General features: G+C 40.7%; 7 protein-coding genes, 2 long non-coding RNA genes, 5 other non-coding genes and 2 pseudogenes across 18 annotated transcripts; 13 read left to right on the top strand and 3 right to left on the bottom strand.

The window, feature by feature from the left end:
• Positions 1 to 14832: 14832 nt before the first annotated feature.
• Positions 14833 to 19456, top strand: TSR2 (TSR2 ribosome maturation factor). The gene is made up of 5 exons (XM_049767361.1): positions 14833 to 14923; positions 15069 to 15159; positions 17957 to 18048; positions 18526 to 18696; positions 19095 to 19456. The coding sequence occupies exons 1-5, from the start codon at positions 14840 to 14842 to the stop codon at positions 19227 to 19229; spliced, it is 573 nt and encodes a 190-aa protein (XP_049623318.1). The 5' UTR covers positions 14833 to 14839; the 3' UTR covers positions 19230 to 19456.
• Positions 19457 to 19530: 74 nt separating this feature from the next.
• On the top strand, positions 19531 to 19990 carry LOC125999339 (uncharacterized). The gene is made up of 2 exons (XR_007492099.1): positions 19531 to 19637; positions 19856 to 19990. It is a non-coding gene; the product is annotated as an uncharacterized LOC125999339 (long non-coding RNA).
• Positions 19991 to 20075: 85 nt separating this feature from the next.
• On the bottom strand, positions 20076 to 137021 carry FGD1 (FYVE, RhoGEF and PH domain containing 1). Its single transcript, XM_049767197.1, has 18 exons — positions 136521 to 137021; positions 57815 to 57988; positions 57451 to 57628; positions 56889 to 57327; positions 55525 to 55614; positions 53161 to 53309; positions 51832 to 51988; positions 51582 to 51720; positions 35094 to 35152; positions 34810 to 34956; positions 33847 to 33939; positions 33622 to 33701; positions 25076 to 25106; positions 24535 to 24636; positions 23933 to 24058; positions 23617 to 23778; positions 21938 to 22081; positions 20076 to 21001 (listed from the first exon to the last, which is right to left on the bottom strand). The coding sequence occupies exons 1-18, from the start codon at positions 136855 to 136857 to the stop codon at positions 20696 to 20698; spliced, it is 2913 nt and encodes a 970-aa protein (XP_049623154.1). The 5' UTR covers positions 136858 to 137021; the 3' UTR covers positions 20076 to 20695.
• Positions 69549 to 82433, top strand: LOC125999366 (mRNA cap guanine-N7 methyltransferase-like; annotated as a pseudogene).
• LOC126000165 (U6 spliceosomal RNA) lies at positions 92370 to 92476 on the top strand. The gene has a single exon (XR_007492528.1). It is a non-coding gene; the product is annotated as a U6 spliceosomal RNA (small nuclear RNA).
• Positions 137022 to 164106: 27085 nt separating the features above from the next.
• LOC126000247 (U6 spliceosomal RNA) lies at positions 164107 to 164212 on the top strand. Its single transcript, XR_007492603.1, has one exon. It is a non-coding gene; the product is annotated as a U6 spliceosomal RNA (small nuclear RNA).
• An 85512-nt stretch (positions 164213 to 249724) lies between these two features.
• Positions 249725 to 250452, top strand: LOC125999265 (enolase-phosphatase E1-like; annotated as a pseudogene).
• A 14001-nt stretch (positions 250453 to 264453) lies between these two features.
• Positions 264454 to 301815, top strand: GNL3L (G protein nucleolar 3 like). The gene is made up of 17 exons (XM_049767240.1): positions 264454 to 264834; positions 266429 to 266509; positions 276460 to 276500; positions 277992 to 278099; positions 278989 to 279105; positions 281125 to 281208; positions 281931 to 282066; positions 283513 to 283616; positions 289148 to 289292; positions 293120 to 293207; positions 293553 to 293727; positions 293810 to 293952; positions 294477 to 294613; positions 296293 to 296411; positions 298375 to 298455; positions 298689 to 298905; positions 301656 to 301815. Exons 2-17 carry the CDS (start codon positions 266491 to 266493, stop codon positions 301739 to 301741), a joined length of 1800 nt encoding a protein of 599 aa, XP_049623197.1. The 5' UTR covers positions 264454 to 264834; positions 266429 to 266490; the 3' UTR covers positions 301742 to 301815.
• Positions 301816 to 301944: 129 nt separating this feature from the next.
• Positions 301945 to 305783, top strand: LOC125999338 (uncharacterized). The gene is made up of 3 exons (XR_007492098.1): positions 301945 to 302141; positions 302273 to 302377; positions 305693 to 305783. It is a non-coding gene; the product is annotated as an uncharacterized LOC125999338 (long non-coding RNA).
• A 9301-nt stretch (positions 305784 to 315084) lies between these two features.
• On the top strand, positions 315085 to 339047 carry LAS1L (LAS1 like ribosome biogenesis factor). The gene is made up of 13 exons (XM_049767408.1): positions 315085 to 315339; positions 316238 to 316363; positions 317627 to 317696; positions 318456 to 318537; positions 319258 to 319536; positions 319805 to 319851; positions 320622 to 320731; positions 329202 to 329287; positions 329971 to 330177; positions 330495 to 330642; positions 333427 to 333917; positions 337124 to 337274; positions 338707 to 339047. The coding sequence occupies exons 1-13, from the start codon at positions 315149 to 315151 to the stop codon at positions 338837 to 338839; spliced, it is 2121 nt and encodes a 706-aa protein (XP_049623365.1). The 5' UTR covers positions 315085 to 315148; the 3' UTR covers positions 338840 to 339047.
• LOC126000216 (U6 spliceosomal RNA) lies at positions 324541 to 324643 on the bottom strand. The gene has a single exon (XR_007492574.1). It is a non-coding gene; the product is annotated as a U6 spliceosomal RNA (small nuclear RNA).
• An 11776-nt stretch (positions 339048 to 350823) lies between the features above and the next one.
• On the top strand, positions 350824 to 456737 carry ZC4H2 (zinc finger C4H2-type containing). Its single transcript, XM_049767348.1, has 5 exons — positions 350824 to 350952; positions 451762 to 451933; positions 453706 to 453878; positions 454697 to 454859; positions 456081 to 456737. Exons 1-5 carry the CDS (start codon positions 350900 to 350902, stop codon positions 456192 to 456194), a joined length of 675 nt encoding a protein of 224 aa, XP_049623305.1. The 5' UTR covers positions 350824 to 350899; the 3' UTR covers positions 456195 to 456737.
• Positions 350847 to 533450, top strand: LOC125999262 (spindlin-2-like). Of its 3 annotated transcripts, none has more exons than XM_049767342.1 (2): positions 350847 to 350952; positions 532582 to 533450. In XM_049767342.1, exon 2 carries the CDS (start codon positions 532584 to 532586, stop codon positions 533358 to 533360), a length of 777 nt encoding a protein of 258 aa, XP_049623299.1. In that variant the 5' UTR covers positions 350847 to 350952; positions 532582 to 532583; the 3' UTR covers positions 533361 to 533450. The 3 variants fall into 3 exon arrangements, with proteins under 3 accessions (XP_049623299.1, XP_049623298.1, XP_049623300.1); XM_049767341.1 differs by lacking the exon at positions 350847 to 350952 and adding an exon at positions 531801 to 531929; XM_049767343.1 differs by lacking the exon at positions 350847 to 350952 and adding an exon at positions 532055 to 532085.
• On the bottom strand, positions 388765 to 388871 carry LOC126000283 (U6 spliceosomal RNA). Its single transcript, XR_007492635.1, has one exon. It is a non-coding gene; the product is annotated as a U6 spliceosomal RNA (small nuclear RNA).
• Positions 515092 to 515221, top strand: LOC125999871 (small nucleolar RNA SNORA51). The gene has a single exon (XR_007492330.1). It is a non-coding gene; the product is annotated as a small nucleolar RNA SNORA51 (small nucleolar RNA).
• On the top strand, positions 531801 to 553544 carry LOC125999261 (spindlin-2). 3 transcript variants are annotated; one of them, XM_049767339.1, is made up of 2 exons: positions 531801 to 531929; positions 552625 to 553544. In XM_049767339.1, exon 2 carries the CDS (start codon positions 552627 to 552629, stop codon positions 553401 to 553403), a length of 777 nt encoding a protein of 258 aa, XP_049623296.1. In that variant the 5' UTR covers positions 531801 to 531929; positions 552625 to 552626; the 3' UTR covers positions 553404 to 553544. The 3 variants fall into 3 exon arrangements, with proteins under 3 accessions (XP_049623296.1, XP_049623295.1, XP_049623297.1); XM_049767338.1 differs by lacking the exon at positions 531801 to 531929 and adding an exon at positions 551775 to 551972; XM_049767340.1 differs by lacking the exon at positions 531801 to 531929 and adding an exon at positions 552098 to 552128.
• Positions 553545 to 576716: the final 23172 nt, after the last annotated feature.

The raw sequence follows: 576716 nt of genomic DNA, 5'->3' as shown, positions 1-576716 counted from the left end.
GATCAACAGAAACAACTTAAGAATCATTGGAGTCCCAGAGACCCAGGAAGAAAATTTCCAGGAAGAATCAATGGTCAAGAACATCATTAAAGAGAAACTTCCAGAGCTAAAGAACATATGTGATCAAATCCTGCATGCTTGAAGAGTACCAACCAAAAGAGACCCCAGAAAAAACACCCCAAGACACATCCTAGTCACAATGACAAATCCCACAGATAGAGACAGAATTCTGAAAACAGCAAGATCAAAAGGGGAAATTACATTCAAGCAAGCATCCTTGAGATTTACAGCAGACCTGTCACCAGAAACACTCAATGCCAGAAAGCAGTGGTGGGACATTGTGACAAGACTGAATGAAATGAATGCTTCACCTAGAATACTGTACCCCGCAAAACTCACTTTCCAGTTTGACGGAAGAATACATGGTTTCACAGACAAAAAACAGCTCAGAAACTTTACAGACTCAAAACCAGTCTTAAGAGAAAAACTGAAAGACCTAATTTAAGACAAGACTACCCAAAAGAAACACCAAATTTCGATATAAAGATGGCGTTAAATCCCAGGACAATTCTTTCTCTCAACGTCAATGGACTAAATGCACCAGTCAAGAGACACAGAGTGGCTAAATGGATCAAAAAACTCAATCCAACCTTCTGCTGCCTACAAGAAACGCACCTGAATAGTCAGAACAAACATAGACTCAAAATAAAAGCCTGGAGAAAAATTATCCAAGCAAACAACACCCATAAAAAAAGCTGGAGTGGCCACACTAATGTCAGATAATGCAAACTTTATACTCAGGAAGGTTGTAAGGGACAAGGATGTACATTTTATATTAATCAAGGGGTATGTAGTGCAGGAAGAAATAACTCTCCTAAACATATATGCACCGAATGAGGGGCCAGCAAAATATTTAATACAACTGTTGACAAATCTGAAAAACAATATCAATAACAACACAATAATTGTGGGGGACCTCAACATGGCTTTGTCAACACTGGATAGGTCAACCAGACTGAAACCCAACAAGAATATACTAGACTTGAGGAGAGAAATGGAAGAAAGAGGCCTAGTGGATATATATAGGACACTCCATCTCCAGAAACCTGGGTACACATTCTTCTCCAATGTACATGGGACATTCTCCAGGATAGACTACATGCTGGCACATAAAACATACCTCCATAAGATCAAGAGGATAGAAATTTTGCAGACTACCTTCGCAGACCACAAGGCTCTGAAATTATTTGTGAATTCCAAAGGGACTCAGAAGAAACACTTTAACACCTGGAAGTTAAACAGCCTCATGCTCAATAACCAGTGGGTCCGAGATGAAATCAAGGAGGAAATCAAAAGGTTCCTGGAAACAAATGACAATAAAGACACAAACTATCAGAACTTATGGGACACAGCAAAAGCAGTACTGAGAGGAAAATTTATAGCTTTGCAAGCACACATCAGGAAGGAAGAAGGAGCTTACCTGAGTAGCTTAATGACACAACTAATAGATCTAGAAAGTACTCAACAAAAGGACCCAAAAATAGGGAGACAGAAGGAAATAACAAAGCTGAGAGCAGAAATCAACGAAGTGGAAACCCAAAAAACAATCCGAAAGATCAACGAAAGCAGAAGTTGGTTCTTCAAAAAAATAAACAAGATTGATAGACCACTGGCAAACCTAACAGAAAGAGAAAGAGAGAAACTTGATAACTCGTATTAGGAATGAAAAAGGAGAGATCACTACTGATATGACAGAGATTCAAAGGGAAATCAGAAACTACTTTGAGAAACTCTACGCCACTAAAATGAGAACCTGGAAGAAATTGATAAATTCTTGGACTCTTATAATCTTCCACGGTTGAAGGAAGAGGATGTAGCATATCTAAACACCCCCATCATCATTGATGAAATTAAAACAGTAATCAAATGTCTGCCCAAAAACAAAAGCCCAGGCCCAGATGGATTCACTAATGAATTCTTTCAAACTTTCCAAGAGGAACTACTACCAATCCTGGCAAGACTCTTTCATGAAATTGAACAAACAGAACACACTTCCAAATAGCTTTTTTGAAGCCAACATCACCTTGATACCTAAACCAGACAGAGATGCTACGAAAAAAGAAAATTACAGACCAATATCGCTGATGAATGCAGATGCAAAGATCCTCAACAAAATCCTGGCAAATAGGATTCAATGCCTCATTAAGAAGATCATCCACTATGATCAAGTAGGTTTCATCCCGGGAATGCAAGGATGGTTTAACATTCGTAAATCTATCAATATAATGCACAACATAAACAACAAGAAAAATAAAAACCACATTATCATATCAATAGATGCAGAGAAAGCATTTGATAAGGTCCAACACCCATTCTTGATCAAAACTCTCAGCAAGATGGGAATGGAAGGAACCTTTCTCAATATAGTTAAGGCCATCTACCATAAGCCAGTGGCAAACATTATCCCCAATGGAGAAAAACTAAAAGCCTTCCATCTAAATTCTGGTACAAGACAAGGCTGTCCTCTCTCACCACTCCTATTCAACATAGCACTGGAAGTACTTGCTATAGCGATTAGGCAAGAAAAAGATATCAAGGGAATCCAGATAGGAAAGGAAGAAGTCAAGCTCTCACTGTTTGCAGATGACATGATACTCTACTTAGAAAACCCTAAAGACTCTACAAAAAAGCTTCTAGAAACAATAGATTCATATAACAAGGTGGCAGGCTACAAAATTAACACACAAAAATCAATGGCCTTTCTATACACCAATAGCAATAAGGAAGAAATGGACATTAAGAACACAACCCCATTCACAATAGTGCCACACAAACTCAAATATCTTGGAATCAACTTGACTAAAAATGTGCAGGAACTATACAAAGAAAACTATAAACCTCTGCTCCAAGAAATAAGAGAGGACACGCAGAAATGGAAACGCATACCCTGCTCATGGATTGGCAGGATTAACATCATCAAAATGGCAATACTCCCCAAGGCATTATACAGATTTAATGCCATCCCTCTAAAGATACCCATGACATTCTTCAAAGAAGTGGATCAGGCACTTTTGAAATTTGTTTGGAACAATAAACACCCTAGAATAGCTAAAGCAATCATTGGAAAAAAGAATATGGGAGGAATTACTTTCCCCAACTTTAAACTGTACTACAAAGCAATAGTTATCAAAACAGCATGGTATTGAAATAAAGACAGACCCTTAGATCAGTGGAATAGGCTTGAATACTCAGAAAATGTTCCCCAGACTTACAATCACCTAATTTTTGATAAAGGAGCAGGAAATCCTAAATGGAGCAGGGAAAGCCTCTTCAACAAGTGGTGTTGGCACAACTGGATAGCCACTTGCAAAAAATTGAACTTAGACCCCCAGCTAACATCATGTACGAAGGTAAAATCCAAATGGATTAAAGACCTTGTTATCAGACCCAAAACCATAAGATATATTGAACAACACATAGGCAAAACACTCCAAGACATTGAGACTACAGGCCTCTTCAAGGAGGAAACTGCACTCTCCAAGCAAGTGAAAGCAGAAATTAACAGATGGGAATATATTAAGCTGAGAAGCTTCTGCACCTCAAAGGAAATAGCGCCCAGGATACAAGAGCCACCCACTGAGTGGGAGAAACTATTCACCCAATACTCATCAGATAAGGGGCTAATCTCCAAAATATACAATGCACTGACAGAACTTTACAAGAAAAACACATCTAATCCCATCAGAAAATGGGGAGAAGAAATGAACAGACACTTTGACAAAGAAGAAATACAAATGGCCAAAAGACACATGAAAAAATGCTCCACATCACTAATCATCAGGGAGATGCAAATCAAAACAATGATGAGATACCACCTCACACCACAGAGAATGGCACACATCACAAAGAATGAGAATCAGCAGTGTTGGCGGGGATGTGGAGAGAAAGGAACTCTTATCCACTGCTGGTGGGAATGCTTTATGGAAAGCAATATGGAGATTCCTCCAAAAACTGGAAATTGAGCTCCCATACGATCCAGCTATACCACTCCTAGGAATATACCCTAGGAACATAAAAATACAATACGATCCAGCTATACCACTCCTAGGAATATACACTAGGAACATAAAAATACAATACAAAAACCCCTTCCTTACACCTATATTCATCGCAGCACTATTTACCATAGCAAGACTTTGGAAACAACCAAGATGCCCCTCAACAGAAGAATGGCTAAAGAAACTGTGGTACATATACACAATGGAATATTATGCAGCTGTCAGGAGAGATGAAGTCATGAAATTTTCCTATACATGGATGTACATGGAATCTATTATGCTGAGTGAAATAAGTCAGAGAGAGAGAGAAAAATGCAGAATGGTCTCACTCATCTATGGGTTTTAAGAAAAATGAAAGACGGGCCCGGAGAGATAGCACAGCGGCATTTGCCTTGCAAGCAGCCGATCCAGGACCAAAGGTGGTTGGTTCGAATCCCGGTGTCCCATATGGTCCCCCGTGCCTGCCAGGAGCTATTTCTGAGCAGACAGCCAGGAGTAGCCCCTAAGCACCGCTGGGTGTGGCCCAAAAATCCAAAAAAAAAAAAAAAAAAGAAAAATGAAAGACATTCTTGCAATAATAATTTTCAGACACAAAAGAGAAAAGAGCTGGAAGTTCCAGCTCACCTCAGGAAGCTCACCACAAATATTGATGAGTTTATTTGGAGAAATAACTACATTTTGAACTGTTCTAATAATGAGAATGTATGAGGGTAATGGAGAGCCTGTTTAGAGTACAGGCGGGGGTCGGGTGGGGAGGAGGGAGACATGGGACATTGGTGATGGGAATGTTGCACTGGTCATGGGGGGTGTTCTTTACATGACTGAAACCCAAAAACAATCATGTATGTAATCAAGGTGATTAAATAAAATATATATATTAAAAATATATATATACATATATATGTATATACATATATATGTAAGTATATATATGTATAACATTAGGATAGTAGAGGATTCTGAATAATTGTATGATGGCTGGCTGGTAACTTTGGATAACAATATCATAAACCTTAACACCATTGTAACTATGTTACCCTAACTACAGTTAAAAATTTATTATGTGGGCCTATGCAAAAAACAATTGCCACTCTAACACCACTTTTACTGTGCTCCTTTGACTCTAATCCTTAAAAAGAACCCAGTTAAAATTTGAGGTTAACTTAAGCTAATATGCATGTATATGGAAATGTAAAAAAATACTATGCCTGTAATATTTAAGGAGTTACATAAGTTTCATGGCTTTAGATTGCCTTGTGTGCTATTAAGAAATATTATAATGTGTTACAATCTGGGGACTTGTGGGACAAAGTAATTGTACATGGATTCTGTCTTATTTATCTTAATGTTCTTTGGCTGAAATTTCAAAGTTAAGATATCAGCAAGGGGACTTCTGAGAATTATGTTATTGGTGATTGTCCTTCCACTGTAACTTTACCTTGTCCTCTTTCTTTGCATCCTTGTTCTCATAATTAAAAATAAAAAATTAAAAAAATTTATTATGTCAAAAAAAAAAACGGCAAGACCTCGCCAAGCATTGTATAGATTTAATGCAATTCCTATAAGAATACCCATGACATTTTTCAAAGAGGTGAATCAAACTTCAAAGAAAGTGGATATTTCTTGCAATTCATTTGAAACAATAAATGTCCATGAATAGCTAAAGCAATACCTGGGGAAAAGAAGATGGGAGGCATTACTTTCCTCAACTGTAAAGTGTACTATAAAGCAATGACCACTAAAACACCATGGCATTAGAATAAAAACAGATCCTCAAATCAATAAAATTGACTTGAATATTCTGAGACTGATCCCCAGTTATATGATCAGTTAGTCTTTGATAAAGGGGTAAGAAATACTAAATGGAACAAGGGAAGAATCTTCAACAAGTGGTTTTAGGAAAACTGGTCAACAGCATGCAAAAATAGTGAACTAATGGGCCGGAGAGATAGCATGGAAGTAGGACGTTTGCCTTGCATGCAGAAGAATGGTGGTTCAAATCCCGGCATCCCATATGGTCCCCCAAGCCTGTCACGAGCAATTTCTGAGCACAGAGCCAAGAGTAACCCTTGAGCACTGCTGGGTGTGACCCAAAAACCAAAAAACAAAAAACAAAACAAAAAAAAAACTAAGACCTCTCTTTAACAACATGCATGAAGGTCAACTAAAAATGGATTAAAAAACTAGATATCAAAATAGAACAAGATATTAAAGAACTGGACCTGACACCCTAAGGTACATAGAGAAAAGTGTAGGTAAAACACTCCATGACATTGAGACTAAAGGCATTTTTAAGGAGGATACATTACTTTTTAAGCAAGTGAAAGTAAAGATAAACAAATGTGACTACATTAAACTGAGAAACTTCTGCACTTCAAAGGAAAATGACTAGGATACAAAGGCTCCCATGGAATGGGAGTAATTATCCTCCCAATACTCATCAGATAAAGGGTTATTATCTAAGATATACATGACACTTGTCGAACTTGGCAAGAAAAATACATCTAGCCCCATTCAAAAATGGGGAGAAGAAATTAACAGATATTTCCTCAAAGAAAAAATACCAATAAACAAAAGGCACATGAAAAAATGTTCCACATCACTATTCATCAGGAGATGCAAATCAAAATAATGTGGCATCATCTCATAGCACAAAAACAGGAACACATAACAAAGAAAAGGAACAAACAGTGATGTTGTGGATGTGGGAAGAAAAGAAGTTTTATTCACTGCTGGTGGAAATGCAGACTGGTCCAGCATTTTTGAAAACAATATGGATATTAGAAATTGAGCTTCCCTATGATCTAGCAATACTACAACTAGGTATATAATAGTGTATATTATAGGAAACAAAAAAAGACACGATGCAGAAAAGCCCTATGCCTATGTACATCATAGCACTATTTACAATAGTCAGAATTTGGAAACAACTCAAATGGCAGAGAACAGGCTACAAAAACTGTGGTACATCTATGCATTAGAATACTGTGCATCTGTTAAGAAAAATAAAGTCATGGAATTTGCTTATACATGGAAAGATATGGATTGTATTATGCTAAATGAAATGAGTCAAAGGGAGAGTAGAATAATCTTACCATCTTTGAGCTATACAAAATAAAGGTTTTTTATTATAATAATACCTCCTAGTCTGTTTATTCCCAAAAGTAAGTTATTCTCGTAAACAGCATTTTCTTTAATGCCTTTTGTAAATGTATTTTTATTTATTTCTTCTATTATATATCTATATGTATTAAGATATAATTTATTTCTCTCTTTCTCTCTCCAACTTCACCTGTTTTGGTTCTGTTTGGTACAAAAACTTACAAGAAAAATCTTGCCTGGGATAAAAGCTCGGGTCAAAACCAGAGCACAGAGATTGTGTAGACTATCATTCTTACCTCCAAATCCACCAGCAATATAATATGTCACCGTATCCTTTTGCATAGGCACTCTAAATAAATGGAAATATTATGCACAAAAACAAGCTCTTGTCTACTAGGGATAAGATGCCATACTTTTTATAATGCAGGGTTGCCTCCCACCCTGAGCATGTGTCATGTGGACCCAACTTCGACGTCATGTCATTGGACAGCGACCGTTCAACCCAGAACCCCAGATCCCAGATGTGGAACCGACAAAGGTCCCAGCAACAGCACCACGAATCAAATTCCTCCTTGGGAGACTCTAATGTCATCTGGTACCAACTTTCACTAGTTTGTTTGTTTGTTTGTTTGTTTGTTTTGTTTTGTTTTTTGGTTTTTGGGTCACACCCAGCAGCTATCAGGGTTGCTCCTGACTATGCTCAGAAATCGCTCCTGGCAGGCTCCGGGAACCATATGGGATGCTGGGATTTGAACCACAGCTCTTCTGCATGCAAGGTAAATGCCCTACTTGCACCAGTTTTAACATGACATCCTGACATGAGAAAACGACAACACGTTGAGCTAAGAGAGGGCTGCCCTATCTCATCACCTAATGGTATGATGCAACCAGGAGACATGTCATCCTTTGCCTTAAGCAAAAACCAAAATCGCTATCTAGAGAAGACTGACTTTGTCAAACATGGTCTGGAAAGAACCTATCGAGGGACCAATGAGAAAGTTCCTAGCCTTGGTCGCAGCCTAGGAATTGTACAAAATCCAAGATATCTAATTCCAGAGGTCAGGTTTTGACAACTGCGACTGAGCAGAACTTCTGGAATCATCCTAAAAGACTATACCCTAGGCTCTGTCCTAGGATCTGAACAAAAACCAAGACCACTAATTACAGAAGACTGATTACCACAACAGTGATGGAACAGAACTCCTAGAAAAACTCTCCCCTAGCCTTCATCCTATGACCTATGCAAATAACAAGATCTCCAGCTACAGAAGCGGGATGTCATCATCCACATCTCAGTGGAAATTTTCCTGGAACCATAAAAAGACCTTGGGGTGTTTAAATGAGTGAGTATGGAGCCTGTAGTTGTTTTCATGGTAGTATGCTTCAAGGGAGGAGAAACCCTATATCTCTTAGTCCAAGCGAATTCCTTTTTAATTTTCCCAATATTTATCGTGCCTATGGAGGAGGAGAGGAGGAGGAAGATGAAGAAGGAGGAGGAGGAGGAGAAGAAGAAGAATGAGAAGAAGAAGAAGAAGAAGTAGAAGAAGAAGAAGGAGAAGGAGAAGAAGGAGAAGAAACCCGTTTTTAAGAAGTCACTGGTCTGCTTTTTTTCCATAGCTGATGTTTTTCGCTTTTGGTTTATTCTTTTTTATTCTTTTTGTACTTTTGTTGTTACTTCTTTATTGTTTTTATTTTGTTTTCTTACCTTTTCTTCTTCTTTTCCTTTCTTCTTCTAAATGGAAATTTATAACACCTAGACGGATTCCTCCTCGTTTTTCTTTTTGTTTGCCTCTTTTCCCCCGATGGTACCAACACCAGACCATATGTTCATTTAGTGGAAAAAAATGATCATACTTGAATACCAAATCCAAAGTCAACGACAACAGAATCGATACCCAAGCAACAACATGCTGTACAAGTGGAGAACAGTTCCACTAGTATTACGGGGAGTAAATGAGGGAGATGTGGGATGTATGCTGGGAACAAGGATGGAGGGAGGGCAACACTGGTGGTAGGAATGCCCCTCATTCATTATCACTATGTGCCTTAACTATTACAGTGAAAAATTTGTAATTCATTTTATCACAATAAAAATTTAAAAACATTATGAGGATCAAAAAAAATAAAGGTAGTATGGTAATGATATCCAGAAACAATAGAGATGATTTCCAGAAAGGCCAGTACATGGTAGGAAGCTTTCCACAAACAGCAATGAGTGCAGTTAGGGTAGAGAAGGGTCCATTATGAAAGTGATAGTTGGAACTAATAACTCTGGACAAGAATTGGGTGCTGAAACAATAGTGCAAATCACGGTGTCAAAAAGGAAGAGAGAGAGAAAGAGAGAAAGAAGTCAAATGCTTGTCCCAAGGCAGATGGGGATGGGAGGGTGGGAGTAAAACTGGGGACTCTGGTGACAGGAAATGTGCACTGGTCAAGGTGCTGTACATTCTATGACTAAAACTCAGTAACTTCTAAACACTGACAGGTGTGGCAGAAAAGGAAAGAAAGAGAGAGAAGGAAGGAAGGAAGAAGGAAGGAAGGAGGGAAGGAAAGCAGGAAGTAAGGAAGAAAGGAAGGAAGAAAGAAAGAAAAAGAAAGATTTAAGAAAAATAAAAGACATTTTTACAATAATCCTCAGAGACAAATAGAGCAGGGCTGAAAGGTCACGACATGAAGCTCACCACAAAGAGTGGTGAGTGCAGTTAGAGAAATAACTACACTGAGAACTATCATAACAATGTGAATGAGTGAGGGATGTAGAAAGCCTGTCTAGAGTACAGGTGGGGGTTGGGTGGGGAGGAGGGAGATTTGGGACTCGGGGATGGGAAAGTTGCTCTGGTGAAGGGGGGTGTTCTTTACATGACTGAAACCCAACAACAATCATAGTTGTAATCAAGGTGTTTAAATAAAGATATTAATAAAAAAGAAAAACAAAGAAAGAACAGAAAGTTTACTCCTAGCTTCCTAAGAGAATCATTAACAATAATCTAATGTCTTATTTATTTAGTTAAAATAATTTAGAAATAAAACTTTTATTGAATAATATTCAGATCATTGAATTTGGCATTCTTTTAAGCTCTCTGGAGCAAGTAATTGGAAAAATTTTCTTATATGCCAAGCCAAGGGGGCAGACTAGGTGGTTGGAGGAATCTGTGGACATTATAGAGCTCAATTTCTTTTTTGTTTTTGATTTTGTTATTTGAGAGGTGGAGGGACACAACCTTGACGCTTAGGGGTTATGCCTGGCTCTGCAATCAGAAATCGTTCCTGGCAGGTTCGGGGACCATATGGGATGCTGAAGATTGAACCTGGGTCGGTCCCAGGTAGGCAGCTTGCAAGGCAAATGCCCTAGTGCTGTGCTATCACTCTGGTCTCTCTCCAAATGAGGAAACTGAGTGTCAGGTAGAGGATCTGAGCAGCCTTGGATTACCTAGCTAGAAGGTGCCAGAGCTGAACTGGTATTGTAGTAGCCATTTCCTCTATACATAATGCCTGCTGCATGTATACATACATGACTGCTACATGTTTCTAGTTACACTGAGTACCCTTATGCCCAATGTAGAGGATGAGTAGGGACTAGGCTAAAATACTGTGATTTGGGACAAGAGCGGTGGCACAAGTGGTAGGGCATTTGCCTTGCACGTGCTAACCTAGGATAGACCTCGGGTTGATCCCCCGGGTGTCCCATATGATCCCCCAAGCCAGGAGCAATTTCTGAGCACATAGCCCTGAGCATCACTGGGTGTGGCCCAAAAAAACAAAAAGAAAATTGTGATTTGCTTAACAATCCAATTGCCTCTTTGGCAACCTGGTTGTGTCTGGAGGAAAGAAGTTATTTTTACAATTTCTCCACTGTAGGGAGTACATTTTTCATTACTTTTAGAGAAATTTTGGGCTAGAAGGAGCCTTGCACCTACCTTGCATCTAGCCTTGCATCCATCTTAGTGCACTGAGATATTAAGTAGGTATAGTTTCATCTAGAATAAGACAACTTCAGGAGGGGAGGCTGTGAGTTTGACTGAGGCTAGGAAAATAAGCAGGATGAAACACTGGTAACGGGTAACCGTTATTCAGGAAGGTTATTTTCTGTAGGAAAAAACTAGGGTGCAGCATCTTCCTGATGTTTCCTTGAACCTATGTGAACTACAATCAAGGCACTTGAAATTGGGGAGGAGCAGAGATTTTGTGGATCTCAACTTGAGGGATCTATTTGAATATCTCTAATATTTTACGCTTAAAATAAGACATTTATATGGACCAGAGCTACAATATTGCAGAGAGTTCTTGTCTGGCACACAGGAGAACTGGGTTAAATCTCTGACTTCCTATGTTTCCCTAAGCACTGCCAAGAGTTGTTCCTGAGAACAGAGTCTGTAGTAAGTCCTGAGCATAACTGGTGTTCACCCCACCCCCCAAAAGGAGATTTATCATTAGTTAGCTTCACACCTCTACTTGTTTATTATAATTTCTACCCCCATCACCGAAGTTCTAATGCTATTTTTAAGCTATCTTTCTGACCCCACCACTTTTTTTTTGCGTTTAGGGCACACCTGACAGTACTCAGGCTTATTTCTGGCTCTGTACTCAGGGATAATTTCTGGCAGGCTTGAGGAAACATGTGGTGCCAGTGATCAAACCTAGGTTAGTGGCATGCAAAGCAAACAACCTATCTACTGTAATGTTTCTCTGGCTCATCATTTGATTTTTTTAATTAATTATTTTTTGTACATTTCCCACTACCAATATCCAGTTTCCCTCCCACCCACCCACCCCTGCCTGTCTCTGAGGCATGCATTTTACTTCTCTCTTCCTCTCTTTTATTTTCTGACACTGTGACATTAGCATTATTGCTAATGAAGGGGGTATTGTGCATATCACTTTACCCTCTTTCAGCACCCAGTTCTTGTCCAGAGTGTTCATTTCCAACTATCATTGTCATAGTGCAACCTTCTCTATCCTAACTGTATTCACCACTCTTTGTGGCAAGATTCCTATCATGGGCTGGTTCTCTTGAAACTCATCTCTATTGTCTCCAGATAATATTACCATACTATCTTTTATTTTTCTTATATACCACAAATGAGTAAGATTATTCCTTGTGCCAGCTTCCTGGCCTTCAAAATGTTTTCCAATATTTCTTGTGATTTTTTCCTTTGATACATTTATTATGTAAGAGTAAGATAATTGCTAAATTGTCTAAGATACCTGTACTTTAATTTGTGTTAAGTGTGTGCTACCCATGACACTTGCAGTTATCCATGGATTAATCAATTTTCCTGTTATTAATCCCTTAATTCACTGCATTGCTTTTCAAAAACATTATTTTTACATGACTTCAGTCTCTTCTTCTTCTTCTTCTTCTTCTTCTTCTTCTTCTTCTTCTTCTTCTTCTTCTTCTTCTTCTTCTTCTTCTTCTTCTTCTTCTTCTTCTTCTTCTTCTTCTTCTTCTCCTCCTCCTCCTCCTCCTCCTCCTCCTCCTTCTCTCTCTCTTCTCTCTCTCCTCTCTCTCTCTCTTTCTCTCTCTCTCTCTCTCTCTCTCTCTCTCTCTCTTTCCCCTCCCCCCTCTCGTCACATCCGGTTACCGTCAGGGGTTACTCTTGGCTATGTGCTCAGAAATTGCTCCTGACTTGGGAGACCATATGGGATGCAGCGGATTGAACTTTCCTGGGTCAGCTGTGTGCAAACAAATGCCCTACCACTGCGCTATTGCTCAGGCCCCAACTTCAGTCTTTTTAAGTTATTTGAGGTCTGCGTTATGGATCTTTCACAGAAAATGTGTTTTCTATGTACTTAAGATTAAAAATTAAATTCTGATTTTTTTGTTTTCTTTTTTTTGGGCCACACTCAGCGGCGCTCAGGGGTTACTCCTGACTCTGCGCTCAGAAACCGCTTCTGGCAGGCATGGGGGACCATATGGGATGCAGGAATTGGAACCACTGTTGGTCCTGGGTCGGCCACTTGCAAGGCAAACGCCCTACCGCTGTGCTATCTCTCCGGCCCCTAAATTCTGATTTTTGATGCAGTGTTTTTTGATGCTGTAAAGACTTTAGTTATTTTTATTGATTTTTTGTTTTGGGGAATCATGTACAGTTTTGCTCAGGGATTGATTACTCCTGGCATATTCTGAGGACTTACTGGGGTAATGGGACTTCAACCAGGGTTAGCCTTGTGCAAGGCAAGCACTTTTTGCACTGTTCTCTCAGGCCTAAGATGATTTTTGTTGCAAAGTTTAAAGGCCAGGTTATGGGGCCGGGCGGTGGCGCTAAAGGTAAGGTGCCTGCCTTGCCTGCGCTAGCCTTGGACGGACCGCGGTTCGATCCCCCGGTGTCCCATATGGTCCCCCAAGCCAGGAGCGACTTCTGAGCGCATAGCCAGGAGTAACCCCTGTGCGTTACCGGGTGTGGCCCAAAAACCAAAAAAAAAATAAATAAATAAATAAATAAAGGCCAGGTTATGCTCACTAACGGAGGTAGGTTCCTTTGTCCGGAAAGCTTTAACCTGTATATGTATCTAATTTTCTTTTCTTTGTTGGGGGGGGGGGGGATACAGCTTACTCCTAGCTCTGCCCTCAGGGAGTTCTACTGGTTGGCTCTGGGTAAATATGGGTTTCTGGGGATCGAATTCAGGTCTACTACATGCAAGGTAAACACTCTACCAGCTGTACTGTAGCTCCAGCTCCCTCAATCTGTATATTTAATAAGCTCCCCATATCTTGTTTTCATTATACCATAAATCACCTGAAGAGGTCAAACTTGAATATATAACCAAACTTAACTAAATTATAGCCATCATAGTAGTAAATCTGCCATTTTTTTCTTTTTGGTTTTTGGGTAACATCCAGCAGTGCTCAGAGGTTACTCGTGGCCCTACGCTCAGAAATCGCCCCCGGCAGGCTCTGGGTACCATATGGGATGCCGGGATTCGAACCAACGTCCCTCTGCATGCAAGGCAAACGCCCTACCTCCATGCTATCTCTCTGGCCCAAATCAGCCATTTTTATGATATATGCTGAGATTAAGGGTAAATTGCTGTAACTTAGTCCCCTAGGACAACTGGAAAATCTGTAACCTCAAAAGCCACTTATATGCAAAGCTAGCCGCAGAAAAGTAATTGTAACCCAAACCCCAGAGCAACTTGCCCTATCTGTAACACCCGTTAACTGCAATCATCCATTGCCTAAAAGACCCGCTTATCTGGCACTTAAGTTTGAGTCCCCCAACCACCTGTCAATTCAAAGAAAATGAAAGAAGGAGGGTTAACAGCACCCCAAATTCCACGAACATGTTTCCTCTAAATGGGGGCAACCAATGGGCATCTAACGCCCCCAGAAACTATTGAGCTTTGTGCTCTAAAAAGGCTTCGGACTAGCGATCGAGGTCGCTCTGTTTTTCTGGAGCTGGCCCTGACCGCTCAGTTTCAGTACGCTGCTTGACTCGTACGGAAAAAAATTATTTGGTACAGATATCTTGCTTTATGTGGTCTTTGGAATACTGGGCCCTAGCACCACCCAATCGCCACTCCGGCATACTTTGATTTATTACCCGTGAGCAACTGCGGCAATGTTTCGCTCGCTCTGTTGTTCTAGACTTGCTGCCGGGTCAGAGGATCGGCGCTCGTCTCGATTGGCCTGCCCGGCGCTGCTGCAGGATTGGGCCCTCGAGAGTCACGTGGCCCGGGCCATGATGGCGGACGCTAGGGGAGATTCGCAAGCGCTCTTTGCGGCTGGTATTCGTGCTGCACTGGAAACCTGGCCAGCCTTGCAGGTGAGTGCTGTCTTAGTTAATAAAGGTGAGACACCGGGCACTGCTTGGGAGAGACGCTTGAAGCTCGGCCCAAGCGTCGAGCCTCTGTGTCACCGTGAGCCGGTTCCTTGGGTAACGTGGCTGGGGCTGGGGCCTCTATTTGCAGATCGCCGTGGAAAATAGCTTCGGGGGTGTGCACAGCAAGGAAAAGGCGGTGTGGCTAGAGCATGCAATAGAGGAATACTTCTTCCGCAATGGTGAGTGAATGGGAGCTGCTGTGGCCTTTGGGACATGGGTGGAGGAGCTATTTCCTGGCTTGCCTGCACTCGCTCTTACGCTAGTGCATGTGGACTTGGTGGAATGAATCCATGATACTGAGTTTTAAGTCTGTGCCATTGCTTCCTGGTCTCACGATGGATAAGTCAGTTTTTTTGCTCCCCAAGATTCAGCTTCCTCTTTCCTGAAATAGATAACCAAGTCTTGGTACGATATATCAAGTTGGCCTAACCATATTCAAACTATTCAGAGAACCACATTTGACTGTGTAAAAGTCTGGAGGATTTTGAGTTTTATAAGTGTTCATTGAGACTTTTAGTCTTGGACATGAAAGGCAGAATTCTTTTACTCTTGGGACCTTACTTTCTATTGAAGACTTTAAACAAATAGAAATTTCTACGAAGGGCACTATGTATTTCAATGTTTTTTAAAAGCAGTTTATTTATTTTATTAATTGACTGGTTTTGGGGCCACACCCGGCAATGCTCAGGCGTCACTCTGTGCTCAGAAATCGGTTCTGGCAAGCCCAGGGGACCATGTAGGATGCCGGGATTCGAATCAGGTCAGGCCTGGGTCAGCCACATACAAGACAAATGCTCTACCGCGGTGCTATCTCTCCGGCCCCTGTATTTCAATTTTTAAGAGGGCCCTCGAGTAGCATGTGATTAGCAAGGAGACGTCTTTTGGATATTGTTAGAGAAGTGTGACTGAGTTGAGTTTAAAGGAGCTAACTCCCCAAAAGAATAACACTAAATTGAATTATGTGGTAAAAATAGGTCATTGTAAAAAATATTGCAGTATTTGGAAAGTGGTAAAGCACTCAGAATTTAATTAAAGATATGTGCGTGTAATTGAAAGTTTGTGGGAGGGGAGGAGTAGTAAAGATTGCAGTTAAGGGTGGGAAGATCCTAGGAAAGGATAAGATGGGAAAGGCCTTATGTTCCTCTGCGTGTATGCATGTGTGATGCTGGGAATCAAGTATGTGAAGCATAAGTTTTACTACTGAGCCACATTCCCAACTCCATGTATCTTTGAATTTATCCTTTAGGAAAGTATTTGCCAAAATGCATGCTAAGAAAAACCAGTCCCATTTAGATGTTTAGTGAGTGAAGCAAAATGATGTTCAGTGAAGCCAAAATGATGCAAGAACAACCTTTTTCTTTAATTCTTATTTCAGTCACGGTACTTATTAACATATTAAAAATTGGATAAGAACTACTAGGGTGTGATTCCCCAATGAGTACCACAGCTTTTATAATAAAGATGTGCAGTCATCACAGTAAGGAAGTTCAAACTCTGGCAAACACTGTGTGCACTATAGGGATCCCCAGTGAGCACTATAACTGATTACTGGCAAGCACATATATAAGCACTGCAACCAAAGGAGTGTAACCCTTGATAGTACTTGGCCCAGTTTCCCAGCACTGCAAACTGATGTGTCTCCTGGTGAACAACACAGCCAGACTTGTTTGTATCCCCTGGTGAACCAACAAAACCAACGACAGTAAAGGAAGAGGAAAAAATACTATATATAATTTTAAGAGCTAAAAAGAAACCTTTGTTCTCATCGTCTCTTTGGATAGCTTTATGAGTGGTAGCCCCAGATTTGATCCTCAAACTACATGGTTCCCTGAAGACTCCCAGGAATGAGCACCAAGGTGGAAATAGCTCCTGAGCATCATCAGGTGTCCAAATCCAACCCTCCTCCCAAAATAACCCACTCAGGATTGCTCTCACAATTGAAACAATTGTAGTTGGTTTCACTATAATACTTCACAGGAAGGTTATCAGGTCAGTAGTTTCGAATTTGCTGGAAAGTTCAGAACATAATCAATATGGAACGTAGACTGGACAAATAAATCTGACACCTTTTTTTCTTGAAGATAATTAGATGTGAAGGACAGTGTTACGGTGTTTACAAGGTGTGGGTTTGGTGGGACCTTAGAGATTGTCTGAAGGTGAGGAAAAAGGAGTTCTGGTTCAGGTCACTGTGATTGGCCAATAAGATGACAAGTATGTCTTTGGATATGGAGATGGAAGTGGTTTGAGGCACTTTGTGAAACAAGCTGAGTGTAGTCTGGATTGAAAACAGATTTGTAAGAAAAGATAGGATGAATGAATGATTTCTCCCAGAAGAAAGTGAGCAGGATCTTTGTGGAAGCCTTCAGTTATTCTTTAACTCAGAAATGCAGAACATGGGTCCATTAGGTAACTAAAATTCAGAGGAGAGGGCTCCACCAAAGTTTTACACCAGAAAATGCTGATATCAAGGATATGATTATCTCATTATTGCTAGTACTTGTATTTATTTCTTACCTATCCCTTTGGTCTGTGTCCTCCTGTATCACTGAAGCCACAATTGCAGAGGGCCTCTATAGCTTTGAGTCATGTAAATTAGATTGTGGTTTGAATTGGAAAAAAATCCTTCTTATAACCCTGCAAGGAAACCTTTCTTTCTAGGTGAGGTAACTGAGGTTCAAATATGAGTACGTTGCTAAGGTTACATAGGAGGCCTGTTAAGTTAGGCCACATGAGTGACTGGAACTATAAGTTGTAGGAATAGAGGTCTTGGTACGATGCAGGAGACTGGAAATTATTTATAGCTAGTGTTTTTTTTAAATCATGTTAAAACCTGTAATGCAGAACAGTTCAGCAAACAAATGCTGTTTGGACCCTTTCCACCAACCAGATGTGGATGCACCAAGTATCGAGTATCAGGCAGGTGTTACAAAGTTGGCTGCTCTTTGACCAAAGGGTCCTATTCTTTCCTGTATTCAGCTGACTTGGAGTTAGATGAGGTAGAAGACTTCATTGAGGAGCTTATGACTAATGAGTTCGATACGATTGTGGAAGATGGAAGTCTGCCCCAGGTGAGCTATTGTAGACACAACTGCCATCTCCTTGCTTATTCCCTATCTGTTCTGGGCCAGGACTCTTAACTTTAATCATTCTTTTTCTGAATCCTGTGAGAGAATTTTCAGTGACTGTTAGAGGAAAATGTCTAGTCTTCCCAGGATTTTCCAAACCCTACACCTGTATTTCCCACCATGTGTCAATCTCCACAAGGTCAGTTCCTTCTGTCCCAATGACACATCAGACCTGATACATTACCACCCACTCTCCAGTCAATATTGATCTCCCTGTTGGGATTGCATTCCTATTTATAGCTTCCATATTTACAATTTACTTCTAGGATGCTATTTGTACTTAAATGCCTCCGGCCCTTACTCTAGTGAGCCCTTAATAGTTGCTTCACTGGTGACCTCATGGAAATATCTATTCTCTTCACCCCAACCTGTTGCTGCAAACATGTTCTGTGGAAAAATCTTAACTGGTTTTCTTGGTAGGTGAGCCAGCAGCTGCAGACAATGTTCCATTACTTCCAGAAGGGTGATAGTGCTTCTTTGGAGGACATGGTCTCTCACATCATCCAAAGAAAATGCAGGGTTAGAGCCGCTACTCTTAAGACAGCCAAAGATACTAATGAGGAGGAGGAGGACAGTGTGGAAGAGATGGAGGTAAGTGGAGGTTGCCTTTGGGTGTAGAGGCAGTATTTCCAGTGTATTGGGAGATCCTCTAGTTTAACATGGAAGTGCTGGGTGGTGTGGTGATTATATTACAAAGAAGCGACTTTCCTACAGTAACACAACTAATCCTGCAAAACTGGGAGGAGATGGGCAAGAGAGATAGCACTGGGGTCAAGGTATGCATTGCAGCTGACTACAGTTCGATGACAAACACAGCATATGGTCCACTGAGCATCTTCAAGGGTCACTCCTTGAACAAAGTCAAAAATATCTCTGAGCACTGCTGGATGTGGCTCTAAAAAAGTCCCCAAATATTTGGAGAATGTTGGTCTTTAGTGGCCGATTTGGTGATATTGTTTTTTACTCTTGTTTGGCTATTTCTTCTACAGGTCACAGCTACTAGTAATGGAGTAACTACAAGTGAGATGTGTTCCCAGCCTGAATCATCCAGACCAGAATTCCAGACTATTAAGGAAGAAGATATAGTAGAAGATGGCTGGACCATTGTCCGGAGAAAGAAATGAATGGAATTGAAAGTGATTGGTGCTCTTGTTTGCTAGCAGTGTTAAAGCAATTTGGGAAGGGTTGTATTGTAGTTCCATCCACACTGTTTCCATCTCTCTATCTAACCCCTTATCCTAAGGAAGAAGAGATCTTGAGATTGTGGCCTCAGGGGTCATGAAGCATGGTTTCCCAGTACTGTGTCTCTTGGGTATAATCAGTATGAGGAGAGAGGGAATGGCTGGAGAAGCTCAAACTCAATGACAAGTGTGGATTTGTGAAGGAAGAGTACTAACAGGAGAACCAATATGAATATTCAACAAAAATGGAAGTGTTGAGGAAGCTCTCTGATCCTTTCATCTATACACATATACATAGCAACTCGTACCCTTTACCAAAACTTGTAACCTATTGAATGCTACTTTTCTTTAGTCCAACTTCCAGTATTGAGTTCCTTTAGGTCACAGGGGTCCTCAAACTTTTTAAACTGGGGGCCAGTTCACTGTCCTTCAGACTGTTGGAGGGCCAGATTATAGTTAAAAGAAAAATTATGAACAAATTTCTATGCACACTGCATATATCTTATTTAGAAGTGAAGAAACAAAATGGGAATAAATACAATATGTGGCCTGCGGGCCGTAGTTTGAAGACCCCTGCTTTAGGACATCTAAGACCTTAACTAGGTTGAAAGGCTGGGTTCTGTCTCTTCTGGTCTCTTTCCAAACTTATCCTTCTACGGATAAGTTTTAAGATTTCAATAAATAATACATAATCCGTGACTTGACCCTTGTGTAGCCTTGGAATCAGCTGTCAGGCAGTTGTGTTTCCTTTCTGGGAAAAGAAACTTGGACAAACAACAAATGGAGCACTTTCAAAGTTTCCATAAGCCTGAAACAAACTGTATTTTTCTTTAAAAAAAAAAAAAAAGAAACAGTATTCATTGTCTTCCCCACCCACCCTTGTTCCCCTGTCCTGCCCTGTGGCCCTGCCATGGGTCTGGACAATAAAATACTAGGTAGCCTTGGGGCCAAGTAGAGGCTGTAAGCCTTGGGAGAGGCAGGAGATGGCTGGTCACCACCCAACAAGAAGACACCAGCTGAGGGGCAGTAGTGGACCAGGACCATGGGTCAGTGGCAAAGCTGGCACTGAACTCAGGTTTCTGGCCTTGAATGTTTTGAGGGGAATTGGATGGAAGCATGAATCTGTAGGGTGTTGAGAGGATAGGGGAAAATGGCCTAATTCAGGCATGTCTATTAAGAGCTCCCACCATTCCTGGGATGGGAGTTTTAAAAAATAAACAGCACTGTCAGAATACTTTTAAAAGCCCAGTTTGTGAAAGGTGACTTAAAAAACCTAGACCCAGCATTCATAATTGAAAGTGCCCATGATGGGAGTTCAAGTATTGACTGAGCAGTGAGTAAGGGGTCTGGGCCAACTGGACATGGGCAATTAGAATGTAGGGTATGGAGCCCAAGTTACCCCAACTGCTCTAGATCTTGTCTTGGGATCGAGGGATATCAGGAGATTCAACAGTGGCTCCTGAAGTTGCCACTGATGCCTCATCTATTTCCCTGTCCTCAGACAATGTGGGTCCTGCGCAGAACATATCCCCACGGCCTGCCCGGCCCAGCACTGCCATCCAGCGCCGCTGCAGCTCCTCTGTCTCAGGACTGAAGTACCAGCTTAAGTGACTCTGGGTAATCTTGAAGACGTGCCTTCGGTCAGGCCGCTCTCCTGCCTCAGGAGGCCCCACTTCAAAGCCGATGAGGGGCAGGCTGCGCTGAGCTTTCACATCCTAGAGAACAGACAGCTGGCATTAATTACCTTGGGGCTGAGCTTCTCACTTATTTCGCCTCTATTCTTCTCCACTATCAAGAACCTTCCATGGCTTCACTATTAGCAACAGGGAAATGTCTGACTGAAAGTATCAGCTGACAGAATGAATAACTTTTCTTACACACCCCAAACCAACTGAGTAGCTAGTCAAATATAAGGTATCCACCCCTTTCTTTAGGCTATTGCCCCTACTTGCATATTCTTTCCCATTCTATTTTAACCTAGAATTGCCCACATTCAGTAGCCTGGATATTTGTCCCACCTTCCATTTATTTCAATTATCCCTATATTTCTAAGGTTACACTGCTGTAACAGCCATAAAAGGGGCCTGTCCCTTTAAGATGGCTACTTGATTAACTTATTTAGTGGCAGCTGCCTGCTGAAGTGTGGGGCCGTAGGTGCTGGTGGGTGTTGGCTGCTATTTAGGCTGCTTCTGCTGCTGCTGTTTGTCCTAGACTCTGACTACATTTCCCGGATGGCTTCACTGGAAAAACTGTTGGCTGGACTGTCCTGTTTCTCCTCCTACCTATCCTTTTCCCCTGGTCCTCTATCTGACTGAATCCTTACCCTGATCCCAAATCCAGTTCTCTCTCCCTTTCTCAGCCTATGGTTTTTTTTAAAATAAGGTCCCTAAGTCCCTTGGCCTACCTATCATACCTGATCCTTCATTAGATCCAGTTTCCAGAAAAACTTCTCTTGTCAGAGTCATGTCTGCTCAGCCTCTGGCATGCGTTTGGTCCATAATCACTCCATGTCTCTAGCTGATCTTTACTCATAAGGGCCGGGTATCTTATCAAATACCCTTCAGTTCATTCTATCCCCCAAGGTAAATGAGAAGGGGGACTGTCTGGTTTTGCTAGGTGATTGAAAGGAACTAAAGGAGTAGGATGCACACCTGAGGGGCCCCGTAGATGTACAGCACCAAGGGTTCATTTTCAGGGACCACAAACCAGGCCTTGTGCCAGCCTTTCCCGCCCTTCTCCATGTAGTGCAGGAAGCTGCAAATGACGCTGTTCTCCGCAGCTACTGAGGCCTGTTTCTGCAGCAGAGATATGAGGGGCATCAATGTTAGTAGAAGTCCTAGCCTGTTTGTTCTTGGGTCAACAACTTCTCAGTATAGACCAGTGGTCCTCAAACTATGGCCCATGGAGGGCCAGACATTGTATTGTTCCCATTTTGTTTTTTCACTTCAAAATAAGTTATATGCAGTGTGCACAGCAATTTGTACATAGTTTTTATTTTTACTACAGTCCAGCCCTCCAACAGTCTGAGGGACAGTGAACTGTCCCCCCACCCCCGTTTAAAAAGCTTGAGAACCACTGGAGATCATTATTCCCATATCTCAAGTGATGCTCGAATCCAGTGGCAGGAGTGATTTTGCTCGTGTCACCCAGTGAGTCAGTTGAGATTCAAAATTGGCTTAACTTGACTTAAGCCATGGCTCCTGCCTATAAGAATTGGTAGAAGAGAGGGAATGATCGATAGCACAGCTTTGCATGCAGCCAACCCGGGTTTGATTCCTGGCATCCTATATAGTCCTGCAAGTCTGCCAGGAGAGATTTCTGAGCTCAGAGCTAGGAGGAACTCCTGAGTTCCACTGGGTGTTGCCCCAAAACAAACAAATCCATAGAAGAGATGCAGTTCCCAGTAGACTTCACTAAATGCTAGTGAAGCATTCTGTCAATCTATGGCACTTATGCATTAACAAATTACATTTTCTCAGTTTTGATCACAATAATCCTGTGCACTGAATAAAAGGCAATGTGGCATTGTGGGATTAGTGTTGGAATTTTGTATGCTCAAGACTCATCTATTGATACATTTGAAAATCATGGCCCTTTAAAAAGAATAAATTATTTTAAAGATGAATGGAATTAAATAAATTAATTTTTACAAAACATCTAAAAATACCTGCAGGGGCTAGAGCAAAAGCACAGTGGGTAGGGCATTTTCCTTGCATGTGGTTGACCTAGGTGACCTAGACATCCTATATGATCCCCCAAGCCTGCTGGGAGTAATTTCTGTACACAGAGCCAGGAGTAACCCCAGAGCACTGTGGCTCCCACCCCCAATTTTTGACAGTAAGCACAGCACAGTATTTTTAAGTGTAAATAGGGAGCTAGAGAAATAGTACAACAGGTAGGGTTGTATAACTTGGGAACATACATTTTCTGGGCTTTAGTTTACTTATTTGTAAAATAGGATTAGAATAGTTATTATGAAGATTAAATATCTAAACATGCTTATATAAGATGTAGTGTCTTGTTATTCACATTCATTTCACTCCATGCCTGAATTGCTTGTTCAGTGAATATACATTTTCTGGGCTTTAGTTTACTTATTTGTAAAATAGGAATAGAATAGTTATTATGGAGGTTAAATGTCTAAATATGCTTATATAAAATGTACTGTCTCATTATTCACACTCATTTCACTCCATGCCTGAATTACTTGTTAAGGGTATATACTCTGCACCCCATGGCTTCAGAGATACCTAGGACTCAATCACACTCAGTGGTTCACTGAGTACCAAGTGACTAGTTTAGGAAGGTTAGTTCAGGGCCTGGCTCTTACCTCCAAAATCGACCTCCGACGTTGGGGTGTATGCTGACTACAGGCAGGACTGCTTCCAGATACCCCATGCAGTGCTACATAGCAGTCAGTACACACACGGTTAGAGCGGTTGTTGTCATAAATGAGGCGGGCCCGGAACTCGGAGCACTTTCCACAAACTACCTGGGGTGGCAAGTAGGCAAGAGCAGTTTGATTTCAATAGGTCTTCCCTTGCAGTGTACCAACTCCCACAATGCTCTTATAGCCTGCTCCCTCTTTGGAGACTGGCTGCTAGTGTGTTCCCTCCCCAATTTTATTCCTGCCTCTCAATACTCACATGCCCACAGGCTTTGCAATGGTGTCTGCGTTTGGTGATTGAGTTGAATGGCTCCTGGCAACGCATGCACATGGTGACTTCCTTTTCTCGTATGGGTGTAGGTGCCCGCTTTCCAAGATCCACATTCTGGAAGAAAGGGCCAGATTCCATGTCAGACACTCTCAGCCCAGTACAACTAGCCTAAAGATTGCACTGTCATAGGGATGAAAATGGGTCATGTAGCAGATATATTCAGAAAGCCTGCCACTGAGTCATGGCTCTGCCCTATCTCACTGTGCTACTGAGAACAAATCTCTTCTCTCGGGGTCTTGGTTTCCCCAGATAGAAGACTTCTCTGAGGTCATGCAATTACTCTTTGGGAAGCAGGGAGGAGCATCTGAAGCAAGGTGAGAACTTGAGGAATGAAATGAATACCAGAGAGCTGGAGTGATAGCACAGCAGTAAGGCATTTGCTTTGCACGAGGCCAATACAGGACAGACCCCGGTTCAAATCCCAGCATCCCATATGGTCCCCCGAGCCTGCGAGGAGTGACCCCTGAACGCTGCTGAGTGTGACCCAAAAACAAAAAATGAATCCCAGAGAAGCGGGTATAGACACTTACTGGAGAATTAGGGGGTGTATCTTCATCTTCCCTGTTTGTTGAGTTCAACAGTTTGAAGGTTTCTAGTGTCTGTTCATGCTTTAGGAGGGTGGAGTTGATCGCCTAGAGAGGAGGTGTGAGAAATAAGAGATCAGATGGTCCCACCTCCCACCATTTCCACCCTCACCTCACCCTTCTATGACTAACTACAGTCAGAAAAGATCAAGGTTCAGATCTCAGTTCCTTTATTTTTAAAACAGGGGAGGGCAAGTTGTAACTGGAAAACCTCAGAAGGCCTTTCTGGCCAATGTTTGGACTTAAGATTTTTTAAGTCTTAACTTACTGGAATTACCTCAAAGGAACCAACTTTCCAAAGGAATTATATGTATCTGTTTAACCTCTGAACCTCGATTTTATTAGCAGTAAAACAGGGATGGAAACATTCATTAAAATAGTGAAGATATAGATAGGCCCATGCAGGTTGAGTGTTTTACAGGAGCTTCCACCAACCCTTAGACCTGTTAACACAGCCCCCTACCACAGAAACCTTCTTAGATGTTACCTGGACCCAGTCTTTCTTCTCCTCCTCAGTCCTTGGGGGAGGGGAAAGAAAGAAAAACGTTGGGTTAGGCAGGGCAACCACAAGCAAATGGACCACTAAGGAGCAGGTGTTTTAGAATTTGATCGTCTGTTCCTTCATTGATTACTCACAAGACTGTAGGCAAATTATTGAACCTGTTGAATTCATTTATTCAAGAATCACTAATACTCTGTGTGGAATTTAAGCCTCAGAGGAGACCTGAATAAACTCCTCAAGGTATTTATGTTGTAGTGAGATGGACAATCCAGGAAAATCAGTGCTTCATAGAATCAAAATACAGCTGCAAAATTCAGAAGGGACCTTCCCAGCCTGGAAGTTGGATGGCAGCTGCTAAGGAAGATTACTAAAAGGAGGTATTCAAGTATAAGTCATACAAGAAACCAAAAAGAGGGTCTGGTGCAATAGCACAGTGGGTAAGGTGTTTGCCTTGCATGCAGCTGACCTGGGTTCAATCTTCCAAGCCTGCCAAGAGTGATTTCTAAGTGCAGAGCTAGGAGTAACCCCTGAGCACCACTAGGTGTGGCCCCAAATTAAAAAAACAAACACAGAAACAGTTCTGTTGTTGCAATGTCAAATTAGGGAAAGACAATGAATTGCTGTTTTATATTTGTAAACTATAAATGACAGTTACTGATTTAATTTGTTCTGAGAAGTAATCAGGTAGAATCAGTAGCATGTTTAAATCAGTCCCTGGCAAACTGACTATAAATCTGTATGAATTTTCCTTTCACAAACTCTCTTGTTTAACCAATAGACTACAAGATCTTAATATAAGAAAATAGAACCTAGCAGCTTAGCTAACTCCCACCTACCTTCTTCTTATCTCACTTCACATCTACCTTCCTGATAGTTAAAGTACTTTTTAAATAGGACAGTCTCAGAATCAGTTCATGAGCAATTAAGAGTAGATCAATATTTAGCTATATATCCTATTTATTATAGTGAAAAACTGGAAGCTGACAAAAACAGGTCAGATGAAAAAGGAATGAAATGATGCTACCTTACTGCCAGAGAACATACAAATGTAGAACTAAGCTTATGAAATAAAGTAAAAACATATATAAAATATGTGTGACTGATAAACCAAGCCATGTAAAAACATGGGTACAATGGCCAGACAGCTAAAAGCTAGAAATCTCTGTAGGAGACAGCAGGCTAAGTCCCCGCTCTGCCAAAGCCATGCCTGCTGCATCCATCACCCATAATCATCATTTTGCCTAATGGCCCTACTTCACCAATCCTCTATGATTCTCTATAGAGATACCTATCTGACCAAACTCCAGGTATGCCAGTACTGGAGCTGCTATCACTAGGCCAATTTTGGAGTGTGTGTACATCCTCCCCATATTCTACTACTTTTTAGAGACCTTGCAGCTGAGAACATGCCCCACAAAAGCTGCAATATCAGTAAAAGTGCTTTGAAAGCTTCATTTGTTTGATGCTATCATTCCCATAGGAACACAAACGTTTAGAAGCCAATGTTTACTTAATGTTTTGAAACAAACGAAATAACAGAATGGTTAACTAGATATAAGACTTCAAGAGCTAAACCTCCTGCCAATGACTTAATGACCTCTTTGGGGATATTTTCACAAACTTGCTTGTCACTGTACTTTTTTCTTTCTTCTCTTTTTCATCCTTTTTCTTTCTTTTTTTTTTTAAATCTTGCTCTCATTTATCTGGAAACAAACGTACTACAGTCAACTATGCGAACTATGGAATACATGATCTTTAAAATAAAGTAAAAAAATATGTAATTCAAGTGCTTACATTTGTCAAAAATAATGGTACTTTAGGGGGTGTACTATTCCAGTACAGCAGGCAGGGTATTTGCCTTGTATGTAAGTTAACCTGGGGATTGATCCTTGTCATCCCATCTAGTCCTGCAAGCCTAGAGGAGTGATTCCTGAGTGTAGAGCCAAGATTAAGTCCTGAGCACAGCCAGGTGTGACCCCAAAACAGTTTTTAAAAAATAAAAAAAAATCATGGTACCCTTAAGACCTGTGCATTTCACTAAATGAAAAATTTGCCTCATCTTCAAGGAGGAAACCGCACTTCCCAAACAAGTGGAAGCAGAGATCAACAGATGGGAATGCATTAAACTGAGAAGCTTCTGCACCTCAAAAGAAATAGTGCCCAGGATACAAGACTCACCCACCGAGTGGGAGAAACTATTCACCCAACACCCATCAGATAAGGGGCTAATATTCAAAATATACAGGGCGCTGACAGAACTTTACAAGAAAAAATCTAATCCCATCAAAAAATGGGGAGAAGAAATGAACAGACACTTTGATTAAAAAAAAAAGAAATACAAATGGCCAAAAGGCACATGAAAAAATGCCCCTCGTCACTAATCCTCAGGGAGATGCAAATCAAAACAATGATGAGATACCACCTCACACCACAGAGATTGGCGCACATCACAAAGAATGAGAACAATCAGTGCTGGCGGGGATGAGGAGAAAAAGGAACTCTTATCCACTGCTGGTGGGAATGCCGTCTAGTCCAACCTCTATGGAAAGCGATATGAAGATTCCTCCAAAATCTGGAAATTGAGCTCCCATTCGACCCAGCTATTCCACTCCTAGGGGTATACCCTAAGAACACAAGAACACAATACAAAAACCCCTTCCTCACACCTATACTTATTGCAGCACTATTCACAATAGCCAGGCTCTGGAAACAACCAAGATGCCCTTCAACAGATGAATGGCTAAAGAAACTGTGGTACATATACACAATGGAATATTATGCAGCTGTCAGGAGAGATGAAGTCATGAAATTTTCCTATACATGGATGTACATGGAATCTATCATATTGAGTGAAATAAGTCAGAGGGAGAGAGAGATGCAGTATAGTCTCACTCATCTATGGGTTTTAAGAAAAATAAAAGTCATTTTTGTGTTGTGTATGTAAATATTTTAGGGGATTAGTATGTTACTGACCCTAACCTGATTGGTGATTGTGTCCTACCCTAGGGTGTGACCTGGCATTCTGCCCCCACCCTAGGGTAGTACCTGATTCTGCTTCCACCAGTGGTTGGTATCTGATCCCACCATTGGGTGGTACCTGATTCTGAGGGATAAAAACAAGGGTCTGTGGAAGGTGGGGGGGCTTTTTTGCTGGAACTGAGGCTGAGTCTTTAGACTTCAGTCTTGTCCACTGAATAAAGCTAATATTTCCACAAGCCTGACTGTCTGCGAGCTGTTTACCCGCCGTTTCACCTCAGAACCGTAGGCTAGACAGGGTAGCAGACGCATGCTTCGAGCTGGAAGAGAAAGGCCTCATCCTCCATCCCTCTATCAGTCAACCTCTTCAGGGACTGACTTGCAACATTTTGCAACAATCCTCAGAGACAATGAGAGGACGGCTGGAACTTCCAGCTCACTTCATGAAGCTCACCACAAAGAGTGGTGAGTGCCGTTATAGAAATAACTACACAGAGAACTACCATAATCATGTGAATGAATGAGGGAATTGGAAAGCCTGTCTGGAGTACAGGTGGGGGTGGGGTGGGATGGAGGGAGATTTGGGACATTGGTGGTGGGAATGTTGCACTGTTGAAGGGGGTGTTCTTTACATAACTGAAACCTAATCACAATCATATAAGTAATCAAGATGTTTAAATAAAGAAAAAGAGTTTCAAAAAAAAGAAAAAGAAAAATTTGCCTCAAGGAAAGGAGGAAGATCTCTGTCACCATTAAAAATAATAGTGTGGGAGTTTGAAATTAGCTTAAAGGGTTGGATAACATGCTTGGCATGTGGAGGCCCCAAGTTTAGTCACTGGTGCAGCGGCCTAAGAGGCTCAAGGCTGCCAGGGCTGCAGTGCTGCAGGCCACAGATCCCCAATGCTGCCAAGGCCCAGAGCTGATGTGTGGGGCCTTGTTTCCACCCAGAGGGACCAACATGTAGTGACTGCCCATCCGGGAATGAGAGAGAAGAAATTATGTATACTTTTTATTCCTCTTGGTATCCAAGTAATAAACCTGCCTGCCATCACCTACAGGTTCCAGAAAGATGGAGCGAGAGTTAGATGGAAATTCACCAGCCAGAGAGGTGGCCAGGAAAGGACCGAATTCAAAGAAGGTTGAACAGAAAACAGGTATGAAGCAGGCAGCATTTTTCCAATGCTTTAGCTCTGTGCCCACTCCACCCATCCCCCAAGACAGCAGGCACTGCTCTGGTCACTATTCTGTCCCCCCTCAACAGTCCAAGTTTATCCTTTTATTCCAGCATGACAAAGGGGCATGTCCAAGTTCATCAGTCATTACAGTGAGGGTATCCAAGCTGCATGTCTAAGTCCAACTGCCACAACTGGCACCACATAGTTTTCCAAGCATTGCTTGGGAACTACTTCACCAATAAGAGAAGATATTTTTTCTATACCATATTTAGTTCCATCAGAATGGTGCATGTGAATATCTTGGTTGATACTCTCAAGCACTGACAATACCAAAAAGAGAGGCAAATGGCAGGCTTATATTAGGCTATATTAGAAAGTCATTGCCTAGTTTGTAACTGTTATAAGGAAACATGATGGCACTGGTGAATCTGAAATAATTGATGAACAAAGAACAAGAGGAAAGAAACTGTTGTGAACTTCAAAGGCAGTTAAACAAGCATGGAGGTTGATCAGCTCTAGATTTGACATTTAACGTAAAGATATAGAAAAACCCAAATGAGCTTTCCCAACCAGTTTGCTCTTATTGTATGGACAATCTTTGCTGGCATCACAAACTATGTAGAGGCAAAATAAAAAAACACAAAAATTGAAAAATCTCAATATTTTTTCTAATGATATAATATGTACATCAAATAAGCCTCAATGAACAAAAAAGGGAATATTCAATAAATATTGAATTCTAGTTAGTGATATCCATGCCAAAGATCTTTTAATGTAGCATATGTATGTCTACAATTTAATTTAAAATTTATTAAAATATCATATGAATTGATATAAGGACATATTTATGATAAAGTAAAATAGCATAGTGTTAATATTTTTAGAATCAATAAGGTAGATTTATGGATATCCACCATACAGATCTTTAAACTTCCCTGTATTTCACCATTTCCATAATAAAATATGGAAAAAACTATTGTGTTTTTGATATGTATATTTATGAATACATATATAACAATAACACATATGAATAGATAAAAATCTTGACAGGGATTTTGTCAATACATCAGTATTAGTTAGTACTAGATGGAAATTTAATTTATTTAATTTATTTATTTTTTGGTTTTTGGGCCACACCTGGCGAGAGAGCTCAGGGATTACCCCTGGCTCTGCACTCAGAAATCACTCCTGGCAGGCTTGGGAGACCATATGGGATGCCAGGGATCAAACCTGGGTCCGTCTCGGGTGGCTGAGTGCAAGGCAAATGCCCTGCTGCTGTGCTAATGTGTTATCGCTCTGGCCCCGGAAGTTTTAAATTCTGATTGGATTCTTTTTAAAGATTATTTTGTATTTATATTTTCTAATTTCTTTGCAGTAAAAAATGCTTTTCGCTTTCAAAAGTATATTTGGTGGAGCTGGAGAGATAGCATGGAGGGCCTTCTTGTATGCAGAAGGACGGTGGCTCGAATCCCAGCATCCCATATGGTCCCCTGGGCCTGTCCGGAGCAATTTCTGAGTGGAGAACCAGGAGTAACCCCCTGAGCGCTGCTGGGTGTGACCCCCCCCAAAAAAAAAGTATATTTGGTGATGCATCCTGAAGTATATAAAGACAAGTAACCTATTCATAATTTACTTTAAAATAATTCAGAAAATATGGCAAATATTAATAGTTGTTGATTCCTGTCAGTGGTCCTAAACCTTGGTACAAATATAAAATCACTCCTCAGATTCAGACTATGTCCTAGAGAAACTAAATTACTGTCTAGGGATAGATCCCATATGTGAACATTTTTTTAAAAAAAGCTCCATGCCCTATTCCAATGTACTGCTACATCTCAACTAGTTAAGAACCAGTTGTCTAAGTGGCAGGCATATGGGTTTTGTTATATTTATATTACTCTGGATATATGATATTTTTCATTGATTTTAAGTACATTGAGTAAAGCAAATCTCCCCTCTGCCTATTTAATTCTTTTTTAATTTAATGTATTGTGATTTACCAATTTATTCATAGTTAAATTTTAGACATACAATTTTTAAGCATCAATCTACCAACAGTGTCCACCAATCCACCATCTCCACCAAATGTTCCAAGAATCCATCCCATGCCTCTTCCCACTTCAGCGTGCTATCACAACAGGCACCTTTCTAAGTTTGGTTGTTAAAGTTTGGGTTTCATGATTTCATCTGTTGAGTCTATGGTTTAGTTATTTAGTTCTGTTCCTCCCTAACACTACCAATGCACCTGACTTCCATGTCCCCCATTACAACTATCTTTCTCCCCCTCCACTCAATTTCTTTCCTTCTCCTTACTATACTCTGGGATCAAGAATGTTCTAGACAACCCCCATTGAAAACACTGCACTTCCTCATGCTGTGATTCTAAATACCACATATAAGTAATATCATACTGTATTTTTCTTCTGACTTACTCATGTTACTTTATTAATATATATTCCAATTTTATTCATGTTGCAGTGAACTACATAATTAAATCATTCCTTACATCTATGCTGTATTCCACTACATATATGTACCACATTTTCATGGTCCACTCATCTATTGTTGGACATCTTAGTTGGACATCCAACTCTTAGCTAATGTAGTGAGTGCTGTGATAAATAGTGGGAGAAATCTCATTACATAACTTGAAATGGTACTATAAAGCCATAATGATCAAAACAACATGGCATAAAAATTCTATATGACAAAAGAAATATGGGCTGGGCCAGAGCAATAATACAACAAGTAGATGTTTGCCTTGCATGCAGCCATCCCAAGTTTGATCCCCTGGCATTCAATATGGTCCCCTTAGCATATCAGGACTAATTCCTGAGTGCAGAGCCAGGAGTAACCCCTGAACAATGGATGTGGCCCAACAACCAAAATATTGAGTTAAAACTAAAATACAGCTGAATGGGAAAATATTTTTACTTAACACATCAGATAAAGGTTTGATGTCTAAAATATACAAAGTATTTTCAAAGACCAATCCCCTCAAAACCTACATTTTCTATCAAAAAAGTGGGGAGAGGAAATTAACAGACACCTTTCTGAGGAAGACCAACAGATGGCCAACAGGCACATAAAATGTGCATCATCACTTATCATCAGGGAATTCAAATCAAGATAATGAGATAACAATATTAAACCACTGAGGATGGCACATATCAAAAATATGGGGAACCCTGTCTGTTGGCAAGGATGTGATAAGAAAGAAACATATGCTGAGAAGGGAACACTCATCTACTGCTAGTGAAACTGCTGTCTGGTTCAGCCCATATGTAAAACATTATGGAGGGTTCTCAGTAAACTCAGAATCAAGCTGCCATATGACCCAGCAATTTCTCTTTTGGGTATCTAGCCCCAGGATAGAAAAAATTCATTCAAAAGGATGTATGCAGACCTTAAACTTTTGGTCAAATATTCAGTTATCAAGCAGGCTATGTCGAGGACTGGCTAGATCCCCACATGGTCTTCCCCTGGATACAGTTCTTCCTTCAATTTCCCTCTTACCCTGGCATTTTCTGCTGCAAGTTTCAAGATGCCCTGAGTCTCGTTAGCTTCAAACCCAACTCCCAGCAACAGAACGGTAAACCATAGTGAAAAAAAAGAGTGACTCTTGTAGACAAATGTGTATGGGAAAGTATTGGTGGAGGGAACTGGACTCTGGTGAAGGCATTGGTGTTGAAACATTGTATGCCTGAAACCCAATCATGAATAACTATGTAAGTTCATGGTGAATATAATATATATATATAGCTAATGTCCTCCAGAACATTTTAGTCCATAGCCTCAGCTCTCTCCTACCTCCATGCAGTCCCAGAATAAAAATTCCCACTCATTTATCAGTAGCTAGAAATCTGTCAGAAACAGGTAATCTAATCCTGGATATCCATTGTTTGATCTTGACCTTGATCTTGATATCCTTTTACCAGAGTCCTCAGAAGGCATCATGATCTCCGATTCTAGCTATCTGTTCCTTACTATGAAATCTTGGGCAAGAAAAAACTCTTCTGTGCCTCATTTTCCTTTTTAAAATGGTATTTGTAATAACAGTAATTCCATTATTTACAAATATATTTTAGGACTGTCTCAAATTAGGCAGCATCAAGCCGTAATAATTTATTTTTGTTGGCATTTTTCTTAAATCTCTAAATTTAAATATACTATTTGTATTTTTCTTATTCATGTTCAGATTAATAGTTCATTCTTCCTTTTCCACTAATAAAACCCACCAGAAAAAGCAAGCATTCATCTTTAGTGAAAATTTTCTATTCTTTTTTGGAACCATTATTACCTAGAGAGGTAGGCTATGCCTACAAACCTTCCATGTATCTGAAGAAAGAGAGAGGGATGTAAGGAGGTAGAGACACATACCTGGCCTGGAGCTCCAGGGAGCGCTGCTTTCCTGACACCAGGAAGGTCCGAGGCATATTGAGGTTAGAGCTTTCTTTTAGCTGAATGGAGGGAGAAGGGAGAGTGGTAAGGGCCTACTGAGATCAACAGGGACTTGTCCTCTCAGGGTGAGAGTCAGAATGTCTTTGCTCCTCCCATTGCCATGGTCCCACTTCAGATTCCTCTTTCCCACTTCCAAATGCTCACCTCCATGCCATCTACATCAATGCGTGCCCGCACGCTAAACTTCTGGCCAAGGAGCCGCAGTCTGGGCACACAGTAAAGGAGGCGGTCGTTGAACTAGGAAGAAAAATGTTTGTTGTGAATATATGGAAGAAGTGAGATGGTAGGATCTACCATTTGGGACTTGTGAATATTCTAGGGACTCAGGGGAACACATGAAAATAACAAAGGCCAAATGCTAAAGAAAATAAGGCACTTGATCATGGCTGTAGCCAACCATGGTTTGATACCCTGTACTACATAAGGTTCCTTTAGCATCACCAGGAATGTCTTCTAAGCACAGAGCCAGGAGTAGATCTTGAGTACCACCAGATCCCTTCCCCTCAAATAAAATAAAATAAAACAAAACAAAACACAGAGCCCATATTGGGCACAAATTTTTACCAAAAAATACCTAGGTATAGAAATTACTTCCTAGTTGGGTAATCAATTCTTTCTAAGTTAAATAATCTACAGAGGTTCCCAGAAGTTAAGAGTGCTTGCATGTGGCTAACCCAGATTCAATCCTCAATACTACATGTGGTCCCTCAACCCTCACCAGGAGTGATCCCTGAACACAAGGAATAAGCCCTGAACACTAAACATTTGTGTGGCCCCAAACATTCCCCAAATCCTATATATAAAAAAAAACTACCAGTGTAGAGCCAGAGAGATTACTTTGTATGTGGCCAATCCTAGTTTTATCCCTAGTATTGCAAATGGTCCCTTAAGCACCATTGGAAGTAATCCCTGAGAATGAAGCCAATATGATTCCTGAGCAGCAATGAGTATATCCTAAATTCCCCATCCCATATCAAATGTTTAGTGTAGCAGTGAAAATATAATGAGTTAATAAGGGAATAGCCAGTAGGAGATAGTTTTAAATAATAAGATCAATTTGTGAGTAAGGAAGCAGGTTCTACCCATAAAACCACACACGGCACTTACTAGTATGAGGTATCGGTCTTGAGTGGTCCCATTCTTGGCTGACAGCTTCAGGATATGGCCTTCTTTTATGAGTTCTTTGGTGGGGCTAACAATGTCTTCCTCACCTCCTAGAAGTTCATATACTTTCAGCAGCTTATGCATCCGTTCCTGGCAGAAGACAGTGAGCAAAAGGCAGGGTTTGTGGTGTTAACCTCTTATTAGATGTATACAAGTCTTAAGTTATGCTAACAGATATATCATGAGTAGGTGGTTAAAGAATGCTAGGGGCTAAAAAGGCTACTCACCATTTTGCGGATGGCAGCATTAGAGTGTTCTGCTGCTGTGGCTATTAGCTCCAGAGACTCTGAAGACAGAAAGTGAGAATTCAGATGAGATAGATAAGAGGCTCTTGGGATTTTATTGCTTCCTCAATACCACCTCTGGTTTTGATCATTTACCCCCCTCCAGACTAGAAAGCATAAGCCTCATAAATGATCATAACAGTATCACTTAGAACCAAAAACTGTCTCAAGGTCACAACAACAGAATCAAAACAGACTGAATAACTGGTAGCCAATAATACATAAGCTTAACAAGATTACTATTACAATAAAATAAAAATAAGTTACATGTGGATGTTTGCACAGGGGCAAGCTTTATAGACATGCTCTTTTCTTGAACAAGATGTAAACCAAGCTGTGAAAAATCTTGGCTACACTGGCCATGCAGCGGAAAGTTATCAATCTCAGAGGAAAGGATGGGACAAGCCCCTGCCTAGGCCAATTCCCAAACCCACCAAAGCAACACCTGCTGCATCCATCAGCCAGAATCACCATTTTGTTAATGGCTTTGCCTCACAACCTCTCATGACTCTCTTCAGGACACCAATCTGACCAAATTTCGGGTACACCAGGGCTTTATGGAATGAGTGCAGGTAGCTTCTCTCAGTATCCTCCTTCAAGGAGGCCTGTTAACTGAGAATTTGCCCTTAAAAGCCACAGTATCAGTAATACTGCTTTCCGGACTTCATTTGTTTGGTGCTATTATCCCTATAGAAACACACAAAGTTAATAGAATGGGCAGCTAATAATAAGAGTGTAAAAACCTGGGGCCGGAGAGATAGTACAGCGGCGTTTGCCTTGCAAGCAGCCGATCCAGGACCTAAGGTGGTTGGTTCGAATCCCGGCGTCCCATATGGTCCCCCTGTGCCTGCCAGGAGCTATTTCTGAGCAGATAGCCAGGAGTAACCCCTGAGCACTGCTGGGTGTGACCCAAAACCACAAAAAAACCCAATGATTATATATATCCAATTATTATGTAAAATAGTTTCATGAGCTGAAAAAATAGCTCAAGGAGCTGAGCATATGCTTTGCATGAGAGAGGCCCAGGATCAATCCCTGGTACCACATAATCCCCTGGGCACTGCCAGGAAAAACATCCAAGCTCATATAGAGAAGTAGCTCACAAGCACTGCCAGGTATGGTCCAGAAACAACAACAAACTAAACAAATATACTTTCACTATACTAGTTTTTATATAACAGTGTCAAAACAGAGACAAAAATGTTTAAATATATACATTACTTTCAAGAATTAATATGCATTCATATAGTGGGTACTATAGACAATATTTATAGCCAATGCTTAGGACCTTTCAATATTAAAAATGTTTACAATATTTTAAGGATACATGTAGCACTTAAAGGATACATGTAAAAAAGAAACAAATATGATATACTCAGGCTATTGTAGATAGTGCTGTGATGAATATAGGTGTGAGAAAGGGAATTTTGTATTGCATTTCTATGTTCCTAGGGTATATTCCTAGGAGTGTTGTAGCTGGGTCATATGAGAGCTCAAGGTTTATGTTTTTTTTTAAGGAATATCCATACTGTTTACTATAAGGGCTGGAGTAGATGGCATTCCCACCAGCAGTGAATGAGAGTTCCTTTCTCCCCAGATCCCCCAAATCAGATTGTTGTTCTTTGTGATGTGTGCCAGTCTCTGTGGCATGAAATGGAACCTCATAGTTGTTTTCATTTGCATCTCCCTGATAATTAGTGACGTGGAACAATTTTTCATGTGACTTTTGGCCATTGGTATTTCTTCTTTGAGGAAATATCTGTTCATTTCTTCTCCCCAAATTTTGATGGGGTTAGATGTTTTATACTTGTTGAGTTCTATCAGTAACTTGTATATCTTAGATATTAGCCACTTGTCTGATATTGGGTGACTAGCTTCTCTCATTCTGTGGGTGGCTTTTGTATCCTAGGCACTATTTCCTTTGAGGTGCAGAATCTTCTCAGCTTAATATAATTCCATATGTTTATCTCTTTTTCCACTTGTATGGAGAGTGCTGTATCTGCCTTGAAGATGCCTTTAGTCTCAATGTCATGGAGTATTTTACTTATGTGTTGTTCAATATACATTATAGTTTCAGGTCTAATATCCACATCTTTAATCCATTTGGATTTTACCTTTTTGCATGGTATTAGATGGAGGCCGGAGTTTGCCTTTTTGCAAGCGGTTGACCAGCTGCCAACACCATTTGTTGCAAAGGCTTTCCTTGCTCCATTTTGCATTTCTTGCTCCTTTATCAAAGATTAATTTATTGGGGCCGGAGAGATAGCATGGAGGTAAAGAGTTTGCCGTTCATGCAGAAGGTCACTGGTTTGAATTCCGGCATCCCATATGGTCCCCCGAGCCTTCCAGGAGCAATTTCTGAGCATGGAGCCAGGAGTAACCCCTTAGTACTGCCTGGTGTGACCCCAAAAACATAAAAAAGATTAATGGATAGTATGTCTGAGGCACATTCTCTGACTACTCAAGTATATTCCACTGATCTGAGGGTCTGTCTATTTCAATACCATGCTGTTTTAATGAATATTGCATTGTAATAAAATTTAATGTTGAGAAAAGTGATGCTTCCCATACTCCTTTTCCCAAGGGTTGTTCTAGCTTTTCATGATGTTTACTGTTCCAAATGAATTTCAGGAGTGTTTGATCTGCTTCTTTGAAGAATGTCATGGGTATCTTTAGAGAGATTGCATAAATATGTACAATGCTTTGGGGTATGTTGCCATTTTAATGTTAATCCTGACAGTCCATGAGCAGGGAATGTGTCTCCATTTCCTTGTGTCCTCTTTTATTTCTTGAAGCAGGGTTTTGTAGTTTTCTTTGCATAAGTCCTTCACGTCTTTAGTTGACTCCAAGATATTTGAGTTTGTGTAGCACTAATGTGAATGGGATGGATTTTTTGGGTGGATTTTTTTTTTATTAATGTCCATTTCTTCTCTATCATTATTGGTATATAAGAAGGCCATTGATTTTTACGCGTTGATTTTGTAGCCTGCCACTTTGCTATATGAATTGTTTCTAGAAGCTTTTTGGTACAGTCTTTAGGGTTTTCTAAATATAGTATCATGTCATTTGCGAACAGTGACGGCTTGACTTCTTCCTTTCCTATCTGGATTTCTTTGATATCTTATTCTTGCTTATTGTTATGACAAGAACTTCCAGTACTATGCTGAATAGTACTATGCTGAGTGGTGAGAGAGGGCAGCCTCGACTTGTACCAAATTTTAGAGGAAAGGTTTTTAGTTTATCATCATTAAGAATATTACTTGCCACTGGCTTGTGATAGTTGGCCTTGACTATATTGAGAAAAAATTTTCCATACTCAGCTTGATGATTTCTTATCAAGAATGGATGTTGAATCTTACTGAATGCTTTCTCTGCATCTATTGATATGATCATATGGTTTTTTTGTAGTTCACTTCTAATTTTAGTGCCATGTGATCTGAGAAAGTAGTCTGTACAATTTCTATCCACTTGATTTTATGGATATATGTTTTATGGGCCAGCATGTGGTCTATCCTGGAGAATGACCCATGTACTTTGGAGAAGAATGTGTATCCAGTTTTCTGGGGATGGAGTGCCCTATATATGTCTACTAGTCCACTTTCTTCCATTTCTCTTTTCAGAGTTAGTTATTCTTGTAGGATTTCAGCCTGTTTGACTTATTAAGGGGTGACAGGGCAATATTGAGGTCTGCCACTAATATTGTGTTGCTATTGATGTCTTCTTTCAGATTTGTCAAGAATTGTAATAAATATTTTGCTGGTCTCTCATTGGGTGTGTATGTGTTTAGGAAAGTGATTTCTTCCTGCTGCATATATATCCTGTGATTAGTAAGAAATGACCACCTCTGTCTCTTATAACATTTCTAACATTTCTGAGTTTAATGTTTGTGTAATCTGATATTAAAATGGCCACTCCAGCATTTTAAGGGAATTGTTTGCTTGGATGATTTTCCTCTAGCCTTTGGTTTTGAGTCTATGTTTGTTCTGACTATTTAGATCTGTTCCTTGTAGGCAGCAGAATGTTGGCTTCGGCTTTTTGATCCATGTTGCCACTCTGTATCTCTTAACAGGTGCATTTAGTCCATTGACATTGAGAGAGACAATTGTCATGGGATTTACTGACATATTTGTGTAGAAGTTTGGTGTGTCTCTTTGTCTTGTTTTAAAGCAGACCTTTCAGTTTTTCTTTTAAGGCTGGTTTTGAGTCTGTAAAGGTCTGAGCTGTTGTTTGTCTGTGAAGCTATGTATACTTCCTTGAACCTGAAAGTGAGTCTGGCTGGGTGCAGTATTCTAGGCGAAGCATTCATTTCATTGAGTTTTGCCACTATATCCCACCACTGCCTTCTGGCTTTGAGGGTTTCTTGTGACAGGTCTGTTGTAATTCTTAAGGATGCTCCTTTGAATGTAATTCCCTTTTGATCTTTCTGCTTTCAGTATTCTATCCCTATCTATGGGATTCGTCATTGTGACTAGGATGTGTCTTGGAGTGCTTTTCTTCAGGTCTCTTTTAGCTGATATTCTTCAGGCATGCAGGATTTGGTTGTATGCTGACTTTAGCTCTGGGAGTCTCTGTAATGATGTCCTTGACTATTAATTCTTCCTGGGTCACTGGGACTCCAATGATTATTATGTTGTTTCTGTTGAACTTGTCAAGGACTTCTATTTTCATCTATTCATATTCTTTGAGTATTTTTCCATTGTCTGATCATTTGCTTTAAGGTTCTTTTACAGTCTCTTCTGCTGTATGGAGTTGCTCTGTATCTCATCTTCTAGCTTGCTGATTCTGTCCTCATCTGCTGTTACTCTGTTGGAGAGGCTTTCCATTGGTTTTTAAATTTCATCTACTGAGTTTTTCAGTCCTTTTATTTCAGTTTGGAGTTTTCTAATTTCTATCTTTGTGTTCTTTTTCGCTTGTTCTATGCTTTCTTTGAGTTCTATGAGCATCCTCCATATTTCTACTCTAAACTCCTTATCTTAGAAGCTAACTATGTGGTTGGTACTTTTCGGGTCATCAGAGCTGCCATCTTGATTCTCTATATATGCTTTTATCCTGCATTGTTTCCCCATTGACATGCTTGTAGTGTGGCTTTTACTGCGTGCTGTGGTGGGGTTCATGGGCTAGGAGATGCACATGGCCACAAAGTGGAGAGGCTCCACTCCTCCCTGCCTTGTCGTTTCCTGCTTAGCTCTGCTTACACAGCTTCAGCAAGTACTTTGGGTGGGGGTGGTCTCAGCACCCGTATCAATGATCAGCTACAGACACTTGGTATACAGAAACTTCTTCAAAGAAATATAAATGACCAGAAAGCACATGATAAAATGTTCTTTATCTCTAATTATCAGGGAAATGCAAATCAACATAACAATGAGATATCATTTCACACCACAGAGACTGTCACATATCAAAAGATGAACAAAAACAGTGTTGGCGCAGATGAGTGCAGAAAGAGACTCTTATTCACTGATGCTGAGAATGTAGACTAGTCTAACCTTTCTGAAAAACCGAATGCTCCCCAAAATACTGGAAATTTAGCTTCCATATAAGCCAGCAATATGGCTCCTAGGAATATTCTCTAAGAGCCCAAAAATACAATGCAGAAAAACCCTCTGCACGCCTATATTTATTGCAGTTTATTCATAATAGACATAATCTGAAAACAGCCCAAGTACCCAAGTGCCCCACATTTTATATGTGTTTACCATGTAGCTACATATCTGCATCTGTATTTCTAATAGATAAGGAGATCCCTAGGATACATTCTACCATCCTTTCCAGGGATTTTAAATTAAAATATTATGTAAATTATAGCCTTCAATTCTCAAAGAAGCTTTATAAGCTAGTACACCTGAGTTCTGCTATATGCATTGGGGAAAACTGAGACTTAAAGAGATTTAGTTTATCTACCTGGAAAGCAGTAGAACTGACTTTAGAGTAAAGCCTTCTCTCCAAGCTGCTCTTTCTCCTACAAATTATATTAATCCTAACCTAGGGCAGGGGGCATGCTGGGTAATAGAGGTAGAAGAGAAAGAAATAGGAAGAAAGTTCTGGAAAGCTATGAGTAGGGAAATTTACACCTGAGTATGCTGTTGAGCTGAGATTAGTTTTGCTAGGTAATGGACCAGAGTGATACAGTACATCAGTATTATACAGTATTGCCTTGCACACAGCTGTCCCGAGTTTGATTCATGGCATCTTCTATGGTCTCCTGAGCACTGCCAAGAATAATTCCTGAGTGTAGAGCCAGGAGTAACCCCTGAGTACTTCTGGGTGTGACCCAAAACAATAAAAAATAGAAGTTTTACTAGCTAAAAGGGACTACCTAGAGATGTCCTATATGGGGTATAAATTGGCATTTTCAGGAGTCCAGTGAGTGAAGGCCCTACCCTGGGTTGCCATTCCAGACTTTCACTTAAGCAGGTTAGGCTAGGGAGTGTAGTTTGTGAAATTTGGTATTTTTGGCTTCATCTAGAAGCTTTGGAGGTACTGGTTTGGGATTGGAAGTATGAAATCTTGATTCAACAATCAATTTTAGTTTCAAGGCAGGCATTCAGGCTAGGAGCTAGTTAGTCAGTCTGATGCTCCATAACTTAGTTTAGAAGTAAAGAGTGAAGAGTTTGTCTGAAAAACCCAAGATATGATTTATTGGCACTCAGATCTAGAGGTAATTTCTAAGATTCTGCTGGAAGATTTTTTTCTAAGAGGTTTAAAAAATAGGAAGGTCAGCTTAAGGTGTTGCACTGGAGAGGTTGAGCTCTGGATAAGTTTCATTAAAAGATTCTTATTCTAAGGATCTAAGAATCAGAATGACTAGTCCTTTATGGAAGTTTCATCTGTGAGGAGTTCAGTCAGCTAAGCTTAAGAGATTCATTTCTATAAATGCAGACAGGGATAGAAGTGATTAAAAAACTCAAGTTTAGTAAACTCATTTGGGGCGGTCTTTATTTTATATATTTTGTTTTAATTTTTATGCCACACACATTTTGGCATTGGTCATGGCATACTCCTGGCTCTGCACTCAGATCACTCCTAGAAGGCTAAAAGGAGGATCAAGTAGGATATGGGATGTCAGGAATTGAAATCAAGTTGGCCAATGCAGGGCAAACATCCTACCTATCACTTCAGCCCTCTGGGGTTGATTTTAGTGGCATTCATTATGAAAGATATAAGCCAGAAAATTTAGTAATAAAAAGAGCTAACTTTTATCAATCATTTATTATGTGCTAGGCAGCAGATTAAAGGCTTTATCTTCATTATCTCATATGATGTAGGTGTCACTATAATTCCTATTTTATACAACAAAAAATTAAAACCAATAGGCTAAGCAACTTTCCCAGGGCACATAAGACACTCTAGAAACACACTTTTGGGGATCTAGTTGAGGGAGCTCATTTGGGGAATTTTAGTTTGGGACTGTCATGCTAGGGAGGAGATATGGACGTGAGACTGCAGAACCCAGTCCTGGAAACTGAGAGTGAATATGAGATTCTAGGGAGTTCCTAAATGGGTAAGACACTACAGACTTATTTTGGGTACTCCAGTTGGAGGACATAAAATTTAGACAATCAGTGTGGCAGTGAGATGTTCTTCTCAGATTCTAGTATGAGCTGAGTCTTCAATCTGCTGAACCCAATTTAGGCATCTGAAATGTGAATTCACATCTGGGAAGCAGAGGAGGGAAACTTCAGTTTGTGGGATTCTGCCTGCAAGTTGAGGCTGGGAAGATAAGTCTGATCATACGTAGTAGTGCTTGATGGCTACCACTGTTTTAATGCTTAGGGACTGCTTTGGGGGAAAAATCAAGGGGCCATCCTCCTCCCCAGGGAGGTAAAGAGAAAAACTGCATACACAGCATGTGTGCTGGTCTCCGTACTCTCAGTTATTTAGAGGCCCTCACAGAAATGTGCTCTCCCCTCCATGAGGGAGAGTCTGGTGTGGGTATCTACTCCCCCAACTTTCTGTTTATCCCACCTGGACGGTCAGAGTCACACATACCTGGGAGGGGTCTGTGGTTTGGAATAAAAAATATAAAAGATGTTGCCTGGGAGGAAGGTGAGAGGCAAGGAAGCATGTGGGCTACTGAAAGGGAGACAGAGGCAGAGAGCCAGTCAAGAGCAGCAGAGAAGCTGCTTGGAAAATGCTTAGCATAAAATCCATGTGAGGAAAAGCAGATGGCTGTTAGGGCCTTGGATTAAAGCAAGCTGACTCCAAAGAAACTCCAACTGACTGCTGTAAAATTATTTTGCTGCTACTGCCCTTCTCCAGACCTGACGACTAAGGGGTGAAGATGCCATGCAGAGAAAGTCCTCATTCCAACTCTAGGACTATAGACTTTATATATTTAAAACAACTGGTGCCTGAACAACTGATGCCTGAACACGGGCAGACTCAGGGCAGACTCAAGATCTGAGAACCCAAGAAGAACTCAGTGATGGTGAATGCCTATTATGCCTTGACTCTTAAGTGGGTAATCTTCAGCTGTAATGAGAATGTTGGAGTATGTAGCACCTAATCTGAACATGGCAGAGACCCCTTTACAATGGGAGAGAGGGCAGTGAAGGGGAGAGAGCTGAAAAATTGAAGCACCCCCCATAGGCTTAAGCCCCCAACCTTATTTCTACCGAAGTTGCCTTTTCTGAGGACCATGGCCTCCCAATTCGCAGAAACTTATAGTCACCGATTGGAAAAAAGCCAGAAAGAAAGCTCCTTTGAAAAGGGATCAGAAGCAGGCAGATGGCCAGCAGCCCCCAACCTGAATTCAGGCCCAAATGCACGGCAGCAGCAGCAGCAGAGAGCTGTGCACCCTAAAATGACCAGTTCCTTGATAAGCTGCAGCAGGAGCCCTCCTGCAGGCAGGCAGATGAGGTCAGCTCCAGCCAAGCTGCCATGTCCCAGGGTTCTGCGGAGCTGAAGCCACGTGGCCTATATCCTGGGGAGTTACCCCCAGCTCACCAGAATCTGGCCATCATAATTATGAAGATATAGAAGATGGAGAAGATGAAGAACACAAGCCCAGCGAAGCCCCACAGAGAAGTTGATTTTCAAAACCTCCTGCATCTTAACTTTGGTTCAAGTTAATTTCTTGACCCTATTTGCATCAGTCATTTTCTTGCTGGTTAAAATGTATTTTATCTGTATGGATCTTACTGTTTTGTTCTAAGCCCCACTGCAAACAGAAAATATTGTATCTAACTTCAGTGGTTTAATATATTCGTTTGCACAATTCTGGGGAAATGAATGTTAGAGGGTTTTTTTTGGGGGGGGGATCACACCCGGCAGCACTCAGGGGTTACTCCTGGCTCTATATTCAGAAATCGGTCCTGACAGGCTCGGGAGACCATATGCAGGGGTCTCAAACTCAATTTACCTGGGGGCCGCAGGAGGCAAAGTCGAGATGAGGCAGGGCCGCATAAGGGATTTCACCAAAAAATGTCCTCAAACGTCATTATTAATAGTTTTAATTATTTCTTCTGAACATGAATAGAACATCGAGTGAAGATCATGAACAGTTCTGAACATGGCATCTTTTGCCTATTCCTTGCTGCCAGAGACTTGACAGTGCTTCTTCTCACAAATCTGAACCACATTTGGCTTTAGAGAGGAAGCAGTTGAGACCCTCAGTATGGCTTGAAGATGATCATCATTAAGTCTAGACCTGTACTTTGACTTATTGAAGTTCAATGGGAGAATAACTTTTCACACAAATATGTGCTCCCAAAAAGGCACATGATGTGCTTGAACATTCGGGAAAGCTCAGGGAAGCTGGGGGGTGGGGGGAATTCTCTCAAAAACTGCCCATGCATGTCTGCTTTTCCACTAATCTCCCTGAACTTGGCTTTGAGATCAGAGTTGCACTGCAGGTCAATGAGCTCCATTTGAAGCACAGGAGGGGCATCTTGCACATCAAAGGAAAAGGGATCCACAAAAATTTGGAAAGTGGCTCTGTGCTTTTTGAAGTCTGCAAATCTGTGATCCAATTCCTTCTCTAGCTTAAAAATAGCATCAACATATTTCTCACCACTGAATGGTATGCCTGCATCCACAAGTTCCTTGCATGCTGGGATTTCCATAACACAAGTTTTGTGGAGAATGCTCTCACGTTGTCATAGGCAGCACTGATAAGCTGCCCCGGGCCTTGTAACATCTTGTTTAGTACATTCAGCTTATGTGTGATGTCAACAAGAAAAGCTAAGTCCATGAGCCATTTGTGATCACTCAACTCAGAAACAGCATTCCCATCCTTCTCCATGAAGGCTTTCACTTCTCTCAACTCAAAAAATCTTTTCAGGGCATTTCCCCTGCTGAGCCAACATACCTCAGTGAAACAGAGCACATCTCCATATTCTGACTCCATTTCCTCTAAAAAAGCACAGAACCTCCTGTGCTTTAAGCCCCTGGGTCTGATTTGGTTGATGAATTTCACAACAACAGACATCACATTGTCACACAGCAGGCATTTACTGCAAAGGGCCTGCTGATGGATAATGCAGTGAAGAGCAATGGCCTTCTCTACACCCTCCTCTTCAAGTTTTTATGAATAAGTGCCACCAGTCCATTTTTCCTCCCTGTCATCTTTGGCGCTCCATCGGTTATTCTTCCAACAAACCTCTTCCATGTCAAACCTGCATTCTCAATGACATCACACAGATACCGAACTATCTCATTAGCGGTGGTCTGGGCATGCCTTGGAATTATTGTGAGCAGCATCTCTGTCTATTCAAAATTGCAGTCAACACCATGGACATAAATTGTGAGCTGTGCAGTGTCTGTTATATCTGTGCCCTCGTCAAGAGCAACTGAGTATGCATCAAAATATTTGGCTATCTTACACAGTTGATGATAAATGTCACTTGACATGTCAGAAATGTGCTCTGCCACAGTGTTGTCAGAAAGGCTGATTTTGCTAAACTGACCTTTCTTTTCCAGACAGATAATACTTGCAGCCTGTAACATGCATTTTTTTTAAACAAACTCTCCTTCTGTGAATGGTTTCCCTGCCTTAGCAATTATCTCACTAACCATGTAATTAGCTTTGACTGATGCAACATTCTCTTTGGTTGCTTTTTTGAAGAAATCTTGTTGCCTCATTAGACATGCTTTAAGACTGGCAACCTGCTTGGCTCGCTCATTTCCTTGATATTCTGCACATTCCTCAGCATGTTTAGTTGAATAATGGCGTTTCAAGTTGTATTCCTTGTGCACTGCAACTTTCTCTGAGCAAATAAGACATGTGGGGATGCCCCTGTGTTCAACAAAGAAATACTGCGTCTCCCACTTTCTTTTCCTAAAATTGTCTGTGCTCGTCATCAATCTTTCTCTTCACTGCAGGCTTTGATGAAGTCATGATGAAGGTATGACAAAATCTAATTCTGTAATAAACTTCTCTCCCTTAAGCCTCCAATAATGCAAGGGACAGCAGGCAGGAGCAGTGGAAATGATGTCTGTGCTAGGTGCAAAGTATTCGCGATTATTTGCTTATTGAATATTAGCAATAAAAAATTGCATTAAACATTTGCATACCCCGAACAAAACTGCTCGGGGTATGCAAATATTTAATGCGATTTTTTCTTACTAATGCAATTTTTATTGTGATTATTCGGTAAGCGAATAATCGCAAATACTGCGATATTTGAAGGCTGGCACGGGCCACAAAATGTTGTACAGAGGGCCGCAAACAGCCCGCGGGCCGCGAGTTTGAGACCCCTGCTATATGGGATGCTGGGATTCAAAGCACCGTCCTTCTGCATGCAAGGCAAACATCCTACCTCCATGCTATCTCTCCGGCCCCGCACATGTTAGAGTTTTGAAGGTTCTCAGCTATCCTCGTAAACGTTTCCCAATTGCTATGATGTTTTATTTTGTAATTTATATAACAGTCTATTTTCAAACTTTTTTATCTGCCAAAATGTTCTGTGATTTTGTTTAGAGAATTTTATAGAAAGAAACTTGGAAGTTCTAGACTTATTAATAGTGCTTGGTGTAATAGTGCTAAGAATTTTAAACTATAAGTGTATCTGCAGAGAATTCCCAATGTTTATACTCAGTGAGGTCTAGGACAAATTTGTGATATGTATAAGGAATGGAAAGGACTGATTTGAGAATAATTGTATACAATTTAAACTTTGAGACTTTAAGTTCTGATATGGAGTTCTTGCCTTGGGTGGAGATTTGTAACTTCTCATTTTTTGTTTTGTTTTTGAATACAAAAAAGGTGGAGAATGTGGGTACCCTCTCTCCCAACTTTCTTTTTATCCCACCTGGATGGTCAGAGCCACCCACACCTGGGAAGGGTCTGTGGTTTGGAATAAAGAATATTAAAGGTGTTGCCTAGAGCAAAGGAGAGAGGCAAGGAAGCACTGATGAGGGCTGCTGAAAGGGAGATAAAGGCAGAGAGCCAGGGGAGAGCAGTAGAGAAGAAGCTGCTTGGAAAAGGCCTAGCATAGAAGCCATGTGAGGAAAAGCATATGAAAGGGCTTTGGAATAAAGTAAACTGACTCCAAAGGAAAAAAAAAACAAAGCACGTGCACCAGCCTTTTTCAAGTTATCCCCTTTGTCCATTCTCCCTGGAATTCTAGACTTATCTAACATTCTAAGTGGCAGCTTACATATCAAAGTCAAACTATATATATTACTGTGAAAGGCATCTATCTAACTTGTCTTTGGCCTTCCTCTCTTCTCCCCAAGTAATCCCAATAAAAACCTTTCCATGTCAGGACCAGAGTGATAATTATAGTGGGTAGGGTTCTTGCCTTGTACACAGTTAACCCAGGCTCAATCCATAGCACTTCATATGGTCTCCCAAACTGCCAAGAGTGATCCCTGAATGTCACTCAGATGATCCAGAAGTAATTCCTAGTACAGCAAGATGTGACCCCAAAACAAAACAAATCAGACAAGCCTTTCCATGGCAGCTCTTTACTCTCCTGTCTACCAATTTACCTACCTTTTCTTGCAGGTGTGGTAATCTTAAGTTTTTTCATTTTTATTTAAAATTTTTCTGTTTATTGAGATTCTGTAGCTTATAATACTATTAATATCAGTTTCTCATGCACATTAGTCCAACAAGGAGTGGTAAATTTTAAGAATTTTTTCACAACTCTTAAAAGCAATTAAGCAAGCAAGAAAATGCAGAAAAACAAACCCCAAAAAGCCTCCCAGATCTTTCCATGGCTACCAACAACACTCTAAATAAAATATATTCCCATAGAAAGGAAAGATAAAGAGTAATCTCTCTATTAGGGGTCCCCAGGATTCCCCCCTCCCTACTCTAGGGGGAGGAGCAGAGGGAGGGGCCGGGCAGATAGCTGGCTTCAGGTGCCTTGATCCTGGAGGCCAGCTCTTCCCAGGTATGGGGCTAGGGTTCATCCCATTCCGGAGGCTCACTCCCTAGCTTGAGGGGTGCTGGGAGGCTTGGCACTGTGTACCTTAAATATCACTGTGTAAGATTTGTAATTCACTTTGGCCACAATAAAAATTTAAAAAAAGAGTAATCTCTCTAATATTTGAGACTTAAAGATATAGCAAGATAACAAAGAAGCAACACAATAGGAGGGAGTACTTACTTATACAACTGAGTTGGGTGGAGGGTGGGGAAAAGATGGGTGTTGGGGGATCATTGAGAAGGGATGTTGGGTACATTGATGATGGATGTGGTATTGGATTTGTATGCTTGAGAAACCATTATTAGTAGTATTTTAGACCACAGAATTTCATTCAATTAAAAATATTAAGGGCTGGAGAGACAGCATAGCATGTAGACCATTTTTCTTACAAGTGGCTGACCCAGGTTCTATTTCCGACATCCCATTTGGTTCCCTCTGCAACTCAAGGAGTGCTTTCTAAGCACAGAGCCAAGAGTAACCCTTGAGCACTGCCAGGTGTGACCCCCCCAAAAAAAAGAAAAAATAAATACCATATTTGCTGGTGTATAAGACGACCTCCTAATTTTGCAGTTAAAACATAGGTTTAGGCCTATATTCGCTGTATCAGACAGAACATTCCTGTCCTGCATGTGCTGCATGTGTTCCTGTGCTCATGTACCACAGTGAACCAATCACAACAAGCAAAGGTTCAAAGGTTATACTGTAATAGACTTCCTCTCTGACTCTGGCCAATCTGAGCAGGCTTTTTACAGTATAGATTCGGGTCCAGAACATTGTCTAATTTGCACGCATAAAAAGCCTGCTTGGATTGGCTGAGTTAGAGAGGCGGTCCAAGCAGCCTTGCAGTGATTGGTGCAGGATCGAGTTGGAAAATTCATTTTGTGGCAACATTCAGACAATTTTCGTTTAGCGGCATTTTTCGGGATATACTTGGCATATAAAACGACCCCTGATTTTTGGTTGACTTTTTTTCTTTCAAAAGTCATCTTATACGCCGGAAAATAAGGTAAGTGAAATAATTTCCCTTATTGAAAGTGTTCTCCTATAGCCAGGGACACAACTCAATGGGCTAAGGATATCCTTTGCAATCGGAAGGAATTCTCCAGGATCACAAGGTTCCCAAAGAGCTACCAAGTGTAGTATCTTTGAAAACGCTCTCTTTTTTTTTGGTTTTTGGGCCACACCCGGCGTTGCTCAGGGTTTACTCCTGGCTGTCTGCTCAGAAATAGCTCCTGGCAGGCATGGGGGACCATATGGGACACCAGGATTCGAACCAACCACCTTTAGTCCTAGATCGGCTGCTTGCAAGGCAAATGCTGCTGTGCTATCTCTCTGGGTCCTGAAAACACTCTCAACCCTACTTCTATCATTTTACTATGCTTAGGTTATGCTTATGTCACAACAGATCTCTTGTTGGTTTAAACATGTTCAAAGTGGGGCCAGAGAGATTATAGTGGGAAGGGTGCTTGAATAAGGCTGAATAAGTTTGATCCCCAGAACCACATAGGATCCCTTGAGTCTGACCAGGAGTGATCCTTGACTGCAGATCCAAGAATAAACCCTAAGGACTGCCAGCTCTGATCCCAAAAGCCAAAAAATAAATGTGCTATGTGCTACTCCCTTCACCATCCCATTCACATTAGCAACTCCATATTTACTGTTACCTCTGCTGAGATGATGCTCCCCAAAAGGAAGTATAATCCTCTTTGTTATTCAGATTTTACTTAATTATTTATCTTCCTTTCTTAGATAGACCACCCCTTCTGAAGTAGATTCCAACTCATTGTTATTCACTCTTAATTCTCTGAATCATGAAACAGATCAAAGATAATATCTGTCTTATTCACCTCTCTTTTTTTTTTGTCTTTTTTTTCTTTATTTTTTCACCTCTCTATCTCTTGTAACTAGGACATATGCATGATATAAATGAAGAGATGAAATGGAAATCTGATGAAAGTTGGGGAGACTCAGGTGAATACTCTCTGACTCATACTAGAAGAATCAGAATAAAACATTTCTGGTGGTTCAATATATGAAGACTCAGTCTAGAGAGATCCAAATTTAAGAGGCAGATACTCTGAAGCCAAACCCATATGGGGTCCTGGTAATCAAACACTGGTCAACCACAGGTTAAGGCAAGAATAAAGGCAAAAACACTACACACTGTACTATTAGGCTCTGTGTGCTTGGTTCTGAAGAGGTGATTCTGTGGGATTCACTTAGACTTGTATGTTATTCTGGGAGGATCTTTTTAGATAGTGGCTAGTGGACATGAGTAAATCTCTAAACATGGAAAAGAGAAAATCAGGGTCTCTATGAGACAAGTCTTGTCTTTCTGTGATATGAGCTATGACGATCAGTAGAAAGGATTGAGCCTAAGGCTTAGCCTTAGACTATATGTCAGTGTGAGCTTTCAAGCCTGGTCTGTAAGGCTTCAGGTTTAGTTTCTTTTCATATATAAAAGAATCTCAAGTTTAGGGGACAGGCACACTCTCACCCTCATACCCATTTCTCCCTTATTTCCTAAAAACTATTTTACAAAAAAAAGTCCAGGAGATAGCTCCCACAAGGGCACAGTGTGGAGAATAAATGGTTCTCTCAAACCCTGGAGTCCCCATTCATAAGTAATGACTGGGAGATTCCTTCTGAATATTCCTTCTGAGTCTGAGTGCTCAGGTAGAAATATCAACATGGCAGTTCATCCTGGTTCTCACTCCAAAGCATCTATGTGCTCAGTCTGGAGGTTAATTCTTTTTTATTTTGTTTTATTTGTGTGTTTTTGAGTCTCACCCAGTCATGGTCAGGGGTTATTCCTGGATGTGCACTCAGAAATCACTACTGGCTCAGGGGACCATATGGGACACCAGGGATCAAACCCAGGTCCATCCTGGATCAGCTGTGTGCAAGGCAAACACCCTAATGCTGTGCTATCACTCCGGCCCCTGGAGATAATTCTTAATTAAGGGTCTCAATTGTGCAGCAATGGAAAGTTGACTCTAAGTCTGTAAGTTGACTCTGTAGGTCTCGGCAGGGCCTAGATGTGTGCACTCACTTTGAGCATCCTTGCTGTCTGGGGAGCCATGGGGCAGCTTTAATAGATAATCCTTGAGAAGCAATTCATAACGGGGGATGCGCTGCACAGGTTCCAGCATATGATGCTGCAATGTCAGATTGCCACAGGCTTCTTCTTTCTATGACCAGACAAAACAAAACAGAGGGTCTCAGATATGAGACAGAACCCCCCCCTCTGAGTTTCTAGGGTCCTCACTCCTTAGTCTAACACATTCAACTTCACTACTTACTTGCACCTCATGGATAATCACTTTAAACTGGGTACAACGCTCTGTCCAGGTATTCACCAGCTCCACAGCCCGGTCAAAGTTCTTCACGTACTCGCCATACATCTTCAGAAAGGGTGCCAGCTTCTGCAAAATGTCTCCAATGCGTGGATAGCGGTCCCTAGTGTAGAGCAAGGGTTGATATGATCCTACCAATCCTTGTCTCACAGAATCTCTACTTCACTGGCTTCTCATTTCATTTCAGTTCTGGGAATGTATTTCTTAGCTAGTCTACTCCTTCAAAAATACTATTTACTGGGGCCAGAACAATGGCACAATGGGTAGGGCATTTGCCTTGTATATGGCCAACCCAAGTTAGATTCCAAACATCCTAGATGGTTCCCCCAAGCAAGTATGCCAGGAGTGATTTCTGAGCACAGAGCCAAGAGTAATGCCTTACCAATACCTAGGATGTCCCCCCACAAAAAAGTACTATTTACTCTTTAAATTATATGTCAGTTAGTCAAAGGCTCAGCATGATCTGAAACCTGGGCTAGCATTTATTCCAAGTTTGCCTTTCTTGAACACCAGAAATGACAAATCCTAGGATACCTGCCCTGCCTTTACTACAGAGGCCACTTCATATGCTGATCACTGACACTGTGCTAGTTAATTCTATAGACATAAATTAATCACACTGGATTACTGCCAGGCACAATGAACAAGTGTGGTGACACTTTTTACATAAAACTGGTCTGATCTCAACTTTTACTGGCTAAAGTCTACTAGGGGACACTCAGTATCAAGCCTAGTCCTCAGCCTTATTTGGCCCAGTCCAGGGGGAAAAACACAAGAATAAGTTTTGTATTTAGCCCCATAGCCAGTTGAGAAGTAGGGATCAGGTTCAAGCCATCCCTTTGTGGTCACACAAGGAGATGTACTTTTTCCTGTGGCTATGTGCAATGTGGATATTATTTTAAGCAGTAAGTGATATGATTTGATTGTTGTCTGGAAAGGTCATTATGGCAGGTGGTGTAAATTGTAAATAGTAGACAGGGATGAGGGAGATGGTTCAATAAGATGCGCACATGCTTTGCATTCACAAGGTCTAAGTAATTTCTGGGCCTACCTGGTCCCCAAACACTACCATAAGTACACCCATACCCCTGAACAAAGTGAGAAGTGGATGTAGCCCAGAAACGAAAAGAGAGGATAAACTTGTAGAGAAAAGTCTCAAACTTGAGCTGATCCTTTTGTTAAAGGCAGTACAGGAGATGATAGACAGAAATGACCTGTTCACACATAGCCCTTAACTTGGCAGGCAAGTGGAAAAGAAGACTGGTAGCCTCATACCATTCTTCCATGCGCTTCTCTAGCTCAGGCAGCAGGAATTGCTGGTGGAAGCAGTATATGGAGCAGATGTTAGAGAATATGCCATGGACAACATCAGCTGGAAAAGAACTTCGGTTTCGAGCTTCTTCAAGTAGCCGGGCACAGAATACCTATGGGAAAGGGCAAGAGTGCTAAGTTAGCTTTGCCTTGGCTGGAGAAAAGGCAGCTTGCAGGTTAGGGAAGTATTTCTGGACAGGTCTGTGAAGCTGTAGGCTGAGACTGAGGGTACAGGTAGAGAATATGGGTTTTTTAAAGCTTATATGTGGGGATGCACTACATATTATCAGTTAGGGCCGGAGTAGCATTAACACTATGAGGAGTTATATAACCCCTGCAAAAAGGAAGATGAAATGAACAGACATTTCTTCTAAGAAGAAATACAGATGGCCAAAGGCAAATGAAAAAAAAATGTTCCATATTACTATTCATCAGGTAGATACACTGGCACACATTACAAAGAAAAAGAACAAGCAGTGCAGGCATGGATGTGGGGAGAAAGAGACTCATTCATTGCTGGAATGCAGACAGGTCCAGTCTTTGGAAAATAATATAGATATTCCTTTAAAAAGCCTAAAAATTGAGCTTCCATGTGATCCAGCAATACCATCCCTAGGGACACACAAAAAATACAGAAAAGACCTCTGCATTCTTATGTTCATCACAGCACATTACACAATAGCCAGAATCTGGAAAGAAACCAAGTACCCATGAACAAATGAGTGGCTAAAGAAACTGATACAATGGAAGAAGACTATGCAGCTATTAGGAAAAATAAAGTCATAAAATTTACTTGTACATGGATGAATATGGAGAGTATTAATCATACTCATTTATGGTACATAAGAAAAATAAAAGACAGTATGGTAATATTATTCAGAGATAATAGTGATGAGTGTCAGGAGGACCAGTCTATGGTAGAAAGCTTGCCATAAACAGTGGTGAATGCAATTAGGGTAGAGAAGGTTGCATTATGACAATGATAGTTGGAACTAAACACTCTGGACAAAAACTGGATGCTGAAAAGGGATAAAGTGACATATGCATGGTATCCCTTCATTAACAAGAGTGCAAACCACAGTGTCAAAATAGAAGGGAGAGAGAGAAACAGAGAGAGAGAGACAGAGAGAGAGAGAGGTAAAATACCTGCCCAGAGGCAGGCAGGGTGGGTGGTGGGAAGGAAACTGGGGACATTGGTGGTGAGAAATGTACACTGGTAAAGGAGGGTATATATATTCAAGGACTGAAATTTAATCATGAACAATTTTGTATGGTGCTTAAATAAAGTAATTACAAACATAAAATTAAAAGTATGTACAAAAGAAAAAACTATGAGATGTTAAAATCAATCCAAGGTCAAAATTAGATTTAACAAACACTTCTGTGTGGAAAATTATCCCTCTGACACTAACTCCAAGGTTGGGATAGTTTCCTGGGCAGAATACTTTAGGTCTTTTAGAATAGGATCATGCAAACAAAATTGCATCTAGAAAAGAATAAACAGATTACAGAACAAGCGAATTATGCCCAGGAAAGAGTAGAATAACAATTTTTGGTGTTTGGGTCACACCCGGCAGTACTCAGGGGTTACTCCTGTCTCTGTGCTCAGAAATCGCTCTTGGCTGGCACAGGGAACCATATGGGATGCCGGGATTCAAACCACCATCTGTTCTGGATCACCTGCGTGCAAGGCAAAAATGCCCTACCACTGTGCTATCTCTCAGCCCAAGAATAAAATAGTTTATTTAGTCTTTTAGATGTAGAGGGCACCATAGGCAAAAGTAGAACCTGAAAATTTCAAGACTGTACTATTTAAGGGTATCTGCTTGTTGGTTGGCTATGTGAAATACCCCAGCATTCATTTACCTACTAAATTCTGATATGTGTACTGTTCTTAATATTTTTGTCAACTTTTTGTCCCAACTCGTGTGTTGGGATCGAGGGTGACAGTAATATTATATTGAAAAAATGCCATGCTATGAACTCACTGGAGGCTTCTCAGGCAACCCTAAAACTTGGACAGTCCTTGTGTGTTTGTCTCCTTATGTGTCTGTCTCATTCTCTATAAGCAAACTAAGCTGAATGGAGGTCAAAAGTTCCAATCTGATTGGCTTTAGATATTTCTTAGTGTGCCTACTATGCGCTAGGCTGGGAATGAAGATAGATATGAAGATTAAACCTAAGGTCTTAGAGTTAGCTGTGGGGATAGCATAATGCCAGAGAAGTGCTTTTCTACCTCTCTATTTTATTTTTTTCCTACCTCTACATTTTAGTCCAAATGTGTAATACCAGGTCCCAGGACCCCAAGACCTCTGACAGGTCATTCACCTGATCTAGAAGGTGGAGCCTAGAAACATAGGCCTTCTCAGTTTGTAGAAGTTCATTGGCAATGTGGAACACCTTCTGTTGCACGGTCAACTAGAAACAAGAGGCAAATATTAACCCATCATATTATACCCAACCCCCATATTTATCAAATAGCTAAAATACTACTCTAAGCTCATTACCACCATGAGACAACCAAACTCCCATTTCTACACTAATAAACCCGCTTATTATTAGCTCCCCAGTGCATGAAAAAAAAACTCACCTTTTAACTGTGATGACATACTCTCATTCACCCAAATATTTAGCATAGTGTAGAAGTTAGGTGTATGAGTAGAGAGGTCAGATTCCCTGAGCACATATCTGAGTTTTGCCATTCATTAGTTTACATGTATTGTGTAACTGATCTGTATTTAAGTTTTCCTGATTTTCAAATATAGGACATAAGCCATATGTAATTGAGATAAATAATTTGATATAAATAAAGCAAAAAAGACTACAGGTTAAACTGCCTATAAGTACTAGTTATTTATTTATCCACTCTAATCATTGTCAGCAAAAACATGCTGAGTACCTGGGTATAAAGAAAATATGAAAGTATAAAAATGTTGGCCCAGTTTCCTATTCACTAGACATACATTAGTTGCATCCCTGGCCTAAGACCCAATATTTGAGTTGGGTTCTGGTGGAAAACCTCTGACATAAGTTAAGTGGAAGGATACCATTGGAAGCAGTGCTTTGCTGCCAAAGCACAAAAAGAGGTTTCTTCTGTCAAAGTATTCATCTCCACAGTGTCAAATCCCTAGATAGCTCTAGGTTTTATGCTCCTCCAGAGGAGGAGGCCTTCCATCAGAAAATCTCTCTGGATTTAAGACCCTATTCATCTTACAAATACAGCAATTGAGACTGTGGGAAACTGAGATGCTTGAGACATAGAGGAAAGAAAGGTGTCCAATGTCACAGAACTATGGAGTAAGGGGATTTTCCCATTACTGGAATAAGATTTTAAAATATGAAATAAGATTTTAAAGATTCCCAATTCTGGAGCCCACTTCCAAGATGAAAACTGAGATGCAGTATGAGGTTCTCTGATAAAATAAGAATGACTTTCCTGGTAAGCTCTTACACTATGCACTACTACTCTGGTAATCACAGTGATAATACAGAGAATGAGAGGTGAGGTGGATGACTCCTACTGGTATTTAGTAACAGGAAATCAGAAAGGCTAAACATAAAAATGAAATTGTTATTCACAAAGCAAAAACCAAAATAATTTCAAGAAATACTTTTCTAGAGAAAGAGCCAAGCATAAAAAGGCTCCTGATTTCTCTATACAAACATGCCTCTTGGTAAACACGGGTCAGTACCTCCACAGACTCCTGTCTCTCCATCGGGGGCACTGAGATTTCTCTGTCTTCCTCTTCCTCCTCCTCCTCGTCCTCTTCCTCCAGGTCACTATCAACCTCCTGGGAGCTGGGCCGGTAGGGATCGACCAAAGCAACAGGGACACTGGCCAGGGCAGAGGGCACAGGGCAGAGACTATGGCTGTGGGGTACATCATCACTGACAAAGCAGGTTTCCTCACTGTTGGATGGTGAGCTGATGCTGTCAATGCCACTGTCCCGGTTAGGCACCTTCTCACCATCCTGGGGCCCAGGAGCCAACAGGAATAGGCAGCGAGAGGTCTCATTCTCAAGGGTCTGGGGCACTGGTGGTTGCAGGGGTGGCTGTGGCAATGTGGCTGGCTCTGTAGTAGCTGTGCTGGGCCCAGGGGCTGGCCGATCCAAGGCAATAATCACAGGTTCTCTGAGGTAGGTGGTGGATACACATGAAAACAAAGTATCAGCATGATTGAACACTGTCTTACAATCATTCTTTCTGTTTACAACCCATGCACAACCTAACAGGGTTCTCCAGGACTAGACTTACCTTTCAAATTTCTCAATCAGTGTGGATACCGCTGCTGAACTGGGGCTAGCCTCTGCTCTGGAGGCCAGACCCTTGGCCACTCGAGGATCTGCAGGCAGTGGGCGTGATGGTGGAGGGGGGATAGGCTCAGGTTGGGGGGGCATCCGGGGCATCTGCAGGTAGCTGGGCTTCGGGGGCACTGAAAACATGGGAGAGGTGGCAGGAATTCAATGAGCAGGTTGTGGAGGTAGCTGTCATGGCCATGCCATGCGCCCCTGCACAATTCCGCTTTGTCCAACCAGGTGAAAAGAAGGCCTGGTGTGAGACTCACCGGTATGTGGGCCCCTTTCTGACCATTTCTCTAATTTTCTCTGAAACCACTTACCCTGTGGCTTCGGGCCTGGTACCCGCTTCAGTGGTGAGGGACGTTGGCTAGGGGTCTCAGTGGGAGGTCCTGGGTCAGAGCGAAGCCTCTGAGGACCTTCTGGATGAGGCTCAATGGTCTGACCAGGGTCCAACGACAAACTTTTAACCAGGATCCGGTTTCTCTGATGCAACCCTACAGAAAAGAAGAGAAGTGAAGCAACTGATTTTACCCCCAAAGAAACTGGAGAGCTTCAAGTCTTAGCAGGTATCTCAAGTGTCAGGTTTCTTTTTTTTAATTTTTTTCTCTTTATTTGAATATCTTGATTACATAAATGATTGTGATAAGGTTTCAGTCATATAAAGATCACCCCTCTTCACCAGTGCAACATTCCCTCCACCAAAGTCCCAAATCTCCCTCCATCCCACTCCACCTCCACCTGTACTCCAGACAGGCTTTCCAGTTCCCTCATTCATTCACTTGATTATGGTAGTTCTCAGTGTAGTTATTTCTATAACTGTGCTCACCACTCTGTGGTGAGCTTCATGGAGTGAGCTGGTGTTCCAGCTCTCCTCTAATTGTCTCTGAGGATTGTTGCAAAAATGACTTTCATTTTTCTTAAACCCCATAAATGAGTGAGACTATTCTGCGTCTCTCTCTCTCTCCCTCTGACTTATTTCACTGAGCATGATAGATTCCATGTATATCCATGTATAGGAAAATTTCATGACTTCATCTCTCCTGACAGCTGCATAATATTCCATTGTGTATATGTACCACAGGTTTCTCTGAGTCCTTTTACTAGGCGCACCAGCCTTCTAGGAAATCTAGCCTACTCTAGATGGGGCTTCAGACCCAGGGATGTGGCTGACCTCATCAATAAATAAGAATTCTTTGTGATTAGAACATTGATACTGTGCATGTCAGCAGGTATTAATATTAGAGGATGTAAGTAGTCTGGAGTGGGAGCAGGTATCATACATTTTGTAGATGTGTTTGTAGCTCTTGTTTCTATAGCTCTAGTAGCTACACTAAGCCTAAATCATGTTTCTTAATGTTCTTGAATATATCTGGACTTTCTTGTCTATAATTTTACACAGTGAATGTATATAAAATCTGATGAAGCTGCAAGCAAAGTTTTGCTTCTTAAAATCTCAGTCTCACATTAATCTAGCCTATAATACTGTACTTCTAAACTCATACCAACAAACATGCAGTTCTCAGAGTGCAAGTCACAGAAGCAGCTTTAAAAAAAGTAATGGGCTGGAAAGATGAGCTGAACGCATGCTTTGATTGCAGGAGGTCCAGTTCAATGCTCAGCATTAACTGGTCTCTCAGAACTGATGGGGAAAAACTCCAAGCACTGATTTACACAATTAACAAATACAAATAAAAATTAAAAAAGTAATCTTTAACAATGAAACTGGGGGCAAGTATGGAAAGGAACCTGGGAACATTGGTGGACACTGGTGGTGGGACTGGTGCTGGATATGTCTAAATATGCTTAGAATGTTTAGAATATGTCTAAAACTCAATTATTAATAACTGTAAATCGTGGTATTTAATTTTAAAGCAATCAGTAAATTCAGAGAAAGGAAGACCTATTAACAATGAGTCTTTTCTTCTTGTGGGTTTTCTAAATATGCTCCTCTCATCTCTCAGATGAGAGATGAAGGTAACACTAGGTCAGTGCTTCTCAAATAGTGGGGTGCGGGGGCATCAGGCTCCATAAAGTGGGGTGCATTTGACCTCGGCAATCACTGTCATAACAAGCTAAGCCCTGTGTTTATGTCTTTGTATGTCTGTGGAGCTGAGAGTTGCTGTGTCCTGCTTCAAACCCCGCTTTGAAAAGCTACGCACTACAAAACGTGCTCACTGTAGCCATTAATCCAGACATCACCTCTGATTAAAAAATCAGCTCAAATTATTTTATATATTTTTGTTTTGCAGGTTAAAGTTTTTTTTAATAAAGATACTATTTACAGTTGCATGGGGGGGCATGAAAAATGTTTTCTTCTTCCTAGGTGAGCATGACAGAAAATAATTGAGAAGCACTGCACTAGGTAGTGAAGGTTCAGATGGGGAAGCAGTTAGGGAATTTCAGGATGGCATGTCTGCTGGTGCTAGCTGCTTTTTCTTTGTAATAAGAGGCCTTTGGATTGATCCTTCTAATTAGATGTCTCTCGATTGGTTCCTTTTGTTTACATGTTAAAAAGATGTTTTCCCATTGCATCCTTATCTGGCCATGTCCCATCCCATGGGGGTGGACTTTGTTTTCCCAATAAAAGCTGAATTGGAGGCCTGGAGAAGCTGCCATCTTGGCTCGTTATTCCACATGGTGGAGTGGCTGGCTTGTGGGTGAACAGCTTGTAGTGTAAGTTCCTGGCCTGCTATTCCTTCCCAACCATATGTGGATTGTTTCCTGTGTCAGAATTGCTGCCGGACCCACATCTCTCGTCCTACCCGGATTGGGGTCATGGAAATCCCTTTCCCTCTCTGGGGATTGTGGAACACACAACCCATGATTTCACACATATCCAATGAAAAGAAAGTAGGTACAATTGGGCCTAGTGAGGCAGGAAGCTGTGGAAGGTCTCAGAGGATAGAGATATGATGGGAGAGCAGCATAAAGAAGGCAAAACCTGGATGGCAGGCCAAGGAGCAGTTAGTAGAAAGGCTACTAGTTAATGTAGAATGAAGGCAAACAAGAGAAAATATGTGAATATGAGAGACAGTGAGAGAAAGAAGGGGAAAGTAGAAGAGGAGAGATGGGGAGGAAGAGAAAGGGAGGGAGAGGAACAGAAGGGTAAAAAGAAGAGAGTGGGAGAGAGAAAGAGATGTGGGATGAAGAAAATAGCAGGCAGGAGATCCCAGTGCATAAGATGTCATAGCTAAAGAGGTTTTGGTACCCTGTTAGAATAATTTCATACATGACTATTCACAAAGACACATGGTATTTACAGTGTTTCACACAACTTTTGGGTCATACATACAATCACATAACATCACAATCCTGAAAATCTGGTCATACAGTTACAGAAACCCATAGTCACAGCTCCAGATATCACAAAGCCCCTTAGTATCAAACATCAATGAACATGGTCTTGCACAGCAGATCAAGAATCACCCAACCACTTATCACCATATATCCACTTACATACTCCACAAAAAACATGGTTTCACCAAGTCACATATATAGTGTCATTTATACTATGTCTCACAATGACAGGACTGCAGAGTACATATACATACAACAGTTCACATAAGAGTGAATTGGCACAAAAATTACATACTATCATGTACCCAGAAATGCAGTCACAGAAAAATGTATAGCAAAATTTACTGTCACAGTCAAGAAATGCTCATGTCCCTGAATCTTAGGGGAATGGGTACACATGAACACAAGTACTTGCCTCCTGGCTTAAATGGCAATTCATTACATGTGGCCTTTGTTGAAAAAAATAAAACATACAACACAAAGACAAATTGCAGAGACATCTTACAGGGCCACATAAGCAAAATAAGTACCTGCAAATGTTAGTTCTCTCGGTCCTGGAGAAAAAGAGTAGCTTGAGCCACTAGATAATCGCTCTTATAGTACCCTAGCCAAACCTGGACGAAAGCCAGCTAAGAAAACCTTAGGGGACTCATACCATGGCCCCTTCCCAGACCTGAAGGAACACTGTATTCATCAATACAGTGGCATCCATCACACAGTATCTAATTTTGCCTTCAATATCCTTGCTTCTTTTCCCACCAGTGCAGAGACCTACCTTGCTGGGAAGGGGAAAATGCTCCTGTATTTTTTTTGGGGGGGGGCCACACTTGGTGGCACTCGGGGGTTAGTCCTGGCTCTGCACTCAGAAATTGCTCCTGGCTTAGAGGACCATATGGGATGTCAGGGATCAAACTGGCATCCAATCTGGGTCAGCAATGTGCAAGGCAAATGCCCTACCACTGTGATACCACTCCAGCCCCATTCCTGTATATTTAATGGGATTTTTACCCTGTCCTGCTCAGCATATCCCAGTCTAATCCTGACCTGCCTTCCCTGTGGGTATGAGGATGAAGATGAATCAGAGGGTTGCAAAGACAGGTTGAAAGATAACCAGAGAAATTGAGACAACAGAACAGCTAAAAAGATCAGATGTACAGCAAGCAATATCAGGCACCATTTTACAGACTTTTCTTAGAGGTTCACCAATCTGTGCCAGAGACCCAGGTACATTTGTGTTGGATTAATCAGTTTCCATTCTACTCATCATATTTCTTCTTTGCTGATGCTTATTACTCATTGGATGAAAGCACCTTTGGATTGAAGCACCTTTTGGATTGGTTGGTACCTTAGACCACCTGTTCTTGTCTTTTATGTGGTCTTTGTATTCTGAATAAAGCCTTGCGGTCTCAGGGAGAAGCTGTTTGCAGTTTAAGTTTTCCATGGCTGAGCGATCTACCTGCTTGCTAGGAGTAGAAGGCTTGTTGTTGAAGTTACTGAACCTGTTTTATCTCCTTAACCATATGTGGATTTTGAGTTTGCTTCCAGACCTGTGTCTCCCCAATCCCTTGGGACTGGGGCATGAAGTTTCTGCTTCACATCTGTACTGCTTCTTTAAATCTAGAGGAGTCCACTTCAACCAGTCTACTTAGGGGAACAGTGCCCAACCTAGGGCTTTAATCTCTGTCCCTACTACTTTCCCTGTGACCACATAAGGTGACAATACCATCTTCCAGAGCCCTGTTCCCACTCTGTAGAGTGGAGGCTGAATAAAATTCAGATATTCTGGAATACCCTGGCTTCCCAGGTGAAAGGGGCAGGAATTGTTTTTTTGTTTGTTTGTTTGTTTTTGGTTTTTGGGCCACACCCGGCAGTGCTCAGGGGTTACTCCTGGCTGTTTTCTCAGAAACAGATCCTGGCAGGCACGGGGGACCATATGGGACACCGGGATTCGAACCAACCACCTTTGGTCCTGGATCGGCTGCTTGCAAGGCAAACGCCGCTGTGCTATCTCTCCGGGCCCAGGGGCAGGAATTGTTAACCTGATTTTTACTGAAGAGATGAATTGGGGCAATGATTTGCCTATGGTCACAAAGCAGTCACTGTGGAATTAAAGAGAGAATGGTCCTAGACCAAATGCCCTTTTTAAAAACATTATTTAAGGAATGTGGTTACAAAACTGTTCATAATTGAGTTTCAATGTGCTAGTGCACATTGCCCACCACCAGTGTCACCAATTTGCCTCCCACATACTCCCCTCATTGCTCACCCAGGTAGCTCTGGGGTAGACATTTTACTTCTTTCTCTTTTCCTTTTTGACACTGCAGTTTGCACTATTGTTTTTTTTTTTTTGTTTGTTTCTTTTTGTTTTATTTTTGGTTTTTGGGCCACACCTGTTTGACTCTCAGGGGTTACTCCTGGCTATGTGCTCAGAAATCACTCCTGGCTTGGGGGGACCATATAGGACGCTGGGGGATCGAACCGCAGTCCATCCTATGCTAGCACTTGCAAGGGAGACACCTTACCTCTAGCGCCAACTTCCTGGCCCCATAGTTTGCACTATTGTTAATGAAGGGGTACCATGCATACCACTATCCCCTTTTAGCACCTAGTTCTGTCCAGAGGAATCAGTTTCCACTATCATTGTCATAGTACGACCATCTCTATCTTAACTGTACTGTTTTTTGTGGCAAGCTTCCTACCATGGGCTGGCCCTCCTGGCTTTCATCACTATTGTCTCTAGATAATATTACCATACTGTCTTTTATTTTCCTTATATCCCCAAAATGAGTGAGATTATTCTATGTCTCTCACTTTCCTCTGACTCATCTCATTCAGTATATATTAACTCCATATTCATCCATATATAAGCATATTTCATGACTTCATTTTCTTCTAATAGCTGCAAAGTCTTCCTTTGTATCACATGTATCACAGTTTCTTTAGCCAATTCGTGGACAAGGGTTCTTTCCAGATTTTGGCTGTTGTAAATAATGGTATAACAAATATAGAAATACCATCATAGGTATTGCTGGATCACATGGAAGCTCAATTTCTAGTTTTTCTGAGGAATATTCATATTGTTTTCTGAAAAGGCTGGACTTCTATGAATTCCCACCAGTAGTTAATAAGAGTCCCTTTCTCCCTGCATTTGTGCCAGCACTGATTATTCTTATTCTTTGTGAGGTGTGCCAATATCTCTAGTCTGAGATGATATTTCATTCTCCCAAATGATTAGTGACATGAGCATTTTTTCATATGACTTTTGGCCACCTGTATTTCTTCTTTGGGAAATATATGTTCATATCCTCTCCCCATTTTTGAAAGGAGTTAGATTTTTTAAGTTAGCTATATTTTAAGTACTCTATATTATAGATATTAATTGTTGGTACTAGCCAGTTTTCATTTGGCTCTGTCCCCACCCTTGGGGGTGGGCTTTGTTTTACCAATAAAGGCTAACTGGGAGACCTGGAGGGGAAGCTGTGATCTTGGCTAGTCATTCCTCATGATGGAGCAGCTGGCTTGCGGTGTGAGTTCCTGTCCTGTTAGTCTTTACCAATTCTGTGTGGACTATTTCCTGTATCGAAATTGCTGCTATCGGACTAATGTCTCTTGTCTTACCAGGACTTGGGGCATGGGAATCCTAGCTAGCTGGGGATTGTGGAACACTCAAGCTACAATTTCACAATTAACCCCTTATCAGGTGCATACTGGGCAAATAGTTTCTCCCATTAGTTAATCTTTTTTAAATAAAATCTTTATTTAAGCACCATGATTACAAGCATGATTGTAGTTGGGTTTCAGTCATAAATAGAACACCCCTTCTTCACCAGTACAACATTTCCACCACCAATGCCCCCTCACATCCCCCAACCCTGCCTGTATTCAAAACAGGCATTCTACTTCTCTCACTTATTAACATTGTCATAATAGTTGTTAGTTTCATTATTTCCCTAACAGCACTCACCACTCTTTGTGGTGAGCTTTATATTGTGAGCTGGTCCATCCAGCCTCATCTCTATTGTCTCTGGGCATTATTACAATGATGTCTTTAATTTTTCTTAAAACCCATAGATCAGTGAGACTATTCCATGTCTATCTTTCTCCCTCTGACATATTTCATTCAGCATACTAGATTCCATGTACAACCACGCATAGAAAAATGTTATGACTTCGTCTCTCCTGATGGCTGTGTAATATTCCAGTATATGCACCAGTTTCTTTAGCCATTCAAATGTTGAAGGGCATCTTGGTTGTTTCCAGAATCTGGCTATTGTAAATAGTGCTGTAATGAATAAAGCTGTGAGGAAGGGATTTTTGAATTGTATTTTTGTGTTCCTAGGAGTGGTATAGCTGGATCACATGGGACCTCAATTCCAATTGTTTGAGTAATCTCCATATTGTTTTCCATAAAGGCTGAACTAGATGGCATTCCCACCAGCAATGAATAAGAGTTTCTTTCTCTCCACATTCCTACCAGCACTGTTTGTTCTTGTTCTTTGTGATATGTGCCAGTCTCTGTGACATAAGATGGTACCTCATTGTTGTTTTGATTTCCATCTCCCTGATAATTAGTGATGTGGAGCATTTTTTCATGTGTCTTTTGGCCATTTGTATTTATTCTTTGAGGAAGTGTCTGTTTATTTCTTCCCCCACTTTTTGATGGGGTTAGATGATTTTTTTCTTGTTAAATTCTGTCAGTATCTTGTATATTTTCAATATTAGCCCCTTATCTGATGGGAATTGGGTGAATAGTTTCTCCCATTCAGTGGTGGCTTCTGTATCCTAGGCAGTATTTCCTTTGAAGTTCAGAATTTTCTCAGCTTAATATAGTCCCATCTGTTTATCTTTCCTTCCACTTGTTTGGAGAGTGCTGTTTTCTCCTTAAAGATGCCTTTAGTCTCCATGTCATGGAATGTTTTACCTACATGTTTTACCACATACCTTATAGTTTCAGGTCTGATATCAAGGTCTTTAAGCCATTTGGATTTGAGCTTTGCATATGGTGTTAGATGGGGGTCTGAGTTCACTTTTTTTGCAAGTGGCTAACGAGTCTTGTCAACACCACTTGTGAAAGAGGCTTTCCTTGCTTCATTTTGGATTTCTTGCACCTTTATAAAAAATTAATAGATTGTATGTCTTGGGCACATTCTCTGAGTACTCAAGTCTATTTCACTGATCTGAGGATCTGTCTTTATTCCAATACCATGCTGTTTTAATATGTGGATAATCTTTGTATCCTAGTTTCCTTTGATGTGCAGAAGCTTCTCAGTTTAATGTAGTCCCATTCGTTTATCTTTGCTTCCACTTGGTTGAATAATGGTCTTTCATCCTTGAAGATGCTTTTAGCTTCCATATCCAAAAGCCCTTTTTAACTCTATCTTCAAGAGGAAGCTAGAAAATTAGAGAACCAAAAGAGGCAAAGTATACACCAATACTTTAACAAGCTTCAGGATTGTGGTGAGAGCAACATCCTCAATAAATCTGTCCATGTGGAGATGAACAATAGGGGCAGGTTCAAGAACTTAAACTTGTGTAAGAACCAAGGAAGGTTTCACTTAGGGAAGAAGGTTAAAGATCTACTTCCTCCATATACCTCAGAAGGCCATGTCACTCCAGGTCTTTATTTTGCTAGAGGTACTTCCAGCTTAGATCAAATAACTTACTTGCATAAAAAACTTTCTATGGTTTCATAATGTCCATAGAAATTTGTTGGCTTATAGAATTTCTCAACTTCTTTGTTCCTTCATAAACCTACTTAACATTCTCACTTGGCTTAGTTTAGTCCTACAAATATTGCTGGAGTTTTCTCTACACCTGGTAGGATACACTATGTTCAGAGAAATGGAGAAATACTTGCCCTAGAGGAGATTCTAGAATACTCCTCTCTTTGGTGTATAGATGATTTCTGGATAGTACTCTCTACCCTTTCCCCCTCCCCACCACATAGTTCCTGCATTAATCTGGTACATTTTGCCCAAGAACAAATGATTAAAGAAACTATGGTATATATATATAATATATATGTGTATGTGTTTATATACACATATGTGTATGTTTATATATACACATACACACACTAGCATATTACTTGGCTTTAAGGAAAGATGAATCATGCAATTTTCTTCTGCTTAGATGGATCTAGAAAGTATCATGCTCAATGAAGTCAGAAGAAGAGAAGAAAACAAAATTATATTTCTCATATACAGGATATAAAGAAACAATTGGGGAAGAACAAATGCCCAAAAGACAATAAAAACAAAGAACATGAGAACTGGTCTTCAGTAGGAAACTTGACACATTTTCAGGTGGGTAGGGTAGAGAAGAGAACACAATGACAACAATGGAAGAAAGTGGGCACTGGAGGAAGAGGAGGTTCTAAAATGAGATAAAGTGCTAAGAATGAAGTCCTCTTGTGCTGCCACCCATCTCTGGAACACAGAACACTCCCCAAGAAGCTATAATAATGATGCCACCTCCTTATCATATATATGTGAAAGCTTCTGACCCTTGCCAGCCCTGCTATCCCTATGTGTATGCCACTTCTCCCTTGAACCCTTGTAAGGATAAGCTACCCCAACCCAATGGCTAAACCCACCTCCAGAACAAAAATATCTCCATAATTACACTATGCAAATGGTATCAATCATATATGAACACTGGAACAGCATGTTAGGTCAGGGACATTGGTTAACAAAATAGAATTGTTAACAAAATAGTTAATAAAAATAGATTAACAAAATACAAATTAACAGTTGGCTGAAATATAAACAAACTGTTCAGATCTCAGACTATTGGGATTCTGAAGCACAAATCATAGCACCAACAAATCTATAAAAAACAATGAAGAAACAAAAGAATTCATATGCTCTGGCAATCAGGGACAATACTCCTGGCAAATCACTGAGCTCAAATAAACTCTCAAGCCTCATCAGTGAAGAATTTAAATCCTGCATCATACATTGTTTATGGAAATAAGTCAATCACTGGTAGAATCATTCAATGAATTGAAAGATAAACTAACCCAGCATATCAGTGAGTACATACAAACAGAATTGAAGGAGTCAAGAAATAAAATAGCAAGCCACAACAACAGAATTCAAAACATTGAGGCCCATATCAGTGACACTGAAGACAAAATACCAAGAATGAAATAACAAAGAAGAAAGAGAAATGAATAGAAAAGAACAAAATATGAGGAATATAAAATACAGTACCGTATTTTCCGGTGTATAAGACGACACCCTTAATTTTACAATTAAAACATAGGTTCAAAGGTTATACTGTAATAGACTTCCTCTATGACTCTGGCTAATCTGAGCAGATTTTACAGTGCAGTTTCAGGTACAGAACATTGTATACTTTGCATGCATAAAAAGCCTGCTTGGATTGGCTGAGTTAGAGAGGCGGTCTGAGCAGCCTTGCAGTGACTGGTGCAGGATCGAGTTGAAAGATTCATTTCGTGGCAATATACAGACAATTTTCGTTTAGCGGCATATCAAAAAGTTTTTTGGGATATACTCGGCATATGAGAGGACCCTCGATTTTCAGTTGACTTTTTTTTGTTTCAAAAGTCGTCTTATACGCTGGAAAATGCTGTAATTACCTTCTAATCAGGAATACCATAAGAAGAGGAAAAGGGAAAGGGGAAAAACGGCTGGAGGATAAAATAATGACTAGAACTTTCCTGATCTCTGGAAAAGATCACCTACAAAGATTCAAAAGGCCCAAAGAATACCAATTAGCCCCCCCTAAATAATGCAAATGAAACAAAACAACAAAAAAACACATAGTAATTAAAATGGTAAAATCAAAACACAAAGACAGACTACTTAAAGCAGCAAGAGAAAAAAAATCCTTGGCTCATCTCTTTTGGAATATGGCCATGGATGGCCAGTATGAGGGGCCTTTTTGGCAGATGGATTAAAGTATTAAACTTTGGGCCCGGAGAGACAGCACAGCGGCATTTGCTTTGCAAGCAGCCGATCCAGGACCAAAGGTGGTTGGTTCGAATCCCGGTGTCCCATATGGTCCCCCGTGCCTGCCAGGAGCTGTTTCTGAGCAGACAGCCAGGAGTAACCCCTGCGCACCACCGGGTGTGGCCCAAAAGCCAAAAAAAAAGTATTAAACTTTATTCCAGTTGTGTAGTCTCATCCTTCGACTCCAGACCTGAGCATTTGGGGCCTCGTTCGAGAGAGGAATAACAATGAGAATTACCAACAAAGCTGCCTAGGTCCCATGCAGATACACTGGGACACCCTCAAGGATTGAAAAAGCAGGGACCTCCTTTCTCTTACAGGTGAAGTCACAGCCTGAATAAGAAGGACCCCCTGAAAATCCAGCTGACTCAGCTCACAGGACCAGGACAGAAGGCAGATATTCCTGGTGTTTCTGCTGACTGTGGTCGTGACTGTGCAGTGACTGCAGAACAACAAGCAAGAATGAATACCCTCTTACCTAGACTTTGGATGGGGTGTTTGTGGGTCAGACTGTCAACCTGGAGATAACTCCCCTAAACTTTTACTTATGTGATTTGTTTGGGGTTTCTGGTTATGCTCTATAAGATCTGCTCCTATTGAGGTACAAGTGTTAAAAGAAGTGATGCCAACCCATGGCTTCAGGTTCTGTGATAGGGAAGTTGTCCCAAGAGCATTCTCATTTTATAGTTGTAAGGAATGGAGTTTAGATTCCGCATATAGAATCTTGGAGAGTTGTATGGTATAAGTTCATGAAGGTTTACCATCTGTTAAAAGAATCAAAATGGAAAATTGTACAAATACAGAGAAATGTGAACAAATTTCCTCAGAAGAGGCAAAAGCATCAGTAGATTTTGAAATAGAGTCTTTGTTCAGTATTAATAAAAACACAAGTTGTACCTTGCTTCCTCAAATGATGCCTGCTTCTGTGCATGTGGCCACACCAAAATGAAAACTGAATTCTGAAGATCTTAAACAGGAAAGTTCTAGCTGTGGGGAAGAGATACTATTTCTAAGAAAATAAAATTAGAACTGGAAGTTGTCCCAGAGGAAAAAGGTTCTGGTAGTGATGAACGTATTTTAAGAAAAAGAAAACTAGAACCTGATCATTTTCCAGAAGAGAAACCTACTGGGGAAGGATCCCAGAAAAAGAAAACAAGAGAAGTTAATATTTTTGAAAAGCAAAAGAACTTGGAAGTAGGTCACAGCACAGCAATTGTTAGCCACTACAATGAACTACTGGAAGTTGGTTTGGAGAAATATAGTGAGAATCATATCTTTTTATCTTCGAAATTTTAATAATTGGATTAAAAGTGCCCTTATTGGGGAATTTCTAGAAAAGGTGTGACAGAAGAAAAAACATGGTATCACTGTTTTGGACCTGGGATGTGGTAAAGGTGGAAATTTGCTCAAATGGAAAAGGGAAGAATTAGCAAGCTAGTTTGTGCTGATATTACTGATATTTTCATCAAGCAGTGTCAGCAGAGGTATGATAAAATGAGAACTTGTTGTCATGGTAATGGATATATGTTCAGTACAGAATTTATAACTGCTGATTTTTCAAAGAAACTTTTGATGGACCAATTTGTGACAAAGAAATGTCCTTTAACATCTGCAGTTGTCAGTTTGCCTTTATTCATTTGAATCATATGAATAGACTGACCTAATGCTCATAAATGCTTGTGAAAAACTTAATCCTGGAGGCTATTTAATTGGTAATACTCCCAACATCTTTGAATTAATAATGGCAAAAATATATGAAAGTAGTTTGCAAGAAAACATTTCTGGAATATTATGAAGAAAAGACTAAGAACAATGAAAACAAAATGCTGTTAAGATGAATGCAGGCCCTGGAGCCTTATGCAAGTAAAAATTCTAAATAAATATCTAAAAAGGTAGAGGACTATCAATATGAAATAGAATACATGGAGAACAGTCAAGTAAGATTACTTCTGGTATTTACTTGTCTTTTGCATTTGAGAAGCAGCAGTGAACACATGTTCAGTAGCATCAAAAAGCTTTTCCATTTTTTTTAATTTATTATTTTTTTTAATCTTTATTTAAACACCGTGATTACAAACATGATTATAGTTGTATGATTACAGTCATGTAAAGAGCACCCCCCTTCACCGGTGCAACATTCCCACCACCAATTTCCCAGATCTCCCTCCTCCCCACCCCCCTACACCTGTACTCGAGACAGGCTTTCTACTTCCCTCATTCATTCACATTTTATGATAGTTTTCAGTGTAGTCATCTCTGCAACTGCACTCATCACTCTATGTGATGAGCTGCATGTCCTGAGCTGCACCTACCAGCCCTCATCTCTCTTGTCTCTGAGATACTGTTAAAAATGTCCTTCATTTTTCTTAAAGCCCATAGATGAGTGAAACTTTTCCATTTTATACAGATTTAAATGATCCATCTGAACTAGACTTGACAACTTTTCTGTTGATTTTAATTTTCTAAATCTACACAATGCTGCCAGAAACCTTAGTGCATAAATTCAACAATTGTTCTGAGAGGTCAACTTTGGTGTGTGGTTATGTGTTGAGACCCTCATCTTTAAAAGTCTTTTTTAAGTATTGTGTAAGGATCAATTCGCTGCAACTTTTGTTTGATCATAAAAATGTATATGTGAAAAGCTGCTAAACTCTTTTGCAATGATCTGCTTTGTTCAATGTCTGTTTATGGTGTTAACTTTATTGCAGTGGTAGAATTGATGGAGCATAGTGGTTTTCAGGAGTGTTTTCTCACTTCATGTTTTCCAAGATTAAGTAGACTACAAGTCTTCAATCTATTGCTAAAATTTAAAACTAAAATTTACATTCATGTTATTTTTCTTAGGGTTTTTTAGCCAACTATTACATTTCTTTACAAATAAGTCATTTGGTAATACAATACAGTGCTGGATCTGGATAAAATCATTTTTTAAGTTATGATCATTTTCTCTTAAGGATTTCCTATTGTAATTATTAATAACTTTAACAAAGATTATAATTGTCTTTCATTGAATAAAAAGGTCATAGTTTTTCTCAAGATTTAATGAGAAAACCCTGTAAAGCATTACATATGTTCATCCAATTCATATTTGACACAATTCAAGAGGATATGACTTAGGAAGCTGACAGATAAACTTCAAGTTAGTTCTCTATAATGTTAGATCTAGGTTCCTGGCAATAGAACTGTTAGATCTGTTGCTACAGATTTTTTTTATCCCCTTTAGTTTGAGAGTAGCCTTATTTGTTCCTCTTCAAAGTATAATGTACTTTGAGCAAATCAAGCTAACATCTCAACAACATTTAGCATTTGTATTTACCATTTCAAAACTGTTAAGAATTGTCTGCTCTAACTTGTGAACTCTTTGAAAACTGACACCCGGGTAAACTGTTATCATTAGCTTACATCACTATATATGAAACATGGTAAATAAAAATACATGGTGTATAAAACCAGGTATAAAAAGATGTAGTGGGGGGCCGGAGAGATAGCATGGAGGTAAGGCGTTTGCCTTTCATGTAGAAGGTCATCAGTTCGAATCCGGCTTCCCATATGGTCCCCCGGGGCCTGCCAGGAGCAATTTCTGAGCATGGAGCCAGGAGTTTCCCTTGAGCACTGCCGGGTGTGACTCAAAAACCACACACAAAAAAAGCAAGTAAAAAGGGAATGCATGAGGGAAGTAGAAAGCCTGTCTCGAGTACAGGTGTGGGGGTGGGGAGGAGGGAGATCTGGGAAATTGGTGGTGGGAATGTTGCACTGGTGAAGGGGGGGTGTTCTTTACATGACTGTAAGCATACAACTATAATCATTTGTAATCACGGTGTTTAAATAAAGATAATTATAAAAAAAGAACTAAAGGGAAGTACAATGGCCTATCAAAAATTATTAATGAGTACAAAAGTTGCTTCTAGAAAAATAGCTGTAGTTCAGACATGCATATTGTAGAGCCCATTTTTATGAACATATATAAAACATACACAAATGTATAGGTCTAAATATCTATACAGTAACAACTATCATGACTTTCTTAATGAGTGAGACAAGTAAAATGCCTGTCTCAAATACAGGCAGAGGTTGGGAAGGGAGTGGGAATGTTGCACTGGTGAAGGGGGGGTTCTGTTTACGACTGAAATCCAACTGCAAACATGTTTGTAATCATGGTGCTTAAATAAAGATTTTATATATAGCATGACAATGTTAAAAAAAAGATGTAGTGGGGGCTGGAGCAGTGGCACAAAGCCGTAAGGCTTTTGCCTTGTTTACACTAGCCTAGGGCGGACCACGGTTCGACCCCACACCCCCTCACCCCAGTCCCATATGTTCCCCCAAGCCAAGAGCAATTTCTGAGCACATAGCCAGTAGTAACCCCTGAGTATCACCTGGTGTGGCGCAAAACCAAAAAAAAAAAAAAAAAAAGAAGATGTAGTGTAAAAAGCAGAGCAATTATTGTACATTCTTTCAAAATCAGTGTAATTAATTAATGCATGGTTTCTTACTAGTGTACTTGTTTAAAAATTATAATCAGATGCCGGAGAGATAGCACAGCGGTGTTTGTCCCGGCATCCCATATGGTCCCCCGTGCCTTCCAGGAGCTATTTCTGAGCAGATAGCCAGGAGTAACCCCTGAGTACTGCTGGGTGTGGCCAAAAAACAAAAACAAAAACTTATAATCAGCTTATTTGTCTTAATTCATGGTGTTAGGATAGCAAACGTTTAGCATGAGAATGTGGTTTACTTAATTTTTATTCCTTTTTCTCTGCAATTTCCAAGTGTGTTTTGTAAAAGGTAACAGAAATTATTTTTTGCTTTTGTGTTCTTTTAAGATAGGAATTTGGGGAAATTATTGATAGGTTTGAATTTCACATTTTGGTACAGATACTGTTAACAAACTGAACCTTTATCAAATCAAATTTAGCCAATGATGGTGGTAGTGGTATTCTGTGCATGTCTATGTGTCTGTATATGTGTGTGTTGGGGAGGGATATGAATGGGGTTTTCTACCCACTTCACTATTTGGCAGAGACAACATTTGAGAAAGTACAAGTGTGAAAGAGTAGCCAAGGAAAGAGCCTAGAAAGAGAATCATTTCTCTAAACAGAACTGATTATCAAGGCAGAAGTTAATTCATTTTGTTTAACTTTTTTTAGCATAATGTATATATATATATATATATATATATATAAAATCAACAAGTGACTTTTTTCAGAAATGGAAAATAATGCACAGTCAACATTCAGTTAAGCAAACATTACCATCACCCCCAGAAAATGCCTTTATGCTTCCTTCTAGTTACTATCTCCCTATGGTAACCACTATGCTGACTTCTAAGCATTTATTAGTTTTGTCTATTTTTGACATTAATATGAATGAAATAGAACAATATGTATTCTCTATGTCTCCTTTTGCTCAGCATTATGTTTGTGAGATTTTTTTTATAATTTTTTTTATTTAAACACCTTGATTACATACATGATTGTGTTTGGGTTTCAGTCATAAAAGGAACACCACCCATCACCAGTGCAACATTCCCATCACCCAAGTCCCAAATCTCCCTCCTCCCCACCCAACCCCCGCCTGTACCCTAAACAGGCTCTACATTTCCCTCATACATTCTCAATATTAGGACAGTTCAAAATGTAGTTATTTCTCTAACTAAACTCATCACTCTTTGTGGTGAGCTTCCTGAGGTGAGCTGGAACTTCCAGCTCTTTTCTCTTTTGTGTCTGAAAATTATTATTACCAGGGTGTCTTTCATTTTTCTTAAAACCCATAGATGAGTGAGACCATTCTGCGTTTTTCTCTCTCTCTCTCTGACTTATTTCACTCAGCATAATAGATTCCATGTACATCCATGTATAGGAAAATTTCATGACTTCATCTCTCCTGACAGCTGCATAATATTCCATTGTGTATATGTACCATGGTTTCTTTAGCCATTCGTCTGTTGAAGGGCATCTTGGTTGTTTCCAGAGTCTTGCTATGGTAAATAGAGCTGCAATGAATATAGGTGTAAGGAAGGGGTTTTTGTATTGTATTTTTGTGTTCCTAGGGTATATTCCTAGGAGTGGTATAGCTGGATCGTATGGGAGCTCGATTTCCAGTTTTTGGAGGAATCTCCATATCGCTTTCCATAAAGGTTGAACTAGACAGCATTCCCACCAGCAGTGGATAAGAGTTCCTTTCTCTCCACATCCCCGCCAACACTGTTTATTCTCATTCTTTGTGATGTGTGCCATTCTCTGGGGTGTGAGGTGGTATCTCATCGTTGTTTTGATTTGCATCTCCCTGATGATTAGTGATGTGGAACATTTTTTCATGTGTCTTTTGGCCATGTGTATTTCTTCTTTGTCAAAGTGTCTGTTCATTTCTTCTCCCCATTTTTTGATGGGGTTAGATGTTTTTTTCTTGTAAAGTTCTGTATTCTCTATGTCTCCTTTTGCTCAGCATTATGTTTGTGAGATTTTTTTTTGATGCATGATCAAGGTTATTACAATTGTATAATGTTCTGTTATGTGAATAAATCATATATTTGCCCCCTAAAATAAAATAAAGAAGGAAGTTTCCCAAAATATGGGGAGAGGGATATTTTCTGCAGTGTATAGGAATGTGTCAGGGAAGTCTCCTGGCAGCACAGAGGGAGCTGGATCCTGAGGCTAAGGATGGAGGTCTCAGGCAGAGTTTTGTGAGTGCTGTCAACCAGAGCTGTCTAGCTCAAATATTATCAGGGCCTTTAAGAGAATGTGTCAGACTAACTTCCTAGTAGGAAAGCATCAGTTAAGGCAAATAAGAAAGAGGGGGTCAGCAGCTCAACACTACCTTAAGGTGCCAGTGTAAGCCCCATAACCCTATAACTCGTTTGGCCCAATAACTGAAGGGAAAGAGGCACTCAGGACCATAATAATGGGGTCAGTTATCCAGACAACAGACTGGACTGAGGGGAGTCCCCTACCCTTACCTAGACTATTGCAATGAGACTGTAGAGGCCAATATAGTTGCATAGGAAAGTAATTCCCACTGGGATTAAATGGAACATGGCTTTGTGTATCAAGGGATGACCCCCTGTGTATTTGCCACTGTTTTTGAAAACCCAGAAGAGTTTTGCATCATAGTCATTCTCCCACCCTAAGTGTCATACTAGGCAGGAGAGGGTGGGTGAGAACAAGTTGAACTCGCCCATCAAGTGGATGCTGATTGGAATGTTAACTGAAGTTGCTCTCCAGAACAGGTGGGACTAGACCTAGGCTCTGGGGGAACAATTTTTCTATGATAACAAGTCAGGAGTCACCCATGAGACACTGCAGCCAGTGAGGGCTAGCTTTTAGGAGCAGAAAAGGCAATGGAAAGATTCTTCTACAGTGGTTCAATCACCTGGGAAAGCCTCCCTGATTAAGTTGCTGTGCTAAGGTCCCAGTATGTGCCCACAATTAGGGACAAGGATGAGGAACCTCAAGGAGAGTCAAAGATTTGACTCAGGTCATAGAAGAGGAGGGAATGTTGGGACCTAAATTTTGAACAAGGAGGGACACCATTTTGTAAAGGCCAAATGGTGTAGGTCTTCACAAGCCTATTTCCATAGATACCACCCCAAGCTACCTGGCCATATCAAGGAGCCTACCAGGAAAGGACAAGGGAACAGTAGGAAGGTACATCTAAACAATAGTCAATCACTTTAAAGATCATCAGAAAGCTGGAACCTTCCTATATCCCTTTCCTATATAATCTTCCTTAAGACTTTGGGTGGGGCTAATCTCATTTGGGCGATGGCCCTGTTGGCCAGTTTGGGGGCCCATTTTGGTAGAGGGATTAAGTATTAAACTTAAAAAAAATCCTCAAGTATAAGGGAAACAATGTAAGAATTGCACCAGACCTTCCATATGATATTCTCAAAATACTGAATGAAAAAAACTTCCAGTCAAGAAGTTTCACCCTGTGAAGCTATTGTTTAGACTTGAGGGAGAGACAGGAACGTTTTCAGACAAGCAAGAACTGGCAGCATTTGTGACAACTAAGCCAATTCTGCAACAATTACTGAAAAGCCACTTATAAAAAGACTCTTGCAAATCCAACTAGATTCCACACACATATGCAAAGATGGCAAAACAGACTTATATTTCATTACTCTTTCTCAATGTTAATGGATTAAATTCCCCTCTATAAAGGCACAAAGTACCTGGATAGATCAGGAAAAAAATTCCATCCATCTATTGCCTATAAGAAACAGACCTAAATTCACAGGATAAATACAGATTCATAATGAAAGGATAAAAAACTCATACAAACCAATGGCAGAAAAATCTAGAATAACCATATTTTATTAAACTTAATAACATTGAATATAAACAAGGGAATTAGAGACAGTGATGGACACTGCTTACAAGTTTAGAAAAAATAGATTAATATAACAACATACAATCAAAATTTATGCACCAAATACAGGCCCAACAGATTTTATAAAGTTTCTGCTATCAAACTTAAACACACTGATGGCCATACAATAGTAGAGGGAGACATCAACCTCCAATTTCAACACTAGAAAGATCAAACAGATAGAATATCAGTAAATAAAGGAGCCCTAAATAAGCAACTAAGAGAAGTGGGATTGTTGAACATATACAGGATTCTTCATCCCCCAAACATTTCTCTATTGCACATGGAACACTATCCAGGATAGATCGCATATTAGGTTACAACACAACATATAAATTTACAAATATCAAAAGTGTATAAAGTACCCTTCTTAAAATATATCAGAAAACTAGAAATAAACCACAGAAAGAAAATGGAGAAAACTGCACATGGAAGCTGAACAAAACACTGCTAAACAGCAACTGGATCAAAGGGAAATCAAGGACCAAATAAAAATATTTCTTGAAACTAAAGATAATGAAGAAAAAGCTGTCAGAATCTATGGGATATAATGAAAGTTAACTAGGGGAAAAATTCATAGTACTGCAGACCTATATTAAGAAAGAAGAAAAATGGGGCCGGTGAGGTGGCACTAGAGGTAAGGTGTCTGCCTTGCAAGCGCTACCCAAGGATGGAACTCGGTTTGATCCCCTGGTGTCCCATATGGTCCTCCCAAGCCAGGGGAAGTTTCTGAGCGCTTAGCAAGGAGTAACAGCTGAGCATCAAATGGGTGTGGCCCGAAAAACCAACAAAAAAAAGAAGAAAAAGGAGCTGTAACCATGCCCACAAAGGCAGTCATTATGTTTGAATCAGGCCAGCTCCATTTTCTCAAACGAGATATAAACCAAGCTGTGAGAGATTATGGCTACAGTACCAGCCCATGTAGCACAAAGCTGGCCATCTCAAGAGGAGAGAGTGGACTAAGTCCCCATCCTGCCAAAGCTATGCTTGTTGCCTCTACCACCCAGAATCACCAATTCCCTGATGGAACAGCCGTTCCACTACTGACACTCTACAATTCCCTATGGAGATGCCAAGCTAATTACACTTCAGGTATGCTGGTTGTTGAGCTGATATCACCAGGGCATTTTTTTGTAGTGAGTGTGGGCACCTTCCCCCAAATCTGCCTTCTTCTGGAAATACTTGGCAGCTGTAAACATGCCCACAAATGCAATCACTATATTTGACCTGGACCGTCTTCCAGGAGGCCCTGCAGCCAAGTATTTGTGCCGAAAAACCAGAACTCAGCTTATACTCAGGTCATACAGAAAGAAGAAAACAGAGCTGTAACCATGTCCACAAAGGCAATCACCATGATCGAACCAGGCCAGCTCCTTAGACTCACTTTTTTTCTCAAACGAGATGTAAACCAAGCTGTGAAAGATTATGGCTACAGTGCCAGCTCATGTAGCACAAAGCTGGCCGTCTCAAGAGGAGAGAGTGGACTAAGTCCCCACCCTGTCAAATCACTCACAGAATCAAATGCACAGAGTCTCTAGTCCACTCTGCAGTCTGCTGAAGGGAGCGGTGCTTCAGATCAGTCCACAAGTTGTGGCTGAGCTGAAGAGGTAGGTGGCTGAACTGAACTGCATGCTGCTGAACTATTTAACTCACAATATTCTGCGCTTTGTATGAGACCAATAGCAGTGATAATATCTGCAAACTCAGTGATGATGACAATGTCTATGCGGATCTATATCTGCAAACTATATATATATATATATATATATATATATATATATATATATCTGCACCTCTATATCTGCAAACTCAGTGATGATGACAATGTCTATGCTGATACCCTCACATCAGAAAAAGCTAAAGCTCTGTTTGGACATACACATGATGATAAGGAGGTATCCCGTTTTGAAGGATTTTATCCTTTGTGATTTAGCTTGATTACCTGTTAAGCTACGGTTTTCTGCACTTTGTTTAACGTTTTTAAATTATTGTTGCTAGATTACAGTTTTTCTTTAGCAATAAATATTGAAAAATATTTAACCTACTGATTCCTCAGTTACTGTAATTGTTTTGGGTATTTTTTTTTTTTGGTTTTTAGGCCACACCCGGCGGTGCTCAGGGGTTACTCCTGGCTGTCTGCTCAGAAATAGCTCCTGGCAGGCACGGGGGACCATATGGGACACTGGGATTCGAACCAACCACCTTTGGTCCTGGATCGGCTGCTTGCAAGGCAGCTATCTCTCCGGGCCCTGGGTATGTATTTTTATTTTTAAAATTTACCAGTGGCTGCTACATTTTGCATCTCGGCTTATACTTGAGTCACTAAGTTTTCCTAGTTTTTAGGGTAAAATGAGGGAGTCAGCTTATATTTGGGTGTGGGTATCCCTTCCCCCAAGTTCTTATTTATCCCACCTGAATGATCAAACCTGCACACACCTGGAATGGCAGGTAAGGAGGCTGGCAAGGAGTAGAGAGGGATTAAGGAGAGTTAGAGAGAGAAAGGTGGCAGAAATGAGAATCAGGAGGGAGATTAAACAGAGAAATTCAGCGTCAGATTCAGTACCAGATTCAGTATCAGCAAAGAAGCAACAATGGTAGCATCAGCAAGGGGAGTTAGTCAGCAAGGAAGCCTGAAGAAGCAGCTGAAAGGGAGACAGAGGCCAAGAGAGCCAGAAGGAGTAGAGAAGTAGCTGGTAGGAAAAGGCTTAGCATAGAAGCCATGTGAGGAAATGTATATATTAGGTTAGGACTGTAAAATAAACCTGGTTGACTCCTGGAGCTTCATCTGACTGCTTTCTGCAGTTCTCCACCCTCATTCTGCAGCATTCAGACCTGCCAGGCCATAGGGCCTGCAGGAGTCGGGCTGAGCCAAGAAAGGCCTTACTGTCCCCATACCAACATTAGGACTCCGTAATTTATATTAAAACAACAAATGGTGCCCAGACCTTGGACTGACTTGAATCCTGGACCCAAGAAGAAGACTGCAATGATGGTGAGTGTTTTGGCCTCATGGTGGCTTGTCACAGCTTTCTTAAGCTGGACTGAGAATGGAGAGCCCAGAGCACATGTGGCATCTGTTCTGAATATGGCAGAAGTTCCTTCAGGAGGGACATACACTAGAAATGAAAAGTGAGAGCTGAAAATTTGAAGTTCCCCAAAGAAGCTGAGACACACAACCTTTCTGCTGCCAAAGGTGCCTTTTCCGGGGAACATGGCCTCCCCAAACTCCAAATAGAGGTCACTGATTGGAAAAAAAGCTGGAAAGAATATTCCTTGGAAAGGGACTGGTAACAGGCAGAGGAGTGGATTCCCCACTACCCAGATTCCAGCCCAGATGACCTTGGCAGCCTAAGATGGAAGGTGAAGGTGGAGAAGATGAAAGATCCAAGACCAGCTGAAGACAACGGAGAAGCTGTTTTTCAGAACTTCCAACATATAACTTTGGTTCAGGTTAAATCTCTTGACTCTATTTACATCGGTCATTGTCTTGCTGGTTAAATTGTGTTTTATCTGTATGGATATTATTGTATTTTTCTAAATCGCATTGCAAACAGAAAATTTCATATCTATCTTTAGTGCTTTGATATTTGTTTGCACAATTCTAGGGAAATGCATATTAGAGTTTTGAAAGTTTTCAGCTCTACCAGTGAATGTTTCTCAATTGCTATGTAATATTGTGTATCTTATATAGCAGCTTATTTTCAAACTGCATTATCTACAGAAAAGTTTTTTTGATTTTGTTTATATAAGCTTATGAAAAGAAAGATGCATGTTCTAGACTTATCAATAATGCTTCAGTAATAATACAAAAGGTGGAGAATTTGGGTATCCCCTCCTGCAACTTATTTATCCCACCTGAATGATCAGAACCACCCACACCTGGAATGGGCAGTAAAGCAGGCTGACCTGGGGAGAGAGAGGGAATAAGAGGGACAGTTAAAGAGAGAAGTTAGGCAGAAGTGAGAATCAACAGATTCAGCATCATATTCAGCAGCAGCAGTAGCAGCAGCAAAAGGAGTCAGTCAGCAACAAAGTCTAAAGAGCAGCTGAAAGGGAAACAGGCAGAGAGAGCCAGAGAAGGAGCAGAGAAGTAGCTGCGAGGAAAAGGCTTAGAATAGAAGCCATGCGAGGAAAGGTATATGGTGGTTAGGACAGGACTGTGAAATAAAACTGGCTGACTCCTGGAACTTCATCTGACTGATTTGTGAATCTCTCTACCATCACCCTCCAACTTTCATACCTGCCAGGCCAAGCCCAGAAAACCTCACCAACCCCCTACCAACAGTAGGACTCTTTAATTTATACTAAAACAACAACTGGTACCCAAACCTTGGACTTGAATCCTGGACCCAAGAAGAAGACCTAAGCGATGGTGAGTGCCAATTGTTACTTGATTATCACCATGACAGTCCCCTCGAGCTGGACTGAATGTGCTGTGTCTTTCACTGGAACATCGCTGAACATGGCTCCTGTTCTGAATGGCTTCATGTTGCTCTGGTCTATCTACCTGCATTTCCTACACTGGACTGTACGTGTCAGGCTTCCTAGAGATTCTCTTGCATCATACCACAAGAGGGAAAGAGTGTCTTCCCAATGGTGATGAGTTCTAGATCTAAAGGCCTTCCAAGAACTGATAATTTATTGTTTACTATTGGTGCTAAATCAGAGAGCCTCCCATCTCCCAAGAGTGATAAGCCAAGTACTTCTTTGGAGACTCAGAGTCTAAAAAAGGCTCAACCAGAGATAACCTCATGCCCCAAGCACTGAATCAGGTAGACAAACCAGTGCTGGCAATCCAAATCTTCGTCACTGTTAACTGGTTCAATGTCCAGAATTGTTATGGATTTATCAACAGAAATGACACCAAAGATGATGTCTTTGTTCACTGGACAGCTATTAAGAAAAACAACCCCAGGAGATGGGGAGACTGTGGAGTCTAATGTGGAAGGAGAGGGACCAAAAGGTGCTAATGTATCCAGACCTGGTGGAATGCCAGTGAAAGGTAGCAAATATGCTCCCAATCACCATAGGTTCTGCCAATTTATCCCCCAGCCTCACTCAGCTGCCCCACCATGTATGGCAGCAGAGGCGCCCCCAGGCTGGTCAAATGCAGGCAGTGAAGAAGAGAGTGGTGAAGAATCTGGGTAGCATCCCAAATGCCATCGTCTACCATCTATCCTCTACAAGAGGCACCATTTCTGAAGACTTCAGACCCCTAACCTGCAGCAGCTTATTGAGGAGACCCCAGCAGGTTAACACAGAAAGTGAAGATGAAGAAGATGAAGGATCCAAGACCAGCTGAAGTCAACAAATGAGAACCTGTTTTCAGAACCTCCTGCACTATGGTTACCTCCAAAAATTTAACTTCCTCCTAGGCTAATCTCTCTAATTTTTTGGTTTTTGGGTCATACCCAGCAGTGCCCAAGGGTTACTCCTGGCTCTACGCTCAAAACATCGCTCCTGGCAGGCTCCGGGGACCATATGGGTTGCTGAGATTCGAACCACCATCCTTCTGCATGCCAGGCAAACGCCCTACCTCCATGGTTAATCTCTTGACCCTATTTTCATCATTCAATATATGCTGGTTAAACTGTGTTTTACCTGTATGGATCTTACTGTTTTGTTCTAAGCCCCACTGCAATCAGAAAATTTTGTATCTAACTTTAATATTTGTTCGCACAATTCTAGGGAAATGCATGTTAGAGTTTTTGAAAGTTCTCAGCTATACTAGTGAATGTTTTCCAATTGCTATGTTATATTTTGTATCTTACATAGCAGTTTATTTTCAAACTGTATTATCTACAAAAAGTTCTTGTGATTTTGTTTAAAGAAGCTTATGAAAAGAAACTAGGATGTTCTAGACTTATCAATGATGCTTCTGTTTTAATACAAAAGAGGTGGAGAATGTGGGTATTTCCACAACTTCTTATTTATCCCACCTGAATGATCAGAAATGCCCACACCTGGAATGGGCAGGAAAAGGAGGCTGGCATGGGGGAAGAGAGGAAATAAGAAGAGTTAGAGAGAGAGAAGGGTGGCAGAAGTGAGAATCAACAGTGAGATTCAACAGAGCTTCAGCATCAGATTCAGCATCAACAGTTGAGCAGCAGCAAAGCAGCAGCAGTAGCATCAGCAAAGAGAGTTAGTCAGCAAGGAAGCCTGGAAGAAGCAGCCGAAAGGGAGACAGAGGCCAAGAGAAACAGAAGGAGTAGAGAAGTAGCTGCTAGGAAAAGGCTTAGCCTAGAAGCCAGGTGAGGAAATGTATATTTATATGTACATATGTATATGTTAGGTTAGAGCCTTGAAATTAAGCTGGCTGACTCCTGGAACTTCATCTGACTGCTTTGTGAGTTTCTCTGTTGTTATCCTACAGCTTTCAGACCCTTGGGCTAAAGGAGCAGCAGAAGCTAGGCCCAGCCAGCTGAGAAAGGCCTCACCATCTCCATACCAACTCTATGACTATTTTATATTTAAAAAACACTCGGGTTGGCTTATACTTGAGTATATATGGTAAGTTAACAGCTTGGACATATAACAAGAGCTTACTAAACCTTCCGTGGTTGTATTAATGACTTCATTTGATGATACAATAATTTTCACAAATGAGCTTGGTACTCTACTTTTTCTTTCTTTCATTTCTCTATCTATCCTCTTTTCTTTAATTTTATTTTCTCTTTCCATTTTCCCAATAACTTTGCTTTATCTAGAAACATATGTATTATGATCAACTATGTCAACTATGTGATGCATTTTCTTTAAATAAAATAAACACAAAAAGGAATAAAAGGACAAAAATCAACAACCTAAACTCATACCAAATTCTACAGAAGAAAACAGTAAAACAAATCCAAAGGGTAGTAGGAGGGGAATGGTAAAATCAAGAGCAGAAATCAACAATATAGAAATTAAGAAATCATTTAAAAGAAACAATGAAACCAGAAGTTTGTTCTTTGAAAGAATAAATAATAGATAAACCTTTAGCTAGATTCATGAGAATAAAAATAAGAAAATGTTCAAATAAATCAGGTCAGGTAATAAATAGGGGATTAAAATGGACCCTTCAGTAATTCAAAATATAATGAGAAGTTATTATGAACAATTTTATGTTCTTAAGCTAGAGAATCTAGAAGAATGTGTAGTTATAGATCCATGTAATCACTAAAAGCTGAAAAAGGATGATGTAGAAAGTCAAAACAGGTCAATCACAAGTACATAAATTGAAATAGTAATTAAGAATCTATAAAGAGGGCCCGGAGAGATAGCACAGCGGCGTTTGCCTTGCAAGCAGCCGATCCAGGACCTAAGGTGGTTGGTTCGAATCCCGGTGTCCCATATGGTCCCCCGTGCCTGCCAGGAGCTATTTCTGAGCAGACAGCCAGGAGTAACCCCTGAGCACCACCGGGTGTGGGCCCCCCAAAAAAAATAGAATCTATAAAGAAAGCAATTAAAGTACATGAAACAAAAAAAAAAGAATCTCCCCCAAAATTATTTTTCTGAATGTGTTTACTGGTATAAGTTCAATCAAATTTTCAGAGAAAAGGGACCAGGAACAGCTAGACCAGACAGACTGGCAGCAGGATTTTCTTTGATTCAGAAGAGCCATTTTCATCCTAGATCAGTGTGCCCTGAGAACAGTGCAGCAGCTCACTTTGCTCCAGGCTGCACATTTCTTCTAGTCAATGATCCCCACTGTAACACATAGAAAACACCACCACATGCACAGGTACCAATGGGAAAATAATTCAGAACACCATCACAATTAGTGATGAAGATGATAGTTCTGAAGACTCAATAAGTATTAGCCACCTACATAGTCTTTAATAAAAACTTCAGAAAGGAAATATTGTGGATACTGAAAGGAGATAAAGTGATTATATGCATCATACTCCTTCAGTAACAATGTGCAAACACAATGTCTAAAAGGAAAAAAAGGAAGAAAGAGAAAAGGTTGGGGGGCCCAGGGAGATAGCACAGCGGTAGGGTGTTTGCCTTGCATACAGACAATCCAGGACAGATGGTGGTTCGAATCCCAGCATCTCATATGGTCCCCTGATCCTTCCAGGAGCAATTTCTGAGTGCAGAGCCAGAAGTAACCCCTCAGCACCACCGGGTGTGACCCAAAATCTTAAAAAAAATAAGAAACAAGAAAATTTCTATCATAGAGGTAGGCAAGGGAGAAGGCAGTGGGGAGGGTGGAAAGGAACCTCGGGACACTGATAGAGGAAAATGTGGACTGTTGAAGGAATGGGTGTTGTACATTTTATGACTGAGATTCAATCATGAACAACTTTGTAATTCTATCTCATGATGATTCAATTAAATAATTTATTAAAAAAAAGGGGGGGTCAGAGCTATAGCACAGTAGGTAAGAAGTTTGCCTTGCACATGGCCAACCCAAGTTCTGTATCCAGCATCTCATATGGTACCCTGAGCCTTCCTGGACTAATTTCTGAGCACAGAAACAGAAGTAACCCCTGAGCACCACAAGGTGAAGCAAAAATAATAATTAAAAAATAAATCTTATGGGGCCGGAGTGGTGGTGCAAGAGGTCGGGAATTGCCTTGTAATGCTAACCTAGGACAGACTGCAGTTCGATCCCCCGGCGTCCCATATGGTCCCCCAAGCCAGGAGCAATTTCTGAGCACATAGCCAGGAGTAACCCCTGAGTGTCACGGGTGTGGCCCAAAAAACAAAAAAATAAATTTAAATAAATAAATAAATTGGAGTTGGATTGGTGGCACAGCAATAGGGTGTTTGCCTTGCATGTGGCTGACCTAGGATGGACTGTGATTCAATTCCCCTGGCATCCCTTATGGTCCCCTGAGCAAGGAGTGATTTCTGAGCCAAAAACCAAAAAATAAAAAAATCTTCAGAGAAGAGTTACTACCTTTAAGCTTTTCCAAAGCATTGAAGATACAGGAATCCTAACACCTTCTATGGAGCTAACGTTACATTAATACCCCCAAGCAAAGGTATTCCAGAAAAGAAAAAAACGTCAGGCCAATCTCCCTAATAAATGTTAATGCCAAAATCATTAACAATATCAAGCTAATTAAATCCAACAACATATTAAAAATGTATGCACCCATATCAATGAGATTCATCCCAGGGATGTGAGGATAGTTCAATATAGGCAATGCAATTAAAATAATACAACACATTAATAAAAGGAAAGAAAAGAACTATATGATCATATCAATAAATAAATACAGAGGAAACTGACAAAATGCATTGAATGAACGGGCAAAATGTAATCCTCATTAAGATAAAAACCCTCAACAAAATAGGGAAGTTGGGAACTTCAAGAAAGCTTAAAGGTCATCTATAACAAAACCACAGCCAATATCAATCCTTATTTTTCGTTCACCCATATAGTATCATTCTTAATGTTGAAAATTTAAACCATTTTTCTCAGAGATCAGGCACAAGGCAAAGATATTCATTGTCTCCACTTTTATTCAATATAGTATTAGTAATCAGGCAAAAATAAACCAAAGAGATTCAAGTTGGAAAAGAAGTTGAATTATCACTATTTTCAGATGACATAATAACATACATAGAAAACAGTAGTTTCATGCTGAGTGGAAGAGGAGAAACACAAAAGCCCATATAATCTTTTATACTTCAAAGAGGTCTGCAGCAATGAATACAACTATTTATATTGAGCAGGTGCTCAATCAACTGCTCTTTATAGAGGTCTATAATGTTCTGATGCTTTTATCCACAGAAACAGGTGCAGAATGCATTTGGAATCCATGGACTCCTACCACAGTACACTATTAGAATGTATTTGCTGTATTAATTTTAATGTCTATAATAACTTTAATTATGAGGGTCCAGAGTGATAGCACAGCAGTAGGGCATTTGCCTTGCACGTGGCTGACCTGAGTGCATTTGATCCTGGCATCTGTTAAGGTCCCCCGAGCCTGCCAGGAGCGATTTCTGAGCACAGAGCCAGGAGTAATCCATGATCACTGCCGTGTATGGCCCAAAAACAAACAAAAAATAACTTTAATCTTTTGATTTACAGTGGTTCTTAGATATATAGGTTGGTTGCCCTAGTTTTGCATTATAGTTCTATATCACAGTAAACTCCAAATGCAGTGCATATTGATAATGTCTTGACAAAATATTCTAATTTATTCATTTTCCATTTGATTATGCCTGCTAATATGATCTAATGTTTATATTCACAGATACCATTGACATAGTATTTCCTTAAGTAGAGGTAGTGTTCCTCATACCTTTTTTGGATTTGCTTAGTAGAAAATTTTAGCGGATAAGTTTTTCTTGGGGTCTAAGTTCAGGTTAGAACCAGGTTATAGGAATTATTTAGCTTGTTATTTTTACCCCCATATGCACCTGTAGAATCCTGTGGCATTGTTCCTTTTTGCATATGCACATTAAAATGTGGAAAACTTACATATAGAAAGTTCTTAATTAATAGGGATGGAAACTCCTAAAAGTTTTACTGGAGGGGGGCTTTCACCTTGATCATTTGTCACAGTGACTTGACTAAGGTTTCAGTCAATCAGACATTGGCCATTCACCCTCAAACCTTGGATCCCATCTTTGAAATGGGCATGGTTTCCTGCACCAGCACCAGAAAGCAAACTTCTACCAGGGGAGGTGTTAATGCTGCTTTGGGTGCATTCATATGACACCCTGATGACTTGGAAACAGCAACATCTTGCTTTCAGAGCAGGGTTCCTTGCTTCGCCATTTAACAGTGAGATAAACTCAGAAGACACTCTGTGACACACTGAGTTCAACATAGGATCTATGAAAAAACAAATATCTCTAATTACAGAAGCCTGACTGCAACAACTGTGATTGAGGAGAAATTTTGGGGTTAGACAACTTAGTATACACGGAGCCTGTAGTTGGTCTTATGGTAGTATATTTTATGGGTAAGACCATCCTGTTTTTAGATTAAGGGTTTTTCCTTTCTATTTTCATATTTGCTGTGTCTATGCAAAGAAAATAAAAACTGCCACTCAACCTTTAAAAAATTTTTTACTGTCAATAGGGGCACCTGCCTTTTTCATAGAACCTTGAGACATGACTTACTTTTAACCTAATAATTCTTCATATTTCTATAAAATTAAGAAGAAAAAAAGGAAAGGGAAATCAAAGGATGGAGTCCAGGGGGCAAGTGGTCTCATATGCATTAGTTGAGATAAAAAAAGGACAGAAATAAATGCTGAGCCAAAATCAACAATAATAGAATCAAGAAACCCAAACTACAATAATGTAAACTTAAAGTAGGCCCATTACACTGGCAGGCCAGAGGGCTCAGTGTGGAGGCATAGGATGCACGCTTGAAACATTGGTGGAAGGAATTCGACAAGAATGATAGAAATGACCCTGTTGGGCATCTCCCACCTTGAAAATATGTCCCGTGGACCCAACTTAGACCCCAGGTGATTAGGCACCAACTGTCCAGCCTTGAACTCTGGATCACAGACATAGAAATGACACAGTTCTTCACAACATCCACAAGAAACAAATCCCATTCGGGACATCCTTAATACTGCTCGGACACCAACAAGTGCCAGCTCTAATATGATATCCTGACAACGAGGAAACTGGGAACAACTTGACCTAAGAGCAGGTTATCCTACCTCACCAGCTAACGATAAGACAAAATCAGAAGACTTGTCACCCTTTGGTCTGTCCAAATGCCAAGATCATGATTTACAGATGACTGGCTGATAGAACCATGACCGGACTATATATATATCCTGGGACCAATAAAAAAGGCCTAGTCTAGGGATTGAGCTATGATTTGCACAACAACCATGACCTCTAGTTCCAGAGGTCTGTCTGAGACAATCTGCAATGGAATGGGTCTTCTGGTAACATAACGGAAGACGCTATCCCAGGCCCCACCCTAGGATCGCACAAAGACCAAGACCACCAACCACAGAAGAAGGATTAAAATGATACTGAGGGAACAGAACTTCTAGAATCACAAAGAAAAACTTCATCATAAGTTCCAATCCCTGACCTGTGCAGACAGCGAGATCTCTAGATACAAAGGTCTGATTTTATCACCCAGGACGGATCAGAAGTCTTCCATACACCACAAAAGCACCAAGAGGAGTGTAAATGAACCTGACAGGAGTCTATAGTTAATCCCATGACAATATACTTCAAGGGCAGAGAAACCCTGTATCTCATAGGCCAAGGGAATTCCTTTTCGAATGACCCCAATATTTATTGTGCCTGTGCAGGAGGGAAGAAAAAAGAAAAAAAGGCAAAAAAAAAAGAGCACAAAACAATTTTTTAGTTATTTATCTAGTTTTTGTCTATTTCTTTGTTTTGGTGTGGTTATTGAAGTTGTCTCCATTTATATTTTTTTTCTTCTTTTCTTCCTTTATGTGCTCTGCCATGTTTTTTATCTCAAGACCATGGCCTTTATGTGGTGCTTATCTTTATTGTTGGAGTGCTCACTGGATATTTTACTTGACACTTCTTTTTGTACTGTTGTGCTGTTTCACCCTCCTTTTCCCCTTGGTCTCTCAAACCTAGGATGAGAGCCTCCAGAAGGACTTCGCCCATTTTCGGTGTATTTGATTTTTCCCCCAGTTTAGTACCTTTCTCTTCTTCAAACAAAACCATATAACTTGAACTATCTAGTCCCACCTCCCAATTAGAGTGGGAAATAAGAGAGGTACCAGGACCAAACAGGTGTAGGACCTCTAAGTAGTAAGCTAGGCACAGAGGGGACCACTTATTCTAGCAGCCCCAGGGGTGAAGGAGGAGGATATGGGAGGTAGGACAGAAACAGAGGCGGAGGGAGGACAATTCGGTGATGGGAACTCCCCTGTTTTTATGTTAATATGTACCTAAAATATTATCGTCAATGATATGTAAGCCACTATGATTAAAATAAATATTATATGTAAAAAATGACCCTGTTGTCTGTCACTAATGGTGGGAAACAAGTGTGACACTAGTGGTGGGAATGATCACTGTAATGTCAGAAACCCAATTATGAAGGACTTTGTAAATCACAATGGTTTCAATGATATATACATATATACATATATATGTGAAGAAAAATGAGGGGGGATGGAGAGATAGCACAACAGTAGGGCATTTATTTGCCTTGCAAGCGGCTGACACAAGACGAATGGTGGTTTGAATCCCGGCATTCCAAATGGTCTCCCGTGCCTGCCAGGAGCAATTTCTGAGGACAGATCCAGGAGTAACCTCTTAGCACCGCCGTGTGTGTTCCAAAAAACAAAAAAAAAATCTGAGTATATGTTTATATTACTGATTATTTTTAATTTTTAATATATAATTTTTTATTTTGATCATATTGGTTTACATAACTTTCACAATAATATTTTAGGTACATATTAACATTGAATCAGGGGAATTCCCATCACCAAGTTTGTCCTCCCTCCACCCCCTTCCCTTCCTGCTTCCCATATCCCCCACCCACACCCCTTGGGCCACCAGAACAGGTGGTCCCCTCTGTGTCCATTTTACTACTTATTGATCATAAGTATGTTTGGTCCTGGTATCCTCCTTTATTTTCCCCTCTATTTAAGAGGCGGAACTAGATAGTTCAAGTTATATAGTTTTGTTTAAAGAAAAGAACAACAAAAAAGTGGGGTAAAAATCAGATAAGCCAAAAATGGGTATAGTCCTTCTAGAGGCTCTCAACCTTGGTTTGAGAGAGGACAGGAAAAAAGAAATTGAAGTACCACACAATACAAGAAAAAATATCAAGTAAAATATCCAGTGAGCACCACAGCACTAAAGGCAAGCACCACATAATAGTCTCGGTCCTGCAATAAGACCGAGCCAGAGCGCAAAAATAAAGAGAAAGATAAAATAACATTATATGAAATTGGAGACATCAACTTCCATATCTACACCAAAACACAGAAATCAAAAAAGAATAAAAATAAAAATAAATAGATAAAAAAAGAAGAAAAAGAAAAAAGAGGAAAAAACAGGGGATTTTTTTTTATCCCAGCATAGGCATGAAAGTGACAGGACGGCACAGAACCAAGGTCTGCCTTAGAGTCTAGGAATGGGCTATGAATTCCCTAGGCAGGTGCCAACCAGTCATGTGCAGAATAAAGATGAGATCTTTAAGTTGTGAGATTGTATTTTTGTTTAATTTTAAACGTTTTTTTCTTCCTTGAAAACTGTGTTTTTACTTTTTTGAGGGGGCACACCCAGCGGTGCTCAGGGGTTACACCTGGTTCTGCACTCAGAAATCACTCCTGGGGCTGGACAGACATTGATAGGGTACTTGCCTTGCATGCATCCAACCAGGATGGACCCCAGTTTGATTGCTGGCATACTATATAGTCTCCAGAGCCTGCTAGCAGCGATTTCTGAGTGCAGAGCCAGGAGTAACTCCTGAGTGCTGCTGGTTGAGGCCCCCAAAACAAACAAAAATCTCTCCTGGCAGGCCTGGGGACCATATGGGATACTGAGATTGAACCTAAGTCTGTCCCAGGTCAGCCACATGCAAGGCAAATACTCTACCACAGTGCTATCACTCAATCCCCATACTTTCTATTTTGCAATGAGTACCAATATCAATTGTTTTTTCTACTTTCTAATTCTTACACGTTTTCATTTTGCAATGTCAAATTTATAACTATATTGTGTTTCAATAGTGATAAAAGACTTTTGAGTTTTATCAGTAGAATGACTCCTAAAATTAAAAATGAATTATTTTATTATGATAACTACTAAATATAGTTCAGTCATCATTGTTTATTAAGAAATGTCCTTTTAACAAGAACAATCAATGCTGGTGGAGATGTGAAGAGAAAGGAACTCTTATTCACTGCTGGTGGGAATGCTGTCGAGTCCAGCCTTTATGGAAAACAATGTGGAGATTCCTCAAAAAACTGGAAATTGAGCTCCCATATGATACAGCTATACTACTCCTAGGAATATACCCTAGGAACACAAAAATCCAATTCAAAAATCCCTTCCTCAGACCAATATTCATGGCAGAACTATTTACAATAGCCAGACTCTGGAAATAGCCAAGATGCCCTTCAACAGATGAATGGCTAAAGAAACTGTAATACATATACACAATGGAATATTATGCAGCCATCAGGAGATATGAAGTCATGAAATATTACTATACATGGATGTACATGGAATCTATTATGCTGAGTGAATTAAGTCAGAGGGAGAGAGAAAAACGCAGAATAGTCTCACTCATCTATGTGTTTTAAGAAAAAATAAAAGAGTGCTCGCTTCGGCAGCACATATACTAAAATTGGAACGATACAGAGAAGATTAGCATGGCCCCTGCGCAAGGATGACACGTAAATTCGTGAAGTTTTCCATACTTGGAAAAAAAAAAGAAAAAAGAAAAAGTAAAAGATATTGTAATAAGCCCTAGAGACAATAGAGTTAAGGGCTGGAAGGGCTGAAAGGACAGGTTCACAATTTAAAGCTCAATACAATGAGTGGTGATTGCTGTTAGGGAAATAACTAATAACTATCATAACAATGTTAAAGAATGAGACAAGTAGAATGCATGTCTCGAATACAGGCGGGGGGGGCATTGGTGGTGAGAATGTTGCACTGGTGAAGGGGGGTATTCTGTTTATAACTGAAACCAAACTACAAACATATTAGTAATCATGGTGCTTAAATATTTATTTTTTATATTTAAATAATTTATTTTAACACCATGATTACAAACATAATTGTAGTTGGGTTTCAGTCATAACAGGAACATCCCCCATCATCCATGCAACATTCCCATCACCAGTGCCCCCATCTCTTCCCTGCCATATCCCATGCCTTTATTTGAGATAGGCTTTCTACATCCCTCACTCTCTGACATTGTTATGATAGTGCTCAGCGTAGTTATTTCTCTAACTGCACTCACCACCGTTTGTGGTGAGCTTCAACTCTCGAGCCGGTCCTTCTGGCCTTCAACTCTGGGAATTATCTTCATGTTTTTAATTTTTCTTAACACCCATAGATGAGTGAGACTATTCTGTGTCTATCTCTTTCACCCTCTGACTAATTTCACTCAGCATAATAGATTCCATGTACATCCATTCACAGAAAAATTTCTTTACTTAATCTCTCCAGACAGCTGCATAATATTCCATTGTGTATAATGTACCACAGCTTCTTTAGCCGTTCATCTGTTGAAGGGCATCTTAGTTGTTTCCAGAGTCTGGCTATTGTAAAAAGTGCAGTGATGAATATAGGTGTGAGGAAGGGATTTCTGTATTGGATTTTTGTGTTCTGAGGGAATATCCCTAGGAGTGGTACAGCCGAATCAAATGGGAGCTCAATATTCAGTTTTTTGAGGAATCTTCATATTTTTCCATAAGGGCTGGAATAGACGACATTCCCAACAGCAGTGAAAGAGAGTTCCTTTCTCTCCACATCCCCACCAGCACTGATTATTCTTGTTCTTTGTGATGTGTGCCAGCCTTTGTGGTGTGAGATAGTACCTCATTGTTGTTTTGATTTGCATCTCCCTGATGATTAGTGATGTGGAGCATTTTTTCATGTGCCTTTTGGCCATTTGTATTTCTTCTTTGAAAAATTGTCTGTTCATTTCTTCTCCCGATTTTTTGATAGGGATTGATTGTTTTCTTGTTAAGTTCTGTCAGTACCTTGGCCCCTTATCTTGAATAAGATATTGCTTGAATAGCGTCTCCGATATTGTTGGAGGCTTTTGTATCCTAGGCATTATTTCCTTTGAGGTGCAGAAGCTTCTCAGCTTAATATAGTCCCATTAGCGTATCTCTGCTTCGACTTGTTTAGAGTGTGCTGTTTCTTCATTGAAAATGCCTTTAGTTTCAATTTCCTGGAATGTTTTACCTACGTGCTGTTCTATATATCTTATGGTTTCAGGTATGATATCAAAGTCTTTAATTCATTTGCATTTGACCTTGGTGCACGGTGTTAGTTGGCAGTCTGAGTACTTTTTTTGCAAGTAGCTGTTCAGTTGTGCAACACCAATGAAGAGGCTTTCCTTGCTCCATTTTGCATTTCTTGCCCCTTTATCAAAGATTTTTGATTGTATCTCTGAGGAGCATTCTCTGAATACTCTAGTTTATTCCACTGATCTGAGGGTCTGTCTTTATTCCAATACCATGCTGTTTTAATAACTACTGCTTTGTAATACAATTTAAAGTGGGGGAAAAGTGATGCCTCCCATATTCCTATATCCAAGGGTTGCTTTAGCTATTCTTGGGTGTTTACTGTTCGAGATGAATTTCAGAATTTTTTGATTCATGTCTTTGAAAAATGTTATGGGTATCCTTAGAGGAATTGCATTAAATCTATACAATGTCTTGGGGAGTACTGCCATTTTAATAATGTTAATCTTCCCAATACATGAGCAGGGTATATGCCTCCATTTATGGATGTCCTCTTTTTTTATTTATTTATTTTTGGGTTTTGGGTCACACCCAGCAGTGCTCAAGGGTTATTCCTGGCTCTACGTTCAGAAATTGCTCCTGGCAGGCTCAGGGGACCATATGGAATGCCAGGAATCGAATCACCATCCTTCTGCATGTAAGTCAAATGCCTTACCTCCATGCTATCTCCCTGGCATGGTCTTTTATTTCTTGAAACAGGGTTTTATAGCTTTCTTTGTATAAGTCCTTCACATCTTTACTTAGGTTAAATCCAAGGTATTTTAGTTTGTGTGCCACTAATGTGAATGGAATTTTTTTGATATCCATTTCTTCTCTATCATTATTGATGTATAAGAAGGCCATTGATTTTTGTGTGTTAATTTTGTGCTCTGTCACTTTGCTATAAGAGCCTATTGTTTCTAGAAGTTTTTTGGTAGAGTCTTTGGGGTTTTCTAAATATAGTATTATATCATCTGCAAGAAGTGAGAACGTGATCTGGAGGGCCTTGATATTTTTTCTTGCCTAATCGCTATGGCAGGAACTTCCAGATCTATGTTAAATAAAAGTGGCAAGAGAGGGCAGCCTTGTCTTGTGCCAGATTTTAGAAGAAAGGCTTTTAGTTGATCTTCATTGACAATAATATTTGTCATTGTTTTGTGGTAGACTGCTTCTAATATACTTAGAAAAGTTTCTTTTATTCCCATCTTGATGAGTTTTTATCAAAATTGGGTGTTGGACCTTATAAAATACTTTCACTGCATCTATTGATATGATCAATATTGACATGATATGGTTTTTATTTTTATTTTTCTTGATATGGTGTAGTATGTTGATTGATTTAGGGACGTTAAACCATCTTTGAATTCCTGGGTTGAAACCTACTTGGTCGTGGTAAATGTCCTTCTTGATGAGACATTGGATCCTATTTGCCAGAATGTTATTGAGGAACTTTGCATCTGGGTTCATCAAGGATATTGTTCTGCAATTTTCTTTCTTGGCAGCATCTCTGATTTTGGTATCAAGGTGGTGTTAGCTTCCTAAAAACTGTTTGCGAGTATTCATGATTCTTCAATTTCATGAAAGAGCCTGTAAAGAATTGGTAGAAGTTTCTCTTGAAAAGTTTGAAAGAATTCGTTAGTAAATCCATCTGGACTTGGGCTTTTATTTTTGGGAAGACTCTTGATGATCATTTTAATTTTTTCAGTAATAATGTGTCTGTTTAGATATGCAAGATCATCCTGGTTTAAGAGTGGAATATTGGGCCCGGAGAGATAGAACAGCGGCGTTTGCCTTGCAAGCAGCTGATCCAGGACCAAAGGTGGTTAGTTCGAATCCCGGTGTCCCATATGGTCCCCCGTGCCTGTCAGGAGCTATTTCTGAGCAGACAGCCAGGAGTGACCCCTGAGCACTGCCGGGTGTGCCCCCCCCCAAAAAAAGAGTGGAAGATTATAAGAATCCAAGAATTTGTCCATTTCCTCCAGATTTTTATGTTTCGTGGCATAGAGTTTCTCAAAATAGTCTCTGATTACCCTTTGAATCTCTGCAGTATCTGTGGTGATCTTTTGCTTTTCATTCCTGATATGGTATATTAGATTTCTCTCTGTTTCTTTTTCAGTTTTGCAGATGGTTTCTCGATCTTGTTAATTATTTCAAAGAACCAACTTTTGATTTTGTTGATCATTCTAATTGTTTTTCAGATTTCCATTTCATTGATTTCTGCTCTAAGCTTTGTTATCTCCTTCTGCCTACCTATTTTTGGTTCCTTTTGTTGGTCATTTTCTAGTTCTGAAAGCTGTGTCATTAAACTTTTTGTATGAGCCCCTTCTTCATTTCTGATGTGTGCTTGCAAGGTTATAAATTTTCCTCTTAGTACTACCTTTGTCGTGTCCCATAAATCCTGACAATTTGTGTCTTCATTGTCATTTGTTTCCAGGAATGTTTTGATTTCCTTATTTCATCTCTGACCCACTGGTTGTTCAGTAGTGAACTGTTTAATTTCCAGGTGTTAAAGTTTTCTTCTGTGTTTCTTTGTAGTTCACATCTAATTTCAGTGCTTTGTGCTCTGTGAAGGTAGTTTGTACAATTTCTATCCTCTTGACTTTATGGAAGTATTTTATATGGGCCAGCATGTGGTCTATCCCGGAGAATCACCCATGTGAATTGGAGAAGAATGTTTATCCAGTTTTCTGGGGATGGAGTGATAGATAGATAGATAGATAGATAGATAGATAGATAGATGATAGACAGATTATAGATATAGATATAGATATCTACTAGTCCACTTTCTTCCATTTCTCTTTTCAGAGTTAATACATTCTTGTTGGGTTTCAACCTGGTTGGTCTATCAGGAGGTGTCAGGGAGTATTGAGATCTCCCACTATTATTGTGCTGGTATTGATATTTTCTTTCAGGTTTGTCAAGAGTTGTATTAAATATTTTGCAGGTCCATCATTGGATGCATATATGTTTAGGAGTGTGATTTCTTCTTGCTGCAAATATCCTTTGATTACTACAAAATGACGATCTTTGTCCTGTGTAACTTTTCTGAGTGTAAAGTTTGTTTCATCTGATACTAATATGGACACTCCAGCTTTTGTTTGTTTTTGTTTTTGGGTCACACCCGGCAGTGCCCAGGGGTTATTCCTGGCTCTATGCTCAGAAATCACTCCTGGCAGGCTCGAAGGACCATATGGGATGCTGGGATTCGAACCAATGACCTTCTGCATGAAAGGCAAATGCCTTACCTCCATGTATCTCTCCAACCGCACTCCAGCTTTTTTAAGGGTTTTGTTTGCTTGGATGATTTTCCTCCTGCCTTTGATTTTGAGTCTATTCTTGTTTTGATTATTCAGATGTGTTTCTTGTAGGCAGCAAAATGTTGGATTCAGCTTTTTGATCTATTTTGCCACTCTGTTTCTTAACAGGTGCATTTAATCATTGATGTTGAGAGAGATAAATGTCATGGGATGTAGTGTCATCTTTGTATAGAAGTTTGGTGTATCTGGTAGTCTTGCTTTCCTTAAAGTAGACCTTTCACCTTTTCTTTTAGGGCTGGTTTTGAGTCAGTAAAGTTTCTGAGCTGTTGTTTATCCATGAAGCCATGTATACTTCCTTCAAACCTGAAAGTGAGTCTGGCTGGGTATAGTATTCTAGGTGAATCATTCATTTCATTGAGTTTTGTCACTATATCCCACCACTGCTTTCTGGCCTTGAGGGTTTCTTGTGACAGGTCTGCTGTAAATCTTAAATCTTGAATGTGATTTCCCTTTTTGACTTTGCTGCTTTCAGTATTCTATCCCTAGTTGTAGGATACATCATTGTGACTAGGATGTTTCTTGGGGTGCTTTCCTTTGGGTCTCTTTTAGCTGGTACTCTTCTGGCATACAGTATTTGATTGCATGCTGTCTTTAGCTCTGGGAATTTCTAGGTAATGATATCCTTAACTATTGTTTCTTCCTGGGGATTTTTTTCTTCAGTCCTTGGGACTCCAATGATTCTTATGTTGTTTTTTTGAATTTATCAAAGGCTTCAATTTTCATCTACTCACATTCCTTGAGTACTTTTTTCATTGTCTGGTCATTTGCTTTAAGGTTCTTTTCCAATTTCTTATTCTGTATGGAATTGTTCTGTGTCTCATCTTCCAACTCAATGATTCTCTCCTCAGTTGCTTTTTCCTTGTTAGAAAGGCTTTCCATTGAGGTTTTCATTTCATCTCTTGAGTTTTTCAGACCTGTTATCCTGTTATTTCAGTCTTCAGTTTTCTGATTTCTATCTTCAAATCCTCTTGACTCTTATTTGTGTTCTGCTTAACTCAACCTATGCTTTCTTTGAGTTTTATGAAGATCATCCATATTTCTTCTCTAAACACGATATATGAGAGACTAGGTGGTTGGCAGTTTTAGGGTCATCAGAATTTCCATCTTCATTCTGTATATCTGGTGTTGGCTTGTGTTGTATCCCCATTGTCACGCTACTATTTTGGATTTTTCTACGTGTTGTGGTGGTGTTAATTGACTAGAAGATGCCCACAGCCATAAAACTCCTCTAGCTCCACCCTGTGTGGGCAGGACTGCTCACCTCCAAAGAAGAAAAGCCCTCAGGAAACAATGATGGAGAGGATCAAATCCCAGGCCACAGGACAGCAGAGAGAAGGCTCAAGATGTCTGCTGTTTTTTCAGGTCAAACAGCAGCTAAAAATCAATTCCAACTCTTAGCTATTGTACTAAATGCTGTGATGAACAGTGATGTGCATACATTCTTTTGTATGAATGTATTTCTGTCCAGTGTATAGATACCCAAAAGAGGGATGTCTAGGTCAAATGGCAGTTCAATACTGACTTTACTGAGAACCCTTCATATTGTTTTTCATAGTTGTTGGACAGCATTCTCACCAGCAGTAGATGAGAGTTCTTATTCACAGTATGCTTGCAACAAAAATTGTTCCCGGGCCCCGAGAAATAGCACAGTGGCGTTTGCCTTGCAAGCAGCTGATCCAGGACCAAAGGTGGTTGGTTCAAATCCTGGTGTCCCATATGGTCCCCCGTGCCTGTCAGGAGCTATTTCTGAGCAGACAGCCAGGAGTAACCCCTGAGCAATGCCGGGTGTGACCCAAAAACAAAACAAAAAATTGTGCCCAATGTTTTTAATATGTGCCATCATCACTGATGCAAAATGATAATCTCATTGCCATCTTGATTTGGATTTCCCTAATGTTATGATGATGAGCATTTTTATGTGCTTGTTGGCCATCTGTTGGTTTTCCTAGTGAGATTTTTATTCATTTCTTCTTTCCATTTTAATGGGGGGTTTAGATTTCTATTCTTGTGGTCTGTTCAGCTTGATCTATGCTTTCGTTGGGTTCTATGAACATCCTCCATATTTCTTTTTTTTTATTTTAATTATGACAACAAAGATGCAAAGAAAGAGGACAGGGTAAAGTTACAGTGGAAGCCCAATCACCCATAAACAGAATTATCGGTAGTCCCATCGATGATATCTCAGCCTTCAGCTTTCAGCCAAAGAACAGTAAGAAAAACAAAACTGAACCCATGTACAATACAATTACTTTGTCCCTCAAATCCCCAGTTGTAGTACATACTATTTCTTAGTAGCACACAATATAATCTAAAGACATTAGACTTATGTAACTCCTTAAACATTGAGGGCAAAATACGTTTCTCTAGTTCCATGCACATGCTAACTAGTTTAAGTTAAACTCAAAAGTTTTAGTGGGTTGTTTTTCTTAAGGATTGGAGTCAAGGGAATAGTAAAAAATGGTATTAAAGTGGCATTTGTTTGCATAGGCCCACCAAAACATAAGGGACATGGAAAGACAAATTATGGTCTAAATACAAGGAGACCCTACCCCTGAAGTTTCCTGGCACAGGATTGACTCTAGGCTCCAGGCAAATTAGTTTGTCCAAATCAAGTCATCGTCTGTAGTGGCAATACACCTCCATTCCTCACATAGTCTCTGTTGTTGGTATCATGCTTCTGTATTAAAGATCATGGAGTCTGCATATCCCATATTGCAGTCAGGATGGTGCAGAGCATCCTCTCGTTTCACCTCACACTTAAGGGGCACTAGAGAGAACCATGTCCTGTAGAGCAGGTCATTGTTGCTGTCAGGTCTTCTCAGTGTAAACGGAAGTCTCTTTTTAGGAGGTCGATGTCAGACCCTTGGTAGTGTCTTTCCTGGTAGAGGACTGCTTCAAGCTGTTGCTATAAAAGACCTTGGATGTTTCGTAGATAGCTTGCCTGGTTCCGGCGTGAATGGAGGATGCCCATTCATCTGAGGCCTGTGCCAGGTCATTATATCAATGTTCAGGGTGTAAGGTACATTGTACTGAGATTTATTAGATAAGAACTTATCTGTATGTATGGTGTTTTCCCATTTTAATGTGTCTATAACATCCTCCATATTTCTACTCTAAAGTCCTTACCTAAGAGTCTAATTAAGTGGTTGGCATTTTTCGGGTCATCAGAGCTGTCATCTTCATTTAATATTTCTGATATTGGCTTGCGTTTTTCCCCCATTGTCACGCTTGCTGTGTGGACTTTTTCTACGTTTTGTGATGGAGTTCATTTACTAGAGATGTGTGTGGCCATGAAGTGAAGCAGAGCAACCACGCACCTCTGGGTCCAACCTGCTCAGGTGTTTTTGAACCCACAGTGCTCAGGAGCCCTCAGTAGTGGTGTGAATGGTAGTGACCCAAACTCAACCTGTTTAGGCGTGTCCAGGGCACCTCAGTCTCTCTGCTTTCTTCAGAAATTCTGTATGTGGGGTGGACTCAAACCCACGGCACTCAGGCACCCTCAGTTAAGATGATGGTGACTAAGGGACTGGAGAGGTGGCGCTAGAGGTAAGGTGCCTGCCTTGCAAGCACTAGCCAAGGAAGGACCATGGTTTGATCCCCCGGTGTCCCATATGGTCCCCCCAAGCCAGGCGCAATTTCTGAGCACTTAGCCAGGAGTAACCCCTGAGCATCAAATGGGTGTGGCCCAAAAAACCAAAAAAAAAAAAAGATGATGGCGACCCGGACTCACCCTGTTCAGGCATGTCCAGGTCACCTCAGTCTCTCTGCTTTCTTCAGAAATTCTGTGTGGGAGTTGGACTCAAACCCTCAGCGCTCAGGCACCCTCAGTAAAGATGATGGCAACCCAGACTCACCCTGTTCAGGCGTCTTAAATATTTATTAAAAAAATAAAATAAAGGGGTCATAGAGATAGCATGGAGGTAAGGCATTTGCCTTTCATGCAGAATATCATTGGTTCAAATCCCGGCATCCCATATGGTCCCCCGAGCCTGCCAGGAGTGATTTCTGAGCATAGAGCCAGGAGTAACTCCTGAGCGCTGCTGGGTGTGACCCAAAAACCAAAAAATTAAATTAAATTTAAAAAAGTTCATTGGAACCAAATTATAGTACGTTGCTAATATGTCATTATTGCAAACGGATCATTTATTTAATGTTTCATTAATTATTTCTTGTTAAATAAACCAAAAGATAGTCTCTGAAAAAAAGAAAGAAATGTTATTTTGTATATGAAAAAAAGAAAAAAAGTAAAACAGGAGGTAGAGTGATAGCACAGTGTTAGGGTATTTGCCTTTCACAGTGCTGACCCAGGACAGACTCAGTTTTGATCCCTGGCATCCCATATGGTCTCCCAAGCCTGTGAGGAGTGATTTCTAAGTGTGGAGCCAGGAATAACCCCTGAGGGCCACCAGGTGTGGCCCCAAACCCAAAAAAGAAGAAAAAAGAAAAGAAAAACTGTTTTTACCACAAAAAAAAAATCCTAGGAAAAAATAGATCGATACAACAAAGTAATCAGATACTTAAAATTGGTTTGCATTCATTTTAAAATTTTTATTTAAAGCACTGTGATTTATGAATAACAAAGTCTTTAATAGATCAATTTTAGACATACAATGTTTCAGTAATGTTCCCACTACTCGTGTCAACCTCCCTTCACCAATGTCCATAGAATCTATCCCATACCTCCCCCTACCCTATCCCTAGCCTGCCATCCTAACAGGAATCTTTTGAAGTTTGGTTGATAAAGGTTGGGTTTCATGAATTAATTCACTGTTGTTGAATTTGTGGTTTGTATATTTATTGTCCCTTCTTGATACCACCAATTCAGTTGAATATGCTTAAAATCTGTCCCGTTATTTTACATGTCTTATTCTCCTCCACTCTTTCTTTCTCTTCTCTATACTCTGGGGCCAAGAGTGTTCTAGACAACCTCCATTCAAACCACTTAATTCCCTGATGCAGTTATTTTAAATAAAACATGTAACTGATATCATCCTGTATTTATCCTTCTTCTAGCTTACTTCATTTAAAATAGTATCTTCCATTTCCATTCATGCTTCAGTGAATTGTATGACAGCACCATTCCTTATATCTACGTATATGTCCATTGTAAATATGTACCACACCTTTGTGATCCACTCATTTGTTGTTGGACATCTAGGTTGATTCTTTCTCTTAGCTATTATACTGAGTGCTGTGATGAATAGCAGTGTGTATATGTCCTTTTGAATGAATGTTTTTCTATCCTGGGGATAGATATCCTAAAGTGAAATTCTCAGGCCATATGGCAGTTTGATTCTGTGTTTACTAACTACTCTCCATACTGTTATCCATTGAATTGAACCAGACAGCATTCGCACCAGCAGTGGTTGAGAGTTCCTTTCTCGTGGGAATGCCATCTAGTTCAACCTTTATGGAAAGCGATATGGAGATTCCTCCAAAAACTGGAAATCGAGCTCCCATACGATCCAGCTATACCACTCCTAGGAATATACCCTAGGAACACAAAAATACAATACAAAAGCCCCTTCCTTACACCTATATTCATTGCAGCACTATTTACCATAGCAAGACTCTGGAAACAACCAAGATGCCCTTCAACAGACAAATGGCTAAAGAAACTGTGGTACATATACACAATGGAATATTATGCAGCTGTCAGGAGAGATGAAGTCATGAAATTTTCCTATACATGGATGTACACGGAATCTATTATGCTGAGTGAAATAAGTCAGAGAGAGAGAGAAAAACACAGAATGGTCTCACTAATCTATGGGTTTTAAGAAAAATGAAAGACATTCTTGCAATAATAATTTTCAGACACAAAAGAGAAAAGAGCTAGAAGTTACAGCTCACCTCAGGAAGCTCACCACAAAGAGTGATGAGTTTAGTTAGAGAAATAACTACATTTTGAACTGTCCTAATAATGAGAATGTATGAGGGAAATGGAGAGCCTGTTTAGAGTACAGGCGGGGTCGGGTGGGAGGAGGGAGACTTGGGACATTGGTGACGGGAATATTGCACTGGTGCTCTTTACATGACTGAAACCCAAACACAATCATGTATGTAATCAAGGTGTTTAAATTAAAAAAAAAAAAAAAAAGAGAGAGTTCCTTTCTCATCACATCCCCACCAACAGAGATTGTCCCCAGTATTTTTGATATGTGTCATCCTCTCTGGTGTAAGATGATATTTCATTGTCAACTTGATTTGAAATTCCCTAATGATAAGAGATGAGCATTTTTATTTATTTATTTATTTATTTATTTATTTATTTATTTATTTATTTATTTATTTTGGGTTTTGGGTCACACCCTGCAGCGCTCAGGGGTTACTTCTGGCTCTACGCTCAGAAATCGCCCCTGGCAGACACGGGGGACCATATGGGATGCCAGGATTTAAACCACTGTCCTTCTGCATGGAAGGCAAACGCCTTACCTCCATGCTGTCTCGCCGGCCCCAGAGATGAGCCTTTTTTAATGTGTCTTTTGTTCATCTGCTGAACCTCTTCAGAAAGTTATCTTTTCATTCCCTCTCTTCATTTTTGATAGGTGTTTAGATTTGGGGGACTTAATCTTTGTGATTACTTTGCATATCCTCTATATTAACCCTTTATTTGATGTGTTGGGTGTAAATATCTTCTCCAACTTAGTCTTTTAGTTTTAGCCAAAAATAGGTTGTATTCTTATATACAAAAAATGATTCAGAAAAGAGATGGAGTCTATTCTACTTAAAATAGTATCCAAAAATATCAAGCATCAAGGAATCAACATAAGAAAAGACTATAAAAGATCTATATAGATCTACCAAAGATCTATAAAATGATAACTTTAAATAACTTACTTTATTATTATTATTGGGTTTTGGGCCACACTTGGCAATGCTCAGGGGTTACTTCTGGCTCTGCAGTCAGGAATTACTCCTAACAGTATTCAGGGGACCATAAAAAATGCCAGGGATTCAATCCAGTTGGCCTCATACAAGGCAATCTTCCTACTCACTGTACTATCACTCCATCTTAAATTACTTAGGAAAAAGATGCCTTTAGGAAATGGAAAAATATGCCATGCTAATGGATTAGAAAAAATCATTATTGTTAAAATGAGCTGAGCCATTATATAGATTCAATGCAATACCCATCCAAATTCAAACATGCTTGAAGTACCTAAACAAGTCAGTAATAAAATTCAATTAAAAGAGACCACGAATAGCCAGAATCATATTGAAAAATAAGAAATGTGGAAGTATTTCATTACCTCATTTGAAACTATAGTGTTTTGAAAGCTATAGTACTCAAATAAGTTTTCTAGTCAATGGGTCAGAACTGAACACCTTATGACAAAACCCAATTTTTGGTAAAAAAAAAAAAATTAGGATTGCCACTTCAGCAAATAGTGCTGTGAAAATTCGGTACAAAAGACAAGTCAAAATAGATCAAAAACCTAGATATCCAAACAGAAATTATAGAGTACTTTAAAGAAAATATACGCAAAACGTTTCAAGATTTGAACCTCACAGGCATCTTTAACGATCTGATACCACTGGCAAAGGTAACATAATAAAAAAATAAACACTTGCTACTACATTAAAGAATTTCTGCATGGCTAAAGTAACATAACTGCACATCTACAAAGATACAAAATGGCATACAAAGATAAAGAAACCTGTCAAAGTCCATGCATGACCCAACACAAATCTATTGACACACTGACAAACTAACACACCTAGCCGCAGAATCCAGCCCCACTCTCTAGTTCCCCATATCAGAATTAGATTCCTACTGGAGGCAGCAGGTAGTAAATAATCAATGTGAGCTCATCCCACCATTAAAATTCGAATCAAAATATGAGCATACAAAATTATAAGTGTCAAGAAATAAAGGAAAGGACCTCACAACCACCATCACAAAAGCCCAAGCCTGCTCAGGACAAAAAAGACTGTGAGAATATCCCCAACCCCCCCCCAAACCCTATCTCCATGGACTCTAGCTTTGTGGGGGTGATGTGCAGAGACCTCCAGGTCACCATGTCAATTCGCATGTGTAAAACAGCCCCTCCCCCATCTTTCCACCTCTGGAAATCCCAGCAACTATCACAAAAGTCCCAAGCCCACACAAAAAATATACAGCCCCAAAACCAGAACAACCCATTAAAATAGTGTAGAACACTTCCTTCAAACTAGGGCAACCTTGCTTACCTAGAATAAACCCCAAAACAAATATTCCTCCGAATATTCTACCTCTTACACAATTAAACAGACCACTTTTTTAAACACCCTAAAATTCCAGCACTCCAACAATCCACCCAGTGAAAAGAACAATGGGGAAACTAAGGAAGACACAAGCAGCTGAGAATACGGAGAGAAATCCTAGTAAATTTCCAAGTCCTCCAAAGCGTACAAACCCTAAAATCAGCATTTAATGTCTTAGCAATGGAATTCAAGAATCACTAACCAAAGAAATTAAGAAATCCATAGATGAACAATTCAACCAACTCAAAAGAACTCTATCAGAAGATGAGAGAATCCATACAAGTGGAATTAAGAGAACTAAAAAACATGATAGCAGTCATAATACAGAATTGCGCACACAGAGAATCGCATGGATAAACAAATACAAATACAAAATATAAGACAACAAAAACAAAGAAGTCAATAAATAAATGAGAGATAAAAATTAGAAGAGAATATAAGGTGCTTAATGAACAAAGACAAAATAAATAATCTAAGACTAACAGGAATCCCAGAAAGGGAGGAAAAGGGAAAAAGGAAGAACAAGTAGTGAAAGAAATAATAGCAGAAAAATTTCCCACTGTCTGGAAAGATACAGGGTGTACAAATCCAAGAGGCAAAAGAGTACCAAAAAATAGACCCTAACAGATCAATACCAAGACATACAGTAATCTAAATGCCAAAAAACAAAGAGAGATGAATTCTTCAAAGCATTAAGGGAGAAAAACACCTCAAGAACAAAGGAAGGAACACTAAAATTCAAACCAGTTCTGCCTTGAAACAATTCTGGCAAAAATATTTAAATTACTAAATAAAAGAAACTTCCAACCTAGAGTCCACTACCCAGCAAAATTCTCATTTTGCATGGGAGGGAGAGTTAAAAACATTCTCAGACAAAAAGAGAACTTGCTATATTTGCTCTAACCAAACCGACTCTAAATGAACTACTCAGAGATCAAAGCAAGCCAAATCCCCAATTGTAACAACAACAATCCTACACAATATAATTGCACAACAACCTGCCTTGTCAATAATTTCCTTAAATGTCAATGGACTAAACTTTCCCACTTAAAGGCACAGAGGGTTGGATCAGGACACAAATCCGAGATATCTGTTGCCTGCAGGAAACACACTTAAAACCACAGGATAGACACAGGCTGAGAGTAAAAGGATGGAAATCAATTATACATGCCACTAGGGAAAAAAAGCTGGGCCAGCCATACTCATATCAGACCAAATTGCATTCAAACTCAAAAATGTACTCAGAGACAAAGATGGACACAACTTATTGATCAGGGGAACATTACAACAATAAGTATTAGCTCTAATCAACATTTATGCACCAGGGCTGAAGTGGTAGCACAGTGGTAGGACTTTTGCCTTTCATGCAGCTGACCTAGGAAAGATGCAGGTTCAATCACCAGCATACCCTATGGTCCAATAAGCCAGGAGCAGTTTCTGAACTTAGAGCCAGGAGTACCTGTTGGTTTCCCAGGAAGATGATGCCACCACTGCCACAGCGGTTGTGCTGGTGATTATGGTACAGTGCTAGTTTAAGTTTACAGGATCTATATAAATCCACCCAGCTGAACTTGCTGCAGACCACCCACTGCATGAAAAGTGGGACTCAGGAAGCACCATTAGCATGTAAGTTGCTCATAATCCTCTATGTCAGTGGTGAACAACCATTTTTTTTAACTGAGCCAAATCTTGCCAAAACCACGATTTAAATTTTTTTGAGAGCCACATTTTTAAAACCAAAAATACATAGGATAGTACACTGATTTTAGTTTCAATAAGTTTTTATTGAGAATATTCTGCATGTAAGTATCTACATAGGTCAGGAGGATACAAATAACACAACTAATAAAAAACTTTAGAACGAAATTATTTATTGATAACATTAAATTCCGTAAAATTTGCCTTACAATGTAGAGAAAATTACATCCTGACAATGACTAACAAAGTCACAAACACTAATGTGAACATTGGCCTTGGTTATGATCAGAGCTGTGTGGAGCCGACCGTTGGGGCTGCACACAGGGTGCACACTGACAGAGGCTAGGAGCAGAGTCCGGACTCCTAAAGTGGCTGCCTGGCACACAGAAGAGCCGCATTAAAAAGTGTAAAGAACCGTATGCGGCTCGCAAGCCATGGTGCGCTGACCACTGCTCTACGTGGTTCATCCTACATGAAGGTCTCCTGCTCTTTGTCATCATTCTGTCTACTGCTGCTGTCAGAGTCACTCGAGTCCTTGAACTGTAAGTCATCCTCAAAGAAGAAGGCAGGCACACCACTATTGCTGATATGTTTACAATGGTCAATTTCTACCACTTCAGTTCACCATAGACTCACAACTGGTTTCAGCTACTGAGAGATCCTCAGATCTGTGGATGCTGTGAGCCATTTTTCCAGACTCCACAAGACTGCGTTGTGGACTGCATTTGGGATCTGGAATTTATTCTAATCAGACTATCTCAAAAAACTTAGGGTATATATATAACCTTTTTGTACACTTCTTACGTGTTTCTCATTAACATATATATGCTCTGTGGTATATTTTTTTTGGTTTTTGGGCCACACCTGGAGTTGCTCAGGGGTTACTCCTGGCTGCTCAGAAATAGCTCCTGGCAGGCACAGGGGACCATATGGGACACCGGGATTCGAACCAACCACCTTTGGTCCCGGATCGGCTGCTTGCAAGGCAAACACTGCTTTGCTATCTTTCCGGGCCCTCTCTGTGGTATATTAACCTTTCCCTTTTTATTTAGATATGCTAGTAGAAATTCTTAGAAGAGTAGAGACAGTACCTGTGAAATCTTTGTGCTTTTGATAGAACCAGGTTAGGACCTGTTGGTTTATTATCTTTCCTGTAGGCTGCAATCATATCATCTGGCACTGTTTCTTTTGCATAGGTGCATTTAAATTGGAAAATATTAGAAACTTAGAGGAGTTATAATCCATTATGAATGAAGACTCAATAATTTCTTGCTACAGGGGGTATTCCACTCTGAACATTTGCCTTGGTGACTCGACTTGGACATCAGCTGTTTACCCCTGAACCTTGGGACCAGCACGGTTTTCTGCAACTACACTAGGAGTCGACCATCTACCAATACAGACCCTGGATCTGCACCAACTGGCCACAATCTTGTCTCTCCTCTCAATATCTAGAAAAGTTCTGGTAATCAGAATCTCTTTCAACCCTGAAGAGGGATGGGACAAACCCCTTTCTAACAGGACACTCCTACAGAGAATGAGAGGATCAAGGCCACCATATGGCTCAAACTGTGTTTGAGGAGAACCTTTCCTGGGACCTTGAAGAAAGACTATGGGGTTAGACAAATTACTGTGCCTGGAGCCTGCAATGGCATGATGCTTCTTAGGTAGGGATACCCTGTTTTTAGGCCAAATTTTTTTTGTTTTCCCAACTTTTTCTATGCCTATGCAAAATATTGCCAACCTTTATATTTAGAGGCATATGACATAATTGTAGAATGAGATGTGAATTATTTTGTTTTTCTATAAAGTCTATTAAGAAGAAATGTTGATTTACTGGTACTACCCTAATCAATATTCATGCTTCAACCTAGGGTGTGATCTGGTGATAGGATATTGTATTATTCCCTACTTGTTATTCCTCTCCCACCCCAGGGTGGAGCCTGATTCTTGTCAATAAAAGCATGGGTCTAAGAAAGGCAGAGGCTCATTCTTTCATCTTATTTCACTGAGCTGCATTCCTTCTTAGGAGCATAAAGCTTGGGTGGTTGAATTGCTTGCTTGAGTGCCAGATTTCCTGAACCCATTCTTGTACCTCTTCACTGTGTGGATTTTTTCCTGCCGCTCATCAGATCCTCATTTTGGAACTCTTACCTCCATTAACAAGTAACTCCTGAGCACCAATTTGTATGGCCTCCAAAAGCAAACAAACAAAAAACATTTATGCACCAAATGTAGAGCCAGAAAAATATGTAAGGCTCACAAACCTGAAGAAACATATGAACAAAAATGTGATAGCAGTGGGAGATTTCAGCACACCATTATCTCCACTAAACAGATCCAATTGGCAGAACACTAGCAAAGACATAAGAGCCCTAAATGAGAAAATAGAAGAACTTAAACTAACAGACTTAAACAGAGCCCTCCATCCTCAGAAAATGGAATACACATTCTTCTCAAGTGCACAAGGAACCTTTCCTAGGATAGACCATGTCTTAGGACACAAATCTAACTTACATAAATACAAATATAAAAATTATAACAAGCACCCTATTAGACCACTGTGACAGTGATCACATTAACATATTAGGAATTTTAATATTTTAGAGGAAGTCAGTCAGAAGACCCATTAAGATGTTAATACACTGAGCTTGGGTAGCTGATCAAAAATTCCTGAATATTACCAGCCGGCCCACTGAGAAGTCTTTTCCCTCAAGTGTGGATGACTGAAAGATTCCTGAGCGAACTCTCACCAATAGGCCCACTAAGTCTTCTCTCCCAGTGTGGATAATTGAATAAGATGTCCTGTTAATGAAACTGACATTCTGCTTCCTTTACTACAAACATTTAATTGATACATATATATGTATATATACATATATATGCTCCCTTTTGCTGTGTGTATGTAGTTAAACCTTTCTCATCCTAACAAGGATTTTTACAGGCAATATAACCCTGATTAAATTAAATTTATCTTTACCTGAAATATTCAGCATCAAAAAATTTTCTTCTCTCATCTTTGAACACCATAGCAGTTTGTAACAGAAAGAATTGCTTTGCTTCAGGGACTTCCCCTAGACACTTTGAATACTTAGTAACTAATCTACACTCCAAAAAGGTCTGGCCAGGTTAGCATTGGGCTGTTGAATTTTACTAGGAATAAATTCTAACAAGAATTTTCATATAAGATTTATCTCTTTCAAAACCAGATCATAAAAAGTGAGTCTAGCCCCTAAGCTAGAAACCTGTACTTTAGGTAAAGGAAATTTGTTATAGGAGACCTGGCTTCTTGCTAATCTCATAAATTACATCAGTATGACACCTAGGGCCAGGCCAAAGATAAACTACTTTGAAATGTAAAAATTTACCTTCCTTTAATCCTATGGACTCCTAACTAAACCATATTCTATTCTAAGATAACAAACCACCTAGAGCCATGTGTATTGTTTTAAAGATCAAACAATGTACACTGGTAAGTTTCTGTTGCACTTTGCATAGAAAGATGTGAGCATTCTTTTTATATCTGTGACTGGTATAAAAACCCCTAGTCTAGATATTAAACTCAGAACACTCTTCTCCATACACACATCATATATGCTCTAATCATTTCTTCATATTTTACCATATGCAGGTCTAAGTAATCCCACTTCCCTGAAGCTAATTCACTGAAATACTCTGACACTGAAGGACAGAAGCTAGCCTGCAGCAGACCACAATACAACAGAGATCAAAACTGACTGTAAAAAGATGGGGAGGGGTCTAGCGGTGGCACAAGTAGTAAGGCATTTGCCTTGCATGATCTGCAAACAGCAAGATCGAAAAGGGAAATTACATTCCAGTGAGCATCCTTGAAATTTACAGCAGACCTGTCACCAGAAAAACTCAAAGCCAGAAGGCAGTGGTGGGATATAGTGACAAAACTCAATGAAATAAATGCTTCGCCAAGAATACTGCACCCAGCAAAACTCACTTTCAGGTTTGAAGGAAGTATACATGGCTTCACAGATAAACAACAGCTCAAAAACTTTACAGACTCAAAAACAGCCTTAAAAGAAAAACTGAAAGATCGATTCTAAAGACAAGACAAAACAAAAAACACACCAAACTTCTACATAAAGATGGCAATAAATCCCATGACAATTATTTCTCTCAATGTCAATGGACTAAATGCACCCGTTAAGAGGCACAGAGTGGTGAAATGGATCAAAAAACTGAAGCCAACCTTCTGCTGCCTACAAGAAACATACCTGAATAGTCAGAATAAACATAGACTCAAAATCAAAGGCTGGAGGAAAATCATTCAAGCAAACAACACCCTTAAAAAAGTGGGGGTGGCCATACTAATATCAGATAATACAAACTTTATACTCAGAAAAGTTGTAAGGGACAAAGATGGATATTATGTACTAATCAAGGGATTTGTACAGCAGGAAGAAATCACTCTCCTAAACATATACGCACCCAATGAGGGACCAGCAAAGTATTTAATACAATTGTTGACAAATCTGAAGAAGGATATCAATAATAACACAATAATTTTGGGAGACCGCAACACAGGCTTATCAACACTTGATAGGTCAACCAAATGGAAACCCAACATAAATATACTAGACCTGAAAAGAGAAATGGAAGAAAGAGGCCTAGTAGATATATATAGAACACTCCATCCTCAGAAACCTGGATACACATTCTTTTCCAACGTACATGGGTCATTCTCCAGGATAGACCACGTACTGGCACATAAAACATACCTCCATAAAATAAAAAAGATAGAAATTTTGCAGGCTACCTTTGCTGACCAAAAGGCTCTGAAGTTAGATGTGAACTACAAAGGGACACAGAAGAAAAAATTTAACACCTGGAAATTAAACAGCCTACTACTGAACAACCAGTGGGTCCAAGATAAAATCAAAGAAGAAATCAAAAATTTCCTGAAACAAATGACAATGAAAACACAAACTATCAGAACCTATGGGATACAGCAAAAGCGGTACTGAGAGGAAAAATCATAGCTTTGCAGCACACATCAGGAAGGAAGAAGGAGTATACATGAATAGCTTAATGACACAGCTTATAGAATTAGAAAATGATCAACAAAAGAAACTAAAAATAGGGAGACAGAAGGAAATAACAAAGCTGAGAGCAGAAATCAATGAAATGGAAACCCAAAAAACAATCTGAAAGATCAACGAAAGCAGAAGTTGGTTCTTTGAAAAAATAAACAAGATTGATAGACCATTGGCAAAACTCACAAAGCAAAAGAGAGAGAGAAACTTGATAACGCATATTAGAAATGAAAAGGGGGAGATCACTACAGATACTGCAGATTCAAAGGGTATTCAGAGAATACTTTGAGAAACTCTATGCCACTAAATATGAGAACCTGGACGAAATGGATAAATTTTTGAACTCATATAACCTTCCAAAGTTGAATAAAGAAGATATAGCTATCTAAACACCCCCATCACTATTGAGGAAATTAAAACCATAATCAAAAATTTGCCCAAAAACAAAAGCCCAGGCCCTGATGGATTCACGAATGAATTCTTTCAAACCTTTCAAGAGGAACTACTACCAATCCTGGCCAGGCTCTTTTATGAAATAGAAAAAACAGGAACAGCTTCAAATAGCTTTTATGAAGCCAACATCACCTTAATACCAAAACCAGATAGACATGCTGCCAAAAAAGAAAATTACAGGCCAATATCCCTGATGAACACAGATGCAAAGATCCTCAACAAAATCCTGGCGAACAGAATCCAGTGCCTCATCAAGAAGATCATTCACTTTGATCAAGTCGGTTTCATCCCAGGAATGCAAGGATGGTTTAACATCCATAAATCTATCAACATAGTACACAACATAAACAACAAGAAAAATAAAAATCACATGGTCATATCAATAGATGCAGAAAAAGCATTTGATAAGGTTCAACACCCATTCTTGATGAAAACTCTCAGCAAGATAGGAATAAAAGGAACCTTTCTCAATATAGTTAAAGCCATCTACCAGAAGCCAGTGACAAATATTATCCTCAATGGAGATAAATTAAAATCCTTCCCTCTAAATTCTGGTACAAGACAAGGCTGTCCTCTCTCACCACTCCTATTCAACATAGTACTGGAATTACTGGCTATAGCAATTAGGCAAGAAAAAGATATCAAGGGAATCCAGATAGAAAAGGAAGAAGTCAAGCTCTCACTGTTTGCAGATGACATGATACTCTACTTAGAAAACCCTAAAGACTCTACCAAAAAGCTTCTAGAAATAATAGATTCATATAGCAAAGTGGCAGGCTACAAAATTAACACACAAAAATCAATGGCCTTTTTACACACTAATAACGATAGGGAATGGACATTAAGAGAACAATCCCATTCACATTAGCGCCACACAAACTCAAATATTTTGTAGTCAACCTGACTAAAGATGTGAAGAATCTATACAAAGAAAACTATAAAACACTGCTCCAAGAAATAAGAGAGGACACACAGAAATGGAAACACATACCTTGCTCATGGATTGGCAGGATCAACATAATTAAAATGGCAATACTTCCAAAAGCATTGTATAGATTTAACATGATTCCTCTAAAGATACCCATGACATTCTTCAAAGAAGTAGATCAAACACTTCTGAAATTCATTTGGAACAATAAACAACCTCGAATAGCTAAAGCACTCCTTGGGAAAAGGAATATGGGAGGCATTACTTTCCCCAATTTTAAGCTGTATTACAAAGCAATAGTTATAAAAACAGCATGATACTGGAATAAAGACAGACTCTCAGATCAGTGGAATAGGCTTGAGTACTCAGAGAAGGTTCCTCAGACATATAACCACCTAGTTTTTGATAAAGGAGCAAGAAATCCTAAATGGAGCAAGGAAAGCCAATTCAACAAGTGGTGTTGGCACAACTGGTTAGCTACTTGCAAAAAAGTGAACTCATACCCTTAGCTAACACCATGTACAAAGGTAAAATCCAAATGGATTAAAGACCTTGATATCAGATCTGAAACTATAAGGTATATAGAACAACATGTAGGTGAAACACTCCAGGACATTGGAGGCATCTTTAAGGAGGCATCTTTAAGGAGGAGACAGCACTTTCCAAACAAGTGGAAGCAGAGATAAACAGATGAGACTATATTAAGCTGAGAAGCTTCTGCATCTCAAAGGAAATAGTGCCCAGAATACAAAGGCCACCCACTGAGTGGGAGAAATTATTCACCCAATACTCATCAGATAAAGGACTAATATCCAAAATTTACAAGGTACTGACAGAACTATACAAGAAAAAAAACAACTAACCCCATAAAAATGGGGAGAAGAAGTGAACAGACACTTTGAAAAAGAAGAAAGGCAAATGGCCAAAAGGCACATGAAAAGATGTTCAACATCACTAATTGTCAGGGAGATGCAAATCAAAACTACTATGAGGTACCACCTCACACCACTGAGATTGGCACACATCACAAAAAAGGAAAACAAGCAGTGCTGGTGGGGATGTGGAGAGAAAGGAACTCTTTTTCACTGCTGGTGGGAATGCTGTCTAGTACAACCTTTATGGAAAGCAATATGGAGATTCCTTCACAAACTGGAAATTGAGCTTCCATACGATCCAGCTATACCACTCCTAGGAATATACCCGAGGAACACAAAAATACAATTCAAAAATCCCTTCCTTACACTTATATTCATTGCAGCGCTATTTACAATAGCCAGACTCTGGAAACAACCAAGATGCCCTTCAACAGATGAGTGGCTAAAGAAACTGTGGTACATATACACAATGGAATACTATGCAGCCGTCAGGAGAGATGAAGTCATGAAATTTTCCTATACATGGATGTACATGGAATCTATTATGCTGAGTGAAGTAAGTCAGTGGGAGAGAGAAAGACGCAGAATGGTTTCACTCATCTATGGGCTTTAAGAAAAATGAAATACATTTTTAACAGTATCTCAGAGACAAGAGAGATGAGGGCTGGTAGGTGCAGCTCATGACATGAAGCTCATCACATAGAGTGATGAGTGCAGTTGGAGAGAAAACTACACTGAAAACTATCATAACAATGTGAATGAATGAGGGAAGTAGAAAGCCTGTCTCGAGTACAGGTGTGGGGGGGTGGGGAGGAGGGAGATCTGGGAAATTGGTTGTGGGAATGTTGTACTGGTGAAGGGGGGTGTTCTTTACATGACTGTAATCATACAACTATAATCATATTTGTAATCACGGTGTTTAAATAAAGATAATTAGAAACAAGAGTCCACAGAAAGGTTCCTAGAAACAAGAAACCAATACACCAAAGTGGCTGGCTACGAAGTCAATTCACAAAAGACAGTAGCATTACTTTATACAAACAACGAGAGGAGAAAGAGATAAAGTAGTCCATCCCATTTAAAATAGTATCTAAAAATATCAAGTACCTAGGAATCAACCTAACAAGAGAGGTGAAACAACTATACTACAGAAACTTCAAAACATTTCAGAAAGAAATCAAGACGACCTAAGGAACTGGAAGAACATCCCTTGCTCATGGGTAGGAAAAATCAATATAATCAAAATGACCATCTTATCTAAACTACTATATAGATTCAGTGCAATCCCCATCCAAATTCAGACATCATTTTTAAGTACTTAGAACAATCAATTATAATTTTTATATGGGGCCACAAATAAAGCTGGCTGACTCCTGGAACTTCATCTGACTGCTTTGTGAATCTCTCTGCCCTCATCCTGCAACCTTCAGCCCAGCCAGGATTTAGGGGCTGCAGGAGTCAGTTCGAGCCCAGAAAGGTCTCACCATCCCCCTACCAACAGTACGGCACTTTAGTTCATAATTAAACAACAACTGATGCCCAAACCTTCGACTGACTTGAATCCTGAACTCAAGAAGAAGGACTGCAATGATGGTGAGTGCTTTGGCCCTATGGTGGCTTATTACAGCTTTCTTAAGCTGGACTGAAAATGGAGAGCCCAGGGCACATGTGGCATCTGTTCTGAATATAGCAGAAGTTCCTTCAGGCGGGACATACACTAGAAATAAAGGGGGAGAGCTGAGAATTTGAAGCTCCCCCCAGAGGCATAGGCTCTGAACCTTTCTCCTACCAAAGGTGCCTTTTCCGATGACCATGGCCTTCCAAACTGCAATAGAGGTCACTGATTGGAAAAAAGCTGGAAAGAAATCTCCTTGGAAAAGGACTGGTAGCAGGCAGAGGAGTGGATTCCTCTGAAGATCTTGCCAGCCTAACACAGAAGGTGTAGGATCCAAGACCAGCTGAAGACAAAGAAGCTGTTTTTCAGAACTTCCAGCATCTTAACTTTGGTTCAGGTTAAATCTCTTGATTCTATTTGCATCAGTCATTGTCTTGCTGGTTAAATTGTGTTTTATTTGTATAAATATTATTGTTTTGTTCTAAGCCCCCTGCAAACGGAAAATTTCGTATCTAACTTTAGTGCTTTGATATTTGTTTGCACAATTCTGGGGAAATGCATGTTAGAGTTTTGAAAGTTCTCAGATATACTAGTGAATATTTCCCAATTGCTATGTTATATTGTGTATCTTACATAGCAGCTTATTTTCAAACTGTATTATCTGCAGAAAAGTTCTTTTGATTTTGCTGATAGAAGCTTATAAAAAGAAACTTGGATGTTCTAGACCAGGGGTAGTGAACAAGTTCGACACAAAGAGCCAAAAGTTTAAACTGTGAGAGTCAGAGAGTCAAGCAGCTTATTTTCAAACTGTATTATCTGCAGAAAAGTTCTTTTGATTTTGCTGATAGAAGCTTATAAAAAGAAACTTGGATGTTCTAGACCAGGGGTAGTGAACAAGTGACACAAAGAGCCAAAAGTTTAAACTGTGAGAGTCAGAGAGTCACACACGCAGTGACCTGCCAAAACAGACAAACACTCACACAAAATCATCTAATTTTAACAATAATATATTAAACACATATTGCATTTTTCCATTTTGCATGAGAGTAAAAATCCTGCAGTGATGGTGAGGGTGTGCTGCATCCTCCACACTAAGAACTAACGGCACGATGTGACACAACATGTGACACACAGGTCTCCCGCTCGCTGGCCCGTGCAGTTGTTTCCGAGGGATGGGAGACGGGATGATGCAGCCTGGGGGCAAGACTAGCTCTCTGAGATCTCTCCTCAGAGGTCCCTCCTCAGAAGCAGCAGAACAAAATCCCAACTTGGCAAAGAGCCACAGTATACAAAATGATGATAAGAGGCAAAGAGCCGCATTCATTTTGGCCGGGAGCCACATGTGGCTCGAGAGTTGCGTGTTCAACACCCCTGTTCTAGACTTATCAATAATGCTTCTGTAATAATACAAAAGAGGTGAGGAATGTGGGTATTCCCCCAACTTCTTATTTACCCCACCTGAATGATCAGAACTGCCCACATCTGGAATGTGCGGGTAGAGGAGGCTGACTGGGGGGAAAGAGGAGATAAGAAGGAGAATTAGAGAGAGAAGTGTGGCAGAAGTGAGAATCAACAGCGATATTCAACAGAGATTCAGCATCAGCAGTTGAGCATCAGCAAAGAAGCAGCAGCAGTAGCTTTAACAAAGGAAGTCTGGAAAAGCAGCTGAAAGGGAGACAAACCAAGAGAGCCAGAAGGAGTAGAAAAGTTGCTGCTAGGGAAAGGCTTAGCATAGAAGACATGTAAGGAAATATATGTTAGGTTAGGACCATAAAATAAAGTTGGCTGACTCCTAGCACTTCATCTGACTGCTTTGTGATTCTCTCCACCCTCATCCTGAAACCTTCAGACCTGTCAAGCCATAGGGGTGGTGGGAGCTGGGCCCAGCCAGCTGAGAAAGGTCTCACCATTCCCCCTCACCAACTCTAGAACTCATTAATTTATATTAAAACAGCACACAAAGACCTAGGTTAGCCAAATCCATATTGAAAAACAAGAATCTAGGTGGCATTTACCTAACTTGAAACTTTACTATAAAGCCATAGCGATCAAAACAGCATGGTATTAGAACAGAGGCAAAGTCAATGTCAGTGGGTCAGAACAGAATATCCAGTGACATACCTTCAAATATATGGTCAACTAATATTTAACAAAGGAGCAAAGAACTTGAAATGGAACAAAGACAGTCTCTTCAACAAATGGTGTTGGAACAACTAAATAACAACCTGTAAGAATTTAAAGATTGATCCATACCTCACATTTTACACAAAAGTCAACTCAAAATGGATTAAAGTCCTTGAAATCAGACCTGAAGCTATAATGTTCAATGAGGAAAACATAGGCAGAACACTCTAAGACTTATACTTCAAAAAAATCTTTCATGATAGAATTCCAATGACAAGAGCTATAGCATCAAACCTAAATAAATGAGAATACATCAAACTAAAATTCTGTATGGTAAAAGAAACATGGGCTAAAACTAGAAGACAGCTAATGAAATGGGAAAATATTTTTGCACTCAACACTTCAGATAAAGTTTGATATCTAGAATATACAAAGCACGCACAAAGGTTAGCTCCACAAAACCTAAAAAAAAACATACAAAAATAGGAAGAAAAGAATTTCTCTAAGGATGACCACCAGATGGCCAACAGACACATGAAAACATGTTCATCATCACTTATAATTAGGGAAATCCAAATCAAGACAACAATGAAGTACCATCTTACACCAGTGAGGATGGCACATATCAAAAATAATAGGACCGGGCCCAGAGAGATAGCACAGCAGCATTTGCCTTGCAAGCAGCCGATCCAGGACCAAAAGTGGTTGGTTCGAATCCTAGTGTCCCATATGGTCCCCTGTGCCTGCCAGGAGCTATTTCTGAGCAGACAGCCAGGAGTAACCCCTGAGCACCGCCGGGTGTGACCCAAAAACTAAAATAATAAGAAGGAAGAAGAAGGAGGAGGAGGAGGAGGAGGAGGAGGAGGAGGAGGAGGAGGAGGAGGAGAAGAAGGAGGAGAAGGAGAAGGAGAAGAAGGAGGAGGAGGAGGAGGAGGAGGAGGAGGAGGAGGAGGAGGAGGAGGAGGAGAAGGAGAAGGAGAAGAAGAAGAAGAAGAAGAAGAAGAAGAAGAAGAAGAAGAAGAAGAAGAAGAAGAAGAAGAAGAAGAAGAAGAAGAAGAAGAAGAAGAAGAAGAAGAAGAAGAAGAAGAAGAAGAAGAAGAAGAAGAAGAAGAAGAAGAAGAAGAAGAAGAAGAAGAAGAAGACGACGACGACCAATCTCTGTTGAAGGGGCTGTGGTAAGAAAGGAATTCTCATCCACTGCTGCCTGATCCAACCCCTATGGAAAACAGTATGCGGGATTATCATTAAATTCAAAATTGAGCTGCCATATGACCCAGCAATCTCTCTCTTGGGTATCTATCCTCAGGACAGAAAGACATTCATCCAAAAATATGTATGCACACCTCTATTCATTGCAGCACTCAGTACAATAGCCAAGACTTGGAATCAACCTAGATGTCCAACAACTGAGTGGATCATGAAGATATGGTACATATACACAATGGAATACTCCTTGCTTAACGACCTACCTGTTTAGCAACCGCTTGCACTTATGACCATCTCACCGACAGTACATGCTAGAACATGGAAGCAGCCCTGTGTCTCAACGTCATTCATGGCTGATGTAGACTATTCTGAGGTCTGGTACTGCTGTTTTCCTAATCAGTATTCACATTTCAGCAGTAAATTATTTTTTTGCGATGCAAAGAAAAAACGTTATAAACAGCTATATTGTACTGTATATCTACCTAAAAACAAAATTTCAATTCTTCAGCCAATGGACCAGGGGGCCACAGCCACATTTAAAGCATAGAATTTACGCACAACTTTTTCCAAAGCTGTAGCAGCAACAGAAAATGATAAAGTAACTCTCTGTGATTTCTGGAGATCCTACAACATTTTAGACTGCATAAACAACATTGAATCCACTTGGAAGGGAGTGGCAGAAGAGTGTATGCAAAGCATATGGAAAAAAATGCCTAAAACGTCTTGTGCACAATGTTGCAGTTTTTGAGAAAGATTAACATGTTGATGCCATAAATAAAACAATTATGGAACTTGCTAAAATGCTTAATTTAGAAGTTGAGGTGGAAGATATTGAGGAATTAGTGCAATACAGGGAGGGAGAGCTAGCTACTGAAGATTTAATAGAGATGGAAGCACAGCAGAATCTGGCAGAGGAAGTTTTCAGTTTGATCTTTCTCATTATTTTATTTATTCAGAATACTGTATTGTCAAGTACTATGCATATACTGTACTACTGTATACAGTCCATGCAGTTCCTCACTTAACGACCAATTCACTTAATAACCAAGTCGTTGAAATGGAACTTCTTCATTAAGCGAGGAGTATCTGTACTACATAGCAGGAAGAAATAATACAATCATACAATTTGCAGCAACATGGATGGAACTAGAAAATGTTACATTAAAAAAGCCAGAAGTGGGCTGGGTGGTGGCGCTGGAGGTAAGGTGCCTGCCTTGCCTGCGCTAGCCTAGGACGGACTGCAGTTCGATCCCCCGGCGTCCCATATGGTCCCCCAAGAAGCCAGGAGCAACTTCTGAGCGCATAGCCAGGAGTAACCCCTGAGCGTCACAGGGTGTGGCCCAAAAACCAAAAAAAAAAAAAAAAAAAGCCAGAAGTATAAATACAGCATGATATCACTTATATGTGATATTTAGAATTCCACGAAGAAACAAAATGGTCTAAATGGGAAGTACTCCAAATACCGTGGGTACTAGGGTATAGTGAGAAGGGAACAAATCAAGCAGAAGAGAAACACAAAGCCTTTATTCTTTTATACTACAAAGAAACCTGCAACAATGAAAACAGCTTTTTAGATTGAATAGGTGTTCAATCCACCTCTCCCTACAATGGCCTATAATAATGTTTATATACACAGAATCAGGTACATAATATGATTGGATGCCAGGAACTCCCACTGCAGTGCTCACTACCAGTATGTTATAGTGCCTTAATTTTATTATGTATAAAATAACTCTTTAACTTCTCTTTCCACAGAGACTCTTGGAGATATACGTTTGACACCCTAATTTTACAATGTAGTGCTCTATCATATTAGACTCCAAATACAGTGCTCATTATGACAATGTCTTGAAAAAATACTCCATTTTCCCATTTCCTTTTGATTATGCCTGATACTATTACCTAAAGCTTATGACCATAGAGAAGACTGAAATAGGAAACTGCACACTATAGACTTTTGTTACAGGCTCCACTCACTGAGTATGTTTTTTTGCAAATTACTATTATCCTTTTTTTCCTTTTCTCCTTTTTTCTTCTTTTTCAGTGTAAGCTATGTTACTATTATATCATAATGCCCACATTGTCAATTTCCTTTCAGGAAAGGAACCTTGATGCACAAGACACGGTGGATGATACTACATAGGGTAGTCTCCTCATATAGTGCTCGCTACCATATTGCTTAGTACTCTAGATGTAAAATTTATGTTTATTGTAAAATGCTCCATGCACAATCTAATCCCAAATGCTTCATTTAGCAACGTTCAACCCTGTCATTTATGAAGTGCCTAGAAATTGGAAAACCTTTCCCATCCGATGTGCCGGCCCATTTGTTTTATTTTTATTTATTTATTAATATATTTATTTTTAATTTATTTTTTAAGTGCACTGGCCCATCCTATAAGGATCAGGCCTCCAATTACAAAGTATGTATAGATCTCTAATCTCTGTCTATAAGTGGGCGTGAGTGTGTATGCAGTGGACAATCGATGCCTATATTATATATAGCCCTATTATATATTATCCCTCCACCCCTACCCCATTCAAACTCCTACTACTCTGTCACCCCCTCAATCCTGATCTTTTTTCTCCCTATTTTATACCTTTTTATCCTCAGTTCTTAACTCCTTAGGAACTGAGACCATTACCCTGCCCCAGTAAGTGCCATCTGGCACCCAAAGCGAAAGGACACCCTCTCAGCCCCATATCTCTTGCCCCGGCAAGAATCTGCAGCCACCATTCCTGCTGACTTATTCTATGTGGCCCTTTTTCTCCCACTCACCCTCAACGTGGACAGTCACTTGCTACAGGATTCAGCTCCAGAGGGACCCCAGCTTGAGGACACTACCTGATCCCTTACTGCTGCAAACCATTTCTCAGATTCAATAAAACCACAGTGTGGGACAAAAATGTACCCTGGATCTTATCATCCTCCAAAACTATCTCAAAAGTCTTAATGGGGATATATATACATTTTTCTCTGTATGTTTATTTCCTTAATAGTTATGACTCAGTGTTTATTTCCAAATGTAGAAGTAGCCTCCTCCATCCCATTTTTTTTGCTTGTTTTAGTTCTGCTAAAACAAGTAAGGAATTCTAGTAGAAAAGTCTTACTTGGGATAAGAGCTCAGGTCAAAACTAGGGCACAAAGATTGTATAGCTTGTCATTTTTACCCCCAAAGGCACACATAATATGGCATCATTCTTTTTGCATAGGCACACTAAAATAGGAAAATCTATGTACAGAAACAAGTTATTACCTAATAGGGATAAGAACCCGTAAATTTTATAATACAGGGCACCTTCCACACTGAACATTTGTCATAGGGACTCGACTTAAATCTCATATGATAGGACATCGACTGTCCAGCCCTGAACCCCAAATCCCAAACTTAGAATTGGCATAGTTCCCTGCAGCAGCATTAGGAATCAAACTCCCCTCTGGGAGTCCCTAATACTGCTCTGGCACCAACTTGCATCAGGGTAGGTTCATACGATGCCCTTATGACGAGTAAACAGCAACAATTTGATCTAAGGGCACGTTGCCCTACCTCATCACCTAACGGTGATATAAAATGAGAAGACACTTTGTTCTGTGCAAAAACCAAGATCACTAATAACAGAAGACTAATTAAAATAACCACCACTGAGCAGAACTTTTCCTGGGACCATAAAGGCTCTCCCCTAGACTTCATCCTAGGATCTGTACAAAAACCAACATTTCTAATTACAGAAAACTGACTTGACAACCACAACTGAGCAGAACATTTCTTGGCACCATAAAAAAGACCTTGTGGTTTGAGAATGAACATGTCCAGAGCCTGTAGTCAGTCTCATGTCAGTATGCTTCAAGGGTGGAGACACCCTGTATCTCTTGGGCCAAGAAAATTTTCTTTGTAATTTCCACAATACTTACTGTGCCTATGCAAAAACAAAAAAACAAAAAAACAAAAATGTGCCACATCAGCCCCCCTTTTTCTTTTTTTCTTCTTTTAAATTTGTATTTATAGCTTCTAGACAGGGGCTCCCACCTGCTTTTTTTAACAGAATGGAACAAGATGAATCATCTTTTTCTGCCTCATATTTCTATGGCTTCCTACAAATTGAGAAAAATAGTGGATGGTACCAAAGGCAAAGCGATCTCATGAGCATTGAGTGGAAATAAAAAATGATCAGACCTAAATACCCTACCAAAGTCAATGACAATAGAATCAAGAGACCCAAACTACAACAAGCTATACACAAAAGGAACTTGTTACACTAGTAGTCCAAAGGTCTATGTATGGATGGAAGTATGGGATGCATTCTGTGAACAGTGGCAGAGGGAGGTCAACACTGATGGTTGGAACTGTCCTAATTCACTGTCATGTACATCTTAAATATACCTGTGAAATACTTGTAATTCACATTGGTCTCAATAAAAATAGATAAATAAATAAAATCTGAAATAAAAAAAGAAACAGAGTAAAGTTTTTAATTTTCCATGGCTATGTGTTGTTACTCAAAACAGAAAAACCATTCCAAATTTTTTTCTGGTTGATGCATGCCCCTACTTGACATGTACTCTGCATATGTAGTCTGGGTTTACAGGCAGAGATGCTCTATTCTCCAGATAAATTTAAGAGCAATGGCTGCTGCATTTGCTCATTCCCACTGGAACTGTATCCTGCTTATTCCTCATCTTTTTCTGGGAATTTCAGCTCTCAGCTTTCCCCTGCCCCAGCCCTACCAACAGTACCCTCTCCCAACTGTAGCACTGACTTCATCTCAATATAGCTAATAGAGTCCCAAACTGGAACTCAGTCACTAACTCCCTGGTGACCTGGGGAAGTCACTTTACAGCTATAGACTCCAATTTTACATTAGCAATACGGGAAGAACATACTTCTTTTTTTTCACTGGAGGAACCAGTGAGATGCCAGAGTAGGAAGAAGCCAGGCACAGTCAACTGATCTCCAAGACATACTTCTTCCTAAATCCCTAAATCCCTGCCTTTACAGGCCCCACATCCCATACCATCATAGCTGGAATTCCTGGAACAAGTTCGAGTTAGGTTTGGAAGGAAAGTAAATGTACTTGAGAAATAAAAGCAACTGTTAAAGGCATAGGTACCCACTTATTCTCACCTGTTCCTTGAATATGAAGTACAGAAGAACGTCTTCCCATTTGTGGCCATACTGCATCCAGATCTTGCCTAGCATGACAGTTGCTGTCATTAAAAGTTTAAACACATGGGGCTAGAACCTTAGTACAGAGAGTAGAGCATTTGCCTTACATTGGCCCACCCAAGTTTCACTACCCTATATATTATATGGATCCCTGGCGCCTACCAAGATTGATCCCTAAGTACAGAGCCAGAACTATGCCCCAAGCACTGCCAGGTGTGACCCAAAAATCAAAAAAAATTCAAACACAAATCTTTGTCTAATGTAAGGAGTGAATAAAAAACTACAAGAACCTTGTTGTTACCACCAAGTTCCTTCCCTAAAGTGGACTGGTTTCTCAACTTATGAACTCTTAATAAAATGGAGGTGCCTTCTGTTGAGTTTAAAGGTCCTTTTGAAAACTGGGAGTCATTTGAGAAAGCATTACCTCCTGGGCCAGAGAGCTGACAGGAGGTAAAGCACTTCCACTGAACTCAACTGACCCTGGTTTGTTTAGTGCACCACATATGATTGAGCACTTCTAGGAGTAATCTATTAGCACAGAGCTAGGAGTAAACCCTGAGCACCATTGGATATAGCCCCCAAACCAACTGTTTTTGTTTGTTTGTTTGTTTTTGGTTTTGGGGTCACACCTGGCAGCGCTCAGGGCTTACTCCTGGCTCTGCGCTCAGAAATCGCTCCTGGCAGGCTCGGGGGACCATATGGGATGCCAGGATTCGAACCACTGTCCTTCTGCATGCAAGGCAAATGCCCTACATCCATGATATCTCTCCAGCCCCAACTGTTTTTTTAAAGTGCTACAGGGTTGGAGCAATGGAACAATGGAGACAGTGGTTTTCTTAAATGTGGTTGACCTGGGTTCATTCTCTGGTGCCTCATATGGTCCCTAGTCTGCCAGAAGTGAATCCTAAGTGTTGGGGTGATAGTAGACCTGGCAGGGCATTTGCCTTGCATGTGACAGACTAGAATTTGATCCCCAGTATCCCATATGCCCCCCCAAGCCCTTCAGGTGTAATCCCTGAGCACAGAGCTGGGAGTAAGTACTGAGCACTGCAGGGTGTCCCAAAACTAATAATAGTAAATAACATTTTAAAAATAATACCTCCTGAAAAATTTACTTTCAATAAAATGGAGGTCTCTCTGATTAAAACAAAACCTTTTAATAAGAAGTTTCAACAAAAATGGAGCAATTTATTTTAGTGGAAGGACACTGTAAAGAGAGGAGAGTTCTATAAAGACTTTTATAGAATGGATTAATTCTCTATAAATGAAGAAATCTGTCAAAAATAGGATACTTTTCTATAAAATGTAGGATATGTTGCTTATAAATTGAGACCCTTTTGTAAATGGCATTTCTGTAAAGTGTAGTCTCATGTATAGACTGAGAACTTTTTTTTGGTTTTTGGGTCACACCCAGCAGCGCTCAGGGGTTACTCCTGGCTCTGCGTTCAGAAATCGCTCCTGGCAGGCTCGGGGACCATATGGAATGCCAGGATTCAAACCACTATCTTTCTGCATCTAAGGCAAACGCCTTACCGCTGTGCTATCTCTCTGGCCCTGAATGAGAACTTTTCTATAAAACTTACTAGCATAAGAAAATAGGAATTGGAAGAATTGTAGGAAACTGAAGTACACATGTCACATTTAATGTAGAAACAGTAGCATGAGTACCTTTATTTTTGGACCTAATATTTTGAGAGACTCAGAAATCCAATATAAATACTTTATATGTATGTAAAGTCCCAATTAATAAAAGCAGTCAAATAAAACCTAGAGTTAAATTTGTGGGTACAGGTCAAAGAAATATTATAGCAGATAAGGTGCTTGCCTTGTACATGGAAAACTGTTGTTCAATCCCCAGAACCACATGTAGTTCCCCCACATACAGTCAGGAATGATCTCTGATCAGAGTGAGGAGTAAGCCCTGAGCACCACCTATAAGCCAAAAACAACAAAATAAATATGTGGGCCACAACTTTGAAATATATGAATTAGACAGTCCTTAAAGTGCCTCCTACCTCTGCTGTTTATCTACAACCATACCTGATATCCTACGATCTTTGAGCAGCACCCCGAGAGGACCCCTTTTCCACTCCCTGGAAAACCCAGGTTCCTCTTATATGAGAAGGCACAAGGAGATGGCTCAGGAAATACTTGTGAGAATTCCCTGAATTGCATTCTGCCATTTGTTCTGTCTGGTATAGTTCACATTCTTCACCGTACATATAGCCAGGAGAAGAGAGCAGAAATTCCTATAATTTCAGAACTTTTTGGAAATCACTATAAGTGAAGGTATTAATCTTCAGCAGAAGACCTTAAGTATGGACATTCAACTGTGTGTTGAACATCTGCTCAGTACTAGGCAATATGTTGATGATTTCCAATGTCATCCTCCTAACAACTTAGTGAGTACACTAATTTCCATTTCACCAATTAGGAAATGGAGGCACAGAGAAATAAAATAACTTGCCTAAGGACACAAAGGTAGAAGTATTTGAGGGCGGGCCCGGAGAGATAGCACAGCGGTGTTTGCCTTGCAAGCAGCCAATCCAGGACCAAAGGTGGTTGGTTCGAATCTCGGTGTCCCATATGGTCCCCCATGCCTGCCAGGAGCTATTTCTGAGCAGACAGCCAGGAGTAACCCCTGAGCACCGCCGGGTGTGGCCCAAAAACCAAAAAAAAAGAAGTATTTGAGGGCCAGGGATATAGATCAGTGGTAAAGCACTCGATTTGCTTGGTGAGGCCCTAGGTTTGATTTCCAGCACTGAAAAAAAAGTGTTTGAGCTGGGTTCAAATTCCAAACGTGTCCGTATCCAGAGTCATGGAGCACACCACAAATCAATATTTGCTAAACTGAGAGGGAAAAAACATATGTGGAGTATACAGAAGAAGAACAAGGTAAACTTTTATAAAGATGGTTTTTGAATTCTCCCATCCAGTATAGATGATCTTTTTCAATTGTATGTGGTATTCTGCAGGAGAGAAAACAGAGGTACAGATTCTAGGGTGGGAAGTAGAGTTTTTCTGAATGACAGAGATTTCTGGGGTTTGCAAGGAGATATGAGAGGCAGAGGAAGAACCAGAAAATCCCAAAAGACAGGCAGATAACGTCCCACATACACTGAGATATAGACCCATAGCAGGTATACATACATACAGATGTCATTTATATGTTTATAAAAAAGACTTCCACATAGAAACTTGTACCTTTTGGAAACCTTTAGGTATTATATAGCTAAGGTAACACACAAGCAGGCATGTAGGAACATGCAAACAACATATAGACCCAAAGATACGAATATACAGACACATCCAAATATATGTATGGATAGATAGATATATAAACAATATATATTATTATATATAATATCTAATCATATATAATATAAACAATATAAAGTTATTACACAAAACAGGCCCCAGGTTCATGGAGCAAAAATGGCAGAAGGGAGGCAAAGAGCAAAGGAAATCACACATAAAGCATAAGCAGCCATCACTCTTCCAGTCACTTGTGTGAAGGCTGCCCCTACTTCTGGTCTGAACCTGGGGCCAGAGAAGAATAGAAGTAGGGGCTCCACCCCTGGGAGGGGCTGGAATCTTCAGAGGACCGGAAAGTGAGGAAATGTAGCTACAGCTGGGAGTTCTGGGAGCAGTAATTACCCTGTGTTAGGGGGTGCTGCGGGGTGTTGGGGCTGCCACGCTGGCTGGTATTTCCTTCCCTGTGAGGACAAAGCCACACAATTATTTCTGATTATTTCTAACCCCTATTGTGATCCCATAAATCATAACACTCGTCTATCTCCTCACTTTACCTGGAGAAGCTTGGTCATTTAGGAGTTGGTGGCAGAAAGATTATATAAAAAAAAGATAGTGACTGGAAAAGAACCAGAGGACAGGAAACTACAGATACCAAAAGCCAACAAGTAGAAGAGAAGACAAAAAGATGTGTGAGGGGGATAAGTCACAAAGGAGTTAGAGAATAAGAAATATAGGCTGAGAGAGAAAGAGAAAGAGGGGGAGAGAGCAACAAAGAACAGACCAAAAATATGTGCTGTGCCAAGCACTATGAACTTTACTTGTGACACTGAAGCCTTAGAACAGACCTGGGAGGTGGGAATAACCCTATTTTATAGATGAAAAAAATGAGGTTCAGAGCAGTGAGGTAATTTGCTGAAGGTCTTATAAATCTAGAAAGTGGCAGACCTGGATTGGCAGGGGCCTCTTGCCACTAGCTGACCCTGCCAGAGACTCAAGCTGGAGACTGGAGCTTCTAGGAGATACAGAGAGAGAGACCCATACCTTCCTTTTCCAGCTCCTGCCAGTAAGGGGAAGGGGCCCTGTCTACACCTGGAATGCATTAGACAAGGAGGCCAAGCATAGGAAAGCACGGAAAAATCAGGAAGAGGAGCAAAGAAGGCAGGAGGAGGCATGCCCCACAGGCCCGGCAGGCTTGGGTGGAGGGGCTTCTTTGCTAGGCTCAGCTACTTGGGGCCAGTCCTGCCAGTCTGGCCTTGCCCAAGTTTTCTACTGGCATCTTCCCTCCCAAATTTAACACCTTAAAAAGGAAATGCTACAAAGGGCTATACTAAAAGCTTCCAGCTCCCAGAATAGCCTTCCTTTCCCTCTCTAGATCTCAGTCAGAACTGTTACCCACCGGTCCTATTCTTACACTGGCGTCTAGCAGATGCCTATTTGGGCACTGTCAACTAGAAGCCCATTCTTCAGGTTCCTCAGATTCAATATACCCTAAACAACTGCACTTCTGCACCTAATTTTGTCATTTCTTCCTGCCTTCCAATTCTAGCAGTGGCACCTCCATCCACCCAGTTTCCCAAAGCAGAGGATGAGATTTTGCTACATCTGCACCCTCTCTTTCCACTTATACATTCAGCAAACCCCCAAGTTTAGACTTGATTTCCTCATGGTTATAGAATTCCTATCATTTTCCCTCAAGTCTGGCCTCCTAACTGGTTTTCTTCTCTCATTCCTCGGTGCCCTCTACAAGGCATTCTCCACACTCTGAGGCTTTTAGAAAGAAACTACTTCAATTCCTGCAGTGAAGGGCTCCAGTTGCCTTGAGAGTGAGCTACAAACTATGGATTAGGGAAGTAGGGCCCAGCTGGTGAACACTTCCCTACCCCCACCCTCCAGGCACAATGGCCTCTTGTCTGTTCCTCGAAAGTGCTGGCTTCCGCCTAGGGCCTTGGCACTTGTTCCCATGGCCTGAATGGCTTTTCTGATTCTTCTTACCTCTGGGCTATTTATCCTTCAGGTCCTAACTAAGTGTCCTCTTCTTCCTGCCTGCCTCTCTTCATATGTTTCTGCAGCCTCTGTACTTGGACTTCAGTTTTGCCTGCTAGCAAGCAGCACCATAAAGAGGAGGATTGTAGGTGTCCTCCTGTGTACCCAGCACATAGCACAAAGCCATCCACATAGCACGTTCTTATTAAACGTTTATTAAATTAAGAAATGCCCCCTTTCTTTCCTTCTTCACTCTTCTCTGTTCACAAAGAGTTTATTGATACCCCCATTAGATGTTAGACAACATCATGACCAGGCTCTGGATGTTTTAAATGAGGAAACTGCCTCTAAGAGGGGAATGGCAGCCTGGGAACCAAGAAAGTCAATGGTGGAATCAGGATTGCTGGGATCCTTACCTTGCTGCCCCATAGCCTTGTATCCAGCTATAAATGTGTTTTGTGAAGCCCTTTTAGAAATGTGATACCTTCCAGGCCCAATAAATTGAGCAGTAGAGCATTTAGAGACTGGAATCAACTGCACCAAGAACATCTTCTCTCTTTCTTTCTAGATGCGAGAGTATAAGTGTACTGGGCAAGTCAATTATAAGCTGTATTCACTACCTGCTCTAATTCCAGGCAGGTCCTGGTCCCACCTAGCCAGCATTTGGCCAGCTCTATATATGCCTAAGAATTTTAGTTAGGGGTCACTGGCAGTGGGAAGGCTGCCCTGGTGAAGAAGGTATACTTTTTTATGAGTGAAGTCCTACTATAAACATGTTTGTAATCATGGTCCTAATTATGTTAATAAAATCTTTTTAAAAGAATTTTAGTTAATTGGTATACAGAAAGTCATGGTTTGTGTTATTATGGGGGCATTTAACTGCCATCACCCTTGAGGAAGCAGTTAGCCCCAGATGAGCCCTCTCCTAGGGACATAGACACTTTACACGACCAAAGAATAGGGATACCATCTACAACTTGAAAACTTCAATTTTTTTACTCCTGTCTGGGAAAGTCTCTCTCCATATACTTCTAAACACACACACACACACACACACACACACACAAACAATCCTACCTTTTTTCACCCCCCCCCACACACACCTACCTTTTTTTCACCTCCTACCTCCCTAACCCTGCTAGGCAATCTTCATATTTTGTTGGCATTGTTTAGAAATCTCTACCTAAATCTTTACCCAAATATTTCCCAGAATTGCAAATTGCTGCTCTCCATATATCCATAATAGAGTGTACCTCTCCTTCTTGTCTCTGAACTTTCTCTTTTCTTTTCCACAACAAACTCTCTATGGCCTTTCAGGTTGCCATTATCAGAAAGAGAATCATAGGCATTTACCATACCAGTATTTGATTTACTTTTCAGAAGGACATCCCCAATTCTTTGCAACTGCTACCACAATGGGTAGCAAATTCATGAAACAAGATGTTAAAATTGTTCCACACCACCCTACTCCCAATTCACCAACATAGCTGTTTTAAAGGCAACATTTGGGCAGGTAATGAATGATACCTCTCAAGTGTGAGTCTACTGACCTCACTTTATTTCACTTTCTATGTCTTCGAGGATGTACCTATCCTCTAGAACCATGTATCCTCTCCATATGACTTGCTATGTTGTCCATGATATGCATCATCGCTACGAATTTCTATACATCTCTGGTCCAGAGCTCTCCTCTAATCCTTTACCTATATGCATCCTGACAATATCTAGCTATCTTCCCAGGTTCTTGAAATAATGTCTCAAATACAATTTATTATCTTTCCCTAAATCTGTTTGTTCTCTTGTAGGCGACCCACCACTGTTCACCAGGTCAAACCAGTTGGTTTCAGAAAATAACAGACTTTTCCTTCTTTCCTGGCCTCTCTACCTTCAAGGTTTATCCATATTCACACCTAGATGTCTTATCTTCTTCCTTAATTGCCACAGCCCAAGCTATCACCTCTCCCTGAGATAGCCACAAAACTTATCTGCCAATTTTCTTGCTCCTGTACAAATGTAGCCACAGCTATAAGAATCTCTCAAACACCTGAATCTGAGCACTGCTTAAAAAAGCCTTGGGGGGTACTATAGAGATAGTACATTGTATAGGTTGCTTACCTTGCACATAGCAGACCAGAATTCATTCTCCAACATTCCATACATGAGCACTATCAGGAGTAACCACTGGGTGTGACCCAGAAACCAAAAGAAAAAAATCCTTCAGTGTTTCTCCTTTGCCCTTGCGATAGTCATTTTGCTAGCACTGCTTCTTCTTTCTTCCCAATACCAATACCATTCCATCCCAGTTGTCAAGATGCTCGAAATCTCAGTGCTTTTGCTTTCATCAAAATTTATTTTGGGGGGCTGGAGTGCAATGCAAATGCCCTACCCACTGTGCTGAGGACTAGACTCTTAACAATGGCAATTGAATAAGTCCTCAGAAGTCTGAGGGAGAAAATCAGAAGGCATCTGGAAATCTTAGCACGTGAAATCTCTCCTCTCTCAACCCTCATCCAACTTCAATTCAGTCTCTTTTACCTACACAAGTTTAGGTCACTCTCTGATACACACACCCTAAGATACACATACACAGGCTCAGACACAGACATATCCTTTAAATCTACCAACCCAGGCATCTTGAAGTTGTAGTTAAGTGCTGTGGATGAGATTCAAGTCACTTGTGCCTATCCCTGGGTTGGCAGGCTGTGGGGCAGTCAGGCTTCTCACACCCATCCTTTTGTGAATCACAAGGTTCAGTGCCTGCCTTGCCAGGGTTTGAATAATTTCTCTGCCTCCACATTTCACTTATTTTTAAAATTCTACTTCACTTTGCAGGCTTTGCAACCAGTTTCATAAACTCCTCAAGGTATTCTTTAGAAATTTATAAAGAAATTGGGGCCGGAGTGGTGGTGCAAGCAATAGGGTGTCTGCCTTGCATGTGCTAACATATGATTGACCGCAGTTCAATCCCCTGACATCCTATGTGGTCCCCAAGCCAGGAGCTATTTCTGAGTGCATAGCCAGAAGTAACCCCTGAGCGTCACTGGCTGTGGCTCAAAATCCAAAAAAAAAATTTTCAGAAAGAAATTAAGGCTCAAGAAGGGAAGCCACTCACCCAAAGTCACACAATGAATCAGTTAGGAATATTTGAATGGAAGATTACTGTATATACTCGAGTATAAGCCAAGTTGTGCCGATAAACCCGAACTTGGGTCATACAGGTTATTTGATTCAGTGTGTGCGCACTGAATCAAATACACGTAGTCTCAAGTCATCGTCTGCCGTCTGCTGGAGGGAGCAGTGCTTCAGCTCAGTCCACAAGTTGTGGCTCAGCTGAAGAGGTAGGTGGCTAAACTGAACTGTATGCCACTGAACTATTTAACCACAATATTCAATGGCACATTTAATTAAGTGAAAAACCCAGTTAAGGCAGTAAAGTTGTGTAAATAAATGTTTATAAATCCTGAGTCTTTATAATCAGGGGTTTTGAAGTATAAGGATTCAGGATTTTTATTCATATATTTGCAATGCTTTACTGTCTTAAATGGTTTACTCACTTTATTAAAGTTGCCATTGAACACTATGGGGTAATGTGGAATGTTAAGGTTTACAGTATATCAAACAATCATGTATTGTAAATGTAATCATGTATTCATTTATTTACTTATTTATTTACTGATTTCTCAATTATTATAACAGTTTTGGGTGTATATTTTTATTTTTGAAATTTACCAGAGGCTGCTGCATTTTCTACTTTGCTTATACTAGAGTCACTAAAGTTTTCCCAGTTTTAGGGTAAAATTAAGGAGGTCGGCTTATACTCAAGTATATATGGTAGTTCTTCTCTAATACCCTTCACATAGTCAATCTTCAACTTGGATTTGAAAAAACACAGAATAAAAAATAACCTATAAAACTGAAATAAAAAGACAAAATGAGGGGCCGGCGAGGTGGCACTAGAGGTAAGGTGTCTGCCTTACAAGCGCTAGCCAAGGAAGGACCACGGTTCGATCCCCCAGTGTCCCATATGGTTCCCCCCAAGCCAGGGGTAATTTCTGAGCACTTAGCCAGGAGTAAACCCTAAGCATCAAACTGGTGTGGGCCGAAAAACAAAAAAAGACAAAAAGAAACAGAAGGACAATGATTAAAAAGCACAGACTTCATTGGTAAGAAATCCTGGAATCTTTGTAGTGCTTTTTAAAAGTTGGAAGGAAAGTTACAGAGAGGGATTATGATTCTAATTTGGAAGGACTGGTGGAGTGTGAAGGCAACTCAGAATCACCACCAAGTTTTGCTCAGAGAGGATAGGATGGAGAACAGGGGTTTCGAAGCTTCTCAGTTACTGACTCCTCTCAAACTGAATGACCAGAAGCCATTCCCTCCCCCTTTTGTTTTTTGGTTTTTGGACCACACCCGGGTTACTCCTGGTTAGGTGCTCAGAAATCTCTCCTGGCTTGGGGAACCATATGGGAGCCGGGGATCGAACAGAGGTTTGCTCTGGGTCAGCGGCATGCAAGGCAAAAATGCCCTACCACTGCGCTATTGACCTGGCCCCCCATTGCCCTTTTTTAAAAAGTCCAAATGTTCCCAAACTTATTTGGTGTACTGCTCCTTTTTAGAAACACACACACACACACACACACACACACACACACACACATACACATTCAGCAGCTACCTATAAATCTATCTTCTTTAAGCAAATATGCTAAAAATGCCTCCTAATTGCAGCCAAGATTATATTGCCCCCCTGGATGTTTTTGTGTGCCCTTTACCACAGGGAATGGCATTACCCATTTTGAAAGACAATAGTGTTACTGGGGAGCCTATTATGTGCCCTTGATTTATTGAGCAGCTATTACTATCAGACAATGTGCTAGTTTGCTGGGAATACAACAGTAAACAAAACAGATACAATCCCTTTACCTTTGTGGAGCTCACAGTCTATTGGTGGGAGATGGCTATAAACATAGACTAAGAGAGCAGACTGTATTAAGTGCTATATTTAAAGCAACTGTGATGGAGATTCACAAAAGGTCCTACCTAATGCATCAGGGAAAGTCTCCTGGAGGAGGTGATATATGAGCTGATACCTGAAAGATGAGGAATGAGCCAGGTGGAGAGCTGGGGGAAGGGAAAGAGCCCTAAGATGCAAATGCTTGCTGCAAGTAGTTTTTGGAGTCTGAAAGAAGCGGCTTCAGTAACATTGATGAGTAACTTGCTCCAGTCTCAAGGGATGATTGGAAAGCCAATGGAAACACTATATAGAGCAGAGCATTAAAAGCCTGTTGCCAGGCCAGTCCACGTGGAAAGAGCCCCCAAAACTCCCAGTTTTCCTAGCCGAAGATCACAACAGCAATAAGGTACACAATATGCTTGAAAATCAGCTTATCTTGCTTGCAATTTATGCCAAATTAATGCTGTTACAATCCCCCAAACATGTGAGGTCTGGGATGTAACCTGTGGAGTTCCCCAAGAGGCACAATTGCCCAGTGGAATAGACAAACATGTACAACTCTTTTTTCATGGTCTTTGGGCACAGGTCAATATGAGGAGGTTCCCATAGGACCAGAGATGCCCTGCTGGACTGTCAGTATGGCACAAAGGCCTCTTCTGTGGCCCCAGCCTGACCTAGAGCTTTGCTTCTGCAACTCCAAATTCAATCCTAAAGATTCCTTGCCATAAACAACATTGTGGCCTTACTCAGCTCTCCAGCTAGGCTCCAATTGGTTTTTGTCCCCATCCTGGGGAACTTTTCTGTGCCTTTCTAGCTACCACCCCACCAGATCTCCTTTTCAAGGAAGACATCCCTCAGGCTCACCTCTTTCACCTTTCTCTCTAACCAGAACCTTCACTCCCTCCTCCCTTGTTCACCCACAACACACAAGTGGTAAAACCCCAACCATTCCTCTTTTTTTCCACTCATATTCCAAAGTTGTTAAGCAGTATAGGAGAAAATCACATAAGCAGAAACCTTGGCATTACTTTCATTGTCTCCAACCTAAGTTTGGGTAAGTGGAAAGACAGACTTTGGACTCAAAAGGCCTGGTTTTAAATCCTAGCCCCTTGCTAGCTGTGTGACCTTGGGCAAGTTACTTAACTTGTCTGAGCCACAATTTTGTCCAGGGAAAAAGAGGCTAATGATACCCACTTCACCGGAAGCTCTTAAGGAGAAATGAAAGCCAGGTAAGTCACCTAGTCTGGTGCTTAGTGTAGGCCTATAGCAAGCGGGAGATGGCTTCTTTCCTCTGTTTCCCCAAACTCCTGTTTCCCCTATGTAACTCCTCTTTTCTGCTGTGCTGTCCTGCCCGATTTTTGGAGTGCTCCCTCTCACATTAGCCAGCCTCAGCAGGCAGGAAAATAGGGGGCGTCAGAAGGGTCGGGGGGGGGCAAGAGACAGAAGAGGTCGGGGTCAGAGCCTGAAATAACTGGAGGCTAAAAGTGAGGGAAGGGGATGGGGGCTGAGAAGATCCGAAGGGCCAAGGTGAGTGGGCCGGTCAAGGTGCTCGTGCAGACGGCCGGACAACAAGAACCCTTTCCGCCCGGTCCGGTGTGGCATGCTCTCGGGATCACTCACCAAGCCGGGGCTGCGAGCCCTCCAGGTGGTAAGAGAAGCGCAGGGCCCGGTGGTGCTGTGGGCTCGGGCCGCAGAGCAGGAGCCGGGAGCCCGGAGAAGCGCCCTGACAGGCGTCCGAGGGTCCGAGCGACGGCGGGTCTGCCGGGCTGGAGCCCCTGGGCGCCGTCGGTCTGGGCTCCGAGGTTCCCGGGTCCGAGTTGGCACAGGCCCGCGGCGCGGCGCCAGGGTGGCTCGCTCCCGGGGGTTCGCTGTCCGCAGGCCCCGCGCCCCCCAGGGCTCGGTGGCCGGGCATTGTCCGGGCCTGGGCGCGGAGCCCGGGCTCCCCGCTCGGCTCCATCTCCAGGGGCGGAGGCGACGCGGGCGCCGGGCAGAGCGGCGGCCTCAGGCTCGGGGGCGGGGCTGCTGGCTCAGCTCGGCTGCGGAGCCTCGAGCCCCCGGCCCGGGGCCAGAAGCCGCGGCGCGGGGAGTGCGACCTACAGCAGCCGCGGCCACCGCCGCTGCCCGGCCAGGCATCGCGGGGCCGGCCCCGCGCGAGGAGACGTGGGCGAGCCGCGGCGGGGTCGGGGAGGCGGCCCGCTGGCGGGGCGCGGGCCGGGGGCTGCGCCGGCCGCGGGCTCTTCCCTCCGAGCGCCCTCCGAAGGCCCCCGGGCGAGCACGGTCGGGACTTGGAGGTCCCTTCTTTCTCTCCGGGTCAGAAAGGGTTCTTCCGCCGCCACCACGAAGGCTGGGGGGCGGAGGGGCGGAGGCGGAGAAGCGGGGAGGGCAGAGGAAGCGGGGGAGGGAGGAGAGGATGGAGGCGGTGGGGGCGAGCGAGTGTGCCGCGTGCGCGGACGACGGGCTTCGCCCGCAGCCAATCCCTTCCCGCTGCTCCCGCCGCTGGGCTCGGGGAACGGCTGCTCTCCGTCGCGCTGGGCGGGAAGTGGCGGGGTCGGGAAGGAGGGCGAAGAGGCGGGAGCCGGACGGAGTTAGCCCCGGCCCCGGCCCTGGCCCAGCTGAGACCCCGCTCCCCGGCCCCGCCCCTCTCCCGGGCTTCGAGCGGGGCCCCGCCTCCTCGCCCAGGCCGCGGGGTTCTCGGTTACCGCCCTCCGGGTCCTCCTCCTCCCCCTTGCAAATTCCCCTTCTGCCAGCCTTCCCCATCCCTAACCGCATCGCCCGTCTGCAGATTCAAACCATCTCCGTCTTGCCTTCCTTTCTCAAGTCTATTCCTTTCATTCAAGCACCCTTCCCGCCAGTTCCAGAGTTCACCTAGGGCTTGGCTAAAATCAGACTTGTCTTTGCGACTCTTTGCTGTTCTCTGAGTACACTTCAAGGTGTTTTTAATTTAATTTAAAATTATATAGGGTTTTTTTTGTGTGGGGGTGGGGTGCCGCACCAAGCGGTGCTTAGGGTTTTCTCTCGGCTCCGCTCTCAGGAATCGCTCTTGGTGCTGATCAGGAGGCCATGATCATGGAACCTGAAGCCAGGTAAGCTGCTTGCAAGGCAAGCGTCTTGACCCACTCTAGCCCACTTCACTCCAGCTCACCTCATAGTGTTTTACATCTCCATTCTCTTGCTAATGGCCTAGTTCCCAAAATTGTTGCATCCTCCTGGCAACCTCCCAAACTTGCTTCAATCCAACTGTACACCCATTCTAGCCATGCTTGCTCTTAGGCAATCAAACACTACAGGGAAAACTAACTTAACAGATTTCTCCACTCTTAGGAACGCGCTTTCTACCAGGTTGTCAGTGCTGACCCACAACTCTATGTGTTCCTAAGAAACTCTTGTTAGTTTCTTTCTTTCCTTCTCTACAGCAACTATTTCCTATCTTTTTTTAAAACTCCAACTTTATCTTTAACCTAATCTCTAGGCAGAGGACCTCTTTGCAGAGAAACAAGCAGAAAGATAGTTTGTGACTATTTTCATCAAACTTGCAGAGTTCCTCACTTGTTCTTTATCATCAATATCTGAAAACACTCAAATCTTTTTTCTTTTAAAAACAAAGCACCCAGGGCGGAGAGATAGCATGGAGGTAAGGTGTTTGCCTTGCACGCAGAAGGTCAGTGGTTCTAATCCTGGCATCCCATATGGTCCACCTGTGCCTGCCAGGAGCGATCTCTGAGCATAGAGCCAGGAGGAACCCCTGAGCGCTGCCAGGTGGTATCCCTACCCAACAAGTATCATGCCTTAGTGCCATTGGCAGTCTCCAGGCACGGTAATTTGTCTAACCCAATAGTCTTTCTTCAATGTCACAGGAAAGGTTCTCAAACACTGTTTGAGCTGTAAGGTGATCTTGAGCCTCTCATTCTCTGTAGGAGTGTCCTGTTAGAAGGGTCTGTCCCAACCCTCTTCAGGGTTAGGATAGACTCCGATTTCCAGAACCTTTATAGATACAGAGAGGAGAGACCAAACTGTGGCTAGTTGGTGCAGATTCAGGATCTGTATTGGTAGATGGTTGATTCCTAGAGTAGATGCAGAAAACCATGCTGGTCCCAAGGTTCAGGGGTGTAACTCCACCCTGGATTTAGGTGTACCTACCTGAGACCCTCCCATTCCGGGGAGTGGTCTTGAAAGCTTATATAAGGCCTTTGACGCAGGGGATTAGGCCTTTTGCCGCTTTTGGTTTTTGGCCAGCATTGAGGTAAAAGATTGGAAAATGGCTGACAGGAGTTAAGATGCAGGGCTAGCTAAGAATAGCAAATGCTTAAAAGGTTATAATATAGGCCACACCTGTGGTGGACAGGGCATGAATAAAGTTGATGCTTCCTGATGCCTGTCTCTGAATGAGTCTGATTCCGCCATTCACCTGAACCTGGGGCCAGCCAGCTGAATGGGGATTGTGAAGCCACGTGGCCTGGGATGGCACAGAAAAATCCCTCCATCCATCCTTAACCATCCACCACCATCGCTAATTATTTAATGCAACAAGGGGTAAATGGCTGATGTCCAAGTCAAGTCACCAAGGCAAATGTTCAGAGTGGAATGCCCCTGTCACAAGAAATTATTGAGTCTTCATAATGGATAGTAACTCCTCTTAGTTTCTAATATTTTCCAATTATAATGTGCCTATACAAAAGAAACAGTGCCACAGAATATGATTACAGCCTATGGGAAAGATAATAAATCAACAGATCCTATCCTGGTTCTATCCAAAGCACAAAGACTTCATGGGTACTATGTCTACTCTTTTCTAAGAATTTCTACTAGCATATCTAAATTAAAAAGGGAAAGCATGATATATCACAGAGCCCTCCATACAACATTTTGTGGCCCTGCCCTAGAGGAATCTTTTTTGTTTTGTTTTGTTTTGTTTTAGTTGTTTGGGTCACACCCCCCAATGTTCAAGGCTTACTACTGACTTTGCACTCAAGGATCACCCTGACTTTGCCTCCTGCGGCCCCCAGGTAAATTGAGTTTGAGACCCCTGATATACATGTTAAAAAGAAACACTTAAGAAGTGTACAAAAAGGGGCCAGAGCAGTGGCACAAACGGTAGGGCATTTGGCTTATAAACGCTAACCTAGGACAAACCTCGGCTTCATCCCCCAGCATCCCATATGGTCCCCCAAGCCAGGAGCAATTTCTGAGCGCATAGCCAGGAGTAACTCCTGAGTGTCACCGGGTGTGGCCCAAAGACAAAAAAAGTGTACAAAGAGGTTATACATATTCCCCAAGACTTTTTCGATAGTCTGAATAGAGTAGATAAATTTCAGATCCCAAATGTAGTCTGCACAAAGTCTTGTGGAATCTGGAAAAAATGGCTCACAGCATTCACAGATCAGGAAATATCCTAGATCCAAAGACCTCTCAATACTTGAAACCAGTTGTGAGCAATGGTTTATCGCAGGGGTCTCAAACTCGTGGCCCATGGGCCGCAAACTTCCCTCCATAAAACGTTTTGTGGACCTCCGCATGTGCCAGCGGCCTCTTGGCCTGGCCTAGGGTAGGGGGGCCCGGACCTGGGTCACCCGACCCCCCTCTCCCCCTTTCCTCTGGATCTCCAGGTGGGTTTCTGGGAGGAGCTGATGGGGCACCCTGGGTTTTCCCCACTCCCAGGCTGGGTCCTGAGACGGGCCTAGGGTTGGGCTTAAATCCCTGTCCTTCGGACTTGGAAGGGTCTCTCTCCCTTCCTGGAGCAGGATTTTTAGCCGGCACGGGCGGGCAGTTGGCAGACCTCCCCATGTGCCAGCGGCCTCTTGGCCTGGCCTAGGGTAGGGGGGCCCGGACCTGGGTCACCCGACCCCCCTCTCCCCCTTTCCTCTGGATCTCCAGGTGGGTTTCTGGGAGGAGCTGATGGGGCACCCTGGGTTTTCCCCACTCCCAGGCCGGCTCCAGAGGTTGGCTTAGGGGGTGGAGTTTGATTTGGGGGGTGGCAGATAACTGCTCAGCTATACTCAGGCTGTCACTGGCAATTTCATACCAGTCTATATTTTGAAAACCGCGCGGGGGCGCTAGCCCCCGCGTGAACTTATGTTCCTCCTAACCATCAGTACCCCAGATTTACCCTTCTTAACTTCAGTATCACACAGTTCTAATCTCTGACCAAAGACATACAGTAGACCTAACAAATCCCAGAACTATTTAGAAGGACACAAATTGAACACATATTGAACACATATATCTTTTGAATATTTTATGGGTATTTTCTTTAACTGCTGTAACTCTCTATATATTTTTCTACCATGATGTTTCTATCCACTTTTCATCTTGTCTTTTCTTTGTAAGCTGTTCAGTAAGGATTGTTGGTGGAACTGTCCCTCAGTTTGATGCCTTTGATTGAACTATGTCGTGGAAATTGCTGGTCTTGTTCCTATTGCCTCCAAATGCACCAATAATGCTTCATGGCATTGATCCTTGTTTGCATAGACACATTAAAATGGGAAAACACTATACATACAGATAAGTTCTTAGCTAATAAATCTCAGTACAATGTACCTTACACCCTGAACATTGATATAATGACCTGGCACAGGTCTCAGATGAATGGGCATCCTCCATTCACGCCAGAACCAGGCAAGCTATTTACGAAACATCCAAGGTCTTTTATAGCAACAGCTGGAAGCAGTCCTCCACCAGGAAAGACACTACCAAGGGTCTGACATTGACCTCCTAAAAAGAGACTTCCGTTTACACTGAGAAGACGTGACAACAACAATGACCTGCTCTACAGGACATGGTTCTCTCTATTGCCCCTTAAGTGTGAGGTGAAACGAGAGGATGCTCTGCACCATCCTGACTGCAATATGGGATATGCAGACTCCAGGATCTTTAATACAGAAGCATGATACCAACAACAGAGACTATGTGAGGAATGGAGATGTATTGCCACTACAGACAATGACTTGAATTGGACAAACTAGTTTGCCTGGAGCCTAGAGTCAGTCCTGTGCCAGGAAACTTCAGGGGTAGGGTCTCCTTGTATTTAGACCATAATTTGTCTTTCCATGTCCCTTATGTTTTGGTGGGCCTATGCAAACAAATGCCACTTTAATACCGTTTTTTACTATGTTCCCTTGACTCCAATCCTTTAGAAAAACAACCCACTAAAACTTTTGAGGTTAACTTAAACTAGTAAGCATGTGCATGGAACTAGATAAATGTACTTTGCCCTCAATGTTTAAGGAGTTACATAAGTCTAATGTCTTTAGATTATATGGTGTGCTGCTAAGAAGTAATATGTACTACATCTGGGGATTTGAGGGAGAAAGTAATTGTATTGTACATGGGTTCAGTTTTGTTTTTCTTAATGTTCTTTGGCTGAAAGTTCAAGGCTGGGATATCATCGATGGGACTACCGAGAATCCTGTTTATGGGTGATTGGGCTTCCACTGTAACTTTACCCTGTCCTATTTCTTTGCATCTTTGTTGTCATAATTAAAATAAAATTAAAAAAAAAAAAACAAAACGTTTTGTGACCCTGCCCTAGAGGAATCTTTTTTGTTTTGTTTTGTTTTGTTTTAGTTGTTTGGGTCACACCCCCCAATGTTCAAAGCTTACTACTGAATTTGCACTCAAGGATCACCCCGACTTTGCCTCCTGCGGCCCGCAGGTAAATTGAGTTTGAGACCCCTGGTTTATGGTGAACTGAAGTAATAGAAATTGACCGCAGAGAACACATCAATCAGCAAGAGTGGTGTGCCTGCCCTCTTCTTTGAGGATGAGTTCAAGGACTCGAGTGACTCTGACAGCAGCAGCAGCCAGAGTGATGACATAGAGCGGGAGACCTTCATGTAGAATGAACCATGAAGAGGATCATGGGCAGTTCACATGCCAATGGTGCTACCTGATTCCCGCTTTCCATGCAATGGCTGGTCTGCAGCAAGTTCAACTGGGTTGATTTATATAGATCCTATAAACTTATACCAGAATGGAACCATAAGCACCAGCACGACCACTGTGGCAGTGGTGGCATCATCTTCCCAGGAAAAAGAAATGGCTATATACGAGAAGGAAGAGCTAAATACAATATGAACAGACATTATGTATAATACAGGAAAACATTAAACATAGAGGTGTCCAACACACACACTCATAAATGGACAAAAGGATTGATCCATAGAAAAAGTGACCCATGTAGAATGGGCCAAAACACTTTAAAATATAAAGCTGACATGTCAGGTGAAAAGGATTTCTACTTCCTTGGAGTAATCAAAATTTATGGAGGGGAATTTTGATGAAAAAAGGCTTAATGGTTTAGATCATGCAAAAAACATTTTTAAAACAATCATAATATTTAAACTAGAATATTAAGTGATATGGTGATGAACACTGTGAAAAGAGTCTATGGCATTCAGATACCTTATCCAAGGAACTCTGGAGAGGGATATTAGAAGGTATAGGCAGATAAAATCAAATGAAAAGTGAATTATTTAAAATATTTTTTTTTGTTTTTGGGCCACACCCGGCGATGCTCAGGGGTTACTCCTGGCTGTCTGCTCAGAAATTGCTCCTGGCAGGCACGGGGGACCATATGGGACACCGGGATTCGAACCAACCACCTTTGGTCCTGGATCGGCTGCTTGCAAGGCAAACGCCGCTGTGCTATCTCTCCGGGCCCGAATTATTTAAAATATTTTAAGGCATCACAATGAGCACTCTATTAGGAGACCAACAGAAAATATCACTGTAATGTGAAACTAGGGTATACAATCTATACGTTCATGGATCATTATTCACAGAAACATTAAAATTTTTATAAACATACTAGAATAGAAATTAAGGCAATGAAACATTCTAATAATGAGCACTATATTGGGAGTCGCATTTCACAGCTATTTTTCTGTTGGTAAAAAATGTTAAACGTGGGACCGGAGAGATGGCGTGGAGGCAGGGCATTTGCCTTGCATGCAGAAGGACAGTGGTTCAAATCCTGGCATCCCATAAGGTCCCCGGAGCCTGCCAGGAGCGATTTCAGAGTGTAGAGCCAGGAGTAACTCCTGAGTGCTGCCAGGTGTGATCCAAAAACAAACAAACAAAAAAAGTTAAACGTTATAACATTATTATAGACATCTCTAAGGAGCATCCAGTTAAACATCCACTAATTTAAACAGCTATATTCATAGTAGCAAGTTTCTTTTTACAGACTAGTTAGCTATTTCTGAAATTGATTGACCATCAAATTTAAACCACCATTTTCTTGCTGTATTTTTACAATAGGCTGTGCAATGACCCTTTTCCATTTCATCATAATGGTTCAAAACAGAGAATAGTTTGTACTCTGCTTGTTTGCTGTTATGGTCCATATGTACTGTGATAGATCAATGTTTTCTAAAGGAAAGTCCAAATAATTCTTTTTTTTTTAATTTTCTTGCCACCATAGAAGTGTTTCAAATGTGTTAAGAGCACAGGTGGTAATCTCCAAATTTCTGTCCGTTTTATGGAATGTGACACTGTGTGTCGCAGTGGCTGCAATAAACCTTATTGTCTTTTAGTTCTTCTTTAAAAAAACACTTTAAGGCAATCTTGCAACATTCATTTATCTGTAGATGTCAAAAGGCAGGTATAAATGAGTAAAGATCCTTCAGGTTTTAAATTCCTGGTGGAAGATGAGGCATTGAATTGTAGATTTACGCTGGCCTTGGAAAAGTGTAACAATAATAGGCTCATTAAACTGCTAGTCTCTATTTCCTGTCTATTCTGTATATCAGCTTTGATCAAGTCCTGATGAAGACCCTCCATCAAGGATAGAAGTCGTTCATGTGAATTCTGTTGACTGTCTCCTTCAAACTTATTATCTTTCCAATAGTCATCTTAAAGTATTTTGGGTTGGGATACCTGTGCTGTCCTTCCCATAAGACTTTTATAACCTTACCAAACTCTTCTGCCACCTTGCCTTTATGTCCCAATGGATTTGACCTGTTAATGTCCTTCTTATAATAGTTTTGATAAAAGTAATCAGTCAAACTGGGAATATTATACAAGCATTGTAGCACTGAATTCATGTAACAAGTGTTCAATAAATTATGAAGTTCAGTAAGAGCATGGCCATTTCCCTTATTTATAGCATTAAGATTCTGGAACTGGTCATTTCCACTACCAACAGTCTTTGCCTCATAATGTGGCGTCAGCTTACTATTTCAGTTACCTGTTGAGGTCACAGTTTGTTTCCTACTCACATATTTTTAAATAATCTTTGTTGTTTCTGGGGGAAGGTTTACAGTCTTATCATGCCTTTGTGTCTGAGTTTTTCATTTGTGATAATCCTGCCTCAGACAAGGAATAGTGGGACTGAAAGTTTCTTGACAGGGTTGCCATTTGTAGAAACAAAAGCATGACCTTTTCCTTGAATTAAGAGATTACAGGTAGAGGGGCCAGTGAGGTGGCGCTAGTGGTAAGGTGTTTGCCTTGCAAGCGCTAGCCAAGAAAGGACCACGGTTGGATCCCCTGGCATCCCATATGGTCCCCCCAAGCCAGGAGCAATTTCTGAGCGCTTAGCCAGGAGTAACCCCTGAGCATCAAACGGGTGTGGCCTGAAAAAAAAAAGAGAGAGAGAGATTACAGGCAATCCATTCATTATCCATTTTCACCCAAATAGGTGAATCAATTATTTTTTGCACCTGAATATCTTCTTTAAAGTATTTTTCTGCAGCTGTATAAGGTTCTCCTTAGGATAAGTTTAAGAGATTTAGTGAAGCTAACATTAAGGACAAAATGTCTGTGGGTGGCATGCCTCTTTTTCTATTTTTTAATATTTGAGTTCGTAGAGTTCTGTGTGCTCTTTCAGCTATGGCTTGTCCTTGTGGGTTATATTGAACGCCAGTGATATGTTTGATTTGCCATTTCTTACAAAATGATTGACATTTTTACTGATGTAGGCTGGGCCATTGTCTGTCTTTATGTTTTGGGGAATACTCATAACAGAAAAATCTGAAGCATGAAGGTGCAAATTGCTTTAGCTCGTTCTGAAGTCATTGGAAATCCTCATATAAAATGGGAATATGTATCTACTATCACATGAAGATAGTGTTTTTTGGGGGGAAAAAGTCAGCACGTGTAATATCCATTTGCCATAATTCATTAGTCTGTAATCCTCAGGGTTTGGCCCCAGCTACATGTGTTCTTTTATTCATAGGTGCACAAATGGTACATGTCTTAACTATATGTCTGGCTTGCTTCCATGGAATATAATAGTTGAAATGCAAACAATGGGTGTTTGTATGAACTGCTGCATGTTCTTCTGCAGGTGAATTAAATATTTGCATGGCCAAATGATCAGCAGTTTCCTTCCCTAAAGCCATTGGCCCTGGGAGTCCAGAGTGGGCTCTTATATGAGTGATAAATATTGTCTCAGAAGTTTTTGCAGAAGGGCTTGTAATTGCTGCAACAAATCTTGAACAGCTTGGTTGTGAGCATTTAAAGAGGCAGTTGTTATGCTGGGAACAATCCTACTATGTAAGCTGAATTGCTTACTATATTTCACGGCTCTGAAACATGTGTTAATAAATAATTTTAAAGTAGCAAGTTCTACTTGTTGAACAGACTTGTAATCAGTATGCACTGTTGTGGTCCAAAAGTATTGTGAAATGTATAAGACAAAGATATGGGAGAGCTGATTTTTTTAGAATATACAGTTTAAACTTTGATGCTATTACAGCCAACTTTTTTTTGGGTTTTTTGGGCCACACCCGTTTGATGCTCAGGGGTTACTCCTGGCTAAGCGCTCAGAAATTGTCCCAGGCTTGGGGGGGACCATATGGGACGCTGGGGGATTGAACCGCAGTCACGATCTTTCCTAGCGCCACCTCGCCGGCCCCTATTACAGCCAACTTTTACAGTGCCTATCAAAATAACCAGTTTTGTAAATTCTGATCTGGGGTTCTGCCTTTAGCAGAGAACAATAGAACATGGCTTTTGTACCAAGTTCCATGGCTGGTACCATGTTAGCTTTCATCCCAGCTCCACAGATCCTGGAATTCCTGGAGAAAAGGCTGCATAATAGACTGTGTGGCACTTCTAAATTTTTCAATACTGACATTTCAGTATTGACGTACCAAATTAGATGTGAAAGTAGCATAAAAGCCACCTTAATTGAACTAACAAAACCAATAACATAAAATGTTCAACTAGCAACAGTTTGATAAACCTTCAGACAATGACTTAATTACCCATTGGGAAATACAACTATTTTCACAAATTTTCCTTAACAAATTTTCTTTAACTGAAGTTTTCTGATAATTTCATTACCATTTAGCTGTAACAGGCAATATATAGTAAATTATTTTGTGCCTGCCAAGGGAAATGGAAAATGGGTCAAGAGTGGAAGGGATATTATACTGATGGTAGGACTCGTGTTGGAATTTTGAATACCAGAAACTGATATCATGAGCAACTTTATAAACTGTAGTGTTTAAATAAAGTAATATTTAAAAAATATGACTTGTACTTAGCCATGTTCAGGAATCACTCCTGGTGTTCAAAAATTCTCATAGATGGAGGCAGGGATCCAATCCAAGTAGGCTACATGCAGGACAAGCACCGTAACCCCTATACAATTTCTGACTCTGATGTAATTCCTTTTTAATGTGGGTCAAACTGTAAAGGGTACTGATACCAATTTGAGGAAAAAAGTATTAGGATGTTGGGCCAGAGCAATAACACAGTGGGTAGGGCATATGCCTTGCCCATGGCTGACCTACGTTTGTTCTCTGGCATCCAATGTGGTCTCTCAAATATCACCAGAAGTAATTCCTGAGCCTACATCCAATAGTTAAGTCCTGGGAATCACCAGGTGTGTCCCCCAAACAAACAAAAACAATAAAGATGCCTCCTAGGGATCCAGTGTGTCCCACAGTAAATTCTCACAGTGAATGTTAAAATGAAAAAAAAAATGATTTTCACGGAAAGATGTAAAATTCCATTCTGTTTGCTCTTGAGAAATTCAAGTGGAGAAATCAACCAGGTAGTTGTATATACATTTTAGGGACCGGTCTGGTTTTAGATTTAGCATATTGGTGTGGTTCACTCTTATTAGTGATCTTGAAATCAAGCCTAGGTCTCCAGCATATAAAGCTTGCACTCCAGCTGTCCCTGGCTCTGGCATTCAGATTTAGATTAGAATTGTCAATATATATATGATATTACAAGGCATGAGAGGAGAGGTCTGAAAAGAGTGAAACAGTAAAGAAAAATTAATGATAACAGTGCTCTGAGAAATTTCAAGTTTAGAGAGTGGATGAAGGACCAGGAAGTGATAAGAACACTAAAAATATGTAGAGATAGAGACATAGCTAGGAGTCTGTTGGGTATGTTTTAGTAAGTTAAGAAACGAGAAGGAGAGCCGGGAAGGTGGCACTAGAGGTAAGGTGCCTGCCTTGCAAGCGCTAGCATAGGACGGACAGCAGTTCGATCCCCCGGCGTCCCATATGGTCCCCCCAAGCCAGGGGCGATTTCTGAACGCATAGCCAGGAGTAACCCCTGAGCGTCAAACGGGTGTGGCCCAAAAACCAAAAAAAAAAAAAAAAAGAAATGAGAAGGAGGGCCCGGAGAGATAGCACAGTGGCGTTTGCCTTGCAAGCAGCCAATCCAGGACCAAAGGTGGTTGGTTCGAATCCCGATGTCCCATATGATCCCCCGTGCCTGCCAGGAGCTATTTCTGAGCAGACAGCCAGGAGTAACGCCTGAGCACCGCCGGGTGTGGCCCAAAAACAAACCAAAAAAAAAAAAAAAAGAAAGAAACAAGAAGGTCCAGAACCATAGTGTAGCAGGTAGTGTATTTGCTTCTACACAGCTGACTTTAGTTTGATCTCTGGCATCCCATATTCCCTCAAACCTGCCAGAAGTGATCACAGAGCTAGGAATAAGTTCTGGAACTTATTCTGGCCACTGGATGTGAAAAAAATGAAAATGTCCACCAGAATTGATAACATGAATATTGATAGTGACTTTTATAAAAAATAATAGTTATAAAGAAATATTGGGGTTGACATCAGAATGCATCGAGAGATAGGAGCTAGAGAGATAGTACAACTGGTAGGGCACTTACTTTACACGTAGCGAACCCAGATTCAATCCCTCTTGTCCTATTGAACACTGCCAGGAGTAATTTCGAAGTACAGAGCCAGGAGCATTGCTGAGTGTGACCCTCCCCCCCCTAAAATAAAACCCTAAAAGAAAAGATAGAGTAGATGGATATACCATTACTAGGACTATAAGAAAGATTAAAGAAGCTGGGAATTATTTAGTCAACCTGAATGATGGGCATACTTCATTATCTAACACATTTAGGTTTAAGTTTATATTCAAGAGCAGTGTTTCTCACATTGTGATCTGAGTATTATGGGGGCAAGGATAGGGAGCATTAACACCATAATATTTTTAAGATGTTATTTGATTCTTTTACTTGCATTCTTTCAAGAATGTATGTAGCCAGGAGCTGGAGAAGTAACACAGTGGTAGGGCATTTGCCTTGCACACAGCTGACCCAGGATGGATAGTGGTTAGAATCCCGGCATCCATATGGTCCCTGAGCCTGCCAGGAGTGATTTCTGAGTGCAGAGCCAGGAGTAACCCCTGAGCACCACCTTCTCAATCTTTAACTTCAGTGTTAGGCTGCTAGGATGCTCTCAACAAGCAGCTGCAGGTTAGGGGTCCAAGGTCCTCGTAAAAAGGGCATCTGGTAAAGGAAAGATGGTAGATGGTGGTGTCTAGGATGCTGTGCAGAGTCTTCACTCTTTCCCCTTCACTGCCTGCTTCTGTCTCACCTGAGGGGGCCTCTGACACCATAGGTGGTGGGCCAACTGAATGAGGCTGGGGGATGAATTGACCGAACCTATGTCTATTGGGAGGATATCTGCTACCTTTTACTGGCAATCCACCAGGACAGATACATTAGCAGCTTTTGGTCCCCTCTCTCCTTTCATAACATCAAACCCACAGTCTCCCCATCGCCAACACTACACAGAAACTTCCTGGAATTGTTTCTCTTAATATAGCTGTCCAATGAACAAAGACATCTTCTTTGGTGTCATTTCTGTTGATAAATCCATAACCATTCCGAACATTGAACCATTTAACAGTGCCCAGTAGTTGGACTGCTAGCACCGGCTTGTCTACTTGACTCAGTGCTTGGGTCATGGGGGTAACTTTGGTTGAGCCGTTTTTAGACTCTGAGTCTGCAGAGATGGTAGGTGGTTTATCATATTTGGGAAATGGGGGTCTTTCTGGTTTAGTGCCAGTTGTAAACAAAAAATTATCAGTTCTGGGAAGGCCTTTATATTAAGAACTCATCACCATAGGGAAGGCATTCTTCCCCTCTTGTGGCATGTGTGGAAGAGAATCTCTACGAAGCCTGGAGTAAGAAACTCAAGTAGATCGACCAACATGAGGCCATTCATAACAGGAGCCATGTTCACCGATATTCCAGTGAAAGGCACAACACATTCAGTCCAGCTCGAGAAGGCAGTCATGGTGATAATCCACCAAAAGGTCAAGCCACTCACAATTGTTGCAGTCTTTTTGGGTCCAGGGTTCAAGTCAGTCCAAGGTTTGGGTGCCATTTGTTGTTTTAATATACAAAGACAGTCCACATGTGCTGGTAGAGGGATGGAGAGGCCTTTCTCAGCTTGGCCTGGCTCCTACAGTCTGGTAGGTTTGAAGGTTGCAGGTAATGCAGAAAAATTCACAAAGCAGTCAGATGAAGTTCCAGGAATCAGCCAGCTTTATTTTACAGTCCTATCTTTTTTTTTGGGGGGGGGGCCACACCCGTTTGATGCTCAGAAATTGCCCCTGGCTTGGGGGTACCATTGGGACACCGGGGGATCAAACCGCGGTCCTTCCTTGGCTAGTGCTTGCAAGGCAGACCCCTTACCTCTAGCGCCACCTCACTGGCCCCCACAGTCCTATCTTAACTGCCATGTACATTTCCTCATCTGGCTTCTATGCTAAGCCTTTTCCAAGCAGCTACTTCTCTGCTTCTTTTTTGGCTCTCTCTGCCTCTTTGTCCCTTTCAGCTGCTTTTCAAGCTTCATTGTTGCATCTTCCATTTGCTGATTCTCCTTGTTGATTCTCTCTTCGCTCTCTAGTTTGCTTGGGGGAGAGAGAGGGGATAGGAAAGAGAGTTAGAAAAGATGAGAGAATCAGCAAAGAGAATCAGAATCAGAGATTCAGCAGCAGCAAAGAAGCAGCAGCAGTAGCAGCAGTAACAAGAGTCAGTCATCAAGGAAGCCTGGAGAAGCAGCTGAAAGGGAGAAACAGAGGCAGAGAAAGCCAGAGAAAGAGCTGAGAAGTAGCTGCTAGGAAAAGGCTTAGTATAGAAGTCATATGAAGAAATGTACATGGCAGTTAGGACCATGAAATAAAGCTGGCTGACTCCTGGAACTTTATCTGACTGCTTTGGGAATTTCTTTCCTGTCACCGTACAACCTTCAGACCCACCAGGCTGTAGGGCCTTCAGGAGCTGGGCTGAGCCAAGAAAGTTCTCACCATCCCCATACCAACAGTAGGACTCTTATTTATATATTAAACAACAGTTTTCCCTTCAAGTCAAGTGTCTTGTTGTTTAAATAAATTTCTTGTTTTTATTTTTTAACATAATTTTTATTTTGATCATAGTGGCTTACATATTGTTGACAATAATATTTTAGGTACATATTTACATAAAATCAGGGGGGATTCCCATCACCGGTTTGTCTTCCCTACTCCTCCGTTTTTTCCTCCCTCCCATATCCTCTTCCCTCACCTCCAGGGCTGCTAGAATATGTGGTCCCCTCTGTACCTATCCTATTACTTCGTAGTCTTACACCTGTTTGGTCCTGATGCCTCCTTTATTTCCCCCTCCAATTTGGGAGGCAGGATTTGGTAGTTCAAGTTATGTGGTTTTGTTTGAAGAGGAGAAAAGTAATAAACTGGGGTAAAAGTCTAATACGCCGGAAATAAGCAGAATTTTCTAGAGGCTCTCGTCATTGGTTTGAGAGACGAAGGAGAAAAAGAAGGTGAAACACTCCACCCCTACGAAATGAAGTGTCAGATATCTATTAAGAGTTCCAACAATAACGCTAAGCACCACAAAAACAGAACAAAACAAACAACCAAACAACCAAAAGAACGCCGTGGTCTTGAGATAGGCACCATGGCAGAGCACATGAAGAGGGAAAAGAAGGGGCCAGAGAGATAACATGGAGGCAAGGCGTCTGACTTTCATGCAGGAGGTAATCGGCTCAAATCTCGACGCCCCACATGGTCCCTCATGCCCACCAGGAGCAATCTCTGAGCCCGGAGCCAGGCATAATCCCTGAGCACTGCCGGGTGCCACCCAAAAATCTGAAGAAAAAAAAAAGAGGAGGAAAAAAGATAAGTGGAGGCAATAACTTCAATAACAACACTAAAACAGAGAAATCGACCAAAAATAGATAAGTAAATAAAAATAATAATAGTAGTACATGAAGATAAAAAGTAATATATGAAAAATAAACAATTTTTCCCTCCTGCCCAGGCACAGTAAATATTGGGGTCATTTGAAAAGGGATTCACATGGCCTAAGAGATATGGGGTTTCTCTGCCCTTGGAGTATATTGTCATGGGATCAACTATAGACTCTGTTCATGATCCTTTATTCTCCTGGTGGTGATTTGTGGTGTTTGGGAGGCTTCTGCTCCGTCCTGGGTGATATAGTGAGACCTCAGTATCTAGAGATCTCAGTATCTGCACAGTTACAGGGGTGGGACTTATACAAATACTCAGAAAGCTGAGCCCCCCAAAACCAAATAAAGCCATAAAAAATGGGGAGAGGAAATGAATAGACACTTCTCTGAGGAAGACAGAAGGATGGCCAACAAACACATGAAAACATTCTCACCTTCACTCATCATCAGAGAGATCCAAATCAAGACAACAATGAGATACCACCTTACACTAGTAAGGATGGCTCACATCAAAAATAATGGGGACAATCTCTGTTGGCGGGGATGTGGTATGAAAGGAACTCTCATCCACTGCTGGTGGGAATGCCCCCTAGTCCAATACCTATGGAGAACAGTCTGGAGAGTGCTCAAAGAACTCAGAATTGAGTTGCCATTTGACCCAGCAATTGCTCTCCTAGGTATAAAGCCCCAACTTGGAAGGACATTCATTCCAAAATACGTGTGCACCCCACTATTTATAGCAGCACTCAGTATAATAGCCAAGTCTTGGAACCAACCTCGATGTCCAACACAGATGAATGGATCATTAAGATGTGGTATCTATACACAATGGAATATTACATGGCAGTCAGAAATGATACAATCACAGACTTTGCAGCAACATGGCTGGATCTAGAACATGTTATGTTAAACGAAGTAAGTCAGAAGACCAAAGATAAACACAGAATGATAGCACTATTCTGAAGCACCTAGAACATACATCTTATACACAACTAACACTCAACAATCAAATAATAGGGTTTAACAGGGTAGAAACTCTAAACACTGTAATAGCCAACATATACTCGAGTGCAACGCCCAAAATACATGAAAAAAGGAACAATGCAAACTCTTGACCGCATTATACCACAAAGAAAACAGCAACACCAGAAACAACAGCATAAAGAGAACAGGTATGTAATCAGCCTTCTACAACAAAGGCCCACAATAATCCCTTGGAGATCGTAATCAGGATCACAGGTAAAGAATACCACGGGAAATCACTGACTCCAATGGAATCATCCCATAACATCATGTTTTAATGCCTTATCTTACTATATTTAAAATAACCTCTCAGCTTTTCTGTCCACAGGCATCCTTGGATACAAAGGGTGGACAAACCAAGATGGCAGCTCGGGATACCACACGAGATACCATACCTAGCTGGCACTACGAGATGGTCCCGAGAAAACTCTTTAACATACACTTTATTTCAAGGTTATACCTTCTTTTAGGATTCGAAGCACGTGGCCAGTCAGACCACCGAAGCAGTAACCGTGACATACAGACTTAAACTACAGACTATACTCATTGAACACACTCAAGCAAACTAACATTCCCTTGCTATTCTCTCCTCTCTTCTCACTACTTTCTTTTTTTATCATTTCCTCTCTACTCTTCTCTCTACTTTTTTTCTTTCCTCTTTTCCCTTCCTTTCTAATGTATTTTCTCTTTTCTCCCTTCCTACCCCTACCATATACCTTCCCCTTTCCCCCCTCTGGAAATCCAACTACCCCCCTCATCCCTCATTCCCATCCATACTTCCCACTGTATTAACACTCTTCAAACTCAGTCCTTAATCTATTAGGTATCAAGATTGACCTCCTACCCCAATGAACCAGTACCCAGTACCCAAACGAAGAGACACCAGTCAAACCCACACTTCCTCTCCTGCAAGAAAAGGCAGCTAACTCCCCTGCGGACCCATGCTGCGCGGCCCTCCCTACCATCTTCCCCTAAGGTGGACTGTTACTTGAAACCGGACTTAGTTCCAAAAGTAGCCCCAATACAAGAACTCTTCCCAAGACCTCCCTGCCGCAAATCTTTCACCAATCTGAAGAAGGTCAGGGGGTGTGATGGAAAGGTGCCTGGGAACCCACACACTACAAGAAAAACCCAAAAGACAACGGGAAAACCTGTACTCCCAACATAAACATAAGACCTGTATTACACCTCCTCTTTACCTGCCTTTCCCCAAATGTAAGGTAGTCTTTTGCACCTCTTTGGTCCTTTAAATACTCCGTTAATTCATTTTTTAATTTTCTGGTCCACATATACATATGTGAGCACATACATTTTTAATCCTATTTTTTTAATCTTTTTTGGGTATGTGACCTGTTTTTGTTTTCCTCTCTGTCCACCCCCAAATGCACCAACAATATAATGTAGCACCATTTCTCTCTGCATAGGCACACTAAAAAAAGAGGAAATCTTTCACATAAAAAAGAGCTCTTATCTACTAGAGATAGAAACTCATAGTTGTTTACAATACAGGGATAACTCCTACCTTGAAAATATGTCATGTGGAATCAACTTAGACCTCAGGAGATTAGATCCCATCCATCCAACCTTGAACCCTGGATCCCAGTCACAGAAATGGCACAGTCCTTCACAACAGCTGCAGGTAACAAACCCCATCCGGGACAACCTTATTACTGCTGGAACACCAACGAATGCCAGCTCTAATACGATATCCTGACAACGAGGAAAAGGGGAACAACTTGACTTAAGAGCAGGTTATCCTGCCCTACCAGCCACCGATAAGACAAAATCAGAAGACTTGTCACCCGCTGGTAGGTCCAAAAACCAAGAACGCGATTTACAGGGGACTGGCTGCTAGAACCATGACCAGACTGTATATATCTTGGGACCAATAAAAAAGCCCTAGCCTAGGGTTTGAGCTACGACCTGCACAACAACCATGATCCCCAGTTCCAAAGGTCGGGCAGAGACAACTGTAACGGAATGGGGCTTCTGGAAACACAAGGAAAGGCATTATCCTAGGTGCCATCCCAGGTTTAGTGCCAAGACCAAGACCACCAACCACAGAAGATGGACTAAAATTTCTTGTTTTTAAAAAAGATACCTTTAGATATATGTAATAGAAGACACTACAAGAATGCTCACAGAAGTCTTTTATCAGCAGCAGGCAATGGAAACAAGAACATAGGTTGAATTAATTGGGACATATTTATATGAAGAGATGCTATAAGGAAGTAAATAATGAAAGAATTGTAGCTTTATGTATAGAACTGAGATTACAGCTAGGAATCCTAACGTTGACTTTAAAAGGTCATGAAGTTTGCCCCTCATTTATTGTCACTATGTACCTTAAATATTACTGTGAAAGATTTGTAATTCACTTTGGCCACAATAAAAAATTTTTAAAGATCATGGAGGAGGGACTGCAGTGATAGTACAGTGGGTAGGCTATTTGCCTTGCATACAGCTAACCTGAGTTTGCTCCCCAGCATCCCATATTGTACACTGAGCACTACCAGGAATAAGGTTCTCGATGCATCTCCAGGACTAATTCCTGAAAGCAGAGCCAGGTATAACCCTTAATCATGTGTAGCACAGAAACAAAAAATCATGAAGGAGGGTCAGAAAGATAATTTTGCACTTGCTTGCATGTGACAGTGATTCAAATCTCAGTACCATGCATGATCCTGAGTACCTCCAGGCATGGTCCCTTTCATAGAATCAGGTTATGACCCCTGAACACCACTGGATGTGGCTTAAACAAGTCATGAAGGGGTCCTCATCAAGAGTTCAATGGCTGGACCCTTTGCTTTGAATGTGGCCTACCCAGATTAAATATATGGCACCCACTATGATCCCCTGAGCAACACCAGGAGTAATTTCTAAGTGCAAAGCCAGGAGTAATCCCTGAGTATTGACAGGTGTGGTCTCAAAACAAAACAAAACAAAAAGTCATGGAAGGTCAGAGAAATAGCTTAATGGGCTGAACATATGTTTTACATATTAGAGGCAACGCTTATGTTTGATCCCCAGCACCACACGGTCCCCTGAGCACTGCCAGGAAAAAACTCTAAACTCTGAGTCAGAAAGTAGCTTGCTCCTGATCACTGCTAGGTATGGTCCCCAAACAAACAATATTTATAGAAAATTGTTTATATAACATTGGAACCTAAGGAAAAAACAATGTATGGATACAGCCATAGGTTGTTAAATATACAGAACAATGGAATGATGAGCTGGAGTGATGGTACAGTGGGTAAGGTGTTTGCCTTGCACATGAGTGACCTGAGTTTGATTCTCCACATTCCATATATGATCCCCCAAGCCTGCCAGGAGTGAATTCTGAGTGCAGAGCCAAAAGTAAGTCCTAAGCACCGCTAGGTGTGACCCAAACACATGCAAAAAAGAAAGAAAAAAGAGGAATGAAAAATGGGAAACTCAGAACAGTGTCTACCTCAGGCAGAGGAAGAAGTGAGCAGGAAGAGGTTTTCTTTTATTTGGAAATAATGTGGTTTTGGGGCCACAACTGGCAGTGCTCAGGACTTTGTCCTAGCTCTTTTCCTCAGGGCTTGTTCCTGGTGGTACTGGGGTGACGATTTTTTATGCTGGAAATGGAACTCGGGTAGGCCTGTATGTAACACAAGCACCCTGCCTGCTTTACTGTTTCTCTACCCTTGGAAACGGTTATTACATCTGGGTGATGGGCACACAGACATTTGTTTCATTATTTATTTAAAACAGTATATTCTAAAGTTCATTATATATATATATATCTTGAAGAATAAATAAAATTAAAATGCTAGAAATGAGGGGCCAGAGAGACAGTACAGTGTTCAGGGTGCTCACCTTGCATGTGGCCAATTCAGGTTTGATCCCTGGCACCTCATATGGTCCTCCAAACTCTGTTAGGAGTGATCACTAGATCCAGAGCCCAGAGTAGGCCTGAGCACCACCAGGTTTGGGACCAAAACAAGCAAACAAAAAAGTAGAAATGATCACTTTGAGTACTGATGGGAATTCAGATTTTATGGGACCCTTTCCAGGGTCAGAAGATCTGAATCTCCCCATACTCTATGGTAGTGGAGCTAAGTTCTGAGTAATTCCCTTAAGTTGGCTGTGAATGGGAACAAAACCCAGAGAATGGTGATGGTAGTAAGACAGTTTAAAATATGCAGAGAATACATTCAAAGTGAAAGACCCCAATGTGTGTGTGTCTCTCTCTCTCTTTTTTTTTTTTTTTTTTTTTTGATTTTTGGGCCACACCCGGTAACGCTCACGGGATACTCCTGGCTATGTGCTCAGAAGTTGCTCCTGGCTTGGGGGACCATATGGGACACCGGGGGGTTGAATCGCGGTCCGTCCAAGGCTAGCGCAGACAAGGCAGGCACCTTACCTTTAGCGCCACCGCCCGGCCCCTATGTGTCTCTCTTTAAGTCTCCATCAGTAGAAGGATGGAGCTTCAGTGGTTAAGAAGTATAAGGAATTAGGGGCTGGAGAGATAGTATGGAGGTAGGGCATTTGCCTTGTATGCAAAAGGACAGTGGTTCGAATCCTGGCATCCCATATGGTCCCCCGAGCCTGCCAGGAGCAATTTCTGAACATTGCCGGGTGTAACCCCAAAACCAAAAAAAAAAAGTATAAAGAATTAGTCTGCAGCAAAGTCTCAGCAAGGCTTTATTGAAGTAGTGTGGCATAGTGTCTGAATATTTAAGTCTTGGAGTCAGACAGGTTGGGCTTTTTTTCCCATTTTGGATATACAGAATTGTATAAAAATACAGAGACTCTTATGGCTTCTGGTCAGCCATAAGTGGGCTACTCTCCCTTTAAGGGAAAATATAAAAAGCTGGGGCTGAAGTGTTAGGGGCCTTGACCCCTGCTGGATTGCTCCTGCTGGATGGTTGCTGCCAAATTGCTGGAGAAATTACTGGACTTTCTGCTTCTTTTGCCACTTCTCCTACTGTTCTCTTTTATCTGGTCCTCTCCCTGGCTGACTCCTTGCCCTGGTCCCAAGCTTGGCCCTCTCTCTTCCTCTCTCAGCTGAGGGCTGAGAGGTTCCTGGCTTTTCTGCTTTGCCTCTTGATTAAACCCATTTCTACACCTCTTATGGTGGGGTTTTGTTTTTCCCTGACAGAAAAGAATCCAACCTAATCATTAGTTCATAATATACTCTCACCATTGGCTTCTATGAGGGCTTCATTCCTACCTTGGGAAAGTTACTAGTAAACTGAGAATGATGGTAAAAATGCCTGCCATGTTAGGTTTGATGATATAATCCATGTAAGTGCATGCATAGTTCTTGCTACATGATATAAAATATATGATATGCCTTTGTAGATATAGGATAATGGATATAAGATACTAATATGACAGGATATTATACATAGAGGTTAATATATAGGATCTTATATATAACATATATATATATATATATATATATATATACACAATGTGGAGTAATAAAGGCCCTGCTTCCTGACCTCATAAACTATGGGTACCACATTGCATAGTGCCAGCCCTGATATATCTGTAAGAAGTATATCTGTTGTATATGTATATCTGTTGGATCAAAATTATTTCACTTTATAAAAAAAAATTTTTTTTGGTTTTTGGGCCATACCTGGAGGAGCTCAGGGGTTACTCCTGGCTCTGTGCTTAGAAGACAGATAATACTTATTTCCTCTTACCTTTAGTTCACCATCACTGTTAAGCACCTCTATAAAATTTCCTTATCTCGGATCAGAGTGATAACACAGTGATAGGGCATTTGCCTTGCATGCAGCCGAGCCAGGATGGATGGTGGTTCGAATCAGTGTCCCATATGGTCCTCTGTGCCTGCCAGGAGATTTCTGAGTGCAAAGCCAGGAGTAACCCCTGACTGCCTCTGGGTGTAACTCCCCCAATAAAAAAAAAGTCCTTATCTCTTTTTTCTTTCTCATATTTCTGTTTACATCTCTCTTGTAGTTTCTCTTTCTTGTCTCTCCTATTGTCTTAGTTGTTCCCCTTCTTGCTCTTGTTTTTGCTCTAGTTATTGCTCTAGTTCTTCTCTCTATAGTGGGATACATCTGATCTCCATCCCATCTCCAACAGATGGTTCTCATAATGATCTGTCTGTCTGAATTCTCATATGTCTAATATCACATTACTTTACCTCATCTGTTTCTGAATTTATGTGTTTCAGAGCATGATTTTGGTATTTTCTTTTTCTATTTTTTTCTTTTTTTTTTTTTTTTTTGGTTTTTGGGCCACATCCGTTTGACGCTCAGGGGTTACTCCTGGCTATGCGCTCAGAAATCGCCCCTGGCTTGGGGGGACTATATGGGACACCAAGGGATTGAACCACGGTCCATCCGCTTGCAAGGCAGACACCTTACCTCTAGCACCACCTTCCCGGCCCCGATTTTGGTATTTTCTTTTAGTTTTCAATTTTTTTTTGACTCCTTAGCTTTTCAGTCTGACTTTCTGTCCTCATCACCCTATCATTATTTGGATTCTGGATGTTCTTTTCATACTTTTATCATGACCTTTAGATTCTCCTGTGATTTATCCTTTTGTGTGTGTATTTTTGAGCCACACCTAGGGTTTCTCAGGGTTTACTCCTTGCTCTGTGCTCAGGGATTATTCTCGGTCATACTTGGGACCATATGGGATATTAGGGACACAACCCAGGTTGGCCACTTGCAAAACAAATGTCCAAACTACTATAGCTACAATGTAAATGTCCAACCTATAGCTTCCCTTTGTATTGTTTCATTATCCTCTTCACATATCTTCCCTATTCTCATTTTTCTATTCCAACTTGTGACTTCACCTCCCTCTCCCTAATATTTATAATTTTTGTCTCTGTTTCTGTCTCTGTCTCTCCATAAACACACAAACTTGGGTTGGGTTTTGTCCAACTTCCCTTTTTGATTTTCTCTTAATATGTCAGTCCTTCTAGATCTGTTACCATCTCTTTTTTGGATTGTTCTCCTCATGTGGTTATTTCTTGTCTCAATCTCTGTGTTCTTGTATGTGACTCAACCTTTATATTCTCATCAGCTCCTTGTCCTTATGTCTATTTCTGTCACAAGAATAGTCAAGTGTATGGTCTATGGTACTAGATAGTTTAAATTCAAATCCTAATCATGTCTAGGTATTCTGATCTGTAAAATCAAAATGGTAATAGCATCACAACACTATTGTAAGCTTTAAATATGAAACACTAAAGACGTTAGAGGATAGATAGAACAGGAGTTAAGGCACTAGCCTTGCATTCAGCACTTCAGCCATAGCCCTAGTTCAATCCCTTGCACAGTATATGATTCCCTGGCAGCCATCAGAGGTTCCAGAGCAGAAAGCCAGAAATAGCCCTGGAACATTGCCATGTGTGTCTCTAACCTCCCATGCCCCAAATAAAATTAGCTCTAATATCATCTCTCTCTTCTCCCTCTCCACTGTATGTTTGTCTATATAATTCTGGTCATGTTCTATCTTACTATTGCTTTCTCCTTCTCTGCCCCCACCTTTTATGTAGCTGATCTCTGTCTCCAAGCTCTGTCTCTATCACTCCCCTATCACTTCTTATATTCCTACCTCATTTATTTTGGTCCCTTTCTTCATCCTGTCTATTTTGCCTTTCTCTATATTTTCCTTATCCTTTAACATTTCTGATCATCTCTTCTTCCTGTTTACTCCCCATTTATTAGGCTCTGTCTCTTTTATCTATTTGTTTGTCTATCTATTTTCTTTATCCTCATACACCTGAATATTCCTCAAGAGTCTGGAAATTTTAAATTGCAATTGGTATGATAGATAAATGAAGCTATAAAAGAGTCTAAGAGGAAGAGGTGGGTCTGACAAGAGGAAAATGACAGGGTGCGGAATTTCATTGCTCTGCCAAATCCTCTTGAAGGATGTGGTCTCTAAGGTCAAGGTTAGTATAACCCCCCTCAATTCAGCCTCTTGAAGAAAGACAAAGAATGCTGCAGTGACTGGGAGACCAGGAAGGGATATTTTTCTGATTGAAATTCCATCCGGAAGCTGGAATCTAGAGCATTTCCTGTTGTAATGTTTCTTCCAGACTTGAAAAGACTGAACTTTCCATGTAGCACTTGTACTCTATGCATATATTTCTGCAGTAAAAACACAGAGATTTGTATAGAATCTCTGACACAGATTCAAATATGTGAAAAGACAGAAAGAATCTGAGCCCCTCACAGTTGCAGATACCTTAAGACACACAAAAGCAGATATAATGAAATGCCTGCTGGCAGAAATGTACACATACACAGAGGGTATTGACAGACCATGGAATTAGTACTCTGAAGTTCATAATCCTATGAACAAATAGAGGGGGGGAAAGATAATCATCCAACTAATTTGCCTTTGAAATATTGCCTTTTATTGTATTAAATTTAATCTAAGTATGCCGAGGAGCTGGATATGTAGTTCATTGATAGTGTGCATGCTTGTCCTGGATTCAATCTTTGGTACCACAAAATAAAACAACAAAAAAGATACAAATCAAAAGCATTCTAACTCTTTTCTCCTCTCCATAGAACTCCTAGTAACAAAAAAGTAAGTAAAAGAAACATCAAAGCATCAGACATTCAAACCAGCACATATGTAAAAAAAATTGTGCACATAAGTATACAATTACAAGTACATGAAGTAATAATGGAAAATAGAGGGCCATAGTTCAAAGGGTGGATTGAGTTCCTAGTCTGTGTATAGCCCTAAATTTAATCCCCAGCACTACTTAGCTCCCTAGGAGTGCTTAATGTAGCTCCTATTAAAAAATCATACTAATGGGGCTGGAGCAATAGCACAGTGAGTAGAGGATTTACCTTGAACACAGCTGACCTGAGTTTAATCCTCAGCATTCCAAATGGTTGCCAGAAGTTGCCCAAGCCTATCAAGTGTAATTTCTGAGTACAGAGCCAGAAGTAACTCCTGAGTACCACTAGGAGTGGCCCCAAGCCAAAAGAAATAAAATAAAGCATGGCCATGTAATTTATGAAGTGGATATATTTATTAAATGAAAATAATTTGTAAAAAGCATATAAAGTATATATAAACAACAAAATAACACATAAGCACTGCTTTGCAGGAAGTGCAAAGGTACCCAAACTTCCTGTGACTCTCATTTCTGTGAAGTCATCATTAGATGTCCAAGCCAAAAACCTATTGGGAACTACACAGAAATAGCTGGAAAATCCAGATAAATTATTTTTCAAGAAAACATAAAAAGACAAAACATTATAGGAAAAAGTAGAATAGACACTAATTATTAATAAAACTGAAATGGCAAGAAAGAACCTAATATACCTACATAGGCTTATAAATTCAGAATGCCTGACTCTCAAGGAATTTAAACAAGTTATTTTAGAGATAAAAAGAAGCTGCCCAATTCACTTTATTAGTCTAGTATGATTCTGAAATCTTAATTCTACAACTAGATAAGGCAATAAATTTAAAAATGTTTATCTCTCTTATACAACTAAGATACAAATTTTACATGAAAAAAAAAGCTCCACATCACTAATCCTCAGGGAGTTGCAAATCAAAACAACAATGAGATACCATCTCATGCCACAGAGACTGACATACATCACAAAGAACAAGAACAACCAGTGCTGGCGTGAATGTAGGGAGAAACTCTCATTCACTGCTGGTGGGAATGCCGTGTACTCCAATCTTTCTTGAAAACAATATGGATATTCTTCAAAAAGCTGGAAATTGAGTTCCCATATGATCCAGAAATACCACTCCTAGGGATATGCCTTAGGAACACAAAAATACAATATAAAAATGCCCTCTGAACCCCTATATTTATCGCAGAACTATCTATAATAGCCAGAATCTGAAAACAACTCAAGTGCCCACCAACAGATGAGTGGCTAAAGAAACTGTGGTGCATTTACACAATGGAATGCTACACAGCTATTAGGAAAAATAAAGTAATAAAATTTGCCTATACATGGATGGACATGGAGACTATTATACTGAGTAAAATGAGCCAGAGGGGAGGGATAACATATAATAATTATATCTACCACCTATATACCATTCATCTGTGGTATATTAGAAAAATAAAAGACAGTATGGCAAAAATAGCCAGAGACAATAGATCTAAATGCCGAAAGGACCAGCTCATGACGTGAAACTTGTCACAAAGAACTGTTGAGTGCAGCTAGAGCATTAACCACAAAGCCAACTACCATGACAATGATAGTGAGGGAGAGAGACAGAAACCCTGTGTGAATGAAAGGCAGTGGATAGGGGTAGCAGAGGGAAATTAGTGGTGGAAAAATCACATTGGTGGAGAGTAATGTACATTCTATGACTGAAACCTCAGTATAAAATTTTTGTAAACACAGTGATTAACTTAAAAATTAAAAATAAATATAATTAAAAAAATTTTGTGAATACTGCAGGAAGGGAATGCAAAAAAAACTACAGGTACAAAGTTCTAAATAAAACATTAATCAAATGCAATAATGTGTTAAAAATATATCATGAGGGACCGGAGAGATAGCACAGTGGTAGGTCCTTTGCCTTGCACCCAGTCGATAAAGGACGGATGGTGGTTCAAATCCTGGTATCCCATATGGTCCCTCGAACTTGCCAGGAGCGATTTCTGAGCACAGAGCCAGGAGTAATCCTTGAGCGCCATCGGGTGTGACCCCAAAAACCAAAAAATATATATCAAGAGAAAATAAAATTAATTTCAAGAATTCAAAGAGAGATCATCCTTCATTCAGCAGCAATATACTAAAAATTGGAACAATACAGAGAAGATTAGCATGGCCCCTGTGCAAGGATGACACGCAAATTCGTGAAGCATTCCATATTTTTATATTCTATTTTGTCTGTTGTATGTACTTATTAAAATTTATATTGTTTCAAAACAAAAACAAAAAAGAGATAATTCTACCCAGGAAATTTATTAGTGTAATTTACTACACTAATTAAGGAGAACATTATATAATTATTTCAATAAATGAATAAAGAATATGTTATATGATAACTTATGATGAAAATTCAGCAAACAAGGATGAAAATGTAAATGTCTTAGAATAATGAAGGTTACATACAAAAGTTATATCATATTTTTATTAAATAAAAACTAAAATGTATTTCCTTGCAGACTGAAAATAGGAGTAGATACTTACTCTCACTAATGTTTAACACAAAAAAATAGACAACATTGTAAAAACGGAAAAAATGAAAGGCATAAAATTGAAATAGAAGTAGTATACCAACAGATAGACAAAACAGATATACTATTATTGTCACTACAGAAAAAGTTTTAATATTTTTATTTTAATTAAAAGTGTTTAGGGGGGGCTGAAGAGATAGTACAGTGGGAAGGTGTTTGCCTTAGACACAGAAGGACGGTGGTTTGAATCCCGGAATCTCATATGGTCCCCCGAGCCTGCCAGGAGCGATTTCTGAGCATAGAGCCCTGAGCGCTGCCAGGTGTGACCCCCCCCCAAATAAATGTTTTTATTAAATGTACCCTGATTTACAATATTGGTAATGGCATGGTTCCATTCTATAAACATCTCAACATCACACACTCCACCAAAATTGACTTCCCTCCACCATTGTCCCAGTGTCACCAACACAGTCCTATTTATCCCCACTGCCTCAATGTTCCCTTCCTGACTTATCCCTCCCTCACTACAGTGTGATATGCTTCCTAATAAAGACTCAGTTTCTGTTGCCTTTGAGTCGTTGTTTTGTTAGTTTGTTTCTTATTTTTACTTTCTAAATATTTTATTGTAAGAATGAGATATTTCTTGCCTCAATGATTTTTCCTTTATTTAATAATAAAAGTTTTAATTGAAACATCATGAGACAGAAAATTGTTCAAAGTTTAGTTTTAGTCATACAATGTGCAATACCCATCCCTTCATCAGTGCGCATTTCCCACCACTAATATCTCCAGTTTTTCTCCCACTCTCCTCCTTGCCCTCTCCCATGCTTGTCTCTAAGGAAGACATTTTCCTTCTCTATCACCCCCTCTCTCTTTCTCTTTAGCTTTCTTTCAGTTTTTCTTATTTTCCCTTATAGAGACAGTGTTTTGCACTGTTATATTGTTACTGAAGGGATATCATGTATATCACCTTACTTCATTTCAACACTCAGTTTTTGTCCAGAGCGACCATCTCCAACTACTATTGTCATAGTGGTCTATTTTCTGCCCTAACTGCACTTTGCTTTCTACCATGGACCCCCTTTAGCTCCCCATCTCTATTGTCTTTGGGCATTATTACTATAATGTCTCTTTTATGTATGTCCCACATATGTGTGTAATTCTATGACTATCCTTTTCTGACTCATATTGCTCAGCATAATACTCTTTATATCCATTCGTGTATATGCAAATTTCACGATTTCATTTTTTCCTACCATCTACATAGTATTCTGTTGTATATATTTATATACCTTCTTTATCCACACATCTGCTGTTGGACACTTGAGCTGTTTCCAGATTCTGGTATTGTGAATGGTGCTGCAATGAACATAGAAGTGTAGATATCTTTTCTACACTGTGCCTTGGGTTCATAGGCCATATTACAATAGTGGTATTGCTGGGTAATGTGGGAGCTCAATCTCTAGTTTTATGAAGAATTCCATATTTTTTTCCAAAAAGGCTGGACTACCAACAGTGAATGAGAGTACCTTTCTCCTTGCAGCTACGCCATTACTGGTCACTTTTGTACTTTTAGATGTGTACCAAGCTCTGAGGTGTGACATGATATATCATTATAATTTTGATTTTCATCTCCCTGATGATTAATGATGTGGAGCATTTTTTGTGCCTTTTAGCCATCTGTATTTCTTCTACAAGGAAGTTTCTGTTTATCTCTTCTCCCAATTTTCAGATAGTGTTAGGTGATTTTTCATAACTAAGTTCTACCAGTGCCTTATGTATCATAGATATGAATGCTTTATCAAATGGGCATTGGATAAATAGTTTATCTCAATCCGTGGACAGTCTTTATAACCTGGTCACTGTTTACTGTTTGAGGTGCAGAAGTTTCTTAGTTTGTTGTAATCTCATTTGCTTATCTTTGCATCCACTTGCTTGGTCTTTGGTGTTTCAACATAGAAGGTGTCTGTAGCTTCAATGTCATCAAGATTTCTACCTATGTTTTCCTCTCTGTACCATATGATATCAGGTCTAGTATAAATATCTTTTGTTTGTTTTTGTTTTTTGAAGGGGGTTACACCAGGCAGAGACCAGGGGTTACTCCTGGCTCTGCTCTCAGAAATTGCTCCTGCAGGCATAGGAGACCATATGGGATGCCAGGATTCGAACCCTTTGCCCTGGATTGGCTACATACAAGGCAAACACCCTACCACTGTGCTATCTCTCCTAATATCAAGATCTTTAATACAATTTTATTGGACTTCTGTGCATGGTGTGAAAATAAATCTCTGAGTTCATTTTCTGGCCAGGTATACCAACTCCACTCATTGAAGAGGCTTTACTTACTCCACTTCATATTTTTTACTCTTTTATTAACAATGAATTTATAGTATACCAGAGGATTTGTCTCAGGATATTCAAGTTTATTCCAATGAACTGAGTCTGTCTTTATTCCAGTATCATGCTGTTTTATTGCTAGTGCTTTATAGTACATTTTAAGTTAGGGGAGTGATAGATGCCACCTATCGTCTTTTTTTGAAAGACTGCTTTATCTATTCATGGAGGCTTATTGTTCCATATAAGTATCAGAAGTATTCTACTTCTTTAACATTTTCTGTGGGTATCATTGTAGGAATTGCTTTAGGCTGGTTCAGTGCTTTGGGTAGTGTTGCCATTTTAATGATGTTAATCCTACCAATCCAAAAGCAGGGCTGTTATTCTATTTCATTTTTTGCTTCTTAATATTTTGAAGTAGTGTTTTGAAGATTTCTTTTTTTTTTTTCGTTTTTGGATCACAGGGTTACTCCTGGCTCTTTGCTCAGAAATCACCCCTGGCAGGCACGAGGGATCATATGGGATGTCAAGATTCGAACCACCGACCTTCTGCATGAAAGGCAAACGCCTTAACTCCATGCTATCTCTCTGGCCCCAAAGATTTCTTTGTATAGGTCTTTCACTTCTTTTTTTCTTTTTGGGCCACATCCGGTGATGCTCAGGGGTTAATCCTGGCTATGCGCTCAGAAATCGCTCCTGGCTTGGGGACCATATGGGAAGTTGGGGGATTGAACCCTGTCCGTCCTAGGTTAGTGCATGCAAGGCAGATGCCCTACCACTTGCACCACCACTCCTGCCCCAGTCTTTCACTTTTTTAGTTAAGTTGATTTCAAGATACTTGATTTCTGAGGCACAATTGTGAATGAAATTGATTTTCCAATATCACTTTCTTTTCTTTCACTTTCTTTTCTTTCACTTTCTTTATAAAAAAGCCAGATAGTTTGCATATTAATATTTTTGTTTGTTTGTTTGTTTGGGGCCACACCAGGCGGCGCTCAGGGGTCATTCTTGTGCTCAGAAATTAATCCTGAGGCTCCAGGGTACCATATGAAATGCTGGGGATCGAACCTGAGTCAGCCATGTGAAAGGAAATGTCCTACCCACTGCGCTATTGCTCTGGCCCCAGGCATATCTTGTAGCCTGCCACATTACTACAAATATCTGTTTCTAGAAGCCCTTGTATAGTCTTTAGTATTTTCTAAATATATTGTCATGTCATCTACAAACAACGAGAGCTTGACTTTTCTATCCTTTTCTATCTTGATGTAGTTGATATCTTTTTCTAGCCTAACTGTTATGGCAAGTACCTCCAGGATTATATTGAATAGAAGTAGCGAGAGTGGGCAACCTTGTCTTGTGTCCTATTTAAAAAGAAAGGCTTTTTAGCTTTTCCACATAGAGTGTACTGTTTGCTGTGGGCTGTGGTAAATTACTTTGACTACATTAAGGAAATTTAATTTAATTCTTTTTTAATTTTTTATTGAAACCAATGTGAGTTACAAGTCTTCACAGTTGTATTTAAGTTACATAGTGACAGAGAATTAGGGCTGTTCCCACCACCAATGTTGACCTCCCTCCACCATAGTTTCCAGCATGCATCCCATACCTCCACTCTTAGCCCCCTAGACTACTGGTGTAACAGGTCCCTTTTGTGTATAGCTTGTTTTAGTTTGGGTCACTTGATTTTACTGTCATTGACATTGATTTGGATATTTAGGGTTGACCGTTTTGGGGGAAAATTTAATTTAATTTTCATCATATTAAGAGTTTTTTTTATCATGAATAGGTGCTGAGTCTTTCTTGTAAAATGCTTTCTCCACATCGATTGATACGATCATATAAATTTCATTTTTTCTTTTATTTATATGGTGTGTTACATTGACTTGTGTATGTTAAATCATCCTTGCATCTCTAGGATGAATACTACTTGGCCATGGTGTATGACCATTTTGATGAATTTTTGTATTCTATTTGTTAGTATTTTGTTGAGGACCTTTGCATCTGTGTTCATCAGGGCTATCAGCCTATAGTTCTCTTTTTTGTGTGATCTCTCTTTGCTTTTGGTATCAGGGTGATTTTAGCTTCATAAAAACTACTTGGAAGTGATTCTCTTCCTACAAATTCCTGGAAGAACCTAGAAAGGATTGTCAGTAGTTCTTTAAAGGTTTGAAAGAATTTACAGGTGAATTCATTTGGGCCTGGGCTTTTATTTTGGCAAAGTCTTTTGATTATCATTTTAATTTCCTCAATAGTGAAAGATCTGTTCAGGTATCCCAGATAATTTTGGTTGAACCTTGGGAGGTTACTAGTAAAAAAATTATGCATTTCTTCCAGATTCCTTGGCTATTTTTTGCATAAAGATTCTCAAGTAAATTCTGATTACTCTTCTGTAGTGTCTGTTGTAAGATCCCCTTTTTTTATTTCTGATTCACTTTCTTAGGGTTCCTTTCTATTTTATTCTTTGTGAGTCTTGCTAATGGTTTATCAATCTTGTTTAGTTTTTTAAAGAACCAACTCTTGTTTTCATTGTCTTTTTTTGGTATTACTTATATGTTGAATTTTTTATAATAAATTTTATTTTGACCAAAGTGGATTACAAATATTTCACAGTAATATTTTAGCTACATAGTGACATTGAATCAGGGGCATTCCCACCACCAATGTTGTCCTCCCTCCACCCCTGTTCCCAGCATGCATCCCATATTCCCCTCCTTTACCCCCCCCTGGCTGCTAGTATAAGTGGACCCCTTTGTGTCTAGCTTGTTGTAGATTGGGTATTGATTTTGTTGTCGTTGACTTTGGATTTGGTGTTTAAGTCTGATCATTTATTTTCTACTTAATGTTCATACAACTGTTTGGTCTTGGTACCCTCCATTATTTCCCCCTCATTCTTTTTTTTTGGACTGCTTTTTGGATTTTCAGTTCATTATTTTCTGCTCTAAGTTTCATTATTTTCTTCCACCTGCTCATTTTGTTAGTCATTTCCCAATTTCTTAAGCTGTATTATTAAGTTACTTATGTAGGCCCTTTGTTCTTTCTTGATGAATGTCTACAAAGCTATAAATTTTTCTCTTAATACTGCATTTGATGTGTCTCACAAATTATCATAATTTGTGTTCTCATTTGTCCCTAGGAATCTTTTTTTTACGAAAATAATAATATCTATATATTAGCACCATGATTACAAATATGTTTGTAGTTGGGTTTCACTTATAAAAAATGAACATCCCCACTTCACCAGTGCAACTTTCCCATCACCAAAGCCACGCCCCCCCAATTTCTCTCCTTCCCAACACCTGTCTGTATTTGAGACAGGCATTATATTTCTCTCACTCACTACCATTATCATGATAGTTGTTAGTGTACTTATTTCTCTAAATGCACTCACCACTCTTTGTTGTATGCTTCATATTGTGGTCTGTCCTTCCAGCCTTTATCTCTATAGTCTCTGGGTGTTATTACAATAATGTCTTTTATTTTTCTTAAAACCCAGAGATGAGTGAGACTATTCAGTGTCTATAGCTCTCACTCTGACTTATTTCACTCAACATATAGTTTCCATTGTTTCCAGGAATCTTTTGATTTCCTTTCTGACCCACTGGTTGTTTAGTAATGAGCTGTTTAACAGGTGTGAAAGTTATTTCTATGTTTCTCTTTGTAATTTAAATTTATATTCAGTGTAATTTAGATCTGAGAAAATAGTTGCTATTGTTTCATTCTATTGATTTTATAGAGGTATGTTTTGTGGCACAGCATGTGGTCTATCTTGGAGAATGTCTTCTGTGCACTGAAGGAAAATGTATATTCAGAACTTCGGGGATGAAATGCCTTATATAACTGCTAAGCCTCTCTATTCCTTTTTTCCTTCAATGTCAGTATATCCATATTGAGCTTTAGCTTGTTTGACCTATCAATAGGGTTCAGAGTATAGTTAAAATTTTCAAGTACTATTGATGTCTTTTGTCAAGACTATTATCAGTTTTTTAAGTATTTTCTGGCCTCTCATTGGGTGCATATATGTTTAGGAATGTTATTTCTTCTTAAATTTTTATTATTAAGAAATAATATGTTGGCATTATACAGATTTAATGCTATCCCTCTAAAGATACCCATGACATTCTTCAAAGAAGTGGATCAGGCACTTTTGAAATTCGTTTGGAACAATAAACACCCTACAATAGCTAAAGCAATCATTGGGAAAAAGAATATGGGAGGAATTACTTTCCCCAACTTTAAACTTTACTACAAAGCAATAGTTATCAAAACAGCATGGTATTGGAATAAGAACAGGCCCTCAGATCAGTGGAATAGGCTTGAATACTCAGAAAATGTTACCCAGACATACAATCACCTAATTTTTGATAAAGGAGCAGGAAATTCTAAATGGATCAGGGAAAGCCTCTTCAATAAGTTGTGTTGGCACAACTGGATAGCCACTTGCAAAAAATTGAACTTAGACCCCCAGCTAACATCATATACGAAGGTAAAATCCAAATGGATTAAAGACCTCGATATCAGCCCCAAAACCATAAGATATATAGAACAACACATAGGCAAGACACTCCAGGACATTGAAACTACAGGCATCTTCAAGGAGGAAACTGCACTCTCCAAGCAAGTGAAAGCAGAGATTAACAGATGGGACTATATTAAGCTGAGAAGCTTCTGCACCTCAAAGGAAATAGTGCCCAGGATACAAGAGCCACCCACTGAGTGGGAGAAACTATTCACCCAATACCCATCAAATAAGGGGCTAATCTCCAAAATATACAAGGCACTGACAGAACTTTACAAGAAAAAAACATCTAATCCCATCAAAAAATGGGGAGAAGGAACAGACACTTTGACAAAGAAGAAATACAAATGGCCAAAAGACACATGAAAAAATGCTCCACATCACTAATCATCAGGGAGATGCAAATCAAAACAACGATGAGATACCACCTCACACCACAGAGAATGGCACATATCACAAAGAATGAGAATAAACAGTGTTGGCGGGGATGTGGAGAGAAAGGAACTCTTATCCACTGCTGGTGGGAATGCTGTCTAGTTCAACCTTTATGGAAAGCGATATGGAGATTCCTCCAAAAACTGGAAATCGAGCTCCCATACGATCCAACTATACCACTCCTAGGAATATACCCTAGGAACACAAAACTACAATACAAAAACCCCTTCCTAACACCTATATTTATTGCAGCACAATTTACCATAGCAAGACCCTGGAAACAACCAAAATGCCCTTAAGATGAATGGCTAAAGAAACTGTGGTACATATACACAATGGGATATTATGCAGCTGTCAGGAGAGATGAAGTCATGAAATTTTCCTATACATGGATGTACACAGAATCTATTATGCTGAGTGAAATAAGTCAGAGAGAGAGAGAGAGAGAGAGAGAGAGAGAGAGAGAGAGAGAGAGAAAGACGCAGAATGGTCTCACTCATCTATGAGTTTCAAGAAAAATGAAAGACATTCTTGCAATAATAACTTTCAGACACAAAAGATAAAAGAGCTGGAAGCTCCAGCTCACCTCAGGAAGCTCACCACAAAGAGTGATGAGTTTAGTTAGAGAAATAACTACATTTTGAACTGTCCTAATAATGAGAATGTATGAGAGAAATGGAGAGCCTGTTTAGAGTACAGGCGGGGGTTGGGTGGGGAGGAGGAAGACTTGGGACATTGGTGATGGGAATGTTGCACTGGTGATGGGTGGTGTTCTTTACATCACTGAAACCCAAACACAATCATGTATGTAATCAAGGTGTTTAAATAAAAAAAAGAAATAATATGCTGTGTCTGTCTCATAACATTTTGAACCTGAAATATATGCTGGCTAATATTAGTATGGCCACCCCAGCTTTTTTTAATAGAGTTGTTCCAATCTTTGGCTTTGAGTGTTTGTTTGCCATGACTATTCAAATATATGTTTGCAGGCAGTAGAATGTTCAATTCGATTTTCTGATCAATTTTGCCATGTTGTCTCTCTTATTTGGTACATTTACTTCATTGAGAGAGATTATTGTCATAAAATTCTATGTCATTTTTTGTAGTAGTTTGGTGTGCTCATGGACTTTGTCTTGCCTTAAAGTACTTCCTTAAGTTCTACTTTTTTCTTTTTTTTCTTTTGATAGCCAAATTTTATTTTATTTTTAATTGTTTTATTTAAGCATTGTGGTTAAAAATTGTTCATTGTTGGGTTACAGTCATACAATCTTTCATCAGAGTACCCTTCTCACAAAACCCAGCACCCCCAACCCTGCACCTAGGTCTCTAGGTCAGACTATTTGCTTCTCTCCCTCACTCTCTCTTTTCTTTTTGACACTGTGGTTTACACTACTGTTAATGGAGGAGTGCCTTGTATGTCACTTTCTCTCCTTTCAGCACCCAGTTCTTGTCCAGAGTGATCAGGTCCAACTATAATTGTTCTTGGGTTACACTGCTGTAGAAGGGGTCTGTTCCTTTAAGGGCAGAGAAATCTGTTTAAAAAAGAACCCCTGGTAACTCATTTAGAGGCAGTTGCCCAGAAGGTATTAAAAAAAAACACCCTGCCGGAGTGGAGCTGGCAGTGGTTTTCTCCTGGCCGTTTCTCCTGGACTCTGGCTACATTTCTCAAACTGTTGACAGGACTGGCGGTTTCTGCTACCCTGTAGCTCCTCCTGCCTTTTCCCTCTTCTCCCTGTTTCCTCTCTCTGATTGAATTCTTGCCTTGGTCAAAAACCTCAGTTCTCTCTCTCTCTCTCTCTCTCTCTCTCTCTCTCTCTCTCTCTCTCTCTCTCTCTCTCTCTCTCTCTCTCTCTCTCTCTCTCTTTCTCTCTCTCTCTCTCTCTCTCTCTCTCTCTCTCTCTCTCTCTCTCTCCCCTCCCCCCCTCTCCACTCCTATGGTTTAGCCATAAGGCCTTTGGCTTTCCTATCCTTTCTGTTCCCTATTAAACAAAGTTTCCAGAAAAACTCTTTCTTGTTAGGGTCGTGCATGCTTGGCCTTAGGCAGAAAGCAGCCCCTGGCAGTTCGGTGCCTGAACAGGGACATAAAAACTTGAAGACAGTGAGTGGAGTAACAAATTTCTTGGGATACTGAATAATGCAACTGGTATCGCCATGTCAGCCTCCTCTTGCTGCACTGAATGTGCTATGCCCTCTACTAGAGCATTAGCTTACGTAATCCTCCTGAGTTGCCTCATGTTGCTTTGGGGTTAGGCGAACTGAACATGACATATCTGTAAAAATTCTCCCATGCACATTTCCCAAAAAGGGAAGAGAGCTTTTACAGAAGTGAAGAGTCCTTACTCAAAAGACTTTCCTAAGACCTAAACTGGACCCGGCAGGATAAACAAAATTGCATTAAAGATGTCTGATAAATGTGTATAAAGAGTAAAGAGTTCTTACTCAAAAGATTTTTCCCAGGGTCAGTACAGGACCCACCAGGATGAGTGATGCGGAAACGGATAGAAATAAGAAGTGTTGGCAATCCGAGTCTTAGGTACTTTTAAATTGTTGTGTTCAAAATGGCTATGGATTCATTAACAGAAATGACACTAAACAGAATATCTTTGTTCACCAGACAGCTATTAAAAGAAACAACCTCAGTTAGTCTTTGTTGTTAGTGTTGGAGATGAGAAGATTGTGGAGTTTGATATCAAGAAAGGACAGAAAGGTGGAGAAGCTACTAATGTAACCTGCCCAGGGAGAAAGTGCAAGACAGCTGCTTTTCTCCCAGTCGACATAGGTACCCCGATTCAACTTTTAGCCTCATCTAGCTGAGCCCCCCTCAGGCTGGACAGAATCAAGCAGTAAAGGGGATTGAGCTGAAGACTTAGAACAGCATCCCAGAAGTTGGTGCCCACCCACCTTTCTACAGAAGACTCTGTGAGAGGCCTGAGGCCCCTCAACAAGCTGCATTCTATTGAGGGCTCTGATCAACTATATATGCGTGGATGTGTGATGCTTGTCCATATAGAAAGCAAAACTTTTTCTTTTACCCTCTAATTCCTTCTTGTTTTCGCCTTGGAGCATTCCCCTCCTGTATCTTTTCAGATTCTTGTTACGAGAGATAATCATGGCTTGCAACTGAACTGACCACATGAATCGGTTTCTGCAAGTGGATCTTTGACCAGTAATTCCGATCAACAGCCGCTGAAATCATCATCTCGCTGGCTGCTCTTCACTGACAGATTACTTCATCAGCTGACCACTGTTCAGTGTTTCCTTCATCTCTGGGTCATTTTAACAAATAGAGAGGGAGAATTGTCATACACCTATAAAAATCACTTTTAACTTTTTACTTTCACCTTTTTCTGAGTTAATTAGCACAAGTACCATTAATTAAATCAACAGTGACCCTCAAGTGATTTATATTAAACTCTGGGCTAATTAAAGTGGCAGGTAAAGCAGCAGAAAACTTGGCTGTCTCAGTAAGTTACAAAGGCTGCTCAGTACCTCCATCCCCAGCTGAAAGGCATTTTCTTCCATTTGGTTTCTTGTGCACACCCTTGTTGTCGATCTGTCCATTCCAGGGTTGGCACAAATTTAAATACAGAGAGGGGCCGGCGAGGTGGCGCTAGAGGTAAGGTGTCTGCCTTGCAAGTGCTAGCCAAGGAAAGATGGCAACCGCGCTTCGATCCCCTGGCGTCCCATATGGTCCCCCCAAGCCATGGGCAATTTCTGAGCGCTTAGCCAGGAGTAACCCCTGAGCATCAAACGGGTGTGGCCTGAAAAACCAAAAAAAATACAGTGAATACCACAAATACCCCCATAATACAAAACAACCAGTGAGCCTTAGAATTACCCCCGAGAGTTAGAGTAAACACTTCTCTACTCTTAACTGCACTCACAATCCTTTGTGGCAAGGTTTCTACCCTGAGTTAGACCTCCTGACCCTTATCTCACTCTCTCTTGATAAAATTCAACCATACTATTGCTTGTTTTTCTTATATACCACGAATGAAATTATTTTATTATTTTTAAAAATTTTTAAAAACACTTTATTCATTTATTTGTTTGTTTTTAGGCCACACCCACCAGCGTTCAGGAGTTACTCTTGGCTCTGTACTCAGAAATCACTCCTGGTAGGCTCATTTGACCATATGGGATGCTGTGAATTGAACCAGGTCCCTCCGGGGTTGGCTGTATGCAAGGCAAACGCCCTACTGCTGTGCTATCTCTCTGGTCCCAAATGAGATTATTTTATCTCAATCCATTTCACTCGGAATTATTTCACTCAGTATAATATATTCCATATCCATTCATGTATAGAAAAACCCCATGATTTAATTTTCCTGACAGCTGCATAGTATTCCATTGTGTATATGTACCACAGTTTCTTTAGCCACTCATTCATTATAGGGCACCTGGGTTACTTCCAGATTCTGACTATTGTAAATAGTGCTGCAATGAACATAGGAGTTCAGAGGGCATTTTTTGTATTGTGTTTTTGTGTTCCTGTGATATATCCCTAGAAGTGGTATTATTGCTGGATTATATGAAAGCTTAATTTCTATTTTTTCATTTTATTGTTAAATTATCTTTATTTAAACATAGTGATTGCAAATATGATAGTAGTTGTATGATTAATTTCTATTTTTGAGGAATGTCCATATTGTTTTCTAAAAAGATTGGACCAGTCTGCCCCACTAGCAGTGAATAAGGGCCCCTTTTCCCCTCACATCCACACCAGCACTAGTTGTTCTGTGTGTGTGTGTGTGTGTGTGTGCGTGGGTGGGTGGGTGTGGGTGTGATATGCTAGTCTCTGTGATGTGTGTTGATATCTCATTGTTGTTTTATTTTGCATCTCCCTGATGATTAGTGATGAGAATCAATTTAAGTGTTGGCTATCTGTATTTCTTCTTTGAGGAAATGTCTTTATTTTTTCTCACCAGTTTTTGGATGGGGTTAGATGTTATTTTCTTCGAAAATCCAATCAGTGCCTTGAATATCTTAGATATTAACCTGTTATCAGATGTGTATTGGGTGAACAGTTTCTCCCATTCTGTGGGTAGTCTTTGTATCCTAATTATTTTTCCATTAAAGTTCAGAAGCTTCTTGGTTTACTGTAGTCCCATAAGTTTGGCCAGTGGTATTTCACCCTTTTAGATTTTAGCTTCAATTTCGTGGAATGTTCTAAGTTTTCCTCTATGTACCTTATGGTTTTAGGTCTGATATTAGGTATTTAATCCATTTTGATTTGATCTTTGTGTATGGCATTAAGGAATGGTCTCTGGACTGGAGCAATAGCATAGCAGTAGGATATTTGCCTTGCACACAGTCAACCCTGGACAGATCCAGTTTGATTTCCAGCATTCCATATGGCCCACTGAGCCTGCCAGAAGTGTTTTCTAAATGCAGAGCCAGGAATAACCCAAGTGTCACTGGGTGTCACTCCCCCCCAAAAAAGGAGAGGTCTGGGTTATAATTTTGCATATATTTATTTTGCACATAGTTGACCAGTTTTCCCAGCACCACTTGTTGAAGAGGCTTTCCTTGCTTCTCTTTGTATTTCTTGTTTCTTTATAAAAATTAAATATTTGCAAACCTAGGCCCGGAGAGATAGCACAGCGGCGTTTGCCTTGCAAGCAGCCGATCCAGGAACAAAGGTGGTTGGTTCAAATCCCGGTGTCCCATATGGTCCCCCGTGCCTGCCAGGAGCTATTTCTGAGCAGACAGCCAGGAGTAACCCCTGAGCACCGCCGGGTGTGGCCCAAAGACCAAAAAAAATATTTGCAAACCTGTGGATCCATATTTAGTTACCAAGTCTATTCCATTGTCTTTATTACAATATAATGCTGTTTTTTAATTTATTCAAACACCTTAATTACATACATGATTGTGTTTGGGTTTCAGTGATGTAAAGAACACCACCCATCACCAGTGCAACATTCCCATCACCAATGTCCCAAGTCTCCCTCCTCCCCACCCGACCCCCGCCTGTACTCTAGACAGGCTCTCCATTTTCCTCATACATTCTCGTTATTAGGACAGTTCAAAATGTAGTTATTTCCCTAACTAAACTCATCACTATTTGTGGTGAGCTTCCTGAGGTGAGCTGGAACTTCCAGCTCTTTTCTCTTTTGTGTCTGAAAATTATTATTACAAGGGTGTCTTTCATTTTTCTTAAAACCCATAAATGAGTGAGACCATTCTGCGTTTTTCTCTCTCTCTCTGACTTATTTCACTCAGCATAATAGATTCCGTGTACATCCATGTATAGGAAAATTTCATGACTTCATCTCTCCTGACAGCTGCATAATATTCCATTGTGTATATGTACCACAGTTTCTTTAGCCATTCGTCTGTTGAAGGGCATCTTGGTTGTTTCCAGAGTATTGCTATGGTAAATAGTGCTGCAATGAATATAGGTGTAAGGAAGGGGTTTTTGTATTGTATTTTTGTGTTCCTAGGGTATATTCCTAGGAGTGGTATAGCTGGATCGTATGGGAGCTCGATTTCCAGTTTTTGGAGGAATCTCCATATCGCTTTCCATAAAGGTTGAACTAGACGGCATTCCCACCAGCAGTGGATAAGAGTTCCTTTCTCTCCACATCCCCGCCAACACTGTTTATTCTCATTCTTTGTGATATGTGCCATTCTCTGTGGTGTGAGGTGGTATCTCATCGTTGTTTTGATTTGCATCTCCCTGATGATTAGTGATGTGGAACATTTTTTATGTGTCTTTTGGCCATGTGTATTTCTTCTTTGTCTAAGTGTCTGTTCATTTCTTCTCCCCATTTTTTGATGGGGTTAGATGTTTTTTTCTTGTAAAGTTCTGTCAGTGCCTTGTATATTTTGGAGATTAGCCCCTTATCTGATGGGTATTGGGTGAATAGTTTCTCCCACTCAGTGGGTGGCTCTTGTATCCTGGGCACTATATCCTTTGAGGTGCAGAAGCTTCTCAGCTTAATATATTCCCATCTGTTAATCTCTGCTTTCACTTGCTTGGAGAGTGCAGTTTCCTCCTTGAAGATGCCTGTAATGTCCTGGAGTGTTTTGCCTATGTACTGTTCTATATATCTTATGGTTTTGGGGCTGATATCGAGGTCTTTAATCCATTTGGATTTTACCTTCGTACATGATGTTAGCTGGGGGGTCTAAGTTCAATTTTTTGCATGTGGCTATCCAATTGTGCCAACACAACTTGCTGAAGAGGCTTTCCATGCTCCATTTAGGATTTCCTGCTCCTTTATCAAAAATTAGGTGATTGTATGCCTGGGTAACATTTTCTGAGTATTCAAGCCTATTCCACTGATCTGAGGGTCTGTCCTTATTCCAATACCATGCTGTTTTGATAACTATTGCTTTGTAGTACAGTTTAAAGTTGGGGAAAGTAATTCCTCCCATATTCTTTTCCCCAATGATTGCTTTAGCTATTCGAGGGTGTTTATTGTTCCAAATGAATTTCAAAAGTACCTGATCCACTTCTTCGAAGAATGTCATGGGTATCTTTAGAGGGATGGCATTAAATCTGTATAATGCCTTGGGGAGTATTGCCATTTTGATTATATTAATCCTGCCAATCCATGAGCAGGGTATGTGTTTCCATTTCCGTGTGTCCTCTCTTATTTCTTGGAGCAGAGTTTTATAGTTTTCCTTGTATAGGTCCTTCACATATTTAGTCAAGTTGATTCCAAGATATTTGAGTTTGTGTGGCACTATTGTGAATGGGGTTGTTTTCTTTTTTTTTTTTTTTTTTCATCCTGAATCAGCTTCGTGAAAGGTAAACACCCTACTGCTGTGCTATAGCTCCAGTAAAAGAGCTTTTTATTTTTTTAACAATATAAATATTTCATTTTATTTGTAAATAATTTTTTTAAAGATTTAATTTTTATTCATAATTTAAAGATGTTCACACCCAATGTTGATTAATCTTTTTTTTTTACACCACCCATCACCAGTGCAACATTCCCATCACCAATGTCCCAAGTCTCCCTCCTCCCCACCCGACCCCCGCCTGTACTCTAAACAGGTTCTCAATTTCCCTCATACATTCTCATTATTAGGACAGTTCAAAATGTAGTTATTTATCCAACTAAACTCATCACTCTTTGTGATGAGCTTCCTGAGGTGAGCTGGAACTTCCAGCTCTTTTCTCTTTTGTGTCTGAAAGTTATTATTGCAAGAATGTCTTTCATTTTTCTTAAAACCCATAAATGTGTGAGACCATTCTGCGTTTTTCTCTCTCTCTCTGACTTATTTCACTCAGCATAATAGATTCCGTGTACATCCATGTATAGGAAAATTTCATGACTTCATCTCTCCTGACAGCTGCATAATATTCCATTGTGTATATGTACCACAGTTTCTTTAGCCATTCGTCTGTTGAAGGGCATCTTGGTTGTTTCCAGAGTCTTGCTATGGTAAATAGTGCTGCAATGAATATAGGTGTAAGGAAGGGGTTTTTGTATTGTATTTTTGTGTTCCTAGGGTATATTCCTAGGAGTGGTATAGCTGGATCGTATGGGAGCTCGATTTCCAGTTTTTGGAGGAATCTCCATATCGCTTTCCATAAAGGTTGAACTAGACGGCATTCCCACCAGCAGTGGATAAGAGTTCCTTTCTCCCCACATCCCCGCCAACACTGTTTATTCTCATTCTTTGTGATGTGTGCCATTCTCTGTGGTGTGAAGTGGTATCTCATCGTTGTTTTGATTTGCATCTCCCTGATGATTAGTGATGTGGAGCACTTTTTCATGTGTCTTTTGGCCATCTGTATTTCTTCTTTGTCAAAGTGTCTGTTCATTTCTTCTCCCCATTTTTTGATGGGATTAGATGTTTTTTTCTTGTAAAGTTCTGTCAGTGCCTTGTATATTTTGGAGATTAGCCCCTTATCTGATGGGTATTGGGTGAATAGTTTCTCCCACTCAGTGGGTGGCTCTTGTATCTTGGGCACTATTTCCTTTGAGGTGCAGAAGCTTCTCAGCTTAATATATTCCCATCTGTTAATTTCTGCTTTCACTTGCTTGGAGAGTGCAGTTTCTTCCTTGAAGATGCCTTTAGCCTCAATGTCCTGGAGTGTTTTACCTACGTATTGTTCTATATATCTTATGGTTTTGGGGCTGATATCGAGGTCTTTAATCCATTTGGATTTTACCTTCGTACATGATGTTAGCTGGGGGTCTAAGTTCAATTTTTTGCAAGTGGCTACCCAGTTTTGCCAACACCACTTGTTGAAGAGGCTTTCTTTGTTCCATTTAGGATTTTTTGCTCCTTTATCAAAAATTAGATGATTGTATGTCTGGGGAACATTCTCTGAGTATTCAAGCTTATTCCACTGATCTGAGGGCCTGTCTTTATTCCAATACCATGCTGTTTTGATAACTATTGCTTTGTAGTAAAGTTTAAAGTTGGGGAAAGTAATTCCTCCCATATTCTTTTTCCCAATGATTGCTTTAGCTATTCGAGGGTGTTTATTGTTCCAAATAAATTTCAAAAGTGCCTGGTCCACTTCTTTGAAGAATGTCATGGGTATCTTTAGGGGGATCGCATTAAATCTGTACAGTGCTTTGGGGAGTATTGCCATTTTAATGATGTTAATCCTGCCAATCCATGAGCAGGGTATATGCTTCCATTTCCGCGTGTCCTCTCTTATTTCTTGGAGCAGAGTTTTATAGTTTTCCTTGTATAGGTCCTTCACATTTTTAGTCAAGTTGATTCCAAGATATTTGAGTTTGTGTGACACTATAGTGAATGGAGTTGTTTTCTCAATGTCCATTTCTTCCTTATTAGTATTGGTGTATAGGAAGGCCATTGATTTTTGTGTGTTAATTTTGTAGCCTGCCACCTTGCTATATGAGTCTATTGTTTCTAGAAGCTTTTTGATAGAGTCTTTGGGGTTTTCTAAGTAGAGTATCATGTCATCTGCAAACAGTGAGAGCTTGACTTCTTCCTTTCCTATCTGGATTCCCTTGATATCCTTTTCTTGCCTAATCGCTATAGCAAGTACTTCAAGTTCTATGTTGAATAGAAGTGGTGAGAGAGGACAGCCTTGTCTTGTGCCAGAATTTAGAGGAAAGGCTTTCAGTTTTTCTCCATTGAGGACAATATTTGCCTCTGGCTTGTGGTAGATGGCCTTAACTATATTGAGAAAGGTTCCCTCCATTCCCATCTTGCTGAGAGTTTTGATCAAGAATGGGTGTTGGACCTTGTCAAATGCTTTCTCTGCGTCGATTGATATGATCATGTGATTTTTATTTTTCTTGCTGTTGATGTTGTGTATTATGTTGATAGATTTACGGATGTTAAACCAGCCTTGCATTCCTGGAATGAAACCTACTTGATCGTAGTGGATGATCTTCTTAATGAGGCATTGAATCCTATTTGCCAGGATTTTGTTGAAGATCTTTGCATCTGCATTCATCAGCGATATTGGTCTGTAATTTTCTTTTTTCGTAGCATCTCTGTCTGGTTTAGGTATCAAGGTAATGTTGGCTTCATAAAAGCTATTTGGAAGTTTTCCTGTTTTTTCAATTTCATGAAAGAGTCTTGCCAGGATTGGTAGTAGTTCCTCTTGAAAGGTTTGAAAGAATTCATTAGTAAATCCATCTGGGCCTGGGCTTTTGTTTTTGGGCAGACATTTGATTACTTTCTTAATTTCCTCAATAGTAATGGGTGTGTTTAGATATGCTATGTCCTCTTCATTCAATCGTGGAAGATTATAAGATTCCAAAAATTTATCCATTTCTTCCAGGTTTTCATTTTTAGTGGCATAGAGTTTCTCAAAGTAGTTTCTGATTACCCTTTGAATCTCTACCATATCAGTAGTGATCTCTCCTTTTTCATTCCTAATACGAGTTATCAAGTTTCTCTCTCTTTCTTTCTTTGTTAGTTTTGCCAGTGGTCTATCAATCTTGTTTATTTTTTCAAAGAACCAACTTCTGCTTTCGTTGATCTTTTGGATGGTTTTTCTGGTTTCCACTTCATTGATTTCTGCTCTCAGCTTTGTTATTTCCTTCTGCCTCCCTATTTTTGGATCCTTTTGTTGAGCACTTTCTAATTCTATGAGCTGCGTCATTAAGCTATTCAGGTATGCCCCTTCTTCTTTCCTGATGTGTGCTTGCAAAGCTATAAATTTTCCTCTCAGTACTGCTTTTGCTGTGTCCCATAGGTTCTGATAATTTGTGTCTCCATTGTCATTTGTTTTCAGGAAGGTTTTGATTTCCTCTTTGATTTCATCTCGGACCCACTGATTATTCAGTATGAGGCTATTTAACTTCCAGGTGTTAAAATTTTTCTTCTGTGTCCCTTTGTAGTTTATATATAATTTCAGGGCTTTGTGGTCAGCAAAGGCAGCCTGCAAAATTTCTATCCTCTTGATATTATGGAGATATGTTTTGTGTGCTAACATGTAGTCTATCCTAGAGAATGTCCCATGTACATTAGAGAAAAATGTGTATCCAGGCTTCTGGGGGTGGAGTGTCCTGTATATATCTACTAGGCCTCTTACTTCCATTTCTCTCCTCAGGTCTAGTATATTCTTGTTGGGTTTCAGTCTGGTTGACCTGTCTAGTGTTGACAATGCCGTGTTGAGGTCTCCCACAATTATTGTGTTGTTATTGATATTATTTTTCAGATCTGTCAACAGTTGTATTAAATATTTTGCTGGCCCCTCATTCGGTGCATATATGTTTAGGAGGGTGATTTCTTCCTGCTGTACATATCCCTTGATTAATACAAAATGTCCATCTTTGTCCCTTACTACTTTCCTAAGTATAAAGTTTGCATCATCTGATATTAATATGGCCACTCCTGCTTTTTTTTGGGTGTTGTTTGCTTGGATGATTTTCCTCCAGCCTTTTATTTTGAGTCTATGTTTGTTCTGACTATTCAGGTGCGTTTCTTGTAGGCAGCAGAAGGTTGGATTGAGTTTTTTGATCCATTTAGCCACTCTGTGTCTCTTAACTGGTGCATTTAGTCCATTGACATTGAGAGAAAGAATTGTCCTGGGAGTTAGTGCCATCTTTATATTAAAGTTTGGTGTGTTTGTTGGTAAGCCTTGTCTTAAATTATGCCGTTCAGTTTTTCTTTTAAGAATGGTTTTGAGTCTGTGAAGTTTTTGAGCTGTTGTTTGTCTGTGAAACTATGTATTGTTCCTTCAAACCTAAAAGTGAGTTTTGCTGGGTACAGTATTCTAGGCGAAGCATTTATTTCATTGAGTTTTGTCACTATGTCCCACCATTGCCTTCTGGCCTTGAGTGTTTCTGGTGACAGGTCTGCAGTAAATCTCAAGGATGTTCCCTTAAATGTAATTTCTCTTTTCGATCTTGCTGCTTTCAGAATTCTGTCTCTATCTATGGGATTCGTCATTGTGACTAGAATGTGTCTTGGGGTGTTTTTTCTGGGGTCTCTTTTAGTTGGCACTCTTCGGGCATGCAGGATTTGATCACATGTATTCATTATCTCTGGTAGTTTCTCTTTAATGATGTTCTTTACTGTTGATTCTTCCCGGAGATTTTCTTCCTGAGTCTCTGGGACTCCAATGATTCTTAAGTTGTTTCTGTTGAGCTTATCATAGACTTCTATTTTCATCTGTTCCCATTCTTTGAGTAATTTTTCCATTGTTTGATCATTTGCTTTGAGGCTTTTTTCCAATTTCTTCTGCTGTATGTAATTGTTATGTATCTCATCTTCCAGTGTACTGATTCTATCCTCAGCTGCTGTTAACCTGTGGGAAATCTCAAACATGTTTTTCTTCAATTCATCTACTGAGTTTCTCAGACCTGTTATTTGATCTGAAATTTCCGTTTGGAGTTTTCTCATTTCTATCTTCATATTCTCCTGATTCTTTTTAGTTTTCTCTTCTATACTTTGTTTGAGTTCTTTGAACATGTTCCATATTGCAGCTCTAAACTCCTTATCTGAGAGACTGACTAGGTGGTTGATCATGTTCAAGTCATCAGAGTTGCCATCTTCATTCTCTATGTCTGGCACTGGCCCATGTTGTTTCCCCATTGTCACACTAGTACTGCGTGTTTTTCTACGTGTTGTGATTGTATTCATTGGCTAAATGCTGTGCACCGTCGCGAAGGGGAGCAGAGCAACCGTGCTCCTCTGGCTTCTCCCTTTCTGGGCATGTCGACTCACCTCCACGGAAGGCTCACAGGAAGGCAGGCTGGCAGATGGGCTGCACCCAGGATGAAATCAGGCCAAAAATGCAGGACAGCAGAGTAGAGAGGCAGAAGGGTGCTGGCATCTGAGATCCAGCGAAGTTCAGTGGCTCCTCCCTTTCTGGGCGTGTCGACTCACCTCCACGGAAGGCTCATGGGAAGGCAGACTCCCCGGAAAGCTCACAGGAAAGCAGGCTGGCTAATGAGCCGCACCAAGGGTGAAATCAGGCCGAAAATGCAGGACAGCAGAGTAGAGAGGCAGAAGGGTGCTGGCATCTGAGATCCAGCAGAGTTCGGTGGCCGGGGTTGTTTTCTTAATGTCCATTTCATCCTTATTACTATTGGTGTATAGAAAGGCCATTGATTTTTGTGTGTTAATTTTGTAGCCTGCCACCTTGCTATATGAGTCTATTGTTTCTAGAAGCTTTTTGATAGAGTCTTTAGGGTTTTCTAAGTAGAGTATCATGTCATCTGCAAACAGTGAGAGCTTGACTTCTTCCTTTCCTATCTGGATTCCCTTGATATCCTTTTCTTGCCTAATCGCTATAGCAAGTACTTCCAGTGCTATGTTGAATAGGAGTGGTGAGAGAGGACAGCCTTGTCTTGTGCCAGAATTTAAAGGGAAGGCTTTTAGTTTTTCTCCATTGAGGATAATATTTGCCACTGGCTTGTAGTAGATGGCCTTCACTATATTGAGAAAGGTTCCCTCAATTCCCATCTTGCTAAGAGTCTTGATCAAGAATGGGTGTTGGACCTGTCAAATGCTTTCTCTGCATCTATTGATATAATCATGTGGTTTTTATTTTTCTTGTTACTGATGTTGTGTATTATGTTAATAGATTTACGGATGTTAAACCAGCCTTGCATTACTGGGATGAAACCTACTTGATCGTAGTGGATGATCTTCTTAACGAGGCATTGAATCCTATTTGCCAGGATTTTGTTGAGGATCTTTGCATCTGCATTCATCAGCGATATTGGTCTGTAATTTTTATTTTTTGTAGCATCTCTGTCTGGTTTAGGTATCAAGGTGATGTTGGCTTCATAAAAGCTATTTGGAAGTGTTTCTGTTTGTTCAATTTCATGAAAGAGTTTTGCCAAGATTGGCAGTAGTTCCTCTTGGAAAGTTTGATAGAATTAATTAGTGAATCCATCTGAGCCTGGGCTTTTGTTTTTCGGCAGACATTTGATTACTGTTTTAATTTCATCAATGGTGATGGGGGTGTTTATATATGCTACATCCTCTTCCTTCAACCGTGGAAGATTATAAGAGTCCAAGAATTTATCCATTTCTTCCAGGTTCTCATTTTTAGTGGTGTAGAGTTTTTCAAAGTAGTTTGTGATTACCCTTTGAATCTCTGTTATATCAGTAGTGATCTCTCCTTTTTCATTCCTAATACGAGTTATCAAGTTTCTCTCTCTCTCTTTCTTTCTTAGGTTTGCCAGTGGTCTATCAATCTTGTTTATTTTTTCAAAGAACCAACTTCTGCTTTCATTGATCTTTCGGATTGTTTTTTGGGTTTCCACTTCGTTGATTTCTGCTCTCAGCTTTGTTATTTCCTTCTGTCTTCCTATTCTTGGGTCCCTTTGTTGAGCATTTTCTAGTTCTATTAGCTGTGTCATTAAGCTACTCAGGTAAGCTCCTTCTTCCTTCCTGATGTGTGCTTGCAAAGCTATAAAATTTCCTCTCAGTACTGCTTTTGCTGTGTCCCATAAGTTCTGATAGTTTGTGTCTTTATTGTCATTTGTTTCCAGGAAACTTTTGATTTCCTCCTTGATTTCATCTCAGACCCACTGGTTATTGAGCATGAGGCTGTTTAACTTCCAGGTGTTAAAGTGTTTCTTCTGAGTCCCTTTGGAGTTCACAAATAATTTCAGAGCCTTGTGGTCAGCGAAGGTAGTCTGCAAAATTTCTATCCTCTTGATCTTATGGAGGTATGTTTTATGTGCCAGCATGTAGTCTATCCTGGAGAATGTCCCATGTACATTGGAGAAGAATGTGTATCCAGGTTTCTGGGGATGGAGTGTCCTATATATATCCACTAGGCCTCTTTCTTCCATTTCTCTTTTCAGGTCTAGTATATTCTTGTTGGGTTTCAGTCTGGTTGACCTATCCAGTGTTGACAAAGCCGTGTTAAGGTCCCCCACAATTATTGTGTTGTTGTTGATATTATTTTTCATATTTGTCAAGAGTTGTATTAAATATTTTGCTGGCCCCTCATTCGGTGCATATATGTTTAGGAGAGTGAATTCTTCCTGCTCTACGTACCCCTTGATTAATATAAAATGTCCATCTTTGTCCCTTACAACCTTCCTGAGTATAAAGTTTGCATTATCTGATATTAGTATGGCCACTCCAGCTTTTTTATGGGTGTTGTTTGCTTGGATAATTTTTCTCCAGCCTTTTATTTTGAGTCTATGTTTGTTCTGACTATTCAGGTGCGTTTCTTGTAGGCAGCAGAAGGTTGGATTGAGTTTTTTGATCCATTTAGACACTCTGTCTCTTAACTGGTGCATTTAGTCCATTGACATTGAGAGAAAGAATTGTCCTGGGATTTAACGCCATATTTATTTCGAAATTTGGTGTGTCTTTTGGGTAGTCTTGTCTTAGATTAGGTCTTTCAGTTTTTCTCTTAAGACTGGTTTTGTGTCTGTGAAGTTTTTGAGCTGTTTTTTGTCTGTGAAACCATGTATTCTTCCGTCAAACCGGAAAGTGAGTTTTGCTGGGTATAGTATTCTGGGTGAAGCATTCATTTCATTCAGTCTTGTCACAATATTCCACCACTGCTTTCTGGCATTGAGTGTTTCTGGTGACAGGTCTGCTGTAAATCTCAGGGAAGCTTGCTTGAACGTGATTTCCCCTTTTGATCTTGCTGTTTTCAGAATTCTGTCTCTATCTGTGGGATTTGTCATTGTGACTAGGATGTGTCTTGGGGTGGTTTTTCTGGGGTCTCTTTTGGTTGGTACTCTTCGGGCATGCAGGATTTGATCACATATATTCTTTAGCTCTGGAAGTTTCTCTTTAATGATGTTCTTGACCATTGATTCTTCCTGGTAATTTTCTTCCTGGGTCTCTGGGACTCCAATGATTCTTAAGTTGTTTCTGTTGATCTTATCATAGACTTCTATTTTCATCTATTCCCATTCTTTGACTAATTTTTCCATTGTCTGCTCATTTGCTTTAAGTTTTTTGTCCAATCTCTCCTGCTGTATGGAATTGTTATGTATCTCATCTTCCACAGCACCAAGTCTATTCTCAGCTTCTGATACCCTGTCCCAGAGCTTATCCATTTTGTCATTCACTTCATTTACTGACTTTTTCAGTCCTGTTAGTTGACATGTTATTTCAGTTTGGAGTTTTGTGATTTCTGTCTTCATATGTTTTTGGTTCTTATTAGTGTTCTGTTCAGCTCGATCCATGGTTTCTTGGAGGTCTTTGAGCATCTTCCATATTGCTACTCTAAAGTCCTTATCTGAGAGGTTGATTAGTTGGTTGGTCATTATCTGGTCCTCAGAATTGTCATCTTTATTCTTTATGTCTGATGCTGGCCTGCATTGTTTCCCCATTGTCACACTTGTATTGTGGGTTTTTCTACGTGTTGTGGTGGTATTCATTGTCTATATGATGCAGGCAGCACACTCCTCTGGCTCCTTCCTTTCTGGATGGGCTGACTTGCCTCTAAGGGAGGGGAGTCCTCCGTGGATGAAGCATCACACTGGGTCAAATCTTAGGCCCGAGAATGCAACAGAGAAGACAGTCCGGAGAGAAATATTTGCTTCTGTGATATAGCCCCGTTCTTAGTGTAATTTTTCCTTCTTGTTGCAATGGTGTTCTTTCCTTAGAAAGAGTGCACGGCCGCATAGCGAAGCGGAGCGGCCGTGCTCCGCTGGAGTCTCTTTTTGCCCCACTCGCAAGAGTTTCACGCAAGAGGACAGTAGACAGACATATACAGGTCACACTCACAGTTTTTCACAGTTGGGCCCCACTGGGCCGGTGTACTTTCGTGGGTTTTCCCCACCTCATAATGCTGTTTTAATGACTACTGCTTTATAATACAGTTTAAAGTTGGGGAAAGCTATGCCTCCATCTTTTTTGCCAAAAAATTCTTAATCTATGTGTGGATATTTATTTCTCTATATAAATATGTCTGATTCAATTATTTGAAAAGTACATAAATTTTAATAGGGATTGCATTAAATCTGTACAATGTTTTAGGAAGTATTGCCATTTAATGATGTTAATCTTACCAACCCATGAGCAGGTGTATGCCTCCATTTCCTTGTTTACTCTATTATTTCCTGAAACAGTATTTTGTAGTTTTCTTTGTATAGCTCTTTTACCTATTTAATTAAGTTGATCTCAAGATACTTGATTTTTTGAGGCACAATTGTGAATGGGATTGCTTTTTAATATTTTTCTAATTAATTATTTGTGTATAGAAAAGCCATGGACTTTTGCAAATTAATTTTGTTACCTGCCAATTTAATATGGAAGTCTATTGTTTCTGAAGACTTTTGTGTGGAGTCTTTAGAATTTTCTAGATACAGCATCATGTCATCTGCAAACAATGTGAGCTTGAATTCTTCCTTTCCTATATGTATGCTCTTGATACCTTTTTCTTGCTTAATTGCCACAACAAGTACATTGGTATTATATTAAATAGAAGTGGTGACTGGGTTCAACCTTGGCATGGCCAGATGTTTTCCCCATTGAGCATAATATTTGCAATGGGTTTATGATAAATGGCTTTGATAATATTGAGGACAGTTTCTTCAATTTCTATCTTATTGAGTGTTGTTTTTATAAATGGTTGCTGGAACTTGTCAAATGGTTTCTCAGAATCTATTGATAAGATTATATAGTTTTTGTTTTTTTTCTTTTATTGATATGGTGTTTTATATTGATTGACTTGCAAATCTTAAATCATCCTCACATCCCTGTAATGAATCCTACTTGGTCATTGTGTATAAGCTTCTTGATGCATGTTAGATTCTATTTTCAGCATTTTGTTGGGTATTTTTGCATCCATGTTCATCAAGAATATAGACCTATAATTTTCTCTTTTTTTGTGTTGTCTTTGACTGCTTGTGGTATCAGGGTAATGTTAGCTTCGTAGAAACTGTTTGGGAGAGTTTATTTTCTTTTATCTTTTTTTTCCCGGTTTTTGGCTACACCTGGCAGTGCTAACTGGACTCTGTATTCAGAAATTACTCCCTGCAGGTTTTGGGGACCATATGAGATGCCAGGGATTGAACCTGGGTCAGTCACATGCAAGGTAAACACCCTACCCACTGTGCTGTCCAGCCTCTTGAGAGAGTTTCTGTTTCTTCAACTCCCTGGTAGAGCTTGAAGAGGATTGGTACTATTTCCTCTTTAAAGTTTCAAAAGAATTTATTAGTGAATCCATGTGGATCTGGAATTTTGTTTTTGAGAAGACTTTTGATTTCCCTTTCAATTTCTTTCAATAGTGTCAGTTTTTCAGGTATTCAAGATCATCTTGGTTCAACCTTGGAAGACTGTAGGAGTTAAAAAATGTATCCATTTCTTCCAGGTTCTCTTGTTTTGTGGCATAAAGATTCTCAAAGTAATCTCTGATTACCCTTTGAATTTCTGTACTGTCTGTAGTGACCGCCCTCTTTCCATATATGATTTTGTTTAAGTTTCTTTGTCTCTTTCATTCCGAGTCTTGCTAATGATTTATCAATTTTGTATAATTTTTCAAAGAACCAACCTTTGCTTGCATTCATCTTTTGGATAGTTCTTGGTGTTTCCAATCCATTAATTTCTGCTCTAAGTTTGTTTGTTTGTTTTGGGGGGTGGTTACACCTGGCAGCAATCAGGGGTTACTCCTGGCTCTACACTCAGAAATCGCTCCTGGAAGGCTCAGGGACCATATGGAATGCCAGAATTCAAAGCACCATATTTCTGCATGCCAGGCAAATGCCCTACCTCCATACTATCTCTCCAGCCCCCTCTGCTCTAAGTTTTATTAATTCCTTCTACTTGCCAACTTTAGGTTCATTTTATTGCTCTTTTTCCAATTTTCTAAAAAGCTTTGCCTTTAAGTTATTTATGTAGGGCTTTTCTTTCTTTCTAGTGAATGCTTATAAAGTTATAAAATTTCCTCTTAATACCTCTTTTGCTGTGTCACACAAAGTCGGATAATTTGTTTATTCATTCTTATTTGTTTTCAGAAATCTTTTGATTTTGTCTCTGATCCACTGCTTGTTCATTAAATACCTGTTTAATTTCCATGTTTTAAAGTTATTTCTCTATGTATACTTGGAGTTCACCTCTATTTTCAGTGCACTATGGTCTGAAAAGACAGCAGAAACAGTTTCTATCCTCTTGATTCTGAGGGTATATGTTATCTGGCCTAGCATGTGGTTTATTATGGAGAATGTCCTGTGTGCATTGGAGAAGAATATTTATCCAGTTTTCTGGTTGTGGTGTGTATATATACACATACACACATATATACACACACACCAAAACATTCTCTTTTATTTCTTCCTTCAAAGCCATATATATATTTAATACATTTTAGCATGATTGACCTACCCAGGGATGACATGGTGGTGTTGAAGTCTCTACTATTAATCTGTTACAATTTATATCTTTCTTCAAGTTTATTGGCAGTTATTTTAAATATTTTGCTGGCCTCTAATTGGATGCATATATGTTTTGAAGTGTGATTTTTCTTGGTGTGCACATATCTCAACTTGTAAGAAATGCCAATCTCTGTCTCTTATAACCTTTTTAAGCCTTAAGTTTATGTCATATGATATTAGAATGGCCACCTCAGCTTTTTATTGGAGTTGTTTGCTTGACTGATTGTTATCCAGCCTTTGACTTGGAGTCTATGTTTGCTCTGATTATTCAGATATATTTCTTGCAGGCAGCAAAATGTTGAATTTAGAGTTTTGCTTCTTTTTTTGCATTTTTTTCTTTTTTTTTATTGTGACTGAAGTTCATTACACAGAATTATCTACAGTACATAGTGACAATGAATGAAGGGCTTAGAGTTTTGCTTCTTTTTGCCACTTTTCATCTCTTTTTTTTCTTTTTTTTTAATTTTTATTTTTAATTATGAGAACAAGGGTGCAAAGAAAGAGGACAAGGTAAAGTTACAGTGGAAGGACAATCACCCATAATATAATTCTCAGAAGTCCCCTTGCTGATATCTTAACTTTGAAATTTCAGCCAAAGAACATTAAGATAAATAAGACAGAATCCATGTACAATTACTTTGTTCCTCAAGTCCCCAGATTGTAACACATTATAATATTTCTTAACAGTACACAAGGCAATCTAAAGCCATAAAACTTACATAACTCCTTAAACATTACAGGCATAGTATTTTCTTATATTTCCATATACATGCATATTAGCTTAAGTTAACCTCAAATTTTAAGTGAGTTCTTTTTAAGGATTAGAGTCAAAGGAGCACAGTAAAAATGGTGTTAGAGTGGCAATTGTTGTTTGCATAGGCCCACCAAAATATGAGGGACATGGAAAAAAATAACCTTTGCCTAAGTACAAAGAGACCAGATCCCTGAAGTTTCCTGGCACAAGACCAAGTCTAGGCTCCAGGTAAGCTAGATCGTCCAATCCAATACATTGTCTTTAGTGCCAACACACTTTTATTTTTCACACAGTCTCTGTTGTTGGTATCATGTTTCTGTATTAAAGATCCTGGAATCTGCATATCTTACATTGAAGTCAGGATGTGGAGCATCCTCTCCTTTCACCCCACAATCAAAGGGCAATGCAGGGAGCCCTGTCCTGTAAGCAGGTTGTTGTTGTTATTAAGTCTTCTTAGTGTTAAGGGAAGTCTCTTTTGAGCAGGTCGAAGTCTGAGCAGTGTAGGTCTTCCGTGGTAGAGGATTGCTTCCAGGTGATGTTATATACCAGCCTGGATGTTTCGTGGATGGCTTCCCTGGTTCAGGGGAGAATGGATTATGCCCTTTCTTCTGAGGTCTGTGCCAGGTCGTTATGTCAATGTTCAGGGTGTAAGGTCCCTTTGCACTACAAGATTTGTATGTTCCAATCTCTATTAGATAGGATCTTATTTGTATGTATAGTATTTTCCCATTTTAATATGCCTATGAAAATAAGAAGCAATGCCACGTGGTGTTATTGGCGCATATAGGGGCCATAAGAACAATTCCAATGATTCCCATGACATGGTTCAATCATAAGCATTAAACTGGGGGACTCTTCCACCAAAATTCCTTGTTAAACAGCTCAAAAAGAGAAGATAAAAAGTGGTTAGAATCATCACTGTATAAGACAACATTTAGTAAGAATTATAGCTGTCAGAGAAAAAACACAAAATATTCTAAAGAAATACGTGTCCATTTTATGTATCTTGAAACAGTTTGGGGTTGTCACACACAATCCACAGCTTTGGACTGTGATTAGGATTGTACACTACTGAAGTTAAAAAGAGTAATGTAGGTTAGTGATGTTTGAGAGGGGGTTAGAGAGTTAAGGAGTAAAAAAGAGCTTTGTAGGGGTGTGGGAAAGGGCAGAATACAAAATGAACATTCTGTGTACGCAAAACATAACATAAGAATAAGGAATATTCTGAATACATGAAGTACGCGCGGGGGCGTGAGCCCCCACTGGTTCTGTAGTTTTTGGATGCCTAGGGAGGAATTTCTCACCCCCTCCCCCCAGGGCCCGATTAACCAGGCGTGGCCCTGAAGACCCGCCTGGTGTGGGGGGAATCTTGTTCACCTGGACTAAGTGGTCAGCCCAGGGGTCCTATGGCTAGCTGTCCTGCCCAGAGCCCCCATCATATCAGTCAAAGGCACACGAAATCCTGGCATGTGGAGTGCTCTGAGCCCAGCCGAGCCTCTGTAGTTTTTGGATGCCTAGGGAGGAATTTCTCCCCCCTCCCCCCAGGTTCATCTCTTAACTGGTACATTTAGTTCATTGAAGTAGAGCAAAATGATTGTCATGAGATTAGGTGTCATATTTTTGTAGGAGTTTGTTATAATTTTACATCTGCTTTGCCTTAGAAAATGCATCACATAGTTGAAATAACTGATCATAATACACTTGTTTCAAGATGACAAAAGGCAATGTTATTAAAAAATAGAAAATAGAAAGAACAACTAAAAATGGAAGAGAAAGGAAAGAAGAAAAAGTTTGGGGCCAGAGGGTGGCGCTAGAGGTAAGGTGTCTGCCTTGCAAGCGCTAACCAAGGAAGGACCATGGTTCGATCCCTGGCGTCCCATATGGTTCCCCCAAGCCCGGGGCAATTTCTGAGTGCTTAGTATCAAACGGGTGTTGCCCCCCCCCAAAAAAGAAAAAGTTTAGCAGCAAGTATATTTGTGAAAAGTATTGTATCACCAATGAGCTCATTAAAGGTTCAGTAAACTCTTCTTTTTTTAAAAGGATAAGAGTTAAAGAAATACAGTAAAAATGTGTGTGAGTGGCAATTGTTGTTTGCATAAGCCCAGCAATATATGGAAAAAATAGAAAGGAAAAGCATTGGCCTAAATACAGGGAGACATTACCCCTGAAATATTCTGGCATAAGACAAATTCTTGGCTCCAGGCATACTAGGTTGTTCAACCCTGGAGTCATTCTCTGTGGTCCCAGTTAAAGTTTTTTGCACAATCGCTGTTGTTGGTGTCAGGTTTCCATAGTTAGATATCCTGCTTTCTGCATATTCTACATCAAAATCAGGATGATGTGGAGAGTCATCTGGTTTCACCTCACCTTTAGAGGGCAATTGCGGAGAGCCCTGCCCTGAAAGCAGATTGTTGCTGTTGTTAAGTTGTCTGGGTGTTAAAAGAACCCTCTTTGGAGTAAGCAGATGCCAGGGCAGTGGTAGGTTCTTCTCTGATAGAGGTTTGTTTCCTTGTGATGTTATAGACAACCGTGTTGTTATCTGGAGATGGTATCCATGGCTCAGGGGTGAATGGACAATGACTGTTCATTGGAGGCCTAAGCCAAGTCATTATGACAATGTTCAGGGTGTAAGGCTCCACTGCATTACAAAATTTGTGTGTTCATATATATGTATATATTTATATATATTAGATAAGAACTTGTTTGTGTGTGTAATATTTCCCATTATAATGTGCCTTTGCAAAAAAGGAACAATACCACAGATATTATTGGTGCATATGGGGTCAAGGGAACAAGTCCAACAATCCCCATAACTTGGTTCTAACATGAACTCTAAACAGAGAGACTCTTCTACCAGAATTTTTTATTGAACAGATCACACACATACATACATACATACACACACACACACACACACACACACACACACACACAAAACCAGTGGGGGAAATTGTCACTATATAAGAGGATATTCAATAATGATTATACCTGTTAAGGAAACACATCTAAAGAAATATTCAAAAGAGATATACATGTCCCTTTTAAGTCTTGAGAAATAGTCTGGGGGTGTATAATCTGGAGCACTGATTTGATCTGTGATTTGGATCTGTCATCCACTGCCTCGTGGAGTCTGAAAAAAACGGCTCCCAGCAGTCACATATCAGGAAATGTGCTCGAGCAGGGGACTTCTCAGAAACCGAGTTTGGTAGCAAGCAAAGGTCCACAGTGAAGGGAGGTATAGGAAAGGAGGCAGCTGAGAGCAAATCAATAGCAACAGAGTATTTGTTTCTTTTTGGGCTGAGAGTCTATCTTTTCATCTTGGGAGCTGGTTGGCAGCTTGCTAGAGTGGGGATAATGATCTGCTTTGTGAAGCACCAAGAACTGAGGGTAAAGAGGGTTAAATGTGGGGTAATAATAGGTGGAGTGAGGGAGTAAAGGGCTAGAAATGAGTTTGTAAGCAAAGGGGGGAGAACAGTATACAACATAGGCATTGTATATATTGCAAACATACATTAAATAGTCATAGGTATGGCAGACCTATATGCTCATGCACATACATCATCAGACACTGATGATCAACCCATGGATTACAGTTGAAAAGCTGACCCAGGTAAAATGGGACAGAATGCTTAAAAATTAAACTAAGATAGAGCCCAGAGAGATAGCACAGCGGCCTTTGCCTTGCAAGCAGCCGATCCAGGACCAAAGGTGGTTGGTTCAAATCACGGTGTCCCATATGATCCCCTGTGCCTGCCAGGAGCTATTTCTGAGCAGACAGCCAGGAGTAACCCCTGAGCAACACTGGTGTGACCCAAAAACTAAAAAACTAAAAAAATAAAAATAAATAAACTAAGATAAAGCGGCAAGTTTGATATACAGGTTTTTAATGTTGTAGGCCAGCTATGCTTAGTGAGGGTAGACTATACTGAAGCAAGACTTCGTGGATTAGATTGTATATAGGGTATTTCTAGAAAAAAATCATAATATTTGAGTCTAGAAATCTAGACTACACTGAAGCAAGACTTCATGGAGTAGATTGTGTATAGGGTCTTTCTAGAAAAAATAATATTTGAATCTAGAAAACTAAGTAAAATGGTAATGAACACTTATGTGGAGTCAATACCATGAAAAAGATTTATGTCACAGAGGACATTAGACAGACATTGGTATGGCAAACACATATACACATGGGCTTATATTGGTATACACTGAGGATCACGTCTAGAAAGCTAAGTGATATGGTAGTAGGCCCTGTATGTGGAGTTTATACCATGAAATACTGTCCAGTGGGACTTGAGCATATGGTTTCCCATACTAAAAGGATTCTAAGATTATGAGCACTGTGACATTCTGCTAAATATCTAGACTTTACGTGCGAGTGCACTAGCACCCAGGCAGTTTTGAGAAGGGAGACTGATGGGAAGGAAAGTTGCTGACAACTTCCCTAAGCCCGCACCTCTTGTATTGGGTGGGGGTGGTGAAGGCCTGGGGTCTCCTTTAAAGTCCTCCCAGCATCCATCTCGGTGGCTCCCCTGGGCGAGTGCCCAAGGGTGACCCTAGAGTCCAATAGGAAGAAGAGGGAAGGCTGTTGGTGGAACAGAAGCCCTGTAGTCCCATTTCAACTCAGTAGAAGGCTTGAAGCCTCTCAGTTCCCCATGCTGGCAAAAACCTCCCTGTTCCAGAACAAAGAAAATTTCAGCCACTTCGATTCTTTTTTTAAAGATGATTTTGTGTCTGTAAAGCTTCTGAGCTTTTGTTTATTCATGAAGGAGAGTACTCTTCCTTCAAACCTGAATGTAAGTCTGGGTGTGTTATATGACATCTAGCTATTAACATAAAACATGCCCCCATCTTCCTATTTTTCATAAGTCTCTCCTTTGTTATGTAAAACCACACCCAGGTCACCTACTCTACTGGGTTTTGTTTTGGGAAAATAAAGAAAAATCAGTGCTGGTTTTGGGCTGAGGCAGAGAGATGTCTTGGTGAAAAGCAGATTGGCTTCATGGCTCTTTCATGGCTTGCTTGGCTTATAATTTCTTTGCTCCTACCCTGCTTCTTTACACCCATCCACCTAACTGGTTAGAAAAATGGTTAGAAACTAAGGAGGTGTAGAAGCACGTGCTGGTTCCAATGATGGGACCCAAAGTTCAGGGGTATATGACCAATCTTATAGCAACAGAAGCCTTAGTCAAATCAACATGATAAATGTTCAGGGTAAAAGGCCTACCTGCAACATATAAACTTTGGAGTTCTGATCCCTAATAGACAGGAACTCTTTTAATTTTTTTTTATTTTTTTTTATTTAAACACCTTGATTACATACATGATTGTGTTTGGGTTTCAGTCATAAAAGGAACACCACCCATCACCAGTGCAACATTCCCATCACCCATGTCCCAAATCTCCCTCCTCCCCACCCGACCACTGCCTGTACTCTAAACAGGCTCTGCATTTCCCTCATAAATTCTCAATATTAGGACAGTTCAAAATGTAGTTATTTCTCAAACTAAACTCATCACTCTTTGTGGTGAGCTTCCTGAGGTGAGCTGGAACTTCCAGCTCTTTTCTCTTTTGTGTCTGAAATTTATTATTGCAAGAATGTCTTTCATTTTTCTTAAAACCCATAGATGAGTGAGACCATTCTGCGATTTTCTCTCTCTCTCTGACTTATTTCACTCAACATAATAGATTCTGTGTACATCCATGTATAGGAAAATTTCATGACTTCATCTCTCCTGACAGCTGCATAATATTCCATTGTGTATATGTACCACAGTTTCTTTAGCCATTCGTCTGTTGAAGGGCATCTTGGTTGTTTCCAGAGTCTTGCTATGGTAAATAGTGCTGCAATGAATATAGGTGTAAGAAAGGGATTTTTGTATTGTATTTTTGTGTTCTTAGGGTATATTCCAAGGAGTGGTATAGCTGGATCGTATGGGAGCTCGATTTCCAGTTTTTGGAGGAATCTCCATATTGCTTTCCATAAAGGTTGAACTAGACGGCATTCCCACCAGCAGTGGATAAGGGTTCCTTTCTCTCCACATCCCCGCCAGCACTGTTTGTTCTCATTCTTTGTGATGTGTGCCATTCTCTGTGGTGTGAGGTGGTATCTCATTGTTGTTTTGATTTGCATCTCCCTGATGATTAGTGATGTGGAGCATTTCTTCATGTGTCTTTTGGCCATTTGTATTTCTTCTTTGTCAAAGTGTCTGTTCATTTCTTCTCCCCATTTTTTGATGGGATTAGATGTTTTTTCTTGTAAAGTTCTGTCAGTGCCTTGTATATTTTAGAGATTAGCCCCTTATCTGATGGGTATTGGGTGAATAGTTTCTCCCACTCAGTGGGTGGCTCTTGTATCCTGGGCACTATTTCCTTTGAGGTGCAGAAGCTTCTCAACTTAATATATTCCCATCTGTTAATCTCTGCTTTCACTTGCTTGGAGAGTGCAGTTTCCTCCTTGAAGATGCCTGTAGTCTCAATGTCCAGGAGAGTTTTGCCTATGTGTTGTTCTATATATCTTATGGTTTGGAGTCTGATATCGAGGTCTTTAATCCATTTGGATTTTACCTTCGTACATGATGTTAGCTGGGGGTCTAAGTTTAATTTTTTGCAAGTGGCTAGCCAGTTGTGCCAACACCACTTGTTGAAGAGGCTTTCTTTACTCCATTTAGGATTTCCTGCTCCTTTATCAAAAATTAGGTGCTTGTATGTCTGGGGAACATTTTCTGAGTATTCAAGCCTATTCCACTGATCTGAGGGTCTGTCCTTATTCCAATACCATGCTGTTTTGATAACTATTGCTTTGTAGTAAAGTTTAAAGTTGGGGAAAGTAATTCCTCCCATATTCTTTTTCCCAATGACTGCTTTAGCTATTCTTTTTTTTTTTTTTTTGGTTTTTGGGCCACACCCGGTGACGCTCAAGGGTTACTCCTGGCTATGCGCTCAGAAGTCGCTCCTGGCTTGGGGGACATATGGGACGCCGGGGGATCGAACCGCGGTCTGTCCTAGGCTAGCGCAGGCAAGGCAGGCACCTTACCTCCAGCGCCACCGCCCGGCCCTGCTTTAGCTATTCTAGGATGTTTATTGTTCCAAACAAATTTCAAAAGTGCCTGATCCACTTCTTTGAAGAATGTCATGGGTATCTTTAGAGGGATAGCGTTGAATCTGTATAATGCCTTGGGGAGTATTGCCATTTTGATGATGTTAATCCTGCCAATCCATGAGCAGGGTATGTGTTTCCATTTCCGCGTGTCCTCTCTTATTTCTTAGAGCAGAGTTTTATAGTTTTCTTTGTATAGGACCTTCACATTTTTAGTCAAGTTGATTCCAAGATATTTGAGTTTGTGTGGCACTATTGTGAATGGGGTTGTTTTCTTAATGTCCATTTCATCCTTATTACTATTGGTGTATAGAAAGGCCATTGATTTTTGTGTGTTAATTTTGTAGCCTGCCACCTTGCTATATGAGTCTATTGTTTCTAGAAGCTTTTTGGTAGAGTCTTTAGGGTTTTCTAAGTAGAGCATCATGTCATCTGCAAACAGTGAGAGCTTGACTTCTTCCTTTCCTATCTGGATTCCCTTGATATCTTTTTCTTGCCTAATCGCTATAGCAAGTACTTCCAGTGCTATGTTGAATAGGAGTGGTGAGAGAGGACAGCCTTGTCTTGTGCCAGAATTTAGAGGGAAGGCTTTTAGTTTTTCTCCATTGAGGATAATATTTGCCACTGGCTTGTGGTAGATGGCCTTCACTATATTGAGAAAGGTTCCCTCCATTCCCATCTTGCTAAGAGTTTTGCTCAAGAATGGGTGTTGGACCTTGTCAAATGCTTTCTCTGCATCTATTGATATAATCATGTGGTTTTTATTTTTCTTGTTACTGATGTTGTGTATTATGTTGATAGATTTACGGATGTTAAACCAGCCTTGCATTCCTGGGATGAAACCTACTTGATCGTAGTGGATGATCTTCTTAACGAGGTATTGAATCCTATTTGCCAGGATTTTGTTGAGGATCTTTGCATCTCCATTCATCAGCGATATTGGTCTGTAATTTTCTTTTTTCGTAGCATCTCTGTCTGGTTTAGGTATCAAGGTGATGTTGGCTTCATAAAAGCTATTTGGGAGTGTTTCCACTTGTTCAATTTCATGAAAGAGTCTTGCCAGGATTGGTAGTAGTTCCTCTTGGAAAGTTTGATAGAATTCATTAGTGAATCCATCTGGGCCTGGGCTTTTGTTTTTGGGCAGACTTTTGATTACCATTTTATTTCATCAATGGTGATGGGGGTGTTTAGATATGCTACATCCTCTTCCTTCAACCGTGGAAGATTATAAGAGTCCAAGAATTTATCCATTTCTTCCAGGTTCTCATTTTTAGTGGCGTAGAGTTTTTCAAAGTAGTTTCTGATTACCCTTTGACTCTCTGTTATATCAGTAGTGATCTCTCCTTTTTCATTCCTAATATGAGTTATCAAGTTTCTCTCTCTCTTTCTTTCTTAGGTTTGCCAGTGGTCTATCAATCTTGTTTATTTTTTCAAAGAACCAACTTCTGCTTTCGTTGATCTTTCGGACTGTTTTTTGGGTTTCCACTTCGTTGATTTCTGCTCTCAGCTTTGTTATTTCCTTCTGTCTTCCTATTTTTGGGTCCTTTTGTTGAGTACTTTCTAGTTCTATTAGCTGTGTCATTAAGCTACTCAGGTAAGCTCCTTCTTCCTTCCTGATGTGTGCTTGCAAAGCTATAAATTTTCCTCTCAGTACTGCTTTTGCTGTGTCCCATAAGTTCTGATAGTTTGTGTCTTTATTGTCATTTGTTTCCAGGAACCTTTTGATTTCCTCCTTGATTTCATCTCGGACCCACTGGTTATTGAGTATGAGGTTGTTTAACTTCCAGGTGTTAAAGTTTTTCTTCTGAGTCCCTTTGGAATTCACAAATAATTTCAGAGCCTTGTGGTCAGCGAAGGTAGTCTGCAAAATTTCTATCCTCTTGATCTTATGGAGGTATGTTTTATGTGCCAGCATGTAGTCTATTCTGGAGAATGTCCCATGTACATTGGAGAAGAATGTGTATCCAGGTTTCTGGGGATGGAGTGTCCTATATATATCCACTAGGCCTCTTTCTTCCATTTCTCTCCTCAGGTCTAGTATATTCTTGTTGGGTTTCAGTCTGGTAGACCTATCCAATGTTGACAAAGCAGTGTTGAGGTCCCCCACAATTATTGTGCTGTTATTGATATTGTTTTTCATATTTGTCAACAGTTGTTTTAAATATTTTGCTGGCTCCTCATTTGGTGCATATATGTTTTGGAGAGTTATTTCTTCCTGCTCTACGTACCCCTTCATTATTATACAATGTCCATCTTTGTCCCTTACAACCTTCCTGAGTATAAAGTTTGCATTATCTGATATTAGTATGGCCACTCCAGCTTTTTTATGGGTGTTGTTTGCTTGGATAATTTTTCTCCAGCCTTTTATTTTGAGTCTATGTTTGTTCTGACTATTCAGGTGCATTTCTTGTAGGCAGCAGAAGGTTGGATTGAGTTTTTTGATCCATTTAGCCACTCTGTGTCTCTTGACTGGTGCATTTAGTCCATTGACGTTGAGAGAAAGAATTGTCCTGGGATTTAATGCCATCTTTATATCGAAATCTGGTGTGTCTTTTGGGTAGTCTTGTTTTAAATTAGGTCTTTCAGTTTTTTTCTTAAGACTGGTTTTGAGTCTATAAAGTTTCTGAGCTGTTTTTTGTCTGTGAAACCATGTATTCTTCCGTCAAACCGGAAAGTGAGTTTTGCTGGGTACAGTATTCTAGGTGAAGCATTCATTTCATTCAGTCTTGTCACAATATTCCACCACTGCTTTCTGGCATTGAGTGTTTCTGGTGACAGGTCTGCTGTAAATCTCAAGGATGCTTGCTTGAATGTAATTTCCCCTTTTGATCTTGCTGTTTTCAGAATTCTGTCTCTATCTGTGGGATTTGTCATTGTGACTAGGATGTGTCTTGGGGTGGTTTTTCTTGGGTCTCTTTTGGTTGGTACTCTTCAAGCATGCAGGATTTGATCACATATATTCTTTAGCTCTGGAAGTTTCTCTTTAATGATGTTCTTGACCGTTGATTCTTCCTGGAAATTTTCTTCCTGGGTCTCTGGGACTCCAATGATTCTTAAGTTGTTTCTGTTGATCTTATCATAAACTTCTATTTTCATCTGTTCCCATTCTTTGACTACTTTTTCCATTGTCTGTTCATTTGCTTTAAGTTTTTTTTCCAATCTCTCCTTCTGTATGGAATTGTTATGTATCTCATCTTCCACAGCACCAAGTCTATTCTCAGCTTCTGATACCCTGTTCCAGAGCTTATCCATTTTGTCATTCACTTCGTTTACTGATTTTTTCAGGCCTGTTAGTTGACATGTTATTTCAGTTTGAAGTTTTGTGATTTCTGTCTTCATATTTTCTTGATTATTATTAGTGTTCTGTTCCACTCTATCCATGGTTTTTTGGAGGTCTTTGAGCATCTTCCATATTGCTACTCTAAAGTCCTTATCTGAGAGGTTGATTAGTTGGTTGGTCATTAACTGGTCATCAGAATTGTCATCTTCATTCTCTATGTCTGATGCTGGCCTGCGTTGTTTCCCCATTGTCATACTTGTATTGTGGGTTTTTCTACGTATTGTGGTGGTATTCATTGGTTATATGATGCAGGCAGCACACTTCTCTGGCTCTACCCTTTCTGGATGGGCCTGCTTGCTTCCAAGGTAGGGGAGTCCTCCGTGGATGAAGCCTCACACAGGAACAAATCTTGGGCCCAAGCACGCAGCAGAGAAGACAGTCTGGAGAGAAGTTCTTGCTTCTGTGATCCAACACAGTTCTTAGTGTGTTTTTTTTTCTTCTTGTGATGGTGTTATTTTTTTAGAAAGAGCGCACGGCTGCATAGCGAAGTGGAGCTAAGTGCCTTCTGGAGCCTCTTTTCAGCCCACTCTCAGGAGGTTCACGCAGCAGGATAGTAGAGAGACACACACAGGCAGCACTCACAGTTTTTAACAGTCAGGCCCCACTGGACAGGCGTAGTTTTCATTCGCTTGCTTGGCAGCTTCAGAATGCTGTATTTTTGGGGTCGCTTCCCAAGACTCTGAGGAGAGTTTCTGGGTAGCTTCAGTTTTTGGGGGGTTTGCTTCCCAGGGCTCTGAGGTGAGCTTCTAGAGTTCAGGAAAGACAGAGAAGAGTAGGACAGGGCTCCCTTCAGGTCCTCAGTTTCCTCAGAAGGAGCACAGCCGGGTGGAGACTCTGCAGGTAGAGCAATCAGCACTCTGCCTGGAAACCCCCACATTCAGCCATTTCTTACTCACTCACTTGCTGGGTAGCTTCAGTTTTTTTGGAGTTCGCTTCCCAGGGCTCTGAGGAGAGCTTCCAGAGTTCAGGAAAGACAGAGAAGAGTAGGACAGGGCTCCCTTCAGGTCCTCAGTTTCCTCAGAAGAAGCACAGCCGGGTGGAGACTCTGCAGGTAGAGCAATCAGCACTCTGCCTGGAAACCCCCACATGCAGCAATTTCTTACTCACTCACTGGCTCGCTGGCTAGCTTCCGAATGTAGTTTTTTTGGGGTTCGCTTCCCAGGGCTCTGAGGAGAGCTTCCAGAGTTCAGGAAAGACAGAGAAGAGTAGGACAGGGCTCCCTTCAGGTCCTCAGTTTCCTCAGAAGAAGCACAGCCGGGTGGAGACTCTGCAGGTAGAGAAATCAGCACTCTGCCTGGAAACCCCCACATCCAGCCATTTCTTACTCCAGGAACTCTTTTCTTACCTAAGATTTCCCAGTTTAACTGGGTCTATGAAAAAAGGAAAAGAATAATGCCACAAAGTACTATTGGGGCTCCAGTGGGCTATGGCTAGGTTGTAGTATCTATGCCTCAATTAATGTCATGCTCAATAATGCCCAATACATATGTCTAGTAACACTTCTCAGGAAATACACATAAAGAAATGCATATATTTCCTAATATTTTCTACTGAAGAAGTTCAAATGAACAATACAGCATTTCAATAAATAAACATACATACTAAAGAAATACAACTGGGGCCGGGTGGTGGCGCTAGAGGTAAGGTGCCTGCCTTGCCTGCACTAGCCTTGGACGGACCGCGGTTCGATCCCCCTGCGTCCCATATGGTCCCCCAAGCCAGGAGCAACTTCTGAGCGCATAGCCAGGAGTAACCCCTGAGCATCACCGGGTGTGGCCCAAAAAGCAAAAAAAAAAAACAAAACAAAACCAAAAAACAAAAAAAAAAGAAATACAACTAAAGAAATATACATATGCCCCTTATGTCTTTTGTGTAATTCCAAGGTGAGTGGATTTTCAGCTGATGAGGGGACATGTCAGATGATGGCAGTCAGGGAGGTGACTGACTGGACTAATTGGCCAAGATATGTCCTTGAGCAAAGGCCCACTCAAAAATCTGTTTCTTGTCATGGGCAGCAGTTCACAGTGATGAGAGGTAAAAAGCATGGGCATAGGGTGGTGGTGCTCCAGGTCATAAGGAATATAGAGCTGTAGAGGTAAAGGGGTTTAATTGGGAGGGAAACAATTCTGGGATGAGTGAACATAGGGGAATAATAGAAAAGGATTTGCAAAGTGTCAGGCAATGGTAGGGGGAAAGTCATTCTGAGGTGGAAGGTAGTGCAACACAGATGGACATAAGACTAACATTAAGGTGGCCACCTCACGCACATGCACAGATATACATTGTAGACAGATCAGTATGTTACAGCTCTAAAACTGACCCATCTATGAATGGGTCAAAGTACTTCATAAATATAAAGTCAGCAGGTAAGGTGGAGAGGAAATTTTCTAATTCTTAGGAATCACTGCTGGTGAGGGTAGACTTGGCTGTAAAAGCATCATAGGTTAGACCAGGGGTCCTCAAACTTTTTAAACAGGGGGCCAGTTCACTGTCCCACAGACCATTGGAGGGTCTGACTATAGTAAAAACAAAACTTATGAACGAATTCTTGTGCACACTGCAATGAAGAAACAAAACAGATACAAATACAACATGTGGCCTGCAGACCATAGTTTGAGGACCACTGGGTTAGACTGTGCATATATCATTCTCAAAACACTCGGCTTTTTCAAATCCTGTCTTCAGCACATTATAAAATCTTTTCCCAGAATTTGCTAAATAATTTTATACTGAGCACTGTATAAGAGTCTAGGTACTGAGCACTGGAATCTAGAGATTTTAGGTTTCTTTCCTATAAGATTTGGTGAACAAAAACATTAGGACATAATTACAGACATACTTAAATTGAAAATAGGTTGCCAAAACATTCTAATAATGAGCACTGTAAAAAGTGTCTGTAGCATCCAAGTTCCTTCTCCATAGACATCTGTGGAGAAAAAAATTAGAACACTTTTACATACATAGTCAATTTAAAAATGATTTATTAAGACATAACTGTGGTACATATACACAATGGAATTTTATGCAGCAGTCAGGCGAGATGAATTCATGAAATTTTCCTATATATGAATGTACATGGAATCTATTATGCTGAGTGAAATAAATCAGAGGAGATAGACGCAGAATAGTCTCACTCATCTATGGGTTTTAAGGAAAATAAAAGACACTCTTGCAATGATTTTCAGAGACAAAAGAGAAGAGGGCTGGAAGTTCCAGCTCACTACATGAAGCTTACCACAAAGAGTGATGAGTGCAGTTAGAGAAATAACTACATTGAGAACTATCATAACAATGTGAATAAATGAGGGAAGCAGAAAGCCTGTCTCGAGTACAGGTGGGGGTGGGGTGGGGAGGAGGGAGATTTGGGACACTGGTGATGGGAATGTTGCACTGGTGAAGGGGGGTGTTCATTACATGACTGAAACCCAACTACAATCATGTTTGTAATCAAGGTGTTTAAATAAAGATATTAATTTAAAAAAAAGTCGGTAAGAGGATTGGGGTTACACAGGACAGTGACTTACTCCAAGATTTGTGCTCAGGAGTGACCCCTGATGGTGCTTGGAGAACCATATGTGGTATTGGGATTTGAACCTAGTCTGTTGCATGTAAGGTAAATATACCTTAACTGATGTACTCTTTTGTTCAATTGAACATTTTTCAACCTTTAAAAAAAGACATACTTTGTTAACACATTCTTATAATGAGCACTGTAATGTGTGTCTAGGGTGTCCAACATTGTTCTCCTTACACCTCTGTAAACAAAAACATTAGTAAGTTATTGCAGACATCAGTTTGAAATTAAGTTACTAAAACATTTTATATTTAGCACTGTAATGGGTTGTCCATGGTATCCAAGTCCCTTCCTCAAAGGTTTCTGTGGCAAAAGCACTAGAACATTATTGTGGACATCCATGAAAGGTAGTTAGCTGATCACCTGCTTTAATTTATATAGTTGTATCCATTTTATATGTCCCCATTGAAGTATAGAAGAGAATATAAGCTCCTGAAGATTTTACAGAAGAGGTGGGAATATCCAAAACTTTGTGATCATGAAACTCAAACCAGCATTGTCTTGCCATATTTTTACATTAGGTCATGTAGTGACCTCTGTCTATTTCACCATGATTCAAAACAGGAACTAAGTTGTATTATTCAAAGTTGTTCTTAGAATCAATAACATACTTTAACAAGTCAAGGTTTTCTAAAGGGAAGTGCACATAGATCTTCCCCTGCCTGGCCTCACAAGAAAAGTGTTTTAGATATATTAAAAGCACAGGTGGTAATTTACAAATTTCTATCTTTTTAGAGAATCCTGCTGCACTTTTCAGTGACTGCAATAAAACCTGTTATTTTTTCTTTGGAAAATAACTTGAGGCAATAATGTAATGTACATTTACTTGTGGATGCTAATGGCAAAGATGGATGCATGAAAATCTCAAATGTCCGAGACTTTTTGTGACAGATGAGGCACTGAACTATAGATTTGAACTAGCCTTGAAAAAGTTTAACAATAATAGTCTCATTGAGCTGCTTGTATCTCTAGCCAAGCATGCTCTGCAGCTTTTACATAATCAAGATGACTATTATTTTCCTCTTTACTTCTTTTCTGATTATAAGCTTTATTCAGGTCTTCATGGATCCAGACTATTCATTAGAAATAGAAGCAGTTCATGGGAATCTTGTTGGCTGGCCCTGCAAATTGATCATTGATCTTCCAATGGTTATCTTAAAGTCTTTTGGGCTTATATGCCTAGTACTATCCTGCCCACAGGGCCTTTATAATTTTGCTAAATTCTTCCACCACTTTACCTTTATGTCCAAATTATTTTACCTATTAAGATCATCTTTGTAGGGGCCAGAGTGATAGCACAGTGGTAGGGTGTTTGCCTTGCACACAGCCAACACAGGGCAAACCTGGGTTCAATCACTGACATCTCATATGGTCCCCTGAGTCTCCTTGGAGGAATTTCTGAGTGCAGTGCCAGTAGTAACCCCTACGCGCCACCAGCTGTGCCCCCCAAACCAAAACTAATCAAACAAAAAAAGACCATCTGTAATGGTTTCAGTTGAAATAATCAGTCAAACATGGGGTATTAAACAGGCACTGTAATAGTAAGGTCATGTAACAAGTTTTTCCTTAATTACAAAGTCCAGGGGGAGCTGAACTAGTTCCCTCAAAAACAAAACTGAAATTCTGAGTCTGGTTACTTCTAATCCCCATAATCTCTGCTGTGATATGTCATCTTGTTGTCAGATAACCTTTTGGGGCTTCTGATGGCTTCCTTCTCTATTTTTATTGGGTAGTCTGTGTTGGATCTAGGGAGGAGCAGGAATACTTCAGCTTGGAGGGTTCAGATTCCTGTTAGCAGGAATTTGTGGCTTGGTTTCATCAATTGTGAGAATTTTGCCTCTGATAAGGCATACTGGGACCCAGAATTTCTTGGTAAGGCTGCTATCTGTAGAAATATAAGCATATCCTCTGGCTTCCGGTTTCCTCTTTGATTCTGGAGACCAGCTCTTGCCAGGCATAGGGTTTGGGGAGGCCCCATACCAGAGGCCTTCTTCCTAGCCTGGGGAGTGCTGTGAGGCTTGGCAGGCCCCTAGCCACCCCCTTCTTTCTCCCCTGACTCCAGGCCTTCCCTGGGTGCCAGCTCAGATGACCAGAAGTGGATTCAGGTGGATTCTTAGGGGTCCTCAGGCTTCCCCCTCCCTCTGTACTCCAGGGGGGAGGTGCATGGGGAGGAGAGCCAGCAGATATCTGGCTTCCGGTTTTCCTCTTCGATTCGGGAGACCAGCTCTTGCCACGTATGGGGTTTGGGGAGGCTCCATGCCAGAGGCCTTCTTCCTAGCTTTGAGAGTGCTGGGAGGCTTGGCAGGCCTCCACCCATCCCTCTTTTTCTCCCCTGACTCCAGGCCTTCCCTGGGTGCCAGCTCAGATGGCCAGAAGTGGGTTCAGGTGGACTCTTAGGGGTCCTCAGGCTGTCCCCCTCCCTCCGTACTCCAGGAGGGAGGTGCATGGGGAGGAAGGCAGGCAGATATCTGGCTTCCAGTTTCCCCTTTGATTCTGGAGGCCAGCTCTTGCCAGATATGGGGTTTGGGGAATCCCCATGCTGGAGGCCTTCTCCCTTGCCTGGGGAGTTCTGGGATGCTTGGCAGGTCCCCATCCGCCCCCCTCTTTCTCCCCTGGACTCCAGGCCTTCCCTGGGCACCGGTCCAGGTGGACTATAAAGGGGTCATCAGGCTTTCCCCCTACCTCTCCCTACACTAATGGGAATGCACTTTGGGAGGAGGGCAGGCCATTCTAGTACTGGTTCATGTTGAGACAGTCACTGGAAATTTTTTCTCCTTGGTCTCCTATTGATAGTATTGTATGCATGTAGTTTATATATGGATAATATCCATCTTGTATTGTGACCTTGACACTGCCCTACAAAGCTCATTTCTAGTCTTTTATTGCCTCAGTCTCAACCCTTATTTCCCCTCATCTACCCATGTAGGTGCAGCTCATGACATGAAGCTCACCACATAAAGTGATGAGTGCAGTTAGAGAAATAACTACACTGAAAACTATCATAACAATGTGAATGAATGAGGGAAATAGAAAGCCTGTCTCGAGTACAGGTGTGGGTGGGGTGGGGAGGAGGGAGATCTGGGAAATTGGTGGTGGGAATCTTGCACTGGTGAAGGGGGGTGTTCTTTGCATGACTATAATCATACAACTACAATCATATTTGTAATCACGGTGTTTAAATAAAGATAATTAAATAAAAAAGAAATATAAGCATATCCCTTTCCTCGAATGAGATTACCAGATATCCATTCTTCATCAATTTTCACCCAATGAAGTGTGTTAACTAAATTTTCAGCCTGTACATCTTCTTGAAAGTGTCTTTCTGCAACTGTACTGTGCTTTCCTTGAGGGTAAATTCAAGAAGTTTAGTGAAATAGTGTTTATTCAAGGATAGAGTGTCAGATGGTGTCATGCCCCGTTTCCTGTTTCTTAATCATAGATGTTTTAAGAGTTCTGTGAGCATGTCAGATGTTTTAAGAGTTCTGTGAGTATGTCAACTATGCCTTGCCCTTGGAAAGTGTAAAGAAAGCCAGTGACATGTTTGATTTGACATTCTTTGCAGAATGATTGAAAAGTTTTACTAGTGTAGGCAGAGTCATTGTCAGTTTTGATGGTATGGGGAAGCCCATGACAGTAAAACATTGTAGTAAAAAGAAACAGACAGTCATAGCTCTTTCAGAAGTAGTAGGGAGAGCCCATATAAAATGAGAATAAGTATCAACCATTACATGAAGACAGGGTTTGTTTAGAAAAAGCTAACAATATAAAAGAAGAAAGAAAAAGCTAAGAATAATAACTTCCATTTGCCATAATTCATTTGTCTGCAGATCTCAGGGCTTACCTACCACTACACTCAATTTAATGGTGCACAAAATTTTATCTTCTGACAATATGTCTGGCTTGCCTCCATGGAATATGATAATGCACATGAAGGCAGTGGGCATTTGTGTGCAGGGCTTGATATTCTTTTACATGTGAGGTAAAAACAGGTGCTGCCAGGAGATCAGCAATTTCATTTATTTGAGCTATTGGTCCTGGGAGGCCAAAATAAGAGCGAATACGAGATATGAAAATTGGCTCAGATCTCAGACAGGAGAAAAGGGGGACATCAGGAAGATGTCAGGCTTGGCTTTGGAAAAAGAGCACAGGCCACTTTGGGAGTCTGGTAGATCCAGGTTCAGTCCCAGAAACAGGTCCTTCCCCTTGGATGAAGTACTTGGGAGCAGAGCCCAAATGGACCTCAGGAACTAGAATCAGGCTGGGCCTAGAGTTAGGGGAAGAGGAGCAGCAGGTCATGTTGGGAGGCTGAGGATCCTGGATCAGCTCCTTGACTAGAGGCCCTTTCCCTCAGATAATGCATCTAAGATGGGAGGGCATACAATGTCAAGAAAGAAGAAAGGCTGGACCAAGAGCATGGAAAAGTCGGGAGCATGGGTTGTGTTGGGAGCCTGGGGATCTAGGTTCAGCTCCAGGACTCAGAAAGGACTTGGAGGAAGGACAAATAGACTTCAGGTTGGGAGACAAGATGGGCATAGAGCTTAGGGAAGAAGAGTGGCAGATTATATTTTGAGACTCAGAGATTCAGGTTAAGCTCAATGATTCCAACTCCCTTCCTTCAGGTGTTACACCTGGATTGTGAGGCAGATGGGTGTCAGGACAGGCCACAGGCAGGTACGAGAGCTGGGAAAGAGGTGCAGTGGATAGCGTTTGGAGCCTGAAGTATCCGGGTTCAGCTTCAGTACTACATCTCCCTCCCCTAGATGAAACACCTGGGTGTGATGGGAAGAATGTCAGGTCGGGGGAGAGGATGGGATTAGAGCTTGGGGAAGAAGAATGGCAGTTGCTTTGTGAGATTGGGGAACCCAGTTCAGCTCCAGGGTTACAGACCAATCTCTTGATGACCCACCTGGAAGGGGAAGCAGATGGGCATCGGTACGGGATACAGGCCTGGCCTAGTGTTTGGGGAATGGTAGAGGGAAGGTCGCTTTGGGAACTTTGGTGATTCAGGTATGGCTCCACACTTCAGGTCTCTGTCCTCGGATGACAAACCTGGGACAAGAGAGAAGACGGATGTCAAGAATCATTGGAGAAGAGGAGTGATGGATCACTTTGGGAACATGGGGGATCCAGGTTCAGCTCTAGGATTACAGGTTCCTCATATTGGATGATGCATACCTGAGTTGGGATAGAAGACGATGTCAGGATGGGCAACTGGCTGAGCCTAGAGCTTGAAGTGATGTGGTGAGTTGTATTGGGAGCCTGGGATATCCAGATTCAGCACCAGAACTACAAGTCCCACTTCCCTGCCTTGAATGTTGCACCTGATATAAGAGAGCAGGTGGAATTTATGACAGGAGACAGACTAGAGCTTTGGGAAGAGGAGTGACATGTAATGTTGGGAGCATAAGGGATCCACATTCAGCGTCAGGACTGTAGATGAAGCATTTCAGTCTGGAGGGAAGAAATGTGTCAGGTCAGGTGACATGCCTTCTTAGGAGTGGAAAGTTTGTGTGGTTGGATTTCTTGCTTGAGTGCTGGATTTCTTGAACCCCTTCTTGTACCTTTCATTGTGTGGATTATTTCCTGTGTCAACATTTGCTTTCAGATCTGCGTCTCACCAGATTATCAGTTGAAGACCTGGGCTCCACTAGCAGATGTTGCCTGAACAAGGACCTGAAACTGTAACAGGAAATCAAACAGGGACTTTGCTGTGAACTGGTGAGATGTATTTTTATTGCTTCTCAGGTGGATTTTTTTTGGGGGGGCCACACCCGGTAACGCTCAGGGGTTACTCCTGGCTATGTGCTCAGAAGTTGCTCCTGGCTTGGGGGACCATATGGGACACCGGGGGATCGAACCGCAGTCCGTCCAAGGCTAGTGCAGGCAAGGCAGGCACCTTACCTTTAGCGCCACCGCCCAGCCCCTTCTCAGGTGGATTTTACCATTTTGGTGTTATAAGTTTATGGCTCTTTGGTTCGAGGTGATATGATTTGCTTGAGCTTTGGTTGAAGAACCCTGGATTATCTTCAGGCTAACTGCATTAGTGGTAGCTTTCCTTGTTTCTTCCATTGTGTGTGTATCTTTAGAATCAAAAGATTTGGGCTAGTGAGATTCCCTAGTGAGATTCAAAAGATTCAGGCTGAATTCTGTAGTCTGGCATGAAAATTTGCTGAGGCACAAGCTAATTATTGTAGCCTTGCTTTGAAAGCTTATGAAGCACTTACTAATACAACTGAAAGGCCAGTGAACCCAAATATTAGAAAGGCATTTCTTGTTGCTACATGTAGTAAAGCCAGAAGTCCTGAGGTTCGTGCTCTGCAGCCTATACTGGTGCTAGGCCAGTAGAACCACTAGCGGCTTCTAGGGGATATTGGCTTATGAAGTGAAATAGCCATCCAGAAGGCATATCTGTAGGATTCTCACCCACCACGCACCCCCACCTCAGCCTTTTAGAATATGAAAAAACATAGCTGCCCCACAAGTGATAGTTCTTAGGGAAATTAGTAATAACTCAGTATCAGAAACAAATGCCCCCATAAGGAAAATATGAATATGAATTACCTCAGTAATTTTAATAAATCATGCTCATATTATTATCCTCTTTCTCCATTTTGTATTTAATACCTTGGTACCTGGAGTAATGGTTTTTGGACCTAACAGAATTTTTACAATGTAGCAAAGACCTGTTTGAATGCTTTTTAATATTTACAATGTAGTATGTGGTTAGCTGAGAACTCAAAGAGTAAAATTAATAGCCTAGATTACTCTGGAAGGAGGGTTGCAGGAGTCACATTATCTTATGAAATGCTGATAGGGGAAGGACAGTACACAAAAGTAACTAGGCAGGCAAGACTACTTCGTGCTGTTTTAAAACTTGTCAGGAAACTTACATTGATGGCTTGGGAAAAGATTGACTCAGATACTGAGTTCAATGGTAGCTATACAAACATAATCCAGATATCTATGGAGCCATAATCAGAATTTGTGGGGGAAATTGACAAAGGCAATTAAAAGGCAGGTTTAAAGTATGGAAATTCAATATCTTTTTTTTGGGGGGGGTTTGGGACACACCCATTTGACGCTCAGTGGTTACTCCTGGCTATGCGCTCAGAAATCGCCCCTGGCTTGGGGGAACCATATGGGACACCGGGGGATCGAACCGCAGTCTGTCCTAGGCTAGCGCTTGCAAGGCAGACACCTTACCTCTAGCGCCACCTTCCCGGCCTGAAATTCAATATTTTTTGACAAAAACTTTAACCTTTGACAATGCCAGTGAACATTGTCAGGCTATTTTACACCCAGTTAGGGAAAAAGATGTCCTGGGGTTTCTACTTGCTTGTAGAAATACTGGGACTTAAATTATCATTCTCCATCCCCCCACCACCACTGCTGCACCTCTAACAACATATGCTGCTCAGAGGCAAACTCTAGGAAACCAGATCAATGGCTTTCTCCCAAAGAAACCATCTGGTCCTTGCCTGAGGTGTTTAAAGGGATTTCATTGGGCAAGTGACTCATTCAGTACGTAACAATCTCCCCAGAAACCAGGGGAGGGATCCAAAGCCTATCTCGTGAGGTCAGGTCAGATGCTTTAAGTGTGGCAATATGAGGCATTTATGAAAACAGTGCAGTTCACAACCTCTTTGTGTACCCATTCAAGGACTTGCCCACTCAGGATAAAGACTTAATCAACCTGTCTCAGGAAATTGAGTCAGAGATCAGTCCCTGGCCCCTCAAAATCAGGGAACCTTTTCATACATAGTTCAGCTTCCTAGTTCAGACTAAGAGAATGGCACAGTTTAAGCTCATTTAAGCCTGAAAATTTAGTTTAGCTAGTCCATTCCCAGAGCACTTGACTCTCCTTCCAGCTCAATGCCCTTATAAGATTAGGTCTGGGGGCCGGAGAGATAGCACAGCAGTAGCGCCTTTGCCTTGCAAGCGTTGACCCAGGACCAATGGTGGTTCGAATCCCAGCATCCCATATGATCCCCCGTGCCTGCCAGGAGTGATTTCTGAGCAAAGAGCCAGGAGTAAACCCTGAGCATCGCCGGGTGTGGCCCAAACACCAAACCAAAACAAAAAAAAGATTAAGTCTAGCATAATAGCATAACAGGGCTACTACTCCCTCAAGAAACTGTGGGGGTGACTTTAGAAAGAAGTTTAATGCTCAAAGGAATAGTAATCTACCTGGGGATTATAGATTTTGACCAGGTAGGGGAAATAATAGTTCTTGTTTCACTACCCACCATCTGGATCTTTAAGAAAGGTGAAAATATAGCTCAAATTTTATTATTTCCTTGTAATTATGCCTGGAAAATCATAATGCATCAGGAAGTACTAACCTTGAGGCTTCTGCATTTATAACTTCTACTGCTAAACTTAAAGAGGAAAACTCAATGTTAGCTCTTGAAATTCAGGGCAGAAAATTTTAGGTTATGTTTCATTCGGTGGCAGAAGTGTCTGTGCTTTCTTTAAGAGATCGGCCTCGAGGGGCCGGGTGGTGGCGCTAGAGGTAAGGTGTCTGCCTTGCCAGCACTAGCCTGGGATGGACCGCGGTTCAATCCCCCGGTGTCCCATATGATCCCCCAAGCCAGGAGCAACTTCTGAGCGCATAGCCAGGAGTAACCCCTGAGCGTCACCGGTTGTGGCTCAAAAACCAAAAAGAGAAAGAGAGAGAGAGAGAGAGAGATTAGCCTCGAAATAGGGTCCTACATTAAATTCAAAACAGTTTGGAAGGAATAGAAGGGGTCTTGCCTCCAAATTCTGTTCACCAGAGCACTAGGTATTTGAAGTGCATAGGACCATAAAATCAACAGGCAATATTCATGCCTTTTGTAACTCCAGTTTCTTTAACCTATGGGAACATGGTTTGCATAAGCAATGAGGAGCAGAATATCACATCTCTCTCAAAAACACGTCCCAGTAGGTTAATTCAGAGGTTTCCCCTTTAAATAGGGCCACTGGGTTAAAGCACCCAGAATTCATTCCCATTGAATTGAAATCCAATGTTCCAATATGAATTCTCTAGTGGACCACCAACAGCACTAAATTAGAGGTGCTTAGAAACTTTAGCTGGTCCAATGTCAGTGGTTTATCAGAACTTACTAGCATTACTATCACAAAAGTTGGTATATAACCCCCCCACTGCTCAATTTGACTGGCTTTAAAAAAAAAGAAACTTAGTCATTGAACAGTTGAGGTTGGGACACATTGAAACCTCTTTTACTAATTGGAATTCTTAAGTATTTATTATTAAGAAACAATTAGGTGGCTTAAGACTTTTAACTGATTTAAGGTCTGTAAATTCTCAGATGGTTTTGATGGGAAAGATGGAAAATGGCTTACCTTCACCAGTAGTCATTCCAAGAGAATGAATGGCCTTTGAAAGTAATTTACTTAAAGGACTATTTTTATAATGTTCTATTTATCCAAAAGACAGAAAAATATTTTCCTTTTCAGTTCCTTCTCTTAATAATAGGGCCCCTATGCAGAGATTTCAATGAATGGTTTTGCCTCGGGACATGGTGAATTCACCCACCATATGTCAATACTTTGTTGATGCAGTTTTATGTCCAGCTCATAAAAAGTTTCCCCAGGTATATTTGGTGTATTACATGGATGTTGGCTTAGACTCACAAGAACTACAATGTGTTTATGACTTTGTGTTAGCTGCTTGCAGGGTGCTAGTTTAACAATAGCCACAGAAAAAAATCCAGACTTTACCTCCATTTCAATACTTGGATTTTGTATTGAATCATACTTCAGTGCATCCCCAAAAGATTTCTATTTATCAGAAAAATATAAAGATTCTTAATGACTATCAAAAACTCTTAAGTGATATAAATTGGATCCGTCCCTCTCTTCGGATTCTAAACACAGAACTCAGCAACTTATGTCGTTTGTTAGAAAGAAATTTGGATTTAAATATCTCCAGGTGTTTAACACAGAAGGCCCAACAGGAATTAGACTTTTCATGGACTGGCTCAAAAGTCCTATATTTCCAATTCATACCTGAAGAAAAGCTGTGGCTTTTAATTTTTGCAACCCTTCATTCCTCTGTGGGTGCTATTGTTAAGCAATCTGGGCCTCTAGAATGAGTTTACTTACACAACAAGCAACCTCGCACATTTGGGTCCTATTTGGAATTGATCTCTGCACTTATCATCAAGGCAAGCTTCAGAACAGTTTTCTTGTTAGGCTTTGATCATGAAACAATAGTACTGCCATTTCCAAAAAAGGAAATAGAATGTATATTACCTCTCAGTGAGCACCATAAATGAGCACAGTTTGAATTTTCAGAAGTTTCCTCCCATTATACTGCTCAAAAGGCCCACAGTTAAGAGGACACATTTTGTGATCTCATCTATTATCCACACCTCTGCTATACCTGACACCCCCATATTTTACATTGATGGGTCTTCATTTAAGAAAAGGCAGTATTGGGCCGGGAAGGTGGCGCTAGATGTAAGGTGCCTGCCTTGCAAGCACTAGCATAGGACGGACCACGGTTTGATCCCCCGGTGTTCCATATGGTCCCCCCAAGCCAGGGGCGATTTCTGAGCACATAGCCAGGAGTAACCCCTAAACGTCAAACGGGTGTGGCCCAAAAACCAAAAAAAAAAAAAGAAAAGAAAAAGAAAAAGAAAAGGCAGTATTACTGGTCCTTCTCTGACCACAATAGTGCATACTAATTACAAATCTGCTTAATCATGGAAACTATTCTATTATGCTTAGCAAAATAAGTCAAAGGGAGAGAGGTAGAAAAAGAATAGTCTCACTCATATATGGGATTTAAGAAAAATAAAAGACAGTATTGTAATAATACACAGAGAAAATAGAAATGAGGGCTGGATGACTCAGCCCATGATACAAAGCTTACCACAAATAGTGGTGAAAGCAATTAGAGAAAAAAACTACACTAACAATTATCATGACAATGGTAATGAGCAAGAGAAATAGAATGCCTGCCTCAAATATAGGCAGGGGGTGGGGAAGAGAAAGATGGGAGGGGGGGCTTTGGTGGTGGAAATGTTGCACTGGTGAAAGGGTGTTCTTTTCTATAACTGAAACCCAATTATAAACATGTTTATAATAATGGTGCTTAAATAAATATACTATTATAAAAAATCAAGTCTACTCAACAAGTGGATCTTGCTACTTTAAAGTATTTATTATCACATTTTTCAAATCCATGCAACATAGTAAGTGATTCAGCTTTTGTAGTAGGGTTGTTCCCATGCATAATAACTGTCTCTTTAAATGCTCATGACCAAATAGTTCAAGATTTGCTGCAGCAATTGTAAGACCTTCTGCAAAAGCATTCTGAGCCAATATTTAACATTCACATAAGAGCCCACTCTGGCCTCCCACGGCAGATGGCTTTAGCAAATTAAAATGCTGATTATCTGGCCATGATAATATTTAAGTTGCCTGCAGGAGGACATGCAGTGCTTCATACAAATGCCCCTCATTTGCATGTCAACTATCATATTTCATGGAAGCAAACCATAAAAGTAGTTGATACATGTATCATTTGTGCAGAACTGAATAAAACAGCACATGTAGATGAGGCCAACCCCAAGATTACAGACTAATAATGAATTGTGACAAATGGATATTACACATGTTAACTTTTTTCTAAAGAAATCCTATCTTCGTGTGGGTGTATACATATATTACCATTTTATATGGAGAGTTCCAGTGACTTCAGAATGAGCTAAAGAAATTTGCACCGTCATGCTTCAGTGATGTTCTGTTATGGGCATCCCCCAATTCATTAAGACAAACAATGGCCCAGACTACACCAGTAAAATTTTTCAAGCATTTTGTAAAGAATGGCAAATCAAACATATCACTGGCATCCCATATAATCTACAAGGAAAGCCAAAATTGAAAGAGCTCACAGAACTCTCAAAACTCAACTATTATAATATAGAAAAAAGGCATGACATCCATGGACATATTATCCTTAACATTATTTTCAATAAACTTCTTAAATTTACCCCCATGAAGAGCCTTATCTTTATACATTAAAGATGTTTAGGTACAAAAAACAATTCACCTATTTGGGTAAAAATGGATAATAAATGGATTGCTGATAAACTACTCATTCGAGGAGAACATATGCTATGTTTCTACAAATGGCAACCCTGCCAAGAAACTTTGGGTCACACTATGCCTTGTCAGAAGCAGGATTTTCACAAATAAAAAGTCAGACACAAATTCATGATAAGAGTGTAAAATTTTCCTCAGAACTAATACAAATTATTCCCCAAAATGTGGAAAGGAAATAAACTGTGACCTCAACAGGTAATTGGGCTAATAAGCTGATACCAGACTATGAAGCTGTAAATGAGAGAACTGACCTTACTCTAACCAGATTTTATAATTTAGAAAACACTTGTTACATGAATTCAGTGCTACAAAGCCCATATATTATTCTCAGTTTGACTGATTACTTTTACTTGAAGAATTATAAGAAGGGCATTAACAGGTCAAATCTGTTGGGACATAAAGGTAACGTGGAAGAATAGTTTGGTAAGATTATAAAAGCCTTATGGAAGGAAGAACAGGTATACAAACCTAAAGTATTTTAAGATGACCATTGGAGAGATAATCAGTTTTCAGGAGACAATCAACAGGATCCACATAAACTACTTCTATTCTTTTTTTTTTGGTGTTAGGGCCACACCCGACGGTGCTCAGGGGTTATTCCTGGCTGTCTGCTCAGAAATAGCTCCTGGCAGGCACGGGGGACCATATGGGACACCGGGATTCGAACCAACCACCTTTGGTCCTAGATCGGCTGCTTGCAAGGCAAACACTGCTGTGCTATCTCTCCGGGCCCTACTTCTATTCTTAATGAAGGACTTAATCCAGACTTGAACAAAACTGATATACAGAATAGACATAAAGAGGAAAATGGAGATCATCTTGTTGACGCAAAAGCTTTATAACAAGCTTTTCAGAGACACAAGCAGTTTAATGAATCTATTATTGCTACACTTTTCCAAGGCCAACTTAAATTTACAATTCAATGCCTCATGTGCGACCAGAAATTTAAAACATGAGAGCTCTTTACTCATTTATTCTTGCCTTTGACATCTACAGATAAATGCATGTTACAGGATTGTCTTAAAGTGTTTTATAAAGAATAACTAAAAGACAACAATAAGGTTTATTGCAGGCACTGTGAAACACAGCAAGATTCCTTAAAAAGGACATAAATTTGGAAACTATCACCTTTGTTCTTAATATATTTGAAATGCTTCTTCTATGATGGCAAGAAGATGAAAAAAAAAACTACAGACCTCTGTGGACATTTCTTTAGAAAAACTTGATTGATCACAATACAATACGGACTCTAAGAACAACCATGAAGAATTATTCTGTTTTGAACCATTATGGTAAAATGGAAGTGTCATTGTACAGCCTATTGTAAAAATACAGCAAGAAAACGTTGGTTTAAACTTAATGATCAAGCAATTTCAGAAATAGCTAATTAGTTTGTAAAATACTCAGTGGCCTATATTCTTTTTTTATATTTAAAAGAAATTTGCTGCCATGAATATGGCTGTTTAAGTTAGCAGACACACTTAACAAAATGTTCCTCAGAGACGTGTATAGTAATGTTCTAACATTTTTACTGACAGAAAAATAGCTGCAGAATGCAGACTCCCACTTATAGTGCTCATTATTAGAATGTTTCTGTGTCTTAATTTCTATTCTTTTATTTCTTTTGTTTTTGGCCCACACCCGGTGGTAAATAGGGACCCCTCCACGCTCTGCACTCAGAAATCACTCCTGGCAGCTTCGGGGTACCATATGGGATGTTATGAATTGAACCTAGATCAGTTCCTGGTCTGCCACGTGTAAGGCAAATGCCTACTACTGTGCTATAACCCTGGCCCCATTAATTACTGTTATATTATATTTATAATAATCTATAATGCTTCTATAAACAATGATACATAGATATACAGTTTGCATACCCCAGTTTCACATTACAGTGATATTTTCCATTGGATTCCTAATAAAGTGTTCATTCTGATATCTCAACAAATATTTTAAATCATTCATTTTTTATTTGATTTTATATGCCTATATCTTCTAATGCCTCTCTTCACAGAGATCCTAGGATAAAGTATCTGAATGACAAGACTCTTTATACAGTGCTCATCACCATATAAGTTAGTATTCCAGTCTTAAATTTTATAATTGTTTTAAGAATTTTATCTGTGAACCTGGAAACAATGGATAAATTATTGGACTCATAATCTTCTACGGTTAAACCAGGATGATCTATAATATCTAAACAGACCCATCTCTACTGAGGAAATTAAAATGATAATCAAAAGTTTTCCCAGAAACAAATGCCCAGGCCCAGATGGATTCACTAATTAATTCAATCTTTCAAGAGGAACTACTACCAATACTTTTCAGGCTCTTTCAGGAAATCGAAGAAACAGAAACACTCCCAAATAGTTTTTGTGAAGCTAAGATCACCCTGATACCAAAACCAGACAGAAATGCTGTAAAAAAGAAAAGAAAAGAAAAAACTACAGAACAATATCCCTGATGAATACAGATGCAAAGATCCTCAAAAATATCCTGGCAAATAGGATCCAATGCCTCACCAAAAAGGTCATACACATGACCAATTAAGTTTCATTCCAGGAATGCAAGGATGGGTCAAAATAACATACCATATTAACAAAAAAGAAAAAGAAAAATCATATAATCATATCAATAATTGTGGACAATGCATTCAATAAGGTCCAAAACCATTCTTTTTTTTTGTGGTTTTTGGGTCACACCCGGCAGTGCTCAGGGGTTATTCCTGGCTCCAGGTTCAGAAATTGCTCCTGGCAGGCACGGGGGACCATATGGGACGCCGGGATTCCAACCGATGACCTCCTGCATGAAAGGCAAATGCCTTACCTCCATGCTATCTCTCCAGCCCCCCCAACACCATTCTTGATGAAAAAAAATCTCAACAAGATGGAAATGGAAGGAACTTTTCTCAGTATAGACAAGGTCATCTACCACAAGATAATTACAAATATTATTCTCAATGGAGATAAACTAAAATCCTTTCCACTACAATCTGGTACAAAACAAGGCTGTCCTCTCTCACCACTTTCATTCAACATAGTGCTGGGATTTCTTGTCATAGCAATTAGGCAATAAAAATATATTAAGGGCATCCAGATAGGAAAGGAAAAATCAAGCTCTCACTGTTTGCAAATGACATGATACTATGTTTAGAAAATCCTAAAGACCTTTCCAAAAAGCTTCTAGAAACAATAGATTTATATAGCAAAGTGGCAGGCTACAAAATTAACATACAAAAACCAATGACCTTCTTGTACACCAATAATGATAGAGAAGATATGGACATTAGAAAATCCCTTTCACATTAGTATCACACAAACTCAAAAACCTTGGAGACGATCTTACTAAAGAGGTGAACGAAAAACATTGCTTCAAAAAATAAAAGAGGACACAAAAATGGAGACACATACCATGCATATGGATTGGGAGGATCAACATAATTAAAATGGCAATAATCCCCAAAACATTGTTCAAATTCAATGCAATCTCTCTAAGGATACCAGTGACATTTTTCAAAGAAGTGGATCAAACACTCTTGAAATTCATTTGGAACAGTAAACACCCACGAATTGCTAGAGCAACCTTTGGGAAAAGGAATATGGCAGGTATCAATCTCCCCAACTTTAAATTGTACTATAAACAACAGTCCTTAAAAATGCATGGTATTGGAATAAATACAGACCCTCAGATTAATGGCATAGACTTGAGTATTGAAAGAATCTTCCTCGAACATACAATTAGTTAATCTTTTATAAAGAGGCAAAAAATGCAAAATGGAGCAAGGAAAGCCTCTTCATCAAGTGGTGTTGGCACAAGTGGTCAGCCACATACAAAAAAAGTGAACTCAAACCTCCATATAACACCATGCACAAAGGTCAAATCCTAATGGATTAAAGAAATTGACATCAGACCTATAACCATAAGGTATATAGAACAGCAAGTAGGTAAAACACTCCATGACATTGAGACTAATGGCATATTCAAGGAGGAAACAGCACTCTCCAAACAAGTGGAACCAGAGATAAACAGATGGGATTATATTAAGCTGAGAAGTTCTGCCCCTCAGAGGAAATCATGATTAGGCTACAAAAGCCACCCACAGAATGAGAGAAACTATCAACCAAATATCCATAAGGTAAGGGGCTAATATCTAAGATATACAAGGTACTGACAGAACTTAACAAAAAAATCTAACCCCATCAATAATTGGGGAGGTGAAATTAACAGAGACTTTCTCAAAGAATAAATACAAATGGACAAAAAGCACATGAAGAATGTTCCACATCACTAATCATCAGAGAGATGCAGATCAAAACAACAATGAGGTTCCATCTTATGCCACAGAGACTGGCACAAATCACAAAGAACAGGAGCAATTATTGCTGGTGGGGATGTGAGAGAAAAGAACTCTAATGAGAGTTCCCACTGCTGGTGGGAATACTCCCACCGCTGGTGGGAATGCTGTCTAGTCCAGACTTTATGGAAAACAATATGGAGATTCCTCAAAAAACTGGAAATTGAGCTCCCATATGATCCAGCTATACTACTCCTAGATGTATACCCTAGGAACATAAAAACACAATACAAAAATGCTGTCCTCACACCTATATTCATTGCAGCCTTACTTACAATAGCCAGAATCTGGAAAAAACCAAGATTTTTTTCCACAAATGATTGGCTAAAGAAACTGTCGTACATATACACAACAGAATATTATGCAGCCACCAGGAGAGATGAAGTCATGAAATTTTCCTATACATGGATGTATTATGCTGAGTATAGTAAGTCAGAATAGTCTCATTCATCTATGAGTTTTATGAAAAATAAAAGACGTTATTGTAATAATTTGCAGAGACTATAGAGATGAGGACTAGAAAGACTGGCTCACCACAAAGAGTGGGTAGTTTAATTAGAGAAATAGCTACACTAACAACTGTCATGACATGTTAATGAATGAGAGAAGTAGAATGCCTGTCTTGAATACAGGCAGGGAGTGCGGGAGGAAATACATAGTGGGCAATGATGATGGGAATGTTGAACTGGTGAAGGGGAGGTGGTCTTTTTATGACTAAAACCCAACTACAAACATGTTTGTAATCATAGTGTTTAAATAAAGATATTATTTAGAAAAAAAGAATGTTCTCTACATGTTCTAAACCATGAGCCTTTTTTCAGCAAAGTTCCACTCCATCGATGTTTATTACTCCAAGGAAGTAGAAAACTTTTTCACCTGACAGACCGGCTTTATATTTTGAAGCACTTTGAGCCATTCTACCTGAGTCAACTTTTCCTATGGATCAATCCTTTGATCTGTGTGTGTGTGTGTGTGTGTGTGTGTGTGTGTGTGTGTGTTGGCCACCTCTCTGTTTAATGTTCTTTCGTATCATACATAGTGTCTGTTTATATTATATTTAGACCTTCCTTCTTGTAATATAGTCATTTCTTTTTCCCAGAAAGATGATGTCACCTCTGCTGCAGCGGTTGCACTGGTGCAACGCCAGTGTGAGTTTGAAGGATCTATATAAAATAGCCCACCTGGACTTGCTGCAGACAGCATTCTTCATGGAAAGTGGGACTCGAGCAGCACCACTGGTGTGTAGACTGCTCATGATCCTCTTCAGTGGCTCTTCCACATGAAGGTCTCCTGCTCTATGTCATTATTCTGGCTGCTGCCGTCAGAGTCACTCAAGTCTTTCTCAAAGAAGAAAATGTGTTTTTATCAGTAATTTTCTATAATTTAATTTCACCATAGACTGTTCCTCACAACTGGTTTTGGCTATTGAGATATCCTCAAATCTAGGACATTTCCTAATCTGTGAATGCTGTAAGCCATTATTTCAGATTCCATAAGACTGCATTGTGAGTTGCAGTTGGGATCCAGAGTTTATTTACTCTCCTCAGACTGTCACAAAAGACATAGACCCTCTTTGTACAGTTCTTAAGTGTATTTATTTAACATATATGCAGCAAGGTGCATTATGCTCTCTCCTTTTTAATTTATATTTGCTAATTCTAAATTTGCAGAAATTTTTAGAAAAGAGTAGAGATAGTGTCAATGAAGTCTTTGTGCTTTTGATAGAACCACAATATACATTGTTGCTTTAATATCTTCCACTTGGGCCCCAATAGTATCCTATGGCACCATTCCTTTTGGATAGGCATAATAAAATCAAAAATGATAGAAACTAAGAGTTTTTATCCATTAGGAATGAAGACCAGGCCTCTGCCTGTTTCCCTTCTCTTCTGTCTTCTGAAACTCTCCTAAGAAGGACAAAAAAAATACCCAGCAAAAACTGTCTCCTTGAGGCTCCAGAAGAGCATGTAGCTGCTCCATTTCACTTTGTGGCCACACGCTCTTTCTAACTAATGAACCCCACTATAACACGTAGGAAAAAAAAATCATACTACAACTGTGACAATGGGGAAAATTCATAGGCAAACACCATGCACAGAGAATGAAGATGAGAGCTTTGATGACCCAAATAATATTAACCACCTGATAATCTCTCAGATAAGGAGTTTAGAATAGAATATGGAGGATCCTCATAGAAATCAAAGTAAGCATAACTCAAGCTGAACAGAACATGAAGATGGAAATCAGAAAACTCCAAACTGAAATAACAGGTCTGAAAAACACAGAAGCTGAACTGAAAACCTCAATAGAAAGCCTCTTCAACAGGGAAACAGAATCAGTGAACTGGAAAATGAAACAAAAACAATCAGTGAACTGGAAGATGAAATGCAGAACAACTTCATACAGCAGGAATTGTATGTTCTTTTTCCAAAAGAACCTTAAAGCAAATGCACAGACAATGGATAAAGTACTCAAAGAATGTGAAAAGATGAAAATAAAAGTCTTTGATAAACTAAACAGAAACAACATGAGAATCATTGGAGTCCCAGAGGCCTAGGAAGAAGATTACCCAGGAAGAATCAATAGTCAAAAACATCATCACAGAGAAACTCCCAGAGCTAAAGACTACATGCAACCATACCCTGCATGCCCAAAGAGTACCAGCTAAAAGAGACCTGAAGAAAAGCAATCCAAGACACAGCCTAGTCACAATGACGAATCCCACAGATAGAGATAAACACTGAAAGCAGCAAGATCAAAAAGGGAAATTACATTCAAAGGAGAATCCTTAATATTTACATCAGACATGTCACAAGAAACCCTCAAGGCCAGAAGACAGTGGTGGGATATTGTGACAAGACTGAATGAAAAGGATGCCTCACTTAGAATACTGCACCCAGCCTGACTCATGTTCAGGTTTGAAGGAAGGAAACAAGGTTTTACAAATAGGCAACAGCTCAGAAACTTTACAGATGATAAACCAGCCTTAAAAAGAAAAGCTGAAAGGTATACTTTAAGAGAAGACAGACCAACAGACACACCAAACTAATATACAAAGATGACATTAAATCCTATGACAATCATCTCCCTCAATGTCAATGGGAAAATGCCCCAGTTAAGAGACACAGAGTGGCAAAATAGATAAAAAAAAAATGAATCCAACCTTTTGCTGCCTACAAGAGTAGTCAGAACAAACATAGACTCAAAATCAAAGGCTGAAGGAAAATCATCCAAGTAAACAACAACCTTAAAGAAGCTGGAGTGGCCATATTAATATCAGATGACACAAACTTTAGACTCAGAAAAATTGTAAGGGACAAAGATGGACACTTGATACTAATCAAGGGATATATGCAATGGGAAGAAATCACATTAATAAACATATGCACCCAATGAGAGATGAGTAAAATATCTAATACAATTGCTGACAAAGTTGAAAGAGGGCATCGATAACAACACAATAATTGTGGGAGACCTCAACACACCCCTATCAACTCTTCATAGGTCAACCAGACTGAAACCCAACAAAAATATACTAGCCCTGAAAAGAAAAATGGAAGAGGCCCAGTCAATATATATAGAACACACAATCTCCAGAAACCTGGTTACACATTCTTCTCCAATGTACATGGGTCATTCTCAAGAATAGACCACATGCTGGCACATAAAACATATCTCCATAAAATCAAGAGGGTAGAAAATTTGCAGCCTACCTTTGCTCTGAAAGGGACACAGAAAAAAGCATTAACACCTGGAAATTAAACAGCCTACTACTGAACAACATGTGGGTCACAGATTAAATCAAAGAGGATATCAAAATTTTCATAAAAACAAATGACAATGAAGACACAAACTATCAGAATCTATGGGACACAGAAGAAGCAGTACTGAGAGGAGAAGTTATAGCTATTTATTACAAGCATACATCAGGAAGGAAGAAGGGGCATACCTGAATACTTTAATGATACAACTTATAAAATTAGAAATGATCAACAAAAGGAACCAAAAATAGGTAGACAGAAGGAAATAACAAAACTGAGAGCAGAAATGAATGAAGTGGAAACCAAAAAAAATAATTCTAAAGATCAATGAAAGCAGAAGTTGGTTCTTTGAAAAAATAAACGCTTCTTCTATGCCTGTCTGCCTGTGCTTCTGAATCCCCGAAGGTTTCCTCAGAGGCCTAGGGAGCACACCCCAAAAAACTGCATTTTGAAGCTGCTGAGTAAGTACATTCTGGCTGCGGGGTCACTGTCCAATAAGCTGAGGTCTCTGGCCTGTGGAGGCTCCACCCTGCTGTGCCTTTTTCACTCTGAGGACTTCAGGGGAAACTTCTTCTATGCCTGCGCTTCTGAATCCCCGAAGGTTTTCTCAGAGGCCTCGGGAGCGCACCCCCAAAAAACTGCATTTTGAAGCTGCTGAGTAAGTACATTCTGGCTGCGGGGGTCACTGTCCAATAAGCTGAGGTCTCTGGCCTGTGGAGGCTCTGCCCTGCTGTGTCTTTGTTCACTCTGAGCACTGTCAATTAGAGGCAGCAGAAGTGTCGTGGCTGCGCACTCTTTCTAACCAATGAACCCCACCATAACACACAGGAAAAACCACACTACAAGGGTGACAATGGGGGAAACCTCGCAGGAAAACACCATCCACAGAGAATGAAGACGAAAGCGCAGATGACCTAATAAATTCCAACCACCTGATTAACCTCTCAGATAAGGAGTTTAGAATAGAAATATGGAATATGTTCGTAGAACTCAAAAAAAGCATAGATCGATCTGAAGAGAACACAAAGACAGAAATCAGAAAACTCCAAACTGAAATAACAGATCTGAAAAACACGGTTGCTCAACTGAAAACCTCAATGGATAGCCTCGCCAACAGGGTATCAGCAGCTGAGGAGAGAATCGGAGTACTGGAAGATGCGATGCAGAAAAACTCAACACAACAGAAGAAATTGGAAAAGAACCTTAAGACAAACGAAGGGGCAATGGAAAAAGTACTCAAGGCATGCGAAAAGATGAAAATAGAAGTCTTTGGTAAACTCAACAGAAACAACATAAGAATCATTGGAGTCCCAGAAACACATGAAGGAGATTTCCAGGAAGAATCAACTGTCAAAGACATCATCAAAGAGATACTCCCAGAGTTAAAGACTACATGCAATCAAATCCTGCATGCCTAAAGAGTACCAGCTAAAGAGATCCAAAGAAAAACACCCCAAGACATATCCTCGTTACAATGACAAATCCCATAGATAGAGATAGAATACTGAAAGCAGCAAGATCAAAAAAGGAAAATTACATTCAAAGGAGGATCCCTAAGACTTAAAGCAGACATGTCACAAGAAACTCTCAAGGCCAGAAGACAGTGGTGGGATATTGTGACAAGACTGAATGAAATGAATGCCTCACCGAGAATACTGCACCCAGCCCGACTCACGTTCAGGTTTGAAGGAAGAATACACAGCTTCATGGATAAACAACAGCTCAGAAACTTCACAGATGATAAACCAGCCTTAAAGAAAAAACTGACAGGTCTACTATAAGACAAGAGAGACCAACAAACACAGCAAATTTATCTACAAAGATGACATTAAATCCTATGACAATCATCTCCCTCACTGTCAATGGACTAAATTCACCAAATAAAAGACACAGAGTGGCAAAATGGGTCAAAAAGATGAATCCAACCTTCTGCTGCCTACAAGAAACACATCTGAATAGTCAGAACAAACATAGACTCAAAATCAAAGGCTGGAGGAAAATCATCCAAGCAAACAACACCCTCAAAAAAGCTGGGGTGGCCATATTAATATCGGATGACACCAACTTTATACTCAGAAGACTGGTAAGGGACAAAGATGGACACTATGTACTAATCAAGGGATATGTGTGACATGAAGAAATCAGACTATTAAACATATATGCACCCAATGAGAGACCAGCAAATTATCTAATACAATTACTGACAAATCTGAAAGAAGAAATCAATAATAACACAATCATTGTGGAAGAACTCAACACGGCCCTATCAACACTTGATAGGTCAACCAGACTGAAACCCAACAAAAACATACTAGCTCTGAAAAGAGTTATGGAAGAAAGAGGACTAGTAGATATATACAGGACACTCCATCCAAAAAAAAACCTGAATACACACTCTTTTCCAATGTACATAGTCGCTCTCCAGAATAGACTACATGCTGACACATAAAACATACCTCCATAAGATCAAGAGGATACAAATCTTGCAGGCTACCTTTGCTGACCACAAGGCTCTGTGAACTACAAAGCCACACAGAAGAAAAACTTTAACAATTGGAAATTAAACACCCTGCTACTGAACAACCAGTGGGTCCGAGATGAAATCAAAAAGGAAATCAAAACTTTCCTGAAAACAAATGATAATGAAGACACAAACTGCCAGCATCTATGGGACACAGCAAAAGAGGTCCTGAGAGGAAAATTTATAGCTCTACAAGCACACATTAGGAAGGAAGAAGGAGCATACCTGAATAGCTTAATGACGCAGCTCATAGAATTAGAAAGTGCTCAACAAAAGGACCCAAAAATAGGGAGACAGAAGGAAATAACAAAGCCGAAAGCAGAACTCAATAAAGTGGAAAACCAAAAAACAATCCGAAATATCAACGAAAGCAGAAGCTGGTTCTTTGAAAAAATAAACAGGGGCCGGAGAGATAGCATGGAGGTAAGGCGTTTACCTTTCATGCAGAAGGTCATCAGTTCGAATCCTGGCGTCCCATATGGTCCTCCGTGCATGCCAGGAGCAATTTCTGAGCACGGAGCCAGGAAAAACCCCTGAGCACTGCCGGGTGTGACCCAAAAACCACAAAAAAAATAAATAAACAAGATTGATAGACCATTGGCAAAACTCACAAAGAAAGAGAGAGAGAGAGAAATCTGATAACCCATATTAGAAATGAAAAGGGGGAGATCACGACAGAAATTGCAGATATCCAAAGGGTCATCAGAGACTACTTTCAGAAACTTTATGCTACTAAACCTGAGAACCTAGAAGAAATGGAAAAATTCTTGGACACTTATAACCTTCCACATTTAAGTAAGGAGGATGTAGCTATCTAAACACCCCCCTCACTACTGAGGAAATTTAAACTATAATCAAATATCTGCCCAAAAATAAAAGCCCAGGCCCAGATGGTTTTCCTAATGAATTTTTTCAAATCTTTCAAGAGGAGCTACTACCAATTCTAGCCAAGCTTTTCCATGAAATTGAAAAAAAAGGGCACACTCCCAAACAGCTTTTATGAAGCCAACATCACCTTGATACCAAAACCAGACAGAGACGCTGCCAAAAAAGAAAATTAGAGACCAATATCCTTGATGAATACTGATGCAAAGATCTTCAACAAAATCCTGGCTAATAGGATCCAATGCATCATCAAGAAGATCATACACTATGACCAAGTAGGTTTCATCCCAGAAATGCAAGGATGGTTTAACATCAGTAAATCTATCAACATCATACACAACATCAACAACAAGAAAAATAAAAATCACATGATCATATCAATAGATGCAGAGAAAGCATTTGATAATGTCCAACACCCATTCTTGATCAAAACTCTCAGCAAGATGGAAATGGAAGGAACCTTTCTCAATCTAGTTGAAGCCATCTGCCACAAGCCAATGGCAAATATTATCCTCAATGGAGAAAAAATAAAAGCCTTTCCTCTAAATTCTGGTACAAGACAAGGCTGTCCACTCTCACCACTCCTCTTCAACATAGTACTGGTAGTTTTTGCTATAGCGATCAGGCAAGAAAAAGATATCAAGGGAATCCAGATAGGAAAGGAAGAAGTCAAGCTCTCATTGTTTGCAGACATGATACTCTACGTAGAAAACCCTAAAGACTCTACCAAAAAGCTTCTAGAAAAAATAGATTCATATAGCAAAGTGGCAGGCTACAAAATCAACCTACAGAAATCAATGGCATTTTTGTACACCAATAATGATAGGGAATATATGGAAATCACAAGGCAATCCCATTCACAACAGTGCCACACAAACTCAAATATCTTGGAGTCAACTTGACCAAAGACGTGAAGGACCTATACAAAGAAAACTATAAAGCCCTGCTCCAAGAAATAAGAGAGGACACACGGAAATAGAAACACATACCCTGCTCATGGATTGGCAGGATTAACATCATTAAAATGGCAATACTCCCCTAAGCATTATACAGATTTAATGCGATCCCCTTAAAAATACCCATGACATTCTTCAAAGAAGTGGATCAAACACTTATGAAGTTCATCTGGAACAATAAACACCCTCGAATAGCTAAAGCACTCCTACGGAAATTATAAATGGGAGGCATTACTTTCCCCAACTTTAAACTGTACTACAAAACAATAGTTATCAAAACAGCATGGTATTGGAATAAAGACAGACCCTCAGATCAGTGGAATAGGCTTGAGTTCTCAGAGAATGTTCCCCAGACATACAATTGCCTAATTTTTGACAAAGGAGCAAGAAATCCTAAGTGGAGCAGGGAAAATCTCTTCAACAAGTGGTGCTGGCAGAACTGGTTAGCCACTTGGAAAAAAGCGAACATAGACCCCCAGTTAACATCATGTACAAAGGTAAAATCCAAATGGATTAAAGACCTTGATATCAGATCGGATACCATAAGGTATATAGAACAACAGTCGGTAAAACAGTTCATGACATTGAGACTAAAGGCATCTTCAAGGAGGAAACTGCACTTTCCAAACAAGTGGAAGCAGAGATCAACAGATGGGAATACATTAAACTGAGAAGCTTCTGCACCTCAAAAGAAATAATGCCCAGGATACAAGAGTCACCCACCGAGTGGGAGAAATTATTCACCCAACACCCTTCAGATAAGGGGCTAATATCCAAAATATACAGGTCACTGACAGAAATTTACAAGAAAAAAAACATCTAATCCCATCAAAAAATGGGGAGAAGAAATGAACAGACACTTTGATTTAAAAAAAAAGGAATACAAATGGCCAAAAGGCACATGAAAAAATGCCCCTCATCACTAATCATCAGGGAGATGCAAATCAAAACAACGATGAGATACCACCTTACACCGCAGAGATTGGCGCACAGCACAAAGAATGAGAACAATCAGTGCTGGCGGGGATGTGGAGAGAAAGGAACTCTTATCCACTGCTGGTGGGAATACCGTCTAGTACAGCCTCTATGGAAAGTGATATGGACATTCCTTCAAAATCTGGAAATTGAGCTCCCAATCGACCTAGCTATTCCACTCCTAGGGATATACCCTAAGAACACAAGAATACAATACAAAAACCCCTTCCTCAAACCTATATTTATTGCAGCACTATTCACAGAAGCCAGGCTCTTGATGCCCTTCAACAGATGAATGGCTAAAGAAACTGTGGTACATATACACAATGGAATATTATGCAGCCGTCAGGAGAGATGAAGTCATGAAATTGTCCTATACATGGATATACATGGAATCTATCACGCTGAGTGAAATAAGTCAGAGGGAGAGAGAGAGAAGCAGAATAGTCTCACTCATCTATGGGTTCTAAGAAAAATAAAAGTCATTTTTGTAACAATCCTCAGAGACAATGAGAGGAGGGCTGGAACACCAGCTCACTCCATGTAGCTCACCACAGAAAGTGGTGAGTACAGCTATAGAAATAACTACACAGAGAACTACCATAATCATGTGAATGAATGAGGGAACTAGAAAGCCTGTCTGGAGTACAGGTGGGGGTGGGGATATTTGGGACATTGGTGGTGGGAATGTTTCACTTGTGAAGGGGGTGTTCTTTACATGACTGAAACCTAATCACAGTCATTTATGTAATCAAGATGTTCAAATAAAGAAGAAAAAATTAAAAAATGAAATAATAAAAGAAAAAATAAACAAGATTGATAGTCAATTGGCAAAACTCACAAATAAAGAGAGAAACTTGATACTCCATATTAGAAATGAAAAGGGGAGATCACTACATATATTGTAGAGATTCAAAGGGAAATCAGAGTCTACTTTAAGAACATCTATGCCACAAAAGATGAGAACATGGAAGAAATGGATAAATTCTTGGACTCATCAATTTCCATGGTTGAATAAGGAGGATGTAGCATATCTAAACATCCCCATCACTACTGAGGAAACTAAAATGGTAATCAAATGTCTGCCTAAAAACAAAAGCCCAGGACAGATGGATTCACTAATGAATTCTTTCAAACATTTTAAGAGGAACTACTACCAATCCTGGCCAGGCTCTTTCTTGAAATTTAAAAGACAGGAACACTTCCAAATAGTTTTTAGGAAGCCAACATCACCTTGTTACCAAAACCAGACAGAGATGCTTCCAACAAGAAATTACAGTCCAATATTCCTGATGAACACAGATGCAAAGATCCTCAACAAACTCCTGGCAAATAGGAGCCAATGCATCATCAAGATCATTCACTATGATCAACTAGGTTTCATCCCAGGAATGCAAGGATGGTTTAACATCTGTAAATCTATCAACATAATACACAACATCAACAACAAAAAAATAAAAACCACATGAGCATATCAATAGATGTAGAGAAAGCTTTTGATAAGTTCCAACACCCATTCTTGATAAAAAAAATTTCTCAGCTAGATGAAAATGAAAGAAACTTTTCTCAATATAGTTAAGGCCATCTACCACAAGCCAATGGCAAATATTATCCTCAATGGAGAAAAACTAAAAGCCTTTCCTCTAAATTCTGGTACAAGCCAAGGCTGTTTTCTTTCACCATTGGAAGTACTTGCTATAACAATTAGGCAAGAAAAGATATCAAGAGCATCCAGATAAGAAAGGAAGAATTCAGGTTCTCACTGTTTGCAGATTACATTATAATATATTTAGAAAACCCTAAAAACTCTACTAAAAAGCTTCTAGAAACAATAGATTCATATAGCAATGTGGAAGGATACAAAATTAAAACGCAAAAATCAATGGCCTTTTTATACACCAATAATAATAGGGAAGTAATAGACATTAAGATAACAACCCCATTCACATTAGTGTCACACAGACTCAAATATCTTGGAGTCAACTTAACTAAAGACATGAAGGGCCTATACAAAGAAAACTATAAAACCCTGTTTCAAGAAATAAGAGAGGACACGCGGATATGGAAACACATACCCTGCTCATGGATTGGCAGGATTAACATCATAAAATGGCAATACTCCCCAAAGCATTGTACAGATATGTGATTCCTCTAAAGAAACCCATGACATTCTTCAAAAAATTGGATCAAACACTTCTACAATTGATTTGGAACAATAAACACCCACGAATAGCTAAAGAAATCCTTAGGATAAGGAATATGGGAGGCATTACTTTTGCCAATTTTAAACTGTATTACAAAGCAATAGTTATCAAAATAGCATCTATTGGAATAAAACAGATCCTCAGATCAGTAGAATAGGCTTGAGTACCCAGAAGATGTTCCCCATACATACAATCACTTAATTTTTATAAAGGGTCAAGAAATTCTAAATAGAGCAAAGAAAGCCTCTTCAACAAGTGTTGTTGGCACAACTGGTTAGCCACTTGCAAAAAAAAAGCGACCTCAGACCCACAGCTAACACCATGGATGAAGGTAAAATTCAAATGGATTAAAGACCTCGATATTATACCTGAAACCATAAGGTATATAGAGCAATACATAGGTAAAATATTCATGATATTGAGACTAAAAGCATCTTCAAGGAGAAAACAGCACTCTCCAAACAAATGGAAGCAGAGACAAACAGATGGCCTTATATTAAGTTGAAAAGCTTCTGCACTTCAAAGGAAATAGTGCCTAGGATACAAGAGCCACCCACTGAATGAGAGAAATTATTCACCCAATACCCATCAGATAAGGGGCTAATCTCCAAAATATACAAGGCACTGACAGATCTTTACAACAAAAAATCATCTAATCCCATCAAAAATGGGGAGAAGAAATGAACAGACACTTTGTCAAAAAAAAAATAGAAATGGCCAAAAGACACATGAAAAAAATGCTCCACATCACTAATCGTCAGGGAGATGCAAATCAAAATAACAATGAGGTACCATCTCACATCACAGAGACTGGCACATATCACAAAGAACATGAACAATCATCGCTGGAGGGGATGTGGAAAGAAAGGAACTCTCGTTCACTGCTGGTGGGAATGCCGCCTAGTCCAGCCCTTATGGAAAAATATATTGAGATTTCTCAAAAAACTGGAAATTGATCTCCCATATGATCCAGCTATACCACTCCTAGGAATATAACCCAGGAACACAAAAATATGATTCAAAAATCCCTTCCTTGCACCTATATTCACTGCAGTGCTATTTACAATAGCAGACTCTGGAAACAACCAAGACGCCCTTCAACAGATGAAAGGCTAAAGAAATTGTGGTTTCAATATGCACAATGGAATATTATGCAGCCATCAGGAGAGATGAAGTCATGAAATTTTCCTATACATCAATGTACATGGAATCTATTATGCTGAGTAAAATAAATCAGAGGGAGAGAGATAGACACAGAAGTGTCACTTATCTCTGGATTTTAAGAAAAATAAAAGACGTTTTTGTAATAATTCTCAAAGACAATAGAGATGAGGGCTGGATGGTCCAGCTCACGATATAAAGCTCACCACAAAGCGTGGTGAGTGCATTTAGAGAAATAACTACACTGACAACTAACATAACAATGTCAATGAATGAGGGAAGTAGAAAGCCTTTCTCAAATACAGGCAAGGGGGGTAGGGAGGTGGGAGATTTGGGGGAATTGGTATGGGAATGTTGCACTGGTGAAGGGGGTGCTCTTTATATGATACAATCATGTTTGTAATCAAAGTGTTTAAATAAAGATATTTAGGGCCGCGAAGGTGGCGCTAGAGGTAAGGTGTCTGCTTTGCAAGCGCTAGCGTAGGACGGACCACAGTTTGATCCCCGGCGTCCCATATGGTCCCCCAAGCCAGGGGCAATTTCTGAGCTCATAGCCAGGAGTAACCCCTGAGCGTCAAACGGGTGTGGCCCAAAAACCAAAACCAAACAAAACAACAAAAAAATATTTAACAAAGAAGAATTCATCTGGAGGCTAGCTCTAGCCGGCATGGGGTCTGGGGAGACCCCAGTTCGAAGGCCTTGTCCCTAGCTTGGGGGTGCTGGGAGCCTTGGTAGGCCCCTAGCCGTCCCCTCTCCTGCCCCCCGGCCTCCAAGCCTTCCCTGGTACCCAGCCCAGGCTGCCAGAAAAGGTGTGTGTCAGGTGGGTGGTCCCTCCTGGAGGGGATCCCAAGCTTTCCCCACCCTTCCCCCAGTGAAGAGGGAGGGTGGGCACAGGGAGGAGGGCGGGTAGATCCTGGCTTCTGGTTCTTTACCGAATACTTTCTTGATCTGGAGGCTAGCTCTAGCCAGCATGAGGTCTGGGGAGACCCCAGTTCGAAGGCCTTGTCCCTCTTGGGGGTGCTGGGAGTTTTGGTAGGCCCCCACCCGTCCCCTCTCCTGCCCCCCCGGCCTCCAGGCCTTCCCTAGGACCCAGCCCAGGTGGCCAGAAAAGGTGGATTCAAATTGGGGGGTGCTGAGAGCTGCTCATTTTTATTAAGGCAGTCTCTGACAATTTCTTACCAGTCTACATGTTCAAATAAATATTAATAGTATACCCTATCCTTCAGTTATGTGTTGTGTATGTAGAATATCCATCTTGTATTCTGCCCTTTCGCACACCCCTGTAAAGCTCATTTTCACTCATTAACTCTGTCACCCCAAGCATCAATACCCCCCATTTTCCCTTTTTAACTTCAGTACTTCACAGTCCCAATCACAGCTTGGCAGGCCTCCAGCCGTTCCCCTATTTCCCTCTGGACTCTAGGCCCAGCCCGAGAGACACCTCGGGTGGCCTGCTGTGGGTTGCAGGTGGACTGACTCTATTAGGCAGGGATCCTCAAACTTTTTAAACAGGGGGCTAGTTCACTGTAACCTCAGACCATTGGAGGGTCTGACTATAGTAAAAACAAAACTTATGAACGAATTCTTATGCACACTGCATATATCTTATTTTGCAATGACGAAACAAAACAGATACAAATACAATATGTGGCCCGCGGGCCATAGTTTGAGGACCACTGTCAGGCTTCCCCCTCCACTCTCAGGAGGAGGAGCAGAGGGAGGGGCCGGGCAGATATAGTTCCACTATTTCCCCCTGGACTCTAGGCCCGACCCTGAGTGCCACTTCGGGTGGCGTGCTGTGCGTTCCAGGTGGACTCTATTAGGGGTCTCCAGGCTTTCCCCCTCCCAACTCTAGGGAGGAGGAGCAGAGGGAGGGGCCGGGCAGATAGCTGGCTTCTGGTGCTTTGATCCTGGAGGCCGGCTCTTCCCAGGTATGAGGCTAGGGGACACCCCAGACCGCAGGCATTTTCTCTAGCTTGGGGGGTGCTGGGAGGCTTGACAGGCCTCCAGCCATTCCCCTATTTCCTCCCCTACTCCAGGTCTTCCCTGGTTGCAGGCCCAGGTGGACTCTATCATGGTCCTCAGGCTTTCTCCCTTTCTCTTCCGACACTAAGTGGGGGACACATGGGGTGGATGGTAGGCTGATGTAGCACTGGTGTATTTTTTTTCTCATTGGTCTCCATTTCAAAAATCATATATATTTAAAATAAAATGGGAGGATGGACTTTTAGTTTGGGAAGAGACCATTTTGGGTGGGGGTACCATATATTTTCAAAATAAAAATGAGAGGATGGACTTTTAGGCTGGGAAGATGCGGTACTCTACCTACTTGCTTACTCTCAACAGCCTCTTGGCCTCTTCCTTCTTTTATTTTGTAACTGTGGTTGCTACCGTACTAGGTTTCTGATTAGTTCCTATAAATGGTGACAATTGAGTCCACTGTCTTAAGCTAGATTGTTTATTTTCCCCACTCTTTATCTTTTCTCCTCTTTGTGAACTGTTCAATAAGGTATTTTGGTGAGAGTCCCTCTCCATCTTTCCTTCCTTTTGTTATTTGTTAAATAAGGAAGTTTGTAGAAGTGTCCCTCCATTTAATGTTTATATAAGAACCAAGTCAATTGGATTGTTGGACTTGTTCTAGCATTCCCATAGGCACCAATCTTGCCAGGTGATACTGTTCTTCCTTTGCATAGGCACATTAAAATGGGAAATTATATACAAACACGTTCTTATAGAGATGGGAGCACGGGGCCGGGCGGTGGCGCTAAAGGTAAGGTGCCTGCCTTGCCTGCGCTAGCCTTGGATGGACCGCGGTTCGATCCCCCGGTGTCCCCAAGCCAGGAGCAACTTCTGAGCACATAGCCAGGAGTAACCCCTGAGCGTTACTGGGTGTGGCCCAAGAACCAAAAAAAAAAAAAAAAAGAAAAGAGATGGGAGCACACAAATTTTCTTAAATGGTGACAATTGTGTCCACTGTCTTAAGTTAGATTGTTTATTTTCCCCACTTTTTATCTTTTTTCTCTTTGTGAACTGTTTAATAAGGAATGTTGGTGAAAGAGTCCCTCAGTTTCATGCTTATGTTTGAACCAGGTCACGGGGATCGTTGGACTTGTTCCTGTGGCCCCCTTATGCTCTGATAATGCCAGATGGCATTATTCCTTGTTTGCATGGGCACATTAAAATGGAAAATACTATACATACAAATAAGTTCTTATCTAATAGAGATAGGAACACACAAATCTAGTGGTGCAATGGAACCTTACACCCTGAACCGTTGACATGATGACCTGGCACAGGCCTCAGAGGTTTGGGCATTTTCCAGTCACCCCTGAACCAGGGAAGCCATCTACAAAACATCCAAAGTTGTCTATGTCATCAACTGGAAGCAATTCTCTACCAGGGAAGACCCTACTGCTGCTCTGACATCGATTTACTCAAAAGAGTCTTCCCTCAACACTGAGAAGATTTAAACAACAACAATGACCCACGTACTGGACAGGGATTTCTGCATTGCCCTTTAATTCTGAGTTGAAATTAGACGCTGCTCCACACCATCCTGACTTCAATGTAGGATATACAGATTCCAGGACCTTCGATACAGAAACAGGATACCAACAACAAATACTGTGAAAAATATAACTTTATGGGCACTACAATGACCAGGATTGGACAAACTAGTTTGCCTGGAGCCTAGAAATGGTCTTATGCCAGGAAACTTCAGGGGTAAGGTCTCCTTGTACTTAAGCCAAAAGTTTTTCCTTTCCATGACCCCCATACTTTGGTGGGCCCATGCAAACGATAATTGCCACTCTAACTTTGTTTATACAGTGCTCCTTTGACTCTAAACCTTAAGAAACCACTAGTAAAAATATCTGAAACTGCAAAAAAAAAAGAATTCACAATACTCAACATATCAACAACCTCATCAAGGACTGAAGAGAGATGAACAGACATTTCCTAAAAAATGACATAAAAATGGCCAATAGACATGTGTAGAAAATGTTGATCATCAATGACTATCAGGCAAATATCAATAACTTACAGAAATCTCTTTTTGAACTTCCCGCCACAGTATACCAACATTCCAGGAGCATGCTCTGGAATCACTCAGTACCCTGATTGGCTGGAGCAGTGCATTGATGACCAAATAATATTTTACCATGGTGATCACCTTTGCTTAGGGACAGAGATTCATAGGGAGACCAAGTTAAGAGCTTCATCAATTCTGAGATTATTAGAAAAGCATAGTAATTTAACACAAATATGGATAAGTCAACTACAAGTGAGGCAAAACTAAAAATAGTCCCAGGACCATCACCTTCTGGAATCCAACAGCCCTCCACAACAGGAAAATACCAAGAAGTAACTGAAGACACACCAAGTACAGTCATAGAACTTTTCACAAACGATAAAGAACCAAATTTAAATGACACACTTGTAACCACTATTTGGGAAGATGGACATTTGTGTGAGGAACAAAAAAACACAAGTTGGGAGCCACTAATTTCAATGGTGGAACAAATACCCACAAGTTCTGATGAAGGTAGTTCAAGTGAGGAACAAGTGAGCACAAGCTGTCAGCAATCAAGCTCGAGTGAGGAAAATAGTACATCAAGTAACGAACAATCAACTTCAAGTGAAGAACAAATAATCCAAATCTGGGAAAAATTAAGCTCAGATGATGAGAAAACAACTGAATATTCGAAGTAGTCTATATCACCAGAAGTAATAAGTGCATCTGATGAAGAATCATAAACAAGTTATCATCAATTATCCACAACTTGGAAAAAGCCACAAATAACTGAAACAAACCATTCAAGACTGAAAATCAAGCAACTGAAGATAGAAAATAGCTTACCACATCTAGAGGATAGCATAACGCAAGTCAGATTCACCCAAAACCAAAGAATAGAATATGACATCGCTGATATAGAAGAACCAACCTAAGTGCTCAATACCAGATTACAAGTATGATCCCCTCTCAGTGTAAATGTAATGATAACAATAGTGAACTTCGTGTATGCTTTTTTAATTCATTTCCTCTACCTGGGACTCCCCATCTTGAACCATCAAGTCAAATTTGCATCCAAAGCTATATCTCTGACTTATGAAATCACTTTTCTAGTCTATTGTTATCTACCCCTCAGAGGAGTCTCCCCAAATTTTTTCTGGGTTGGAAGACATATGCATAAGTAAAAATGTCCTTGCAATCTCATACACTGCAAAGATCCTCAAAGACTTTATCATCATCATAGCTAACTCAAGATAGTGAAGTAAAATTAAAGAACGAGTCCAGTAAAATAACTGCTTATAATTTCATGCACTGTCTCCAGAGAAGCATCTATATTTCAGCTGCTTCCCCAGAGGAGCCTGTAGAAAATAACTTAGACAGGCTAAATAGTTTACTAGCAGAGTACAAAGACTGTGGTAATCAAAATAAAATCAGTATGTGAAAAAGATAGATTTGTCTCTGTGATTTCTCTGATAGGGAGGGAGGACAGTGAGGGTGTATCTGTTTGGGGGTCCTATAGGTTGGGGATGACAAAAAAGGAATGCGGAGTCAATAATATCTTGCTACAGGGGGCCTTCAACCCTGAACTTTTGCCTTGGTGACTTGACTTGGACATCAGCTGTTTACTCCTGAACCTTGGGTACAGCACAGTTCTCTGTACCTACACCAGGAATTGATGATCTACCAGTACAATCCCTGGATCTGCACCAACTGGCCATAGTCTGGTTTCTCCTCTCAATATCTAGAATAGTTCTGGAGACCAGTCTCTCCCAAACCTGAAGAGGGTTGGGACAGACCCCCTTCTAATAGGACACTTCTACAGAGAATGAAAGGCCCAAGGCCACCTTCTGGCTCATCATTTTGACTTGCATTGGCCATGCCTAGGTAACTCTGACATTACAGGGAGACCAGAAAGGCATATTGGCATAGGAAAATTGAAGATTGTCTAGGAATGAATTGAGCTATCTTGACACTTACTTGCCTCAGGATGGGCTAACTTGCTAACTTACAGTGAAAACTGAGGAAACCCTTTCCTAGAACCTTGAAGAAAAACTATAATATTAGACAAATTAGTGTGCCTGTAGCCTGTAGAAGATCTTAAGGCAGGATGCTTTGTGGTAGGAATACCCTCTGTTGAGGCCAAAAGTTTTTATTTATATTTTCCCAACTTTTGCTGCGCCTTATGCAAAATATTGCCAATCTTTATCTTTATATTTAGAGGCATCTTTCCTAATCTTAGAATCATGCGATGTGAACTTTTTTGTTTTTCTCTAAAGTCAATTAGGGGGACATGTTGTATTTCTGGTCCTACCCTAATCAATATTCATACTCCAACTTGGGCTGTGATCTGGTGATGGAATTATTGAATTATTCCCTACTTGATATTCTTCTCCCATCTTATGGTGTGACTTGATTCTTGTAAGTGGAAGCAGGGGTCTGAGGATGGCAGGAGCTCATTCTATAGTCTTCCTCCACTAAGCTGCATTCCTTTTTTGGAGCAGAAAGCTTGTGTGATTGGATTCCTTGCTTGGGTGCTGGATTTCCTGAACCCATTCTTGTATCTTTTAATTGTGTGAATTATTTCCTGTGTCAACATTTGATTCCAGACCCGCATCTCACCAGATCCTCATTTTGGAGCCCTGGGCTGCACTAGCACAGCAGGTCATCTTGGGATCCTGGGTGATCCAAGTTCAGCTACAGCTCTACAGGTCTGCTTCTCGGATGATACACCTGGGATGGGAGCTTACTGCCACCATAATTTAAGGAAAGTTAAAATCAGAAGACCCGCTGGGCTCCCCCAGTGTGGATGGCTGAGAAAAAACTTGAAAGAGTTGTTGCTTCCTTGAAAAGTCAGGGTGGTATTTCTCAAACTTAAGTAATAGCTGCAAACAATAGTTGTAAACATTTATTTGGCTTAATAAGAATTTCCCTGATGCTGTGCTAAGTATGTATATATTTGAGCATATTTACCTCTAGATGACAAAATTAGTACACACAAATATGACCTTGACCAAATATCATTTTATCTGGGAAAATAAGCATCAAGAGAAAAATAAAAATAACTTTGTGATTCTCAAAGTAGTTTTTTAAATGATGTTCTACTCACTCAGGTGAAAGGAGCCTTTCATAGGAATACCTGGCAAACTTGCTAATCTTTATTTATATCAGAATTGGTACCCAAAATCCAACCTAGGAGTAAAAACTTTGAGATGTTAAAATTTGCCCTTAGATACCAAAGAAGGCTCTAACTCAACTCCCCTCTGTCTTTTAATTGGAGCTTATCATCCAGAAAAATTATAACCCACAGTAAAGGCCTGTGAATTATCAGTTGTGAAGAAACTTACAGATCAAACAGTATGTACTGATAAGTCTTTTTGCTAACAAAAATCTACAATTTTTAACGTTGCAGGAAAGCAGATAAAGGCAGTCTCTCACATGTAAAATTCGTGTTTAAATACACCACTGTAGTATTCAATAAACACACACAATTATGATTCATCACAACAACTGAGTGTGTCTCTTTTGCTGAACCCTGCACCCACTTTCCTGGGGACACAGAGAATTTTTTGAAGTGTCCGGACAAAGAAGTCATGGCAGGAGCTCAGACTCACATCATAAAATGATATAGGCTGGGGCTGGACTTTGGTGGAAAGGGGAGAAGCGTTATGTTGGGAGCCTGAGGAGTCTGGCTTCAGCTGCAGAACTTCAGGTGTCTCTATTCATATGATGCACGTGGGACAGGAGTGCAGAGGGACTTCTGGAAGGTGGCAGATCTCTCTGGGAGCCCAGGGGATCCAGAACTAGCTCCAGGAGCAGTTCACTCCTCTCAGATGACACACTTGAGACAGAAGAACAAATAAACATCAGGATCAGAGTCAGGCTGAGCCTAGGGAAGGGAGCAGTGGTTATTTTGGGAGCAAGGATCCAAGATCAGTTTAATGACTATAGGTCCTTTCCCACAGATGAAGCAACTGGAACTGGAGGGCAGGAGGACACCAGGACATATACAGGCTGAGACTAGAACTTGGAAAGGGGGAGAGGATGATCACTTTGGAATCCTGAGAACCCAGGTTCTGCTACAGGACTAGAGGTCCCTCCCTTCAGATGATACCCCTAAGATAGGAGAGCACATCAGGAAGGGAGATAGGTTGGGCCTACAGCTTGGAGAGGGGAGAGTGGCTGCTTAAGGTGGGACCCTGGGGGATCCAGGTTTTGCTCCAGGACTCAGTCCCTTCCCTCGGTGGAAAGGCAGATGGGCATCTTGTTGGGCAAGAGGATGGATCTAGAGCTTGGGTAAGGATATCAGTAAGTCGTGTTTGAAGATTTGGGGATCCAGGTTCATCTGGGAACTTCAGGTCCCTTTCTTTGTATGACACACCAGGACAGGCCATAGGTAGGTACAAGATATAGGCAAGGGGAGTGATGAGTGGCATTTGGAACCTAAAAGGCACTCCCATGACAAGATGCACCTCGAATGGGAGGGCAGATAGACATGAGGTCAGGTGACAGAACAGGCCTAGAACTTGGGAAGTGCAGCAGATAGTTCTGTTGGGAGACTGAGATAAACAGCTTCAGTTCCAGGACTATAATTCCCAACTCTTGGATGATGCACCTGGGACTGGAGGGCAAATAGACATCAGGACTAGCAAAAGGCTGTGTCTAGAGCTTGAGAAAAGAGGCTGCTAGGTCATGTTGGGAGCCTTTGATTCCAGGTTCAGCTCCAGGGCTAAGATACTCCCTAAAGTCTATTCTCCCCATCACAATGAGAGATAATCATCAGGTCGGGTGACAGAATGGGCCAAGAACTTAGGTAAGGGTAGCGGTAGGTTCCATTTGGATTCTGGGAGGATCCAGGTTCAGTTCCAGGGCTACAGGTCCTTCCCCTCAAATGACACACCTGGTAATATATGGCAGAATGAAGTCAGGATATCCACAGACTGGTCCTAGAGCTTGGGGAAGAGGAGAGGAGGGTAGTGCAAGGAACCTGGGGAATTCAGGTTCAGCTTTAGGACAACAGGACCTTCCTAACAGATGATGCAACTAAGAAGAGATGACAGATTGATGTCAGGTCGAGTAACAGGATAGGTTTTAGCTTGAGGAATGGAAGGCAGATGAAAATGTAGCCTAGGGGATCCAGGTTCAGCTCAAGGACTACAGGATAACACATCTGGGATGATGCACCTGGGAAAGCAGGGCAGAAGGATGTCAGGATGGGAGACAGGCTGGGCCTCCTCTTTGGGAAGAGGAGCAGAGATCACATTAGGAACCTTGGGAATCCAGGTTCAGGTTCATATCCAAGTCAGATGATACTCCTACAGTGGGAGGGCAGATGGACTAATGTCAGTAGACAGGATGTGCCCAGAGCATGGGGACATAGAGACGTGGGTCACGTTTGGAGACTTGGGTATTCATGCTCAATTCCAGTACAACAGGTCCTCTTCTTGAATGATGCACTTTGAACAGACTGACAGATAGATATAAGATCGGGTGACAGTATGAGCCTATGACAGGAATGACAGTATTACAGAAAGAGTAGTGGTGGATAATCTTGGGACTCTGGGGATTGAGTTTCAGCTCCAAGACTACAGACCCCTCAACTTGGTCAGGAGACAGTCTGGGCATAGAGCATAGGTAAAGTGGGGGTGCTGGTCATATTTGGAACCTGGGGATCTAGGTTCAGCTCCAGGATTACAGATTTCTCTATCTCTCTGATGAATCATCTTGCATAAGAGGGCAGATAGACATTAGCTTGAGTGAAAGGATGGGCCCAGACCTTGGGGAAGGGGAACAGTTTACCTAGGGAACTTGCAGGATTGAGGTTCAGTTACATGACTACAGGTTCCTCCCCTTGGATGATGAACCTGGGACAGGAGGGCAGCTTGATAGCGATTTCTGAGTGTAGAGCCAGGAGTGGTCCCTGAGTACTGCCAGGTGTGACCCAAAAACTGATATATATATTGTTAAGGACTAGTGGCAGGTTGGGCCAAGAGCTTTTTGAAGGGGAACAGCAGGTTGGGCCAAGAGCTTTTTGAAGGTGAACAGCGAGCCATATTGGGAGCTTTGGGGTCCAGGTTCAGTTCAGAACTACAGGTCTATTGATTTGGATGACATACCTGGGACTGGTAAGCAGATGAAAATTAGGATGGGAGGCAGTCTGGGCTTAGAATTTGGAGAAAGGGAGAGGCGACTCACGTTGGGAGCCTGGGGATCCAGTTCAGTTTCAAGACTATAAGTATCTCCCCTCAAATGATTCATCTCAGACAGCAAGAAAATGTCAGGACTGGTGACAGGTTTGGCCTGGAGATTGCAAATGAGGAGTCTTGGGTTGTGTTGGGACCCTGGGGATCAACATACTGCTCTAGGACTACAGTTTCTTCCCCTTGAATGTTGCACCTTAGACTCAGGGGTAGTCTGAGAATGGGAGGGCTGAGTCACCTTGGGAGCCTGGGGGATATATATGCTACAACAGGACTATAGGCCTCTCCCCTCAGATGATGTACTTGGGAAGGTAGGAAAGAAGGACAAAAGGCTGGGCCTCAAACAGGTCCTAGATCTTGAGGGTTGTTTTTTTTTTTTGTTTTTTTTGTTTTTTTTTGTTTTTTTTGGCTTATGGGCCACACCTGGAGGCGATCAGGGGTTACTCCTGGCTCTGTGCTCAGAAATCACTCCTGGCAGGTTTGGGGGACCATATGGGATCCGGAGATCAAACCCAGGTCTGTCCAGGATTGGCTGAATGCAAGGCAAATGCCCTCTGCTGTGCTATCACTCTGACCATGTCCTAATCTTGAGATTTTGAGGAAGTGCAGTGGGGGATCTCATTGAGATCCTAATGGATCCAGGTTCAGCTCTAGGACTAAAGATTCCATCAAAGCAGGAGGGCAGATGGATGTCAGGTTGGATGATATGATGGGACAAAAGTTGCCTTGGGATATGGGGGCATACAAATTCAGCTCTAGGACTATAAAATCCTCATATTGGGACAGGAGGGTATCTGTAGGAGGGAAAATGGACATGATAAGTAACAGGCTAGGACTACAGATTGAGGTAGAGGTATCCAGGTTCAGCTCCAGGTCTATAGGTCTCACATCAATGTCACATTTGAAATAAAAGGGAAGATGAACATCAGGACCGGAAATAGGCTGGGCTGAAAATGGGGAAGTGGAGCAGAGGTCTCAATTACTAAGCCTGGGGTTCAATTTTCAGCTCCTGAACTACAGGTCCCTCTACTTGGATGATGTACCTGGAACTGGTGTGCTGAGATATCAAGACAGGAGACGGCTGGGCCTAGAGTTTTGGGAAGGGGAACACTAAATAACATTAAAAGCCTGGGGGATTAAGCTTCAGCTTTAGAACTATAGGTTCCTCCTCTCAACAGGAGGGCTGATAGATGTCAGGTCTAGAAAGAGGGTGGGCATAGAACTTGGGTTAGGGGAGTGCAGATATAGTTGAGAGACTGGGGTAACCAGGTTCAGCTCCAGTACTAGAGGTTCTTCTATTTAGATGCTGTTCCTGGAACATGAATGCAGATGAATTTCAGGTCGAGTGACCAGATAGACCTAGAGCTTTTGGTAGGTGAGCAGTGGGTCACCTTGGGAGCCTGGGGGATCCTGGTTCACCTCCAAGGTCTCTAGCCTTGAATGAATCACCTTCGAAAGAAGAGCAGATAGACGTCAGGATGGGAGACAGGCTGGACCAAGAGCTTGGGAAAATGGACCTGAGAGTCATGTTGGGAGTCTGGGGATCCAGCATCAGTTCTAAGACTACAGGTACCTTCCCTTGGATGATGTACTTGGAAAGGGAGAGAAGGACATTAAGAAAGGTCACAGGGGGCCAGAGAGATAGCATGGAGGTAAGGTGTTTGCCTTGCATATAGTCCTCCAAGCCTACCAGGAGCTATTTCTGAGCGTAGAGCCAGGAGTAACCCCTGAGCGCTGCCGGGTGTGACCCAAAAACAAAAAACAAAACAAGACAGGTCACAGGCCACAGATTGGGGAGCAGCAGGTTGTGTTGGTATCATTGGTTTTCCAGGTTCAGTTCCAGGGCAACAGATTCCTCACCCCAAATGAATAACTATTATGAGAGTTCAGAGTACAGAGGGAGAGAGCCTGAGATTAGAGCATGTAGAAGGGAGCAGTGGTCACATTGGGAGCTTGGGGGTTTCAGGTTCACTTCTAGGACTATAGGTATCTTCCCTCAGATGACTCACCTGGGAGGGAGGGCAGAAGGATGTCAGGGCAGGAGACAGACTAGGCCTAGATCTTGGGAAGGAGAGAGGGTCGAGTTTGGAATCTTGTCAATCCTAATTTGGCTCCTGGACTACAGGTTCCTCCCCTCAAATTATGTACCTGGGAAGGAAAGGCAGAACAACTTGATGATGGGTTACAGACTGATCCTAGAGCTTGGGGACTAGTTTGGCAGGTTGCTTTGGGAATCTAGTGAATCTAGATTCTGCTCCAGGAGTACAGGAACTTCCCCTCAGGTGATATATTTGGAAAGGAAGGGGACATAGACATCAGGATGGAAGAGATGTGGGACCTAAAGTTTTGGGAAGAGAAGCAGCAGGTTGCATTAGCAATCTTGGAAATCCAAGTCCTCCAGGACTACAGGTCCCTCCCCTCTGATGACTCACCTGTGAAGGGAAGATGATGTCAGGATGGCATCTAAGACTCTAGTCTTAGAGATTGGTGAAGTTGAGCTGCAGATTATGCTGGGAGCCTCAGTTATATAGATTCAGTTCTAGGACTACTGGTCTCTCACTCCAGATGAATACCTGTTACAGGAGTACAGATGGCTGTCTGGATGGGAGACAGCCTGGGAGAAGGGGAACAGTGGTCATGTTGGGAGCATGGGGGATCCAGGTTCTTCATGACTATGGGTCCCTCCCCTCTGATAAGGGAAGGCAGGATGTCAGGATATAGACAGGCTGGGCCTAAAACTTAGGGAAGGAGAGTTCTGGGTCATGTTGGCTGCCTGAGGAATACTGGATGGGCTCCTGGACTAGTTCATACCCCTTGGATGGTGCATCTGAGACAGGAGAGCAGACAGATGAAATCTTTGGCAACAGATGGGCCCAGAGCTTGGTGAAGAGGAGCATCTGATCATGTTTGGAGCTTGTGGGACTCAGGTTCAACTTCAGGACTAAAGGTCCTTCCCCTTAGAAGATGCATCAAGGAAGGGAAGAAAAGGGATGTCAGGACAGGCTACAGGCAGGTCTTACAGATTGGGGAAGCATCTTACAGATTGGCATGAAGAATTTGGAGTCTGTGGATCTAGGTTAATCTATAGAACTACAGATCCCAAAATGGTTGAAACACCTGGGACAGGAGGTCAGACAGACATCATGATGGGAGACAGGCTTTGCCTTGAGTTTGAAGGAGAGCGGTGGATTGGGTTGAGATCCTGGGCAATTTAGGCTCAGCTCCAGATTACAGGTTCCAACCCTCAGATGATGCACCTCGGAACAGAGGGGAAATGTATGACAGGATAGGCCCAGAGCTTGGGGAAGGAGAGGGACAAATAATCTTGGGAGCCTGGGTGATCCAGGTTCAGTTCCAGAACTACAGGTCCTTCCCCTCAGATGATGCACCTGAGATGGAAGGGCAGACTGATGTTTAAAAGATGGTCCTAGAGTTTGGGGAAGGGGAGTAGTGGAGCCCATTTGGAGCCCAGGGAATCCAGGGAATCCAGGGTCATCTCCAGGACTACATGATGGCATACCTGGTATGGAAAAGAGATGGACAACATGATGGCAGATAGGTTTGGGCCTAGAGCTTTGGAAATAGGAGCAGTGGGTCATGTTGGGAATATGAGGGTTTTAGGTTCAGCTTCAGGTCTCCAGGTCCCTCCCTTTGAATGATGTGCCTGGGAACAGAGAGTAGACAGATATAAGGAAACAGGCTGGAACTAGAGCTTGAGTAAAGGGTGGGGTGGGTCATGTTGGGAATCTGGGGAATCCAGGTTCAGCTCTAGAACTACAAGCACCAAACTGGTTGAAACACCTGGGAGAGGAGGGCAGAAAGACATCAAGACAGATGATAGGCTGAGACAGCTTGGAGAAGGGGAATGAATGGTGGATTGCATTGAGAGCCTGGGCTAGAAAAGGGAAAAATGCTAAGATAGACATACTTGTATCAGACCAATTAGCATTCATTATAAAGAAATTAATTAGAGACAGTGATGGACACTATTGGTCAAAAGATCAAGAAATGCTGGTGCCCAAGTGGTCTCAGCCATCCAGACTGCCCAATTCTTGAGTCTGTCCCCTGGGCAGCTGCCTACTGCACTAGGGTTGTGGAGGTGGCTTCTCTTCCTGGTGCATCTGGCCGCACGCGTCCACCCGCACTGAGATTTCTTCTGAGGCTAAGGGAAGCCCAGGATGGTTCTAGGGGAGCAGCTGGCACCGCCCTCCACCCTACCCACCAGTAGGTCGATTTTTGTAGTAGTATTCATTAGGTAAATGGTTGTGCTCTTGGTGCCACTAAAGTCACTGTGATCCTGTTAGATATAAAAGGTACCACCACTCTGATTGCTTTCATGAAGGATATTTTATTTTCTTACATCAAAGAAAATGTTAATGAGTATCTGCAGATACATTGGGAAGAAGAGAAGTGCCAGCAGAATGTCAATCTTTTGAGGAAACAGGCTGAAAGAGGACTCTCACCTGGATGGTGTGGGCCCAATCCCAGCAACATGTGGTAATGGAACCTATGGCCTGCAGCAGATGATCCAGGCCGGTGTAGATGTTTGCTGGCAGATGTCCCTGGACCAAAAGAGCACAGTGCTAAAACAACTCCAGGGCCACATGTGGAGCGTGGCTTTCAAGGCAGGACATGTGAAAGCAGAGTTCTTTGAAAATGTAATTCTAGCAGTCAAGAAATGGCGAGAGGCAGGAATGAAGATTTATATCTATTCTTCAGGGAATGTAGAGGCACAGAAATTATTATTTGGGCACTCAACGGAGGGTGATATTCTTGAGCTTGTTGATAGTCACTTTGATACTAAGATTGGACACAAAGTGGAAAGTGAGAGTTGGTTGCTAGACTAACAACATCTTGTTTCTGACATATGTCACTCTAGAGGTCAGTGCTGCTGAAGAAGTGAATGTGCAGGCAATGTGGGACTGACAGATAATGAAAAGGCCTTATCACATCCTTCAGCGAACTGTCTCTGCCTTCCTCAGCCTAGGGGGGAGTTCTCAACTTCCAATGATTGTCCTCATAGAGCTGTCCCAGTGGTCTAGTTTTATTCTAAAGGTGAAAATAGCTTACTTAAAATTTTCAGGTACACAAATATGTATTCAAGTGTATATGTGTGTACTTATGTATGTGTGCATGTTCACATTGCCTTTCAAAGTCACATAAGTGATGGTAAAACAATCTCTGTTCACAGAAGAGGACGTTTATTTAAAGATGCTTTATATTAGGGGTGGTGAACAGGATTTCTACCCTCACTCAAAATGACAAAATGCAATATGTGCTTAATAGATTATTGTTAAAATTATATGCTTTTGTGTGAGTGTTTGTCGGTTTTGGCAGATCACTGTGTGGTGTGGCTCTCTGACTCTCACAGTTTAAAATTTTGGCTCTGTGTCGAACTTATTCACCACCCCTGCTTTATATGGAAAAAAATCCTTGATGCTACAGCTCTAATGCTATTTTAGGGCAAAATATAGTTCATGGAAGAAGGTCAGATGTGTTATGTTGATTACCTTGTGTACAAAAATGAAAAAAATGGGTTCAAGAAGTTATTCTGAGCCTTGTTGAAAAAACTTAGTTTATCAGGATGGTAGCCATGGAAGTTGGAATCCGCTAAGGAGTATGTAACAACTCACCTGCCGAATCAAATAGCCCTGAAAATGGAAAAAAAAAAAAAAAAAAGAAAAAACTTAGTTTTTCAGTTTTATTCCTAATAATAACTCATCCCCCTTTCAGGTGACTTAGAAGATTACAATAGCTGTATTTTAAATAGCCTCTCCATAACCTAAAAACAAAGCAATTTGTTTCTGCTCCAAAAAGAGCAAAATTGGAAAAGAAAACTCATTCTTGACTAACCAAGTGTCTGTTACTTGAGGAATTTGTTAATCTTTGTGGTGAGGTCCTCATAGTGGGCATTGCTTTACCCATGGAGAGAGGTGTCCAGTGTACAGCTAAAATAAAAATATGCTTCTTAGGGTAAACATAATTGTCCTAATTCTGACAGTTGGGCATAATAGATATAACAGTTTCCTTTTTAATTACTTAGCACAATTTGAAAATTATGTTACATGCTATTTAATATCAGAAGGAAAGTTTGTTGAAATGAGTTCAAAAGATCTAGAAAAATGCTAATATGTAATATTTTCTTCTGAAATGAATTTGAGAAATGTAAATTTTATATCATTATTTATACTTGTCTGAATCTGATGAGATAGATTTTATGTGATTAATAAAACATTTTCTTTTCCCAAAAAAAAAGAGTTAAGAAATGCTATCATCAATATTTATCTACAAAATAAAGGCCATCCAAAGTTCATAAATCTTCTAATAACAAACCTAAAAAAACACATAGTAAAGGGAAGTTTTAACACTCGCTTTTACCACTAGTCATTTTAACCAGATGGAATATCATTAGATAGACAAGAGGGATAAACAAGGAGCTAAAAGATTTGGAATTATTGGACATGCATAGTGTTTTTTATCTTCCAATACAAGAATATGCATTCATCTTTAGTGCATATAGAATATTCTCTTAAGATAGATCACATATTAGGGCATAACTCAAACATAGAAATATGATAATTGTAAAAATTATCATCTTAGGGGCCGGGCGGTGGCGCTCGAGGTAAGGTGCCTGCCTTACCTGCGCTAGCCTAGGAGACGGACCGTGGTTCGATCCCCCGGTGTCCCATATGGTCCCCCAAGCCAGGAGCAACTTCTGAGCACATAGCCAGGAGTAACCCCTGAGCGTTACCGGGTGTGGCCCAAAAATCAAAAAAAAAAAAATTATCATCTTAGAACATAATGCCCAGGAAAGTAAAAATTAACCACAGAAAGAAGATAGAGGGCCGGGAAGGTGGTGCTAGAGGTAAGGTAAGCCTTGCAAGCGCTAGCGTAGGATGGACCGTGGTTCAATTCCCCGGTGTCCCATATGGTACCCCCAAGCCAGGGGCGATTTCTGAGCACATAGCCAGGAGTAACCCCTGAGTGTCAAACGGGTGTGGCCCAAAAACAAAACAAAACAAAAAGAAATTTAAATTTAAAATCCCAGAGAGAGGGGACGGGCGGTGGCGCTAGAGGTAAGGTGCCTGCCTTGCCTGCGCTAGCCTTGGATGGACCGCGGTTCGATCCCCCGGTGTCCCATATGGTCCCCCAAGCCAGGAGCGACTTCTGAGCGCATAGCCAGGAGTAACCCCTGAGCATCACCGGGTGTGGCCCAAAAACCAAAAAAAAAAAAAAAAAAAAAATCCCAGAGAGCACAGCAGCGTTTGCCTTGCAAGCAGCCGATCCAGGACCAAAGGTGGTTGGTTCGAATCCTGGTGTCCCATATGGTCCCCCGTGCCTGCCAGGAGCTATTTCTGAGCAGACAGCCAGGAGTTACCCCTGAGCAACGCCGGGTGTGACCCAAAAACCAAAAAAAAAAAAAAAAAAAAAAAAAAGAAAGAAAGAAGATAGAAAAATCTTCCAACACAGGGGAGCTGAACAGCAGCAACTAGATCAAAGAGAAAATCAAGGAAAAATAATCTATGGGATAGATATTGCAATTAATAACATTGCAGGCCTAGATAAGAAATAAGGAAAAAAGACAAATCCACATCCTAAAGAGTTGCTGGTGTGGCCCCCAAACCAAAATAAAATAAAATAAAATATCAACAGATATAAAACTTTAAGATGTAATGTTCATTTATGATAAAAAAAAAAGCCCTCAACTAAATAGGGGATGAGGGAACTTGCCTCAAGATAGTAAGGGCCGGGACCAGAGCTGTGGTGATAGCCGGAAGGCATCTTTCTTGAATCCCCCCCGCGTCCCATATGGTCCCCCAAGCCAGGAGTGATTTCTGAGTGCATGGCCAGTAGTAACCCCTGAGCATCACTGGGTGTGGCCCCAAAAACAAAATAATAATAATAATAATAATATAGTGAGGGCCATCTATAACAAACCCACAGTAGTATCATTCTTTTTTTTTGGTGGGGGAACCACCCAGCAGTGCTAAGGGTTACTCTTGGTTCTACACTCAGAAAGTACTCCTGACAGGCTAGGAGGACCATAAGGGATTAAACCTGGATTAGCCATGTGCAAGGCAAACATTTTACCTGCTGTACTATTGCTCCGGCACTAGCAGTAATATTCTTTTTTTTTTGGGGGGGGGTCACACCCAGCAGCGCTCAGGGGTTACTCCTGGCTCTATGCTTAGAATCACTGCTGGCAGGCTCAGGGAACCATATGGGATACCGGGATTCAAACCACCGACCGTCTGAATGCAAGGCAAACACCTTACCTCCATGCTATCTCTCCAGCCCCAGCAGTAACATTCTTTTTTTTTTTTTTTTTTTTTTGGTTTTTGGGCCACACCCGGCGGTGCTCAGGGGTTACTTCAGGCTGTCTGCTCAGAAATAGCTCCTGGCACGGGGGATCACATGGGGCACCGGGATTCGAACCAACCACCTTTGGTCCTGGATTGGCTGCTTGCAAGGCAAATGCCACTGTGCTATCTCTCCAGGCCCCATTAACATTCTTAATAATGAAACTAAAACCATTTCCCCTGAGGTCAGACATAAGGCAAGGATGTCCTCTGCCTCTAATTTTATTAAATATTATAAGTCAGGTCCAGAGAGATAGCACAGCGGCATTTGCCTTGCAAGCAGCCAATCCAGGACCAAAGGTGGTTGGTTCGAATCCCGGTGTCCCATATGGTCCCCCGTGCCTGCCAAGAGCTATTTCTGAGCAGACAGCCAGGAGTAACCTCTGAGCAACCCTGGGTGTGGCCCAAAAACCAAAAAAAAAAAAAAAAATATATATATATATATATATTATAAGTCAATAGTATTCAGCAAACAAGAAAAACAAAAGGGATTCAAAATATAAAAGAAGTCAAATTACCTTATTTGCAGATGATATGATGATATACATAGAAAATCCTCAAGAGTCCACACAAAAGCTCCTAGAAACAAAAAACCAATACAACAAAGTAGCTTAACCCGCTAAGTTAATGAACAAACACTGGCTACCTTTTAATATACAAAATGAATCATAAAAAAAAGTGATTAAGGATTCTATCCTATTTAAAATATCTGCAGCTGGAATGATAGTATAGTGGTAGGGCATTTGCCTTGCATACAGATGGACCTTGGTTCAATCCCCGGTGTCCCGTATGGTCCCCCACGCTAGGAGCAATTTCTTAGCACATAGCCAGGAGTAATCCGAGTGTCACCGGTGTGGCCCAAAAAACAAAACAAAACAAAAATCCAAAAACATCAAGTATCTAGTAATCACTTAACAAAAGATGTGGGAGATCTATAATACACTTAAATATTAAATAAAATCACTTAAAATAAAGAAGACCTTAGATCAGGGGTCTCAAACTCAATTTACCTGGGGGCCACAGGAGGCGTGATCCTTGAGTGTAAGGTCAGTAGTAAGCCTTGAACATTGGGGAGTGTGACCCAAACAACTAAAACAAAACAAAACAAAAAAGATTACTCTAGGGCAGGGCCAGAAAATGTTGTACGGAGGGCCATTTGCGGCCCGTGGGCCACAAGTTTGAGACCCCTGCCTTAGATAAAGGAAAATATTTCATGTTCATAGATTAGATGCAGTGGTCCTCAAACTATGGCCCATGGGCCACATATTGTATTTGTATCTGTTTTGTTTCTTCATTGCAAAATAAGATATATGCAGTGTGCATAAGAATTCATTTGTGGGGCCGGGAAGGTGGCGCTAGAGGTAACGTGTCTGCCTTGCAAGCACTAGCGTAGGACGGACGCGGTTCGATCCCCCGGCATCCCATATGGTCCCCCCAAGCCAGGGGCGATTTCTGAGCACATAGCCAGGAGTAACCCCTGAGCGTCAAACGGGTGTGGCCCAAAAACCAAAAAAAAAAAAAAAAAAGAATTCATTTGTAAGTTTTGTTTTTACTATAGTCAGACCCCTCCAATGGTCTGAGGGACAGTGAACTGGCCCCCTGTTTAAAAAGTTTGAGGACCCCTGGATTAGAGGAATCAATATTGTTTAAATGACTTCTTTTCCAATATTTTTGGGGGGGTTTGGGGTTTTTTGGGGTCACACCCGGCAGTGCTCAGGGGTTATTCTTGGCTCTATTCTCAGAAATCGCCCCCTGAAGGCTCAGGGGACCATATGGGATGCCGGGATTCGAACCACCGACCTTCTGCATGAAGGGCAAATGCCTTACCTCCATGCTATCTCTCCGGCCCCCTCTTTCCAATTTTGATTCCTTTGATTTGTTTTTTCTTGCCTGATTGCTGTGGTCAGGATTTCTGGTACCATACTTAATAAAACTCGAAACAACTTTGTGCCTGGTCTCAAAGGAAATGCTTTTAAGTTTTCTTCACTAAAAATGAGGATTTTTCCAAGATCACTAATTACAGAAAACTGACTACAACAACCATGATGAAGCAGAACTTCTAGAACCATAAAGAAAGACTCTATCCTAGACGTCGACCTAAAACCTGTGCACATACCAAGATCTCTATAGAGGACTGATTTTGTCAGCCACAATTGAGCAAAACGCTTCCTGGCACCATAAAAAGATGTTGGGGTTTGATAATGAGCAAATCTGGAGCCTACAGTTGTTCCCATGAGAGTATGTGTCAAGGGTGGAGAAACCCTGTATCTCTTGGGCCAAAGGAATTCCCTTTCAAATCTTCCCAATACATACTGTGTCTATGCAAAAAAAAAAAAAAAGGCACAAAACGTTGCCACACCAGCCCTTCTTTTTATTTTCCTTTTGTGTTGGTGTTTAGTAGTAGTTTATTGTGGCTCATTTAGTCATTGCTTCTTCTTCTCATTTTCATTCTCTTCCCCCTTTTTCTTCTTTTAAATTGATATTGATAGGGGCCAGAGCAGTGGCACAAGCAGTAGGGCATTTGTCTTGCACATGCTAACCTAGGACGGATCATGGTTTGATCACCAAGTGTCCCATATGGTTCCCCAAGCCAGGAGGGATTTCTGAGCACATAGCCAGGAGTAACCCCTGAGCATCACCGGGTGTGGCTCAAAAAGAAAAAAAATTGATATTGATAGCTCCTAGATAGATTCCTCCCAGCTTTTTTTCTATTTTTTCCCAACAGAACTTGAATCATTTTGTTCTGCTCCATAAATTAAGGGCAAAAAAAAGAGAGAGAAAGTGGATGGTACCAGGAGCAAACAGTCACATGAACATTGAATATTGAGTAGAAATAATTAATGATCAGGCTTAAATAACAAACCCAAAGTCAACGACAACAGAATCAAGATCTACAAGTTATATACAAATGGGACCAGTTACACTAGCAGCTCGGGGGACAAAGGGGGGGGGGGAGTATGGGATGCATTGTTGGGAACAGAGGCGAAGGGAGGTCAACACTGATGGTGGGGAATTGCCCTAATTCACTGTCACTATGTACCTTAAATATAACTGTGTAAGACTTGTAATTCACATGGGTCTCAATAAAAATGAAAATAAAAAAGATGGTTTTTCATAGATGGCCATTACCATCTTGTGGAAAGTCCCATTTACCCTATTTTGTTGAGGGCTTTTATTATAAATGATGCTAAAATAGAATTATCAAGAGAGCATTTTAAATTCTTAATGAACAGAGTGCAGATAAAATGTGAACTTAGGGTCTGGAGCAATAGTACAATGGTAGGGTGTTTGCCTTGCAAGCAGGGGACCAAGGATGGATCCGGGTTTGATTCCTGGCATCCTATATGGACCCCCGAGCCAGGAGTGACTTTGAGTGCAGAGCCAGGAGTAACCCCTGAGCACTGCTGGCTGTGGCCAAAAAACAAACATAAAAGCGAACTAAACAGACTGGGTATATGACTCAGTGGTAGAGTCACATCCCTTTTGTCTTTCAGACATGAGGCTGCTGAATGTCCTTCCAGTGTCATTGACGACTGTAATTACCAATGACACAAATCTACAATCTCTAGCAGACAGTAATAAATGTGTGATCATTTGTTTGTTTTGTTTGGTTTGGTTTGGTTTTGGTTTTGGTTTTGGTGTCACACCTGGCAGCGCTCAGGGGTTACTCCTGGCTCTATGCTCAGAAATTGCTCCTGGCAGGCTCGGGGGACCATGTGGGATGCCGAGATTCGAACCACCGTCCTTCTGCATGCAAGGTAAATGCCCTACCTCCATGCTATCTTCCGGCCCCTGTGTAATCATTTGTAACTAATGTGTGTGTATGACACTTGATACTCCCAATACATTATTAACTATGGGAAGGAAAAATAAAGGATGGAGAGACAAGAATAAGAAAGGAGAGCTGACCATTATTTTATACACTGAATTAAAATTATGATGTTAATTGCTCTTAATTAATCTATAAATTCAGTGACATCTTAATAAAAATTCCAGTTCCATTTTTCTGGACCACAATCAGAATTGCTCATGGATTACTCCTGGCTCTGTGCTCAGGGATCTCTCCCTGCTAGGGTTGGTGGATCATATGGATTACCAGGGATCAAACCTGGGTTGGCCACATGCAAAGGAAGTGCCTTATTTGTTGTAGGATATCATCTGCCTTAAATTGAATTTTTAAAAATTTCATGCTGTGATATTGGACCCTGTGCCTCTTACATGTGAGATATGCACTCTACTACTGAGCTAAATCTATAGCCCTTCTAGATGGAAGTTTAAAGAGCTTGATATATTTTTACAAAAAATTATTGTAGAGGGCCAGAGCAATAGTATAGCAGAAAGTGTCCTTGCCTTGCATACAAACAACCTGATTTCAATCTTCAGCAACACATATGGTCCCCTGAGCCCACCAGAAATGATCCCTGAGTACAGAGCCAGGAATAATAACTGAGCCATGCTGGATGTGGGCCTACCCCCTCAAAAACAACCAAACAAACCAATCTCAGGCATTATATACTCTGTGCACCAGAAGGAGTGATGACTGAGCACCAAGGCAGGAATAGCCTTTGAGATGAGGCCTAAAAAACAAAAACAAAAACAAATTATTCATTATGATGGTGGTGTTACAGCTGATTGTAACTTCATGGTGGATATAGTGACCAATCATAACTTGAGCTGCTTGGGACCATGGGGAATAACTTTTTAACTAGAACTCATAAATAAAATAAACAGTGAAATTTTAATCAAATTGATTACATCAAGACTCATAATTTTTATTTATTGGATGCTATTTTATTGTAAGTAATGTAGGGAAAGAATGTTTTCAAGGTCTGAAACTGAAAAGGGGCTAATGGCTAGAATCTATAAGAAACTAGAAAATCACCTAGAAATGTTAGGAAGACTCTTCACAGAAATAAAAACAGTCAATTATGCATGCAAATTACAGAAAAGACATTTAACACACACATGAAGACATGCTGAAATATGTATTAGTAACCAGCAAAATGCAAACTAAAATAAAATATTGTCTTTGTACCTGTCAAATTGGCAAAAATTAGAATGCTGGAAAATGAGTGCTACCATATAGGGATATAGAAATCTTCAAAAACTGTTAAAAGTATAGACTTATAGATATTCCAAAGAAGCATCGAAGCAATATATTTTTTTTAGTCAAACTCAGTATATACATATATTTTAGTCAAACCAAGTATATGCTCCTGGGTGTATATTCCAAAAGAAAATTCCATATAAGCCCATATGAGTACACACACAGGATGTTTACTAAAGTATTATTTATATTATCAGGGAGCTAGAGAAAATCTTGCTGTCCATAGTGGGAGAATACTGTCGGTAGAGACCTTTGGATTGGTCCTCATATTGCCTTCTAATTAGTTGTCTCTCGTTTGGTTACTTAAAAGAAGTTTTCCTCATTTGGCTTTTCCCCCTCCCCTTGGGGGTGGGCCTTGTTTTTTCCCAATAAAGTCTGCTATGGAGGCCCGGAGGGGAAGCTGCCATCTTGGCTCATTGTTCCATGGAGCTACTGGCTTGTAGGTGAACAGCTTGTGGTGTGAGTTTCTGGCCTGCTATTCCTTCCCAACCGTGTGTGGATTATTACCTGTGTCGGAATTGATTCTGGACCCGTGTCTCTTGTCCTACCCGGGCATGGGAATCCCTCTCCCTCTCTGGGGATTGTGGAACGCACAATCTATGATTTCACAGCTAAGGGAAAAATTGAAGAGCAATGAATTAGATGTATATATACAATAATAAAATTTAACGTAAGGCTGAAAGGAAAAAGAAACAAAGAATTCATTGGCTACTCCAAATGGGGCAACCTGATTGTTCGATGCCTCCTCCTAATATTGAAGTGATACTGTATACTATTGTTCCTGAAAATATCCTGAATCTAATCATGCGGACAGAGTAGAATCCAAAATATGGAACAGCCTATAAGTCACTAGTCCATAGACTTTTCAAAAATGTGTAATTTAAAATTTAAAATTCATAAACAGGGCGCCGAGAGATAGCACAACAGTAAAGCGTTTGCCTAACACATGGCTGATTGAGGACAGACAGTAGTTCCAATCCTGGCATCCCATATGGTTCCCCATGCCTGCCAGGAGTGATTTCTGAGTGCAGAGTCAGGAGTAACCCTTGAGCGCTAGCAGGTGTAACCCAAAATCCCCCCCCAAAAAACCCATAAACAATATAAACTATAGAAGTACTATTCTAGGTTAAAATGATACAACAACCAAATGTAATGCTTTGTTTAGATCTTAGGATAAAAAATAAAAGCATATCTAAAAATTTTGTGCATAATTGGAAACTTTGAATATAAAGACTTTATGCTATTATTAAATTATAAATTATTAAATAATTAATAAATGATTTATTATTACATTATTTAAAGTATTAAATAATAATAAAATTATTTTATTTGGCTTTGAAGAATACCATTACTCTAATAGATGTTGTATTCAAAGATGAACTACCATCCTGCTTTTCTTTATTTTTTTGTTTGTTTGGCCACACCTGGTTATGCTCACGGCTTAGTCCTGATTCTGAGCTCAAGGATTACTACTAGTGATGAGCTCTGGGGAGTTGGGAATTGTACCTGGGTTGGTCGCATGTATCCACTGTACTATCTCTCCAGCTCCCAATTGCAACTTTCAAATGACTCACCAAAAATCAAATATCAGGGCTGGCACGGTGGCACAAGCTGTAGGGTGTTTGCCTTGTGTACGCTAACCTAGGATGGACCGTGGTTTGATCGCCAAGCGTCCCATATGGTCCTCCAAGCCGGGAGCAATTTCTGAGCGCATAGCCAGGAGTAACCCCTGAGCATCACTGGGTGTAGCCCAAAAAGCAAAGCAAAACAAAACAAAACAAAACAAAAAATCAAATAGCTACAGCATTGGAGCAATACCATAGCAGATAGATGCCTTGCAAACAGCCTACTTGGGTTTGATTCCCCAGTATCTCACATGGTCCCTAAATCCCACTAGGAGGAATTCTTGAGCATAGAGAATAGAAAACAATACATCTATTGCCAAAACATATGAAAATGATATGCATAAAACACTTTGGAATAGTTGCTTACTGGGGGAAAGTGAGTGTGAAAAATAGAAATAAAGGCAGATTTATTATTTTTGATTTGGGGGCCATGTTCTGTAGTGCTCAGGAGACAATACAGTGTCAAGTATTTAACTTGGGCCACCCACAAAGCATACAGTCTATTGCTATTTCTGTTTTTTGTTTGTTTGTTTGTTTGTTTGTTTTTGGCAGGCTCAGGGGACCATTTGGGATGGTCCTTCTGCATGCAAGGCAAACGCCTTACCTCCATACTATCTCTCCAGCCCCTCTATTGCTATTTCTTTTTTTTTTTTTTTTGGTTTTTGGGCCACACCCGGTAACGCTCAGGTGTTACTCCTGGCTATGTGCTCAGAAGTTGCTCCTGGCTTGGGGGACCATATGGGACACCGGGGGATCGAACCGCGATCCGTCCAAGGCTAGCGCAGGCAAGGCAGGCACCTTACCTTTAGCGCCACCGCCCGGCCCCTCTATTGCTATTTCTATGCTATTTATGACCCAAAAGCAAATTTGAAACAAGGAAAATGTTTTCATAATGTAATACACATTAACACATTACCTGAATATGAGATAGTTAGGAAAAAAAACACAGTAAAGAAAATTAAATTCATGTATCACCTAATTTCCTGAGAATATTTTGAAAATTTAGTATCTGTACTAGCAGTAACTTCATCTTCACTTGGGAAGTTGTTAAAAATTCAAATTCCAGGCCAGGCAGGATGTTTGCCTTGCATGCAGCCGACCTGGGATAGACCTGGATTTCTTTCTTTCTTTCTTTCTTTCTTTCTTTCTTCTTTCTTTCTTTCTTTCTTTCTTTCTTTCTTTCTTTCTTTCTTTCTTTCTTTCTTTCTTTCTTTCTTTCTTTCTTTCTTTCTTTCTTTCTTTCTTTCTTTCTTTCTCTCTCTCTCTCTCTCTCTCTCTCTCTCTCTCTCTTTCTTTCTTTCTTTCTTTCTTTCTTTTTTTTTTTTTTTTGGTTTTTGGGTCACACCCAGCAGCTCTTAGGAGTTACTCCTGGCTATGCTCAGAAATTGCTCCTGGCAGGCTCAGGGGACCATATGGGATGCCGGGACTCGAACCACCGTCCTCCATGCTATCTCTCTGGGACCTGGATCTGATTCCCAATATCCCATATGCCCTCACTCCCACCCCCAGCCTGCCAGAAGCGATTTCTGAATGCAGAGCCAGGAGTAACCCCTGAGCACCACCAGGTGTGGCCCCAAAACCAAAAAAATTAAAAATTAAAATTCCAGACCCTACAACAACTTTAGGTGTTTTACATTACTCATGCTGTTTTTCTATCAGTGCTTACACCAGGATCCTGTGATGGTGCTAAGGAGGTGTTAGGTGGGTGGGGATGGGGACCATAGGTTGTGTCTGGGTTCAAATCTGGATTGGGTCACATGCAAAGTATCTAACCTGCTGTTCTATCTATCCAGCCCCAACAATCAAGTGTTTAACAAGTTCTTCCAGTGACTCTGATGCTCCCCAAAGTTTGCAGATTAAATTGTTTTTAATTTGTTATAGTCCCCTGTAATCTTTCCTAAAATATTTCAGGCATATAAGTATCATAGGGACTAATATAACAAATCCATGTATCTAGCACACACATGTCTTGTTCTGTTTCTTTGTTTTTTCCCCTAGAGTTAATCATCATTCTGTATTAGATATTTAATTCCCTTCTCTAAAAAGAATTACCTATATGCCAGATGATGTATACACAAGACATACATTCTATATTAAAAAGCTATATAAAAACTATATAATTGATTTTGTATTCCATCTGTCTACAACTTAAATTTTAACAATTCTGAAATTTATGTGGGTTGTGATAGTCTGGCAGTTTATTTTTTCACTGTTGCATAGTGTTCTGTTGAATGACTACACCAGTATTTATTTTCTTGTTGCAGTTAATATATATACTTTGGTTTTGGGGGCACACCTACTGGCACTCAGAAATCGCTCCTGGCAGGGTCTGGGACCATGTGGGATGCCAAAGATCAAACCTGGATCAGCTGTGTACTAGGTAAATGTCCTACCCGCTATGCTATCACTCTGGCCCCACAATTAATATTCTTGTATATGCCTCCTTATGCATATGCATGACTTTCTGTATTACTTTAGAGGAAATCTATTTTCCTTCCTCCTTATTTCTCTAGATGGAATTGCTGGTTGTGAGAGTCATCTCAACTCTTGTTAATATTTTCCAATTTCTTTACAAAGTAATAATATCACTTTTCATTCCTATCAAAAGATTTCATTTTAATTTCCCCCTCATTTTTGGCACATGGGACTTTGTTACAAAAGTTGTCACAAATATATTATTTTCTTTTCCTATTAGCAAAAAAGCCTTTATCCACTGTACTACCTCTCCACTCCCCCACCCAGCCCCCGAAATTGAGTTCTATCTCTGGCATCCCATATGGCATCCCTGAGCCCTCCAGGAATGACTCCAGAGGGCAGAGCCCGGAATGTAAACCCTGAACACATCTGGGTGTGGCCCAAATACTAAAATCCAAAAACAAAAACAAAATAAGCAGCTTAGCCGCTGTACTACTCTGGTTGTTTGTTTTTCAAACGCTGTGGTGCTGAATCCTACTTTCAAACCATGAGTTCCAGGAGCCAGAACGAGTAGGGTGCTTGCCTTTATGTTGGCTGAGCGAGCTTTGATCAAGCCTTTGTGCCATTTAAATGGTTCAATAATTAAATTTTATTAAATTTATGTTGTGATTTACGATAATGGGTCGGAGTGGTAGCACAGCGGTAGGGCATTTGCCTTGCACACGGCTGACCCGGGACAGACGCGGATTCGATTTTCGGTATTCCATAAGGTGCCTGGAACGATTTTTTTTTTTGGTTTTTGGGCCACACCCGGCGTTGCTCAGGGGTTACTCCTGGCTGTCTGCTCAGAAATAGCTCCTGGCAGGCACGGGGGACCATATGGGACACCGGGATTCGAACCAACCACCTTTGGTCTTGGATCGGCTGCTTGAAAGGCAAACGCCGCTGTGCTATCTCTCCGGGCCCACTGGAGCGTTTTTTTTTTGCGTGCAGTGTCAGGAGTAACTCCTGAGTGCCGCTGGGTGTGCCCCCCCCCAAAAAAAAACCAACAAAGAGCGGTTTCCCACACACATAATTTTAACTCTAGACCCAGTATACTCACCTCCCTCCCCCAGAGAACCCCAACACTTTTCCAATATTTTGGGGTGGCCTTCAGTCTGCAACCAAGGCAAGCCCTTTTGAGATGCTTTCTAAAGAAACCCTTATTTGGCTTACTTGATGCAAGCCCAGAGGTAACATTCACCCCCTTAGGCAAACATCCCTCAGGAGTTCGTGGGAAGTAGGTGGGGGAGGAGAAGAGAAGCAGAGGCTTCCAATTGTCCGGCCTCGCTGTCAGTCTAAGCTTCTACATAAGAGCTAGAATTTGACTGCCTTGGGGTTGGGTCGGGGGCTCGACAAGAAGGTGGGGCAGAGCGGACAAGACATGTGACCTTGGCGGCCATTTTCTCATGTCGTGTCCGTCGCCATCTTCCATGTAGACAAAGGCAGACCTCCTCCCACGCACACATTGGTCTGCTGCGGTCCTGCCGTGATCGTGGAGATTCCAGAACCCACAGATTTAGGCCCAAACGGAAAAGTGCAGGCCAGCAGGTTTTACGGCCTCAGCAGGAATTTAGGCCTTCCCACTCCGATCTCTTCCACGGGCTAGGAACTAAACCACAGACTGAAGGCGGGGCCAGCGCCGCAGCCCGGAAGAGACCGGCGGACACGAACTGTCAATCATAAGCTCCGCCCCCCCCGCGGGAGGTTCTGACAACAGAGCTTTGCGGTGGAATCCGGAAATTGAAACGTGCCGGCGCCCGGCACTGCGCCTGAACAGAAGTGCTTCCTTGTCTTCTCTCGGAGTCCCGCCGGAAGTGGAGGTAAGCGACCACTCTTTCCTTTTTTTTGTGGTGAACGCTCAGCCAGCTATCCGTCCTTTAGAAATAGTGAGGTGGAATCAGAGGCATCTTTCGTCCAGAGCGGAGAAGAAAAAGCTCTTTCTCCAGAAGCTCCATCGCAGGTCAGAAAAGTCCACGGAGAGCACTGCACGTGGAGATACGCCCCCAAGGTGCTCTTGCGAGTTGGAGGGACATCACCCCCAGCACATTCAGACAGATGGAGAGCCCCGAACACATACTGTAAAGATTTAGACTACTCCGTGGAGAATTGTCGCTTATCTTCCTTCAGTACCCTTACCCAAAGTGCTTGGAGACACAAATATCAGTCCATGTAGAACCGTGCAAATTTCTCCCCACAGCGAATCCCCATGGTGGAAAAAGCAGGCATAATACCCTTTCTATAGTGTGTGGGTTTACTGAATTTGTAAAAGCCTGAGGGCCATAAGGGACATCAGCAAAAAGGAGCAGATCTCAACACTCAAGAAACTAAGAATTGCCCCTCAAGGAGTCAGTCCCCAGGGTACAGGGGAACAGATTTTTTTCTTTTATGATAGATACAGATTATCTCTCACCTGACCCCCTCACCCAGTATTTAGAATCAGTAACTGTAAAGAAGCTAACCTATAGGAGCAGAGATTCAAGTCCCACTTCTTGCAATATAGAGGCAGTGACATACCATAACAGCTGTTTTGGCTTTCCCCCTAGCCAAGGTCGAGGAACTCAGATCTCTTTCCACACAGCGTAATCATCCCTTCCCTCTTCGTTTGGGTAGTGTGATACTGTTTTCCCTGTGTAGACTCATCCATACCAGACTGAGTTTCAGTATTTGACCCATATGCATGTAAACATCTTCATTCCACCAAGGAAGGTACAGATCCCATTTAAATACAGTTCCCCCTCTGTTAGTGTCACCTTATAGTAGAGACAGGCATATCAATTACATCCTTCTCTAGGATAAAGCAGCCCTGGGCCATCCTCTGTACAGACCTGTCCTTTTTCCCCGTACAATCATATCTGCTGGCAAAGATCTTTTTTTTCCTTCTCCCCAAGATTTTACACTGACTTCGGCCCACAGACATAGGTTAAAAAATCCTATTCTCAAGTCCCCATTTTTATCTATATAGACTTCTGGAATCTGTTCCCCCACCCCTCTCAGAGAAGTTGACACACAAAGTTACATATTGAGGAAAAGATGTATTATTAAAATTCTGTGTAGAACTATTGTCCTTGTTTCCTTTCTCCTTTTCCCTCCTCAATGTAAAGAAGTTTAATTCTAATCCCTTAGCTTAAGTATATTAACACTACAGGGTGGGGGGATTGAGTACCAAAAATTCCACCTCCTCCTTCCCTGACTGTATCAAGGAAGAGAAGCTTAGATCTAATCATACTTTGAGTAGTATAATGATGTTTTTGCCGTATAAAGACCCAGCCATACGAGACTGAATTTCTAGACTGAGTTCCAGTTGCCCTTCTCCCACTTCCCTTAATTGTTATGACTTCTTTATAATATGTTTTAATATTTTTTATCTTTAAAGAATATATGTAATTTTTCTTTCCTCTCTGTCTTTACATCAAGTCTTCCCCTATTCTGACAAGAAGTAAGTCTGAAGATTTGAACTCATCTTCTCTAAAGCAGTTATGATGAAACTTAGACACAGTGAGTTCCTTTACTTTCTTTTTGTGTGGTATAGGGTTTCAACCCAGGATATTGGGACTTGCACATGCAAGGCCGGTACTTAGTTACATTTTGAGTATATGCTAGTTCACTCCTTTTATTATACATGGTATTATTTTTGTCTTTCCCCATACTTGTCAGGTATTCCCTTTAATTAGCATTCCCAGTTTACAAATGAGGAAATTGATGAACGGTTAAGTGACTTGATCTGATGTAATAGCATTAAATCCTTGTCAAATTGTAATTCCTAATATATTGGCAAGTTCTAGTATTTTTTTTATACTTTGTACCTTTAAGTTGGAAGCTTGACATATGAAAAAGTGCTCATTAAGGGGCCAGAGTGATAGTACAGTGAATAGGGTGCATGCCTTGCACATGGCAGACCAGGACTTGATCCCTGACACCCCAAATGGCCCCCTGTTATTCCATTAGGAATGATCCCTGAGCACAGAGCTAGGAGTAAGCTCTGAGTACCTCTGGTTGTGGCCCCTTAATTTTTTTTAATTTTTTATTTTTAATTATGAGAACAAAGATGCAAAGAAAGAGGACAAGATACAGTGGAAGGACAATCACCCATAACATAATTTTTTAATTTTTTATTTTCAATTATGAGAACAAAGGGCCCCTTAATTTTTTAAAAGGTTCTCATCATTACAATTACAGAATACAAATCAAAACAATGAAATATCTCATGTCTGTGATAATAGCACATACCCAGAAGTCTAGAAACAGCCAGTGTTGGGGTTGCAGTGAGAAAGGAGCCTTTATACACTGTTGGTGGGAATGTTGTCTAGTTAAGCTTTTATGTAAAGCTGTATGGAGATCTATAAAATAAGATTAGAACTTCCATATAAGCCAGCAATACCATAAATCTTGGCATCTATCTCCTAAATACAAAAATATTCATTAGAAAGGATATATGCGGGGCCGGGAAGGTGGCGCTAGAGGTAAGGTGTCTGCCTTACAAGCGCTAGCCAAGGAACGGACCGCGGTTTGATCCCCCGGCGTCCCATATGGTCCCCCAAGCCAGGGGCGATTTCTGAGCACATAGCCAGGAGTAACCCCTGAGCGTCAAACAGGTGTGGCCCAAAAACCAAAAAAAAAAAAAAAAAGGATATATGCACACATATGTTCATCATCACACTTAGTACAATATTCAAGATATGGGAACAACCCAAATGTCTAACTACTGATGAATGGATCTAGAAGATGTGGAATGTTTACCCAAATGGAATACTTTACAGCTTCAAGAAAGAACAAAATCATTCAATTTACATCAACATGTCTGGAACTAGAGAATATCATGGTAAATGAATGAAAGAATACACAATCAGATACAGAATGTAATACATTTTATATTATAGTTTTATAAAAAGGGAAGTCAAAGGTATTAGAATAAATAGATTTTTGCTTTCTCGCCTTTCTCCTGCTGATAGCAGTTGGATAGCACACTGGGTTTTGTCTTGGTTTTGTGTTTGGGTACGTAAGGATTATTCCTGACTCTGTACTCAAGAATCACTCCTGATGGCTTGGGGAACCATATTGGTGGCTGGAGTTCAAACCTGGTTAAGCTATGTGCAAGGCAAGAGTCCTATCCCTTGTTCTATTACTCTGGCCTCTATCATACTGGGTTGATTGAACAGGAATTGTGTCATCAATTGGGTTCTTTATTCTGTGTGTAATGAAAAGTGGCCCTGCCTAGTCTGGGTTGCTTAGTGTAAAAGCTTTAGTATATTTACTTCAGTCAAAAAATTTCATCTGGGTCAGAGAGAGTACAACAGGTGGGGCACTTTCATGAAGCTAACCCAAGTCTGATCCTTGAAGTGTGTATGGGCTCATGAGCCCCTCCAGGAATGATTCCTAAGCACAGAATCAGGATTAAGTTTTAAGCACAGCTGAATTTGGTTTAATTTTTTTCATCCGTGAGGTGTCATCCTAAGTAAAATCATTCAGAAGGAGAGGGACAAATACAGAACATTCTTTCATATGTTGAATATAAAGTAACATAGTAAAAGAATAAATGGTTGGTAGTGATAGTCCTTGAGAGTCAACCTACAGAACTGAGGTATGGGTGGGAGGGTATCTTGAGACATTGGTGGAGGGATGCTGACAGTTTGGTAGGGCCCCAAAATAAAACCAAACATATTCCTCCAAAATTTACATGCATGCACAACAGTTTCTCTAGTAAATTGAAACTAAATTTATGATCAGACCACTTTGGATGATGATTTTTGGGGGGACATGGGGAATGTGCTGTGTTGCATATGCAGTTTTTTATGCTTTCAGAAAAAGATGTCTTGGACCTAAATTCTAAAGATGATTAAAAGGAAGGTTATTGAGGAGCTCACCAGAAGTAATCAAATACAATTGTCTATTCTGAATGGTTATTAAAAATAAGAGTGTTTTATCACTTAAAATTTGAATCTATTCATGATTCATAATATATGTATGTAATCAGTTGATAATGACATACTAGTTCAAGCTGTACAAAGGTAGAGAAGGAAATTAGTATGGGGGAAACCAGAGTGGTAGTGTCAGTGTTTTTGAAGTATCTAACAGGGGTCTCAAACTCGTGGCCCGTGGACTGTTTGCGGCCCGCGGACCGTTTGCGGCCTTCCGTACAACATTTTTGTGGCCCTGCCCTAGAGGAATTTTGTTTTGTTTTGTTTTAATTGTTTGGGTCACACCCCCCCAATGTTCAATGCTTACTACTGACTTTGCATTCAAGGATCACCCCGACTTTGCCTCCTGCGGCCCCAAGGTAAATTGAGTTTGAGACCCCTGATAGAAGGTTAAACAAATAAATTTGAAGGTAGTCCAAATAGATGAAGTGACTGAGATTGATTTCTGAAGTCCAAGGAGGGATGATAATCCTGGACCTAATCGAAGCAGTGGAGTGGGGAGGGATGGTAGAAGTGGAAAGTAGTGTTGGAAGCTGTTACTCATGTTAATGATGAGTGGAGCTGTATCTAAATAAGGAACCAGAGTAGCTCTTAACAGTTGGAACACATGCCATGAATGTGCAGGGCCCTGAGTTCCTATTCTTGGAATTGCATGTCCCCTCCTACACCCTCCCAAACCACTGGGGTGGACCTGGTGGGTGCCTAACACCTTCAGGTCTAAGCAGTATCTCATTACAGGACATAACATTGAAAGCCTGCATAACTGGACCCAATTGGAACTGGATTCTGGGCCTCCAACTTATGTGTATGGTTCTTTGGTATCACAAAATTAAAGTTTTGAGGCAGGTAGTTTAGTACGTGAGGAAGAAACTCACTGGTGATAGGCATAAAACTTGATCAAAAAGAAAAAACTCATAATTTTTCCCATTTGGGGGCTGGTTTAAAACAAATAAATGTATATATTTTCAAAAAGTAGGGGCTGGAGAGATAGCACAATAGTAGGGTGTTTGCCTTGCAAGCAGCTGATCCATGACAGATGGTGGTTCAAATTCCGGCATCCCATAAAGTCCCCTGTGCCTGCAAGGAGCGATTTCTGAGTGCAGAGCCAGGAGTAACCCCTGAGCGCTGCTGGGTGTGACCCAAAAACCAAAAAAAAAATCCAGTATATATATTTATGGGGGGCTCATACCTCCATACCAGGGCTAACTCCTGGCTAACTCCTGCTCAGGGAATCACTCCTGGCAGTGTTTGGGAACCATATATAGTGCTGGAAATTTATTTCTTTTAGGGAGGACCACACCCATGTGTATTCAGGGCTTACTCCTGGTTCTGCAGTCAGGAATCACCCCTGGAAGGCTAAGAGGACCATATGGGATGAAAGGGATTAAACCCAGGTAATCTTCATGTAAGGCAAGTACCCTACTCACTATAATATTGCTCTGATTCTGGTGCTAGGGACTGAACCCAGGTTGACCACATGTAAGGGCAGTGGAGGCCTGAGAGTATAGTAAATAAGGTTCTTGCTTCATATACAGACAATCCGTGTTATATCCTCAATATCTGATATGGTCCTCTGAGTACTGCCAGGAGTAATCCCTGAGCATTGCTGGGTGTGGCCCAACCCCCACTCCAACCACCCCAAATGTAAGGGAAGTCTCTTTCCATTTTATTTATTTTACTTTATTTTTGTATATGGGGCCACACTCAGAGGAATCACCCCTGGAAGTCTTGGGGGACCATATGGGATGAAAGTGATTGAATCAGGGTCAGGACTGTATGTAAGCCATGTTCCCAGTCTGCTCTGCTGTCACGTAGGCCCATAAGAATTGCTGTTTTCTCTTTGAAGCTGCTAAACAGATTAGCAGTGCCTCTTGGTGTTTCAGTGTTATAAATCCTGCTCTTCTCTTTTTTCTCTCTGGAGTAGATCTCCCCTATGATGATTTCCCCCACCCCGGGTTATGAATTTTATTTCTTTTAGTTTAGGTCTCAGTTTCCAGTTGTTGAAACTGTTCAGAAAAATGTTCATTGCAAACATCCAATTCTTTGCATTGCAACATGTGTACAGTTTTTTTTATATTTGGGCCATACCTGGTGGTGCTTATGAGTCACTTCTGGCTTTGCATTCAGGAATTGATCCTGGCACTGCTGGGATTGAACCTGGGTTGGCCTTGTATAAGGCCAACACCCTACCTGCTATAGTATTGCTTCAGCTCCAACATGTGTACTTTGAAAGAAAGAAGAGTTGAGTTCTTCTTTATAGAGGAAAATTTAACATTCACATTTAATATGATAACTTACGTTTGATCTAATTTCTACTCTCATTTAAAAACACTGACCAAATATAAAAATTTTTATTAAATCACTGTGAGATATGCAGTTATAAAGTTATGGATGATAAAGTTATTGATGGTTCAGTTTCAGTCATACAATGTTCCAATACCCATCCCTTTACCAGTATACACTTTCGCCCCATTGTTCCCAATCTACACACACACACACACATACACACACACTCTATGGTAGACAGTTTTCTCATTTTTTTTTGTTTTTTGGGCCACACCCATTTGATGCTCAGGGGTTACTCCTGGCTAAGCGCTCAGAAATTGCCCCTGGCTTGGGGGACTATATGGGATGCCGCAGATCGAACCGTGGTCCATCCTACGCTAGCGCTTGCAAGGCAGGACCTTACCTCTAGCGCCACCTTGCCAGCCCCTCATTTTTACTTTTATGCATTGTGGTTTGCAATACTATGACTAAAAGGGTATTGTGTATATTACTTTTTCTCCTCTCAGCACCCCGTTCTTTTTTTTTTTTTTTTGGTTTTTGGTTTTTGGTTTTCGGGCCACACCCGGTAACGCTCAGGGGTTACTCCTGGCTATGTGCTCAGAAGTTGCTCCTGGCTTGGGGGACCATATGGGACACCGGGGGATCGAACCGCGGTCCGTCCAAGGCTAGCGCAGGCAAGGCAGGCACCTTACCTTTAGCGCCAACGCCCAGCCCCAGCACCCCATTCTTATCTAGAGTGAAAAACTGATCAAAATTTTAAAAATTCTTTCAACCAGTAATTGATTATGTTGGTAATAGCATTCATATAAATAACAGAGAATTAAATTCAGATTTCTTTATCACTTTATGAAAATTAAGTAGCTCTTTTGAATATTGTCCTTCAAAAGTGACACCTGTAGCATGATTTGGTTTTTTTAAAAACAGTGTAGTTTGGGGCCAGAGAGATAGCATGGAGGTAAGGCATTTGCCTCGCATGCAGAAAGATGGTGGTTCAAATCCCAGCTTCCCATGGTCCCCTGAGCCTGCCAGGAGCGATTTCTCAGTGTAGTCAGGAGTAATCTCTGAGCACTGCCAGGTGTGACCCAAAGAAACCAAAAAAACAAGAAAACAAAAACAAAAAACAATATAGTTTGCTTAATATCTGCCTTTTGTTAAAAGTTTTTTGCTATTTTAGTTCTGTTATTTCCCTACCATTTTTTTTTAATTTAAAAAGCTGTTTCTTAGTATGTTATATGATTCATAGCTACATTTCTAGCATTTTTTTTATTTACTGCATTGTAGTATTTTTAGCATTTATTGCATTCTAACATTTTTTTGATTTACTGGTAAATTTTAGAAGATTTCATTCTGTCATTATTTTGTTTCTTCACCTTGAGATCTTTCTTGGATTCCATGCGTGAAATTACTAGTTTTGGTTACAGATCACTGCCATAAACTGGCTATCACAATATAGTGAGTTGTTCAAATGTTGGGGTTTCTCAGCACATACTAAAAAGCAGAAGCCAAGATATGGCTCAGTAGTAATGTAAATATCTTGTATGCATGGAACCTGGTTTCAATTTTTGGCACTGCAAAAAATAAAATTATGTTCACACTATACTATAGTACTTTTTTGTTTGTTTTTGGGGCATACCTGGCAGTATTCAGGGGTGTTACTCCTGAATCCCTCAGGAATCCCTCCTGGAAGTGCTCAGTGGACCATATGGGATGCAAGGGATTGAACCTGGGTTGGTTGCATGAAGGCAGATGCCTTATTCAGTGTATTATCTCTCCGGCCCCTATAGTGTAATCTATGAAATATGCTACAACACTGTCTTAAAAACAATGTGCATACTTCATTTTAATAATATAATGCTAAAATATGCTGACAGTCATCTGTGCTTTGAGTGAGCTCAGTGTTGGTATCTGCTTATTTAAAAAAGAGCCTGCCTCTTCCAGTATATTGGTAATATGATGGAATGGCATAACAGTATATCTGAACCATAGACTAAACAACACTGAAAAGATGTGATCCAAACTACTAACACCAAACTATATACTGTGTCTGTTAAGGTGGCAGGCTGAGCAGGGTTTGGGGGTACAGGAGGAACATGGGAACATTGGTGGAGGGAAGTTGACATGTGGTAGAATTGGTGCTAGAAAATTATATGCCTAAAACTCAACTATATATTGATATTTTTGTAAATCACAGTTGTTTTTATTGCTTTAAGCACTGTGATTACAAATATGTTCACGGTTCGGTTTCATTCATAGAATGTATGACTGAAATCCTTTCCCAGTGCACTTTTCTTGCCACCAATGGCTCCTGTTTCCCTCCCACTCCCCACCCCTGCCTTTCTCTAGGGCAGGCATTTTGCTTCCCTCTCCTTCCTATTTGATAATGTGGTTTGTATTATTGTAAAATACTTTGGGAAGTATTGCCATTTTAATGGTTTTAATCTTCCCAATCCATGAGCAGGGATTATGTTTCCATTTCCTTGTGTCCTCTTTTATTTTTTTGCATAGTAATGAAATAATTATTTTTTTATTTTTATTATTTTTCTCTTGATTTTGATCCCTATCATACCATATTGTCCCCCGAGCACCACCAGGAATAATTCCTGAGTGCAGAGCCAGGAGTAGTCTGAACTTTTCTGGGTGTGGCACAGAAAACAAACAAACAGAAAAAAAGACAAAAAGAAAAAATGGATTCTCATTTACCAACATGAATTCCATTTTGGTGGGTGTCAATCACTTGATGTGATCATGTTTTCTGCTTTGTAGTCTTTTTGGGAGGGAGGGACACACCTGGCAGCAGTTGGGTTACTTCTGGCTCTATGCTCAGACATTGCTCTTGACAATTTAGGGGACCATATGGGATGCTAGGAATTGAACCCTGGTCAGACAAGTACAAGGCAGACACCCTACTATTGTGCTATCACTCTGGCTCCTGCTCTGTAATCTTGACTGCTCCTATATTTGTATGTATTCTAACATTGCAGAAGCTCCCCCTGCAGGGATTCCTTTAATGCCTTTGCAGAGAGTTAGATTTAAGTTTCTGTAAAGTCTTGGTTGTAGAATGTGCATTTTTTATAATAATAATAATAATCTTTATTTTGACCAAAGTGGATTACATAGTTTTCACGGTAATATTTTAGGTACATATTAACATTGAATCAGGGAAGTTCCCACCACCAAAGTTTTCTCCTCCACCCCCGTTCCTAGCATGCATCCCATATCCCCCTCTTTTCCCCCCCCGGGCTACTAGTATAAGTGGTCCCCTCTGTGTCTAGCTTGTAGATTGGGTATCGATTCTTCTGTCATTGGTTTTGGATTTGGTGTTTAAATCTGATCATTTTTATTACTACGTAGTGATCATACAACTGTTTGGTCTTGGTACCCTCCATTATTTTCCCCTCAATTTGAGAGGCGGAACAAGATGGTTCAAGTTATGTGGTTCTGTTTGAAGAAAAGAAAAGTAATAAAATGGGGTAAAAATCAAAGAAGCAGAAAATGGTGGAGTCCTAGAGGCTCTAAACATTAATTTGAGAGAAAAAAAGGGAAAAAGGAAGAGAAACACCACAATACAAAAAGAAAAATCAAATAAAAAAATCCAATAAGCACTATAGCAATAAAAACAAGCACCACACAATAACCACGGTCCTGAAATGAAAACCAAACAGAGCACAAAAAAATGAAAACAACAACAACAATAACAAAATTAAAAAAATTATTTTGTACTTTTTTTTCTGCATACTTGGCCTTTACATTTTAGATGAAAAGGTCAAGTCCCTTTTTGGCTCAGGCCTGAACAAAGGTTCCAAATAGGGCTATTTCTCCCTCCACATATTGAGGGTATCTACCCTGGTTTGGTTGCCTGGGAAACCTCAGATCACCTTCCCATGCTGTTAGTTTCTTCACTTTGACTTGACACCAGAATTGTTGAGTTGCTCTCAGCAGTAAAGTTGGGGGAGAGAGGAGTCACTAGTACATATTCAATTCATTCAAGTGAGACTTTTTTCTTTTTTGAGCTATACCTGGCAATGCTCAGGAGTTACTCCTGGCTTTGCACTCAGGATTTACTTCTGGTTGTGCTTAGATGACCCTGTGGAATGCTGGGATTGAACCCAGGCTGGCTATGTGTAGGGTAAATGCCCTAATGGCAATTAGGTCAGGCCACTGAAGTGACTTTCTTCAGAAGATTTCCATAAGAAGCGGAAGGGGCCAGAGTGATCGTAGATCAGGGAGGGCATTTGCCTTGCATTCTGCTGATTGAGGTTTGATCTTTGGCACTCCTTATGGTCCCCCTGTTCACTTAAGGAGTAGAGTCATCATTAAAACATGAAAGCTAGGGGCTAGAGAAATAAAAAGCATACTTCATTGCAATGCAGCCAACCTCAGTTCGATCCCTGGTACCATAAAATGTTCTCTGAAGGATCATTTCTGAATACAAGCCAAATACAACCCCTTTTTGATCATTCCTGGGTGTGGCCCACCCCCCCCCAAAAAAAAGGGAGTAGAGCCAGGAGTAACCCATGAGCACCGCAGAATGTGATATTAAAACAAAACAAGGGCCAGAGCAATAGCACAGTGGGTGGGGCATTTGCCTTGCATGCTGCTGACCCAGAAGGGACCTGGTTCAATTCCCAGCATACCATATGGTCCCCCAGCCTTCCAGGGGCGATTTCTGAGTGCAGAGCCAGGAGTAACCCCTGAGCACCGCTGGGTGTAGCCCAAAGACCAATCAATTAATAAATAGTTTTAAAAACAGGGCCAGAGAGATAGCATGGAGGTAAGATGTTTGCCTCACATGCAGAAGAATGGTGGTTCGAATCCCAGCATCCCATATGGTCCCCCGTGCCTGCCAGGGGTGATTTCTGAGCGTAGAGCTAGGATTAATCCCTAAGCGCTGTTGGGTATGACCCCAAAACAAAAACAAATGAACAAAAAAAGAACTGTTTGAAAGCCTCTCTTATTTCCTTCATATATGCACCTGATTTGCCATACTCCAGTGTTTGTGTTCCCCTTCCTTTGGGAGAAATAAACAGGTTTTCATTTAATAAAAAAAGCAACTGCTTTAGTTTATGTTGAAATAATTGCCCCCAATTGTGTTCAATACTTCATCTGACACTATTGCTGTCTACTGGACATAGGCAGATGGGATGCTCTGTGGTTTTTCTTAGGTTCCCAGTGTGGCTCGCCTTTGAGTAAAGTGTGAATAAAATGGTGGGTAGGTGGATGATGCCTCTTTTTTTTCTTTTGTAGAAAATAAAAATCCAGGTAAAAGTTTGAAAGGTTGCAAGAAGGTAAGTTGACTCCATTTTAGGTAAGGTGTGTTGATTATTGGGAGTAAGGTCAGAAACAGGTGCTATTGGATAACACTAGATAGAGCACCACATTGAAATTTGCAGATCTGGATTTCCCCTTTCCCTTTTTGCTACAATAGAGAATAAGCAAAATTTATAAATCTCTACTATAACCATATGCTGCTTTGGGCTTGTTTTTTTGTTTGTTTGTTTGTTTGTTTTTTTAGCTTTTGGTCTATACCTGGCTCTGCTCTGGGTTTATTCCTGTCACAGCACTCAAGAATCACTTCTGGGGCTGGCGAGGTGGCAAGGAAAGGACCACGGTTCGATCCCCCGGCGTCCCATATGGTCCCCCCAAGCCAGGGTCAACTTCTGAGCGCATAGCCAAAAGTAACCCCTGAGCATCAAAAAGGTGTTGCCCGAAAAAACAAACAAAAAAAAAAAGAATCACTTCTGATGGGCCCTGGGGACCAAAAATAGTGCCAGAAATTAAATTTGGGTTGGTCACATGCAAAGCAAGTACCCTCTCTGCGGTACTATTGCTCCAGTCATGAGCTTGATTCCCCTTGATAGGGTTAGCCATCATCTCCATACTTTAGGTAGAGAAAATTAATTTCTATAAAAATGTCATAGATTTAAAGTAACTCATCTTGAACTTAGATCTGGTTGGGAGAGACTGAAATATCTTTGACTCAATCTCCTTGATACTTGGTAAGGTATGGACAAGTAAAGCTTGTTGTAGAGCACATTTTGTTTTGTTTTATTTTATTTTATTTTGCCATTCCCAGCTATGCTTAGGGCTTTCTCCTGGCCCCGAGTTAAGGGAATACTCTTGGCAAGACTCTAGGGACTATATGGGATGTAGGGGATCAGATCTAGGTCAGCTGTGCTCAAGGCAAACACTTTACTCACTGTAGTATCTGGGCCCAGTTCTCAAATTTTAGAATTATCTGGAGATCTGTTAACAAACACACTACAGGCCTCACCTCCAAATTTCTGAATTAGGCTGTCTGTCATGGTATTGGGTAATTTATATTTTTAACAAGTTCCCAGTTAATGCTACTGCTGCTGCTGCAACTTCTGCTCATTATGGGACCGTACTAGGAGAGCTGCTTGTATAGAAAATTTTCCCATCGTCCTTTACTTGGGAAACCTTCTCAGTCCTCCCCTTTCTCTTTTCTTGGACTTCTTTAATTCACCCTGATTTGGAAAGAGATGCATGCTTTCTGAAGAGATAGACAGGCCTCCCATTACAGAGCCCTTCTTTTTTGCTATTTCTCTTTCTTACTGTCTACAGATACACTTTCTGTGCATTTTAATTTTATTCTTTTTTAAATCGACTGGGTCCCTCCCCAGTAGGCTGCATGCAAGGCAAACACTTTACCACTATGCTATCTTTCCAGCCCCTCTGTGCAGTTTTAACTCCCTGGTGAGGCTGATTTTCAATGGTTCATTAGCTGTTTGATTTTTTTCCTCCTATGTGGTGAATAGTCTACAATGCGGAATGGGAAGAAAGTATCCTCCATAATGACTTCTGCTCCTCAGTTTGTTCATTCCAATGATCATGCCAATCGTGAAGTTGAACTTAAGAAGAAGAGGGTAAGCCTTTTGCCTTTGTAGAGGGATTCGGGCCTTGTTGGACTGCAAGTTCTGCACAATTGTTGAAGGGATGACCTTTAGACTTTCTGAAGCTATTTGTGGAAGGGGAAGAGGATCATTATTTTGCAAAGTTTGTGTTTCCCTTTGCTTATCTTCCCTCCCACTCCCAGTTCATTAATGTCCAGCTTTTGTTCCCACTGCTCCTCCAACAACCCTGCCTATATTAGCACATTCTTGGACATCAGCTGCATGAAGATCTTCCCTCATCTTATTCAAATTTTCAACATTTTAGACTATGCTTTTATTCAAGCTCTTTCCTTTCTTGTATCTCCTGTCTGATTTTACAGTTTCTTTGGCTGTTTTTCTTTCTGCCCTTTAAATGATGGATCATATTAGAACCTTGACTTTTTTGTTTGTTTGGTTTTTCGGGTCACACCCATTTGATGCTCAGGGGTTACTCCTGGCTAAGCACTCAGAAATTGCCCATGGCTTTGGGGGGACCATATGGGACGCCGGGGGATCGAATCACGGCTAGCGCTTGCAAGGCAGACACCTTACCTCTAGTGCCACCTCGCCGGCCCCAGAACCTTGACTTCTTTTCTTATCTAGTTTCCTCAGTGGTTCTTATCAGTGGTTTCCTCAATTTATAGCATATCTATCAGCTTCATTTTTTATTGTTCTCTGCTATTAGTCATATTGCTACCATTTTTTTCTCTCTCAAACCTCTTAATCTTCTGCTGTCATATTTACTTTCTATATCTTTGCCCTTACTACTTCTATGTGTTATGTTATTTTTTTGTCTGCCTGTTCTTTGTTACTCTTGTTTTCCCCTGCATCCCTCAGGCTTCAGACTTAATTATCTACATTCTGGTCTATGTTCACTTGTTAGGTAGAAGAGATGAGGGTAAAGCAGCAGGCTGCCCGGGAACAAGAGAAATCCCGACGTAGGACCATTGAGAGTTACTGTCAGGATGTTATGAGACGCCAAGAGGAGTTTGAACGAAAGGTAAGTGAATGATGCATTTGGTTAAGTGTGTGTTTTGCCATTGCTTATGAGGAGGATAAAAGAAGGATGTTAGATTGTTTGAGTGGAAGTGGGTAGCCAGTAAAGAGAAGCTGAGAAACCATGGAGACAGAGGAAAGGAGGAGGCAGAGAGGTGTATCGCCATTTTTGACACCTATTTGTGACTGTACAATACTGTAAAGATCATATATAGAGGATCCCAGTGATTAGAGATTTGGAGTAGGAATTGAAGATACAGAAGTAGAGAACAGGGAGAGTGTGTATTAGGAGAGGTTTGAGAAAACATGTTGAGGGGAATGAGATATCTTCCTTTTAGGGCTTCTGTTTTTCTCATTTCACAAAATATGTAATATCAAATTAATAGTCCTTTTTCTTTAAAAATTGTTTTATTGACTGAGAAGTATAGTTTACAATACTGTATTAATGTTTCTTATGAATGTAATTCCAATACCATACCCAACACCAGTGTACTCCCTCTCCCAAGGACCACAGGTCCATTCTCACAACCCTTATAACTTAGTTGCGTAGATCAGTTCCCCATTATGTTGCCTTTGGACCTTTGTTACTACTTTGCTCTTTTATGTCCCATATCAAATAGAAATCATTCATGAATCAAGAAGTTGTATATATACACTATGGAATACTATGCACCTTTCAAATCAGTTCCTTTGCGGGGGTGGACTACATCTGGCAGTGCTCAGAGGTTACTCCTGGCTCTGTACTCAGAAATAGCTCCTGGAAGACTTGGAAGGACTTTAATGGAATATTGGGGATCGAATCTGGTTCAGTCCCAGGTTGGCCACCTGCAGGGCAAATGACCTATCACTGTGCTATCGCTCTGGCCCAAGAAATTGTCCTTTTTCTAATGTAGTCTATGTATTTTACCTGCCCATTTTTATTCCTACATAATTTTTCTCACTTATACCTCCCTCTCACATTCTTTTACACTTTTGTACATTCTAGCTTTCTAGCTGTTGCTTAAATACACATTTAAAATTTTTGGGGAAGAGCAGAGCAATAGCACAGCAGGTAGGGCTTTTGCCTTGTATGTGGTCATCCCAGGCTTGACCCCTGCCATCCCATATAGTTCTCTGAGCCTGTAAGGAGTAATTTCTGAGTGCAGAGCCAGAAATAACCCCTGAGTACTTCTGGATGTGGTCCCAAATGCCCTCCCCCAGTTTTTTTTATTTTAGTCACTGTGAAATTACAAAATATTAGTGATTTGGGTTTCAGACATACAATGTTTCAACATAAATCCCTTCACTGGTGTCTACTTTCGTCCACTAGTGTGCCCCACACACTCCGTTTACCTCCTACCCACTAATCTGTCTTTATTGGTACTTTTTCATAATTTTCTGTAGTATGGTTTACTGTTTCTGTACTGTTTGTTACTGTTACTGTGAGTTTTACGTATAACATTTTACCACCTTTCAACAACATCACCTCTTCCTTACAGTTGAACTTTCTTCTACCATAGTCATTGTTCCCTCCCCAGCACCCCACAGCTGTTGAAAACCAGTTCTCATGTTCTTTGTTTCTGTTGTCTTTGTGTACTTGTTTTTATACTTCTTTATATTCCACATATAAAAGAGAATTCTGTGTCAGTCTCTCCCATTGATTAACTTCACTCAATATAATACTTTCCATATCCATCCATGTAACAGAAAATGCTTGATTTTTTTATTTTCTTATAGCAGAATAATATTACATTTGCATATATACCATAGTTTATCTAGTCATATGTTTTTGGATACTTGGACTGTTTCTAGATTTTGACTATTGTAAATAGTGCTGAAAGGAACATAAGGTTGCAAATGCCTTTTCTCCCATTTTTTGAAAACACACTTATATACAAACATGCATCATATGGATCTATTCTTCAGGTCCCAAATTTGTTGGCAGGTCAGAATTACTTTTCATTGAATTGAACTCAGATGAATCCCCTGACCACTTCTTTCCAAAGCTCCATCTCACCTCTTCTGGACCTTTTTTTCCCTTTAGGATGAAGTTATACAGGAACTAAATACGTTTCCTCAGCTGAATGATGAGGCCTCAAGGAAGTCTTATTACAGGGAGTTCTGTAAGGTATGGAGATCTAGTCTCTCTATTTTTTGGACCATATTCAGTGGTGCTCACGGCTCACTTATGACTTTGCTCTGGGATCACTCCTAGAGGTGTGTTAGGGGTTGGCCTACCTGGGTTGGTCACATGCAAAGCAAGACCCTGCCCACTGTACTATCTTTCCAGCCCCCTTATATGTTTCTTTTGGATTGGGGGGGGGCATTTTTTAAGACTTTGGGGAATATACCAATTTAATGTCATCTTTTATTCTGTTTTTCCTTACTGACATGGGAGATACTTTTCTTTAATTGGCCTGTGTGGCTGCTACATCATTCTTTTTTTTTCTGGACCACACTTGGCAGTGCTAAGGGGTTACTTTTGCCTCTACACTCAGGACTTATTCCTAACAGTGCTTGGGAGATCATACTTGATGCCAGGGATTGAACCTAGGTCAGCCATGTGAAAGGCAAACATCCTCTTGACTGTACCATCATTCCAGTTGCTGCTATCTAATTATTGTCTTGATTTTACCTTCATCTTCTTTTTTTTTCGCTATATTGGGCCATAGCCATTGATGCTCAGGGAGTACTCCTGGCTATGCGCTCAGAAATCGCTCCTGGCTTGGGGGACCATATGGGATGCTGGGGGTTTGAACTGCAGTCTGTTCTAGATCAGCTGCATGTAGGGCAAATGCCCTACCGCTGCACCACTGCTCCAGCCCCTACCCTCATCTTCTGTTCTGACAGGTGGTGTCATACTCTGATGTGATTCTGGAAGTTCTGGATGCTAGGGACCCATTGGGTTGTAGGTGTTTTCAAATGGAGGAAGCTGTCCTGCAGGCAGAAGGCAACAAGAAACTGGTCCTGGTCTTGAACAAGATTGGTAAGTGTTGAGCAGGATTGAATGAAGCGGGGTAGGGGCCAGGTCTTAAAATGGTATATTGGAGCAAGAACTGAGACTTACAATGCACTGGTATTTGTAAAAGTTGTGAAAGGTAGGAATTCTTGTTTCAGATTTAAAAACCAAGAATCCAAGAGGTTAAATCATTTGTATAAACATAAATGTGCACATGAACTCAGGTGGAGGCAGTATAGTTGAATTTGGAAATAGAGTTTAACCTGCTTTGCTTTTTAGCCCCCTGCTCTTGCCACATTTTTTTTTTTTTTTGGTTTTTGGGCCACACCCTGTGAGGCTCAGGGGTTACTCCTGGCTATGCGCTCAGAAGTTGCTCCTGGCTTCTTGGGGGACCATATGGGACGCTGGGGGATCGAACCGCGGTCCGTCCTAGGCTAGCGCAGGCAAGGCAGGCACCTTACCTCCAGCGCCACCGCCCGGCCCTGCTCTTGACACATTTTGACACATATCTGACTATAACTGACTGACAAACTTTTTCTCCTCCAAGCTAGAACCCAAAGATAAAAGTATAAATGTCCGAAGATTTAAAAGTCACTCTGGTCTGTATCTCTTCCCAGCACTATATTTTCTCTGGAACCTTGGAAGATTTTCTTTTTCTTTTTTTCTTTTTTTTTTTTGGTTTTTGGGCCACACCCGGCGGTGCTCAGGGGTTACTCCTAGCTGTCTGCTCAGAAATAGCTCCTGGCAGGCACGGGGGACCATATGGGACACCGGGATTCGAACCAACCACCTTTGGTCCTGGATCGGCTGCTTGCAAGGCAAACGCCGCTGTGCTATCTCTCTGGGCCCCTTGGAAGATTTTCTTATGTCACTTGTTTTCTACTTATAAAATTGTATGATTGTTCCAGTATCCCAGGGTTGTAATGTGTACTGCCTGGCACGTGGTCAGTACTTCACAGGTGGTAACTTTCTCAGAGTAATTCTTAACATTTGACCTTACCTACAATGGTTCAGAAAGGAGATAGGGAACACAGACTGAGGGAAGATTATCGCTATTGTAACTTGGAAGAAAGGCAGCTTTCTTCCAACAACTAGTTTGTCTGCTGGTCCCTCTACTAGGCTGTTCTTTCTGACTTTTTTTTTTGTTTTTGGTTCTTGGGTCACACCCAGCAGTGCTCAGGGGTTATTCCTGGCTCTATGCTCAGAAATTGCTCCTGGCAGACTCGAGGGACCATATAGGATGCTGGGATTCGAACCACCATCCTTCTGCATGCAAGGCAAATGCCTTACCTCCATGCTAGCTCTCTGGCCCCTTCTTTCTGACTCTAACCTAGTTAGAATTAGGGACTGGCAGGGCCAGGGATATAATTATTTGCAGAATGTGTCACAAACCTTGGATAAGGGTGAATTTGTCTTCAGAGTGAACCCTTAGGTGATGTCTGCTTACCACCTGTCTATTCCTATTTTTGTCAGATCTGGTCCCTAAGGAAATTGTGGAGAAGTGGCTGGAATACCTTAAAAATGAGCTACCAACTGTGGCTTTCAAGGCCAGTACACAGCATCAGGTCAAAAACCTGGTAAGTTGCTACAGGGGTATTAGCTTCTTTGAAGACTGCCTGGAAGCCACTATTGAGGGTTCATGGCTTGGTTCAGACCTCTAGCCCTAGACCTTCAAGTCTGAGCTTTTTGCTTTACTTGATGATTTCTTTTTGGTTTGGGGTTACGCCCAGCACACTCAGGGGTTACTCCTGGCTCTGTGCTCAGAAATCACTTCTGGTAGGCTCGGGGACATATGGGTTGTTAGGGATTGAACCTGGGCTGGCCATGCACAATGTAACACTCTACCCCCTGTGCTATCACTCCAGCCCCTACTTAATGACTTCTTGATATTAATTTCACTTTATTTGTTCCTTTCAGGGGACATATTTTTCAGATGTCAGAGAAATACCTGCTGGCTATAGAGAATTTGGGGAAAAATTAGCTAATTTAAAAATACATAGATTTGGAGGCCAGAGTGATAGATGTGAGTAGGGCATTTGTCTTCTATGCAGGTCACCTGGTTTTGATATTTGGCACCACATTTGGTCCCCAAATCCTACCAGAAGTGACCCCTTAGTGAAGAGCCCAGGAATAAGTCCTGAGTACAGCCAGTGTAGCTCAAAAAAAAAAAAAAAACCAAAAAAACAAAAACAAAAAAATTCCATGCTTTCATTTTTCTCATTAAATCAGGGGCCCTGAGCCCCATAGTACATTGGGAAGTATGCTTACTTTGCATTCAGCTGACCTGAGTTTGATCCATTGACTCCCATATATGGTTGGTTCCCAGGGCCCCTCTAGGAGCAATCCTTGAGCATAGAGCCAGGAGTAAGTCCTAAGCACCGTAGATGTAGTCCAAGACATATGATTGTTTTACTTATATCATTAATACAGCAGTACATTTCATTGTAAAACATTTTGGGGGGTGTTTTTGGCCATACTTGGTGGTGCTTGGGGGCTAATTCAGAGTAGTTGTGTTCATGAGGGGTTGTAGAAGTATTTGGGGGACTGTTTGGTTTTGGAGATCTAACCAAGACTAGCTGCACACAAGGTAAGTGTCTAAATCCCTTTACTTTCTTTCCATTATTCATTGTATATTGAGTTTTTGTTTGTTTTGGGGCTACACCCAGCAGTGGTCAGGGGTTGTTCCTGGTTCTCTGCTCAGGTATCTGTCCTGGCAGTGCTCAGGGAACTGTACAAGATGCCAGGGATTAAGCCTGAGTTGGCTGTATGCAAGACAAATGTCGCTCCGGCTGCTCCAGCCTTCATTGTAAAATATTAACACATAATGAGACATTGGTTACTTATATGGAGAAACTGTGCCTGCGAAACCTTTTAAAAATCTGTACAATGTGGGCCCAGAGAGATAGCACAGCAGCGTTTGCCTTGCAAGCAGCCGATCCAGGACCAAAGGTGGTTGGTTCGAATCCCGGTGTCCCATATGGTCCCCTGTGCCTGCCAGGAGCTATTTCTGAGCAGACAGCCAGGAGTAACCCCTGAGCAATGCCGGGTGTGGCCCCAAAACCAAAAAAAAAAATCTGTACAATGTATAAAATATAGTACTTATTACAAATAAGTAAGGAAAAAATAAAGCAATAATAGATAAGGCTTAAATATCCCATTATGGATACCTCTAATTTTAATCTTTATTCATACTAAAGTGGTAACCATTATCAGTTTGGTATGTATCCTTTCAAATATATTTCCATACTTCACATATTTATAGATTTATATAAGGAAAAGATCCTGTTTGGGTGTATCATGTGTCATCTTATGATTTGTTTTTTTTCCCTTGGAGATCTTTATATGTTTATATATCTTTTTTTTTGATATACCTTTGTGATGGTAAAACAAAAGTTTTAATTGTTGTTTTTAAATTTTTTTTTTTTTTTTTGGTTTTTGGGCCACACCCGGTAACGCTCAGGGGTTACTCCTGGCTATGCGCTCAGAAGTCGCTCCTGGCTTGGGGGACCATATGGGACGCCGGGGGATCGAACCGCGGTCCGTCTCCTAGGCTAGCGCAGGTAAAGCAGGCACCTTACCTCCAGCGCCACCGCCTGGCCCCGTTTTTAAATTTTTTAACTGAAACACAATAGTGCTTAAACACTCTTATAAGAGAAGAAATTAAAAATAAATCTTCAGTTCATTTTTTCTTTTCTCTCTTCTTTTTCTTTTTTCTCTCTTCTTTTTCTTCTTTCTCTTATTCTTTTTCTTTCTCTACTTCCTTTTTTCTCCTCCTCTTCATTTTCTTCCTCTTCTTCCCCCTTCTTTCTCTTTTCTTGTCTTTTTCTTCTCTTTTCTTTCTTCCTCTTTCTCCTCTTTATTCTTCCTCTTCCACTTTTTTCTCCTTTTATTCTTCTTTCTTTTCCTCCACTGCTTTTTTGTTTGTTTGTTTGTTTGTTTTTGGGTCACACCCGACAGCGCTCAGGGGTTACTCCTGGCTCTATGCTCAGAAATCGCTCCTGGCAGGTTCAGGGGACCATATGGGATGTCGGAATTCAAACCACCGTCCTTCTGCATGTAAGGCCAATGCCTTACCTTCATGCTATCTCTTCGGTCCCTCCTCCTCTGCTTTTTTCTTTCTCTTTTTCCTTTTTTTATTCTCCTTCCCCTTATTCCTCTTCTTCCTCTTCTCACACTTCCTCCAATTCTTCTTAATATTCTCTTCCTGAGTCTCTGGGACTCCAATGATTTCTAGGTTGTTTCTGTTGAGTTTATCAAAGACATATCCATTTTCATCTGTTCACATTTTTTGAGTAGTTATTCATTGTCTGATCATTTGCTTTAAGGTTCTTTACAATCTCTTCTGCTGTATGGAGTTTTTCTGCATCTCATCCTCTGGCTCACTGACCCCATCCACAGCTGCTATTACTCCTTTGGAGAGGCTTTTCATTGAGGTGTTCATTTCATCTACTGAATTTTTTAGACTTCTTATTTCAGTTGTAAGTTCTGTCGTTCAGATCGATCTATGCTTTCTTTGAGTTCTTTGAGCATCCTCCATATTAATACTCTACACTCCTTATCTAAGAGGCTTTTCAGGTCATCTTCATTCTCTATGCATGATGTTGTCCTGCATTGTTTCCCCATTGCAACACTTGTATAGTGGCTTTTACTATGACCTGTGCTTGGTTCATGGGTTAGAAAATGTGTGGCCTTGAGCAGCCTGGCTCCTCGGGCTCCACCTTATTGGGTGGGTCCCTTACCAGGTTTGGGCCCTGGAGATTATGTTCGATGGGATCTTCTTGGCTGTCTTGAGCAGAAAAGCAGACAGGGAGCAAGGCAGCAGTCTTTTATGAGGCTCTCTAGGTTTGGGACCTGGATATTGTGTTCTATGGCATCTTCTTGGCTGTCTTGTGCAGAAAAACAGACAGGGAGCAAGGCAGCTGTCTTTTATAAGGCTCTCCTGAGTCCAATCACATGGTAGGGATCAGCACCCACCTTATTGGGTTTTGTTTTGTTTTGGTTTAGTTTCTTTTAGGGGTCACACCCGGTGACGCATCAGGAGTTACTCCTGTCTCAGTGCTCAGAAATCACTCCTGACAGGCATGGGGGACCATATGGGATGCTGGGATTCAACCCACCATCAGTCCGGGGTTGACCACGTGCAAGGCAAACGCCCTACCATTGTGCTATATCTTTGGCCCCTAAAACAAAAGTTTCATTTAATAAAACATAACCACCACTTGTATGTCTTCTTGGCCAGTTAGTTAGGTAACAAAAGGCTGTTGGAGTGACTAGGATATAGGCTTCATACATTCTACATTATTTTTATTTTTATTTTATTTTATTTTATTTTTGGTTTTTGGGCCACACCCGTTTGACGCTCAGGGGTTACTCCTGACTATGCGCTCAGAAATTGCTCCTGGCTTGGGGGTGTTGCAAGTCAGCCCCTGAAGAGATTGACTGATGGAGGGATGGAGGATGAGGTCTTTCCCCTCCAGCTTGGAGCACGTGTCTGCCACCCTGTCTAGCCGACAGTTCTGAGGTGAAACGGCGGGTAAACAGCTCACAGATAGTCAGGCTTGTGGAAATATTAGCTTTATTCCATGGACAAGACTGAAGTCCAAAGCCTCAGCATCAGTTCCTGCCAAAAAGCCCCTCGCTTTCCACAGACCCTTGTTTTTATCCCCCAGAATCAGGTACCACCCAATGGTGGGATCAGATACCAACCATGGTGGAAGCAGAATCAGGTTCTACCCTAGGGTGGGGGCAGAATGCCAGGTCACATCCTAGGGTAGGGCACAATCACCAATCAGGTTAGGGTCAGTAACATAATAATCCCCTAAAATATTTACATACACAACAGGGGGGGACCATATGGGACACTGGGGGATCGAACCACAGTTCGGTTCGTCCTACGGTAGTGCTTGCAAGGCAGACACCTTAACTCTAGCGCCACCTCTCCGGCCCCTATTTTTATTCTTTTTTGTTTTTTTGGACCACACCCGTTTGATGCTCAGGGGTTACTCCTGGCTAAGCACTCAGAAATTGCCCCTGGCTTGGGGGGGCCATATGGGACACCGGGGGCCATGGTCCTTCCTTGGCTAGCGCTTGCAAGGCAGACACCTTACCTCTAGTGCCACCTCACCGGCCCCACATTCTACATTTTTTTTTGTTTTTTGGGGCCACACCCAGCGGTGCTCAGGGATTACTCCTGGCTGTCTACTTAGAAATAGCTCCTGGCAGGCACGGGGACCATATGGGACACTGGGATTCGAACCAACCACCTTTGGTCCTGGATCGGCTGCTTGCAAGGCAAATACCGCTGTGCTGTCTCTCCGGGCCTACATTCTACATTTTTATACACACTGACAAATTACCACCTTCCTCCAAATTTCTGTTTCTGTTTATTTCTCATTGTTGGGGTAGGTGAATGTTTGAGGAAACCTTTTCTCCTACATCTTTTTATATTATCAAATGTTTTAATCTTTGCTAACCTGGAAGACATGTTATATCTCATTTGTAATGTATTACCCTTTTGGTGACAAAAATGTTAAGTGGTAAGCTTCCCTTCCTAATAGCTAATATTCTACTTTAAGGCTATCTCTCTTTACCCTGATTCTTATTGCTATATATTTAGGTTATATCCTATTTGTCTTGTTTTGGTGGTAAGGAAAAAGGAATAATATGAAGGACATGAGGAATCAAGAAAAGAAACTCTCAGGGCTAGATACCATTTCTTCCCTTCTTTGGTGAGAAGTTTATATGTCCCCAGTAGTTCAGATATGTACACCAAAATTCAGAGAAGATAAATAAGAGTGGACTGGAACACATCTGTGAAAGGTAGAGGCATACCTCAACCACAGCCTCTGTGGAACCTAGAATGTCTTCCTATTGGTCCCTTTCAATGAAGGTAGGAGATGTATATCTAGTTGGGGGAACAGAGAAGATGAGATGCAAGGATAGTTTGGGTCTTTGAAAAGATCAGGGTAATGGAGATGTTTGTGTGAGAAGCTCTCCACTTTAGTGATTACAGGCAAGCCATAAAAGATTTCTTGAAAGTTTGAAAGCTGCACTCAGACCCCCATCTTCCACTTGATGCCTTTTCTGTGATATATTTTATTTTTTCCAGAATCATTGCAGTGTTCCTGTGGATCAGGCCTCTGAGTCACTGTTGAAAAGCAAAGCTTGCTTTGGAGTTGAAAATCTCATGAGAGTCCTGGGAAACTATTGCCGTCATGGAGACATGCATACCCATATCCGTGTGGGTGTTGTGGGTAAGGCTTTTTGGGAAGATCATGGAACCCAGGTTCCTTCAATGAGCAGGAGCTTCATTAAGGGAAAGGATCCTGTGAACCTTAGGCTTCTTTTCTGGGGCAGAGAGAAGGGGTTATGGTTTGCTATCTGAATAGGTGGACATATTGAGTACCAGAATTGCCAGGTGTTTTAAATGTTAGAATTATGGACCAAATGCATGGGGATGAGCATGAAGTTGATGCCACTTCATCCTGACAGCTACAAAAAGGAGAAATAAATATTTTCCTTTCATGGCTAAGAATACTGATGCCCAGGGAAGGGGGAAAGAACATTTGTGGTTTTCCTGGGGAAGACAAGACAGAACAGAGATTCAAAGCTGAGTCTGTCTGCATCCTAGAGCACTGAGATACGGCTAGCAGAAAGAGAATAGAGGATTTGAGAGTGTCAGCATTAGAAAATTAGTGAGAGAACATGAAAGGAGAAAGAGGTTGAAGAGGTGAGACTCTGAATGAAAATATAGATATACATACCTAAATAAGTGTAGAGAACTGAAGAGCCAAATAGTAGATTCGTTGCGAGTGGTAAGGGAAGATAACAGGTATGAAAAGTATGGAAGATACCATCAAAAGAGATCTAGAGTTACACATAGCAGACAGAAACCTTTATAGAAATTCACTGTATGTGCCTAAAGAGTAAAGCAAAAAATAGAGACAGACATAGGGATAGACATATCCAGAGGAGAAAGGGTTATAGAAACAGGCAAGAATCAGATGTAGAGATAGAGAAACATAAACGTCTATGCATACATATAGATGTATAGACAGGTATCATTATTTATATGTAAAGTCCTGTCTAGATCCAGAGGAGGCACATACAGATGCAGACATCAAGGCAAAACACATGCAGACCAAACCATTCACACACATTCCAGCTTTGCTTCTCTTAAGAGAATTTAGCTACAATAAGATACAGATTTACCCATTTTCGGCTTATTTTATTTTTATCCCACTTTATTGCTTTTCTCTTCTTTAAACAAAACCACATAACTTGAACTATCTAGTTCCGCCTCTCAAATAGAGGGGGAAATAAGGGAGAGTACCAGAACCAAACATATATGATCACTATGTCGTAAGCTAGACACAGAGGGGACCACCTACTCTAGCAGCCTGGGGGGGTGAGGGTGGGGAAATGGGATGCAGGATGGGAATAGGGGGGGTGGGGGGTGGAAGAAGGACAAATTTGGTGATGGTAATTCCCATGATTCAATGTTAATATGTACCTAAAATACTATTGTGAAAGATATGTAAGCCAATATGGTCAAAATAAAAATTATATATAATAAAAAGAGATATAAATTTGTCCAAATTTCACCTCACCGTCAGACAGCCACAGAGAGAACCAAATACACACTTTTGACTGCTTTGAAATACACATTTGTAGAAAAAGAAATAGAGAAAGGGTTAGGGCAGTGGTCAGCAACCCACAGCTCCAGAGCCGCATGCAGCTCTTTGGAAGCTTTGCTGCAGCTCCAACAGCAGGGCCGATAGCAGGGGGGCAGAGAGCCTATCATTTAAATATTTTAATTGGCTATTAATTTGCACAAATATATGTTTTACATTGTTAAATGAAAAAATTCTTTTTTTCTTCAGATCAACAGCCAACTGCACGATCCTACGTATAGCATCAAATAAGAAACAATGTATGCAATGCTATGTTTCTTTTAAATGTCACAATGGTTTTAGGGCTCCCAGGATTTTCCTTCGGAAAAGAGTCCAAGTGGCTTTTTATGTCTTAAAAAGTAGCCGACCCCTGAGTTAGGGGGATACAAACAAGGAGAGAAAAAAAAGAGACTCATATAAATCATATATGAATCATATAAAGAGGAACATACATGTAAATAGACAAGCCCACAAAGAGAAGGAATAGATGCAAAAGAAACAGATTGGAGTTGGCATAAAGAGAATTACCTCAAGAGGCAGAACAATTGAGGTGGGCAGAATTAGAAAGAACAATGCAAATTGAGAGATAGCAAGACATTTTCAGGAAGAGTACTTGCTGTATATACTCGAGTATTAACTGGACCCCCCCCCCCCAATTTTACCCTAAAAACTGGGGAAACTTAGTGATTCAAGTACAAGCCAAGGTGGAAAATGCAGCAGCCACTGGCAAATTTTAAAAATAAAAATATATACCCAAAACAATTACAGTAATTGAGGAGTCAGTAGGTTAAATGTTTTTCAATATTTATTGCTAAAGAAAAACTGTAAACTAGCAAGAGTAACTTTAAAACTTTAAGCAAAGTAGAAAGCTGCGGGCCGGCGAGGTGGCACTAGAGGTAAGCGCCTTGCAAGTGCTAGCCACGATTCGATCCCCCAGCGTCCCATATGGTCCCCCAAAGCCATGGGCAATTTCTGAGCGCTTAGCCAGGAGTAACCCTTGAGCATCAAACGGGTGTGGCCTGAAAAACTAAAAAAAAAAAGTAGAAATCCGCAGCTTAGGGCCCAGAGAGATAGCACAGCGGAGCAGATCCAGGACCAAAGGTGTTTGGTTCGAATCCTGGTGTCCTATATGGTCCCCCGTGCCTGCCAGGAGCTATTTCTGAGCAGACAGCCAGGAGTAACCCCTGAGCACCACCGGGTGTGACCCAAAAACCAAAAAAAAAAAAAAAAAAAAAAGAAATCCGCAGCTTAACAGGTAATCAAGCTAAATCACAAAGGTTAAAATCCTTCAAAACTGGATTCCTCCTCCTCATCATCATCTGTATGTCCAAACAGAGCTTCAGCTATACCTAATGTGAGGGTATTAGCACAGACATTGTCATTATTACTGAGTTCACAGATATCATCATCACTGCTGTTGGTCTCATACAAAGTGCAGAATATTGTGGGTTAAATAGTTCAGTGGCATACAGTTAAGTAGAGTTGCCTACCTCTTCAGCTCAGCTGCAATTTGTGGACTAAGCTGAAGCACCGCTTCCTCCAGCAGACGCAGAAGGTGACTGGAGACTATGTGCCTTTGATTCAGTGCGCACACACTGAATTAAATAACATGTATGATCCGAGTATAAACCGAGTCCAGGTTTTTAGGCCCAAATTTTGTGCCGGAAAAACTCAGCTTCTACTCAAGTATATATGGTAGCTAGATCTAGGGATACACCTAGAACAGTATGTGGAAGAAAGACTGAGTGTCACAGAAGCATACAAATATAGTAGCAGTGAATTTTAACATAAGGAGACTCAAAAGATAAGACCCATTGAAAAGAGATTGTATGGTTTTTACACAAGGATGATGCACACAGCACAAACAAATATTTCTGAGAGCAATTCATAGATAAATTTGATTTCTTGGGGAAAAAAGAATGGTGAGGAGAGACCTGGTAAATTTTGAGAAGTCCACAATGACAGTCATAGGACAAGGCAACTGTCCAAACAGAATAACACCACACAGAGAGCTATCAGAGATGAGTTCCTTCTTTGCTAGGGGAGTTATATATCATGAAAACCAGCTGTTTGTGTCTTGGAAACTTCCTATTAGTACCTGCTGTTGGATTGTGTCATAGAGGCCTCACATTGAGAATATTTCCTAAACTGCTTGTAAATGGGAGGAAAGTGTCACTAAAGAGATGAACATATCTATCCTATGTGCTCACAAATGAAAAAGGGAAGTAGTGTAGACATTACATGTAGGGCCTCAGTGCCTGGAGTGGGAGGCCAAGACCAGGAGGCAGGCTCTGTTTCAGACTTCTCTTGGCCTGGACACCACCTCTGCCTTGCCCTGCATTCCCATATCTTGCCAAATGTTCTTGAGGGCCTTTGCTTCCCAAAGCTATATTTTTGCTTCTTCGTAGGCCTTCCCAACGTTGGAAAAAGCAGCCTGATCAATAGTTTGAAACGAAGTCGTGCGTGCAATGTGGGAGCTGTTCCTGGGGTTACCAAGTGAGTATCCTGTTTTTTAACTCCAAAACATGACCATCCCATACTAAACCCAAATCCTACATCTTCAGCCTTTGTTCCTCTGCTTATTTTCTATTATCTTTCATTATTTTCTGGACACAGGTATCGTTAGAAGCCGAAATTTATCTAGATATAGGCCAGATCTGAGGCTGGGTGCTTCCCCTGTTAACTTCTTAAAGCCTCCTTACTACCATATGACTGAATTACAAATAAACAGATGAAGCAGTTGTGATTCAGAATAAGAAACTTGTCCAGAATGCTGCACCTCAGACTATAAGGCCACAGGATGCCAGATATAGTTTCCCTCTGTACTTTCTCCCATCTCAGATTCATGCAGGAAGTGTATCTGGACAAATACATCAGATTACTAGATTCCCCAGGCATTGTTCCAGGACCCAGTTCAGAAGTGGGTACCATCCTGTGCAATTGCATCCAGATACAGAAGCTTGCAGACCCTGTGACCCCAGTGGAGACCATCCTAAATCACTGTAATGTGGATGAGGTACAGAGACTTTTGCTATCTACCCTGTTCCTTCAGACCTTCATTCTTCCTCACTACTTCTTTTATTTCCTTCTGTTACTAGATTTCCAACTACTATGGCATCTCTGGGTTCCAGACCACTGAGCACTTTCTGACTGCAGTGGCCCACCGCTTGGGGAAGAAGAAGAAGGGAGGCACGTACAATTTGGACCAGGCAGCCAAAGCTGTATTGGCTGACTGGGTGAGGTAAGGCCTTTTGGGAGTCAGATTGCACAAAAAGGCTCATTTATGTTTGTTTTAGTGGCAGAACAGCCTGATTTCTTAGGTACCAGGGCAGGCACCAGCTCACATCCTGTTTAGGAATGTATGCTGTGATTATCTAACAATGAAACTTCTTATTCATAAGCCATCACCTGTTGTTTCTTGTCCTTATAAATTCCTTCCTTCCTTCCATCCTCCCTCCCTCCTTCCTTCCTTCCTTCCTTCCTTCCTTCCTTCCTTCCTTCCTTCCTTCCTTCCTTCCTTCCTTCCTTCCTTCCTTCCTTCCTTCATTGGGGAAGGGCAGTATCAAGCAATATTTGGGATTTATTCATGATTTGGTATTTGGGGGTCAATCCTGGCTATGCCTGGGAAACCAATTTTATGCTATATTTAACCTGGACTATATTTAAGCCATCTATTTGACCTGGCTGTTTCTGACTTGGGAAATCATACTCTGGTTATTTGATCTTTTTATGTTATTACCATCACTTCCCTCCAATCTCTCCCAGTGGGAAGATCAGCTTTTATAAACCTCCACCTGCTACCCACACTCTACCCTCCCATCTCAGTGCTGAGATTGTTAAGGAGATGAGTGAGGCCTTCAACATTGAGGATACTGAAAAAGCCAATGAAGACACCATGGAATGTAAGTGGGACAAGACAACCATTTTGCTCTTTGGTGTTGGCTAGTATATTAGAAAATAAATTCCATATTGACTCCCCATCCCCTGGCTCTATTTTTGCTTTGGGAAAAATGTTAACCAGTCCTTCACCCCACAAGGTGAAGAACTCTAACCGGAGTCATGGTGGATGGTGGTGAGCTCTTTGAATATAGGGAAGAAACAGCAAAATGTTGGCTACATGGTGGGAAACTTAGGAAATGAAAGGCTCCCATTTGTTGAAATCTTGATAGACTGAAGCATTCCTAAAAATTCTTTTATATTTCTTTTAGTCTTTGTCTCAACCACTGCATGTTTAATACTTGATTTTCATTATTATTAAGTAAAATACCTAAAACAATATCTGGCATATATAGTCCATACTTAATATTAGCTAATATTAAGATGATTATTTTGGGGGACATTAAGGTGTGACTTTTGAAAACTTTAGTAGACAGTTATTTTTTCTTTTATCTGTGCTATACAAGAGAGGTATATCTTTTCTTGGTGTGCTGAGGCTAGTCTCTAGACTGTATGGGACAGTGAAGAAAGCTGTTGCTGACTTAGCTTTCCTTCATTGGGCTCTTTACTACCATTGAATTACACATGAGGACAATACTTGCCTACTTTCAAGTTTATTCTGCATTTGTATTGGGGAAAGAAAGCCCCATTCTAAACTTTATGAAATAGGTAGTTTAAAAGAATCCAAGCTCACATTTTTCTGATGATGCTTGATTGTGGCTTCATCTGTGGGCAAGAGGGACTCTCGTTAAGTATGCCCTTTTTTGTTTGTTTGTTTCTTGTCTTTGGGTCACACCGGCAGCACTCAGGGGTTACTCCTGGCTCAATGATCAGAAATCGCTCCTGGCAGGCTCGGAGGACCATATGGGATGCCGGGATTCGAACAACCGACCTTTGCATGCAAGGCAAACGCCTTACCTTCATGCTATCTCTCTGGCCCCATTAAGAATGCCTTTGACAAAAAATTAAGTTCTGGGTAATTGAGAGTAGGGCAAGGGAAATATTAATGATAAATGTTTCTTAGGGAATTGGCTCAAGATCTTCACGAATGATTAGGAATTAAGAGACTCAGGGAATGGAATGGGGGCAAAGTCTAAAAGTAGAGAAGAAAGTTTAGCCACATAAGTAATGCAAAAGGTTTATTTGTGATTTGAAGTGGAGGCAAGTTCCTACTAAGAGACTTCGGAGATTCTCAGGGTCTTGCCAATTATAGGTTAGTATCCCAGATCACTGCAGTATAGACATCTGTGTCAAACATAGAAACACAGGATTGGGGCCGGAGAGATAGCATGGAGGTAAGGCGTTTGCCTTTCATGCAGAAGGACAGTGGTTCCCAGAGTGCTGCCAGGTGTGATTCCCCCAAAAAAAGAAGAAAGAAAAGAAAAGAAAAAAGGAAGAAAGAAACACAGGATTATGGAGCTTATGACAGTATCATTTTGCAAATGAGAAATATTCTGAGTCCCTTTCCAAGCATGCATTTCTATATCTAAAACCATGCCGTTAATCCTTTAAATGACTCAGAAGTAAGGAAAGAGCCTTTTCTCCTGACTCTTCTGGGGACTTTTCCTGAGTAGTATTTAGTTGTCTTTTCCACTGGTAGCAGGGAGGAGCCTGGGACCTAAACTTGGTATTGATTGTATTAAAGGCTTGACCACTGGAGAGTCTGACGAGCTATTGGATGGCATTGACCCTCTCGAAATGGATATCAAGCAGCTCCATTCACCTCTGGCAGGTGACATAGAAAATAAAGCCAACACGTATAAGGTACCTGTCCCCATTTTTCATGGCAACCCCGTCCTTTTATGTAGGACTTCCTGAAGTGGTCAGTTCCTTCTCCCTTGCTCCTATGAAGATTTCCTGTAATTGTGGGGGAGGGGAGATGTTGGTTGTTCCCTGATAAGTACCTTGGACACCTTTACCAAACTGGTACATAATAGGAAGAGCTGTATTCTTACTAGCAGCTTTCCTTTTTCTGGGGGGGGGGCACACCTGGCAGTGCTCAGGGGTTACTCCTGGCTCTGTACCCAGAAATCACCCCTGGCAGGCTCGGGTACCATATGGGATTGCGGGAATCGAACCTGGGTTCGTCCTGGGTTGGCTGCGTGCAAGACAAACACCCTACTACTGTGCTCTTTCTCTGGCCCACAAGTAGCTTTCCTAACCTTGACTCTGGCTTAGTTAACTCTTGTTCCTTTCTAATCATTCTGTTGTTAAAGTCGTAAATTTAGGTATCTGATTCTTCCCCTTAAATATTATTTGAGATCTCAGTCACCCACCAAGTTCTGAGGTTTGCTTCCTTTCTTTCTTTCTTTCTTTCTTTCTTTCTTTCTTTCTTTCTTTCTTTCTTTCTTTCTTTCTTTCTTTCTTTCTTCTTCTTTCTTTCTTTCTTCCTTCCTTCCTTCCTTCCTTCCTTCCTTCCTTCCTTCCTTCCTTCCTTCCTTCCTCCCTCCCTCCCTCCCTCCCTCCCTCCCTGCCTCCCTCCCTCCCTCCTTCTCTCTCTTTCTTTCTTTCTTTCTTTCTTTCTTTCTTTCTTTCTTTCTTTCTTTCTTTCTTTCTTTCTTTCTTTCTTTCTTTCTTTCCTTCCCTTCCCCTTCCCTTTCCCCTTCCTTCCTTCCTCCCTCCCTCCCTCCCTCCCTCCTTCCTTCCTTCCTTCCTTCCTTCCTTCCTTCCTTCCTTCCTTCCTTCCTTCCTTCCTTCCTTCCTTCCTTTCTTCCTTCCTTCCTTCCCTCCCTTTTCTTTCTTTCTACCATACAAGTAATGCTTAGGGATTATTCCTGGCTCTGTGCTCAGGAATCACTCCAGGTGTACCAACCAGGATTTTGTCTGCATGCAAGGTAAGCACCTTAATCCTTGCACAGCTCTATATTCTATATTCTAGTTTCCCACACGATGTTAAAGTTTCAGACATAGGTTTCCTAATAATATTAAACAATATACATTAGGCATCTATATTTTGAATATGGCTTCTATACCCCTAATTGTATTCAATCTGTTTCCTCACTATAATGTAGTGAGTAATTGGTCATAAATACAGTTTTTGAAGTCTCTTTGGGTTTACTCTACTGCTTATTATCTGTTACCTTAGGTGTCTTGCTTTTTCATTGTACTTTAAAGGATTAAATATGCTATACATATATTATTAAGATGTAACGTAAGAGTCCTTTGCATAAATTTACATTTGTGTACATGTGTACCTATATAAATACATGTATATATTCACATATATGTATGCGTTCAGAATGTTACCTGGCACACAGTGAACTTTCTGCCAATATTAGCTTTTATTCCCTATATGTATTTTCTGTTCCAGCCGGATAAATGCCCTGTTATTGTTCAGGTATACTCTTTGCTTTTCTAATGTTCAGTCAAAATAAACTCTTCCATTAGAATTCATTCATTAGAAGAATGTTATCCAATATCATAATCTTGACCTCCGTCACCTATACTGCATCTCTTTAGTGGGCACTTGCTACATTCTGATTTGTGGTATGGTTTGTATCATCTTGCTTGATTACTTTCTGAAATAACATTGCATCTGATTCATTTTTCCAGTATTTTTCTACACAAAAATTGGGTATAGAATAGATGTCAATAACTATTTGTTAAATTCAGTAAGATTCTGAAAGGTGTCTTGAGTAATGACCACAGTATTGCACCAATTGTCACTGATTAAGTAAATACATCTTCATTTTATTCTCTTTTTTTGCTTTTGTGTCACACCCAGCAGTGTTCAGAAATTACTCCTGGATCTGTACTCAAGGATCATTCCCGGCAGGCTTGTGGCACCATACCCAAGGAACAAACCCAGGTTGGCCACTTGCAAGGGAACTACTTCTGTACTATTGCTTCATCCTCCATCTTAATTTTATTTTTACAAAGCCTATGCCGTTTATTATTCATCCCATTTAAGAAAAAATGGAAACATTTGCTGGTTTATGATGGAGCCAGATTTGGAGTTTTGTTCTGTATGTTCTTACCTGTCTGTTCATGCTTACTCTGAAGAAATCTTTGGAAATAGCTTACTGTTTCTTCTCTATCTAGAATGGAGATCTCACTGGATATTGTGCCAGTTCAAACCATTATCAGAAGAGGTGGCCTAAACGCAGTGTAGACTACTACCCTATGAATAACGACATGGAGGACTGCATTGTGGATTGCTGTCCAATGCTGCAGAGGATCATGGATATTGACCCCCTGCTGCAAGGCCAGGCTCTGGCATCTGCTCTGAAGAATAAGAAAAAGAGGCAGAAGCGTTCAGGTGGTACCCAAAACCCTGTATTCCAAAAAGAACCCATGTGAGATCTTGTTTAGTTCTCCCTAAATGAGTATCTCCATGTGTCTGGCTCCAGATCATGGTTTTCAGTCAGGGATAGGTTAGGAAGCTCAAATACCAGAATAGTAGTTCTAAGTAACTTAGAAGACTTGTTAAAATAGAGATTTCTGGACCTACCCCCAGGATTTGAGTAGGTTATCTGTGGGCCAGCTGTGAGCTATGAGAATATGTTTTATTTATTTTAATTAGAAACATTGTGATTTACAAAGTTATTCACAGTTGTGTTTTAGACATATATTGTTTCAGTACCAATTCACCACTGGTGTCAACTTCCCTCCATCAGTGTTCGTAGAGTCCATCTATACTACCCCTTCCCCACAGTTTGCCATCATAACAGGAACCTTTGAACCTTTCCAAGTTTGGTCATAACTCAGTGTTGATTCTGTGGCTTGGATATTTAGTTCTGTCCTTCATTAACACCACCAATGTACCTATGTACACCACCATTTATGGTATACCACTAGTGTACAAATCCCTTTGAACCCTGCCCCCCATTATATTACATCTGTCTTTCTCACTACTTTGGGACTAGGACTGATCTAATAAAACCCCATTTAAACCATTGCATTCCCTCATGCAGTTAGAGAATGTTTCTTTGTTTTTTTTTTTTTTGGTTCTGGTGGCACTCAGGAGCTACTCCTGGCTCTGTGCTCAGAAATTATTCCTGGTGGGTTTGGGGGACCATACTGGAATGTAACATTGGTTGGCCACTTGCAAGGCAAATGCCCTACCTGCTGTGCTATTGCTCCCTCCTCAGAATGCTTTTTGGTTTTTGGGTCACACCCGGCAGTGCTCAGGGGTTACTCCTGGCTCTACGCTCATAAATCGCTCCTGGCAGGCTCGGGGGACCATATGGGGTGCCGGGATTTGAACCACTGATCTTCTGCATGAAAAACAAACACCTTACCTCCAGCCCAGAATGCTTATTTTTAAAACTGGTTCTCTGCTGGGACTAGAGCGGTATTACAGTGGGTAGGGTGTTAGTTTTGCACACAGCCAACCTGGGTTTGATCCCCAGCAATCCTATATGGTTCCCCGAGCCCTCCAGGAGTAATTCCTAAGTGCAGAACCAGCTGATGCTATTCCTTTGGGGACTTGATGAGTCATCATGTGCTTGTCTATGAAATAGCTGCCATTTATTTATGTTTTAGAAAGTTTACAAGCTGAGGCCAGAGAGATGGCATGGAGGTAAGGCGTTTACCTTGCGTGCAGAAGGTTAGTGGTTCGAATCCCAGCATCCCATTTGGTCCCCCAAGCCTGCCAGGAGCAATTTCTGAGCGTTGAGCCAGGAGTAACTCCTGAGCGCTGCCGGGTGTAACCCAAAAACCAAAAAATAAAAGAAGAAAGTTTATAAGCTATATTTAATCTCTACTTTATCAATGCACTCAAACTCCAAAAGTTCAGAACAACACATCGTAAAATATTTCTTTCTTATTTATTAGTTATTGAAGTCTATCCTTCAGCAAATGATTAATTTCTTCTATTATTCCTGAGAGACAGGCAAATGCCTATATATGCTGTTATTTTATACAGATGATAGTCTAATCAGTGCCATTTTCTTATTCGATATACATTAGAGATATTTTCATATCAGTTCACAAAATAATTTCATTACTTTTTAAATTAATTTTTTTTTTGGTTTTTGGGCCACACCCATTTGACGCTCAGGGGTTACTCCTGGCTATGCGCTCAGAAATCGCCCCTGGCTTGGGGGGACCATATGGGATGCCAGGGGATCGAACTGTGGTTCGTCCTACGCTAGTGCTTGCAAGGCAGACACCTTACCTCTAGTGCCACCTTCCCGGCCCCTAAATTAAATTTTTAATGGTACCATGATTAACTCCTAAATCTCATATATGTAAAACTTAATTGTTTTATTAGATGTCTGGCTCACAATTGTGTGACTGGCTTTTTAGGTGTTCATATTCTACTAATCATCACTGATTCATTACAGAAGTCTTTCATTTGCTGAGTAAGGCTCAAAAATAATGTGTGACACTCCAAGTTAAGACAAATAATATATGATGGAGACCTAATGAAAACCTTAGAAATTATTGACTCCATAAAGCTTTGTTTTTTGAATTAGGTGATATTCATAATCATTCATCTTGTCTAGCTTCACACTAAGTCCTGAAAATCTAGGGGTGAATTGTCCTTGCTCTCTGCACTTAACGAGGAGGAAAAAATAGTTATTGGAAAATACAGACAATATAATACTGTGATGACTACAATATGGAAAGCACAATGAGAAATCCTAGCTGAGCCTGGAGATGGTAGGGAGGTAAGGGTGACCAGAGAAAGTCTATTAAAAGAGGCAATGTGTCAGAGAAGTGAAAAATGGTAGTATGTGGCTGCGTCCAACTCAAAGCCCTCAGGCCTCTGCTGTCCCTTTTCTGTGAGGGTAATGTCAGAATTACTGAGTTGCACATAGTAAAAGAAAATTTCTGTTTTAATACTAGGAACTAATAAAAATTCTTGGATCCAGTAGTGTGCAACTGAGATAGCTTTTGTGTTTAAGTAATAATTTTACAGGTAGACCTGAGAGGCTAAGTGATTATTGCTGGCAGCCCACCAGTGTTTTTAGTTTTGGGGTTTGCATCAGTTTAGAGTGGACCATTAATGGTCTTCTTCTGGCAAGCTAGCACTAATGACTGCCTTTATTTCTCCATCTGTAGATAAACTCGGCAGCAAGCTGTCTGATTCCATGATGTCTGCTCTCGATCTCTCAGGCAACACGGATGACAATGCTGGTGACAGATGAATTGATTGACTGTCTCACCTCTTCACTCTTAGTACCAGTTCCAGTGAGGATGGGGAAATACAGAAATACATACATTTCTGTGAAGCAACAGCATAATAACAGCATATTAAAAGAAACCTGCCCTTCATCTTCTCTTTATTTTCCAGAAAATAAGATTCCCACATGCAGTAATTGGCAACCTTTTTTCACTTAACCCTTAACTCATAGAGCCCTCTTGGAGAGTTAAACATGCATGAAGTAACCTGGCCCTTGATGGACCTTGAGGTCCATGGAGGGACTTATAGCCCAGAGGTAAGAGATTTCAGGAGAGGATTCTATGGAAAGTGTCATTTTTCTGTGTTTCTCAAAGGTCTTACAAGAGAACTCAAGCCTAATTGGTGTTGCAGTGTGATTGGCACTTGTAAGAAAACAAGGCAAGGGGCCGGGAAGGTGGCGCTAAAGGTACGGTGTCTGCCTTGCAAGCGCTAGCGTAGGAAGGAGTAATCCCTGAGCATCAAACGGGTGTGGCCCAAAAACCCAAAAAACAAAAAGAAAAGAAAACAAGGCAAGATGGGGTAGTTAGATGCTCCTGCCTTGGGGAAATTCTGGAGGAATTGCTTTAACTGAAGAGCTCTGTCAGTGTTACCATCTCTTTTAGTATCAATATTTGAATTTCACAATTCAGAAAAGTTTTGGTATTATTCATTCTCGATTGTCTCAAGAGAACCATTTTATTTGGGGACTTACATGATAACTTCTCTTCTAGTATCAATAATCCATATGCCCCATTAAAATTCAGTTCCCTGCCTCATCTAGGAGAGCCTTCAGCATCTGAAAAGGACAGTAGGACTAAGCAGTGTCCGGGTGCTTAGAAAAACTCTTAGGGAGATGATGACAGCATAAGCATAGTTATCTCTTTTTTCCATAGATGGTTAGATTATAATTAGGACCTCAGTTTCTTGGGATTTTCCTGAGACTGGACACATTTGAAGGGAGTCAACATTAGTTTAACTGACTAAGCACACAAACTCTTTAATTCTCTTTGGTTTTAAAATAAGGGGGTCTTGCTAAAATTCCACCACACTCCTTTGGATTATGTTCCAGGGGATAAGGTGCTTTTCCTTTTATGCTGCTGGCTCTGGTTTGAATCCCACCACCATAGATGTTGACATTAGAAACTTCAGGAGTGAACACTACCAGCTTTAGCTCCAGAATAAATAGTTGTTTCTGTAAAAATTTGATATCAAGGCAGCTAAGCCAGTAAAAATGGCATTTCATAACCTCACATATAAAATGTATTCTAGAACTTTTAAGAGAACTTTAACTAGAATAAGTGTTTCAGTGAATAAGGAGTCTTGGAATAATCTGACCTAAACTGGTGTTGGCAACCTGCAGCTCTGTTGAAGCTTTGCTGCAGCTTCTACAGCAGAGCTGATAGCAGGGGGGCAGGGAGCGGTAACACTTATTCCAAATGCTCTGTGCAGCAGGTTGCTGTCGACTTGGCATCGCTAGGCAACCACAGCGTTCCTGGCCTGGCCCAGCCTCCTCCCTAATATCACAATGTGTGTTGTCACTGAGGGCACACTAAGAGATGTGCTAAAAGAGGGGACAATGAAAAATAATAAAAAACAAAAAAAGCAATAAAGAGAAATAAGGGAGAAGGAAAAAGAAGACAAAGAGGACTGGAATAAGAGACCTGAATGAGCTGATACCACTCAAGGCTTGAGGATATCTCTAAGGTTGTCTTGGACTATTTATTTATTTATTTATTTATTTATTTATTTATTTATTATTTATTTTTTTTGGTTTTTCGGGCCACACCCGTTAGATGCTCAGGGGTTACTCCTGGCTACACGCTCAGAAATTGCCACTGGCTTGGGGGACCATATGGGACACCGGGGGATCGAACCGTGGTCCTTTCCTTGGCTAGCGCTTGCAAGGCAGACACCTTACCTCTAGCGCCACCTCGCCGGCCCCGTCTTGGACTATTTAAGTGCTACAAAAATAAACACCAACCACCTGGTCTCAGTATTTACTGATGGGGCACCGAGCATGAGAGGGGCATAGAAGGGCTTTGTTGCTCTACTGCAGAAGGCTCTGGGTAGAACGCTGCTGTCATTTTATTGCATCCTGCACCAAGAGGCATTGTGTGCTGAAACATTTACCCGGAATGCACAAAAGTGGTGGATGTAGTTATTCAGATTATTAATAAGATAATGGTAAAGGGTTTACACCAATGCCAGTTCCATTTGCTAGTGGATGAGGTGGACAGCATATATTCTCACCTCCTGTTCCACAACAAAGTCCGGTGGCTGTCCAGAGGCAAGGTACTAAAACACTTTGTCACATGTTTAGAAGAAGTTAAAAACTTTCCTGGCCAGCAAAGAGCTGACCTTTGCTGAGCTGGAACAACCAGAGGGCTGGAAAAATTACATATTATGGTAGATATGACAGCACATCTAAACTAAATAAACCCTTCGTATGCTGGAGGAGGAATATGACTGCATTTGCAGTGTAATTCAACCTGATCTTGAGATGGAACTAGCCAATATAGCCGACAAAGATATATGGGTGTCCAAGTTCAAATGATTGACCACTACTTGAGGATGTTGCCCGTCAGGCCATTCTGGCTCAAATAATAAATATTGAAAACCTTCCCAAACAGGACAAAGTATAAACATGGAATGCTATCCCCAATACTTATATAAACATGAAAAAGTATGCATTTGGAGTCTTGTTGATCTTCAGCTTGATATATATATATATATATATATATATATATATATATATATATATATATATATATATATATTTTGGTTTTTTGGGCCACACCCGGCAGTGCTCAGGGGTTACTCCTGGCTGTCTGCTCAGAAATAGCTCCTGGCAGGCACGGGGGACCATATGGGACACCGGGATTCGAACCAACCACCTTTGGTCCTGGATCCGCTGCTTGCACGGCAAACGCCGCTGTGCTATCTCTCCAGGCCCGGCTTGATATATTTATGTAAGCAGGTCTTCTCCAACATTAGCTATGTTAAAAAACAAACATCAATCAAGGTCTTACAGATGGTAGCTTACAAGCCTGTGTGAAAATGAAGATAATGCCTTATAGCCCTGATGTGAAGACACTGAACTGAGGTTCAGGTGCAAAAATCTCATTAAAGAGGTAAATTAAATATTTTAATTAGCTATTAATTTGCACGAATATATTTTACATTGTTAAGTGAAAAAGCTTTTTTTCTCCAGGTTGACTATTAACTGCACAATCTTGTATATAGCATTAAGATAAGAAACAATGTCTGCAGTGCTATATTTGTTTTAAATTTCGCAGTGGTTTTGCGACTCCCAGATTTTTTTCCTTGGGAAACGAGTCCAAGTGTTTATGTTGCAGACCTCTGCCCTAAACAGTACTAAAATAGCTTGTGGTCCCTAATCACCACCAGGAGGAGCCTTGAGCATGAAGCTAGAAATAATTCCTGAAAATACTGACCCCAAACAAGAACAATATATATATCCTCTTGCCCTTTTATTGAGATATGGTGATTTATAATACTATTAATTATGCTTGTCGTGCATACATTATTTCAACAACACACCCATCACCAGAGTGTCCCCTTTCCTCTACCAGTGTCTCAAAAGCCCGTCCAATTTTAAGTTGATCTCAGTTCTTAGAAAAAAAACATGCCAGGGCCAGAGAGATAGCATGGAGATAAGGCATTTGCCTTTCATGCAAGAGGTCATCAGTTCGAATCCCGGCATCCCTTATGGTCCCCCATGCCTGCCAGGAGGGATTTCTGAGCCTGGAGCCAGGAATAACCTCTGAGCACTGCCGGGTGTGATCCAAAAACCACACACACACACACACACACACACACACAAAACATCCCCGGTGTTGGAGTGATAGCAGGGCATTTGCCTTGCATGCAGCCGAACTGGGACAGACCAAGGTTTATTTCCTGGCATCCCATATAGTCCCCTGCACCTGCCAGGAGCAAATTCTGAGTGTAGAGCCAGGAGTGGCCCCTGAGCACCACCAGGTGTGGCTCAAGAAAACAATCAAAAGAAACACTCCACAGTTTTGATTCCTTTGGCTATTTACTGTTCTCTTACTATGTTTCTTTATATTCCACATGTTATATACATCTTTTATTTTGATGTGCAGGTGATGACCCCTACACACAGTTAAATAAAGCCAAACACCTCAGAGTGCACAAAATTGTAAATCAATGATAATTGGTAATTGAAAATGCCTTTCTACTTTAATATGTATATAAATGAAACTGAATAAGTGCTTATATATTTTAAATTTTACATAAAATTGATAAATTCTACAAATATAATGTTGCAAGTCAGCCCCTGAAGTGGTTGACTGATGGAGGGATGGAGGATGAGGTCTTTCCCCTTCAGCTCGAAGCACGCGTCTGCCACCTCGTCCAGCCCACGGTTCTGAGGTGAAACGACGGGTAAACAGCTCGCAGACAGTCAGGCTTGTGGAAATATTAGCTTTATTCGGTGGACAAGACTGAAGTCCAAAGCCTCAGCATCAGTTCCTGCCAAAAGCCTCTCACCTTCCACAGACCCTTGTTTTTATCCCCCAGAATCAGATACCACCCAATGGGTGGGATCAGATACCACCCAATAGTGGGAGCAGAATCAGGTACCACCCTAGGGTGGGGGCAGACTGCCAGGTCACACCCTAGGGTAGGGCACAATCACTGATCAGGGTAGGGTCAGTAACATAATAATCCCTTAAAATATTTACATACACAACAATTCCCCTGTTTGTTTTTTAGTAAACAAACGATATTGTCTACAATTATTAAAGGAAAAACTAGTCAATAATAAAAGAGCAGCTGTTTGCATAAGCCCATCACAGGAAAATGTAAAGAAAAACTTCTAACCTAAACACAGGGTGCCCCTCCCTTAATATAAATGAATGATAATAAGCTTTTGCAATACTGACTCTGCCTTTAGCCAAAGGCGGGTAATGTTTCCATAGCAACAATGTAATAGAGTGAAAATTAACATACTAGCCTTTTTCAAAAATATAACATTTCTGCAAAATATACTATACACCTGTAACTTAAAAATTTTTTCAATGCTTTCTACCAAGCACTATTCTGGAACTTCTTTTTGTTCCTATACCTTTAAACTATTTTGGGGAACTTTTTGTTCCTATTACCCTTCCCTACAAAAGCATACATACAGAACATACATTTTGAAAACAGACTAATACATTAAAATACATAGTAAAACATTTTGCAATTGAAAATATTAACTATGGAAAACAATAAAACATTTAATTGGCAAGAACCTGACTTAATCAAGAGATACACTTAATCAAAGTTAAATGAGGTGGTTTTTAAATTAGATTGTTCATTTGGGCTTTACTGTTATTTCTCCTCTTTTTTAACTAATTTTTTACACCACTAACTAGAACTTATCCCATCACCAACTATGTGTAAAATATGTGGCTACCCACTTAATCCCTTCACCTAAAAACCATTAGTCCAGTCGCTGGTCTTCTTCCACGCTGATGTCTCCACGTGGCTTTCTTCCATGGGTTTCTTCAACTGGGTTAACTTGAGCCATCTCATTCTCCTGATCTGGAGGGCGGGTCCCAGGCTCACTGCAAAAAGCCGCTTCCATGCTGCTGTTTCCATGTAGAGGTCAGTAACATAATAATCCCCTAAAATATTTACATACACAACAATATAGAATTAAAAAAGTTAAGAGAGGATATAAAAATTTTACCCTTTTTAAGTTCAGTGAGTTTGGACATATATGCAATGAACTGTCATCATAATATTGTTTTGTGGTGCCAGGGATCGAACGTAGAGCTTTACATATGCAAAGCAATTATTCTACTGCTAAGCTATATCCTTGGTCCCCTAAAATGACTTGATGTGGGGAAGAGAGGTTCTACAGAGGTTTAGGTGCTTATGTAGTAAGTGTTTGTATCAGCAAACCTGATTCAAATCACCAGTGCCACATATGATTGCCTGAGCAGTCAGGAGAGGCCTCTGAGTACCACTAGGAAATGGGTACCCCTAAAAATAAAGATTGGGGTCCAGAGAGCCCCTTAAGATGATTCCCTTGGGATGAGAAGGCAGTTGTATGTAAAGGCTAGTGTAGTTATGAGCCTAAAGGGAAGCAATGTAGGTCACATTGGGAGAATGAGGCATAGATATTCAGCTCCAGGGGTCCAGGTCCCCCAGTATGACATTTGGGATGAGAGGGCTGTTGGACATCAAGACATCTCGGCCTAGAGCTGGGAAAGGGGAGTAGTGCAGGCAACTTTGAAAAGCTAGGGCATGGAGATTCAGCTCTAGATGTGCGGTTTCTGCCCATTGGATTATCAACAGATAAACACCAGGATTGGTGAAGTTCTGAGTGTATGGCTGGTAAAGGGGATTGTAGCAGAGAGTATGTAGAGATGTGGCATAGAAATTTAGCTACCAAAATACAGGTACCTTTAGGTCCCAAAGTACAGCCACTAGAATGAAGCATCTGGTGTTAGACAGCAGACAGCCATCAGGACCAGCAATTTTCTGGGACTAGGGCTGGGAAAGGGGAGTAATACAGGCTTTTTCTGAGGTTGGGGAATAAAAACTCAACTCAAGTAGTACAGGTCCACTTCTAGACACCCCTAGGCTGAGGGCTGTTGGACTTTCGGATTAGCGATTTTCTGAGCTAAGCCTGGCAAAATGGAGCAGCACGGTTAGTGTTGGGATGCTGAGACATCAAGACTCTACTCTAGGGGCTGGAAGGACGAGCCTATGATAACAAGCTTGTCACAAAGTATGATAAGTGCAGTTAGAGAAATAACTACACTAACAATTGCTACCATGTCAATGATAGAGAGAAATACAAGGGCTGTCTTGAAGATAGGCAGGGGAGGGGGAAGTTGGGAAATAGGGGACAATGGAGTCAGGAAAGTTGCACTGGTGAAAGAGGATGTGAATTTTATGGCTGAAAACCAATTATGAACATGTTTGTAACCATAGTGCTTAAATAAAGAAATTATTTTAAAAATAAGATTCTATTTTAGGAGTGCATGTCCCGGCCTTAGGATGACTTGCAAATGATGAGAGAACAGATGACATCAGGACAGGTGACATTCTGAGCCTAGGTCTAGGGAAGCAGAGTGGTGCTGGTCACACTGAGTTGCTTGTGCATATTCAGCTCAGGAGTACATGAACAGCTTTTATGTGATACACCTGGGATTAAAGGGCAGATGGATGAGAAGAGGTCACTTTCTGGACCTAGGAATGGCAAAGTTGAGCAGCTCAGGTCATATTGGGAGGATGGGCCGTAGACAGTTAGTTCCAAAAGTACGAATACCACTCCTAGTATGACACCTCTGGCATGAGAGAACAGGCAGATGCCTGGGCCATGTCTGGGAAGAGAGAGCAGTGCTGGTCTTTTTGGGAGGATAGGGCATAGAGACTCAACACGAGTCAATGACACACCTAGGATGAGTTAGCGGATGAATATCAGGACAGCAACTTTCTGGACTTAGGGCTGGCAAAGGGATGCATCACAGGTCACATTTTGAGGCTGTGCATAGAGATTCTGCTCCAGGAGTCCAGGTTCATTCCTAGGATAATGACCAGAATGAAATGAGAGCAGACAGACATGACTGCTTTAAGACCCTTTAAGACCCTTTAAGGGTCTGTGGCTGGGAAAAGGGCATGGAGCAAATCTCATTATGCGGCTTGGGCATAGAGATTCAGCTCCAGAAGTACAGGTCCTGCCCCTATGATGATGCCACTGGCATGAGAGGGCAGTTCGGTCGTCAAAACTGATGACTTTCTGGAATGACTGGGAAAAGTGAGCAATTTGGGTCTCATTGGGAGCCTGAAAATAGAGATTCAGCTTTTCATGTACAGGTCCCAACCCTACTGTGACACACTTGAAATGAAAGGGCTCAGGGACATCAGGAGGGGTAATTTTCTGGACCCAGAAAAGGCAGTGGCACAGGTCTCATTGGGAGGATGGCGCATAGAAATTCAACTCTGGCACTATAAATACTGTCTCTAATATTACATATCTAGGATGAAAAGGCAGGTGAACTTTAGAACTTGCGACTATCTAGTCCTAGGGCTGAGAAAGGGGAGCAGAGCTGGTCATGTTGGGAGTCTGGATATAGAGAGTTAGCTTCAGGAGTTCAGTACTCTCCTCTTGTACGAGCACACATACTGATGTTTGGACAGGCAACTTTCTGTGCCTAGGACTTGTACAGGGAGTGGTGCAGGTCTCTTTGTGAGACTGGAGCACAGATATTCAAATCTAGAAGTGCAGGTCTGGTCATTTGGATGAGAAAGCAGATGGACCTCAAGGGGTAACTTTAATCATCTAGGGATGGAGAAGGGAAGTGTTGCAGCTTGCATTGGGAAGTTGAGGCATAGAGATTCATCTCAGAAGTATAGATCCTCATCTTGGATTTTGCACCTGAATGTGGTGACTTTCTTAGTCTAAGGCTTTTAAGGGGGAGAGGTTTGGGTAATGTTGGGAGACTCTGTTATGGATATTCAGCACTCAGGGTTTAGATCCTGCCACTAGGATGTCATAGCTGGTATGAGAAGGATGATCGATGCCAATATGGGTGATTTCTCCTCTCTCTATCTCTGTCTATCTATCTCCCTCTATCTCCCCTCTCTCCTCTTCTCTCTATCTTGAAATAGAAATTAGGCAAGTAAAAGATAGAAGGGGCATTCAGATAGAAAGGAAGAAATCAAGCTCTTACTGTTTGCAGATGACATGCTACTATAGTTAGAAAACCCTAAAGACTCTACCATAAAGCTTCTAGAAACAATAGATTCATTTAGCAAAGAACAGGCTATAAAATCAACATGCAAAAATCAATGGCCTTATACACAAATATGATAGAGAAGAAATGGACATAAAAAACAATCCAACTCACATTTGTGCCACACAAACTCAAATACCTTGGAGTCAACTAAAAAGGTGAAGTACCTACACAAATAAAACTAAAAAAAACTGCTGCAAGAAATAAAAGAGGACTCAAGGAAATGGAGACACATACCCTGTTCACAGATTTGGAGGATTAACATTATAAAAATGGCAATACTCTCCAAAGCATTGTGCATATTTAATGCAATACCTCTAAGGATACCCATGCAATTCTTCAAAGAAGTGGATCAAACACTCCCGAAATTCATTCAAAACAACAAATGCCCACAAATAGCTAAAACAACCCTTAAGAAAAAGAAGATAGGAGGCATCACTTTCCCTGACTTTAAATTTTATTACAAGTTAATAGTCATTAAAAAAAGAAAGGTATTGGAATAAAGACAAACCCTGAGAACAATAAAATAGACGAGTATTCAGAGAATGTCCTCCTGGCATACCATCAGTTAATTTTTGACAAAGCATCAAGAAATGCAAAATGAAACAAGAAAAGCCTCTTCAACAAGTGGTGTTGGGACAACTGGTCAGCCACATGCAAAAAACCGAACTCAGACCTCCATCTAATACCATGCACAAAGGTCAAATCCAAATAGATTAAAAACCTTGATATTATGCACAGAATCATAAGCTATATAGAAGAACACATAGGTAAAACACTTCATGACATTGAGACTAAAGGTATCTTGAAGGAGGAAAGATCTCTGTCTAAACTAGTGGAAGCAGAGATAAACAAATAGGACTATATTAAACGAGGAAGCTTCTGTACCTCAAAGAAATAGTGACTGAAATACAAAGGCAACCCAAAGAATGGGAGAAATTATTCACTCAATAACCATCAGGTAAGAGGTTAATATCTAAGTTAAACAAGGTACTGACAGAACGTAACAAGAAAAATACATCTAACCCAATCAAAAAGTGGGGAGAAGAAATGAACAGACGGGCCCGGAGAGATAGCACAGCGGCGTTTGCCTTGCAAGCAGCCAATCCAGGACCAAAGGTGGTTGGTTCAAATCCCGGTGTCCCACATGGTCCCCTGTGCCTGCCAGGAGCTATTTCTGAGCAGACAGCCAGGAGTAACCCCTGAGCACCAAAAAACCAAAAAAAAAAAAAAAAAAAAAGAAATGAACAGACACCTCCTCAAAGAAGTACAAATGGCCAAAAGGCACATGAGAAAGTGCTAAAAACAACCCAATATCAGTGCTATGGGGATGTTGGGAGAAAGGAACTCTCATTCACTGATGGTGGCAATGCTGTCTAGTCCAGCCTTCATGGAAAACAATATGGAGATTCCTCAAAAAAACTGGAAATTGAGCTCCCATATGATCCAGCTGTAGCACTCCTAGGGATAAACCTTAGGAATGGAAAAACAATACAAAAATGCCTTCTGCACACCTGTATTCATTGCAGTGCTATTTACAATAGCCAGACTCTGGAAACAACTCAGGCAAGTGGGTAAAGAAACTGTGATACATATACATAATGGAATGCTATGCAGCTGTCAGGAAAAATGAAGTCATAAAATTTTCCTATACATGGATGAACACGGAAACTATTATGCTGAGTGAAATAAGTCAGAGAGTTAGACACAGACTAGTCTCACTTATCTGTGGGATTTAAGAAAATAAAATACTGTATTCGTAATAATGCCCAGAAACAAGAGATGAGGGCTGGAAGGACTGCTCATGGTATGAAGCTTGCCACAAAGAGTGGTGAGTGCAATTAGAGAAATAACTACACTAACGGCTATCATGGCAATGTTAATGAGTGAGAGAAATAAAATGCCTGTCTTGAATACAGGCAGGGGGTGGTGGAGGAGGGAGATGTGCGTCATTGTTGGTGGGAAGGTTGCACTGGTGACAGGGGGTGTTCTTTTCTATAACTAAAACTCAACTTCAGATGTTTGTAATCATGGTGCTTAAATAAAGATATTATTATGAAAGAATAAATCGAAATCTGTAAATAAAAACAAACAAAAAGAAAATGACCATGTTACTGTTTTACTTTTTTTATTTTTGTTTCTTTTTTTAAGGGGGTGGGGAGCATATCCAGCAGTGTTCCAGGCTTACTTCTGGCTCTGTGTTTAGGGATCACTACAGGAGGTGCTGGGGTGATCCTAAATGATGCTGGAGATATAACTCAGGTCTGTTGTGTGCAAAGCAAGTGCCCTTCTGTTGTACTATAGCTCTGTTCCTAGCTCTAATTTTTTTCTGACCACAAATCAGGGATAGGTCTATATGAATGTCTTCTCCTTTTCTTTGGGGAATTTTAGGGCACGGTCAGTGTACTAAAAGGACCACTCCTGGCTATATGGTCAAGCCTTACCCACTTTACTATCTCTCCAGCCCAGATTGTCTTCTTGTTTCTTCATTAAAAAAATAAAAGCTGTGTATAGCGACTCAGCTCCAGATCTACAGGTACACCTCTAGGATAATGCACCTGAAATGAGAGGATTAGTTGGACATATGTAAGGCAAGTTTATGCACCAAGGGATCATAAAGGGGTGCAGCTCAAGTCTTGTTGGGAAGCTGGGACATAGAGATTCAGATCAAGTAGTATAGGTCGGGGCCTGGAGAGATAGCACAGCAGCGTTTGCCTTGCAAGCATCTGATCCAGGAACAAAGGTGGTTGGTTTGAATTCTGGTGTCCCATATGGTCCCCACGTGCCTGCCAGGAGCTATTTCTGAGTGGACAGCCAGGAGTAACCCCGAGCAACGCTGGATGTGGCCCCAAAACAAAAAAAGTATAGGTCCTATCCCTAACATGACACCCCTGGGATTAGAGTATAGTCGCAAATCAGTACTGGTAACTTTCTGGGCCTATGTCTGGGAAAGGGGATTGTCACTGGACATTTGGTAGGCTTAGACATAGAGATTAAGTTCTAGAAGTATAGGTCTTACCCCTGGGATGAAGGGGCATATGGACTTCAGGATAAACAACTTTTTTGGATGTGTTCTTCATGTTTTTGGGATACTTCAGGGCTAGACAATTTCTTTTCAGTTTTATATCCCTTAAAACTCATTATGATAACCTCCTATGTACCTGCCAGCAATATTATGGTTGTTCATTTATCATCTCCAGAACTGCATTTTGCTCAGACATAGGGTAAACTTTTCTTCAAGATCCTCAATAAATTCTCAAAAATTAATTGTGGGCAGAAAGGATATTGGAATTACCAGGAGCCTGTCAAAAGATAAATGTCTTGCTTCTTCCTAATTTATTTCACATTTAAATTCTCCTTTATTGAACTCAATCAATATTGTCAAAACTATAAAAATCCCAAACCTGTGCTTAGTCCTGGAAGAAGTACTCACAATGCCTCATTTCATGTGCAGGGTGAAGCTGGGAGTTCTGAAATATTGATATTCTTCCTTTTTGGATTTGGGAGAGAAGTCTGAACACATTTTAGTCGGTCATTAAATTAGAAGAAATTAATTATATATGTATTTGGGGGGATCTTGAGGAGGGCAGACATGGCTGTACTCAGGGTTTACTTCTGGATCTGCAGGGCTCGGTGGGGAGGGAGGGTTACCATATGGGGTGACAGGGATTGAACCCAAATCAGCCGCATGCAAGACAAAAACCCTTCCCGCTCAGTTATTGCTCAGGTACCCATAATATGTCTTTATTCCCAGAGTTCCGGAATCCCAAGGAATCTAAAAAAAATTAATATACTTTCGTGGATGTTGATACCAACTTGGTAATGGAATGTTGGTAAAATGTTAGAATTTTCAGCTCCGGATGAGAGGGAAACTGAAGATCATCTGGCTTCAATTCCTAGTGTAAAGCTACGCGATAAAGAAAGAAACATCGAGCAACATTTTCAACCCAACTGAAGATTATTTAGGTATTCATTTCTTTTTTTTTTCTTTCTTTCTTTTTTTTTTTTGGTTTCTGGGCCACACCTGGCGTTGCTCAGGGGTTACTCCTGGCTGTCTGCTCAGAAATAGCTCCTGGCAGGCACGGGGGACCATATGGGACACCGGGATTCGAACCAACCACCTTTGGTCCTGGATCGGCTGCTTGCAAGGCAAACGCCGCTGTGCTATTTCTCCGGGCCCTGGGTATTCATTTCAACCTCGACAAATCGACAGCGTTTTTCTGCGCTCAGAACACTACAAGCTCCTTAGTATAGGAGGCGATCACAGGGTCCGACAAGGGGCGAACCGCAGCGTACGGGGGAAGGGTAATGTTCCGCAGCCCAGAAAAGCGGAACCTTGGTGCTGAATGTTGGTACCTAGTACGGTTTCTTAACTGAAGAACACTTCCGGGCGACGAGACTGCCAGGCTGATGGGAGTTGTCGGCCCCGCTTCTCAAGTTCCTATTTGTCACTTTAACACTGGGAGGTGGGCTTGCTTTGGCTGCGCTCTCCTATTGGCTGATGCCGCCGAAGCCGTTTTGTCGCTAGTAGCACGCTAACCAGGAGACTGGTCCGAGTGTCACATTACCAAGCCCGGCGGGAGAGTTCAGTGCCCAGGTCTGGTTCCCTGGGAAAAATGGATCGGATTTGGGCCGCGTGGTGCGGAAAGTGCGTCAATGAGAACGGGCGGATGCAACTGTGGACCCAGCACCTCGTGGTGGCCTGGCTCAATAGGGCAGAGTGGGATCAGGTGACCGTTTATCTGTTTTGCGACGACCATAAATTGCAGCGCTACGCGCTCAACCGCATCACAGTGTGGAGGAGCAGGTAAGCTCGGCCATTCCGCGCGGGTGCCGGTGGCACCGCCTCTTTTCCTTCTTGGAAGTCCCGTGAGGTCCTGTTCTCCACAAGCCACTTACCTGGGCGAATGATCGCTCGGCTAGCGTTTGGCAGTTGCCCCCTCCCCAGTGCCTGGAGGGGAAATCGGAGCCAAGCTCTTGGAATCTTTTCCATTTGCGCGGCGATTTGCTCCGTAGTATTTGGCGGGGAGGGGGTCAGGGAGCTCGAACCCGTGGCTTCATTCTGCTTGGAGAGGGTCCCAAAGGGACCACTGTCATTGAGCCAGGCCTGTAGGAAGATGTTAGGTTTCTTTGATGGATTTCTGACTTAAGGTGTGCGTTGAGGGGGTACTTAATTCCAAAACGAGATGCCGGTGCCCACTTGATGAGATTGACTGGGCACAGTCACACTAGAGGAGAAGGTTGTCTTTTAGATGAATGATTTGATGGTTTCAAGATAAAACAAAGGGTGTGTCCATACTTGGTAGTTGTGCAGGAGTTCATTACTGCATATACCCTACCTAGCCAGCCTTTCAAGTACTGTATTTGTCCAATTCCTGGACATTTTCCTTCCCCCACCTTCTTTTTTTTGTTCTTGGGCCACACCCGGTGACCCTCAGGGGTTACTCCTAGCTATGCACTCAGAAATCCCTTCTGGCTCTGGGGACTTTGGGTCGCTGCATGGAACCTAGGTCTTGCCTTGGTCAGCTGCGTGCAAGGCAAACACCCTACCGCTCTGCCCCCTCCCCACCTTCTTGATTTGACTATATTCATGCACTCTTGAGCCAGTTCATAATGGGAATTAATGTACAGAAAACTAAGTTCTGAGGTGGAGGGTGGAACAGTGAAAGGGGCCTTTATGATGGTGCTGGACTACTATCCTTTAGGTTAGGAAACGAACTTCCCCTGGCAGTGGCTTCTACTGCTGACCTGGTACGCTGTAAGCTCATGGATGTAACTGGTGGCTTGGGCACTGATGAACTTAGACTACTTTATGGCATGGCGTTGGTCAGGTAAGACTCACATGGGGAATGGAAATATTGGGGTGGAAATGGCGGTAGCACATAATAAGCAAAGTTTGGTTTCACAAATATTCTGTGTATCTCTGTGGAAGTCTGTTGGTCAACACATCTTCCTTTGTTTCATTCCAAGACCCTCCTTTTTAGGGAGGCCACACCCTGTGATGCTCAGGGGTTAAATGTCTATGCGCTCAGAAATATCTCCCGGCTGGGGGGGCATACGGGATGCCAGGGAAGTGAACCAAGGTCTGTCCTAGATGGGCTGCATGCAAAGCAAACACCCTACTGCTGCGCTATCGCTCTGGCCCCCAAGACCCTCCTTTTAAACAGATTCTTTCTTGGGAAATTTGGTGCTAGTGGTTAAAACTAAGTAATCTCTGGGTTTCTTCTAGCTTTGACACTTTATTTTCCCATTTAACTCTTTCACCAAGGAATTTTTCTGAATGGCTTGATGTCTAATAATGATATAACATGAATTTTCCACCCCTGCTAGTCTGTAATACCCTGTTGCCCTTTGTGAACTCTGAAAGTGCTGTTTTGTGGAAGTGGAGACATCGATTTAGAAGTTCCTGACCTACAAAGTCACTCAGAATGATTTTAAATTGTTTCTTGCAAATTGGGAAAGAGATTGTCATTAACCTTACTCCTCTGTCAAAGTCTTTGCTTATCTGTTTTTTGGGTTTTTTTTTTTTTTTTGGTTTTTGGGTCACACCCGACAGCACTCAGGGGTTACTCCTGGCTCTATGCTCAGAAATCACCCCTGGCAGGCACAGGGGACCATATGGGATGCCAGGATTCGAACCACCGTCCTTCTGCATGAAAGGCAAATACAACTAACCTCCATGCTATCTCTCCGGGAGTCTTTGGTTATCTTAAACTGTTACCTTCTTGCTTTGGGAGGTCTTTCCTAGTTTTTCTTACATTCTCCATCATTTAGCTATACTCTTCATATTACTTGCAGTCCTTTGTTCTAGCATTTGTAGCATATTATGCCCTAGTATAATATTTTATATTATGTCATGATGGTTTATTCTAGACTGAACTCTAAAGGGCCAGTATGATGTCTTAGTCATCAGCATAGCTTTAGTTTAGGGCAGACTGGATGAAGTCATCCCTATTCTGGCCAATACCAGGCACAGAGTAGGATAGAACAGTCGTGAAAATAAAAGATGTCAGTAACTCAGTGTGTTATGGAGCCCTACTAGTTTCAGTAAGATGATTACTTGGGTTGTCCCACTATTTCTCTCCCAACCCCAGGTTTGTGAATCTTATCTCAGAGAGGAAGACAAAGTTTGCCAAGCTCCCCCTGAGGTTCCTGGCTCAAGAGGTACATATATAAAGTAGTCTTGCTTAATTGTATTTCCTCAGAATGGTTTAATAAATAGAATATGGGTTGATGTGGAGGACATAGTCTTGATTATCTCATCACTGCTGGATCTAGCAAGAATCCCAAAATCTCGGTCTCTCTTGCTATGATTGTTGTGTCAGTGGCCTTGTCCTGCCCAATGAAGTTTGTGCACCTGAATGTTGTTCTTGGGTAGGGACAGAAAAGAGGTGGTAGTCACAGCACCTGCTATCAGGGAGCTGACAGTCTGAGGGAGCCGATTGGCCTTAACTAAGCAGCATGAAAATGCCAAAGAGTCCTACCATGAGTAAGTGAGATGTATAGAGAGGATCAGAGGGCAGGCAGATTCTCAACCATCAAAAGAAGCTACCAGGAGAAGATGTAGGAGAGATGGTAGGAAGGAGAGAAGAGGGGTAATGTATATCCAGGAAAAGGGATTGGTACAGACTGAGCAGTGAGAGCTTGGAGAAGGTGATTGTTAATGCTTATTTATCGGCATCTCAATTGGATGCAAGTGGCTGTTTTAATGTAGTGTCTTTACTGGTTTTTAAAACCATGTCCATAGTGCAATAATTTTATGAGATTTGTTTCTAATTTTGTCTCTGCCACAAAACCTTCTCCTAGGACCTCCTTTTTTATGAAATGGTTTGTGTGGGGCGTTAAGAATTCAGGAGTCATCCTGGTTCCTTTCATCTTTAATATTTTTTCCATTTCTTCATTCACATTTTCCTCTGTAATCAGGTGAATATTCCAGACTGGATTGTTCAACTTCGCCATGAATTGACCCATAAGAAAATGCCCCATATAAATGACTGTCGTAGAGGTGAGTTCCCAAGGAATATAACTATTAGAGCTGTGGCCTGGATTGAATGGCACTCTGTATAGAGGAAAGTGGAGATTCTTCCTCTATGATTGGGGTCTGAAATAGTATGAGGCAACTTGTCTTGGTCATAAAGTGCATTCAAATATTAGTCATCAAGATATATGGCATTTTAATACAGCGAACCTCACAATGAACAAAATATCAAAACTTTAATATTCATTAATATTACTAATTTTTCTTTGCTTCAGATTTTATATGTCTTGGTAGGGTATTACTGTCCTATCATATCTTGATTACCTAGTTTTTTATATTAAATTTTATGTCTGAAGAGGGAAGTAGGGGATGGTATGAGGTATTATTTGCCAAGTGTCATGAACCATGAACCTAAGAGTTCTTTGAATACCCTATCCCACTTAAGAATCCCTGATTCAACCTTGCCCTATCCTGTTGAAGAAACTAAGAACTAGAATGGGAAGAGACTTTGCTAAGGCTTGTAACTAGCTAAGTGGAGTTCTTGTTCTCACTTGCTATCCCTGTGCATATTTGGCAACTTATACCATTTCTGTATATACTATTAGTTTTTTCTTTTTTATAAACTAGAGCATAAATGGGTCTCCCTTTGGATAGTTGACATTTGTGCTTTTTTGGAACCAAGCCTTTTTCTTAGAAGCCTTTTTAAAAGCTTTTATGACCCCTTCTCTGTTGTCTTTGCTTCTTTAGGTTGTTACTTTGTTTTGGATTGGCTCCAGAAGACCTATTGGTATCGCCAACTGGAAAACAGCTTGAGAGATACCTGGGAGTTGGAGAACAGGGAAGAAACAGATGAAGAGGATCATGAGGAGAATAAGAATAGTGTTGATAATGTCACAGAACACAAATCAAAATCTAAGGATGAAGGGAAAGGAGCACAACTAGATGACAAAACTGATGAAAGCAGTGAAAGCAACAAAGAGTTTGATTCACATTGGGAAAAGGCTCTGAGACATAAAGAGCTATATGGTAGGTGTCCTTGGTGGATTGCAGAGGAGCCCATGAGCCTAGAAGACTCAGAATTAATGTTCTACACTGATTATTTTCTTGGCTCGGCATTTCCTTTGGGGTTGTGGTGAGTTTTAGATGGAGAAAATTACTGTCAAACTCTTCCTTGAGCCCTGGGAAGTAAGAGAAGAAAGATTTCCAGTTTACGGATCAAGACATGAAGGGAGAGTGGTTCAAAATCCCATCAGGGAACTATACTGAATGCCCTGTTTCCCTGTTCTATTTGCAGAGAGGGCCCGAGAACTCTTGGTATCTTATGAAGAGGAGCAATTTAAGGTAAGAAGTGAACCTTGACTTGAGTGTTTTAAATTCTAGGCATCTTGCCATATAACTGAGAGAGGACCTGCAAAGGAATTAGAAAAATGGTAAAGCTTGAGAGAGCTACTTGAAAAGAGGAGGAGGGGTGGGATCTAGGAAAGTGACAAGAGGAATTAGAGTTGAGTTGGCTGATAATATTAATGGAGGGGAGCAGATAATTTTGTGAATAATACTACCACTGGGTGGTGGGGAGCAACTGGGCCCTGCAATATTGTGCAGATGGCCAAAAGGAGGCATTAAAGAACTTTCCTAGATCATCTGAGCTGTGAGGTGATTTTATTTTAGTAAGAAAAGTGGTAACAGACATCACTCAGCTGAACCCTTCCTTTCACAGGAAGAAAACTGAAGCCATGGGTGAGTGAAAGAACTGACCCAGGTCACAAATACAGTTACTGATAGGCTTACTTTTTAAAACTTGGGTCTTTTGATTCTTTCTTTCATAATCCATTGCTTTCCCTCATTCCTTTGGCTAAGGATCTCTGCCCAACTCCAACAAAATACCCCACTGAATATTTTCATATTGGGGTATCTAATGATTGGGAACCATGGGGAACTCAAGGGGTGGGTAAAGAATAGGACAAAGTGTGGCATTTGAGAGTTAGGATTACAGGCCAGTAGGGGAGCTATGGGTCCTACATGAATGTCCTCTTTTATTTCCTGAAGGGAGGTGTTGGGATGGGAAAGGGTAGCCTGACTGAATATCTTTCTGATGAAACCTTCATTGGCAGGTGCTGGAGAAACTTAGGCATTTACCTCAGGCCATTAAGGCATGGAATAGCCTCTCCCCATCTGTAGAATGTATCCTGGCAGAGCTCAAGGGCATTACATGGGAGAACAGGTACGTAGCTCAGTAATCAGGTCTTATTTTTTCTGTAATAGAGTGCAGAAACCTCACTGTAAATTTTCTGTATTCCAGTTTGTCAACCCTTTATAGTAGGAAACCCTGCAGATAGTCTTGATTCTCCAGTGAGTGACCCTACATTCTACATTATACTTTTTCCTTAGCCCTGCAACTACCAGGCTGGGCTTGCCTACTCTTGAGTTGCCAGGTGTTCATAGGCAGGAATATTCATCAGTGCCAGGCCAGCTTTGAGGGCCCCTTTCAAGGACTTGGCTCCTTGAAATACTTAAATATCTCCTCCCTTGGTGTAGCTTCCATTTCTCTTCAATGAGGGCCCCTTTCAAGGACTTGGCTCCTTGAAATACTTAAATCCCTCCTCCCTTGGTGTAGCTTCCATCTCTCTCCAAAGAAGAAAGTAGTGCTAAGTTCAGTTTATACCTGAAAAGCAGCATTTGTATGATCCTTTCTTTCTTAGCTCTTGGGAGCATACTATTTGGGTAATTTTCCACTAGAACTTTGGGGTTACTGCTTAGACACTAACAGCTATGGAGAGGTTGGAAAGAGTCTGGGATGGAGCAGAGTGTAATATCTGTGGAAGAAAACCTGTAACTGCAAATTGGAATTTCCCCTGAGTCTTACTTATTCTCAGGATACTAAAGATCCAAAGTATTCTGGGAATAAGGAAACCTCCCCAGACTACACATTGTATTGTACTTTTCAGCAAGGGCAGGTTGCTGAACTCCCAAGCAGGGCATACTGTATTTATATTTCAGTGTGGTGTATATATAGTATTTTATGTCACCATGAAATTACAAAGTTATTCATAATTGTGTTTCAGGCATACAGTGTTTCAACAACAATCACTTCACCAGAGTCCACTTCCCCGCACCAATGTCCCCCAACCCTACTTATTTTCCCAGCAGTCTACTTCTAAGGGAGGTGCTTTATTATTTTGTAAGTTTTTGCACTGTAGTTTTCAGTACTGCTGCTGATAGGGTTTCATACATAATATCTTAGCCCCTGTCAACACCGTCTCCTCCTCCCAATGAACACTTCCCTTCATCATAGCTGTGTCCCTCTCCCTATTCTATCCCCCTACCCCCTCAAGTGCCATGTATCCTACCATTTCTGTTTCCTTGGCCTTTGGGTACTCGTTATTCCACCATTATGTTTTTTTATATCCCGCATGTGAGAATGATCATTCTGAGTTAGTCTCACTGCCTCTGACTAACTTCACTCTTAATGATACTCTCCAGGCCACTACATATGCTGCAAATAGCATGACTATATTTTATATGGCCTAATCCTTTGATATATGTACTATAGTTACTTTATCCACTCATCTGTTCTTGTACACTTGGCTTGTTTACAGTTTTTGGCTGTTGTGGATAGTGCTACAAGAAACATAAGAGTACAAATTTCCTTTTGGGTTTTTTGAGGAATGTTCCAAGAAGTACAGTTGTTAGGTCAAATAGAAGGTAAAATTTTAGATGTTTTTAGGAAGGACCATGTTGTTCTCCCGAAAGGTTGGACCAATTGATGTTCCCAACAGGAGTAAAGGAGAGAACTTTTCTTCTTCTATTCACATCACCACTGGTTGTTCTTTTTCTATTTGAGGTATATAGTCTCTGTTATGTGAGTAGCTGACTTTTATTTGCATCTACAATTTGATTAGTAATGTAAAACATTTTTTCTTTATTCTTTTTTTATTAATATCTTTATTTAAACACCTTGATTACAAACATGATTGTAGTTGGATTTCAGTCATGTAAAGAACATCCCCCTTCACCAGTGCAACATTCCCATCACCAATGTCCCAAATCTTCTTCCCTACCCCACCCCTGCCTGTATTCAAGACAGGCTTTCTACTTCCCTCATTCATTTACATTGTTATAGTTCTCAATGTAGTTATTTCTCTAACTACACTCATCACTCTTTGTGGTGAGCTTCATGTCATGAGCTGGACTTGCCTGCCCTCCTCTCTTTTGTCTCTGAGAATTATTGAAAAAATGTCTTTTATTTTTCTTACAATCCATAGATGACTGAGACTATTCTGTGTCTATCTCTCTCCCTCTGACTTATTTCACTCAGCATAATAGATTCCATGTACATCCATGTATAGGAGAATTTCATGACTTCATCTACCTTGACAACTGCATAATATTCCATTGTGTATATGTACCATAGTTTCTTTAGCCATTCATCTATTGAAGGGCATCTTGGTTATTTCCAGAGTCTGGCTATTGTAAATAGAGCTGCAATGAATATAAGTGTGAGGAAGGGATTTTTGCATTGTATTTTTGTGTTCCTAGGTTATATTCGTAGGAGTGGTATAGCTGGATTGTATGGGAGCTCAATCCAGTTTATTTTTTATTTTTGGCTTTTGGGCCACACCCGTTGATGGTCAGGGTTACTGCTGGCTATGGGCTCAGAAATCGCTCTTGGCTTGGGTGACCACATGGGATGCCAGCGAACGAATCGCGGTCCATCCTAGGCTAGTGCTTGCAAGGCAGATGCCTTACTTCTAGCACCACCACTCCAGCCACTCAATTTCTAGTTTTTGGAGGAATCTCCATATCGCTTTCCATAAAGGTTGGACTAGACCTTTCCCACCAGCAGTGAATAAGAGTTCCTTTCTCTCCACATCCCCGCCAGCACTGCTTGTTCTCATTCTTTGTGATGTGCACCAATCTCTGTGGCATGTGATGGTGATGGTACCTCAGAATTGTTTTGATTTGCATCTCCCTGATGATTAGTTATGTGGAGCATTTTTTCATGTGCCTTTTGACCATTTGTATTTTTTTTAATTTTTTTTCATTTGTATTTCTTCTTTGACAAAGTGTCTGTTCATTTCTTCTCCCCATTTTCTGATGGGATTAGATGTTTTTTTTTCCTTGTAAAATTCTGTCAGTGCCTTGTATATTTTGGATATTAGCCCCTTATCTGATGGGTATTGAGTGAATAGTTTTTCCCACTCAGTGGGTGGCTCTTGTATTCTGGGCACTATTTCCTTTGAGGTGCAGAAGCTTTTCAGCTTAATATATTCCCATCTGTATATCTGTGCTTCCACTTGTTTGGAGAGTGCTGTTTCTTCCTTAATGATGCCTTTAGTCACAATGTCATGGAGTGTTTTACCTACGTGTTGTTCTATATATCTTATGTTTCAGGTCTGATATCAAGATCTTTAATCCATTTGGATTTTACCTTTGTACATGGTGTTAGATTGAGGTCTGAGTTTGCTTTTGCAAGTGGTTAACCAGTTGTTCCAACACCATTTGTTGAAGAGGCTTTCCTTGCTCCATTTAGAATTTCTTGCTCTTTTATCCAAAATTAGGTGACTGTATGTCTGGGAAACATTCTCTGAGCACTCAAACCTATTCCACTGATCAACAATACCGTGTTGTTTTGATAACTGTTGCTTTGTAATACTGTTTAAAATTGGGGAAATTCCTCCCATATTCATTTTCCCACGTATTGCTTTAGCTGTTCCAGGGTGTTTATTGTCCCAAATGAATTTCAGAAGTGTTCCACTTAATTGAAGAATGTCATGGGTATCTTTAGAGGGTTTGCATTAAATCTGTATAATGCTTTGGGGAGTATTGCCATTTTAATGATGTTAATCCTGCCAATCCATGACCTGAATATGTGTTTTCATTTCCACATGTCCTCTCTTATTTCTTAAAACAGGGTTTTATAGTTTTCTTTGTATAGATCCTTCACGTCTTTGGTCAAGTTGATTCCAAGGTTTGAGTTTGTGGCACTAATGTGAAAGGGGTTGTTTTCTTTCTTTTTTTTCTTTTCCTTTTAAAAATATGGAACGCTTCACGAATTTACGTGTCATCCTTGCACAAGGGCCATGCTAATCTTCTCTGTATCGGTCCAATTTTAGTATATGTGCTCCTGAAGCAAGCATGGGGTTGGTTTCTTCATGTCCATTTCTTCCCTATCATTATTGGTGTATAAAAAGGCCATTGATTTTTCTGTGTTAATTTTGTAGCCTGTCACATTGCTGTATTGGAGTCTTTGGAGTCTTTAGGGTTTTTTAAGTATAGTATCATGCCATCTACAAACAGTGAGAGCTTTACTTCTTCCATTTCTATCTGGATTTCCTTGATATATTTTTCTTGCATAATCGCTATATCTAGTACTTTCAGTACTATGTTGAATGGGAGTGGTGAGAGAGGACAGCCTTGTCTAGTACCAGAATTTAGAGGAAAGTCTTTAAGTTTTTATCCATTGAGGATAATATTTGCCATTGGCTTGTGGCAGATGGCCTTAAGTATATTGAAAATGGTTCCTTTCATTCCCATCTTGCTGAGTTTTTATCAAGAATGGGTATTGGACCTTATCAAATGCTTTCTCTGCGTCTTTTGATATGCTCATGTGATTTTTGTTTTTCTTGATGTTGTGTATTATGTTGATAGATTTACAGATGATAAACCATCCTTGCATTCCTGGGATGAAATTTACTTGATTATAGTGAATGATCTTCCTGATGAGGCATTGGATCCTATTTTTCAGGATTTTGCTGAGGATCTTTGCATATATGTTCATCAGGGATATTGGACTGTAGTTTTCTTTGTTGGCAGCATCTCTGTCTGGTTTTGGTATTAAGGTGATGTTGGCTTCATAAAAGCTGTTTGGGAGTGTTCCTGTTTTTTCAATTTCATGAAAGAGCCTGGCCAGGATTGATATTAGTTCCCCTTGAAAGGTTTGAAAGAATTCATTGGCGAATCCATCTGGGCCTGGGCAGTCATTCTTTTTTTGGTTTTTGGGTCACACCCAGCTGCACTCAGGGGTCACTCCTAGCTCCATGCTCAGAAATTGCTCCTGGCAGGCTCGGGGGACCATATAGGATGCCAGGATTCAAACCACCGACCTTCTGCACACAAGGCAAACGTTTTACCTCTATGCTATCTCTCCGGCACTATTGTGTTTTTCTTGATAACCTCTTTCAAATTTGTCAATACTTAATTTAGATAATTTGCTGGTCTCTCATTGGGTGCGTATATGTTTAGTAGTGTGATTTCTTCCTGTTGCACATATCCCTTGATTAGTACATCTCTGTCCATCTTTGTCCCTTACAACTTTTCTGAGTCTAAAGTTTGTGTTGTCTGATACTAATATGGCCATCCCAGCATTTTTAAGGGTGTTGTTTGTTTGGATGATTTTCCTCCAGCCTTTGATTTTGAGTCTCTGTTTGTTCTGACTATTCAGGTGTGTTTCTTGTAGGCAGCAGAAGGTTGGATTGAGTTTTTTGATCCATTAAGCCACTCTGTGTCTCTTAATTGGTGCATTTAGTCCATTGACATTGAGGGAGATGATTGCCATGGGATTTAATGTCATCTTTGTGTATAAGTTTGGTGTATCTGTTAGTCTGTCTTGTCTTTAAGTAGACCTTTCAGCTTTTTTTTTGTTTTTGTTTTTTGTTTTGGTTTTTGGGCCACACCCATTTGACGCTCAGGGGTTACTCCTGGCTATGCACTCAGAAATCGCTCCTGGCTTGGGGGGACCATATGGGACGCGGGGGGATCGAACCGCGGTCCGTCCATAGCTAGCACTTGCAAGACAGACACCTTACCTCTAGCACCACCTTCCCGGCCCCGTCAGCTTTTCTTTTTAAGGCTGGTTTTGCATCTGTAAAGTTTCTGAGCTGTTGCTTGTCTGTGAAGCTATTTATCCTTCCTTTAGAACTTAACATGAGACGGGCTGGTTGCAGTATTTTAGGTGAAGCATCTATTTCATTCAGTCTTGTCACAATATCCCACCACTGTCCCACCACTGTCTTCTGGCCTTGAGAGTTTCTTGTGATATGTCTGCTTTAAATATTAAGGATGCGGGCCCGGAGAGATAGCACAGTGGCGTTTGCCTTGCAAGCTGCCGATCCAGGATCAAAGGTGGTTGGTTCGAATCCAGGTGTCCCATATTGTCCCCTGTGCCTGCCAGCAGCTATTTCTGAGCAGACAGCCAGGAGTAATCCACACACCGCCGAGTGTGGCCCAAAAACCAAAAAAAAAAAAATTAAGGATGCTTTTTTGAATGTGATTTCCCTTTTTGATCTGTCTGCTTTTAGTATTCTATCTTTATCTGTGGGATTTGTCATTGTGACTACGATGTGTCTTGGGGTGTTTTTCTTTGGGTCTCTTGGCTGGTACTCTTTGGGCATGGAGGATTTGATTGCAGTCTTTAGCTCTGGGAGTTACTCTGTGATGATGTCTTTGACTGTTGATTCTTTCTGGGGATCTCTTTCCTGGGCCTCTGGGACTCCAGTGATCTTATGTTGTTTCTGTTGAATTTATCAAAGACTTCTATTTTCATTTGTTCACAATTTTTGAGTACTTTTTCCATTGCCTGAGCATTTGTCTTTTTTGTTTTGTTTTGTTTTTGGTTTTGGGGTCACACCCGACGGTGCTCAGGGGTTACTTCTGGCTGTCTGCTCAGAAATAGCTCCTGGCAGGCACGGGGGACCATATGGGACACCGGGATTCGAACCAATCACCTTTGGTCCTGGATCGGCTGCTTGCAAGGCAAACACAGCTATGCTGTCTCTCCGGGCCCCTGAGCATTTGTCTTAAGGTTCTTCTCCAATCTCTTCTGCTGTATGGAGTTGTCTTCACTTCATCTTCCAGTTTACTGATTCTGTCCTCGGCTGCTGTTACCCTGTTGGAGAGGCTTTCCATTGAGGTTTTCAGTTCTGCTACTTTGTTTTTTAGATGTGTTATTTCAGTTTGGAGTTTTCTGATTTCTATCTTTTTGTTCTGTTCAGCTAGAACTATGTTTTTTTTTTTTTATTTCCATGAGGATCCTCCATATTTCTATTCTTTTTTTTTTTTTTTTTTTTTAAATTTTTGGGCCACACCCGGTAATGCTCAGGGGTTACTCCTGGCTATGTGCTCAGAAGTTGCTCCTGGCTTGGGGGACCATATGGGACACCGGGGGATCGAACCGCGGTCCGTCCAAGGCTAGCGCAGGCAAGGCAGGCACCTTACCTTTAGCGCCACCGCCCGGCCCCCCATATTTCTATTCTTAACTCCTTATCTGAGAGATTAATCAGATGGTTGGTATTTTTTGGGTCATCAGAGCTGTCATCTTCATTCTCTGTGCATGGTGTTTGCCTACGAGGTTTCCCCATTGTCATGCTTGTAGTTTGATTTTTTTCTACGTGTTATGGTGGGGTTTATTAGTTAGAAAGAGTTTACAGCAACAAAGCCCTGTTCAGATGGTTCCAAGAAACCTCAGTCTCTGAGATTCCCATGGTGGGGCACTCTCCAGGTGGGAATGCTTAGATACCCCTCAATGGCGACCTCAGTGGAGGCCTACACTCGCCCTGGTCTGGGGGTTCAAGACACCACAGTCCCTGAGCTTTTCTGGAAGGCATTCTCCAGGCAGGCACGCCTATACCCCTCAATGGTGACCACAGTGGGTGCCTGCACTCACCCTGGTCAGGCACCCTTTTCTGAAGATGGCATTGACATGTGTGTTCTGAGCCAGTAGTTAGCTTGCTTCTTTATGTGCTCTTTTTAGATACTGAACTGAGGAAATTTTGGTGGGCCTCTCTATTTCTCTCTTGGATGTCAGGAAGGAGTGTGCCCTCTAGGCACACTTGGGCACACTTTTCAGAGGATGGCATTGACCTGTGTGTTCTGAGTCAGTAGTTGGCTTGCTTCTTATGTGCTCTTTTTAGATACTGAACTGAGAAGATTAGAGATGGACAGAGAAACATAGCTTTCCTTCTTAAACCCTTTGCAGAGTAGGAAATGAGTATGACAGTCCTGTCATTGAAACATCATGGGAGCTCTTGTTCCCTGTTCTAGCACTGGTTACCTAGCATACTACCTGCTCTGGAAGCGATAACTGGATATAGTTTGGTTTGCTCTATATTTATAAGGAAATATTATAAGAAAATATAAGGAAATATTTCTGTAGACTATGATTTCAGTCTCTTTAACTATTGTCCATTTTTTTCTCCATTTTTGTCATTGGTAGAAATGACAAAAAAAAGGATCACAGTTTAAAAATTGAGTATATTAAGTTTCTATTTCTAGAATCTGAAAGAGCAGCCAGTAAGAAGGGTAGAATTAGATAATCATAGAATGGTCAATATTAAAATAGGCTGGGCAGAAACTAAAATCTAAAACTCCTAACCCTATCATTATAGAGATTTAATTTCTCTGTAGGTTTGGGACCTATCTCTGTGTGTTCAGGCTTGTTTAACCACTTTTCATTTTGAGCTTTAGATCATTGTATGCTTTTTTAAATTCTTTAATTTCCTATTGATCATTCTCTGCTCATATCTAGCCTCCTCAGAGGCTGAGGATTGAGATTCAAATGTCTGTTGCTTCCCTCATACTTCTAATCCCTTGCTACCTTGGCCACTTGGAACAGAGATGTTAGCTACTCAGGAGTGGGTAGAGGAGCAGGCGATTTTATGCTTGCTAGTTTGTTTAATTAAAGTCTCTTGCTCCAGGGAAGCTGTGCTGGATGCATTCCTGGATGATGGCTTTCTCATCCCCACATTTGAGCAGTTGGCAGCTTTGCAGATAGACTATGAAGGTAGGTTTTGGGAATTCATTGCAGTTTTAGCACATTGTGTTTCTGGATAAGAACACCGAGGGTGGGCTGGATTGCCCTGGGATGTTGGAAAAGGCTGTTACTTGCTGTTCTGTAGCCTCCAAAGGCCCTTCTCCGCTGAGCACAACATGTAGCTCCATGCATGGCTTGGCTATTTGTAGCTGATGGGGAATTGAGACAGGGCAAAGAAAAATAGGGAATCAATAACATTATTGTTATTTAGTCACTTGCTAGAGAGCTAGAACGGCAAAAGTGAAAGCAATTTGAGGTCATCTAATCTTATATCAAGTTATAGATGGATGGACTGAGGTACAGAGAAGGGATTATATTGATCCAAAGTCACACAGTGAGATATTGACATAGTTGAAGCTAGAATCAAATTTCTTTTTCTTTTGTACTATGTTGGGTCAGTTATTTGTTGTCAGATTACTAATTTTTTCTCTCCCTGATGTTTTGCTTTCCTCTTTTCTCCTGCTCTGGGGTGGCAACTCTGTTGTTGGTGTTGGTGGGGATCCCTCTTTCTCTTTCCCTTTATCCTTTCTCTCCTTTTCCACTCTCCCCATCTTTTCCTATTCTCTTCCAACTTTCCTTCTACCTCCTGTCTCTCTTGTCCATTGACTCCCAATTTTCCGTTTTCCTGTCAATGGGTATCCCTCACAAACCAGAAAACATGGATTTGAATGATGTTCTGGTGCCAAAGCCATTCTCTCAATTCTGGCAGCCCCTACTTAGGGGCCTACACTCCCAGACCTTCACACAGGCCCTTCTGGATAGGATGCTTTCTGAGCTGCCAACCTCGGGGGACAGTGGAATCCGGCCTACCTACATCCTCAGATGGACAATCGAACTGATCGTAGCTAACACCAAGACTGGTGAGGGAGACTAACCCTACCATCCCTTTTGCAGTCTAGGCAGGACCATATGCCACTATACATAGTTTTCAGCTCATCAGCAGATACATCTTCATTAAAGGCCTTTGCCTAAAAAAGCCCTGTGTCAGCAGAGGATAAATTTGACTTAGAGTCAACTAAACTGAGCAGGGTAAAAAAGCCCGGTATGCTTTGAGCATTTGGGAGGTACAGAGTGGGGAGTCTCAGGTAATGGGGAGAAAAAAGACAAGTTTTTCAAGATATACGACTGGGGGGGGGCTTACCATTTCCTTCTCCTCAGGTCCTTTCTCCTCTCTCAGGACGAAATGCCCGAAGATTTTCTGCAAACCAGTGGGAAGTGAGAAGGAGCTGGAGGCTATTCAACTCTTCTGCCTCCCTTGATTGGCCCCGGGTGATTGAATCCTGCTTAGGCTCACCTTGCTGGGCCAGTCCCCAACTCCTTCAGCTGTAAGTTTCTTGAATGTTATCTAGTAAAAGGGTGAGAACCTGCATTCTTCAGGGCTCCAGAAGTCTAGATTAGAGTTGGAAGAGCATTGCCAAGGATATCTAGTTCCCTTTTGACTAACTGATGGGATAACTATAGAAGGTAGGGGTAAAATATTCTTATTTTGTTATGCTCTGATTGAGGGCCACACCAGACAATGCTCAGGAGTTAATCCTGGCTTTGCATTCAAAAATTGTTCCTGGTGATACATGTGGGACCATATGGGATCCTGGGGATTGAACCCAGATCGAGCACATGTAAGACAAGTGCCCTACCTACTGTACTGTCTCCCTAGCCCTCCCCCCAAGTCTTCATATTCTTAAACCCAATGGTATCTTCTCATTGCCTTCCCAAAGTTTATTTCTTATAAGAGCTTAATAATCTTCCTTTTTGTTGTTTTATTTTCTTTGGTGATGGTGGTGATGGGGAAGAGGCACACTCAATGGTGCTCTGAGTTTACTCCTGTTCTGTTCTCAATGGTTACTCCTGGCAGGCTCAGGACCATATGGAATGCCAAGAATCGAACCCAGGTCAACTGCATGGAAGGCAAACACCCTACCCTTTATCATTTATATGCTATCACTTTGGCTCATCAGCAACCACATAATGACCTCTAGGCTTCATTAACAACCTTTTTTTTTTTGGGATTTTTGGACCACACCTGGTGACGCTCAGAGGTTACTCCTGGCTGTGCACTCAGAAATCTCTCCTGGCTTGGGGGACCATATGGGATACTGGGGATCGAATCGAGGTCTGTCCTGGGTCAGCCACATGCCAGGGCAAAGGCCCTACTGTTGCACCATCGCTCCAGCCTCATTAACAACCTTCTTTTTTTGTTTTTGTTTTTTGGGTCACACCTGGAAGCACTCAGGGGTTACTCCTGGCTCTGCGCTCAGAAATCGCCCCAACAGGCATGGGGGACCATATGGGATGCCGGGATTCTAGCCACTGTCCTTATTTCCTCACAGTGTCTTTCTTGCGGCCTGATGTAATTTGAGGACTCCCACATTCTGTTCAAATTAGTAGTTTGAAGAGAAGTATATTGCTTTTGGGGGTTTTGAGGCCACATTCAGTGCTGCTTAGGGGTTGCTCTTCACTCTGTACTCAAAAATTATTCCTGGTGGTGCTTAGGGGACTGTATGGGAAGCAGGAGATCAAACCCAGGTCAGCCGTGTGCAGTGCAAGTGTGTTTCTTCTTCTTCTTTTGTGTTTGTGTCGTATCCGGCAGTGCTCAGGGGTTACTCCTGGCTCCACGCTCAGAAATTGCTCCTGGCAGGCACATGGGACCATATGGGATGCCGAGATTGCAAGTGTGCTTTCTCCAGCTCTAAAGTGGGTACTTTATATTGAATGAAACTTGCCTAGAGAATAAGCAAGCAAGGGAACATAGGCATAAACAAGTGAGATATATCTTCAGTAAAGAACACAGGCTTGAAGAGCAAACTGAGAAACATAGGTAAAACTGAAGAAAAGAGCCAAATATCCAGATATGTAGTGATTGATATAAATTGATGGGATAAAGGGAGTAGACCCACACATCCCAGAAGGATCAGAAAATGATTACTGGAGACATTCTAGCAGGAGAAAGAATAAAGAACATTTCAAAGTTCAAAAGGAACATGGCTTTTGTATTGAATTAGGGGTAGGAGTGAAACACAGCTTGGAGAGGTTTGGAAAGCTGGCTTTCAAGGTACTTTCCGATTCTAAGTGCCTACAGAGTGGAAGCTGCTGGTCTTGGAAAAGTCAACCACAGAGATCTCTCCAAGCATAATTGAAGAATGTGACATAAGCAAGCAGCATCAGCAGCTTATTTGGGTATGACTGTGCATAAATCGAGCCTTTCCCGATAATGAATCTTGTCCGGACTATTCTGTTTACAGATTGGGAAAGAGTATTATGCTGCAAATCAATACTAAGTCTACAAGTGAGAGCTGGGGCCAGAATCTAGGATTTAACCTAAAACACTAAAAATGCTATCTTTTCTTTTCTTTTTTCCCCTATCTTTTATTTTCTGCAGTGTTTCATTAAATTGTACAGTTGCAGAAAAGCTTTTGTTATTCGGCACAGATAAACCTTGGCTTGGCTGTTATTTTCCCCAGTGGAAAAATTATAGCACTGGCAACTAAACTGGGTTTTTGTTTGTTTCTTTTTTTTCTGTAAAAACTACTTTATTTGATACTATAGTTCTTGGAGGTAGAGGAAATCTAACATTTTTATTGTTTGGGGGGCATGTCCAGTGGTATTCAGAGCTTACATCTAGCTTTGTGCTCATGAATAACTCTTGGCAGGGCCCAAGGATTGAATCTGGGTCAGCCACATGCAAGACAAGTGCCCTTTCCATTGTATTCTCGCTAGCCCTGAGGAAATGTACCTTTATTTGACAGAAAGACATTGAGACTTTGAGGAGGAAAGTGACTTAATATGAAACCATAATTAATTATGGTGAGGCAGGAATTTGGAATTTCTTTCCACGCCATGGGTCTGCAAATTCAGAAACCAAAGTTGACTCCTAGAGTGTTGTGTTTGAAATGACTTTTTGTTTTGTTTTTGGCTATGCCCAGCTGTGCTCAGGGCTTACTCTTGGCTCAGTACTGAGGGATCACTTCTGGCTGTGCTCAGGGAATCTTATGGGATGCCAGAGACTGAACCTGGGTTGACTGCATGGAAGGCAAGTGGCTTATCCCCTGTACTATTGCTCTGCCCCTGAAGTGACTTTTGATTCCTATCATATCCCTCCCTTTGGTCAGTGTCTTCAAAGCCATGGGACAGGCACTGCCTGATGAGGAACAGGAGAAGTTGCTCTGCGTCTGTTCCATTTATACTCAGAGCGGAGAAAACAGCCTGGTACAGGAAGGCTCAAAGACGACCCGTTATGGGACTTCTCCCTACACACTGGATAGCTTGTATTGGAACCTTAAACCAGCAGGTTCCAACTTTGGGCCTGCAGGAGAAGCACAGCAGAAAAAGGAGCAAGGCTACCTTAATGATATCAAGGAAGGCGAGAAGGAGAAAGAGATCTTAGAAGATCCATTTGAGGAGGAAGATGAAAATGATGCCCATGAAAAGTGGGAGGTGGAGGAAGAGGAGGAGGATGAAGATGATGAAGATGATGAAGATGAAGACAGAATGGAGGTGGTGCCTTTTTCAATTGGGGAGGAATCCCTCACTGTTGAGAATGGCAGGCTCCTAGCCCAGAAAAGCGGAATTTTGCAGGATTCCGCATGGCAAGTTAGTTCGGGTAAGCATCCTGATAATCCACTTTCTCCCCTTACTAATCTTCCTTTTGACTGGCTCTTGAGGTTTCCTTCAACCCGGCAGAAGAAATGTAAAGGAGCAGGAGGTAACAAATGGAAACAGACATGGGAGATAGCCTGGCTTCTTTCCTCCTTAGGATGGATTGTGTAAGATATACTCCATGCTTTGTCATGCAGGGAGCATCTTTAGAAGTTATGCTATGGGCATGGGACAACAAAATATGGAGGCAGAGAGATATGGATTGGATACATGTATATTTCTTTTTTTTTGCATGCACTATATGAAGTAAGGAAATAAAAATGTTCTCTATGTATTTGAGTATGTACAGCCTCCCACCACAACATGGTGGGTGTGTGGTAATGAGAGATGATTTTGCAATATAGATGAGAAAGAAGTAACCTAGAGTATTAAGTCAGAGAAGTCAGAAATGAAATTAGAAGAGAATTGAGAATGGGAGGAAATTTAGGGAGAAAGAAGGGAAGGGTTTTTTGCTTTTGTGTATATGTGCACAGAAGGGTTTGGGCATAAATATGATAAAGGCCAGGAGTTAGGGTATTGTTTTATGTGTGTGTGTATGAATTGATTTGTACTTGCATGTATTCTACAAAGACATTGACAGAGAAATCTTTTAGATCAAGGAGATTTGTGTTTGGGGTCTCTTTGAAAGGGAGGGACATTGGTACAGGTAGAAATGTGCTAATGTGTGTATGTGTGTATGTGAAAGAGAAAAGGAGATGAGAAAATAGAAAATGCTTTATATACAGGAGCCCTTGGGATATAGGAGTAACTATTGATCACCAACTGATTATTTCTTCCCCTGTCCTCCCAAAAGGAGAAGTTATTGTGAAGTGGGTTTGTATATGCATCTAGGCATATGTGTACAATTGGTTGTATATGTTTTGGGGAGAGGAGACAGGCTAGCTAAGACCTATGGGGACGAGAGGGGAGAAAATTGGCAGAAGTTACAGGTGTAGTTATATGAAGAGACATGGGAATAGATCGACCTTTCAGAGATAACCTATTTGTGCCATTGCTTTCACTGACTGTTCATATGTGAAAGTGTTTAAGTAGGGGTGCAAGGACAGAATAATATAGGCAAGGTTAATTATATTAATAATGAGGACGAGGTTTGGCCAGGCCAATAACACACATGGAAAAGGTTCTGGTCCTTACGATGACAATATCTTTATATGCATAGGGCATTATAAACCATCAAGAGAAATTCTTTGCTTGTAATAAAGCCAGGGAGAGGCAGGCAGAAGGAGCATTTTTGTTTCGTTTTGTTTTGTTTTGGCCATACCAGGCAGCACTTAGAGGTTACTCCTGGCTCTGCTCTCTGAAATTGCTCCTGGCAGGCTTGAACCTAGGTCCATCCTGGGTCAGCCGTGTGCAAGGCAAATGCCCTACCACTGTGCTATCTCTCCAGCCCCAGAAGCAGTTTTAAAAAGGTTTTCTGGTGTTGATACTTTGCCAATTCTTTTTTTTTTTTTTTGGTTTTTGGTTTTTGGTTCACACTCGGTGGTGCTCAGGGGTTACTCCTAGCTCTAGGCTCAGAAATCACTCCTGGCAGGCTCGGGGGACCATATGGGATGCTAGGATTCCAACCACCGTCCTTCTGCATGAAAGGCAAACGCCCTACCTCCATGGTATCTCTCCGGCCCCACTTTGCCAATTCTTAACACCTGCTGGGCTATTATGATAAGAGAAGATTCTTTCAGTACCAGGGAGATGTTGAAGGTTAGCAACTGAATCAAACTGAACTTCACAAATGAAGGTTTCAAAAAAAATTAAAAAACAAATGAAAGCTTCCCTTGAAAATACTGGATACACTGGTATAAGGAAGGGGATGGAGATTTAATATACTGTGAAGAGGACAAGGGATGTGATAGGATATGTGGTTGAGGGAGCCTCAGTTGGATTGTGGAGTATCTTGGTGAGGGTCCGGGAAACAAGTTACCTATAATGTGGAAAGGCATTTTGTGCTATGAGGATACAGAAATATTAAGGTTTTTAAAATAAACTTTTCACTATTACACTGACTTACCAAGTTATTTTTTAAAAGTCGTTTCAGGCATTAAATATTCAAACACCAGCCCCACCACCAGTGTGACCTCTGATAGCCTGTTTCCATACAGGCAGAAAAAATTTACTTACATATTGTTTGTTACACCACAGGCAAATGGAATTATCAAACTTAGATCAACAAGGGTCAGTTTGAAATAATCGTTATATCTCTCCTTGATATTACTAATGATGGTTTCTAAGGATATACTGGGCTTTGGTTGGTGCTATTTGAGATCCTTCTCTGTTACTGTTTAGGCTCAATGATCTTGGCAGATTACTGTGTAACTTCCCCCTCAAATTTTTAGTAATACTACTGGGTTGACAATACTATAAAATTTGAGGCATTGTAAGAGGCCATGCAGTACACAGGATTTATAAATCTGAAACAGATTTTGTGACTTGGTAATTGATAAGGTTAAGAAACAGCTGAGCCGTTTCTGTTGGCCCACATAGGGTGTGACACTGGACTGCTGTCCTTCATGCAGAAAGAGGAATCTGTTCCCCCACTCCTACCACACACAGTTCTGAGAATACCACTTCGTTATCATCCTGGACCTGATTATCTGGGAAGTATCGGTGGCCATTATTTTCTTTCGGAGATTGGTAGAGGAGCCAAGTTTTTCTTTTTTTAGTTTATGTGAAACTGAGAGCATTAATTGAATGAATGTTAGTCAGTAATTGCAAACCAACCTTAAGTGTGTGTACTTATTAGTAGAGCACAGGATATACAAAAAGATAGCCCATCTGTAGGGAAGGGATGTTCTTTGTATGTGCACATTGAGATAGCAAAATCTAAAAGGAGGTGTAATAGCTTAGATAGACCATATCCTGAGACAATATGTAGACATTTTTCAAGTCTAGATTACTAAAATGTGTTGTAGTGTTCAGTCTGGGAAAATGGGGAAAAAGTGAAGAGAGATAAAAAGGTCTATAGTTAGTTGACTCTTCTGTATAGAATGTGACATGTGAATAGATAGAAGGGAAGACAGGTTATAAATAGTAAATGAAATAGGTGAATACCCTGTGGGATTAGTGAGGTAAATGGATGAACAGCCGAGGTTGATCTCTGTCCTTATCTGAGAACCAGCTAATTTACTCACTTTTGCCTTTCCTTTTGCTCTGCAGAAGATGTGCGGTGGGACACATTCCCCTTAGGCAGAATGCCTGGTCAGACTGAGGACCCAGCGGAACTGATGCTTGAGAATTATGATACCATGTATCTTTTGGACCAGCCTGTGCTAGAGCAGCGATTGGAACCGCCAAAGTACAAAACTGGGTGAGTACCCATGTCGGTACAATTTCTCAATTTCTACCTCTTGCTGAAAGGATGAAGTGATAAAGAGAAGGAAGATAGGATAGAAAATATCTATGGGAATTAGCCTAAAAGAGTAAAGTCTAATTCCTGACTGGGTCTTTGGATGGACTCCCAGTGCCTGCTCCTGGTCAGAAAGACATGCCGAACTTACTTTGCACTTCTTAGGTTGTATGTGCACTTTTCAGTTTGTGTGTATATGTATATTCATATATGCCTATGTGCATGTGTTGGGAGATGAGAAATACATAGCTTTCAACAGATTCTTTAAAGAGTCTACTACTCCACAAGGTCAGCAATTGTAGTATAGTGTGTAGGACATTTACCTTGCAAATGACTTACCTGGATTGTATCCCTAGCATCCCTCCTGACAAAAAAAGGGCAAAAAATGGACGCTCTTCAAGTTTCTGAGGAAAACAAACTAAGAACCAGAAAAGGAATGGAATTAGTCTCAAAATTCAGAGTAATATGTAGATCTCCTTGGAGGCCGATCTGTCCAGATATCTTGGTAGCAAGACCTTCATAGGACTCTGTTATCCCTTGAAACGTATCTCCTGATAAGTGGTGTAGGAAGTGTTAGGTCATTAAGTAATCAGAACTCAGACAACTCTTGTAAGGTATTCTACTGGTAGCATAAAGGAACTCATACAGAAGACCTGTAGATCCTAGGATCTGGAAACATTGTGAGCAGGAGAAAGCTGTGAGTACCATATATAGCTTAATTCATCCCAGTCTTTTTCCCTGATCACTCACTAGAAGATGTGTTTTTGGACATTTGAGAAGAGAACCATGGAAACCAGGGAATCCCAATAGTAATGAGTGCCTTGTATCTTGGGTTTGGCACTAACCAGGTGTCAGGTTAGGTGACAAAAGGCAGCTAGAAAAGTTAGGTCATCTGTAATTTGGAGTAATTTGGAGGGCCCACATGCATGAGAGTTATCTCTTTTCCCTTTGGGTAAGACTGGCCCAGTGAGCACCAGAAGATAATAAATCTAAAAGGGAACTGATATGACCCATTTCCTACAACTCCTGAAATAAGGAAGTGAGAGGGATGTAACCCAGGGTTTAGAGCTTCCCAAGTTCTAGGGTCTTGGAAGAAAATCTTTTAACCATTTTCAGTATATTCCTGAGATGAGGTGATTTGGGCTCCTCTCTCAATCAAAATAACTGCTTTAATCTAGCCTATGTACTGGCACTCTACATCACATGCTATTTGGAAAGTTTCATTTCCTTAGCTAAGGAAAACAATCACCCTGGGACCCATTTAATCTCTCAGATTGGTTTGAGTCTCTGTAAAGTCAGGTAGTTGGGGGCCTCCTGTCCATAAAAATCTAGTAAGTTTTCCAGGAACTGAAGCTGCCTCCTTCCCTGATTGAATTTTACCCTCTCTTCACAGTACCTTGGGCCTGAGCTGTGGCATTAGGAGTGGCAACAGCAGCAGTGGCAGTGACAGCAGCAGTAAATTGGAGGGTCTTCTTTGGAGCCAGGAACAGCTACATGGGCTCAAAATGGGCCTACAGCTCTTCTGATGCCAGCCCTGTTGCAAGTGTTCTTCCAGCCCGACTGGGCCAACGGCCTCTAATTCTCCCAACCTCATTTTTCCTAAGACTCCTTGAAACAACCTGGGAGACAGGCTATTCACTCACCTAAACTCAGCTTTCTACCACAGTGGAATTATGAATCATTTTGGGGCTTTTTAAATGTTTATTTTGAAAAACAATAAAAAGGTAAATATTGTTTTGGTACTTGTCAGATGAGATGCCTGCTGGGGCATATAAATACTAATATAGAATGCTTTATTTTGGAGGCTCCAGAGAAAGTAAGATCATAAGAAAGGTTTGAGTACTAGTGCTTCCTGAGCCCTTTGGACCATAGCCCTGAATTATTCTCACCAATACTCTGCCTAACTCAAGCTATCTGCATTACCTCCATTGTTGTTTTGTATCAGATCAACTTGAAGCCATGCTGCAGAGAAATGTACTCAGACAGCTCAGAACCTCCTTGGTAGTGGGAATACCTAGACCATTTTGCTGCTACCTGTTTCCCTATCTGCCATCCTTGGATAATAGCTAAAACCCAAAAAGAAGTCTTTGCACTTGGCCTAAAAAAGGTAGAATATACTTCTATTCCTGTGTGTCTGAAGTCAGAAATGTGTTAGGACCAACCTTCTTTATCACCACCATTTCTCTTAGGTGATCAGAGTGCTTACACTGTATCAGCTCTGAGCTGCCAGGCGAGGTAAATAAACCAAGTTCTTAGTAGAACTGTCTGCCCAGCAAGACAGTTGTAACCATCTGATATCTCTGCTATATGCTTTAAGGGAGTTTCATGTATGACATGAGTTCTTTTTTTTTCAGGGTGATATTTTCAGGGTGGCATGCCAAATGGTCCCTTTGCCACTTCCAGGTGTGGCCCAAAAACAAAAATAAAAGTATGGGACTTAAAATTTTGGGGTTTTGGACCACATCTGATGGTGTTTATGGCTTGTTCTTGGCTATGTGCTTAGTTCTGGTGGGCTTAGGGACTGTAATATATGTCAGGAATTGAACCCAGGTTGACTACATACAAGCACCCTACTCACTGTATTATTTCAGCTCATATTTTTTGTGGGGAGAGAGGGCTACACCTGTCCATGCCCAGGGCTTACTCCAGCTCTACTTTCAGGGATCACTAATGGCAGGCTCAGGAGACGAATTGGGGTGCCAACGATCAAACCCAGATTAGTCGCATGCAAGGCAACGCCCTACCAGCTGTACTGTCATGTCAACTGAATGTCACTACTTTGATAGGAAATGATCCCTGACTAATGAAGAACGATTTTTTATTTCTAGGGAAATCCTAGAAATAGGATTGTGGAGGAATCTATGTATCAACATAATTATAAGCATGAAAATTATTGAAATTGTTTTAGATTTTTACAAAGCTCACTGAAGGGAAGTACTAACAGTTCTGGACAAGGAATAGAGCAGTTTACTAGAGGAGATGACATTTGTTTCTAAGAGCTAAGTAGTTGATACAAAAACCAATATGATAGGGTATTGGTGACGGTGTAGGATAATTTAATAGGGATTATTTGAAAGAAGTAGTATGGCTCTTATGGCCCCTTGCCAGCCATAAATGTGACTTTAAGGCACATAAATGTCCCTTTAAGAGTGAAGAGGTCAGTTATGAGATGCCTAGAGGGCAGTTGGAACTGGAGTATATAAGGCCAGAGTAGAAGTGCTCTTGTTGCATGAGAAACTCCTGCCTGACTCCCTACTGCTACTTTTTGCTGCTTCTGCTATTCTTTCTCTTTCTCTGACTGACCTCTTGCTCTGATTCTAAACTTGTCTTTTTCTGTTTCTCCTTCCCTCAGTTTTCTTCCCTCCCTTCTCTCTCTTTCTCTCTCCTCTCTTCTATCTCTCCCTCTCTCCCTCCTTTTGGGGTTGGCCTTAAGGCTTCAGGCCTCCCTTCTTGGTCTCTCCTTTAATTAAACCCTATTTCTAACCCTCTCAATGGGATTATGATTGGCCCTGACAGTATGTACTGATACCAGATATGTAAGCTAGAAAGTTACGTGCTCATAGTTTTTTATTTTCTGCTTATGATTAAGGGGAAGTTTTAAGATGTCATGGTCTTAAGTCTGTTCTGGGGAGAGACTAGGTGGTTTGTTGAAATGAGTCTGAGTACACCACCGACTTTTGACCTACCAGTGAAGGAGTGGCCTAGCCTAGCCCTGTAAAGAATTTGTTGACAAAGATTTTGTAAGTATAGAAAGGTTATAGACCATATATTGTTTACTGTGATTATATCACCAATTAGTTGCCAAGGACAGAAATACACATTTTAGGTGCAAACTGAAATGTGTATATGTATTTTATGACATATGCGTGTGTGTGTTTTGAATCACAACTACCTATGCTCAATGCTTGCTTTTTGCTCTATCCAGAGATCACTTCTGCACTTATGGCAGTTCATAGTTCACATATGTGGTGTCAGAATCAAACCCAGATGAGACTTGTGCAACTCAAACAATTCCTAATTCTCTGGCACCTATGTTCTTAAAAACTATTTACCATAAGTAGTTATAGGCAAAGAATTACACAGTAAATAATAGTGGTTATGCTTCATTATTCTCAATGATAACATTTTCCATCCCAATTATAGTTGGAGACATCTATTATATTATACTTAGGTCAAACAAACAAAAGATAGCTTTATAAAAGCATTTTAGCCATTTTTTTCCTAAGTGGATAAATCAAATGAAACTGCTATGGCTCAAAGATATATGAACAGTATTAAAAGTACAATGATTCTGGGGATGGAGAGATAGCATGGAGATAAGGCATTTGCCTTGCATGCAGAAGGATGGTGGTTCGAATCCTGGCATCCCATATGGTGCCCCCGAGCCTGCCAGGAGCTATTTCTGAGCATAGAGCTAGGAGTAATCCCTGAGTGCCGCCGGGTGTGACCCAAAAACCAAAAATAAATAAATAAAAGTACAATGATTCTGGGTTTTTTGTTTTTGGATCACACCAGCTTGGCTCTGAGCTCAGAAATTGCTCTTGGCAGGCTTGGGAGAAGTACAGTGATTCTGATGAGTTTTCAATGGCATCAACTATTCTAGACAATAAGGTTCTAGAAATATGCTAGAATGGTTTCCTGTAGAACTAAGTGTAGCTCCTTTTCTGCTTAAAACTACACATTTCTCTGTAGTAGGGTGTTTGCTTGCACGTGGCTGACCCAGGACAGGCCTGGGTTCAATCCCCAGCAACCCATATGGTCCCCTGAGCCTTCAGGAGCAATTTATGAGTACAGTGCCAGGAGAAATCCCTGAGTGCCGCCAGGTATGGCCCAAAATCAAAATAAACAGCTGGACAAAAACTATACATTTCAGTGTCAGATCTGAGTATAGACAAACTAGGGAAAGGCAGAGATGAGATGGTGGGGGGCACTTGAGCAAGGCTCTGTGGAAAGCTTGACATACCTTTCCATGTACAGTTTTGGGCCTCATTTATAGAGGAAAATAAAATAAAATTTTTAACATTCTAATTGGGTGTTTGTACAAAGTTCTGCACTTAAACAGCATAGATAGGATAACTGAGTGCCTCTCAAAATGAACCATTAAAGTTAGAAAACCCAGTGCCAAAGTTAATAGATATCGGTTTGAATAATTGTATAGAATAAGAAAAAAAAAGTTCTTGATACTAATAGAGGAAGATAATGTTTATTACTGTGTGTTTCATTGAAAAGTTCTAAAGATGGTCAGAAAGTGCTTGTTTGTTTTGGTTTTTTGGGTCACATCCGGCAGTGCTCAGTGGTTAGTCCTGGCTCTGCGCTCAGAAGTTGCTTCTGGCAGACTCAGGGGACCATATGGGATGCTATGATTCAAACTGGGGTCTGTCCTGTGTTGGCCGCATGCAAGGCAAACACCTTACCACTGTGCTATTGCTCTGGCCCCTCTGAAAGTATATGTAACTCTTCCTTTCTTAAGATAATGTGCAGTATGGGGCTGGAGCAATAGTACATCAGGTGGGATACTTTGCACACAACAACCCAGGTCCAGTCTCCAGTATTCCATAAGATCTCCAATCCTAGCAGGAGTGATCCCTAAGCACAGAGCCAGGAGTAAATTTTTGGAAACCACAAATTCACAAAACCTAAGACCTGAACAGGCACAGACTTGCTTTGAAGTCAGGAAAATCAGTGAAATAATCAGTTACCAAGCATTTTACAAAATAATGCTTCTTGCTTCTTAAAATCACATAAAACTATGCAGTAGCCCCTTGTAGAGTCCTTAAAGTATTCTGGGGCCAGAGCTTTAGCAATTAGGGCTTTTTTGTCTTGCACAAGGCTGGCTGGAGTTCAATCCTTAATAGTACATATAGTATTCCAAGCCCCACCAGGAGTGATCCCTGGGAGCAGAGCTGGAGTAAGCCCTGAACACCATTCGGTGTGGCCCCTGCCAAAAAACAGTAACAAATAAGTATCCTGAAGGACATGTAGTCCCAGAAAGGATTCATGATTTTACTATGAGGATGGGCTGTGCTTTGTGGTTGATGTCAGAAGAATGGAAAAATCAAGAAGTGTGTAGACCTTATTGTAAACAAAATGTTTCTCTAATAACGAAAGAACCAAACTGGATATATGCATTTATAATTGTAATTTTATTTATAGATTCTTCTATAAATGATTAATGATACTTTTTACACAACATCCCTTTTGCAAAGGCATGCAAAACTTAATAGACTGAAAATAACTGTGCAATATAATGCTTAAAACTGTAAACCTAATATTTATCCACATAATAATAAAGAGGCCTTGGGAAAGTCCTTAGCCATAAACTAGCAATGTCCTTTGAAAATCAAAGTTCTCTTACCATCTGAGGTTACTTCACTGTGACATCAAGTACCAACAAACAGGACTCAAATGTCAGAACCAAACTTAGTTTAAATATAGTTTGTACATTGTTTCTCTACAATCAGGAAAAGAAGATACAATTTGTATTAACTCAAGGTTATTTCTGGTTATCTGTGCTATTGCTCCTCGCTGCTTTGGTTCATGTACATTTTGTGAATAGAGAATGACAGTTGCTTTTAGAAAGTAACATATACGGGCCCGGAGAGATAGCACAGCGGCGTTTGCCTTGCAAGCAGCCGATCCAGGACCAAAGGTGTCCCATATGGTCCCCTGTGCCTGCCAGGAGCTATTTCTGAGCAGACAGCCAGGAGTAACCCCTGAGCAACGCTGGGTGTGGCCCAAAAACCAAAAAAAAAAAAGAAAGAAAGTAACATATACACTTTTTTGAGTATTAACTGTTCTTATATGTTCAGGATGAGAATTTCAGCTCATGAGGTTAATTGTGTGCTTTTCTGTGTATAGTATAATGGATACTGTGATACCATTAATTTTGGTAGGAAGATGAACTGGCACAAAAGCATTTGAAGATGGAATAGATTTAGAAGGTTAAAAAGCTTGAAAGTATTAAAATAGCATAGTATTGGAATAAGGCCAGACCCTCAAATTAATGGAATAGACTTGAATTCTGAGCTATATTCTCCAGCTATACAACTAATCTTTTTGGATAAGGATCAAGAAATACAAAGTGGAGCAAAGAAAGCCTCTTCAACAAGACCTGTTGTGCAAATTGGTTAACATTTTAACAAAATGTGAACTTCAGACCTCTTTTTAACATCATGCACAAAGGTCAAGTCAAAATGGATTAAAGACTTTAATATCAAAATTTAACCATAAGATATGTAGAGGATAATGTATGCAGAATACTATTACATTGAAATTAAATCGGGCCCGGAGAGATAGCACAGCGGTGTTTGCCTTGCAAGCAGCCGATCCAGTACCAAAGGTGGTTGGTTCGAATCCCGGTGTCCCATATGGTCCCCCGTGCCTGCCAGGAGCTATTTCTGAGCAGACAGCCAGGAGTAAACCCTGAGCACCGCCGGGTGTGACCCAAAAAAAACAAAAAACAAAACAAAAAAAAAAACATTGAAATTAAATCAAAATTTCATCTTCAAGGATGAAACACCACTGTCAAAGCAACTGGAAGCAAAGATAAATAAATTGAACTACTGCACTTTAAAGGAAACAGTGACTAGGATACATAGACTGCATGGAATGGAAGAAACTTCACCCAGTATCCGTCAGATAAGGGGTTGATATCTAAGATATAAGATACTGACAGAACTTAGTAAGAAAATATATCAAACCCTATCCAAAAATGTGGAGAAGAAATGAAACAGATGGCCAGAAGAACATGAAAAATGCTCATCTCTAATCATCAGGGAAATGCAATGCAAACCATCAATGGATATCGAATGTCACAGAGACTAGCACACATCACAAAGAACATGAACAACCAGTGCTGGCTTGGATGCATGAAGAAAGGGACTTTCATTCACTGCTGGTAGGAATGTAGACTGGTCCAGCCTTTTAGGAAAACAATAAGGATATTCCTCATAAAAATAGAAATTGAGCTTTCATATGATCCAGCAATACTACTCCTAGGGATATACCCTAGAAATACAAAACACCAAGCAGAAAAACCCTCTGTATTCTATGTTGTCCCAGAACTATTTACAATAGCCAGAATCTGGAAACAAGCCAAGCCTGAGAAAGCAACTCAAGGTGAGAATAGATGGCTAAAGAAACATAATGGAACTACATGGAGATGTTGGAAAAATGAAGTCATGCAAATAACTTACACATGGATGGATATTGAGATTATTGTGTTGAGTGAAATAAGCCAGAGGGAAAGGGAAGACAATCATCATTTTTGGTAGATACAGAATAGAGTATGATGATAATATTCAAAGACAATAGAGATGAGGCCAGGTGAACTAGTCAGTGGTAGGAAACTTGCCATAAAGCAGTGACTGCATTTAGGGTAGAGAAGTGTACACTATGATAATGATAGTTGTAATTGATCACTCAGGACAAGAACTGGGTGCTGAAAGAGGTTAAAGTGACATGTATTTTACCTCTTCATTAACAGTAATGTAAGCCAGTGTCAAAAAGGCAAGAGAGAAGTAAAATGCCTGTCCCAGTGAGAGTGGGTGGATGGGAGGGAAACTGGGGTATTGGTGGCCATACATGTGTACAGGTGAAGGATGGTGTACTTTCTTTGAGAATGAGAGAAGTAGAATGCCTGTCTCGAATACAAGCAGGGGCGGGGGAGGAGGGAGGCACTGGTGGTGGGAATGTTGCACTGTTTATGACTGAAACCCAGCTACAAACATGCTTGTAATCATGGTGCTTAAATAAAGGTTTATAAAAAAAATATATTAAAGAAAAAACGTTAGGAAAAAAATGAATTGCAGGATTTAAGAATTCTCAGGAACCATCTTGTTCCTCGAGGTTGGGAGTCACCTGCCCAGATGAGAAGGACCTCAAAAAGAACTTCCCGCAAATCCTCAGAACCAGGGCAACACGCATATTGTCCTGATGCTCCTGCTGATAGTGGTGACCATGAGACAACTGGCTGGAATGAAAAACCCATTTACTTTTTACCCAAATTCATTCCACAACAGACAGGCACTGGGTATCAAACTTCAGGTTTAAGTCCAGATGCTGCTTTTAAAGTTCAAGCTCTGTTCACTGTTTATATCTTTCTGCTCCTCCTAGTCTCATACATCTCAGCTGAAATAAAGCAAAGCAAAGCTTTATTCTGTCTACCAACAAGCTACAAACTGACCTATCAGGGCCTCTTCCTGCAGGAGGCGACCCCACTCAGGGATCACAAGGCAAGTTATAAAGGTTCAAAACAGGAAGTTTTGACCTTTCAGTTGACTGTATTTTGTCTAGGGTGTTACTAGGGTGTTTCAAAATGTTCTTTTAAGGCTAGATAACTAGGGTGGTATATTTTGGTTTATAGGGCCTTAGGGTCTGCATCATTGTGGGGGTGCTGTATTGTGATTTACAGGGCTGTTGGGTCTGAGTCATTATTGTTGGGAATAGAAGCTTAGCCTGTACATAGAATTTAGCCCTGTTAACCTTAAATGGAAACTTAACTTGAGGTTAACAAAATGGAGTTCCTCCTGCTCCAGGCTTCACAGGGATCCTCTTCTCAGTCAAATCGTTGACTCTCCTTGAGTACCTTTCTGTTGGCACATACTGGGACCTTAGAACAATCATCTTAAATTTACTTATGTGAATAAAGAAAAAATTATAAATAAAACAATATTTTAATATTTTAAAACAGATGAAGAGATCTTGTGGAGCATAATCAGAAACCCCAAACAAATCACATAAGTCAAAGTTTAGGAGAGGGATCCCCGGGGTGACAGTTTGCCCCACAAACCCTTCACCCACAGTCCAGGTAAGAGTCAAAGTATAGTCTACAAGCAAATGGAGGTGTTCAGTCCAGTCAGTCATCCTCTGGTCACTGCCATCAGAGGGGCTTCATTATAATCTGCATTTTGCCCTGCTAATGAGAGCTGAATCAGCTGAATAGGCAAGAGGTCCTTCTCATCTGGGCGGTTGACTTCCCATCTTGAGGAACAAAGAAGTTCCTTCGTTCTCATCAATCCTGTAACTTAAACAGCTGGTTGGGTGGAGTGAACATATAGGGCCTTAGAATCCAAATCCAGTGCCTGTAGAGACGGGCTATAAGGATTGTTGTCTTTCCTGCACTGGATGAAAAAAAATAAATACCTCTCACACCTGCTGCTAATAAACCTTACCAGGGGGAAGCCACAATCTTGCTTCTTACCTCCCACCACCCATCCTCTTTATTTTATTTTTTTATTTTTTTTGGTTTTTGGGCCACACCCTGTGACGCTCAGGGGTTACTCCTGGCTATGCGCTCAGAAGTTGCTCCTGGCTTCTTGGGGGACCATATGGGACGCCGGGGGATTGAACCGCGGTCCGTCCTAGGCTAGCGCAGGCAAGGCAGGCACCTTACCTCCAGCACCACCGCCCGGCCCCCACCCATCCTCTTTAAACGGCAGTGTATGGTTCATTCTTTCTACTTTCCCTGACTTCTGAGGTAGATGGGTAATGTAATTTCCAATTTATGTCAATGGCCTTAGCTAGTTGAGTTCCCATGTCCCTTCTTGCCCTTATTCCCCTAGCAGTTTCCAGCTGACCCTCCTGTTTCACATTTTCCCTAGATATTTCACCACCATAGAAGTTATTAAGGGGAGTGTGGGCGAAGGTCCATTTTCTGTAACTTCTTTGGCTGGCAAAGGAATTTCCATCTATAAGAAGGGGTGAAATATGCGATCTTATCTCTTAATAGGTGGTCCATGAAATCGAATGGTTTGGGTTTGCAGTTATCAACATCTCAAAAAGTTCAGATCGATTGGACAGGCATTAGGCCCTGAAGCACTAGGATGCTCTCCTTGGGAGGACAGAGCAGTAGAAGATGCTCTGCTGGGATGGTGACACAGAAGTTAAAGGAACAGAAACCAAATTATTTTAGCACTATACCTGTCCCCTGAGTATTTAAGCATCTGTGTGAGGACAAGCTGCTAGTTTCTTCAGGAAAAACCCCTCTAATGCTATACAGCTGTTGCAGGGAGAGGAGGCCCGAGACGCCCACTAGGCTCAATAACAGTACACAATTACCTACCCTACTGTCCTGTATGAGTCCTATACAGACTAAGCTCTTCCTGGAAAAGGTCAGGCTTCCATGATTGATAGCATGTACAGCTTTATGTTCCTTTATGTAAATCCACTGTCATATGGCTCATCCACGAGAAGTTGACTTTAAAGTAATCCCATTGTACCTTTACATCAGTTTCCCATATTTTTGGATATTGACTATTGAGTGCCATTACATTTAGATAGCATTTTCACACGTAAAGCTATCTTAACCAACATTATGTTTGATATATGGTGACAATATTGACATGAAATTAAGTTAGCTTAACAATATCATGTATTCTCATGGATTGAGCTAACAGTTTAGTATGAAAAAAATCAAGCATAATAATTTATAACATATTCCACCCAATTCTTCATTCTTAGAAACCATTAAAGTTAAAGAGGATATTCCTCTTCACTTGAAAGTTCAACCACCGGGGAGGAGAAGGGAGGAAAAAAAGAAAGTTCAAACACCACAAAAGGTGAGAAACCACTAAAAATAAAGCTGCTCTTTGTAGCCCTCTTGACTTGAGTTTTAAAATGAACAATTTTCTCCTGTGCTGATAGTCTGTTATTTACAGATGACTCCTTAACAAAGACTAAATAAATGCCCCAAATCAGAAATAACTGAGGAGTGGATGATAAAAGAGAGCTAGACTTTTGGCTTCCGTAGCATCTTCTCTGGAGGATTTTTATCTCCAGGCCTAAGTTAACAAAGTTCCCCAATGTCCAATGCCTTAATATTTCTCTCTACCAGCCAGAGCCCCCTCTCTGCTGGTCTCATCAGATATAATTTATCTCCTGCTCTTCAGCTATTTCCCACCATTAGAAAAGGTTAGGCTAGTGCCTTCACACCCAGCCCTTGTCCTCTGCTGGCCCCATTCAGCCCGGATTGCCTGGCTCCACTCAGGCCCTCCCACTGCCAGGGTTCCCATGGAAAGTCTCAGAGACCTTGTTTTTCTCTTGGGGTGTGAATCTCATGGAGAGGCAGGATGAGGACCAACCTCCCTGGCTCCTCAGGACTTCTTCCTTTCATTTTGCCTCACTCCTTCCTCCTTTCTCCACACACATACAGATATCTTGATTTATGTTCCTCTGCTCTCACCTTAGAATGACAGGAGGGCAGCTGATATTGGTTTGGAAAGATGGATGTCTCTAGGACAAATTGAGCCCCTCTTGTCCAATTGAGACTTCTCAGCGTTTCCTGACCCTCCCACTCTGCTCCTGCACTGTTTTCAGTCTAAACTACACAACGAAGACAGTCAGAAGACCCAACCATAAGTAGAAAAAGCACAACAGACAATTTTGCTGAGCTCAAACCAAATCCCACCAACCCCAAGTTGGTGGCATTTTCCTTAGAGTTCCCTGACTCATAGTCCTGATCTATATGACACAAAAGATAGAGACAATGACAACATACCCAGTACCCACTGCCCTAGACCCTCTCTGGAACTACAGGTCAAAGGAAGCCCTTTCTAATTTACAGTTCCTGCTGTGATCCCTAGGACTCCTCCAAACCTCACAGCTCCTCTGCAAACCTCATGACTAGGGAGGAGTGAGGCATCCCTGCACTAAGTCTGGCCCAGGGCCAATTCTGCATCTAGTTTTTCCCCATGGGCCACACCAGGAGCTTGTTCACCTTAGGCCTTCATCTACCTTGAGGAGGTCTAGAATATCCATAAGACATTGGTGGCTATGTTGATGACCTGGTCTTTGTTGTTAGATCCTGGATGAGCCTTAACTATTAGGGTGTTGTATTGTGGTTTAGATGGCCTTGGGGTCTGCATCATTATTGTTGGCATAGAAACTTAGACCTTACCTGGAACTTAGCCTTGTTAGCCTTAAATGAAAGCTTAACTTTAGACTGACAAATGGAGTCCCCTCTGTTCCAGGCTTCACAGAATAGATAAGGGACTAGAAGGAAAGCTCCTCACATCTCCCACCACCTCTCCACTTCTATTTCCTCCTCCCTCTAATCCTACCCAATATCTATCTGAATTTCAAAGCTACTAGTTTCCAGCAAATACTTCACATCTCTAAAGCAAATTCCAGGTCAGTTTTACTCCAGCACCTAGGAGTCCACTAATCAGTGACACTTGGTAGCCTTCATATATCCGTAGGTTTGAGGATCCTCTCTCTTTTTTCTTTGGGAGTGTCCCCACACACTCTTTTTCGACACACAGGTGAGAGGAAAATCCCTCTCACTTACATCCCCTTACACTCGTTCCAATTTTTGTCATATTTATTTGCCACAAAAATCATTTAAAATGCGGTTGCAGGAAGAAAAACAAGCATGTCTTGCTTAGCCTTCTGGGAATTGTAGTCTTTGAGACCCCCAGGCTGCCTGGCTGTATAAGGAACGGTGGACTACAGTTCCCAGGCCTTCTCAGGGACTCTACCGCACAGGCTCAGAGACTCCAACGGGGAGGAGGTGGTTACATTGTGTCTATTGTATCCCTGGGCTTGTGAATTAGTGCATTTTTCTGGACTTAAAATTCCGAGTGCAAACCATGGCTGAAGAACAAGAAATCATGTGCAAATTGGAAAGCATTAAAGAAATCAGGTAAGTGGAACCTAGCAACTCTCCCAGCTTGGAAGCCATCGCCTGCTCCGCGCCCCTCCTCCCGGCCTCCAAATCCCTGGCTGCGGGCGAGGGCGGGCGGAGTTAACTAAGGAAAGTCTCTATTGTTGGACTACTCGCGAAGTGGGGGTGGGCGAGGGGCCCGTTCCCTGCGGAATTCCGGGGTGGGCGAAAAGCTGTTGGAAGTTCGAACCGAGGCTAGTAAAGCGGGAGGAATTATCAAATTGACCAAGACAGATTTGATTCCTGATGTGGCTGTGAAAACCTGGAGACACTCAGGGGATGTTGGGGGGTGGGGGCCGGAGGATGTTGGTCCCAAACAGCGTCATTCTTGTGTGAAAGTTGAGAGAACGAAATTTGGGGATCCATTAATTTTTCAGTGTCTGTTGACTTTCAGTGTGCTTCGCTTCTTGTAGTTTAGAAGCTGAGATTTTTTTTCAGTCTCCCATTCGACCTCTCTGTCGGTCGGGCGTGTCCTGGCTGGAGGCTGTTGCAGCTGCTCTAGGGAAGTGTGTGGTGGAACACCACGTCTCCTTTGTATTTTATTTTTTCACTCTCTTCTTCTATTCTGTGTTCTGGAAGGGGCATGAGAGCACTGTAGGCTGGTGACGTTTTCGTCGATCCTGTGGTGGGATCGCAACAGTTACGACTGCGGAGGCGAAGAGCCGCCCAACCAGGAGAGAGTTGCCCTCATCCCTGACATCTATTTGGGACCTGCATTGGGCGCATTATGTACTCCTTGCTCCAAACCCAATAGTGGTACAAATGAATTGTGTGGACCGACACCGGGCTTTTTTGACCTGTTTTCCTTTGCCAGAGCTCCTGATCCTGGCTTCCACTCTCATGTTATTGGTGGTCAGGGTCAAACTCTCCCTTTAGCGTTTTCCAGGCAAAAAAGTTTTTTAAATTAAGTGTTTCTTTAAGAAATAAAACTTTAAGTTAAAGGTTCAGAGGCAGGTGGAATGAGGTTCTGAGAACAGACAGGTGTCCTCCAAAACAGAGAGGGAGGGAGGGAGAAAGGAAGGAGAAGGAAGGAAGGAAGGAAGGAAGGAAGGAAGGAAGGAAGGAAGGAAGGAAGGAAGGAAGGAAGGAAGGAAGGGAGGGAGGGAGGGAGGGAGGGAGGGAGGCAGGGAGGGAGGGAGGGAGGCAGGGAGGGAGGGAGGAAAGGAGAAGAATCACATTTTGACCAAATCAAGGAGAGGTCACAACTGGTAGGATGCTTGCCTTGCATGCTACTGACACTTTGATCCTATGCACCCTACCTTATATGATCTCCCCATGACAGTCAGGAGTGATCCTGAGCTCAGAGCCAGTACTAAGGACTGAGCGCTGCTGGGTGTGTTTCAAACACAAACAAAACAAAAACTTTATTAATACATTTTAATTAAATCATTGTGAGCCTCACAAAGTTTTTCATCATTGAGTTTCCATCATACAATGTCCCCCAGCACCTATCCTTTCACCAGTGCACATTTCCCCCAACCAATGTCCCCAATTTCCCTTCAGGCTTCCCCAAACCCCCCACTACCCTAGCTTGCATCTATATCAGACATTCTCTATCCCACTTTCCTTTATTATCTTTTAGTTACTGTAGTTTGCAATACTGTTACAGAAGTTGTGGCATGCGTATCACTTTACCTTCTTTCAGCACCTGATTCTTGTCCCAAGTGATTATTTCCAACGTCATACGTAGTGCAGTGCAGATAGGGCAGGAAAAAAACTTTGACCAAGGGTTTTAGCCTTTGATCTGAGTGCTTGGGTTAGACACATGATGCACCATTTTGATGGTGGTGATGATGAAAAAGCATCTCCATATTTTTGTCATTTAGACACATTGCATCTCCGGTATAAGTGAGTACAAGAAAACAAACTATTATTTATTGAGTGACATTATTCCAAGCACTACATGTTTCAGCAAAAGTGTTGAATTTCTTACACTTACTTTAAAACTGAGAAAATGGAGATTCAGAAAATGTAGGTAGTTTTTCCAGAACAAAACAACTTGAAAATGCCAGATTTTGACAGGAACCCAGGCAACCTGTATACAGAAAGATTCTGTTATTTCCCCTCTGCAAAAGCATAGTTAGTGAAAAAGTGAAATACTTTAGGATAATGTCAGCTGACATAATAACATTGCAGTTAATAAGAAACTTAGACCTGCAAATAGAGAAGCTTTGTGTTTTTCAGACTTTGAAGGAACTCTTGCTCCACAGCAAGTAAAGGAAATAAAACAGTTGAGAATGAGGAAAAATGAACCCTCCCAGTGGAGATCATCTGGAGAGCCATTAGTGCTATCCTCATCAATGGTAAACCAAACATTTCTACCTTTGCTAATAGTTTGGGCCATCAGAGGGTTAAATGGAGGCTGAGGGCTGGAGAAATAGTGTGAGGTAAGGCACTTACCTTGCCTATAACTAATTGCTTTAAATCCCTGTATCACATAGGCTTCCCAAGAGCAATCAGTTATCACACCTGAACACAGATACAGGAATAGGCTCCAAGCATTACCAGATGTGGTCCCAAAACCAAAACAAGGAAAAAATCCAGAAAGGGGGAGGGGGTGAATTCCCACCCCAAACAGAAGTAACAAGGAGCTTTTTGCCAAATTGCATGTCAGACAGACCAGCGGAAACATGGACTTAAAATTGCTCCCCTTTCCTGAAAAGAAATATGTCAAAAGAATGTTGTAAAAGGAATATTTAAAAATAATTTGGGGGGCCGGAGATAGCGTGGAGATAGGTCATTTGCCTTGCATGCAGAAGGACAGTGGTTTGAATCGGGCATCCCATATGGTCCCCCGAGCCTGCCAGGGGCAATTTCTGAGCGTAGAGCCTGGAGTAACCCCTGAGCGCTGCCGGGTGTGACCCAAACAACCAAAAATAATTTTGGGCCACACCAGATGATACAAAGGACTTACTCCTTACTCCATGCTCAGGGATCAATCCTGGCATGCAAGGGGGACCATCTAAGGCTCCAGAAATCAAACCCACGTCAGCTTCATACAAAACAAGTACCCTGCCACTGTACTATCACTCTGGTCCCTGCATAAACAAGATTTAAAATATATCCAGATTAATTAAGAAATTCACTTGACTTATCAAGATATTAATTTAAATGACAATAGAAAGTGAACAGTCTATCACTGAGATGATACAATGTTGGAATTATGTTTTGTAAAGCAAGGAAGAAACACCTGAAGTAAAATCTCTCAGAATACACATAGAAGTTGTTCATAAAAAACACAATGAAGAACTAAATGGAAATTTGAGAGCTAAAAATGTAACAGCCAAAAAAAATCATAAAACTTCGGGTATGGCAAAAGGGACCTGCTTCACTAGCAGTCCAGAGGGCTTAGGTGGAGGTATGGGATGTACTCTGGGATCAGTGGCAGAGCGAGGTCAACACTGGTGGTGAGAATTGCCCTAATTCACTATCATATGTACCTTAAATATAACTGAAAGACTTGAAATTCACATTGGTTTCAATAAAAATGATCAAAAATAAAAGTATATGGATTTAATAGCAAGATGGAGAAATTAGAGAAAATATTAACGTAAACAGGAATCATGCAGTTTGAATAGCAGAAGAAAACTAAATTAGAAAAGAAATGAAGGTAAGAAAGTAGGAAGAATTGAGCTGAACTCATGGTAGTGACATAATCTAACACAACTGACTCTTCAGACAGGAGTGAAAGGGCAGGACTAAAAAGAACTTGGGCTCTGCCTCCAGCACCGTACTCCCTCATAATTCTATCTCATATGGTCCTTACTGTATGTAGATGGCATCTTAATGACATTTACATTATATACAGGGATGTAAAGGGATGCAAATTAGAAATAATCTTCCTATATTTCACTTGAACTGATAAAATGATATCAGAAGGCTGAAAACTACATATATTAAGAGCACACAATAAAACATACAGAGAAGCATATAAAGCATTAAAAAATATCTATTTTAATCAACATTAAAAATGACACCCACAGAAGGCAGGATAAAAAGATAACAGAAATAGAAAACAATGTACAGGTAAAAAATAATAAAATTTAGGACCAGAGCAATAAATATTAGAGTTTGCCTTGCATATAGCCAACCCGGCTTTGATTCTTGACAGGCCGTATATTCCTTCAAGCTATGCCAGAAGAGATCTCCAAGTGCAGTTAGAATGAGCCCTGAGCATCCCAGGCTGTGGTCTAATTCCCTTCATACCCCATATAATGTGACTTTGCTTACCATATCAGTGATTAAATTAACTATAAATAATTCAACAATGCCAATTAAAAATGTAGGCTTAAAAAGCTGTGACAGGTAATGTACTACCTACAAGTAATATACTCTAAATACAGTGATATTGCTCAATAATAAAAGCCTGGAAAAAGAACTAATTTAAAGAAAGCAGATGTAAATTGTATAGACATAAAATAAAGCAGAACCCATAACATTCAAAGGGATTGAGAGGGACATTTGCATCATGCACCAAAAATTGTTTAAGTTGCTTGATTTTTTTGGGGGGGGCACACCTGGCAGCACTCAGAGTACTCCTGGCTCTGCACTCAGAAATTGGTCCTGGCAGGCTTGGGGGACCATATGGGATGCCCGGAATCGAACCAGAGTCCTTCCAGGGTTGGCCGCATGCAAGGCAAACACCCTACTGCTATGCTATCTCTCCGTCCCCAAGTTGCCTGATTTTTTTTATTGTAAGAATTCATTCAAGAGACAAAATTGATTAACATAATGAAGTAAACTAACATAACATAACATATAATATAATTAATATAATATAATAATACATGTAAGTCAAAGAAAGTTTCTGATTAAAACACAAATTCTTTCTTTTTTCATAATGGCTTACATATCTTTCGCAGTAGTATTTTAGGTACATATTAACATTGAATCAGGGGAATACCCATCACCAAATATGTCCTCTCCCCATCCCAGTTCCCTTTCTACAACCCATATACCCCACCATCACCCCCCGGGCTGCTAAAGTAGGTGGACTCCTCTTTGTCTGGCTTACTATTAGTGATCATATATCTGTTTGGTCCTGGAACCCTCTCTTGTTTCCCCCTCTATTTAAGAAGCAGAGCTAAATAAATCGAGGTATGTGGTTTTGTTTGAAGGAAAGAAAAGCAATAGATTGGGGTACAAAATAAGAGAAAAAAAAAGAAGTCAAATACGTTGAAAACGGGCGGAGTCTAGAGGCTTCCAACCTCAGTTTGAGAGAGGATGTGAAAAATGTAATTGAAACACCACAACAATACAGAAAGAAATATCAAATTAAATAACCAGTGAGCACTACAGCAATAAAGACAAGCACCACACAATAGTCTCGGTTCTGAAATCAAATCATGCTTGAGTGCAAAAAGAAAGAGAAAGATAAGATAAAATAAAATAATATTGGAGACATCAACTTCAATCTCTACACCAAAATAAAGACGTCAAAAAAATCGATCAATCGATAAATAAATATGTGGAAAAATGATTGTTTTGTGCTTTTTTTTTCCTTTTCCTTTTCCCCCTGTATAGGCACAGTAACTATTGGGGATATTATAGAGGGAATTCCCTTGTTGCCTGATTTTTTTTTAAAAACGTTTCAGTCACATTCATAGCCAAATTAATTGATTTAAGAATTTAAAAAAGAATGCTCTGGGCTGGTATACACGCCTAATTTTTGGAGAGCTTTATCACTCTAAAGAAAGCTTTAAAAAAAGAGTTATAAAAAGAATTTCAGGGGCCCGGAGAGATAGCACAGCGACGTTTGCCTTGTAAGCAGCTGATCCAGGACCAAAGGTGGTTGGTTCGAATCCCGGTGTCCCATATGGTCCCCGGTGCCTGCCAGGAGTTATTTCTGAGCAGAGAGCCAGAAGTAACCCCTGAGCACTGCCCGGTGTGGCCCAAAAACCAAAAAAATTTTTTTCAAATAATCATCTGATGCTGATATAAACACATGAGAGGTAGAGCAAATCAAAGGAGCAAAAGACTTGGAAAAAATAACTAACCTGCCAATTTCAATTTTTTTCATTTATTTTTGGCCACATTTGGTGGTACTCAGGGTTCTGCTCAGAGATCACTTCTGACTGTGCTTGATGACCATATAGGGATTGAAACCTGGGTCATCCACATTCAAGCCAAGTGTTTTACCTGCTGTACTATCTCTCTAACTCAGTTTCAAACTTCTTGACTCATTTAATATTGTTAGTAATGAAAATCTGTGGTAGGGACGAGTATCACTACTTTTTAGATAAGAATACTGAGTGGTTAGGCAAGTTATGTATGGTCATACAGTGAAGCAAGGAAGAGAGACTATACATTCCTATTCACATGGTATAAATGCTGATAATCTTATTAGTCACTAGTGTTTTCAACACTCATACCCTAAATTTTATAAACAAATCAGTAAGCTTATTTTTGTTAAAAATTAATAACATTAACTATTACTTCCATGCTGAACTGTGATCTAATATCATCTGAGACTTGATAAAATTTGGTAGAAACCAGAGGGACACATTTATCTGTATTCACATAGACCAGACACTGAGTTTGAAATGGAAACAGATGATCCCATCAAAGAGAATTCTTGACTTCTGACTAAACACCTGTTTAGCCCTGTCTTTCATCTCAACCCAACCTCAGTCCAATATTAAGTTCAGACTTCATTTTCCAAACTCTACATTTGTCTGTTTTGCTAATCTTTTCCTAAGGCTTTCACATAGTGATGAAAGACCATGTGTATATCTGAGAAAGGAAGAAAAGACTGGAATAAAATAGGCAGATGGAAAAATAGGGAAATAGAGAAGATGACAGAGAGAAGGACATGAGGCAGAAAAAGTGAGTGTAGCTGTTAGAGTGAAAGTGAATTTCCCTGTTCTGGTGGGTTCTTGAGAATTGTATGAAATTCGCATACAAATCTTAAAGATTAAGTTAGAATTTATTATGTACTTCACATAGATGGGTCCACTTTCCTCCCCATACCCAGGTCTCTCCATTTACTCATGTACAATGTCACTCCATCTGTCTCATGATGCCTTGTCCTGTGTATGGCTTCCTAATCTCATCCTTTTCTGTCTGCTCACTTTCAGTCTGTGATGGCCTAGTCTTTTATTTTTTTGGTTTTGGATCACACCCGGCAGCACTCAGGGGTCACTTCCTGGCTCCACGTTCAGAAATCGCTCCTGGCAGGCACAGGGGACCATATGGAATGCCGGGATTTGAACCACCATCCTTGTGCATTAAAGGCAAACGCCTTACCTCCATGCTATCTCACCAGCCCTGATGGCCTAGTCTTAATCCCTATGCCCTTCCTGATACTGTATATGCTTTCTTAGTCTCCAGCCATGCTACATATGGATATAACTCCTGTGCTTAGTACCTGTCACTGGGCCTATCTTAAACTGTACGATCCCAGCTGTTGTCCTACCAGCCTACTTTGGGTGTGGGGGTTGTGGGTGGGTTCTGTGTGTAGGCTGAGACACCCTGGCAGCTCTCTTAGCTCTGGTAGCAACAGGGCTGCTGTAGGCTTCCTCAGAGTTCTCCAGTCTCTCACAGAGCTTGGAAACTGTCCTCCAAACAACTTCCTTCTCTCCAACTGTAGGGTTCTGGTCCCCCGACAAGGCCGATGCAAGGGTGGGTAAGGGTGTCTTCCAGCTTGTGGCCTCCAGACAGGACTCAGGAAAGAGAGGGAAGACTGTGAGCCACAGACCACTCACAGGGAAGCATTGACAGAGCAATAGGCTTCGTTTATTGAAGGTAGAGACAAGGCTTTTTTTCCACTTTAGGTGGGAAATAGAATGTGGGTAATACAGTTTAGACATTAGAGCAACAAGATGGTATGCAGAGACAACAGTCACAAGGTACATGGCATCATTGATTTCGATGGTATGCAAAGATAGCGGTTACAGTGCCCATGGCATCATTAAATCAGGAAGCATGTAAAGATAGCAGTTGCAATGCTTCTGACACTATTAGCCTAGACAGGTTGTTTTTTTTTTGTTTGTTTTTGTTTTGTTTTTAGTTTTTGGGTCACACCCGGCGGTGCTCAGGGGTTACTCCTGACTGTCTGCTCAGAAATAGCTCCTGGCAGGCACGGGGGACCGTATGGGACACCAGGATTTGAACCAACCACCTTTTGTCCTGGATTGGCTGCTTGCAAGGCAAAGGCCGCTGTGCCATCTCTCCGGGCCCTAGACAGGTTGTTTGACAGGGACACATGTCTCTCAACAGAGACTTACTTTTATGCTCAAGGCCAGCTTGCAGAAATCTCCTTATTTCCTGGCCTCTCTCCCCACATCCAACAGGAATCTGGGGTTCTCTAGACTCTCAACCCTTGGCAGTGCTTTGTAGTACTAGGAAATTAGCACCATCATACTTTGACTGGATTTAATCTGCATTTACTGACACAGTGGGTAGGAACTTAACTCTCAGATGGATTATCACTTTGATGGTCACTGCTCCTCTTCCCCCAAAAGAGGAAAAAAACTAGATCTTATCCCCTCCCCTGTAACTTGAGCACATTTATATCACCCACTAGATTTTACTGGGACTTGAAGTTTGCTTGGTTATAGGATTGATTATTTGGTGGGTTTGATTGCTGACAAATCCTTTGCTACCTACCCCATACTATATTCAGTTCTTTCACAGGTTCAGATTAGTTGTCCTTTCTGCTCTGTGGAACTGATTTGTACCTGCTTCTTTACTAGTCTATCCTAGTGCCATCCATCAGCTTTACTTTCTCACACATACAGTCTTAACTTTTGATTTTTTGTAAACGTGTTGATGTTTTATTAAAAGAATTTACATTGAAGTGCTAGCAAAAACAAAACAAATAAAAAATATCAACACAGTGATTTCTGTACCATCTTTCTTAATCTCTAGCCACTGCTACATGCATGTGGATGAGACTCTTGTTTCCTGTATCTTATCATTCACTGCTAGAGTGCTGAGCCCTGCATGATCTTGCTGCCTGCCTGGGTGTACCTGCTCGTCCTGTATGCTCTCATTTACCCAGTCCTATCAGCTGGGCCTCTACTTGGCAAATTGTCTAGGGATTCTTTTTTTTTTTTTTTTTTGGTTTTTGGGCCACACCCGTTTGACGCTCAGGGGTTACTCCTGGCTATGAGCTCAGAAATCGACCCTGGCTTGGGGAGACCATATGGGACGCCGGGGGATCGAACCGAGGTCCGTCCTACGCTAGCGCTTGTAAGGCAGACACCTTACCTCTAGCGCCACCTTCCCGGCCCCTGTCTAGGGATTCTGTACCTGATCCTGTAGTACATCTGGCTGTATGCAAGAAACAATATAGGGCTTCTTAAAAAAATTTAAGCAAATCACCATGAGAAGCAATTAAAAAGTTGTTCATATTTTATTTTCAGTCTAACACCCATCCCTTCACCGGTATACATTTCCTGCCACCATTCCCCAGTTTCCCTCCTGCACTTCATCCCATCAGCCTGCCTCAGTGGCATATATTTTTCTTCTCTCTCTTTTCTTTTCTCTTCTTTTCACTCTCTCTTTCTCAGTCTTTTTTTTGGAATAACAAAGGGGCTATCAAGTACCATTTCCTTTCAGCACTCAGTTATTGTCCAGAATGAACATTTCAAACTATCATTATTTTTTTATTTATTTATTTATTTTTTTGGTTTTTGGGCCACACCCGGTAACGCTCAGGGGTTACTCCTGGCTATGCGCTCAGAAGTTGCTCCTGGCTTGGGGGACCATATGGGACGCCGGGGGATCGAACTGTGGTCCGTCCAAGGCTAGCGCAGGCAAGGCAGGCACCTTACCTCTTGCGCCACCGCCCGGCCCCCAAACTATCATTATTATAGTGGTCTTTTCACTGCCCTAAATGTACTCCTCTCTCTTTGTAGCAAGCTTCCTACCATGGACCACTCCTCCCACCCTTTGCCTCTATTATCTTTGGGTATTATCATCATACTATATTTTATGCTTTCCTTTTTTTTTTGTTTTTGGACCATATTCGGTGACGCTCAGGGGTTACTCCTGGCTATGCGCTCAGAAATCGCTCCTGGCTTGGGGGACCATATCGGATGCTGGGGGATCGAATTGCAGTCCATCCTAGGTTAGCGCATGCACAGCAAATGCCTTACTACTGCGCCACCGCTCCAGCCTCATCATACTATATTTTATATTCCACAAACAAGTGTGATTCTGTTGAGTTATAGTAAAGGTAATGAGCCATATGGGTAAGGTTTTTTTTTCATGATAACCCAATTTTCTTTTTTTCTTGGTTAGTAAAGCAGTTCCAGTTAAGATAAGGCAGCTAATCTCTTCTATATAAAATGTTTCCTCAAGGGGCCAGAGAGATAGCATGGAGGTAAGGCATTTGCCTTACATGTAGAAGGATGATGGTTTGAATCCCGGCATCCCATATGGTCCCCTGTGCCTGCCAGGGGTGATTTCTGAGACTAAACCCTGAACGCTGCCGGGTGTGACCCAAAAACCAAAAAAAAAATTTTTTTTGACAAATCATCTATTATGGGTAAACACATGTAGAGTTGTAGAAAAAACATAGAATTGGGTTTAGATCAGGGGTCTCAAACTCGCGGCCCGTGGCCAGCCCTCAAATATCGCAGTATTCGCGATTATTCGCTTACCGAATAATCGCAATAAAAATCGCATTAGTGAGAAAAAATCGCATTAAACATTCGCATACCCCGAGCAGTTCCGTTCAGGGTATGCAAATGTTTAATGCGATTTATTTATTGCGAATATTCGGTAAGTGAAATCCCTTATGTGGCCCTGCCTCACCTGACTTTGCCTCCTGCGGCCCCCAGGTAAATTGAGTTTGAGACCCCTGGTTTAGACAGTGTTATATGTTGTAATTTAATTAATGGTGCAGAAGTACATATACATTCAATTTTTAATTTTAATTTCTGTACTGTAGAAACCATCCATTTTAAGTATACAATTTAAATGTTTATGAAATTATAGAGCTGTGCAAATAATACAAGCACTTTCATCTCAAAAGCATCCCTTATGTCCCATTTCAATTGATCAACTGATTTCAATACTAGTACATCTCCAGAAAAACATATCTTACTCTCAAAAGATTTACCTCTTTAAAACAGTGCATATAAACTGAATTATGTAATAAGTCACCTTCAGGGTGCTCAGACATGTTGCAAATATATATATATATAAATATATATATATATATAATTACATTTGAGTTGGTTACAGCATTGGCTTAAATGAATAATGCTGCTCTAAATTTTTTTTACAGTGCTCATCTTTTTATTAATAATTTTTATTTTGACCAAAGTGGATTACAAATCATTCACAGCAGTATTTCAGGTACATAGAGACATTGAATCAAAAGTCTGCTTGTTGGGAATATGTTTTCATTTCTCCTGTTGAGATTCCTAAGAGTATATTTTTCATATATTGCAAAAATGGTTTTCCAGTGTACTTGAGCAATTATTTTACCCTAAGTATATCCTTGAGACACTTGATATTATGTATCTAAAATGGATATAATAGCCATTCATTATAACTTTAACTTGTATATTTATGATAATTTTTATGAATGTTAATAAACTTTGTATATAGAGGCTATAAAACGTTTATTATTAGATACATGTATTGTGAAGTTATCTTTCCCATCTACAAATTGTCTTTTATTATATTTCCCTCTCACCAAATCCCTTTCCTCTCTCCTGTCTTGTGCTGCTCAGAGCCTCAAACATGCAAGGGAGGCACTATACTACTGAAGTACACACCCATTCCAGTCTATCTTTTCATTTTCTTAACAGTTCCTTTTGAATGGCACAAGTTTTGTTGTTCTTGTTGTTTTTGGGCCACACCCAGTGACACTACTCCTGGCTATGACCTCAGAAATTGCTCCTGGTTTGGGGAACCATATAAGATGCCCGGGATGGAACCAGGCAAATGCCCCACGGCTGTGCTATCACTGCGGCCCCTGAATGGCACAAGTTTTAAATATTGATGAAGTTCACTTCACTGCGGTTGTAATTATGATTTTCCTACTGTATAAAAAAGAAAGATATTTGTTCAAGCCAAAATCACATACATTTTAGGGGCTATAGAAATAGTAGAGCATCCAAACTCAATTTACCTGGGGGCCGCAGGAGGCAAAGTCGGGGTGATCCTTGAGTGCAAAGTCAGTAGTAAGCCTTGAACATTGGGGGATGTGACCCAAACAACTAAAACAAAACAAAACAAAACAAAATTCCTCTAGGTCAGGGCCACAAAATGTTGTACGGAGGGCCGCGAGTTTGAGACCCCTGATTAGGCTGCTTGCCTCGCACATGGCAAACCTGTATTTGATTTCTGTGGCATTCCAGATGGACTCCTGAGCACCCTCAGGAGTAATTCCTGAGTGTAGAACCAGGAATAAACCCTCAGCAATATTGGGTGTGGTCCTCAAAAACTCACAAAAATTTTCCTTATGTTTCTTCCAGAAATTTTAAGGTTACATTTTACGTTTTAAAATGGATCTATAATCCATTTTATTTTACTTATTCCTTTGAATGCAAAGCATGGGTTAATTTTTAATTTGCATATCTAGAGCCATTTTGTGAAAAAGGTATCTTTAACACCACTAAAAGTCCTTTGAATCTTTATAACAAACCTATTTCAAAGCATTTGTGAGTCTGTTTTCTCCCATTGATCTAATCATGTATCTTTATGTACTGTTTTTCTTACTATGTTTAAAAATAATTCTTAAAATTCTTTTCAAGTGTAAGTACTTCATTATTAACTTCCACAGTATTGTTTTGACTACTGTTAGTCTCATACATTTCTTTATGAATTTCAGATTCCACTTATTAAGAATGGGCCTTAGACAGGATTGCATTTGCCTAAATAAACTACTTTGTTGAATTTCTTTTTTTTTATTTAAACACCTTGATTACATACATGATTGTGTTTGGGTTTCAGTCATGTAAAGAACACCCCCCATCACCAGTGCAACATTACCATCACCAATGTCCCAAGTCTCCCTCCTCCCCACCCGACCCGCGCCTGTACTCTAGACAGGCTCTCCATTTCCCTCATACATTCTCATTATAAGGAAAGTTCAAAATGTAGTTATTTCTCTAACTAAACTCATCACTCTTTGTGGTGAGCTTCCTGAGGTGAGCTGGAAATTCCAGCTCTTTTCTCTTTTGTGTCTGAAAATTATTATTACAAGGGTGTCTTTCATTTTTCTTAAAACCCATAGATGAGTGAGACCATTCTGCGTTTTTCTCTCTCTCTCTGACTTGTTTCACTCAGCATAATAGATTCCGTGTACATCCATGTATAGGAAAATTTCATGACTTCATCTCTTCTGACAGCTGCATAATATTCCATTGTGTATATGTACCACAGTTTCTTTAGCCATTCGTCTGTTGAAGGGCATCTTGGTTGTTTCCAGAGTCTTGCTATGGTAAATAGTGCTGCAATGAATATAGGTGTAAGGAAGGGGTTTTTGTATTGTATTTTTGTGTTCCTAGGGTATATTCCTAGGAGTGGTATAGCTGGATCGTATGGGAGCTCGATTTCCAGTTTCTGGAGGAATCTCCATATCGCTTTCCATAAAGGTTGAACTAGACGGCATTCCCACCAGCAGTGGATAAGAGTTCCTTTCTCTCCACATCCCCGCCAACACTGTTTATTCTCATTCTTTGTGATGTGTGCCATTCTCTAGGTTGTGAGGTGGTATCTCATCGTTGTTTTGATTTGCATCTCCCTGATGATTAGTGATGTGGAACATTTTTTCATGTGTCTTTTGGCCATGTGTATTTCTTCTTTGTCTAAGTGTCTGTTCATTTCTTCTCCCCATTTTTTGATGGGGTTAGATGTTTTCTTCTTGTAAAGTTCTGTTAGTGCCTTGTATATTTTGGAGATTAGCCCCTTATCTCATGGGTATTGGGTGAATAGTTTCTCCCACTCACTGGGTGGCTCTTGTATCCTGGGCACAATTTTCTTTGAGGTGCAGAAGCTTCTCAGCTTAATATATTCCCATCTGTTAATCTCTGCTTTCACTTACTTGGAGAGTGCAGTTTCCTCCTTGAAGATGCCTGTAATGTCCTGGAGTGTTTTGCCTATGTGCTGTTCTATATATCTTATGGTTTTGGGGCTGATATCGAGGTCTTTAATCCATTTGGATTTTACCTTCGTACATGATGATAGCTGGGGGTCTAAGTTCAATTTTTTGTTGTGCCAACACCACTTGTTGAAGAGGCTTTCCCTGCTCCATTTAGGGTTTCCTGCTCCTTTATCAAAAATTAGTTGATTGTATGTCTGGGGAACATTTTCTGAGTATTCAAGCCTATTCCACTGATCTGAGGGCCTGTCCTTATTCCAATACCATGCTGTTTTGATAACTATTGCTTTGTAGTACAGTTTAAAGTTGGGGAAAGTAATTCCTCCCATATTCTTTTTCCCAATGCTTGCTTTAGCTATTCGTGGGTGTTTATTCTTCCAAATGAATTTCAAAAGTGCCTGATCCACTTCTTTGAAGAATGTCATGGGTATCTTTAGAGGGATAGCATTAAATCTGATTAAAGCCTTGGGGAGTATTGCCATTTTGATGATGTTAATCCTGCCAATCCACGAGCAGGGTATGCGTTTCCATTTCCGCGTGTCCTCACTTATTTCTTGGAGCAGAGTTTTTTAGTTTTCTTTGTATAGTTCCTTCACATTTTTAGTCAAGTTGATTCCGAGATATTTGAGTTTGTGTGGCACTATTGTGAATGGGGTTGTTTTCTTAATGTCCATTTCTTCCTTATTACTATTGGTGTATAGAAAGGCCATTGATTTTTGTGTGTTAATTTTGTAGCCTGCCACCTTGCTATATGAGTCTATTGTTTCTAGAAGCTTTTTGGTAGAGTCTTTAGGGTTTTCTAAGTAGAGTATCATGTCATCTGCAAACAGTGAGAGCTTGACTTCTTCCTTTCCTATCTGGATTCCCTTGATATCTTTTTCTTGCCTAATCGCTATAGCAAGTACTTCCAGTGCTATGTTGGATAGGAGTGGTGAGAGAGGACAACCTTGTCTTGTACCAGAATTTAGAGGGAAGGGTTTTAGTTTTTCTCCGTTGAGGATAATATTTGCCATTGGCTTGTGGTAGATGGCTTCAACTAGATTGAGAAAGGTTCCTTCCATTCCCATCTTGCTGAGAGTTTTGATCAAGAATGGGTGTTGGACCTTATCAAATGCTTTCTCTGCATCTATTGATATGATCATGTGGTTTTTATTTTTCTTGTTATTGATGTTGTGTATGATGTTGATAGATTTACGGATGTTAAACCATACTTGCATTCCTGGGATGAAACCTACTTGATCGTAGTGGATGATCTTCTTAATGAGGCATTGAATCCTATTTGCCAGGATTTTGTTGAGGATCTTTGCATCTGCATTCATCAGCGATATTGGTCTGTAATTTTCTTTTTTTGTAGCATCTCTGTCTGGATTAGGTATCAAGGTGATGTTGGCTTCATAAACGCTATTTGGAAGTGTTTCCGTTTGTTCAATTTTATGAAAGAGTCTTGCCAGTATTGGTAGTAGTTCCTCTTGGAAAGTTTGAAAGAATTCATTAGTGAATCCATCTGGGCCTCGGCTTTTGTTTTTCGGCAGACCTTTGATTACCGTTTTAATTTCATCAATGGTGATGGGGGTGTTTAGATATGCTACATCCTCTTCCTTCAACCGTGGAAGATTATAAGAGTCCAAGAATTTATCCATTTCTTCCAGGTTCTCATTTATTAGTGGCGTAGAGTTTCTCAAAGTAGTTTCTGATTACCCTTTGAATCTCTGTCATATCAGTAGTGATCTCTCCTTTTTCATTCCTAATATGAGTTATCAAGTTTCTCTCTCTTTCTTTGTTAGGTTTGCCAGTGGTCTATCAATCTTGTTTAATTTTTCAAAGAACCAAGTTCTGCTTTCGTTGATCTTTCGGATTGTTTTTTGAGTTTCCACTTCATTGATTTCTGCTCTCAGCTTTGTTATTTCCTTCTGTCTTCCTATTTTGGGTCCTTTTGTTGAGCACTTTCTAGTCCTATTAGCTGTGTCATTAAGCTACTCAGGTAAGCTCCTTCTTCCTTCCTGATGTGTGGTTGAAAAGCTTTAAATTTTCCTCTCAGTACTGCTTTTGCTGTGTCCCATAAGTTCTGATAGTTTGTGTCTTTATTGTCTTTTGTTTCCAGGAACCTTTTGATTTCCTCCTTGATTTTATCTCGGACCCACTGATTATTGAGTATGAGGCTGTTTAACTTCCAGGTGTTAAGGTTTTTCTTCTGAGTCCCTTTGGAATTCACAAATAATTTCAGAGCCTTGTGGTCAGCAAAGGTAGTCTGCAAAATTTCTATCCTCTTGATCTTATGGAGGTATGTTTTATGTGCCAGCATGTAGTCTATCCTGGAGAATGTCCCATGTACATTGGAGAAGAATGTGTATCCAGGTTTCTGGGGATGGAGTGTCCTATATATATCCACTAGGCCTCTTTCTTCCATTTCTCTCCTCAGGTCTAGTATATTCTTGTTGGGTTTCAGTCTGGTTGACCTATCCAGTGTTGACAAAGCCGTGTTCAGGTCTCCCACAATTATTGTGTTGTTATTGATATTATTTTTCAGATTTGTCAACAGTTGTTTTAAATATTTTGCTGGCCCCTCATTCGGTGCATATATGTTTAGGAGAGTTATTTCTTCCTGCTCTACATACCCCTTGATTAATATAAAATGTCCATCTTTGTCCCTTACAACCTTCCTGATTATAAAGTTTGCATTATCTGATATTAGTATGGCCACTCCAGCTTTTTTATGGGTGTTGTTTGCTTGGATAATTTTTCTCCAGCCTTTTATTTTGAGTCTATGTTTGTACTGACTATTTAGGTGCGTTTCTTGTAGGCAGCAGAAGGTTGGATTGAGTTTTTTGATCCATTTAGCCACTCTGTGTCTCTTGACTGGTGCATTTAGTCCATTGACGTTGAGAGAAAGAATTGTTCTGGGATTTAATGCCATATTTATATCGAAATTTGGTGTGTCTTTTGGTTAGTCTTGTCTTAAATTAGGTCTTTAAGTTTTTCTCTTAAGACTGGTTTTGTGTCTGTAAATTTTTTGAACTTATTTTTGTCAGTGAAACCATGTATTCTTCCGTCAAACCGGAAAGTGAGTTTTGTTGGGTATAGTATTCTGGGTGAAGCATTCATTTCATTCAGTCTTGTCACAATATCCCACCACTGCTTTCTGGCATTGAGTGTTTCTGGTGACAGGTCTGCTGTAAATCTCAAGGATGCTTGCTTGAACGTAATTTCCCCTTTTGATCTTGCTGTTTTCAGAATTCTGTGTCTATCTGTGGGATTTGTCATTGTGACTAGGATGTGTCTTGGGGTGTTTTTTCTGGGGTCTCTTTTGGTTGGTACTCTTCGAGCATGCAGGATTTGATCACCTATATTCTTTATCTTTGGACGTTTCTCTTTAATGATGTTCTTGACCATTGATTCTTTCTGGGAATTTTCTTCCTGGGTCTCTGGGACTCCAGTGATTCTTAAGTTGTTTCTGTTGATCTTATCATAGACTTCTATTTTCATTTGTTCCCATTCTTTGACTAATTTTTCCTTTGTCTGATCATTTGCTTTAAGTTTTTTTCCCAATCTCTCCTGCTGCAACCTCCCGTGGGAGACCCCCGACCTGCGGGGGTGTGGAAATGAAGGTTGCTAGTTATTAGTGGGTTCACTCGAGCAGAGCCGACTTGTAAAGAAGAACTAGAGTAATTAGTAAGAGAAGCCTTCAAGACAACGCATGCTGTTCAAAAAGGGAAGTTTATTGTTGGGGGATCAGCTTTTAAGGGCTGAGATACGTCAGAAGGTGTTACTAGTTTTCCACCAATCACAGTTACAAGCATTCATTAGCATAAACTGGGACAGGTAATAGGGAGGGGCAAAGAGGTAGACCTGAGCACGTTTTTCTAGAAGGCATAAGATTCAGACAGAGTTCTATAAATTATACTCAACAAGTATAAATAGAACCTCAGCTGTAATCTTAGTAACGTTTTGCTAATACAAAGGCAGGTTGCTCTATATTTTTCTTTCTGGCTGGATATATTGGGCGGCTCTGAATTACTTTATTTGTCTATTTTCTTTGTTCTCAAGGCATGGGCGCCTTTGGTCACGTGGGTGACCAGATTAGGAGTTACTGAGGTGTCTTTATGTTCTAGGTTTATCAGCTAGGATCCCCACAGTTCCCCCTTTACTGTAATAATAAAAGAAGAAGAGCAAAATGGGTGTAGTCGCCTGTCTTAGGTTATTTGGTGGGCTTCCATTTCTGGACATGGCAACAAGAGACCAAAATAATAGTTTTTGCGCGCAAAATATTAGGAATGCCATTTTTGCACCCAGACACTGGCACCAAACTATCCCCTTCATGGGCATCTCCACAGCCAGGAGCAGAGCAAGCAGGGGCGTTTAGCCAGATACTCAAAACTCCTTAAAGCTCAGAGGTATATCCACGGCTTCAAGTCCTTCGGGGTGCATTTAGGAGAGCCACTGATATTGGACCTATACTGAACATTAGGGCAATCTCAGTAACCGATTTTTAACAAACTTGTGAGGCGACAGAATGCCTTGGGGCCAAAGGAAAAAATAGCAAAAAGCCAATGAAAGGACCAAATTAGGCAGCAGCTTAGACAGCCAGGATTAGGTAGAGGACCAATTTTTATATCAGGACTCATCTTAATCCTTCTGTCTATTTCTATCCTCTAGACTTTCTTCCACAAGTCTAATGCTATCTCTAGCTAAGCCAAGTTTATTTTAAAAAGCAACATTTTACTTTAAGGATGACACAAATTTCCCCCTCCCTTTAAAAAAAATGTCAAATTTAAACCACGGCAGTTTTTCTGCTCTAATACTGCTAGGGATTCAACAGTTAAGTAGTGTAAACTTCTATTAAGTTTGTAAACATTTTTAACAACAGTTATAAGGCATTAACAGATTCTAGAGTATGAACCAATGAATAAATTTTTGTGCTCACACCAGTAACGCCCAGGCCTCTCAATAAGGCTGGGGTGGAGGCAATGTTTGTTTTTATACTGCAGTGGGAGAGAGACACAAGGTTATATTTAAGAGGTAATAAGGCAATTTTTGATCTAACAGTCAATTTAGGCATTAAAACAACCAAAACACAGTAGTCCTAGGACTAAAGAAACAAATGTAAAACAATGGGGGAGATAAACCAGTGAAACAGTCAAAAAACGTTGAATTGGGGGCAATTATGAACTGAAAGGAGAAATCAACGACAAGAATTTGATTACAATTTTCAATAGGGGGAATCATATTGGGTACCAAGGGCAAAGTTCAAGTCCCACCACTAGTTTTAAAGTTAAGCCACGTTGTTGAAGCTTCATATCACATCGCAGAAGGTTGGTGTCGTTGGTGAAGTGAGGCAGTTCAAGGCAGCAATTTAGGACGGCGAAGTGGGTGAGTAGCAGGTACCAAAGGCGTCTGGGTGGAGGCGTTGATCATGACAAGGATGAGCTGAGAAGAGGAGGGGGGTCCGGAGGACAGCATGGGCTGGAAGGGTGGGGAAGCAGGCAGAGTTCTGAAGAGCTCGGGGCGTGGGAGAGGTTGATCTGACATTCACGGATGCCAGAAGATCGCCGGATGCTCAAGGTTCTTTGTAGAATCCAATTTTATGAGACATTGTAATCCAATTCGTGTTGGCAGTGGTTGCACAGCTCCAAGATTTATAAACAAAAAATACTTGAGTGATTGCCGCACTTGGAATGAAGTGAGCGATTATGGTGGTGTCCGGGACAAGCATAAAGGGGACAGTGAAAAAAAATTCTCTAAAGGTAGGCAGGTCACAGCGGGGGACACTGGCTCTCTCGTCAAGGTGGTTATCGCCAGTGTGTCCTGGGGAATGGGTGAACGGGCCAGGTCGTGGCAAAAATTGATTCGGGGTGGCTCACTCTTCCTCAGCACCCATGGCGAGGGCACAAAGGGCTACTTAAGAATGGGTCAGGGGGTGGAGTGGGGTGGGATGGGTGGGAGGGGAGTTGGCTATGTCTCCGGCACCATTGTAGAACTAAAAGTCAAAAGGGGAGGGGAAGGAACCAGGGGTGTTGTCATCGTCTTGCAAGGGAGAGTCAAGAGGAGCGCGGAGAGGGAGAGTTTTTGAGGTGCTGCGGCAAGGATTGTCAGCCAGTGGTGTCCTTGGGGAAGTGTTGTCAGGAGCGGCACCTGAAAGGGAAACAGAAGAATCCTCAGGGGCGTTAGCCCTGGGAGGGTTATGGAGTTTGACCAGCCTGTCTGGAAGCCAGCGCGTTTCAGAGGTGGTTGGGTTGTGAACACAAAAGGCGTGACCTTTGCCCCATATGAGAACAGGGTGTGGTCCAAGCCATTGTCCTGTACGGACATCTTTCCAAAGCACTTGCTGAAAATTCTCATGAGTGGAGGGGTGCCAGAGTCGATCAGCCGCTGAACGGCCGCTGGAATCCAAGGAGAGAAAATTGAGCACGAAGAGTGCATGATTCAAAAGCAGGCGGTGTTTGCCTTTGCGAGAGTACAAATTCTCACTTTCTGAAGTGAGTTTAAAAAGTGTATTTTTCAGGGCCCGGAGAGATAGCACAGCGGTATTTGCCTTGCAAGCAGCCGATCCAGGACCAAAGGTGGTTGGTTCAAATCCCGGTGTCCCATATGGTCCCCCGTGCCTGCCAGGAGCTATTTCTGAGCAGACAGCCAGGAGTAACCCCTGAGCACCGCCGGGTGTGGCCCAAAAACCAAAAAAAAAAAAAGTGTATTTTTCAAAGTTTGATTAGCTCTTTCAACAATGCCTTGGCCTTGAGGGTTTAGGGGAATTCCTGTTTTAAGGGTGATACCAAATTTTGCACAAAAATCCTTGAATTTGGAACTAATACACCCTGGACCGTTATCAGTCTTAATGACCGTAGGGACAGGAACAATAGTAAAGCAATGTAAAAGATGAGCAATGACATCCTTGGTGGCTTCTCCTGTTTGGAGAGAGGCACAAATAAAACCACTATACGTATCTACTGTAACATGAATATACTTAAGATTGCCAAAGGCAGAATAATGAGTAACATCCATTTGCCAGAGTTCTCCAGGTGTAAGGCCACGAGGATTAACTCCGGTGTGAGGTTCAGGCAAGAGGGAAAGGCAAGCTTTGCATGACTTAACAATTTCTCGAGCCTGTTCCCGGGTGACAGAATATTTTAACCTAAGCGTTTGCGCATTAAGGTGGTGTAGCTTATGGGCTTGTTGCGCCAACTGTAAAGAGTCAGGCTGATTAAAGACAGGTAAAAGACGGGTAGCCTGGTCAACTGAGTCATTGCCCTCAGCCAAAGGGCCAGGGAGGCCAGTGTGAGCTCTAATGTGGGCAACAAAAAATGGATTGGTGCGCAGCAAAAGGAGTTCTTGAATTTTAGAAAAAAGAACAGTTGCAGGGGTGGAAGGCTTTATATAAGGAACTGTTTCCAACAGGGGAAGGGAAGCTGCAATATAGCAGCTATCAGTGTACAAGTTAAAGGGCTCTGGGACAACCTGAAAAACCCTGAGGACAGCAGCAAGTTCTACAAGCTGGGCCGAAGTGTACTGGGTGGGGACCTGGTGAATGATGCCATTGACCTTGAATGCGGCCATGCTGTTAGAACTGCCATCTGTGAAAACTAGTGAGGCATTAGAAATAGGTTGAAATTTAGTAAGTTTAGGAAAAACTACTGGCTGAAGGCGCAAAAATTGAAGCAATTTATTAGGTGGATAGTGATTATCTAGAGTTCCTGAAAAACCTGTCACAAAAATAACCCAATCTTGTTGATTTTCCATAAGCCATTGCAATTCAGATTTCGTATAGGGAATAATCGTCTTGGTGGGTTGGCGGCCAAAAAGTTTCAGAGAGGCTGTGCAACCTTGCATCAAAAGCCGCACCACTAGGTGGGGGTAGGTGGCTAAAACTTTATCGGGAGAGGAAGGCAAATGGATCCAGTAAAGCGGGGCGAACTGCCACAAAACAGCTGTGGGTGCAATGGCAGTAGGGCAAATAATGAGGAAAAGGGGGTGAGAGGGCTCATAATAAGTAATAAACTGATTTTGAATGGCGGTGTTAACAATGGCAAGGGCTTTGGAAGCCTCAGGGGTAAGTTGGCGCGAGCTGGTGGGATTAGAATCGCCCTGAAGGATGTCAAAAAGTGGCTTCAGGTCACCCGTGGAGACCTGTAGGTAAGGTCTCAGCCATGTGATGTCACCTAAGAGGCGTTGGAAATCATTAAGGGTTTTTAGGTGGTGGGTGCGAAGTTGTACTTTCTGGGTGTGAACCTGATTGAGAAGCAGTTCAAATCCAAGAAAAAGTTGGGGGGGGTGAATTTGGACCTTGTCCTCAGAAATTTTAAATCCGCGATGTTGCAGAGCAAAAACGAGTTCTTTTGCAGTGTGTAGGACAAGTGAATCATCAGCACAAGCTAACAGAATATCATCCATAAAATGAATGATATAAACTGAGGGGTAAAGGATTCGAAACGGGTCTATAATGGATGCTACATATTTTTGACAGAGCGTGGGGCTGTTAGTCATGCCTTGGGGGAGGACCTTCCACTGGTATCTAGGTTTGGGACCCACGCAATTAGTTAGAGGTACCGAAAAGGCAAAACACTTACAGTCTTCGGAGTGCAGGGGGATGGAAAAAAACAGTCTTTGAGATCCAAAACAATTTTTATAGCTTCCTTTGGGTACAGCTGAGGGGCAAGGAAGTCCAGGCTGAGTAGCCCCCATAGGCACCATGGTTTTATTAATTTCTCTAAGATCATGTAAAAGTCTCCATTTGCCTGATTTTTTTCTAATAACAAAGATAGGGGTGTTCCACGGGGAGGTGGAAGATTCTATGTGGCCAGCATTAAGTTGCTCCTGCACAAGTTGCTGAGCCGCAGCCAATTTTTCTTTGGTTAGGGGCCACTGCCCAACCCAGACAGGTTTATCATCAAGCCAAGTTATTTTATCTGCCGGGGGTGCAGGAGAGGCAGTGACCTCTACTGAAAATTTTGAGCAGGGGGCGAAAAACCTAATCCAGCCCTATCTAATTTTTGCGAAAGGGTAATGGGTTGAGTGATACCTTGTAAATGTTTGCCCAGGCCTTTGGAGGGTGTGTAGCCCTGTTGTAACATTTGCTGTAATACAATAGGATTTTTACACTTTATAACATAAACACCCATTTGTTCCATAATGTCCCGACCCCAAAGATTAATGGGTAAGTCGGGAATAATGTAAGGACGGACGAGACCTGTGTCACCATCCTCATCCTGCCAAACTAGTTTGTTGGCACTGACAAGAACTCTTTTGAAGGAGCCAGCTATACCTGAAACATTGTCAAAGGTGGAAGCAGTGGGCCAGTCAGGAGGCCAATCTAGGGGAGAAAAGCACATGGTGTCTGCACCAGTATCTAGGAGGCCTGTGAATTGTTTACCTGAGATGGTAAGGGTTAAAGGCGGTCGAATGCGGCACATGGCGCGCACCCAAAAAATGTCAGAGGAGCCGGGGGAGGTAGACCCGCGACTGTGGGAGAGGGCGGGAAACTGCACATTCATAGGGAGAGGTAAGGCCTGAGCAATGCGCTGGCCAGGAATAATTTGAACTGGGTGGTAGGGGGCGACAGCCAATAGCATAATTTCTCCAGTGTAGTCATTGTCCACCAGAGAGGGTTGTACTATGAGGCCTTTCACTGTGGCAGAGGCTCTGCCAATAATCATAAAAAAGGTGTTTGGAGGTGGGGGTCCAAAAATACCTGTTGGAATAATCTGAACACCGTCCTCAGGGGTTAATAACTTTGGGGCTGCTGCACTGAGATCGAGGCCGGCACTCCCTGGGGAGGCCCTGACAAGGGAGGTTGCTGGGGGGGGCAACATACCGTTTGGCACCAGCGGTTGGACCTCGGGAGCTGAAGTCTGAGAGAGTGCCGCAAACTGGGGCTGCTGTGAGAAGGCTGGCTGCGGTGGATTGTGCCGGCTGGTCCCCGTGGCCAGCTGGAATGCAATGTGTTTCCCTGCACCTGTGGTAGTGGTGGTAGTGGGTTCTCTTCTAAATCAATCACTGAGCGGCAGGTTGAAACCCAATGCCTGCCGCGGCGGCAGCGGGGACAAAGAGAAGGGCGGGGATTAGTGTTACCTGCTTGTAACACCGGGGTCTGCTGCTGAGGACAACGGGAGGCGAAATGGCCGGGAACACCACATTGAAAGCAGGTTTTTCCTTTGTTCTGGCCTGGAAAGGCAACAAGGGCTTTGGCGATCTTATGAACAAAGGGGTCTGCCTCGCGGCAGAGATTTATCATATCATGCAAGGATTTTCCTTTCAGGTTGTTCCTAAGTATACTTTTACAGGTATCATTAGCATTCTCAAAGGCTAGTTGTTTCACCAGAGTACTATCAGCGTCTGTGGCGGTGACGCCCAGGACACGCTCCACAGCCTCTGAAAGGCAGGCAATAAAAGAATTGTATGGTTCGTCTGGGCCCTGCACTATCTGAGAGAGTGGGGCAGTAGAGGTACCAGCCTGGGGAAGGGACTTCCAAGCTCGTAGGGCAGCGAGAGCCGTGTTTGCAAGCAAGCTTCTAGGGAGTTTACACTGTTCTTTGAGAACGTGATATGGGGGTATTCCTGCTATGCGGGCATAAAGGTCATCATTTTCTGCAGCAATACCCTGACATCTTAATAGGAAATCAGCTTCCCACGAAACATAAACATCATTTTTCAAAGCAGTTCTAACAATATCTCACCACTCGGCTGGCAGAACAGCGCCGCCGCCACCGATGGATTCAAGGCAAGACAAGGTATATGGAGCATGTAGGCCATAGGAGGTGACTGCAGTAAAAAGTTCTTTGAGGTCTTTTCTGTCGAGGGCCTTGTATTGCCGCAGTTGCCGGCTGATAGGGACTTCAGGAATGTCAGGGGGTTCTGCTTGACCGGGACTATGGTCTAGGGAGCCATTGTCGGGCTGGGCTGGGTGTTGGGGGGCTCTGGCAGCTGGAATTGGAGCTGCTGAAGTGGCAGCAGCAGCAGCTGCGGCTGCTTCTTGCCTGGCCTGTGCCCTCGTGCGGGGTCTGCCGAGGGGTAAAGAGGGGAGTTCACCCTCCTCCTCCCAGTCCTCCCCGTCTGGGCCATGGACGGGGAACAAAAAATGTGGAGATGATGGATCTGTAGCTTGAAGCTGGGCAATTTGCTGTCTGAGCTGTCGAATCTCTATCAATAAAGGATTATCGGGTTCTGGAAGAGGCATTTTTATGGGCGCGGGCAAATCATACAGGGGAGGCTGTGAGGGGAGAGAGGTTGCATTCCCATGGTAGGGATCAGTTTTATCCTGCAACTCAGTTTCTTCCTCCGAGTCCTACTTTTCCTCAGGGGGCTCTGAGGCTGCTGCTCGCAGAGAGGGATAAAGAGTTTTTTGCATAAGAGAAGAAGGCTCCTGGGGGGGGGAGAAAGGGAATCAATATGCAAAAATGAGCTGGAGCGGGAACTGGGGTGAGAGCGTTGTTTGGAGACGTGCTCCAAATGCTCCTGGGCATCTTTCACAATTTGCAAGCTCTTAGGGTCAAAAGCAGATTTTACTATGATGCTTTTGAGGAGATCCCAATATTGTTGTATAATCTCTTTCTCGGACTCACTGCCATGTGTGTTAAAATGATTAGTGAGTTCTGCCCCGACTAGATCCCAAGTACTGGAAACTATTTTTGGGCAAGTAATAGCAAACCAAGGACAAATTTTATTAACAAACATTAAAAATTTCAACAAATCTTTCTCTTCAATTACTATATTTCTACTTCTAAGTACTTCTTGTATACCTTTAATAAATTTTGCTCCTTTGCTCAGGCTGGTCCCCATTTTTACTCTGGGACTGTAATGGGGTGGCGGTTTTTCACCTAGGCATTAGACTACTAAATTACGTTGCTTTAATTTACTTTACCTGACGTAATTTAGCTCCGGGACTCCTCGCACTCTGCCACCCGGTCGTATTCTGTAACTCGAGCCCCACGTTGGGCGCCACCTGCAACCTCCCGTGGGAGACCCCCGACCCGCGGGGGTGTGGAAATGAAGGTTGCTAGTTATTAGTGGGTTCACTCGAGCAGAACCGACCTGTAAAGAAGAACTAGAGAAATTAGTAAGAGAAGCCTTCAAGACAACGCATGCTGTTCAAAAAGGGAAGTTTATTGTTGGGGGATCAGCTTTTAAGGGCTGAGATACGTCAGAAGGTGTTACAAGTTTTCTACCAATCACAGTTACAAGCATTCATTAGCATAAACTGGGACAGGTAATAGGGAGGGGCAAAGAGGTAGACCTGAGCACGTTTTTCTAGAAGGCATAAGATTCAGACAGAGTTCTATAAATTATACTCAACAAGTATAAATAGAACCTCAGCTGTAATCTTAACGTTTTGCTAATACAAAGGCAGGTTGCTCTATATTTTTCTTTCTGGCTGGATATATTGGGCTGCTCTGAATTACTTTATTTGTCTATTTTCTTTGTTCTCAAGGCATGGGCGCCTTTGGTCACGTGGGTGACCAGATTAGGAGTTACTGAGGTGTCTTTATGTTCTAGGTTTATCAGCTAGGCTCCCCACATCCTGCTGTATGGAATTGTTATGTATCTCAGCTTCCACAGCACCAAGTCTATTCTCAGCTTCTGATACCCTGTCCCAGAGCTTATCCATTTTGTCATTCACTTCGTTTACTGACTTTTTCAGGCCTGTTAGTTGACATGTTATTTCAATTTGGAGTTTTGTGATTTCTGTCTTCATATTTTCTTGGTTCTTATTAGTGTTCTGTTCAACTCTATCCATGGTTTCTTTGAGTTCTTTGAACATCTTCCATATTGCTAGTCTAAAGTCCTTATCTGAGAGGTTGATTAGTTAGTTGGTCATTATCTGGTCATCAGAATTGTCATCTTCATTCTCTATTGTACCCGCCTCCGCTTCTGCCCTTTACTGGGAGAGATTTCCGGCCAGCAGCTTTCTCTCAACCAGGACAGAAGGCAGATAGGCAGATACAAATTATTCGCAAGTGTTAAGCTCTTTTGTGAACACCTAGAAAATTAAACTGCAGAAGTTAATAAAGTGCTCAAGGTGCGTTCCAGTCAAGAGGTTTATTTAGGGAGAGAGAAGGGCTTTTATGCCCTGCTTCAGTGGGAGGAGCAGCAACATAGGATTGAAACTTAAACCAATCAGATTTGTACAGGTACAACGATTTTAACCAATGGGAGCATAAACACATTTTGATGGCGGGAAGGATAAAGAGGAACCTGGCAGGATGGGGGGAGGGGAAGCAAATCCTTAGACAAATAGTTAATAGATTTTTCTTTTGTGCAAGCAATAAGGATTACAGTTTAAACCTTACAAAAACCTATCTATAATTACTTTTTTGAGAGCAGTTACAAAAACAGGTACCATGGAAAGGTTGAGGAATCTGGTTTGAGCCAGATTCTGTGTGCTGGGCTAAATTTATTTGCAGAGTTTCTTTTTGGCTCGGGGCTAAGCAAACTTTTATGGCTGAATCAGGCGGTGGAAAATTTTATTCAGAGTTCCATTAAACATGTGGGTGCTCGATCGCTCACACTCTATGTCTGATGCTGGCCTGCATTGTTTCCCCATTGTCACACTTGTATTGTGGGTTTTTCTACGTGTTGTGGTGGTATTCATTGGCTATATGATGTAGGCTGCACACTCCTCTGGCTCCGCCCTTTCTGGATGGGCTGACTTGCCTCTAAGGGAGGGGAGTCCTCCGTGGATGAAGCCTCACAGTGGATCAAATCTTAGGCTCGAGCATGGAACAGAGAAGACAGTCCGGAGAGAAATGCTTGCTTCTGTGATATAGCACAGTTCTTAGTGTGATTTTTTCTTCTTGTTGCGATGGTGTTCTTTTCTTAGAAGGAGCACACGGCCGCGTAGCGAAGCGGAGCGGCCGTGCTTTGCTGGAGCCTCTTTTGCCCCACTTCCAAGAGTTTCACGCAAGAGGACAGTAGACAGACATTTACAGTAGCACTCACAGTTGGGCCCCACTGGGCGGGTGTAGATTCGTGGCTTTTCCCCGCCTGATGTCCCAAACAGGGGATCCGGCTTCTGCAACAGTCTGCTGGTTTTTATATTCTGAAGTCCCGCCCTGGAAATGGCCTCCGGGAGAGCAAGTTTCTGGAGCCTCTTTTGCCCCACCCCAAGAGTTTCACGCAAGAGGACAGTAGACAGACATTTACAGTAGCACTCACAGTTGGGCCCCACTGGGCGGGTGTAGATTCGTGGCTTTTCCCCGCCTGATGTCCCAAACAGGGGATCCGGCTTCTGCAACAGTCTGCTGGTTTTTATATTCTGAAGTCCCGCCCTGGAAATGGCCTCCGGGAGAGCAAGTTTCTGGAGCCTCTTTTGCCCCACCCCCAAGAGTTTCACGCAAGAGGACAGTAGACAGACATTTACAGGTAGCACTCACTGTTGGGCCCCACTGGGCGGGCGTAGATTCGTGGCTTTTCCCCGCCTGATGTCCCAAACAGGGGATATGGCTTCTGCAACAGTCTGCCGGTTTTTATGTTCTGAAGTCCCGCCCTGGAAAAAAAATCTATTTTGTTGAATTTCAATAGTGTTTTAGATAATATCCTGCTTCTATTCTGGGCTCTAATCTAAGATACACCATACATACAGTCTGCTTTTTTCTGAGTAGAATTAGCATGGCTTGTCATTGCCTATTCTTCTACTTTTTATGTTTTTCATCCACACCCAGTGATATGACTGATCTGTACTCAGTAATTACTCTTGATGATGTATGGGGGTTCATATGGGATTCCAGTGATTGAACTTGGTTTGGCCTCATTCAACTCAAGTGTCATACTCATTGTAGTATTGCTCTGGCCCAGTACATTTTTTTAATTTAAAGCAGGATTCTTATAAATCATGCATAGTTTGGTTTTGGGAATTAAAAATGATCTGATGCTCTGAATTTAAATTGTGGGATTTTTAGGCCATTCATATTTAATATATGCAATACTTAAACTTATATAGTTAACCAACAACCTGTGCTATTATATCTGTATATTTCTTGGTTTAAACCAATTATTATCTTTAAGTAATTTCAAAATAAGGAAGGAGTAATTATATATTTTTCCATGTTCAAAACTCTTTATTTCTTGGGCCCGGAGAGATAGCAAGTGGTGTTTGCCTTGCAAGCAGCCGATCCAGAACCAAAGGTGTTTGGTTCGAATCCCGGTGTCCCATATGGTCCCCCGTGCCTGCCAGGAGCTATTTCTGAGAAGACAGCCAGGAGTAACCCTTGAGCACCGCCGGGTGTGGTCCAAAAACCAAAAAAAAATCTCTTTATTTCTTTACTTCCATTATAATCCTGCTTCAAGGAAATCTTTTTTCATCAGCTTTAAGCAGGTCCATTAGTGATGTAATTTCCGAACATATTACTACTTTTTTACTAGTCTGAAAAGTCTTTATTTCACTTTTGTTATAAAAGTTATGTTTTGTTATGAAAGTTATTTCAACTTTGTATAAAAGTTATTTTCAGGGCCCGGAGAGATAGCACAGTGGCGTTTGCCTTGCAAGCAGCCGATCCAGGACCAAAGGTGGTTGGTTCGAATCCCGGTGTCCCATATGGTCCCCCGTGCCTGCCAGGAACTATTTCTGAGCAGACAGCCAGGAGTAACCCCTGAGCACCGCCGGGTGTGGCCCAAAAACCAAAAAAAAATCTCTTTATTTCTTTACTTCCATTATAATCCTGCTTCAAGGAAATCTTTTTTCATCAGCTTTAAGCAGGTCCATTAGTGATGTAATTTCCAAACATATTACTACTTTTTTACTAGTCTGAAAAGTCTTTATTTCACTTTTGTTATAAAAGTTATGTTTTGTTATGAAAGTTATTTCAACTTTGTATAAAAGTTATTTTCAGGGCCCGGAGAGATAGCACAGTGGCGTTTGCCTTGCAAGCAGCCGATCCAGGACCAAAGGTGGTTGGTTCGAATCCCGGTGTCCTATATGGTCCCCGGTGCCTGCCAGGAGCTATTTCTGAGCAGACAGCCAGGAGTAACCCCTGAGCACCGCCGGGTGTGGCCCAAAAAACAAAAAAAAATCTCTTTATTTCTTTACTTCCATTATAATCCTGCTTCAAGGAAATCTTTTTTCATCAGCTTTAAGCAGGTCCATTAGTGATGTAATTTCCGAACATATTACTACTTTTTTACTAGTCTGAAAAGTCTTTATTTCACTTTTGTTATAAAAGTTATGTTTTGTTATGAAAGTTATTTCAACTTTGTATAAAAGTTATTTTCAGGGCCCGGAGAGATAGCACAGTGGCGTTTGCCTTGCAAGCAGCCGATCCAGGACCAAAGGTGGTTGGTTCGAATCCCGGTGTCCTATATGGTCCCCGGTGCCTGCCAGGAGCTATTTCTGAGCAGACAGCCAGGAGTAACCCCTGAGCACCGCCGGGTGTGGCCCAAAAACCAAAAAAAAAAAAGTTATTTTCAGTGGGTGAATAATTCCATATTGGCAGGAATTTCTTTTTCCAGTACTGAGGACATTTGTGGCAGGGAGTATGCACTGGGAAGGGATAGGCATTGGACATTGTGTAGCTGAAAGTCAGTCATGAGCAACTTTGTAACTGTGAATCTCATGGTGATTAAATTGAAAGATTTATTAAATTAAAAGTTGATGTGCCACTATCATATTGCTTTAATTGTTTTCCCCCCTCTGTTTGTAAGGTGATCCTTCCCCCTTTGCTACTGTTAAGATTTCTGGTTTTTTTTTTTCATTTTTGTGGGGTCAAGTGAGAGAATTGCTACCACCTTAGATCTCAGGCCCATTCCCAGCTCAATGCTCAGAGGATGCTCCCTATGGTGTTAAGGTTACCATGTCATACTGATGATTTAACTCAGGAATTCTGAATGTAAATCATATGTTCCAGCCTGCTGAACTATCTACCTGACTCCTCAATTTTGATCAGTTTGCAAATAAAACGGCATAATGTAGTTTTTATCATGATCCTTTTCTTAGGATAGTAGAAATTTTTTGATCATAGAATACATAGTTTTCATCAAATTTGGAGCTGAGTCTGGTAGCAAGCAATAGCCCACATTGAGGGTGGGGAGAAAGAGGGCCACATGTACTGCATCAGCAGGAGTGATGGGGCGAGAGATGAGGGGCTGGTAGGTTGTTCTTTCACTTTCGGAGTTAGTGGCAGCTTACTAGGGCAGGTAGACTGTCTCAGTTTCCAAGGAATTAAGAACTGAGGGTGAAGAGGGATAAATAGGGAGAAAAAGCATATCAGGATTGTGTGGGTGAGGGGATAGAAAGATTTCTGAATGGGGGGCAGGGAGGAGGAGGGATAATATATAACAGGGGCTATATACAATATAGACACGAATTGTTTATGATATAGATTAGACAAACATAGAGGAGTCTACTGCAAACACACTCCCACATAGACAGACATTAGAGATCTATTCTTAGGTTGTGTTTGGAGTCCTGACCCTTATTGGGTGGGCCAGAGCACTTAAAATTAATTGAATTTAGAAAAAACAAAAAGATGAAAAATAGATTAAAAGAAAGAAGAAAAGAAAAAAAATGAAAATAAGGTAAATAAATAAATTGGGCCAGCACATTGGAGAGAAAATGTTTTCTAATTGCTAGGGACTTTATCAATGGCAGGGGTGAACTTTGCTAAATTTTAGGATAAACATAATTTTTTAAAATTTATTTAATTTTATTTTTTCTCTTACAGATTTGTGTTTTATTTATTTTTATATAAATCTTTAAGCACCATCATTAAATTCATGTTTGTAGTTGGGTTTCAGTCATAAACAGAATACCCCCCTTCACCAGTGCAACATTCCCACCACCAATGCCCCTTCCCTCACCTCTCCCTGTATCATGACAGACATTCTACTCTCTCATTCTTTAACATTGTCGTACTAGTTGTTAGTGTAGTTATTTCCCTAACAGCATTCACCACTCTTTTTGGTGCCTTATTACAGTAATGTCTTTAATTTTTCTTGAAACATATAGATGAGTGATACTATTCTGTGTCTATCTCTCTCCCTCTGACTTATTTTACTCAGCATAATAGATTTCATGTACATCCATGTATAGGAAAATTTCATGGCTTCATCTTTCCTGATGGTTGCATAATATTCCATTGTGTATATGTACCATAGTTTCTTTAAGCCATTCATCTGCTGAAGGGCATGTTGGTTGTTTCCAGAGTCTGGCTATTGTAAATAGCACTGCAATGAATATCGGAAGGAATTTTTGAATTGTATTTTTGTGTTTCTAGGGTATATCCCTAGGAGTGAAATAGCTGGATCAAATGGGAGCTCAATTTCCAGTTTTTTGAGGAATATCCGTATTGTTTTCCATAAAGGCTGGACTAGATGGCATTCACACCAGCAGTGAATAAAAGTTCCTTTCTCCCCACATCCCTGCCAGCACTGATTATTCTTGTTCTTTGTGATGTGTGCCAGTCTCTGTGGTGTGGGATGATACATAATTATAGTTTTGATTTGTATCAGTGATATGGAGCATTTTTAATGTGCCTTTTGATTTTTGTGTTTCTTCTTTGAAGAAATGTCTGTTCATTTCTTCTTCCCATTTTCTTTCTTTCTTTTTCTTTGTTTGTTTTTGGGGTCACACCCGTTTGATGCTCCATTACTCCTGTCTAAGCACTCAGAAATTGCCCCTGGCTTGGGGGGACCATATGGGATGCCAGGGGATCGAACCGTGGTCCTTCCTTGGCTAGCACTTACAAGGCTTACCTTACCTCTAGCGCCACCTCGCCGGCCCCTTCCCATTTTCTGATGGGGTTATATTTTTTTCTTATTAAGTTCTGTCAGCACCTTGTATATTTTTTATATTAGTTCCTTGTCTGATGGGTATTGTGTGAATAGTTTCTCCCATTCTGTGGGCAGCTTTTGTATCTTAGGCACTATTTCCTTTGAGGTGCAGACGCTTCTCAGCTTAATATATTCCCATCTGTTTATCTCTGCTTCCACTTGTTTGGAGAGTGCTGTTTCCTCCTTGAAGTTGCCTTTAGTCTCAGTGTCATATAGTGATTTACTTACATGTTGTTCTATGTACCTTATAGTTTCAGATCTGATATCAAGGTCTTTAATCCATTGGTATTTGATCTTTGCGTATAGTTAGATGGGGGTCTGCGTTCGCTTTTTTGCAAGTGGCTAACCAGTTGTGCCAATACCACTTGTTGAAGAGGCTTTCCTTGCTCCATTTTGGATGTCTTGTCCCTTTATCAAAGATTAGTTGATTGTACTGTCTGGGGAACATTCTCTGAATACTCAAGTTTGTTCCACTGATCTGAGGATATGTCTTTATTCCAATACCATGTTGTTTTAATGACTATTGCTTTGTAGTACTGTTTAAAATTGGGGAAAGTAATGCCTCCCATATTTTTCCCAAGTATTGCTTTAGCTATTTGTGGATGTTTATTGTTCCAAATGAATTTCAGATTGTTTGATCTACTTCTTTGAAAAAATATCATGGGTATCTTTAGAGGGATCACATTAAATCTGTACAATGCTTTGGAGTGTGTTGTCATTTTAATGATATTAATCCTGCCAATCCATGAGCAGGGTATGTCTCTCCATTTCCTTGTGTCCTCTCTTATTTCTTGATGCAGGCTTTTGTAGTTTTCTTTGTCTAGGTCCTTCACCTCTTTTTTTTGGTTTTGGGTCACACCCAGCAGCGCTCAGGGGTTACTCTTGGCTCTATGCTCAGAACTCTTCCCTGGCAGGCACGGGGGGTGGGAGTATTGGATGCTGGGATTCAAACCACCATTCTTCTGCATGAAAGGCAAACGCCTTACCTTCATGCTATCTGTCCAGCCCCAGTCCTTCACCTCTTTAGTTAAGTTTATCCCAAGTTATTTGAGTTTTTGTGACACTTATGTGAATGAGATTGTTTTTCTAATGTCCATTTCTTCTTTATCATTGTTGGTGTATAAGAAGGCCATTGACTTTTACGTGTTAATTTTGTAGCCTGCCACTTTGCTATATGAATCTATTGGATAAACATAATTTTCATATATAGAGTGCTAAACAATATGATAGTGAGTAATATTAGAGGGGTCTACCCTATGTAGTATCACCCCTTGTGTATTGTGCATCAAGGTTCCCTTTTTAAAAGTAAACTGACAGCGTGGGCATTATGCTATAATGGTAATATAATTTGAATTGAAGGATAAAGAAGAGAAATAAAATGATAAAATAAATAATAAATAAAAGAAAGAAAAAATAGGAAAAATGTAAAAAAAGAGAAGGGATAATAGTAATTTGCAAAAACATACTCAATGTGTGATACATGCAGCATAAGTTTCTGGTGTGCAGTTGCTTGGTCTAGTGGTCTCCATGGTCATAAGCTTTAGTTGATAGTAGAAGACATAATCATGGAGAATTTTATCAAGCCATTGTCATAACAAGCACTTTATATGTAGTCTAATATGTTAGAGCACTGAATTGCGAAGTTAGTGTGTCCAACCTATATCGCCAAGATATTCTGTGAACAAAGGAGATGAAGAGTTATTTTATACATAATAAAATTAAGGCACTAAAATGTTCTGATAGTAAGCACTGTAGCAGGAGTCCCCAGCATCCAATCATTCTGCACCTGATTCTGTGGATAAAAATATTAGTACATCATTATATGCCTTTGTAGTGAGAGGATGATTGAAAACCTATTCGGTCTAAACAGCTATTTCTTCTGTTATAGGTTTCTTTGTAATATAAAAGAGAGTTTTGATTGATTTGATCTCATCTCTCTATACCCTGGCACCTATGGTTTTCGAAGTATCTACAATTTATTTAGACTGTTGTGTTTCTTCATGGAGTTATTCTAAATATCACATATAAGTGATATTCTGAATTTATCCTTATTCAGGTTTCATCCATGTTGCTGCGAATTTCATGAAAATAATATTTCATATTGTTATGTAGTATTCCATTGTGTATATGTACCATATCATCATGATCCATTCATCTGTTCTTGGATATCTAGGTTGATTTCAAGTCTTGTCTAGTGTACTGAGTGCTGCAATGAATAGTGGTGTGCATACATACTTTTGGATTAATGTCTTTTGGTCCTGGGGATACCCAAGGGAGGGATTACTGGGTCATATGACAGCTCAATTTTGAGTTTACGGAGATCCCTCCATACTGTTTTCCATAGGGGTTGGTTCAGGCAGCATTGCTACCAACAGTGGTTGAGAGTTCCTTTCTTATCACATCCCCGACAGCAGATTGATGCATTTTTGGGGAGTTTTTGAGCCACACTCAGTGATGCTCAGGGGATACTCTTGGCTATGCGCTCAGAAATAACTCTTAGCTTGGGGGACCATATGGATGCTAGGAGATTGAACTGTGGTCAAACCTAGGTCAGCTGTGTGCAAGGCAAACACTACTAGGCCTCTTTCTTCCATTTCTCTTTTCAAGTCTAGTATATTCTTGTTGGGTTTCAGTCTGGCTGACCTACCCATTGTTGACAAAGCCGTCTTGAAGTCCGCCACAATTATGTGTTGTTATTGATATTATTTTTCAGATTTGTCAACAATTGTACTACATATTTGGTGGCCCCTCATTCGGTGTATATATGTTTAGGAGAGTTATTTCTTCCTGCTCTACATATCCCCTTGATTAATATAAAAAGTCCATCTTTATCCCTTACAACCTTCCTGAGTATAAAGTTAGCATTATCTGATATTAGTATGGCCACTCCAGCTTTTTTATGGGTGTTGTTTGCTTGAATAATTTTTCTCCAGCCTTTTATTTTGAGTTAGTGTTTGTTCTGACTATTTAGGTGCAGTTCTTGTAGGCAGCAGAAGGTTGGATTGAGTTTTTTGATCCATTTAGCCACTTTGTGTCTCTTAACTGGTGCATTTAGTCCATTGACGTTGAGAGAAAGAATTGTCCTGGGATTTAATGCCATCTTTATATTGAAATTTGGTGTGTGTCTTTTGGTTAGTCTTGTCTTAAATTAGGTCTTTAAGTTTTTCTCTTAAGACTGGTTTTGAGTCTGTAAAGTTTCTGAGCATTTTTTTCTGTGGGAGCATGTATTCTTCCATCAAACAAAAAGTGAGTTTTGCTGGGTACAGTATTCTTGGCGAAGCATTAATTTCATTCAGTCTTCTCACAATATCCCACCACTGCTTTCTGGCCTTGAGTGTTTCTGGTGATAGGTCTGCTGTAAATCTCAAGGATGCTCCCTTGAATGTAATTTCCCTTTTTGATCTTGCTTTTTTCAGAATTTTGTCTCTGTCTGTGGGATTCGTTATTGTGACTCAGATGTGTCTTGGGGTATTTTTTCTGGAGTCTCTTTTGGTTGGTACTCTTCGAGCATGCAGGATTTGATCACATATATTCTTTAGCTCTGGATGTTTCTCTTTAATGATGTTCTTGACCATTAATTCTTCCTGGAAATTTTCTTCCTGGGTCTCTGGGACTCCAATGATTCTTAAGTTGTTTCTGTTGAGCTTATCATAGACTTCTATTTTCATCTGTTCCCAATCTTTGACTAATTTTTCCTTTGTCTGATCATTTGCTTTAAGTTTTTTTCCAATCTCTCCTACTGTATGGAATTGTTATTTATCTCATCTTCCACAGCACCAAGTCTATTCTCAGCTTCTGATACCCTGTCCCAGAGTTTATCCATTTTGTCATTCACTTCGTTTACTGACTTTTGCAGGCCTGTTATTTGACATGTTATTTCAGTTTGGAGTTTTGTGATTTCTGTCTTCATATTTTCTTGGTTCTTATTAGTGTTCTGTTCAACTCCATCCATGGTTTCTTTGAGTTCGTTGAGCATCTTCCATTTTGCTAGTCTAAAGTCCTTATCTGAGAGGTTGATTAGTTGGTTGGTCATTATCTGGTCATCAGAATTGTCCTCTTCATTCTCTATGTCTGATGCTGGCCTGCGTTGTTTCCCCATTGTCACACTTGTATTGTGGGTTTTTCTACGTGTTGTGGTTGTATTCATTGGCTAAATGATGAAGGCAGCCACACTCCTCTGGCTCCGCCCTTTCTGGATGGGTCAACTTGCCTCCTAGGGAGGGGAGTCTTCCGTGGATGAAGCCTCACACAAGATCAAATCATAGGCCCGAGCACACAGCAGAGAAGACAGTCCGGAGAGAAATGCTGGACTTCAGTGATTCAGCACAGTTCTTAGTGTGATTTTTTCTTTTTGTTGCGATGGTGTTCTTTTCTTAGAAAGAGTGAACAGCTGCATAGCGAAACATCGCTAAGTGCTCTTCTGGAGCCTCTTTTCGGCCCGCTCCCAATAGGTTCAAGCAACAGGACAGTAAACAGACACACAGCAGCACTCACAATTTTTCACAGTCGGGCCCCACTGGGCAGGCGTAGTTTCGTGGATTTTCCCAGCCTGACGTCACGAACAGGAGACCTGGCTTCTGCAAAGTACTGCTTATAGCCGGTTTTCACGTTATGGAGCAGTTCCTTGGCTTTCCCGCCCTAGAATTGGCCTCTGAGAGAGCGAGTTTTCTGGAACCTCTTTTCGGCCCACTCCCAAGAGGTTCACACAACAGGACAGATACAGATACACAGAGGCAGCCTCATTGTTGTCGATTTGTATTTTGCTAATGATGAGTGATGATGAACATTTGTCTATAGGCCTTCTATTGTTCTTCCTCAGAGAAGTGTCTATTTATTTCTTCACCCATGTTTTGATTTTTTTTTTTTTTAGGTTTTGTCTTGCTAACCTTTCTGAGTGTTTTGTATATCATAGATTCCAAAACTTTATCTGATGTTTTGAGTGCAAATTTTTTCCCATTCCTTTAGCTGTCTACTAGTTTTTTTTTAATATGGAACACTTCACGAATTTGCATGTCAACCTTGCGCAGGGGCCATGCTTATCCTCTCTGTATTTTTCCAACTTTAGTATATGTGCTGCCAAAGCGAGCACAGCTGTCTACTAGTTTTAACCCATGTTTTTTTTGCCATACAAAAACTTTTTAGTTTGATGTAGTGCCATTTATTTAGGTTTGATGCTAGTATAACTCTTGCCATTGGCATTCTACCATCAGACTTTATTTATTTAAATAATAATTAGTTAATAATTATTAACAATTAATAAATAATTTAAACAAATCATTTAAATAAATAAATAAAATATTTATTTAAAGAAGAAAGAAAATATGTCACATTATTGACATAACTGATTACAATACATTTGTTTCAGGATGAAGAAAGTAAAGTTATTAAGAAATAGAACTATAGGGGCCGGTGAGATGGTGCTAGAGGTAAGATGTCTGATTTGCAAGTGCTAGCTAAGGAAGGACCGTGGTTCCATCCCCTGGTGTCCCATATGGTCCCCCCAAGCTAGAGGCAATTTATGAGCTCTTAGTCAGGAGTAACCCCTGAGCATCAAATGGGTGTGGCCCAAAAAAACAAAAAAAAAAAGAGAAAGAAATAGAACTATAGTAGAAAATTAAAAAAATCAGAAAAAAAGAACTAGAGTAGAGAACTAAAAAATGGAAAAAGAAGGGGAGAGAGTTCATTAGCAACTATATTTGTGAAAATTGTTGTATCACCAATAAAGTCATTAATGCAATAGTCAACGGTTTAGTATGCTCCCAATTTTTTTCTCCAGAGATGGGAAATACACTAAAAAAAGATGAGTGTGACAATTGTCGTTTGCATAGGCACAGCAAAATATGGAAGAAATTGTAAATAAACACCTTGGCCTAAAAAATAGGGAGATCTTACCCTCTAAGCACTTTGGTATAAGACCAACTCAAGGACTCAGGCATACTCAATTTCCAACCCCCTCATTCTCGGTGGTCAGCTCTTCATTCTCATAGTTGTTGTTGTCAGGTTTCTGTAGTTATAGATCCTGGTTTCTGTACACAGGTCCTGTGTTGACGACCAGGTGGTGTGTAGTATACTAGTATATATAATGTAGTATATAGTATACTAATATACTACTAGTATATTGAATGGAACCTGAGGATAGGGGAAATTGCTGCTGCATGAGAAGATATTCGATAATGGTTATGCCTATTAAAAGGTGTATCTAAAAGAAATATTCAAAGATAATTTATATGACCACTTTAACTCTTTTGAAATAGACAGGGAAGGGGTAAGATACTGGGCGCAGCTTCTGGTTTGGTTTTGTGCAGTTTAGGGAAGATGGCTCCCAATAATCCCATAACAGGAAATGTCCTTAAGTGGGGGATTTCTCAGGAACCAAATCTGGTAGCAAGCAAAAGTCCACAGTACAGGAAGTAAAGACATGGGTCACCAAGAGAAAATCAGTAGCAGCAGACTGTTGGTTTCTTCTCATGCTGAGAATCTGTCTTTTCACTTTGGGGGCTGGTTGGCTGGGCTGGGGAGAATGTTCTGCTTTTTGAGGAGTTACAGACTGAGTAAAAAGTAGGTTAAATGTGGAGAAATAACATGAAAGGCTTGAAAAGGGTTTGTAAGGTGTTAACCAAAAAAGGGGGGAGGAAGGGTTATCTATGATAGAGGGGACGACACTATACTATGTAGACATTATATTTATTAGGGATGGAAATTAGACTATTCATGATATGGTGTACACAAATACTCATGTGCCTACATCAGCAGCCAGATAGATTCGTGGATTATGTTTCAAAAGCTTTCTCAGGTGATATGGGACAGGAGACTTGAAGAGAAGAAGGAAAAAAAGGGGGAAAAATGTCGAATTGGTAAGTCTGCTGTAAAGGTTTTCCTCCTGCCCCCCCCCCTTTTCCTTTTAGGCTGATCATGTTTGGTATGGGAAAACTAGATTGAAGAAAGGCTTAGCTTAGTTTGTGTGTGTAGCATTCTTTTTTTTGTTTGTTTTTTTGGGCCACATCCAGTGGTGCTCAGGGATTACTCCTGGCTGTCTGCTCAGAAATAGCTACTGGCAGGCACGGGGGACCATATGGAACACCGGGATTCGAACCAACCACCTTTGGTCCTGGATCGGCTGCTTGCAAGGCAAACACTGCTGTGCTATCTCTCCAGGCTCCTTTTTTGTTTTGCTTTTTTGGACCACACCAGTTTGATGCTCAGGGGTTACTCCTGGCTAAGCGCTCAGAAATCGCCCCTGGCTTGAGGGGACTACATGGGATACCGGGGGATTGAACCGTGGTCTGTTCCATGGCTAGCGCTTGCAAGGCAGACACCTTACCTCTAGCGCCACCTCACCGGCCGTGTGTAGCATTCTTAAGAGCAACCATGGACTTCAAGTTAAAATAACCAAATGACATGGTAATGAGTACTATCTGAGGAGACTATACAATGAAATTGATATTACATCTATTACAGATGCACATTAGACAGCCATTAGTATGGTAAACATGTGTACTCATTTAATCTATCAATGGGTTATAGTTAAAAAGCAGGCCCAGGTGAGATGGGACATAAAATAAAAAAGGGAGAGAGAGAGAAAGAAGTAATGGTTAAAGCCAGGAAAGGTTTTCCTTTTTCTGGTTCAATCCTGTTTGGTGAGGGTAGACTTGACTTTACTGGGAAAAGGCTACCTGTAATAGATTGTATATAGAGCATTCTAGAAAATATGTGATATGGTAATGAGCTCTGCATAGAAAGTATATACCATGTGGGTCATGTGCATTGCGATTTCTTTCTTAAAGGCACAATTATGAGCATTATGATATCATGGTAGACTAAGAAGAGTTGTAGCATGCCAGTGTGTTTTGGGAGTAAAGGGCTGAGGAGGAGGAGAGAAAATCTCTTTCATGAGGCCTGTGAAGGCCCCGGGGCTGGGGTCCTGGCAGCATATCTTCCAGCCTAGCAGAGGCCATGTGGCTCCCAGATGACAATGGATTCAACTGGTAGTGACCCTGGGAACCAGGGCCTAGGCTTGGCTTAGTCTACCTGAGTTCCCTGGACCCGCCCGGTGGGCAGAGTTATTGACTAGCATTCCCGTTCCCAACCCTCATTTCGGACCCACCTTTCTGCTCCTGAGCTGCAGTGGTCTGAGTTCCCTATCTGCCAGTGAAAGCCCTGGGGCTGAAGTCCTGGCAGCAGGCAAAGACATTTTTTTATAAGTCTTGTAGTGTTCTGCCTATATTTTCTTCAATAAACTTTATAGTTTTGGGTCTGATTTCAAGGTCTATGTCTTAGCAATGGAATTCAAAGAATCACTAGCCAAGGAAATTAAGAAATAAGTAGAGTAACAATTCAACCAACTCAAAGAAGAACACTATCAGAAGATGAAAGAGTCCATACAAATGGAACTAAGGGAACTAAAAACCAAACTCACAGTAGCAGAATTACATACAAAGAGAATCACAAAGGTGAAATTGAAGACAAAGTGTAAGCCAGCAACAATAAAGAAGTCAATAAAGAAACAAGAGATAAAATATTGGAAGAAAATGTAAAATACTTAATGAACAAAGACAAAAGAAATAATCTACAACTTATAGGAATACCAGAAGGGGACAATTAAAAGGAAAGGGGAAGAACAAGTAGTAAGGAAAATAATAGCAGAGAATTTTCCCTCTCTCTGGAAAGAGGTACCTGTACAAATCCAAAAGGCAAAATGAGTTCTGAATAAAATAGATTCAAATACATCAACATCAAGGCATATAGTAATCAAACTATAAAAAAGAGAGAAAAATTATTTAAAGCAATAAGAGAGAAAAAATAACCTCAAGTACAAAGGAAGAAACATAAGAATCAAACCAGATCTCCTATTTGAAACATTTCAGGCAAGAAGACAGTGGAATGACATATTTAAACTACTTAATGAAAGAAACTTCCAACTTAGAGTCCACTACCTAGCAAAACATTCATTTACATGAGAGGACTAAAAATATTCTCAGACAAAAAAGGAAATCACAATAATATTTGCATAACCAAACTAAATTTAAATGAACTATTCAGAAGTCAATTACAGCAAAAGCAGCAATTAGGGGAAACTCATAGCAATACAGGCCTACGTTATGAAGCAGGGAAATGACAAAATCAATAGCTTAAGGCAGGGGTCCTCAAACTTTTTAAACAGGGGGCCAGTTCACTGTCCTTCAGACTGTTGGAGGGCCAGATTATAGTAAAAACAAAAATTATGAACAAATTTCTATGCACACTGCATATATCTTATTTAGAAGTGAAGAAACAAAATGGGAATAAATACAATATGTGGCCCGCAGGCCGTAGTTTGAGGACCATTGGCTTAAGGGATACCTTAAGTGTCTGGAAAAGCAGCAGCAAAGAAACCCAAACATAGGTAGAAGACAAGAAATAATAAAAACCAGAGCAAAAGTAAACAACATAGAAACAAACAAACAAACAAAACAATGCAAAAAATCAATGAGACCAGGAGCTGGTTTTTGAAAGAATAAACAAGATAGACAAAGTACTGGCAATACTCACAAAGAAAAAAAGGAAAACACCCAAATAAATAGTATTCCGAATGAAAGGGGAAAGATTGTAACACCTGTAGAAATCCAAGACATCTTGAGGGATTATTATGAACAACTGTACTCAGTTAAGTTAGAGAACCCATAAAAAGAGGTTGGAGCGATAGCACAGTGGTAGGGCATATGCCATATGGTCCCTGCACCTGCCAGGAGCAATTTCTGATTGCAGAATTAAGACTAATCGCTGAGCATTTCCAGGTGTGACCCAAAAACGAAAAAAAGGAGGGGACCCAGAAGATTGACAGATTCCTGGAAAAATATCATCTTCAAGACTTAATGGGGAAGTAAAAAGCCTAAACAAGCTGATCACATCTAAGGAAATTAAGAAACTCCTCAAGAATAAAAGTCAAGGACCAGATGGTTTTACAGGTGAATTCTATCAAACATTCAGAGAAGATTTACTACAATCAATCTTCAAGCTCTTTCAAAATATTGAAAAGACAGGAATCCTTCAGGCTGACTGATTTTTTATTTTTCTTCTTTCCTAATGTAGGCCTTATTGCTATGAGTTTCTCCCTAACTACTGCTTTTGCTGTGTCGCATTAATTTTGGCAATATTTTTTCTTCATCATCATTAGTCTCAAGGAATCTCTTAATTTTGTCCTTGATTTTCTCTTTGATCCATCTATGGTTGAGCAGCATGTTATTTAGTCTCTAGGTGTTAAATTTTCTTCACATCTTCTTTTTACAATTAATGTTGATCTCTGTGGCATTGTGATCTGATAGGTTCTTATTCTTATTCTTATATTTGTGAATTTATGTAAGGTAGACTTGTGTCCTAAAATGTGGTCTTTCCTAGAGATGGTTCCATTGTGACTTAAGAAGAATCTATATTTGGCTTTCTGTGGATGAAATACCCCGTATAGATCCAGTAGTCCTAGTTCTAGTTTCTCGTTTAGAGGTCTTATATCTTTGCTAGTGTTCTGCCTAGTGAATATGTCTAGTGATGGTAATGGTGTGCTGTAATCTCCCACTACAATCACATTTTGGTTCATATGTTTCTCTATGTTTGTGAGTATAAGCCTTATGTATTTTACAGAATCTACATTTGGTGCAGAAATATTGATCTGAGTTAGTATATTTCTTGGGCTATTGTTCCCCTGGTCAATAAGTAGCGGTCATCTTTGTCTCTAAGTAGTTTCTTGAGGTTGAATGCAATTTGGTCAGATATACTTATGTCTGTACCAGCTTTTTTTGTTAGCTTATGTAACTGTTTTCTATTATTTTATTTTGAGCCTGTTGTTTATCCTGAACTTTTAAATGTGTTTCCTGCAGGCAGCAGATGGCTGATTTTTGTTTCCTGATTCAACCCGCTACTTTGTGCCTTTTGATGGGAAATGTTAGTCCATAGACATTTTAGGAAACTATTGACAAAGGGGCTGTTGTATCGTTATATTACATAGGATTTTTGCTGTTACAATTGGGTATTTGTTTTATATAATTGACCTTTGAGTAGTTTATTTATAGTTGGTTTTGATAGCACAAATATTGCTGGTTTAGTTTTAGTATGAGAATGTTTTTAACCCTCCCTCCCATGTATGTGAGCATTTTCTTGGTAGTAGACTCTAGGTTTAAAGTTTCTTTTATTTGGTAGTTTGAATATGTCATTCCACTCTTTTCTTGCCTGGATTGTTTCAAATGGAAAACCTGGTTTGATCATTATGTTCTTTCCTTTATACATACAGATTTTGTTCCTCATTACTTCTTTAAAGAGTCCATCTCTTTCTCTTTATTTTTGCACTTGAATTACTATATGTCTTGTCATTCTGATAGGGTCTATGTTTGGAACTCTTTTTGCCTCTTAGCAGCCTCTTTACAGAGAGTGGGATATTTCTCTGTTATAATATCCCTCATGACTTGTTCTTCCTCTTTTACATTTTCCTCCCCTTCTAGTATTCCTACAATTCTGTGATTATTTCTCTTGTCTTTTTTCATTAAGTACCTTCTATTGTTTTTTCTCTCCTTTCTTTTTGACTTCTTTATCAGTGCTTGCTGTTGATTTGCTTTCGTTTGTCTATGTAATTCTCTACCTATGTAATTCTGCTACTATGGCTTGCTAATGTATTTTTTAATTTTCATTAATCCTATTTGTATGGATTCTCTCATCTTCTAAAATGGTTCTTTGAGTTGGCAGAATTGTTCATTTATAGATTATTTAATTTTGTAAGCTAGTGACTTCTTGATTTCTGTTGCTAAAACATTAACTGTTTGGCTGGAAGATAGCATAGCGGCAGGGCATTTGCCTTGTACGCGTCCAATCCAGGACTGAGAGTGGTTTGATTCCCAGCATTCCCTATGGTCCTCTGAGCCTGCCAGCTGTGATTTTTGAGCATAGAGCTAGGAGTAACTCCAGAGCATCACTGGGTATGAGCCAAAAACCCAAATAAACAAACAAAAAACCATTAAATATTGATTTTAGGTCCTCATTTAAAATCCTCAGGCATTTTGTTGGACTTGAAAATTTTCCAGGATTTCTTTTTCTATCCCCAAATGCACTTGGATTTCTTAGTTTCCTCATTATTCTTTGCATGTGGTGATTTGGAATGCTGGAGTTTCAGGGTATTTAAAAAAGTGATCTATTGAACTTGTTATACAAATATTGGCTAGAGGTATGATAAATATTTTCTTAGAGGTTATTTTCCTAAAGAAGTGAGGTTATCTAAATATGATTAAAAATAGCAAAGTAATTCATTAGTTTGTTCAACTGGGTTTCAAGCTATATTTTTTCTAGAAGAAAAAAGTACTAGGTCAAATCTGCCTGGGAATATATGATATAAATTGAAATGTCTTCTCGAAGACACACTAGTGTCTATGCAGTCTGAGAAGTGGAGAGTTATTGGGAGGGACAGGATGGTTCTTTTCTCTGCCTATGCATAGACCTGAAATGGGGTTTGGGGCAGCAGAGGGATCAGGGCAAGCAGCATAATGTGGAAGAGGCTGGGGGAAGACTTGCAGGCAACACCAGCTGTGTTTGATGGGAGGAACCAAAAGGTCCCTGTTTTCACGACACACCGACCTGAAATGAGGTGCAGGATGGCAGACAGATCAGGACTGGTAGCAGAATGTGGAATGTAGAAGGAGGATGGGCAAAGATTCTGCAGACAGCATCAGCCATGTGTAATAGGAGGGTTGGAGGGTCCCTCTTCTTGCACGCACATAAACCTGAGAACAAGCAGGGATGTTTGAAGGATCAGGGATGGCAGCATGATGCAAAAACAGGCTGGGTGAAGACGCTGTATCTAGTCCTACAGTCCAGCACCAGCCAGCCATAAAAGCGGGTCTGACCCTTTAATACTTATTGTGATTGGCTGGCTAAGTCTATAAAACACACCCTCTGGGGAAGACTGGGGGGTGGATAGTTGTTGGTAGTTAGAAGAGACAGTTGAAGGAGTAATCAGAACAAACTGGTTCTACCCCTGACTGTGGCTTTTCTCCCTGATTTGGACAGACATTTGCTATGTTTAGCAGTATCCTTTTACTTTATATCATACACCAGTACTTTTATCTGGCCCTCAATCTGACCTTACCCTTGTACCAAACCCATTTCTCTCTCCCTCTTTCTCTTTCTACTGGCCTAGAGGTTTGCCATAGCCCTCTGACTTCTCTAATAAAATAAATGGAGATATTTATCAATCTTGCCTGCAAGACCACCATGAATACCAGCATCATGGGACCATATCTGGCAGCTTGGTTCAGACAGCTGCAGGCAGCACAAGCCAGTTTCATGGGAGGAAGCATGCTGTGGTATGACACTGCAGACTGCAACAGCCATATTTGCTGGGAGGGACCAAATGGTCCCTCTCTCTGCACACACACAAAAGTGAGAAGTGATGGACCGCAGGGGGATCAGGGTCAGCTTTAGGACATAGTCTTATGCTGCAGGAAGATGCAGGCAGCACTGGCTACATTTAGTGGGATAGAGCAGACACAAAAACCTGAGAGGCAGCGAGTGATGGCAGGGAGATACAGGCTAGTAGTGGGATGTAAAAGAAGGCTGGTGTATGATGATGCAGGCAGCACGGGCCATTTTGATGGGAGGATTAGGAAGGTCCCTTTCTCTGCATACACACAAACCTGAAATACAGCGAGGAATGGCAGTGTGATCAGGGTCATCATTGGGACACAGAAGCAGACTGGGGAAGACACTACAGGCAGCACTGGACAAATTTGATGGGAGTGACATGAGGGTCCCCCTCTCACCACACACACAAACCTGAGATGCTGCAAGGGATGGCAGTAGAATCAGACTGGTGTTGAAATGTGGAATCTGGCTGTGAGAATACACTGTAGGCAGCAGCAGCAGTCATGTTTGATGGGAGAGACTGGCAGGTCCCACTCTCTGCACACACACATGAAGTGGCATTCAGTAATAGACAGCAGAGGGATCAGGGTTAGGGGTGGGATGTAGAAACAGGTTGGGGAATGATGCTGTGGACAACACCAGTCAGTTTGATGGGAGGGAATGGTGGGTCCTTCTCTGCACAAACAGAAAACTGAGATGCAACAAAAGATGGCAGGGGGATCAAAGTTAGCAGTGCAAAACTGAAGCAGGCTGCAGGAAAAATGCTGCAGGCTGCAGGCAGCAGGGGTGCTTTAGATGGGAGGTTGCAGAAGCAGGCTGGGGGAAGATGTTGTGGGCTGCACCAGACAGTTTGATAGGAGGGATTGATGGGTTCCACTCTATGCACACACACAAACCTGAGATGCAGCAATGGATGGCAGGGGGGTCAGGGTCAGTAGTGGGACATGAAAGCAGGCTGGGGGAAGACACTGCCACAGCATTGGCTGGGTTTGATGGGAGGTTGTGGAGTCTCTCTCTCTCTCTCTCTCTCTCTCTGAATATGCAAAAACCTGAGATATAGAGAGGAATCAGAACTGATGTTAATGTGGAAGAAAGCTGGGGAATGATGCTGCATGCAACACTGGTCAGTATGAGGAGAAGGACTGGAGGCTCTTTCTAAACAAAAACCTGAGATGCATCAAGGGATGGAAGGGATATCAGTGTCAGCATTGGGGCATTGAAGCAGGCTGGAGAAGATGCTGCAGGCAGCACCATCCACATTTTATGGGAGTGACAGGAGGGTCTCTCCCTTTGCGCGCACGCACACACACAAATGAGAAGAAACAAGGAACAGCAGGGGATTCAGAGTCAGCGATGGGACACAGAAGATGGCTGAGGGAATATGTTGCAAGCAGCACTGGTCAGTTTGATATGAGGGACTAGAGGATCCCTCTCTGCATAACATTCACTTAAATGCAACAAATGATGTCATGGGGATCAGTCATTGGTGGTACATGGAAGCAGGCTGGGGAAGATCTGTAGGCAGCACCACCCTATTTGGTAGGAGATACTATAGGGTTCTTTTCTCTGCACAAACGTGACTCTGAGATGCATAGGGACATCAAGAAATCAGGGTTGGCATTGGGAAATGGAAGCAGGCAGGGAAAACTGCAAGCAGCACAGATCATGCTTCATGGAGGGGCCTGGAGGGCCCCTCTCACTGAACACACACTAGCCTGAGATGCAGTGAGGGATGGAGGTGTATCAGGGCTGGTGATGGGATGGGGAAGCATGCTGGAGGAAGACGGTGGTTGTACCACTGGTGATGTTTAATGGGAGGGACCAGAAGGACCCTCTCTCTGCACATATACAAACATGAGATAAATCAAGGGACAGCATGCAGATCACTGTCTTTATTAGGACAAGGAAGGAGGCTGGGAGAAGATGCTGCAGACAGTACCAGTAGGGTAAAGATGCTTAAGGCAGCACTGGCTAGTTGGATGGGAATGATAGGAGGGTCCCTTTCTCTGCACACACACAAATCTGAGATGCTGTGAGGGATGACAGTGAAATCAGAACTGACATTGAAATGCAGAATTTATTTGGGGGAAGATATTGTAGGCAGTAGCAGCTGCATTTGATGGGAGACATAGGAATGCCCCACTCTGCAAAAACAGAAAACTGAGATGCCGCGATGGATGTCAGGGAAAATTCTGGGTTGGCCATGCAAAACCGAAACATGCTGTGGGGGGGCGGGATACTGCAGGAAGCACAGGCTGCATTAGAAGGGAGATTGCAGAAGCAGCCTGGGAGAATATACTGCAGGTAGCACTGATTATGTTTGATGGGAAGACCAGGGGGTACCTCGCTCTGCACACACACATACCTGAGATGCAGAAGGAATCAGATTCGATGTTGGAACATGAAAAAAGCTGGAGGATGACACTGCATGCAGCACCAGTCAGTTTGATACGAAGGATCAGAGAGTCTCTCTATACATACAAACCTGAGATACTGTGAGGGATGGCAGGGGATGAGGGTCATCAGAAGGACGTGGAAGCAGGCAGTGAGAAGATGCAACAGACAGCACCCACAATGTTTAATGGAAAAGACTGGAAGTTCTCTTGCACAAATTAAACCTGAGAACAAGCAAAGGACTTTTGGGAGATCAGGACTGGCAGCAGGACACAAAGGCAGGCTGGGGAAAGATGCTGCAGGCAACAAGGGTCAGTTTGATGAGAGGGTCAGGAGGTGTCCTCTCTGCACACACAAACCTAATATGACTGAGAAAAGACAGAGGAATCAAAACTGACATTGAGACGGGAAAGGGCTGGGTTGTGATAATGCATGCAGCACCAGCCAGTTTGATGAGAGGAACTGGAGGGTCCCTCTCTCTGTACACCCACAAACCTGAATGTAGCAAGAAATGAAAGGAGGATCAGGGTCTTCAGCAGGGCATGGAAACAGGCTGGGAGAAGAAAGTGCTAACAGCACTGGCCAGTTTGATATGAGGGACCAGAGGTTCCCTCTCTCTGTAGATTCACAAACCTGAGATGTAGTAAGGGATGGCATGAGATCAGAGTCGGCAGTGTGACATGGATGTGGGCTGTGGAAACACTGCAGGCAGCAACGGATTGTTTGATGAGAATGACTAGAGTGTCCCTCTGCTGCACACACAAAAACCTGAGATGCAATGGCAGGCAGATAAGGGTCAGCATTGGAACACAGAAGAAGGCTTTGGGAAGACACTGCAGGCAGCTCTGGCCATGTTTGATGGGAAGGACAGGAGAGTCCCTCTCATTGCACACACAAAAACCTGAGATGCAGAAAAGGACAGAAGGAAGACCAGGGCTAAAGGTAGGATGCAGAAGTAGGGTGGGGAAGATGCTGCAGGCAGAATCGGCTGCATTTGATGAATGGAACCAGGGTCTCTCTCTGCACACACAAACTTGAGAACCTGCGAGGGATGTTTGGGGAATTAGGGCTGGTGGCATGACGTGAAAGCAAGCTGGGGCAAGATGCTGTAGGTAGTACCCACCTGTTTGATAGGAGGGACCAGAGGTTCCCTCTTTCTGCACACACACAAACCTGAGATGCAGAAAATGACAGCTGGGAAATCAGAATTGGTGGTGGGATGTGAAGCACACTGGGAGAAAATACTGTGAGCAGCACCAGCAAGTTTGATGGGAGAGAACGGTGGGCTCTCTCTGCACAAAGAGAAAACTGAGATGCACATGGGCTGGCAGGGGCATCAAGATCAGCCTGGAGAAAAATGCTGTAGACAGCACAGTCCACTTTAGTTGTGAGAGACTGAAGGTCCCTCACACTATACATACTCAAATTATAGATGCAGGGAGGGATGGCAGGGGGATCAGGACTAGCAGTGGGATCCATAAGCACGTAGGGGAAGACACTGCAGGCAGCACTGATACTGATGGCAGGTGAATCAGGGCCGGCAGTGTAATGAGGAAGCAGGCTGGGGGAAGACAGTGCAAGCCCCACAGTGGCATTTAATGGAAGGGACCAGAGAGACCCTCTCTTTGCACACATACATGAGATGAGAAAGGGAAGTCAGTGGATCAGGTGTCTTCGTTAGGAAGCAGCCTGGGGTAGACAATGCATACAACACCAGTGGAGGAAGATGCTGCAGGCAGCATGGGCAATGTTTGATGAGAGGGACTGGAGGGTCCCTCTTTCTGCACACACACACACACACACACACACACACACACACACACACACACACACAAATCTTAGATGCTGCAAGGACTAGCTGTGTAATCAGTACCAGCGTTGAAAAATAGAATCCAGCTGGAAAAGACACTGCGGGTAGCAGTGGCCACGTTTGATTGGAGAGATCAGAAAGAAGGTCCCATTCTGCATACACTTAAACATGAAATGCAATGATAGATGGCAGAGGAATCAGGGCTGGCAACAGAATGTGGAAGCAGGCTGGAGGAAGATGCTGCGGGCAGCACTGGCCAGTTTTGGGGAGGGAATGGTGGGTCCCAACCTATGCAAACATACAAAACTGTGATATAGAAAGGAAGGCAGAGGAATTGGGGCCCACAGTGGAACACAGAAGCAGGCTAGGGATAAATGCTGAGGACAGCGCCAGCTAGTTTGATGGGAGGGACTAGATGGTCCCTCTTTCTCCACACACATGAACCGGAGGTCTGGCCAGGGCTTTCAGGGGAATCAGAACCAGTGGTGGAATATGGAAGTAGGCTGTAGGTCTTAAGACACTGCAGGCAGCGGCATTTTGATGGAAAAGAGCAGAAGGTCCCACTTTCTGTACACACATACACATGGCATGCAGCGATGGGCAGCAGAGGGATCAGGTTGTTGGCAAGATGCAAGAGCAGGCTGGGGTAGGTGCTTTGGATAGTACCTTCTAGTTTGATGGGAAGAAATGTTAGGTCCCTCTCTAAGTACAAACAGAAAACTGATATGCAAGGGCATCAGGATTGGCAGTGCAAAAGAGAAGGCTGGGAGAAAATGCTGCCAGCAGCACAAGAAATTTTAGATGGGAGGAACCCAAGTCCCTCACATTGTACACACACAAATCTTAGATGCAGCAAGATATGGCATTACTGGCAGTGAGACATAAAAGCAGGCTGGAAAAGATGCTTCATACAGCACTAGACACATTTGATGGGAAGACGTGAGGGTCCCTCTTTCTGCACACGCACAAACCTGAGATGCAATGGTGGACGACAGGAGGCTCAGGATTAATGGTTAGACTTGAAAGCAGGCTGAAGGAAGATGCAGGAGGCATTACTGGCTGTTTGATGAGACTGTGGAGGGTTTTGCTCTCTGCAAACACAAACAAACCTGAGATGCAGTAAGGGAACACAGGGAGATCTGGGCCACTTATTGGATATGGAAGCAGGCTGGGCAAAGTCGCTACAGGCAACTTTTGCCATTTTTGATGGGAGGGACCATCCTCTCTCTGCACACACACAAGTTTGAGATGAAGCGAGGGATGACAGGGTGATGAGGGCTGGTGTTAGGATATGAAGCAGGCTGGGGAAAAATGCTGAAGACTGAACCTGCCTCTTTAATGGGAGTGACCAGAGGGTCCATCTCTCTGAAAACACACAAACCTGAGGTGCAACGAGGGATGGTAGGCAGATCAGCATCTTTGGTAGGATATGGAAGCACTCTTGGGGAAGACACTGCAGGCAGCACTGGCCACATTAAATGGGATATACCTGATTATCCCTCTCTTTGAACAAACACAAATTGGAGATGCAGCGAGGGACAACAGAGGATTAGGGATGGTGGCGGGATGCAGAAACAGTCTAGGAGAAGACAATACTAAAAGCACCAGACAGTTTGATGTGAGGGACCTGAGGTTCTCTTTCTCTGCAGACCCACAAACCTGAGATAGAGCGAAGAACGGCATGGGGATCAGTGTCGGCGGTGGGACACGGAAGCAGGCTGTGGAAGACGTGGCTGGCATCAATGGACTGTTTGTTGAGAATGACCGGAGGGCCCCTCTCTCTGCACATACAAAAACCTGAGATGCAGTGAGGGATGGCAATCGGATGAGGGTCGACGTTGGAACACAGAAGCAGGCTTTGGGAATATGCTGCAGAAAGTTCTGGCCATGTTTGATGGGACGGACAGGAGGGTACATCTCTTTCCATACACAAATCTGATATGTAGTGAGGGATAACAGTGGGATTTGGGCTAGCAGGTGTATGCAGAAGCAGGCTGGGGAAGACACTGCAAACAATAAGGGCCAGTTTGATTCAAGAACCAGAGAGTCCCTCTCTCTGCAGACCCACAAAGCTGAGATGGAGCGAGGAAAGGCATGGGGCTGAGTCATCAGTGGTACCTGGAAGCAGGCTAGTAAAGAGCTGCAGGCAGCTTTAGCTTGTTTGATGGGAAGGACGGTAGGGTTCCTCTCTGCACACACAAAACTCTGAGATGCACTGAGGGCTGTAAAGATCAGTATCAGCATTGGGACATGAAAGCACATTAGGAAGATGCTGTAGGCAGAAAAGTCTGCATTTGGTGAAAGGAACCAAAGGGTCCATCTTTCTGAACACACACAAATACACAGATACAGTGAGGGTTGACTGGCAGATTGGGGTTGATGGGGGACACAAGCAGGCTATGGGAAGAAGCTGCAGGGTGCACTGGCCATGTTTTATGGGAGGAACTAGAGAGTCCCTCTTCTTGCAAACACACAGAACTGAGAAATAGCAAGGGAGTCATGAAGATCAGGGTTGGCAGTGGGACATGGAAGCAGGCTGGGGAAAGACACTACAAACAGCACCAGTCATGTTTGATGGGAGAGATAGGAGATTCCCTCTCTCTGCACACACACAAACCTGAGATGCAGCATGGGAAAGCAGAGAGATCCAGACCATTGGTGCGACATGGAAACTAGCTGAGCTAAGTAGCTGCAGGTGGCTCTGGCCACATTTGATGGGAGGGACCGGAGGGCCACTCCCTGCATACACACGAAACTGAGAACAAAGGATATTTGGGAGGGCTGATGGCAGGACAAGGAATCAGGCTGGGGGGAAGACACTACAGGCAACATGGTCTAGTTTGATGCGAGGGACTGGAAGTTCTCTTTCTGCACACATACAAACGTGAGATATATCAAGGGATGGTGGGGAATCAGAACTGATGTTGGGAAGAGGAAGAAGTCTGGGGGATGACACTGCTCGCAACACCATCCATTTTGATAGAGGGACCAGAGGGTCTCTGCACACCTACAAATCTGAGATGAAGCAAGGAATAGTAGGGTGATGAGGGTCATTGTTGGGATACATATTGGGCTGGAGAATGCTGCAACTGCTCTATTAATGTGAGGGACTAGAGTCCCTCTAAAATCTCTGAACACACAAACCTGAGATGGAGCAAGGAATAGGTTGTTGGTGGGACACAAGAACAGGCTGGAGGAAGAAGCTGCAGATAGCACCGAATACATTTGATGGGATGGACCAAAGGTTGCCTCTCTGAACCCACAGACCTAAGATGTGGTGAGAGACAGCAGGGGAATCAGGTACTGGAATATGAAAGCAGGGAGGTGGAATATGCTGCATTCAGCACAAACCAGTTTGATACGAGAGAATGGAGGGTCTGTTTACAGACCTACAAACTTTGCTGAGATACAGCGAGGGACTGCATGGAGATCAGGGTCAGCAGTGGGGCATTGAAGCAGGCCATGGAAAGATGCTGCAGCAACACAGTCCACATTTAATGGGAGGGACTAGAGTGTTTGTCTCTGCACACACATAAAACAGAAGAAACAATGAATGGCAGGAGTATCAGGGTCGGCAGTGGGACACATAATCTGGCTGGGTCTAGATTCTGCAGGCAGCACCGGTCGAGTTTATCAAAGGAGTGTGTTTTCTCTGCACACACACAAACCTGAGATGCGGTGAGGGATGTTAGGGTATCAGGGCTGGCCGCTGTATAAAGAAGCAGATGGGGAAGATGCTGCAATCAGCACTGGCCAGTTTGATACAAGGAACCAGAAGGTCCCTCTCTCTTCAGACCACAAAACTGAGATGCAGTGAGGGATAGCCTGGGAATCAGTACCGTAGGTGGTATATGTAACCAGGGTGGGGAAGAGCTGGAGGCAGCACCAGCCTGTTTAATGGGAGGGACTGTAGGGTTCCTCTCTCTGCATACACAAAACCCTGAGATACATTGAGGGATGTCAGGGGCATCAAGGTCAATGTTAGGAAATGGAAGCAGGCTAGGGAAGATGCTGCAGGCAGCACAGGGTCTGTTTGATGGGAGGGACTGGAGGGTCCCTCTGCCTACACACACACAAAACTGAGAAGTAGTAAGGGATGGTAGGAAAATCTTGATTGGTGGTGGGATATGGCACCAGGCTGGGAAAAATGCTGCAGACAGCAACTTCCACTTTTGTTGAAGGGACCAGAAGATCCTTCTCTGCTTACACATAAAACAAACGGATGTTTGGTAGAACAGGGCTAGCTGTGTGTTTCAGAAGCAGGCTGGGGGAAGAATCTGAACACAGCACTGGCTAGATTGATGGGAGGGACTAGAGAGTTCCTCTCTCATCAAAACATAACAAAACAAAACAAAACAAAAATACATGTGATGTGAGGGATGACAGGGCAATCAGAACCAGCGAGGGAATGCACAAGTATTTTGAGAGAAGAATACAAATGCAGCAGCCACATTTGATGGAGAGACAGGAAGGTCCCTCTCTGCACACACATAAACAAGATCAGTGATTGCTGTATTAATTATTAATTAATAGAGTCCTAGTGGTGCATGGTGGATGGAGGATGATGAGACCTTTCTTGACCCAGCCTGGCACCTGCAAACCCTATGGCCTGGTGAGTCTGTAGGTATCAGGGTAATAGAGAAGAAATGATCCACAGATGAAGTCAGATGAAGTTTCAGGAGAGATAACATTTTATTACAAGACTCTAACCACCATGTGCGTATTCCTCACATGGCCTTTAAAACTAATCATCCTCTCTGCACCCAACCTGTGTCTCTTCACCTGCTGTGTGTTCCTTCTAAGTCTCTTCCTCACCCTTCTCCCAGGCCACTCTAATCATCAATCACAGACTCCCCCAGCTATGGGAGGGTCTCCCTTTCCAGGTGAGATAGGCAGGAAGTTGGGGGAGGGGTAACAAGTGATGAATGGCAGGGGGATCAGGGTTGGCATGGCATAAGGAAGCAGGCTAGAGGAAGATACTGCAGGCAGTACTAGCCAATTTGATGGAAGGGAACATTGGGTCCCTCCCTCTCTATGCACAAACCCAAACTGATATGCAGCAAGAGATGGCAAGGGGATCAGGGTTGGTGGTATAAAATGGAAGTAAGCTGGGGGGATACACTGCAGGAAGCACAGGATGCTTTAGATGGAAGGAATAAAGGTACCTCAAACTGCACATAATCAACTCTTAGATGCAGAGGGAAGGCAGGGGATCAGGACTGGTGGTGGGATCCATGAGCAGGTTGGGGAAGATACTACAGGCAGAAATGGCCACATTTGATGGAAATAGCTAAGGTTTCCTCTCACTGCACACACAAAAACCTGAGATGAGTGACAGATGGCAGGGGTATCAGAGTCAGTGGAACATGAAAGCATGCTGGAGGAAGAAATGCAGGCAGCACTGGCCACCTTTGATGGGAGGTTGTGGAAAGTTTCCCTCCGTACACACGCAAACCTGAGATGCAGCAAGGGAAATCAAGAAGATCTAGGCCATTTGTGCCATGTGGAAGACTGGGCAAAGACTTTAGACAGCTCCGGCTATGTTCGATTGAAGAAACTGGAGGATCCCTCTCCCTGCACTCAAAACTGAGAACAAGTGAGAGACGTTTGGGATCAGGGATAGTGGTGGGACACAGAATCAGTGTGTGAAAAGACACTACAAGCAGCACGGTCCAGTTTTATGGGAGGTAATGGAGCACCCTTTTTCTGCACCCACAGAAATGTGACATTCATCGAGGGATCATAGGGGAATCAGAACCTACTTTGGGATGTGGAAGAAGCCTGGGGGATGATGCTTGCATCACTGGCCAGCTTGATAAGAGGGACCACAGAGTCCCTCTTTCTACACACACGAATCTGAGATGAAGCCAGGGATGACAAGGGGATGAGGTGGGATACAGAAGCATGCTGGGGAAAGATGCTGAATGCTGCACCTACTGTATTAATGTGAGTGACTTGGAGTTCTACCTCTCTAAACACACATAAACCTGAGATGCAGCAAGAGACGGCAGGTAGACCAGGGTCTTTGGTGGGACAAGGAAGCAGGCTGGTGGAAGATGCTGTAGGCAGCCTTGGCCACATTTGATGGGATGGAATGGAGGCTCCTCTCTGAACACACACATACCTGAGATTTGAAGAATTGCAGGGGATTAGGACTGGTGTCTCTACAGACTCACAATCTTGAGATGCAGCGAGGGACTGTATGGAGATCAATGTCAGCATTGGGGCAATGAAGCAGGTTGGGGGAAGGACTGAAGGCAGTACCTGCTATGTGTGATGGGAAGGATAGGAGTATGCTCATACACAAAAGGAAGATGCTTTAATGGATGGTAGAGTGATCAGGGCTGGCGGCTATATAAACCATGTGGAGGAAGATGCTGCACTCAGCACTGGCCTGTTTAATGTGAGAAACCAGAAACCTCTCTCTGCAGACCCATAAAACAGATGCAGTGAAGGATGACATTGAGATCAGAGTCGAACGTGATACAAGAAAGCACCCTAGAGAAGAGCTGCAGGCAGCAATGGCCATGTTTGATGGAATAGACTAGAGGGTTCTCTCTGAAAACAAATCTGAGATGCAGCGAGAAATGGCAGGGTTCAAGCTGGTGGTGGGACACCGAAGAAGTCTGGGTGAAGACGCTGCTGCCAGCAACAGCTAGTTTTATGTGACTGAAGGGTCCCACTCTCTGCAGACCCACAAACTCGAGATGTAGTAAGGGATGACATAGGGATCAGGGTCAGCAGTGGGACATGGGAGTAGACTTGGGAAGTCACTGCAGACAGCACTGGACCGTTTAATCATAGGGATCGAAGGGTCCCTCTCTCTGCACAAACAAAAACATGAGATGCAGCAAGGGATGCATGAACATCAGGGTCAGTGCTGGGATATTGAAGCCGGCAGGGGAAATATGCTGAAGGCAGTACCGCCTTCATTTCATGTGATGGTCTGTAGGGTCCCTCTCTGCACACATAAAACTGAGAAGAAATGAGGGAAGGTAGGGGGATCACTCTGATCAGTGATGGAACATGGAAGCAGGCTGGGATAAGTAGCTGCCAGCAGTACCAGCCACAATGGATGGAAAAAACAGAAGGTTCCCTCACTCTGTAACCACAAAAAACCCGAGATACAGCAATTGACAGTAGTTGAATCAGGGCCGGCAGTCATACATGGAAGGAAAGGATACTGGGGGAAAGACACTGCTGGCAGCACCAGCCAGGTTTGATGAGAGGGACATACGTGAGGATCCCTCACTCTGCACAAACACAAACCTAGGATGCAGTGAGGAATTGAAGGAGCATTAGCATGAGCTCTGGGACATAGAAGCAGACTAGGGGAAGTCACAGCAGGCAGCACAGGCCGCATATGATGAGAGAGGCCAGATGATGCCTCTCCCTGCACACATACAAACTTGAGATGCAGCAAGGGACAGCAGGTGTATCAGGACTGGCAATGGGACACACAAGCAGGCTGGGGGAAGATGCAATGAGCAGCACTGGCCAGTTTGATGTGAGGGAATGGAGGGTCCCTCTCTCTGCTCACACAGAAAACTCAGATGCAATGATGTATTGCAGGGTGATCTGTGTTGGTGATGGGATATAGAAGCAAGCTGTGAGAAAACGGTGCAGGCAGCATAGGCCACATTAGAAGGGAGAAACTGGAGGTCCCTCACTGCATACCCAAAAACCTGAGAACATACAAGGGACATTTGAAGGATCAGGGCTGGCGGCTGGATGCAGAAGCAGGCTGGGAGTAGATGGTGCAGGAAGCACGGGGTAATTTGATAAGAGGGACTTTCCATCTCTACACAAAACCTGAAATGTGTGGATGGACACAAGGTAATCAAAACAGACATTGAGACATGGAAAAAAGCTGGGGGACAACACTGTATGCAGCATCAGCCAGTTTGATGTTAGGGACTAGAGGGTGCACACACACAAATCTGAGATACAGCGAGGGACAGCTGGGGGATGAGAGTCAGCATTGTGATGCAGAAGCAGGCTGGAGAAACACGCTAATGGCTGCACATGCCATGTTAATAGGAGTGACTGGAGGGTCCCTCTCTCTGAACACACACAAATCTGAGTTGCAGTGAGGGATGGCAGGTGGATCAGGCTTTTCAGTGGGACATGGAAGCAGGCTGGAGAAAGACTGTAGGCAGTACTGGCCATGTTTGATGAGATGTATCAGAGGGTCACTCTGCACCAACACAAACCTGGATGTGGCAAGGATTGTAGGGCTGCGGTCTGGTCACAAAAGCAGACTGAGGGAAGACACTGCAATCAGCACCAGCCAGTTTGATTCCATGGACCAGAGGGTTCCTCTCCTTGCAGACTCACAAACCTGAGAAGTAACAAGAGACAGAATTGGATCAAGGTCAGCAGTGGAACATGGAAGCAGTCTGGAAAAGATGCTGCAGGCAGAACCTGCATGTTTGATAGGAATGACCAGAGGGTCTTTACTACACAAACAAAAACCTGAGATGAAGTCGATTATGATCAACGTTGGGACATTGAAGCAGGCTGAGGGAAGACACTACAAGCAGTACCATTTGCATGTGATGGGAAGAACCTGAGGTTACTTATCTCTGCACACACAAAACTAAGAACCAGCGGATGGCGAATGCATCGGGGTTGACAGTAGGACTAGAAGCAGGCAGGTGAAAACCATTGAAGGCAGCACTGGCCAGGTTGGATAGGAGGGTCCCTTACCCTGCGAACACACAAACCTGAGATACAGCGATGGATGGCAGGGGCATCAGGGTTGGCAGTGGGATGCATAAGGAGGCTGGGGAAAGTTGCTGTGGGCAGCACTGGCCAGTTTGATGTAAGGGAAAGGAGGGACCCTCTCTCCTCACAAAATAAAGTGAGATGCAGCAAGGGATGGCAGGGGGGTCAAGCTCATGGGTTGGATGGAGAAACATGCTGGGAGAAAACAATGCAGGCAGCACCAGCCGTGTTTGATGGAAGGAAACAGAGGTTCCCTTTCTCTGCAGCGTCTTCCTCCAACCTGTGAATATACAAGGGATATTTGGGGATCAGGGTAGGAGTAGACGCTGCAGGCAGTATTGGCCAGTTTGATGGGAATGAATGAAGGTTCCCTCTCTGTACACACAAACCCGAGATGCGGCGAGAGATAGCAGGGGAATCAGAACTGGCAGTGGGATGCAGAAACAGGCTCTGGGATTGCGCTGCATGCAGCACCAGCATTTGCTGGGAGCTGCCATAGGGTCCTTTTGTCTGCACACACACAAACCATAGATGCAGTGAGGGATGGCAGGGGAATCAGGATTGGCAGTAGGATGTGTAAGCGGTCTATGGGTAGACCCTAAAAACAGCACCTGCCATGTTTATTGAGATGAACCGGACAATCCCTCTCTGTACACACACAAACCTGAGGTGCAGCCAGGTTTGGCAGGGTGAGCAGAGATGGCAATGGAATGTGCAATCAGGCTGAGGGAAGATGTTGCATTCAGCACCAGCCAGTTTGATGTGAGGGGCAATTGGCTCCCTCTGTCTGCAGATCCACAAACCTGAGATGCAGTGAAGACTGGCATGGGGATTAGGGATGACAGTGGGAAATGGAAGCAGGCTGGGCAAGAAACTCCAGGCAATGCCGATCTGTTTGATGGAAGATACAGGAGGGTCTCTCGTTATACAAACAAAAATTTGATATGCATCAAGGTATTGCAGAGGGATCAGTGTTGACATTGGGACATGGAAGCATGCTGGGGGGAAGATATTGCAGGCAGCACTGGTTGCATTTGATGGAAGTGACTGGAGAGTCCCTCTCAACACACACACACACAAATTGAAATGTGGTGAGGGATGTTAGGGAAATCACAGCTGGCTTAAGCTGGGGAAGACGCTACAGACAGCAAAGGCCAGTTAGATGAGAGGACACACTAACCTTCTATGCAACAAGTATAAGTACGGGGATCAGAGCCAGCAGTGGGATGTGTAAGCAGAATGGGGGAAGACATTGCAGGCAGCACTATCCAGTTTGATGTGAGGGACCAGATGATTCTTCCCTCTGCACACACAAACCTGAGATGCAGAAGGGACATCAGGGGGAAGAGAGCCAGTTGTTGGAATATGGTAGCGGGCTGTGGAAAGACTGTGAATGCCGTTTGATGATGATAACTGGATGGTCCCTTGTAACTCCACCCTGGATTTAGTTGTATCTACCTGAGACCTGCCCATTTCTGGGAGGGGTCTTGGGAAGCGGACATTACGTTATCTTTACCTGCTAGAACCCTCGCATTTCCTGGGAGGGGTCTTGGAGAAGTTAGATAAGGGCTTTGACCCAGGGGATCAGGGTCTTTTGGTCTTTGGCCAGCATGGAGGTCAAAGGGAAGATGGCTGAAAGGAGTTAAGACACAGGGCTAGCTATAAATGGCTGAATGCTTAATTGGTTATGATATAGGCCACACATGTGGTGGATAGGGTATGAATAAAGCTGATACTTCCTGAAGCCTGACTGAGTGAGATTTCTACCCACCGCTCTCATGAACCTCCAGACCCGCCGGCTGAAGGGGGGTTGCAGAGTCACGTGGCCTGGAATGGCACAGAAAGGCCCCTCCATCCATCTCCATCCAGCACCATCATTAATTATTTAACACTATAGTGTTTGAACACACCAAATCTGAGATTCAGGGCAGATGTCAGGTGGATCAGGGACTTAAGATGGACAAAGAACAGGCTGAGGGAAGTTGCCACAGGTAGCACCTCACATGTTTGATGGAAGGTTCTAGAGGGTTTCTCTCTCTACACATACACAAACCTGAGATGCAAGGCGGGACAGCAGGGGTATCAGGGTAGGCAGTGGGATGCAGAAGCAGGCTGGGGGAAGATGCTAAAGGTAGCACCTGAATTGTTTGTTGAGATGGATGGGGGGGGGTGCTCTATACACAAACCTGAGAAGTAGGAACGAATGTCAGGGGAATCGGGGTGTTCAGTGGGATATGGAAGCGGGCTGGGGAAAATAGCTGCTGTCAGACCCTGCCAGTTTGATGGAAGGGAAATGAGGGTCTCTAGATGCACACACAGAAAACTGAGATGCAGTGCAATACAGCAGGGGGATCAGAGTCAGTGCTGGGACACAGAAGCAAGCTGGGGGGAAATGCTTCAGGCAGCACAGATTGCTTGAGTTGGGAAAGAACATAAGTTCTTCAGTCTGCACACACACACAAATGAGGTGCAACAAGAGATGGCAAGGGGATCAGGGTCTCCTTTGGGATGACTAAGAGGGCTGTAGAAGATGCTGAAGGCAGCACCAGCCAGTTTGATGGGAGGGACCAGAGGGTCCTTCTTTCAGCACACAGAAACCTGAGATGTGGTGAGGGATGGCAGGGGATGAGGACCAGAGTTGGAGAGCAGAAGCAAGCTGTGGAAAGACCCTGAAGGCAGCATTTACCACATTTGATGAGAGAAACTGGACAGTCCCTCTCTCTGAACACACCAAACCTGAAATGCATTTAGGGATAGCAGGTGAATCAGGGTGTTCAGTCAAATGAGAAAGTGGGCTGAGGGAAGATGCTGCAGGCAGCACAGGCTGTGTTTGATGGGAAGTATGGGAGGGTCCCTCTCTCTGCAGACACAAAACTGAGAAACAGATATGGATGACAGACAGATAAGGGTCAGCGATGTGATATGAAAGCAGTTTGGGGGAATACGTTACAGAGCAGTGGCTTCTATTGATGGAAATGACCAGAAGGTCCCATTCACTATATACACACATACCTGAGATGCAGCAATGGAAGGCAATCAGGTCAGGGTCTTCGGTGGAACGAGGAAGCAGGCTAGGGGAAGTCACTGCAGGTAGCACCTGATGCATTTGATGGGAGGGACCATAGGTTCCCTTTATCTGCACACACACCTGAAATATGGTGAGGGATGGCAGGGACATCAGGGCCTGTGGCAGGATGCAGAAGTAGGCTGGAGGAATATGCTGCAGGCTTCACCAAGCAGCTGGATGGGAGAAAACAGAGGGCCTCTCTCTCCATACACACAGAATAATGAGATGCAGCAAATGACAACTTAGGGATCAGGGCAGGTGGTGGGATACCAGAAGCAGGCTAGGGGAAGACGCTGCAGGCAGCATGAACCGCATTTGATGTGAGGTACCAGAGGGTGCTTCTCTATGCACACACAAACTTGAGATGCAGCAAGGGATGGCAGGCTGTACAGTGGAATGATGTAAAATGAGGCTGGAGGGTCCCTTACTCTACAGACCCACAAACCAGAGATATAGCAAAGGACAGCATGAAATCAGAGTTGACAATGGGACATAGAAGCAGGCTGGGGAAGAAGCTGCAGATAGCACCAGCATTTTTGGTGGGAATGACCAGAGGGTCACTCTCTCTGCAAAAACAAAAACCTGAGATTCAGCAAGCTACAGCAGAAGGATCAGGGTTGGACAAGGGTTGGATCAGGGTTGATTAGGGTTGGACAAGGAATCAGACTGGTGAAGATACTGCAGGTAGCACTCGTTTTGTTTGTTTGATTGAAACAGTAGATTTGTACAGTAAAATGGCAGACTACAAATTTAACACACAGAAATCTATGGTATTTTATGTACAAATAGGAAAGAGAAGAAATTAAGAAATTAAGAATCCAATTTCATTCACAATTGTTCCACAGAAAATCAAGTACATCGGAATTAATTAACTAAAAAGATGAATGATCTGTACAAAGACAACTACAAAACACTGCTTCAAGGGGCCAGAGCAGTAACACAATGCTGACCCACTGTACAAAGGCATTTGCCTTGTACGCAGCTGACCCAGGATGGACCTGGGATTGATCCCCGGCATCCCATATGGTCCCATGAGCCAAGAGCAGTTTCTGAGCACATAGCCAGGAGTAACCCCTGAGTGTCACCAGGTGTGGCCTCCCCCAAAAATTGCTGCTTCAAGAAATAAAAGAGCACACAAGGAAATAGAGACATATATTCTACTCATGTATTGGGAGGTTTAACATTATTAAAATCGCAATACTTCCCAAAGCATCATACAGATTTATTATAATCCCTGTAAAGATATTCATGACATTTCCTCCAAAGTATTCTTGTTAGTTTATTGTATATACATTTGAAGAATGTCAATAATGAAAATTATTTCTTTGTTTTTGGGTCACACCCTACAGCGCTCAGGGGTTCCTCCTGGCTCTATGCTCAGAAATCACTCCTAGCAGGCCCAGGGGACCATACAGGGTGCTAGGATTTGAACCACCGACCTTCTGCATGCAAGGAAAACACCTTGCCTCCATGCTATCTCTCTGGCCCCTTTTCTTTTTTTTTTTTATAAATAATTTTTATTGTGACCAATGTAAATTACAAATCTTTGCAGTACATGGTGGCATTGAATCTGGGGTATCCCACCACCAGTTCCTAGCATCCCCCTCCTTTGCCCCAGGGACTGCTAGGGTAATTGGTCCACTCTGTGTATAGCTTGTTGAAGATTGGTTATTGATTCTGTTTTCATTGGCTTTGGGTTTGGTGTTTAAGTCTGATCCTTTTTGACTTCTACTCATCATTCATATGACTGGTTCTGGTACCATCCATTTTTCTTTCCCCTCAATTTATGAGGCAGAACAAAATGATTCAAGATTTGTGGTTCTGTTTTCAAAAAGAAAAGAAGAAAGAAAACAACAACAAACAAACAAACAGAAAACCAGATAATCTGTCTAGAGTTATAAATATCAATACAGGTACAGATATTTCTTGCATTGCTCACAATGACTGGCCCTTTTTATGGGCTATTGAGCTTGTTTCCTCTTCTTTGATGGGCCTAGGATTACCAAATAATGTGGCTAAATGTGAAATTATTTTAACTTGGGATGATGGTGTAAGCAAAGGAACTTTCCAGCCCTATATTTTACCTCACTTATCACTTACGGGAAAGAGATATACTAAAAATGTGTCTAAACATGGTAACTAACATCAAAAAAGGAATAAAGTTTCACTAAAATCTTTGCTCAATTTTATGTAAAATAATATTCTTGTTGCATATCTATAGAAAATTACATGTAATATCTGATGCAACAAAAATAGGAGTTTACCAACTAAGAATTTAAATAAATAAATAAATGTGCTTAAAAATAAAAATGTATCATTTACTCTATAAAAAAGAAAAAACAAACAAAACAAAAGATATAGAAAACAAAAACCTACAACAAAAACAAAACAGTAAAACAAAACAAAAAAAGAAACAAATTACACACAAAAGACCAAAACTAGCAACTACAAAACAACAACAACAACAACACAGCAACAAGTACAATAGTCAAACAATAATGTTTGTAAGAAATGAAAAGAAAACAGGAAGGAGGGCTGGTGTGGCAAGTTTTTTTGTTTGTTTGGTTTGGTTTGGTTTTTGCATAGGCACAGTAAATTGGGGAAATTAGAAAGGGAATTCCCTTGGCCTAAAAGATACAGGGTTTCTCCAATCTTGAAATATACTTTCATGGAAATAACTACAGGCTCCATACATGCTCCTTTTCACACCCCAAAGACTTTTTATGGTGCCAGGAATCTTTCCGCTCAGTTGTGGATGATAGAATCAGGCCTCTATCTTGAGATCTGGATATTTGCACCTAAGTTAGCATCTTTCTTTACAGTTCTAGCAGTTTTGTTCCATCACTTGTTGTAATCAGTCTTCTGTAACTGGTGGTCTTGGCTTTTGCACAGATCCTAGGACGAAGCCTAGGGTAGCCTTTCATTATGTTTCTGGAAGATCTGCTCTGTTGCAGTTGTCAAAATCAGACATCTAGAATTAAAGATCTTGGTTATTGTACAAATCCTAGGCCGAAGCCTAGGCTAGGGTCTTTCTTTTTGGTCCCCAGAAAAGTTTTGTCCAGTCAATCCATGACATTTGGGGGGGGGTGGGCCACACCCAGCGTTGCTCAGGGGTTACTCCTGGTTGTCTGCTCAGAAATAGCTTCTGGCAGGCAGGGGGGACCATATGGGACACTGGGACTCGAACCAACCACCTTTGGTCCTGGATCGGCTGCTTGCAAGGCAAACACCGCTGTGCTATCTCTCTGGACCCAACCCATGACATTTTTAAAGATGTAGATTAAACACTCCTTAAATTTATTTGGAACAATAAACCTCTACTAATATCTAAAGCAAAGCTCAGACAAAAGAAGATGGGAGGCATTACTTTCCTAAATTTAAATTGTACCATGAAATGATAGTTATTAAACTTCATGTCATTAGAAGAAATACAAATGGTCAGATCAATGGAATAGGCTTGAGTATTCAGAAACTGACTCCCAGATATAAGGGCTGATTGCACAACCCCAATGTGTTTAATCAGGGAACAAGCAAGATAGGGAACCCAGTATCCTTGAAGCCAATCCCTAGGCATAGAGAAGGAGAGAGAACAAAGGTTAGGACAAGTTAAACAAAAAGAAGAGTCAAATATCCAGTGAGCACTCCAGTGATAACGATAGGCACCACAGAAAACAGCCATGGTCTTGAGTTAAAAACATGGCAGAGCACCTAAAGAAAAAAAAGAAAAGAAGAAAAACAAAACAATATAAATATAAATGGGGACAACAGCTTCAACAACCACACCAAAACAAAGCAATCAACAAAACGTAGATAGGTAAATAATAATAATAATAATAATAATAATAATAATAAATGAAGAAAAAATATATAAAAGATAAAAATATTTTGTGCTTTTTTGCCTTTTTTTTCCTCCTGCACTGGCACAGTAAATATTGGGGTCATTCAAAAAGGAATTCACTTGGCCTTAACACTATGGGGTTTCTCCACCATTGGGGTATATTGTCATGGGATTAACTATAGACTCCGTTCAGGTTCACTTACTCTACCGGTGGTGCTTTCGTGGTGTTTGGAAAACTTCTGCTCTGCCCTGGGTGATGAAATAAGACCTCTGTATCTATACATCTCAGTATCTGCACAGGTCCAGGATTGGGACTTATGGTGAAGTCTTTCTTTGTGTTTCTAGAAGTTCTGTTCCCTCAGTGTCATTTTAATCCATCTTTTATGCTTGGTGTTCTTAGTCTTTGCACTGATCCTAGGATGGAACCTAGGATAGTGTCTTTCATTGTGTTTCCTGAAGCCCCTTTCCATTGTGATAGTCTCTGCTGGACCTTTGAAAATGGGGATCATGGTTATTGTGTGGGTCATAGTTCAAACCCTAGACTAGGGCTTTTTTATTGGTCTCAAGATATATTCAGTCTGGTCATGGTTCTAGCAGCCAGTCATCTGGACTGACCAAAGGGTGACCAGTCTTCTGATTTTGTCTTATCGTTAGCTGGTGAGGTAGAATAACCTGTTCTTAGGTCAAGTTGTTCCCATTTTCTTTGTTGTCAGGATATCGTATTAGAGCTGGCATTTGTTGGTGGCCCAGCAGTATTAAGGATGTCTCGGATGAGATTTGTTTCCTGTAGCTGTTGTGAAGAACTGTGTTGATTCTATGTCTGGGATCCAGGGTTCAAGGCTGGAAGGATGGTGTCTAATCACCTGAAGTCTAAGTTGGATCCACGTGACATATTTTCAAGGTAGGAGATATCCCTGTATTGTAAACAAGTATGAGTTCTTATCTCTAGTAGATAAGAGCTCTTTTTATATGTAAGAGTTCCCCTTTTTTAGTGTGCCTTTCCAGGAAAAAATGGTGCTACTTTATATTGTCGGTGCATTTGGGACTGGACAAAGAAGAAAACAGAAACAGGTCACACATCCAAAGAAGATAAAATTAGGAATAAAAGTATATGTACTCACATATGTATATGTAGAACAAACATTAAAAATTAATTAACAAAATAATTAAAGGAACCATGTGATGCATGAGACTACCTTACTTTTGGGGGAAAGCAGGTAAAGAGATGGTGCAATACCGGTCTTATACTTATGTTGGAAGTATAGGTTTCCCCATTGTCTTTTGGGATTTTCTTGTGGTGTGTGGGTTCCCAGTCACCTTTCCATCACTCCCCCTGACCTCCTTGAGTTTGGCAGAGTATTTGTGGCAGGGGGGGTCTTGTAGGAGTTCTTGCATTTGGGATATTTTTAGAGCTAAGTCCGGTTTCAAGTAACAGTCCACAGTAGGGGGCTTTGGTAGGGAGGGCAGTGCAGCATGAGTCCGTAGGGGAGTTGGTTGCCTTTTCTTGTGGGGGCGAGATGTGGGTTTGACTGGGTGTCCCTTCGCTTGGGTGTTGGGTACTGGTTCGCTGGGGTAGAAGGTCAGTCTTGATGCCTAATAGATTAAGAACTAAGGGTGAAGAGTTTTAATATGGTGGGAGGTCTGGGTGGGATTGAGGGGTGAAGGGATAGTTGGATTTCTAAAGGGGGAAAGGGGAAAGTATATGGAAGGGGTAGGAAAGAAGAAAAGAGAAAATACATTAGAAAGGGAGAAGAGAAAAGAAAAAAGAAAAGAAAAGAGAAAGAGAAAAAAAGTAGTGAGAAGAGGGGAGCTAATAGCAAGGGAATGCTAGTTTGCTTGAATGTGTTCGATGAGTAGGGCCTGTAGTATAAGTCTGTACATCACAGTTGCTGCTTTGGTGGTCTGACTGGTCACATGCTTCAAATCCTAAAAGAACTTATAACCTAGAGTATGTTGAACTAGAGTATGAACTAGAGTATGAACGTATAACCTAGTGTATGTTAAGGGGTTTTCTCGGGACATTCTCGTAGTGCAAGCTGGGTATGGTATCTCGTGTGAGTGAGTGCCGAGATGCCAACTTAGTTTGTCCACCCTTTGTATCTAAGAACGCCTGTGGACAGAAAAGCTGAGAGGTTATTTTAAATATAGTAAGATTAAGGCATTAAAACATAGTGTTATGCGATGTTTCCTTCGGAATCAGTGATTTCCTGTGGTATACTGTACCTGTGATCCTGTATACAGTGGTCCTCAAACTATGGCCTGCGGGCCACATATTGTACTTGTATCTGTTTTGTTTCTTCATTGCAAAATAAGATATATGCAGTGGGATAGCACTAATTCTTAACAAATTCTCTTGAAATTAGAAGTATGGCAACAAATTTACAATGCACTTATGAAGCTCTTAATACTCTGAAGACAATTTCAGGCAAGGGCATTTGAAGAATACTACACATTAGTATGCTTTATGAATATAGACATAAATTCTTTGTCAAAATATTAACAAATACTGGCAGAGTATAGCACAGTGTGTACACTGCTCTCTTCACACATAGCTAACCCAGGTTTGATCCCCAAATGCTCCACCAAATCCCACCAGAAGTGATCCCTTAGGAAGGAATTGGCCAAGACCACTGTTGATTATGGCTCATACACACATACGTACATACGTACGTACATATACATATATACATACATACATATACACATGAGGTATATTTAAAGTATTGGAAGCACTATGATGAAGTGAACTCTGTTTTTAGATGCAAGGCTGGAATGTTATTTTAAAAAGCAAGCAATGTTGCTTTTAACATTAACATGTTAAGAAGAGAAATCATATAATCATGTCAACTGGTGCAAATGAAAAACAAAGCATTTGCTAATATTCAGATTATATTTAAGATAAAATATATCTGAGGGTGAAGAGCTTTAGTGCAGTGAGTAGGTCATTTGCCTTGCATGCAGCCAGCCATATTTGATCCCTGACATCCCATATAGTTTTATCGGGAGGAATTTCTGGCCACAGAGCAGGAGAAATATCTGGTCACAGAGAAATTTCTAGTCTGAACACTGCTGGATGTAAACCCAAAACAAAATGAAAGAAAATATCTTAGAGCACTATGAAATCTCTTAGAAACTACCAGGAGTAACCCCAAAGCATTGCCGAGTGTGGCTCAAAAACAAACCTTATTTAGAGCAAAATAAGAGGATTACAGATAGAAAGGAAGAAATAAAATGGCTCTTGTTCGTATATAGCACACTTGTCTATGCAGGAAATCCCAAGATATCTAAAACAAAGCAAAGCAAAAAAAATACTCCAAAATTTCTAGATCTGAAAGTAACAGGACACAGGATGAACATTTTAAAACAAAGTACAACAAAGAGCAGAGTGGAAACTTAATGAAATGTGTACGACCATTCAGATAATCTGCAGGATAGTAATGGAAAATGCCAATGGATTCCAAAAAATAACAGACATGCTTTATACGTGGTTTGGAAAACTCATTGCAGTGAAGATGTTATAAAGCCAGTGACATAACTTGATGCTAGAACACATGCTTTGCATTATGTGAGGCCCTGGTTGCTGTTTATAGGATTTCATATCATAATCAAATCTACTAAAATATTCATCAAAATCACAGAATATTTTCTGGCAGGTATAAACAAAGTTATTCTAAAATTTATAAATCAAGGTAAACACATTTTTCTAGAATTGTTAGTGCATGGTGATATTAAATAACAGACCAACTTTAGTTTGTTTTATTGTTAATTTATAAACTTTCTACACACAATTCACACACCTTATTGTCTACAGCCAGGGTAAGCAGCTTCCACCACATTCCTCATGTTTTCCCAGTGTTACGAGCTACTAGTGCTTTAAAGAGTGCTTTGTGCTGCAATTACCCAAGTCCAGATAGCACGTGAGAGTAACTGCACATAAAGAAAAGCTTCAGATTTAAAAAAAATGTTTTATCTGGAGGACAATACCAAAAAATGTCGGAGAATAGCAGCAGCAATGGTTGTGACAATAACTGTGGAGGGAAGCTGGAGATAAGGAGAAAAGCTTGACCCCTTCACTGAAACCCCCCAAATCCCCAAGCCTGGATTTACACACGACTTCTTGAGAAGAAAACCAGCCATCACCAGATTGAAATTCGCGATCCTAGGAAGATTGCTGAAGAAAGCAGTTGTGACATTGGATACGAGTACCTGGAACTTTGTCTGAAATTTGTCTTGGTGGACTGAGACACTGGAGAGCTGTGTGGGTACATGGGGTCCATCACCAAGTCAAGCTCACAGGAGTTGCAAGTTGTGGACATTATAAAGTGCAGCTGAGGCATGGAGAAATTGCAGCTGGAGCTTGAAGAGCAGCGTGTTGCCAACTTCATAGCAAAGATCACAAGGTGCAGACATTAGAGTGCAGCTGTGGCATTGAGAAAGAGCATCTAAGCTAGGCAGGGCCCTGTGATTTATTAGGCAGAGACAGCTCTTCTCTGAGAAGGCTAGTCAGATGTCCAGACAGCCTCAGCAGTGTGGCCTGGGAGCCACTCTATTTGTGGGCATCTTTTACACCAGCCCAGATAACTTCCCTGGCAACTCATGTAGTGCTTAGAGAAGAAATATGAAGGATGATTATAGAACTCAAAGAAAGTATGGAATGAAAGGAATAAAACACATAAGTATCAAGAGGTGGGCTAGAGCAATGATGCAGTTGTTGGGCATTTGCCTTGTACACTGCTGACCTAGGATAAACCGTGGTTTATTTTCCCAGCAACCTTTATGGTTCCCTGGCATCCTATATGGTCCTCCAAGCCAGGATCGCTTTCAGAGTGCATTTCCAGGATTTACCCTTGAGTGTCGTTGAGGGTAGCCTAAAATAAATAAATAAAAAGATTCAAGAGGAAATGAAAATAGAAATGAGAAAACTTCAAACTGAATTAATAGTACTGAAAAACTTCGGGGTTGGTGAGGTGGCGCTAGAGGTAAGGTGTCTGCCTTGCAAGCGCTAGCCAAGGAAGGACCGCGGTTCAATCCCCCAGCATCCCATATGGTCCCCCAAGCCAGGGGTAATTTCTGAGCGCTTAGCCAGGAGTAACCCCTGAGCATCAAATGGGTGTGGCTCCTAAACCCCCCCCCAAAAAAAAAAGAAAAAGAAAAACGTGGTAGGCAAAATGAAAATCTCACAGGAAAGCCTCACCAGCAGAGTAAAAACAGCTGAGGACAGAAGCAGTCAGCTGGAATATTAGATGCATAATATTCTATACAACAGAAGAGGTGGGAAAAGAGCCTTAAAACAAATGATCAGGGGCCATAGCAGTGGTGAAACCCTTGCCCATGTTAGCCTAGGACGGACCACAGTTTGATCCCCCAGCGTTCTATATGGTCCCCCAAGCCAGGAGCAATTAATCAGCTCATTGCCAGGAGTAATTCCTGAGCACCACCAGGTGTATTGACCCCAAAAAAAGCAAACAAACAAATAAACAAAGAACAGAAAAACCAAAATGATCAGGCAATAAAAAAAATCCTCAAAGAATATGAACAGATGAAAATAGAAGTCTTTAAGAGACTCAAAAGAAAAAAAAACAAACATAAAAAATCATATGAGTCCCAGAGATCCAGGAAGAAAATTCCCATAAAGAATCAAAGGTCAAGGCCACCACTACAGAGAAACCAGACCTAAAGAGTGCACACAGCCAAATCCTTCATTCCTGAATAGTACTAGCCAAAAGGGATCCAAAATAAAGCACCCCAAAACATCCTAGTCACAATGATGAATATCTTAGGTAATGTTAGAATACTGAAAAGAGCAATACCAGAAAGGAAAATTACTTTCAAAGGAACATTCTTACAATTTACAACGTATTTGTCACAAGAAACCCTCAAGGCCTGAAGGAAGTGGTGGGATATGCTGACAAAAGTCAATTAAATTAAAGCTTTGCTAAGAGTACTTCACACAGACAGACTTATATTCAGGTTTAAAGAAAGGCTACACACCTGTCTAAATTTTACAGACTGAAAACCAGCCTTACAAGACAAAATGAAAAGTCTACTTTAAGACAAGACAGACCTGGGGGCCAGAGAGACAGCACAGCGGTAAGGTGTTTGCCTTGCATGCAGAAGAATGGTGCTTTGAATTCCAGCATCCCATATGGTCTCCCAAGCTTGCTGGAGGTGATTTCTGAGCGTAGAGCCAGGAGTAATCCCTGAATGCTGCCGGATGTGACCCAAAAACCAAAAAAAAAAAAAAAGAAAAGAAAAGAAAAGAAAAGACAGACCATGTGACACACCAAATTTCTAAAAAATATAGGACAGTAAATTCCAATGACAATTATCTTCCTCAATGTTAATATACTAACTGCACCAGTTTAGAGACACAGGGTGACAAAATGAACCAAAAGGCTGAATTCTTCATTTTTCTGTCTACAAGAAACACATCTGAATATTCAGAACAAACATAGACTGAAAGTCAAATGTTGGAAGAAAATGTTCCACACAAACACTTCACTTAAAAAGGCTGGAATCACCATACTAATATCAGATGGCACAGACTTTAGGCTTAAATAAGTTGATGGGGAAAATATTGACATTTCTTAATAATCAAGGTACAACAGGAAGAAATCATAATCCTAAACATATACACACCCAAGAGGGATCAGCAAAACATTTAAAGCACTTGTTCACAGATTTGAAGGAACATATCAATAGCAACACAATATTAGTAAGAATACTTCAATACCACCTTGATAAGTTAACCAGGCTAAAATCTAAGAATATGCTCACTCAGATTGCTCTCTATCCCCAGAAAACTGGATAAACATTCTTCTCCAATGCACATGGGTCATTTTGCAGGATAAGCCACCCACTGGCCCATAAAACACGCCTCCATTAATCAAGAGGATAGAAATTTTATGGACTATCTTCTCAAATCATAATGTGCTGAAATTAGAAGTGAAGTACAAACAAACATCAAAGAATAATTTTAAAACCTGCAAACAAAACAACTCACTATTGAACAAACAGTGGTTCAGAGACTAAATCAAAGAATAATCCAAAGATTCCTGAAAACAAATGAGAATAAAGGCACAAGCTATCAGAAAAAGACACAGAAAAAAGTGAGACACAGAAAAAGTGGGACCAAGAGAAAAATGTCTAGCTTCGCAAGATCTCATCAAGAAAAAAGATGGGGCTTACATAAATAACTTAATGACACAGCTTATAAAATTGGAAAATGATCAACAACATGAACCAAAAATAGGAAGATGGAGGAAAAAGTAAAGCCCAGATCAGAATCCAATGCATTGGAAATAAAAAAATATCCAAAAGATCAATAAATGCAGGAGTTGATTCTTTGAAGAAAAAAAACCAAGATCAATAGACTACTAGCAAAACTCACAAAGAAAGGGAGAAACGTAATAAACCAAGTTAGAAATTAAAAGGTAGACATTACTACATGTATTACAGAAATCCAAAGGGCAATCAGAGAGCACTTTGAGAAACTCTATGCCACAAAACAAGATAACCTGGAAGAAAACGGATGAATTCGTGGATTCTTATAACCTCCCAAGGCTGAACCACGATGATCTAGCATATCTGAACAGACAACCCAAAACTATTGAGGTATTAAAATGGTAATCAAAAGTCTTCCCCAGACCAAAAACCCAGGCCCAGATGGATATACTAATGAATTCTTTAAAACATTTCAAGAGGAACTACTACCAATCCTTTTTAGGCTCTTCCAGTAAATTGAAGAAACAGAAACACCCCCAGTTTTATGAAATGAACACTACCCTGATACAAAAAGTAGAGATACATGCCACATACAAAGAGAACTACAAGCCAATACTCTGATGAAGACAGATTCAAAGATCCTCAACAAAATCCTACCAGATATGATGCAATGCCTTGTGAAGATGACCAAGTAGTTTTTATTCCAGACATGTAAGTCAATCAACAAAATACACCATATCAACAAAAGAATAAAAAACCTTATCATATGGAGTGGGAGGTATATTTCTCAAAATAGTCTAGGCCATTTCCCACAGGCCCATGGAAAACATTATATACAATGGAGATAAACTGAAAGCCTTTCCTCTAAAATCTAGCATAAGGCAAGGCTGCCCCCCCATCATTCCTCCAACATAGTACTGAAAGTACTTGCCATAGCAGTTAAGCAAGATAAATATATCAAGAATATGCAGAAAGAAAAGGAAGAAGTCAAGCACTCACTGCTTGCAGATGACATGATACTAACTTAGAAAATCCTAAAGACTACAAAAGAGCTTCTAGAAACAATAGATTCGTATAGCAAAGTGGCAGGCTACAAAATTAACACAAAAATAAATGGCCTTCTTATACACAAATAATGATAGAGAAGAAATAGACATTAAAAACAAGCCCATTCACAACAGTACCACAGAAACTCAAGTACCTTTAAGTCAACTTAACTAAAGAGATGAAGGACCTATACAAAGAAAACTATAAAACACTGCTTCAACAAATAAGGAGAACACAAAAAAAAGGATGCATAATCCTGTTTATAGATTTTCAGGATTAACAGCATTGAAAGGGCAATAATCCCCAAAGCACTGTACAGATTTAATAAAATTTCTCTCAGGATATTCATGACATTCCTCAAAGAAGTTCAGAAGTCACTCCTGAAATTCAATCGAAACATAAATGTCCATGAATAGCCAAAGCAATCCTTGGGGGTGGGGGAAGATGGGGTGTCCCGTCTTGCGGGACTCCGTTATTCTGTGGGTGTATAGAGGGGTTCCAGCCTGTAAAAAGAATTGGGGGGGGGAGAAGAGACGGAGACCAAGTAAAGTGTCTTATCAAGGTCTCACTTTATTGAAGGGTACAGGCTCTTTTAAGCACGATTAAACAGGGGGTGGAGAGGAAGCAAAATGGAACAGCCAGCATTACAGGCAGTTTCTACAGGGTGCATCCTGTAATTAAACTTTACATGTTATTTTTATACAGGAATCAATTTTCAACTTAAGATAGTAAAGCTTCAAAGATATCTCAAGCTTCATGGAATGTATGCCTGATAGGAAACTGTGATATTTCTTAAGGCTCTGGGCTAGTCAATGCCTTAGGCTATGTATTCTTGCCACACAGACTGGTTTGTCCTGCTGAATTCCATATCAGGGTTTGATCTCTGACTGTCTCTGAAAAGTCCCCCTTCATTGTGTAAAAGAAAAGGTGGGTGGAGAGCCTGTCTTAGGCCTGCCCGATGAGGCCCCCAGGGTCAGCACTCAAAACAATGAAATAATTTCGTTCTGCCCAATCATTAATTATATGCGGGAGTGTGACTCTGACTCCTGGCATCCTGGCATTCCTGTCTTTGGCTACTCCACAGCCAGGACCACAAGGATGGTCTGATTAGCTTTTCAAGCTGCAGGGTATCCTGTGGTAGTGGTCCTTCAGGGCTTAAAAGCCCAACAGAAGCGGGATCAATAAAGTCAGCGTCCAGAGCCTCTGATACCTGCAAATATTGGTAATGGACAGCTATAGTCTTCTTGGTGGCAGAGTCAACCTGAGTTTTAACAAAATCTGTTAATTTACGAATTGCCCAAGGCAAAAGAAATAAGCAACAGAAATCCCATGAATGGTCCCACCAAGCTAGGTAGTAAGGTTGGGAGCCAGGGGGGGCATTGAAAACCAATTCTAATACCAAGATTCACTTTGCTCTCTTTGCCTATAAGCTTTGCTGTACCTAATTAATGCTGTCATTAACCAATCCTAATTTATCTTTAAAAATGCAACATTCTTCCTTAAGGGCGGTACATAATTCCCCCTCTTTCTTTTTCTTTTTTATATATTTTATTTAAACACCTTGATTACATACATGATAGTGTTTGAGTTTCCGTCATGTAAAGAACACCACCCATCACCAGTGCAACATTCCCATCACCAATGTTCCAAATCTCCCTCCTCCCCACGCGACCCATGCCTGTACTCTAGACAGGCTCTCCATTTCCCTCATACATTCTCATTATTAGGACAGTTCAAAATGTAGTTATTTCTCTAACTAAACTCATCACTCTTTGTGGTGAGCTTCCTGAGGTGAGCTGGAACTTCTAGCTTTTTTTCTCTTTTGTGTCTGAAAATTATTATTGCACGAATGTCTTTCATGTTTCTTAAAACCCATAGATGAGTGAGACCATTCTGCATTTTTCTCTCTCTCACTGACTTATTTAACTCAGCATAATAGATTCCATGTACTTCCATGTATAGGAAAATTTCATGACTTCATCTCTCCTGACAGCTGCATAATATTCTATTGTGTATATGTACCACAGTTTCTTTAGCCATTCATCTGTTGAAGGACATCTTGGTTGTTTCCACAGTCTTGTTATGGTAAATAGTACTGCAATGAATATAGGTGTAAGGAAGGGGTTTTTGTATTGTATTTTTGTGTTCCTAGGATATATTCCTAGGAGTGGTATAGCTGGATCGTATGGGAGCTCGATTTCCAGTTTTTGGAGGAATCTCCATATTGCTTTCCATAAAGGTTGAACTAGATGGCATTTCCACCAGCAGTGGATAAAAGTTCCTTTCTCTCCACATCCCTGCCAAGATTGATTGTTCTCATTCTTTGTGATGTGTGCCATTCTCTGTGGTGTGAGGTGGTACCTCATCGTTGTTTTGATTTGCATCTCCCTGATGATTAGTGATGTGGAGAATTTTTTCATGTGTCTTTTGGCCATTTGTATTTCTTCTTTGTCAAAGTGTCTATACATTTCTTCTCCCCATTTTTGATAGGATTAGAGTGCAGTTTCCTCCTTGAAGATGCCTGTAGTCTCAATGTCTGGAGTGTTTGCCTATGTGTTGTTCTATATATCTTATGGTTTTGGGTCTAATATCGAGGTCTTTAATCCATTTGGACTTTACCTTCATACATGATGTTAGCTGGGGATCTAAGTTCAATTTTTTGCAAGTGGCTAGCCAGTTGTGCCAACACAACTTTTTGAAGAGGCTTTCTTTGGTCCATTTAGGATTTCTTGCTCCTTTATCAAACATTAGGTGATTGTATGTCTGGGGAATATTCTTTGAGTATTCAAGCCTATTCCACTGATCTGAAGGCCTGTCCTTATTCCAATACCATGCTGTTTTGATAACTATTGCTTTGTAGTGAAGTTTAAAGTTGGGGAAAGTAATTCCTCCCATAATCTTTTCCCCAATGATTGATTTAGCTATTCTAGGGTGTTGATTGTTCCAAACGAATTTCAAAAGTGCCTGATCCACTTCTTTGAAGAATGGCATGGGTGTCTTTACACAGATCACATTAAATCTGTATAATGCCTTGGGGAGTATCGCCATTTTAATGATGTTAATCCTGCCAATCCATGAACAGGGTATGTGTTCCATTTCCATGTGTCCTCTCTTATTTCTTGGAGCAGAGTTTTATAGTATTCTTTGAATAGGTTCTTCACATTTTTAGTCAAGTTGATTCAAAGATATTTGAATTTGTGTGGCACTATTGAGAATGGGGTTGTTTTCTTAATGTCCATTTCTTCCTTATTACTATTGGTGTATAAAAAGGCCATTGATTTTTGTGTGTTAATTTTGTAGCCTGCCACCTTGCTATATGAGTCTATTGTTTCTAGAAGCTTTTTGGTAGAGTCTTTAGGGTTTTCTAGGTAGAGTATCATGTCATCTGCAAACAGTGAGAGCTTGACTTCTTCCTTTCCTATCTGGATTCCCTTGATATTTTTTTCTTGCCTAATCGCTATAGTGAGTACTGCCAGTGCTATGTTGAATAGGAGTGGTGAGAGACGACAGCCTTGTCTTGTACCAGAATTTAGAGGGAAAGATTTTAGTTTTTCTCCATTGAGGATAATATTTGCCACTGGCTTGTGGTAGATGGCCTTAACTATATTGAGAAAGGTCCCTTCCATTCCCATCTTGCAGAGAGTTTTGATCAAGAATGGGTGTTGGACCTTATCAAATGCTTTCTCTGCATCTATTTATATGATCATGTGGTTTTTATTTTTCTTGTTGTTGATGTTGTGTATTATGTTGATAGATTTACGGATGTTAAACCATACATGCATTCCTGGGGTTTAACCTACTTGATTGTAGTGGATGATCTTCTTAATGAGGCGTTGAATCCTATTTGCCAGGATTTTGTTGAGGATCTTTGCATCTGCATTCATCAGCGGTATTGGTCTGTAATTTTCTTTTTTCGTAGCACCTCTGTCTGGTTTAGGTATCAAGGTGATGTTGGCTTCATAAAAGCTATTTGGAAGTGTTTCCATTTGTTCAATTTCATGAAAGAGTCTTGCCAGGATTGGTAGTAGTTCCTCTTGAAAAGTTTGAAAGAATTCATTAGTGAATCCATCTTGGCAGGCTTTTTTGTTTTTGGACAGACATTTGATTACCGTTTTAATTTCATCAATGGTGATGGGGGTGTTTAGATATGCTACATCCTTTTCCTTCAACCGTGGAAAGTTATAAGAGTCCAAGAATTTATCCATTTCTTCCATTTTCTCATTTTTAGTGGCGTAGAGTTTCTCAAAGTAGTTTCTGATTAACCTTTGAATCTCTGTCATATCAGTAGTGATCTCTCCTTTTTCATTTCTAGTACGAGTTATCAAGTTTCTCTCTCTCTTTCTTTGTTAGTTTTGCCAGTGGTCTATCAATCTTGTTTATTTTTTCAAAGAACCAACTTCTGCTTTCCTTGATCTTTCGGATTGTTTTTTGGGTTTCCACTTCGTTGATTTCTGCTCTCAGCTTTGTTATTTCCTTCTGGCTCCCTATTTTGGGTCCTTTTGTTGAGCACTTTCTAGTTCTATTAGCTGTGTCATTAAGCTACTCAGGTAAGCTCCTTCTTCCTTCCTGATGTGTGCTTGCAAAGCTATACATTTTCCTCTCAGTACTGCTTTTGCTGTGTCCCATAAGTTCTGATAGTTTGTGTCTTTATTGTCATTAGTTTCCAGGAACCTTTTGATTTCCTCCTTGATTTCATCTCGGACCCACTGGTTATTGAGTATGAGGCTGTTTCACTTCCAGGTGTTAAAGTTTTTCTTCTGTGTCCCTTTGGAATTCACTAATAATTTCAGAGCATTGTAGTCAGCGAATGTAGTCTGCAGAATTTCTATCCTCTTGATATTATGGAGGTATGTTTTATGTGCCAGCATGTAGTCTATCCTGGAGAATGTCCCATGTACATTGGAGAAGAATGTGTATCCAGGTTTCTGGGGATGGAGTGTCCTATAGATATCCACTAGGCCTCTTTCTTCCATTTCTATTTTCAGGTCTAGTATATTCTTGTTGGGTTTCATTCTGGTTGACCTACCCGTTGTTGACAAAGCCGTCCTGAAGTCCCCCACAATTATTGTATTGTTATTGATATTATTTTTCAGATTTGTCAACAGTTGTATTAAATATTTTGCTGGCCCCTCATTCGGTGCATATATGTTTAGGAGAGTTATTTCTTCCTGCTTTACATACCCCTTGGTTAATATAAAATGTCCATTTTTGTCCCTTACAACCTTCCTGAGTATAAAGTTTGCATTATCTGATATTAGTATGGCCACTCCAGCTTTTTTATGGGTGTTGTTTGCTTGGATAATTTTTCTGCAGCCTTTTATTTTGAGTCTATGTTTGTCCTGACTACTCAGGTGTGTTTCTTGTAGGCAGCAGAAGGTTGGATTGAGTTTTTTGATCCATTTAGCCACTCTGTGTCTCTTATCTGGTGCATTTAGTCCATTGACGTTGAGAGAAAGAATTGTCCTGGGATTTAATGCCATCTTTATATCGAAATTTGGTGTGTCTTTTGGTTAGTCTTGTCTTAAATTAGGTCTTTCAGTTTTTCTCTTAAGACTGGTTTTGTGTCTGTAAAGTTTCTGAGCTGTTTTTGGTCTGTGAAACCATGTATTCTTCTGTCAAACCAGAAAGTGAGTTTTGCTGGGTTCAGTATTCTAGGTGAAGCATTCATTTCATTCGGTCTTGTCACAATATCCCACCACTGCTTTCTGGCCTTGAGTGTTTCTGGTGACAGGTCTGCTGTAAATCTCAAGGATGTTTGCTTGAATGTAATTTCCCCATTTGATCTTGCTGTTTTCAGAATTCTGTCTCTATCTGTGGGATTCATCATTGTGACTAGGATGTGTCTTGGGGTGGTTTTTCTGGGGTCTCTTTTTGTTGGTACTCTTCGAGCATGCAGGATTTGATCACATATATTCTTTAGCTCTTATAGTTTCTCTTTAATGATGTTCTTGACCATTGTTTCTTCCTGGAATTTTTCTTCCTGGGTCTCTGGGACTCCAGTGATTCTTAAGTTGTTTCTGTTGATCTTATCATAGACTTCTATTTTCATTTGTTCCCATTCTTTGACATATTTTTTCATTGTCTGTTCATTTGCTTTAAGTTTTTTCCGATCTCTCCTGCTGTGTGGAATTGTTATTTATCTCATCTTCCACAGCACCAAGTCTGTTCTCAGCTTCTGATACCCTGTCCCAGAGCTTATCCATTTTGTCAATCACTTCGTTTACTGACTTTTTCAGGCCTGTTAGTTGACATGTTATTTCAGTTTGGAGTTTTGTGATCTCTGTCTTCATATTTTCTTGGTTCTTATTAGTGTTCTGTTCAGCTCGATCCATGGTTTCTTTGAGTTTGTTGAGCATCTTCCATATTGCTAGTCTAAAGTCCTTATCTGAGTGGTTGATTAGTTGGTTGGTCATTATCTGGTCATCAGAATTGTCATCTTCATTCTCTATGTCTGATGCTGGGCTGCATTGTTTTCCCATTGTCATACTTGTATTGTGGGTTTTTCTATGTGTTGTGGTGGTATTCATTGGCTAAATGATGCAGGCAGCCACACTCCTCTGGCTCCGCCCTTTCTGGATGGTTGACTTGCCTCCAGGGGTGGGGAGTCCTCCTTGGATGAAGCCTCACACAGAATCAAATCTTAGGCCCGAGCACGCAGCAGAGAAACAGTCCGGAGAGAAATGCTGCGCTTCAGTGATCCATCATAGTTCTTAGTGTGATTTTTTTGTTCTTGTTGCGATGGTGTTCTTTTCTTAGAAAGAGTTTATGGCCGCGTAGTGAAGTGGAGCTAAGTGCTCTTCTGGAGCCTGCTTTCGGCCTACTCCCAAGATGTTCACGCAACAGGACAGTAGACACAGACACACAGGCAGCACTCACAATTTTTCACATTTGGGCCCCACTGGGCAGGCGTAGTTTCGTGGATTTTCCCAGCCTGACGTCACAAACAGGGGACCTGGCTTCTGCAAAGTACTGCTTATAGCTGGTTTTCACGTTATGAAGCAGTTCCTTGGCGTTCCCGCCCTAGAATGAGCTTCTGGGAGATCGAGTTTTCTGGAGCCTCTTTTTGGCCCACTCCCAAGAGGTTCAGGCGACAGGACAGGAGACATACACACAGGCAGCACCACAATTTTTCACAGTCGGGCCCCACTGGGCAGGCGTAGTTTCCAATTTCCCCTCTTTCAAAAAGGCTAAGTCCAAACCACGACGGTTTTGCTGTACAACTTCAGCAAGAGAGCCAACAGTTTCAGTAAAATATTTAAACTTTCCTCCAGTTCCTAGACATCTCTGTCAATAGCACGTGTAAACTGATTAAAATGACTTTGTAAGTGATTAAAGAAGCAATACCACTTTCTGCTACAGCAAAACTCAAACCTAAAACAATATCAAGAGTAATAGCAGTGATAGGTTCACGCTTATGTCGAAACATAGTAATCTTCTTATCCCAAAGCAAATCATCAACAGGTCTAATGGTTAATCTAGGCATTAACAAAGCTAAAACACAATAATCATGATAACAAGAAACATTTCAGTATCAATGTGGGGAGAAAGTCCAGTGGAGCAAGTAAAATAAGTGGAGTTGGGGGCTTGAATACAGATGGAAGAGTTGTTAACCACAGTAGTTTGATTGCAAATATCTGATAGTTGGACAGGGGGGCACATATATGGTCCAAGTAAGCAAAGTCCGACACCCATGACCTGTCTTAAAGTTAAGCCGTGGTGTGACTCAGCTCCCCATTGGAGGTCAGAAGAATCGGTGGTGGCAGTGGGCATGCCAAAGTTGGCAATTCCTTCAAGGGCTGCCAGGCAGAGTATGGACTCCAACATTCTCCTTGTGCAGAGTCAGTCAGAAACAGGTCCGACAGGAATGGTGGGCTGAAAGAATGGAAGGGGTGGGGAAAAGGGAGGGGGAGTGTTCCAGCTAGGAGCCTGGGGCTTTTGGGAGTGAAATGCAAGGGTTTTAAGGACCAAACATCTTGTTTGGACCCACCACTATGGAAGGAATTGGGGCACCTCCTTGCGAAGTTGCAAGGAAAAAATTAGGCCATAGTCCTTTCCCTGGATATAGCGTCGAAGACCCCACTGTGCACCCACAGTGCCAATCCAATTATATTTTTTGCCTGCAGGAGTGAACCTGATTAATAAAGTATTACACCATCCATGAAACTTGGAGTTGTGGCGGTAGTGCCTACAGGGGATTGGGGGTGATTAAAATGGTTGTGATGCTTTCTCTGGATGGTGATTAGGTCCCAGGATGATGGATTCCAGTAAGCCAGTAGTTTCACAGCCCTAAGAAGCACAAAAATAAACATCCTCATAGCCGCATCATGCACCTAGTTCTCGGGCACGGTGACTGCCAGGGCAGACATAAAAGGACTCACTGGTCAGGAAGGCTCTCCCCTGCCACAACTCACAGACCGATGTCCTGTGGTTTGGTAAATTGGCGGCATGAGGTTGAGGCCAAAAGAGATTAGGGGTGCCCCATGGGGCACCTGCCCCAAGGGCGAGAGCACAAAGTAGAACAGTAAGACCTCCAAATCGGGCCAGGGTGTGGAGGCAGACAAACAGAGGTGCAGTTGACTATATCTCCTGCCTCATTGATAATGAGCCAGGTATAGTTAAAAATTCAATAGATTCCAGGAGCTACAAAAACATCAGCCATCAGCAGCAGCATTAGCAGGCAAAGTATTCTCATTTTGGCAGGCATCTGGAAGAGAGCAGAGGGAATTTGATTTCTCAGGGACATTGTCTCTGGGGGGATTATATAGTTTCACAAGTCTTTCAGGTAGCCATCTGGCATTTCCTGTGGTGGTGTCATAAACACAGGCATGTCCTTTTTCCCAGATCAAGACTGGGTCTGGCCCCTGTCAGATGGAAGTCAAGGGGTCTCACCAGAGGATGAGCTTATAGCTCTCAGCACTGGATGGGTGCCACAGGTGAGCTGCAGCAGTGCTTTCATGTCCATCATAGGACAGAAAGTTTGGCACAAAGAGTGCATGGCTCAACAAAAGCCTTGAATTTCCTTTACGGGCGTAAAGGGTTTCTCCTTCAGATATTAGCTTAAAAAGCATATTCTTAGAGTCTTATGTGCTCTTTCCACAATGCCCTGACCTCCAGGATTGTACGGAATTTCCGTCAGGTGCTTTATGCCAATTTGGGAACAAAATTGTTTAAACTTAGCACTGGAGTATCCAGGCCCATTGTTAGTTTTAATAACCTTAGGCTGAGGAAGAATCATGAGACAGTGCATGACATGGCTGATAACATGATTAGCAGCTAAAGATGGAAGAGTTGAAGGACTGGACCGGTGGGTGACACAGGGGTGGCAGGCTCTTTCGAGATGGATGAGGACAGGACTGTGGGAGGCTGCAGGAGGTCTATAATAAACGGCTTGGCAGGAGGCAAAATGGTTACTTGGGAGGTTCTTTTTACAATAAAATTTTTCATAAATTTAATTTTTCATATAAAAACAGGAGTTTACTTAGTCTTCTAGCCTCGGTTTACAGGCAGAAGACACTCGCAATTTACATTACACAAATTATTTCCGAATACCAGGGGAATGCTTACTGACTTCTGTCAGACTTTAGATTTCAAAGAATTTTATAATTAACAATTGCCAATTTTTCAAAAACTTTTAAACTGAACCTTAATGATCTTCTTAAACTTCTTAGTTATTTTCTTGAACCTTGGTGTTTCTCTCTTTAGCCACATGTCCATATATTTTCTGGCCTTAATTAATACATGGCAGGAAAGCTGGGTGATTGCAAAATCCAGAAATTCTCTGGGAAAAGTTATCCCCGATGGCCATTGAGAAATCTGGGGTTTACAGTCCCCTACACCTTCTGCCATGTTCTCAGAAGGACAAAGACAGCTTAACACATAACTTTTAACACATGATCTTTAGTTGCAGGATGCCACAGTCTGTCAGCTGCTATGTGACCAGACTGACCAGGTTGTGAAAAATTAATTGAAATCTCAGAAATGGATAAGGCTTTGAAAATTATATTTATCATAAAATGTAGAGATACCAAATAAACAGACAAAACAAAACAACACTAAACACATTTTATACTCGTGGCCACTTTCATTCATCACAACACACACATGAACAAACAAAAGGATCGATCCAAAACTTACGTTAGAAAAATTGACTCGGGTAAAATTGGACAAGCGCTTTTAAATATTTAGCCAGCATGTTTGTTGTTGTTGTTTTTTAGCCAGCATGTTTGTAAGAAAAATTTTTTTGTAGAAAAACTTTTTCAGTTTATAGAAGTACTTAACCTAGATGGAGTGGAACTTTGCTGAAAATAAAAGCTTTAAGGTTCAGATTTAGCCCAAAACATTTTTAAAGCAATCCTAATTTGAAGTTTAAAACATTAAGTAAAATGGTTAGTAAGCAGTTAAAAAAAGTTTTTAAGTAAAATGGTTAATGAGCACTGTAGAAGGAGTCTCCACTTTGAAGTATGTTATCTGCTGTAAATGAACGGGTTTCCTTTAAATTAGTTTCACAGTAGAACAGTAAGACAGCTGCAATAAAGTGTTAAAATTTTTATGATTAAACACAAGAGCATAAACTATGATTATTAAAGGTATGAAAAACTGACTTTAAAAAACAAACAACTGTTCCTACTTTGAAGATTTCAAGTAAAGAATTTGTAAAAAATATTATATACCAAATTAGCAAAATGTTTAGATCATGATAAAATATAAAGACATCTGATGCATTTCCACACCTAGAGCTTAAGACCAAAATTATATTTGATACTTGTTGTGAACCTGCTTAAAAAATTTAGTTACTTTTATATTATTAATTAACAATATTATTTTAAAAAAGGCTATCCACACATTTTCCATATATTCTTAAGATCAAAAATAGAGACAGAGTTAGTAACTAAAGTTACATCACGATCGAAAAAAGAGAAGACTGTAGACCACAAAGAGAATCATCCAGATGCTATTAAATTTAAGCATTATGCACGGGTCAAGCTGGAGCAGCTTCGCCAAAGGAAATTATCCATCAAGGAGGCTCATAGATTTTCAAGAGCCTCTGATATTATCGTAACTCTGGCTTCTGATGTAGCAAGAACATCACTACAGCAAGCTATCTCTTCAGAGTTCCAAAACCTGTCTTTGGCCACTGATTCCCACCATAGCTCACAACCTTTCTCAGAATCTGAAGAGAATTTAAGAAAATCTTCTGAAGATCAAATATCGGCAATATTGGAGGGAGTAGAATCTGAAACAAGTATTGACTCATCATTAGAATTTATGAAATGGAGTCCAGAGCAAGTTGCAGAGTGGATTGGCCAGCTGGGCTTTCCTCAATACAAGTGGCCAAAAACTAATCCATGTAAACTGCTCAAACCTGCCTCAGATTGGAATAACAAATTTTGAGGACATGAAGGTAATTTCTCGGCACACACGGGAGCTACTGGGGATTGAAGAACCATTATTCAGCCGCAGCATCACACTTCCCTACAGGGACAATAAGGGCTTATTTTTAGAGCGAAGAGCTCACAGTGGGGTATATTCTGATTCCTTAACCTTATCTAAATTTGTGGAAAAAGCAGGATTACAAGATTATGCTGTTCAAATAACTAACCCTGTGAAAGAAGGAAGAGGTTCTGTTCAAAAAGGATCAGTTTAAGTTATTTAAAGGAAGTTTTTTTTCTCTTTTCCATTAAGGATGAATTAGAATTGCCTTGTTCGCTCACTAATTCACAGCATCTTTCCATCTTTCTGTTGATCAGGTCATTCTATCAGGCAAGATAATAGGAGAAAACTAATTATGTTACGTTTGATTCACTCTCCCACACCTAGCTCATACTCCACTGTGGTTTTCTTGGAGCTGGTTCTCTTTCTGAACAAGGTCTCTATTTAAATTATTTTAGGCAGTTAAAGGGAAGGTCAGAATGTTCTTCCCAAGTCTTTGTGGCCTTGGCTGATTTGAGATAAAAATGTCCCCCATGTCTAAACAGGGCATCTTGCCCTGAACCACATTACCATTCTTTGTGTTCTGCTTTAGTTCCTTATTAAAACAAAGAGCATGGTGCTTCTCAAAAAAAAAAATAGTTTTCTAATAGAAATATAGAAGATTCCATTTTTTTTAATTTAAACACCTTGATTACATACATGATTGTGTTTGGGTTTCAGTCATGTAAAGAACACCACCCATCACCAGTGCAACATTCCCATCACCAATGTCCCAAGTCTCCCTCCTCCCTGCCCGACCCCCGCCTGTACTCTAAGCAGGCTCTCCATTTCCCTCATACATTCTCATTATTAGTTCAGTTCAAAATGTAGTTATTTCTTTTTTTTTTTTTTTTTTTTTTGGTTTTTGGGCCACACCCGGCAGTGCTCAGGGGTTACTCCTGGCTGTCTGCTCAGAAATAGCTCCTGGCAGGCACGGGGGACCATATGGGACACCGGGATTCGAACCAACCACCTTTGGTCCTGGATCGGCTGCTTGCAAGGCAAACGCCGCTGTGCTATCTCTCCGGGCCCCAAAATGTAGTTATTTCTCTAACTGAACTCATCACACTTTGTGGTGAGCTTCTTGAGGTGAGCTGTAACTTCCAGCTCTTTTCTCTTTTGTGTCTGAAAATTATTATTGCAAGAATGTCTTTCATTTTTCTTAAAACCCATAGATGAGTAAGACCATTCTGTGTTTTTTTCTCTCTCTCTGACTTATTTCACTCAGCATAATAGATTCCGTGTACATCCATGTATAGGAAAATTTCATGATTTCATCTCTCCTGGCAGCTGCATAATATTCCATTGTGTATATGTACCACAGTTTCTTTAGCCATTCCTCTGTTGAAGGGCATCTTGGTTGTTTCCAGAGTCTTGCTCTGGTAAATAGTGCTGCAATGAATATAGGTGTAAGTAAGGGGTTTATGTATTGTATTTTTGTGTTCCTAGGGTATATTCCTAGGAGTGGTATAGCTGGATCGTATGGGAGCTCGATTTCCAGTTTTTGGAGGAATCTCCATATCGCTTTCCATAAAGGTTGAACTAGACAGCATTCCCACCAGCAGTGGATAAGAGTTCCTTTCTCTCCACATCCCCGCCAACACTGTTTATTCTCATTCTTTGTGATGTGTGCCATTCGCTAGGTTGTGAGGTGGTATCTCATCGTTGTTTTGATTTGCATCTCCCTGATGATTAGTGATGTGGAGCACTTTTTCATGTGTCTTTTGGCCATTTGTATTTCTTCTTTGTCAAAGTGTCTGTTCATTTCTTCTCCCCATTTTTTGATGGGATTAGATGTTTTTCTCTTGTAAAGTTCTGTCAGTGCCTTGTATATTTTGGAGATTAGCCCCTTATCTGATTGGTATTGGGTGAATAGTTTCTCCCACTCAGTGGGTGGCTCTTGTATCCTGGGCGCTATTTCCTTTGAGGTGCAGAAGCTTCTCAGCATAATATATTCCCATCTGTTAATCTCTGCTTTCACTTTCTTGAAGAGGGCAGTTTCCTGCTTGATGATGACTGTAATGTCCTGGAGTGTTTTGCCTATGTGCTGTTCTATATATCTTATGGTTTTGGAGCTGATATTGAGGTCTTTAATCCATTTGGATTTTACCTTCGTACATGATGTTAGCTGGGGGTCTAAGTTCAATTTTTTGCAAGTGGCTATCCAATTGTGCCAACACCACTTGTTGAAGAGGCTTTCCCTGCTCCATTTAGGATTTCCTGCTCCTTTATCAAAAATTAGGTGTTTGTATGTCTGGGGAACATTTTCTGAGTATTCAAGCCTATTCCACTGATCTGAGGGCCTGTCCTTATTCCAATACCATGCTGTTTTGATAATTATTGCTTTGTATTACAGTTTAAAGTTGGGGAAAGTAATTCCTCCCATATTCTTTTTCCCAATGATTGCTTTAGCTATTCGAGGGTGTTTATTGTTCCAAATGAATTTCAAAAGTGCCTGATCCACTTCTTTGAAGAATGTCACGGGTATCTTTAGAGGGATAGCATTAAATCTGTATAAAGCCTTGGGGAGTATTGCCATTTTGATGATGTTAATCCTGCCAATCCATGAGCAGGGTATGTGTTTCCATTTCCGTGTGTCCTCTCTTCTTTCTTGGAGCAGAGTTTTATAGTTTTCTTTGTATAGGTCCTTCACATTTTTAATCAAGTTGATTCCAAGATATTTGAGTTTGTGTGGCACTATTGTGAATGGAGTTGTTTTCCTAATGTCCATTTCATCCTTATTACTATTGGTGTTTAGGAAGGCCATTGATTTTTGTGTGTTAATTTTGTAGCCTGCCACCTTGCTATATGAGTCTATTGTTTCTAGAAGCTTTTTGGTAGAGTCTTTAGGGTTTTCTAAGTAGAGTATCATGTCATCTGCAAACAGTGAGAGCTTGACTTCTTCCTTTCCTATCTGGATTCCCTTGATATCTTTTTCTTGCCTAATCACTATAGCAAGTACTTCCAGTGCTATGTTGAATAGGAGTGGTGAGAGAGGACAGCCTTGTCTTGTGCCAGAATTTAGAGGGAAGGCTTTTAGTTTTTCTCCATTGAGGATAATATTTGCCACTGGCTTGTGGTAGATGGCCTTAACTATATTGAGAAAGGATCCTTCCATTCCCATCTTGCTGAGAGTTTTGATCAAGAATGGGTGTTGGACCTTATCAAATGCTTTCTCTGCATTTATTGATATGATTATGTGGTTTTTATTTTTCTTGTTGTTGATGTTGTGTATTATGTTGATAGATTTATGGATGTTAAACAATCCTTGCATTCCTGGGATGAAACCTACTTGATCGTAGTGGATGATCTTCTTAATGAGGCATTGAATCATCTTTGCCAGGATTTTGTTGAGGATCTTTGCATCTCCATTCATCAGCGATATTGGTCTGTAATTTTCTTTTTTTGTAGCATCTCTGTCTGGTTTTGGTATCAAGGTGATGTTGGCTTCATAAACGCTATTTGGAAGTGTTTCCGGTTGTTCAATTACATGAAAGAGTCTTGCCAGGATTGGTAGTAGTTCCTCTTGGAAAGTTTGAAATAATTCATTAGTGAATCCATCTGGGCCTGGGCTTTTGTTTTTGGGCAGACACTTGATTACCATTTTAATTTCATCAATGGTGATGGGGGTGTTTAGATATGCTACATCTTCTTCCTTCAACCGGGGAAGATTATAAGAGTCCAAGAATTTATCCATTTCTTCCAAGTTCTCATTTTTGGTGGCGTAGAGTTTCTCAAAGTAGTTTCTGATTACCCTTTGAATCTCTGTCATATCAGTAGTGATCTCTCCTTTTTCATTCCTAATACGAGTTATCAAGTTTCTCTCTCTCTTTCTTTGTTAGTTTTGCCAGTGGTCTATCAATCTTGTTTATTTTTTCAAAGAACCAACTTCTGCTTTCATTGATCTTTCGGATTGTTTTTTGGGTTTCCACTTCATTGATTTCTGCTCTCAGCTTTGTTATTTCCTTCTGTCTTCCTATTTTTGGGTCCTTTTGTTGAGCACTTTCTAGTTCTATTAGCTGTGTCATTAAGCTACTCAGGTAAGCTCCTTCTTCCTTCCTGATGTGTGCTTGCAAAGCTATACATTTTCCTCTCAGTACTGCTTTTGCTGTGTCCCATAAGTTCTGATAGTTTGTGTCTTTATTGTCATTAGTTTCCAGGAACCTTTTGATTTCCTCCTTGATTTCATCTCGGACCCACTGGTTATTGAGTATGAGGCTGTTTCACTTCCAGGTGTTAAAGTTTTTCTTCTGAGTCCCTTTGGAATTCACAAATAATTTCAGAGCCTTGTGGTCAGCGAAGGTAGTCTGCAAAATTTCTATCCTCTTGATATTATGGAGGTATGTTTTATGTGCCAGCATGTAGTCTATCCTGGAGAATGTCCCATGTACATTGGAGAAGAATGTGTATCCAGGTTTCTGGGGATGGAGTGTCCTATAGATATCCACTAGGCCTCTTTCTTCCATTTCTATTTTCAGGTCTAGTATATTCTTGTTGGGTTTCAGTCTGGTTGACCTATCCAGTGTTGATAAAGCCATGTTGAGGTCTCCCACAATTATTGTGTTGTTATTGATATTATTTTTCAGATTTGTCAACAGTTGTGTTAAATATTTTGCTGGCCCCTCATTCGGTGCATATATGTTTAGGAGAGTGATTTCTTCCTAATCTACATACCCCTTGATTAATATAAAATATCCGTCTTTGTCCCTTACAACCTTCCTGAGTATAAAGTTTGCATTATCTGATATTAGTATGGCCACTCCAGCTTTTTCATGGGTGTTGTTTGCTTGGATAATTTTTCTGCAGCCTTTTATTTTGAGTCTATGTTTGTTCTGACTACTCAGGTGTGTTTCTTGTAGGCAGCAGAAGGTTGGATTGAGTTTTTTGATCCATTTAGCCACTCTGTCTCTTTACTGGTGCGTTTAATCCATTGACTGAGAGAAAGAATTGTCCTGTGATTTAATGCCATCTTTATATCGAAATTTGGTGTGTCTTTTGGTTAGTCTTGCCTTAAATTAGGTCTTTCAGTTTTTCTCTTAAGACTGGTTTTGTGTTTGTAAAGTTTCTGAGCTGTTTTTGGTCTGTGAAACCATGTATTCTTCTGTCAAACAAGAAAGTGAGTTTTGCTGGGTATAGTATTCTGGGTGAAGCATTCATTTCATTCAGTCTTGTCACAATATCCCACCACTGCTTTCTGGCCTTGAGTGTTTCTGGTGACAGGTCTGCTGTAAATATCAAGGATGCTTGCTTGAACATAATTTCCCCTTTTGATCTTGCTGTTTTCAGAATTCTGTCTCTATCTGTGGGATTTGTCATTGTGACTAGGATGTGTCTTGGGGTGGTTTTTCTGGGGTCTCTTTTGGTTGGTACTCTTCAGCATGCAGGATTTGATCACATATATTCTTTAGCTCTGGATGTTTCTCTTTAATGATGTTCTTGACCGTTAATTCTTCCTGGAATTTTTCTTCCTGGGTCTTTGGGACTCCAATGATTCTTAAGTTATTTCTGTTGATCTTATCATAGACTTCTGTTTTCATCTGTTCCCATTCTTTGACTAATTTTTCCATTGTCTGCTCATTTGCTTTAAGTTTTTTTTCCAATCTCTCCTGCTGTATGGAATTGTTATGTATCTCATCTTCCACAGCACCAAGTCTATTCTCAGCTTCTGATACCCTGTCCCAGAGCTTATCCATTTTGTCATTCATTTCGTTTACTGACTTTTTCAGGCCTGTTAGTTGACATGCTATTTTAGTTTGGAGTTTTATGATTTCTGTCTTCACATTTTCTTGGTTCTTATTAGTGTTCTTTTCAACTCGATCCATGGTTTCTTGGATTCCATCGAGCATCTTCCATATTGCTAGTCTAAAGTCCTTATCTGAGAGGTTGATTAGTTGGTTGGTCATTATCTGGTCCTCAGAATTGTCATCTTCATTCTTTATGTCTGATGCTGGCCTGCATTGTTTCCCCATTGTCACACTTGTATTGTGGGTTTTTCTACGTGTTGTGGTGGTATTCATTGGCTATATGATGCAGGCAGCACACTCCTATGGCTCTGCCCTTTCTGGATGGGCCGACTTGCCTCTAAGGGAGCGGAATCCTCCGTTAATGAAGCCTCACCCAGGATCAAATCTTAGACCCGAGCATGCAACAGAGTAGACAGTCCGGAGAGAAATGCTTGCTTCTGTGATATAGCACAGTTCTTAGTGTGACTTTTTCTTCTTGCGATGGTGTTCTTTTCTTAGAAAGAGTGCACGGCCGCGTAGCGAAGCAAAGCGGCCGTGCTCTGCTGGAGCCTCTTTTCGCCCCACTTCCAGGATTTTCATGCAAGAGGACAGTAGACAGACATACACTGGTAGTACTCACAGTTTTTCACAGTTGGGCCCTACTGGGCAGGCGTATTTTCGTGGATATTCCCCGCCTGATGTCACAAACAGGGGACCCGGCTGCTGCCAAAGCTGCCAGTTTTTCTGTTTTGGCGTCCCGCCCTGAATATGGCCTCTGGGAGTGCAAGTTTTCTGGAGCGTCTTTCGCCCTACTCCCAAGATTTTCACGCAAGAGGACAGTAGACAGACATACACTGGTAGCACTCACAGTTTTTCACAGTTGGGCCCCACTGGGCAGCCGTATTTTCGTGGATTTTCCCCACCTGATGTCATAAACAGGGGACCCCAAAGATTCCATTTTTAACATTTTTGTGTCCTTTTGAATTTTAAAACACCGAAAGTTTTTTTTTTGCAAGTGATAGAGTTGTTATCTTGCTCTAAAATTCCTGAGGCATAAACAAAGAAAGGTTAGCGCCCTTATCTCCCTGTTGCTTTTTCTCCCTAGAGAATTTTTAACCCTTACAGACCTGAATTTAGAAGGTTTTCTAATTTCCAATGTTTTAATAATTACAACATCCAACGCACAAAACTTAATTACACAAATATTTTTAGAAAAGGCACACTCATGCCATATAATTTAATTTACAAACTTTACAATTATTTGAGGCCTCTTATCAGACACAAAAATTTCTGACAATAATTCTTACTATAAATTCGAAATGAACAGAGTTCCTGAATCTTTTTAATTATACCCCCGCCACTATCTGCCATATTTAGCAGATCAATCAAACTTGTAACCACAGAGGCACACACAGGCTAGCACTATTTCTACTGAACTTAAGCCAAATTTTACCAACTTTAAGAGAGAGGTGATATTTTTTTTCTCCAAAATTTTTCTCTGCATTTTGACTACACAGAAACTTACTGTCTCAAATACAGGTTTAGAATATGCCACATATACACTACCTCTGCATAGATTAAAGGGCTTATTATGACATTTTGAACACTTTTAAAATCTCATAATTTTACCAACTGTGCAGAAGTGTGATTAGTGGGTATTACGGTATTATATAGGCAGCGTGTTTATTTTGAAAACCCATTCATAAATATGACATTAGCATTATTGATAGGAGAGGATTGTGTTATAATGGGAAAAATACAAACATGCATTTTTAATAAAAACTGTATAAACTTATTTGCTGGATAATGAATATCAATTTTTTCCTTAAAGGAGGTATATGCCAAAGGCCAATTATTTGTATTTTGCATCAGCCAATTAATATGCTGTTTTATTATAAGGTTGAATAAGATAATTAGGTTTATTTTCAAAAATTTTTTGCAAAATTTATTACCTGTGCTACATATATTTGGCAGTGTGAGGCAGAACCTTCTGCTGATAACGCGGGGAGGGGCCAGCACAGTTTAACAGCAGGAAGGCTTAAGGCAAACCTTTTACAGTCAGCAGGGTGCAATGGTATATAGAGAAAAAAAAGCAATCTTTTAAGATCAATTACTAATTTATCGGAATTAGAGGGAATGGCAATTGGGGAAGGGAGTCCAGTTGCAACAGTGCCCATGGGGATCATGGGTTTGTTAATAGCTTTAAGAATATGCAAGAGATGCCACTTTCCAGATTTCTTTTTGAATAACAAAGATTGGAGTATTTGAAGGTGAATTGGAAGGCTTCAAGTGGGAGTGGCAGGGCCTGAGCTGGCTGTTCCCCGAGGCCAGCAGGAAGGAGGCTGAAAGAGGGGCCCAGGGCTGGCCCAAGCAAAATGTCCTGTTTTTCCACATTTAAAGCAAGTTTTGCTGCCAGGATGATTAAGGGCAGTACCAACAGCCATATGAATGGCTTGAGACATTTTATGCATAAGAGGGTCGGCCTCACTACACATTCGGATCAATTCATTTAAGATCTTATCCTTATTATCAATAGCCTTTCTGCAAGGTCTGGCCTCTAATGGATTCTCAAGAGGGGGGCCTGGCCCTTGGGATCGGGTGGGCAGAGGACAGACAATTTTAGATTCAGGAGGGCGGGGGAAAGCCTGAAGGGCAGAAACTTGTGAATTAAGGGAAGCAACTTGTTCTTGAAGGCTCAAAATTTGTTTAAGATCTTCAATTTGGCCAAGTAATTCCTTTTCTATAGCCTTAAGAGGGGGTGGAGCAATGAAGGTCCAGGCACAAAAATCCTGAATAGGGGGTTATGGAGGAGGCTGTAATGGTGCAGCTGCTTGAAGCAGCCCATCAGGGTCATGATAATGGGCAGTGTCATTCTCCAAGGTTTGGGTATCCCTTGGATCAAGGGGCTCCTCAGGGGGAAAATACAGAGTGGAGTAAAGATGTTTAGGCGGGGGGAGGGGGGAGATTATCTGCAAGAGAAGGCGAAGGACTTGTCTGACAGGAATAATCACTTTTGGGAAGGGAGTGGAGGGAGGTCTCAGAGCTTGCCCTAGAGGTGGCTTGAGAGGCAGTACGAAACAAAGGGTTCGAGCAGAATTCAGCTACAGAAAGAAGTTGCTGTTTCTTAGGGTCACTCTCAGCCCCTTCAACAATATCTCTAATCAAGCCCCAATAGGCAAAAATGGTATTTGTAACATCCTTCTGGACTTCCTCCATTGGAATGATATTTCTTGGCCCACTTTTTGCCATTATGAAGGATGAATTTCTGAGTCAGTTATGATAAAGTATGGGCACTTGTTATGAACAAGGAGAAAAAAATTTCCTTTCTCTAAACCGTAACACTTCTTTTTTTTTTTTTTTTGGTGTTTGGGCCACACCCGGCTGTGCTCAGGAGTTACTCCTGGCTGTCTGCTCAGAAACAGCTCCTGGCAGGCACGGGGTACCATATGGGACACCAGGATTCGGACCAACCACCTTAGGTTCTGGATCGGCTGCTTGCAAGGCAAAAGCCGCTGTGCTATCTCTCCAGGCCCACCCTAACACTTCTTTCCCTGAGATATGGCTTTAGTTTCTTGACAAAGGCAGCTTTTTAGACAAATGTTGACCCATTCTGATGGGATGGAAATGTAAATGTGCACAAAGTAATCTGCGCCACCCTGCCGGTGTTTTGTGCAGATGTTCCTACCTGTCCACACTGTCCTGATGGGGTTTAACTGGCGTCTTACGATCAGGTCCTCAAGGTCTGGTCTGGTTCCGTTCAACTGGGGGTCCATACTCTACGTCCATGACTGGGGCGCCACTTGTCCCGTCCTGCAGGACTCCGTTATTCCGTGGGTATATAGAGGGATTCCAGCCTGTAAAAAGAATGGGGGGAAAGAAGAGATGGAGACCAAGTAAAGTCTCGCTTTATCGAAGGGTACAGGCTCTTTTAAGCACGATTAAACAGGGGGTGGAGAGGAAGCAAAATGGAACAGCCAGCATTACAGGCAATCTCTACAGGGTGCATCCTGTAATTAAACTTTACATGTTATCTTTATACAGGTACCAATTTTCACCTTAAGATAGTAAAGCTTCAAAGATATCTCAAGCTTCCTGGAATGTATGCCTGATAGGAAACTGTGATATTTCTTAGGGCTCTGGGCTAGTCAATGCCTTAGGCTATGTATTCTTGCCACACAGACTGGTTTGTCCTGCTAAATTCCATATCAGGGTTTGATCTCTGGCTGTCTCTGACAATGGGAGGCAAAGCAATAGACACTAAAGCAGCATGGTAAGGAGTAAAGACAGACCCTCAGATCAAAGGAATAGACTTGAATGGTCAGAGAATGACACCTCAGGCATAAAATCAGTTATACTTTTTTAACGGGGCAAGAAGCACAAAAAGGGAGCAAGGAAAGCCTCTTCAACAAGTGGTGTTGGGAAAACTGGTTAGCTACATAAAAGCAACAACAACAACAACAACAAGGAACTCAAACCTAATACCACGAACAAAGGTCAAATCAATATGCATTCAAGATCTTGATACCAGGCCCCAAACTGTAAAGTATATAGAAGAAAATGTAGGCAAAACAATCCATGACATTGAGACTAAAGAAAGGCATCATCAAAGATGTCTGTCCTTGAAGACACCTTGAAACACCACTGTCACAAAAAGTGAAAGTAGAGATGAACAAATTATACTATAATAAATTGAGAAGCTTCTGCACCTCACAGGAAACAGTGACTAGGATACAAAGCCTATCCCCGGAATGGGAGAAACTATTCACCCAATACCCATCAGATAAGATATATGAGTTCCTGAAAGAACTTAACAAGAAAAATATCTAACCCCCATCAAAAATGGGGAGAAGCAATGAATGGACATTTCATGAAAGAAGAAATACAGATTGTCAAAAGGCACATGAATAAATTCCCCATATCACTAGTCATCAGGAACATGCAAAACAAACCACAATGAGGTATCATCTCACACCACATATATGTGCATGTAGGGGAAAGGGGACTCTCATTCCCTGCTGGTGGAAGTGCTGTCTAGTCCAGACTTTCTGGAAAACTATATGGATATTACTCAAAGAAATGCAAATTGAGCTCCCATGTGATCCAGCAATAGGGATATATCCAAGGAACACAAAAATAATACAAAAAAGTGCTCTGCACTCCTATGTTCATTGTAACTCTATTTACAATAGTCAGAATCTGAAAACAACCCAAGTGTCTAACAACATATGAGTGGATAAAGAAACTGGTACATCTACACAGGAATACTATGAAACTCTTAGGAAAAATGAAGTCACGAAATTTGCCTAGACATGGATGGACATGGAGACTATTAGGCTGAGTGAAATGAGTCAGAGGGAGAGAGATATCGACATATCATAGTCTCTTTCATCTGTGGGATGTAAGAAAAATAAAAGAGAGTATGATAATAATACCCAGAAATAATAGAGATAAGGGTTGGAAGGACCAGCCCATGATATAAAGCTTACCACAAAGAGTGATGAGCACAGTTATAAAAATAAATACACTAACAACTACCATGTCAATGATAGTGTGGGAGAGAAGTAGAATGCCTGTCCCAAGGCAGACAGGGGTGGGGGAGACTGGAAATGGGGGACATTATGGCGGGAAAGTTGCACTGGTGAAGGAGGGCTGTGTATTTTATGACTGAAACCCAACTACAAAAATATTTGTAACCATGGTGTTTAAATAAATTATGAAAATGACAATAAATAAAACAATGACAATGGTACTAAAGTAATAATAAAGCCATTAAGACAAATGCTTTGATATTAAAATTTTCCATCATCTCACCCACCTATTTGAGGTTCTATATCATTGAAATTGATCTCTTGAGGTAAAATCCAAGGAAGCAGAGACTGATGCAAGCTGAGACCAGTCCAAGACTCTAAGGTGTGAAGCAAGAGCTCCACAGGACAAACTGGGATGGATGAGAAATCCAATTATTGAACAGAGAGTCAGAGTGAGAGAGAGAGAGAGAGAGAGAGAGAGAGAAAGAAAGAAAGAAGGAAAGAGAGAAAGAGATAGAGAGATGCGAAATCAGAATAATAGGTAATGGCTGGGCAGGGCCCAAGAACCATAGTCTAGAGCCAGATCCAAGATCCAAAGAGCTTAGAGTCAGATAGTATACCCTAGAAGGGCCTCCTAATATTTCCATTGAGGTCAACTTCCTTCTAATTGACCCCCAAACTGTACCTCTGACAGTCCCTGCTATTGTATAATCACATGTATGTGTATTTGGAGATTGTAGTTTTAGTGTGTATATATATTTATTGTAAGAATTTATTCAAGAGACAAAATTGATTAACATAATGAGGTAAACTAACATAACATAATATAGTGACATAACATAATTGATATAATAATACATGTAAGTCAAAGAAAGTTTCTGATTAAAAACACAAATTTTTTCCATAATGGCTTACATATCTTTCACTGTAGTATTTTAGGTACATATTAACATTGAATCAGGGGAATACCCATCACCAACTATGTCCTCCCCCCATTCCAGTTCCCTTTCTACAACTCATATACCCCATCATCACCCCCCGGGCTACTAGAGTAGGTAGACCCTTCTTTGTCTGGCTTACTATTAGTGACCACATATCTGTTTGGTCCTGGAACCCTTCCTTGTTTCCCCCTCTATTTAAGAGGCAGAGCTAGAAAAATCGAGGTATGTGGTTTTGTTTAAAGGAAAGAAAAGCAATAGATTGGAGTACAAAATAAGAGGGAAAAAAAGAAGTCAAAAGTCAAATACGCTGAAAATGGGCAGAGTCCCTCTAGAGGCTTCCAACCTCAGTTTGAGAGAAGACATGAAAAAGGTAATTGAGATACCACAACAATACAGAAAAAAATATTGAATTAAATAACCAGTGAGCACTACAGCAATAAAGACAGGCACCATACAATAGTCTCGGTTCTGAAATCAAATCATGCTTGAGTGCAAAAAGAAAGAGAAAGACAGGAAAAAATAAAATAAAATAATATTGGAGACATTAACCGTAGTCTACACACCAAAATAAAGACGTCAAAAAAATCGATCAATCGATAAATAAACATGTGGAAAAATGATTGTTTTGTGCTTTTTTTTCTCCTTTTCTTTATCACCCTGCATAGGCACAGTAACTATTGGGGATATTGTAGAGGGAGTTCCCTTGACCTAGGAGATACAGGGTTTCTCCACCCCTGAAGTGTATTGTCATTGGATTAACTCTAGACTCCTTGCTTGATCATTTACTCTCCCCTTGCTGCTTTCGTGGTGTGTGGAAGACTTCTGCTTTGTCTTGGATGGTAAAATCAGACCTCTGTTTCTAGAGATCTTGGTGGCTGTGCAGCTCAGGAAATGGAGTTTATGAAGTCTTTCTTTGTGGTTCTAGCAGTTATGCTTCTTCAGTGTTTTAATCCATCTTCTGTAGTTGGTGTTCTTGGTCGTTATGTTGCTCCTAAATGGAGCCTGGAATAAAGTCTTCCATTATGTTTCCGGAAGACCTGTTTCTGGAAGACCTGTTCAGTTGCGGTTGTCTCAGTCAGACTTCTGGAATTGGAGCTCTTGTTTGTTGAACAGATCGTATACCAAAAGCTAGGCTAGAGCTTTTTGTTGCTGTTGTTGTTGTTGTTGGTCCCTGGATGCGTACTGTCCAGTCTTGATTGCAACAACCAGTTGTCTGTATATAGTGATCTTGGCTTTTGCACAGATCAAAGGGTGACATGTTTTCTGATTTTGTCTTATCGATAGCTGATGAGGAAGGACAACTTGCTCTTAGAACAAATTGTTCCCATTTCCTCATTGTCAGGTTATCAATTTAGAACTGGCTCATGTTGGTGTCAGAGCAGCATTGTAAATGCCCTGGAGGGGATTTGGTTCCTGGAGCTGTGGTGGAGAACTCTGTCGTATCTATGTCTGGGATCCAGGAGTTAAGGCTGAATGGTCAGTGTCTAGTTCCCTGGAGCCTAAGTTATTTCCACATGACATACATTCAGGGTAGGAGATGTCCCTGTGTTGTAAGCAAGTGTGAGTTCTTATCCCTAGTAGATAAGAGCTTGTTTTTATAAGTGCAATTTCCCCTTTGTTTAATATGTCTTTGCAGGAGGAAGTGGTGCTACATTATATTGCTGGTGGATTTTGGGGGGGTTATTTTGTCATCAGAGCATTGTTTCTTTTTCTTTTTGTTCCACACCTGCTGGTACCAGGGCTTACACTTAGCTCCTGGCTCAGCATCATCTCTGGCGGGACTCTGGGGTCCATGTGGGCTATTGGGAATGGAACCTAGGTTTGGCATATAAAGAAAACATCTGACAGACTGACTCCAGGGTCAGTGTTTTTTGTGTCATCATTCTTCAAAATTTTGTAATTATTTTTATTCATTTCCTTTTATTTTTGCCACACCCAGCGGTTCCCAGGGGGTAATTCTTGGAAGCAATTCCTGGTAATTCATTGGTTCTGTGCCCAGGGGCAATTCCTGGAACTACTAAGTTATTCATAATAATTTTTTGAGGATATGACGTACCAGCACCAATCCTGCTGCCAGGACCAATTTCTTCGCCAATGTTCCCAGGTTTCCTCACACCCCCGCTTTCCAGCCTGCCTATTAACATGTGCATTTTAAAGTTTGGTTTTGTAGTTTGGGTCCTATACATTCAGCTCAGTAGTTCAGAATATATACACACCTCAATGCCATCAATGTGACTGAGGCCCTTTGCTCCTGCCTCTGTTACCTCCCATCTGCCTCTTTGAACAACCTCACTTCTTTCCTTCCCTGGTCTTCTCATTTCTGTAGCCTAAGGTAAAGGGTAATCTATGTTAACCCCTCACTCCTTTGATTCTTTGGATTCCCTTCTCCTCTTACTGTACATACCCTGAGATCATCAGTTTTTCTGACTTATTTCACTTAACAGTTCTGGAGGTCACAGCTGGAATCGTACGTGGAATTTGTCCCACATATTATGCTGTGGGACATTTCTGTGCTTTGAGAAACTGTTTAGCATCTCTGGCTCCTGTCCACCAAATACCAGTAGCAGTCTTCCTTGATTCAAAACAACAGCTAGAACTTGTCCCATACTGCAAATGCCCCATAATGGAAGGAAAGTTGAGCCCCTACTTGAGGCCCACTAAACTTTTGTCTTAGAATAAAGAACCCCTAAATTTGGGGGTAGCTCTGCCTAGAGAGAGGGACTGATAAAGGTGCCTTAGAAAGATCTCCATGACATAGAGCCTATCTCTGTTCTGCAATCTCATTTCCCACCTTCTTCTGCTGGTCTCTTTCCTACCTTGGGGGAACATTTCAGAAACAAGACCCTGCAGATGGAAAAGATCAAGGCCCGTTTGAAGGCTGAGTTTGAGGCCCTTGAGTCAGAGGAGAGGCACCTGAAGGAATACAAGCAGGAGATGGACCTCCTTCTACAGGAGAAGATGGCCCATGTGGAAGAACTCCGACTAATTCACGCTGACATCAATGTGGTATGTGGTTGACAGACTGAATTCTACCTCTGGGTCCTTTATGGAACAGGCAGTAATGAGTACTGTGGCCATCTTGGGGAAATAGGCATCAGATAATGATAGAGTGAAAGATACCAGAAGTTATGAGATCCAGCTCTGGCTCTGTCACTCTAGGAATCTAAAAATTGAGAGTCCACCTTGGAGAAAAGTAGAGCAGGCAGCTGCCTCTGGGATCTATCTTAATAGGTTCCAAATGGTCCAAAAAAAAGAAGCTCTGTCCACATACCAAAGTGGGTGCTCCCTCATTAGACACTCTCCTTTGGAAACTCTTAATGCAGAAATGAATTGCTCACTAAGGCTGGTGTTCATCTGTTGTTTTGTTTGATTTGTTTTGTCTTAATGGCCATTTCTCTGGGCTTCAGTATGATGAGTCCTTCACCAGAAGGGTGGTGACCTGTAAGGCTCTTTCCAAACCTTTATTGCCTATGACAATGAGAAAATCCCTTTTTATTACATTGGAAGGAGAACATTTATATTTGGGAAAATCTGTTTCTGGATTACTGTATCACTGATCATAGGAGTCCAGGATCTTGTGAGTAGTTGACAGTTCTGCTGGCAGCTAACCAAGGAGAGAGAACCAAAGAAATGGGCATGCTGTTAGCTGCAAAGGGATTGGGATTCTAGGCCAGTGTATCTCAGCCAAACTTGAATATGCATAAGAGTTACCTGGAGGATCTATTAAAATAAAGATTGTTGGACTACACTCCAGAGTTTCTGACTCCAGGTGGTGACCTGAAAATGAATTACCTTGTGATTCTGATGCAGTTGATCTGGTGAAAAGAGCCATAGGCCCCAAAGGCAGAAGCCATGAGTCTTTTTGTATGTTCTGCCTCTACGACTTATTTTGAAGATGTTTCTCCTCTCTGAGTATCAATTCTCTGATCTGTAGAATGTTGGGACTAGAGGATTTCCAGGGCCATTTCAACTCTAAAATGTTATATGTGAATAATAAATAATTAAGATTTCTTGATACTCTGTCTAAACTCCTATATGAGAAGCCTTTGGGGGGGTGGGTCACACCTAGCAGTGCTTGGGGCTTATGCCTGGGTCTGTGCTCAGGGATCACTCCTGGTGGGGCTTTAATGCAACACTTGGGGGCCATATGTGGTGCTGGGGATGGAAAGAGTCGGGTTGGCCTTACCTCCTGTACTATATCTCTCTAGCCCTGTAGAAAACTTTTCATGAATCTAATTGTTTACTCTTCACAAAGACAATATGAGGAAGGTGTTATCACTGTTATACAGATGGAGAAATTGAGTCTTGGCCAGAATTACTTAGCATACTAGTGGAAGCTCTGGACAAGCAGTAGGTGCTAAAAGGAGATAAAGTGATAGGCATGATACCCCTCGTTAATAATATTGCAAACCAGTGTCTAAAATGAGGGGGTGAAAGGGAATGAGAGATAGAGAAGAAAAATGCTACATAGGCAGGTAGGGGGTGTGGGAGGACAACTCTGGGGACAATGGTGGTGGAAAATGCACCCTGGTGAAGGGTGTTCATTGTATGACTAAACCAAAATCATAAATAACTTTGCATCTGTAAAAAAACACCTGTATTATGAATAACCTTGTAACCTATGGTATTTAAATAAGGGTTTAAAAAAAGAATATTAGTGGAAGGACTTGACCACAAATTAGTTGAACTGTGAAACCCTCGTAGTTACTGTCTCTGCGGTACAACATCAATGATTATCTTGGATTTTTTTCTCTGTGCCTGCCCACTTTGTATTCCAGATGGAAAACACCATCAAACAATCTGAGAACGACCTAAACAAGCTTCTAGAATCTACCCGGAGGCTACATGATGAGTATAAGCCATTGAAGGAACATGTGGATGCCCTGCGCATGACTCTGGGCCTGCAGAGGCTCCCTGACCTATGTGAAGAAGAGGAAAAACTCTCCTTGGAGTAAGATGCTTGCCTAATATTTCTGAAACATACAACAGACACACATCTAAGAGGGAGGACACCCAATCCTGTCCCAGTCCTGTTAGTGTCTGATGCATTGTGCACATCTCTGGTCTTTGTACTGGGCTGTTACACCAAAAGAGAAGACAATTAGAGTAGAATTACTGGATGGTGTTAAAATTCATTGTGAAATTTTGATAAAACTTTATGACTCTATTACTCACATTATTATAGATTTTATTAGACTTTATTATTAAATCCTTGGTCAGTCACTTCTGAAGGTAAAGTCTAGATGGGATGACAAGAAATCTTTCAAAACACAGAAGGGTCTAGCCCATATCTTCACCTTAAAATTCAGAGTTAAGAACTAGGATTACAACTTAGAGAGCAAATTCAGTTCATTAGAAGATAGAACACTTCCTTAACATAGAGTGGGGCCCTTGAACATGGTGAGCTTCTTATTTCTAGAGGTGGTTTTAATGCAGAGGCCAGAGGACACTTAATAGAAAAAGTGTGTTGAAAAAGAACATGAACTGGAGCAAAGGCAAATACCTACATAGGACTTTGTATGTCTTAAATTTATTTATCTCCTGGGTCTGTCTGACTCAAGGCACAGCAGGATTACCCTTTCCCTGAAGGCAGTGGGTCTAGTACCCAAGGAGAATATACGATCCTCATGGGGTGGGAAGGGAGGGCATAGGGACTTTCCATAACAAGCCATAGCCATAACCTCTTGGTTTTATGGAATGCAGTCCTTAAGAGGGGTACAGTTCTCCTTGCTTTCAGGATGATCTAGCTAATGTCTCTCATTTCCAAAGTTACTTTGAGAAGCAGAAAGCAGAGTGGCAGACTGAACCTCAGGAGCCCCCCATTCCTGAGTCCCTGGCCGCTGCAGCTGCTGCAGCACAACAACTTCAAGTGGCTAGGAAGCAGGACACTCGGCAGACAGCTACCTTCAGGCAGCAGCCTCCACCTATGAAGGTGAGTGAGCTGGGTAGGGGATAGGAGAAAGTTGGGTTTGGGCATTACTTTTGTGAGAATAACCAGAGAGGAAGGGGTGGTATGTGTATGCTCTAGTGGACCCAGAGTTTTTGGTGCCACTTTCTCCTAGGGGTGGTTTGAATGCGTGGGGATTGACAAGTTCTGCTAAAGCAACTCATAAGGATGTTTGGTGAGTATATGTCTTACAGTAACTTTGGCTCATTAATGAGCCAGCAGGATTACAAAATTGATTCCAAGAGCATTGGAGAAACAGAGTTTATATATGCATGCATACATACATACATGCATATATGCATACATATATATGTATATGTAATCAGAAAGGGAAATAAATGCTGAAATAAAATTTCTTTTTTTGTTTCTTTTTATTAGTTTTATTATTTTAATTATGACAACAAAGATGCAAAGAAAGAGGACAGGGTAAAGTTACAGTGGAAGCCCAATCACCCATAAACAGAATTCTCAGTAGTCCCATCGATGATATCCCAGCCTTGAACTTTCAGCCAAAGAACATTAAGAAAAACAAAACTGAACCCATGTACAATACAATTACTTTGTCCCTCAAATCCCCAGTTGTAGTACATACTATTTCTTAGCAGCACACAATATAATCTAAAGACATTAGACTTATGTAACTCCTTAAACATTGAGGGTAAAGTACATTTCTCTAGTTCCATGCACATGCTTACTAGTTTAAGTTAGCCTCAAAAGTTTTAGTGGGTTGTTTTTCCTAAGGATTGGAGTCAAGGGAACATAGTAAAAACGGTATTAAAGTGGCATTTGTTTGCATAGGCCCACCAAAACCTAAGGGATATGGAAAGGCAAATTATGGTCTAAATACAAGGAGACCCTACCCCTGAAGTTTCCTGGCACAGGACTGACTCTAGGCTCCAGGCACACTAGTTTGTCCAATTCAAGTCATCCTCTGTAGTGGCAATACACCTCCATTCCTCACTTAGTCTCTGTTGTTGTTGGTATCATGCTTCTGTATTAAAGATCCTGGAGTCTGCATATCCCATATTGTAGTCAGGATGGTGCGGAGCATCCTCTCATTTCACCTCACACTACTGTTGTCTTGGATCATGCCAGCAACCTTACCAGCCCACGGGGGGAGAAGGGAGTGTGGTGGTATCAACTACTTTGGGAAAGACTGGTTTAGAAGACTCTGACCACTAACACTCTGTCTTTGTCACCCACCAGGCCTGCTTGTCATGCCACCAGCAAATTCACCGAAATGCACCTATATGCCCTCTGTGCAAAGCCAAGAGTCGGTCCCGGAACCCTAAAAAGCCAAAACGAAAACAGGATGAATGAAGAAGGGGGATACATAGAGCTCTGCAGCGCATAACACCACCCCTTTGCCAGAGTGATTGATGTCTTGATGTGAAACAACCCTTCCCCACCTCTATCCAGTCTCTTATTTAATATAATGGAAGCACAACCCCTTTCTCACAACCCCTTTTTTCTTATTTCTTTCTGATCTTAGGGTTGTCTGGTTTAGGAAGGGATGTGGTTTAGGTGCTAATGACAATATGAGTGTGTCTTGCTGACTCCTTGTCTCCACAGTTCTCCAGCCTTGCCCTAGTTTGGAGCTGAAGGAAAGCCAGTAGGCCCACATAGGTATTCTCTATCACCTGTCCCCAAGACCTGGGGGCCAAAGGTCTGAACCCTTATGATGAGGCCCATATCTTGTTTCAGGTGAAGGCTCCATCGTGCCCCTTCTTCATAATTTTGCCTTTGGCTCTAAGAGGATAGCAAACTTCTTGCTGAACTTTGCAAAAGACTTGGTGCATATATCTTCCTCACTTCCAACCTCATCTCCTCCTCCAGGTCTAGAGGTAAATGTGACAAGTTCTCCTCTCATTTTAGCCCCCAGTCTCTCAGATATACTAAAGTTCTCAGGTAGCAGGCAGTGTCTGAGGATCCTGAGATCTGTGGGCCTTCTCCACTAATAACCCTAGCTTTTGCAGATCAGTAGGCTTTTCCCACAGTGAATCAGAGAGCCTGATACTGCCTAACTTTCTTCCCTAAATCATTGAGCTGACATGTCTGCTTATGGCCTACCTAGGTCTGAGAGGAGCCCTAGGATGTCATCTGCATTGCGTTTTGCATAAAAGTCACTACTTGGCACTTACTCAATAGTATATCTTTGGAGTCAGAGGAGTGGGTTGAGATTCAAGTGAGTGTCAACCATGTCACACCTGGAGGTGGGTAGAATTCCCCCTCCATTCATCCTTGTTTCTCTGGGGCCTACCCTCTTTTATAAGGCAGTCTCAACTCAGGTCAGCAGCTGGTTGCTCCATTTCCATAATGTTAATTATGCAAGCGGTATTCCTTCCCCTCCCTGCAAAAAAACCTGCAAGGCTCCCCAGGCCCTATGTTTCCAGTCTGCTATACCCTCCCCAAACCCCACACACATCAGAGTTAGACCTCTAGTTGAGTCATATTCAGACTTAAAGGTCAGGGATGGGGACTACCTGGCTGACTGAACATGTTTCTAGCCCTAGGTATCAGTCCCTGACAAAGTTGTGGGGTATACTTTTTCCTCCCATAACTGTAGTTTTGGGCTGCCACAGTGTCTGCATCTTCATAGTACAAAAATTTCCTACAATTTTTGAAAACCGAGTGTGTGTTCGTACTGATAATTTTAAATAAACATTTGATCATTGGAGTAAGTGCTGCCTGAGTGAGTGTCTATGGCAATCAGATGTAATGTCTTTTCCTCTTTTGGGGAAGAGAGACTGTTCCTCTTATATGAGATGCTGCGTGCATTCAGAGATGGTAGGTATTCTTGGTCATATTTACAGATAACTTACTACATCTTCCAACAACAACAGCCTTTCAGGGAAGATGATCATACTGTTGGTTTGAATAGATAGAAAACTGGGGCTCAGACAGGCAAAGTAATTGTCCAACACACTCATAGGAAGAGAAGCCAGAGGCAAACTCACTCTGTATGCCTCCAACACCTGTGTTCCAGGATTAGAGAGGGAGGAGAAGGAAGAAACATAGAGTGAACTAATAAATCAAGAGGGTGGAGGAGAAAGACAGAAAGTAAGGGGAGTTATTTGTTCTACTTTTAAAATATTTAACATCCAAATTACCTGTTCAACTTTCTCATTTGACGCTACATTAATAAGCCCAAACTGTTTGTTGAGCATGCATTATCATCCACATATTACAAATGAGACACAGAGAGAATAACTCACTTCCGTAGGGTTGAGCAAATTCAGAGAAAAACCATGGGGCCAAGAGATAGACAGGGTTCAATGTGTTTGCCTGCCACATCACTGGCCAGCTCTACCTCTGGCACTGCAAGTGGTCTTACAAGCTAAGCCAGAAATGAGCCCTGAACACAGAGCCAAAGTAAGTCCTAAGCATAGCTGAATGTCACCCAAAAGTAAAAGAGAAATAAAAGTGGGAAGGAAGAATGTCGAGCAGCCAAGCAAGCAGATAGATTCAGGGGTGTGAGTGAAGCTAACACTGTGTGCTCAGAAAGTAATAAAAAGTAATAAAACCAAGAATGATTCCAAGAAAAATAATTAAACAAAATTTCTCTGTCACTAACACTAACTTGTCCAAAAGGCATGAAAGCCTTTTGGCTTTGCGGTATTCCTTCCCTCCCTGTCACTTTGTGGACACAGGGATTGAGTCCTACAAGACTCTATCTGGTGCCAGCACTGGCTCTATGAAGGCTGGATCCTTCCCCAGAGATGAAAAGCTCAAGCAGGAACAAAAGGCTGTGGCAAGAAAATAAAAACGAAGGTGAAACATTAAAATATAAAGCTCATCCCCTTCACCAAAATACTCTGCTCTCTCAAATCTAGAGAAGCCTGTGTTCTCTCTTGAATGCTTTACTCTTTTTTCTTCCTCATCTCTTTCAATATAACTGTCTTGGCTTACTCTTCACCCCCGCATAAAATTCCTTTCTCTAGGGGAAAGTGGAGAACAAGTAAAATACCCGGGGCTAATCTTCCACCTTCTACAAAGATCAATTACTTGCTCCAGTCTGAGTTACACAACTGAGAAATCAGATGGCCGGGGTTGATTCTCATGCTGTGTAGATCAAGTGAGACTGAAATGAAATCTGAACATTGCCTAATGGAGCTGCTGGGACACAAGTATCCATGCTGTGCAGCTGCTTGTGGCAGACCTTCTCAGTTCTGACCCATGCAGGCACTTCCCTGCATGACTGAGGTTGGTAGAGAGGAAAGCCATAAACTCACCTTTCAAGGCTACAAACTCCATTCTCCCAACTTCACATAAGTCACCTTCAACACATGGATTCCTCTTAAAACTGTTTCTTTCACAATGTACTGAAAAGGGAAATGAGGGTTCAGAGAGATTTCTGACTTCCCCACCACCAGTAAGTATAAGATATAAGAGAAACACTCTAACTACTGATTCCTTTTACCCTTCTCTCAGACCTATGCTTAACAAGCAATCATGAGGGCCCAGGTAATGTCTAGGCGACAGATATCACTTTAGTTGGTTGAGGAAATGGGAAAGGAAGGCCACCAGAAGTTACCCCCAGACGAGGTAAAGACCATAAGTGCCAAGCAGAACCAACATATCTGGGCCTGGGGTCTGTTTCTAACAGTACTGCCCAAGACAAGAGTGATCATTGATTTGAGGTTCTCCAGACTGTATGGAGGAAGTACAGGAGACAATCGACCAATAAATTATTGAAGCAGAGACTAGGTCATAAGGGCATGACTGGGCCCAGAGAGAGTCATCTAGTCCTGAAGTCTCTGTGAGTTTCAGAAGTAGGTGTGAAGGAGGGGTGAGGTTAGGAAGAAGAGAGAATCTGATAACTATAATAGAGGCATGACGTGCAGAAAGTTGATATGGAGTCATAAGATTTAAAAAGTAAAAGTGTTGGGTGTGGACAGAACTGGGAGTTGGGAGAGAGAAAAGATGAAGACCCAAAAGGTTTGACCTGTAACTACAGAAAAATGCCTTCCCTTAAAAGAACATCTCAGGCAACTATTTCATAGTAGGGGTTCACTCTCAGACTTCCTATATGACATAGGGAGTCGGGTTTCCCCCCAAAATACAGTTGACTTGTCCTGGGAGCCTTAGCTCCTTGATAAACTCTCCACCACAACTAATAGGTGTGCAGTAGCAAAGGGTCTGATATTTTTGGTCATGTTAGGGATGGGACCATTTAGAATTGCTCCAGAGTTGATGCTTTCCAGTGAAAGACATCTGTGTGAACCTAAAATCTGTGAAAAAGGCCATTAAAAACAATGGATATAAAGAAATTTGTTCACACAGTCTTGAAGTTAAAATTAAATTTCCACAGACTTTAGGTTACTAGCTACTAAAGTAACTACTAAAGATTAGTAGTTACTAAAGCAGTTTGTCCACCAAGACTAGGATAGTAACTACTAAAACAATTTAGGTTAGTAGCTCCGAATGTTCAGGACCTACTCAGGTTATTATTCAGAGTTTAGTTTAGTAGCATTAAAGGTGCATTTAACTCAGCATTTAGCTTTTAAGTCAGGTGAAAAGTTAGTAGATTAAAAAACTGGTTGTTCACTAGGACTTTAGTAGTTATTAATGTTAATAGATAATAGAGATCCAGGTTAACAACTTAGAATTTGCTCATAGCGGGGCTGGAGAGATAGCATGAAGGTAAGGCATTTGCCGGGCATGCAGAAGGATGGTCATTCAAATCTTGGCATATATAGGGTCCCCCGAGCCTGCCATGGCTGAGAATCTGGACAGACATCTGGCCAAAGGCCTTCAGGACTGACCAGTTAGTCCTGGAGACTGAGAGCCCCCCATGCAGACTGGCTTTCAAGGCCAGGTCTGGCATCTGAGCTCTGGGGGGATAGGGAGGAGGCAAACTCCCTCATGCTTTTTCATACTGGAGAGGGAGGCTGCAGCTGGACCCAGACGATTCCCATATGCCAGGATTCCTGCTCCTCTTCTATGGGTATGGCTGGGAATCTGGGCAGACAGCTGGCCAATGGCCTCCTGGGCTGACCACTTAGTCCAGGAGACCGAGATCCCCCATGCCAAACTGGTCTTCAGGGCCAGGTCTGGCAACTGGGCTCTGGGGGGAGGGGGGAGGAGGGAAACTCCAATACCATGCTTTTTCAAACTGGAGAGGAAGGCTGCAGCTGGACCCAGAAGATCCCACATGCCAGGATTACTGCTCCTCTTCTACTGGCATGGCTGGGAATCTAGACAGATGGCTAGCCAAAGGCCTCCAGGACTGACCAGTTAGTCCTGGAGACTGAGAGCCCCCCACGCCAGACTGGCTTTTATTTTTTTTTTTAATTTTTTATTATCTTTATTTAAACACCGTGATTACAAATATAATTGTAGTTGTATGATTACAGTCGTGTAAAGAACACCCCCCTTCACCAGTGCAGGATTCCCACCACCAATTTCCCAGTTCTACCTACTCCCCACCCCACCCACACCTGTACTCGAGACAGGCTTTCTTTTTCCCTCATTCATTCACATTGTTATGATAGTTTTCAGTGTAGTTATTTCTCTAACTGCACTTATCACTCTATGTGGTGAGCTTCATGTCATTAGCTGCACCTACATGGGAGGATGGGGGGAAGTAAGGGTTGGGACTGAGGCAGTAAAATATTAGAAATGAGCTTTGTAGGGCAGTATCAAGGTCCCAATACAAGATGGATATTATGGATATATAGAATATATGCACACAATACTATCAGTATGAAAACAAAGAGAAAAAATTTCCACTGACTGTCCCAACATAAACCAGTGCTAGAACAGCCTGCCCTCCTCCCAGAGCGCATTCCCCTTAGTGTAGGGAGAGATAGGGGAAAGCCTGTTGACCCCTATAGAGTCCACCTAGACCGGTGCCCAGGGAAAGACTGAAGTCCAGGGGACCAGCAAGAGCTGGTCTCCAGAATCAAGGAGGAAACTGGAAGCCAGATGTCTGCCCGCCCTCCTCTCCATGCACCTCTCCTCTGGAGTACGGAAGGATGGGGGAACCTGAGGATCACTAAGAGTCCACCTGAACCCACTTCTGGCCATCTGAGCTGGCACCCAGGGAAGGCCTGGAGTCAGGGGAAAAAGACAAGGATGGCTGGGGGCCTGCCAAGCCTCCCAGCACTCCCCAGGCTAGGGAGAAAAGGCTCTGGTATGGGGCCTCCCCATACCCCATACCTGGCAAGAGTTGGTCTCCAGAATCAAAGAGGAAACTGGAAGCCAGATATCTGCCCGCCCTCCTCTCCATGCACCTCCCCCCTAAAGTATGGAAGGAGGGGGGAACCTGAGGATCACTAAGAGTTCCTAAATCGGTAGGCACCAAGATGGACCTTTGCCTCAACAGACCACCTTCCAGCTCCTCAGTGAAAGACACCCTCTGGGTCCCCATTTTCATGCCTCGGCAAAGAACTACAACCAGCACACCTACTAACTCATGCTTGATGGCCCCTCTCACCCCCACCAAATCGTGGACTGTTGCACAATACAGGAAACAGCCTCAGCAAAACTCCCAGCTCAAAGACACTGTATGGTCTCGTAATGCATCAAAGCATCTCTCAAACTCAATTCCAAGGCCTGTGAATCAAAAAGTACCTTGGCTTTTACTCCCAACAAGAATATATCAAAAGACTTAATTGGAAGTCTTATATTGCCTATGGAAGCTGATAAGTAAAGGAAAGAAAAAACATGAGCCATGAATTCGACATGATTGGAGATGTTAAGAAACGAGTGGAGTGGAGTGAAATGGAGAGTAAATAGAAGTTATGTGAATAAAGAGAATGAAAGAGAAGAGATTCATGTGTATATAAGGAAAGAGTAGAGAACAGAATTGTTTGGAAGCATAGTAAAGAGATTAGAAAAAATGTGAAGATATGAGAAGAGAAGGGAATAGAAGAAAAGACATAAGATGAGAAGAGAATTGAAGAGAAAATAAGAGAAAAGAATATAAGTTTCTCTTCTCTCTTGAAGCTCTCCTCAGAAGAACAGGAAGGGTTCAAAAATCTGTCTTCTGGAGCCACTCAGGCTGAAAGGCAAAGAAAGACTGAGTGAATGAGTGAGTGAAAACTGGCTATTAGATGTCAGGCAGAGAGGTGACTCCTTTGTAAATGCTGTGAAATTGGCGACTGAGAGAAATGGAGGGGGCCTTTTGGCTTTGTGTGTTTCTTTTCTCTACTCATCTGAAGCTCTCCTCAGAGGGCCAGGAAGGGCCCAAAAATACTGTCTCCTAGGGACACTAGAAGAGAACCCCTTCACTTCGTGAACAAGCGCTCTTTCTACCTAATGAACCACACCATAACATGCAGAAAAATCACACTACAAGCGTGACAAAGGGGATACCTTGCAGGCAAACACCATGCACAGAGAATGAAGACGATAGCTCTGATGACCAAAAAAATACCAACCATCTAATTAGTCTCTCAGATAAGGAATTTAGAATAGAAATATGGAGGATCCTCATGGAAATAAAAGAAAACATAGCTCTAGCTGAAAAGAACACAAAGACAGAAATCAGAAAACTCCAAACTGAAATAAAAGATCTGAAAAACATGGTAGCTGAACTGAAAACCTGAATGGAAAGCTGCTCCAACAGGGTAACAGCAGCTGAGGACAGAATCGGTGAACTGGAAGAAGAAATGCAGAAAAACTTCATACAGCAGAAGAGATTGGAAAAGAACCTTAAGGCAAATACTCAGACAATGGAAAAAGTACTCAAGGAATGAGAACAGATGAAAATAGAAGTCTTTGATAAACACAACAGAAACAACATAAGACTCGCTGGAGTCCCAGAGGCTAGGAAAGGAAATCCCCGGGAAGAATCAAAAGTCAACGGCATCATCACAGATAAACATCCAGAAATAAAGACTGCTTGCAATCAAGTTGTGCATGGCCCAAGAGTACCAGCTAAAAGAGACCCGAATAAAACAACCCCAAGACACATTCTAGTCACAATGACGAATCCCACAGATAGAATACTGAAAACAGCAAGATCAAAAAGGAAAATTACATCCAAACGACCATCCTTAAGATTTACAGCAGACATGTCACAAGAAACTCTCAAGGCCAGAAGACAGTGGTGGGACATTGTGACAAGACTGAATGAAATGGAGGCTTCACCTAGAATACTGCACATAGCCCAACTCACGTTCAGGTTTGAAGGAAGGATACATAGTTTCACGGATAAGCAACAGCTCAGAAACTTCACAGATGCAAAACCAACCTTAAAGGAAAAATTGAAAGGTCTAATTTAAGACAAGGCAGACCAACAGACATACCAAACTTATAGACAAAGATGACATTAAATTCTATGAAAATCATCTCCCTCAATGCCAATGGACTAAATGCACTAGTTAAGAGATGCAATGTGGCAAAATGGATCAAAATGATGAATCCCACCTTCTACTGCCTACAAGAAACACACCTAAACAGTCAGAGCAAACATAGACTCAAATCAAAGGCTGGAAGAAAATTAACCAAGCAAACAACACCCTTAAAAAATCGGGGGTGGGGGATTGTTGGACTTGTTCTTGTGGCCCCCATATGCGCTGATAACGCCACGTGGCATTATTCCTTGTTTACATAGGCACATTAAAATGGAAAATACTATACATACAAATAAGTTCTTATCTAATATGGATAGGAACACACAAATCTTGTAGTGTAATGGGACCTTACACCCTGAACATTGACATAATGACCTGGTACAGGCCTCAGAAGAATGGGCATTCTCCATTCACCCCTGAACCAGGGAAACCATCTATGAAACATCCAAAGTTGTCTATAACATCACCTGGAAGCAATCCTTTACTAGGGAAGACCCTACTGCTGCTCTGACATCGATCTACTCAAAAGAGTCTTCCCTTAACACTGAGAAAACTTAAACAACAACAATGATCTGCTTACTGAACAGGGCTTTTTGCATTGCCCTTTAATTTTGAATTGAAATTAGAGGACGCTCCGCATCATCCTGATTTCAATGTAGGATATACAGATTCCAGGATCTTCAATACAGAAACATGATACCAACAACAGAGACTGTGTGAAAAATAAAACTGTATTGGCACTACAGACAATAATCTGGATTGGATAAACTAGTTTGTCTGGAGCCTAGAGTTGATCTTCTGTCAGGAAACTTCAGGGGTAGGGTCTCCTTGTATTTAGGCCAAGGATTTCCCTTTCCATGTCCCCCATACTTTGGTGGGCCTATGCAAATGATAATTACCACTCTAACACCATTTAATGTGTTCCTTTGACTCTAAACCTTAAAAAACCCACTTAAACTTTTGAGGTTAACTTAAACTAATATGCATGTGCATGGAAATGTAAAAAACTACTATGCCTTCAGGTTTAAGGAGTTACATAAATTTTATGGCTTTAGATTGCTTGTGTACCACTAAGAAATGTTATAATGTACTACAATCTTGAGTCTTAAAGGACAAAATAATTGTACGTGGGTTCTGTTTTATTTATCTTAATGTTCTTTGACTGTAAGTTCAAAATTAAGGTGTCAGCAGGGGGATTTCTTCTGAGAACTCTGTTTTTGGGTGATTCTCCTTCCACTGTAACTTTACCTTGTCCTCATTCTTTGCATCATTGTTCACATAATTAAAAATAAAAAAAATCAGGGGTGGCCATATTAATACTAGGCGACACAAACTTTAGACTCAGAAAAATTGTAAGGGACAAAGATGGACACATTGTACTAATCAAGGGATATGTGCAACAGGAAAAAAATCGCACTCCTAACATTATACACACCCAATGAGAGACCAGAAAAATATCTAATACAATTATTGACAAATTTGAAAGAGAACATCAATAATAATACAGTAATTATGGGAGACCTCAACATGGCCCTATAAACATTTGATAGGTCAGCCAGACTGAAATCCAACAAAATATACTATCCCTGAAAAGAGAAATGGAAGAAAGAGGCCTGGTAGATATAAATGGAAGACTCTAACCCCAGAAACTCTAATACACATTCTTCTCCAGTGTACATGGGTCATTCTCCAGGATAGACCACATGCTGGTACATAAAACATACCTACATAAAATCAAAAGAATAGAAAATTTTCAGGCTACCTTTGCTGACCACAAAGCATTGAAATTAGATGTGAGGTACAAAGAGACAAAAAAAGAAAAAATTTAACACCTGGAAATTAAACAGCCTACTACTGAACAAGTGGGACCAAGATGAAATCAAAGAGGATATCAAAACTTACTTGGAACAAATGACAATGAATACACAAACTATCGGAACTTATGGGACACAGAAAAGTGGTACTGAGAGGAAAATTGGTAGCTTTGCAAGAAAACATCAGGAAGGAAGAAGGGGCATACCTGTATAGCTTAATGACAAAGCTTATAAAATTAGAAAATGATCAACAAAATAAACCAAAAATAGAGAGACATAGGAAAAAGCAAAGCTTAGAGCAGAAATCAATGAAGTGGAGACCCCCCCAAAAACAATGCAAAAGATCAATGCAAGCAGAAGTTAGTTCTTTGAAAAAAAATTAAGATTGATAGACCATTGGCAAAACTCACAAAGAAAGAGAGAGAAACATGATAAGCTGTATCAGAAATGAAAAGGGAGAGATCACTACAGATATTGCAGAGATTCAAAGGGTAAATTAGAGACTACTTTGAGAAACTCTATACCACTAAACATGAGAACCTGGAAGATAAGAATAAATTCTTGGACTTTTATAATCTTCCATGGTTGAATAAGGAGGATGTAGCATATCTAAACGCCTTCATCACTATTGAGGAAATTAAAACGGCAATCTAATGTCTGCCCAAAAAGAAAAGCTCAGGCCCAGATGGATTTACTAATGAATTCTTTCAAACCTTTTAAGAGAATTACTACCAATCATGACCAGTCTCTCTCATGACATTGAAAAACAGGAATACTTTCAAATAGATTTTATGGGGGCCAGCAAGGTGGCGCTAGAGGTAAGGTGTCTGCCTTGCAAGCGCTAGCCAAGGAAGGACCTCTGTTCGATCCTCCCACGTCCCATATGCTCCCCCCAAGCCAGGGGAAATTCCTGAGTGCTTAGCCAGGAGTAACCCCTGAGCATCAAACAGGTGTGGCCCGAAAAAACAAACAAACAAAAAACCAAATAGATTTTATAAAACCAACATCACTTTGATACCAAAACCAGACAGAGATGCTGCTAAAAAGAAAATTATAGAGCAGTATCCCTCATAAATGTAGATGCAAATATCCTAAACAAAATCCTGGCAAATAGGATCCAATGTCTCATCAAGAAGATCATTCGGGGCCGGGCGGTGGCGCTAGAGGTAAGGTGCCTGCCTTGCATGCGCTAGCCTTGGATGGACCGCGGTTCAATCCCCCGGTGCCCCATATGGTCCCCCAAGCCAGGAGCGATTTCTGAGCGCATAGCCAGGAGTAACCCCTGAGCATCACCTGGTGTGGCCCAAAAACTAAAAAAAAAAAAAAAAAGAAGATCATTCACTATAATCAAGTAGGTTTCATTCAAGGAATGCAAGGATGGTTTAACATCCATAAATCTGTCAACATAATACACACATCAACAACAAAAAATAGAAATCACATGATCATATCAAGAGATGCAGAGAAAACATTAGATAAGTTCCAACACTCATTCTTGATGAAAACTCTCAGCAAAATGGAAATGAAAGGAACCTTTCTCAGGCCCGAAGAGATAGCACAGCAGCGTTTGCCTTGCAAGCAGCTGATCCAGGACCAAAGGTGTTTGATTTGAATCCCGGTGTTCCATATGGTCCCCCGTGCCTGCCAGGAGCTATTTCTGAGCAGACAGCCAGGAGTAACCCATGAGCACTGCCGGGTGTGGCCCAAAAACCAAAAAAAAAAAAAAAGAAAGGAACCTTTCTCAATATAGTTAAGGCCATCTACCACAAGCCAATGACAAATATTATCCTCAATGGAGAAAAACTAAAAACCTTCCCTCTAACTTCTGGTACAAGACAAGGTTGTCCTCTCTCACTACTCCTATTCAACATAGTACTGAAAATACTTGCTATAGCGATTAGGCAAGAAAAAGATATCAAGGGAACCCAGATAAAAAGGAAGAAGTCAAGCCCTCATTCTTTTCAGATGACATGATATTATACTTAGATAACCCTAAAGATTCTACCAAAAAGCTTTCGACAACAATATAACACTGTGGCAGGCTACAAAATTAACACACAGAAATCAATGGCCTTTTTGAACACCAATAATGATAGGGAAGAGATGGACATTAAAAAACACATTTATACATTAGTGCCACATAAACTCAAATATCTTGGAGTCAACTTGATTAAAGGTGTGAAGGACTTATATAAATAAAATATAAAACCCTGCTCCAAAAAATAAGAGAGGACATGCAGAAATGGAAACATATACCCTGCTCATGGATTGGAATAATTAATATAATTAAAATGGCATTACTCCTCCAAACTTTATAGATTTCATGTGATCCCTCTAAATATACCCATGACATTTTTCAAAGAAGTGAATCTAACACTTCTGAAATTCATTTAGAACAATAAACACCCTTGAATAGCTAAAGCATTCCTTAGGAAAAGAAATATGGGAGTCATTACTTTCCCCAATCTTACACTGTATTACAAAGCAATAGTTATCAAAGCAGCATGGTATTGCAATAAAGACAAACCTTCAGATCAGTGGAATAGGCTTGAGTACTCAGAGAATCCCCCCAGAAATACAGTCATCTAATTTTTGATAAAGGAGCAAGAAATCCTAAATGGAACAGGGAAGGTCTCTTCAATAAGTGGTGCTGGCACAACTGGTTAGCCACTTGCAAAAAAGTGAACTTATACACACAGCTAACACCAGTTACTAAGGTACTATCCAAATGGATTGAAGACCATGATATCAGACCTGAAATCATGAGCTATATAAGAACAACACGTAGGTAAAACACTCCATGACATTGAGACTAAAAGCATCTTCAAGGAGGAATCAGCACTCTCCAAACAAGTGGAAGCACAGATAAACAGATGGAAATATATTAATTTGAGAAGCTTCTGCACCTCAAAGGAAATAGTATCCATGTTTCAAGTGAGAGAAACTTATCACCCAAGACCCATCATATAAGGGGCTAATATTCAAAATATACATGGCACTGATGAAACTTTACTAGAAAAAAAACCATCTAATCCCATAAAAAATGGGGAGTAGAAATGAATAGACACTTTGTCAAAGAAGAAATACAAATGGCCAAAAGGCACATGAAATAATGCTTCACATAGATAATCATCAGGAGATGCAAATCAAAACAACTATGAGGTACCATCTCATGCCACAGAGATTTGCACACATCACAAAGAATGAGAACAAGTAGTGCTGGTGGGGATGTGGAGAAAAGGGAACTCTTTTTCACTGCTGGTGGGAATGCCCTCTAGTCCAACCTTTATGGAAAGCGATATGGAGATTCCTCCACAAACTGGAAATTGAGCTCCCATATGATCCAGCTATACCACTCCTAGGGATATACCCTAAAATCACAAAAATATAGTACAAAAATCCCTTCCTCACAACTATATTCAATGCAGTGCTATTTACAATAGCCAGACTCTGGAAACAATCAAGATGCCCATCAACAAATAAATGGCTAAAAACAAAACAAAACAAACAAACAAACAAACAAAAAACAAATGAATGGCTAAAGAAACTGTGGTACATATATACAATGGAATATTATGCAATAGTCAGGATAGATGAAGTCATGAAATTTTCCTATACATGGATGTACATGGAATCTATTATGCTGCGTGAAATGAATCAGAGGGAGAGAGATAGACACAGAATAGTATCACTCATCTATGGGTTTTAAGAAAAATAAGTGACTTTTTTGCAATAATTCTCAAACAAAAGAGAGGAGGGCTGGAAAGTCTAGCTCATGACGTGAAGCTCACCACAAAGTGTGGTGAGTGCAGTAAGAGAAGTAACTACGGGCCTGGAGAGATAGCACAGCAGCGTTTGCCTTGCAAGCAGCCAAAGGTGGTTGGTTCAAATCCCGGTGTCCCATATGGTGCCCTGTGCCTGCCAAGAGCTATTTCTGAGCAGATAGCCAGGAGTAACCCCTGAGCACCGCCAGTTGTGGCCCAAAAATCAAAAAAAAAAGAGTAACTACATTGGAACTATCATAACAATGTGAATGAATGGGGTAGTAGAAAGCCTGTCTAGAGTACATGAGGCGGTGGGGTTGGGAGAAGGAAGATTTGGTATATTGGTGATGGGAGTGTTGCACTGGTGAAAAGGTTGTTCTTTACATGACTGAAACCCATTTATAATTGTATTTATAATCATGGTTTTTAAATAAAGATATTCATTGAGAAAATGAAAAGAATATAAGTGACTAGAAGAAAATTTAATAGAACAGAATATAAGAGAAGTTAAGGGAATAGAAGAGTAGAGAATGGAAGGCAAGAGAAGATAAAAGAAAAGAAGTTGCAAGAAAGTCTATAAAAGAAAAGAGAAAATAAGAAAAATAGAATACCATAGAATAGAAAGTACATAAGACATTTATACATTTATAGAACAGCATAGAGCAAAAACAGTATTGTAGAAAACAAGAGAAGAAAACAGAAGAGAAGTGAAGGGAAGAACAGAGAAGAAAAGAGTAGAGAAGAGAAGAACAAGGAAAGAGAAGATATGAGCAGTGAATACAACAGAAATGCTGATAAAGGAGGGGAGAAGAATATAATGAAGAGAATTAAAGAAGAGTAGGTATGAGAATAAAGAGAATGCAAGAATGCAAGTGAGAATAAGAGTTATGAATAGAGAATAGAAATGAATGAAAGTGGAGCCAGAGAGATAGCATGGGGTTAAGGCATTTGCCTTGCCTGCAGAAGGTCAGTGATTCAAATCCCAGCATCCCATGTGGTCCCCTGAGCCTGCCAGGAGTGATTTCTGAGCATAGAGCCAGGAGTAACACCTGAGCGCTGCCGGGTGTGACCCCCCACCAAAATGAAATGAATGAAAGTATACTAAAGAGAATTGAAGAAAAAGTATAAGAGAGGAGAAGATGAAAGAAAAGAGAATATGAGAGAAAAGAAGAGAAGAGAAAAGACAAATGAAGTGAAATGAGAAGTGAAGTGACAGAATAAATGAGTACTGAGTAAAATAATGTTAAATGGTAGGTTGTGCATTCCACAATACTCAGAGGAAAGAGAGAACCCCATGCTCCATATCAAAGTAGGACAAAAGACAATGGTCCAGTAGCTATTCCTTGCAATAAATAATCCCGACAGTTAGGAAGGTTTAGCAAGTAAGAAATTCACACTACAAGCTGTTCACCCACAAGCCAGTTGCTCCACCAAGTGGACCCACAAGCCTAGATGGCAGTCCCCAACTCAGGCCACCTGATTAGCCTTTATTGAGATTAAAAAAAAAGAGCTCCACCGTAAAGGGTAGGGGAAAAGCCAGATGAAAAGGCAATGGGGAAACAAAATTAAAGGAAACCAATTGAGATACAAATGAGGAACTACTTCAAAGGCCTCTATATCTCCTTTTTAATTCTATAAAATTAGAACAAAATGAAAATAATAGGCCCTAAAAAGACAAGGGTAAAGTCTAAAACTAAATGAATAACAGTAATTTGCATAGGTGCAGTTAAAGGAAAAATGGAAATAAAAAAGCTTTAGGCCTAAAAACAGGGTGTCCTTACCCAAAATCATAAAGCAAGGAACAAACTATAGGCTCCAGACAAGATAATTTCACAACCTCCAAATATATATATAGTTAAGCACCATGATTACAAACATGATTATAGTTGGGTTACAGTCACAAATGGAACATCCCCCTTCACCAGAGTAACATTCCCCCCCTCCCAGTGCCCCCCTCCCCCTTCCCATCCCATGCCTGTATTCGAGGCAGGCATTCTACTATAGTTATTGGTTTTTAAGTTCAGTAAACTGTTTTGTCTTATATAAGTGTTAAAAAAATACAATAGTAAAGGTATGACAGTGGCAATCGCCCTTGTTTGCATAGGCCCAGAAAAATATGGGGAAAAAGGGAAAAAAATCCTTGGCCTGATTACAAGAAGGCCTCACCCCAGAAGTTTATTGGCATAAGACCGACTCTTGGCTCCAGGCATACCAGTCTGTCCATCCTGAGCCATTCTCCGTGTTCCCGGTGAAACTTTTTCACACTTAAGCTGTTGTTGGTATCAGGTTCCTTTATTTTTTGTGGGTTTTGGGTCACACCCGGCAGTGCTCAGGGGTTATTCCTGGCTCCAGGCTCAAAAATTGCTCCTGGCAGGCACGGGGGACCATATGGGATGCTGGGATTTGAACTGATGACCTCCTGCATGAAAGGCAAATGCCTTACCTCCATGCTATCTCTCCAGCCCCTCAGGTTCCTATATTTAAAGATTTAAAGATTCTGGATTCTATGCATTTCTTTCATCAAAGTCAGGCTGATGTGGAGTATCCTCTAATTCCCGCACCCCATTAGATGTGGAGCGATCTGCCCTGCAAGCAGGTTGTTGCTGAGTCATCTGGGTGTTCAGAGAACTCTTTGGAGTAAGTTAATGCTAGAGCAGTGGTAGGTCTTCCATGGTAGAGGTTTGCATCCTGGTAATGTTATAGACAATTGTGGTTGTTTCCGTAGATGCTGTCCATTGTTCAGAGGTGTATGGGCAATGCCCATTCTTCTGAGGCCTAAGCTAAATCATGCCAATGTTCAGGGTATAATGCCTAACTGCATTACCAAACTTGTGTTCTCATCTCTATTAGATAAGAACTTGTTTGTATATGTATTATTTTCCCCTTTTAATGTGCTTATGCAAAAGGGAAACAGTGCCACAAGATATTGTTGGTGCATCTGGGGGCCGATGGATCAAGTCCAACATTCCCCATAACTTGGTTCAAACATGAATTCTATACAGAGGTACTTTTCTAATAGCATTGCTTATAAAACAGATCTCAATGGGGAAAAAGCAAATGAATAATCAAATAAAAAAACCAGTGGACAAAATTGTCACTATATAAGAGGATATTTGAAAAGAGTTATAGATGTTAAGGGAATACATCTGAGATATACAAAAAAGATACATGTGTCCCTTTTATGTTTTAGACATAGTTGACGGGGAGGGTGTTGTTTTCTGGACCCCACTTTGGTCTGTGATTTCGCCATCTAGAATCTGTAAACAACTCACAGCACCTCATATCAGGAAATATCTTTGACTGGGGGCATCTTGAAAACTGGTTATGGTAGCAAGCACAGGTATCCAGTGAAGGGAGTTGGAAGATAGGAGTCCATTGATAATAGATTGATAGGTACAGAGTTTTGGTTTCTTCTCAGGCGGAGAGTGTATTTTTTAATTTTGGGAGCTGGCTGGCAGTTAGCTTGAGAGAGGATATTAATCTGTTTCATAAAGAGCTAAGAGCTGAGGGTAAAAATGGTTACATGTGGGGTGATAGACCGTGAGGGTGAGAGTAAAGGACTAGAAATGAGCCTGTAGGGTGATGAGACAATGGGGGGAGAAAATAATACAACACAGACATTCTGTATATTTTAAGATTAGATGAAACCCTATGATATCCAATTTAACTATCTGTACTGTATAATAAAAGTGGATTAACTGATATGATATCCTACAAATTTATATAAATTTTCTGCCCCCGTGAGGTTTAAAAATGGAAATAGAGAAGGCTGTGGGAGGCAGCCGAGGCTGCATCTTCCCCTAATCTTGGCCAAAAAGCCTACTGCATGGAGCCATGTCAACCCCGTGTTGCCTGCTGAAGCTTCCCAAGAGGCGTTTGTTTCCTAATTGCTGGAAGCTGGGAGTTCAACAGCCAAAGTGTTTTTTTAATGGTCTCAAAATGTTTACTTTGAAGTATAGATGACATAGTCAGAATTCAGAGATCAAGGATCTGGTAGATTATGCAGATCTTATGAAGCAATAGGAGTGTCACAAGGTAATTTCTGGATAGAGATCTTAGGAGGTGATGTAGGAAGTCTGCCTTGTAGGCAAGATGAAGTTGATTTTCAACTCATAACCAGGATGCAACAGTTCTGAGCTACTTCCTGAAAGATGGTCAATTCCTGGAGAAAGTGCAGAAAACCATGAATAACCAAATACATTTGTAACCTGGACAGTGGAGCAATAGTCTATTAAATGCAGAAGCCTTTTCCAGTAATCTCTGGAGGAAAAATGGTATATGCTGTAGACATAATTAAATGCAGCAAGAATAATATAAAAATACAAATTATAAAATCACCACAAGGGTCTCTGTAGTGGGAGTCCAGAATTTTCAAACTCATTCGGGAGCTGTTTCTGTTGGGAAAAAAACAGTAGAAAATTAATAGAAATTGAAAAAGAAATGGGAACCTGAAATAACTAAAATGTTGAATCTGGCTCTTCAGGTCTCTGTGGAATATAGAAAGGAATATAAGCTGCTGAAGTTTTCACTGATGCACTGGAGAATTCTGTAACATTCTAGTCATCAAATTTAAAACAACATTGTCTTGCAACATTTTTACAACAGGTTGTACAGTGACTGATATTAAGTTCACCATAATGGTTTAAAACTGATGATAAATTGTACTTTTCAAATTTCTTTTAACTCAGTTGTGAACTGTAACAAATTGAAGTCTTCTTAAGGAAACTCCACATAGGTTTGAAGATTTTTACATTCACTTTCTATCACAGGAAAAGCATTTCAAATGTATTAAGAGTACAGGAGGTGGACTTCTGCTGTGTGTGTGAAGCACAGAAAATATCGTTGGACTCTCCTCTGCTTGCTTCCGCCTAATACTTTATCCTGTGCGGAATTCTTCCCTGAGGACTCCTCTTCTCTTCTTTGGAGATGAGTAGTCCCACACAAAGAGTGGAGCCAGCTGACTTCTGCTGTATCTGTGACAAGGCAGACTTCTTTGGATTTTCTCTGCTTGCTTCGGCCCAAGACTTGATCCTGTGTAGCATTCTTCCCTGAGGGCTCCTCTTCTTTGGAGGTGAGTAGTCCCACCCACAAAGGGTGGAGCCAGAAGAGCACGGCCACTCCGATTTGCCTTGGGGCCGCACACGTCATCTAGCCAAAGAATACCACCACAATGCATAGAAAAAGCCACCATACAAGCTTGACAATGGGAAAACAATGCAGGCCAAAACCAGGCACAGAGAATGAAGATGACAACTCTGATGAACCGAAAATGGTCAACTGAAGCCTCATCCCCCACCCATTTTTCCTAGGTAACTTGACCTTACCTACAAGACCCCACCCATTTCCTGGGAGGGGTCTTGGAAAGGGTAGATAAGGTTTTCTTTTTTAATTTTTAATTTTTAATTATGAGAACAAAGATGCAAAGAAAGAGGACAAGGTAAAGTTACAGTGGAAGGACAATCACCCATAACATAATTCTCAGAAGAAGTCCCCTTGCTGTTATCTTAACTTTTAACGTTCAGCCAAAGAACATTAAGATAAATAAAACAGAATCCATGTACAGTTACTTTGTCCCTCAAGTCCCCAGATTGTAACACATTATAATATTTCTTAACAGCACACAAGGCAATCTAAAGCCATAAAACTTATGTAACTCCTTAAACATTAGAGGTATAGTATTTTTTACACTTCCATGTACATGCATATTAGCATAAGTTAACCTCAAATTTTAAGTGGGTTTTTTTTAAGGATTAGAATCAAAGGAGCACAGTAAAAATGGTGTTAGAGTGGCAATTGTTGTTTGCATAGGCCCACCAAAATATGAAAGGCATGGAAAGGAATAACCTTGGCCTATATACAAAGAGACCCGACCCCTGAAGTTTTCTGGCATAAGATCAACTCTAGGCTCCAGGCAAATTAGATCGTCCAATCCAAGACATTGTCCGTAGTGCCAACACACTTTTCACACAGTCTCTGTTGTTGGTATCGTTTCTGTATTAAAGATCCTGGAATCTGCATATCCTACATTGAAGTCAGGATGTGGAGCGTCCTCTCGTTTCACCTCACCATTAAAGGGCAATTCAGGAAGCCCTGTCCTGTAAACTGGTCATTGTTGTTAAGTCTTCTCAGTGTTAAGGGAAGTCTCTTTTGAGCAGGTCGATGTCTGAGCAGTGGTAAGGTCTTCCATGGTAGAGGATTGCTTCCAGGTGATGCTACAGACAAACCTGGATATTTCGTGGATGGCTTCCCTGGTTCAGGGGTGAATGGAAAATGGCCTTTCTTCTGAGCCCTGTGCCAGGTCATTATGTTAATGTTCAGGGTGTTAGGTCCCTTTGCACTATAAGATTTGTGTATTCCAATCTCTATTAGATAGGATATTATTTGTATGTATAGCATTTTCTCATTTTAATATGCCTATGCAAAAAAGGAGAAATGCCACGTGGCATTATTGGTGCATATGGGGACATAAGAACAAGTCCAATAATCTCCATGACATGGTTCAATCATAAGCATTAAACTGGAGGACTCTTTCACCAAAATTTCTTGTTGAACAACTCATAAAGAGAAGATAAAAAGTGGTTAGAATCGTCACTGTATAAGAGAATATTTAGTAAGACTTATAGTTGTCAGGGAAAAACACAAAATATTCTAAAGACATACGTGTCCATTTTATGTCTTTTGAAACAGTTCAGGGTTGTTACACACAATGCATGGCTTTGGTCTGTGATTAGGATTGTGCAATACTGAAGTTAAAAAGAGTAATGTGGGTTAGTGATGTTTGGGGCAGGTGAGAGAGTTAAGGAGTAAAAATGAGCTTTGTAGGGGTGTGGGAAAGGGCAGAATACAAAATGGACATTCTGGATACGCAACACATAACATAAAGATAAGGAATACTCTTAATACAAGCAGTGCCCCGAGCGGTTTTCCATATGCAGAGTGGTCAGAAATTGCCAGTGAAAAACAGCGCATCATAGCAAATTTCAGTAAACCCCAGGTTAGCACCAACCATTTTTGGCTGCTGGGGCTGCCACCCCAGAAGGCCTGGAGGCCGGGGGCAGAAGAGGGGAAGGCTGAGCGCCTATCAAGTCTCCCAGCGCACCCAAGTTAGGGACAAGGCCTTCCACATGGGGTCTCCCCCAACCCCATGCTGGCTAGAGCTAGCATCCAGCTCAAGAGAGGATCAAGAGAGAGCCGGAAGCCAGGATCTGCCCACCATACACCCTGTGCCCTTCCCTTCCTAGAGCTGAGGAAAGGGCAGGGAAAGCTTGGGACCCCATCCAGGAGGGACCACCGACACCCACCTTGTCTGGCCACCTGGGCTGCCACCCCAGAAGGCCTGGAGGCCGGGGGCAGAAGAGGGGAAGACTGGGCGCCTATCAAGGCTCCCAGTGCACCCAAGTTAGGGAGAAGGCCTTCCACATGGGGTCTTCTCCAACCCCATGCCGGCTAGAGCTAGCCTCCAGCTCAAGAGAGGATTGAGAGAGAGCTGAAAGCCAGGATCTGCCCGCCTACACCCTGTGCCCTTCCCACCCTAAAGCTGAGGGAAGGGCGGGGAAACTTGACCTTACCTACAAGACCCCGCCCATTTCCTGGGAGGGGTCTTGGAAAGGGTAGATAAGGTTTTGACCTGAGGGGATGAGGGCACTTTTTGGGCTCATTTGGTCTTTTGCCAGGATGGAGGTCAAAGGGAAGATGGCTGAAAAGAGTTAAGATGCAGGGCTAGCTAAGAATGGCTGAATGCTTAAAAGATTATGATATAGGCCACACATGTGGTGGATAGGGCATAAATAAAGTTGATGCTTCCGGATGCCTGTCTCTGGATGAGTATGATTCCGCTGTTCACCTAAACCTGGGACCCGCCAACTTACTGGGGGTTGCAGAGCCACGTGGCCTGGGATGGCAGAGAAAAATCCCTCCATCCATCCACCTCTATCCAGCACCATCGTTAATTATTTAATTCTACAGTCAACCATCTATATAGACTCTCAGATAAGGACTTTAGAGAAGAAATATGGAGGAGGTTCACAGAACACAAAGAAAGCATAGATCGAGTTGAACAAAACACTAATAAGAATCAAGAGGATATAAAGATAGAAATCAGGAAACTCCAACCTAAAATAACAGGTCTTAAAAATTCGGTAGACAAATTGCAAACCTCAATGGAAAGCCTCTCTAACAAGGTAAAAGTAGCTGAGGATAGAATCAGTGAGCTGGAAGATGGGATAATTAATAATTCCATGTAGCAGAAGAGATTGGTAAAAAGCCTTAAAGCAGATGATCAAACAATGGAAAAATTACTCAAAGAATTGAACAGATGAAAATAGAAGTCTTTGATAAGCTCAACAGAAACAAGTTAAGAATCATTGGAATTCCAGAGACCCAGGAAGACTATCTCCAGGAAGAATCAACAGTCAAGAACATCATTACAGAGAAACTAGCAGAGATAAAGAAACATGAGGTTTTGATCTTCTCTGGCATTCATCCCCTGACGGCTTGCCTCAGCTGAGTTTGGTCTTTCTGGGCTGGAGTTGCAGATAAAGCTGGCTCTGCTGGGCCCTTAAGCCTACTACTTAAGGGGTCGAAGCAGAGGAGCGCAGCCACTCTGCTTCGCTTTGCAGCCACGCACTCCACTTAGCCAATGAATACCACCACACACATAGAAAAACCTACAACACAAGCATGACAATGGGGAAACTACACAGACCAACATCAGGCATAGAGAATAAAGATGGAAACTCTGATGACCCAACAATGGCCAACCACTTAGGTAGTCTTTTAGATATGGAGTTTAGAGAAGAAATATGGAGAATGCTCACAGAACTCAAAGAAACTGTAGATCAGAACACTAATAAGAATCAAGAGAATATGAAGATAGAAACCAGAAAACTCCAAACTGAAATATCAGGTCAAATAACAGGTCTAAAAACTCAGCAGACAAATTGAAGAACATAATGGATGAGCTTTCCCACAGGTTAACAGCAGCTGAGGATAGAATTAGTGCACTTGAAGATGCGATGCATAACAACTCCACACAGCAGAAGAGATTGGAAAAAAGCCTTAAATCAAAATGATCAGACAATGGAAAAATTACTCAAAGAATATGAGCAGATGAAAATAGAAGTATTTGATAAGCTCAACAGAAACAACCTAAGAATCATTGGAGTCCCAGAGACTCAAGAGGAAAATCTCCAGGAAGAATCAATGGTCAAGAACATCATCACAGAGAAACTACCAGAGCTATAGAAAACATGTGAGCAAATCCTGCATGCCCAAAGAGTACCAGCTAAACGGAACCCCAGGAAAAACACACCAACACACATCCTAGTCACAATGATGAATCCCACAGATAAATAGAATACTGGAAGCAGCAAGATAAAAAAGGGAAATTACATTCAAGGGAGCATTCTTGAAATTTACAGCAGACCTATCACCAGAAACACTCAAGGCCAGAAGGCAGTGGTGGGATATAGTGACAAAACTCAATGAAATAAATGCTTCACCAAGAATACTGCACCCAGCAAAACTCACTTTCAGGTTTGAAGGAAGTATACATGGCTTCACAGATAAACAACAGCTCAAAAACTTTACAGACTCAAAACCAGCCTTAAAAGAAAAACTGAAAGATCTATTTTAAAGTCAAGACAGACCAACAAATACACCAAACTTCTACACAAAGATAAATCCCATGACAATTATCTCTCTCACTGTCAATGGACTAAATGCACCCTTTAAGAGGCACAGAGTGGCTAAATGGATAAAAAAAAAACTAAACCCAACCTTCTGCTGCCTACAATAAACTCACCTGAATAGTCAGAATAAACATAGACTCAAAATCAAAGGCTGGAGGAAAATCATCCAAGAAAACAACACCCTTAAAAAAGCTGGGGTGACCATACTAATATCAGATGACACAAACTTCATACTCAGAAAAGTTGTAAGGGGCAAAGATGGACATTATGTACTAATCAAGGGATATGTACAGCAGGAAGAAATCACTCTCCTAAACATACACACCCAATGAGGGATAAGCAAAGAATTTAATACAATTTTTGACAAATCTGAAAAAGGATATCAATAATAATACAATAATTGTGGGAGACCTCAACACAGGCTTGTCAACACTTGACAGGTCAACTAAATTGAAACCCAACAAAAATATACTAGACCTGAAAAGAGAAATGGAAGAAAGAGGCCTAATAGATATATATAGGACACTCCATCCTCAGAAACCTAGATACACATTCTTTTTTAATGTACATAGGTCATTCTCCAGGATAGACCACATGCTGGCACATAAAACATACCTCCATAAAATCAAGAAGATAGAAATTTTGCAGGCTGCCATTGCTGATCACAAGGCTCTGAAGTTAGATGTGAACTACAAAGGGACACAGAAGAAAAAAATTAACACCTGGAAATTAAACAGTCTACTACTGAACAACTAGTGGGTTCGAGATGAAATCAAAGAAGAAATCAAAAATTTCCTGGAAACAAATGACAATGAAAACACAAACTATCAGAACATATGGGATACAGCAAAAGCGGTCCTGAGAGGAAAATTTATAGCTTTGCAAGCACACATCAGGAAGGAAGAAGGAGCATACATGAATAGCTTAATGATGCAGCTTATAGAATTAAAAAATGATCAACAAAAGAAACCCAAAATAGGGATACAGAAGGAAATAACAAAGTTGAGAGCAGAAATCAATGAAATGGAAACCCCTCCAAAAAAACAATTTGAAAGATCAAAGAAAGAAGTTGGTTCTTTGAAAAAATAAACAAGATTGATAGACCATTGACAAAACGCACAAAGAAAAAGAGAGAGAAACTAGATAAGGCATATTAGAAATGAAAAGGGGGAGATCACTACAGATACTGCAGAGATTCAAAGGGTATTCAGAGAATACTTTGAGAAATGCTATGCCACAAAATATGAGAACCTGGACGAAATGGATAAATTTCTGAACTCATATAACCTTCCACGGTTGAATAAAGAAGATGTAGCATATCTAAACACCCCCATCACTATTGAAAAATTAAAAACATAATAAAAAATTTGCCCAAAAACAAAAGCCGAAGCCCTGATGGATTCACGAATGAATTCTTTCAAACCTTTCTAGAGGAACTACTACCAATTCTAGCCAGGCTCTTTTATGAAAATGAAAAAACAGGAACACTTCCAAATAGTTTTTATGAAGCCAACATCACCTTAATACCAAAACCGGATAGAGATGCTGCCAAAAAAAATTACAGGCCAATATCCCTGATGAACACAGATGCAAAGATCCTCAAAATCCTTGCAAACAGGATCCAATGCCTCATCAAGGAGATCATTCATTATGAACAAGTAGGTTTCATCCCAGGAATGCAAGGATGGTTTAACATTCATAAATCTATCAACATAACACAAAACAGCAACAACAAGAAACAGAAAAATCACATGGTCATATCAATAGACGCAGAAAAAGCATATGATAAGTTTCAACACCCATTCTTGATAAAATCTCTCAGCAAGATGGGAATAAAAGGAACCTTTCTCAATAGAGTTAAGACCATTTATCACAAGCCAATGGCAAACATTATCCTCAATGAAAAAAACTAAAAGCCTTCCCTCTAAATTCTGGTACAAGACAAGGCTGTCCTCTCACCACCTCTATTTAACATAGTACTGGAATGTTGTGTATGTAAATATTTTGGGGGATTACTATGTTACTCATCCTAAACTGATTGGTGATTGTGCCCTACCCTAGGGTGTGACCTGGCATTCTGCCCCCACCCTAGGGTAGGACCTGATTCTGCTTTCACCATTGGTTGGTATCTGATCCCACCATTGGGTGGTACCTGACTCTGGAGTATAAAAACAGGGGTCTGTGGAAGGCCGGGGCTTTTGCTGGCTGGAACTGAAGCTGAGTCTTTGGACTTCAGTTTTGTCCTCCAAATAAAGCAAATATTTCCACGAGCCTGACTGTCTGCGAACTGTTTACCCGCCGTTTCACCTCAGAACCGTGGGCTAGACAGGGTGGCAGACACATGCTCCGAGCTGGAAGAAAAAGGCCTCATTCTCCATCCCACCATCAGTCAACCTCTTCAGGGGCTGACTTGCTACATAATGGCTCCTGAACAGCCTGAACCTGGACCCTCAATAACTGTAAGTGAAATACTTCATTGGAAATTTCCTATGCTGACCATCAAATGATTTCTGTGGTTAGTCATGTGGATTTTACCACCCTTTGTCTTACGCATTGGTGCTCTAGTATACAAGTGGATTATTCCATTTTGTTTAAAACTAATTGGTTTTGATCTAAGGACAATCACTGCAGTTGGATGGTTGTGGTCTATATTTCAAATGAAAACTGCAGTGTCTCCAGCCATCATAGTTTGTGGAATTTCTGTGTTGACTAACATTATTATTGTGAGCATAGTTATTGGCTGGTATTTAGGAAATAGAAAGTGTAGAAATGGTGAGGCTAAAACCAGTATAGATATAAGGAAATCTATCTGACAAACACCCAGACCAAGGTGCGGGCTGACGAATCCAGCCCCACCATCAACAATATAGTAATTTTTGCTGGAAGAAAAACAACTTGGAATGTTAAGCCTGATTCTAGTGAATTGCTTGACAGTAGTGACTTAGATAATGATCAACCTCCAGTGGTAACTCCACGAGGGAGGCCTCCTTCTATTTACAAAATTGAATCACAGAGCAGAACAGATTCAGACAATGAACCACATGCTCAGTCTCAGAGCTCTACTCAGAGTAATTATGCTAATACGGCCTCATCCCCTATAGACGGGGTAAATGTTTCTAACTATGTACCCTATCAGATGGAAGAATTAGATCAATTTAAAAGAGCATGTAAAGAGCATGGGCCAAAATCGCCATACAGTGTGGAGTTATTAAGACTTTGGAGTCATAACTCATCTTGGACTTTGTATGATTTTAAAAGAATTGTTGAAATATGCCTGTCGTCTAAACAGCGAACTGAATGGGAAATGTACTATTCAGAAGGCGTAAAAGCTAAATTATATAGCCCAGATGGTACGAAAAAAGCAAGTGGCAGGTGTTACTCTATCGTATGAATTATTGATGGCAGAAAATCAATTTGCAAATATTCAGACACAAGCAGCTTTACCTAAGGAAATCTTAAATTTAATTAGGGAGATTGCATTGTCATCATGGGAAAAATTGATTCTAACAGCATTGGTAGAGGAAACTTTTTAAAAATTACCTAAGGCCCTTATGAGTCATTTGAGGAGTTTGTAGGTAAGATTAAAGATGCTCTAAAGTTACACGTGGAAGATGAGGAGATGAGAAACTTCCTAGTAAAATCTTTGGCCTATCATAATGCAAATTCAGCCTGTAGATTAGTATTGAATATATTAAATGAAAAGGCAGATGTGAATGATTACCTTTATGCCTGCCGAAATGTCTATGGGGAACCCCAACCCCCACCCCACTCAGACTCAGTACAAACCTTCCCAGTTACCAAGGGAACAATGCCTTACTCCCCTCGGGGACAGAACACTTTCCGGAAACTAGGTCTTTGCCCAAAATGCAAAAGGGGTTGCCACTGGGCGAAAGATTGCAGATCCAGAAACCTCATTAATAATAACCTAAGTAGAGGTTTCAACACAGTCCCCAGGAGGCAAATCGCCTGCTACCATTGTGGAAAACAGGGACATATCAAAAGAAATTGTCGTCTCCTTATAAATTCAGCTCCTCAAGAACACACATACAAGATGCAGGGAAATGCCCACAGGGTCTCCCCCAAGGCCCTTCCAAATCAGGGGCAAAGTTCACAGACAATAATCCTTCCAAGCTCAGCCCAAGAAAATTCATCACGATAAGGGAATTAATCCACTCCACTTCAGGGAGTGCCGGATTAGACATATTATGCCCAGAGGACATTACAATTTACCCAGGAGCATGCCCTTACATGTTAGAAACTGGCATTGTGGGCCCGCCACCCCCAGATACTATGGGTTTGATTCTTGGCAGAAGTTCCCTCAACATAAAGGGTATATCAGTAATCACTGGTGTCACTGACTCAGATTCTATGGGAGAAATCATTGTAGTTATTACTGTACCAGTTACATGGACCTTTAAAAAAGGAGAAGCGATTGCCCAGATAGTAATAGTGCCTTATGTCAAATTTGGGACTTCAGATAAGACTAGAATTGGAGGTTTTGGAAGCACAGATCCGGGTGCTGCTCAAAACCCAATCGTGGCTCTGGTTACTAAATGTAAAGATGAACACCCAATGATCAAACTTGACTTGGAAGGCCAACCCTTTGATGGAATGGTAGATACGGGTGCTCAGGTTACCGTGATTTCTGATAAAGAATGGCCAGAACATTGGCCTCTTCAGGAAATCCCGTATTCTTTAGAAGGAATAGGAGGCCTGAGTTCCTGTCTGTTGAGTACGAGGACTATGCTATTTTACGGCCCAGAAAATAAAAAAGCAATAATCAGACCTCACGTGGGCCCATTTTCACCATCCCTGTGGGGCCGTGACCTACACAAACAGTGGAAAGCAGAATTCCACATCCCATTAGCTCCAGAAGAGCCCGAACCTTCTTTTGATTTAAAAACCAAAAATTTTTAGTAGGGGCCACTACCATAAAAGCACCAGCACCAATAAAAATAAAATGGAAATCTGATGAACCAATTTGGACAGGTCAGTGGCCCCTTAAAACTGATAAATTAAAGGTGCTGACAGAATTAGTGGAGGAACAGCTAAGTTTAGGACATATTGAACCATCTTTTTCTCAATGGAATTCACCTATATTCACTATAAAAAAGAAATCCGGTAAATGGAGACTTTTGATGGATCTTAGAGCTATAAATTTATCCATGATACCTATGGGCAAATTGCAGACTGGTTTACCATCACCTGTAGTTATTCCAAAGGAATGGCCACTAATTATAATTGATCTGAAAGACTGCTTCTACCATATTCCTATCCACCCAGATGATAAAAAACGTTTTGCATTCTCAGTTTCTTCTCTCAATAATACCCATCCCTGCAGATGTTTCCAATGGACTGTTCTCCCCTAAGGCATGCTGAATTCCCCAACCATGTGTCAGTTTTTTGTAGATAAGGTTTTGAGCCCAGCTTGTGAAAAATTTCCTCAAGCCATGATATTTCATTATACAGATGATATCTTGCTCACAATGAACAATGAAACAGATTTACAGGAATTATACTCTTATGTTACTGACTGTTTACAAACATCAGGACTGAAAATAGCTTTAGAAAAAATACAGATAATGCCACCGTATCAATATTTGGGTTTTATTTTGGACCGGACATCTATACGTCCACAAAAATTTTCTATCAAAAAAGAAAACCTCAGAATGCTTAATGATTTTCAGAGACTTTTAGGTGACGTAAATTGGCTCCGCCCTGCACTAGGAATCCCAAATGCAGAGTTATCTAATCTGTTTAAAACGTTGGAGGGTGACCCTGCTTTAGATAGCCCGAGAAATTTAACAACAGCTGCCAAAAATGAATTGGACATCTTCTTGAGCAGATTACAAAAATCGTTTCTCTCAAGATTCATCCCAGAAGAAAAGGTATTACTGTTAAATCTTCCCTACTATAGAAACCCCCACACGGGCCTTGATGCAACAGTCAGGACCTTTGGAATGGGTGTATTTACATAACAAACAAACTCGCTCAGTTGTCCCCTACTTGCAACTGATTTCAGAGATTATTATCAAGGCAAGACTCAGATCTATATCTTTACTAGGTTTTGACCCAGATATAATAGTTTTGCCAGTACCAAAAAAGGAAATTGAGTCAATATTGCCAATTAATGAATCTCTACAAAGGGCCCTCTCAGATTTCACAGGAGAAATATTCTCCCATTATCCAGCAGGAAAAATTTGGGACTTTTTAAAGAAAACTCAGTTTGTTATTTCTTCAATTGTTCGGGATTCCCCTATTCCCAATGCCAAGGTTTTTTACATTGATGGATCCCAAAATGGAAAAGGAGGAATAACTGGAAACAACATTAATATGACCATAAATACCAAATATAAATCTGCACAGAAAGTTGAATTAGCAACGTTAATTTACCTATTAGAAAATGTATCTGAAGCCATGAATATAGTTTCTGATTCTTTGTATGTGGTAAATTTATGTCATGTGATAGCCACTGCATCCCTCAATGCTAATAAACCGATCATACAGAACTTACTTAAACAATTACAGCAGCTTCTTCAAAAACGAACTGAGCCCATCTTCATCACGCATATTAGAGCCCACTCAGGTCTTCCAGGACCTATGGCTCAAGAAAATAAAACTGCTGACTTGCTAGGAATGCCTATATTTAAATCACCTATAGAGGAACATTCAGCCCTACATACAAATGCTCGCCGTTTACATGTGAATTACCAAATTCCATGGAGGCAAGCTAGAGAAATTGTAGAAATCTGCAACGTATGTGCACCGTTAACAAAAAAAGACTCACATAGCAGGAGCAAACCCAAGAGGCTTACAGTCTAACGAACTTTGGCAAATGGATATAACTCAAACAGATTTATTTCCAAGGAAACCTTATCTTTATGTTGTGGTGGACACTTATTCTCGGTTTATGTGGGCAATTCCCATGTCTTCTCAAAAATCTAAGGCTGCTTGTAGTTTTCTTTTACAATGTTTTTCTGTGATGGGTATTTCATATTCTATAAAAACTGATAATGGGCCAGCTTATGTTAGCAAAACTTTTGAATTTTTTTGTACGGAATGGCAGATAAGACATCTCAGAGGAATTCCTTACAATTGTAGGGGACAGGCCATTGTAGAAAGGACTCACAGAACCTTAAAAACTCAATTGCAAAAAAATAGAAAAAGAGGTTTACCACCAACGGATTTGCTATCTTTGACTCTTATCACACTAAATTACTTTAACTTACCCCAAGGGGAAAGTTACACTGCAGCAGAAAGACATTTTAAAGAACATATTCAGAGACAAGAAACAACCTATAAACCTATTTGGATCAAGGAGGATGAAAAATGGATAGCTGGATATCTTCTCCTAAGAGGAAGGGGTTATGCCTATGTTTCTATAAATGACAACCCTCCCAAGAAATTTTGGGTTCCATTATGCCTTGTTAGAAATCGGGTTAGCACAAATGATCAGGCTCAGACTACAAACTTTCCTTCAGAGCAAAAACAGAATACTTCAGACACTAACAGCAGCAATATTGCTGAGTTCTCTGGGGCAGGGAACAACGATTTAGCTGTCACACACCATACAATGAGTGAGACTGATCATAGTGATAAACCCTTACACTCCGAGATGCAAAAGGAAAGACAGGAACCTGTCTTAACTGGGCTCCAAAATATAGGAAACTCTTGCTACATGAACTCAATATTGCAATGCTTGTATAATATTTCAGACTTGACTCAGTATTTTCATAAAGATCATTATAAAAAGGATATTAACAAGAAAAATCTGATGGGGCATAAAGGTAAATTAGCAGAAGAATTTGGTCGGCTCATCAAAACCATGGGAAATGGATTTCATAGATATATTAACTCTGAAAGCTTCAAAGTAACAATTGGTTTACTTAATGACCAGTTTGCTGGACACAATCAGCAGGATCCTCATGAACTATTGATGTTGCTAATTGAGGGACTACATCAGGACTTGCTTACCGTAAATCTAATGACAGACAAAACTACACATCTCATGGAAAATGAAAATTATGAACAATTTAGTCCAGAACACCAAAAGGCTCACAAATCTATTATTTATGATCTCTTTCAAGGACAATTCAAATCTATACTCCAGTGTCTCACTTGTCACCAAAAGTCTGAGGTTTATGAGACATTTGTTCATTTGTCTCTGGCTGTTACATCTACAGATAAATGTACATTACAGGAATGCCTCTCTGAATTTTTTAAAGAAGAAGAATTAAGAAATGACAACAAAGTTCTGTGCAACAGTTGCAAAACTAGAAGGGATTTTTCAAAGAAAACGTACTTATGGAAACTGCCACCAGTACTTATAATACACTTGAAACGTTTTGCTTTGATGGCAAACAAATAAAAAAATTGCATACTTATGTAGATTTTCCTTTAGAAAACCTCAATTTAGAGAAATTCACTTCAGAGAATAAAAGCAAGATTAAGAAATACAACTTATCGTCGGTGTCAAACCATTATGGTAAAGTTCACTATGGGCACTGTACTTCATACTGTAAAATTGCTGCAAAACAACACTGAATTAATTTTGATGACAAGAAGATCAAAAAAGTCCCTAATACATTGGTGAAATCCACAGCAGCATACATCCTGTTTTATACTTTTTAAAGATCTACGATGAACACCAGATAATCATTTCACTTCCTTATCAGTTGCTATTAATGCTCTAGGATTCTTTCCACAGGCATGATCAATGAATATAGATTGAAAATCATGAATCCCCAATGTGTTTCCTTGTAGGATGGATTTATGTCTTAATTTCATTATTGCTCTAGGTCTCAGTTAATCATGAAATTTTACAAATTAATTTAGTCAAGGTTCACCTGAAAGAGAAATTTCTAAGTAGAGTATCATGTCATCTGCAAACAGTGAGAGCTTGACTTCTTCCTTTCCTATCTGGATTCCCTTGATATCTTTTTCTTGCCTAATCCCTATAGCAAGTACTTCCAGTGCTATGTTGAATAGGAGTGGTGAGAGAACAGCCTTGTCTTGTGCCAGAATTTAGAGGGAAGGCTTTTAGTTTTTCTCCATTGAGGATAATATTTGCCACTGGCTTGTGGTAGATGGCCTTAACTATATTGAGAAAGGTTCCTTCCATTCCCATCTTGCTAAGAGTTTTGATCAAGAATGGGTGTTGGACCTTCTCAAATGCTTTCTCTGCATCTATTGATATGACCATGTGGTTTTTATTTTTCTTGTTGTTGATGTTGTGTATTATGTTGATAGATTTATGAATGTTAAACCATCCTTGCATTCCTGGGATGAAACCTAATTGATCATAGTGGATGATCTTCTTAATGAGGCATTGAATCCTATTTGCCAGAATTTTGTTGAGGATCTTTGCATCTGCATTCATCAGTGATATTGGTCTGTAAATTTTTTTTCGTAGCATCTCTGTCTGGTTTATATATCAAGGTGATATTGGCTTCATAAAAGCTATTTGGAAGTCTTTCTGTTTGTTCAATTTCATAAAAGAGTCTTGCCAGGATTGGTAGTAGTTCCTCTTGGAAAGTTTGAAAGAATTCATTAGTGAATCCATCTGGGCCTGGGCTTTTGTTTTTGGGCAGAAATTTGATTACCGTTGTAATTTCATCAACAGTGATGGGGGTGTTTAGATATGCTACATCCTCTTCCTTCAACCGTGGAAGATTATAAGTGTCCAGGAATTTATCCATTTCTTCCAGGTTCTCATTATTAGTGGCGTAGAGTTTCTCAAAGTAGTTTCTGAATAACCTTTGAATCTCTGTCATATCAGTAGTGATCTCTCCTTTTTCATTCCTAATACGAGTTATCAAGTTTCTCTCTCTCTTTCTTTGTTAGGTTTGCCAGTGGTCTATCAATCTTGTTTATTTTTTCAAAGAACCAACTTCTGCTTTCGTTGATCTTTCAGATTGTTTTTTGGGTTTCCACTTCATTGATTTCTGCTCTCAGCTTTGTTATTTCCTTCTGGATCCCTATTTTTGGGTCCTTTTGTTGAGCACTTTCTAGTTCTATTAGCTGTGTCATTAAGCTACTCAGGTAAGCCCCTTCTTCCTTCCTGATGTGCGCTTGCTATAAATTTTCCTCTCAGTACTGCTTTTGCTGTGTCCCATAAGTTCTGATGGTTTGTGTCTTTATTAGCATTAGTTTCCAGGAACCTTTTGATTTCCTCCTTTATTTTTTTCTCGGACCCATTGGTTATTCAGTATGAGGCTGCTTAACTTCCAGGTTTTAAAGTTTTACTTCTGAGTCCCTTTGGAATTCACAAATAATTTCAGAGCCTTGTGGTCAGCGAAGGTAGTCTGCAAAATTTCTACTCTCTTGATATTATGAAGGTATGTTTTATGTGCTAGCGTGTAGTTTATCCTGGAGAATGTCCCATGTACATTGGAGAAGAATGTGTACCCAGGTTTCTGGTGATGGAGTGTCCTATATATATCCACTAGGCATCTTTCTTCCATTTCTCATTTCAGGTCAAGTATATTCTTGTTGGGTTTCAGTCTAGTTGACCTATCCAGTGTTTACAAAGCCGTGTTGAAGTCCCCCACAATTATTGTGTTGTTATTGATATTATTTTTCAGATTTGTCAACAGTTGTATTAAATATTTTGCTGGCCCCTTATTCTGTGCATATATGTTTAGGAGAGTTATTTCTTCCTGCGCTACATACCCCTTGATTTATATAAAATGTCCATATTTGTCCCTTACTACCTTCCTGAGTATAAAGTTTGCATTATCTGATATTAGTATGGCCACTCCAGCTTTTTTATGGGTGTTCTTTGCTTGGATTATTTTTCTCCAACCTTTTATTTTGAGTCTATATTTGTTCTGAGTATTCAGGTGGGTTTCTTGTAGGCAGCAGAAGGTTGGATTAAGTTTTTTGATCCATTTATCCACTCTGTGTCTCTTAACTGGTGCATTTAGTCCATTCACGTTGAGAGAAAGAATTGTCCTGGGATTTAATGCCATCTTTATATCGAAATTTGGTGTGTCTTTTGGTTAGTCTTGTCTTAAATTAGGTCTTTCAGTTTTTTTCTTAAGACTGGTTTTGAGTCTGTAAAGTTTCTGAGCTGTATTTTGTCTGTGAAACCATGTATTCTTCCATCAAACTGGAATGTGAATTTTGCTGGGTACAGTATTCTAGGTGAAGCATTCATTTCATTCAGTCTTGTCACAATATCCCACCACTGCTTTCTGGCATTGAGTGTTTCTGGTGACAGGTCTGCCGTAAATCTCAAGGATGCTTGCTTGAATGTAATTTCCCCTTTTGATCTTGCTGTTTTCAGAATTCTGTCTCTATCTGTGGGATTTGTCATTGTGACTAGAATGTGTCTTGGGGTGGTTTTTCTGGGGTCTCTTTTTGTTGGTACTCTTCAAGCATGCAGGATTTGATCACATATATTCTTTAGCTCTGGAAGTTTCTCTTTAACGATGTTCTTGATCGTTGATTCTTCCTGGAAATTTTCTTCCTGGGACTCTGGGACTCCAGTGATTCTTAATTTGTTTCTGTTGAGCTTATCATAGACTTCTATCTTCATGTGTTCCCATTCTTTGACTAATTTTTCCATTGTCCGTTCATTTGCTTTAAGTTTTTTTCCAATCTCTCCTGCTGTATGAAATTTTTATGTATCTCATCTTCCACAGCACCAAGTCTATTCTCTGCTTCTGATACCCTGTCTCAGAGCTTATCCATTTTGTCATTCACTTCGTTTACTGACTTCTTCAGACCTGTTATTTGACATGTTATTTCAGTTTGGAGTTTTTGTGATTTCTGTCTTCATATTTTCTTGGTTCTTATTAGTGTTCTGTTCAACTCGATTTATGGTTTCTTTGAGTTCGTTGAGGATATTCTATATTGCTAGTCTAAAGTCCTTATCTGAGAGGTTGAGCAGTTGGTTGGTCATTATCTGGTCATCAGAATTGTCATCTTCATTCTCTATGTCTGATGCTGGCCTGCGTTGTTTCCCCATTGTCACACTTGTATTGTGGGTTTTTCTATGTGTTGTGATGGTATTCATTGGCTATATGATGCAGGCACCACACTCCTCTGGCTTCGCCCTTTCTGGATGGGCCGACTTGCCTCTAAGTGAGGGGAATCCTTTGTGGATGAAGCCTCACACAGGATCAAATCTTAGGCCCGAGCACGCAGCAGAGAAGACAGTCCGGAGAGAAATGCTTGCTTCTGTGATCCAGCACAGTTCTTAGTGTGATTTTTTTCTTCTTGTTGTGATGGTGTTCTGTTCTTAGAAAGAACGCACGGCCGCATAGCAAAGCTGAGCTAAGTGCTCTGCTGGAGCCTCTTTTCGGCCCACTCCCAAGAGGTTCACCAAAGAGGGCAGTAGACAGACACACTCAGGCAGCACTCACAGTTTTTCACAGTCGGGGCCCACTCAGTCAGCAATTTCTTACTCGCTCGCTGGGTAGCTTCAGAATGCAGTTTTTGGAGGTTCACTTCCCAGGGCTCTGAGGAGAGCTTCAAGGATTCAGAAAAGACAGAGAAGCACAGGACAGGGCTCCCTTCAGGTCCTCAATTTCCTTAGAAGGAGCACAGCCAGGCGGAGACTCTGCAAGTGAATCAATCAGCACTTCACATGGCAGTCCCCACGGTCAGCTATTTCTTACTTACTCACCCCCTTGCTGGGTAGCTTCAGAATGCAGTTTTTGGGGGTTCGCTTCCCAGGGCTCTGAGGAGAGCTTCAAGGACTCAGAAAAGACAGAGAAGCACAGGACAGGGCTCCCTTCAGGTCCTCAGTTTCCTCAGAAGAAGCACAGCCGGGCAGGAACTCCGCAAGTGAATCAATCAGCACTTCACCTGGCAGTCCCCACGGTCAGCCATTTCTTATTCACTCACCCGCTTGCCTGGTAGCTTCAGAATGCAGTTTTTGGGGTTTTGCTTCCCAGGGCTCTGAGGAGAGCTTCAAGGACTCAGAAAAGACAGAGAAGCACAGGACAGGGCTTCCTTCAGGTCCTCAGTTTCCTCAGAAGAAGCACAGCTGGGCAGGGACTCCGCAAGTGAATCAATCAGCACTTCACCTGGCAGTCCCCACGGTCAGCCATTTCTTACTCCTAAAAGCTCTACTTTAAGACAAGACTGACCAAAAGACACACCAACCTTCTACACAAAGATGGCACTAAATCCCATGACAATTATCTCTTTGAATGTCAATGGACTAAATGCACCAGTTAAGTGATGAAGACACAGAGTGGCAAAATGGATAAAAAATTAACCCAACCTTCTGCTGCCTACAAGAAACACACCTGAATATTTAGTGCAAACATAAACTCAAAATCAAAGGCTTGAGGAAATTTATCCAATCAAACAACAACCTTGAAAAAGCTGGAGTGGCCATTTTATTATTAGATGACACAAACTTTACACTCAGAAAAGTTGTAAGAAGCAAAGATGGACATTTTGTACTAATCAAGAGATATGTACAGCAGGAAGAAATCACTCTTCTAAACATATACACACGCAATGAGGGAGCAGCAAAGTATTTAATACAATTGTTGACAAATCTGAAGAAATATATCAATAACAACACAATATTTGTGGGAGAATTTAACACTATCCTGACACCCCTTGATAGGTCAACCAAACTGAAACCCAACAAAAATGTACTAGCTCTGAAAAGAAAAATGGAAGAGAGTGGGCTTATATATATATACAGCACATCATTCCCAGAATCCTGGATATACATTCTTCTCCAATGCACATGGGTCATTTTCAAGGATAGATCACACGTTTTGCCACAAAACACATCTCGATAAAATCAAGAAGATAGAAATTGTGCAGACTACCTTCGCTGATCACAAGGCACTGAAATTAGATATAAACTACAAAGGGACACAGAAGATTAACTTTAACACCCAGAAATTAAACAGCTTATTACTTAAGAACCAGTGGATGAGAGATTAAATCAAAAAGAAAATCAAAGCATTCCTGGAAACAAATGACAATAAAGACACAAATGATCAGAATTTATGGGACACAGCCAAAGCAGTACTGAGAAGAAAATTTATAGCCTTGCAAGCACACATCAGGAAGGAAGAAGGGGCCTACATGAATAGCTTAATGACACAACATATAAAATTAGAAAATGATCAATAAATGAATCCAAAAATAGGTTGGCAGAAGGAAATCACAAAGATTAGTGCTGAAATAAATGAAGTGGAAATCCAGAAAACAATCCAAAAGATCAATGAAAGCAAAAGTTGGTTCTCTGAAAAAATAAACAAGATTGATAAACCACTGGCAAAACTCATAAAGAAATTGAGAGAGAGAAGCTCTATAAACCGGATTAGAAATATAAAGGGGAGATCACTACAGACATTATAGATATTCAAAGCATAATCTGAGACTACTTTGAGAAAATCTATGCCACAAAACATGAGAACTGACAGAAATGGACAAATTCTTGAACTGTTATAACCTTCGACGGCTAAATAAGTATGAGGTAGCATATCTAAACAGCCCATCACTATTGAGGAAATTAAAATGGTGATCAAATGTCTTCCCCAAAACAAAAGTCCAGGCCCAGATGGGTTCACTAATAAATTCTTTCAAACATTTTAAGAGGACCTTCTACCAATACTTTTCCTGCTCTTTCATAAAACTAAAGAAACATAAATACTTCAAAATAGTTTCTATGAAGCTGTCATCACCTTGATACCAAAATCAGACAAAGATGCTGTCAAAAAAGAAAATTACAACTGGCCTCCCAGCTTCTTGAAGGATCTCTCTCCTTCCTGAGAGCCATGGGGCTTGGCAGGCTCCCACCATGCCGGAGGCCTTCTTAACCACACCTGGGGGGTGCGGGACTTGGGTCACCCCAGCACCCCTCTACCACCTTGCTCCAGATCTCCAGGACTTCCCTGGGCCACGTGCCTGGGCAAGCCGGTGAGTTGGGCCCCTTGGTGGAGCTTGAAGGTACCCTAGGCTTTCCCCCATTATCCATTCAGCTCCTTAGGGAGGGTCTGGGTGGGGCTCTGAACTTCTGGCCTCCCAGCTTCTTGAAGTCACTGATAATCTCTTTCCAGTCTATATTTTCAAAATCGCGTGGGAGCTACTGCCCCCTCACGCACAAGAAACATTAATAGTACTAACTATCATTAAATTATGTTTTTATGTATGCTGAATGTCCATTTTGTACTCTGCCCTTTTGCATACCCCTTCAAAAGATCATATTTCTCTTTAACTTCCTTAACTCCTATCATCATTACTCCTTATTTACCCTTTCTAACTTAAGTACTGTAGAGTCCTAAGTCACAGACCAAAGTGGTGCCCTGGAGATAACACCCACCCAACTATTTTAAAAGGCATAAAAAGGACACTTATGTATTTTCAACATTTTATGGGTGTTTTCTTTGACGGCTATAACTTTTGATGAATATTTTCTTATACAGTGACGATCCCCCCTCCCATTTTTTTATCTTCTCTTTGTGAACTGCTCAATATGGAATTTGGTGCGAAAGAATCCCTGAGTTTAATGTTTATGTTTGAACCAAGTCATGGGTATTGTTGGAAATGTTCTTGAGCCCCCATAAACTCTGATAGCGCCACGTGGCTTTATTTCTTGTTTGCTTAGGCACACTAAAATGTGAAAATACTATACATACCAATAAGTTCTTATCTAATAGAGATGGGAACACACAAATCTTGTAGTGCAATGGGACCTTACACCCTAAACATTGACATAAATACCTGGCACAGGCCTCAGAAGAATGGGCACTCTCCATTCATCCCTGATCTAGAGAAGACATCTACAAAACATCCAAGGTTGTATATAACATCACCTGGAGGCATTCCACTACCAGGGTAGACCCTACAGCTGCTCTGACATCGATCTACTCAAAAGAGACTTCCCTTAACACTGAGAAGACTTAACAAGAACAATGACCTGCTTACTGGACAGGGCTTGCTGTATTGCCCCTTTATTGTGAGGTTTGTCTATAACATCACCTGGAAGCAATCCTCTACCACGGAAGACCCTACCACTGCTCAGTCATTGACCTGCTCAAAAGAGACTTCCCTTAATACTAAGAAGACTTAATAACAATGACCTACTTACAGGACAGGGCTTCCTGCATTGCCCTTTAATGGTGAGGTGAAATGAGAAGACACTCCACATCATGACTTCAATGTAGGATATGCAGATTCCAGGATCTTTAATACAGAAACATGATACCAACAACAGAGACTGTGTGAAAAATGTGTTGGCACTATGGACAATGTCTTGGATTGGACGATAACTTGCCTGAAGCCTAGAGTTGGTCTTATGCCAGGAAACTTCAGGGGTAGGATCTATTTGTATTTAGGCCAAGGTTATTTCTTTCTATGCCTCTCATATTTTGGTGGGCCTATACAAACAACAATTGCCACTCTAACACCATTTTTACTGTGCTCCTTCGACTCTAATTTCCCCCCAAAAAAAACCACTTAAAATTTGAGGTTAACTTAAGCTAATATGCATGTACATGGAAATGTAAAAAATACTATGCCTTTAATGTTTAAGGAGTTACGTAAGTTTTATGGCTTTAGATTGCCTGTGGGCTGTAAAGAAATATTATAATGTGTTACAATCTGGGAACTTGAGGGACAAAGTAATTGTACATGGATTCTGTTTTATTTACCTTAACGTTTGGCTGAAAGTTAAAAGTTAAGATAACAGCAAGGGGACTTCTTCTGAGAATTATGTTATGGGTGATTGTCCTTCCACTGTAACTTTACCTTGTCCTCTTTCTTTGCATCTTTTTTTCTCATAATTCAAAATAAAAAAAATTCAAAACAAAAAGAAAATTACAGATGAATATCCCTGATGAACACAAATGCAAAGATGCTCAACAAAATTCTGACAAATAGAATTCAATGCATCATCAAGAAGGTCATCCAACATGACCAAGTAAGTTTTATACCAAGAATGCAAGGATGGTATAACATCCGTAAATCAATCAACTTAATACACCATATAACAAAAAGAAAAACAAAAATCATATGATTATATCAATAGATGCCGAGAAATCATTCAATAAGATCCAATACCTATTATTCATTTTATTTTATTTTTAAAATAATTTTTATTTTGACCATATTGGCTTACATATCTTTCACAGTTGTATTTTAGGTACATATCAACATTGAATCAGGGAAATCCCCATCATCAAACTTGCCCTCCCTCCACCTCCGTTCCCATCTTGCATCCCATATCCCCCACTCTCACCCCCAAACTGCTAGAATAAATGGTCCCCCCTGTGTCTTGCTTACTACTTAGTGATCATATATCTGGTTGGTCCTGGTACCCTCCCTTATTTCCCCTCTGTTTGAGAGAACTAGATAGTTCAAGTTATGTGGTTTTGTTTGAAGAAAGAAAAAGCAATAAAGTCGGGTACAAATCAAATAAACCAAAAATGGGTGTAGTCCTTCGAGAGGCTCTCAACCTCTCTTTGAGAGAGGCCAGGAAAAAAGAAATTGAAATACCACAACAATACAAAATAGAAATATCGAATAAAATATCCAGTGAGCACTACAGCACTAAAGGCAAGCACCACTTAATAGTCTTGGTCCTAAAATAAAATCATGCCAGAGAGCAAAAAGAAAGAGAAAGAGAAAATTACATAAAATAAGATTGAGGGCATCAACTTCAATATCAACACCAAAATAAAGAAGTCAAAATAGATAAAAAATAAAAAACAATAGATAAAAACTTTTTTGTGCCCCCCCTTTTTTCCTGCATAGACATAGTAAAAATTGGGGGCATTAGAGAGGGAATTCCCTTGGCCTAGGAGATACAGGGTCTCTCCACCCTTGAAATATAGTGTCATGGGGTTGACTGTAGACTCCTTGTCTGTTCATTTACTCTCCCCTCGATGCTTTTGTGGTGTATGGAAGAATTCTGCTTCACCATGGGCGATAAAATCAGACCTCTGTATCTACAGATCTTGGTAGCTGCACAGGTCAAGGAGTGGAGCTTATGATAAAGCCTTTTTTGTGTTTCTAGGAGTTCTGTTCCTTCCATGTCATTTTAATCTGTCTTCTGTAGTTGGTAGTCATGGTCATTGCACTGCTCCTAGGATGGAGCCAGGGATATCGTCTTTCGTTATGTTTCCAGAAGATCCGTTCAGCTGCGATTGTCTCAGTCATATCTCTGGCATTAGAGATCTTATTTGTTGTACAGATCATAAACCGAAACGTTGGCTAGAGCTTTGTTGTTGATCCCAGGATGCGTACTGTCCAGTCATGGTTTTAATGACCAGTCACCTGTAGATAGCGATCTTGGCTTTTGCACAGATCAAGGGGTAACAAGTCTGCTGATTTTGTCTTATTGTTGGCTGGTGAGATAGGGCAACCTGCTCTTTGATCAAGTTGTTCCCGTTTCCTTGTTCTCAGGATATCATTTTAGAACTGGCATATGTTGATGTCCGAGCAGTATTTAGGGTGCCCCGGAAGGGATTTGGTTCCTGGAGCTGTTGTGGAGAACTGTGTCGTTTCTATGTCTGGGATTCAGGCATCAAAGCTGGAGGTCTGTGTCTAATTCCCTGGGGTCTAAGTTGGGTCCCCATAACATGCAATCAAGGTGGGAAATGCTCCTGTACAAAACCTATTCTTGATAAAAAAAAAATCTCAACAATATGGGAATGAAATAAACTTTTCTCAATATAGTCAAGGCCATCTACCAAAGCCAATGGCAAATATTATTCTCAATAAAGAAAAACTAAAAGGCTTTTCTCTAAAATCTGGTACAAGACAAGGCTGCCCTTTCTCAACACCTATTCAACATAGTTCTGGAAGTACTTGCCCTAGCGATTAGGCAAGAAAAAGATATCAAGGGAATCCAGAGAGGAAAGGAAGAAGTCAAGCTCTCACTGTTTGCAGATGACATGATACTATACTTAGAAACCCCTAAAGACTCTAATAAAAAGTTCAGAGAAACAATAGAATCATATAGCAATGTTACAGACTACAAAATTAACACACAGAAATCAATGGCCTTTTTATACATTAAAATGATAGAGAAGAAGTGGACATTAAAAAACCCTATTCATGTTAGTGCCTCACAAACTCAGATCTCTTGGGGTCATCTTAACTAAAGAGGTGAAAGATATATACAAAAAAACTACAAAAGCTTGCTTCAAGAAATAGGAGAGGACACAAGGAAATGGAGACACATACCCTGCTCATGGATTGGCAGGATTAATATTATTAAAATTGCAATACAACAACAAAATTGCATTGTACAGATTTAATGTGATCCCTCTAAACATACCCATGACATTTTTCAAAGAAGTGGATCTAACACTTCTGAACTTCATTTGGAACAATAAACACCCACGAACAACTAAAGCAATACTTTGGAAAAGGAATATGGGAGGCATTACTTTCCCCAATTTTAAACTGTACTACAAAGGAATAGTTATCAAAACAACATGGTATTGAAATAAAGACAGATCCTCAGATCAGTGGAATAGACTCGAGTATTCAGAGAATGTTCCCCAGACATAAAATCAACTAATCTTTGATAAAGGGGCAAGAAATCCAAAATGGAGCAAGGAAAGCCTCTTCAACAAGTGGTGTTGGCACAACTGTTTAGCCCCTTGCATAATATCAAACTCAGACCCCCATCTAACACCATGCACAAAGATCAAGTTCAAATTAATTAAAGACCTTTATCAGGCCTGAAACCATAAGGTATATAGAACAACACATAGTTAAAACACTATATGACATTGATACTTAAGTCATTTCCAAAAAGGAAACAGCACTCTCCAAACAAATGGAAGCAGAGATAAACAGGTAGAAATATATTAAGCTGAGAAGTTTCTGTACCTCAAAGTAAATAGTGCCTAAGTTACAAAAGCCACCCACAGAATGGGAGAAAATATTCACCATGAAAGGAACTTTTCTTTATTTAGTCAAGGTCATCTACCACAATGGAGGTAAATTAAAAGCCTTTCCCCTAAAATCTGGTACAAGACAAGGTTGCCCTCTCTCACCACTCCTATTCAACATAGTGTTGAAAGTACTTGCTATAGCGATTAGGCAAGACAAAGATATCAAGGGCATCCATACAGGAAAGGAAGAAGTCAAGGTCAGTCAATACCCATCAGACAAGAGACTAATATAAAAATATGCAAGATGCTGACAGGACTTAATAAGAAAAAACATATAACCCCATCAAGAAATGGGGAAAAGTAATAAACAGGCATTTCCTCAAAGAAGAAATACAAATGACACATGAAAAATTGCTCCACGTCACTAATCATCAGGGAGATGCAAATCAAAAGTACAATGAGGTACCATCTCACACTACAAAATCCCAAGGTTGTTGGTGGCAGGTGAATCATTGATGTACAGATTTTCATGCTGGCCCGTAGAACATATCTCCACAAAGTTAATAGGATAGAAATTGTACAGATTACCTTCTCAGATCAAAAGGCACTGAAATTATAAGTGAACTACAAAGGGACACAGAAGAAAAACTTTACCACCTTGAAATTAAACAGCTCACTACTGAACAGCCAGTGAGTCAGAAATTAAATCAAAGAGGAAATCAAAACATTCATGAAAAAAAAAAGCTTTGCAAGCACAAATCAGAAAGGAAGAAGGAACCTATATAAAAAGTTTAATGGACAAAACTATGTCTGCCTAGTGGGGCCCGACTGTGAAAAATTGTGAGTGCTGCCTGTGTGTGTAAGCAGTACTTTGCAGAAGCTAAGTCCCCTGTTTGTGATGTCAGGCTGGGAAAATCTACGAAATTATGCCTGCCCAGTGGGGCCTGACTGTGAAAAATTGTGAGTGCTGCCTGTGTGTCTGTCTCTGTCCTGTCGCTTGAAACTCTTGGGAGTGGGTCAAAAAGAGGCTCCAGAAAACTCGCTCTCCCAGAAGCTCATTCTAGGGCGGGAACGCCAAGGAACTGCTTCATAATGTGGAAACTGTCTATAAGCAGTACTTTGCAGAAGCCAGGTCCCCTGTTTGTGATGTCTGGCTGGAAATATCTACTAAAATATGCCTGCCCAGTGGGGCCCGACTGTGAAAATTGTGAGTGCTGCCTGTGTGTCTGTCTCCTGTCCTCTCATGTGAACCTCTTTGAAGTGGGCCAAAAAGAGGCTCCAGAAGAGCACGGCTGCTCTGCTTCGCTATGGAGCCGTGCTCTTTCTCAGGAAAGAACACCATCTCAACAAGAAGAAAACATCACACTAAGAACTTTGCTGGATCACTGAAGCCCAGCATTTCTCTCCAGACTGTCTTCTCTGCTGCGTGCTTGGGCCTAAGATTTGATCTGTGTGAGGCTTCATCCAAGGAGGACTCCCCTTCCTTGGAGGCAAGTCGACCCACCCAGAAAGGGTGGAGCCAGAGGAGTGTGGCTGAGTACATCATTTAGCCAATGAATACCACCACAACACGTAGAAAAACCCACAATACAAGTGTGACAATAGGGAAACAACGCAGGCCAGCATCAGACATAGAGAATGAAGATGACAATTCTGATGACCAGATAATGACCAACCAACTGATCAACCTCTCAGATAAGGACTTTAGACAAGCAATATGGAAGATGCTCAAAGAACTCAAAGAAACCATGAATCGAGTTGAACAGAACACTAACAAGAACCAAGAAAACATGAAGACAGAAATCACAAAACTCCAAACTGAAATAAGATGTCAACTAACAGGCCTGAAAAAGTCAGTAAATGAAGTGAATGACAAAATGGATAAGCTCTGGGACAGGGTAACATAAGCTGAGAATAGAATTGATGCTGTGAAAGATAAGATAAATAAAAATTCCATACAGCGGGAGAGATTGGAAAAAAACTTAAAGCAAATAAACAGACAATGGAAAAATTAGTCAAAGAATGGGAACACATGAAGATAGAAGTCTATGATAAGCTCAACAGAAACAAATTAAGAATCACTGGAGTCCCAGAGACCCAGGAAGAAAATTTCCAGGAAGAATCAACGGTCAAGAACATCATTAAAGAGAAACTTCCAGAGTTAAAGAATATATGTGATCAAATCCTGCATGCTCGAAGAGTACCAACAAAAAGAGACCCCAGAAAAACCACCCCAAGACACATCCTAGTCACAATGACAAATCCCACAGATAGAGACAGAATTCTGAAAACAGCAAGATCAAAAGGGGAAAGTACATTCAAGAAAGCATCCTTGAGATTTACAGCAGACCTGTCACCAGAAACACTCAATGCCAGAAAGCAGTGGTGGGATATTGTGACAAGACTGAATGAAATGAATGCTTCACCTAGAATACTGTACCCAGCAAAACTCACATTCCAGTTTGATGGAAAATACATGGTTTCACAGACAAAATACAGCTCAGAAACTTTACAGACTCAAAACCAGTCTTAAGAGAAAAACTGAAAGACCTAATTTAAGACAAGACTAACCAAAAGACACACCAAATTTCGATATAAAGATGGCATTAAATCCCAGGACAATTCTTTCTCTCAACGTGAATGGACTAAATGCACCAGTTAAGAGACACAGAGTGGCTAAATGGATCAAAAAACTCAATCCAACATTCTGCTGCCTACAAGAAACCCACCTGAATAGTCAGAACAAAAATAGACTCAAAATAAAAGGCTGGAGAAAAATTATCCAAGCAAACAACACCCATTAAAAAGCTGGAGTGGCCATACTAATATCAGATAATGCAAACTTTATACTGAGGAAGGTTGTAAGGGACAAAGATGGACATTTTATATTAATCAAGGGGTATGTAGAGCAGGGAGAAATCACTCTCATAAACATATATGCACTGAATGAGGTTCCAGAAAAATATTTAATACAATTGTTCATGAATCCTAAAACTAATATCAATAACAACACAATAATTGTGGGAGACCTCAACACGGCTTTGTCAACACTGGATAGGTCAACCAGACTGAAACCCAACAAGAATATACTAGACCTGAAAATAGAAATGGAAGAAAGAGGCCTAGTGGATATATATAGGACACTCCATCTCCAGAAACCTGGATACACATACTTTTCCAATGTACATGGGACATTCTCCAGGATAGACTACATGCTGGCACATGAAACATACCTCCATAACATCAAGAGGATAAAATATTGCAGGCTACCATCGCTGACCTCAAAGCTCTGAAATTATTTGTGAATTCCAAAGGGACACAGAAGAAAAACTTTAACACCTGGAAGATAAACAGCCTTATACTGAATAACCAGTGGGTGGGTCCAAGATGAAATCAAGGAGGAAATCAAAAGGTTCCTGAAAACAAATGATAATAAAGACAAAAACTATCAGAACTTATGAGACAGAGCAAAAGCAGTACTGAGGGGAAAATTTATAGCTTTGCAAGCACACATCAGGAAGGAAGAAGGTGCTTACCTGAGTAGCTTAATGTTGCAGCTCATAGAACTAGAAAGTGCTCAACAAAAGGACCCAAAAATAGGGAGACAGAGGGAAACATCAAAGCTGAGAGCAGAAATCAACGAAATGGAAACTGAAAAAACAATCCGAAAGATCAACGAAAGCAGAAGTTGATTCTTTGAAAAAATAAACAAGATTGATAGACCACTGGGAAACCTAACAAAGAAAGAGAGAGAAACTTAATAACTCGTATTAGGAATGAAAAAGAAGAGATCACCACTGATATGGCAGAGATTCAAAGGGTAATCAGAAACTACTTTGAGAAACTCTATGCCACTAAAAATGAGAACCTGGAAGAAATGGATAAATTCTGGGACTCTTATAATCTTCCACGGTTGAAGGAAGAGGATGTAGCATATCTAACCCCCCATCACTTTTGATGAAATCAAAATGGTAATCAAATATCTGCCCAAAAACAAAAGCCCAGGCCCAGATGGATTCACTAATGAATTCTTTCAAACTTTTCAAGAAGAACTACTACCAATCCTGGCAAGACTCTCTCATAAAATTAAACGGAAACACTTCCAAATAGCTTTTATGAAGCCACCATCACCTTGATACCTAAACCAGACAGAGATGCTACGAAAAAAGAAAATTACAGACCAATATCGCTGATGAATGCAGATGCAAAGATCCTCAACAAAATCCTGGCAAATAGGATTCAGTGCCTCATTAAGATTATTCACTAGGATCAATTAGGTTTCATCCCAGGAATGCAAGGATGGTTTAAAATCCGTAAATCTATCAACATAATACACAATATCAACAACAAGAAAAATAAAAATCACATGATCATATCAATAGACACAGAAAAAGAATTTGATAAGGTCCAACACCCAGTCTTGATCAAAACTATCAGCAAGACGAGAATGGAAGGAACCTTTCTCAATATAGTTAAGGCCATCTACCACAAGCCAGAGGCAAATATTATCCTCAATGGAAAAAAACTGAAAGCCTTAATTTATTATTATTATTATTTTTTATTTACCTATCCAGTTTTGGTCAATTTCTTTGTTTTGGTGTGGTTATTGAAGCTGTTGCCCCCATTTATACTTATTTTTTTCTTTTCTTTTCTTTCTTTATGTGCTCTGCCATGTTTCTTATCTCAAGACCAAGACCGTGGTTTGTGTGTGTGTGTGTGTGTGTGTGTGTGTGTGTGTGTGTGTGTGTGGTGCTTATCGTTATTGTTGGAGTCCTCACTGGATATTTGACACTTCTTTTTGTACTGGTGGAGTGTTTCACCTTCTTTTTCTTCATCTCTCAAACCGATGATGAGAGTCTCTAGAATTCCGCTTATTTTCGGCATATTAGACTTTTCCCCCAGTTTATTACTTTTCTCTTCTTCAAACAAAACCACGTAACTTGAACTAGCTAGTCCTGCCCCCCAGTTAGAAGGGGAAATAAGGGAGGCACCAGTATCAAACAGGTGAGAGAATACTAAGTAGTAGGCTAGGTACAGAGGGGACCACATATTCTGGCAGCCATGGGGGTGAGGGAAGAGCATATGGGATGTAGGACAAAAACGGAGGTGTAGGGAGGACAAATTGGTGATGAAAATCCCCCCTGATTTTATGTAAGTATGCACATAAAATATTATTGTTAACAATATGTAAGCCACTATGATCAAAATAAAAATTATATTAAAAATAACATCAAAAAATCAATGGCCTTTCTATACACCAATAGTAATAAGGAAGAAATGGACATTAACAAAACAACCCCATTCACAAAGTGCCACACAAACTCAAATATCTTGGAATCAACTTGACTAAAAATGTGAAGGACCTATACAGAGACAACTATAAATCTCTGCTCCAAGAAATAAGAGAGGACACGGGGAAATGGAAGTACATACCCTGCTCATGGGTTGGCAGGATTAACATCATCAAAAAGGCAGGCCCTCAGATCAGTGGAATATGCTTGAATACTCAGAGAATGTTCCCCAGACATACAATCACCTAATTTTTGATAAAGGAGCAAGAAATCCTAAATGGAGCAAAGAAAGCCTCTTCAACAAGTGGTGTTGGCACAACTGGCTAGCCACTTGCAAAAAATTGAACTTAGACCCCCAGGTAACATCATGTACGAAGGTAAAATCCAAATGGATGAAAGACCTCTATATCAGACCCAAAACTATAAGATATATAGAACAACACTCCAGGACATTGAGACTAAAGGTATCTTCAAAGAGGAAACTGAACTCTCCAAGTAAGTGAAAGCAGAGATTAACAGATGGGAATATATTAAACTGAGAAATTTCTGCACCTCATAAGAAATAGCACCCAGGATACAAGAGCCCCCCACTGAGTGGGAGAAACTATTCACCCAATACCCATCAGACAAGGGGCTAATCTCCAACATATACAAGGCACTGACAGAAATTTACAAGAAAAAAAACATCTGATCCCATCAAAAGATGGGGAGAGAAATGGACAGACACTTTGACAAAGACGAAATACAAATGGCCAAAAGACACATGAAAAAATGCTCCACATCACTAATCATCAGGGAGATACAAATCAAAACAACTATGAGGTACCACCTTCACACCCCAGAGATTGGCACACATCACAAAGAATGAGAATAAACAGTGTTGGCGGGGATGTGGAGAGAAAGGAACTCTTATCCACTGCTGGTGGGAATGCTGTCTAGTTCAACCTTTATGGAAAGCAATATGGAGATTCTTCCAGAAACTGGAAATCGAGCTCCCATATGACCCAGCTATACCACTCCTCGGAAAATACCCTAATAACACAAAAATACAATATAAAAATCCCTTCCTTACACCTATATTCATTGCAGCTCTATTTACCATAGCAAGACTCTGGAAACAGCCAAGATACCCTTCAACAGATGAATGGCTAAAGAAACTGTGGTACATATACACAATGGAATATTATGCAGCCGTCAGGAGAGATGAAGTCATGAAATTTTCCTATACATGGATGTACATGGAATCTATTATGCTGAGTGAAATAAGTCAGAGAGAGAGAGAAGGACACAAAATGGTCTCACTCGTCCGTGGGTTTTAAGAAAAATGAAAGACATTCTTGCAATAATAACTTTCAGACACAAAAGAGAAAAGGGCTGGAAGTTACAGCTCACCTCATGAAGCTCACCAGAAACAGGGATGAGTTTAGTTAGAGAAATAACTACGTTTTGAACTATCCTAATAAAGAGAATGTATGAGGGAAATAGAAAGCCTGTCTTTAGTACAGCCGGGTGTTGAGTGGGGAGGAGGGAGATATGGGACATTGATGATTGGAGTGTTGCACTGGTGATGGGTGGTGTTCTTTACATGACTGAAACCCAAACACAATCATGTATGTAATAAAGTTGTAAAAAAAGTGTGTAACATAAAATATAACTAAAATGTAGTGTTACATAGGAAAAAATAAAAAATAAAAAGTTTAATGACACAGCTTTCAAAATTAAAAAAATGATCAACAAAATGAATCCAATATAAGTAGGCAGAAGGAAATAAAAAAAGCTTAGAGCAGAAATCAATGACTTGAAATCCAAAAAAACAATTTGAAAGATGAATAAAAGCAAAAGTTTGTTCTTTGAAAAATCAACGAGATTGATAAGTCACTAGCAAAACTCACAAAGATAGGGAGAGAGAATCTTAATAAACTGGTTGAGAAATGAAAAGGGGTATCACTACAGATACTGCAGACATTCAATGGGTGAGTAGACACTACTTTGAGAAATTATTTGCCACAAAATAAGAGAACCTGGAAGAAATGGATAAAATCTTGGACTCATTATCTTCTACTGTTAAAGCCAATCTAAATAGACTGGTCCATCACTACTGAAGAAATTAAAATGGTAATCAAAAGTCTTCCCTAAAACAAAAGCCCAGGCCCAGATGGATTCACTAGTGAATTGTTTTAAACCTTTCCAAGGAACTACTACCAATGCTTGAAGTGTAGATTTGAACTAGCCTCGGAAAAGTCCATAATAATAGACACATGAAACTGTTCATGTTCCTGCCTGTTTTGTTTTGAATTTTTACTGTCCATAGGGTGATCAGCACTTCCTCCTAAAGATCTTTCCTGTATAGTAATTTTGTTCAAATCCCGATGTAGTCCATTTAATAGTTCATGAGGATCTTGTTGATTGTGTCCAGCAAACTTGTCATTAAGCTGACCAATAGTTACTTTTTAATATAATTTTTATTTTGACAAAAGTGGCTTACATATCTTTTACAGTAATATTTTAGGTACATATTAACAACGTGTCAGGGGAATTCCCATCACCAACGTTGTCCTCCCTCAACCTCCATTCCCATCTTGCATCCCATATCCCCCAACCTCACTCCCGGGCTGCTAATATAAGTGATCTTCTTTGTGTCTAGCTTAGTGATCATACAACTGTTTGGTCTTGATACCCTCCACTCTTTCCACTTCTATTTGATAGGCAATACTAGATAGTTCAAGTTATGTGGTTTTGTTTGAAGAGAAGAGCAATAAAATGGGGTAAAAATCAAATCAGCCGAAGTTGGACGGAGTGCTTTTAGAGGCTCTCAATCTCAGTTTGAGAGAGGAAAGGGAAAAAGAAAGTAAAACACCACAACCATACAAAAGGAGATCACAAATAAAAAAATACCAGCACCCTTCTACCTCCTTCCTCTGGAACTCCAGGGCTTCCCCTGGCCCTCATGCCTGGGCAAGCCAGCAAGGTGTGTTCCTTGGAGAAACTTAAGTGTTACCCTTGTCTTTCCCCATTCCCCACCCAGCTCCAAAGGAGGGTTTGGGTGGGGGCTTTGAACTTCAGGCCTTCCAGCTCTTGAAGGATCTCTTTCCTTCCTGGGAGCTGGAAATTTCTGCCAGCATGGGGTTTGGCAGGACTCTGCCATGCCAAATGCCCTTTTAACCAGGCCGAAGAAGGGTGCGGGACTTGGGTCACACCAGCACCCTTCTACCTCCTTCCTCCGAACTCCAGGGCTTCCCCTGGGCTACATGCCTGGGCAAACCAGCTAGGTTTGTCCCTTGGAGGAACTTAAGGGTTACCCTAGGCTTTCCCCATTTCCCACCTGGCTCCAGAGGGAGGGTGTAGGTGGGGGCTTTAAACTTCCAGTCTTCCAGCTCTTGAAGAATCTCTTTCCTTCCTGGGAGTTGGGAGTTTCTGCCAGCATGGCGAATGGCAGCAGAAGAGGTTCTGGCTTCAGGAAGTCCTAGGCAAATTTCCTTACTAATCCTGTCCATTGTGAAACTGCACATGGGCTAGCAACCCAGCACAGAATATATAGACAAATATTTGGGTATCATTGTTTTTAATCTGTTTGTCATTTTCAGAATGCCGCCCAGAAGATCATTTTATTCCTTTATTCCCTCACTCCCACCTCCTATTACCCCACATTTAACCATTTTTTATACTAATGATTTTTTGTCCAAGGTGGATTGCACATCTTTCATAGTAATGCTTTGGGGGAATCTGAAGCTTCAGCAGGCATCACGGGGATGACATGACTCCATGCGGTACACTCTTTGGCCAAGCTTAGGAGAAGATGCAGCCTCTGGCTGCCCCCCCCACAGCCTTCCCTCTCCTTCCTTCTGGTCCCCAGGGTTACCCCTGGCCACCTGTTCAGGGTCCCAGCAAGTGGGTTCCGGTGAGGAGCAATTTACAAGAGATCCCAGACTTCCCTGTTCCTTCAGGGGGCGGGGAGGGGACTGTTGTACTTCCAGCTTCCAGCAATTAGGAAGTAAATGCCTCTTGAGAAGTTGGAAGCTTCAGCAGCCAACACGGAAATAACAAGGCTCCATGCACTCTTCGCTATGGCAAATCACAGACCAAAGTGGTGTCTCGGAAACAACACCCTCCCTCTTGAATATTTCTAAAATATAAAAGGAATACGTGTATCTCCTTTGTATATCTCAGATGTATTCCCTTAACATCTATAATATCTATAACATAGTGACAATTTTCCCCACTGTTTTTGTTATTTGATTGATTGTTTGCTTTTCCCCCTTTGAGGTCTGTTTTATAAGCAATACTGGTAGAAGAGTATCTCTGTATAGAATTCATGTTTGAACCAAGTTATGGGGAATGTTGGACTTTATGCATCGCCCCCAGATGCACCAACAATATCTTGTGGCATTGTTTCTCTTTTGCATAGGCACATTAAAATGGGAAAATAGTACATATGCAAACAAGTTCTTATCTAATAGAGATGGGAACACAAATTTGGTAATGCAGTTAGGCCTTATACCCTGATCATTGGCATAATGATTTTGCTTAGGTCTCAGAAGAATGGGAAATGCCCATACACACCAGAACAATGGATACCATCTATGGAAACAACCACAATTTTCTATAAAATTACCAGGATGCCAACCTCTACCATGGAAGACCTACCACTGCTCTGGCATTGACTTACTCCAAAGAGTGCGCTCAACACCCAGATGACTCAGCAACAGCCTGCTTGCAGGGCAGATTGCTCCGCATCTAATGGTGTGCTGAAACTAGAGGATGTTCCACATCAGCCTGATTTCAATGAAAGATATGCATAGAATCCAGAATTTTTAAATATAGGAACCTGATACCAACAACAGCTAAAGTGTGAAAAAGGTTCACTGGGACCATGGAGAATGACTCGGGTTGGACAGACTGGTATGCCTGGAGCTCAGAGTCGGTCTTATGCCAATAAACTTCTGGGGTGAGGCCTTCTTGCAATCAGGCCAAGGATTGTTTTCAGTTTTCCCCATATTTTTCTGAGCCTATGCAAACAACGGCGATTGCCACTGTCAAACCTTTACTTTTTTTAACCCTTATCCTTTAAGAAAAAAAAATTTACTGAACTTAAAAACAAATAACTGTAGTAGAATACACAGTTATATATGCAGGGGATGGGAAGAGGGGACTGGGGAATGTTACAATGGTAAAGGGGAGTGTTCTTTTTGTTACTGCAACCCAACTATAGTCATGTTACTTAAATAAAAATATATTTATTAAAAATAAACCAATAAAGTCATAAAAGAAAAGTCATTGGGGGTGAGGGGAGCTTATAGTCTCATTGACCAAGAACATAACAAACCAAACGTCCTCTGAATCAGATGTTGTTTACAAAAAAAAGTACCTATTTCATGCTAATCAAGCCGAGGTGGGTCTTTACATGTCAAAAGGGGAAAGGAAGAGGATGATTGCACACCTTTGGGGAGGGGTTAAAGCAGGTTGTGATCTCTGTGTGTAGCAACTGTTGTACTGTTATTTTAAAATACTATAGCATTTATTCTCTTAGAAAATTTTAATTGAAACAATAAAACTCACAGTAATAAAGTTGCTTAAGACTGAGTTTTATTCGTACAATTTCAAACACCTATCACTTCATCAGTTTGTATTTCCTGTCATCATTATGCCCAGTTTCCTACTCACTGTCCTCCAGCATCTCTTCTCTCTTCAGCCCAAATGACATTTTTTTCTGTCTCACTTTCTTTTTTTTTTATTTCAAGCACTGTGATTTGCAATATTGTTTCTAAAGAGGCACAATGCAGAAGTTTTAACCATCTTTCAAAATCCAGTTCTTGTTCAGAGTTGATAGTTTCCAGTTTATCATTTCATGGTATTCCTATCTCTGCCCTAACTATACTCCCCTCAACCTCTTTGTGATTAGCTATCTACCATGGACTGGTCTTCCTGGCTCTAGGTTTTATTGTCTTTAGATAATATTATGATACATATTTACATCCCATAAGTGTGTGTGATTATTCTATGTCTATCCCTCTCCCTCTGACTCATTTCACTCACATTATACTCTTCATATCCATTCATCTAAAAGCAAATTTAATGACCTTATTTTTCCAAACAGTGGTAAAGTTTTTCATAAATGATGTGTAATCTCTCACCAGCATGGGGTTAGGGGAGACCCCAGGCCGAAGACCTTCTCCCTAGCCTGGAAGGAATTTTTGTGGTTTATTTTTGTGTTCCTAGGGTATATCCCTCGGAGTGGTATAGTTGGATCATATGGGAGCTCAATTTCCAGTTTTTGGAGGAATCTCCATAAAGGTTGGACTAAACGGCATTCCCACCAGCAGTGAATAAGTGTTCCTTTCTCTCCACATCCCTGCCAGCACTGCTTGTTCTCATTCTTTGTGATGTGTGTCAATCTCTGTGGCATTAGATGGTACCTCATGGTTGTTTTGATTTGCATCTCCCTGATGATTAGTGATGTGGAGCATTTTTTCATGTGACTTTTGGCCATTTGTATTTCTTTTTTGTCAAATTGCCTGTATATTTCTCCCGATTTTTTTATGGGATTGGATATCTTTTTCTCATAAAGTTCTGTCAATGCCCTATATATTTTGGATATTAGCCCCTTATCTGATGGGTATTGGGTGAATAGTTTCTCCCACTCAGTGGGTGGCTCTTTTATCTTCGGCACTATTTCCTTTGAGGTGCAGAAGCTTCTCAGCTTAATATATTACCAACTGTTTAACTCTGCTACCACTTGTTTGGAGAGTGCAGTTTCCTCCTTAAAGAAGCCTTTAGCCTCAATATCATGGAGTTTTACCTACTTGTTGTTCTATATACCTTATGGTATCAGGTCTTATAAAAAGGTCTTTAATCCATTTGGATTTTACCTTTGTACACTATGTTAGCTGGGGGTCTAAGTTCAATTTTTTGCAAGTTGCTAGCCAATTGTGCCAACACCACTTGTTAAAGAGGATTTTTCTGCTCCATTTAGGATTTCTTGCTCCTTTATCAAAAATTAGGTGATTGTATGTCTGGAGAACATTCTCTGAGTACTCAAGCATATTCACTGATCTGAGTGTCTGTCTTTATTTCAATATCATGCAGTATTGATAATTATTAGTTTGTAATACAGTTTAAAGTTGGGAAAAGTAATGCTTCCCATATTGTTTTCCCCAAGGATTGCTTTAGCTATTTGAGGCTGTTTATTGTTCCAAATGAATTTCAAAAGTGTTTGATCCACTTCTTTGAAGAATGTCATGGGTATCTTTAGAGGGATCACATGAAATCTGTACAATGCTTTGGGGAGTATTGCCATTTTAATATTGTTAATCTTGCCAATCCTGGGGAAGCCTCAAAATGTCTGCTGTGCTAAAGGGGCCCAACAGAGTCAGCTTTTTCCACAGCCTCTGGCCCTGGAGGACTCACTTTATCTGTAGCAAGCCTTCAGGAGATAAATGCCAGAGATGATCAAAGTTCCAAGGTTGAGACGGGCCAGAGGAAACCTCAAAATGTCTGCATTGCTAAGGGCCCCAGCAGAGTCAGCTTAATTTACAGTCTCCGGCCCCGGAAAACTCACCTGTGCCAAAGCAAGCCCTCAGGAATTAATGCCAGAGACAAGCATAGTTCCCAGGCTCACGCAAGCAGGGGGGAATCCTCAAAATATCAGCTGTGCTTCTGGGGCCCAGCAGAGTCAGCTTAATCCACAGTCACCTGGGCGGTAAGACTCACCTAATTCAAAGAAACCCTCAGGGGGTGAATGCCAGAGACATCAAAGTTCCCAGGCTGAGTCAAGGAGGGGGAAGCCTCAAAATATCTGCCATGCTTAAGGGGCCCAGAAAAGTCAGCTTAACACACAGTATCCTGCTCTGGAAGAATCACCTCATTCGAAGCAAGCCCTCAAGGGATGAATGCGAGAGATGATCAAAGATCCCAGGCTGAAGCAAGCTGGTAGAAGTCTCAAAATTTCTGCTGTGCTTAAGAGGCGTAACACAGTCTGCTTAATTCATAGTCCTAGCCCCGGAAGACGCACCTCTTCAAAAGAAGATCTCAGGGGATAAATGCCAGAGACAATCAAAATTCCCAGGCTGAAGCAAGCAGGGGGAAGCCTCAAAATATCTGCAATGCTTAAGGGGCCAAGCAGAGTCAGCTTAATCCACAGTCTCCTGCGTGGGAAGACTCACCTCAGTGAAGGCAGGCCTTAAGGGATGAATACCAGAGACGATCAAAGTTTCCAGGCTGAAGCAAGTTGGGGGGAAGCCTCAAAATGTCTGCTGTGCTTTAGGGGCACAGCAGAGTCATCTTACTCCACAGTGTCCTGCCCTGGAAGACTCACCTCATCAGAAGCAAGCCCTCAGGGGATGAATGCCAGAGATGATCAAAGTTCCCATGCAGAAGCAAGCCGGGTAAGCTTCAAAATATTTGCTGTGCTTAAGGGGCCCAGCAGAGTCAGCTTAATTCACAGTCTCCATCTTGGGAAGTCTCACCTCAGCCGAATCAAACCATCAGTTGGTTAATGCATGAGAGTCTACTTGACTAAAGATGTGAAGGACCTATACAAAGAAAACTATAAAACCCTGCTACAAGAAATAAGAGAAGACACACGGAAATGGAAATCCATACCCTGCTCTTGGATTGGCTGGATTAATATCATTAAAATGACAATACTCCCCAAAGTTTTGTACAGATTTTATGCGATCCCTCTAAATATACCCATAACATTTTTCAAAGAAGTGGATCAAACACTTCTTAAATTTATTTGGAACAAAAAACACCCATGAATTACTAGAGCAATACTTAAGGAAAGGAATATGGAAGGTATTACTTATCCCAACTTTAAACTGTATTACAAAGCAATAGTTATCAAAACAGCATGGTATTGGAATAAAGACAGACCCTCATATCAGTGGAACAGGCTTGAGTACTCAGATAATGTTCCCCAGATATACCGTCACCTAATTTTTTATAAAAGTTCAAGAAATCCTAAATGGAACAGGGAAGGCCTGTTCAATAAGTGGTGTTGGCACATCTGGTTAGCCACTTGTAAAAAAGCGAACTTAGACCTCCAGTTAACATCATGTACAAAGGTAAAATCCAAATGGATTAAAGACCTAGATATTAGACCTGAAACCATAAAGTATATAGAACAACATGTAGGTCAAACGCTCCATGACATTGAGACTAAAGTTATCTTTAAAGAGGAAACAGTACTCTCCAAATAAGTGAAAGCAGAAATAAATAGATGGGACTATATTAAGCTGAGAAGCTTCTGCACCTCAAAGGAAATAGTGCCCAGAATACAAGAGCCACCTACTCAGTGGAGAAACTATTCACCCAATACCCATCAGGTAAGGGGTTAATATCCAAAATATACAAGGCACTGACAGAACTTTACAAGAAAAAAATCATCTAACACCATCAAAAATGGGGAGAAGAACTGAACAGACACTTTGACAAAAAAGAAATACAAATGGCTAAAAGGCACATGAAAAAAATACTCCACATTACTAATCATCAGGGAGATGCAAATCAAAACAACTATGAGGTACCATCTCATGCCACAGAGATTGGCACACATTAGAAAAATGAGAACAAGCAGTGCTGGTGGGTATATGGAGAGAAAGAAACTCTTATTCACTGCTGGTGGGAATGCTGTCTGGTCCAACCTTTGTGGAAAGCAATATGGAGATTTCTCCAAAAGCTGGAAGTTGAGCTCCCATACACCCAGCTATACCACTCCTAGGCATATATCCTAGGAACACAAAAATACAATACAAATATCCCTTTCTCACACCTATATTCATTGCAGTATTGTTTACAATAGCCAGACTCTGGAAACAGCCTAGATGCCCCTCAATAGATGAATGTTTAAAGAAACGATGGTACGGCCCGGAGAGATAGCACAGCGGTGTTTGCGTTGCAAGCAGCCGATCCAGGACCAAAGGTGGTTGGTTCGAATCCCGGTGTCCCATATGGTCCCCTGTGCCTGCCAGGAGCTATTTCTGAGAAGACAGCCAGGAGTAACCCCTGAGCACCGCCGGGTGTGGCCCAAAAACCAAAAAAAAAAAAAAAAACCAAAAAAGAAAGAAATGATGGTACATATACCAATGTAATATTATGCAGCCATCAGAAGAGATGAAGTCATGAAATTTTCCTATACATGAATGTATATGGAATCTATTATGCTGAGTGAAATATGTCAGAGGGAGAGAGATAAACACAGAATGGTCTCACTCATCTATGGGTTTTGAGAAAAATTAAAAACATATGTGTAATGATTCTCAGAGACAAAATAGAGGAGGACTGGAGGGTCCAGCTCCTGACATGAAACTCACCACAGGGATTGTTTAGTGCAGTCACAGAAATAATTACACTGAGAACTATCATGACAAAATGTGACTGAATGAGGGCAGTAGAAAGCCTGTCTAGAGTACAGGCCTGTGTGGGGTAGGGAGGAAGGACACTTGGGATATTGGTCATGGGAATGTTGCATTGGTGATGGATTATATATATTACATATACATATTAAAAATCAAAAAAAGGAAAGATAAGATAAGGCCTCCCAATTCTTACCACAGGCTGTGTTCTTTACACTGTATAGAAAGAGAAGGTGCAGTAAATGTACCCCATATACACCTCAACCCAGGCCCTTTACCTGGTCTGTAATGTGTTTTGGGGACAAAAAAGAAGAAGAAACAGCAAAGTTCCAATGCTGAAACAAGCTGGGGAAAGCCTCCATATATCTGCTGTGCTTAAGGGGCCAAGGAGAGTCAGCTAAGTCCACATTCTCTGGCCCGGGAAGTCTTACCTCATCTGAAGCAAGCCATCAGGGAATGAATGCCAGAGATGATCAAAGTTCCCAGGCTGAAAGAAGCCAGAGGAAAACTCAAAATATCTGCCATACTTAAGGGCCCGAGCAGAGTCAGCTTAATCCACTGTTTTCGGCCCGGGAAAACTTACCTAGGCAAAGCAAGTCCTCAGGGGATGAATGCCAGAGATGATCAAATTTCCAAGGCTGAAGCAACCTGGGGAAGCCTCAAAATGTCTGCCGTGCTTATGGGTTCCAGCAGAGTCAGCTTAATCCACAGTCCCCCGCCCAGGAAGACTCACATCAGCTGAAGGAAGTCCTTAGGGGATGAATGCCAGAGACAATCAAAATTCCCAGGCTGAAGCAATTTGGGAGAAGTCTCAAAATGTCTGCCTTGCTTATGGTGCCCAGCAGAGTCAGCTTAATCCAAAGTCTCCTGCACGGACAGACTCACCTCAGCCAAATGAAGCCCTCAGGGAATGAATGCCAGAAACGATCAAAGTTCCCAGGATGAAACAAGCCGGAGGAAGCCTCAAAATGTCTGCCATGTTTAAGGGGCCCAGCAGAGTCAACTTAATCCACAGTCTCCAGCCTGGGAAGACTCACCTAGACGAAGCAAGCTCTCAGGGGATAAATGCCAGAGATGATAAAAATTCCCAGGCTGAAGCAAGCCTGGGGGAAGCCTCAAAATGTCTGCCTTGCTTATGGTGCCCAGCAGAGTCAGATTAATGCAAAGTTTCCTGCCCGGGAAGACTTACCTCAGCCAAAGGAAGCCCTTAGGGGATGAATGCCAGAAACAATCAAAGTTCCCAGGATGAAACAAGTCGGAGGAATCCTCAAAATGTCTGCCGTGCTTAAGGAGTCCACCAGAGTCAACTTAATCCAAGTCTCCAGCCTGGGAAGACTCACCTAGGCGAAGCAAGCTCTCAGGGGATGAATGCCAGAGATGATAAAAATTCCCAGGCTGAAGCAAACCTGGGAAAGCCTCAAAATATCTGCCAGGCTTAAGGGGCCCAGCAGAGTTAGCTTAATCCACAGTGTCTGGCCCTGGAACACTGACCTCAGCTGAAGAAAGCCTTCAGGGGATGAATGCCAGAGACTATCAAAGTTCACAGGCTCATGCAAGCCAGGGGAAGCCTCAAAATGTCTGCCTTGCTTATGGGGCCCAGCAAAGTCAGCTTATTTCACAGTCTCCAGCTCTGGAAGACTCACCTCAGTGAAAGCAGGCCTCAAGCGATGAATGCCAGAGATGATCAAAGATCCCACTCTGAAGCAAGCCAGGTGAAGCCTCAAAATGTCTGCTATGCTTAAATGGCACAGCTAAGTCAGCTTATTCCACAGTCTCTGGCTCCTGAAGACTCATTTCATCAGAAGCAAGCCCTCAGGGGATGAATGCCAGAGACGATCAAAGTTCCAAGGCCGAAGCAAGCTGGAGGATGACTCAAAATATCTTCGTGTATAAGGGGCCCAGCAGAGTCAGCTTAATCCAGTCTCTGGCCCGAGAAATCTCACCTAGGTAAAGCAAGCCCTCAGGGAATGAATGCCAGAGGTGATCAAGCTTCCCAGGCTTACACAAATCAGGGGAACTCATCAAGAAGGACATATACCATGAAAAAGTCTGAGTCATTCAAGGAAAGCAATGATGGTTTAAGATACATAAATTAATCAACATAATAAATCATATTGCCAAAAAATAAAGACCATAGGGTCATATAAATAGATGCAGAGAAAGCATTCGATAAGGTGTAACACCCATTCTTCATAAAAGGAACTCTCATAAAAATGGGAATGGAAGGAACTTTTCTCAATATATGCAAGGTTATCTACCACAAGCAAATGGCAAATATTATTCTCAATAGAAAAAACTAGAAGACTTTCCTATAAAATCTGGTACAATATAAGGTTGCCCTCTCTCACCCCTCCTATTTAACATAGAGCTGGAAGTTCTTGCCATGGTGATTAAGCAAAAAAAATAAAAAGATAGATATTAAGGGCATCCAGATAGGAAAGGAAGAAATTAAGCTCTCACTGTTTGCAGATGACATGATATTATATTTAGAAAATCCTAAAGACTCTACCAAAAAGCTTCTAGAAACAATAGATGCATATAGAAAATTGGCAGGCTACAAAATTAACATGCTAACATCAATGACCTTCATATACACCCATAATGATAGAGAAAAAAATGGACATTGATAAAACAATTCCATTCTCATAAGTGCTAAGCAAACTTACATATATTGTAGTCAAATAAAGAGGTAAAAGACCAATACAAAGAAAGCTACAAAAGCCTGCTTTAAGAAATAAGAGAGGACACAAGGAAATGGAGACACATACCCTGCTCATGGATTGACAGGATTAACATCATTAAAATGGAAATACTCCTCCAATGCATTTACAGATTTAATGCAATTCCTCTAAGGAGACACATGACATTCTTCAATGAAGTGGATCACAGACTCCTGAAATTCATTTGGAACAATAATCAGCCACAAACATCTAAAGTAATTCTTGGGACAAGAAATATTGGAGGCATTACCTTCCCTAATTTTAAATTGTACTAAAAAGCAATGTTTATTAAAACAGCATGGTATTGGAATAAAGACAGACCCTCAGATCAGTGAAATAGGCTTGAGTACTCAGAGAATGTTCCCCAGACATACAATCAATTAATTTATGATAAAGGGGAAAGTATTCCAAAATGAAGCAAGGGTAGCCTCTGCAATAAGTGGTGTTGGCACAAGTGGTTAGCTACTTGCAAAAAAGTGAACTCAGATCCTCTCCTAACACCATGCACATCGTCAAATCCAAATGGATTGAAGACCGTGAATCAGGCCTGAAGCCATAACTATATAGAACAACACGTAGGTAAAACACTCCATGACATTGAAACTAAAAGCATCTTCAAGGAGGAAACAGCATTCTCTAAACAAGTGAAAGCAGAGTTAAGCAGATGGAAATATATTAATCTGAGAAGTTTCTGCACCTCAAAGGAAATAGTTCTTTCTTATGTTACAAAAGCCACCAACAGAATGGGAGAAACTATTTACCCAATAGCCATCATTTAAGGGGTGATATCTAAGATATACAAGGTACTGAAAGAACTTAAGAAGATAAAAGATCTAACCCCATCAAAAATGTGGAGAAGAAATGAATAGACTCTTCCTCAAAGATGAAACACAAATGGCCAAAAGACACATGAAAAATTGCTCTACACCAGGCTTCCTGATCCCTGAGGGACACTGCAGAGAAAGACCACATCAAACATAATCAACTTAAATCCATAAAGGTTCACCAATCAGGTTCTCCAAACATCAGGGAGGAACACAGCCACTTTGCTTAGCTATGTGATATTGCACATCTCCCAGCATGAACCCACCACAATACATTGTAAAAGTCAAGCTACAAGTGCGTCAATGGGGAAACAACACTAGACAACAGCATATATATATAGAATAAAGATGGCAGCTCTGATGTGTTAGAGTACCAACCACATAGTTAAACTCTCAGACAAGGAGTTTAGAGTACTCATATGAATGATGTTCATAAAACTCAAAGAAAGAAAAGATCAAGCTGAAGAGAACACTAAGATAGAAAGCAGAAAACTCCAAACTGAAATGACAGAACTGAAAAAAATCAGTAGATGAAATGAAAAAAATCAATGGAAAGTCTCTCTAATAGAGTAAAAGCAGCTGAGGACAGAATCAGCTAGCTGGAAATTGAGATGCAGAAGAACTCCATACAGCAGAAGAGGCTGGAAAAGAATCTTAAAGCAAATGTTCAGACAATGAAAAAATGCTCAAAGAATATGAAGATGTGAAATAGAAGTCCTTGACAATTCAACAGAAACAACATAAGAATCAATGGAGTCACAGAGATACAGGAAGAAAATCCCCAGAATTAATAGTTAAGGACATCATTAGAAAGAAACTCCCAGAGTTAAAGATGGAAGCTTCTGCACCTCAAAAGAAATAGTGCCCAGGATACAAGAGCCACCCACCGTGTGAGAGAAACTACTCACACAACACCCATCAGATAAGGGGCTAATATCCAAAATATACAGGGCACTGACAGAACTTTAAAAAAAAACATCTAATATCATCAAAAATGGAGAGAAGAAATGAATAGACACTTTGATAAAAAACAAATACAAATGGCCAAAAGGCACATGAAAAAATGCTCCTCATCACTAATCATCAGGGAGATGCAAATCAAAACAACGATGAGATACCATCTCACACCACAGAGATTGGCATGAGAACAATCAGTGCTGGTGGGGATGTGGAGAGAAAGGAACTCTTATCCACTGCTGGTGGGAATGCCGTCTTATCCAACCGCTATGGAAAGCAATATGGAGATTCCTCCAAAATCTGGAAATTGAGCTCCCATTCGACCCAGCTATTCCACTCCTAGGGGTATACCTTAAGAACACAAGAATACAACACAAAAACCCCTTCCTCACACCTATATTTATTGCAGCACTATTCCAATAGCCAGGCTCTGGAAACAACCAAGATGCCCTTCAACAGACGAATGGCTAAAGAAACTGTGGTACATATACACAATGGAATATTATGCAGCCGTCAGGAGAGATGAAGTCATAAAATTTTCCTATACATGGATGTACATGGAATATATCATACTGAGTGAAATAAGTCAGAGGGAGAGAGAGATGCAGAATAGTCTCACTCATCTATGGGTTTGAAGAAAAATAAAAGTCATTTTTGTAACAATCCTCAGAGACAATGAGAGGAGGGCTGGCTGGAACTTCCAGCTCACTTCATGAAGCTCACCACAAAGAGTGGTGAGTGCAGTTATAGAAATAACTACACAGAGAACTACCACAAACATGTGAATGAATGAGGGAACTGGAAAACCTGTCTGGAGTACAGGTGGGGGTGGAGTGGGATGGAGGGAGATTTGGGACATTGGTGGTGGGAATGTTGCACTGGTGAAGGAGGGTGTTCTTTACATGACTGAAACCTAATCACAATCATATTTGTAATCAAGATGTTTAAATAAAGAGAAAAAAGTTTAAAAAATCCCTGTATACTTTGACAAAACAAAAATAAACATGTAAAAGAAAGATGGCATGCAACTAAATCCTTTATGCCTGAAGAGTACCATCTAAAAGGGACCTTAAGAAATGCACCCCAAGACAAATACTAGTCGCAATGACAAATCCCACAGATAAGTATAGAATACTGAAAGCAGCAAGATCAAAAAGGGAAATTGCATTCAAAGGAGCATCCTTAAAATTTACAGAAGACGGGGCCCGGCGGTGGCACTAAAAGGTAAGGTGCCTGCCTTACCTGCGCTAGCCTAGGACGGACCGCGGTTCGATCCCCCGGCGTCCCATATGGTCCCCCAAGCCAGGAGCGACTTCTGAGTGCATAGCCAGGAGTAACCCCTGAGCGTCACCGGGTGTGGCCCAAAAACCAAAAAAAAAAAAAAAAATTTACAGAAGACCTGTCACAAGAAAACTTCGAGGCCAGAAGGCAGAGGTGGGATATAGTGTCAAAACTCAATGAAAGGAACACTTTGCCTAAAATACTGCACCCTGCCAGGCTCACTTTCAGGTTTGAAGGGAGTATACATAGTTTCATGGATAAACAGCAGCTCAGAAACTTTACAGACTCAAAACTAAACTTAAAAGAAAAACAGAAAGGTCTAATTTAAGAAAAGATAGACCATCAGACACAACAAACTTGTACACAAAGATGACATTAAATTCCATGACAGTTCTTTCTCAATGTCATTGCACTAAATGCACCAAGTTAAGAGACACAGAATGGAAAAATGGATCAAAAAGCTAAAGCCAACCTTCTGTTGTCTACAAGAAATACATCTAAATAGTCAGAACAAACATAGACTCAAAATAAAAGGTGGAGGAAAATCATTGAAGCAAACAACTTCCTTAAAAAATCTGGAGTAGCCATATTAATATCAGATGACACAAACTTTAGACTCAGAAAAATTGTAAGGGACAAAGATGGTCATTTCTTACTAATCAAAGTATATAAAGAGCAGGAAGAAATTACTCTCCTAAACATCTATGCACTCAGTGAGGGACCAGCAAAATATTTAATACAATTATTGACAAACCTGAAAGAATACATCAATAGCAACACAATAATAGTGGGAGTCCTCAACACTGCCCTGTCACCCCTTGATAGGCCAACCAGGTTGAAACCAGGCACTCCATTCCCAGAAAACGGGATACCCATTCTTCTTCAATACACATGGGTCATTTTCTAAGATAGACCACATTCTGGCCCATAAAACATATCTCCATAAAATCAAGAGGATATAAATTGTACAGACTACCTTCTTATATCAGAAAGCACTAAAATTCGAACTGAAGTACAAAGGGTCACAGAAGAAAAACTTTAACACCTAGAAATTAAACAGCACACTGCTGAACAATCAGTGGGTCAAATAAAATCAAAGAGGAAATTAAAACATTTCTGGAAACAAATGATAATGAAGACACAAACTATCAGAGTTTGGGGCTGGAGCTGTAACATAAGCATTAATGCATCTTCCTTGCCCATGCTAGGCTCAGACAGACCATGGTTCGAATTCCTCTCATTCCATATTGTCTACCAATCCAGGAGTGATTTCTGAGAGCATATCCAGGAGTAACCCCTAGAGCATCACTGGGTGTGGCCCAAAAACCAAAGAAGAAGAAGAAGGAGAAGAAGGAGAAGAAAAAAAGAAAGAAATATAATAAACTATCAGAATTTATGGGACACAGCAAAAGCAGTGCCAAGAAGAAAATTTATAGCTTTGAAAGCGCACAGCAAAAAGGAAGAAGGGGCCTACATAAGCAGCTTGATCACACAGCTTTTAGAATTAAAAAAATGATCAACAACATGAGCCAAAAAGATAAACAGAGAAAATAATAAAGCTTAGAGCAAAAATCAATATATGAAAATAAAAAAGAAAACAATTCAAAAGATCAACAAAAGCAAAAGTTGATTCTTTGAAAAAATAAACAAGATTGATAAACCACTAGCAAAACTCACAAAGAAACATAGAGAAACTTAATAAGCTGGATGTGGAATGAAAAGTATGAGATCACTACAGATACTGCAGAGATTCAAAAGGTAATCAGAGACGACTTTGAGAAAGTCTATGCCACAAAACATGAGAACCTGAAAGAAATGTATAAATTCTTGGAATCCTACACTTTTCCATGGTTAAACCAGGATGGCTAGCATATCTAAATAGAACTATCACTACTGGTGAAATTAAAATAGTAATTAAAAGTCTTCCTAAAAACAAAAGCCTAGGCCCTGATGGATTAATTAACAAATTATTTCAAACCTTTCTAGAGGAACTACTCCCAATCCTTTTCAAGTTCTTTCAAGAAATTGAAAAATCAGGAACACACCCAAATAGTTTTTATAAATCTAACATCACCCTGATACCAAAACCAGACAGAGATGTTGCAAGTAAAGGAAACTGCAGACCAATATCCCTAATGAACACTGATGCAAATATCCTCAACAAAATTCTGGCAAATAGGATCCAATGCTTCATCACAAAGGTCATGTACCATGAAAAATCAGATTCATTCCAGGAATGCAAGGATGGATTAACATATATAAATCAATCAGTATAATACACCAGATCAACAAAAAAAAAATAAAAACTATATGGTTGTATCAATAGATGCAGAGAAAGCATTTGATAAGTTCCAACACCCATTCTTGATAAAAAAAAAAACTCTCATCAAGATGGGAATGGAAGGGGCTGGAGAGATAGCATGCAGGTAAGGAGTTTGCCTTTCATGCAAAAGGTCAATGGTTTAAATCCCGGCATCCCATACAGTCCCCCGAGCATGCAAGGAGTGATTTCTGAGTGTAGAGCCAGGAGTAACCCCTGAGCGCTGCCGGGTATGACCCAAAAAAAAAAAAAAAGATGGGAATGGAAGGAACTTTTCTCAATATAGTTAAGGCCATCTCCCACAAGCCAATGGCAAATATTATTCTCAATGGAGATAAATTAAAAGCATTTACTCTAAAGTCTGGTACAAGACAAGGCTGCCCTCTCTCACCACTCCTGTTCATCATAGTGCTGGAAGTTTTTGCCATAGTGACTTGGCAAGAAAAAGATATCAAGGGCATCCAGATAGGAAAGGAAGAAGATTAGCTCACACTGTTTGCAGATGACATGACAATATATTTAGAAAATTCTAGAGACTCTACCAAAAAGCTTCTGGAAACAATAGATTCATATAGCAAAGTGGCATGCTACAAAATTAACACACAATAATCAATGGCCTTCTTATACACCAATAATTATATAGAAGAAATGGGTATTAAAATAAACAACTCCATTCATATTAGTGTCACACAAACTCAAATATCTTGGAGTCAACTTAACTAAACTAAAGACGTGAAGGACCTATACAAAGAAAGCTACAAAAGCCTGTTTCAAGAAATAAGAGAAGACACAAGGAAATGAAGACACATACCCTGCTCATGGATTGGTAATAAAATGGCAATACTTTCCAAAGCATTGTATAGATTTAATGCAATCCCTCTAAGGAAACCGATAAAATTCTTCAAAGAAGTGGATCAAACACTCCTGAATTTATTTGGAACAATAGACACTCACGAATAGCTAGAGCAACTCATGGGAAAAGGATTATGGGAGGCATAACTTTCCCAAACTTTAAATTGTATTACAAAATAAAACAGCTTGGTACTGGAATAAAGGCAGACCCTCAGAACAGTGGAATAGACTTGAGTATTCTGAGAATGTGCCCAGATATACAATCAATTAATCTTTGATAAAGGGACAAGAAATGCAAAATGGAGCAAGGAAACCTTTTCAACAAGTGGTGTTGGAACAACAGGCCAGCCTCTTCAAAGAAAGCAAACTCAGACCTCCATCTAACACCATGCACAAAAGTCAAATCCAAATGAATTAAAGACCTTGATATCAGACCCAAAATCATAAGGTATATTGAACAACACATAGGTAAAACACTCTTTGACATTGAGACTAAAGGTATCTTCAAGACAGAAACAGCACTTGCCATACAAGTCTAAAAGAAATAAACCGATGGGACTATATTAATCTACAAAGCTTCTGCACCTCAATGGAAACAGTGCCTTAGGATTCAAAGGTCACCCACAGATTGAGAGATACTATTCACCCGTTACCATCAGACGAGGGGCTAATATCTAAGATATTCAAGTTGCTGGCAGAACTTAACAAAAAAAAAAAAACATCTAACCCCATCAAAAAATGGGGAGAAGAAATGAGCAGACAATTTCTCAAAGCAGAAATAAAATTGGCCAAAATGCACATGAAAAAAATTCTCAACATTACTAATTATCAGGGAGATACAAATCTAAACACCAATGGGGTACCATCTCATGCCACAGAGACTGGCACACATTACAAAGATCAAGAACAATAAGTGCTGGTGGGGATGTGGGGAGAAAGGAACTCTCATTCACTGCTGATAGGAATACAGTCTGGTCCAGCGTATATGGAAAACAATATGGAGATTCCTCAAAAAACTGGAAATTGAACTCCCATATGATTCACAAAAATACAATACAAAAATCCCTTCCTCACACCTATATTCATCCCAGCACTATTTACAATTGCTAGACTCCGGAAACTATCAAGATGCCCTTTAACAGATGAATGGCTAAAGAAACTGTGGTACATATACACAATTTAATATTATGCGGCCATCAAGAGAGATGAAGTCATGAAATTTTCCTATACATGTATGGATATGGAAACTATTACATTGAGCGAAATAAGTCAGAGGGAGAGAGAGATACAGAATAGTCTCATTTATTTATGGGGTTTAAGAAAAGTAAAAGACATTATTGTAATAATGCCCAGAAATGAGAGCTGGAAGGACAGGCTCAAGATATGAAGCTCATCTCAAGGACGAGTGAGTGAAGTTAAAACACTAACAAGTACCATGGCAATGTTAATGAGTGAGAGAAGTAGAATGGCTGTCTCGAATACAGGCAGGGTGTGTCAGTGGGCAGATATGGGTTGCATTGGTGGTGGGATGTACTGATGAAGGTGGGTGTTCTTTTTATGACTAAAACCCTACTAATCTCATGTTTTAATCATGGTGTTTAAATAAAGATAAAAATAAGAAAAATATTGCTCCACATCACTAATCATCAGGGAGATGCAAATCAAAACAACAGTGAAGTACATATCACACCACAGAGACTGGCACACATCACAAAGAACAAAAACAATCAGTACTGGCAGGGATGTGGAGAGAACGGAACTCTCATTCACTGCTGGTGGGAATGCAGTCTAGTCTAGCCCTTATGGAAAATAATATGGAGATTGCTCAAAAAACTAGAAATTGAGCTCCCATATGATTGAGCTATACCACTCCTACAGATATACCCTGAGAACACAAAAATACAATTCACAAATCTCTTCCTCACATCTATAGTCATTGCAGTGCTATTTGCAATAGCCAGTTTTTGGAAACAACCCAGATGTCCTTCAACAGATGAATGACTAAAGAAACTGTGGTACATATAAACAATAGAATATTATGCAGCAGTCAGGAGAGATGATGTCATGAAATTTTTCTATACATGGATGTACATAGAATCTATTATGCTGAGTGAAATAAGTCAGAGGGAGCGAGCAAGCGAGCAAGAGAGAGACAGAATAGTCTTATTTAAGGGTTTTAAGAAAAATTTAAAAAATCATGGTAACAATGCTCAGAGACAATAGAGATGAGGCTGGAAGTACTGGCTCACAATATGAAGCTCACCACAAAGAGTAGTGATTGCAGTTAGGGAAATAACTACACTAACAACTCGCATGACAATGTCAATGAGTGAGAGAATTAGAGTGCTTTTCTAGAATACAGGCTGGGGTACGGTAGGCGAGAGGGTGTCATTGGTGTTTGGAATGTTGCACTGGTGAAGAGGGGTGTTTTCCTCAAAAGAAATAGTGCCAAGGATACAAGAATCACCCACCGAGTGGGAGAAACTATTCACCCAACACCAATCAGATAAGGGGCTAATATCCAAAATATACAGGGCACTGACAGAACTTTACAAGAAAAATACATCTAATCCCATCAAAAATGGGGAGAAGAAATGAACAGATGCTTTGATAAAAAAGAAATACAAGTGGCCAAAAGGCACATGAAAAATGCTCCTCGTCCCTAATCATCAGGGAGATGCAAATCAAAACAACGATGAGATACCACCTCACACCACAGAGATTGGCACACATCACAAAGAATGAGAACAATCAGTACTGGCGAGGATGTGGAGAGAAAGAAACTCTTATCCACTGCTGGTGGGAATGCCGTCTAGTCCAACCGCTATGGAAAGCAATATGGAGATTCCTCCAAAATCTGGAAATTGAGCTCCCATTCGACCCAGCTATTCCACTCCTAGGGATATACTCTAAGAACACAAGAATACAATACAAAAACCCCTTCCTCACACCTATATTTATTGCAGCACTATTCACAATAGCCAGGCTCTGGAAACAGCCAAGATGCCCTTCAACAGACGAATGGCTAAAGAAACTGTGGTACATATACACAATGGAATATTATGCAGCCGTCAGGAGAGATGAAGTCATGAAATTTTCCTATACATGGATGTACATGGATTATATCATGCTGAGTGAAATAAGTCAGAGGGAGAGAGAGACGCAGAATAGTCTCACTCATCTATGGGTTTGAAGAAAAATAAAAGTCATTTTTGTAACAATCCTCAGAGACAATGAGAGGAGGGCTGGCTGGAACTTCCAGCTCACTTCATGAAGCTCACCACAAAGAGTGGTGAGTGCAGTTATAGAAATAACTACACAGAGAACTACCACAATCATGTGAATGAATGAGGGAACTGGAAAGCCTGTCTGGAGTACAGGTGGGGGTGGGGTGGGATGGAAGGAGATTTGGGACATTGGTGGTGGGAATGTTGCACTGGTGATGGGGGTGTTGTTTACATGACTGAAACCTAATCACAATCGTATATGTAACCAAGATGTTTAAATAAAGGAAAAAAAAGAAAAAAAAGGGGTGTTCTGTTTATGACTGAAACCCAACTGCTATCATGCTTTTAATCACGGTGCTTAAATAAAGAATTTTATATAAAAAATAAAAATACTGGCAAAATAGTGAAAGAAAAGAAAAATTTTTTCCATATTGCAAAGAAAGGTAATCTAATTATATTTGTCATATTAATATTAAGGAAATATTTAATCAGAAGTTTCCATTAAAGATTTTTATAAATACATTCATATGGAGAATATAATTTCATAAATTACTGCCAGCCATATTACAAAATAAGTTTCTTTCAGAGAAAATGGATGAGACATTGGAATTGGCTTTTGGTGACATAACTGAGTGAATTTACTTCTTTTTTTTTTTTTTTTTTGGTTTTTCGGGCCACACCCATTTGGTGCTCAGGGGTTATTCCTGGCTACGCGCTCAGTAATTGCCCCTGGCTTGGGGGGACCATATGGTTTGCTGGGGGGATCAAGCTGTGGTCCTTTCTTTGGCTAGAGCTTGCAAGGCAGACACCTTACCTCTAGCGCCATCTCGCCGGCCCCGAATTTACCTCTTAGATATTCTATAATAAAATACCATTAGCTGAGGTTCGGAGTGATAGCATAGCAATAGAACATTTGTCTTGTATGTGGCCAACCAGGAAAGGATTTGGGTTCAATATTCGGCATCCCATATGATCTCCTGAGGCTTCCAGAAGCTATTTCTAAATGCAGAGCCAGGAGTAACCCCTGAGTGCCACCAGATGTAGCCCCAAAACCAAAAATAAAAATAAAATACCATTTACAGATGCCTATAATTTATTTGGTCGGAGTTGTTGAGTTTATAGGTAGACGATGGAGAGATTATCTTCACATGTCTTTATATTTGTATCTAAGTTCTAATTTCCTTTTATAAAGAAAACTATATATTTGGATTAAGTTTAATCTACTAGTCTTACTCATTTTACATTTCTTACTATTTAAAATTCATTTAAATCATTGTGATTTACAGTTATTAATAGTTTGGTTTTATACATACAATATTTCAACACCAGTTCTACTACCAGTGTCAACCTTCCTAAAGCAATGTTCCCAGTCAACCCTGCCAAAGCCTGCCATCATAACAGGCCCAATTCTAATTTTGATTGTTAAAATTTGGGTTTCATGATTTTATTTTATTTTATTGATTTTGGGGTCACACCTGCATCGCTCAGGGGTTACTCCTGGCTCTGCACTCAGAAATTGCTCCTGGCAGGTTCGGGGGACCATATTGGAACCAAGGTCCTTCTGCATGCAAGGCAAATGCCCTCCCTCTATACTATCTCTCCAGCCCCAATTTTATGTTGTTGACTATGTAGCTTAAATATTTATATTCTGTTTTCTCTTCAGGACCCACATTTGCTTGTTTTAATTTGGAGATTATGCTTTTAGTGATGTTTGTCGGTTAAATAAATAGATATACCACAACTATATCCTACCATTATGCTCAAGACCTTCAATTTCTGGCCTTGCTACTTTCTTTTACTTCTTTATTTGGGGGCGGGGCACACCAGCAGCGCTCAGAGTTTACTCCTGGCTCTGCACTCATAAATTGCCCTTGCCAGGCTTGAGGACCATATGGGATGCCTGGGATAGAACCTGGGTTCCTTGCTGGTCAGCCTGTGCAAGGCAAACACCCTATCGCTGTGCTAACACTCCTGCCCCCCTCCCAACTTCCACCTCTTATTATTCCTACCTTGATTCATTTCCTTTTTTGTCTTTCACTTTCCTATATTCTTTTTTTGTTTTATTTGTTTTTTTGGGTTTTTTTTGTTTGTTTTTGTCTTTTTTTTTTTTTTTTGGTTTGTTTTTTGTTTTTGGATCACACCCGGAAATGCTCAGGGGTTCCTCCAGGATCTACACTCAGAAATCGCTCCTGACAGACTCTGGGGACTATGCTATCTCTCCGGCCCCCACATTCCTATATTCTAAGGTGAAGTATAGTCTAGGTATTCCCTCTTTAATGCATTTTATTCTCTTGTCTTGTTATTCTATACACCACAACTAAGTGAAAATACCCTGTGTTTATCCTTCTTCTGATTTACTTCACTTCACATGGTATCTTCCAATTTTTTTGGTTGTTATTTTTTTTGTTTGTTTGTTTGTTTTTTTTTGGTGGGGGAGCCACATCCAGAGGTGCTCAGAAGTTACTTCTGACTCTATGCTCAGAAATTGCTCCTGCCTCTGGCCCCTAATACATTTATAAGTTACTCATATCTATTTGGATATTGAGGTTGATTTCAGAGCCTAGCTATTGCATCAAGTAATGCAATGAATAATTGTGTGCATATGACCTCAGTATAAATTTTATGTGTCCTGCAAGTAGATTTTCAAAAGTGAGATTTCTGGGGTCAGACAAATGGAACCTCAAGTATTGCTTTTCTGAGTAGTCCAAATAATGTTTTCCATAAGGATTAAATCAAACAGCATTTCTATCAGTGGATGAGTTAATCTATTACCACATCTCTGCCAGCAAATTTTTCTCAGTTTTTTTATATATGCCATTTAACCGATGTTAGATGAAATCTCATTGTCATCTTGATTTGGATTCCCTGATAATAATGAGAAAAAATGATTATTTTGTCTATTGACCATCTGTTGGACTTCTTCAGATAAGTGTCTGTTAATTTCCTCTCCCCAATAATTGATAAGGTTTTCAAATGGTTTTGTTGAGATTTGTGAGTACTTTATATATATTTCATATCAACCCTTTACTTGGATTATTGATTGAAAATACTTTCTCCCATGCAGTTGGGTGTCATTTATTATTAGCCCATGTTCTTTTGCCATGCAGAAACTCTATAATTTGATTTAGTACCATTGATTTTTTTATTTTGTTACCTTTGCCGTTGGAACACTATTATTGAAAACACCTTTGAAGACCAAACCTTGTCGTTTCTGCCTAAATTTTATTGATTTATTTTATGTATTCTACTCTGATTAAAGTCATTCTTTGATCCACTTTGAAATGATTTCTGTGTCAAACTTGGGATATTTGCCAACCTTAAATTTTACATGTGGTTTTCCAGTTTAATTGCCTCTTTAAAGATAACTCCAAATATAATTCTAATTATAATCTAAACGGATACCTTCAAGATATGTTATTTATTGGAAAACAGATATTGAGCACAAATAATTAAACTTATAAGAGATCAAATTATTTTTCAGATACTAGTTAATTATGTTTTTGTTATAAACAAGAGTTACATAACTTTATTGTGTAAATAATTGACAGCATTCTATATGATACAATAATAAACTATAATTGCTAGTTAAAGAATGGTGGAAATGGTAACTAATAACAAGAATTGCAAAATAGTTTCAAAAAGATAACGATCTAATATATGAAATTTAAGACACACATAAAAGGAGCAGAAAAGGTATTGAAAACTTTACAATTGGGTTGGTAGTATAAGTGTTTGAGAGGAAAGGGCATGGAGATCCTAGAAAGATAGTTGTAGGTAGACTGGTGATAGTTGTATTGGAATTATTAGCATTGGAAACTGTTATTAACCCAATTGTAAACCACAGAATCTAGTTATTTTTACAAAATAAATTTTGTAAATAATAGAGCATCTCATGTAGAAAAATAGACAAAGAAAATAAAAAAAATGGAAAATATTTTAAAATTAACTAAGGCACAATATTCCAGAGTAAAGTGAGGTCTTCAAATTTGCAAATATCTACACATATAATTTGCATATATATGCATATATGAATTATTTCTGTACTATATTATTTGATTTGATTATAGTATGAAATACCTGCCATGGGATAAGAAAGAATTTAAATAATTAAAATAAATATATATTTGCATATAAAATATATTTATATATCAGGAATTATAAGTATTGTATTACAACACAAACTATTGAAATATGGTGTTTATGCATAAGCAAAATATGTGTAAAATGTGTGTAAAAATGAAAAACATCTATACATAACATTATGAGAGTGGAACTAGAAAGCATGGAAGAGTAGAAATGGGAATGACAGAGGCGAAAGAACATTGCCTACAATCATAAAGAGAAACTCTTTTAAGAAGATAAAAAACTAGCGTGATTGCAGAAAATGGAGTCAAGTTGAACAGTGTTTCAAATATCAGGGAGTCTTTTTACTAAATGAAACTGGGATTGCAGTATTGTTAAAAGGGAGGAGACTGGAGGGGTCTTAAAAAGCAGCTGCAGCAGCTGCAGCTGCTGCAGTACTCACAGTCAGTCAAAAAAAGCTGGAGCTCCTCGGGAGAGTCTAATATGGCAAGAGGAGTCCTTGCATCCAACACAGAAGCTGAGGGCCAAGAGCCCACCGCAGGGGACACCGCTGCCATCCTCTTTGCCTGTCCCGCCACCCTTTTAGACGAGCTCCACGCCTAGCACTCGCAATCAGCCGGTTCGCTCATCGCCCGCGGATCCTCTTTGGACACTGGCTTAAGGCTGAGGCAAGAACGAGGTGTCCGGTTTGGGCACGTGAGCCCGCGATTCAGAGCGGTGGACCAGACGCCAGGCAGGGCAAGGCCTCCTTTGGTGGGCGCAGGATGGAGATGGGGGTGGGGTGTGCTCCTGCTGTAAAGAAGGGGAAGGCAGAAGGAGGATGGGGAGGGAGTGGGTGGAAAGGAGAGTGCCGTGGACCATAAGAGAAAGAGGTGGCAATAGGAGGCAGCCACAAGAAAAACCGAAGGTGTTCACGGGGTAGCTATGGCGCTAGTTCCGAAAAAAAAAGGGGGGGGGGGCAAATGAATAAAAGAAAGAAAACGAATAGGGCCAGTCAGGGTTATGTGGGCAGCACTCCTCCGTGTTCAAGGCTGGAAAAATTGAGCGCATGCTGTGAAGACTGCAGGAATAAGGTGCTTTGCAGGAATGCAAGAGTGCTCCAGAAGCGGGTGGTGGTGAAGGCAGTGGACTCTAAACAAGCAAGAGGTAGCCTGCCCCCTCCTGTGTGCAGACTTCCTAATCTCAGTCAGCACCACTGTCTCTAAGTCCTGCCTCCACCACCTAAAAGGACCTAAATGGAAAGAGAGCACTGCAGGCACTCAGCCAGGAATTTCATCACTGCTGCCAGGCTTGTGAGGGAAAATTTAGGCACAGATGGCACAGCAAACAGAGGAACGTTGCTGTTGAGATAACTTTGCCTGGTGTCACAATGAATACTTTTTCCTTTCTCCACTCTTTCCTGCAGGCATGAAGACCCCCAACGCACAGGAGGCTGAAGGGCAACAAACCAGGGCTGCTGCTGGACGGTCCACTGGGTCTGTAAGCATGACCAAGAAAAAAGCCTCCCAAAAGAAGCAGAGAGGTAGACCTTCGTCCCAGCCGCGCAGGAATATCGTGGGCTGCAGGATTTCACATGGATGGAAGGAAGGTGATGAACCCATCACCCAGTGGAAAGGAACTGTGCTGGATCAGGTGCCTATAAATCCCTTTCTTTACCTGGTGAAATATGATGGAATTGACTGTGTCTATGGTCTGGAACTCCACAGAGATGAAAGAGTTCTGTCTCTTAAAATTCTTTCCAACAGGGTGGCATCATCGCAAGTTAGTGATGCAAATCTTGCAAATACCATAATTGGTAAAGCTGTGGAACACATGTTTGAAGGTGAGCATGGTTCTAAGGATAAATGGCGGGGGATGGTCTTAGCCCAAGCACCTATCATGAAAGCTTGGTTTTATATTACCTACGAGAAAGATCCTGTCCTGTACATGTACCAACTTCTAGATGATTATAAAGAAGGGGACCTCCGTATCATGCCAGAGTCCAGCGAGTCTCCTCCAGCAGAGAGGGATCCCGGAGGAGTTGTAGATGGCCTGATAGGTAAACATGTGGAATACACCAAAGAAGATGGCTCCAAACGGATCGGCATGGTCATTCACCAAGTGGAAGCCAAACCATCTGTGTATTTCATCAAGTTTGATGATGATTTTCATATCTATGTCTATGATTTGGTGAAAAAATCCTAACTGTAGAATAAACGGTGCCACATTTGTGGAAGGAGATGCATAATTTCTAGACATACAAAACATGTTACTTTTCAAAGTATTGAAATTTTAAGTGCCTCTGTTAATTCATCATCTTTGCCAGCATAATTGTTTTATTCTAAAAAAAAATTGATGTGGCTGTGACATACTGTGTGTAAGTACTTTGTCATGTTAAAATATTGGGTGTGTTTAGTGGATGGGGACATGAAAAGAAGCAGGAACAGCTGTAAATACAGGTCATGATACAATGTCCAGGTAGTATCTCATACATATTCTTCTAAAGAATGGAATAGGAATAGTTCTGGTCTAGGGAGGGAGAAGGGGAAGGAACTAGAAGTGGGTCTGTGGTGTAGTTGTGGATGTGAGGTTATAGTTTAGGAAGAATTGAGGATTACCAGAATTAGAGAGGCTCCCTGGTGTTAGGGGGAAGGATAACATAAAAGGAGGCGGCACCAAAGTGGAAAGGGGTAGATTAACAGGCAGAGAGAGTTTTGAAGCCTTAGAGAAAAACTGATTAAATTGAGTAGAGAGAACAGAGAGTTGGGTAAGATCTCGGAAAAGGCTAAAAGGTATATAAAGGGAGGATCTGGCATGAGGGAGGGACCAGAAGGGAGAAAAACACCTAGGAAGAAAGAATTAGAAGGTGGACTTTCACAGGAATTCAGAATACAGATAATATTTTTGGTGGAGTTCAAGCCATGAGAGATGGAATGCTCTAAAAATAATTAGAATTCTGGGGCCAGGCAGTGGCGCAAGAGGTAAGGTGCCTGCCTTGCCTGCGCTAGCCTTGGACGGACCACAGTTCGATCCCCCGGCGTCCCATATGGTCCCCCAAGCCAGGAGCAACTTCTGAGTGCATAGCCACAGGAGTAACCCCTGAGCATTACCGGGTGTGGCCCAAAAACAAAAACAAAAAAAAAACAACAACAAAAATAATTAGAATTCTGTGATTCAACTGTGATGGTAGTCTAAGTGGTTTTGTTTTCAGGTCAAAAGGCATGGAACACTAGGACTAGCAGTTCTGTCTTTGTAAAACCAACTCCATCCACTGTGCACTGCTGCATAGATAGTTGGTGTTCCATGAAGAGATGGATGTGGTTAAACCCATTTATATCTCTCAGATGTATGACTGACTCTTTGTCTTTGTCTTTCCCTGCCCCTTGTTTTTCTAGTTTTGTCGTGGAAAAAATACCATTCAAAACCATCTCTCTGGTTCCTTACTCCACCCATCAAAAAACAAACTTCTGCCCTCAAAGAAAGAGGACTGGTGCTTCCCTACCATATCAGGTTTCCTTAATTCCATGCTAAAGCATGAGAGAAGTGTAGTACAGGGAGCTGCCAGGAGTTGAAGGCAGGTGGTGATTTCAGTTCGTATTTGCTAATTGTGGCATGTAGTTATTTATCTCATAAGTTAATTAAACCGAACCCACCTCTTTGTGGCTGGAGCTAGGTTCCTTTTAAACATGAGAAAATTTGTTCCAACAACCACTAGCATACAGGGCAATTTCAGCTATCTCTTCGTTTGATCTTTGTGCCTTTAACTATTTGTACATTTTATTTTTTTTTATTTGGATTTTGGACCACACCCAGCGATGCTCAGGGGTTACTTCTGGCTCTGTGCTCAGAAATCACTTCGGGCAACTTGGGGACCTTATGTGATGCTGAGTATTGAACCCGGATCCATTCTGGGTCAGCTGCATGCAAGACAAACACCCTATCTTTGTGCTACCACTCCAGCCTCATTTCTACATTTTAAATTTCTTCTTAGACATTTGAAATCTTTCACATTACAAATAATTATGTTTCTTGTTTCTCCTAAAGCAATATGCATATTTCCATATATATTTCTTTTTATATATTTCCACATATATGTGAACCATATCAAAACAAACGCATAAACAGCATTGATCTGATGAAATACACAGCTGAGTTTAAAGTTGAATTCCACTCCAAAATTATTCTTCCCTAACTTTCACTTCATGTTGACCTTCCTCTTTTACTAAAAGGCCCTGTTGGATTTTGAAGTCATCTGTCTCTGAAGTGTAGGGTTCGACCCAGGAAGAGCTGTTTAGTTACTGTATTGATTACCTTTGATTCTTTTTTCTTTTTGTTTTACCTTAATCTCATCAAGTCTTACTACGTTTGGGCTGCTGACATGCAGTATTCTAGACACAAGCACTCATGATCAGGTATGAATAAAAGCAGTGAATCATGGGGTCTTACCCCCCAGAAAGCTTTCACTTTGGTGTGAGAGAAAGAGAAAATACAATATTATCAGTTTGATATGTCATGAAGGAAAATGTAAATTAAGTTATTAAAATAATGAAAGGAGGCTAATATTGATAGAAATGGGGCAGGCGAAGCCTCATTTGAAAACATGCCTTTGAAGAAAGTCTTGTGAATGTATTAAGAAAACTGATCCTGTGCATGTGGCAATGCAACATGTCAAGGAGAGGCACAACAAGGATTGAGTCCCCAGGACATGCAAAGTAAAGTATGTCTCTCATGAGAGTGGAGTGATGAGGATACAAGCATGGCTGGACTGAGTGAACCAGGTAGAGAATATGAGGAAGTGAGTTTAGAATGGTTTTGGAAATCTGAGGGAAGTACCTAACTTAGAGCCTTGGAATTCTCAGAGTGGAGTTTAATTTTCACACTGTGGTGTACATCCAGTAGAACCTCTACATGATTTATTTTATATGTGAATGAGGTCACTCTGGTGAGGTTTGAAAATGAGTAACCAAATGGGACAAGTCTAGTAGTCTTGTTAACACATTAGTACACCAATATTGTTTTGTATCGGTTTGTCTTATAGTGTATATAAAAGTCAATTACCTTCTCTTTTAAAACTGTCTTTGGAATATAATTGTTATAGTTTTCTTGTAGATAAACTTTAAACAGTCCAGCTCCCAAGATAAATTGTCCATGATTTTTGCTCTTGCTTGTCAGATTTTATAAGTACATATATCTGACCCTCAGCAAATTATCTCCTGATTTTTCTATATAAAGTGTTTACATCTGCCTTTCATCCCTAAACATTTTTACAGAATATGAAATTTTGAATTGAAAAGATATACATATTCTCCTGAAAATACAGGATAGCTGCAATGAAGTAAAAAAATCAAAGCAATTGAATCAGAATTAGATAGAAAACCTGTTCAAAATATACTTAAAATGATTTGTAACTGTACTCTTATTTAGCAATATAATTTTTTTATTTGGTTCACACCCGGTGATGCTCAAGGGTTACTCCTGGCTATGCACTCAGAAATCGCTCCTGGCTTTGGGGAACAATAGGTTCGTCCTGGGTCAGCCACGTGCAAGGCAGATACCCTATTGCTGTGCTACTGCTTGGGCCCCAGCAATATAGATTCTGAGTAAAGCATTGTCTTTTTTACATTCATTTTCTCTTTTAAAATGTGTATGCGTGTTTTAGTTGAGTATAAGCAATTTTCATTGATTTGGCACATATTAGTGTTGGTTATTTCCTATGACAGTATTAGAGGTTCTGGCTTTCTTTTATCTTATTACTTTATTGCAATACTGTTAAGAGATATGGTTATAAATTCCAAACCTTTTCTCCAGTTCATCACTATACTTAATTGCAAGGTGTCAAATTGGATTTCCAGAAGTCTCCTTTCTTGTGGAAAAAATGCACATGCTGTAACTCCATGGGGATAGGGGAAGTGGGTCTGTAGCATGACCTTTACAGGAAATACTTCAAACCAGGCTGAAAAGGAATGAAATATGGACCTGGGGACCTTTCAGTCACATGGAGCAAGAGGAAGAAGCCTGGACCACAGTATTTATTGGGAAAATAGGATTACCCCCATGGGCAGGGGTGGGAAGAAATTAAGATAAAATGCCTATCTAGAATTTTGTCCCACTCAGGTGTGTCTTTGACATACAAAATAGGAAGCCATAATTGTTAAGGATATAGGTTGATATGGCCATAATAGTTTAGTGAGGCTGATTAACCCAACATTTTTATTTTGCAGCATTAACATCCCATATCTTGTATTGTATTTAAAGAATTATTGCAGGATTATGGTATACCTATAATGATTAATTCTTCATTTCCAGAATTAAATTGTGCTTAATACACTGTTTTTTTGAGTTTTAAGAGCACAAATAAAAACATTTTCTCTTGTCAAATTTATAAACATTTGAGAGATAAAAATAATTGCATAGAATATATTATTGATAAATATTAGATTGAAGAATAGACCTAATTATGAAGTCATACGTAGTTATTCTTAATTCAGTTAAAGCCAGAGATGCACATCTTCTGGTCTTTCTTTTTTTTTTTATCTTCTGGTCTTTCTAATAGGGACACTTGCCTCTGGCCTGATGAACTTATTTCGTCTAAAATTAGTCTAAAATGAACTTACAACTCAATGTTTATACATTGAATATAACTAGATTCATCATATTTCCTAAATATGTAAATCCCAAATTATTTGTTACATGTCAATTCTCTCAAACTTATGAACAGAGAAGTAATTGTGATATAAGTTGGATGATTGGGAGAATATTATATGGTAGAAAGTACAAAATAAAAATGTAAAATGTATATTATAGATGTATTATCAGCATATGACGTTGTATTATCTTCTGTATACAAAATTATTATATATATTTTAAATTATCACAACAATGCCTGTTAACACCATCACCATACTAAGTGCATATTTTCTTTTACATGTTGAGAAATGTTAATATTCATTATCTTAGCAAAATTCAGGACTTCATCAATTTACCAGAAGGTTACATCCTGATAAACTCAATGTAGGTTGAAAATCTTAAAATACTGAAATATTACACATCTCTTATATGACTGCTTATCCTCATCTAATTTGAACATGAATAGAGCACTTTATTTGGAAAAATCACCGAGTGAAAATACCATTTTAAAGTATAGAAAATATTTTAATAGCTATAAGGCTGAAAATCAAATTAGGTTTATAATTTCTCAAATTAATATGTCCAATTGAGAATCACCAGACCCAAAGAAACTATGAAGCATTGAATTGAAATTGGTATTTTAATACTCTTCATTTAACAATATTTATGCTACCATTATTAATTTATCTTTTCTGATGTTACTATAGAATAGCATGTAGAAAGCAGAGACCATGAACAAAAATTAAAGGCAATTTTTCTGCCAAATGTGTATCTCTATTACAGTATCATAAACTGAATAACAAATCATTAAATAAAATCAGAGTATGTCAGGTTTATGCATATGCAACACTGTAGTAATATTTTTCATAACATATATTAAATGTTCATAAATTACTGATTTCAAAATTGGAACTTAGTGCTTTTGACCTTCATCATCCATTTCACCCACCATTTAAAAATTTTGCAGTTAGTATGCTCTAAAACATTCCTGAGTATAATGTATAGTAGATTACATGTTAGAAGATTTATTTTTAAGTTGTTTTTATTGTCTTTAAAAAGAATCAACTGGTGATTTTCCAAAAATAAACTACTTACTCATTAAAGAAACAATATTAGAGATTGGAGTTAGTATCTATTGGTTAATTACAGGAGTGACTAAAAAATCTACTTTCTTTAAAGAGATTAAAATACAAGGAAAACAATCTTTCGCTAAATCACAAGTAAAATGACATATTTCCTTTTAAATGTCTAGTTGAGATATATGTTTGTGAGAAAGCTCCCCAGTGCTTAAAAATGGAAAAGTAAAAATGGAGAAAGAATAGGAACATCACTGAATGATTTGGCAGCATGGATAGGCATGAGTGTTATTCCAGTACTATATTAACTGGGAAAGAATTTGTTTCTAATTCTGTTTAAATTGGATGATTGGAAGTAAATTTTTCTTGTCTTCTTTTCTCTTTGACCTCTAATATGTGACATTCCTCAGATTGGAGTCCAAAAGTTATAGATTGCATGACATAAACCCTGATTTGATCCTTAGTGGCAAATAGGGCTTTCTAGTAATATCAAGAGTAATCTGTGACCACAGCCAGAACTAAATTATGAGTACTACCAAGAATTACTCAAAATCTAGAACAAAAATAAGTTTTACATAATGCCCTGCTTTAAACTATCCAAGGGTTTTATGTTATATTGAATGTACAATTCAATCAATTCAATTATCTTGTTTGACCTATAAAATTGTAGATTATATATCTCAAACAGAATAATAATGCTCTTGTAAAGGAAATAATGATCCTTTTGTTTAGCTATTGCATTCATTTGTCATTCTCTAGCTTACCATATCTGACAATTTAATTACTCTGGTTGTGCTTTTTTAGACATTACTTAGGAAAAATTGCCAGGGTACATGGAAGATATGCAAAATGTATGTAGGACCAGTGCTATAAAACCATACCAACTAGATACTTTTCACTATAGCAATATCAATCTACTACTTTTTCCTAAAAGCAAAGTATATTAAAATGTCCTGTGTGTACCTATTTGTTTCCATTGGCAGCTTTCATATTTTAGTCTCCATATCCTTGTGTGTTATTTGGGTTATGAGAATTACACAAAAGTAGTATACACTTAATTATACAAGAATTTTTCCATGGGGCCAGAGCGATAGCGTAGCGGTAGGGCGTTTGCCTTTCACAATGCTGATCCAGGACGGACTTCAGTTCTATCCCCAGCGTCCCATATGGTCCCCCAAGCCAGCAGTAATTTCTGAGCGCATAGCCAGGAGTAACCCTTGAGCGTCACTGGGTGTGGCCCAACAACCAAAAAAAATTAATTTTCCACATGTCACTTATAATGTCAAGTGATAGAAAGAAAAATGCATTAAAATAATATGAATGTATAATAAGCAGCTACCTAATAGTTATTTTCTTATTTCAAGCAAAAGTTAAAAGTCAACTAGAAATATATGAATTATATAAATATAAATATATATTGGTTTTGGGGCCACACCCGGTGACACTCAGGGGTTACTCCTGGCTATGTGCTTAGAAATCTCTCCTGGGTTGGGGGACAATATGGGGTACCATTGTAGGTTAGCGCTGGCAAGGCAGAAGCCTTACCTCTTGTACCACTGTTTCATCCCTCTAGAGTATATTTTAAGGAGTGGTATTGCTGGATCATATGAAAGTTCAATTTGTAGGGTTTTTGTTTCTTTTTTTGTTAATTTTTTTTTGTTTTTGGGTCACACCCGGCAGCACTCAAGGCTCCTGGTTCTACGCTCAGAAATCGCTCCTGACAGGCTCGGGGGGACCATTTGGGATGCCAGGATTCGAACCACTGTCCTTCTGCATGCAAGGCAAACACCCTACCTCCATGATATCTATCCGGCCACTAGGGTTTTTTTTTTTTGTTGTTGTTTTTTTGTTTTTTTGTTTTTTTTTTTTTTGGCTTTTGGGCCACACCCGGTGTTGCTCAGGGGTTACTCCTGGCTATGCGCTCAGAAGTCGCGCCTGGCTTGGGGACTATATGGGACACCGGGGGATTGAACCGCGGTCCATCCAAGGCTAGCGCAGGCAAGGCAGGCACCTTACCTTTAGCGCCACCGCCCGGCCCCTAGGGTTTTTTTTTGTTTGAGCAATATCCATATTGCTTTCCCAAAAGGCTGGAACAGTCTACATTCCCACCAGCAGTGAATGAGAGTTCCTTTATCCCCACATCCACCATCAGTACTAGTTATTCTTGATTTTGTGATGTGTGCTAGTCTCTGGAGTGAGATATTTCATTGTTGTCTTAATTTGCATGCAGATCATTTTTCTAAATTGAGTTTTTGGCCCATGGGTAGATGTCTAGAAGTGGAATTGTTTGGTCATATATAAGTGAAATTCTTAGTTTTTTGAGATGCAGCCATATAGTTTCTACAAAGTTGGACCAGTTAACATTCCTATCAGTCGTGAATGAGGGTGTTATTTCCCCACATCCATGACAACACTGATTACTTTTATACATTGTGATGCATGCTGGTCTACTAGTGTAAGATGATATCTTACTGTTTTTTGCTTTTCCATTCCCTACTTATAAGTGATACTGAGGGTTTTCTCATAAATCTTTTGTGTATCATTGTGTCTTCTCTGATCAAGTTCTTTTTCTCCCTCTTCCCTCAATTTTTGATGTGTTTTTTTCATAGATTCTACAGTGCTATACATATTTTACTCTTTTATTTAATAGATGGTTTCCAAATATATATTCTCCATCTGTGGAGTGTTTTGTTATTCTGACCATTATTTCCTTTGACATGCTGAAACTTCTTTGTTTGATATTCATATTTGCTTATCTTTATTTAATTTTGCTTGCCCAGTGGTTCTGAATCACTAAAGATACTTCTGGCTTCAATGCCATAAGTGATTCTACCTATGTTTTAATTAATGTAATTTTTGTATTAAGGTATAATAGAATTTTTAAATCTATTTTTATTTGGGTTTTGTGGTTAGTATTAGAAAATGATCTGAGTTATTTTTTGCATGTGAGTGACCAGCTTTCCTAGCACCATTTGTTGAAGAGGCTTCCCTTGTATCACTTTATATTTTCTCTGTTATTGAACTGTAATAGTCCATATACAAGGAAATCTGAATCTATAGTTTTAGTCTATTCTTATTTCATAACCACACTCCATTTATTATTACAAGTTTATTTTATAAGTTGAAGTAGAGGTAAGAAAAGGCTCTTGCCTTTTACCTCCTAGAATTGCTTTGTTCAGGCATGTATGTTATTTCATACAAACTTTAAAAATCATTTTTATCTAAGTCTTTAAAATATCATATACCAAGATCAAATCATATTTATTTTGAGGATGCAAGGATATTGTGTTATATGCAAATAAATCATTATAATGCATAATATAAATACAAGGCACTGTAAAATAATTATCATATCATTAGACAAAAACATTTAAGAAAATCAACCATCCATTCATGATAATAATACTCATTAAAATTGTGATGGAATGAATTGTCCTCATGTAGTTAAAATCAATTATTACAAGTAGACAACCATAGCAAACATCATACTCAATGGTGAAAAACTGAAAGCCTTCCCTCTATGATAATAGAGGAAACTCTTGTCATTACTATTCAATATGGTAGTGAAAGTTTGTGCTAACAATTAGGAAAGAAATAGATATTAAGCACGATGAGATGGGAAATGAGGAAGTTGAAATCTCACTATATAGACATGGTATATTTAGAAAATTTCCATGACCCTACCAAAAAATCATAGAAACAATAGACTTGTACAGTAACATGATAAGCTATAAAATAAACACACAAAAATTAATACAAATAATACCACTCACAGTTACATATCGTAAAAGTCAAGTAACTGAGATTCAGCTCAATAAAGAGGTGAAATACAGGGTTTTCTGTCTGAGGCAACCAAAAAACACCATCAAACATAATCTCCAGGGCCCAAACCAGGTAAACTGGCCCCACTCAATAAGGTAGGGGCTGATTCCTGCCACGTGTTTGGGCACAAGAGAGCCATTATAAAGGACTGCTGCCTTGCTCCCTGTCTGCTTTTCTGCACGAGGCAACCAAGAAGACACCATCGATCATAATCTCCAGGGTTCAAACCTGGTAAACTGGCCCCATCCAATAAGGTGGAGTCAGAGGAGCACGGCAGCTCTGTTTTGCTCTGAGGCCATGCACATCTTCTAACCCATGAACCCCAGCACAGCACATAGTAAAAACCACACTACATGTGTGGCAACGGGGAAACAAAGCAGGACAAACCCATATATAGAGAATGAAGACAGCAGCTCTGATGACCCAAAAAGTACCTACCAGCTTGGTATCTTTTTAGATAAGGTGTTTAGAGTAGAAATATGGAGGATGCTCAGAGAGCTCAAAGAAAGCATAGATTGAGCTGAATAGATCACAAAGGTAGAACTCAGAAAACTCCACTCTGAAATAAAAGGTCTGAAAAACTCCCTAGATGAAATGAAAATCTCAATGAAAAGCCTCTCCAGCAGAGTAACAACTGAGGACTGGCTCAGTGAGCCAGAGGATGAGATGCAAAACAACTCCATATATCAGAAAACATTGGAAAAGAGCCTTAAAGAAAATGACCAGACAATGGAGAAACTACTCAAAGAATGTGAACAGAAGAAAATAGAAGTCTTTGATAAACTCAATAGAAACAACAGATGAGAGCCCGAAGAGATAGCATAGCAGCGTTTGCCTTGCAAGCAGCCGATCCAGGACCTAAGGTGGTTGGTTCGAATCCCGGTGTCCTACATGGTCCCCCGTGCCTGCCAGGAGCTATTTCTGAGCAGACAGCCAGGAGTAACTCCTGAGCACCACCGGGTGTGGCCCAAAAACAAAAACAAAAAAAGAAAAAGAAACAACAGATGAATCAATGAAGTTCCAGAGACCCAGGAAGAGAATAATAATAAGAGGAGTTGGCCGAAGAATGAGAAGAGGAAGAGGAGGAAGAAAAAGAGGAAGAAGCGGAAGAAGATTAAGAAGAAAAAAGGGAAGAAGAGGAAGAAGAAGATGGGGTGGAAGAAGAAGAGGAAGAAGAGAAAAAGAAGAGAAAAGAAGAAGAAGAAGAAGAAGAAGAAGAAGAAGAAGAAGAAGAAGAAGAAGAAGAAGAAGAAGAAGAAGAAGAAGAAGAAGAAGAAGAAGAAGAAGAAGAAGAAGAAGAAGAAGAAGAAGAAGAAGAAGAGAAGAAAAAAGAAGACAACAAATGAGGAGGAGGAGAAGACTGGGGATGTGGTTCAATTTGTAGAGTGGATGACTTATAGGTGTCAATGCCTAGAATTGAACCCAGATGATCTCATATTCATGCTCTAATATTCTCACTAACTCTATGAATTCGTGTATATCTGTATGTATAAAAATGTGATTACTTATGCATGCTCACATCTAATAAAGCAACTTTAAAAATTAATAAAGAGGTAAAATACATAGAATAAAATGTATTTTATACAATTTATACAAATAAACCTAGATGCTAAAATTTTTGAATTATTTTTGAATATAATTATATATAACTTTATGACAGAATCTATAGTCATCTTTAATAAATCAATGCCATTGGAAGAACACACGAATGCGAAGATAAACAAATTGACCTGTATTAAATTAAGAAGGCTCTGCACCACAAAATAAGCAATAATCAGAGAAAAAGACATCAAAAAATTAATATCCAAGACATATAAAGCATTTGTAAAACTGTAAAACTCAACAAGAATAAAACTAACTAGTACCATCAATAATCAGAAAAAGAAATGAACACAAACTTTCCCCAAAGGATATATACAAATGATAAAAGTAAATAATAATTACTTAATATCAGAAATTCAAATAAAAACCATAATAAATTATTACTTCACAAAACTGAGATTGGCTCATATAAAAAGGAATAAAAATATCCAGTATTGTTGGGGATGTGGAGAAAAATGAACCTCTATTCAATGCTGCCTCGGATGGTGATTGGTTCAATCATTTTGGAAAGTAATTTTGACAGTCTTAAAAAACCCCACAGCTTCTTTTGAGCTCAGCATATGACACAGTAACTGAACTTTTGGAAATCTAGCAAAGGCCCAAATTTTATTCAGAAAAAGATATTTGCACTCTTTAAATATTAGGAAACCAAAGACCAAAACTACCTAGTTGTACAGAATATATCAGCATCAGTAGTATCCTTTGATTAACCTGGCTCTCATTGCTTCTTTGTGCTGATTTAATCTTTCATTCAGATGATGGTTAGATGGTTATAACAGGTTAATTTTCATATACTTTCAGATAAATTCATACATTTCTATGTCTTACTACAAATTGAGGGGGAAAACTGGGTGGAACCCAGGGGCCAAGGGGTATCAGGAGCATTGAGTGGAAATAAAAAATGATCAGTCCTATATAACAAAACCAAAGTTAATGATAATAGAATTAAGAGACCCAAACTACAACAAGCTATACACAAAAGGGTCCTGTTACTTTAGAAGTCCAGGGGGCTAAGGGTGGAGGTATGGGATGCATGCTGGGATTATGGAGAATGGAGATCAACAATGGTGCTGGGAATGATCCTAATTCACTGTCATTATGTACCTTAAATACAACTGTAAAAGACTTGTAATTTACATTGGTCTCAATAAAAATTATAGAAAAGAAACTGTGGTATATCTATACAATGGAATATTAAATAGTTACATATTTACAAATATGTAAATTATTTAATATTTCATCTATTGAAATTGATATCATATTTTTATTTAATGATAAAAATTTTAATATTTAGAAAATGAAGTCATTTTAATATTTAGAAAATAAAGTGTCTAAAGAAAAAATAACAAAGTGAGAAAGGGAGAGAAAGAAGAATGTCTGCTATAGAAGTATGTAGGAAGAGGGTGGGGGTAATAGGTAAATTAAGGAAACTGGTTGAGGGAAATGTGCCTTGGTGGAAGGTGTAAACTATATGACTAGAATTCAATCATGAACAACTTCGTAACTGTGGAAAAAACTTGTATTATAACGTATACTACTGTGTTTAAAGTAATATACAAAGAAGTTAGAGCTCCTAGACATATAATGATATTCTCATTTGTGAGATATTATAACAGATAATATGCTAATAATACCCAAAGACAATAGAGCTAAGGGGCAGGTGGATTGGTCAATGGGAAAAAGCTTGTCACAAAGAATAGGGATGTACTAGGGCACTTCCTAGAGCAGAGAGGGGAGCACTATATTAATAATAGATGGAAATATTACTCTGAATAAGAACTGGGTGCTGAAAGTAGGTAACTTACATGCATGATCCCCTTTAAGTACATTACAAAATACAGTGTCTAAAAGGAATAAAAACATAAGAAAAAGAGTGATACTGAAAGAAAGAGGAAAAATGACTGCCATAGAGGTAGCTATTTCTACCACCAATTGGTGGTAGAAAATGTGCATTTTTTAAAACAATTTTTATTGTGGTGAAAATTCTTTCACAGTAATATTTGAGGCACATAGTGACAATGAATGAGGGGCATTCCCACCACTAGTGTGTCCTCCCTCCACCCCTGTTCCCAGCATGCATCCCACATCTCCCTCCTTTACCCCCGTAATGCTAGTACACCTTCCCCCCCACCTTGTACAGCATGTTGTAGATTGGGTATCTATTCTGTTGTCATTGACTTTGGATTTGGTATTCATGTCTGATCAGTTTTTATTTCGGTCTCGGTACCATTCAGAAAATGTGCATTTTTAAAGGAGATGAGTATGGGTCATTGTATGACAGAAGCTCAATATTTTTTAAATTTAATTTAATTTTATTGAAATCATTGTGATTTACAAAGTCCTTTACAGTTGGATTTCAGACATACAATGAATCAGGGCCAATCTTACCAAAAGTGTTAATAACCCTCTACAAATGTTCTCCAAATGCTTCAGATATCACCCTACTTGTCCCCCAACCTATCAGTATAACAGGCACATTTTAAGTTTAGATTATTAAAGTTTGGGTCTCTTGATTCCAGTGTTTTTTGCCTTTAGCTGGGTATTTAAGTTCTGTACTTTGTTTGCTTTTTGTTTTGGGGCCTCACCCATTGGCGCTCAGGCTATGTAGATAAGGCTACTCCTGGCTATGCGCTCAGAAATCGGTCTTGGGTTGGGAGGACCATATGGGATGCTGGGGGATCAAACTGCAATCCATCCTAGGCTAGCGCTTGCAAGGCAGACGCCTTACCTCTAGAGCCACCACTCCAGCCCCATGATTCTGTACTTTTTTAACACCACCACGCACCTGAGACAAATTAGCCTTGGGCCCCATCCTTTCTTATTTGTTTTTCTTCTCCCCCAACTCAATTTCTTTTCTTCTCCTTGCTATACTCTGAGGCCAGCTGTGTTTGAGACAACTCTCATTTAAACCATTGCACTTTTCATGCAGTTATTATAAAAAATCACATATATATGATATTATTCTGTATTTATCCTTCTAACATAATATTGCTCATTTACATCAGGTTGCAGCAAATTGCATGATTGCACCATTCCTTACAGATATGTAGTATTCCATTGTATATATGTACCACATCATTATAATTCACTCATCTGTTGTAAAAGTGAAAATGTTCAAATAAATCAGATCAGTAATGAAAGGGGAGGTATTACAACAGAACTCTCAGAAAGCTAAGACATCATGAGAGCTTATTAATAACAACTGTACTCTCTTAAACTAGAAACTCAAAAGAAATGGAAAAACTTATGGAAATATATAAATCTCCAGAAACTGAACTAGGAGGAAGTAGAAGACACAAACAGACCAATCACAGGTAAGGAAAATGAAACAATAATTAAGAATATCCCCAAGAACAAAAAAAAAAAGAATACCCCCAATAATAAAAGTCCAGAATAGATTAATTTAGGGTGAGTTTTTATCAAATAGTCAGAGAATAGTTACTACCAGTGATTCTTAAACTCTTCCAAACTATCGAAGAGAAGAGAATACTCCATAATTCCTTCTATGAAGCTAACATTACGCGCATTCCCAAAGCTAACAGAAATACTACCAGGAAAGAAAACTACAGACCAATTGCACTATAGAATATTGATACAAAAAATTTTTGGGGTCACACCCTGCAATACTCAGGGTCTATTCCTGGATATACACTCAGAAATTGCCCTCGGCAGACTCGGGGGACCATATGGGATGCCAAGATTCGAACCACTGTCTTTCTGCATGCAAGGCAAATACCTTACATGCTATCTCTCTGGCCCCTACACAAAAATTCTTAATAAAATTTAAACAGTGAATCCTACAACACGTTGAATGATTGTACATCACGACCAATTGGGTTTCACCCCAGGGATGCAATTATGGTTCAATATATACGAAAATCAACATCATAGGTTAAAAACCTCATGGTCATAAAAATTGATGCCAAGACAGCATTTGACAAGATCCAACAGTAATTCATGAATAAAACCATCATCAAAATAGGTGTAGAAGAGACCTTCTTTAAGATAGTAACAGCTATCTATAAAAAGCCTATAGTCAAATTATTGTTACTGGCAAAAAATGAAAGCATTTTTACTAAGGTCAGGCACTAGGTAAGGATGTCCATTGTCTCTACTCTTATTTAACATCACATTAGAAGTCATTGCAATAGCAATCAGGCAAGAGAAAGAAATAAAAGGAATCCAAATTGAAAAAGAGAAAGTCAAACTATATTTACAGATGAGACCTATACTATGAAAACATCAAAGCACTTAAGAAACAAATTGAAGTAATCCTAAGGAAATGGAAAAATGTTCCAGCTCATGGATTGAAAGAATCAATATTATCAAAATCACTACCTTACCTAAACTTCCATATAGATTCATTGCAATCCCCATCCAAATTCAGACAACATTTTCAAGGTCTTAGATCAATCAATTATAAAATTTGTGTGAAACCATAAAATATCTAGTATAGCCAACTCCATACTTAAAAACAAGATACTTGGAACCATCTCATTACCTAACTTGAAGCCCTATTACAAAGCCATAGTGGTCTTAGCAGCATTGTAGTGGAACAAAGATAGACTTTGAGACCAATAGGTCAAAATAGAACATTCAGTGACAACCCTGAAAGAATATGGTCAATTAATCATTGACAAAGGAGCCAAAAACTTGAAATGAAATAGATACAGTCTCTTCAACTAATGGTATTTGAAAAATTGGATAACTATATGTAAGGAATTAAAGATTGATCAATACCACACACTTTACCCAAAAGTCAGTGGTCAAGCCAGAGAGATTGCACAGAGATAGGACATTTGCTTTTCACACAGTTGATCCAAGACAGAAAGTGGTTCAAATCCTGGCATCCCATATGATTCCCCCTGCCTTCAAAGGGTGATTTCTGAGCGCAGAGCCAGGAGAAACCCCTGAGCATTGCTGGGTGTGACCCCAAAAACAAACAAAAAAGCCAATGCAAAATGAATTAAAGACCTTGACATTAGGCCAGAATACATCAAGTTCATTGAGGAAAACATAGACAAAAGATTCTAAGACTTAAACCTCAAAGAAGTCTTTGATGATAGGATTCCAATGGCAAGAACTATGGAATCAATTCTGAATAAATGGGACTAAATCAACTTAAATAGTTTCTGTTTAGCAAAAGAAACATGGGCTAAAACCAGAAGATAGCTAACTGGTGGGAGAATATTTTTTCACTCAACACATCAGATAAAGGTTGGATATCTAGGATATACAAAGTGCTCACAAAGTTTAACTCCACAAGACCTAAAAATCATCAAATATTGGGAGAGGAAATGAACAAACAATTCTCTGAGGAAAACCAAAAGATATCCAACAGGCACATGAAAAATATGATCATCATCACTTACCATTTGGGAAATTAAGACAACAATGAGATATCATCTTACACAAGTGAGGATGGCACATATAAAAATACTGGCATAATCTGTGTTTGTGGGCTGTGGTGAGAAAGGAACTCACATCCAGCGCTGGAGAGAATGCTGCCTGGTACAACCCCCATGGAAATGGTTTGGAGGGTTCTCAGTAAACTCAGAGATGAGGTGCCATAAAACTCACCCAACCCACTTTTGGATATCTTTTTCCAGGAGAGAAAAACTTTCATACAAAAAGTTGTGTGTATATCACTATTCATTGCAGCACTCAGCACTCAGTACTACACTCAGTACTAATAGTTAAGACTTGGAATCAACCTAGATGAAATTTAGTCTTCAACTGCTTAGTAAAAGTATGTTTTACAATAATTCAATTAAAAATTTATCTAAATAAGAGCTACTGGAATAGTTGCATACATATATATTATAATAAAACATAGGGATTGGAATTTTAACAGATTAATCAAAAGTAATTTTTCCATTAAGAAAACAATAAAATATAAATGACATAACAAAAATAAATCTTTATCTAAAACTACAGTATTATTAATGTAATACATCACAATTACTCAAATATGTCATGGAGAAAAGATCTAAGATAGAAAATATGAGTTTGATGAATACTTATCACTTGGGGCTATTTATCCAGGCTATAGGGTACTGCTCAAATAATCAGTAGAACATATGTTGAAAGTGAAGATACAGAAAGTAGTGTCTAAAGCCCAGAGAAACACTCTTACTTGGAGTTGTGACTTCAAAGTAGGTATTCCAAGAATAAGGGCTAATGAGAATTATATAAGATGTCCCATAAATGTTTATCAGAATATTTCTTTCTAGAAGATAGAGCTTTACATAAGTTATAAGTAAAAATGTTATGGCCAGTAATATTATGATATTATCTTTATATTTTGATTAAAATTTATTGATACCAGCGTCCTTTTTAGAGATTTAGTATTATAAACAGTGGCTCTGTGAATATTCAAATCTTTCCCCATTCTGATTCTGTTACTGATTATTATGAACCATGTTCCTGTTGTTTTCTGAGGATTTTGGTTTGCTTTTTGTCTTTTATTCATTTTAACCATGTTGGGTTTTATCTTGTTATAAATAAAGTATTTATATGGTACTAAATTTTGAGTTTCTTAAAATATTTAAACTATTTTTGCACTCCCTAATACTCCCACTCCACCAAATTTTAAAGCTATATAATTAAAAATTGAAATTCACAAACCTGTTTTACAAAGATCTCATTACTAATAAATAAATCATTTTAACGATGATTATGGAACTATTGCTACCAAATTCCAGTAATACAAGAAAACATAAAACATGGTGACAATAAAAGGAATTTAATGAAGTTTAATGGACAAACTGAATAAATATTTGCTAAATAAATACGAGGAATAAAGTCTTCTATTATGAGAATATGCTGTTAGTAATTATTAGAAATGGAAATAAGAAGGATAAAATTCATATGCAAAATGATCCAAGTTTTGTAAAAAAAATACGAATTCAAGAAAATAATTGGTATTTTGTTGTGAGCACTGGGAAATGGAATTTGACTTGATAGCATTATGTAAGCAAATTATTTTCCAGTTAGTTAAAGAAAACGAAAAAGGACATAATTTATAAAATTAAAATCTAAAAATGACCAGTCCAAAAACCTTAAATAGAAATTGGATGAGGAGGTAAGGCAATACCAATAATTTGTATTTCAAATTATTCTGCTTAAGAGAAAATTCATTTTATTTATAAACAGGAAAGTATTAAGAATGAAAAGACTACTAAAATTAGAAATACAAAATGAACACATAAGCTATAAAGAGCTGACCAAGAAATGCCAGAATTCCAAAGCTAGAGCAGTGGACTAGAATGCTGGTGAGCACATGGGGGGCGGAGGTGGGCAGTGAGGGAGGGGAGAGCAGTGTTTGGCAGGAAGGGGAGGCCTCTACCCTGGCAGGAAGCTGCGCTACAACAGGAGGGAGGAGACTGCAGCCAAAGAAGCAGCAGCAATAGAGTCCTATGTAGTAATAAGAGTCCTAGCCTACAACACAGAGGCTGAGGGCCAAGAGCCCACCGCAGGGGACACCGCTGCCATCCTCTTTGCCTGTCCCGCCACCCTTTTAGACGAGCTCCACGCCTAGCACTCGCAATCAGCCGGTTCGCTCATCGCCCGCGGATCCTCTTTGGACACTGGCTTAAGGCTGAGGCAAGAACGAGGTGTCCGGTTTGGGCACGTGAGCCCGCGATTCAGAGCGGTGGACCAGACGCCAGGCAGGGCAAGGCCTCCTTTGGTGGGCGCAGGATGGAGATGGGGGTGGGGTGTGCTCCTGCTGTAAAGAAGGGGAAGGCAGAAGGAGGATGGGGAGGGAGTGGGTGGAAAGGAGAGTGCCGTGGACCATAAGAGAAAGAGGTGGCAATAGGAGGCAGCCACAAGAAAAACCGAAGGTGTTCACGGGGTAGCTATGGCGCTAGTTCCGAAAAAAAAAGGGGGGGGGGGCAAATGAATAAAAGAAAGAAAACGAATAGGGCCAGTCAGGGTTATGTGGGCAGCACTCCTCCGTGTTCAAGGCTGGAAAAATTGAGCGCATGCTGTGAAGACTGCAGGAATAAGGTGCTTTGCAGGAATGCAAGAGTGCTCCAGAAGCGGGTGGTGGTGAAGGCAGTGGACTCTAAACAAGCAAGAGGTAGCCTGCCCCCTCCTGTGTGCAGACTTCCTAATCTCAGTCAGCACCACTGTCTCTAAGTCCTGCCTCCACCACCTAAAAGGACCTAAATGGAAAGAGAGCACTGCAGGCACTCAGCCAGGAATTTCATCACTGCTGCCAGGCTTGTGAGGGAAAATTTAGGCACAGATGGCACAGCAAACAGAGAAACGTTGCTGTTGAGATAACTTTGCCTGGTGTCACAATGAATACTTTTTCCTTTCTCCACTCTTTCCTGCAGGCATGAAGACCCCCAACGCACAGGAGGCTGAAGGGCAACAAACCAGGGCTGCTGCTGGACGGTCCACTGGGTCTGTAAGCATGACCAAGAAAAAAGCCTCCCAAAAGAAGCAGAGAGGTAGACCTTCGTCCCAGCCGCGCAGGAATATCGTGGGCTGCAGGATTTCACATGGATGGAAGGAAGGTGATGAACCCATCACCCAGTGGAAAGGAACTGTGCTGGATCAGGTGCCTATAAATCCCTTTCTTTACCTGGTGAAATATGATGGAATTGACTGTGTCTATGGTCTGGAACTCCACAGAGATGAAAGAGTTCTGTCTCTTAAAATTCTTTCCAACAGGGTGGCATCATCGCAAGTTAGTGATGCAAATCTTGCAAATACCATAATTGGTAAAGCTGTGGAACACATGTTTGAAGGCGAGCATGGTTCTAAGGATGAATGGCGGGGGATGGTCTTAGCCCAAGCACCTATCATGAAAGCCTGGTTTTATATTACCTACGAGAAAGATCCTGTCCTGTACATGTACCAACTTCTAGATGATTATAAAGAAGGGGACCTCCGTATCATGCCAGAGTCCAGCGAGTCTCCTCCAGCAGAGAGGGATCCCGGAGGAGTTGTAGATGGCCTGATAGGTAAACATGTGGAATACACCAAAGAAGATGGCTCCAAACGGATCGGCATGGTCATTCACCAAGTGGAAGCCAAACCATCTGTGTATTTCATCAAGTTTGATGATGATTTTCATATCTATGTCTATGATTTGGTGAAAAAATCCTAACTGTAGAATAAACTGTGCCACATTTATGGAAGGAGATGCATAATTTCTAGACATGCAAAACATGTTACTTTTCAAAGTATTGAAAGTTTAAGTGCCCCTGTTAATTCACCATCTTTGCCAGCATAATTGTTTTGTTCTGGGAAAAAACCCACATTGATGTGGCTGTGACATGCTGTGTGTAAGTACTTTGTCATGTTAAAAATATTGGGTGTGTTTGGTGGATGGGGACATGAAAAGAAGCAGGAACAGCTGTAAATACAGGTCATGATACACTGTCCAGCTAGCATCTCATACATAGTCATCGAAAGAATGAAATAGGAATAGTTCTGGTCTAGGGATGGGGGAGGGAAAGGAACTAGAATTGGGTCTGTGGTGGGGTTGGGGCGGTGAGGTGACAGTTTAGGAAGAATTGAGGATTGCCAGAATTAGAGAGGCTTCCTAATGTTAGGGGGAAGGATAACCTAAGAGGAGGAGGCACCAAAGTGGAAAGGGGTAAATTAACAGGCAGAGAGAAGGCTTAGAGAAAAGCTGAATAAATTGAGTAGAGAGGAACAGAATGAGTTGGGTAAGATCTGGGAATAGATACTTAAAGGGAGGATCTGATATGAGGTAGGGACCAGAAAGGAGAAAAACACCTAGGAAGAAAGAATTATAAGGTGGACTTTCACAGGAATTCAGAATATAGATAATGCTTTTGGTGGAGTTGGAGCCATGAGAGATGGAATGCTCCGGAAATAATTGGAATTCTGTCATATAACTGTGATGGTAGTCTAAGTGGTTTTGTTTTCAGGTCAAGAGGCATGGAACACTTGGACTAGGAGTTGTGTCTTTGTAGAACCAACTCCATCCACTGTGCAGTGCTGCATAGATAGTTGGTGTTCCATGAAGAGATGGATGTGGTTAAACCCATTTATATCTCTCAGATGTATGACTGACTCTTTGTCTTTGTCTTTCCCTGCCCCTTGTTTTTCTAGTTTTGTCGTGGAAAAAGTACCATTCAAAACCATCTCTCTGGTTCCTTACTCCACCCATCAAAAAACAAACTTCTGCCCTCAAAGAAAGAGGACTGGTGCTTCCCTACCATATCAGGTTTCCTTAATTCCATGCTAAAGCATGAGAGAAGTGTAGTACAGGGAGCTGCCAGGAGTTGAAGGCAGGTGGTGTTCTCAGTTTGTATTTGCTAATTGTGGCATGTAGTTATTTATCTCATAAGTTAATTAAACCGAACCCACCTCTTTGTGGCTGGAGCTAGGTTCATTTTAAACATGAGAAAATTTGTTCCAACAACCACTAGCATACAGGGCAATTTCAGCTATCTCTTCGTTTGATCTTTGTGCCTTTAACTATTTGTACATTATATTTTATTTGGATTTTGGGCCACACCCAGCGGTGCTCAGGGATTACTTCTAGCTCTGAGCTCAGAAATCACTTCTGGCAACTCGGGGACCATATGTGATGCTGGAGATTGAACCCAGGTTCGTTCTGGGTCAACTGCATGCAAGGCAAACACCCTACCGCTGTGCTACCACTCCAGCCTCATTTCTACATTTTAAATTTCTTCTTAGACACTTGAAATCTTTCACAATACAAATAATTATGTTTCTTGTTTCTCCTAAAGCAATATGCATATATTTCCATATTTATATTTCTTTTTTATATATTTCCATATATATATATATGTGAACCATATCGAAACAAACGCATAAACAGCATTGATCTGATGAAATACACAGCTGAGTTTAAAGTTGGATTCCACTCCAAAATTATTCTTCCCTAACTTTCACTTCATGTTGACCTTCCTCTTTTACTAAAAGGCCCTGTTGGATTCTGAAGTCACCTGTCTCTGAAGTGTAGGGTTCGACCCAGGAAGAGCTGTTTAGTTACTGTATTGATTACCTTTGATTCTTTTTTCTTTTTGTTTTACCTTAATCCCATCAAGTCTTACTACGTTTGGGCTGCTGACATGCAGTATTCTAGACACAAGCACTCATGATCAGGTATGAACAAAAGCGGTGAATCATGGGATCTTACCCCCCAGGAAGCTTTCATTTTGGTGTGAGAGAAAGAGAAAATACAATATTATCAGTTTGATATGTCATGAAGGAAAATGTAAATTAAGTTATTGAAATCATGGAAGGAGGCTAATATTGATAGAAATGGGGCAGGCGAAGCCTCATTTGAAAACATGCCTTTGAAGAAAGTCTTGTGAAAGTATTAAGAAAACTGATCCTGTGCATGTGGCAATGCAACATGTCAAGGAGAGGCACAACAAGGATTGAGTCCCCAAGACATGCAAAGTAAAGTATGTCTCTCATGAGAGTGGAGTGATGAGGATACAAGCATTGCTGGACTGAGTGAACCAGGTAGAGAATATGAGGAAGTGAGTTTAAAATGGTTTTGGAAATCTGAGGGAAGCACCTAACTTAGAGCCTTGGAATTCTCAGAATGGAAATTAATTTTCACACTGTGGTGTACATCCAGTAGAACCTCTACTTGATTTATTTTATATGTGAATGAGGTCACTCTGGTCACTCTAGAGAGTCATCTCTGTTGAATTTTAAGGTTTGAAAATGAGTAAACAACTGGGGCAAGTCTGGTAGTCTTGTTAACACATTAGTACACCAATATTACTTTGTATCGATTTCTCTGATAGTGTTATAAGGATCAATTACCTTCTCTTTTAAAACTGTCTTTGGAATATAATTGTTATAGTTTTCCTGTAGATAAACTTCAGTGGTCCTCAAACTATGGCACATGGGTCACATATTGTATTTGTTCTCATTTTGTTTCTTCACTTCAAAATAAGATATATGCTGTGTGCATATAGATTTGTTCATAGCTTTTGTTTTTACTATAGACCTGCCCTCCAGAGGTCTGAGGAAAAGTGAACTTTTCAAAAAGTTTGAGGACCACTGCATAACAGTCCAGCTCCCAAGATATGAAGTCCATAATTTTTGCTCTTGCTTGTCAGATTGTATAAATATATTTCTGACCATTAGCAAAATCAAAATCATTCTAGAAAATAATCTCTTCTTCAATGAACAATTTAAAAAAATTTTTGTTCTGTTTTTTCGGCCACACCCATTTGATGCTCAGGGGTTACTACTGGCTAAGTGCTCAGAAATTGCCCCTGGCTTGGGGGGACCATATGGGACTCCGGGGGATTGAACTGCAGTCCTTTCTTGGCTAGCGCTTGCAAGGCAGACACCTTACCTCTAGCGCCACCTCGCCGGCCCCTTCAATGAACAAATTTAGGAAAATATATATATATTAATTTTAGGCATTACCTGGATACGTTTTTTCTTTCATTTGACTCTGTAATATTAACAATCTGTAACTTTTTCTTTTAGAGTAATGCCATTTTCATTATTATATTGTGGTGGACTTCAAAATAAAAGAAAATATAATAAATGCCTTTATTAGATGTTATTCACTAAATAATGTCATGTTCAGATAATAGATACATTTGTGGAAATTCATAAAAATTTTGAATAACTAAATATGTCAACATTATGTCCTTCAGTATATCATGGCATGGAGTAATTAATATTGAAAAATGTTTATTTGATTTTGAAATATTTCCTTCTTAGTTAAACATTTACTATTCTAAAGGTTGATAAATTATTATGCAACATGTTAATCCTAATTGCAAAATTAAATTTAAATATTTTCTTCAGTTAATAACTTCTTTTTAAATATATTTTATTAATACATTATTTAAACACTTTGATTACAAATATGATTGTAGTTGGGTTTCAGTCATGTAAAGAACACCTCCCTTCACCGGTGCAATATTCCCACTACCAATGTCCCAAATCTCCCTCCTCCCCACCCCACCCCTGCCAGTACTCTAGACAGACTTTCCACTTCCCTCATTCATTCACATTGTTAGGATAGTTCTCAGTGTAGTTATTTCTCTAACTGCACTCACCACTCTTTGTGGTGAGCTTCATGTTGTGAGTTGGACCTTCCAGCCCTCCTCTCTATCTCTAGGATTATTGCAAAAATGTTTTTTATTTTTCTTAAAATCCATAGATGAGTGGGACTAATCTGTATCTATCTCTCTTCCTCTGACTTATTTCACTCAACATAATAGATTCCATGTACATCCATGTATAGGAAAATTTCATGACATCATCTTTCTTGACGGCTGCATAATATTCCATTCTGTATATGTACCTCAGTTTCTTTAGCCATTCATCTGTTGAAGGGCATCTTGGTTGTTTCCAGAGTCTGGCTATTGTAAATTAGCTAATAACTTCTAGATAACTTTACTAAATACACACCAACATTTGCAAAGAATAGCTACATATTTGCTCGTGTACTTCATCTTAATATACTTCTCATTGCTTTTCAACAACATATGTCCTCTTTTAATATACTAAATTATTGACTTTGTAATTTTGTTTTTATATTGTTATAATACACCCTACATGTATGTCATTTTCCATCTTTCCCCACATTGTTTCTATGTACCTTGAGTGTATCTGTTTCAGTGAACATTTATTTTCTATATGTTCCTCACCATTGTCAGAAAGTCATTTAATTTTCATATTTTTACACACATCAAATCATTTTAGGTATGAATTTTCAAAATATTTGGTTAAATAATATAAGTAAGTTGGTTACAATATTGTGGGGCATATGTTAAAAATAAAATTGCCACTGTTTAGCTAACTTAAAAATGACACTTATTCCTTACATTATAGAAAAACAATTCTATGTGGGTTTGAATTTTCTGTATATTTTTCAGCCAATACAATGAAGTTTTAACTTTCCACACTTCTTTGAAAGATGTGTTAATAATATCTTTGTGAGATATTATGGTCTTTCCTCTGTAGCAATTGGAAGGAATTGTAACTGCATTATAATAAAATAATAACTTTTTCTACAGAAAATGGAAAGTATGTTTTCTCACTGTTATGATGTATTTGGCTTACAGACTTGAATTTCATTTGCTTTAATACAAACTACTGTGCACATATGTGTTAGTTACCCATTTAACATTACTTTGTGGTAAGTACTTTAAGGATTTTGATGAAAAATTTAAAAATAAATAATAAAATACTAGTGAATAAGAATTCAGTAAATGATTGCAGGGTAAATAATTAGAAGCTTTAATGAGAAATTTGTATGATGCATATTTTTATTAAATCATCATGAGATACAGACAAAAAGTTGTTAGTTGAGTTGTGGATATACAATGTGGATATATTCAATTGTAGATGCACAATATATAAGTACAATCATACAATGTTCAATATTTAGTCCTTCACCAGTGCTCATACAATGTGTGTATATATGTATATAACGTGTACAAATGTTATTCTTTACCAGTGGTCACTTCCCACAACCAATTTCTCCAGTTACCCTTCTGTCCCACTCCCCATCCTCATCCCCCAGTCTGCCTCTATGGCAGACACCTCTCACTCTTCCTTTTTCCACTTAGGCACGATGGTTTGCAATACCATTACTAAAGGGTAAATGCATTTCACTTTACTCCCTTTCAATTCCTAGTTCTTTTTTTTAATTTTTTTATTTTTAATTATGAGAACAAAGATGCAAAGGAAAAGGACAAGGTAAAGTTACAGTGGAAGGACAATCACCCATAACATAATTCTGAGAAGAAGTCCCCTTGCTGATATCTTAACTTTGAACTTTCATCCAAAGAACATTAAGATAAATAAAACATGTACAATTACTTTGTCCCTCAAGTCCCCAGATTGTAACACATTATAGTATTTCTTAACAGCACACAAGGCAATCTAAAGCCATAAAACTTACAAAACTCCTTAAACATAGAGGCATAGTATTTTTTACATTTCCATGTACATGCATATTAGCTTAAGTTAACCTCAAATTTTAAGTGGATTTTTTTAAGGATTAGAGTCAAAGGAGCACAGTAAAAATGGTGTTAGAGTGGCAATTGTTGTTTGCATAGGCCCACCAAAATATGAGGGACATGGAAAGGAATAACCTTGGCCTAAATACAAAGAGACCCGACCCCTGAAGTTTCCTGGCATAAGACCAACTCTAGGCTCCAGGCAAGTTAGATCATCCAATCCAAGACATTGTCCGTAGTGCCAACACACTTTTCACACAGTCTCTGTTGTTGGTATCATGTTTCTGTATTAAAGATCCTGGAATCTGCATATCTTACATTGAAGTCAGGATGTGGAGCGTCCTCTTGTTTCACCTCACCATTAAAGGGCAATGCAGGAAGCCCTGTTCTGTAAGCAGGTCGTCGTTGTTAAGTCTTCTAAGTGTTAAGGGAAGTCTCTTTTGAGGCCGATGTCTGAGCAGTGGTAGGGTCTTCCGTGATAGAGGATTGCTTCCAGGTGATGTTATAGACAAACCTGGATGTTTTGTGGATGGCCTTCCTGGTTCAGGGGTGAATGGAAAATGCCCTTTTTTCTGAGGCCTGTGACAGGTCATTATGTCAATGCTCAGGGTGTAAAGTCCCTTTGCACTACAAGATTTGTGTATTCCAATCTCTATTAGATAGGATCTTATTTATATGTATAGTATTTTCTCATTTTAATGTGCCTATGCAAAAAGGAGCAATGCCACGTGGCATTATTGGTGCATATGGGGGCCATAAGAACAAGTCCAACAATCCCCATGACATGGTTCAATCATAAGCATTAAACTAGGAGACTCTTTCACCAAAATTCCTTGTTGAACAGCCCATAAAGAGAAGATAAAAAGTGGTTAGAATCGTCACTGTATAAGAGAATATTTAGTAAGACTTATAGTTGTCAGAGAAAAAACACAAAATATTCTAAAGAAATATGTGTCCATTTTATGTCTTTTGAAACATTTTGGGATTGTAACACAATGCATGGCTTTGGTCTGTGATTAGGATTGTGCAATACTGAAGTTAAAAAGAGTAATGTGGGTTAGTGATGTTTGGGGGTGAGAGAGTAAGGAGTAAAAATGAGCTTTGTAGAGGTGTGGGAAAGGGCAGAATACAAAATGGACATTCTGGATACGCAAAACATAACATAAAGATAAGGAATACTCTTAATACATACATACAGTGTCCGTGAGGGTGCTAGGGCCCGCTCGATTTTCCATATGCAGAGTGGTCAGAAATTGCCAGTGACAAACTTTGCACAACCGAGCAAATCTCAGCACACCCCAAGTTAGGACCAACCATTTCTGGCCGCCTGGGTGCCACCCCAGAGGGCCTGGAGGCCGGGGGCAGAAGAGGGGAAGGCTGGGAGCCTATCAAGGCTCCCAGCGCACCCAAGTTAGAGAGAAGGCCTTCCACATGGGATCTCCCCTAACCCCATGCCGGCTAGAGCTAGCCTCCAGCTCAAGAGAGGATAGAGAGAGAGCCGGAAGCCAGGATCTGCCCACCCTACACCCTGTGCCCTTTCCACCCTAGAATTGAGGGAAGGGCGGGGAAAGCTTGGGACCCCATCCAGGAGGGATCCCCCGACACCCACCTTTCTGGCTGCCTGGGCTGCCACCCCAGAAGGCCTGGAGGCCGGGGGCAGAAGAGGGGAAGGCTGGGAGCCTATCAAGCCTCCCAGCGCACCCAAGTTAGGGAGAAGGCCTTCCACATGGGGTCTTCCCCAACCCCATGCCAGCTAGAGCTAGCCTCCAGCTCAAGAGAGGATTGAGAGAGAGCCAATTCCTAGTTCTTATTCAGAGTGATCATTTCCAACTATTATTATCAAGACTGCCCCTTCTCTGTATTAACTACACTTCCCTAGCATGATGCATAATTTGTTGCTATTCCAGATCCTTCTGTAGCAGTCTGTTCCCTAGTGAGCTTCTTAATCAAGAGGCTATTCTATTGTAACCAATACACAAATACTGATTTTGTAAAAGCAACTTTAGTCTAATTGTACATAAAATTGACAGAAATAAACAGTGACCCTGTGGGTTAAATTAACACATTCATCCTTTTTATACCTGTGGACTCTCACCTGACTTGCATACCAGTGCACAGACCAGTAGTTATAATTAAGGTGGAAAACTAGTTGTTTTTAACCTTTTTACATATCAATAACAAAGTTAGTCTTTGGACCAATGGTTGAAGTTCGCCAGGATAAAGGAGATTGCAAGCACCATGAGAAGAAACTAGAGAATTATAACTTCTGTTGCTTGATTTGGGAAATAAGTCTAGAAATATATTGCTTCTAATTTAGAATATAAATAACTGAGCTATCATATGACTCAGTCCATAATTCACATGTTCACACAAACCTTGGATGCATTCAAGGACAGTTATTTTTTTATTCATTTATTTGTTTATATTATAGTAATTCTTTTCTCCTTAAGGGAATTTTTTTTTAATTTTGCTTTGCTATTGAGTCACACCTGGCAATGCTCATGGATTATTCTTGACCCTGCACTAAAAGATTATTTAAGGCAGGATTGAGATGTCATATCATAGTGTACCTGGAATTGAACTTGTATCATCCAACAAGCATGGGAAACTTCCAGTTCACTTTTCATCTCTCTGGCCAAGGCAAAATTTTCTATGAATGACTACCATTATATAAGTATATGATTGAATAGTATTAGCAATATTAGTGCTGAATGTCTTATTAAAGTTAACCATAAAAGAATGATGACCTGGGTTAAAGGCAGATTGGTATGAAGCTCACCACCTTGGAATGTTTCCTTGGCTCTTATGTTAAATACATATTAGAAATAGCTCAGTGTTGAAGTGAGGCCCAAACTCTGATTAGAAGCATATACCCCTCAACCTATAGCTCTAATAGCCCCCCAGGGACAGCAGCACAAGCAATATTCAAGATTGTTCTGAATATTCATGGCTTGACCAAGTATTTTCAGAGTCGAACTGTGAACACTGGTCCTGAAAATACTGTGATAAGAAAGATTATTTTGCTAATGAGGAATAAGTCCTCAAATTTCTAATTTTTTAAATAACTTGACTTCTGTGTGAGAGCCAAGTGGTCCAATACATTGAAGCCAAAGTTTATAGATGACAATATAATTTTCTTAGTGAAGATAATTGGAGGGTATACCCTACTGTACTCAGGTCTTACTACTGTCTCTATTCTAGAAGGGTTCAGGAACCAAGCATATGGGGTACCAGGGATCATACCAGTATTAACTGTGTAAGGACTCTACTTAGCCACAAGTTAAGATATTTTTAAAGGCTGCCAAAGACTATTTTAAAGGCTAACATAGACTATGTTAGCAATAAGTATTTTTTCACTTAACAAATAATGAAATTAACAAAATATATGGGAATGTTGATTGCATGAAAGAAAAAATTTCATTTAGAATTGAGGGCTTTTATCAAAACATGTCAGCCACCAAATTTTAGAACAACTCATCACTCTTCAATTGACCCTTTACCTATTTCTCCATCTCATTTTTCAGTGCTTTTCTAGTAATCATGAATTTGCAGTGAAATTCTAAGTTTTTGTTTTAGCTTATTTTAGAACATTTGTAAGATATGTAATGTATGTATTGTGAAATGCAGTTACATATTTAACGGAACATTTCTGTATTAAATTTAAACTTTAGTTTAATAGTGGAATATATTATCATATCTACATGTTCAACGTTTAAAGTTACATTAATTAAATTTAAATTTAAAATAATTGAAAGGTAAAATGAAGACTTTACAATGTACAGGACCTATCTTTTCTATACTTCCTGAAATATCCCTCTTTTTTGACCCATTAGCAGCTGATAAAAAGAAAAAATTAGAGGTGATTCCAATGCTTCTTTGACACCATCAGAGATCAACATCCATTAAACACATTAGGAGAGGCAGGAAGACTTGGATAAACAGATTGATTAGATAACCTATCTCTTAATAAGGATACTCAAGACATTTTAGGTAGGATTTGTGGAAAGTAGCTATACCTATGACTACCAAGAGGTTTTGGCTGGGTTTAAAAATTGAATGAAATATTTGGTCTTGTACCATCTTGTACATTGAATACTGTACATCCTACTGTATATTGTATATTCTACAGTATACAATGTAGATTGCTGCATAATCTCTTATGGATGCTTTATTTATCTCATAGTGTTAATGTTAAGTTAATTATATGCATGTAGAACATTAATAGTTAAAAGTTAAAAATTAATAGTGGGGAATGTATGTTATTCCCCATTCAACTTCTTTCAGTGAATTTAGGTTGATTAGCACAAGAAAGAAAACTAAAACTATAGTCCTGGTTAAGTACCTAAGAGAAGCAGATGAAGTAAGGAATGTGAAGTATTTCTAGAGAAGGCCTGTTTGAACATTATTCCCTGTTTGATGGTCTTAGAAGAGCTAATGTTGTTAGAGAATTTTTGTCAAATAAATACATTTGTTTCTCCTATAGTCTGTTGTGGAAGATAATGGCTTTAACTGTATCTGTTAAAATGAATGGGTATGTTCACAGTTTTGAAAACCAACATCCCTTTCTTTCACATACTATTTACACCCAAGGATAGCATACACCTAAATTCCACTGCCATTTGTGAAAATTGGTTAAGTCAAACTATAATGCCACTAGTATATATTATATTTAAAATTTTAGGATACATTAGAAACAGATGGCTATGGTAACCGGGTTTATTATAAACCACTTGGTTTGATGTATTATCAAACATCCAATGAAAGAATGGTTGTATTATCAAACATTTTGTGGGAGAATGATCAAAATTCTGAAGTCTTCTAGTTAAATAGCATTTTTTCTTCTAATTGTGTTGACATAATGAATCCATAGTCAAAAAAAGCGTTTCTTCAGTTCCTATCATCAAAAAGTAACCCCTAATCCTAAATTCGTCTTTTGGATATAGAAAAGAAATTTATAGGGGCCAGCGAGGTGGCGCTAGATGCAAGTGCTAGCCAAGGAAGGACCGCAGTTCGATCCCCCGGCATCCCATATAGTCCCCCCAGCCAGTGGCAATTTCTGAGTGCTTAGCCAGGAATAACCCCTGAGCATCAAACCAGTGTGGCCCAAAAAAACAAAAAACAAAAAAAAAAGAAAAGAAATGTATAGTTGCTCTGGTATTTTGTTTGGCTCTTTATATCCAAAATCCCTCAATTAAGAATCACTTTATTATGATGTCTCAAAAATTTTTGCTAAGAAAGATTGTTCAACAGATAATTTACAGAAGGCATTACTTCCCCCAATTTTAAGCTGTATACAAAGCAATAGTTATCAAAACAGCATGGTATTGGAATAAAGACAGATCCTCAGATCAGTGGAATAGGCTTGAGTATTCAGAGAATGTTCCCCAGATATAAATTCATTTAATTTTTATAAAGGGGCAAGAAATCCTAAATGGAGCAAGGAAAGCCTTTTCAACAAGTGATGTTGGCACAACTGGTTAGCCACTTGCAAAAAAGCGAACTCAGACCTCCATCTAACACCATGTACCAAGATAAAATCTAAGTGGATTAAAAACCTTGATATCAGACCTGAAACCATAAGGTATATAGAACAACACGTAGGTAAAACATTCCATGACATTGAGACTAAAGGCATTTTCAAGGAGGAAACAACAATCTACAAACAGGTAGAGACAAACAATGGGAATATATCAAGCTGTGAATCTGCCATACCTCAAAGGAAATAGTGCCTAGAATACAATAGCCACCCGCTGAATGGAAGAAATTATTCACCCAATACTTATCAGATATTGGCTAATATCCAGAATATACAAGGCATTGACAGAACTTTACAAGAAAAAAAACATTTAATCCCACCAATATTTGGGAAAAGAAATGAACGGACACTTTGTCAAAGAAGAAATACAAATGGCCACAAGACACATGAAAAACTGCTCCTCATCACTAATCATCAAAGAGTTGCAAATCAAAACAACTATGAGGCACCAACTCATGCCACAGAGATTGCCATACATCACAAAGAATGAGAACAAGTCGTGCTGGCAGGAATGTGAAGAGAAAGGAACTTTTATCCACTGCTGGTGGGAATGCTGTCTAGTCCAACCTTTATGGAAAAAAATATGGAGATTCCTCCAAAAACTGGAAATTGAGTCCCATATAATTCAGCTATTTCATCCCTAGGGATATACCCTACTAACACAAAAATATAATTCAAAAATACATTCCTCACACCTATATTTATTGCAGCACTATTTACAATAGCCAGACTCTGGAAACAACCAAGAGGCCCTTCAACATAGGAATGGCTAAAGAAACTGTGGTATATATACACAATGGAATATTTTTTAATAAGGAAGTATTACCATTCTAAACTCAAACACATTCAATGCTTAGTATAGCACATCAAAGGTATATCTTGTTCTTTACAGTAAGTTCTCTGAAAACATTATAACATAATTACAGGATACACACAAAATTAAATATATCAGCATGATGCAACTATTCAGTACTGCATACAGTGCATTATTTATAAGACACCACAAGGACACAATTCTTATAAATTAACATGGATTATTGTTCTCAGGTTTGTGCTATTTATACCTGTTAATGATAGTGACCATCAACTTTTTTTAAGGTTTGAAGTCAAAGGAGCACTGTAAAAACAATGTTAGTGTGGCAATTATCGTTTGCATGGGCCATAATGGAATATTATGCAGCAGTTAGGAGAGATGAAGTCATGAAATTTTCCTATACATGGATGTATTTGGAATTTATTATGCTGAGTGAAATAAGTCAGAGGGGGAGAGATTGACACAGAATAATATCACTCATTTATGTTTTTTTAACGTGAAGACATTATAGTAATAATCCCAGAGACAATAGAGTTAAGGGACAGAAGAACTGGCTCACAATATGCAGATACCCACAAAGAGTGGTGAATGCTGGTAGGGATATAATAACACTAACAACTAGCATGACAATGTTAAAGAATGAGAGAAGTAGAATGCCTGTCATGATACAGGCAGGGGCAGGGGGGTGGGGGGCATTGGTGGTGGGAATGTTGCACTGGTGAAAGGGGGTGTTCTCTTTATGACTGAAACCCAACTACAATCATGCTTGTAATTATGGTGCTTAAATAAAGATGTTATTAAAATAAAGACCCATCTCTTTTTACCAGGAAATGATTAAAGAAATTTGCCCCAAAGTTAGAAAAGTATTGATCCAAATGAATACTAGTAAAACATCAGCCACTAGAATTTTAGCTGTGATTGTCACTGAATGTGTTGGTAAATTATGCAAACAAACTAATTATTTAGTGGAATATACCACGTATGGCAATCATTAATGCAAATGTATAAATTCCCAATAAATGGGAACCTAGGGGCCCGGGAAAATAATCTAAAATTAAAGGTACCTCAAATTATGTAACCAAATTATTACACTTTGGATTTACAATCAGTAATGCCAAAGGACATTGTTTCAAATTTTAAGTCAGATTTGGTTTCAAGATTCATTAACACTGGCAATGAACAGGATCAGAAAGAGCCTGAAAAGTTTTTTTGCATTTTTTCTTTATATAAACATCTTGATTACAAATATGATTGTGATTAGGTTTCAGTCATGTAAAGAACACCCCCCTTCACCAGTGAAACATTCCCACCACCAATGTCCCAAATCTCCCTCCATCCCACACCAACCCCATCTGTACTCTAGATAGGCTTTCCAGTTCCCTCATTTATTCACATGATTATGGTAGTTCACAGTGTAGTTATTTCTATAACTGCACTCACCACTCTTTGTGGTGAGCTTCATGAAGTGAGCTGGAAGTTCCAGCCCTCCTCTCATTGTCTCTGAGGATTGTTGCAATGATGACTTTCATTTTTCTTAAAACCCATAGATGAGTGAGACTATTCTGTGTCTCTCTCTGACATATTTCACTCAGCATGATAGACTCCATGTATATCCATGTATAGGAAAATTTCATGACTTCATTTCTCTTGACGGCTGCATAATATTCCATTGTGTATATGTACCACTTTTCTTTAGCCATTCGTCTGTTGAAGGGCATCTTGGTTGTTTCCAGAGCATGGCTATTGTGAATAGTGCTGCAATAAATATAGGTGTGAGGAAGGGGTTTGTATTGTATTCTTGTGTTCCTAGGTTTTATCCCTAGGAGTGGAATAGCTGGCTCAAATGGGAGCTCAATTTCCAGATTTTGGAGGAATCTCCATATCGCTTTCTGTAGTGGTTGGACTAGACGGCATTCCCACCAGCAGTGGATGAGTTCCTTTCTCTCCACATCCCCGCCAGCACTGATTGTTCTCATTCTTTCTGATGTGTGCCAATCTTTGTGGTGTGAGATGGTTTCTCATCTTTGTTTTGATTTGCATCTCCCTGATTATCAGTGATGAGGAGCATTTTTTCATGTGCCTTTTGGCCATTTGTATTTCTTTTTTTTATCAAAGTGTCTGTTCATTTATTCTCCCCCATTCTTTCATGGGATTAGATGTATTTTTCTTGTAAAGTTCTGTCACTGCCTTGTATATTTTGGATATTAGCCCTTTATTTGATGGGTATTGGGTGAATAGTTTCTCCCACATGGGGGGTAGCTCTTAATCCTGAGAACTATTTCTTTTGAGGTGCAGAAGCCTCTCAGCTTAATGTATTGCCATCTGTTTATCTCTGCTTCCACTTTTTTGGAAAGTGCAGTTTCCTCCTTGAAGATGCCTTTAGTCTCAATGTCACGGAGTGTTTTACCTACGTATTTTTCTATATTCCTATGGTATCAGGTCTGATATCAAGGTCTTTAATCCATTTGGATTTTACCTCTGTACAAGATATTAACTAGGGGGTCTATGTTCGCTTTTTTGCAAGCGGCTAACCAGTTCTGCCAGCACCACTTGTTGAAGAGGTTTTCCCTGCTCCACTTAGGATTTCTTGCTCCCTTGTCAAAAATTAGGTGATTGTATGTCTGGGGAACATTGTTTGAGAACTCAAGCCTATTCCACTGATCTGAGGGTCTGTCTTTATTCCAATACCATGCTGTTTGGATAACTATTGCTTTGTAGTACATACAGTTTAAAGTTGGGGAAAGTAGTGCCTCCCATTTTTCTTTTCCCTAGGACTGCTTTAGCTATTCAAGGGTGTTTATTGTTCCAGATGAACTTCATAAGTGTTTGATCCACTTCTTTGAAGAATGTTATGGGTATCTTTAGAGGGATCACATGAAATCTGTACAATGCTTTGGGGAGTATTGCCATTTTAATGATGTTAATCCTGCTAATCCATGAGCAGGGTATGTGTTTCCATTTCTGTGTTTCCTCTCTTATTTCTTGGAGCAAGGCTTTATAGTTTTCTTTGTATAGGTCCTTTACGTCTTTGGTCAAGTTGACTCCAAGTTATTTGAGATTGTGTGGCACTAATGTGAATGGGATTGCCTTCTTGACGTCCTTCTCTTCCCTATCATTATTGGTGTATAGAAAGGCCATTGAGTTTTGTGTGTTAATTTTGTAGCCTGCCACCTTGCTATATGAGTCTATTGTTTCTAGAAGCTTTTTGGTAGAGTCTTTAGGGTTTTCTAAGTAGTGTATCATGTCATCTGCAAACAGAGTGAGCTTTACTTCTTCCTTTCCTATCTGTATTCCCTTGATATCTTTTTTGCCTGATCGCTATAGCAAGCACTTCCTGTACCATGTTGAAGAGGAGTGGTGAAAGCGGACAGCCTTGTCTTGTACCAGACTTTAGAGGAAAGGCTTTTAGTTTTTCTCAATTGAGGATAATATTTGCCATTGGCTTGTGTAGATGGCTTTAACTAGATTTAGAAATATTTCTTCCATTCCCATCTTGCTGAGAGTTTTGATCAAGAATGGGTGTTGGACCTTATCAAGTGAGGAAGAGCCTGAAAATTTTTAAATGATAAAATCTAGGGTTAAAAATTGGTGCAACTGTCACCCTAGATGGTACATAGAGTTGGTTTTGTTTCCTCTTAGTAAGACAAAGACAGATAAGATAGAGTGCCTCATTTTATTAAGGAGGCTAAGAATAGTCCTAGGCAAAGCCATTTCCACCTCTTACACTTGCCCCTATACTTCCCCCTTTTAGCTGAAATACTTTCAGTATGTCCTTCAATTCCTTAGGTCTTCCAAGATCTCAGAAACTCATGATTACTTTGTCTGTGTTTCTTTTTCCTCATCCATTGTTTGTTGCTGTCTCTGTCAATTTCACAAATAACCTGACTGTGATACACTCATGCAAGTTTCAAGATAACATCATCAGACCCCATTCCAAGGGGGTATTCTCTTGAAACCCGAAAACCTCTACACCCTGGAGCACACCCCACTTCCAGTTCTTTGGTCTTTTAATCTGGTGTAATTTTACTATCTATAGCTTTGTACCTCCAGTCTTGGAGAAGTGCCACCTAGTGGCAGTGATACCATGGTTCATTCTCTAAGGACCTGATAAAATGTCTTGGTCACTGCCACAGAGCAGGAAGAATAGAGTCATCTTTTTCCCCCTTGCTGCTATGTCCATGAATGTGAGTTTATTTTAAAAAAATAGCACCACCAATTTAATCAATATTTGAAATGAGCTTAGAGTTATTTTTGCAATCAAGGCCCCCTCACATGTTTCCCAAGTGAGTTACCCACCTGAACTTAATCTGTTCTTTTACAAGTTGTTCTGACTTGCTTTCTGTTACTTATTCCTTTCTGCCTCATGAGCTTTGCCAATACTCACTTAAGTGAAATAATCAGCATGATGGTGTATCATTTTACTGTCCAGAGATGAGTCCCTCATTCTCCAAATGCCTGAGCATTTTATGACCTTCCCAATAAAATAAAAGAAGGAGAAATGTACTATGGCATTTTAGAGACAGGCTTGGACCCTATTTAGATAGCAACTCTAATGAACCCTCTAAAGGAGGCACCCTGTAGGCTGAGATTCCCACTCACCTGCTGGGGGAGAGGGAAATGAGCACCTATTAGAGCAAACACCTGAGCATGCCACAATGGCGCCCATTCCCTGTGCTTTCCCCAGTCACATGTGTCATGTCTGCATACCTGATATGCTGCACTGCTTACCTGATTACCTAACCAGTAAGGACCTTCCCTTCCCTATGTTCAATCTTCATGTGCAGGTAAATCCTGTTGGGAATATAACTGTTTAAAGACTCCTTCTCCCTTAGTAATAAAGAATACTCTCACTGCAGCAGCTCCAAGAGGTTTGATTCTTTTCACTCAGATTTGCGTTTTTTCCACCCAACCCTAAGCCTCCCTGAGTGAGGTCGTGAACTCGGTTGGGATCTGAAATCACCAGCATCATCGGCAAGTTTTGAGTAAGAGTAATTGCCTATGTTTCTTTTTTTTTAATTTTTATTGAAACCATCGTGAATTACAAAGCCCTTTATAGTTGAATTTCACGCATATAGTGACAGTGAATTAGGGGCATTCCCACCACCAGCATTGACCTTCCTCCACCAAAGTTTCCAGCATACATCCTATACCATCACCTTTATCCTTTTGACCTGCCAGTATAACAGGCCCATTTTACATTTAGATTATTATAGTATAGGTCTATTGATTCTATTGTTGTTGACTTTTGCTTGGATATTTAGCTCTGTCCTTTCTTTGCCACCAATACATCTGAAACCATTTGGCTTCTGGCCCCCATCCTTTTTTTCTTCTCAATTTTTTTTGTAGAAATATGAGATTAAAAATAATTCATGTCCCAAGGTTCTATGAAAAAGATGGAAGCCTCTATCTAGAAGATAAAACTAAAAATTTAAAAAAAGGGATGGCTTTTTTGCATAAACTCAGCAAACTTTGGGGAAATTAGGAAGAAAATAACCTTGGCTTAAAAAACAAGGCATCCCTACCCATGAAGCACCCTGTCATAAGACCAAATGCAGGCTCTGGGCATACTAATTGTCCAACCCCAAGGTCTTTCTTCATGGTACCAGAAAAAGTTCTCCTTAATCACCAATATCACAGTCAGGCTTTTGTAATTAGAAATCTTTGTTTTTGCACAGATCCTATGTCAAAACTTATGTCAAAGCACATCTTTTAATTTCATCTCACTGTTACATGGCGATGCAGGAAAACCTACCCTGAAAGCAAGTTGATGCTATCAGTGTGTTATATGAAACTACCTTGAAGCAAGTCGGTATCAGGGTGGCATTAAGGCCACACCATATGGAAGTTAGATTTCTGGTGCTAGTGAAGAAAACCGTGCCAGTTCCAAGGATGGGATCCAAGGTTTGGGGTTGTGTTGTCAATGTCTAATCAACTGAGGCCTAAGTCAAGCCACTATGACACATTTAGAGGGTGAAAGGTGCCCCTGCACTATATAATTTATGAGTTCCTATCCCTATTAGACAAGAATTTCTTTCTAAAAGTAAGATTTCCCCCATTTTAAAGTGCCTATGCAAAAAGGGACAATGCCACTTGATACTACTGGTGCATATGGGGGTAAAAATAATGGGCTAAACAATTTTTATATTCTGGTTCTACCCTGAACTCAGATCCCAAGAGAAACTTATCTATTAGAATTTCCTAAGCAAGGGGCCAGAGCAGTGGTGTGGAGCATAAGGTGCCTGCCTTGCTGGTGCTAGCCTAGGATGGATGCAGTTTAATCTTTCAGCATCTCATATGGTCCCCCAAGACAGGAGCGATTTCTGAGTGCATAGCCAGGAGTAACCCCTGAGTGTTACTGGGTATGCCCCCCCCAAATGTACAATTTCCTATTAAGCAAACTCAGAAAGAGATGGGAAAAGCTACTTCTACATAATGAGTACATTTTTTAATTTTTTTCTACTCAAACTAGTTTAGTATTATATCACAATGCCAATGGTTGCAGTTTGCTTTCAGGAAAGGAGCCTGTACTCAATGAATGAGCACGTTAGCAAGAGTCTCTGGCATGCAGGTGCCAATTCCAATGTTATCTGTGGACATAAACATTAGATCATATAAGCAGGCATAATCAAATGAGTAGTATTTAAATTAGATTAAATTTAATTGAAATTAGTATATAAATTAGTGGTTTTTGTCAAGACATTTCTATAATGTGCACTGTATTTGGAGTTTAATATGATATAGTGCTGCAATAAATAGCATTAAGATAAGGATTTTTGAATACGTGTTCATTAGTGATATTGGTCTGTAGTTTTCTTTCTTGGCCAGCTTTGGGAATGAGCATAATATTAGCTTTATAGAAGGTTTTAGGGAGTATTCCCATCTTCTCAATGTTTTGGAAGAGTCTAAGGATCAATAGTAGTAACTCTTTGAATGTTTGATAAATTCACCTGTAAATGCATCTGATCCTAAACTTTTATTGTTACGGAGTTTCTTGATTACTGTTTCAATTTTCTTACTTGTGATTGGCCTGTTTAGGCTTTCCACTTCCTCCTCATTAAGTATTGGGAGATAATATTTTTCCAGAAATCTGTCCATTTCTTCTAGGTTCTCTACCTTAACTGACTATGGTTGTTCATAATAAGCTCTCATGATGTCTTGGACTTTTTGGGATTTTGTTGTAATCTCTCTCCTTTAATTTCTGATCCAACGTACTTGAGTATATTCCCCCCTTTTCCTTGTGAGTCTTGTCAGCAGTTTGTCTATCTTGTTTATTATTTTAAAAAAGGCTCCTGGTCTCATTAATTCATTGTACTGTTTTCTTTGTTTCTATATTGTTGTTTTCTGCCTTGGTTTTTATTATTTTTCTTCTGCTTGTGCTTAGGTTCCTTTGCTATTTGTTTTCCAAATATGTAAGGTGTCCCTTTAGGTTGCTGATGTTGCCTTTTATTTTCCTAATGTAGGCATGTATTTCTATGAGTTTCACCCTAATTACTGCTTTTGCTGTGTCCCATAGATTTTGGCAATTTGTTTTTTATTATTATTTATCTCAAAGAATCTATTTCTTCCTTAACGTCCTCCTTGATCCATCTGTTGTTGAGCAGCCTGTTGTTTAGTTTCCATGTGTTAGATGTTTTCCACAACTTCTTTTACAATCGATCTTAATCTCTGAGGCACTGTAGTCTAATAGGGTGATTGGTATAATTCTTACATCTATGACTGTATGTAAATTATACATGTGTCCTAAAAATGGTCAGATTTCTGGAAAAATATTATCTCCTGATACTTAATGAGGAGGAAGTGGAAAGCCTAAACAGGCCAATCACAAGTAAGAAAATTGAAACAGTAATCAAGAAACTCCATAACAATAAAAGTTTAGGACCAGATGCATTTACAGGTGAATTTATCAAATTACACATTAATTAATGTGTAATTAAGAAGAAGATTGTTTATTCAGCTTTTTTAGCATAAAAGACCCTGTATAGATCCATTAGTCATAGTTCTTCTATTTTCTTATTCCGGGCTTTTATGTCTTTGTTACTGTTCTGCCTAGTGGATCTGTCTAATGGAAATAATGCCATGTTGAAACCTCCCACTACTATCATATGTTTATCTAGGTTTGTGAGCAAAAGCCTTATATATTTTGCTGGCTCTACATTTGTTGGTCAGAGTTAGTACTTCTTGGTCTATTGTTTCCTTGATCAATAACTAGAGTCCATCTTTGTCTGTAAGTATTTTCTTGAGCTTGAATGCAATGTGGTCTGATATAAATATGGCTGTACAAGTTTGCTTGTTTTCCAGTGGCTTATATAATTGTTTCCATTCTTTTACTCTGAGCGTGTTTCTATCCTGAACTTTTAGGTGTGTTTCCTGCAGGCAGCAGATATTTGGTTTTTGTTTCCTAATACAACTCTCTGTGTCTTTTGATGGGAGCATTGACTCCATTGACATTTAAGGAAATTCTTGACACAGAGAGCTGTTGTGCCATTATATTGTGTAGCATTGTTATTATTACAATTGGGCATTTGGTTTAAGTAATTCATCTCAGAGTGGTTCATTTAGGGCTTGTTGGGTTATAGCAAATTGCAGCTTTCTGGGGACCCCGGCCAGCAGGGTGAAGGGGATGAATTACGCAACTTATTCGTGGATTCGCTGAGGCTGACCCGATCTGAAATATCTGTGGAAAAATCTGTAGAGGTTAGAAAAAATGGCCTAAGTCTTGTTGCTGATCAAAGGCAAATTTATTAAGCGGGCAAGCGCTTATATATTTTTTACACTAAGGGAGGCATGTCTCAAAAACTATTGGTCATTTTGAACCATCTCTTATCCAATTATATTCCAAGCATAGGCACATAACCAAGAATGGATAAAGGTACTTAGCATTAAACCTATGGGGCATACAAGCATTGGTCAATTCAAACAAGCTTTTCACCAATTATATGCTTACTACAGGTATTTTGCCAAAAAGGGAAAAAAGGATAGAGTGTGCCTTGTTAAGCACAGCCCATAGGAGGTGGGGAAGGGTAAAGGGGAAGGCATAACTCAATGGCTGATCCTAGCAATCTTTAGCTTGACCGGAATCAGAGACATATAAGGAAATACTATCTACACCTTGTCCCTGGCCTCATGGCCCTGTGGTTAGCACAAGGGGCTATCTTTTGTTGCAAGATTTCCTATTTGCTCATGGGCTAAGAACCTGCCAATGGTCACATATACAGCTCAGTGGAACTTTCCACAGAGACAGAGGCTAAGGTTGATGGCATCCATATTTTTATTCAGGCTAGAGCAGTCTCCCACAGCAAATATTATGAGTTCTTTTTTTTGTCAGAGAATATTTCTAACCACCCATTTCATGAGTTTTGCTGGGTAGTGGACTCTAGGTTGAAAGTTACTCACAGTTAGTAGTTTGAATATGTTTTTCCATTCTTTGTTTGCATAGATTGTTTTAAATGGAAGACCCTGTTTGATTATTATGTTCTTTCCTTTATATTTGAGGATTTTATTCTCTATTACTGCTATAAAAAGTCCACGTCTATGTTTTGGCCATTTGGATTATTATACTTCTTGATTTTACTCTTGTAGGGTATATTTTGTTTAACATTTTCTTGCCTCTTTGACTAGTACAGCAGCCTCTTTCCCGAGAGTGGGAAATTTATCTGCTATTATCTTCTTCACTACTTGTTTTTTCCATTTCCTTCTTTTTCTCCTCTCTGTCATTTCTATAATTTGGAAATTTTTTATTTTGTATTTGTTCATTAAGTCCCTCACATTTTCTTATAATGCTTTGTCTCTTTTTTACTGACTTCTTTGTCACTGCTGGCTTGTAATTTGTTTTTGAGTTCATCTCTGTAATTCTTCACCTATGTAATTCTGCTACTATGGCTTGTTTTTTAGTTCCCTCAATTTCATTTGTATGGATTCTCTATCTTTTGATAGAGTTTATCTTTGAATTGGTTTAATTTATTTCTTAAAATTAATTTAATTTTAATTGGGTTGGTTGAATTTTTATCTATAGATTTCTTAATTTTGCAGGCTAGTGACTCCTTGATTTTTGTTGCTAAGACAATAAAAGCTGATTTTATGTCTTCATCTATAAAGCTCATATGTTTTGATAGAAATGTGCCAGGATTTCTCTCCATATTACCATCTACAGGTGTCTTCCTTAGTTTCCACATTGTTCTTTGCATTTGGTGGGTTAAAATATGGAGTTTCAGGATGTTTAAGAATGTGATCTATTGAACTGTTTTGTATAAGAGGAAGTATATGTGGTTTAGAGGTTATTTTTCTAAGTAAGTGAGGTCATCTACGTATGAAAGCAATATTGCAATCTAATTAATTGTTTTGTTTTCCTGGGGTTTGGGCTAAGGAAAAAAGTGTTAGGCTTAATCTGCCTAGAAATGCACGGTATGAATCGAAGTGTCTTCCATGTAGTTTGGAAAAAAAGAATATTGATGAGAGACACGAGCCATTATTTTCTGTACCCAAACACAGATCTTTCATGTCAATGGGTGGCTGACACCCAGGTTCGTGGCAAAACCGGAAGCAGGCTAAGGGAAGCCCTGGAGGAAGTTCTGGCCATGTTAAATTGGGGAGCCTGGTGGGTTATTGTGCCGCCCCCACGAGCTAATGTCTCTATGGTTTAGGAAAAGGAGGTAAGGAAGATCAGTAGTTGCTTTCTGTACCCAAACACAGATCTTTCCTGTCAGCAGGAGGCTGTCTCACGGGCTGGTCTAGAAACTATGAAGGAGGCTTGGGGGAAGCCTTGGAGGAAGCTGCCAAGGATCTTTTAAATGACCATTAAGATAAACTAAACTGGGGCTGGGCGGTGGCGCTAGAGGTAAGGTGTCTGCCTTACCTGCGCTAACCTTGGACGGACCGCGGTTCGATCCCCCGGCATCCCATATGGTCCCCCAAGCCAGGAGCGATTTCTGAGCACATAGCCAGGAGTAACCCCTGAGCGTCACCGGGTGTGGCCCAAAAACAAAAAACAAAAACAAAAACACTAAACTAAGTGATTTTCATTTAAATAGCAACAATGTAGAATTGAAAGTATATTGTTGGAAACCTTATTTGCCTCAAATCAAGTCATTATCATAGTGTCTGTATAATAGTCCTCCCATAGAA

The sequence above is a fragment of the Suncus etruscus genome, chromosome X (assembly GCF_024139225.1).
Source record: "Suncus etruscus isolate mSunEtr1 chromosome X, mSunEtr1.pri.cur, whole genome shotgun sequence".
In the NCBI taxonomy this organism is placed as follows: Eukaryota; Metazoa; Chordata; class Mammalia; order Eulipotyphla; family Soricidae; genus Suncus; species Suncus etruscus.
Note: the sequence above shows the minus strand (reverse complement) of the source record. Positions and strands in the feature narration are given on the sequence as shown.

Coding starts and splice junctions, on each gene's coding strand:
- ZC4H2 (XM_049767348.1), top strand. CDS start 350,900: ATGGCTGAAGAACAAGAAATCATGTGCAAATTGGAAAGCATTAAAGAA. Junction 451,934..453,705: donor TTCACGCTGACATCAATGTG/GTATGTGGTTGA, acceptor TTTGTATTCCAG/ATGGAAAACACCATCAAACA. Junction 454,860..456,080: donor AGCAGCCTCCACCTATGAAG/GTGAGTGAGCTG, acceptor GTCACCCACCAG/GCCTGCTTGTCATGCCACCA.
- LOC125999262 (XM_049767342.1), top strand. CDS start 532,584: ATGAAGACCCCCAACGCACAGGAGGCTGAAGGGCAACAAACCAGGGCT.
- LAS1L (XM_049767408.1), top strand. CDS start 315,149: ATGGATCGGATTTGGGCCGCGTGGTGCGGAAAGTGCGTCAATGAGAAC. Junction 318,538..319,257: donor TATAAATGACTGTCGTAGAG/GTGAGTTCCCAA, acceptor TTGCTTCTTTAG/GTTGTTACTTTGTTTTGGAT. Junction 319,852..320,621: donor ATGAAGAGGAGCAATTTAAG/GTAAGAAGTGAA, acceptor CTTCATTGGCAG/GTGCTGGAGAAACTTAGGCA.
- FGD1 (XM_049767197.1), bottom strand. CDS start 136,857: ATGGAGCCGAGCGGGGAGCCCGGGCTCCGCGCCCAGGCCCGGACAATG. Junction 22,082..23,616: donor GTCGGAGGTCGATTTTGGAG/GTAAGAGCCAGG, acceptor TCTCTGCTGCAG/AAACAGGCCTCAGTAGCTGC. Junction 21,002..21,937: donor ACATCTACGGGGCCCCTCAG/GTGTGCATCCTA, acceptor TCTGTTCTCTAG/GATGTGAAAGCTCAGCGCAG.
- LOC125999261 (XM_049767339.1), top strand. CDS start 552,627: ATGAAGACCCCCAACGCACAGGAGGCTGAAGGGCAACAAACCAGGGCT.
- GNL3L (XM_049767240.1), top strand. Junction 276,501..277,991: donor GTTTGAAAGGTTGCAAGAAG/GTAAGTTGACTC, acceptor TGTGGTGAATAG/TCTACAATGCGGAATGGGAA. Junction 298,456..298,688: donor TACCCAAGGAACAAACCCAG/GTTGGCCACTTG, acceptor TTCTCTATCTAG/AATGGAGATCTCACTGGATA.
- TSR2 (XM_049767361.1), top strand. CDS start 14,840: ATGATGGCGGACGCTAGGGGAGATTCGCAAGCGCTCTTTGCGGCTGGT. Junction 14,924..15,068: donor AAACCTGGCCAGCCTTGCAG/GTGAGTGCTGTC, acceptor CTCTATTTGCAG/ATCGCCGTGGAAAATAGCTT. Junction 18,697..19,094: donor ACAGTGTGGAAGAGATGGAG/GTAAGTGGAGGT, acceptor TTTCTTCTACAG/GTCACAGCTACTAGTAATGG.